Source organism: Phaethon aethereus (assembly GCF_964289735.1).
Source record: "Phaethon aethereus genome assembly, chromosome: 8".
Lineage (NCBI taxonomy): Eukaryota > Metazoa > Chordata > Aves > Phaethontiformes > Phaethontidae > Phaethon > Phaethon aethereus.
The window spans coordinates 34,144,626-34,721,341 of record NC_138584.1 but is presented as its reverse complement, the minus strand read 5'-3'; the positions used below and the strand labels follow the sequence as shown (position 1 = coordinate 34,721,341).

The 576,716-nt window shown below is 43.7% G+C and overlaps 8 protein-coding genes across 15 annotated transcripts in view; 5 read left to right on the top strand and 3 right to left on the bottom strand.

The window, feature by feature from the left end:
• Nucleotides 1-71,845: 71,845 nt before the first annotated feature.
• Nucleotides 71,846-82,493, top strand: ZRANB2 (zinc finger RANBP2-type containing 2; the record flags this gene model as incomplete). The annotated part of the gene is made up of 10 exons (XM_082002892.1): nucleotides 71,846-71,901; nucleotides 72,293-72,345; nucleotides 72,488-72,596; nucleotides 73,849-73,931; nucleotides 75,516-75,592; nucleotides 76,181-76,318; nucleotides 77,191-77,363; nucleotides 79,575-79,661; nucleotides 81,416-81,580; nucleotides 82,107-82,493. 10 exons carry the CDS (start codon nucleotides 71,846-71,848, stop codon nucleotides 82,168-82,170), a joined length of 1,005 nt encoding a protein of 334 aa, XP_081859018.1. The 3' UTR covers nucleotides 82,171-82,493.
• A 5,405-nt stretch (nucleotides 82,494-87,898) lies between these two features.
• On the top strand, nucleotides 87,899-96,612 carry PTGER3 (prostaglandin E receptor 3; the record flags this gene model as incomplete). The annotated part of the gene is made up of 2 exons (XM_082002675.1): nucleotides 87,899-88,732; nucleotides 96,325-96,612. The coding sequence occupies 2 exons, from the start codon at nucleotides 87,899-87,901 to the stop codon at nucleotides 96,610-96,612; spliced, it is 1,122 nt and encodes a 373-aa protein (XP_081858801.1).
• A 19,349-nt stretch (nucleotides 96,613-115,961) lies between these two features.
• Nucleotides 115,962-175,286, bottom strand: CTH (cystathionine gamma-lyase; the record flags this gene model as incomplete). The annotated part of the gene is made up of 13 exons (XM_082003093.1): nucleotides 115,962-116,042; nucleotides 121,809-121,991; nucleotides 161,087-161,225; nucleotides 162,438-162,490; nucleotides 164,335-164,456; nucleotides 164,670-164,822; nucleotides 166,029-166,106; nucleotides 166,894-166,951; nucleotides 169,086-169,217; nucleotides 169,884-169,993; nucleotides 172,832-172,927; nucleotides 173,383-173,464; nucleotides 175,017-175,286. 13 exons carry the CDS (start codon nucleotides 175,284-175,286, stop codon nucleotides 115,962-115,964), a joined length of 1,557 nt encoding a protein of 518 aa, XP_081859219.1.
• Nucleotides 175,287-179,485: 4,199 nt separating this feature from the next.
• ANKRD13C (ankyrin repeat domain 13C) lies at nucleotides 179,486-202,321 on the top strand (the record flags this gene model as incomplete). Its single annotated transcript, XM_082003009.1, has 13 exons — nucleotides 179,486-179,837; nucleotides 185,992-186,033; nucleotides 189,874-189,978; nucleotides 190,995-191,080; nucleotides 192,570-192,615; nucleotides 194,319-194,385; nucleotides 195,864-196,008; nucleotides 196,754-196,885; nucleotides 197,836-197,997; nucleotides 198,749-198,828; nucleotides 200,230-200,328; nucleotides 200,972-201,072; nucleotides 202,191-202,321. The coding sequence occupies 13 exons, from the start codon at nucleotides 179,486-179,488 to the stop codon at nucleotides 202,319-202,321; spliced, it is 1,548 nt and encodes a 515-aa protein (XP_081859135.1).
• Nucleotides 202,322-210,855: 8,534 nt separating this feature from the next.
• SRSF11 (serine and arginine rich splicing factor 11) lies at nucleotides 210,856-232,040 on the bottom strand (the record flags this gene model as incomplete). 2 transcript variants are annotated; one of them, XM_082002723.1, is made up of 12 exons in its annotated part: nucleotides 210,856-211,053; nucleotides 211,160-211,298; nucleotides 211,951-212,046; nucleotides 213,644-213,733; nucleotides 214,310-214,441; nucleotides 215,587-215,668; nucleotides 216,692-216,819; nucleotides 218,351-218,400; nucleotides 219,505-219,597; nucleotides 221,641-221,750; nucleotides 225,754-225,887; nucleotides 231,913-232,040. In XM_082002723.1, 12 exons carry the CDS (start codon nucleotides 232,038-232,040, stop codon nucleotides 210,856-210,858), a joined length of 1,380 nt encoding a protein of 459 aa, XP_081858849.1. The 2 variants fall into 2 exon arrangements, with proteins under 2 accessions (XP_081858849.1, XP_081858850.1); XM_082002724.1 differs by lacking the exons at nucleotides 219,505-219,597; nucleotides 221,641-221,750; nucleotides 225,754-225,887; nucleotides 231,913-232,040 and having other exon boundaries at nucleotides 210,856-211,050; nucleotides 218,351-218,802.
• Nucleotides 232,041-234,559: 2,519 nt separating this feature from the next.
• LRRC40 (leucine rich repeat containing 40) lies at nucleotides 234,560-252,448 on the top strand (the record flags this gene model as incomplete). The annotated part of the gene is made up of 15 exons (XM_082003317.1): nucleotides 234,560-234,710; nucleotides 235,274-235,455; nucleotides 235,975-236,048; nucleotides 236,994-237,123; nucleotides 237,549-237,672; nucleotides 238,505-238,647; nucleotides 239,739-239,911; nucleotides 240,208-240,298; nucleotides 243,055-243,100; nucleotides 246,137-246,245; nucleotides 247,147-247,254; nucleotides 248,596-248,706; nucleotides 250,381-250,458; nucleotides 251,190-251,375; nucleotides 252,343-252,448. The coding sequence occupies 15 exons, from the start codon at nucleotides 234,560-234,562 to the stop codon at nucleotides 252,446-252,448; spliced, it is 1,812 nt and encodes a 603-aa protein (XP_081859443.1).
• Nucleotides 252,449-261,596: 9,148 nt separating this feature from the next.
• LRRC7 (leucine rich repeat containing 7) lies at nucleotides 261,597-361,362 on the bottom strand (the record flags this gene model as incomplete). Of its 5 annotated transcripts, XM_082003280.1 has the most annotated exons (25): nucleotides 361,168-361,362; nucleotides 355,114-355,231; nucleotides 354,122-354,200; nucleotides 353,294-353,383; nucleotides 350,175-350,231; nucleotides 324,900-324,963; nucleotides 320,879-320,953; nucleotides 318,030-318,174; nucleotides 315,836-315,908; nucleotides 310,300-310,429; nucleotides 309,752-309,867; nucleotides 300,826-300,895; nucleotides 298,715-298,814; nucleotides 297,845-297,969; nucleotides 293,672-293,872; nucleotides 287,293-287,415; nucleotides 285,262-285,373; nucleotides 284,856-285,036; nucleotides 282,173-283,850; nucleotides 280,267-280,416; nucleotides 275,584-275,703; nucleotides 270,370-270,588; nucleotides 268,846-268,938; nucleotides 266,220-266,294; nucleotides 261,597-261,704 (listed from the first exon to the last, which is right to left on the bottom strand). In XM_082003280.1, the coding sequence occupies exons 1-25, from the start codon at nucleotides 361,354-361,356 to the stop codon at nucleotides 261,597-261,599; spliced, it is 4,491 nt and encodes a 1,496-aa protein (XP_081859406.1). In that variant the 5' UTR covers nucleotides 361,357-361,362. The 5 variants fall into 5 exon arrangements, with proteins under 5 accessions (XP_081859406.1, XP_081859408.1, XP_081859407.1 ...); XM_082003282.1 differs by lacking the exon at nucleotides 287,293-287,415; XM_082003281.1 differs by lacking the exon at nucleotides 287,293-287,415 and having other exon boundaries at nucleotides 293,672-293,928; nucleotides 297,841-297,969; nucleotides 361,168-361,359.
• A 207,968-nt stretch (nucleotides 361,363-569,330) lies between these two features.
• DEPDC1 (DEP domain containing 1) overlaps nucleotides 569,331-576,716 on the top strand; it is a gene marked incomplete at its 3' end in the record, with an annotated part of 14,948 nt that continues 7,562 nt past the window's right edge. For 2 of the 3 annotated variants that reach the window (XM_082002644.1, XM_082002642.1), the window contains exons 1-6: nucleotides 569,331-569,495; nucleotides 570,399-570,664; nucleotides 571,349-571,499; nucleotides 572,709-572,827; nucleotides 573,260-573,390; nucleotides 573,726-573,773. In XM_082002644.1, the coding sequence (XP_081858770.1) occupies nucleotides 569,448-569,495; nucleotides 570,399-570,664; nucleotides 571,349-571,499; nucleotides 572,709-572,827; nucleotides 573,260-573,390; nucleotides 573,726-573,773 (763 nt within the window). In that variant the 5' untranslated portion in view covers nucleotides 569,331-569,447. The remainder of the gene's footprint in view (nucleotides 569,496-570,398; nucleotides 570,665-571,348; nucleotides 571,500-572,708; nucleotides 572,828-573,259; nucleotides 573,391-573,725; nucleotides 573,774-576,716) is intronic. The other variant, XM_082002643.1, reaches the window with a different exon arrangement.

Genomic DNA, 576,716 nt, shown 5'->3' with positions numbered 1-576,716 from the left:
TTTAAAAATGCCATCTGTGTCAATGGCTGGGACATGACTACGGCCAGCAGCCCTTGAGTGCAAGATGTCCTAGTGACCCCGACAGGTCTGGACTTGCTTACGAAACAACTATCGATGCCAAGAATAATAAAACCATTATCCGCGTTATTGTTCTCCTGCTTTGTATATGAACTCAGGCAGGCGACAATTACTATACTACAACCTCAGGCAGGCGACACAATTACTATACTACAACATTTTTTCTCCTAACGGTAGGCTTTTGTAGCGAGCAATGCCAGACGAGCCCTGCGCATACTCAGCGCTTCCAAATTCAGTTCACGGATACCCCATGTTTCGAAAAGGCAGAATCTTGAGTTTCACTAGTCTCGATATATATTCTCCCATGCTAATGTGTGGCCAGAATATGCAGTGAATCTGTTGTAGTTACCAATAAAGAGTATAAACAGAAATACGTTGACTCCAAAATTCAGCGATGAAATGTCCTGGGTCACTCTGCATGTGTTCAGGGACAGATCGTACTATTCCTACCGTATTATATACAGCCATGCGCTAAGCAGTTACTATTTTCAGAAATGTGGCATTATTTAAAACCTTTAATAACATGACAAAATTCATTCTTTAAGAAAATCGTATAAAACCAATTCAAATTATACTATACACAGTCCTGACACTCCGATCTCTCTTGTATTGCAGCTTTAAAGTGCTATATTTTAGAACCCATTCGCTAGAAACAGTGGTGCTGCAGAAAGTATCACGTCAGTACAGTTCTATGAAGAAAGAAAAAAGGATACACGTAGCTCAACTCATATGCCTCGTCTCACATAAAATTGAGGGATGTTTCTATACTGTGGCTGGATCAAATTATGTATTTCAATGATATATTTCATTTCAGTGATTCCTGATATCTGGACCCTGATACTTCCAGCAACAGAATAGAATGAACAGCAGCTTTATTAAATATGGAAAAAAAAAGTATTGACTGTTTGCATTCATACCAGGTAGAGCCACTGGATATTCAGTCCCACCTCTCAATTTTCATTTAAATTCATTTAAATTTGGGGGGACATCATTATTGTCAAGTCAAAGAAAAAAAAAACAACCCACCAACATTTCTAGGTGCCAATGGCGTTTCCTTAGATGAAATAGGTATTTAATATCAGTCAGACCTGCGTGTTCAGCAGTGGACGTGTGTGTGTGCGTGCGTGCGTGCGAAGCTCAGTGCCAGGCGTGCCGGGACTGCGCACACGCTGCCGTGTGCCCTCGGTGTCTGTAGGGTCAGTCTCCCGAAGGCTGCTTGTGCGACTCTGCCCACTCAGCCCTCCAGTCCTACAAAGAGATACAGCCGTGCTTAACTGTATGCACCAGTTAATTCAACAGGCGTACGTACACAGGGTCAAACGACCTCGGTTTTTGCAGGACTGGAGCTGTAGGCAGTGTTGGTCGAATAAAGAAACTCGGTTCTTGGTGCATCTGTCCCATGCGGTAAACTGGTAATTGTACAGATTGGGACTTACTGGGCCGTTCTTCCAAAGCGGACGGTGCAGACTGCTGCAAATTGAACTCAACGTTTTACAAAATCTACCCACCCCTTAATTTGTGGGGGGTATTTGCTTTAGGCAACTGTTTGAAGGTATGTTCTATGCTTCTTCAAAGGATTAACCCATACTGTTCATATCTGTCGGGCAATATTATTATATTTATTCCCACCTTTCAAACGTGAAAAATAAACGGCTTAGCTCCAAGCAGTACAATTGAATATTTATATCCAGATTGTTGTCCACATTGAAACCCCAAAGTCTGTAACGCCATAAGTTCCTACTTGTGCAATAACTCAGGTCTGCAATTACAGTTGCATCGGTGACATACGTAGAAGCGATGATGCTCTAATTATACAGTTGCTGATCGTGATATTATACTAATACTGAATTAAAGGATGTCTCACAACTTCTTGAACAAATGCGGTTTCTCAAGGGTTTGTAACTTGGCAGGAAATGTATCCTTCGTAGCTAGACAGCTTTTTTTAAACTTTTCAATATAGGTATTATTTTTTAGAAACTATGCTGTTTTTAAGATACAGGAGTGTTAAAAACCATCACCAGTAAAAGCTGCTTTTTTGCACATTTTCAGAGCTAGCGTTCTAGACAAACAATGGCAAATACTATGCCCACGAAAATCTCTGCTTAGTCCACATAACTGTGTTATAAAGAATGTGTATACCAAAATATGTACTTACATGGATAAAGAAATTGCCTTAAAGACTAAATATGCATTTACTTCTAAGATTGGCTCAGACTTGTGCCCAGTCTGGAGGTAAATAATCCATATTTCATAGCCTGCCACGGAAGGTTTTGTTTCTTTGGAGGAAAAAAGAAAAAGAAAAAAGCTGTTTCTTTTAAAAGAATCTTAAATGATTTTAAAATCCTTGCATAGACTGACATACGTGAGGAAGTTTAGGAAAAGGGTAGAGTTTTAGCCTGACGCTTTAGCACTGGCAAGGCATCGCCCTGCTCGCCGGGTTTGCCGGGGGGGCTGGCTCATCGCGTCCCCTCCCACGTCCCCTTGTACGCTTAATCCCCGGGGCGGCCCTGAGCCAGGGCAGAGCGAGGTGCCTGGGTGCCCCGCAGCGTGTGGGAAGAGGGGCCACACACCCACACCCCTCCGGCCGTGCCACAGCTTGAAACGATTTAAAACACAGGAACAGTGGGGAAAAAAAAAATCTTAAAAAACGGGAATTAAAAATTCTCCATTCAGCCTTAATTTTGGGAGTAGGGAAATAAGCATTGGCATCGAAGGGCGGAATTTCCTTGCAATGCCAGCGACCTTAAGCACCACCAGTGCACATGCAGGGATGCTGCAAACGTGCTCAGGTTGGGCTGGCTCCGGTTTTCGGTCCTGTTTTACCTTTCTCTGCCGAGCAAGGAGGGCAAGGGAGGGAATTTATTCTGTGGTCGGGAAAGCCCGTAACGTAACTGGAAACAGCCAGGTCAAGGCAACGGCACAAGGGTCTCAGGATTATTTGGAAGGGATTCTCAACAACTCCTGCTCTGCAAATTTCGTATCAGCAAGGGTGGGGAGATTTTTACCAGGGCACCTTCAGCCCCGAGCACATACCTATTTGTTCCTGTCGCTTGCTGCCCACATTATGCCTAGTTCATGAAGAACTCACCGGTTCCTTCATGTGAGAAAATTCCCCTGTTAAAAAATGTAGAGATCAGCATATTTGCCACCTCCCATAAACTCAGTTTTCTGTTATCCGTAATTTAGGGCGCACTAAGCTTTCCCGACACTTGGCAGGGTGTAAATCTGTGTCATAGGACGAGCTGCGGGGCCAAATTGCCACCCTGCTCTGGCTGCTTCGTTCTGGTCTCCAGGGGAGCTGCGGCGAGGCCGTCAGGTCTCTGCCCCGGCTCCCGCGCCGGGGGAGCTGCTGCATGATGCGTAACGGCGTCGCCTACGCGCCGATGGCTCCGTACCTCCTGGCTGCCAGAATTACCCCCAGGGTTTGCTCTAATTTATGCCACCGGCCCTCCCGGCGGCAGGAGGAGTGCGGAGGGACCTTTGCCTTTGCTCTGGCTCCAGACTCGGTGTTCCCACGCGGTGAACTTTCAACCCGGCCGCAGACAGCGATGACAAGTAGCCCGGCTGAAAGGCCCTTCACTGGCAGCCCCTTCCGTGGCCTCAGCCCCGGGGCAGCCGCGCGCAGGTAGACCCTAGTCCCCGTTAGCAGAATAAATCACGTCTGTGCAGCGAGGCAGAATTCCAAGATAGGGGAGGAGGAGACGCTACAGTGCTGCTCCGGCCACTACATCCACGGGAACTTCCCCTCTGTCTGCCAAATACGAAAGTACTCATTATTCCCCCACTACCCTTTTTTTTTTCTGCTGCCAGATAAAAAAATGCCTGTAGTGATGATACATATTATATTTGGTATCTAGAGGGCGAAACCTGTTGTCTCCTAGTGCGCATCCATCCTTCTTTTTATTATTTTTCAGCCAAAACCAAAACACAGTTCGCACATTACACGATGCAGTTTATGTGCGATAACATCAGCTTTTCCGCTTATCAAAGCCATTATAATCACAAGCACATAACTCCCATTAACCTCAACGACAGCGACTTAAATGTGAACCGCAAGTGAGAATAAACCTTAAAGATGTGGCCGACCAGCAGCAGCCCTGTTTCCTGGTAGGTGCCTCTCGGTGAGACGGCAGGGCCACTTCTTCCCTCCCCCTGCCTTTTTTTTTTCTTATATGAAAATAGACTTTCCTCTTCCGCGGGAGAGTTAATTTAGGGAGGTGCAGCCATTTAGATGTGCTTAACATTTCTGACGTGTCGCTTCAGGTAGCGGTACCTCACCGGGGCGGGAGAGGCGAAGCGTCCTGGGGAGCCGCGGCGAGCCGGGCCGGCGGCTCCCGCTTCCTGCTAATGAGACAGTTTCTTGCAGGAATTTCAGCCCTGTAGAAGCTGCAGGAGGTAGCATGGTTCATTAGGCTACGAAAGCTTTAAAATGGTAAAGGAACTGGTTTTCCTCCCTCATCTCAGCGAATTGCTAAAAGCACTGGGTTGTTCTTCCACGGAACTTTGGATTCACTATTTTCTTCATTAACCTTGACCTTTTTACATTTATTACGATACGAGGGGAAAAAAAAGCTAACTTTGGAGTAAGCCACTGCAAATCCATTCCCCCCAGGCTTTTAAAATTAGAGAGCCTGGGAGTTTGGGCCAGGGGAGCGACGCGTTTTGCTTGCCACTATTTTCTGTATAAAGAGGATTTAATGTTTGTTTGCCAAAAATTAAGGATTGTGAGGCCCAATGAATCATTTCTAAGTTACTTGTAGCAAGCTAGGTGCACGCACCCTTCCTACCCGTGTGTTTATTAGTAGCGGAAAGACAATTGGAGTGAGGGGCCGGGACCGTCCCGTGAGCTGCTCGCCGGAGCCTCGGGTGCCGAGCCGCGCTGCCAGGGCCGGGCGAGGCTTCCGTCTTGCTCTCAGTGGGCTGGACAATAAGCTAGCGCGGCACCCATGTGGGGTTACGGGCAGTTCAGAGCCAAATCAAGCAGCGTGCTTGGCACAGTCTTTGGAAGTTCAGTTCTGGGATATTTGCGTCACCCCTCGGAAGCCGCTGCGGATGCAGCCTCGTGCCTCAGCTGCCAGCGAGACGCCAGCCCGCTCAGGGAAGCGGTAAATGCGTCCACCCTCCGGCAGGTATCCCTGGGAGAGTGAACAAGCAGTGTCCTGCTCCGCCGCTTGTGTGTTTCCTCGGCTCCCCAGGGTGGCTTTCTCCTCACACCAGCTGAATTGCAGGGCTGCCGGGCTCCCGCAGCCCGCGGCGGCCGCGCGGCCCAAGAGGCAGCAGATGCTGGGCCGCTGGCGGAGGGCCGCCCTCCCCGGCACCAGCACGCGCTCGGCACCGTCCCCCCCGGGGCTGGCACACCGCTGGCCCCATCTCTTGCTCCCCTTCCCGTGGTCCCGGCCTCGCGGTCCCCTTCCTCCCCCGGCCACGGGGAGTGGAAGGCAGGGGAGCGGGAGGAGGAGGCTGCAGCTCTCAGGCCCAGCTCCTCACCCGTAAAATGAACCTTAGAAGAAGCATCAGACAAGCGGTCGGCTGCGAAGACAAAGACGGGGGTTACACCTTGTGCAGTGAGGTCTAAGCTCCCACCTTCTTCTCTAGCAGGGCTCTGATTTCAACTTAAACAAACCTGAAAGCTCCTTGACGTTTTTTCCAACTCGGCAAAACCTTCCTCCCCACGCCGGACGCGCACATGCTGCCGTCCTGACGCGTGGGGTGCGGCGGCAGACCTTCCTGCGCAGGCACAGCTTTCTGCCGATGCAGCAGAGCAGAAGCGTCTGAGCGTCCGTTTGCCTCCCCTGCTGATGAGACACGTGCTGGAAAAGACGCCTGAGTTTTTACAGTATATTCATTTTTGCCATGGGAGTTTCCCTAAGTGTCTCGGTCTTTGTTTCAGTGCCTTAAGCACCTTTTTGCAAAAGGCCACGATGTAAGACAGTACATTTAAAAAATTAATTTCCCGAAGTTAATCACCCGTGGTAACTCGGCTCCCCAGCACAGTCGCTCCCATGCCAGATGTACCACCGGCTCCTTGGGAAGCCAGACAGCGGCAGCGCCAGTCAAGAGGCACTGATGAGTGCTTCTGGCGTGGTATTTCTCTCCAGAAGATTATAGATAAGACACTTAGTTCTTCTGAAAAAAATACAGCTAAGGGCTTTGACCTTATACTTGAATACAGAATTAGCACTCTGGTAAAGGTTAATGAACAGAAGAAGGGAGTAGAGAATTTTTGACCGAAATACTCCTGGAATGGATTTAGACACGTGCAGGTCTCTCAGCAGGTCTGCTGCTGCAGAAGGACCGGGAAAACCTGGGCAGAAAGGGGAAAGCGGAGGAGGAAGAGACGGAGGAGGGTCTGCTGTTGCTTGGCGTGCAAAGCCCCGCAGTTGGCATGCAGAGCCGGGACCGTGGTGTGCAAAGCCACTCCAGCGACGAGGCACTGGGCTCAGCCAGCTCCGAGGCTAAAAGGCTGAAACTGGTTGCCCCCACGGCAGGGCTTGTTCTGGCTTTCCTGTCGTAGCACGGAACGGGACGGGGTTTTACTGCAGGTTTTGCGTGGGTCCGGCTTGGCTTCGTCCTCGGCTGTGGCCCCTAAGGAGAGCACGAGATATTCCTTTGGCTGTTTAAAGTGGGTTCGTTTTTCCTGACAAACCGTGATCTTGAACTGCAATTTTTTTCTTTGCTTCCTCATCAAGTCGATGCGTGTGAAAAGTCATTGTTTTACCATATGGTGAAATGTGCAGCTATTAGTGTTAGGTTTTTCATCTGAGACTAGCCCCTTCATGAGCACTGAGAGCCAGGGATTTGGCCAATTCGGGCAAAAAACAAACCAGCCTTCCCTCCCACCCCAACACTTTCCCAGGTTCCCAAAAATCATGACACCGTTGCTTCAAATGGCAAATAATAATGGCAAATGCTTGGATGGAGTCTTAAAATGAATTGCAAGAATTAGGGCTATTATAATTTAATAATCACTTTAAATTATCGTGTTCATTACTTTTCTCATTAAAGGCATTTTACCTATATTTAAAGCTCACGCGATTAGCAAAGCCTGGGATTTGTGAAAAGTGCTTTAATGTTCCAATAAATTAAAAATATTTTGGAAAGACATCCCTCCCCACCTTCCACAGACTGAGGCAGAAAAGCCAAAACGCAAGCACACCGCGCCGGTCCCTGGTGCAGGCGGTGGGGGAGCAGGGCAGGGACCTTTCTACGGCCGTTTCCCCTGCGCGGAGCTACTCAGTTCCAGGCCAGATACTTAATACAGCACCAGTGCCTTCGGAAGGGTTAATATGTATAAAACAAGTATAGGAAAAAAACCCTACAGAGTCATTTGTATTTGTTAAATGTAGAGAGACACTATCTGAAAACAAAAGCCAAGCCTCGTGGAGGTAGTAAGCCAAATCTCTGTGCAATTATCCTTCTACTATTCAAAATATTGTTATTAAAATAACTCTCCGCTCAAATTCCAGTGCAGCCATCACACCCAGTGTAGAAGACTTGTAAAAAATACATATTTGCTCTACAGTGGAATATGTTTGAACCCCTCTGCGTGACGAGAGCTCCCGTTTCGGAGGCTGGCAGGGCAGCTCCTGCCCCACGCCGAGGGTTGCTCCGTCCCTGCGCCTGCTCTTTGCCACCAGGCAGCAAGGACACCAGTTTTTCTGTAAACCCAAACCCCTTGGCAGAGCTTAGGTTTGAGCGTTGGTGACCAAGGGGCAAAGAGCCACACCACACCTCAAGGATGGCTCAGCCTGGACCACAGGGAGCCTCAAAAATGAGCCTAAGGAAAATACTGCCTGCCTGCTGGGAAGGGCTGGGATTGCCCATGCAGCTCAGCTCCTGCCCTCCGCCTTTGTCACCAGGGCTTCTTCCCCTTCTTTCCTCCCTCCAGGACAAGCTCCTGGGAATAACAGGAATAACATGGCTAAGGCTGCACCTTGAACCCTGTGCTCAGTGCTCAGTGCTGGACCCCTCACTCCAAGAAGGACACTGAGGTGCTCGAGTGTGTCCAGAGAAGGGCAACGGAGCTGGGGAGGGGTCAGGAGCACAAGTCTGATGAGGAGCGGCTGAGGGAACTGGGGGTGTTCAGTCTGGAGAAGAGGAGGCTGAGGGGAGCCCTCATCGCTCTCTACAACTACCTGAAGGGGGGTTGTGGTGAGGTGGGTGTTGGTCTCTTCTCCCAAATAACCAGCGATAGGACGAGAGGAAATGGCCTCAAGTTGTACCAGGGGAGGTTTAGATTGGATATTAGGAGAAATTTCTTTACGGAGAGAGTGGTCAAGCACTGGCGCAGGCTGCCCAGGGAGGTGGTGGAGTCACCATTGCTGGAGGTGTTCAAAAAACGTGTGTACGTGGCACTTCGGGACATGGATTAGTGGGCATGGTGGTGTTGGTTTGGTGGTTGGACGTGATGATCTTAAAGGTCTTTTCCAACCTTAATGATTCTGTGCACATCCTGTTATAGGGAACATCCTGTGTAAGAACATCCTGGATAGGGAAGTTGACATCTGTGTGTCAAATCTATGTCTAAGGACAGGTACTCTGTGCCACTGGAGGCTGGAAATGTATCTGATGAATTTGTGTGTCCCTGATGGAGCCCATCAGTTGCTCCTTCTGCCAGCACGGGGCTCTGCAGCAGCTCGGTGTCCCTGCAAACTCATCTTTTCTTGTCACCAACCTTCTCGAAGAGGAGGGGGTGACTGCTCTCCAAGACGCAGCACCCAACTCTAAGTCAATAATATATGCAAATGCACTTGGCAAAGCACTCCCACAGATGTTCTTAATTAAACCAACCTAACCCAAGCCCACATAAAGTAATAACCCCAAAAACCGCCTTCCCGCTCTCATATGTTCTGAATCCTGCTGCAGAATACTACAGGAATATTATTTTTATAAAAGTGAACAATTTGCTAAATAAGCCACCTGTTAAATAAACACTCCCACTCTCCAAATATTGTTGTTTTCTTTTCCAGACTATGCACAATCTGGATTTGTTTTAGATGAAAAAAGATAATCACTAAAGTAAAAAAAAAAAATAGTATTTTGACTATTTGAAACTATCCATCTTGTGTGCACAGCTGCTCCTTTGCAAGCTGGCAGAGAGCTCTTACATTAAAAGAGAATCGTAGTTACTTATTCAGCCAGGAGCTAATGAATTTCCATCATCAGACCTCGGCAGTCCTCACTTTTTTAACTTCTTCAAGCCTTGAATTGTTCCTTGTTCCCCTGGCTGCCCCTTCTAGGAAGTGTATCTTCTCCAGGGACAAAGCCCGAGCCAGGACTGTTCTAGCAAAGCTGCGACAGAAGCAAGAACAGAGTTTGCCTCAAGTTTTGTTATACAATCACTTTTTCCATGCTTTAAAAGCCAAGTCCACCACTAGCCCACCTCAAGCCTGTCTGTACAGGAACATCCTGCTGCACACACCTAACGCACTCGGTTCAGGCTTTTGGACCCTCTTTCCCCACCCACCGTAGCCCCTGGAAAACACGGGATTAGTGCTACAGGATGTACATCCCCTCAAAAAATAAACCAACAAAAAAAAAAAAAAACCCCAACAAAAATACAAACAAACAAAAAGAACAGAACAGAATATATCAGTTGGAACGGACCTACAAAGATCATCTCGTCCAAGAGCGAGGGCCGGCGAGAAGGCAAGGTCAGGGCATGGCAGCTCCCGGCCCCGTGCTCCCGCCTCCCCCGCGGCAGGTCACCCACTGTGTCCCCGCAGGTCCCGAAACTGCTCAGATTAAATAGATATAAAGAGAGAATAATTCGATGCCCGGCCTCAGGGCTCTGTTTAGAGCATAAGAGGTTAACGTGATTAAGTGAAGGGAGCGTAAACGAGGATGCTCCGGGATGGGGCGAGTGGTGAAACGCTTGAGCCGGCTTTGCTGCTCGTGCCGGATTATGCTGGGCTGCAGCTCATCCAGCCTCTGAATCAGCGGGTTGCTGTTTGGAGGGTTTGGAGTTTACTTCTGAAGGGCTTCTCAGAAACGGTAAGGCTCAGAGTCTGCAGAACAATGTTCTCCGGGCGCTTTGCTGCACGTCTGGACTGGGAAGTGACGCTGGAGAGATGCTCATGCCCTGTTACCCAGCCCGGCACGAGCGTTAGTGCTGCGCACCCAGACCGGACGGAGCGCGAATTCCTACCGTGTGCCCTTTTTTAGAGCTGGGGCTGAAATAGGGTCCCCAACGGCACACAAAACGCTCCCCCCAAACATTTCCCCGAGCCTCGTCAATGAACGCGCAGGCCACAAAGAACGCTTCAAATCCGTCGCTAATGCCAAGGACCGGTTACAAGCAGCCACGTACATCCTCTGAAGGTGTGTCTGCGGGCACTTACCAGGGATTTAAAGTGGCTTTAGTGATTTTGTCTCCTCATATGTGAAAAGAGTATCTTGTTGTCACAAATAATTATGCAGTGCAGAGGGAGGTTTGGAGGTCAGTTGGTGACGTCCTCATCCATGCCAAGTTATACTTGCACATGAAGTCCGGTTAACTCGGGGAAACTACTTGTCCATGCTATTATGCTTTGTGAATAATGGTACGTGATATCAGGCCCGTGGAAATCCGACTGATTGGCAGTAAAAGCTGGGTAGGTGATCATCTAAGTGCATAAAATGCGGCCATAAAGATGCACTGGCATTATGAGTTCGTATGAAATTGCAGGCACAAAACTGGACAAAACTGCTTTTCAAAATCAGCCCCATTATATCCTGTTCTCTTTCACAGAGAGCCTTTGTGATAATAATTTTGCATGCTGCTGTTTTACATGTTCACACATATTTTCTTGCTCTTTGACACTCAGCACCTAGCAACTTGGCTCCATCACCTTTAGCTGATATTTTTCCCATGCCTCCTGAATAAGGCAGCAGCAAAGTCCTCCATGGAAGTCTCATACTCTGTCCTTAAAAAGAACCCTTTTTTTCCCAAGATAAATTCAGTTTTCATCCAGCTACAGGCTTGCCTGTATCTTTTAAACAATAAACCCCATCAGCTTGTGATTTTTTTTCCAAGCGCTTTTACGCATCTTGACTCTCATGCAGATTCTTAGAAAATGTCACAAAGCCTCTATTACTCATTTCACTTTACACAGCTCACAAATTAATGGTGTCTGTTAATTAGGCAGCCAACCCCCCAAACAAAAGGTTTAAAAGTTTGTAGTGCAAAGAGATTTTAATGTCTGAGAGGCTCTAACTAGAGCTGACATATGAACTGGGCAAGGCTACAATGCCCAATGCATACACATACACATAATACATAATACATACGCGTATGAAGGACTGTTTTCACAATAACCTGGAGTTCATACATGAATTAGCTTTGCGAGTGAAGAGAAACAAAGGGCATCTTATTTCCTTGGGCAGGGAGGAGACGGGCACAGCCCTTGCCCCAGCACCCGCCACCGCTCCGTCACTCGCTGGTGTTGCACAGGGTGACCTGTTTGGCATCAGATCGGTGAGCAAACCACGCAAGGATAAGGTGTTCGTTCCTCACCCACGAAGCATCCCAATAACGCAAACTTCTATCCAATTTCCTGCCCAGCTCCCTGTGTCTTCTGTATTCTGCGGAGGCCCAGAGAAAACCCTGTGAGCGCTTCCTCGGCATCGCATCTCACTGAAAAATGGCGCAGAGCCTGGGGTACACTCCCGGTGCTGCTTGATGGATGAGAGCGATGCAGAGGACCCCAAACAGTCTGCCGCTTTGGAGAGACTGTGGTCTTTGATAATTAGCGGAAAGGAAAGAAAAAATATTTTGCATATCTGCATCTATGTTATTTTACCAAGACTAGTGCAAAAAGAACACGTTTATTCAGAAATATTGCAATGGCCCACACATCGATAGGAAAAAAAGAAGAGAGAGTGGCGTCCTTTTAAGATAGACCCTTTCCTCACCTCTCCATCTCAGCCTTTTCCATAAAGAAATCCAGGACTCCTTTCATTCAAAGAATAGACCTGAAATTTCTATACTCATGTCAGGGTAGCATTAAATATTAAAGCAAGATATTAAAATTTCAAAGAACCTAAATTAAACCTGAGGTATTCAAAAATAAGTGTTCCTGAATATTTAATACTAAAGATCTCGTAATTAACTTTAGAAATCTCTCACATTAAGAAAATGAGGAGCTGCCTAAAAAACTGTGACCATCACAGTGACCTTCCGGAGGGCTGCAGCAGGTGCTCTCAGTCCACGGAAAGGCGTGGGTTTTCTTTGGCCCTGTTCTCCATTTTCGCCCCGCAGGGAGGGAGGACCCAACCCAGCAGACGAGGCTGGTGGGACGGTGCTCGTCCCGTCGCCCTCCGCCACCGCCTCGAGCTGGGGATGAGCATCACCGCGAGGCGGGCGGCTGCCTCGCTGGGGCTGGAGGACCACGCTGTGTCTCCTCTGCCACGTGCCTCTGGCAACCGGGGCCCTCTTGGGTAAAATTGATGCAGTTTCTTTCCTCCTCAACTGTTTAAAGGAGTTTCTTGGGCCCTGTGACATCTTTGTGGCTTCCTGCAGGAGCCTTGCCAGCCCTTCACCTCCTCCAAGTGGGGGCACCGACGCAGCGTCACAGCTGCCCTCTCCCACGTGCGATAAATAGCTTTGTGTGCAGGACCAGCAGGGCCGTGACTTGCTACAGCAGTTCACCCACCAGAGATTCGAGAGGTGCGACGAGGTCTTACTTGCTCTTCTTTTGCCTTCAAAGACAAATGGGTTTAGTAGGGAGGAGAAGCAAAACAAACCAAAACCAAGCTGAGTTTGTATGCGTCTGTTAGCAGGTTTTCCTCCGTTATTCATAAAGACAGGCTGACTTCCAAGGAGCCGTTCCGGTGGCTCTCCTGTTAGTGCCCTCCAAAGAGCTTCCCGCTAGACCGTGCTCAGCTTCCCGCCGTCATAAAATTGTTTGTAGCTTGCCTGTCCACTCACACTTAGCACCTGATCCTATAGAGCCTATATGGATAATAAAGATGTGGGAGAGCGGTCCGTACCAGCGCGGGATCTGGCCCAATATTTCAGTGTAATCGGGGGGAAAAGTTTTCTAAAAAACAACAGATTCTCACAGTTCTCCCCTCAGCCAGGTGGGGAACAGGGACCTTTAGAGCCCTAGGAGCACAAAATGGATCGATGGTGATGGTGGCGGTGGTGACGATGGTGGTGGTTGTGGTGTGGTGATGGTGATGACACAGCCAGAGGCAGCAGTGGGATGGGGAAGGGCTCCATCTCCTCTGCTGACCGAGAGAAGCTCCTCCGCGGGGCAGCTGGCTGTCTCCCCTGTGCTGATTTCAGACCAGCTGATTAATTAAGCCGAGTTCCAAACTCTATGCCTGAGGGCAGGGCATTAGGGCATTTTTTTCCTCCCTTTGCCAGAGTTCTCGGGGCTGTGAAACAGCTCTAGTTAGAATGTGCTTTGTAGAGATTTAAAGAGTTATATAAGCATTGCAATTTATTATTCTAATGACTCATCCCACGTGCATTTTCATAAATGGCAAGTTGCTTTAAATCCACGGTATGCCAAATTTTTAGCGTGCTCAGAGAACTTCAGTGCAGCAAGTAAGGCCAGTGATGCACAGCACAGCTTGTGCACAGCCAGAAGACTCTAGGTGCTCTCAGAAGTAGCCAGCTGATTGTGTGTGTTAAGGCTGTGGACTAAACCTGGGCTACTGTTTAAAACTGCGTAACTAATCGTACACACTGAGCAATACTCTTCGAGAAGCCTGCTCCGTGGCTCTACAAGCACTATGTGCTGCCTCTGCTCAGACTACACCTACAGATAAGGGTGATCCTACAACTGAAGCCTCTTATATCTGTAGAAATCAAATAGAGATCGGTGTAAACAGGATATAAAAAGTTGGTCGTTGCCTTCAGTCACTGCGAAGAGGTTTAAATGCCTTCCCAAAATAGAATGTTGGTCTACGATAACGGGCAGAAGAAAAACAGCAGCTTCAATGGTGCAGACTGTAATTTAACATTCACAATTTGTCTAATCAGACATGCCTTTTTATATGCACATATAAAAGTCACTGAATTAATATGGTAAAGGGGAAGAAAGTCATCAACTTTGTCAATGGTGACGCAAAATAATCACCAGTCTTCAGAAGTTAATGAGTACAAAGCTGCCAATTAGCAGGGCTTGAATTGCTTGTGCTGCAGCTCAGGGGATACCTGGGAGCACCCCGAGGCCCGGGGAGAGGCGAGCACCCCTGCCCGCCTTCCTGCCACCTCCCTGGCGCTGCCCTGGGGACACCGCTGCAACTCCAGTTGCCACTCCCGGCCCGTCTCTAATACGCTCCTTCTCACAGGCCGCCTCGTGGCTCCCTTAGAAGAGGCTTCGCCAAGCCCGCGGCAGGGGCTGGAATGCGGGGGGAGCTCCCCGGGACACGGGAGCCGGCTTGTGCGGCCAGGGCACGCTGCGCCTTGCGGGCTGTTATTTTGTATGATGTCTGCTCATTTGCAGGACCCATTTTTAGAGCTTCGCTCAGTAGCGTATAATAGACGTCACGACATTCACTTCAGCAAAATGTCAGCTTACGGATGGAGGGGAAGAGAAGGGGGTTGAAGAGATAAAACCATATACTGACAAAACAATAAAAGAAAAATCAATCATTATGACAGATGAGCGAGTGAGATTTACAGTGTAATCAGAAAGCACAAAAAGATTCATGGTTTGCCGGGAAGGGTATCCAAGCAGCATTATTCCGTAGATGGAAACAAAATCACGCTTGCAGGATCTGTTTGCTTATTTCTGAGCAAATCTTCCAGCACGGTTTCCTGAAGTGGATAGCTAAAACGCACAGATCTTAGCACTCCATCTATATTGCTATGCCTCTCCTTTCACCGAGCGCCTGAACTTCTCAATCCTTTGGCTTTTTTGATGCGATCAGCCAGCACAGAACATGCACTCAGAAAATTGCTGGAGATAAGACGCAGCCCCAGAGAAAGAGGCAGTGCCACGCAGTCCCCGCTCCCGCAGCCAGAGCGGCAATTAGAATAACCATCAAGGCAGGTCTGCTCTAAGAATGAGCTTCTGGCTATCAACTGATTGTATTAATTTCCATTCAGTTTTATAAAATGGTCTTTATATAGGGTCAAAATGACCAGCCAGCTAGATCTTAAAGAAATACTGATCTTTGAATTTAATTCCATGTAAAGCTCAGTACATACTTCAACCTGAACCAGTTTAGATCGCTTGGCGTTTTTTATCTGAAAAGCAAGAATCACACAGCCAGACCCTCAGGTGATTTAATCATCCATTTCCTCCAGTGGAAAAACAAACTCTCCTTTTTTTTCTTCTCTTTTTGTAAAGTCTCTTCTGTCCTGTGATGGCTATCCATTCCTTCTCCTCCACAAAATCAATGATGATCATTTACAACGGGTAAATCTAATCATCTGTGTGTGTCCCCAACCCATGGAAAGGGTCCGCAGCACTTCAAAAGCCTGGGCTCGGACGACACAAGTTCACAAGATGTGTTATTGGGTTGGATAAGCTATTGTAGGAAATGTGATCAGATCTTGCCCCAGGGCATTGCTTAGTTTTGTTGATGTCTTTTATTTCGCATCGTTTTAAACTGAAGCCAAGCAAGGCAGAACAGCAGCTCCTGTTGGCTTCTGCATTTCACTTTGGGAGGTACAGCAGACTGGGCAGGGCTATTTTCCTAATGATGCTACAAAAGTTGATTAAATGGAGAAATTAGTTCAGTCACGTACTTCAGAATAGTTCCTGAAGACACCCTTTCAGGATGTAAGGCTTCCTGGGGAGATGCAGCTATCCCACTCGTGACGTAGGGACCTCGGCACTCACAGCTGAGCATCTTGGTGGAGAGGGACATGAAAGCTTTGTTCGGTCGCGTTTGTGTTCCCCATCTGTGGTCTCCTGCCTGGCTGTAGCTCCCGCGTGCTGTTGCTCACAGCTCCTTGCTCCACCTTCAGCCCAGGTGCTGACGACCAGCACCTGGACAAAACCAGAGCAGAGCTGCCCAGCTCGTCTCCTTCTCCTTTGCCTCTCCTCTGCTCTGTCTTTTTCTGAGATTTCCTCAGCACCTACCACAGTGCCTCCTGCACCCACAAATCAAATCCATTTCACACACCTCCTCCTTAATCCCAACCCTTAAATCAGGGTCAGCAGGAGAAGATGACAGCAGAGAACACGAACCAGCTCAAGCTGGGAGTCTTCAGCAGCGGAGCAGATCCCCCACAAGCCAGCAGCTGCTTTGTGTGCTCCCACAAGCCGCCAGGTCACGGCCAGTGCAGGACTCGGTACCCTTCCCGAGCTCCACAGCTTGCTTTGTCTCCTCAGTCACACAGAAAACGTTGGCGTTAAGGCCCCAAGAGCCACCTTTGCCCACCACACTAAACTATTCTTTATGGCTTTTCTTTTTTGTTGTTGTTGCCATGTTACCTGGGCAAAGCTCAACTCAGAATTTGTGGCAAAACCAACAATTAGTGGTGAGATCTGCAGAGACCGGCTCAGACTCGGGCTGGAGAAAACATGATGCAGAAGCTCTTTTCCCAACGTCTCTTGAAAGGTCTCAGGCAGGTTTCACAAGCGGCATTTGCAAACCCACACGCGAGTCCCCTGGCAACATCCAACGGCAAAACAAGGGACAAGGGTAAAACACATGGACCAGTCTGTGGCATAGATACAGGTTTGCATGACACGGTCACCCGGTCAATCATTTAAAGAGTAACTGACGTAGAGCACCACAGGAGAACAAGGTAAACCAAGGACCCAGCAGGCTACCAGTGCATCTTCCAAACCATTCCCAGTTTGCCACCAATACCATCAGCACAGTCTAATATAACGACACGAATTACAGGAATGCTAACAACATCGCTAGTTTGTGACGATGCACAGCAGTGCACACGGGACAGAAGTGACTATGATATCCGATATGCTATTGACGTACTGCGGGGACTTAGTTCGTCATTCATGCAGGTCTGCGCCATGACAGCAATAAATCAGTTCTCTGAGAAAGGCAGCGGCCCCCAAAAAAATTACGTGATCTTTTGCCCTACTGACTCAGTCCAGAGAACGACGCAGACTGGAAAACACCTCACGCGCTCTCGGTCTCTGTCTCCTTTCGCTCCTCCGAAGCCCTGGTTAGTGCCCGCAGTGCTGCCGTTAGAAAGGGTCAGGGGCAGAAACCAGAGCAGAGAGAAACCCTGAAGGCATCAGGTTTATGCCACGCTGCAACAAGTAACAGATGACTGAGCATAAGCCTTAATTTTCCCAAGATAGTTTCAAAACAATGAGTTTATCATTTGCAAGCCAAGCCGTTTGTTTATGCCCTTTTCTCCTTCATTCTCAGATAGTGGGCAGCTATGGTTTTATTTTGCACAAAGTTCTCTCGCTAATATTCATCCATAATCATCAACAAAATAACTTAATATATGTAGGCGACTATAATGACAGTAAATGCTGTGTAGGAGGCATAATATATGCTTCATTGTCAATGCTTGCATGCTGAATTAAATACCCTATTCTGGTCAAATGCTATTACATTCTATGAGTATTCTTCCATAAACAGATTTTTAAAATGCGGTAGAATAAAAAGGTGATTTGAATAATATATTGAAATAATCCGATAGGTGCGAGTTTAAGAACCGGTGTTTTTCTGTAGCGTGTTGCTTGATATCGGCATTGAAATGATCTGCATGAAAAAAATATTCAGGATAGTATCACTGCCGCCCTAAATATGGTACTCCCGTCAGGACTAAAGCAGCGCCAAACTTATTTGTAAAAAATATGTTCTTTTTTAACGGACTTTGCCACAGCTGCCCTGGTGGAGCCAGAGTCATGTAACTTATTACACTTGCACTGCTGATGAAAAATTAGGTGAAGTACAAAACAGATTTTAGAATTTAAACAGATACTTAGCATTTAAAGCAGCTTAGAGCTCAGCAGCACTTCTGCCTCAAAAACAGTCTTAAAATCAGCGGCAGGCTCTGTACCTACCTGCATTCCGTGTGCTTGGTGTACACTGGTGTTCAACGTCGGAGCGTGGGGCGAAGAACGGTGGCCGCGGTAACGGTCCACGGGCAGACAAAAACCACAGCAGCTGTTAAGACTTTGGATTTGGACCTTTTACTGGCTGCAGCAGCCGCAGCGAGGGGCCGAGCCGCGGAAAGGCTTCCGCGGACGTGGAGCACGCGGTGGTTGCGGCCTGGAGTCACGCTTCCGCTGGCCCGGGCAGCGCCGCGGAGATCTGCTGGTCTCCACGAGTCACACGCAGTGGCCAAGCGCTTCGAAAGCGCTCTCCCCCCTGAAGGACAGCCCTCGTGTCGGAGCGGGGGGCACGGCAGCGGCAGCGGAGCAGGTCGTGCCCCCTCAGCCCCCAGAGATGAGCGCAGCCGCGCACACGCACCAGGGACTGAGCTGCCCTGATCCTCCTGACTTGCCTTGGGATGTGTTTCCCATCTTCCTGAGACATAGGCCAAAGGCTGGGAAGCAAGCAGGAAAGGAAAAATGCAGGCAGAGTGCAAAACCACCCCACGATGCTGCGCAAAGGCAAAGGGACCTTCACTTCACTGGGCTGCCTGCTACCGGCAGGACACGTACACGCAGACCTGCCAGAGCGCTGCCTGAGGCCGGGGAGACGCGTTGGCCTAGGAGAGGTGCTGGTGAAGACCCCACCAGACATGCTCCACGCTTTTCTCTGTCTGCAGGAGCAACGTGTGCCTCTCATCTGTCACCAGTCCGCTGGCCACCACTTGCTCCAGAAGGGTGCCAGGCATGCCAGCAGCCTGGGTGCCTTCACGTGCCCCAGCCACACTCGGCCCGTGCTGGCTTTGGCCACCAGTGTTTTAGCTAGGCCTGAGCGGGAGCTTCAGCGGAGCCAGCGGCCGTTCTTTCAGCAATAGCATTTTCTCTCCAGCCAGAAGAAGGCGGGGTGCGGGACGGGCAGCCGTACGAACCGCGCCACAGGTCGGCTCGGTTATTGGCTCGGTTCTTTTAGCTCAGTGCTTGCAAGGCCGATCGCTCCTCATTATAGATTCAGGCTTCCCAACCAAAACGTGCCAAGGCTGCGTTCGGAGCGTACGCGTTCCGTACAATCGGACGCGGTCCCCATGCAAGAGGACGTTAGCAGGGTTAGCTTGGGTCAGCCCAACGCTTCCGGGGGTCCCGTGCGGCGCGGCCGCGTGCAGCACCGCGCGGCTTCACGGCACCCTGCGGCGCAGCGCCGGGCTGAGCGTGCCCCGGGGTGTTAACAAGCACTGCCTTGTCATTGATAGCTTGTGACTATTCATTACTCCTCTTGCCCGATAGACTTCTGATTTTTCTCTCCTGTTTTATGTCGCAGTAATTGGGAAGCCTGGGGATACAATGTCCTATTGAGCCCTGAGCAAAAATGCCCCAGGTACTAGTGCATCTAGATTATATTTTAATTACTCTACTAATACAGGGAGGATTTTACAGAGCAGCAAACAGCAGTACCCTGAATAACACCTTGGTTCGGCACCATCTGTTCTTCATTCCGCAAATATATTTTCCTTGGTGATTCAGAGCAAAAGGCTTAGTACATTATCATATGATAAGACAATTTAAAAGAATAAATAAGTTCTGCAACAAAAAGCTCGTACCTGAATGATACCACATACATTAGAGCTAAAAACAGATGAGAAAAACAAAAGTACATCCAGACAAGTAACGAAAGCATGTTTTTAAGGTGATTTATTAGAAACTATGACGCTGTCTTGGCTTTGTGCTGAGCTGTGAACAGTGAAATTGGAATAAACAAAATAATCTTGCTGCATTAATAACGTGCTCTAAAACCACATGTATGTATAATATGCTCACGGGTTGCCAAGTGAAGACTACCATTTAAAGGACGGATTTTGTTTAAGATCCTTATCCATCTAGAAAAAGAAATGAGTCAAGATAACCGATGCTGACCCTACGAAGAGGAAGGGAGAGGAGGGGTGCCGTGGCAGCTGCTCCGGGCACGGTGCTCCAAGAGGCAGCTCCACCTCTCCAGGGCAGGAGCTGGCTCTCCTGACCTGGAGAGGGGAAACAGGGGTGATGCTATTACTGGGGGTACAATGGCAGCCTCGGGGAAGACGTTTCTGGAGGGCAAAATTGAAAATCAGAACTTTCTACCATGTGAAATAGATTATATTTGCACAACTGAGAGAATAAAGCTCCATTTTTCATCCTTCCCTTTTCAAGTGGATCCCTGCCTGTAACACCGCAGAGAGCCAAATTGTGTATTAGCAAGCTGTAGCTTCAGTAGATGTCAATGGAGTTGCTTTATGCAATAGAAGGATTGGTTCATTGGTTTGAAAAAAAAAACAAAATAAAACAAAACAAAACAAAATTAAATTAAAAAAAAAAAAAACAACTTTCTGCCCAAGATAATTTTTAATATGCTGGTGGATTTCCACAGATCACCTGGCTAATGCCCAAATAATGACACTTCGGAGTATTTCAAAGGTGATTACTGTTAATTATAAGCTTTTGCTGTACTTACAAAGTATGCCACACTTAATGACATGTCTTTCTAATACCTCTTGGTCAGAAAATGAACCAAATGCTAACGTGCTAGACCTAAAAGTTAATGTTTCACTAGTGGAATTTAGAAACGGGAAGCAACTAGAGTGTAGGTCTACTTCTTGGCTGGGGAACTGCGGTCCATCGCAGCCCAGAGACTCAACTGGCCACAGGAACCAAGGGAATAATGTGAACTGGAGATGGCCCTGAATTTCCTCACTTAGTTCAGAATTAGCTCTCCTCTCAGCCTAATGCCAATACTTAATGTTTGAACTCTGATGGGCTGGTTTGCTGATTACCATCAGTGTCTTTTGTGAAGCAGCTTACCCAGGCTTTTAAGGCTCAGTTTCAAGCGTGCTTTAGCAGACAGGATGCCTGCTACATTTTTATATGTTGAATATAAATACATAAAATATTACAAAGTAAGACTTTTATTAGTAACATACTTTTAGGGAAGAGTATAAAACATCCATTAGAAATCCCGTTAACAGCATTGGTCATTATGACAAGAGGGAAAACAGCTTTCCTAGGGATTTGATTTCTCTTTTTTCTTCTTAATGGGTACTACTCTTTCACCATCACCAGCAGACAATGTTGTCTATTAACATTTACTCAGCAGTTATCATTTTTCTATTTCCTCATAACCATAGCAATTCAAATAACATTGTTGCTCCACTCTTGTATCTTTCCTTTGATAAATATGGGTAACGATCTAGCACCAAAGAAGCCCCTGCTCTCAACGTGTTGCAGAAGTTGCCAGGTAGAGTAATTTGGCTAATTCAAACCTTTCATAGTCAAGGAAAAATACATTTAGGCATCATCAAATAGCGTTTTGCAAAACAGTAGTTTCTCGATTTTTCTTCAACAACAAAATCCAGTAATTTGAGGACCTCATGTAGGTGGGACCTCCAATGTGCTTGCACAATGCAGTCCCTCCCCAAGAATAATGCAGCTGTGCCTAGAGCAGACTCAGCTGGACACGGTTGTTTATAATGGGCTTTCATTTGGTAAGGACAGAGCTGAAAGACAAAAGTCATATAACAAGTATATCCATTTAATACTTATATATTGTATTTCATTTATGCCCTGTGTGCAGTGCAACATAAAGTACAGTGAGCCACCAGATTTAGATATTATGTCAATCCAGCTATGCTACTGCGGTTTGATTTGACCTCTGTGAACCAGAGTCAAATTGTATTAGAAGGGAATGAAGCAAGAACTAGCCTAGAAGTTTCCAATTAAAACTGGAGTAGCAAATTATTAAAAAGGGTCTGAATTATTTTTACCTGTACAAAACAAGCAGCACACAGGATGAGTTCTGTGAGAGACAGACTAAAGCTCATTTCCAGGACAAAAGGAATGAATTATGAACACTTACGGACACAGTAAAGCTACTATAACCCACTTACTCTTTTTTTCTAACAGAGCAGGTCTAATACATCATAATATGGTATGTTTTGTGTTACACCCAGGGAGCAGAGTGTTGTCATATCTGTTAAACTTATTTGCATAAGGGTTTAGGATATGAAGCCCATATTCAAAACCTAATCTCCCTGTTAGCTTCTAAAAGCTTAAAAAGGCTTGAGAGATAAACCCAATCTTAGCTGCCAAGCACCAGCTCTTGATCACACAGCTCAAATGTGTAAGTAATGTTACTGTGTCGTTAATGCGTCTCTTTCCAAAAATTAATACATCCGAGAGTGGAATTGGTACAGGTTACAAAGCTAAAGCCCGTCTTAAGCCACATGCACGAGCTTCACCACTGCTGTACATTCTCATGCAGTACAGCTACAGTAAACAAGTTGCTTACCATGGCAAGTCCTAATTTCTAAGCTAATGAATGAATATCTTACATGTGCTGACTTTGGTCTTCAATCTCCTGAGTCCCACATAGATGCGGCCTTTGTTTTGGCGGGTTGGATACGTTTGACCTTTACATGGCATGAGTTCACTATTTAATTATAAGATGGTACTAGCTGGACTGCAAAATGGAATCACTCAGTAGTAAACCCTGCCTGTAATGTAATGCTGCACACTGTGAGATCTGGCAAGTATTACACAGCAGGACTCCTCTTGCATTTGGGAAATCACTCAGCAGAATTACAGCTTTTGATGGCAAAGCTACTTACAGGCAAATAAGGTCAAAAAAGCATTAAGGAGCATGAAGGGAAAGCCTAGCATTAGTCACCGGTTCAGAACATAAAGCCTCCATGTCAACTGCTAGCGGTTAAAGTAAGCATTTGTACAATCCTTCACCTATGTAAATCTAATCAATGCTAGAGAATTATTGCTGGTTTGTAATGCGACGACTTCTCTGGGAACAGTGAAAGGTGAAGGGACGGGTGGGATGCAGTGCCGCCTTGGGTGACACTTTCCCCTGTGTAGCAAAACAAGTGGTATGACGATTTCACCCGTTCAGGGATGTATGGACTCTAGATTCCCGTTTTCAGCATCTAATACCTTGCAGGAAGATGAAGGAGTTTTCTGGTGTTCATATTTGACAGACTCCAGTGACAGTCAGTGGAAGAATGTGTGTAAATGTGGATTGAAATAGTCTTTATTGAAATGAGCCTTCGAAAAAACTTCAGTATGGGGATAGTTGGCATCAGCCCCCTTTGTTTTTTCATGGGATCCCATGACATCATGCTGCCTCTGAAAATCTGAGAGGGGCGTCCATTTTACATAAGTTGATGAATGAAAACAAATGGGTTTCCATTCATTTTAATACCTTAAAGGTTAAAAAAACTTCTTGCAAAAGACAGGTATTCCTTTCATTGCAGAACAAATTACCGAGGTGAATCATTGGTGTTATTTAGCAAGTACAAAACTACTCTTGCAAAAAGAATACGTGATACGGCACCTGCCAGGTTTGACACATATGACCTAAGAACTAATGACCCACAATTAAAAAATGCTCTTCCTAAAATAAATACAAAATCAAAAAGTTTTAAGGAAAATACAGCAAGGAAAGATCCAACTTTGGGAGCTTACACATGAACACATGATCCATATGGCAGAGGTGTTCGAGTAAGCATCATCATGTTATTTTCTTAGTACAGCTCTTCTTCTGTAGATCTGTATATAATGTACATAGTCTCTGGATTTTCCGTGAGAAAACAAATTTTGCCCTTATTGCGTCAGTGCTGACTTCCCCATGACAAAATTTGTCACCCGTGAGCTAGGTACGTGTTTTTGCGCAGCGGGCCTTTTTACCTGGCAGCATACTCCTGGTACCCGGCAGGGTTACTCTGCAGAGCTGCTCTGCCGTCCCCGCAGGGGCAGAGGAGCTATGCACAGTGCATTTCCAACACACGCCGCAGTCTGCTCTGGCTTCAGCTTTGCAGTCAAGTGACCTCAGCGGTTTCAGTGAAGAAAACCGTGCTGAGATTAGTGTGACAGAAAGTGGAAGCTGGCCCTGTGTATTTACTTACGAATCTCCATAACGCGTTCATGGCAAATATTAGACTTCCCTTCTCATTTCCACTCTACAAAAAGTGAGGTAGAACCGTTACATTAAAATTTGTAAAAGAACAAAAATCAACCTACAAATGAAGGTGTTTGACTCTCATTCAGGGGCACAGTAAAACAGACAAGTTAATACTGAGCAATTATAAAATGTTTCTGACAGTCGACCTTACTGAACGAAAGGCACACTAGTAATCCAAAGAAAGCAAGCATGCACTGCATGTTCATATACTCAGACACAGAACGTGAATATAAAAAACTGCAGGTATGATTATAGGTATAAAGGATATCCCATACACATACCTTAACTGTAAAAGAAATTATCATTTTTACATAGTGCCCCAAACCTCAGTTTAATTTAGACTAAGTAGATTTGTGCTGATTTTATTAATGATCAGACTGAACAGAAAGCAGCCATGACAACCTAATTTTAATTAATTTCACAACTGTAAACATTTAGCTGAGATATTGGCAAATGTCAGCAAATAATGCTGTATTTTTTTCCAGGACAACTAAAGTAGCATATAGGTAATAGAAAAGCCAACTTCTGCCCTCATTTGTGCATGGGCAGCTTTCTCACAATTAAATTGTTGCCTAAATCACATAGCAAATCTAAGAATAATGCCAAGTGCAACTTGGAAGTGCTTCTGTATAATGTGCCATTCACATAATTTCAGAGCTAGAGTTCACACAATGGATGATACCCATCGCACCTTTATCTGTCTTCTGCTGATGAAATTTCTGCTTTGAGCCTGATGTGGAGTATCTGTGTCAAAAGATCAGATATTGTATGTGTTTGTTTTCTAGCTTGCTTATAGCTGATAAGAGTATAAGCCAAGCGAATCCAAGGAAACATAATTCATCACAGTACACTGGTCACCCTTGCACTGTTGCAAAAAAATGTTCCCATGACTAGCGTGAATCCAACTGCATCAAATTCTGCTTAAACCTCATCAATCAGCAGCACAGAAAGCACTTTGCTAAAGCTCCTACAAGGGTTGATTGAGTGAAACCAGACTGCCTCCATTGGCTCAAGCAGCAACCAGGTCAGTGCATTGCTCAACTACCAAACCCAACGCCAAGAGCGCGTTCCCGTTGCATCCATCCATCTCTCAGCCTGACAGAGTCACCAGGCAGGTCCTCGGTTACAGTGAGCATTGCGTCCCACAGCAGCGTCGCAGCACTGCAGTGTGAGGCTGTGGGTGATGCAAAAACACTGCGTTTCCTCTCTCTGAGTGACCATTAGCCACAGAGAAGATAAAGCCATCTTAATACAGTAAATGCACAAATAATGGGAGATGATTGAATTACTTTTCCCTTCGTTCACATTGCTTCTGTTAAGGATTGTATTTTATTCCAGAATCGGGTTGCAGATTGTACATTGTGTTACGATTAGAAAAGGATACGTATATATATATATTACTCTTTTTTATTCATTTCTAAATAAATCAACTCAAGATGACAGGATACAGTGAGGATTTTAGTTTTTAAAAAGTGGTTTACAGTAACTAAATTAAACGGATGCCTTATTTATGAGGATTGAAGGATTTTTTTGAAGAGAAACAATCCCTATCCAAAGGTACCTGAAGAAATCCTGGCGGGGGATGTTCTCCCCGGTGATGAGCTAAGGTAGGAAGGGTGTTTCTGTGTAAAGCCGTCCTGGCAGCAGGAGGGGAACAACCTGTGCAAAAAGAGAAGCTGATGTCTGAAAGGCGCCTTGAGATTCCAGGCTTGGGTTGACGATTCCCACACCCTTGCGCTAGCCTGACTCCTCCACAGTCTCGGGCTCTCCCCGCCGCGGCCGCGCCGAGGGCGGCTCAGCACCTCCACGTCCTGCGGGAGCCGCGGGCCTCGGCACCGGGAAGCGGCTGGTGCCTTTTGGGAGGGACTCAAGCCAAGACAGAATGTTACAAGAACAACGCTACGGTACATAGAGTATCTGTCTCAGTAGCTGGGCAGATCTTCCTATTTGCAATTACAGAAAAAGCCTCTTAAAAGTATTGGGAAAATCTTTTTCGAAAGCCACTCGGTAACTTCCTTGTAACCTTACTGCTGTACAATGGGTAGGGAGAAAATGGCTTTTCCATAACTCGTTCACTAGGTTAACAAGAGAACTTCTCCCAGGATTAAAATATAGTGAAATTTTCTATTTCTATGTTTTTTTAATTAGTTTAACCTGAAGTTAACAGAGACCCTAATTCTTTCCAAATCTCAGCAACAGCCTGTAGGGATGAACATATTTATTTCCTGCATCTGTTCTCCAAATTCAATCAGAAAATGATTATGAAAGAACGGTTCTTGGTAGTCCCCGGGGAAGCTCTTATGGAAACCTTACATTATAGCGATGCTTGCTGCCAGTGATCTCTGTATTGCAGCATGGCTGGAGTCTTTCTTCACAGAACTTTTTTTCCCTCCTTTTATATTGTACTAATTGTAAGGGAAATATAACACCACTGCAGGGTTAAAATCTGGTTCCACTGAAGTCAATGGCAAGACTTCCATTTATTTCACTGGATCAAGGATTTAATTTCAGATGTTTATTACGCTGTCAGAAGACGGAGCAGACTGTGTGTCTGCAAGGCACACGGGGTATCAAATGATCAGCCATGGTGTTATACTGCAAAATCATTTGCGTTTGCTCTGGCATTAGGAACATCATTTGAGGGTTTTTTAATTGCAGATGTGAACACAAAGGAAGAGTCAGCGTGCCATTAATACAAAGTCGATGTTTAACACTCACTACAAAGTACCGTGTGGAACTAGGATCAAATCTGACAAGTCCAAACTTTAAACTATGTACAGCATTTTATGATGCATGTAGTATTTTTAGTAGCAACAGACTATGACATTTGAGGGCTGCAGCCTAGTAGGATATACCAGTGTTTCTCGCTTCTATGTAATATTTTGTATGGGTTTAGAGAAGATGGCCTCTGTTGTGCATTGTTTGTGAAATGTTTCTTATCCCAGAGAGGTGTATGATGTAAAATACGTCAGTGAAAAGTGTATATTTTATGTGAGAGGAAAATACATTTTAATAAAGGTAAAGCTTTGTTAGCTGTAAAAATGGCAACTGTTCAAGTGTACAGTAACTTCTTACTAATGTATGAAAATCTGTGATATTTTTGATTTGATTGTATTTGTATTGCCCAAATAAAACATTTTGGCTGTATTGTTCCTAACTGTTATTTTTTTTTAAAGTAGGAAAGTACATTTATTTCTCAGGAATGTACTTTATTCGGGAAAAAAAAAGGAATTACCAAATTTTCTGGATGGTACCTGCAGTGTATTAGCCAGTTGCCCTGAGTGAATGTCCATCTTGTATTCATAGAATCATAGAATCTTTGGGTGGGAAGGGATCTCTAAAGGACATCTAGTCCAACCCCCCTGCAGTGAGCAGGGACACCTTCACCCAGAGCAGGTTGCTCAGAGCCCCGTCCAGCCTGACCTGGGATGTTTCCAGGGATGGGGCATCCACCACCTCTCTGGACAACCTGGACCAGGGTTTTACCACCTTCAGTGTGAAAAATTTCTTCCTTATTTCTAGTCTAAATCTGCCCTCTTTTAGTTTAAAACCATTACCCCTTGTCCTATCACTACAGGCCCTGCTAAAAAGTCTGTCCCCACCTTTCTTACAAGCCCCCTTTAAGTACTGAAAGGTTATTGTGACATGCAAAATTAATTTCTAGATGTATTTTTCTGCACATTGCTGTTTAATCATAAGAAAGAAATAATTCTTCAGCACAGGCTTTCAACAGAGAGCTAGTGGTAGAATAAGGCTGAGTCCTCAGAGGACTCTCTGAAGGACCCCCTACACAGGCAGAATGTGAGATGAGATGCAATATTTATATAGTAATGGTGGCATTTAAGCCATCATGGCCTTTTTCTCTTCCTTTTTTTTTTTTAAAGAGAAGATATAAATCAAAAAGATTCAACCAGAAGTCCAGAGAGCACAAGTCAGCTACATCCAAACCTAAAACCATGAAAATGTCCATGCCGGGGAAAACAAACAAACAAACAAACCCAAAAAACCAGAAAGGAGGTACCATTATCTTATCAGCATATAAGAAAACTAAGCTCCTTTCAAAAACATAAATAGAATTCTGATGCATTGTCTGTCTAGCATGTCTATTTGGGTACAAGTTTAATGCTGAGGTTTCATTTGTCTGCCCATCTGCCCATCTGCACCATCGTAGGGTGAGGAGAAGGAACAAAATGAACTATATCAATCAGATGTTCTTGTTGGATGTTGGGATGTGTAGCTACAAAACCGTCCTACATTTTTCAGCATCCTTGAAAGAGCACACTGTGAACTGGAAATGTGAAATGGTTGTTGATGAGGATAAAGGTACAGCAGCAAAGGCAAGGGGAAATGTTTAACAGTGCACAGCAATACAAGCACTGTCCAGAGAAAGAGCGCGGGCAGGTATAAAGAGTATAAAGAACTGCATCTACTGAGCCAACCAGATTGCTAGCACTGGCAGCTAGGTCAGCGGGAAACATTGCTTGACAGAAGTTCAGAAGACAACAAGTTCACCTGAGGTTGCCTGGTTATCAGCAAATCATGACAAGACGGTTCTGGGAGGCAGTGGGGAGATCGAGGCACCAGAGGCAGCAAGCTAAGGAAGACGTGACCCCATGAGAAAGCAGCAGCTTTCCAAATGAAACTGAGCTGATGAAGAGTCTCCTCTGGTAACCTACCAAACAGCGAACTGCAATCGTCAGACACAAAGATATTTTGTTTAAAGCATCAACTATGTTTCCTAGCCAACCCTGCCAAGACAGTACTCATGCTTTAAATGTTTCTGTGGAAGTAGAATAATAATATAATAATAGGCCTTTTATAAAGCCACTTTCATTTCAGAGGAGTCTAAAACATTTTAGAAACATTTGCACATTCAAGAATTGTTTCACCTGATGCTGAACTGCAGCTGCCTGTGGGGTGAAACACGGCGGCCAGGGAAGAGCACAGAGCGCACAGTGGCAGTTCCAAAGACGAGATGAGGAATATCATAACAACTGCATGCTGCTTTGGTAGGAGCGTATGGCAGGGATGTGGGAATGAGGTTGCATGCTGAGATCTGTAAGACCCCAGGAGATGTGGAAGCAGCTGCATCCCAAATGAGTCTGGCTTGATAAATTGATAGTTCAGAGGGAACTGAGGCAGACTGAATATAAAATCTCATAGGAATCAGCACAGGATCTGACGATCCTGATGTTACACTTTCCCAAGCAGTTGTACCTTTGATAGACCTCACAATACATCACAGCACTAATTATGTCCAGAAAACGCCACACAAAAATTGTGAGCATTGCTTCCTGCAGCATCTTTGGTCTTCCCCTTGAAGGCTGTGGGGTTCCTGCATCAAGTCTGGCTGCGGCACAGCTCCGAATACAATGACTCTCCCACCGTCTTAAAGAGATTTATTAAAAGCTGAGTGAGATATTAATCATGGTGATGCCAGTGGGCGTTTCCTTAAAATTGTCTTGATCTGCTGAAAAGAATCTTCTCTCTATCAGATTGCACGGTTTCTGCCTGGACAAGGTCACAAAGTTAGAGGTTAGTGGTGTAGCAGCCAAGGGTTGGTATTAGCAGACCATTCAGGTACCCACTGGAGTCTTGCCTCCCCGCCCCGAACTCCCACTGAAGACAGCAGGAGTTCATTCCGTCCCTGCTGAGTGTGGTCACTACTGAAAACAGAATTATGCTTTAGAAAAGGATTTAAAAGATAAGGCCAGGGATACGTTTTCAAAGCAGGGGAGGAAGCCCCTGAAGTGCAGAGCTGCTAAGGGCACTTCAGAGCGCATGGGAAACTTGGAAAGTCTCTCGAAAACGTGCCTACCTCCTGGCCACACTCATCCGCTGCAGAAACCAACTGTGCCAGCCGGCGGGGTCCCACACCGTCGGTCTGAGCCGACAGCCTGCAATAAAACAGCTTCCTCACAGGACAAAAGCATCCTTGCCACTACAGTACCAGCTTATATTTTATACCACCAGTGTGCTATAAAATTTAGCTGAGCATCACTGCTAAGTGTTGGGGAAATGAATTGCCTTGAGTACTGAACCTTAAAATACTCCTAGTAATGACATTACAGCATTCCCAAGAATTAATTTCTTTCTGTCTTCAGGTTAATGAGTTGAAAACAAAAATATATGGTCTCAGGCAACAACAACAACAAAAATATTTATCTAAAACACACACTCTTTCCAATTGTCGGATTTATTTTACTCTTTTTACAATGCTAATGTGTAATGTCAGGCTGCTTATTTCAGGGAGAAACACAAGGTTTATTTTTCCAGATCTGAATCGGATGATAGCTTCATTTAATTCTGCTTGTTTTTCACAGAGTGCATTCACCCTTACCTGCTGAATAGAGTCTTCTCAAGTATGGAAAGGGAAAACAAATTGAATTCTAATCAGAGGGTTTCTATTCTGATCACTGCTGGTCTACTTCCACTTTATAGTTACCAATAAAATGTTAAAGAGAGTATCACCGATGGATTTATTTTGATTGATTGCATCTGCCCACTCTCTTGCATTTTAAGGCACCTCATTACTGTATGTTCAAGAATTTCATTTCTTAGCATGTGTAATAAGCTTCAAACTTTAGATAGCTAATTGGTTCAGCTGGCGTTTCTGTGCCTTCGCTGAAAAGCCAATAAAAAAGAAGCACAAAGACGAATATTAATAGTTCCTACTTTGTAAAGATAAGCTTAGCAGCCAGTTTACGCTTTAATTAATACATGGAAAGCAAAGAATGCTGCCTTAATAGAGATTACCATCAGATTAAAGCCCAGCTTGCAATCTTTTCTTTCTTTTTTTTCCTATCTCACGCACATTTCACTATTCATGTCGCCTATAGATTCTTTACCTCTGAGCTTGCACATTGTGAGAAAAACACAACAACTTGTACATTAAATACTGTAGGAGTGAAAAATGTACAAGAACACTTTAGTCAACGTCTTTTACCAGAGGATCCTCTCTAACAATTATTCTTACTAAAAGCAAAATTTATTGTTCAATGTCTCCCACCAAAGGTATTTGCAAATGGAGAAAAAATGAGGCAGTATGGGTTTTCATGTTCCAAGGATTTTAGCGGCAGTGACTAAAATACAGTAGTTTGAATACCTGACAGCGAGCTAAATGTTGATAATATGCCACCAAAATATGACAGAGAATTTTGCAGTAAGATACTTTTAGGCATTTGTTGCTTCTTGCAGGTAGTGATTCAAATGAGCACTGGCCTGGAGTCAGCAGCTCTTCCTGCTACTTCTCCACACATCGGGAATTTCGGTCTGTGTCTGTGCTCTGCAGTCAGGAACACTGCTGCACCTGGACGGGCAGAAATCCCACGCCCGGTGTTCATGGACCATCTTACAAGAGAGACCAAGGGACAGACACGGACCTGTCAGTCCCACACAGTATATGTACAAACTGTATCTCCCTCCTCTCTGATGCTTCAGTGCTGTGCCACAGGCAACTGACACATTCCCAAACCCATGTTTTCTCTTCTCCTCCCTGGACACTCTGCCAGATACAGATGATAAAGCCTGCTGACATGTTTTATCTGGCATATGCACTCAGAAAGCCAGAGTCATTAGCTGTGCACCATTCCCTCACTACAGCTGCAGCCACACGTCCCATAGCCTGGGGAAAGGAAATGTAAACCCCTCTGCATGACCAGACACCGAGGAGAACGCTCTCCTAAAACACGACCCGTGTCACGTTTGGGCTAAAACAAAACGCCCACCCCACGTCCCCCAGAAAAACAAACCAACCTTGCCTCTGCTGCCGATTCCTGTCCTGGCTGTAGGAACCACACATATGGCACCCCAAAGGCACAGGCGTGCCACCGCCTGCGGAGAGCCAGGACAGCTTTCTACCAGGAGGCCTGCCTGGAGCGCCTCTGAGGAGCTGAGATTTTGGGGAGTATTTCTTCCCCTGTTAGACGTAAGAAAGTATTATTATCTGGATTGGAAGCGGTGCAAGAACCCACGCTAACGTATGACCATCTCGGGTAGCTAAGGCCAGTCCTCCACACCCTAACGCCTCACATACGAGGCAGTCAGCATTGGGAACTTGCTGGTCAGGCCACCAGGGAAAAGCTTCCGTTAGACTCGTTTCTAACAAACAGCCCCTCTGGAAAATGTATTTTCTTGCTTTTCCTACCTGGAAATGCCAACTGGGATTTTTAATGGGATATTTGACTTGTTTGAACAAACGCAGGCTTCATTAGCTGTTATTTTCTCCCAGTGATAGGCAGTGGTAAATCCCACACTAGACTTTTGTGACTGTGTCTGATAAATGTTGCCTAGAGCCCTAGTGCTATCTTTTAATAAGCACAAACCTTGCTGCTACACTGTTTTCTTGCTCTTTCTTTCAAAAAAGAAATACCTGCTGATGCCTTATGCTTCCCCCCCATCTTTCCTTTGTTGGTATAATGGCTCATTTTTCGAAGATACATGAGCTGAACGGATATTATTTTTTATGCTTTAAATAAAGGAATCAAAGCAACACAAAACAAACTTTGTCTTTATTAGCCGACTCGTTTCTTAAGACACCATAATGACAGTAACTGTTTGTAATACTGGCGTAGCTCAGAAACCCTGCTATCAACACAATAGGCATAAAATGTTGCTTTGCGGCGTCTGTGGATCATTATACCTTCTTATATGCTGCAGGGAGGAAGTTACTGATGATTCCTGTCTACCACCTAACATCAGAGATCACCTCTTGAAAGCGTATTTCTTTCTCTAGTGCTCTATAGTTTTATGGACTGATACACACTGAGAAAGTTCCAGAGGGCAAATCTGCAATATTGTAGCACTTCACAACTGAAAAAAAATGTGCCTTTTCCCCTTTCCTGCTACGGAAGTGTTAGAGAACTGTCTTTTAAAAATGTGAGGTCTCCAGAGCAGGTTGATAGGACAAAGATGAGAAGGATGAAAGTTTTTATTTACTGCAAATACTCTCCTGGGTCTGTTTTGCAAAGAACACGAATTTTTTGTACATTTATGTCATCTCTCAGAACACAAGACATAAAACTTTGGAGAAAAGCGGCGAGTCGCATCCCGCTAGGCAGCATTAGTGCGACAGTCCTTAAATAAATTGGGCATGCTCCTCGCCTTTCCCTGGCCCTTTCACTTTGGCCTTTCAGCAGCATTCAGTTGTCCTCAAGGGTAGTGCAAGGCTTACAAGTTCAGCTTTTCCTTGGTTGGGAGAAAAAGGCGGCAAGCGTATCTCCAAATGTCACTTACCCATGGCACTAAACTGAAGAATCTGATAATTAGAGGATACAAGGATGGCCGTTGCTATGATTTAAATTATCGCCACTTGGCATTGGAGCCGACACCTGCCTGGGAGGCGAAGGGAAGCTGAGGTGCTGCCTGCAGCCTTGAGGTGGCACTGGCACCACGTGCTGCTCCTCCGCAGCACAAGCGAGACCCCGCGGAGGCTTCTGCTGCACGGCTTCTCTGTCTGGGCTATCTCAGGGATCACAACACCCAGCAGCACCTGGCGATGTGCCTACACGCCCAAGCTTTTCTGAACACGCACATATGTAGCTACTTCACCTTATGGGTTAGCATTGACTAAACAGAAAAGCAAATGATCCAGCTATCTAGGAATATCTGAGGAATATAACTTTACAAATGGATTAGCTTTTGTACGAGTATTGACATTTTGTGCTTCGTACTGGCACTGCCATATGTCAGCAGGTATTTCGGTGAAGCAAAGCGTGAGGGTCAGGCACCGCATCCCACAAAGCGGGTATATACGCCCAGAGGTGGCGAACGTTAACTCACCATGCCAACATTTGGATCTCATCTACAGCAGGCTTAGGTATCACTGCACAACCCTAGACTACACTATGCAGACGTGCCTGTGATCTTCTCCAAGGCACCTTTTGCAGCTCCTGGGGTTTATGCTGGCAGGGACAGCATGAAACAGCCGCCATCGAACTTCAACAGGTACCAGGGCCCCTGCACTGAATTGTAACTACAGTTATGCACTTTTTGCCTGATTTCCTAATGAAGGCTCGTTTGTGTGATCACAGAGTGTCCGTGTGCCTGTCTTCATGCAGTGAGTGAATGAATGACTGACTTTGGTGAGCTACGGCAGCGGCTGGAGCCTCCTGCCACGTCCACCGCAGCCAGCCAACATGGCGGCCCCACTACTCTCAGCCAGCCAGTGCGCTGTCCCACCCAGCCGCCAGGGAGCAGCCACCATTGACCAATCCCAGGTCCTACCTGGCCATCCAATCCAAACGGACACCATGGCCACCCAATCCAAATGCACGCGGGGCACTGGGGCCACCCAATCAGAGTAGGTGCCGGCTGCCTGGGAGGCAGTGCAGGGGCAGCATGGCGGCTCTCTCAGCATGGCAAGGTGGGGAGGAAAATCCTCCTCTCCCCAGCTCTGGGTAGGTTTGTAGGTTGGGATTTTACACTGCTGCCATTCAAGACTTACGAGAGTTTTTTGTCTTTGCTGCACAGCCTATAGAGAACCACAGAGGGCAACAGATCCCACACGGCTGCGATAAACAGCGAGTCACACTCGTGTGACTATCATGGTTCATGGAACAGAGTAGATTTACAACAGATTTTAATTCATTATCATTATTTTTAAGATTAAAACAAGACTATTACTGAGTAATCTGAATGTTACTCCTTTGTCTTTGAGAAACCTTTTTCACTTGCTAGATAGAGCAACCTAAGAGTAGACCGTGTTTCAGATATGGTGAGCTGAGGTAAATGTATACTGCAACCGTTCAGCACCTTTGAGAGAAATCAAGGTAAGTCAGGCTCTAGCATCCTCTGAGCAGCCTGCCTGATCCCCCCAGAAGGGCAGGTCTCTGCCTAGCACTCACCTGCACTGCTTCTTGACAAAAGCAATTTTTAACCACTTACCTGTCCCGTATTAGTAATTATTCGTAACAGCTACTCAGCTGCAGTCAGCAGGACTACAAAAGCTGTAGATGTTCCCCACATGTCTTAAAGGAAGTAACATTTGAAAGAAAGAAACGCATCCTCAGACTGGCTTCAATTGCCTCGTATCCTGCATGAACCTACTATATGCTCGCTCTTACTTTTTATAAAATCTTTTTTGCAAAAAACCAAAGTTCAAACACAAGGTCATGTAAGCAGCTGTCTCTTTACAAATGTGTTCTCTGGATGCACTGTAGCAAAAGCTACGTCCAGTGAAATCCAATTTAATACATTAATGTGGATCCATAAAACAAAGTTTCACGTTGTGCAAAGTTATTTACAGCACTGGAATCTTACTGACTACAGCAATAAATAATACAGTATGCACCACTGAGAAATAATATGAGTTAATCCACAGGAGCAATGAAGAGAATTGGAACAATTCTGCTATTCCCCTAATGCAGTAATTCCATAACAGCAGCCTTCACAGTTTCACTTTTCAAAGCATTTAGTCTCTACTCACTTGACAATACTTTGGGGAAGATTCCCTTCTGCTGTTTATCACGTGAGTGAAGCTGTCCCTTGCTAGTTCAAACCAATGGGATTATAACGCGCCAGTAGTCCCACCACGACACTAGTAAAACTTCAGCTTAATCCAGGGCCACAGTTCAGTCAGTACCAACCGCTTCCATTTCTCTTGCAGCTTACTTGCGCTTAACATTGGCAAAGTGCCGCACTCTCGCTGCCTGAACCCGATTACACCATTTTCACAGCATTACATGGAACGCAAAATCCACAGATCTCCCTTACACGACTGTTCAACAAAACACAGGCACGAATCAGGAGGAACAAAACTGCTATTACTTAAGAAGGAAAAAAAAAAAAACCCATCCTCTCGGAGTGCATGCTGGCCAGGTGATTTATGCCAGCTGCAGCTACAGACGTTTTCCCAAATGGGAGAGGAAAAAGTCTCAAAAATGTGTATTTATATAATTTCTGGTCCCAGGCGTAACTGGACCAGGTCCTCTACCTCTCCTCACCTCTTGTCATTTGTATAGGATCCAGGCTGTTTTCCCCTAATTTAGGGATGGATTATGACACTGATGTGCAGGCAGGTTTTGGATTATCAGTATCCTGGAAAAAACCTGCAAAACATTATGCTCAGTGTGCTAATTACTTTCCGAGGATCTGAAATGCGCAGGTGAACAGTTCCCCCTGCTGCACTGAGCTATGCTTATGTCGCCTCTAACCAAACACCTCTCCTGTTTAATCAGCTACCCAGTAGAAGTACTGGTTTGGGAAGGTCTTTGCATCAACTTATGGCAGTCTACTCCAAAGATACAGCTGTACCTAGTAACATTTAGACAGTCAAGGGGATAGTTTCCTTGCATTTATTCCCTGCAGCTCTGCCTTGCTAGGCTAAGACCAAACATGATCTAGAAGATAATATATAGTATGCCAGCATTCAGTGTATCTTGCCAGGAGACCATCAAATTTAAAAATATTCTCCAATGCTTTAGGAATCTGTTCAGCGAGTACTAAATTTAGAATTTCTAGAAGCAGCTTTTGTGCTCACACTGAGAGGTGAGCTTAGCAACATGAAAAGATGTGGCTGCAGCTGTTCTTTTCAGGTTCTGCAGTAGTTCCGCAGTATCTGCCTCAAACTCAAATCAGTTTAGGAGCTCAAATGTGAGGCATTTGAATTTGGAAAATTTTCCCAATTGTCAAGCTCAGAATAATACCACAACTGTTTCCAGTACTGGGTACTTTGTTACTTCAAAATATTCTGTATATCCAGAGTGAACCATTTGATTGTGGCAAGAGCTGTGGGACTTAAGTTATAAGTGAGCTGTAGGTATGAAAATCACGTTTGCTCTTCAGGTATAATTGTGATACAGCTGGTTATTGGGCTGCACCCATATGCACATCCAGTGCCCTGCAGTTGTCAGGGCACCCAGGAACTCCCCAGCCAGGCAACTGCACTATGTCCAAGTTTTTGTGCAACATGATGAAGGGCAAGGAGGAAACAAAAGTAGACTTTCCTCATCTCCTGGCACTTTTTATGCTCTTCTAATACTCCACAAACTCTTCTGCTGTTCCTCTCTAATCTCAATGTCCATCTCCCACTTATATTCCTTTGTGGAGGCAAAGCACCAAGGAGAATGATGTTTTGGGGTGGACTCATGCAGTTATTTCTTTTTAATGTCTGAATACAAATTCAGCAGAGATATTAAGCAGATGTATAAACAATGGCACCCATTTTACACAGATGTGGGCAGTTTGGGCACTCTTATTAGAGCAGTTAACATTTGTAGTGATAGAAAACAGAGAGTTCTGTTTGCATTTGAAGATGGTTTATATTTCCTCTTTAAACAGTAAGGACTTTTCTAATGACAGTTTTTCTTAGGAAATCATATTGCTTTTGTTTTCATTCTCAGGGCCACTGTCATTACATGCTTCATGAATGGGATTTGCTTTAACTGTCCTGATAAAGCTCCAGAGAGTAATAAATGCAATTCTTGCAAATAACCAGCCAATCTGAACTATTCAGAAAGTGAAAGTCCTCATGAACTAGAAGCATATAACCCCAAATACTCATCAACACTTGTTAGTAGAATAATCAGACACTTACCAGTAGTTTCAGAAACCTGACTGTTGCTGTCTCAAGTTCTCCTCCTTTTGACCTTCAGAACTCCCAATATCAAAAGCAACCATCACTATTATCAGCATTTTTCTGTTTACCTGTGTCGTTTGCAACTGCCTGGAGCTTCTCATTTGTGTAATTGTCCTCAGCTGGGAGAAAAAAAAAGTAAACAGCTCCTAAAAACCCCTTTTGATACCAGCCTGTCTGTTTGTCTCTCAGACGTTTTTAGGCACCTTCTCAAATAATTGTGTTCCATTTAAAGCACATTCAGAGAGGAATGCTTAAGGCTATGGTAAGACATTTTGACACCCATGGGAGGATATTGATTTGATTTTCTTCACCTGCTGAAAGAGGCTAGAACAGGTAAGTGGAAAGGCCCCCGATTACAAGCTTTGGATTAAGTAGAAGATTCACCCTGTTGAGAAGACCTCACTTTGATGAGATCCTCATGTTTTTACCATATTTCCTGCCCTTTGGTGTCCCCATTTTGTACTTGCTGTGCTCTGTGCATTCCCTCAGCTTTAACAGCCAGCTTCCAGCATGGAATACAGCCGCTCTGCTACAGTAGAAATGTGAAGAGAGCATGTTTGATCTAAAAAGGTTAAAGTTTATCATCCAAATAAAAGTGTATTGTTTAGAAAAAGCTTTGAGAGCTTCAAGGAGAAAAATAACTGAAATTTTGTTCCTTCTCTCTCCCACTGTGGAATAAGTTTTATACTCTATAAATTGTCTAAGAATCAGCCAAAATAAAAATGTGGCTATTCCCGTTTGTACAGAACTGAAGGGGAATGTGTGGAAAGCAGAAGGGATTGTACACTGTGTTATGAGAGCTACCTAAACTTATAAAAGGAATGTATATTAGTCCACCTTTGTCAACAGAGCAAGGGAAATGGAGTTTGTGGGACGCACACTCCTAGGCGCTGTGAGAAGGAATGTGGCTGCTGCACAGCTAGGTGTGCTTCTGAGCCCACAAATGCACGAGCAGAAGCGTAATTCTGTTACTGTGGTTTGCATGCTGATTTCAAATGGGCTACACTAGCTGCTAGTCCAAAATCACATTAAACCAGCATTGCCACTGAAAGAAACCTTTGTCCTTCCTTCCACTGCTAGATATTTGTTCCTGCCCTGTTTCTTACTTTTGGTGGTATAACCATTTTGCTGGCTATCTACGGAATTAACCTGGAAAACTAATCCTAGTTAAAACTAACCCTTTTTTTTCCTTGGTAATTTTAATCTGTTCCATTTGCTCAATCCAGTTTTGTACTACCAAAACACTTGTCTGTATTTGCATGACTTTGTCATTGTCTTTTGCAACATAAAGTAATGGAAATATTTCAATAATTATTTGTAATACCTCTTGTGAGATATTCTCCAGCAGTGAAATTTCAAAGGTGGAGGAATATGACAGATGTTTGACTTTGTATCTGATTCTCAAGCTTCATCAAAGGGTTTCAGTCAGGTGGGGCTGCCATCACTAAGGAACCTACAAACTCTAGAATCCTTCTGAAAAGGCAAAGTAAACTCTGTTTTACTACTAAGTAAAGCAAGTAAATTTACATGCACATTTACCTGATTAAAGGTTGGCAGTGGAGTCAAAAAGAAAGCTCACTGTCACAAGAAAGAATTTTTGGAGGAGGCAAAAGCTGGATTCAGAGCTCCTGCACACATTTGTAAACCCACTGCCATTGATTAAAAAACAACTCAAAGCTGTTTCTTGGAATAGTAAAGATTAATGTGATCAGAGCGATGTGTACTTGCAACCCAAGATGAGAGCAGCAAGAAGCAGTCTCGAACTGATAAAGACTGCGGCTAACTCTCGTCAGGAAATGTCTCCCACAATTAAAAATGTACAGTTTATGCCTGGTTTATCATTTTGGAGGATTGTTTTAATGCATGGGTATATGCTTTTCCTCCAATTATTTTTTTCTTCCTTTTTTTATCAATATATTTTTCTTTACCAATCTGAAATTCGTATTTTTATCTTTTAAAAACAGCCTTACAGAGACATGCTGGATTCTGAGTGAAACTGATAAAACCACAGAAAATCAGAGATAATGGTAAGATTTGCCTTCTGAATTTTTATTCTTCTTCCTCTGTCAAGTTTGAAATGCAAATTATGGGAACCCGCACAGTGTAGCGCTTAAAGATAAACAAATCCAGCTTCAAGTCAAAAATCTCCTAAGATACAAAACATGCTACAAGGATTCCTGGGCTCAGTGCATGCGTCTTGAGCTCTGAAATGCCACAGGAAGCACAGCTCTTACATTTTGTCCAGAATGTGACATGTCAGAACAATCTGTGCAGCAAATTAATGCACATACTCACTATGTGACATTTGTCTAAAGTGCCCAGTTGTTAACTGGCACTTTCTCCCCCTTATTATTTTCTATATTCAGCATTAATAAAATTCCCGATTTTTTTATATTATGCACCTCATTTTATTTCAGATACCAGTCTAGGAATTTCCATTAGTGATTTTTTTTTTTTTCCCTCAAGATTCCATATGCCAAAAGGTTAAAGGTGAAATGAAAGGCATCACCTTGCTTTTCAAACCACATCCACTTGCTTCATGAGCGGCAAGACAGATTGCCTAGCTTGCCTGGGTCTACCTCTTTCGGCAGACTCTTGAGAAAGGTTGAAATTTTTCTCATTCCAAAACTTGGAAGAGTTTTCTTCAGAGGAGCAATTCAAGCTTTTTCATCTGTTGTTGCGTTCTCTGAACAATTTGCTGAATTCAAGTGTAAGGCAGAGGGGAAAGTTCAGGAAATTGCTAAGGACAATAGCTGCTGCAACAGGTAGGTCTCACCTTGCAGAGCTGGGATTGTAGAGCGCAGAATCATTTTGTCCCTCTCCTGGCACACTCATGTCCTGAGACTGTGACAGTCTTGAGAATGGCCAAGGATCACTTGGAAGTTATGGCTGCACCGAGCCTGCCCTGGCAATCCCTCTGATACAGAGGTGCTGTTGCCACCAGGGAAACGTGCTGAGGATTTGCATGGTTCCTTCCATCCTCTCTGCTCGGACATCACTTGTTCTGTCAGAGTCCCGAGTAGATTTTAGGCTTTTCTCTACAACAAAAGTCCCTGATATTGCCTGCCCTTCTCTCTCTCACATCATCTGAAGTTTACAGAAAGTTGGCCGGAAAGCTGCTCGTGAACTGGAGAACGTAACCCAGATCTCTTCCAAGTTGCATGCCTACGCTGCACTCGGGCGGGGGACTGCAGCATAGGCAGAGACAGCAACAGTGCTGGGGCAGCAGAAGCTTGTCATGGTGCTTGAAGTCTGTGCTGCCTCTCGCTTTGCTAACCACAAGTGAGCTAACCGCGAGCGCAGGTACGTCCTGTATTTGCGCTTCGGAGGATGGGCATACACAGCAGCTTGATGCCTTTGAGAGCAGTTACATATCATGAGCTGAAAGTATTCTGAAGTTGGCTTTTACGTGCAGAGCTGCCTGCAAATACTCTGTATGTTAGTGGGCGACATGCAAAGTGGAGTCTTTGGTTTAGGTATTGCTGCTATATAGGGCATACGGTCAATAAATCTTGACAATGTCTTCTTTCTTTCAGGTGTTTGTATTGCCCTAAGGGCCCTCTTGTCTGGTGGGGTTTTTGCAAGTACACAGGCTGTAAGTGTATGTTTGCATTTTCAGAATGTTAATAGAATAGTTCAGGGACAATTGGTTTCATTAGATTACTGTATCTGAACAGCTACTTGATGCCTATTGGACTTGCCTTCTTTTTTTTCTGTGTTATATTTAGCTGTGACCTTGAATTTTGTTTTCTTTTGTTCATTTGTTCCACAGAAAGATTTTTCTCTCTCTCCCTATCTTGACAATGACTAGAAATGGATTTTTTTTTTTTTCAAACTCTTATGTGAGCGTAGTACATTTCCTAACAAAATGTTATGAGTGTACAGCACTGGGCTGTCCATCAGAGAACGTTATCCTCTTTCTCATACTGGCTACCTAATATTCACTTTTTCCTCTAGATGGACTGGTCCTTGAATGCAATTTTGTGTTAAACAGGGTTACTCTAAAAAGCCACAACCGACGAAGTATAAAGAGTTCCCTCGTCCTTTACTGACTTTGCTTTGTATTTTGCATTCTTTTTGTTAAGGACTCGGTAAGCGCAGCAAGAAGACAGACTTGTAGAGTCACAAGCCTCAGCCATGAGACTGGCCCCATATCTGCACGGTGAAGGAAATGGAAGTCTGCCAAGGACTTTAATGAGACTATTTCCAGTAGTGCGGGGTGGGCAGCAGCGGCTGTCACTGCACCATCGTTCCACCTGCCAAGAGGCCAAACTGCTTCTTAATGCTCCAGTCTCGGAGCTATCTTCGGATAGCAGCTATAATACACAAAATAAAATGTTTACTCGATGTCCAGCTTTGCTCGCCAGACTTTCCCTGAAAGGTGGCTGCTTCTGGAAGGCACTCCGAGGTTGGCATCTGCTGAGGTCCTACCAGGCTGAGCAGGCTGCAAGGGTTTTCTGCTCCCTCCTGTTGTATATTGGGTCAGACTTCAGAAAATCAGCCTCCAAACACACTCCAAAGAGAGCTCAGACTGTGTTCGGGGCCCAGAGCTCTTCCTGCTCTGCGTCCCACCTCCCCGTTGGCGATGAAGCAGTTTTCACACTCTGCTCCCAGCTCACCTTCCCTGCTGACCCCCGCAATCACCGTTCTGGCACTGCAGAGAAAGATGATTCCCAAACCTCTGCACAGCCTCACTGACCAGGGGCATAAATCAACTCAATATATTTTCTTGACTGAATAAGCTCCAGAATTTTTATATGAGTGAATGGGCTTAGTGCTTGCATCAATGATTACAATGGCTTATAAAATTAACTTCCAGTATTTTATTTCCACTAATGTAAACAAGAAATCATGTAAGGCATCCCAGAAGACATAGTGGGAGCTCAGCTATAATCTGCCAGTCCAGTCTGCTTGGGAAAATCCAGAGCAGACCCTCGATGTGACTGTATGTGACAGTGGTGGTTCTCCTTTCCTCCGTGGAGAAGTGAGCAGGTTAACCTGTTGCTGGTGCTTCTTCAGCAGCATGGTGGCTAATACTCAGTCTGATAATATTCAAAGTCTACTTGAACAAGCAAATTCAGGTACTGGGAACAATCTGAGTGACGAGGCCAAAGCTCTGTACAGGCTGGATTTCCCTGCTAACTTTCTTGCTGTCTGTCAGCTACAGTTGCCTGTAGCTCGGGCATCTCTGCACTGCCTTGCTGTGTACACATTCTGACACAAGCAGCTTGAAAATTCTAACAAAAATCACTATCGTAGCATACGTATAAATATATACACTAATAGTCTTTATTTCTTGATATTCTAAAGTTTGAGGGTTTGATCATCTATATACTTCAGAGGAAACTTCAGGAATTTCCATCGCTGATTGCAAGGATTTTTGTCACTGAATTTCTTATTTTCCTTAACAACTCTTACAGGTTTTTAACTTCTTGGTAGACTATAAGCCTGCTATGACCATATACATAAAGGCAAAGATACGGTATGATTCCTTGGTCTTCTTTCCTCTCCTGGCACAGTGGAATAGGTATTGGGGATGTACTTCAAAATCTCTGTAAACCCCAGGATGTCTGTCACCGTCTAAACCGAAGCGAGGAACCCCCTTAGCTACGGGGGTTCAAACACTCGGCAAGAGACGCGGCTGCCTTGCAGTCTGCATAGATAAAACCAAAGCAAGCGCAGGAGGAGGCCGGACAGACAAGCCAGCTCGCCTGCGGCCGGCCGGGTCGGCACACAGCTGCAAGAGCCGGGGTCCTGCCGCCCGCCAGCGCCCGGGGAAGCGCCCTCCCTTCCCGCTCGACAAGCAGAGCGGGACCCCGGGTCCGGCCTTTAGCCACTGCTGCTTTGCTCGGAGGGGAAAATGTTTAACCTGCTGCTGCCAGGAAAACGCATATACGTTTTTGTCAGCCTGACAAAACGTCAGGCTACATGACAGGCTTTAAACAAAAATTTATCTCTGACTTTTAATCCTGGATTCTGTTTCAAAACTGTAGTGCCATAAAGGTCGAAAGATGCAGCTCTTATTTTCAGCAGACTTCTGTTTTCCTTTAGAGATGTAATAGTTCAACCTTTAAGCTTTCCCCACACCTATATGATTCCATCTCCTTTTATAATGTGCATATACTTATGTTCAATAAAAGCAAATCTGATTTCTCTTAGTCAGCCTACGAGGTACTGCTATTTGGAAATACTTAAGAAGAGAGGAATCATAAAATATTGAATATATCACACAAAAACTGCCTGTAGGACTCAATCACTCTGAAATACACTTAATTTTTTTCTCCCAAACAGAAACTCATAGTAAGCAATAAGAACATAAAAAGAGCAGCAATAGATAACACAGAGCTGAAAAATTGTTCTCTGAATATTACAAGAATGTACCTATGATAAACGATCCTTCCCTAGTATTGTCTGCACCAGAAAAATGGTATACCAGAGCCAGTTAAGTTACTTGTAAGACTTTTCTTATCCAGACCTTTTCTCTAAAGAGCTCCCTAAAGACACCGCCAGTCACATTTCTCCGCATTCTGTTTATACTGCAAGACATGGATACTTTGGTGGTGCCTGCTATTTTAAGATTCTTCAACAAAAAAGCATGAAGCATAGTATCCGTAGCAGTTGTTGTTACGCTTAAGTAACGTCGGGAACCACCGCGATGCTGTACTTGAGCCTCTCTGCTGGCTTCAGGCACAACGTGGGTCCCGGGCACCTACGTACAACAGAAGAGACGTGAGGTGTTTCACTGGGGGATGACAGTCGCGTGCATCCAGACCACCCAGCAGAACTACGCCAGCGCAGGGACGTTCTGCACCCCGTTAAATCCAGCAGTGGACCATCAGCCACTCCAACGCCCGTCGGAGCAGCCACGGAAGCGCTGTGCGCTCCCACGCCCTTCACCCCAGCGGAGGCACCAGCCGAGAGTTAGCTACAGGTATTCTTTTTTTTCTCTGAGCATCTTTCACTCAGTTGTAACTGAAGAGAGCTGGAGGCGGACCCTGATGAAGAATTCCTGCAGCCCCGTGGGACCTGATTATCCGACACGGCACCATCCATGAATCTGCAAAAAGCATCATTTGTCTTCCGTCGCCATAGCAACCAATAACTTTGATTCGCGTGCACTCGTGTTTGGCACCCGTGTTTCCATGGCGAGGGCGCCGCATCGTGCGGCAATAGGCAGCGCGCTGTTCTGATCCCGTTCACCCGCTGCCGTGCTGAAGCGGCTGGACGGCAGGCTTCTGAGAGCCACGGCACTGTCAGGCGCAGGAGAGCTCGCCCAAAACTGGGGAGTCGTCTGACATTTTACTAACCTTCGGGGCATGGCGCAAAAGACACAGGGCAGAGGTCAGCAGAAAGTTGAGACTCTTCTTCAGTGCAAACACAAGTCCAGGAGAAAAAAATGCATAAATCTCAGGATAAAAAAAAAACAATTCTAAAAAGATCAGACAATTCCTCCCTCTTCTTTCTTTCCTTTTCTTGCTCCATAAATCATTTTATTTATGTAATGGAGAACAATAAAGCAAGCCAGATTTAGAAAACATTTTTTCCTGTCAGAGAGTAGAATGATTGATGCTGTGCAAAACCAGTATCTAAGTAAAAAAAAGCTTTCAGGGATGATTTACTGAAATCCACTGGAAGATTGGATTCGTATGCTGAAAGATGCCAACTATTCATACTAAATTAATTAATAAAATATTTGGGAATGGCCTTGAATAGTTAGAACTGAACAGAAGAAAAAAAAACAGCATCAGATTGTCTTCAATTTAGACCCACTCTCCATATTATAAATAGAAATGATTTAAGAATAACAATGTAGCCCAAATATCTCAAGACAGAACAGAAGCCTTCAACTTAAACAGTGGAACTCTTATCAGGCCGCCTCGGCATTTGTATGACAATGTATTAGCACGGCACCAGAATAATAATTCTTTGCTGATTGTAAGCAAACCATTTCTCCAGGTCTTGTGTTCCATTCTCTTTTTAAGATAAAGCCCTGGTGAAGTACCGTACAATGAACATGTATTGCATGAAGTGTCTAATAGAATTTGGATTTATACAGTGCCTTTCATACTCAGGTTGTCCCCAAGTACATTGCTTTAATGCAGTAAGTCAGAAAGCAGCGGTGCTGTGAGCGTGTAGGCAAGCAGCGACTGTCATTACGCAGTAGCTGCGGCTTACGCAGAGGATTGAGTATCTTTTCAAAAATGAGAATGAATAAATAAACACCAGCTCCGGAGGTGGCACTGGAAAGATGCCTGTGAGTTGATACTCCCTTATAAAGAATCAGTTCTGTAGACAGTTACTCCCCCGAGTCAGTGTTACCTGTGCAGGCAAGGGCAGGCAGCGTCAGATCCTGGCACTGGCACGTCCCGTCTCTGCTGAAGGGCAGAGCCAGGTTCTGAGCTCTCATCTGCTGACGGACTGAAACGTAAATCTGAGCTTCGCCTTTCAACAATTTGTTCAACTCCATCCACGTCACCTTTTGCTGTACCAGCTTAGGGTCTTCCTGCGGTACCGGGACTCCCTTGGTCTGACTAGGAAGCCAGAAGCTAGCCTGAGCTCCACTAAACCCCCAGCTTAAGGTCCATCGGGGTACGAATGATGGAAGAGGGAGTGGGTAGCAGCGATCAGGCACGGAACGAGGGACAAACCTGTGAAATGCCTTTTTCTGGCCTCTCTCTTCATCAGGAATTTCTGAGCATATTTGTTACGTCCTTCACCCTGCCACCTGAGCAAGTTGTATCGTATTGGTTTAAATGTGATAAATTAAACCCTGAACATGATTAGACTGACTGGTGCTACTGTGATGAAGCAGAGGCTTTCCTCAAAAAAAAAAAAAAAAAAAAAGACAGACAAAGTGGTATTTTTATTTTAAATGCTAAGCCTTCTGCTCAGAGGTCTGTAACCCTGGCACCTCTGTCAGCACGGGTAAAAGGCACAGAGGAATGGAGATGGAAAGGCTGGCCAGAAGCTGCTTGCCCTCCGGCAGGGCAAGGGTTGTCCCCTCACTCAGCCGGGCAAAGAGGAGAAGCAGTTTTGCTTTTCCTGAGAACTGGTAGGAATGCTTATTAAATTGAGGTGTTTGTCTGCGGCCAGTTGAAGTATAGATGAGGAATGTATGTCTTGTCATTTTGCTGTGAATATTTTGGGACTTGCCTAGCCGCAAAATGTTTCTTCTTTTTTTTGTTCAGATTTGAAGCCTTGGCAACACACAAGCACTGCGTTTATTCAAAGCCTTTTCCATAGATCTTGCCTAGTTGAAAATACGTTTCATAGATTAAAACACAAACTAATTCAAAGTTGCCAGCTCTGTTTGTTGTGACCCAAACCATCCTGTGATGCTCCCACCGCAGAAGATCACACGGATCAGCATACTTCCAGCAGGAACAATGCAGTCACACCTGTTCGGCATGTTCCTGCACGCTTTTTGCATTAAACCCCATCCGTCCGTACTTTGAATCATCTGTCTGTGATCTTCGCACATTTCTTGCTTTGAATACAGCCTCAGAGGTGGTGGCAACTCTGTCGTGCCATCCACAGAACACGGCAGAATGGTTTCAGAAAAGTCTGGGTGAGTTGCAGGGTGATGGAGTAAAATACTGTAAACATGTTTTCCATTTTTCTCTGTTGTAAATCATCACATTGAATTATATTTCTATTTGGAGTGAGGCACTCTTTTTCTTCAAGATAAACAGCTATGCCTCATGCCAGTGAGAAAAAAAAGCATGAGACGCAATCAAATGCAATGCTGTTGGTGAGGAATGCCAGAAAGTGCTCACAAAACTGGGGGAGCAAAAAGATGGTGGATAAGCCTTGGTGTAGATAAATGTAAGGTAAGGAACAGAAAGAGGAAACCTCTGGACACCGTGACAGGATGGTGCTGAGCTCAGAGCTGGCAGTTACAATTAGGAACGAACCCTTACAGACGTCTCTGCAGTTCTCTGAAATCACTGCCTGGCAATATCAGACAAAAAAAGCCAAAAAAATGTTGAATGCCATCAGAACGGTTGTGGCGAACGAGGCAAATGCATCCTTTGCTATTATTTGCCACCTTGGTGCACCCACTTCTCACGCACTATCTGTAGTGCCGGTCTCTGCATTCTAAGGGTGTAGCGGACCTCAGGAAGGCACAAAGAAGGGCAGCAGAAAACATCAGCAGAGTGGAAGAGCTGCCTTACAAGGGACTAAAAGGCTGGGGCTCTTAGTCTGCCTCAGGAGAAGGCAGAAGGAGGATGGAGCTGAGGGTTTACAAAACCTGGAAGGCAGTGAATAAATTGAACGTAGAGCTGTTGTTCAGTCACACACAACGGGGACTCAGAAGCAGCCAGTGGGGGCTAGGAGGAGTTTAGTTTAAAATAGATAAAAGAACATTTTTCTTCACGTGGCAGGTCATGAACCTCTGGAACCTGGTGCCACAGGAGGCTCTGGAGGCAAACAGGATCAGTCGGCTCTGAGAAGGATTAGACAAATTCATGAACAGCAGGTCAATGGCGCCTAAAGATACTAGGAAGAGATTTAACTTCTAACGTCCCTAATGCAACTCTTCTAGATGCTGGGGGAGTACAAGGCAAATGGGCAGCAAAAATTGGTAAGACTCAGATCACAGAATCACAGAATCATTAAGGTTGGAAAAGACCTTTAAGATCATCAAGTCCAACCATCAACCCAACACCCCCATGTCACCTAAACCATGTCCTGAAGTGCCATGTCTACACGTTTTTTGAACATCTCCAGTGATGGTGACTCCACCACCTCCCTGGGCAGCCTGTGCCAATGCCTGACCACTGTCTCTGTAAAGAAATTTTTCCTGATAACTAGTCTAAACCTCCCCTGGTGCAACTTGAGGCCATTTCCCCTCATCCTACTGCTCAAGATGCTCTTCTTGAATAGCACTGCCTATTCCAACTGCAAAAGGCGATATACTTGGCTAGACAGATCATCACTCTGACCCAGTAAGGCATTTCTAACAGTGTTACATTCTTACCCGATTGCTGAAGGATTGGCTGATCTTAAATTTTAAATGTAGGTGCATCCTACCCAGCTTCAGACACGGATCTTAGGTAAGGATGAATCACCTGCCACAAGCACCTATTTCTCTTCATTGACTGCAATGCCAGTGTAGACAAGACAACTAACTTTCAGGTGGCCAAAGTTAAATGAGATAAATCCTACTAAGTACATTAGTTCCAATGTATCTGAACCCATGAACCAGTCCCAAAAGATCATTTAGATTAGTTCCCAAATTGTCCCATACTTTTCCCAGCCATATACCTCCACCTCTTCCCATCACCCAACATGCTAAATCTCCTGTGCCAGGTTTTCTGTGCCTCTCACATCAGATGAGTTTACTTGCAGGATTGAGGTCAGATAGCTCCATACTTTACTCTCTACAGCTTACTGCCCACCTACCAGGATGCCATCCTCGCAGCTCTGCCTCTTACATTTTACCCTAGCTAACTTGTAAATTGTCAGTAGCCTTAAACTTTTCACACCTTGACTAGAGAAATTTTAGATATCAAATAGTTTGAAAAGTTACTCTTGGTCATTGGTTGGGCATAAAGGGATGGCACAGTAGGAGCACTGCACTGCAGAATTTTAAATCAATTATTTGAGCTTTGGGTAAGGTAAATACTGACCTTTCCATGCTACAAAAGGGAATGTGCCATGTTCTACCCAAGATAAGAGGAGGTTTATGAGTTGTTCCCCATTTGGCGTAGAAGGTCACAACATGAGTAAAATTACAAACTGCTGTTCGAAGGCATTCACTGCAGTGGAACATGATAACCTTATTAGAGAAACCCAGTAGTCTCCTATTAAAAGGTGAAATAAAGGAGGGTATTCGCTGTTAAATGCCATGTATTTTTTAGCTCTTCTTTGATTTTTTGTAGGAGTTTCTAAAAGGTATAGGAACTATAGCTTTAAGGGAATGAGGCATAATCAAAACAATAATTTTCTCAGTGTCCATGCCTCCTATGTTCACTTTATATTTATATTAAATTCAGAGAGTTTGGCTTAAAAGAAGGGGAAGGTGGAAAGAAACAGCTGAAGCTGATATGGGACTGAATGCAGATTATTAATCACCATTTCTATATGCACAATGCATGCTGTAAACTGCTTCTAATGACAGCTAATGAACCAGGTTGAGAGAGGTAATGCAAACAGTAAACAATTTTGTTACAGCAATTTATAAATACCTTTTATTAAACATTAAAAAGCAGCTGTTTAATGATAACTTTACTATGAAGTGAGTTGGATGGTGAATTCACGGTTTGGTTTATAGCGAAGTCAGTATCTTCTGAGGATCTTCCTGGGCGTTTCAGAAGGCATAGGAGTGTGGACTTTCTTCAGAAAAACTCTTTCCTCATCCTACATTAGCCTTAGAATCACAGAATCATAGATTGGTTTGGGTTGGAAGGGACCTTTAAAGATCATCTAGTCCAAACCTCCTGCCAAGGGCAGGGGCATCTTTCACTAGAGCACCTTTTACTGTTCATCCTGGATGACTATAAATATACACATTCAAATTCTATTGTTATTTATGCTCCATGTGATTCTACCAAATAGCTCTGAAACGGCATGATACAAATCCAAAGCTCCTGAGCAGTAACTTTGGTTTCTTTATAGCACGGTATTAGGAACCAACAGACCTGGAAGTCCCTGCCTCGAGAGCAAGACAGTGAACCGAGATGCCCAGGCTCGCCTTCCTCTGCCTATTACTTTAAGATCCTTAGAATATGCTCTAGAAGCGTCACGTATTATTATCTCTGTGGTATATTCCTTGCTTTGGCCCCTACAAGCTGTGTTCATCCACTAGACCTGCTCATCTAGCACAGCAGGTTTTGTATTGTACTTTTACCTGTAGATGCCCAGGGAGGGGCTTTTCCTCATCGCAACGCGGTCGCTTAGAAGACCACCACACCGCTTCACGCCTGAGGAGGAACTGCTCTCTAACAGGCCTGTCTCTCTATCAGAAAGGCGCATCAGCGAGGCCCACGCTGCCAGCACGCCCACGCGCACCCCGTTCGCGCACCGCCGATCCCCTCCCACGGCCGTGGCGTGGAGCCGGCAGGCAGCCGCTCCTGGTACGTGCTGGGCAGCTGCAGGGCCCCGGCCACCAGCCCGGGCACGCGTTGTGCTTTTGCGGCGGCGGCGTTTGGGTCCCTGCCTTGGGTCTTGGCCCGGCTGCAGGTACAGAACCGCCTTGGCTTGACATGGCGCCAGCCTGTTGGTGCTGAGCCTCCGGGCTCCCTTCGTCCCTCAGTTCACCTTGGACGGCAAGACTTTTTTTTTCCTCCTTAGCGTGTGTTTTAGAAAAGGATTATGTGTCGTTTTTCCGCAAGATTTATACACAATCTCTATCTCTTCTAGGTAAAAAGAAATGGCTTCACTTTACCTATATTAGTCTGATGTGGATATTAATCTCTGGAAGTATCCACACAGAGTCTATCACCTCCAGGTATCTACCGTTAATATACAGAGCATTGACTCACAAGTGGCTAAAATCAAAACACACTGAAAATAATCCTTTTTTCCCTTCTCATTCATTCCTTTTCTCCCCAAGCTCGGAACTTCGTAAGGCATTATGTGTCATGCCTTTGAGGACGACTTCTTCGTTTGTTATAGGTGCCCAACTTTGAGATTTGTATCTTCTGACTTCTGTGAGAATCAAGCTTAAAATATAAAAATTTCTTAAAGGGAGGATTTATATCTATTTAACTAAGACCCAAAGAATATGATCTACAGTGTCTTGGGGGTAAATGACCTTCAACTTAAATAATTTGTCAGGCCACATATGAAGAACATGCAAACATTTTCCAGAAAACTATTCTTATGGATAACTGCCACCCCCAGCAGAAGTCTTTGGATTTTTTTGAAACACATTCATATTTCATTGCTACGGATGCCCAGGCAGCTTTGTAGAAATCCATCGGTGGCTGAAGCTGTTGAAACATAACTGACAATCAGTCTGCTGGGAAAATCAAATAAAAATGGCTAATCCTGGAATAAAGGGTATGCAGATGACATTCATTTTAATAAAAAAATACAGCTAAAATGAAAGAAAAATATAATACATAGCAAAGAGAATTAATAAATGTTCTGAGACATCTTTTCAGAAGTCCAAAGCAGCTGATTTACTCTAGGAAATGTATTTACAACTGATTACTTGCTCTTCAGAGATGTTTTATTCAGTGAGATGAGTTCTGTCTCAGCATGACGGGACAAAAGTATTCATTCTCCAGCAACCGTCCGGGTTGGCAACCAGTATTGCCTTAACCTGAAAGGATAACTTCCAAACTTTCCCTCTTCAGCTGCAATGATACTCATGAGTACCCAAATGGAAAGAAAGGTTGGATTTAAAATAGTGTGGAAGTTCCAAAGATCCAAGTTGGACTAATCTGTTGGTATATAAATTGATCACTGATTGGGAATTTTCATGTTGGAAGTTTGTTCATCGTAATTCTGCCTTGATTTGCTTAAAACAGGCTGAGCAGGAATACTGCCCTCTCAGTTCTCCCCAACACGACACTGTGCATCTCTCTTGGATGGAAACAGAATCCCGGGAGGGCTGGGGTGGGCAAGGACCTCTGGAGATCGTCTGGTCCAACCCCTGCTCAGGCTGCCCAGGACTGCCTCCAGTCGGGTTCCATTATCTCCAACGATGGAGACCCCACAGCTGATTTGGGCAACCCCTTCCAGTGTCTGATTATCCTCGCAGTAGAAATGTATTTTCTAAAGTTTCAGTCTCACGTTTCAGCCAGGCACAGAGAGTCATACAAGAGAATAATGCTTTATATGATGAAAAATACAGGTTTTCTTCATGTATTTCTCATTCCTATATTTGAATGCCCTCAGTTTATGAAAAATTTCAATGCATTATTTAAAAATAGATTTGTTATTCATTTTAACTCCTTTCAACACATCCTGGGACTTTTTTTAATTAATTGCTAAAACACTTGCACTGTACAATTGAAATTTACTTGCATTTAAAGCTCACCCATAATACAATCAACATATAGCAGATTCTTGCAAGCAGCTTATACAAAGAAAATGGCTATTCTGCTATTGTGCTTGAGGTAGGACTGAGAATAATAAATTCACCAGGTTTTAAAGAACGAAGAAGACTTGGCTGCGAAGGTAGCAGTACAGATGCCTTTTGTCATGTGCATTTGCACATGCACACATCCACATGCACACTACTAAAACTCGTACTACACAGTCTTTTTCAGACAAACAGTTCATAAACTTGACAATTTATTTATCAACTTCCACCCTTTCAGTTATGCTTATGATCTTCTGGAAATTACATTTATTTTCATTTTTTATTAATTTGTAGGCAATATAATGTTTCCCAAAGTTAACACCAGCAGTAGCAACTGCAAATGATGATGCACAGTCAAAGTTCAACCCTCCTCATTTTAGTACCTCGAATATATTTTTCTGTTCTCAGTCGTGACTCAGCCCATCACCATCTTGACCATAATCATGTAGCTGATGGATTAGCAATGTGGTAACAGCCAGTTACTGGGGCATCAGTATTTACATGCTTTGAAATATCGGAGGTCACAGAGAAAACACAAAGAAATAGATGTGCTTTTAAATCAAGGCCTTGATTGTTATCTCATTTGAAAGGGTAATTGATTATTAGTATGTATTAGTATACATAATAACAGTTAATTATGGTGTACACGTCTGTAAAACTTCAGTTATATCAAGACAGTTCACTTGAACCACGCAGCACTTTGCTATTGCAATCAAGTCGTGTTTATGAGCAATTGTAGATATTACTGTGGTACACATTTATTGCTTCCGCAACAGCTACCGTATCATTTTCTGTATTTTCTTCTTAGTAAGATAAGTATTTCTGGGAGTTCTGCTCTAGCCATACAAGAATTATTTCTGAGATCCACTCCATTTGCATGATGTCTTACATCTGACAGCCCACAATGAATAACAGAAATTTCTTCTGCATAAACAACAGTAAGCCCATGGCAATTATTGCTGTCTTTATTGATACACGCCAGATCATTTCCTCAAACATGCCAGAAAATACAAAAGCTCTTTGTGGGGAATAAGAGGGACATATTTTCATTATTGATGAAAAGTGACTGTAATACAATAGGAATGTCAGCCTACAAAAAAGCACCGAAATAATAGGTAATCTTATCCATAAATCATGATTGTGCTCTGTGCCCACATTAGTATACTGAGCCACTATACCCCAGGTTTACCCCACAAAAGCCTATATGGAATAAAATAAGTTTACACAGCAAAATATTAAAAAAAAAAAAAAAAACAGTACACAGCAAAAAGGCTGAGCATGTAGGATGATTTTACTTCAATTAGAATTATTTTGAAAATTATTTTCAGGCTTATCTTTGCATTTCGATGGCATTGAAGTAATTTCTGTATAAAGTTTGTAGAAAAATATGTGACAATTTGACTTTTAACACGCCTGTTATTGTTGTTTGAGATCTTAAGAAGCAGATGGTTTGGGGAAATACAACTTGTATCAAAGATAGGTCAGGGTCAGGTCTGAAGTTCCTCCCAAATGAGAGTAGTCAAAGTATTTCTCTGTCATTCCCAGTTCTGCCTCACTTGAGCAGACCTTCCGTCTTCCCTCAGTCATTTCACAGACCTTTTCAGTGAACCTTCTCTCCCTCCCCATGTTTTAAAGGGAGTCATCTTCTGCCTTGGTTCTCCTCCGAAACTCTAAGTCCCCAGAGCTCCTCACATGGAGCACACTACCTTTCCTAGTGTCACCACATAAATCAGAAGTTCTTCCCAGAGTCTCTTCAGAAGCTCGGTCACCCCTAGAAGGCTGAAGTCCTCTTTTAGATCACTGACCCCAGGTTAAAATTTCCAGAGCGCTCTGTAAACTCCACTTAACTATGTTTTCCTCTACCTTCAGACTGTCAGACCCTGCCAGAAGACCCTACTTTGCACACTACTCATGGCACCTTCATAATAAAATGTATTTTGACCATTTCTGTGAAGCATTTGTTGCACACAGCTGTTAATGACATCTTCAAAAAAGACCTGTTCTGAGACCATCTCACCTGGGGTACCAGCAGGTAGCATCTTCACGGGCAGAGTCTGGGACATGGCACCATGTCCCTGATTCTCACTCTGATTAAGCAGTTCAGTGCACTCCAATCAAGTCAGAGAGCTGGCGCAAGAGCACACAAGAAGATTTTCTCTTTAAGCTTTGTAATTAAGCTTCTGTTAACTTTACTCTGAGAACAAAGTTTAATCAGCTGTGTCACTGCTTTTTGTGGCCCTCCATAAGCATGGCTGATTGACTGATTCACCCTTTTATTTACTCATCTGACAAATAAATGAAATGGGGACAGCCGCCATAATGAGAGATGGAGGATTACCCTAGAGGACCAAATGAAGATGTCGGGTAGTGTTGACCATCTTATGTGGGATCAACCTCCAGTTCCCCCAGTCCTTCTCTTCCAGGCCGCCATCCTCTGGCTGGGCAGGAGGCAGCTTCCACAGAGCTGCTCTGCAGGACTCCACTGTCTGATGAACAGGTCAGTGTATGACCGCCCAGCAGATAAGACCAAGCTCCCACCGGGTCTGGTTCAGTACTCGTTGCAGTTTACAACAGATCTCCCATTAATCAGTGGAACGGGATCAGGCTTAAGAAATTGTCCAGCCACAGGAGACATGGAGGTTCCCGTTGGAGTAGGACAAGAACCCAATCCCATCTTACAACTGTCTTTCCTCCAGATGTTCCCCAGTGGCCCTTGACACAGGCAGTGGCATCAGCAGCTCTTCAGGCAGCACGCAGGCTGAACCGCCACATGCACAGTTTTCTTCACAGAGAACCTAAATACTGACTTGCACTTGGCAGACTAACTGCATATGGCACCTATTTGATGGCAGGTTGGGACAAATGACGTTCATCATGGAATTCTGCAACAGAAACAGACTGTTATTTTCCAGCAGCCACAGAGATGAGAAAGGCTGGCTGCGAATTTCCGAGTAACCACCATATAAACTAGGGAAGATGCTTCCCATTGCAGACAAGAAAGGACCTAAGGCCTTGACCAATGTTATGTCCAGCAGCTGTCTGCTGGCTCCGTGCCCATTCAGCCTCGTAGGCACCGTATATTCCACATGATGTCATCTCCAAGTTAAGACAAATGGAGTAAATTCATCTTCGCTTCCCAGTAAGTTTTGTACACGTATCCTAGCTTTGAATTGGGACTGGTGCACTAGCTAAAGATACAATAATTTCAGAAAGTAGCTAATTAAATTACCTTTAATAAGCAGCTTTTGATCAAAATACGTTTGTTTATAAAATCTCAGCCATTATAAATATGAAGGAGAGAAAGATATGGTCAGCATGAAAGTTTCTGGTAGAAGTCAAGAAGTCCATTGATCTATTGGTAATGGAATCAGATCTGTAAAGCATAAATTGATCTAAATATTGGAATTTTACTGTTTAAATGTCAAGATTCCTACAAACAGTAACCAATGAAAGATCAGATGAGCACTGGGGAGTGTTGTAAAGGCATCATGGGGAAATAAATGGAAATACTTAGCATTGCTTTCCAGTAAACTATACCAATGGGAGCTGATGAGGTTCTTGGCTCACATGGAGACGTGGCAGCATTTCCCCTTAAAACAAAGAGCTGCTCTTGAAGCATAAGGAGTTATAGGAGCTAGGGGAAAAGAGAGAGGAAAACGGAAACAAAGGAAGAATAGGCCAAAAGAAAAAGCATAATTGCTAACAAGAATTTTACCATAGGGAATGGAACATGAAGAACTGCACAGGACAAGTTTTTTTGTTCTGAATGTACTCAGATGAAACCTAAAATTACTCAAATATTTACATTTTTATCAATGGCTTTAATCCATTTTGCCATGTAATTGTACAAAACCATCTTTCAAAACAAGAGTATATGTACTTTTTAAAATAAATTGTGGTTTTAAATTAAAAAAACCCTCAACATCACATAGAAAGCTACAGATGGAGTTTTTATATACAGTTGTTAGCTCAGTAGATAGAATATTGAATCCTTCACCCATTAAACATATCCTCACTACAGATTTGCTGCACCTGCTATTTTACATCTCGGTGTATTCAGTACTGAATATTTATGGTCCATCCCCAAGGAAGTGCAGGCAGGGCTGGAGGGGACCATCACGGCACGGCGATGACACCTGCTGGAAGTGGCCACCAGCACCCGGCCTCAACCGCATCCCCTCCAGCAGCAACAACCGCATCCCACCTGCACGTGCATAGGGGAGAACAGACATAAGGAAGAAATACTCCACATGAGGGTGGTGAAACCCTGGCCCAGGTTGCCCAGAGAAGTGGTAGATGCCCCATCCCTGGAAACATCCCAGGTCAGGTTGGACGGGGCTCTGAGCAATGTGATTGAGTTGAAGATGTCCCTGCTCACTGCAGTTGGACTAGATGGCCTTTAGAGGTCCCTTCCAACCCAAAAACTCTATGATTCTATGACAAACAGTAAGACACACTGAAGGTACTTATAACCATTTTAATATGTCATTCTTTATTCACATCCCAAGTAATAAAAGACACTTTGATGTTGTACCAAGGAGATACAAGGTCCTCCAATGGAACCACTCAAACACTGTGCTTTCACCTGATTTTCCCAGGCTGGAAGCTGAGGACAGTAACGCAAACCTGTGATGTCCATGAGCTTGAATAGCTTAAAACCTCTTGTTTACAAGAGATAGGAACTTCTCATGCCCATGTAGACATCAGCTAGCATGACTGACTGCCCTCAGCTAGCTGAGTCCATGGGATGGTATCACACAAATTGCAGCCCTACGTTCACCCTTGTCCCTCACTATGGTGGGATCAAGATCTGACTCCTGGACTCACACTCTCCTCTTGCTGTGAGCCACTGTGACTTCTTGCTTGAGGAACAAACTGTAATAGGACAATACTGTCATTTTTATAGGTTTTTTCCCACAGACAATTCCAAGTAGTAAGCAAAGATGATTCATAGTTCATATGGCTGGCAGTTGGCAGTGTCTCGGCACCAGAGTCCTTTGTAGCAACCAAATCTGCTCACGTTTGTGTGAGGGGCCATTTTTCATGTTTTCTTTGTGCAGCACAAGCTGCAGGAACAAACCCAGCTTTGTTCTGAGAAGTGTGTTGGCATCAGCAGAGTCTGCAACGTAAAACCAATGCCCTGAGACTCCCACTCCACAGGAATGATTTGAGGAATTGTTTTTCATCAAATAAAACAATTCAGAATTAAAAAAAAGAATTTTTGAAAATCCAAAGATTTGGAAGAACAGCTTAGACAAGGAAATCATCAAGATTGGTCAAAGCTGAGAAGGAACTGGTCAAGTGCAGAGCAAAGCGGATGAAAAGGCAGTGGGAATGGGAGTGCACCATCTATATATAGGAACCCTTGAAAAATTCAAAACTTGGTAACTTTTTCCAATGTCAGCAGACTTACTCATTTTACTCAGGAGGCTTTAGCCTTAAACAAAGGAAAAAAAAACTATTTCACCTCAGAAATAAATCAGATTTTCAAAGCCATATGGATATCTTATTTTTGTCTTGAGTGTGTTGCCATGCAACTTAGAGAGGCAGCAGATCCCTCACAATGATTGCCATGAAACTTCCATCCAATTCACTTCATTGTGTTACTTGATATGAGTTTTGAATGACCTCATATCCATCTGCTTATATTCTATTTAGTTCTCTACTTTTAAACAAGCAAACCACAATATCTTGACCTTTCTTTTATAGTCTCTTCTCCTCAGCACTGTTATTGAAGACAGTGGAGTTAGACTAGTACTTACGGTGGCTATTAAATCTCAATAGCACTCTTGATTCTTATTTTATTGACATTACAGCACCCTGCCACATAAACCAAAGAGACCCACAGGGTCTTTGGGTATAAAAATTGGTTTTCTGAGGTGTTTGGATCCAACAAACAAATAATAAAGACCCAATAACTAAAAAATATATAGGACTTCTTAAAAAAAAGATAAACATTGAAACAGATTAGCAGAAGATGTGTCATTCTCCATCCTCAGAGGCCTGTAAGTTAAAACTGGATATCTTTTTACAAACAACTGCACTGAAACTGAAGAAAGTGTTTAGATCGGATGCAGAAATCTGGATGTCTGTTTGATCTCTCGGGGTCAGGAGTAATGCTGGAGAACAGAGAGGTAGAGCACAAGGGGTGAATAGCCATTACTAAAACCAAATTATATGCAGCATCCGGGCAAAGACAGATTATGAAAGCTTACATGAAAAAAAACTTTGCAGGAAAAATATTCTTAAAAGTTAAAAATATAGGAGAAAAGGAAAGCTAATTCTCTGGTAAACCCTTTCTGCAATGATCTGGGATCAAAGGGCAAACTGCAGTGCATTAAGCCCTGCTGTTCACTGTCAGTATGCTCCTGAACGGGACCTGTACCACATCATTCAAAAGCTCTGAAGAGAAAGACACAAGCAGTTACCAATTTGTTAATTGGGGCTTTCAGTGGACAGGTTCAAGCACAGTATGTTTTGTTTCATAAAGGATTCACCAGGGACCCCCTATAACAATTTATGCCTTGTGGTCCCACGCAGAATACTAATCCTTCTGCATAAAGCCAATCTATGTAAACAGGTACAACCAACACTTGTTCTTCCCCCTGGGTTTAAGGGGCAGAAGGGAAAGCTGTAGTTCTGCTGAAGATTGAAGGCAGCTCCATAGTACCCCAACTACACCACTGTCCTACCAATACTTGAGCAACTGCCACAACTGAGCAGAACCTTTGAATGTGGGGGGAAAAGGGCTCGCAAAAGAAGGTGCGTGAATAAAAAGGAATATTTGCCTCGTAGCAAAGAGATTTACCAAAATTAGTAGCCGGTTTTTGCTCAGATATCTGACGTCTTGGCTTTCTTTCCACAGGGATATGGTATGAGATGCAGAACAAACTATTCCATAGTGAAAGCCAACGGAGGCTTGGGTCTTCGCTGCTAGAGATGGTGCTGAACCACCTGCAGTAGGGGATGGCACAGAGGACATCTAGGGACTTCCCCCATGTCCCAGACTGAAATACAGAGGAATGACTAAAATAGGTGAGGGAAATAGCACTGCTGGGCGATTGCGGACCAGCGGCCCCTTGCAAAGCAGACTGAAACTGGGAATCTGCACTATTGCCAGTAGACCACTACCGTTGGTGCGGTCTGAGAGCAGGCTTTGGGGTGAAATCTTGAAGCCATGCAGCCCAGGGGCTTCTCTTTCCCAGCCAAGCAATAATCAGTGGATATAACGGAGATCCCCCTTTTCCATGTTACTTCTGGGGTGACAAATGAGGTGTAACGGAAGGCAACAAACATGCCATGCATCAGCTCTTGGCACTGCCACTGCTCATGCTTTGTTTCTCGGGTTTGTCTGAGCACCTTCCCCCAGTAAATCTGGGAGAGCATTGCTAGGTCTTCTGCTTCAGTTGCACCTTGGAAGAGCATGGTGTTATAACCAAATACTCCCGAGTTATTAAAAACATGTCATGAATATACATAGTGTGTTGTTTATAACTACAGTGACTTGGTGATGAGGCACTGCTGCTTTCTCATGGGAGAGAAGTCATGGGTCATGCTGCTGCTACTACTGCTTTTGTTGTCTTCCAGGGAAGAAGGCACACAAACAATGCCACCTCCTGGAGCCTTTACTTTTTCTTCCTCTATTTCAGTATTTTTTTAATATGAGATAGAAGTCAGACTTAACCATCTCTCTAAAGTGCCTGTATGGGAGCAACATCACCGAGTGATTTTAGGGACAGTGGGCAGCCAAGTGAAGCCTGTATACAAGTATGGTGCATCTGCAGAAAGGACATGCATACAAGAGAAGAAATCACCGGGTTGTCATTTATCATAAATTCTAATGAAAATATAGAGAGGAATTTTTATTTCTTCCTTCTGAGAATATCTAGAATTTTAACATGAGCATTTTATTAAAAAGCAGCCTGAGTTATGAATCATTCATAGCAAACGCTGACTCCCACACGTTGGCAGAATGACCCGTAGTTAGCTTATTCGCTGGCAACAAATAAAGCAGTTCTTAATGAACCCAGACAGGTTATTCTGAAGGCACCGAAGAAGCAAAACCAGGTGCATTTTTAGGATTCAAAAAAAGGTACATATTTTGTCGGGATCTCAATGTTGGGTTTTTTTCCTTTTTTGAATAATGAATGAAGTTGTTTTAACGCAGTGTTAATGCTGGGAGTGCTGGGTGAAGAAATTCAATTGGAAGCCTGTCACAAGACTCTCTTGTTTCCCTGACGAGAGTTGTCATGTTCCTGTGACACCTGACGTGCAGAGCACCAACTGATAAATAGCTTAAAGATGAAATTGTCAGTCTCCATTACCTCGCACCAGCAATTACCCGGTGCGGTGGGCTGGGGCGCTAGGCTGGAGACCCACGGGTCCTCCGGATGGAGAGGGAGGGTGGGAGCGCATGGGTGCGGCATCCCTCACCCCAGGGACCGGAGGAGCAAGCTCACAGCCTGGCACAGAGGGACTCTGCACAGGTTTGTCAGTGAGGATGAGTCTGGGGATTGTTCTTTTTGCTGTGCTTACAGCACGGACTATGAGCGTGCAAGGTAAAAACCAGTGAAGGAAAGAGGGGAGAGAAGAGAGTACGTGAATAGCTTTAGTTTTGGGGCGAGGGGGAAAGCTGCATGTGCTTGTAGAAATTAGCCCCAAAGTTTTAATTTGGATACCTCCTGGGAGGTAATTTAAATTGAAAAGTTTTCAGACATAAATGAATTTTATATTACTTAGAACTAAGACTAGGCACTAACCTAGTTTGCCACCATCATTTCCCCACTGACAGCAGAGGAAAGGCCTGAAAACCCTGTGCTAACCAGGAATTACTTTCATAGTGTCCCTTGGATTTTTCTCATTTCTGGCTACTTCGGGGAGACTCTGGGAATGGCTCTGCTATAACCATAGCAACGCAGAGGTTTTGCACAGCACTCAAAATTTCTGTCATTAACAAAAAAGCATAGTTGCTAACACAGTAAGGACAAAATTTGTTTCTACTTGCATGAAATGGAGCCAGTGTATTGAACCAGCACCCCTTTGCTTTTGGCTGAGGCAGGGTTTGGAGCTGCAGGAGCAAGGAGAGGAGGCTGGGTGGTATGGGAGTGAGTCCAGGAGCGCGGCTCACACACGCTGCCAGGGCTCACTCTGGAGTAAACACCCTCAGGCTTTGGCAGCACCTGTAAGGCAAGACTGGTGGTCTGTGGCGAGGACTGCACCTTCCCCAAGGTCCCTGGGAGGGACCGGTGGGGTTTATTTCTTCTGGGGGGAAGGGGATGGCCTGGACGGGACTCTGGTGTAGGGTTAGGATTCAAGTTAGGTAAAGCCATGGCTGGCCTGATCCCATACTGGTGATAGACTTGCTTCAGGTGGGAGACCTCAGGAACACCTTCAGATACATATATAAATATACACCTCTGCTTCACTCAGTATTTGGATTGTCCGCTTGCCAGGAGTTTGCGTTGAATTCGGGATCCGATCCAACCTCATGGAAAAGTGTGATTAATACATCTCAGAAAGCTTTCAGGAAAAAAACCTCCGTCCTGTGGAGGTGCAGAGGACTTCTCTGTTGAGATGTCAGCCCACTGAAACCTCTCTAGCTCCTGACCAGGAGAGCCAGCACCACTCTGGAGTAGGCTCTGAGTCTGGATTCACTTGACTTCATTTAGTTTGGTGTGGCACGTTGGTTTGAAGCATGATGTGAACTGAAATTGTACTTTGAACCCCTTATTCTATTTATAATTGCAATTTCAGGAAAACCAAAGTTACTCAAGAGTTTCCTTCTACAGTAAAAGAAAGAAGAGGGAAAGAAAGAATTCTTCTCCTTTGTGGCCATTCATTTCTCTGTAAATAGGACACTTGCCAAAATGACTTTGTGTGTCTGATGTTACTGCAATGGAGTGTTCTAGAAAGAGAGAGACTGTCTTCACTGAAATGTGCAAATTTGTAGCAGAATTGGCTGTATAAATGAGGACACGAAATTGCTTTTGCATTCTAGCTGGTAAGCAGCTATGCGTGAGAGTTGACAAATTCTTTGGTAGTAAAGGAACACTCATGGCTCTCCTTGGACATCCTGAGAATCAGGTCACACGGACACACCTCTAGGAAATGACACAGCAAACCATGGAGGACCCTCCTGACTATTCACTCTTTGGGTTTGTTCAGTTCCTTACCTAAACCAAATTGTTAAATTCTTTTTTGTTTTATTTTGTCAAAACAGAATTTGGAGAAGCAGCAAAATATTTCATGTCAGTAAGATACAAAAAGCAAAGCAACAGCAATGAACTACAGGTGTGAGGACACCATTCAGAACACAGAGGAGGAGTCAGCAGCCTAATTCTGATGTCAGAGTCCTAAAAGGGTACAAGTCAATGCTCATTAACAAAAATATAGCTCAAAAAAGTAATATTGTAGCTAAAATTAATACAAAAACTTTTAGGCACAGCTTCTTTTGGAATTTTTCCTTACCCCTTAAATGTACTACTGGCAGATTCCCATCAACCGGGATACGTGTGAGCAGGCTATCTTACTTGCTTTTAGAGACAGATTGCCAAAGTAAGTGATACTTTGCCAAATACATTTTATTTACATGTACACAGAGGGAAATAATGATTAAAATTGACTGGTATGAAGGGGTTATAATTAGTTCTGTGGCCAAGTTACACTTTTGTGTACTTAACACCAAATTTCTAGGAGCAAACGCTGATCTGCAATCCATGCAGTGCTGTTGATTTCAACAAGGGCAGAACGTGTGAAAAGACAAATGAAAGATTTTGACGAAGCAAAGAAACATCCCCACAAAGAGCTGGAAACTTCTGAAGCCCTCCAGGTACGTCTGAGCAAAATACCCCCGCTGTGCTGCTGCAGACGGGCGCTTTCGCAGCAGCGAGGTGCTCAGATGCCACGGTGCCGAACGTTCCTCGAGAGGGTGAGCAGAGGAAATCTAACAGATCCTCCTGCCGCACCGATTCCAGCCGCACACCAATTAGTGGTGATATCATGCAGTGTCAGAAGAGCAGGGGAAGACGAGCATGGGAAAGGTTAATCACATCTTGTTTTGCTTGACAATGACTCCTTAAATGATGAACCCTTTCCAATCTGGCTTTTAAAAAATGTATCTTAGATCTTCTTTTTACATGCCTCACCTTTATTACTACTGCACTTGCCCATTAAATGCTTTTGCTCAAACAAATTTGTATTCAAAATAAGCTTTTTTGAACCACAGTAATTGTTACTGTCAATTGGGGCATTATTTATTCTGCATCTCACCCACATGGTGTTCAAATGTACTTTTTGAAAATTATAAGTATTGGCTTATTTACATATATTTTTCTTAAATACATCACCTTCCTTTAAGCAGCAGGTTTAGAGAGTATGTCTTCTGCTTTTCCTGCTGGGAGCCTTATTATTCCTTCAGTGACAAGGGAGCACAGAGTCCCCACCTGCACAGAGCCTATCAGACATCATCCTTCTCAAACATCACACACGTGTCATCATTATAACCAGTCCCTCGCTCACCTACACCATCAGGTCTGAACACTGGAAATGCCTTTTGTGTTTTCCAGAGATGCTGAAAATACCAGAGGAAGGAAGCCTTGGTGTCCTCGCATAATGATCTGCAGAGATCACGGTGCACCAGCGACTTGCTGAAAAAAGAACAAATGACAAGTCTTCAGGTTTTTTTCTTGTCTGACAGGCTCCTCTGTTCCAGACAGGAATCTTTCAGACCTTTCCTGAAAGACATCAAAGTGGGTCAGAAAAACAGGAGGGAACCAGAAGTGCGAGAAATCCAGCAACTGCAGAGCAGTTTCTTGGGTAACCATGGGGGAACCCATCTTCGTGAGAAGCTGCTGCTCACACACAGCATGTGTCCTGCTGAGAACAGAGGGAAGCCCGGCAGGACAAGTATAGCGGTGGACTTTTAGATGCATTGACTGAAGATTTCCTAATTACTCTAAATTTATAAGTATATATGCAAAATATGTTCTGTGACATACAAAGTTATGGAACTTGTAAGAACTTCCGCAGTTGATCCAAAACCTAACCAACATAGCGTAGAATATAGATATGCCGTCCATCCAACCACGTCAAATCCTTAAAGTCTGATTAGACTGCTCCACTGCTCTGTGAAAGCAAGCAAAGCAACCCTCCAAAACCAAAAGTGAATCAAGCAAATTTTCCCCCGGAGTCCAGATCTCACCATCATCAATTAGTTCGCCAGAGAAAGCTGGGAGAAGCAGCAGCCTTGAATCCTCCTGCCAAGGGGGCAAAAAACACTCCAGGACCTCCACAGGTGACTAAGGGGAACCCTGAGCATCACACTGATGCAGCACCACGTAGTGAAAACAGGGATCCAGTTGCCTTTCAAATTCCCAGGATAAGCCAGTGTATGTGATGCTCGGAAACTCTCATACCACAGACATAGCTTCCCCTCTCCCGTAAGTCCTCTGATAAATCAAATAACCCTCCCCTTATGTTTACCAAGCTCCATCTTAACTTTAGAATCCTTCTTCCCCAATTTTATTTGGAAAACCATTCCAGACCTTCATTCCTGGATGGCTAGATGCTGTTTTCTAATTTCTACTCAAATGTACTCATGATCAATTCATAACTATTTGACCCTGTCATTTACCCTCCAAGGCAGAGAAACCTTACCCTTCACTGATATTCACCACCTCTGAATCTATTAACAAGGAATCATCACAATTCCTCTGGTATTCTTCCAAACTGACTCCGTTTTAAAATAAAAGCTTGGAAGAAAATATATCAATTTTAAATTTAAAGTACATTTACCTAAGTTGCTCTTAGAAAAACCCTCAATATCCCTGGATTATGTCAGCTGGGACATCTACTTGTCAGACCTAGCTAGCCACAGAATATTTAGTTGCTGCGTTAAAAAGTAATTCTTCCAAAGTTTTGGAGATACAGTGTTAGTTTTTGGACTGTGTCACTTTTAACTGTACCCTTTCATGTACCCAGAAATACAGCTTTGCTGGACAGGTTGCTTCTCTGAAATGATGAGGAAAACATTACTTTATTTTACAACTGCTTTGGAGATTAAGTTTAAAAATCTAAACCATACCTCCTGTGGCTCTAAAGGAAAATCCTAACCTGTATTGCAAATGTCAACTAAATTGTGGGCAAATACATGTTTGGATTTTCCTGTCAAAAGAGTGAAGTGTATCATGAGCCCTTGTTTATTCCTGAGAAGCACTAGAACTAAAACAACTGTTTGACAGGTGAAATTTGCTGGAGAAAATAATGCATCTATATCACAATTCTGATTGCAGGAAAGGCTGTTGTCAACAACACCGAGAGCTCAGTTAGAGAATATATTTTATTGTTTTGGAGTTAAAATGTAACAATGAAAGACGATCCATTTTCATCATCCCTGCACATTTGACTATTGAAAGTCCATGTTATTTTTAAATTACACGTTGATGGTGGATGTGAAGGGCCATATGCAAAGCACGTGGGCAAGGTGTTAAGGCAATGGACATGTACGCTTTTCCTTTTAAAGCTGAGGTGGTTTCACACACTCTTTAGGCAAAGTATTTCCCATTACTGCCTTACCAAGGACATGTAAAGATATTTACTATATGGCAGAAGAGCAAATAACCTACCTAGTTCCAAAAAAGCTACAATGTTTCTGTGAAAACACAATTTGCTTACGTCAGGTTAAATCTCCTTCCACTCCATTCAGCATGTCCACCAAGCATGAGGGAAATATCCAGGTATTATCTACCTTCACTTGAGAAAAGCCTGTGGCCCAGGCTGTGACACACCCATGTGCACAGGTTAAGGAAATGCAATCCGGATAGAATCAAAAAGAAAATCAAAAGAAAGGTAAAAGACCAGTTAAGTATTCAGAATTACCTTGGCATTTAGAGAATTGATCTGAAATTAATAAAAAAGAAATTCAACTCAGACCACATGCAAAGTGTCAGGCTTTGAAGGGAGAAATCAATTACACAAGTCTTAAATAGTGAACAAGTGGAAAAGCAGCAGTACTGCCAAAAGCATTGACCTCCGGTGAACCACAAACTGAGCACGTATTCACGATGTGATGCTCTTGGGAAAAAAGATTAAGTATGATTTTAACATGCACAAATATCAGCATTGCACAAAAGCAAAAAGAAATAGTCTTTCTACCACGTTCAGCGCAGTCCTCAGTGACAGGGTGGTATGCCACCGCACCCCACTAAGGGAGGAGGGTCCATGTGGGGGATAGCCAAGAGCCAAGCAACGAAAATGATGGAAGATCTAGAAAATAAGGCCTAGGAGGAAAGTTTTTAAAGTCTGTGTTTTAAGTACGGAGGAGAGGAACAGTCCCTTCACACGTGCCTGTGGATGTTAATATCAGCGGAAAGACAAGAAGTAGTCCACTTAATCTGCAGAAAGGAAGATTTAGGTCAGAAGTGTTTCCGACTGCTGCTTGCTGCTTGGCTATAAATGGCTGGATTATGGGATGGTTTACAAAGCACGGACGGGGCGTGCCTGCTTTGGGATTAAACCAGCAGCTGCGGTGACTGGTCTCTTTCCCTGACTGTACCTCCGAGCCAAGGCAGAGGACTTAAGCGACCGCATCAAGCCCCTGTCAGCCCCACACTTACATGATTTAGTGAACATCTGCCAACTCTACTCTTACTAAAGCAAACATACTATTATTTAAAACATTTATTTTGTGATTCTATGTACTCTCAGTAGGCTTGAATCATTCTTTAATTATTGAATTATTGAATGACAAGCAGGGTCTAACTTTCTGTAAAGGTCACATGCTAAAGAAAATGTTTCCTCCAAAAGCATGTCAGCTTGAGTGACATGTCAGTACCCATCACTTGCTTGAAACACTCTATTACCAAACGTCTGTCATGCTTGAAAATTGAAACAAACTTTGGAAGACCAACTCTCCAAATGCCATGGTACCTCCTAAAACTGTTTTCCAGCACAGCAGACCTTGTATTTCAGAGTAAATCACAAACATGTGAGTGTCTTGAATGCCTTATAGCGTCTGCACTTTCTAGCATAGACACCGCATTTTCACTACTTCTTGTTTAAAGAAGTATCCGTCAAGTTGTGATGCGCTTTGAAAAACAGACAAACACTATTTCACAGTATAATTTAGTGTATGTTCAATTACATCAATGCAACTAGGTTTTCATCAGTTAGATTTCACCTGATGGAAGCCCATTGCACTCAACTCATAAATCTGAAATTATCATCATCATCATCATTATTAATAATATTGTTATTGTTGTTGTTGTTGCTGTTGTTATTAATTATTATTACTGTTATTATTTCTTGGAAAGCATCAACAATGTATTAAGCGCTTTAAAGTGACGCTTAAACACCTAGGTGCCCCAAGTTGCTTAATAAAGAGCATGGCATGCAGACGTCACACCAGGAAGGGACATGAAAAGCAGAACGAGAGCGCTATGAAGCACAGGCAACCTTCATTTAATTACCTGACTTTGATCTTGGCTGGCCTTTGCACCACTTGGCTCTTCTTCAGGAAAACTGATTTTAAGGGCTTGTTGGTAGGAATTGGCTGTCTAGAGACAGGCCAATTAAATAGTTTTCTGCACATTTTTTCATTCTCAACTGTTCGGTTTCATTATGTTAAAATGATGGGTGATGTATTTCTCATTTACTTGGTTATTATCAATTTCTTACCCACATTTGAAGGCAAAATGTACTGCGATAGAAACAGGAATCCAATAAAATTATTCATAAGCTATTGTGAAATGGGGAGTAGATATTTAAATGAAACTTTGTGTAAGAAACACAGGAAAAGAAGATCAGCATATCAAAAACCTTTAAGTAAAACTAATTGGTTTATTAAATAAAGGGAATATCCTATATAGTCACTGAGTGGAACAGCAGATTGTGTCTGGTCACAGTGTCCTTCCAGGCTGTAGAAGATCTTGTCCACTTGGGCCTTCCTTTTTTTCACAAATTAAAAGAGAAATTTTTTTTTCAGGCCCTGGTTGGCTTTTCGGCTTTTCCTCTCTCCGTTTCTTGAAGTAAATTGAACAAATGGAAGTTACAGAAACATTCCCTCTGCATGGACAGGGAAAGGTCCTGTTTTCAACATGCTGTTGATCACTTCAAACTTCTGGCTGCAGGTGCCTGGACAGAGACTCCTCTGGGGAGTTTCCTTTAGCAGAAAACAAGCACCACTTAAATATCCTTCTCATTGTATTTTAGCAACTGTTAAAATATTTAAGCCTGAAATTATTATCAGGTGGATTGCAGTTTTGCCTCTGCTTATTTTTAAAACAGTGCATATTCTCCTCCATCTCTTAATGTAAAAATTATGTTTTGCACGCCTTCATCTCCCCAAAGAGAAATCCAGGGATTATGAAAAAATTCCTGTCCTTGAAATCGTCAATAAGGGGGGGGGGTTCTGACCTGAACAGCATGAGGAACTTATCATCCGAGATAAAGAGAGGTATCCTCCAAGCTCATTTTAAATTTTGTTCTGTAGAAATGGACCCTTGTAGCTGCACAGAAGCCACACAAAGGCTGTGAAATCTTCTGCACAGGCTCTGCACCTTCTTTGGTGTTGCTGCAGACACCAACAGGAGAGAGACCCAAATTCTGGGAGTGTCGTGATGAATTCACAAACCATGACTTCAATAGGAAGCTGGGATTTCAGAACAATGCCATGCTTCAGCACGCTGAAGCTCAATCCAATTCTTACTAACATCAACAGATACTGATTTTCTTCTAACATACCAGCTTTGGACAGTGGTTTTTAATAAGCAGAAGGATATTACAGATGAAGAAAACCTTCCATCACACAGTAGTTTATTCTGTAGGTCTGGATGGTTTTTGCCTCCCTGATACTACACTTCATAAGTGACATTCCTGTTACTTATGGAAGGGTCTTTCCGGAATATACACAGGAATGAATTAAATTCTAAGGGCCAAGTTCTGGTTTTGGTTGTACCCTACTACCCCCCGATTTAAGCAGAGCCTCACCCAAGCAAAATCAGGGGAGCAGTTGGGTAGTGCCTATTTTGCAGGTGATGCTGGAAATCCTTGCTTGCAGGCAGTCTAAAAGGAGACACATCCCACATGATCTTGATGCACCTTGCCAGCTTTACGTTCTGTATCATGTGCAACTCAAAAATAATCTTGCATTCAATTTCCAGTACCAATCACACATAGTGAGAGTGATCCTTGCTTTTTTTTTTTATAGCGTTATCAATACTTTCATATTTAAAATATCTCCCCTGAATTCCATAAAAAGCAGGCTTTTAATCTGCAGTAACAACTGTACCTGGAAAAATGTATGTTACTGAAGTGCCACCTGCTGTAACCACTAAAACATCATACAACGCGCAGGAGTGAATCCTTCCAGGCACTCTGGGCTGCAACTGGATTCTCCAGCTTTTTTCAAGCTCTTTTTCATTTACTTCATTTTAAAGATCAGTACTAACAAAGTCACCAAAGAAGATTTCTTGCCACCTGCTACAGCACTAAGACTCTGATAGTTCGTTTAAGCTTGGATTGATTATTCAGTGCCATAAAGGAATGATGTTGGGAGAAAAAATTGCTAATGGAAGTTTTAAATTTTGTAGGCTGCACTGCCCACCTCTGAAGCATCACTTCTTAAACAGGCTGTGTACACAAGACAGGACCTGCTGCTGCTGTACAGGCAGTCCCGATCAGCGAGCTCTGCAGCAGCTGCCCTGCCACCGCCTCCTTTTCATCTGGTACTTTTCCCTTGTTCTTCTAATCCTGTGGTAGAAAAAAACCAAGACTTTCCACAGCCCTTGCTCAAAATTCCAGCACAGACCTTCGCCTGGGACCTTCCCCAGCTGCAGGTTTAGTCCTTCCTGATTATTACGGAGATTTTGTAAGCAGGAATTTGTATGCAACCTTCTGCAGCAGACAAACCAGATGCCCCAACACATTCTTCCAGTGCACTCACGCTGGTTTATACTTTTATAAATATATAGCAAGAACACTGCCACCTTGCCTCATGACCTGGAGAGCGGATGTGATAAAAACCAGCCCCGTAACCAGATTCCAGACAATTTTTCCACAGGATGTGGCTACAGCATGGGAAGGAAAGGGAATAAAAACTGCCAGGAAAGTTACATTTGCTATAAATAAGCACACTGCATGTACTGAATTAGGTAATGCTGGCCAACCTAAGTGCAGCAGATCTTGCCAGATCATTACCAGGCCAAAAAGAAAAGCAAAAGGGGATTGGTAGCGGTTTGAAAGCGGAGCCGCCAAGAGCACACCAAGCCAGCGCTGCTCTGGCACGGCTGTGCGCGGCCAGCACGGCCATGGACACCCGGCTCACACACGAGACACGAAGGCCCGTGTCCCACTGCGGAAACAAACCCACTGGCAAACCATGGCATGTTATTTTAATCCTAATTTTAAAAGTATTTTTTTAAATAATGGATTTACTTGAACACTCTAACATTGATATTTATACTAATGCTCTATCTTATTCATATTTAATACCCTCTGTATGTTCTTATGGGGATTTCGTTAGGGCCATCACACTGAGAAACCAGCCTGAACCTTGCATGCTCTCTTGTCTCTTGAGAATGAGGCCTTATTTAATTTATTTTTCATTATGTACCAGCAGATGATGGTTTCCGTGTTTATTTTACTGAAGTCTACACACAGGAATTCACCGGCAAGCTTTCCTCGTGAGTAGCCCAGTCAGTTCTGTCCCTAGGACTTTGGGGCGACAGAGCCACGGCAACAGCTGTACGAAAATAAAGTGCCATGAATAAATGAGCTCATATACGAGGGATTGTCACACTTGCAGGGCCGACGAAAGCTTCCTCGCCCCGCCAGGCCGGTTGCCCGGCACGCAGCGGAGCTCCGGGCCCCAGGCCCACGCTTTCTCCTCAGGCACCCAGCCCGCCCATGGCGGCCACGCCCACCGGCAGAGCGTACTGCGCATGCGCCTCCTTCACCCCCCCCCCCCCCCCCCCCGCGTCGCTGCATGCGGCCCTCCGGCCCGCTAGGGGACGCGCTTCCTTCGTGCCCCCTTCCTGCGGCCGGGCTGAGGTGTCCGCGCCGCTGCCTGACCAAAATCCACGCCGGGCGGCGGCCCCGCTCGCTGCGGCAGCAGGGCGCAGGCGCGGCGGGCAGCCCGCCCGGCGCAGGGCCCCGGTCCTCTTCCGCGGCGGCGGCGCTCAGCTAGGCTCGGCTCGGCGGGGCCCAAGATGTCGACCAAGAATTTCCGCGTGAGCGACGGGGACTGGATCTGCCCCGACAAGAAGTGAGCGTGGGCGGCGTGGGGGGCCCCTGCCTCTCCGCCGTGGTGTCCGGGCTGCACTATGGCACGCCACGGGACCAGACAGTCCCGCGGGGCAGCACCAGGTCCGGGCGGCCCGGGGGAGCCGCGGCCACCGGGTCTCGGGGCGGCCGCTCTCCCTCCCGCCGGGCCGGGGCGAGCTTCCCTGCAGGCTTTCACAGCTGCTGGCCCCGTCGTGCAGCGGGTCCGGCACCAGCCCGCCCCAGGGCCGGGCACGGCCTGAAGAACTCCGGGTTTTAATGGGGAACAAACTCCGTTTGAAAGAGAAAGGTGTTTTTCTGCAAGACTCCTGTGTGTGCGTTTTCCAGCGTTCAGTTAACTAGCGTCTTCGTTCTCTTTCTACTTTTATTTTCAGGTGTGGGAATGTTAACTTTGCCAGAAGAACAAGCTGTAACAGATGTGGACGAGGTGAGTATCTCAGATGATATGTCTTGTTCTCCTAATCTATTTCTGCCTTTTTAAAAGAGAAGAATATTAAATCTTTCGTAATTAGTCATAAAGCAAGATGTTTGAGAACTGTTTGGTTTTATGGGTTTTTTTTCTTTTCCAGAAAAAACGACAGAAGCCAAAATGATGAAAGCTGGAGGGACTGAAATAGGAAAGACACTTGCTGAAAAGAGTCGTGGCCTCTTCAGTGCTAACGACTGGCAGTGTAAAACGTACGCCCTTTTAAAAAACGCGGAGTGTTCTCTTAGAGCCACATAACACCTCTACAATACGATACTTAATTTTGTCAGTATAAATTTATTTGTACTGAAGAGAGAAGAGTGATCAAAACACAGCTATTTCACTAGTAGTGTTTTGCTGTGAGGACAGCATTCATTTTTGTTTGCTGGACAGCAGTTACTTAATTAACGTGACTGGAAAAAGATTTTACAAAATCAAGATTAGACAGGTAAAAGTTCATGCTTTTCTTTGATAAACCAAGGCACGTCTCAAGCTCGGAGGAACACACAGTTGGAAATCACACCTTCACTGCAGTGTCATATTTTATTGTTAACATTCACTAAATGTTTAATGAGTGAAGTTTAGCACATAGTTATACTCTTAGATGTTTCTCCAAGCCATCAATGGAGAATATTAAGTTCTAAATTTAAAAAGGACTATTTTAATAAAATGCTTTGATTTTTGAAAGGTACTTTCAGATTTTCTGGAGCACTTTTAAGGATTTCAGGTTTTACTGATTGAGTAAGCTGTCTGACCAGTGGAACCTGGATTTTTTTTTTTTTTTTTTTTTCCTGTCAGCACTTAGCTGTGTTCAGCCTGTTCTGTTTCTGTTTGCGCCGTTCTGCAGCACGGGATGGGCACATTTCCTGGGCAGTGCCGTGGGTCCCAGAGTCAGAGGGAACCCACTTGACGGCACACCTCAGGATTGTCGTGACTTTCCAAGTTCATAGCTAGACTGTGTCTCATATTTTCCTCTCTGGGACTGAGCAGCATCCTGAGGATAGCATTACAGATGGATGAAGTATGAGTGGCCTTGTAGGACGCTGCAAGATAGAAATGCAGTAATGGAAGCATATGACTGTAGCTGTGCACTGGTGGATGATGACAATCGCTTTTAAGCATTATTCCCATGGTAGCTGCTTCGTTAACTCCTCTGAACTGTGGAGAGTAATGAGGAATTGTAATGCTTTTTGTGTAGCCTTACTTCTGTTAACTTCTCTGCCTACCTGCCTGATAATTTTACTACTCTCCCCTTGATTTGTCCAGTATGGTCATCTTCCTGTCGTCCTCGTGAACGACTGTTGACCTTGGAGTTAATTGTGTTGTACTAGTGACTGCAGATCACTGCTAAAACTTGGCAAATACATTCTTACGGGTTTTTTTTAAATTGTTGCCTCAACACTTCAGCTTTTTGATTTGAAATAAGATGTTTCTTATTTCTGTTTTGTCCTCTTGCCTCTGAAGATGTGGTAACGTGAACTGGGCCAGAAGATCAGAATGTAATATGTGTAATACTCCAAAGTATGCTAAACTGGAGGAAAGGACAGGTAAGATGTATATGGTTTTAAAATACTCAAATTACTATAAGAAAACTTCTTTTTATAAATCACAGTTATTTAATTAAAGGGATTGTTTCCGCAGCAGAACTAGCAAAGTTGAATGATCTTCCATATGTAAACAAATCTGCAGGTTCTTAGACTTGATTACTTTTAGTAGTCTGTAAAGTATCTGATGGTTTCATTTGGAAAGTCAGTGAACATTCAGCTTAAATGGCCTCTGTATTTGATTTTGGTACTAAGATGTTTGGAAGGAGTAATGCAATATTTTATTAAACTCCAAAAGGTCTAGTGTATATATATAGTGTCCATCTGCAGAGGACTCAGCAGTCACAAGAACAGTGTTTGAAGGCTGTATGGATTAGACTCTTATCTCTTAATGAGGTTGGAGGTTTGGTCACACTGTGACACATTTTAAGTTCCTCCTGCATTAACAATGAACCCAGTGGTAACTAGAACAGAGGATATCCTTACAGTGCGGTCGTAACTATTTACACTGTTACCACTGCAAATGGGATCAGGCAGAGAATTTAATGAATAGCGTGTAACACTAATGCATATAAAAAAAGCATGGAGAAGAGCACAGAGCTTATTATTCAAAAGCAAAAAGTTTTTTTAATATTCTTAAAATATTAAAGAATATTAAAGAGTAATTTTATCTCATATAAGGTTTCATGTAATTAAATTATCTTTAATATTTAATTAATTTTTCAAGTTCTGGTGTCCTTCAAGGTAAATTTGCAGTCATCTGGGGGACACCTAGCATGTTGCACATGCTTGCAGTAAATGAAGAAGTTGGGTGAAATTAAAATGAGCCATTGAAGTTTCCCACTCACATAAGGAGTAGAAAGATTCTTAAGGCAAATCGTGGCAGTTGTACTATTCAGTGCAACTATAGGATGCTTTTATTCCTATTGCTCCCTGAGGATATATATACACATATGACTTTATGTCGAGAATAATTGCAATATGGGGGCAGACTGGCATGCCCAGAAGCCACCAGAGGGGCTGCATGCACACGGGACCTGGCTGTGGCAAAGAGGCTGCAGCAGGAGCTGGGGAAGCAGTTAGCAAGTATTGCCCTCAGCTCAAGTGTCATAGCCTGCTTTCCCACGTCATCTGCTGGCTGCTCTCAGGGGTGGGGTTTTCGTCTTGAAGGACAGTAGCCTTTATTCTAGCCTCTTGGAGACATTCTTGTGTTTATCCACACCAAGGCAGTTGTTAGGTGCTGCAGCCGCCCCCAGAGCTCTTCTGGGAAGCTGGTTGCTCAGCACAGCTGTAATCCTGAAATTTTTCTTCTAAAAATGTTTTTCCCCATTCTTTTAAACTCTATTGCTTCTGTGTTGTTAGTCTTAATTCATTTTCTGAATTAGGTTTCTGAGGGACCATGTTTAACAAATGTGTGTGGGAACAATTCATGTTCCTCTTGAGATCATATAATATTCTTATGGCATATATTTATAAATCCGCTGAAGGCTTCCAGAACTTCTATGGAAGTTTATTCTAAACTTTGTGCTTAATGTAGCTGAATTTGGTGCAGCTCCAGATACTGTCTTGTTTTACTCCTTTTTAAAGGATACGGAGGAGGATTTAATGAACGAGAGAATGTTGAATATATAGAACGCGAAGAATCAGATGGGGAGTATGATGAGGTAAGATCAGGTACATATATTACGCTGGAGAGATGCGTATTGTGTGATTTGTGTTAAGGATACATAACGTTTGCATTTGGTTTCCTTCCAGGGAAAAGTGCTAGTCAGAAATACATTATGATACATGTCTCTGTCAAATGCTCAAGTGTGAAAGTCTTGACCTGAAAGTGGATGCATCTGGTTTTGGCTTTTTGGGGCTTAAAAACTAAGAATGAGTTCAAATTAAACTGGTACCATCTGAATTCGTTAAACTTCTTATGGAGCTGGCTTCAGGGTCATGCATGTTGTTTTCACCCAGATGTTCAACATTGTTTTATAAAGATATCCCAGAGACACGAATATAAAATACTCTCTTGTTAAATCCAGATTTCCATTCATCTTGTCTGTGGGTACTAATTGTATCAAAGACAAGCATCTCTTTAGAAAGTTTCGTGTTGCTGATTGATGTTTCATATACCTCTCCTTCCCTTTGAGCAATGCCTTATTTGAAATTGATGTATATTTATTTTCTCATAGAAGTTTTACCAAAAAATACAGTTGGAAATTACTTTTGATTAAATCGTATTCTAATGGAATAAAATGTCTTAGTTTGGACGCAAAAAGAAAAAGTATAGAGGGAAGCCGGTTGGTCCTGCATCTATCCTGAAGGAAGTTGAAGATAAGGAATCTGAAGGGGAAGATGAGGAGGATGAGGATGAAGATCTCTCCAAATATAAATTGGATGAGGTAGCGTGTTTTGGCGTGTTTTTCTGGCAATTATTTTTTAATTATTACCACAATGCTGTTTAGTATTAGTAGGTAAGGTTTGGTTTGTATTCTTAGCTGCCTTTACAGCAATGTAGAGGAGTAGCTATCAGAATAATGGTGCCTACAGCTTCTGTAAAGTATGTGCACAACCTTTGTTTTGTTCTAAATACCTGCATTCGAAGATGTGTAATTTTTTTTTAAACCATAAAAAAGTATAAGTTTATCTGAGATCAGAATCAAAAATTTTGAGATCTTTATTTTGAACCTTTATGTATGGCTACCTTATAAAGGGAATGCTTTTGAATTTTATTCTTAACCTTTTGAAACCATGTCAGATCTGTTTTTTATAAAATGGAATAAAATATTCAGAGACTTTTTCTAATCTTTCCTGAAATACATGATCATCATATATTGGATTGTCCACATCCTTGCACAGCAGTCCCACAGAGACATGCATATATGCTTATTTTTAACATAGCAGTCTCCAAATTCTGCATATGAAACATGTCTCTGCAGAATTATGCTATGATATAGATGTTGAGTCTAAAAATTCTTCCAGGCGCTCATTTAAAGTAACAGGTAAAAATGTCTGTATATTCAGTAACTTCATTAAATAACAGAAAATGGGACTTCAGATGGGGTTTTTGCAGGCTTTTTAATAGTTTGCTTTGAAACACAAATTTTCAGTCAATCTTTTAAAATTTTTGGATCTTACTAAATGCATTAACAACAGTATTTTCAAAGGTTGGGGAAAAAGCACAAAATAAACTATAGAATAAATTAAAAAAACTTTAACTGAAGGAAAAAATCAAAATATTTTAAGTACTTTTTATATATCTGCATTTTTTCAGGATGAGGATGAAGATGATGCTGACCTTTCAAAATATAATCTTGATGCCAGTGAAGAAGAGGACACTAATAAGAAAAAGAAATCCAATAGGCGCAGTCGTTCTAAGTCTCGATCTTCCCACTCACGATCTTCATCGCGCTCATCCTCTCATTCAAGCTCAAGGTCTAGGTCCAGGTAAACGGGTACAGGTCAAGGGTAACACCAGGCAAAATGTCAGTATCTAACTTCTTTATTTACCTCTTTTTTCTTGATTGCCTTACAGTTTTAGTTTAATAATGTTAACAATTTTATGTGCAGAATTTACACGGGTAGATAATGTTCTCCTGACCTTCTGTGGATCCTCTGTAGGGAGGCTTCATATGTTTTGTTGCTTGTTTTAGTAAATTTAAGTTGGTAGTTCAATTGAATCCTTCAAATAAATTCAAAAACATAACTTACTTTCAATTTTATTTTTAGGCTTGTTGGCCATATGTGATTCAATGGGTGAACCTTTTTTAGCAATGTTCAGTTGTTGAACAGAGAAGCAGAAGGCTGGTATTGTTAAAGTGGGAGGAGGTGGCAGAAGAGGGCAGTGGTGATGCAGTCCAGATAGGTTCAGTGAAGGGACAGAATGGAAAATACCCTGGAAATAAAGACAAGAAACTTGAACTTAAGTTTCATGGCAAGCGACAAAGCTTTAAGTACAGTGTCAACGTTGTCAGAATAACGCCAAAGGTTTATATTGATCCTGGGGCCACAAAAAAAGTCCACTGGGTAGATGTAAGATCTCACATTATTATTTAAATTCAGTAATATATGAACAATTCAATAAATAATTTGTAATTATGTGGTGTAAATCATGTTGTAGCTTTTTAGCTGCCTTACAACTAATACAAGGATGATACTGATAGGAGTACGACCTCAAATTGGTACTAGCTCATAGGGTTATACATAAAGTTCAAGTTTCTTCTACTTTTCCTGGCTTTGTAACTGCACCCCTTTGCTCTCACCACTGCGGTCACTGCCCAAATTCTTCAGACCCTCATACTAACCAGATGTCAGCCACTGTCTCTGTTTTGTCTTTCTCCCCATTGCTGTCATGCTTTTTTTTCATGCTGCCTCTTCTATGAAAAATCACGTTCTTCACAATACCTGTTGTCGGCCTCCCCACTCCTTCAGATGCCTTCTTGAGACGTGTGCTTGCTGTGTGTTTCCCAGGAGGAGCACAAAGTGAATAATAGTGACTAAGCTGACTGGCTGTAAGCAATTTTTGTAAACCAAGTGAGCTGTGGAGCAAGATCTTTGAGGAGGCGGCTGTGTTGTCCTGTGTGAGGATATATGCAGCCAGTATGGGCTGCCTTTGGGTGCAATTCTTAGCATTAGGTGTGGGAAGGTCAAAGAAGGCGGAAGAGCTTCATCTAGCCATAACTTTCTTTGTTAATTCACAAATGTTAAGAGCCAAGTGAAAATAGCTTGTCATAACTGAAATTTGCTAGGGATCCTTCAACTTTCTGTGAAAATTTTTGCTGCTAGCTACAGATAATTAATTGGAAATGTCAGTTGCCATTTGTGGATACTTCTTTGTGCTTTTAAAAAAGGTTTAAATATATTTTCTAGTTAGCATGTGTTCACGCTGCTTTTCTTTTGTGCAATAAAATGGAAAGACACGGTAACAATATAAATTGAGAGATTGACAGCATGTATAATAATATTTTTCCTGAAAAGATTATTAGAATTTGATTGCAATGCCTTCTTCTTACAATGGTTACTGCAAGTCCACTACCTTTTTTACATATCTTTTGTGGTTTGTGCTTTAAAGAAAATCCATCAACATGAAAAACTTGAAAATAATTTCAACTAGTACAAGTAGTGCTAGACATGTCTGCATTTCAGCCAAAAATTAACTATTATTTAATTTTTAATGCAGAGGAAAATCTTTCTGAAAACTTGAAACTGCTTACACAATGCTTGTGAGAACTGACTTGGGGAAAATTTGAGCTAGCTAGTCCTCATACTCCTGCCTACTTTGCTTTTCAAAGAAACTGATGGTTTTCAAGTTAAGGCACAAATGAAAAGTTAAGGCATTGATTTCATGAAATAGCTAATAGATACGCAGTTGTTTCATTTTGTCAAATAACTGCAATCCTGTTTAATTTTTGTGCTTTGTTTTAAGAAACGTAATAAAAAACTGACTATACATTTTTTTTTAATGTGCCATCTTACTATGTTAAAGTTTCTATTTTAAAATGTACTATGGTGATGCTGGGGGAGGAGGAGGAATTTGTCACTTCTTTAGTGACTCTAGGCCAAATGCATCGATGCATAGTTCTCTCTACTGCTAACAGTAGCAGTTATTCTGCTAAATACAAGTCAGACGCTGGAAAAAAATCTTCCATGTTGTTTCAGGTCCCATTCAAGAAGTTCTTCCAGTTCCAGATCAAGATCTCGTTCCAGTTCCAGAGAACACTCTAGATCTCGTGGGTCGAAATCAAGGTGAATGAGGTAGCACTCTCTCCTTGCAGAGAGAAAAAAGGGCAGAAGAACCAACCACTTGTTGATTTCATCATAAAATTATGCCAGTCAAAAAACATTAACTCATTTTTTTATCTTGGAAGTCAGAATTCCTGGGGTCTCTGCACGAGGTTGTTACCACTACAGATGTATTTCTTGAGAATGCAAGGTTTTGGTTGAAGAGTTTAAGTCTGATCTAAGCTAGACAAGTGGACGCCACAGATCTTCACTTTGAAGGAAGAAGAATTTGAATGCATGTTTACTTTCTTCAGTAATTTTTGCCGTTTTTACTGTTTCCACTTTGGCTACTTGATGTGGAAGAACATTAGAAAATACGCTTTGCTCCCGGTTTTATGTTTATTGATAACTTATTTAACTTATATAACTTCCACTAGATAGTGCTGCCATTATCTTTAAAAATGTGGGGGGGATGTATAAAAATGTTGATAGTAAATCATGTGAGAAGCTGACAGGAGCTTGAGCTAGCTGGTGTTTTCTGTGTAGCAGCTACTGAACTGTGCAGGGAAGAGTAACAGAAGCATGTAAGTTCCTTGAGGTGTCCTTGCACAGGCATCCTGTTGGCAGGACTTTGCTTTTGCGATGGAATGAAGAAGTGTCCCATCTCCATGCATGCAGAGAATCTTAAAACTGTAAATGAGGAAGTTTGTGTTGGGAAGACCAACCACAAATGGTGCCACTGCCCTTCAGTGGCAGAAACATGCTGTGGATTATCCCGTGAGGGTCAGCGCGAGATGGAATCCATGCTTTTAGAAAGAGCACAAGGGTGCCTGTGGCCCGGCTACATGCCGAAGTGACTCGTCATCTGAGCTGGGTTGGTTGTTTGTGCCACATGGCATCTGCCGAGTGTCCTCAGTGTATTAGCTTGTGTGAAGTAGGACTGCCTTGTTATTTACAATGAGAACCCTGAAAATATTTTGCCAACAACATACACTGTGTTGGGGGTTTTTTTAATGTTTTATCCAGCTTACTAAAAAAAAAATCCTGTTAGGTGTTTTTATATAATTTTGGAACTACAGTTTAGGACTTTATAGCTCTATTACTTTTTCCACAAGTGTGTGTTTTCCTTGGGTTTTTTTGGTAACCAAAGTGATTTTTGAGTGCTTGTAAGTGAAGCTGGCTCTTTTTTTTTTAAATGCCAAAGTGACTGTATTCTGAGAGGTTTTTAAAAACATTTTGATTGTGGAAGGTCTCTCTCTCTACCCAATTATTTTGAGATTTATAAATATACCTTCTCAGGGTTTTTAATATTCTAGTAAGATGAACATTACTTTACAAATTTCCAATGTGAAATATCCATTTATATGAAGTGAAACATTAAGTCAGCATTGCATCTGTGGTTTTCAAGCCATTCTTGAAAATGTGAATTTAACTACTGAGGAAGGTCCTTATATAGGCTACTTCCTGTCCCAGTCTCCCATTGCTGCTTTGTCAAAATGCGCCATTCTGGTGAATGCTGGAAAGAGGTTTCCAAACCATTGGTGGTTTGTATATCAAGAAACACTATTTAGCAAATTTATTAAGAAAACTACCACGGCAGTAGAAGTCTTTATTGGCAGATAACTAAGGAGTAAGTATTAAAGCATCCACACTTACTGGACAAAACACTGATGTAACTAGAGTAGTGAGTGTTCATGAAAACTGTCTCTTTTTGTTCTTTCTTTGTTCTTTCTTTACTATACCAGAATTAAATCTAATTTATTTCTTAATCAATAAAGATCCAGCTCCAGGTCCTACAGGGGGTCTTCCACCCCAAGAAAAAGATCTTACTCAAGCTCTCGTTCATCATCTTCCCCTGAGAGAAGCAAGAAGCGAAGTCGTTCTAGATCTTCTTCATCTGGTGATCGCAAAAAAAGACGATCGAGATCACGGTCACCCGAAAGGTTTGGGTTTATGTAGAATAAGAATGGGTGTATTTAAATGTGTGATTTTTTTTATTTTTTTTTCTGAAGGACTGAGATCACTGGGAAAGAATTGAATCTGATCAGTTATTCTGATATTAAAAGTAGTTTTCTCACTTCCCCTACTCTTGCTTCCTCTTAAAACTTCTGTAGTTGCTTCCCCAACCCTCCAACGAAACTTCCTCCTGCTAGGAGTATGTTCCATAGAAAGACCTAGGTCACCATCCTTTCAGTGTGTGAAAGTGTTAATGTGTACATATTGATTTATTTTCATAAGTAAATACTGCATTTAGAAATTGTATTCTACTTTCAGTTTTAAACTTACATTTTTAGTATTAAATTCACATTCATGAGCTTAAAGTGGTTTAAAGTTATTTCTATATTCTTATAAGGCCCCTATCAGATATACTTGGCTTCCAGCTATTATAGGATACAAACTACTCAAAGTGGATGCTAAAATTAATTTCAACTTATTTCTTTGCATGCTTTCTCCATTTATATCTTACAGACGCCGCAGATCATCATCTGGATCTTCCCATTCTGGTTCCCGTACAAGTTCTAAAAAGAAATAATGTATTAAAGCTCACGTTTAAAAAACAAAACAAAAACAAAAAACAATTCCAGTCAGTGCATGAGGCATTTTTAAGAAGTTGGTGTCTTACTTGGTCAGAAGTGCTAAATCTGCTAGTAGAGGTGCATGTCTGTCCTTGCTTTCTGGAAAACTGCAGCTTTGTTCACTCATGAAACAAAAAGTGAGGTAGCATTTTAAGCCATAAACCCCAGAGGAGGAGTGAAGTTTTATTATTTGAGTAAGGAGGGGGTTTATTATTTGTAAAGGCTCAGTTACTCAGTTCCTGGCTCTTTACACGTATGAGCAGGCACACGTTGGATATGTTCTAATACAATTCTGCTCTTCATGTGACAATTACAAAGAAGTAACTGAGGAATATAGGAAGAACCCATGAGCTTTCTGCATCCATCCCCTGAGCTTGTTTGATGTAGCTCGTATGGGACCACAGAAGATTAGCGTAGCTGTAGTGCTGGTGTTACCCATTGGATGATAGTAGTGAGTACTTAGGCCTAATTATTTTTTATTTTTCTGCATTGAAGTAAAAGTATAGATGGGTGCCCCTTTCTTTCTCTTTAGCTACGCTCAGTGCAAAATAGCTATTAAGTACCCAGTCCATCATATGATTCTGTAGAGAGTAAATTAGACTTCATTCCTTTGAAGTGAGGATGTTTGAGACATTGGGCACTATCCTCTCCATCGCTCGAGTCTCAGAGCTGCTGGTGCCCATCACTAGAGGTTATTTGCTGCAGTCAGCAAAGTGCCCTTTCTGCAGTGGGTGCTGGCTATGCTATTTTCACATGCATGGATCCTGGACTCTGCGATCCTTTCTTACAAAAGGATCGTTTAGGAGCTACTCTTGAGATGGAGGAATGTGGAACTAGCTTCTTGGAATCAAGTGAAGCTTCTGCAGGCCATCTGTAAAATTCATTTTGGGCTGACTAAAATTTTCAAGGTATCTGGACTTTATTTATATTTAAAAATGAGAATAAACTGTCTAGATAAGGTTCTGACATCGTAAATGTGTTCTTAATCATTCTTTTTCCCTTAAACATAATTTATGGCTTAAAATGCTTTATTGAATCTATTTTACTAGCAGTATCACATTAAAACTTGGTCTCTCTTGAGCTCCGTTTGGCTAAGAAAGGTTTAAGTATCTTCAGTGCCATCACAAGGTAAGTATGTTAAGGAAAATTCTTCTTTTTAAGCAAGCAAATATATCTGCATCTATTTCAGTAGTAAAACTTCCAAACCCATATTTTACCGCTACTTTTTAAAAATGAACTGCACAAAAACAAACGGAGCAAAATTTAAAGACTACATTGTGCTTTTTTTAAGATCCTTCTTTTGGACTGGTATATAAGCAAAATGTTTTTGGTGTAGAAATATTTTGATAATCTTTTTTGCAGAAAAAAACATTCTGCATTTTCTTCTTTAATGCTTTCTTTTATATCTAATTTCAATGCTAAATGTGTGTAGATTGCACAAGAGTAGGTTAGTCTTGTAACTGTGCCTCTGACAACTTCAAAGTCCAACTACTAAATTGTAAAAATCAGATCAAATAGATGCTCTGTTGTTAGCCTTTGGTTTTTCCCTTGTGCTTTGTATTAAAATTGTTGCTGTACTTAACAGATGAAAGTTTTTTAAATTTAGCAGATGATAGGCAACAGACAAAGGAAAATTATGGTTTCATTTGGCTTAGATAAAATGTAAGGCAAAATAATTCTGTAGACAAGTGTAAATAAAACCTGTGAGTTAACTGTGAGTGAGTGCTTTCTCTTGGGAAAAATAAGCAAATCTTTATAACCTATACTAACAGATTATTTTTTTGTTGTTCTCTGTTACTGCAGTGCAGGAAGGGCAGTATGTGCACATACTGGCCATATGTATCATAAATTTTGAGATTGTTTCAGTTCTTTAAGTACTGAAAATATTTTTAGAGTTAAATAGCAGCACATTTTAAAGGAGCTTTTACAAAACTTGAAGGTATTTTCTTCTGTATATGTTCCATATCTTCTTTTCAGAAAGATTTTAGAGGAAGCAGTATGTATTTAAAATAGAAGGGCACAGCGACTATGGTAGTCTGCATGCCTGTTATAAATGACACAAAATACCTCTTTTTAGTTACTGGTTACTGGATTGGCAAATAAATTGGAACCAAGCTACTAGAACTAAACATGGTCTACCTCTGATAAGACGCAAAGCTAGATTAAGCTCAGGCAGTAAAAAGGTTTGGGGCGGTAGAATTATCTCCTGTGGCACAGCAGTACATTTTTCTATTTCACTAGAAGAGATTTCCCTTGCCCTCAGTTTAGCCATTGGGGTCAGATAAATTGCTGCCTATCGAAATAAACAGGCATTTCTGTGCAGCTTTATCAAAGATCAGTGACATTGGTCATGGCAAAGGAGGAAGTGTAGATTGGGATAAGTTTAAGGCCAGTGTGCTTTTCTAAGAAAAATTAAATGCATTCATGAGTAGTAACGTGGGTTTGCATACGCATTCTTCTATAGTAATTGAGAACCAGAAAGTGATTCTAAATAAAAGCAGACTAGCCTTTAATTTTATATAAATTTGGCAACAGAGTAAAATCCACTGCTGAAAAATGTGTCTCTCTTCTTCAGATAGTCAATTAATAATAAAAAGCATTAAAATGTACACGTTGGTACCTCTTAAAACAAAACTGCTTCGTTTCCACACCATGTCACTGACTGCTGCACGCTATTGTCTGATACAGGCAGCTTTGAACGCCTGGAGATTAAATAGATGTTGTCTTACTTCTCAGTAACCCCCCAAACTTGGATTTAGTTACAATGAACTACCTCAAGTTAGTTATGCCTAGTAATCTGCAGCGTTTTCATCCTTTTCAGTGCATGAGGCATTTGCTCATTTGCTGTGGAGGCAGTAACATGTTGCAGCGTGGGCTTGTGTTGAGGATGCGCAGGCCAGTGGTTACATTCAATGGTGCTATCGTCGGTGACCTTGAGGGAATAATTGAGTGTAAATAACATTTCAAAAATAATGAAAAATACTAACATTGTTGAAGACAATTACTTGAAACCTTTCTAATTTCAATGTAGGACTGCTAGATAAATGCTGAAAAATAAATACCAAGTATGGCAGGATAACTTTAAATAAATAGTAATAGTGTATTATACCTGCTGCCTTCCTTTCAGGTATCGGAAAAGGCTTCTTAAAAGTGAATTCTGAAAATTAAGAGCTGACTGGTGGGGTTTGGCATTCCCGGGATGGTACAGGGTGTGAGCAGAGGGGTTAGGAGCAGAAGTTCCATTCTCCATAACCACCACACTTGAGCTGGTAACCGTGACATTTTGCTGTTATCTGCCATTAGGAAGGACTTTGTGCTCGAGTCCTTCTCAAGTCGGGTATCAGCTGAGTTACCAAGATCGTAAAGTGAATATTCTTGTGCCGTATGAAAAGATACTTTAAATGGGAAAGTTTGACTCAAACCGATGGAAGTTTTAAGGGGCAGGCTAGTCCCACACACACTCCCCTCCTTGGTCCCTACTGTCATCACTGTTAATGGCAACACCTCAGGACCAGCCTGTCCTTACAGCTCATTCCTATTCGAGGAGTTTCTCTGCTAGGGCTGCTACCTCTGCTTTGACGGGATTTGGGGGAAGAAACCCCAGCTAATGTTTTTAATTAACTCCATAGTTTATTCTTGGAGCATTAATCAAAATGTATCACTGGTTATAGAATTTTCTGTCTAGGATTCCTTTGACATAAAGGATTTTTTTTGTTCTTTAATCAGAAAGAATGTAAGCTAATAGGGTGTTTGTTTTGGGTTGTGTTTTTAAGAAGGAAAGCATAGATATTTGTGCAAACTTGACCAAAATTTGGACAAGGAAGCAACAGGAGGGAATAATGCTCCTGTAACAGTTCAGTTACATCAACAGCTTTGAGCAAAGTCCTGCACAATTTACTAACTTTACCTGTCCTACCTGTATAAAAATCTACCGTATTTTTATTGGAAAAAAAGAGGTTGCTTACACTTGTGTTTGTTTTAACAAAAAAAAAAAAAGTCTGTAGAGTGCTTCCTACTCAGTTTGGAAAATGGAAGTAATAAATTGAGGGTTTCTCACAGGCTAGTTAACAAACCACATCCAGAAATAACACACAGCTAAGCTCACAGGGAACACTCCCCTTGTAAAACTGCGGGCACAAACGCCAAGCGCAGTACCAGACAGTGGCAAAAAAACTTTTCAAATGGCGGAGAGGTGACGCAGGAGTGCTGAACTCACAGAAGCTCTGAATCGGATTTGGTGTCAGAATTAAAAAAGGGGAGAGGAGAGAGGAGGATATTTTCCCCTCACGCTTTTCCAGACTTCCTCCTCAAAGCTGTGGACGTCCAAGTGCGGATATTGGTCCCTTTGCAAATGGCATCCTGCTGTAGAACCGCAAGGTTAAAGTCTGGTTCCCTTCATTTAAAGGGCAGATTGTTGTACATGTTCTAGAAAGTAGAGAACTAACAAAAAAGCCACAGCTCAATCATTTATAAATCCAGACATAACTTCTACTGTGGTTCTTATTTATGAGAAATGGAGCTCTTGCCATTTCATGATCTAGCCTCTGCACACGTGGTCGTACAAAGTAGAACCTGAGCAGGGCAGCGTTTTAAACCAGAGTTTGTTAATCACAGAATCATTACGACCTTTAAGATCATCAGCGCTTTTAACCCGTAAAACTGTTAAAACTTCTTAAAGCTGTTACCTCTGCTTTCACAGGAAAAATGAGTTAAATCCCTAGCGGTAGCTGACTGGATACTGCAAGCCTAGAAATTCCTGATCATAAGCAAGGAAATTATTCTAACACGAGACAAACATTTGTAGTGATAATTGGTGCCGGTTCTCTGAGTAGCCTTAACCTATGCCGGGAGCAAAGCCAGGTCCACCCAGGGCTGAGCCGAAGGTGCCTCAGCGTGATGGGGGTTTGGCTGGTCGGGTACTCGGTCACCTCGTAGCTGGTGGTGCCATTTATTGATCTAGGCCTGGTTAGTCAAGCCCCTTACGGCCCGAGAACAGAGAGACGCCTTGGCCGGGCCTGAGCTGTGCCAAAGCAGAGCCCCGAGAGCTAAACCGGAGGAAAGGGAAGGAGGGAAAGGGAGCGGACGCCGCGGTCGTTGCCGCCTCAGCTTGCGAGGAAGGCCCCAGAGCCGCGGCACCGCTCCGGCCCCTCTCGCCGCCCGCCGCCGCCCGGCAGCAGATCCGCTCCCAGCAGAAGAACCGGGGCGGCGCGGGAAGGGCAGGGCTGCAGCACAGCACCCGCGGGCCGGTATCGCCGGTACCGCCGCGGGGGGACGGGGACAGTCCCGGCGCCGCCCGGGGGCAGCAGAGCCCGCGGAGCGGCTCGGGCAGCGCCCGCCGCCGCGATGGCGCTGGAGCGGGGCGGCCGGGAGCCCCCGCCCCGGCGGGACGCCCGAGGGAGCCAGACCCGCGGCGGGGCACGGCCGGTGCCGCCGGAGCCGTTCTGGGGCTCGGCAGCGCTCCCGGCCGCGCGCCTGGGTGGCCGCGACCGGCGGCTCCGCGGAGGTGCGCAGCCGAACCGCGCTGTGCCGCACCGCCCCTGCCCTGCCCTCCGGGCGGGAAGGGCCGCCTCCGCCTTATAACAGCTGCCGCCGCGCAGCGCCTCGGCGCTGCTGGCCGCCCCAGCGCTGCTGGCAGCCATGGGCCGGCCCCTCGGCGCTGCGCCGCCGCCGCGGTAGCCCGCCGGGATGAGCCGCTGGCCGCCGTGCCAGGGCGGCCCCAACGGCACCGAGCCCGGCGCCATGCGGCAGCGGGGCAACGGGACGGGGCGCGCGGCGGAGGGCTGCAGCGCCGTCTCGGTGGCGTTCCCGCTGACCATGATGATCACGGGCATCGTGGGCAATGCCTTGGCCATGCTGCTGGTCTCCCGCAGCTACCGGACCAAGGAGAGCCGGCGGAAGCGGTCCTTCCTGCTGTGCATCGGCTCCCTGGCACTCACCGACCTGGTGGGGCAGCTGCTGACCAGCCCCATCGTCATCTCCGTCTACCTGTCCAACCGCGCCTGGGACGCCGTCGACCCCTCAGGCCACCTCTGTGCCTTCTTCGGCTTCAGCATGACCATCTTCGGCCTCTGCCCGCTCTTCATAGCCAGCGCCATGGCTGTGGAGAGGACACTGGCCATCCGCGCGCCCCACTGGTACGCCAGCCACATGAAGACACGGGTGACAAAGATGGTGCTTGTCGGCATCTGGCTGTCCGTGTTCGCCTTCGCCCTCCTGCCCATCGTCGGCCTGGGCCAGTACACGCTGCAGTGGCCCGGCACCTGGTGCTTCATCAGCACCGGCGACAGCCAGCTCACTGGGAGCCTCTTCTTCGCCTCCACCTTCGCCATCCTGGGGCTCCTCTCCCTCGTGGTGACAGTGTCATGCAACCTGGCCACCATCGAGGCCTTGGTGTCTCGTTGTCGGACCAAAGCGACTGCATCACGCTCCAGCAAGCAGTGGGGGCGAATCGCCATAGAGACACTGATCCAGCTCTTGGGGATCATGTGTGTCCTCTCGGCCTGCTGGTCACCTCTGCTGGTAGGTCACCTTGCCGCCCGCCATGGCTTGACCCCAGTCCTCCTCCCTCCGTCCCGCAGTGCAGGAGGCAGACTGGCCCCAAGAGCCTGGGCAGGGCGGGAGGCACCGTCGGGTCAGGTTCCTCCTGGACAGTATGGCTGTGCACGGCCTCTGGGGAAAGAAAGCGGGGACGGGGCAGAGCCTGGGGGATGTCGGGTGTGGAAGGCTGGTAGGAGAGAAGCTGGGAGAGCTCCAAGAGAGGAGACAAAGTGCAGCGTATTTGGGAAACTAAGACCAAGGCACTGGAGTGAAGAGGAGGGATGATGAGGAAAACAAGAGTCTTGTACGGCGGAGAAAGGCGGGACGCGAGGAGTCCGCGGGTCTGGGAGCAGGACGCTGAAGTCGGCAGTGCTGGTGGCGCAGAGCCACAGGCACCGGGCAGGCAAGGGGCAGGGCTGGGGGGGAGCGGCTGGCACCAGAGGCATGGCACCCTGTGCGCTCCTGCCCGGCACAGGCTGACCGGCAGATTTTACCTGCTTGGCAGCGCCGCCGGGGCCTGATGGTGATGGGACATCACCAAGAACCTGCTTGTTCCTCCTTTGGGGGAGCCTGTGAGGAAGTTTATCGAGACCTTACTGTGATGGAGCCTCGTGCTCATGGGAAACAGCCATTTCGATTTTTTATTTGCTCCCACCTTGTAGCAAAACTTACTTCAGTGCTCTGTGAGAGAAGGTACGGCTTGTGACTTTGCGAGTGCCTTCTGGTTTTCAGCAGATTGCTCACTGTATCTTATTTGCGGCAGCGTTCTGGGCTTTTTGTTTCTAGTTTTTTTAAAGGACCCTTGCATTTTCTTCCACTATTTTGTTATCCTCACTTACGCCCTTTCTTTCCTGTCAAACTGGAGTAAACCTCTCCTCATGATTTAGGAGTGGAGGAGGCTGAATCCATGTCTCTCTCTGCCGTGTGAGACAAGGGCACACCGGGAGTCTGGTAGCCCATCTAAAAAGGCCAGCTTATTCAGCTGCCAGAGGATAGTCTGATTTTTTTGAAAGTCTGTACTTGGGATCCATAAGCAGGAAAGGGCTGAAGCTAGCTATGGTAATTTTGAAGTTATGTGAAAGGTCCTTTATGGCCGGCGAAGGATTTTTCTTCTTTCTTGCGCACAGAGAACTTGAGCTCTTGTAAATGGGTCTGTGACAAGAGGAATGGCTGACAAAGCTAACAGCTGATGGGGATGAGGTAAAAATAGAAAACAGATTAATTTTATTTAGTAATGTTATCCTTGTAAATTAATTAAAATGCCATCAAATCTCCACAATAACCCCATGCCCAAAAAAACAAATCAGAGGCTGTCAGTTAACTTTCTCGAGATCATTAACAGCTTGTCATGAAAGTAAAATATAAAACCACACTGAAAATTTAGTGAGAACTTGAGAGCAAAGAACAATGCTCTTACTTGAGAGCAAAGAATAATGCTCCTCAACCCCCAAGGAACATTAGATATGGTAAGTTAAACCAGGAGACTGCCCTGTCACTGTTTCTGGGTCCCTCTTGATTGCCTGCAGCCCCAGGCACATTGGCTAGCTGTTCGCATTGCTGGGGCACGTCCTGCTGTCCCGCTGACGTGTGCGCTTAAGTCCCAAGGGGAGATACTAGGATGTCTTTATTTTACAGAAGTTAACTGTTGCGTGCTTGTCCATAATTAAACAGATGAAAAAATTTATTAAATGAAGGAAGGACGTTTGCCGCTCAGCCCTTGCGTTCACAGTCCTTCCGTTGGGACGTAGGTTCTGCCCTGCCCTCCGCAGCCAAGGCGGCAGGACCCATGCTGCTCCATCGCCCAGCCCAGGGGCGATGGAGCTATTGCACCTGAGGATTTAACCAGCCTTGTAGCATCGAGAGAAAATCCCTGAGATGAGGGACACTTTTTCTCTTCCTTCAGATCCTGAGTACTCAGAAAAATCAGTGAGGATGCGGGGATGCCTCTTGGTGGTTTGCTTCCCATGGTATTTTTGCAGATTTAGCAGTCAGAAGTCAAACCGATACAGCTCTACTGAATGGATCTGTGGGAAATGCTAATGGGATGAGTTCATGGAGCAGAGCCCAGGTCAGAGAGCCTGTTGTAAACAGCGCTGACACCTCCAGAAAACGCTCAGGGAGCTGGTAAGAGGGAGCAGGGCTTCTCCGAGGTTTGTCCATGGAAGGTGAACTGGCTCCCTGGCGAGGAGCCTGACGGTCCGAGCCAAAGGCAGGGCTGGTTGAAGAGATGCTGGCTGGCAACGCTTTGCATGCGTTTCACGATCGTGTGGGGGACTGCTGCCCCACTGAGTGACACAGCTGTAATCCAGAGTGAGTCTGTAAACAGTTCGCTTCCCTGTGTGGCAGCAACACTTGAAACACTTGATCTGTGGAGTTCTGCAAAACTTCTCTGTCTGGTCAGCATATTCGCCAGTCTTGATATTCTCAAAATCAAGAGTCATGACTAAAGTCACATTTTTATACACAGACTTTTTTTTTCTATACAACTACAAAATACGAATTAGGAATAAGAGGCCAGATTTTTGGAAGAGTGACCATGGAGTCAAGTCAAATGCAAGTGCGTTTTCAGTGAAAGCCAGATTGTAGAACTCATTTAACCTATAGCTGCATCATTTAGCAGTTGTAAGAACCTTAGCTGAAACAGGAATCCAGGGATTTTCATAGGAGATTTTTGTTTTTTTAAAAAAAGACATCTGAGGTTTATAACTGAGAACTAACAGATTCTGAGAACTATTACTGTTAGGTAGACAATGCCCTTTTACACAGACGTGGTTTTAGACTTTATCTGTTGATGAAAATGACAAAATCCAATGTGATTTAACAGAAAAGTGAAACTTCTGAGCATAGGGGCTCTGCTCTAAATGGCTTAATGAAGTGTCCCACCTTTTCTTGATTTATGCTGGATTTGGTAGAAGAGAGGAAGTGCATACATAATGCAGGCATTGTCTCCTTTTGGTGTGCACTCAGATCTTACTTGAATTCAGCATGGAGAACCTGGGAAAACACTTAAATAAGTTACTGCTTTATCTTAAGTGGTTTCCAGTTCACGCTGATCTTCTATTTATTTTGGTGCTCAACTGTGGAGCATAACCATTGAACTAAACTGACAGCAGATTGAAATGAGTCAGAGGTAAAATAGAGGAAGCTATTCTTTGATTGCACAGAAACACCAGTGCAGCACAAACTGGAATTCTCATAATAATTCTTTTAGAGCTCCAGGCTACAAAATTATTCACTCACGGACTTGTTTCAAGGCTATTTAAAGTCAAAATACTCAGGTATTCTGCTGTTTTTCCTATTTAAAAACATCTCCTTAACCCTCCTGCCAGACAGAAATGAAATTCTCGTTTACAGCTATTTTTATTAAAAATATATTTGTAATATTTTTAGATGTGCAAAACATAGTTACAGAAAGCACCTTTACTTAGAGAGGAAAAAAGACAGTGACATCACTGAGCTGCAAGGAAAATAGATGGCTCCTTTTCTGTGAATCAGTAACTCTTCACATTAATGCTCCACTTCCATCTGAGGCTGAAATAGCCAACTGTTTCAAAAGTGCTCCAGAATACTGATCACTTCAGTTTGGCCAAAAGACTGGATTTTGCTAGACTGTATTTGTCTAGATAAGGTCACAACCAAGTGGTAAAAATGAGACCGCATTTGCTGGACTCCCACTAGACTGGATGGGACCTTGCCTATGAAACAACCCTGAAGAGTTCTTGTGAACTATAATCCAACTTTACTCAAAACACTGTAAAGACACCTCACAAAACGCATCTTGTCTTTGGCTGTAAGTTTGAAAAGCTGAGCAGTGGAGGTTTAATGTGATTGTAAAACTACAATTCAATGGTAACAGTAGAGTTTTATCTAGTCTAATTGACTAACTACAATTACCAACTATATTACTATATGCATTTTGAGCCAAATTTTTTATTGGCATAAGTTGTGTAGTTCCACTGACTTTATTCACCTGATGTCGTTCCTCTACTTTTTGCAGTCTTAATTCATTTAGAAGACCAGTACAGGCCATGACAAACAACCTCTAAGGCTATCAAACAAATAAAATTTCCAGTAGAGCAATTGTTGGTCCAGCAAATATTCCAGTAAAGGAATATGATGTAATAAAAACAAAAATAAGCAGCAGTTGTCTGCTTGGGAACTATGTTTTATTAGCCTCATATTTTTGTAGCTCCATGGGTTCACTAACAGAAGAACAAGATGACAAGGTCTGCAAAACAAGGATCATTGCAGAGTTCCCAAAAGACCAGCTAGAAGAGCTGATCTGCGAGAAAGTAATCCTAATACCAGGAACAACAAATGTGGCATGGTTTCCATGGGCTGTAACGTGGGCACAGCACATTCACGTAATACTGCTGCTTTTTACAGCATGGGTTGTGCTGGACCCTGGTGGGCACGGGAGGCCGATGCTGCAGGCAGCGTGGACCGAGCTGGGACAGTGGCAGTGACAGTGAGAGTATCCTAAACAGCCGGAGGTGGTGGAAGTGGTATGATTGTGGTTCTGTGGGTCTGGTGCACAACTGGCTCTTTGATGTGGTTTGGATCTGTATCTATCTGTATTTTTAAAAAGCTCTACAAATGGTTAATTATTTTAATTTTTATTTAAATTAATGCAGTAGATGGCATTAATTTAGTTGCCTCAACTGCTCCTATTTAAAGAAACAAAAACAATTCTGCTTTGCTGTCCAAGCTGCCCTGCCTTCCAGACACATCTAAGTCTTTCCAAGGTCAACACATGGTTATTGATCTGGCACCCGGAATATCCCTTTGAATGGAAAAAACCTCCCCCCGTAGCCTCTGCTCCTGGTCATTCTTGCTCTGACTGTCCCAGTTTCTGGGTACAGCAGCAGTCCAGATGTGACCTTTCTGGGTGACACTCCACTCTAAAGACAGCCCTCCGTGGGAAAACCTTGGCTGGGATCACTCAGCTTCTGTTGCTGCTGGTGCGGGTTGTCTTGGTTCTTTGGAAAAGTTGAAGTCAAGAAGTTGGGGAGGGCTGTGAATAATCGGTTGTGAGTCTCGTCCCTCGGGCTGTTCCCCACGTTTTCAGGTCTGGCTGCCAGTTTATTTGGTGTATGGGACCACTGACCTTTGCAAAGACAGTGAATTAGAGGTGCGTCAGAGCCGTTGTGCATAGGCATCCATCTCCTCAACATACACGGTAGACACATCAAAATGTGTGGACCTACCGCATCTCAATTCTGCAGGACTTCCAGACAGTAAATTCAGATAGTCAAGGTCTTCAAGTCGTGCCCAGAAGAGAACTGCAAGCAAAAAAAGGACCTGTGCAGGAAAAGTTCAGCGTTCAATAGCCCTCGCCTCGGAGTGGAGAGCGTAGCACACGGGCCCTATCTCTGCGTCCCGAGTGCCGGGTCACTTCACACTGCCACGCTTCAGCGCGTGGTAGGACCCGGCACCCAGCGAGAAGGACGGCGTGCAGTTACCTGATGTACGTTATGAAGCATGTCCCGTCCTCACATCAGCTCTGCCTTTTTCCTTGCACGCGAGAGCTTATTTTGCATCACAGCCAGGTGTTTCCCCGCTATACGGCTGATACGCACGTCGTTTGGCAGCATTTGTATGCTAAATGGCTGCTCAGAAGACTTTGATCTCCATGTTTATGAGCTCCTGGAAAAAATACTGCTATACAAAATCTAATGTAGCTTATCTGTAGAGAAGCAACTAAGTGCCTCTAAAGTGATGTATTTTTAAACAGCTGTAGTTGATACAGAAAGCTCAGGAGGAAACTTTAGACAGCAGATACCAACTAAACCATAGAAAATTATGTCTGCCTGACATCTTTCAAAATGTAATTCGTATTTCCCATGGTTATATATTGGTTCATGAGAACATCACAACACCAGCTCCGGTGAGCTCTCTCACCAACTTCAAAAAAACAAACAAACAAACAACAAGCTTCTCACTGTTTTTACCTGAATAAGCAGCAGCCTGATAACAAAACCAGTGCTCCCATGGCTGGAGCACTGCACTGAAGATCCCACGCTGGGTTCTTTTTCAGTCACAGGTTTTCTGTGCAGCCCGTAGCAGCCCTTGGCAGCGTCTTACCTTCCTAGTCTGTAACATGAGAATAAAGGTGTCCTTGTGTTTGGAGGCTCATGTCACTCATAGCTGTAAAGCATGCTTATGTCTTAATTTGGAATACGTGGACATACCAAGTATGGTTATTTTAGTTGATTGAATCATTGTAGTGCATTCTTCAGTTTATAAGTCTTTTAACGGTTGGACTTGATGATCTTGAAGGTCCTTTCCAACCTTAATGATTCTGTGATTCTGTCATTCTGTACCGTACCAACAGCGCATACCTTCGCTAACATATTGATGATATTTTTTTAAAGGCAAAAATAAAACCGCTGACACTTTGAAATATGAGTGATAAAATTACCTCAGAGTACAGATTTGGGAGTAAAGTATTAATCAAAGCTGCCTCGTCTTTGGCTTTTCTGAATATATGAGTGACTTTTGCAGTATCCATGGTTTGGCATCAATTAAGAGAAGCTGAGCAACGCTTAATGTCGTTAATGCCCGTGGCGGGACCCCGATAGCCCCATGCTGCCTAGGCAGTATTGTAAATTAAGATGCTGCCACACCTGCTTGCGTTTAATCCCCAAAAAATCAATGTAGCTTTTGGCTCCCAGGGCAGAGCCTGCTGATCTGTGCTGTGAGGTATGGAAGGCATCACTACGGAAACTTCTGCTTGTGTGAAGCATTTTACAGTGTAAACAGTGTCTGTTGGTCATGCCAGTTTGGGTGCTGTGGGAAACTGTATTCACTGGGGGAGCTGAACTGAGCGGGGGAAAGGAGGAAATATAGGTCAGGTTAACCCAAAATGTAGTCTTTGGCTTCTGACAAAATAAAAAGGGGTTTTTTCTGTTGACTTAAAATGTTTTCTTGACTCCTAGCCCAGAACACCTTTATTAATCTTTTTCTTTCAATTTGTCTCCGTTCATAAGCAGAGTAGTTTGCCTTGAAATCAAATACTGAAATGTAGAAGTCATACGATAAAACATCTTAGCTTTTAAAAAGATGAAGACATTTTTGTATTTGAAATTCTTTTTTCTGACATTTACTGTTCATAACATAATTTTGAAGAGCTCTACTCATCAGGAGTTACTCAGCTGTTCCTTGTAATTGTGACAATAAGATAGTGATAAAATGAGTCCTTTTAAGTCAATTTTGCAAGGTCAGTAATTTCCCTTTCTAGCCAGGACCATCTTGAGCCTCTAGGATTTAGCACACAGCTTTCTGTTGTGTCTCAAGCAGGGAAGCAGTTTGTGCTGCTGCGTTCTAGCTGGAGATCTATAAATACATCTGACTGATAGCTGAAGGGCATCGTGTTTATCACTCTCATCTTACACACACACAGAGACTGCGCTGCTCTCTCAATGCTTTACTTGTTTGCTATGATCAGGGTTTGAATTGGATGAGGGAGGAAAAAAGATTTCTTGACAGGTTTTTGTCTCTAGGGATATCTGCATATAGCGATATACAGATACCAGTTTCTTCACACGTCACTTTTTCCTCCTAACTTTCCTTAGATAATGATGTTGAAGATGATCTTCAACCACACGTCGTTTGAACACTGCAAAGGATTCTCCGGTGATGCCGAAAGCCCAGAACTGCGCAAAGAATGCAATTTCTTCTTGACGGCTGTGCGTCTGGCCTCACTAAACCAGATACTGGATCCATGGGTTTACCTGCTACTCAGAAAGATCCTCCTCCAGAAGTTCTGTCAAGCAGCCAACGCCGTCTCCAAGTGCTCTAACAATGAGTGGAAAGAGAGATCAATCACCTTGTCAGAGGAAATCCGACGGACAGCGGCATGAAGGAACATTGATCCATCTGCATGGAAACTACTTCTGCCAACGAGTAGTTTTAAATCTTACTGTGAATTGGGGTATCTGTAAGACATTAGCGTCTGCATAAATAGCTGAAAATGGTGTTACTGAGTGGACTTATAGTGCCAAATAATTATTTATCCTATGTGCCAAAAATTCTCAAGTACAGAAGAAGGAATTGGGTTTGTTTCTACATTCGTAACTGAGGTGCAGAACGTGACGTTTTGTGTGCCTGAAATAGTTTGGAGGGAATTTTCTTGCGTTAAGATAGAAAAAATGATTTTCCTATCAGGGGACACTTGGAACAGATTCAACAGATTAAATTACTGAAGAGACCCACTCCTATATATATCTTAATACTAAGATTATCTACTTCAGAGAGACCTTCTTTCTCTTTTTTTCTGGAGGGACAAGGGGAGGAGGGGCAAAAAAATGCAAGAATTAAAGGAAGACAAAATTACGAGGCTTTACTTGTATTTCAGTGGCGTAAAACTGAAATGTTTGTGTTGTACCAGTGATGGTACATCATTCTCTTTCAAGAACTGAAGGTAGCACGAGTCTCATGACACATGGGTTTGTCCTGATAGCTACTCGTTCTGCATGGATGCTAAAGCAAGCTCCTCTGCTGAGTAGGATGTAGCATTGGGACAAATAGCACAAGTGAGAAATCTATGGTTGGTTTTTTTTTTTAAATAGCAGCCTGTGAAATACCCAGGCATAAGAAGAATTGCTGTTTGCAAAGCACACTATAAAAGTACTTTCAGCAGATGGAGAGAGTGATAAACAGGTTGTTAGAGACAGCAAATGTTCTTCTTCCTGTAGATTAATGGCAAAGGTTTACAAAGCAGAAAATACTGCTTTCACATGTGTTGTTTTATGTGGAAATGCATGTGTCCAGGAATAAAATGAACATCAAATGATTTTGAAGTAATGTGGATGCCACTCAAAACTTGCTTCATTACTAAAATGTCCTACAAAGTGGCCAAAAGAGTACCCCGGAATAATTTCTTCTTTCCTCCAAAAAGACAAATTTGAGAGATATGGCAGCTTTGGGAATTTTTAAAATAAAGCAGACTGGAAGAGGTGGCTAGAAGTGTGTGCAATAGTCAGGTCTTTCCCCCAGGTAACTTTCAGGTGGTATTAGAAAACTGAATTCTAATCCATTTGTGTCACACCTGAAGTTTATTTTTACAAGGGCTACATTTTTCCCTCATTTTCTTCACCCTTCTGTAGATGATAGCCTCTAATGTCTCCCATTTCATGGCCTCCTGGGCGGAATCAGATGCAAATACAATAAAAAACAATATATCATATAGTTGTACACCATATACTATGTGCCATATAGTATCGAATTCAAGGGCCTTAAAGGCAAATGTAATCCTGCATCTGCTAGGAATTTCTTGCACAGAATCTTTATTTTTACTTCCTTTGTTTATAGAAGTAGCTACTGGCTACTCACTTCTCTTGTTCTGCCACTGCATCGTCTAATTGCTTATATTTGTATCAGTCAAACAAAAATCATTAATCTGACAGCAGAAGCCACTGTCTACATAAATCTAATTTTATCTGGATGGAGTTGGAGCGCAACCTAAAAGCGAATGTCTGTCTTTAAGTCAAGAGCTAGCCTAAAACCGCAGAGGCACATTTTGTAAGGTACTGCCTTTCTTTTATCAGCACTCATCGTCTCCTCCGATTTAATGAAATAAATTCCTTTTTCAGTTACGAGTGGAGTGCATCCTTCAGGCTGTGGGACCCCACGCTTGGAGCCGCGTGGCCGCGGCCAGCTGCCGCGCTGTGGGCGAGCCGGTGTCGAGTGAGCTGCACGCTGGCGGTGCTGCTAGCCCCGCGTTCGTTTACTCATTGGTGAAATCACGATTTTACTCCTTCTCCTTGAACAAGTGCCTTGCAGCGTTCATACTCTCTTAAAAAAAAATATTTTGGAATCTAAAAAGCCTGTTCTTCTGTCCAGAGGATTCGTATTGTTCGGTTTGTGTACATTAGCTTGTAAAAACAAGTAAACAAACCCAGTCGCTTCTAAAATATGTCAGGATGACCTTAACAATTAGTGAATCATTCTTTATCAAGGCATCTCTGAGCAGCAGCGCTTAACTGAGCACGCGGCCGCCTCTGGGACCGTCAGTGGGGTGGCGAGGGAGAAGGCCTGCGAGGAGGAGTGAATCGATCCCGCTTTGATCAGCTCTTTGATAGCCGCAAGAGGAGAAAGCTGCTTTTTCCTGCCCACGGTCGGTCAAACGCACGGTAATGAGAGAAGAGCCCAGGCGTGGCATTGCCTTCGGCCGGCCCGCGGAAGGGACCCTTGCTCGCTTCGAGAGTAACTGGACATGGGCGGCTTGTTCTGGAGCGTCGGGGTGGTTTGACTTTAGTTCACTTAAAATATTTTGTTACGCCGTGCCTTTTCTTCGTGAAATAGGACACGTAGTTTTATATTTGGAAAAAGGCAGTTCTGTCCATTTTTGGGTGCGGTAATACGAAGAAGCTACTTTAAATATCAGAAAATGGGAGAGAATGTCTGCTTTTAATTTGTTTACAGAAAAGGAGTTTAAGCACTATTTGCCAGCCGTGGCTGCCGTAACGGGACGTGGCTGGAGGAACGCACTTTCAGAAATTAATTCCAAGGGTTTAGTGTAAATGAAAGCTTTTGTTTCCCATTTATTTGTTTGAGTGGTGTATTTTTGTTGCATTTCTTTAAAGATGCCTTTTATGCAATGTATTTAAATTCCACTACAGTAGTATTTCTCATACTGCTTTTAATATGTTGAACTTCTGTCAAAGATGTTACGGGAACTGTCGTGTATGGAAAAAACATTTTGAGATCATTGTTTGTCTTAAAAACTAGCTTGTTTGTGTACCAAATCAACGTGTGTTGTATCGGTCAGAATAAAAGTTCGGCAGAATAACCGGTCTCCGTTTCCTGGGTTGCCCTTGCCGGGGACGCAGTGCCACAATTTGGAACACGCCGTGCAGAGCTGCAGTGGGAGCGGAGCCGCAGGGTGCTCGCCCGCCGGGGCTCGGGGACGGAGAATGGGCGATCCTGAAGCGAGCGGGCTTTCCAGTAAGTGGCTAAGCACGTTTTCCAAAAGCAGCACCCGCCGATAGAACTCAACAGGCCTGGGCAGGTTTGCCTAGGTCAGATTTTGTCTGCACGGTCTTGCAGCCGGTGCCCGCGCCTGCGGCAGCCGTGCCGCGGCGCTGCGGAGGGCTGGCTCGCTTTGCTGCCTGCGTACAGGCTTTGCAGCTGGAACTCCCCGAATCTGAGACCCGGTGCCGTTTCAGCTAAGCCCGCGTGCGAACGACCAACCGCAGCCCCTCCCACCAAGGGGGTTCCCACATTTTTTTACATTGTTTTAATTTTTTTTTTTACCTTTTGTAATTTTAACACAAACTTTTTGAGCTTCTAAAGCAGATTCATACCAACAAGCAGCGACTCGGCTCATGTGCTGGAAGCATCGTTAGGACGGGCAAACCCCACCCACCACCACGACAGAATTCGGTGTGCTCCTCCGGCCAGCTGGTGAAATGTCACCATGTATTTGTCCCGAGCTAAACGAAATGACCTTCAGAAGAGAAACAGCAAATGATGAAATGCAATTCTCCCTTATTTCAAAGGCCACGCTCGATGGATTTGCAGCAGTTGCCGTGCAGCGGTACCACGTCTCAGGGTGGACTGGCACCCCAGAGAAACGGCCACTAGCTAATACACGGAGGAGAGAGACCCAGCGAAGCTCATCTTTCAAATTCCAGCTTTTCTTGGCTACTGTCTTGAAAGGAGCTTCTCCTGGCAAAAGGAGTCCTTCATAAAGGACTTACTGAAGTGTCCCGTGGCTGGGTGCCCCGGGGCAGAACCCTGTTTATCATGTAAACCCCTGCTGCAGCCGGGCAGAGCCGGAGCCGCCGGCTGCAGGAGTCGTTGTCAACAGCCACGGGCTGATGGAAACCTTGAAATCAGTGCTGTGCAGCTAATGGTATCAAAAGCACCTTTATTTGCATTTTCTCAGCCTAGCATGTCACTGCAGAACTGGAAATACTCACCATCACTTAATTTTTGTCTGTTAGTGTGCAAATGTGAGCAGCTGGCAATCAACGGTGACGGCTGCATTGAAACGTTCACTTCTGGGGAACCGGAGGGGGCACGAACAGCTCCGTGTCTGGATGCTCCAACGTGAAAAGGGACGCTTTTTGTACCAAGCAGACGGAAACCACATTACGGACAGAGCATCTCTTGCGACACCCGAAGAGCCGTGCAGGGCCGCAGCGGTACCAAGCACGGTGGCTGCGGCTGTGGTCCCTTCGCAGCGTCACCCATCGCTCTGCGGCTCTGTGGCCCCATGTCAGGTTCTACCGGGCGAGAGCAAATGCAGGTATCTGCCGCCCGGGGCCTGCCAGCAGCCAGAGAAGCTTGTGCGGAGCAAACCCAGGGCTTCAGAAGCCCGGGAGGTCCCGGTGGCTGTGCACAAAGCCCGGCTGCGCTGTGCCCCGTGGGCAGAGCGGTGCCTCCGAGGCCGGGCTGGGTGCCTGCCCGCAGCGAGGCGGGTGCTCGGTGCTCGGTGCCCGTGGCCGTGGTGGCAACACCCAGCCGGCGGGCTCATCCTGTGCCAGCGAGGCACACCAGCGGCGGCTGCCCAGCGCTCGCTGCCGCGATGCCGGACGAGCTGCCCCGGTGGAAGCACCTCGGGCTGGTTTCCCCAAGCGCTGCCAAGGTGGGTCCTGCCACCCCCAGAGCAGCACGGCTGGGGCCTGGGGGTCCCACGGGAGCACCGCCAGGCCCCAGGATTCGGGGTGACTCCTCGCAAACGGCCTCGGCGCTGGTCGCTCTGGCCGCGAGCACGCGCGTTTGGAAGCTAACAGGTCGCACAGGCGCAGCGCTGCCCAGGATGTTTATTTGCAAAACACGCACGTACGAGGAGGCCCAAAATCTCGCACGTGAAGTACTTGTGAGACACGGGCGTGTTTGCTGCACGGTGGGAGCACAAGGAAGTTGAATAATGCTCCGTGGTAAAGCACGAACCGCTCCCCAGAAGAGCGCGACAAAATGCAGCTGGCAAGGCGGAGCTGTCAGGCACGCAAACTGCCCGACACGCTGCAGCACAACCGCAGGTGCCCAGGAGATCCCTGCTCATTGCCAGGTTTTCTGAATTAAAACGTCAGCCTTAGACAGCAAGAGTAACAAATCCCAGACTATATTGTTTTCATTCACGTGGTGTTTGCAGGTAATGTTAAACAATTTAGAATAAAAACTGCCTAGCACGCGGGTCGAAGTCTGAAGACTTTTAGAGGCAACAGCAGCTGAGCACGAGACCTCTCCTGCAACGCTCACCGCCCTTTTATTTAACTGCTTTTTTGCTCAGTTACAATTTTCTCCGTCAGTTCAGAGTAGCGGCTCCGATGCCGGGTAGGCGGGAGGGTCTGGGGGCGCGGGCAGCGGCAGCCCCTGCGGCGCTGGGACGCGGGGCTGGCCGCGGCTGCGATCGCTCGCCGCCACGCAGGGCTGCTCGGGAGCAGAGCCGGGGCTGTGGCACCAGAGAGCCACGGGGAAGCCGCGGCGCGCAGCCTCCAGCGTAAAACGCGACTTTTGAAGCAGAACGCAGAACGAGGGATCCTATTTCAAAGCTGCTGGGAGCAGAGGGCAGAGCAAAAGCGGGGCTGACTCATGACCAGGCCCGCTCCTCGCGGAAAGGCGAACGCGGCTAAACCAAGGGACGACCCGAGGGGGCGGTGGGGCGAAGCCGGGTCTCCGCTGCGCCGCTGGGGACCGGCGCGGGGCTTCGGCTCCACCGCCGCAGCAGCAGGCGTGCCGACGTCAACCCGAACGTGGCGGCCGGAGCTGCCGAAGACGGTGCCGGGAGAGGGAGGCGGCAGCAGGCCTCGGCAGCCCTCCCGCCGCCTCGCGCGGGCTCCTCCGGAAGGTTTAGAATCGAAACCCTGGCATCAGATAAACCGTCCGTGCTGAGATGGCCGCACGCATCCCTGCGGCGTGGCCACCGCCAAGGGACGGGCGTCCCAAGGCGCTCAGCCGCGCCGGAGCTCCGCGCCCCGCGCAAGTCCCGCAGGCAGCGGAAGCAACACCGCGGCAACCAGCCCTGGCCCCCACGGGGCATCTCATTTTAAGTTTCCTTTTATCAGCTAATTGGATCTCAGTTTAAAAAAAAAAAACCACACCCACAAACCAACAAAGAAACTGTGTTTTAAAAAAAAGAGGAGTGCAAGAGTGCATTAAAGGCCGTGAAATGAAAGAGGTGGAACCACAGAAAGCAAAGCTATTTTATCTTGAGCATCAGCAGGAAGGACAACGATCGGTACGTCTGGGTGCCCAGAGACAGCAGAAAGCACCCCGAGAGCGCGCTCCGCGAGGGCGAACCGCTTTTTCAAGATGCGCAAGTCTCTGCTCAGAGTTACGGGAACTTTGGTGGGACGTGAAGTGTGTTCCACAGGCTGGAGTCCTGCCCGGGCTCCCTCGATGAGGTTTTCACCCAGAGGAAGCGCTGTCCCTGGGCGCAGCCCTCGCCTCAGCCCCAGCGCCGCCGGCCGCGCTGCCTCCGGGCAGCACGCCCTGGGGAGGCCGCCGGTGGTTTTCCACGTGCTGCCTCCACCCGGGGGGTCATACGGGGCTTTTGTGCCGTTAGAGCCAGTGCTGGGTCTCTCGGGGTGCAGGCGCTGCCCCACTTTTATTTAACAGATCCCCCCAATAAAATAAAATAAAATAAAATAAAATGAAATTAAATGAAATGCAATGGCCGTATTCTTCATGATGTGGAAATGAGCATTTGAAGAATACTGTTTTGAGAAACGATAAGCACAGTGACAAAGGCAGAAGGTAACGATTCCCAGCCGAAGGTGCGACGCTGGGCATCGGCGAAGGGGCCTGAGGGGTATTTCAGAAGTATTTCAGATCACAGCAGTACAGCAAAAGCCTGGGACTCGGGGCCAGGGATGAATTACCTCCGTGAGCTGTACACCCAGGGCCGCTTTCCGTGAAGGGCTTGAGGGATTCCCCCGGCTCGCAGCCACCCCTCGGCCCCCAGCCCTCCAAGGCCCACGCGCCCGGGACGTTCCCCGGCTCCGGCTGGTAGCGCCGGGCTCCGCTAGCCTGGGACCCGGCCTCGGCTGATGGCGAACGCACGAAATGCCCGTTTATCTCACATCTGTGTGCACGGCTATCTGCGCGCCGTACGGCCACGCTAGCGTGCCACTGCCCTCCTTCCTGCCTAATCCCAGGGCAATCCAAGCCAGCCTGCGCGGGGCAGCCTCTTCGGTGCTCGGGTGTTGAGCGAAGCTCCCTGGACCCAGCAGCAGCCTCTTGTGACGGCCGAGCCGGATTTCCACCACAGCGGGTGCTGGCGCAGCTGCGTCCGGCGGGCGCGACAAGGTCCGACCCCCCCGCTCCCACGGAGTTCGTGCGGAAAGGAGGGAATATCTGACGCCGAGGGCGCAAAGGGAAAAGGAGCCGTCCCCAGCTGCTCCTTAGCACCCGGGAACCCTCGAGGACTTTCAAATAAGCAATAACCCAAACTTGGCTTGCTCATGAAACAGCGGCTTGCAGCCCCCAGGCTGCTCGTGTCCAGCGAGCTTTGGCCTGGTGGATCTTGTCCAAAAACTGTTGGCAAGAGCGACGGGACCAGAAAGGTGTTTACAGGCTGAGCCCTGCCGACGGCTGCTGATTTATGGGGACTCGTCACCACTTGGATCGCTGGAGTTAATGTTCCCGAGATTCCTGCTTCTGAGTCCCCGCTCCTTTCTGCGCGTTATTAATCTGCTGCCATTTCACTTGAGAGCAACGGGTTATACATTAACCAGCTGCTGCTTTTACGGTTTCGCAGGTTTTTCTTGGCGGAAGCGTGGGCAGTGCGGCGAGCGCGGCCCGGGGGGCTGCGCTGAAAAGCAGCAGCTCTTGTCCCGGCCTCAGCAAGCGGCGGCGAGTTACCCCCCCGGCACCCGGGCGGCAGCAGGCCCCAGCGCCCGCAGCCCGGGGGCCGCCGGTGCTCCCCACGGGGCCGAATGCAGCCGTCCCCCGCACCACTGCCGTCAGAACCAGGCACACGGCCATCCCGCTCCCGGGCTGTAGGCGCTGCCAAGCTCACGCCAGGCACCTTTCGGCCGAACGCCTCCACGCTCCGCTTTCCTCGGCGTTTCCGTTCCTCCTGAGAAACGCAAAGACAAATTTGCCATTTCTGTCAGGATTTAACTGCTTGTGGGGCCTTACAAAGAGAGCCGCAGGGGTGCCGGGGCTTCCCCAGGCGCGTTAAATTTTTATTTATTTAATATTTATTTATTATTATAAAGTAAATAAATGCCCGAAAGGCTGGCAGGGGCTCTGCTCCTCCGCGCCGCGTCCTGCCTGTCGCGGTGCCGGTGAAAATAGGGAGCGCCAGCATCCCATCTTTGGCGTATCTTACCGGCTCACGCGTCCCAGCGCACGCCAAGAGCCGCAGCGGCCGGCAGCTCGCCGGCAGGCAGCTCGGAGCCATTCCTGGCTGACCCCGGCCAGTGGCAGTCCTCTGGCCGGCTTCCTCGAGCTCTGGTTTCCCTTTGAACATTTCAAATTTTCCAGGAATGAAGTCAAAAGGAGAATCAATTCTGAGTTCACCCAGGCTTGTCCCTGCCAGCGTCACCTCAAAGCACAGAGCAGCCTCGGCCGGCCCCGACGCCGACGCTTAACAGGAGGTGACAGGAACTCAGCCCTCGCTTCGCTCCACTGTAGAACATAAAAGAACCGCTTCGAATAGAGAATATGTTAAATATGTTCAAATGCATTTTATTAAAGACAATGTATTTATATTTCGGGCCACTCGGTTTTGATAGTAAGTCGTGGCAAAGGATAGAAGCCCCAGCTATTACGGCTTTTTGTAAACGTACTGATTTAACAAACCTTGTCCACCCTTCAACATACAGGCTGTTTGCGCGGAGGGGAACCACGTGCACCCATTAGGAGAAATAAATGCGGCATTTATAAAGGCTCTTGGGCTTGCACATGAAAAGAAGTAGATACCCCGTTTCAGAGTGACTTTATAGTGTGAAGACATAATTCCCAACAATCTGTGGTTTATATGACAGATTGGAGTCGGTTGGATTTTGCCCGATACTTGCAATTCACTGGCTCTGAACGTGAACAGGCTTTAAAGAACAGAGGAAAAAAAAAATTCAGTACGGATGCTTGAACACCTTAAAGCTAAAGGGATCTTTGAGGTATTAGCATCTTTTATGGTACATAAATGTCATGAAGGCAGGGAAATACCAAGTGTTTGTAGGGTGTCTCATTTAGCAGAATGAAAGGCGATGAGGTTCAGTGGCTCGAGACTAAAACAAGAAAGTTTCAAATTAAAATTTAGGTGCTATGTATGTGAAACCATGAATGTGGCCTCAGACTAAAACTGCCAGACGTGACAGAGTCTCTGTCTCCTGGAGCCGCCGAATCACGACTCGTCCTCAGAAGAGGACACGCGAAGCCTCCACTGATGCGTTCGCCAGCACTAAACCACCTCGCTGTCCTTCCTGGTCTTCAAAAGCTGCTCGTTTTTCTGTCAAATCTCTGCTATTACCTTGCGTCTAACGCAGAGGGGAGAGTCGCTAAATTACAGGGACTGGATGTGTCGAAACGCTCTGGAAAGAAATTATTTAGCCTCAGAATACTCAGCCTGCTCCCCCTCCTATCCCTTTCACGCTGCTGCTCTTGATCTTTTGAAGGCCCTTGACAGGAAGACGAGACGAGGCCACAGACTCTGCAAATTACTGTTCTCTCCAAGTGGAGCGTTTCCTGCGCCAGCCATCCCCGCCGTCGGCCACCTCCCGAGCCAGCGCAGCAGACGAAAGCCTCATTACCTCCACAGTGACAAACTTCAGCTGGAGCCTTTTAATGACAACCTTTTATCCAAACCATAATAATAATAATACTAATAATAATAAAGCAATCTCTCTGTCGCTGAAGAACATCCTTTTAACTTGGCCGGCCCCTGGCTCCAGAAGCAGTCGGCGCTGCTGGCGATGCCAGCCCAGCGTCACGGTCGGGGCGGCGATAAACAGCCCGGCAGGTTGAACCTCCAGATGAATTTACATTATGAAGGACAAGAACTTATTGTCCTTTTTGTCCTCTGGGCAAGGCTGCCGGGTCCTCCCCAAAGGCGACAGAGCGGGACACGTGCTCATTGACCGCAGAAGGACGTTGAGTTTGCAGAGGCAGCTGCCAGCAGTGCCCAGCCCGGAGGTGCCACCGGTGGGGCAGGGGACCCTTAGGGTCGCTGCACCCACCGTGGCGTCTCCCACGCAGAGGACAAGCAGGCACCGTCCTGAGATTAAACCAAACAAACAAAAAGAAAACGCCCCTCTGAAGCTGAAGGGTGGGCAGCGAAAGGTTTCCTCCAGAACCACGAAAAGTCCCACACCTGCAGGGTTCCAGCTCTTTCCTAAACCCGCTGAGGTGGGCACCAGCCCACGGCTCGTCGAACCAACGGCCAGTTCAGTCGCCGCAAAGCCCAGCAACGTAAGTGCTGCCTTACCGCAGCGCATCTTCTTCCAAGACCAGGGTACAGAGGTATCTGCAGGACAGCCTGAGAGCAACCTCCAAAGACAACTGAGAGTACAGACCCATTTAATGCCACGTTTAAAATCAGGATTTTTTCTAAATACATAATGAAAAAAAACCCCAATATAAGGATCAACCAAAACCTGAATTACTTCAGATCACCTTAACTCATACGTATCCTTTACAGTGCATGATTCAAGCTATCCTACAGCTCAGCCAGAGACCAAAATCCCAGAGAAGCACATCTTGGTTTATGGAAATGCTTCGCAACCGGACAGGGAGGTCTGCGGGAGACAGAAACCATCCCGACTCCATTAGAAGTCACTAACCTGCCGCCAGCCTGCAGTACGACAGGGTTTCACCTGATGGCAAAACTTATTTCTAGTTTTAAAATGGCCATTCCCAAGTCTTATAAACTGATCAGAAATTTAATAAGGGTAACATTGTGGTTGCTTTTAGGAAGCTTAATAAACCAAATTTTATTGATTATTTTTCTTAGTAAATACCCAGTTCTATGGTATCTCTTGCTGCTACTATATAATTAAAACATACATTTGGTATATGATGAATATCAACATGTTCTAACTGAAGAGCTTCCCACCATCCTCCGCGGTATGACTCGAAAGACCGAGGACAGCAATATATCAGATTTTGCTGCCTGCGCTGGGGTATAAATCCACAGGAGTCGACCCAAAGACTTGAGATGACTCTTGACCAACGTAACCTAAGGCAAGAGCTCCTGCAGAAGCGATCCTCCACGGTGGCAGCGTCCATTCGTCTGTCCCTCTCTGCTTTGCACCACTCACCGAAGGCTACATTCAAGCCTACCAGGGTTAGGACCCTCCTTCCAGACTGGTGCCTTCAAAACTACTGTTGCTTCGATACCTAACTAACCCTGAGCACCGACTTCGTTACAACCCCCAGACCCTGGGTCCTGCCCACCACAGTCAGGCTCCGCTCCCACGCCGGATCCAAAGCAGTCAGTTTTCATTCATGTGGCCCCAACCGACACAAATAAAACTCCCATTTGCTGATGCCACAGTTATCTTTCAAACAGTATCTAATAACGTACTCGCCCAGAAGTTATTTTGGTAAATCCCACAGAATTAAGTTACGGATGAGTCATTTCAATCAAAGTAGAGAAGAAGATACGATCAGAGCTGCAAAGGCAGCAGGCAGCTGAAATGTTCGTCTCTGAATTACACCACAAGAGGTGGTGTAGTGTTCATCTCTGAATTACACCACAGGAGACATTCCCAAGTTTGCAAAGCACAGGGATGCATAGCTTTGAGGGAGGAAAAACATCTCCGATTTGGATGATGTCTGGAGAAGAGGAGGCTGAGGGGAGAACTCATCGCTCTCTACAACTACCTGAAAGGGGGTTGTGGTGAGGTGGCGGTTGGTCTCTTCTCCCAAGTAACCAGCAATAGGACGAGAGGAAATGGCCTCAAGCTGCGCCAGGGGAGGTTTAGATTGGATATTAGGAAAAATTTCTTCACCGAGAGGGTGATCAAGCATTGGCACAGGCTGCCCAGGGAGGTGGTGGAGTCACCATCACTGGAAGTGTTCAAAAAACGTGTGTACGTGGCACTTCGGGACATGGTTTAGTGGGTGTGGTGGCGTTGGGTTGATGGTTGGACTTGATCTTAAAGGTCCTTTCCAACCTTAATAATTCTGTTTCCAACCTTAATAAGTCTGATCTCATGAACTGCAGCCAACAGAGCCTCGTCACAGCTGACCTCCGGCAAGGAGATGCCCCAGTGTGGGGAGAAACCGCTGCTGGGGGCAAGCAGAGGGACCGTTTGGATCATGACCACATCAATGCAAACGTGCAACATAGACAAATACTGCAAATCAGTCTGAGCTGTCTGTGTGCCCTCCTCCATGCTCAGAATATGGTTTGCCTTATTTTTTTTTAATAAAGAGCACATCAATGCCACAGGGGGCTTTGAAAACCGGTACTTTGATGCACCATTTCCTGATGAAATGATAACTCCTCTTGCTCATCACTGAAGATCTCTTCATTATTATTTTGGAGCCCACGGAGCGCAGCCCCGAGGTGCTCCGTGTCCCTGCCGGTGGGCAGCTCCGGCACGGAGCCCCTGTGCTGCTGCCCACCCACCGCCAGCAAGCCGGCCAAGCCCACCCGCGTCCTGCTGCCGGCCAGCGACGGGCACGCACGCTGCACACGCTGCAACCGCCAGCCCAGGATCTGCGGCTGGTATTTTAAGACTCAGAAACCAAGACGTTGGCTTCCGAGCTAGGGTTTAATTGCTCAAAGAAGTGGCCTGGGCGTTACTGTCCCTGGCGCCTGTGCCGTGCGTGGCGGCAGACCATGGCTCCTGCTGCCAGGAGAGTGCCAGCTGCCCGTAGCCACGCGTTAGGAGCGCAGAGGCTCGGCTTAATGAGGCCGGCTACGCGCTGTCGAGCGCCCAGGAGCATTTCTCCCAGGATAAACAAATCAGTCGGGCAGCAATATTCAAACACCAGCGACCATATGCCCGGGCTGCCCCTCTTGCCCGCCCTCCCTCCCCGCTGCTCCCCCGGCACCTTCCCCTCCCCGGCCCCAGTGCGCTCCGAGCCGTGTCCCCAGGCGTCCCCAAGGCCAGGCCCCGCGGCGACAGCGGCTGGCTGCCTCCTTCCAGCCCACAGCGGCTCCCGGAGCCGGGAGAGGGGCTGGGGCTGAGGTGCCCGACCCCCTCTGCGTTGCCCCACGCCTGCTCCGTCGCCTGCTCCAGCCTGCAGCCGGGGCTGCGAGCGCGAGGAGCTGCTGCAGCCTGTTAACAGCAGCTAAACAACCAGTAAAGCGACTGGGAGCTGCCTGGGCAACGCAGCTCATCCAGGCTCTCCCTTCCCGTGCCTCGCTCCCCCGGCTCCAGGCTGGGACAGGCTACGGCAAAGCCACGCATACCGGTGCATCGCACAGGCTCAACCGGTGTGTCGTGCCGGCTCGGCCAGCGTGTCGTCGCAGGAGCTGAACCTGGTGCGTCATGTGAGTTTGACCGCTGCGTCGCCCAAGCTTGGCCGGGGACATGGCTTAGTGGCCATGGGGGTGTTGGCTCGGCGGTTGGACTTGATGATCTTAAAGGTCTTTTCCAACCTTAATGATTCTGTGGCGCATCGCACAAGCATGGCCAAGCAGCCACAGGCCACCAGGATCCCGAGATCCACGCGTGGCTGCCAGCAAAACGTCCTATTAAAAGCCATCGTAAGGTCAAAAAGATGCTCCAGAGCCCGCACTCGCTCGTGGCCTGCGCTTCACACGTGCACCTGTGGCGAGCGGGGGCACGCAGGCTGCGGTGGGCCGCGGCACGCACCCCGGGCGCCCCGTCCGTCCCCTCTGCGCACACAGCCCAGCCACCCGCCGCGGCGCCGGCAGAGCTGCTCCGCGCCCGGAGACCTTCCCAGCCGCTTCGGAAACAGAGCAAGCGCCAGCCTGAGCCTGGCAGGGTTTGTTTTTCACCACCTGCTCTCACACAGAGCCTGGTTTTGACACTTCATTTATCAGATGGCCCCAAACCTTAAGGACGGTTCCCCCGTCCCCTCGCACGTATTGACATAGCAGAATTATCTAAGTTACTGGAAATGAATTATTATAGCAGCTATGTCAATAAATTAGTTTGATTACAGTAACAATGTCAAAGTTAATAATTCAGCTGATATTTTACTGGACTACACGGTCATTGCCCGTTATCGATCGGTTTTATTTAGTTGCCCAGTCTCCAGCACATACCCCTTTTACACTAAGCATCTCAAAACAAATGACAGGATCACGCTGCACTTTCCCCACTCTTAGTGCCCAGGCTCTATGTCGGTGTAAATTCCTCTTCCAGCGGCCACTGGGGCTACGTGCCAGATGGGTGCTGCGGGATGCTGGCAAGCCGTCTCCTTCTTTGTGCTCTTCACCCCAAGCAGTAGGTGACTCTCTGTAAAGCCTGCAGTGGCTCCAGCAGTAATTAGAAACCCCCCACTTTGGTTCCAACAGGTAAATGTGGCATTTTGAAATGCTCCAAAGAGCAAGGCAAATGCAAGGCCAGCTGCCTCGTTTATCTGGGAACGCGCCTGCTGACCGGCGCGGCATCGCTTAGTTCCCACATCCCACCTTCTGCCCCTCTGTGTAGAAACCCGTCCCGGAGTCCCTGCGCCGGGCCCAGGGGCTCTCCGCCGCGGCACCGGCAGGGAAGGGCACAGGGTTAGCTCCGGGTGCACGGGCTGGAGGTTGCGCCTGAGCCGGGAAACCCGCGTGGCGATTTGGGAAACGCTGGCTAACGATTTACAGAACGTTTGCTAGCGACATCGCCCTGCGTGGGGTGGAAGGTCCCCCTTCGGGAAGGGTCTGCGCGCCCACCTTCCCCCTCTGCGCCGAGCTGGGCTCTGCTCCGTACAGCAGAGGGGTGCAGCGGCTGCCCGGGCTCGCCCCGACGGGGTCCCCGTTGCCGGGAGTGCCTTTTAATTCCAGCTTCCTACTCGATCGAAAGGCTACCGAACCACCCGGGTTTGCGTTATCCCTGGGTTGCGCAACATAGCTCTGAAACCAAGCCACTTACACGAGCTGCGCTAGCCGATCCCGAGCTCCCCAAATTAAAAGCTGTTTGGGCAAGTGGCCCCACCGCCGAGGCTCCGTCCGACACGCCGCAGCGCGGGGCTGAGGGGAGCACGGCGGCGGGAGTTCCCCGCAACCCTGAGAAATAAATAAGGAAAGGCAGCACCGCTCTCCCTGCGGCCGCCCTGGATGCTCCTGCTGATGTCCAGCTCTGCAGAAATACAGCTTTGAGGAGGAGGCCGGCGTCTGCTGAGAGCGGTCAAAGCCTTCCTCCCAGAAAAGGTACCCGAGTTCAAAGAAAAAATGAAGGGCTTTTTTTAATTCAGTCACTGAATGTGTTTGAGTGAGCTCTGAAAGCGACAGTACGGATGGAATCGCGATGCGGTGTGAGCTGTAGGCACGCAGCCGGCGTGGCTCGGATGAAGCGTACGCTTCTGCGCTACTTACAAACAGCCAGCGGGCCCGATCCCCTCGTTTTTATACAGAACGTTAACAAATAATTTTAATTAGCACATTGAACAAAATAAACGCGTTAGCTTCACCTTGCCATCTGACTCCGACCGCACTTACAACACCTTGTCCTCATCCCTGACCTCTCAGCCCAGCATCGCCCCGGGAGGCAGATGAAGGCAGACCCAGGGGACCCCTGGCTCCTCTCCCCCGCCCCGTGTCCCGCCGCTCCGGGGGCGTCTCGGCAGCGACGCACATCACGGGCAAACCCTGCCTGCGTCAGGACCGCTCGCCTGCCAGCAGGTCTGAACATCGTTGCCAGGAGGTCTTCCTCATCGTGCTGGCATTCCCACTGTAAAATCAGAGGTCTTTTAGGTTTTAGGATTGTCTTTTTCCTTGACAGGAATCTAAATCCGAACTTTTATTGGATGTTGGCCTGGAAAGCTTTTCTCACGATTAACCCTCATTTTAAACAAATATATCTAGGGACATGCTTCTGGAGCTGCTGCTCTCCTGTTTCTTATTAGTTGCTGTTCAGGCAGCAAGGAGCAAAGGTACCTGTTAACCCACACACGCAGCTTGTCACCCAACTACAGACCGTCGCCCGCAGGACGCGTGGGAGGAAGGTGACGGTTCCCCGGCAGACATGGAGGAGGGCAGGCGGAGCAGCACACCGCTGCTCCAACAGCTTCCCGCGGGCTGGGAACGAGAGGGTAAGAAACCTGGAGGGAAAGAAGGGTAATGAAAAAACAAAGCTGCCCTTTGTGCGTTTCCCTGGCATCACCCAACAACTTTTCGGGAAAAGCCAACGGCATCAGGTCACCAAAAGCAGGTGTGACACCATCCATTGCAATAACGGATTTTGCCATTGGAAATCCGGGGTCTAATTCACAGCAGGCAGCCCAAGGCTTCAGAAACCCTGGCCAACACCTCAGCCAAGCATGCTTCGGTAAGTAAATAAACTAATTACGTTCAGCAACACGTACGTGATGCTCTCCGCTTCCCTCGCTGGCGGTGGTGACTTCAAATTCTTCTGACCCTCGGTATCGAGTCCCTGTCGCTGCGCAGAGGATGAGCCTGGCGAGACGAACCCTGCGCCTCGAAACCCTCTGCCAAGCTCAGGCTTGGTCCCAAACACTTCAGTGTCACCGGGGTAGCAGGATTGGCACCAAATTCATATGCAAACCTCAAATTTAAGTCATTTTGAAGCTTCAAGCGTGCTAAATTAAACAGACCTTGTGCTGAAGAAGGGGACCAGACCCAGGCTGCGGAGCCGAGGGCAGAGCAGGGCCAGGGTCACCGCCCGGCCTCAGGGGCCCCTTTTACACCCCCGTCAAATACGGGGGACAGTCGTTCCCAGTTTCGGTTCCATAGAATCATTAAGTTTGGAAAAGAACTTTAAGATCATCAAGTCCAACCATCAACCCAACACCACCGTGGCCACTAAACCGTGTCCTGGCCAAGCTTGTGCGATGCAGCGGTCAAACTGCTCCGTAACGGCCCGAGAGCCTGCTCGGCTCTGAAAACTGCGGTGGGAGCTGTGCAGCCTTTGGAAAACCAAGTGCTCTCTGCTGACAAAATAAACATTTAGAAATACCGTGGCATCCTGTTGTCCTTTTCTTTCCTGAAATAACTGGGGCAAGCAATAGCCCACAAAATAAAACCCGTTAACCCAAATAAGAGGGTTTTTGTTCAAGCGTGATTGCACGTCGCCAGCGGCAGACGAGGGGTGAAGCCCGCGCAGGCTCCCCGTTAGATATTCCGATCTGCCTTCCCGGCACCACGTCTTTTGTGACTCGCCCTGGTTTTGCACCAGGCACGACCTTTCCCAGACTGGGAGCCCGCCGGCGCCACTGCCATCGTTGAGAAAGGGCGGTGAGAGTGCAAGAGCCGGCGTGCCAAGGGTCGGCGTGCCAAGGGCCGCGTGCCAAGGGCCGCGTGCCAAGGGCCGGTGTGCCACGGCAGACAGCGAGGTTTCGCCACGGCAGCACCCACGCTTGCCCTCGTGTCACAGCCCAGCAGCCAGGAGCTTTATTTCCGAGGCACTTCGGTTTATCCATGCAAAGATACCCGAGCCTGGGCCTGATTATAACTGCGTGCTACACAGAACCGGACGGCTGGCAGCGCCAGTGCCGGAGTGCCAGCTACTGCCTGCCCAGCGGTTTTCTCCCATTTCCTTACCCGGCAGCCACGGGCATCCAGCAAAAGCCCCGCAGCCGGACGAGGCGCCATCAGATCCCACCTGAAGCCCTCTGGGATGTGGCTCAAGTGTCGTTAATTCTCTGCATTGAACGTGAACTTTATTTGTCCTTATATTGGCTTTCAAAAACTTTCCAGGCTTATTTTGCTGGTAGTTTAGCTGGTACAGGTGACATATGGGAGAAGATTCAGGCATGTCGGCAAGGTTAGACAAAACGCAGCTGGAAGAATAACCTCTGTAGATCGTTCATGGACGTTTGCTGGACGCCGGTAGGGCTTGTTTTTAATTTTCGCTGTTTGTCAGCAATCCTTTTTTAGGACGCAATGTTACTTTGGCAACGCTCCTCAGAGGGATCTTTCTGAAATACTGAACACGTTTCATCATGGAGCCTGGCAGGCTCCCCGAGACGCTGGTTGTGTAACGAAAAGGGCCGTCATTAATTACCAGCCCGCCCGGGACCCGTCAGAGGTAAGGGCAGAGCTTGGCTCCTCCGGACACCTCACTCGTGCGTCGGCGAGCGGGGGGACACGCGGGGACCCGAGATCCGGGACCTGTTACCTGCCCGGCAGCGGGACCTCGCGCCCCCCATTCCCTCTGCCTGCGGGCCGGGAGCAGGGCTCGGCAGCGCGCGGAGGGCAGCAGCGGCGCAGCGGTGCTCGGCAGCAACGCCCAGCAGCCCTAAAACGGGGGGTCTGGCTCGCTGGCCATTTTGTCTTGTTATTCCCCCTCAGAAAGCGCTTTCCTTCCTAGCAAGCTGCTGCTTTTTGGTAGAGGCCGGAGCGCCGCCAGTTTTCACGGAAGGGGACCTTAGGGAGCCACCGCCCGCGCGCCCACGGGAGACGCCACGTTTGTACGGACGATAACCCGCCCTGCTTTCCAACTTGTAAAGAGTGCGTCCAAACGCAGGGAAGGCCACGGGGGTAGCGTGCGGCCGCTCCCCGCAGAGCCGGCTGCGCCCCGCCGCCGTTCCCGTCGGCCCCGACCGCCTCCGGCCCAGCCGCCGCGACGCTCCCGCTGACCCTGCAAAAGCGGCCGAGGGCAGCGTGCCGCGGAGGGGCTGGCTCCCCCGGGCCCTGCGGCGAGAGGCGGCGCCAAGGCTGCGGGAATGGGGGCTTTGGCCACGCCGGAGCGAGCTCATGGGTGCCTGCAACGCGGAGCTTAGCGCAAACAGCGCAGCTGGACTGCGGCGAGGTCTTCGGCAGCTGGCAGTTTCCAGGGAGGTACAATTGCCCGTCTCCATCCCTGCTCCTTTCTTCCTCCAACTGCGAAAGCTCAGTATTGTGTTTGCAGGATTTGAGCTTTTTGGGGGTTTTTCCTGCCTTTTTGGCAATAGATTTTACAGAGAAGAACCAGCTCATTGTGCTCCGGAGGGAAGCACGCAGGTTCTGCTGTTTCGGCGCATACGATAAAATTCGTATAGCCCGTGCCAGCCGTACCAAGTGAAAATGGACAGCTGTTTGCTGTCTCCCGGCTGACGCTGAAATACCGCTTTGTGTGGCAGAGCGATGCCCTTTTAACCGCAAAACACCCGGAGGCTGAGCCGCAGCAGAGAGCCCGGCCAGGGTTCAGGAGGCGCTTCCTTGGCCACCCTGGGTCCTACCTGCGGTGGTTCAGCTCCGCGCGGCTGCGGCCAGGGCCGGGATCCCACCCGGCGGGTCCACCGAGGAGGGCACCCGCGGGGAGGTGAAGGACTGCAGGGAGCAAAGCGGAGAGGCAGAAAATACAGCCGGCCCTAAAGGGAGGGCTGTCTGCAGGGACGTAGCCACGAATGATGATGGCCACAAGCCTCGAGCGAGAACGCGGCTGTTGCCAACTTTTCGTGGCGGATAACGCACCGCTGAGCCGGAGCGCGCCGCGGCGGGCAGCGCCGAACGCATCGCCACGGGGACGCCCGCAGCCCCCTGCCCAGCCCCACAGCCCCCTGCCCAGCCCCACGGCCCCCTGCCCAGCCCTACAGCCCCCTGCCCAGCCCCATGGCCCCCTGCCCAGCCCTATAGCACCCTGCCCAGCCCCACAGCCCCCTGCCCAGCCCTACAGCCCCCTGCCCAGCCCCACAGTCCCCTGCCCAGCCCCACAGTCCCCTGCCCAGCAGGCTCTGGAGTATTGCAGACATCAAGGGTCCCTTGGGACCACCAAGGCCAGTGCAGGTTCCCACACAGGCTCGCCGGGGGCAAGGGGGGCAAGGCTTGGCGTAAGCCCGGGTTTCCCGAAGCCACCCAGGAGCCTTCCCGTCTTGGTCCCCTGTGGCTCCAAAGCCCCCAGAGCTCCAGCCAGCCCACAGTCTGATGGTCCCTGGGCGTTAGCCGGGTGGGACCCGACACGGGGCAATACGTTGCCCGCCTCTATCGCACTGTAAGGTACGACTTAAAGAGCGATTCCTATTTCCTGCTAAAAAACAGAATGCCATACGCCGGATTGCAACACGCTGGTCCTCCTGGAAGCCTCCTCTCACCTCCCTTTGGCACTGACGCCGGGCGGTCGCAGCCTGTGGCAAGCCGAGCCACAGGGGCTGCACCTTGGCTTTCCCAGAAGACATATTGAGCACCATAAATTAAGCACAAGAGCAACAATTTATTCCTTTTTTGGGAAGCTTTGAAGGAAGGACATTTTATCTCCTTCGAATCGTCTCTGCTGCTCACCGGTCAGCAGCAAATCCTCCCCCTCCCAGGGCAGAGGAGAATCCAGCCCACGAAGGCTGAGTCCGCAGACAATTTGTTTGTACGTTGCTCGCTATTTATGGGGGTTTTAATTAAATTGTCTAATGTTACTGAATGACAAAGTACATTTCATTTTCTTAAGTTCACCAGTGTGCAAGTAACGAGGATTTCCAAGGCGGAGCAGGCCAGCGGTGCCCAGTCCGGTGCACGGCCGTAAAACACTGTTCTCTGACGCGCCACATGGTCACGCTGGGAGGAAAATGTTCACACATTTTTCTCAATACAACATTGCTTTTTTTCCATTTTCTTTGTCATGCGTTGTGAAGGCAGCACCGACTTTTATTGACTCGAGCGTCTGTTAAGAACTGGCTGAGCTCGTGACATGTTTCATTTCCCTGGGTGCTGGAAGAAGAAAGCTGCCGGCGGCGGCGGGGAGCGGCCGGGGCACCGGCCCTCGCCTGCTCGCTGGAGTGGAGGTTTTCTCCCTTGCACAATGATGTCCCACAGACTCAAAGCCATCCAGGAAACAAAAGAACGCAAGGGTTTGAATTTCAGGGAAACCTGAGTACCAGGAAAGAGCATTATCTGGCTGCGGCTCAGAGGCACTAAATCCTTAGGAGCTGGCTCCTCGCGTCAGGGCACCTCGAGAGGCTGCAGCATTCAGCCAGGGACCTATTTGAGCAGAGGAAGTATGAACACACCCTAAAAAAGGAGAAGAAACCCCCAAAAAAACAAAAAACAGGAAAAAAAATTCCAAATATCAGAAAATGTACTTATTTCACAGCTGTGTCTAACTTCCAAGTCTACCTCCAGTTCCAACTTTTGTTTTACATGCACCCAACCCACCGGAGAAGAAGAAACACTGAGAACTGGTGAAGCATTTTCCGGGGATCCGAGGGGGAAGAACCGGCGATTTCACGGTGTGTGACAGACGAGGCTTCCGCTGCGGCCACCCCACCGCTCTCCGCAGCGCCTGCCTGCGCGTAGCTTAGGTGCAGCGCTTCCACCTCTGTATTTATTTTAACACACACGTATGGTTCAGGTGGTTTCCATGTCCCTCGTTAGAGCGTCACACAGATTTTTTTGCAGTATTATTCGATGGTTAACATTTTGCCTCTGTCTATTGTTTTTCTGATCTTTCTTCAAAGACTTGTAGCGAGGGAGAGCTGGACCGGAGGGCCTGGGAAAAGCCGCTGACTCCTCCCAAGGGCCGGAGCCGGGCGCTGGCGCTGGCCCCGTGCTGGGCACGGGCGGCGGGACGGGCACCGGGACGCCCCGCCGGGACCCCTGCCCTGCTCCGCCCCACCTCGCACCGCTGTGGGAGAGAGGGCAGACCGACCCCAGGCAGGGCTAAGGGCTTCTAAACCTTAACACTCGCCTGTTTTCAAAGCAACCTAATGCGGGGAGGGGGGCAATTCAGCCGAATTATTCCATTAGGCTGATTTCTACAGCTTCGGAGAACATAAATAGGACGTTTACCCATATAAAGCTAATACTAATTCCAAAGAAAGAAATCTGAAAGAGGTTTCTTTTATTCTAAATGTTTGCAGATTGAAATAAAAACAGTGTTGTAAGCACCAAAGAAATATAAATTAATACTTTTTTTCATTTTCCTTTTCAAACATAGCATTAAATATTAACTGAAGTGTATTTTACAAAGCACATCTATTCATTTTCTGTGCCGCGCAGAAAGGAATGGCCTTTCGTTGATCTTAAAGGTCTTTTCCAACCTTAATGATTCTGTGATTCTGTGTACAAGAGCAGCTTTGACGCGTTCAGTGAAACCCAGCGCTAATAAGAGCGATGGGGCCGCACGGCCCGGGACCCCGTGCGAGTTCCCCACCCGCAGCCCCCTCGGGGCAGCGGAACCTGGACTTTTCCCCGGAGTTTCTCTCCTACCTTCCTCAAAGACCCGTGACTTTGCCAACTCGCACCCCGCGTTAGGGGCTGCTCTGTACACAGCCAGGGATGAAACCTCCTTATTAATCACAGAATCACAGAATCATTAAGGTTGGAAAGGACCTTTAAGATCATCAAGTCCAACCATTAACCCAACACCACCATGGCCACTAAACCATGTCCCGAAGTGCCACATCCACACATTTTTTGAACACTTCCAATGATGGCGACTCCACCACCTCCCTGGGCAGCCTGTGCCAATGCCTGACCACTCTCTCAGTGAAGAAATTTTTCCTGATATCCAACCTAAACCTCCCCTGGTGCAACTTGAGGCCATTTCCTCTTGTCCTATCACTAGTTACTTGGGAGAAGAGACCAACACCCCCCTCACCACAACCCCCTTTCAGGTAGTTGTAGAGAGTGATGAGGGCTCCCCTCAGCCTCCTCTTCTCCAGACTGAACACCCCCAGTTCCCTCAGCCGCTCCTCATCAGACTTGTGCTCCAGACCCCTCCCCAGCTCCGTTGCCCTTCTCTGGACACGCTCCAGCACCTCAGTGTCCTTCTTGTAGTGAGGGGCCCAACACTGAACACAGGATTCGAGGTGCGGCCTCACCAGTGCCGAGTCCAGGGGCACGATCCCTGCCCGGCTCCTGCTGGCCACACCATTGCTGATACAGGCCAGGGTGCTGTTGGCCTTCTTGGCCACCTGGGCACACTGCTGGCTCATGTTCAGCCGGCTGTCAACCAGCACCCCCAGGCCCTTTTCCTTGGGCAACTCCAGCCACTCCTGCCCAAGCCCGGAGCGCTGCGTGGGGTGGCTGTGGCCCAAGTGCAGGGCCCTGCTCCTCTCTAGAGAAGAGGGGAGGCACGAGCTGCTCCCTGCTGCCTGGGGGCTCCGACACACGCGGGCGACCGACCCCACGAGCACTATCGGCTTCGACAGCCGTCGTGTTCACAACTGGTGTTTGATTGATGGTCTGACGCTCCCCCCGGCACCCACGCACACCCCTCCGGAGGAGAGGGGTGGCTGCCAGCGCCCGCGGGACCCTGTTTTCGACGCTTTCAGAGGCTCGCTGTGCATGCCAGTTCCTCCCTTCATTAGCCTGGAAACGCTGCTAACTTAACTCAGCACAAACACCCGCGTCAGCCTATGCAAACAGCGAACGAGCAAGCGACGCCCAACCACCCCGGCTGCCTGCAGAAGCAGCCGCTGCTCCCGCCCGGACCCTGCCTTTGTTTGTGAAGGCCCACGGGAGAAGAAAAAAAAGGGAAAACCGGCTCCTGCCACGGGGAAAGTCACGACCGAGCCGGGGCTGGGGGGGCTGCGTGCCCGTGGCGAGCGTGCCGCTGCAGGGCAGCCGCGGGAGCGCCGGGAACGGGGAGGGACCAGAGCCTGCCCCGGCAGCCGCCGGGCTGCCCGGCACCCAGGCAGCCAGGGGTGGCCGGGAGTTTCGGGGGGACGGTGGGGGTTGTCACAGGCAGGGGCAGGACTCCAGAGCATTTCCACAACCGCTGCCTGCGGCTGCCGGGCACCACTGCTCTGCACGGCCAGCAGCTTTTACTTCGAAGGGAAGAAGTGGTTTGGGGCTTTTTTGGAAGAATAGAGGCTATTTTGAACAGGGGAAGTTTTCACGATACTCTCTGTTTGAGAATACTGTTAGTCAGTGCTTTTTGCAGGAAGAAAAACAGTTTAAAGAATAAGCTTTCATTTTTGTTAATGCCAAGTTGCATGTATCTCTGCCATACCAACATTTCACTGATGTATACGTAAATGTACACGTATATGGCTGTAAGCAAAATCTAAATATCAAATAGAACCAAGAATGGGTCAACTAACAGATTATTTCGTGCTTTTTCTCATAAAAACAATCACGATTTCTCAGGTATTCTCCGTACGCACACCACACTGGAGTACATGCTGTAATTTGGGCAGGATGTACTGCACCTTCAGACAGTCACGGTAGTTGAATTCTTCCTGGAAGTGCAAAAAAATCATCGAGGCAAAGCTCACTTCTTCCCTCACTCGCTCGCCACGGCATTTGCTAAGAATCCAAGTGCAGAAGCAGCAATGGCTTTGGCACAGCGTGGTCCTGGGTTACCGAAAACAAGCCTGGCTGTAATTAGGTCATCTGGCAGCCCTTCTGCTGTCAAACGTGTGCTCTAACACCACCCCATCTTCTTCCTGGCGCTCGCGATGTGACGCTGCAGTTCTGAGGCAGCATCAGTCAGAGCAGTAACTGGATCCAGACACCTCATCTCTGAATTTAGCTCATTTTCATCCGGTGTGAGCGACCCTCCTGGTGTAAACACAAAGTGCCCGCAGCGGCACTTCTAACGCCGTGGCCAACAGCCAGCGTCCCTGCGTGAGCGTCTCGGCCACCAGCACGGCGCTCGCAGCGCTTCCTCGGGGACAAAAGGCCGTTATCACCGCTCCAAGGTCAAGGTTTGCTTCTTTTTAAAAAAAAAAAAAAAAAAGATTAAAAAATCTAACCATGAAGATATAAATAGGAGAGTGAATCTGGCCAGCTAGCCTCTAGAAATACGAATTGTGCCGGCGCTGGTGCATAATATACTGAAAGCAGTATATTACACAACGGCCAGCGCACCCTGGTTTGGAGAGCAGGGTGGTGAAAAGCGGCTTGATATGCTTCCCCTCAGACCTCGAACGAGGTGCTGTGTCTTAAGCACGTAACACAAAATTAGGAGAGAGAACTTGTAAGAAGAACACGTATATTCCTGAAAGATGTTCACTGGGGCAGACCAAGCCCCGCAGCTCGAGCCTGGCCTGCCTGCAGCCCACACAATGCCCGTTTCACCAGGATTTCCTCTGTGTCCAAAGTACAGATCCAGGGTGCTGGGCAGGGGCGTGAGGTTGACCGAGCCGTGCTGGTGAGACAGACCGTGGCGTGTGGAGACGAGATGGTTCGTCGATGCTGAAGACAGGAGAGGTCGTTGCCCAGGCACGGGATGACGAAGGGGCTCTTTGGCGGCAGCTCCCCTTTGCTGTAAGCGGCAGTGATGCAGACCAAAGCGCTCACTGCGAAGCACTCGCCCCGGCTCAATGCTTTCTGGGGCTGAGATCCCTGTGGGAAGAAGCCCGGATGTCACCGGGTGAGAATTTCTGAAGAGACAGCTAGCATGACGCTTGCTCAGTTATTTCCATGTGCTAAAGATATAGATAGAAAATACCAAAAATTTATAGTGCTTGTACTGAAGACGAAGGAACAACTTGACCTGGGCTGCTAACATGATCCTCCAAAGCGGCAGACATGAACAGGTCCAGAAACAAGTGTGGTGATGATTAAGTGGATGGAGGACTCCCGTGGCAGAAAGGGTGGAGGAAGGATTCCTGGGGATCACCCTTCCTTTTCAAGAAACGCAAAAACCGCCGGATGCTCCAGCATCGCTGCTATGTCTCTGCCCACGAGGTTTCTTCCAGACCTGTTGAGACAGGGAACCCACAGTTTTCACAGAATCACAGAATCGTTAAGATTGGAAAAGATGTTTAGGATCATCAAGTCCAACCATCAACCCAACACCACCATGGCCACTAAGCCATGTCCCGAAGTGCCACATCCACACGTTTTTTGAACACTTCCAGAGATGGTGACTCCACCACCTCTCTGGGCAGCCTGTGCCAACACTTGATCACGCTCTCAGTGAAGAAATTTTTCCTAATATCCAATCTAAGCCTCCCCTGGTGCAACTGGAGGCCATTTCCTCTCGTTCTGTCGCTGGTTACTGGGGAGAAGAGACCGACCCCCACCTCACCACAACCCCTTTTGGGTAGCTGTGGAAGCGGTACCTGCTGCAGGCGGCGAGGGCAGCGCTATGGGGAAGAGCTTCCCGGGGGAGCGGTCCCTGCTCAGCAGGAAACTTTCCTGTTAAATCAACCAAATAAAAGAGGCAAGAGGTCGTTCCACCGCAAAGCGGAGGCCAAGCTGTGACCTCCGTGCAGGAACCTGGGCCGGCTGATGATATTTAGCGCTCTGGGCTGCTCTGACGGTCCACCTTTCATTCTGATATCCAAAGTACTGAGTTTAACACCATTTTCGTCATTTTTTTTAAAGGATTTTCAGGAAACAGTACTAGATTTTTCCCTCGAGAGCTCAGACTGCTTTAGCCATGTATTATTGCTGCAGAACTCAACCGTAAAACTTCGAAGTGAGTCTCCCGAGGTTCACGAGTTACCCTAGCGCAGGTGGGGTAATACCGAACCCAAATATCGCCACTGCTGAAGACGGGGTTGGTTACACCTGGGGCCTCTGGTGCTCACCCGTCCCGCTCACACACGCATTTCCAGAACTCTCTCCCGTGTGAAGGAGGCTCGCCCGCCCCGCCGGCCCTCCTGCGGGCAGACCCCGGGTACCAACGTGCGCACCGTCTCCATCGGGTTTGGACTCCTCGGGGTGCCCGAGCCCTGCCCGTGGGGGAGCAGTCCGGCGCCCATCGCTGCTTCGCTCGCTCTTAAAAAGCTGTCCTTAAAATTGGAGAGCACGAGCTGTCTCACAACACACCGGTGTTTGCGTTCACCTCTGAAGCTACCGGCACTTTGCGTCTGCATTCAGAATTTGAGCTGTTAAAGACCCCAAAAACCAGCCGTCGAGAGCGGTCATGTGAATACATCAGCCTGACAGCAGTTCACGCAGCTTCCCTAGCTATGGAAATATAAGCAGATTTAACAACATTCTAACTCCCTGTCACAATTACGCTGTGTATTTGGTTTTATGCAGCTTGGTTTATCTCTCTGCGCGGTAACACTTAAACATAAAAAGAGAGCTGAAGCAGAAGGTAGTTACCCCCGTGCCTGTGCGCTCATTTACGTGCATGAGTACTGGTTATTTAGCAGTTACCCAGCTGCCACGACACCGAACAGCACCAATCTACGAGCAAGCACGTGGTCCATAAATACCGATTATGGCAAAGCGGCTCAAAATGTTCCATTCGGGTAACCTCATCCCATTTCTCGCCCATCTTTTCCTTATACGCCATTCTTCGCTTTCTATTAAAAATTTACATTCTGAAACTACTTTTTCTGTTTTACTCAGCCTCCACAAAGCAGTCCATTTACAAACGTGTCACCGTTTCAGGCCCACGGCCCCGCGGTGCCCTGGCGTCTCCCGCGCCGCCGGCATCTCACGGGAGGCAGCTTCACGCCCGCGCCGCGAGCCTCGGCGCGCCGAGCACAGCGAGGGGATTTGGGAGGGCGGGTGGGGGAGTGGGAGCGGGAAGGGGAGCGGAAGCTGCAATGCTGTTGAAAGCTTTCAGCAATTTTCAAAAAGAGTGGATCACCCAGAAATGAAAATAATGGTGCCTGGGTTAAAATACCGCCGCAGCTATCTGAACCAAAGCTGCTACGGCCTCGTATTTAAAGCTTGCGGTGGTCTGTGCTGCCAATCTAAAGCTAATAAAACAACAAAAGGGACTAAAAATGTTGATTAGGGCATGAGTAACCTGGCTGGTGCTCCATCCACCCGGACGCCTTGCACAGCCCAGCCCCGCAGCAGAAGGCGAATTTGGGAGATGAATACACAGCCCGACGATTAGCACATGCACCCGGGGCCTCCAGCGTTTCCAAGATGATGAGCTCAGACTTCATCAGTACCAAGACACTAATAACAGCATCTGGTGAAGATCATGTCAGCTCTACATCTTTTAGCCACTGGTCTGTAGGTCTGTGTTTTCCTCAGCTTCTGGGCAAAGCAGAATTGTCTGATGAACCTAACTTGAGTCTGGATCACGTAGAGGATGGGTGGAAGCCAAATAAACAGATAGCTAGGTAAATAAATAAATAAATCCCTACTAACCGATGCAGCTACGTTGTCATTTCCAAATTAGTTTCCTCCCATTTCACCTCATGACACTGAAGCCATCTCACAGATTTGATTCCATCACTGTGCTCGTACTGTGATCACAGTCCTTGTGAGCTGGGAAAGGGTGATTTTTGAAGTGTATCATCTTTCAAGATCACTCAGCCACACAAAAATGGCAAGTTGACAAGTATCTGTCCTCCCCCAGCATTAGAGACTGGAGAACCTTCAGGTGAATAATCACATCAATATTGGACTCCAACAATGTCTCCAAACACTCCCTTCACCTTTTAAACCTCAAACCTCTAAGAAATGGTCTAACTTAAACTCAGTAACTTGAGATATACTTTAGAGTTTATTTCTTCTGTCCAGGCTGGAAGGTCGTTGCTTCTAATTTTACAAGATGCGGGATGGAGGAGGGGAAGCAAAGACTCTGTTGACATGGGAATAGTTTTAAAGATATTCCAGAGCTGAGTTCTGGTGAGATTCAACTTATTTTTTAAGCACCAGTAGATTGTTTTTGTCATAATAAATCAAGATCAGAGTATTTGGTTCTGCAAGATCTGTGTACAGTACTGGTGATGGAAAGCAGTGAAGAAAGTTGTTTAAAATAAAAAAAAAAAAAAGCCAAGTTTTTTCACACTGGTAGCAAGCCAGGTTATATTCTCCTAAATATCCTGCCAAGATATACAATATATGACAGTCTCAGCTTCCAGAAATTTGGAAGAGCCAGCAGCCTGCAGCACTGCTGTGGCCTGGGCATGTCACAGAGCCTGTGAGATACGGAGGACCGACATGGACTTCGTGGTGGGTCTCAGACCCCAGAAGCTGGTGGGTCTGCCTGGCGCCTTGGGAGCTCGGATGCCAGCGGCCAGCATGGAGGAAAGCCAAGGGCGCAGGTGGGGATCATGGCTCGTGGGGGGTTCCCAGGGCCATCGCCCCGTGCATGTGGCGTGGTGGCCGCAGAATGGGCTGTCCTGCTCCGCTGGACATCATCCTGCTGCTCCCCAGCTGAGAACTGGCCAGGGCTGGGACAGCCATGGGTCAGCTGGATCGAGTAGGAGAAGCAGCTGCCAGGAACTGTGGCTCCAGCAAATCTGTATGGCACGAGTGGAGAAGCCAGGAGAGCAAACGTCCTCATGCAGGCCTCGTCCTCGGCCAGGAAGGAGCAGCGGTGCTGGCGTGGCAACCAGCCCGACACCAGGCACGGGGTATTTGGAAGGGAAGACATCTCCAATTTCTGAAACGTCCTTGTGCGAACCAGTTCTGCATTTCTCTGGCTCTGAAACCATGCCCTTGCTCCACGGGGAAGAGGACAGAGAGGAGCTCAGACCCAGGACTCACATCAAGGGAAGGAGTATGTTCACTTGCCAGAAGCACCAGCAATGTCATATAAGCCTTCCCAGTTCATTCTGGTTTATTCAATAGTTAATAAAGTCCATCTGGAGTCTGTCTGCCAATTTGTCTCTGTAAAGCACAGATTTTTGAGCAAATTTTCCATTCACTGCTGTTGTCTTGGGGTTCAGCACACCAGACCAAAGAGGTTAAAGTTGAATATGTCAGAAAGATAATGCGAAGTTCTTCCACTAAACTGCTTTGAACAAGAGGCTTGACGACTCCTTTCTCCCCACAAAAGTGTGCTTCTTCAAAAATGCAGAGAAAAATAGCTTTTCTTTGGAGGACAAAATATGAAAAGCCTTAGAAAAGCTAAAGGGAGCACAGTCCTGTACGAGTCTGTACCCTCCCATGAAAGGAGAGGCAGGGTTTGAGTCAGAAGTTGGCGTGACAATCAGCAAACCTCTGCGCTGGTGGCAGCCCAGGACCCCCTAAACCAGGATGGGCACCGTTAGTCATAAGAAACCGATGACTAAACCAATTGGTAGCTTTGCTCGCTTGTTGGCCTTTCCAGCTTCATGCCAGGCACAGCTTGGGCTAAACCTGGACCTCACCTCAAATCTGAAAACACACTGGATGTGTTTCGCCGTACGTGGTGACCTGGACCGGCAGGAGAGCGCTGGCGGGCAGGGTGATGCTACCCAGGGCCGCCGAGCATCAGCACCGGTGGTCCTAGCGTTGCCCTTGCCCAATGCACAGTGGGAAGGGGAAGCTGAAGCAGCTCTGGAGAAGTCACCATCAGCAAAAAACTCAGAGTTGCCACCGATGGTGATGGACACACGTGCAGTTTCTGCACTGCAGCTGGGCTCGTGTGGTTATTCACTGACGGAGTTGTTGTACGGAGCTTCCTTGGAGAACCTGGAGAACATCTGCTACACCTCTGGGCGGCCACTGGAGCGGGGCCACCCGTCACCTCCTGCCCAGCTCACACACGGCCACGGCTTTGAGCACTTGCTGCATTTTGCTGAAACGACACCGAACGCCTGCCATGAAAATACATTTTTCAAAGCTCTCTTGGCACAAACACTTGTTTAAACACACGATAAATCCGAGCAAAATGTTGTTCCTATTGACACAAGCTGAGAAGGGCCATAAACTCCAAGAGGCAACTTGTGAGACTGCACAGATGGACAGGACACAGGTAGGACCCTCATATTTCGTTGTCCCCGGACTCTTCTGCAGCTGCTGCCATGAGCCCCCTCTGAACACCCAGAACACCGAGTCAGGCTCGCCAGCGCTTGCCAGCGCTCGCCAGCATTCAGAGCTCTAGAAGACTTTTGCCCTCAGAGCCTCGGAGGTGTGCTTGGATGACTTTTTTTTTTTTTTAAGACACGTTTAAATTTAATTTTATCATTTAATGCAAATACGTGCTATAGGCAAGCTGTCCTCATGGAGCAGCAGGACGGGAAACAAGGAGCTCTGTGGATGCCGAGCGCTGCGCGGGGGCAGCTGAGCATCACTGACCGTGCAGAGGAGGGGAAATAGGAGAGAGTAAAAAAGAAAACAACTTGCTTGGAGAGAATGCTGTTCCCCTTCGGTGATGAAAACAAGGGCCAGAGCTTCACAAGGACTCTGAGTTGCTCCGCTGGGCACCGGTAAGGTCTCACAATGAAGCAGGGCACCCGAGTCTCCGCCATGGCCGGACTCCTCTCCTTCAGAGAGCAGTATTTTAACCGTGTCTCTTGAGAATTCAGATCCTCCAGCTTGCAACAAGCATTGGCGGAACGAGTCTAAGGAGAGGGGCTGACTGTTCTCCTCGCTCACACTTTCTTGCCGTAATCCTTGAAGAAACGAACTGAAACGCGAGCAGCTGACCCCGATTCCCGCGTCTCCTGGGCAGGCAGCGTCTCTGCGGTGCAGGCTTGTGCACAGCGAGCTGTGCAGAGACGGACGGACGGACGGACGGGCTGCAGCCTCCCACGCCGCGGAGCCGAGCTTCCCGTCACCTGCAGGGGTAGTAAAAAAATTATAAAATAATAATTAAAACATCAGACCTGCCTGAACCCAGAGGCAAGCAGGCTGCAATAACACCGTGTCGGTGTGAACGGGAGTCAGTACATCAGGCTAGCGAGTTCTGCTGCTGTGCTATGATTTTGCTTCATTACCAAACCATAAAAACTGGAAACATCTGAAAGATAACTTGTACGTGCTTGGGGGCATTTGGTACACAAATGTTTTCGCATTTGTCTTTTCCAGCCAATATTCACTTCTACATGCTTGTCAGCACAGTGGGTCAGCATTACCAACACACGTTTAATGGTTAGCGTGAATCAGTATGAGTTTACAAAGCATTAAAAATACTCTTCTGAGAAAACAGGAGAGCTGCTAAAAGGCAGATTCACATGGGCACAAGACACACACGTGTAATTACTTTCTCCTCATCTGATTTCTTGCATAACCATATAGCTGTAAATTTGTATTTCCAGGCAAGCTTTACTGTCTATTAAAGACCACGTCTGTGTCCTGTTCGGGAGCACTAAATCCCCTCTTCACGCGCACCAACATCCCCAGATGCTCCCCAGACGAGGTGAACGTCACCGGCCAATGATGAGGTCATCTGGATCTTGCTCTGCAGCTCTCAAACCTGGGACGGTCACAGAGATTAATTTCCTTACTTTACAACGGACCAGTAAGAAAAAGCACCTACCCAATTTGGAAATTTCCACGTACACAAGTTTTCCAGATTAAAAAAAAAAAGAATTTGTTAATATATGTCACTTCTCTCTGTGGTTATATTTCACAGGGGAAATTTTTCAAAACAACTTTGACTTTTATTAGAGGACACATGTTATGAACTTTTTTTTAAATATATTTTTTTTAAATGAATCAGCTGTTCCATCTCCAGTCTGAGTCTGTATCCCCAGAAGGGAATCTCTAAATACCTTCAGGAGATGACTTTGGGAACCAAGAACTGAGAATCGATTTGGAACAACTGTTTTATACGCTTGGGGAAGACTAAAATCCGAGGTGTATAAGGTATTTCACGATGGAAGGGACCTCAGGGGGCCTCCAGTCCGAGCACCCTCTCAACGCAGGGTGCTCTGGGATGCTCAGGACCTTACCCAGTCTGGTCTGGACAGCCTCCACGGACGGAGGCGGCACGTCATCTCTGGGCAACCGGTGACCCTGCCCGACAGTCCACCCGGGCAGCAGGGTTTCCCTGATGTCCAGCCTGGACCCCCCTTGGTCCAACTCGCCCACGCCCTCTCATCCCCACACACACCCCGCCATGAGGATCCCAGCTCTGACCACCCCCTCTAGGCTGCCGCGAGGTCCCCAGGGCCACCCCTGCCGCGAGCCCCGCTTCTTCAGCCACTCCCGGCATGGCCGCTGCTCCAGCCCCTGCCGTGCTGGGGCCTCCGCCGAGCTCTCGGCAATTTACTCCCGTCTCGCTTGTCCTGGGGGGCCCAAAGCTGGAGACGGTGCTCCAGATGCAGCCTGGCAACGGGGGCAGTCGCCCGCCTCCGTCCTGGCCGTGCTCCTCTTCGCACACCCTGGGACGCCGCGGCCGCCCTTCCTCAGCTCGTTTAACCAAATGACACGTACAGAATGTCTTCGTCCGATACGAAGCCGTTCTCACCCCCTTGCCCATATATATGGTATACTGTGCGGCCGGCTGGTATGCTTTGAAATCCGGCTGGGAGGGATTAACGGCTCGCGGGCACGCGGCGCTCTCCCAGGCGTTTCACAGCCCGTTTTCTGCGGCTAGTGCCAGGTGAGGACTCCGAGACCTTGCCCTCGCCCGCGGAGCACCAGTCGCAGCTCTCCTTCGGTTCCCGCGCTGCGGACCCGCTCCAGCCACCGAGATCTCACTGATGCTGCCACATCTCCACGGGGTTACAGCACGACCCCTCTGCAACATAAGCTGCAAATATTAAACAGAGCACGAACGCCGGGGCTGAAACCTGGGCCCTGAAAAACAGAAGAAATCCCAGCAGTTGGTGCTAATCCTGTTCGCTCCAGCAGCTCCGTGTTGGAGAAAACGTTCCCTGCGACGGACGGGAGCCTGGCGCTGGGCTGCAGCCCCGAGCTATGAGACCAGAAACTGTCCGGACTTTTCCATTAACATTGGCTTCTCTGGTGCATATTCAGAAAATTAATCTCCCAAAGCCTGTAAATTCTGTATGAGCTCTTCCTCCAGGAGAACTTGACAGAGAGGTTTATGTGTACCCACAGCTAATCCCCAGCAGGCTCGTCCCCTCCAGCTCGCTCTTGGACCACCTCTCAGCGCACCCAGAAGCCTTCCCTTTCGCTCACGCAGCCCCTGAAGGGGCGAGAGACCAGCCACAGCGGCTAAAACCAGAGAAGCAGAACGGGTCCGTGGGCTCTGGGGCTGCTCCTAAGCCGCCGCCAGCTCTGCCGCTGCCCCGGGGCCCGGGGGCGGCTGCTGCCGCGGGGCGCGGGGGCCAGCGCCGCTGGGGGACGGGGATGGAGGGAGAAGGCGAGCGCCTGCCCGCCATAAATGCCTCGAGGAGAGGGAGCAGGGGCGTCAGGAATGGCCGCCGCCGGGATGGGACCTTCCCGTGAACCAGCTGCACCCGTGGGCGCGGAGCGGTTCGGCCCCGCGCCCCGGCCGGGCCCCACCGCGTGCAAGGCGGCAGCCCGGACCGGCAGCGCGCTGGCCACAGGAGGGGGAGAGCAGCGGGTGAAACCCAGTCGGGGACAATTTGTCCCAGCGGAGACGGGGCCTGCGAAATCGGGCTGGCAGACCCAGCCCTGCAGTCAGGGCCGTGGCAAGGGTGGAGATGTTCGGCTTGCAGGGCCACGCAACGGGCGCTGACGGGCTTTCCAGTCTGCCCCACCGTCACATCCCGACCTGCCCCCTCCGTTGAAGCAGTGACTTTCCCTTCTTGCCCTCTCGGAGAGGCCTGGAGAAAGCAGAAGGCAGCCGGTACACTTTACGGCGCACGCGTGCAGCGCTGTCCCTGCGCAGCCAGCTCCTGGGGCGCAGGAGGGAAAAAAGAAGCGACACTGAGTTGAAAGCTACATCTTTCTCATAAGCCGCCTCTGCGTCCGGGAGCTGCCATAGCACCCGGCACCTCGCCCGCCGCTGCCCAGCAGAGGTGGTGGGTGCTGCAGGCGGCCGGGGCCGAGCAGGAGCAGCTCCAGCGCTACGTCACGGCCGGCAGATGAGGAGCAGAGCAAGCCAAGGCTTAGCGAAACGGGGAGGTGAGAGCGGGTGGGCTCAACCCATACCCTCTGAATCCACCTTTTTGCTTTTCCTCTCTCCCTCCTTGGCCCCTGCCCTGCAATCCCGGGGGTGTTTCAGGCAGTGACTTTGGGTTTGGGTCTTTAAAGGCAAAGCATCATTAGGGGCTGAGGCACCCAGAGCTCGCGGCCCCTCCTGGGGCAGCCCGCGCGCCGCGTCTGCGCAGCAGCGGACGACCCCGCCGCAGAGCCCGGTCCCTGCCGGGGAGCCTCGTGCTCAAATTAGGAGCGAGGACCTGGCTCCTTACCAGGCAGCAGGCAGGCAAAGGGAAACACGTCCTGCTGGATGTCAGGAAAGTGTATACACAGGAATACAAAAGTAGTAATTTATTTTTTTTAAACAGCATATTAACTAAAACCACAGTAAGTTAGCTTCTCTCTTATTTTATGCCAAACCCGTATAAAGCTGGAGCTGTGCTATTGTGGTACATCTGACCAACGTGCTTTATGCCACATCCTTCCTCACCCAGTTGTTAAGGCTGAATTATTTTTGTGCCGTCCCTTCAGAGAGTACCAGGAACAGGAATTCCCAGCACAAAGCTAACGTGCGGGACCCCGGCTCTGCTGTCAGCTTTTACGCTCCCCCTCCCCACGCGCAGGTTCTCTGGGTTCAGTTCTGTGTCAGACACACGCTTCACCAACAAGGGAAGGAGCTGGCGATGGAAACACGTTTCAGGACGATGTTATTCTCTCCTCATTTGTAAATACCGATCGGTTTCTATATTTTCTTTGTATTAACAAATATATATTTGTGTTACATGCACTTACCTATTTCTAGCAGCACATTCATTTCCTTGGGTACCCCTGGAGTACAGGCAGCGGGTAAGTTTCTCGTGACTACTGGTTCTCTTTTGGAAATTCCAAATTTTATTTTTCCCCGTGAAAAACAACAAGAAGCACATTTCATTGCAAACGAGGAGCGTGGCTGCTGTAGCCTATGCAAAAATATTCCGCCGTCTCATCAGATCCCTGTCAGGTTTGGGAGAAAAACAACTTCACCCACATAACCGTGTGGGAAGGAAAATGTTCTTCTGCATCAGGCAGAACACATGCGAGGGCCTGAAACAAAGCAGCAGCAGTTGCGCACGATAAAGAATGAAGTGGTGCAGCTGCCGGCCGCAGCCTCACCCTGCTCGGCACATTTTAACGTGCGGCAGGAGAACCCGACCCTGCTCCAGCCGGTGGCACGGCTCCCGCCGCCGGGACGCGACCGCAGAGGCGGCCCGGCGGCTGAGACGCCGATGCTGCGCCACGGGGCCGGGCCGGCGAGCGCGGCCTGAGCACCGACAGCAGTTGTAACGCCCGTGGAGCGGTTCAAACCCAGCTGCCGTCGTTTATGTCCTACACGAGCCTGGAAAAACATACCCGCCTCCTGACCCGTGAGCCACAGTTTAAAAGTATAGGTTATTAAATTGCATCTTTAATGACTAAGTCCAGAGGCCCAACACTAATTTTTTTGTTTTAAATACTAAACCAGAGAAGGAGACAAATTGCTGTGCCTCGGTGGGGGTGTTTTGGTAAGGCGGGGAGCTGCGAGAGCAAAACGACCGGCCGACGGCAAGCCGCAGCCCCCGCAACCAGCGGCCCCAGAAGGGGCCGGGGCGTCCCGGCGCGGCCGGAGGGCGGCGAGGACCACCGCTGCTCCTCGGGGCGGCCCCGTGCCCCCCAGCCCCTTACGGACCTCACCCCACGCGCCCACCTCCCCAGCACCCCGCCATCCCGCACGGATCCACGCCTGCCCCTCGCGGGGGGCTCGGGAGGCCACCGCTCCTCCCCCCGGCGCCACCAAAACCCATCACCGCCATGGGGCTTCGTTCGTGGCCCGCGGACCTCGTTACCGAGAAATGGGGACGATGACCTCTAACGAGTCCGCTGGAGGATCACGCGTCACGCCAAACAAGACTAATTCATTTCATAAAAAAAAATGCATCTGAAGAGGTGCCAATATTTGCTCAGTATTGAGAAATTGAGCGTTTTAAAGTGAAAAGGACATTTCTGCAATTGTTTTACGGAGACGCTTTAACCCAACGGTGGGAGCAGGTGCCCGGGCAGGCTGTGACGGCCCCACCGCTGGGGATGCTCAAGTCCTCCCGGACAGAGCCGGCAGCCCCGCTCCGGGAGACCCTGCTGGGGCAGGGCTGGCCCGGGGGGCTCCAGGGGCCCCTGCCCACCCCAGCCCTCCTGCAGGTCCCACTTGGACGTGTTTTTCCTGGCTGCCCCTTGCCCAGGACCCCAGGCCTGCCTTCAAAGGCGCACGGCGGCCCTGCCCGCCGCTGCCCCGACCCCCTCGCAGGGCAGGGCTCCCCTGAGCCTGCCAGCTGCCCGCGCCCAGCCCGCGCACCGGGGCAGCCCGTGCACCGGGGCAGCCCGTGCCCAGCCCGCGCACCGGGGCAGCCCGTGCACCGGGGCAGCCCGTGCCCAGCCCGCGCACCAGGGCAGCCCACGCCCAGCCCGCACACTGGGGCAGCCCACGGACCGGGGCAGCCTGTGCACCAGGGCAGCCCATGCACCGGGGCAGCCCGCGCCCAGCCCGCACACCGGGGCAGCCCGCGCCCAGCCCGCACACTGCGGCAGCCCGCGCCCAGCCCGCACACCGGGGCAGCCCGCACACCGGGGCAGCCCGCGCCCAGCCCGCACACCGGGGCAGCCTGTGCACTGGGGCAGCCCGCGCACCGGGGCAGCCCGCACCCAGCCCATGCCATGGCCAAACCGCTCCGCTGCGGGCCAAAAGCGGCACCCCTCAACCCAGAGCAAAGCTCCTCGACAGAAGAGACGGACATCTGCGCTTTGGAAGTACAAACACAGGTTTTCCGGCTCAGCTAAGGAAATCCCAGCGTGTATCCCGCCTCCGCTGCAGACGTCCAGAGCCATGGCTTCCAGACTGCAAAAGGCGAAAGCCTTCACCGTGAAAGCTTTCACTGGCCCTGAGGAGGAGGCAGCCGGGCAGCGAGCGGCCGTGGCACCCGAGTCCAGCCCGGCTGCAAAGCGCACGCTGCCTGCGGGCAGCGGCACCGGCGCTGAGCTCCACGCAGCCGCGGGCTCCAGCCCAGCGCTGACCCGTAGCGCCGGCGTCGTTACGGGCCGGGCTTTCGGCCCGTACCCGGGCCTCTGCGAGAGTTTGGCAGGGGTATGGAAATTACATAAATTAGAGAAATGAAGCAGCTCTTTGAATGCAGATGAATAGTAGCCCCTTGGAGGAGTATAAAATAGCAGTAATTCATAGGAGTGAAAATTATTTTTTGTCAAAGAGAGGTGGCCGTAAGGGATGTAATGTAGCCAGGGCAAAACACGACATAAAATAGAGCCTAAGCCGTAACAACCGCCGGTGCATCTCCCACCCCGAGACCATTCAGCACCTTTTTTCCACTCCGTTCCCACGCACAGGTCCCTGTGCCTCTCGCCTGCGGTGTCCGGCGGCGCCGGCGGCGTCGCACCGCGTTTCGCTGCCGCGTTGCCAAGGCAGACGTGTGGATTCCCGGCACTTCAGCAGGACCGTGGTGCGTGTGAGGGCACTCCACATGGTAGAGGAATTACCTGATTACAGCCGGATCCAGAAGATCCTGAGCGGGATGATACCCGAAAGCCTCATCTTCTAATCTTTTCAACTCGGACCGCGCATCTTACAAAGGCACGTTTCAAACAACTGCTTTGCTTCAGCAGCCGTGGGAGCAGCGAATTCTTCAGTGCTTTCCACTAGTTTTGGTGCACGTGCCGTACCTAATTTAACAACGTCACCATAGCCGGAATAGGCGAGGACAAGCAGGCAGGCAATAAATATACATTATTGCTCTATGAAACAAGATAAATGTCTCTAGGAATATACAGGTGGCCTTTAACAAAAGTTACCCTCTGACCGTCTGAAGTGCGCGGTAATTATTTAGTGCATGTCAAGAATGCCTCTCTCTTTATTCCGTCTATTTTATCCCTCTTCTCCCACCGCTGTTTTTATAACTTCTAATGATCATTTGAAAATAGGAGTTTGTGTTAGAAACGAGAAGAATTTCCAACATAGCGACAAGGAAAGGTATAGGATAAACATGCTGCTCTGTGGAGACTGAGTGTGGAGGACTGTCCAGACAGCTGAATTCCGATGGATTTCATTTATCGGATCCGTCATGCCACGATCCGTTCTGTTTCCAAACAAGGTCTGGCAAAACCTTTGCCCCACTGCAGCGCCCAGCCTCTCCCTTCGGCTCTGCCGCCCCGGACGCCCGGCGAGCGGGATCCTCCGTCCGCTGCCTCGGGCAGCCGCCGGGCAGGGTTCAGGCTGAGGCGTGCGAGCGCTGACGCCCGCTGTGCCGACTGGCATCCCTGCCTCGTCGCGTTCGTTCCCCACCCATGAACGCCGGAGGCTTGTCCACCCTGACCCACAGGACACCGGTGGGGTTCGGCACAGCAGCGTTCCAGCCTGGCAAAAGGCCTTCCCGGGAAACCACATCTCACGGATGCCCAGTTGTAGCTCCTCAGAGTGTGTTTCCACGGCAGCGCATGAACTTCTTTCTTTCTCATTTATACCAAATAATTGAGGAAGTTGTTGCTTCGAGTGCCAGTGGTCAAGAGATTAACCAAAGCCCGTGATTTACACGTCCATCCCGTTACCAAAGTTTGAGAGACTTGCACAAAGTCGGCTCAGCCTTCTGTAAAGCTGAGAAATAATACAGTATTCATAATCTCATCACCTTTATTTAAACTTTTCCTTACGGAATCCTGGGAGCAGGGCTATGGCAAAGCACCGCCCCAGCTCAGGGCAGCAGCCTGGGCCAAGGGCAGGTGGGACAGTGTCTGACACTGGCAGAAACGTCCAAAGATGCTGGCACGAGAGCTTAACACCCAGGTGCAGGTTACGGCATCACGAACTCCACGCGGTATTCGGCAGTGGAAACCTCGGAAAAGTGTGAGGAGATAAGGATATGACTCTGAATCTCGTCTATCAAAAATTATTGCTGGTCTTCAGCACTCGGGCTCGATCAAGAAGTCCACAAAGAATTAGTAATAAATTAACTGGTTCGTTGTTTGCCTGTAAAACAAGGATGTTTACAGAGATACAGGTGATTTATTTGGCCTTGACAGTGTCCCACTTTTTTAATGAGCAGCTACTTAATAACTCTTTATGGTCTGCTTACAAAAGCAGCAAAACCGGTAATACTGTAGCACCACCAAACCAGTACCGCTGGTGTAGTCTGGGGTTGATCTTGGCACTTCCCTTCATATCTACAGAGGTCAATTCAAAAAAGACTGATGGAACAAAGAAAAAGATCACGCAAAGGAAAAACCCCACTGTTAGTTGCCCTAAAAAAATTGACCCACACACAAACCAACCCAACCCATTTGTATTTGACCTGAAAGAGAAGCTGGACAAACCAAAGTCACCTAAAAATGATTTTTCCACGTAGAGGATTAGCAAAATGACTGCTGTTTGTACAGAGGCACAGGAACAGGAGGATACGGGAGCATCTGTGCAGCCACAGCCACCAGCCCAAAGGACAACCCGTGTCCGCTGGCGCGGGCGCAGGTGGCCACGCGGGCAACACAGGGGCCCAGAGCAGCCACTCGCGCTGCGCGTGCGAGGTTTTATGCAGATGGGGAAGGGAAGGGAAGTGTCCCTTTTCTTTTCCCAAATTAAATTAAAACAGACACGACTAAATTCTCTCCCAAGGGGTTCAGAGAGGAGCTGAGTAGGCGCCTTTTCGATATTAGCGAGTGCACGGTGGCACAAACCAGCCCAAGAGAATTTCTGCCGTGAGGGGCTCGGCTCCATCAGCTGCCTCTGCTCCTCCCGGCCGGCTCACGCGCCGCCAGCACCTGCAGCTCGCTGTTCTCAGGCAGAACCGCCCGGTCCTGCCGTCCGGCTCTGGAGGGACAGGCTCCGATAAAACCCCAGCGCTCACGGCGGCATTGTGGGTACGTCCCTGGGGTCCTCCGTGCTGCAGGAGAAATTCAGATCCGGGCTAGGAACGAGCCTTTTCAGTACTGCTTCTCACCTCTCGCTTTCGCTCTCCCGGGGGCCGCTGACTGCGGGACCACTGCGAAGCCCTTCGCACACCCAGCATCTGACATTCCTGCTCGCAGCCAACTTCTCTGGAATAAGGTCTTACTGCTATAGCAACAAAGCCGTGATAAACAGATTATCCTGTCTTGAAGGAAGCCATGTATCATCCGAATTCTGCTGCGGTGCTCCTCCCCTCCGGGGTCCCTGCTCTCTCCCCTTCCTTTAAAAGAGATGGGCGTATGTGCTTCCAGCTGAAGGAGTTGAGAGATGACCACTTGGCTGGGTGATGAATGTCACTCATGTCTACCATTGCTTTGCTTTTAACAGTACTTTGAGCTCCCACATAGCTTTCATGCTGAAGAGTCAAGTAATCCTCCCAACTCCAGCCTGCAGCTTTGCAACACGCCTGCCTGCGGCCAAATCACAGCTTCTCTGTCTTCTCGTCACGTGCGGCTAACGCCAACTGTCCGTGACAATTAATACCTCTATTAACTCCCATTCAGTTTTGATGCAGCAGAGATGCAGAGAAGTAGAGTTAAATCACACTCTCACAGAAAATCTGCACGGGGGAGCAGGAACATCCTGTGTTCACTATTATGAGATGATAATATTAAGCAGGATGTAATTATGTCATGCACATTTATTTGTGGGATTAAATATCGCTGTTCAAACCACAGAACTCAGCCTAGCCTCCAAAGAAAACCCCAAAGGGCAGTTTTTCCCTCTGAAATGAAAAACTAGTTTTGCTTCTGGAAAGTGCCAGGGAGTCAATAAAATCCACTAATAACCAAATAAGCAAATAAGCAAAACTGCCCACGGGATCTCCAGTGCCGCGGCACGGTGGAGATGGCTGGGAAACGACGGCGCTTTCCTCCGGCCAGACACGGGGAGGATTCGCTGGGCGAAGGGAAGGAGCCTCTGGAGAAGGAGGTCCCACCGGTGGAGCACCCCCCCATGCAAGGGCTGCCGCGGGGGAAGCGCACTGAGCCTCCCCAAACCTTCCCCGCCCCGGGGGGCTGTTTGTCAGCAGGAGGGCAGAAGCCCACTGTCCGGGGCAGGCGAAGGGTGTCCCTGCTGCTGGAGGACCAGGGTGCTTCGGCAGAGCTGGATGGCAGCTGCTTCTGCTATCACAGCGCTGTACGGTAACAGGTTTGAGGTTTCCTTTTCGGCTGGGCCGTTGGCAGCGGTGCCGTTGCCGCGGGCTTCTGCTTGCTGCCGGGGTGAACCTCTCCACTGCTTCCCCTAACCCATTTTCTCCCGTCCGCCAGACCTTCACTGGGAGGAAGGGCTAAAGCCAAAAGGAGGAGAAAAACAACTGTCCCGTGAGGATAAATCAAGATGCCAGAAGGTCTGAAGACGGTCTTCAGCCTGAGCTCCTCCGCCGTGCAGCCCAGCCGCAGAGCTCGCTGGGCCCGTAGCAGCCACGGCTGACGGATGTGCAGCCACAGGGGCTTCGGGCCAGGTGGACTCGGGCTGTGCACGGAGCCGCTGGCCTTCCTCCCGTTTTCCCCTGACGTTCCTTCTCCTGTTACTTCATCCGTCCACGGGCAGCTGCTAGAGCTGCTGGGCGTGTTCCCGGCTGCCCAGCGGCAGAGTGCCGGCGGGTCCCTGCCGGACTCACCTGGTGGCTCAGGCGCAGGGGAGCCGTGCCATGCGGGCGGGCACGCCACCCCCGGACATGGGACCTCTCTTCAGAGCCTAAAATGTGATTTGTTTTCTGTTCTGTCTGGTTTTTTCAATGGAGGACAAAAGCTTCACTACCTTCCTCCTCATTTATTATGGGCATTGAGTTAAACATTGTTTCCTCTTAAACTCAAACTAATCGAATTAATATCAATACAATAATTAATATCAATTAGCCAGGCTAATCTAATTAGTGTTGATATTTAATATATTTTCTGCAAGTCGTGCTGACAATGAGCTTCTCGCTTTCCATCATTGAGCTTGGAAAGAAGACGTAGCATCTTCTTCCAGTTCAGGAATCCGCACGGAACGTGAATCAGGACAGGCCTGGGGCACTACGCGCTGGCTCCTCCCGCGCCCCGGCCGTGTACGTGAGCCGCGCTCCGGAGGCTGCGGGGCACCGGCCGCCCCGGCCGGGCGGGTGGCTGTTCTTGCAAAACAGAACCCGACTCGGCGCACGCTGAAGTCTGACAGTCAGAAACAAAATGTTCATGTTAAAGCTTTGGCTGAGCTGCCAGGTCTTCTCCCCGTGACGCTCCCGGTGGAGTCTCCCCGGGGGACAGGTACGACCGGGGAGCTCGTGGCAAGGCGACCCTCCCGCGGCACAACATCCGCCGGGCTGGGCTTTTCCGACGGAGCCGGCCCGCTCTGCAGCAGGGCGGGAGGACCTGAGGAGGACGATTCCCCTTCCTGGGAGCCCAGGCAGCGAAACGTGGAGGAACCACGAGCTGGTTCTGCCGCCTCTGCGCTGCCGCCGGGCACAGGGGAGCGACGGGACCCCCCAGCCCTGGGGCCGCCGGGCGGGGGGATGCCCCCAGCACCGCATCGGCTTCACAGGCATTCAGGGGGCAGGAAGCCTTCATCTGAAGAGTAGATGCCATTTCTAACAGGTTGCACAAGGGTGCACTTCACAGCAAAAGCGTTCTCAACTCCCTGGTCCCTGGGTAACACATTTCTGTGCGCAGTTTTATTTCATTCGCCCTTTAGAGCCGTAGAGATGAAAGAAATCGCCACGAGTAATCGTCTTTGTAAAGCACGTCCTCCTCCTCTCATACGTCCATCAAAGACGGCGGGGAAAGCTGGCACGAGGGACTGATGTGCAAACTGAAGCGTCCCTTCCCTCAGCACCTCCCGGCCAGCTGCTCCAGCAGGGAGGTTCAGCGCGAGATGGCTCATTAACAAGCCAAAAAGTCATTGGATTCACTTTTGTTAGTGTTAGCCGATTGCAAAAATGCAGGGTTAGCAAGCTGCACGAGTTACAGTACACAACAGTCACTGGAAAGTAAATACAATAAATCCAAGATTCCTACATGCAGCTGTCACGACGAACACGAAGAGCTCAGCATTAAGTGCTATAAAAGGAGTTTCATCCTTGATTACTGCAATAGAGTTATGGTCCGCACATCAAACTGGTCTTACAAGTAATAAAATCTGCTGGACGCTGATACCGTAACTCAGTTGGGCAGAAAAAATTATTCCCTGGCTATGTGAAGGGAGCAGGCATGCAACTGCCGGAGGTCAGAGGAAGGCATTTTGAACAGAATCACACCATATTTTGGTTCCAATAATAGCAGCAAGTTAAACACGATTTGCTATTACTCAGGACATAATTCCCTTTCTGTTTCAGACCCAGCAGCAAATAAATAATCTTGCTTGCAGAGACAACGTAATGAAAACTACATGTTACTAACTCCGAAAGTTCAAAAGCAAGACACATGCCTCCTCCCAAACCATGAGACTACTCTTTTCTTTGCAAGTTCTCATGTTTTTTAGGCTAGACTGCCTTTATTCACTCTTTGATCCCTGAGGCTACCTACCACAACCTGGCTTGTGCCCAGGAATGTCGTTGTTTTACCATGGGAAACAGCCTTACCAGCCTCAGCAGTACCAGTTAACTTGCTCCCACCCTAACTCACCTCAGCTCCACAAGCCCATTTTCAAATGATTTAGTTTTGTACCTCAGCCCCCACTTTGGCCCTGAAGAGCCACCACTGTACTCACGGCTTGACCGCAGCTCCGGGCACCTCCCTCCCAGCATCAGCCGCTGGGGAGGCTTTGCCCCCGTCTCCATATGGGACTACGTAGCACACGTGTTGGAGGAGCAACCAGAAGACCTTCAGACAGCGACAGCCCTGGCTGCCGTGGTCCAGCCAGCCATGGTGTGAGGAGGGCCAGCCAAACCCCCTTCAAGGGCCTGGCACAAAGCATGTCCGAGGCTGGGCTCATCTTACGCTCTCCCTTGCCCCTCAGCCCAAAATGACTGCTTTTTCCAGCTGTTGTGGCTGACAAGAAGCAAGAAAACGGAGCAGCCAAAGAGCGTTTTCCCAGCAGTGGTCAGAAGGCATGGACATCACCAGACGACGCAGCCAGATCCGGGGGTGCCTGGAGTTCACAGCCCCCCTTAGCAGCTCACTGCTACACCCCTAAAATACGTAACATTTTTCACTGAGTCTCTTTGCCTTTTACACAGGGAGGGAGGAGGGTTTGTGGTGCTTTCTCTCCCTCCTAGCGGTAAGAACCCCTTCCCTATGTCTCTATCACACACTGTGGTCTGGGAGTGCCTTCGCCAGCAGCTACGCTCTTTGTGGTCTTTCTTCAAGGCTTGTCTGATTTACAAGGACTTTATGCACAATTAAGGACAATAAATGAGGCACATAGTCCTTGGGCGTATAACTAAAGTCAACACATTTAGCTGCTCCCCTTGCTTCAGAGAGGGAAGGACCAACCGTGTGCATGATTCCTGCGGAGCCTTGGGCTCCTCCCCGGCTCTCAGGTGGGTGCAGATGTGGGGAGGACCCAGTGAGGACCACGACTCCCCCGCAGGCTCCCCCCCACCCACCCCCGGCCACCCAAACCTCGCCCGGCCCTTCTCGTGGGTGACCGTGGGCTTCCCACCAACTTGACTCTGATTTTCCACATTTCTTTTTGAGGTGTGGCGTTTGGAACCAGACACAGTATTTTAGCTGAAAATTCACCAGCTTCGTGGAAAGTAGAGGAGAGTCCATATTCCCAAGTAAAACTTGACCCAGTTTTGCAGAGTGGCTTGTCCGTGTTCGGTACATGGTCCTCTGGACCACGGCATACAGCTCTTTTGTTTGCCAAGTTATTGCCCATCCAGTGCTGATGTATTTGACTCCCTTCTGCTAAAGCCTTACTTTCATCTGACTGATGGGCCTTGGCTGACCGTCTGCAACTTTTCAAGATAATTTTAGGCCTGATCCTGTCAAATGCAATGACTGCAGCTACTTCCAGTTCAACGTTATCCGCAAACATCTTCTGTTCTTCCCATGTAGAATGGTTATCACCATTGAAGCCACTAATGAAAACAGTAATCGGGGCATGCCTGGGACCAATCCCACCTGAAACCTGTGACAGCAATCACAAAAACTTTTTTTTTGGGGGGGTGGCTTTTCCACCACAATCTTCACCTGCTGCAAATTCTTTTTTTTTTTTTTTTTTTATGTTTTCTTCATGAAAATCCAGAAGAGAATCAACCTCCAGACTACAGCAGATATACATCCCCTGCTGCCTTTCCCTGCCGGCTGCCTTTCACGCTGTTGACTGTATCTGTGCTGACACCCCATCCCCTTTTCATTTTCTCCCCATGTTAGCCCAGATTAAACTCACGGCGCATCTCTGAACTCCTCTCCAACCAGAGGGACCACCAGATCCACCAGATCATTTCCATATCGATCTCTGCACCCATTTCTGAGGCTCTTTTCTCAACGGCTGAGCACAACCCCACCATCCTGTTGGTAATTAAGACCCAGAACCTGATTGTTCTCTCTGACTTGTACCTTCCCACCCCGTGCGTGTGTCCCCCATGACACGGAGGGATGCTCGGAGCATGAGGTATGAGAGAGTGAGGTCAAGTTGCTCCTGCTCGAAGTCACAAGCCAAACGACACAGCTTCGGCCCTGCGGTGTGTCTGCTGCAAAGAGCTGCTCCTGCCGACCAGCTTCGGCTCTAGGAAGATGTCAAAATCTGCAGGAAACCTCCTGACAAGCTTTCAGAGAAGTCCTGGAGTTACATAAATATTTTTGTTATACAGTTAAACACAACCACTTTATCCTTCCTCAGCACTGCAATAAAAATAAATTTAAATAAACAGGGTTTCAAATGGATGTTTTGATTCTGCATGCTCTACGCCTTTTCTCATTCACCGGGATATGTTCTGGCTGTAAGTACGACAGGTGAGACCCTCCTATCTCCACTAGTTACACCTGGAAAACACCTCATGTTTTTCCAAATCCTTTGATTTGGAGTTACCTTTTGGTATAAGCTACAAAAATAACCACTTATTGTGAAACAGACAACTTAGACTACACCTTCTTGCTTCGTGGTTTTCTCTGGTGCACATTGCTGAACCCCTGGGAGTCCCACTGGCTGCGGGGTCAGCTCCGGCCGGGAGCCCCCGCGCCGCTCGCTTCAGCATCCCCGCGACCCGGGCGTAGAGCCTCCTCCTGACGGCCTCGGCATCGTGACATTAACGGAGATGATTAGATTACAGAGAGTAAATAGGTTACTTGAGGAAATAGGATTTTTTTTTCCATTAAGGAGACATTCACAAACCGCCGCAGATTTCTGCAAGTCTATTTATTTTCAGTAACCGGCTGCAAAATAATTTGCAAACAAATTTCAGCCCCGCGTCTGTTTGCAGGCTGTCGGGCACCGTTTCGGCCGGGCGGTTTCGCGTTGATCCGACGTACCGTGCGCTGCTCTGGTCACGCTGTCAAAGCTTCGCGCTTAATCGTAATGTAATATTAAAACGGGTGGTTTCGTACTTGTTTAGTGAACAACAACCTCTGTAGTTTACACATGGGCACAAGCTGACTGCTTGTGTGCCACATCCCAGCACGGCGAAGATAAAAATAGTTAACGTAAATGTTCCCCAGGCACAACTAATACGGGTTATGGACAGAGGGATAAATATTATGCTCAGCCCAAGTACACTTTGCTACCCCCGAGTTCCTCTTCTCCGACCGAATCCACCCAAATCCGACTGAAACAAAGCCGGCCGTCATTGCAACACAAACTCGTGAGGGAGGGGTCGGCTTTCCCAGCCCCTCTCCTGGAAAAAGTGGGGATTTGCACCTTTTGAAAGCACCGGAATTTAAGCCGTTTCGCAGATGGCCGTGTAGCAGGGGCTAGAAAAGGCCTGGCGTTGTGAAACGTTTGCTGTAAAGTACGCTGCAGGTCTGCCTGAGGCTTGGAATTAAAACCGAAATAGTTTTAATGAATCTGACGAGTTGATTTCCATGAAAAAGGCGTTATTACCACCGCCCTTATTTTTTTATTAGGACAGTTAAGCAGCCGCTATTAAAAGATTAGAAAATACTGAGCGTTGTAGGCCTTCTTAAGCACACTGTTTAGAATATTTCTGTTTAAAATTATTTCTGTTTAAACACTCCTGTCTAAAACTGACATTACCAGTATTAGACGTCCGTGTCCGTATTTCAGACCACGGGTTTGAGAAGCCCTGAGACCTTCCCCGGGGGGTATCCCCGCGGCCGTGGAAAACCCACCTTGGTTTGTAGAAAATATGCGCATTCCCTTGAAACACAAAGAAGAAAAATCGCTTCAATACTCCTTGATTTGCTAATACTTGTCATCTCCCGCAGCCCAGACCAAACCCAACAGAGCTGCCACGAACAAATAACTACTGTTTCCATAGATTAGGAGATGAATCATTCACGTTATATTTAGCAGGTCATTAAGGGCTGGCAGCAAAATTTGCAAACTGACTTGTGGTGCTTTTGATTCGTGTTAGCATAACCTTTTAGAGAAAACATAAACTGGGATTTAGAACAAAGGAAATTGAAGGACTGGAAATAATATCTCCAAGTTTCAAAATGAGAGTGAGAGATTAAATTAAATAGACTTCATGTGAGCCTCCTACTCACTCACAGCTTTCTCGTTTAAACATAACGTAACTAACCAAACACAAGCGAGAGGTTTTCTCTAAAAGATGCTAGGGTAAGGGTCTCTTTCCGTCCCGCGAAGATTTACGCGCCCTGGGCAGGGATGCTGCAGCCGCCGGGAAGAGCTGGGTCCCCGCGGGGCTCCGGCGCGGACCGAGAGGCAGCTCCGGCCTGGCCCGCCCGCCTGGAGGGCACGGAAGCTGCTTCCGCCGCCCGCGCTGCGCCGCGCACCTCGGCGGCGGCGCCGGGACGGGGCGCCGGGGCCGGCGGTGCAGCGAGCGGGCCCCGTAGCGTGCGGGAGCTCAAGAGCCTTTCGCCCGTCAGTGGGGCAAAGCTGCCTGAAAAGTGTGTTTAATAAAGAACTGATAAGCTACGTGTTAAATATTCGTCTTTTAACAGCTAATTCTCTTTTACCGTGCTATCGGCAGAATGACGAGTGCCGTTCTCAGAAGGAAATCCAGGGACTATCCCGTGAATTGTCTGAAAACGAGACACCACTGGAGTGATCCCAAAGAGCCGCCCGCGCGCCCGGGGCGGGCAGGGCACCTTCCAGCCGGCCGGCTCTCGGCGGCAGCTACCCGAACAGCCGGCGGGCAGGCGGACGGGCGCAGCTCATACGCCCCTCGGACAGCCACCCGCCCCGGGCAGCCGAATTTCTGCCACAGCCCGAATCTGCCAGAGCAAGTCTGAGACTGGACTTGCACATACCTTCCCAAATGTGGAGGGACGTTTTGCAAACAGGTTCCCAAACATGGCTCTGATGGTGCTAGCCATCAGCCATCAGCTTTCCCGTGCTTCACTGTAAAATGTGCTTAATCCGCCGCGGGAGCAGCGCGTTTGTCACGCTAGTGTTTTGTCAGCTGCGCTGGCTGCAGAGTGATGTATAGGGGCATCACCTCCAGCGGAGAAACCCCGTCCGCCTGACGGAGCCTTATGTATTCACTCGCCAGAATCAGCGAGCCAGGGAGGCTCACAAGGCGGCTGCACCCATCCTCGTTAGTGACTGAACACCGCATCGCTCAAGCTGCCGCTGCTGTTGCCGTCCTGAGCCACCGCCAGGCAGCACACGCGTCCGTCGGTAGTTAGAGCTGCCGGCTGGTGCGGACCCAGGGCGAGCAGGATACGAGCCGGGAGAGGTGCCGCTGCTCGGGTCGGGGTTACCCTTTGCAGCAAGGAGGGCACGGTGGGGCACGGTGCTGGGGGGTCCCCGCAAGCAGAGCCCCTCGCACGGTGCGTCACCCCCCGGGCCACCCCGCCGCTGGCCTGGCCACCGCTGGGAGCGGGAGTGCGCCCCGGGGTCGGGGGTCCCTTCAGCGGGAATTGCTCGTGCTACCAAACCTCACGGCAGGACGGAAGCGCAGCCTGGAAAACAGGCGAGCCGGCGAAGGGGACGACTGCGGGCCGCCCCGCAGGGGTTCTCACGTTTCAGGGAAAGCGCGGCTGACGGATCACAGAGGCATGAAACCCCCGCACCCTCTGGCTGGCCACCCACCCTGACTTTTTAGCAGCTCCAAAGTACAACTGCGAAAGGACCCTCGCTTCTTCTCTGAGCTCAGCCGCTCCCAGGAGCCCTGGAAGGACTGAATCTGGCTCCAGCTTTACCAGCTCCCGCAGCAGTCGCCAAATTAAAGGGCTCTGGTTCAAGCCTCAAAGGCAGAAAGGGTGCTCTGCCGCGGCGGCTGCGCTCGCAGAGCGGAAAATGAGAGCACACGATGTGCGGGGAGATTGCAGGAGACAGCTTTTGATGAGATGAAGTTCATGCCTTTTCTGAAGGGGGAAATTTGGTGTCAGAAAGGATGAGCGCTCAAGAAGGTGGTAAAAAGCGATGTACCTGGCTATCCGAGGGCAGGGGAGAGCTGCTGCCTCATTATCTGCTCCACAGCCTCCTCATAGAAACCCCCATCTCCTTTATTAACGGGATCAATAAAACTCATTTCTCAACAGGTAATGAAAAAGTAACGCTTCCACTTACAGTAACGCAGATAATGGACGAAATCAGCTCTCACCCTCCCCTGCATGTCCCCTCCTATCTCACTATTAGGTTCCCAGCTCAGGCGCATCCATACATGGGTGGCTGGTGTGAACAACGCTGCGCAGACAATAATGGAGCAGATGGCACCGTTCCCAAAGCCGGGGCTGCACCCCCCGCTGTAAGGAACAGATGCACGGCTGGACAAACACCATCCGCAGATGGGACAGTAGCAGATGTCTAAGGACGTGGAGAGCAGTTCTGACCCCGTGGAGGGGGGACATGAAATGCATCTGGGCTGATCCTGCAATGGTTTTGTTTGGATTTTTCTTTGAAGAATGGATTTAATATAGAGTATATTGAATTTAACCTTTGCTGTAAATGGAGGCATTTGTTTCTTTGAGTCTCAGGGGGAGTTTTCATTAATTATACTGGGCCCAACGGCCACGTTGGCAAGAAATTTGTTTCCAGGGGAAAAAAAAGGCAAGCTAAAGATAGAATTGAGCATGGTTTTCATATACAGCAGAAAAAAATAACATACTTCAGTGTTAGGGATTAACAGTGAATTTTGCCACCTGAAATGTGTCTCCGAAAATTATAAGCACCGTGGGCAAGCTGCCTGCAGAGAGCAGAGCTGGGAGTGAGCTCCGACGGGGACATGCTGTTGCTGCGGGACGGCAGCACCTGACCCGGACAGGGCTCAAGTCACTCCTGCTTGCGATCCTCCCAAAGCCCCAAAACCCACCAATACGCACCGAGGTGCAGAAGCCTTCCTCCCCCCGGCAGCCTGCCTACAGCCTGCAGCTCCCATCCAGCCCAGTCCAGAGCCTGGGGAGGAAGAGCCCCTTTCCCAGCGAGGGTGTTCTTGTTTCTCCCAAGTAATGCTGAGGCTGATCTGAGTCCCACCAAGTGCTTCATGGCCCTCCATCTTCTGGTTGGCTTCTTCAAGGACTGGAGGTGCCAGGGCAGGGCTCCGGTGGCCCCAGTTTGCTGGGAAATGCAAGGACTCCTGCCAGAGGCGTGACTGGAGCTCCTGGGAAGAGCTTCAGGAGAAGCTGCTTAGAGAAATCCACACTGGATATAGGCAGCAGCGCTGCTAATCCAGAGCTGTGGCCATTCGCAGACTCCACCTAAAGCTTCAGTGAATTATCTTCCGTGTTGAAGCCCTCACATGAGATCTGGTGTTAGGCACTGAAGCTATTTCAAAATAAGTCTTTGGAAAAGGCAACAGCACCAATAAAGACCCACATGTGAAGGGGGACACCGGCCCAATTCTCCAAGCTCAGACATTTCTGGGAGGAAGGCAGGGAGGAAAGGAGAGAAGCAGGGCAGTGCTTTTCAGTTGACCTCATCTTCCTAATTAAACTTTTCTTTCCTTTAAAAAAAATTTATTTATTTTAGGAAGGTGGTATTCCTCACAGGGGAACTGGTGAATCCCCCCGTCTGTGGAAGCAAACGTGCAAGATGAAGGACAAGAAGTGCTGTGCTGTGCAGAAGGAAAACACTGAACAAGAACAGGCACCTTCTGATGCTGGAAGGAGGATGCAGCTGCCTTCACATTTGCTGTAAAGGGAGCTCAACAAATCAGAACAGAATTTTAGTAATAGCGCAGTGCACAATTTAGAGATGAAAGAATGGAAGGGATTTAACGGAGTTTGTAACGAAGCTCATGAGCTTAATTTTTCATGAGAGGTTGCAACATGGGAGGCATCAGTGACGTGGCTGTACTGGGGGGTCTGCAAAGAGAACGAGGCAGAGGGATGGGCTCTTGGACCTGGGTCAGCAAGAACTCGCCGTGCAGTTGGTATTTGGTGGAAGCGGCGAATGTAAAAGGATATTATCGCTAAGCCAAACCCACTGCAGACCTCAGGCTGCTGGTCAGAACATGCCCCTGTAGGAAATACAAAATGAGTCCAGGCAGAGCATGTCCCATCTAAAGAGCAACAAGGTAAAATCAAGTTCAATGTTCCAAATATTTGGAATCTGAGGAAATTTTTAGGATTTGGGATATCTGATTGCTTTTGCTTTTACTTATATTATTCTCTATCTTTGCTTCTTTTCATGTTCATTCTCTCTTCTATTTTGCCTACAAGCAGAAGCATCGTAATTTGACTTTCTGAGATACTTCTCTCTTCGGACAAATATTTGTTTTGATATCTCAAATGACAGTGCCTCTAAATTTTAAATCTAAACTTCCCATTTGCCCATCTTAACACGTTGCTGAAACTAGCTGTGAACTTGCTGCTTGGATGAAATCACTTACCAAAAGCAAACGTACCGATTCTGAAATGAAGCCTGGGAACAGAAAACATTACTTGTAGCTGGAACTGATCTGTTTCTGCTCTTCTCTGTGTCCAAGAGAAAGAATTCCTTTTACGTTCATCTGTCCTCATGAAAGCCTAGAAGAGGAGAAGAGATAAATGATTAACATAGTCTAAATATAAAGATTTTCTTCATTCTTAGAGCCTTTGTGACAGGCTCTCTTGGGAAATATTCCCAACTCAGATGGAATCTTCACAGATCTCGTATTGCTCTTGTGAAACATATGAAGCCCGTCAAAGTCAACGTCAAGCAGCAATTATGGTGTCAGTAACTGTGCCATGGTGAGAACACAACAGGCATCTTGGAAATACAGGCAGACGTTAAAATATTAAAAACCCCATAACTATTAAACTTTCCTACCCAAACTCTGCAGCTGATCTGGATGAAGGGCCATTGGGGTGAAATGTATGTGTACATATATTAACTGGCGTAGTGGCCCTGCTCCAGCGGCGGGTGCAGACCCACGGATCGGTTGGAGACTCTGCCAAAACTCCCGTTCCCGTAGTGCAGTCGGGCACTGTGATTTCTAACAGGTAAATGAGTACCTCACATGCTTGGGAAAGGAAAGGCAGTCCATAGAATTGCCTGTAAAATTGATTTTGTCCACATCAATACATTGCCTAATGAAGGGAAAGTGCAACCCATTCGAGGCCTCTCTTCCATAGAGTGTCAGGTGGTTTTTAAATGAAACGCCGCTATCAGACCATGAAATTCCTTATCAGTGTTTCAATATCTTGTTTATCAGAATATTGTAAGCATCGGACCTGTGCAAAGACTGGGGTTTCCAGCTCCAGCCCATCATGGTGCCGCGGCGGCTGTCGGCTCCAGCCTGGCCCTGCCTGGGGGACTTCCAGCCCCCATCACTCTGCCACTTCATGGCTCTGAGCTGCTGAAAAAGGCAGCGTTTGCCAAGAAACGTCCACACTCGCTGAGAATTTGTGAGACCTGGACTGAGCTCTGGACTGTGCTTCACCCTCGTGGTAGGACCAAGCACAGGTCCCGTCCCCTCCCCTGGCCCCGACCCCTCTGCCTTCCCCGCAGGTCGGCAGTACAGCAGGGTTGCGGGATGCAGAGATGCCAACATGGCAGAGAGAGACGTGCAAATAGTTCACACACGCAATAAATACGTGAAGAAAGACTTTGCATGCGATCGGATGGTGGAACCGACCTGAACTTCTCATTTAATGAGATATGCAGCTGGGCCATAAATCATGGAGGGGAGCTGCGGAGCAGAGTGGATATTCCCACTCCTTATACGGGACCCCGGAGGATCCTTTCCAGCTCATCTGCCAAAGGATGAATTCATGTCAAAATTGCTACTGCCAGTGTGATCATTTCAGCTATATATAGTGGTCTCCGGAGCGAGGATTTTGCAAATCTAAATAAACCGATCATGGGCAGTTACTTGAAGAAGTTAAGAAAAATGTATGTCTGAGAAACCAGCTGGGATTTGGTCTTGAATGTGGAAGACAATCTGAACTTCGTACGGTTGTATCTTGAATAAATATTGCTGCCGCTAAGAACCGCAACACATTTTCTAAGAGTAAAATGCAGTTTAAGCTTGGATTTACAGATTATCCTCAGAAAGGTAGGTGTCCGGTTTCTCAGGGAATTGGTGATCTTCATTTTCTTGTGCTCCTCTGAAAACCACAGATTTGGGATCCAACAAGTACTTCTACATACTTTAGATATACATTTAAATGAATGTTGCCTAGTTTTAAAAATAGCAGAGATGATAAATCGGGGAAAAAACGGAATTTCCTATGAAAATTTGAGAATTTGGTAATTTGAGAATTCATTCTGTGCCGATGCAGCCCTGCATTGCAGCTGAAGTGTTATCCGAGACATGCATCTTGCCGGTGCCCCGACAAACCTTCTCAACGCCTCCAAGGAGTCTTCATCTTCACCTTCACATCTCTGCTACCCCCGACTCGGTTCCATGGGTGGATATGTGGTGTCCCGGAGAGGGTGGGGACCCGAGAGGACACGGGGATCTTCCCACAGCAGCCCATTTTAGCACTAGTCAACAAAGTAGGGGGAAAATGAATTTTTTTAGTTCCATTTAAAAAATTAACACAGCATTCCCTAGGGACAGAGGAGAAAAATGAGCCCCATTTGTGGCCATCTCCACTGTTAGTACAGCTTCAAGTTCTCCCACATCCAACTAAAAAGCTGTTCAGACGATTTATTCATTCCAAACAACCTTGATATTTAGTCAAGATACAGGTGAAATTCTAGCCATGTACTCCAGTTTCTTCATTAATTCTAGACACTAATGTAGACTTATGATTTTTAGACTTTTTAAGAGCAGCTTGCTCAGCATTCCACATGCAAGAAATTTACCCAAAATTCCTATTGCCCAACTTAATTAAAAGAGCGAGAGGAAATGATTGCAGAATCCTTGTGATTTCTAACAGATATCAATAAACATAGGCATCATGTCCACTTGCGCAAGTACTGCGCATCAGCCGGTAACTGAATTTTTGTTAATAGATCGAATACTCTCAATAAGCCCTGCTAATTGCTTTTTTTTTTTCTCTTTGCAAATGGCAGGACTGCACTGCATGGACGCACCACCTTTAACTGTGCGCAACCCGGACTTCGGAGGGATGGACTGGGGTTTGTTTCTGTGCACGACCGGGAAAGGGCTCGGTGCTCCAGCGTGCCCCGTGCTTAAGTCTCTTCTCCATTTGGCAAACCCAACTATGTTCTTGTTTCCATTTCCGCAAGCTGTGCCGGAGGTGCGAGAGCGTCGCTCGCCCTTAGAGCGCGGGAAAATGGGTTTTTGGAGGGTTGCGGTGCTGGACGTATCTTTTTTCATCAGATGGCTCCCTGTCTTTCCGCTTCTGTCCTTGGCAATGCCTTGACGGCCCCAGTCTGAACCAGAAAACTTTTCACCAGCAAAGTCAGCGTTTCCATTGAACGCGCTGGCTTGAAGGAAGCGGCACAAAGCGGGTGCAAGAAATAAAACAGCCCGGGTGGTATCTCCCCCCGCGGCGAGGTGGGGAACGCTCCCGGCTCTGCGGGGAGCGGCCACCGGCGCTGGGGACGGCTCCGCTGCTTCTCGGGGTGCAGCGCAGCCGCCGGGAAAGGGCGGCGAGGGGAGGCTGACCCCCGCGTGGGTGAGGCTCGGGGACGGCGGTGCCAGACGCTGTGCAAACACCTGGGTGGGTAAACACACGGGGAGCAAACGCGGGCAGTTACACAGCCTTTTGCTTTAATAAAACAGGAATATGATATAATAGGTGAAAAATGTGTTGTGCAATAGAGGAAAAATAAATTTTCACCGTTTCATGGTTCATACAGCTAGAAACGATGGCTGAAAACTTTGGGAGAAAAACCTTTCAACTCCCCTCCCTGCTCTGACATCCCGGGGACCCAGCTGGGTGGCTGTGGAGACCGCGACGCTCTCACCTCCGCACGAGCTGAGCGGAGGGAAACTCCAGGGACCCAGAGCTGGGTTTAGCCACGGTGAGGCTGGGCAAGAGCCACGGCTTTGTTTCGATTTTACAAGACCCGGCTTTTTAGCAAGACATGAGAGAATCAGTATTTTCCTGATGGAAGACGATAAAAGGGAGGAACAAAAATTGCATATATACGCCAGCTACTGCACAAAATAGCAGATAAAAGAGTTATGATGCACGTATCAGGCTCAAACTCATTTCACAAAGACATGCCTGCAATGGTTAGGAAGCCGTACCAATAGGAAAGTGCATCTGCTTTGCTGGAGTTCATGCTTTTGAGTCCACTAAATCTATAAACATGCAGGATACCGAGCTGCCATGTCCCAGCTCGTGCCCTCACACGGACCTTCAGCAGCAGCAGATGAAGCATCTTCCTATTTCTGTGTCCACCGTCAGTGGTGGCAGCAAGGGCCAGTCTGCACATCTGCAAAACGGGGGAGTGCTTCCACTAAAATGGAAAATATGCACGGTATCACTTGACATTTTCTATATATACAAGTTTATATAATTATGACAAATAGCGGATTTCAATTGCAGCAACTTTCCTGTAAGTAAAAGCTGGAAGTTTCTAAGAACTATTCTGACTAATGTGGTGCAGCTCTTGGCTGTGCTATGGCTGGAAAATAAAAAAGCTCTTCATCAAATGGTTGCAACCGTGATTGAAGATGATAAACACAAAAAAAACCTCAAGCTAAGGGAATTTGAGGCTGGGAGGGAGCGCAGGAGGTGCCGACTCCCATGCTTGCTGCCATTTCTAACGCTGATGGCCAGGAGCCAGGCGCTGCATCTCCTCCGCGCAGCGCTGCGGGGACGGGGAGCAAAGGTCCCCAAACCTCCCATGGAGGCTGGCACCGCTCGCCCGGCCCCACGCTGCTCAGCAGCTCCCATGGCGTACCCTGGCTGCTCCTGGTGTCCTCCCCAGGCGATTTCGGATGGAGGTACCCACACATTCCCTTCCCCAAATACCTCTCCTGGCTGCAGGGGCGGGTTGCGCAGCCAGTCTCGGGCGCGAGGCAGTCGGTCGGTACGGGAAGAGCAGCACCTCCTCTCCTCCATGACGGTAAAAAAGTCAGAAAACAGCCAGATGGGGATCATTGTTGTGTACAGCTTAGAACGGCGTTCTAGACCAAATCATAGGTGGCATTTTATTTCAGCACAGGCCACTCTCTCTTACAGCCAAGCCCAGGAAAGCGCTGTGCCCCCGGCAGTGCCACGGCAAAGGGGGAAGGTGGGCGCAGCCCCGCAGCCACCTCGCAGGCTGCGGTTTCTCAGAACAGACACGGTTTAATTGGCCTTAGTTCTAGGCCTAGCACTATACAATCATTCCCCAGGGAACAAATGTAATCTTTATTCAATACAAGTGTGTTCTGGGCCTCAACATAAAAAGGAAATTCCCCTTGAAGTGGAACGCAAGCTGAATCCACATCTGCAAAATCTAATCAAAGGATGAAACACACCCTTTTAACTTCAGAAAGAATGCGATACATGAAATATATGATGGGTCTGGAGTCAGCCTGTGAGACGGGGCAGATGGGATGACTCCAGGAAAGAACAGATATTTAGAGAAGATCTCAAAGGATTATCCTCTCTTCAGATGTATAATCAGCATGTTGCATTCTCCTACCATCCACTTCAACCCCTCCCCATGAGGATACCTGTTCCTGGCAGGTCCAATGCAGAGCCAGACCCCGGCCGCAGGGAGGACAACCGTAGAGCCAACTTCAGGCCAATATTGCATGTGTTAAAAAAAAAAAAAAATCATTGAGCAATTCATTGAGAATTTAGCTGCTGGCAGTTTTGTCTGTCCTTTCCCCAAATAAATGGTATAAAGGAAATTCATGTGTGCAGAAGGCAGCAGCCGAAGAACTAGGAAACACACGAGCTATTCATTTCATGGTAGATATTCTTTTGATAGAAACCAGACACTTGTGCCCCTTCACAAGCAGCCAAAGACCAACCGTACCCACACCTGGACCTGGCGCTCATCGCACAACGTAGTGGCGGCACACTTACATCCGTAAGTATGTACAACGTACAGAAAAACAACTTGCAGAAATTATTATTTTACAACTTGCAGAATTATCCTACAGATCCCTTTAGCAGTCATTTTCCTGCGGTCACCACACTGAGTGAGGTCCGACAGACCTCACTCCAGTGGTCACCTTGGAAAGGGGGGAAATAAGTACCTAGAATTATGACAATGACAAGCTGTAATTAAGATCGCTAAGTAGTAAAATGGGATTTTTTTCCCCAGATCTCCTGTAAGTTAAAGAACAGCTTGGTCTCAACATAATTTAAAAAATAAGCATTCACCTGCTACTAATTCCCTCCTTGGTTGCAAACAGCATTATTTGTTTGTATGACAGAGAAAGAAGCTATTTACATAGCACAAATGAAAGCATAGAGCAGCAGAAGAGGACATGTAAGTTAATGACGAAAGAAGCATTGAGTAGTCTGCATTTGAAAGGGTAGCTTCTTCCAGAAGCTTTCTTTTCTCTCAGGAAAAAGTATGTATCTGAGAGACCTCCTGTGGATGGGCTTTTATGAGCTGCTGGCCTGGTAACCCACATTTTGGAGGAACAAGAAAAACTAAACCAAACCCAAAAATGTTGCACACAACACCCAGCAGCCTTCCTGCCCCACCAGAGCTGCAGAGAGTGTCCTGCCTGGCCTGGGGAGGATGGCGGCTCGGCAGGGCCGACTGGGCCAGCACAACAGCAGATCTCCAGAGGATCACCCTCACGAGTGGCCCACGCAAAGGCAGCGGCCATGGTGAATGGAGCGCTCACGTTGGTGTGCTAGACCTGGGAAAGCCTCAGCAGAAGGGAGGGTACCCTGACTGTAAAGCTGTTTTATGTAGCAACACTTAAAGCTTGTTGACTTGATCGCAAGAAGAGAAATGCTTCCCGAGCTGGGGAAGGCTGGAAGGGGCCAACTTGGCCCCCAGTCAGCCAAAATGAGCCACACTGAGGCCACAGATCATACAGGACAGCAGGACCCAGCCCCTCACCGCGGCCAATTCCTGCCTCAGGACTCCTTTGTGTCAACTGCTTGTCCCTGCCACCGCCCTGACCTGCGGTTCAGCCCCTCCGGGCTCGGCTCTCCCCTCTCCGCCCAGCCACGAACCAAACGCAGGCATTACTTCAGTGTGGCAGCTCCTGTATTCAACATTGCAGTGAAATCTTATTTTGACATTTGTGATCTAATTTGGAAACGTTGATCAAGGATATTCCGATGAATAAAGAATAATGGAAAAATTACTTCTGGTTTCCGATCTCCTGGGAAGGGGAAAAATGCAAGCTGCTCACCTTCTATCGCTTCACTCCACGCAAGCGGGGAGCGGGGGCTTTCCAGCCTGTCACGACCACCTAAGGCTGCGTACGGTCCCTGGGGCATTCGCAGCTCCTCCTCAACTCCTCGCAGGTGCAGACACATCTTTCTGCTCAGTTCATCCTGTCTAAAACTGCCCATATTCATCACTCATTACATCCGTGCTAGTGAAGACAATACAAAACTATCTGGACTGGGAACATAGAAGTTAAATCAGATATTTAGTCCAAAAATGTTGTAACCACAAACATGAAAATTTAGGAGAGGTTAACACGGAAGAGAAGATGGTTTTCACTAGAGCAGGGAGTTACTAGCTCACACAATACAACCAGCTTTTCAAAAAATAACAAGAGCTCCTCATTTTTACACCACCTACCAGCCTACATCCCCATGAGCATCTTACTCATCTTGCATGTGCTTTTATGATATACTTGGCAATGCAGATAAGCAAATGAGGTGTTTGTTCGATATACATACCTTCATCTCTGTTTTCCCAGGATTTAATCATTCTAGATAATCAAGACTATTCTGTTTGCGTGTCGCTATACAGAATTGTTTGCTGCTCAGAAGGCACAGTGCCTAGACAAGTTGACAGGATTATCTTTGTACTCAGTACTTCACACCGAAATGCTGTAGAGAGCAGAGTCTTAACTTTAATTACCACACAGGGAAGTCTCTGCCCATTTAAAGCTCTGCCTGAGCTCAGACGCTGTGCTGGGCCATGCAAGGCAGGCAGGGCTCTGCAGCTATCTGTAAGCTGAGGCACACAGGCACCCTCCGTGCTGGTTCCCCTCTCCGGGTAAGCAGACCCATGCACGGTGCCGCCGGCTCAGTGTGCCCGCACCGCTACTGCTGCTGCGCCAAGCACAGCCCCGCCACTTCTGACCTGCAGTTAATCTGGAGCTTGTCAAAGTTTTTAAAGCAGTGGTCATAGTTACATATGCAAAAACTTACTTGCTGAAGTCTTTCCACAGAAATTAACCCTGATGTGCTGCTTATGCTTGGAGTTGAAAACAGATCCAGACTGTACAGGAACAATATTTATCCTGTAGAAGTTAATAAAAAGCTGCCTGCGATGTTTCACTTACCCGCGCGGCAGGCTCACCAAGACTGACTCAGAATAACCACTCTGAGGGCTAGATCAAATACACTCGTTTCCATCTCGCACTCAGCCCCTGCTCCGGCCGTGCAGCACCCCGAGGGCTCGACTCTCCTACAGCAAGAGCAGACGACAGTTATCCCTGCTCGGGGACCACCGGGGCTCACGGCAACCAGCAGCCAGCTCCAGCCCCCTCGTCTCAGCTCCAACCCCCTCTTCTCACTTGCACACGTGATCGGCGGTTCCGTACCATAATCTAAGGCAGCTTTTAGTCAGCTGGTGAGTGAAAGTCACCAAACTTGCATTTCGTGTCAGCTCTCAATCTGAGAAAGAAAGAAAACAAAAAGACACCCCAGAAAGTCGAATTTTCATTTAGTTTGGGAAAGCTAAATGTCTTTACCAAGATCTGTGCAGTCAGTCTTGAAACAAATTACCTGTAGTACTTGCACCTCTTTGGCGGTTCGTCAGCACAGATATTTAGACGAGCTGTGGGGACGCTGGCGGGAGGGCTGAGGTCTGCTCAGAGATGGCACCTTGCGGGGCGCTTCAGGCAGCCCCCACCACACCCCCCAAGCGCCCTGAGGTGCCTGAATATTCCTTGCCTGCATATTGCAATTTGCGTAAGTTGTTGTACGTTAGAATTTGTATCTTTTTTTCTTGACAAAAGTAAAAAAACCATCTTCCTACAGGAAAATTTAAACAAATCCAGGGTCATTATATCACCTGATTTTGAATGCAAGTAGTATACGCAAATGTCAAAACAAGTAAGGCATCAGGGAAATTCAAAGCATATTTTAATTAAAATGATTCCCATTCCAAACATAAACCAAATCATTACCACAATTAACATTACATGATTTTTTTTTAAAAAGGGAAAGAATCCTCTTCAGAAAGTTACTATTTTTTAGCAGGTACTGGATTTCGCTTCATTTTCAATACTCCATAAAATATCAACAGATGAAAAAAGCATTTAACCACATTTCCAACCTAATTAAAAGCAATTAAAATCTAAGTTAAATCAACCGTTTTTAAGTTGGACTGTTGGATTAGAAGAGATGAGAAAAATTAACTGTGCAACCCGAAGAGCAGTAACAGAAACCAACCCTTTTGACCTAACACCCTTGCAGCACTAGCATGACAAATGAGAAACGCTAATCTCCACAGAGAGAACGGGGATAATATTCCTGAGTGTGCATCAGGGCTGCTCTCAAACACAACTTACTGACTCCATGAATTCCAAAGCCAAAGGATTACAATACAACAGAAACAGACCCACAAGACAGCACAGGCTGTGTGCCACAGTGCACAGTCCACGTACAGCCAGACATCAGCAGAATAAACGTAACAGCACAAAGTGAGAACTCCCCGGGAATCCAGCGTTGGATTGAACAGACTTCAATTCTCAAAGGCAAATCAAAGGAAAAATCATTAGCCATTTGGCTTTCCGTGTCATCTTCTTTAGGCATTTCAACATTCAATTCCAAGCTCCGGTTTTAAACGTCAAGCCTTACGGTCTGCAAACTGCAACGAGAAGGAAAAATGAGAGATAATTATGCTATGCACCTATATTAACCATGCACCTTTTTTCTCTTCATAAACCAGATACATTTTAGGATTAGATTATCTTCATGCTCTGTGCTGGCATATAGAAACACATGCAGTTACTGTGGCTAATTTTCCCTATCATCAAACAAAAGAGAAAGAAAAATAGAGCGACAAAAAAATTCCTGTCCACACGGTACATCAAGCTACTATACCTCTGCTACAATTGCTGCAGGACTCAAATTTATACTTTGCCCACCAATACCACCATGTTCTCTCACACAGACAAAACTCTGTGTTACAAAACATCTTTATTTTTTAATTCTTTTTTGTGATGCAGGTGCCTGCAGGGACGCAGAGGTGGCAGAAGAGAACAAGGTAGTGCTGAATGTAGTTCTACCTCAGCCACTGAGTTGAAGCTGACTCAAGGTCCACCAAAGACTGTGAACTCTGTCCTCGGCATTGCAAGGACTACTGAGGAGTCACCAAATCTGCAGAATTCCCACTCAAAGAAAACAAACGGACAAACCAATGAGAGTTATGGTGCTCCTGCAGGATGAAAGCACAAGCTGGGCGAAAGGAAGAAGGAAACTCATGCTTTTTTAGTAGGGTTATTTATGAAACGTTCTTCAATACTTGCTGGAAGCCCCTCTTAAGTATGTGCCTTGCTGCAGTCCTTGGTTTGCCTCCTCTTTGACCTCCCTGCCCACCCCATGGCATGGCAGAGAGCATGCTGCCCGGATGAAATGTTTTCACTGCCTGGTAGCAACATGCCTAATACCTACATTTGCCTGTGTGGGAGTAACATGTGATCAAGTGGATACAAACAGACTAGGAGTACATTTAGATTTTTTAAGTCAAAGTTTTTGACCTTCCAGAGTGAAGTTCTACGTCAGGCAAACAAGATACTTGGGAACAGAACCTAAAGTTGTAAAGACAGAATAACAAATTTTATGGGTGGGATTGTGTGACAGTAGTTGGCAGCCCCTGAGAACAAAAACTAAGCTTGCAACAAGAACCAAAGATCTAGTGCGCATCTTTGAGCAATGGATATCCCGAAATCTCCAACAGCATTTGAAAGGACTGGCTGGTGCTTTGCTTGCAGCCATCCCACACCTCTGGGCTCTGTTTGTTGCCCACCAGGATCGGGAGGAAATTCTCCTTCCTCTCCCCAACACATAATTATGCTTATGAAAGTTGGAAGGATTCAAGTCTTCCATTGAAACTCTGGAGAACAGACAAAATTAGAGGTTGAGGCAGAGTGCCGGCGTAGGCTTAAGGCATCTGGTTCACATGCCTTGCTCGCACATTCAGATCTAAAGCTGCCATAAGACTTCACATCAAGAGGAATTCTGCATACCTGAAGGTCAGGGACCTCTTCTGGGAAAAAGAAAGGGCCTTTCACAGGACACGATCCGCTTCCTAGGATCATCTGGGAAACTCACCTAACAGGTTATCTGCAGTTGCAGAAACCAAAGACATCAGCAACGCCCTTGATAAGTCACAGCGTGACAGATACAAAGTACAGTACGACATCAGAGCATATTCTGCAATGAAATACTGGTACATCAAACTGCAAGTCTGCAGCTTCCAAAGGGGATCCATCAGACTGAGGTACCAGTTCAAAATCATGTGCCCACACTTCATATTTTTCAGCTATGACTAATTCTTTCCACTTAAAGAAAAAAAAAAGTTATTAAAAAAAAAAAAGCTTGCAAAAAAGCTCATCATTCTTTCAGTCACAGCATTAGCTGATCCAAAGCACAGCACAAAGCTGTGCAGGACCAGAAGACAATGCACATTTAAGCAGCCTCTCCCCTGCACATATGTATGTGTGTATATTCCTACACAAACACATACACCTCACACGTGTTAGCAAACCTGCCTTGAGAAGAAAAGACACAATATGGCACAACATAATTACCATGTGTAAAGAACAATTTTCGTCTGTTGTCTGAAATATAGAACCTCGGGTAGGGGAGTAGAACTAGTGCTTATAAAGGAAATGGCGTTACTCAAATATTGGACCTACTGTCTGGCATAGAAGCTCTTTTCTTGAAGCCCTTACTATGTTTCAACCCTCTCCAAAACTATGACATGACAAATCTGAAGCACACACAAAGCACTCTGATGCCTATATGAGAGTCTCCCCTCAGCCTGACTTCAGCAGCTATCCCCATCACTTGGGTGTCAGGGACACCCCGCCTGCTGTGTGTGAATCCGCATCAATTCAAATCGTGACAGGCAAGGACTGTAAACCTTGCTGCAAAGAGAAACCTAACAACGAAAGCTTTAAAACCGTACACACACTCTGCAAGGTACGCTTGTGAGTAGTTTAGAAATTAAGCGAGGGAATAATTACCAGCAGACAGCTTAGTGAGCAAGGCAGAAGACTAGAGGGGCAGTTATTTTCAGACTGACAGCACTAAGGTAACAACCCACTTACCGCAGCTTTCAGAGCTTGGTCTAGGTCTTCCAGTAAATCTTCTTCATCTTCCAAACCAACTGACAGGCGAACTAATGTATCACTGATTCCAAGAGCTTCTCTATCTTCTTTAGGCACCGAAGAGTGAGTCATGATGGCCCTGGAGGAAAAAAATAGCCTTTTTTCTAAGAACTGCTTACTTTTATCAGTAAAGACCAAATTAAGTTAGCTTCCTGCCAGCATCCCCTCAAATTCCATAAAGACTTTATACCTTTTGTGTACCACCTGCTGGTTAACCCACAAGACAGAAAGAGATCCTAACATCAGTTACTGTAAATTAGGCAAACTGCAGAGAAGTCAGTGACTTGTATCTCCCAGTGTTTCAATACAGTATTTCGAAGCTACAAATTATGAATAAAAAGTGGATACTTAATCTGGAAATTAAAAAGGAGGGGAAAAAAAAAATCCTATTCTTCCTTCCAGATATTTTTTTTTTTTTCCTTCTGAAAAATAGTATCTAAAAGCTCTACTTTAAGCATGTGGAGAAACAGCTATAGTATACAATCTCCAGTTAAAAAAAAAAAATCTGGAGATTTTATAACTTGTTTTCTCAGATCACTTGTCAAACTGTACCACTTACATTGAAGAGTTTGTTCTCTCCAGCTATGGAGGATATAGGTGAGAAGCTATTTCCCCCATACGCTCAGTCACTGAAATCTGCCAGTTAGCAATTACCTTTCAGCTGCTTGAGTATTTTAGGATCTGCTGTTATTCTAAAATGAGCAACTGAAATGATTTAGCATGTAAGTTTAGCCATAACTTTTCAAGTATCGTTTTGAAAAGCAAATTGGATTTAAGTAAAATAATCTAATTGCATAAAAATATTATTTTTAGCCTTTCAACCTAGAGAGGGGCACCTAGTATTACTAAAATCCCCACAGAATTTACCTGACATGGAGACAGATGAAGTTCGGTGTAGCATACTGAACATGCCCTCTTGTGTAAGCAGGCAGAATGGCAGACCTCTTTCCTCAACAGTGTGGCCAAATCTGCTCAATGCTACTTATTCGAACATGTGCTGATTTCTTGGATTTGTTATCATAGCAACAAATTGCAGCTGAGTCTCACAATTAAAACAAGGAAGCGTGGAAATTCTTTCCTCACTGCGTTCTTATATTCAGAGAAGCCACACTCACTTCTGGAGTAGCCACTGGTTTTTGTTCTGTACAACACACTACCCTTGAATCTCAATTACATGCAAAACATCTTAGCTTTGTGTACTAGAAAATTTTAGAACTCCCAGCAAAATAGAGCAGAAACTTTTTTGTTACTCTGCAGCTTTTTTAGACTTTTAAGATGAAGCACGACTTACGGATGCTCCGCTAGGCTTTCATATCCTCCCAGACTCTCAGCCAGTGCAAAAACCTAGAGGAAAAATTAAACAAAGTTAACATAAAAAGTGTAAGTTTATGAATGCTTAGAAAGAGACAGGTAGTGAAAAAGGAATGGTTTAGCAGTGGGGTTTTTTGTTCCTCAGTTTGTCTACAATAACTTTTATATTATGAAAGGTATTCACTGTAATTAGGGGGGAAAAAGTGTACATTCAGCAGGTAAAAGCTATTACGATTTACAGTAGACTTGCCCTAAAAAGGCTCTAAAGAGACACTAATGCAAAACCAAAATAAGTCAGGAGTAGATCCTATATAATGCAATGCATGGGCAGCGATGGAGGAAGAGCAGAAGGGAAAATGCACAACACAAGGGAGCAGGTTCTGCCTGGGCACGACCAGAGTTTTCATTCTGTGCAGAGGCAGGATAGAGCAGCCTGCCCGAACAAAATAAGAGTCAGATCTCAAAAATTTCAGTGAAGGTTGAAGTGATTCTATCCTATCCTTACATATTCTTCTTTCGGTATCACTCATCAATGTTCACGTTCAACATCTATGCTTTTCAGGCTGACAAATAGCAGACTTGATGGGGAAAAAACCCAAACATTTAAGATTCTTCCCATAAGGCTGAACAGATTTTTTCACTCACTGTTTGGGTCTGATGGTTAGTTTAACAGTTAGAAAATCAGCCTAAATTTCTCAGTGCCTAACAGGACTAGTGTTTGTGAAATGCTTGCTGTACATTAAGGGGGTTTTTAGCACTGATCTTTGAATTATGGGCATATATTCCTGGATGACAAAAAGATTCTCTAGCGATCCAGCTGCACTCAAACACTGATTCACAATTTGTCAGCTGTGAATTCATTTACTACCTTCAACATTGCTCTGCAGCCCCATTTGCTCATATTGACTTTTTTCCTTTAAAAAACCCCCACACCAAGCAACTGAACTTATCAACCAGAGAATCCTCTTCTCAGCGTGGTTTAAGGAAATGGCTTTACTTTTGTACCGACCTGGTGACAAACTGATGGGTATCCAACTCAAAGGGCTGAAGTGAATATACTCATAAGGGACTACTTCTGGAACATACTCCCTTTTGCTTTTTGTCAAAGCTGGTAGATCTCCTGTGCCAGGATTAAATGCTCTCTCTCATGTAAAGGATATTTTGTGGGAAAATCATATTTTTAGTAAATTCATTTTCAGTTGATGACATTAGCTGGCAAGTAAGAAAGATCGGGAGAAGGAAGTTCTAATTTACCTTTGTCAATTATTACTGATTTATTCTTCCAAGAGCAAAACAGCAAAAACACAAGAGCAGGATGCAAATTAACCAGAGATCAAGACTAGAGAACACATTAAAGAGCACAGGCAGAATTAATACATTGCAAAGACAAAAGAAAAAGGCTATGGTTTCAGTAAAATAAACAAACAACTATTCTCCAAACTGAGGGACTCCCTCTTTGCTTCATGATTGAGGTCATTTCTCAATGGGTTTTTCTCCTGATGAGTACTTTGAGATATTACAACAGTATTACACCAGCCACAGCTTCTCTGCTTTCAACTACTACAGGTATTTTTGCAAAAAGGCAGGTATGTAAGCCCTTTATTAGGAGCAATGCCTGGGCTAACCTGGATATACTACACCCTACTGTGTAAACAAATACTTCAAATGAGCTCAGGCATCTTCTTCTTCCCTCTCATTAGCCTCCCATTTACAAATAATCTATTACTTAGAGATGGTTACACCCAAAAGACTTTAGGAGCTTTGCAAGTACAGAGACAGACTCTCCCCGCCCCAAGCAAAAACACTTCCTTGCATTATCGCCCTCAGGAGGACAGGCTCAAGTCCCTCTAAGGTAGTGTGTATTTACTGTCATTTACCTTTAAACTCTTGAGAAAGGTAGTAGCATGTTCGAGATTTCCTTTAATGTAAAAGGTTATCATCCCAGGACAGCCAGTACACTGCCGCTTGATCAACTCATGCTGAGGGTGTGAAGGCAAGCCTGAAATTCGTAGAAGTTGTTTTAAGTTAATTACCATCACTTCAAAGGGTGAAGCAGCTCACCCTCAGCTATGTAGAAACAGCCCATTGCCAAGGTGGCCACCCAAGCCAGAGTCACCAAACACGAAGGGTGCACAAACAGCACGTAGTATTACAGTCCCCAAATCCAGCCTCATTCCAAGACGTTACCCGCCCTGAAGTCTTGCCAACCTACCTGGGAAAATTACTTTCTCCACCCGGGAATCTGACTCAAGAAATCGAGCAACAGTCAATGCGTTGCTGAAATGCTGTTTCATCCGGATTTGTAGTGTCTTCAAACCACGATTGCACAGGTAGCAGTCAAAGGGAGATGGAACAGCTCCAAGAGCTACAGAAATTGAAACAAAATTCCACATAAAACAAAGGGGTTTGGGTTGGTGTTTTTTTTAGTAAAACTAAATGCAGTCCTGATTTCCAAAATTTCTAAAGTTAGAACAAGACAAGTAGAAAGACATCTCATGCAATCAGTCTTCCTCATCTCACACACATGAGAAGCCAATTAATGAGCTGAATTAAGAAGCTGAAGACTCAAAGATTAAATTTATTAGACATAATATACCTTTACTCTCTTTGTTGTAGACAGAGGGCACACAGAAAGCTGTACAGAAATTTATTAATTACAACTGAAAGGCAGTAAAATTGTTAAAATCAACCTATATAAGAAAATTCTGCATTAGGCATATCCTCTGATGTGTGAACGAGTTTAAAAAAACCCCAGATGTACTTGACACGAGTTAGATGAAATTAAATAAAGGCATAATTTAAATGTTTGTATGCCTCTTCATATACGACGTCAAGTGAATATAGGAAATGATGGTGCTCCTTCTGCCATGGTCTTAGCTACGACCTATCGAGCGGCTTCGTAAGCAGTCATGCCTCCTGTAACTGCAGGTGCTGCGCGTGGGAGACAGACCGCAGCCGCTCTGCATTGGGGGCTTTCAGGACGTGCCACAGCTCCCGCCTCTGCGTGCGACGCACAGAGCGCCGGCAGAGCTCTCCGTGCCACGCCAGCGCGTGGCTCCGGGAAGCGCAATCGAGAGGGGTTCCACGGCTCAGTGCTCCCTCGGGAGCAGCGGGGCACACGCTCCTCAGGGGAAAGCGGGGGCAGAGGGGAGTTACAGTCCTGCCTGCGCTCAAGCACCTGCCACCAGACAATTCGCCCCACTCTCCAGCCCCTGGTGAACAACTGTTGAACAACCCACGCTGCTCTCAGCATTTTTTGAGAAACAGTTAGGAAGTGGAGACCAGTGTCATTAACTTTATTTGAGCGAGAGAAGCCACAGAGGCATACCGAAAGCTATCACGCCTGCATGAGGCAACGCTAGGTACTGGTGAAAGGCAGGGAACAGAAATCAGGTTTCTTACATCTGTGTTACCGCTTTCCCTCCAGTCATTTACACTTCTGCACATTTAAATGCCAGAGCTATATCTTTAGATAGATTTCATAGTTGTGTGCATGCAACCTGCTTCCCATTACGAGCTGGTATATTTGAACACGATTCATTTCAAGGTATTTCCAACATTGACTACTTACAGTTTTGTAAGAATTTGAGCCTTTCGTAGAGATCATCACAGTTTACTGAAACAAGTCCCATCACAACATCACTATGCCCTAAAAATGCAAGGAGAAGACAAGAACAGAATCAGCCACTCCATCTGCTCCAGGGTTCTGCCACAACCCCCCCGTTTTCTCAGTCTTGGTGCTGACACAGTCCCGTTTTTGTGAGACACTGGGTTCCTTCTCACTGCTAAAGTTGTCCTTCCTGTGCAGCACATGAACCGTAAGGCAGATTTCAGCTGTTTCTGAAGCTCTGGTCAGCAGCGTGCTCTGCCGTGTGCTGCACGCATGCACCGCCGCTAGCTGCCAGAAAGCAGGACATTGTACAGCAATCAGGTGTGTCCTGCAGAGCAGCACCAGGCTGCTGTCCTAGCGAGAGCCAACGCCAGCCAGAAAACTTCCACTTCTACCCGCCCCACCAGGGACACGTGGTTACAACACAGCTACAGTCATGTTAGCTCCGAGTCTGGCCTGTTTGGGAAACAACACAATGAATGTGCTTTTAGATAGGCTCTAACATAGCCCTACAAAACCTCCTTTGAACCTTTATATAACTTTCAGCAGCTACCTTCTACCAAAGCCAGCTGCTTTGCTGTAGTCAAATTAAAGCCAACATAGCTATAAGCCTATTAAGTCTGTGTCTATTACCTGAAGTCAGGTCAATATTGCTTCTACAGGGGATAGTTTAGGAGCTACGAAGACTAATGGTCTATCCAAGGGTCCATCTCCTCTAATAGTCCATCTAAGAATTACTGGCAGGCACATTGGCTTTTGCGAACTGCCCGCAGCCAGAATGGCTTTTCAGTAGCCAGCCTGAGTTGTGTTGAACTCACATACTTACCATTCATGTATTTGGTTGCAGAATACATACAAATATCAGCCCCCAGAGATAAAGGACGCTGAAATGAAATGAAAATAATAGGTATGGTTAAAGCTTGTGTGCACTCTGGTTCATTTCAAGCTATCCAGGAAGACTGTGATCCAACATAGAAAGTAACAACAGGTGGAGAAATGAAAAAAAAAAACAACACAAAAACTTAACACAAAACTTAACACCTTAAACATGAAAGCCTGAGAATGAAGGTAGATAGAATATGTGACAAAACCAACAGTACAAAAAAGCACTCTGAATTCAAGATAAGCACAATAAAAAGAACCCACAATAAAATGTGATTTAAAAGCACTGGTCTAATTCCCACTGGCTTCAAGGAAAGGAGTGATTGAATACATCTAACATACAGCCTGTTCATATTTGTGAAAAAAATAGTTATATTGCTTAGCTGAGGCAGGGATAAGTAACGGTTATTTACTCTAAAGTATACTTCCTTAGAAAATTAAGACCTCAACACAGTTTGCAAAGCAAAAAAATGGCATTATTTTCTAGAGATCAGTATTGGTGACGCTGCACTGAAGGAACAACTGAAAACCTGAAAAAAGCGCAAAGGGTTTTGTTTGCCAGGTCTCTCTTCCCTAACCTCCCAGCTTTCTTCCCCGAAGCCTTTTTAAGGTGAGGCAAACTGATGGGCAAGAAGTAATGAACAATATTTTTTTTAATTCAGTCACTAAGTAAAGGACTTTGCACACAATATAAACATTTTATAAAGACTGAAAAGTATCCACATGTTAAAAGGTAACAAAGCAAAGAGATTTAGAATAAAAGACTGCTGCTGTCAGATTAATCACGGATGTCTATTCAAGGAACATGGATAATGTGCATTCCCAGTGTGCAGCCAGGAGAACGGTAGCATAACCACCTGTGTCTTTTACATTCAGGATTGCTATGTAAATCACTCTAAAATTGTGATCTTCTTAGTACAGTGTATCAGCAGCAGCCTGGAGGGGTTTAAAGACATTACCTATTATGCTTACTAGAATTAATCATTATAACTGACTTTCTCTTAGCACCAGGCCAATAAAAGATACATTAACTAGCCCATATATCCAGATGCTCACTTTTCTTCTTTCACACACGTCAAAAAACGCCACGATGTGGCGGTTCGGGACATGGTTTAGTGGGCATGGTGGTGTTGGGTTAACAGTTGGACTTGATGACCTTGAAGGTCCTTTCCAACCTTAATGGTTCTGTGATTCTGAAGTAATATACGTTGCAGGGGGGAAAAATCACCAAGCTTTTGGTATGTACAAGACAAACTCAAGTGCTGCCTTAGCTAAGCATTAACACTTTCTGTAAAGCTCTCTTAATTTATAAAGATGTCAGTCCCCTTAACAAAAACAAAGATGCCTTGCCTTTTGCCCTCATAAAAAAGTTTTACTTCAGACCTAAAATACAAGGGATTAGCTTGGTCTTCTGGGAAATATAGATGAATATTTCTAGCCCACATTAAGATGAACAAGACTCCAAAGTTTGTTATTCTGAAGCCTTTTTAGAACTTAAGAAATTGTCTTCACTTCATGTATTCTAGTTACAAAAGCAGAAGAGTTATGCCAGTTGTTCAAGATCAAAATTACAAACTTCTAAGCCAGACATTCACCAAAATATTGAAGAAAAAGGTAACTTGAATGTCTCAAGGAAAGATTTAACAAAGTTTGCTTGCTTTAACTTTTTCTTCCACTACCTTTTTTACAATACCAAGTGGTTCAGAACAGATCATAAACAGCATATACAAAAGAATTGGTATAAAAAGGCCAAAGTTAGAGAATAGGACACTTTCTAACAGGCCTGTTATGATTTCCATCAGTGAGAACTAAAAAACATGATTTTTGAATGACAGAGAAACCGTTCTCCCAATACTGACTCCCAGTTACCTGACTGTCTTGATTCACCATGTTTACTTGACTGCTGAGCTATATTGGTTTTGCTGGTATCATACTGGTATATGGCCAGCTATAAAATAGCCCGCATACCATCTTTAATAATATAAACAGCAGCAGTACATGGGTTGTATTTAGAAACAGAACAGGTAATTTTACAATGCATAGATCAAAACTACAGTTCCTTGGTGGTGCTTCCATTTTAAAAATATATCTTCAAATAGACTGAAATAATAGGGTAATTGTAACCAAAGTGCTTACCTGGAAATATGCAGACATAAAAGTGTTGTCTACCACTAGAAGAACATCTTTATGCTTATGTACTACATCTGCACAGGCCTGAATGTCAATGACCTTCAGTGTGGGGTTTGTGGGTGTTTCAATCCAAACGAGCTGCAGGAATTCAACACAAAACAGTATTTTAGAGATTTTACAATGCTGGTGATGATACATGTGTAAGTCATAAGTGGTTTTAAACGTTAAGTCGTTGAGCATCAGCTTCCCATGCAGGTTTGCAGAGTGGAAATAAGAAAGCGTCCCTGCTGAAGAAAGGCAAGGTTCTTGGGAGAGGCAATATTCTCCACAAAAACAACGGATATATGGGAAGAACATCAAAGCTTTTGAAAACCTAAGCGCAAATATCACATCTGAAGAAGGTCTGACACAGCCAGAGGAAAGCCTTTATACCCAAAGTTTGTAAGCCTTTTCCAGCTGAATTATCTGCCATTAGAGCTGGAGATTATCTGTTCCAGTCCCACGGAGCACTTCCTCCTCCTCCGACCTTGGTGTTCCCTCTGCTGTTTCTTACCTTTTCTCTCCTCCTCCTCTCTCTCTCTGGTGTTTTTTTCCTTTTTAAAAATCTTTTCAGCGAGGCAGCACAAATGTCACCAAGTGGACTGCCATGGGGATGTGTTGGAGCCTACCGTGCCCCGACCTCCCCCCAGAGAGGCTACCCCTGCAGCCCCCTCTGCCTGACACACACACACAATATATCAAGAGCAAGAATAACACTATTTAATGACATTAATCAAGTAAGTTCAGCATTTCCCTCTCCCCTACCTTGGTCTCTGGTGTAATTGCAGTTTCCAGGCATTCCTTTTTTGTGCAGTCAACAAAAACTACATTCAAACCCATTTTCATGGCTACTTTCCTGAAATATCTGTTTGTGCCTAAAAAAACCCCAAACAAAACAAAAAAAATCAGAGACACAAAATGAAACAACTTCCTTAAGATTCCTTCACTGATCTCCAATCTCCTGTATGCATCCACAGAAAGTCAGGAGGGTACAGTTTTATGCTGTATACCATAAATGGCACATTAGTGTTTTTATAGTTCTAAAAAGTTTAAAGATTGCTGTAGTTTTAAACATCATGTAAAAGTAATAATGCAAATAAGGAATCAGAGTGATTTATAAAGTACTTTCAATTAATAACTGTTTGGGTTTTTTTAAATCCAGAAAATTAACTAGATCCCTTTTATTTTGCCTGCTTCTAACTTTTCCTCCAGTCCTTTGCCATGCACAAACTAGTGGTACCACCCCACTTCTAATAACTTTTTTTCACCACATATTTTCAAACTATTTTTTCTGTTTAATAAGCTTAATTGAGAATCTAGGAGAAGAAGAATCCAGAGGAAGACTCCAGCTATTGTGTTTATTATCATTCCATTAAATATATATGTAATAAAGAACATAAAAAAGTGATTACTTCCTTCTTTTCTGTCTTTGAAGCCTTTTGTTTGAAAGGTTAAAAGAAGAAACCAGAAGCAAGCAGGTGATCACTAGATGTGCAACATACTGATCATCTGGCAACACTGTCTGGATTAAAAATTAATTTATTAGGTCTTTCTGCCAAGGTTATTCAACATTTACTCACTTACGCAGAACAGCATTTTGCCATATAGCCATGAAGTCATAGTACACGCAGCGTATGATTCTGTGTGGTGAACGCTACATCTAAATGATTTTTTTTTAAAGGAAACACTTTTTTTCTACAATAACCTATATATTATATTCTCTCTTGTGCTGTAAGAGGGGGAAATGTTCAACATAGGCTGTCAACTCTACAAATACAAACCACAGAAAAGTTGTTTTATAGTAGTCTTACGTATTTTTAATAACAGCACACTACAAAAAAACTTAGATGGAAATGAGAGGTTACACTGAAAGTAGCCCTTTTAAGAAGTAACAGCAATGGCTCAGAATTCAGAGATGTCAACTACCTCCAGCTCCTTCTCACACCTCCCAAAACTCAGCGTCTCAAACACATCCCAGGCAATATGCCTTCCAGCATTGCCTGAGAGCTTTTTGTTTTCTTTTACTGTTTTTCTGACAACTTTGAATACTGTGGACTCATTTGAGTTAGCAAGCGCAGTACTGCTTTCCTATCCAACCAGGCTTTTTACCAAAAACACGCTAAAGCTAGCGTACGCTGGAGGGAGCAGGGACACATGCCAGTACACGGTGACTCAAAGGTTGCTATTACAGGGCTTAAGCATGAAAGGCTGCACAAAGGCAAGCGTGGTGGCGGGGTAAACCCCGCATGGCAAAAAGGAGTCGGCACAGGCAACAGCAAGGAAGTGGCTGACAAAGGACCAGGGTGCAGCGCGCAAGTACGTGAGGAGGAACGACAACTAGGAACAGCCAGAAGAGCACAGCCTAGGAGAAAAGCAAGTAGGGACTTAGGGGACAAGGAGACCCTAATATCCGAGGGAGGAATGAAGGGGCTGAACACGTACTGGCCACCGCGGCCAGTGGCAGATCTGCAGCTGTACCATCTCATGGCGTGTGAACTCTGCTGAATAAGGCTGTCTGTGGAAAAGCTGGTCTCTTTACAACAAAAGTATGAAAAAAAATCAGGGAAGAAACAATGACATTCATCTCTGCGGAAGCCACCACAGGCTGAGGTTTTAATGAGCAGGTGAACTGGTTTTGTTTGCAAAATCTACCTATAGGCCTTTTCTGAAGTGAGGAACTGATAATATGCTTTGGCCAAAGGACTTTGATTTACCGATTTCTGTGGTGGGAGGGCCGTGAATTAAAGGAGCAGACTGTCAGTGGAGATTGCTGCTGTCTTCACTCAGCTTGACTCCAGATGTAGTTTGAAGAGCTATATGGCATGACAGAACTAAGACATTAAAAGCAAATATGTGTATTTATATTTGATGTGCACAAGCATAGAGAACTGACTGGTAAACAGTAATCACTCTTAGCGATGGGATAGGCGATTACTCTTGCTAAAAGGTTTTCCAGTTGTTTCTTGGGAAAATGCTACCTGTTGCTGGCCTCCTCTAATCTTCCTTTGAAAACAAAGCAGATTTGCTCTCTTTGTGCCAAGGCCTTGAAGCAGACAGAGGGAGACAACAAGCTTTGCTGATCAGTGAAACAGAAGAGTCGGGCACCAAGGACACCGATTATCACAGGGCATCCTGGCAGACTACTACTAGGGACCTTAGGGTGGCATCAACCTTTTGAAGGACTTCAGCGAGGTGGATGCACTCTGTTACTGGGGAGTTTCTTGGAAGAATAGATTAAAAAAAACCCATGCAAGATCAAAACCTAATAGTGCAAGTTATGTTTTCAGGGAAGATGACAGAACAGCTGTCTGAAATGGTCCAGACAAAATGCTGGTTGGTAAATGGTCAAACCAAGGAAAGGAACAGTAGAAATACCCAGTAGCTGGAAAACTGTGTTATGCTGGACTGCAAGAGGTCCTGCTCTGCAAACAAATCTGTGCATGGCTAGGATGTTGCTATTTTCCCCTCATTCAAGCATATATTACTAGTTAGCTGCATTTTTTAAACCGCCACATTGTGCCACAGAATCTTTCAGTGTTTGAATTTCTAACACCAAAATCAGATAGGAGTGTTCTGTGTTCTCATGAAGTGAAAAGGCTTTAGAGAAAAGTAAGGCCCAGCGTGGGAAATTCATAAAGTTCATGAGAATCACAATTAGGTACATTTAGTCATTTGCACAACGAAGATCAAAAACACACTTGTGCTTTACATACCTCCATAGACATCATCCATGCAGATAATCTTATCCCCTGCCTTTAACAGGTGAGTAATATTCAAAGTAGCAGCTAAGCCAGAAGCATAAGCTAAACCTAAAACATAAAAGAGTAAGTGTCAGACAGACTGTATTTTAATGTGATACAACCTTGTCAGACTTGCCTTCACTTTCCTCACTTTGCTTTTAAAAGGAACCTGTTCTGTCACTCTCACTTATGCTATCTCACCCTCCCGCCCCCCACTGCCATCAGAGCTGCTGCACAAGGATGGATTCAGTTTAGCTTAGGCACCAACTGCAGCGAGAGGAGGCAAAATCACTACAGAAAGTCCAACGACTGAGCTGGCCTTTCCTGAACGGTAAGTGTTGGACTCTTTTCACAGCACAAAGCAGCTCTTGCCCATAACCAGTATCAGCGGCTGTAAAAGCCTTGCTGTGATACAACTGCTGCTGACACCTCAGTGCCCTTGCTCCCCAAGTTATGCCTACTGAAGACACTGTCAGGAGACAGACAGGCTGACATCTTGCTTGAGGAACCTCTTAATTGCTTACAGTATTTAGCTCCATCTAGTGCTGCCACAGCCTTCTCCAGGCAATTCCGGCTAGGGTTTCCACTCCGGCTGTATTCATAACCCTATTGTGAAAGCAAGAGAAAAAATATAACTTGAGAGAGCACCAGGAAAAATTTGTACAATAATAGTCCTAGGTTCCCTAAAAAGTCCTCACACTCAACACTGAGGTTGCGCATCCACCTCCTCCAAGAACAGCAGGCTGGTTTTCTGGCTACGTCAAGCTGCTGTACACAACATCCGACTGGGCATCCCCAACCTGAAAATGGTTTCTAAGGGTGCACTGGGGGAAGTATTGTACTGCTAGCCACGCTCTCTTACTTTTTCCGTCTCTGGTCACTGTTGGAGAAAAGGCCTTGGGCTGACACAGTCCACTCATTCTTACGTTATCAGCCAGAATACGTCCCATCTCCATGACGCTCTGCTTGAAAGATGCTATAGGGCACTAGCCAGTGCCAATCTGTACCCATCAAAAGTTCTTGAAAGCTCAAACGTTTCCCTGGCATGCAATCAGGCCAAGTTCCACACTTCAGTGCAACAGCTTTTACGTGAATACTGAGAAAATTTAACAAGAAAAAAAGTACTCATGCATGCATGGATGCACTTGTGACAGAAAGAACCTGGCTAAGCATCCTGGTATTTGCGTACTTTCAGGATTTCTGTTTAATGACAACTTCATCATATTCAGGAATCTGGCAGACCCCTCTCACGGAGCTTCTGGCAAGAAGGTGGCCACTCTATCAGCAGTACGTGAATACGGCAGCACACGACTCCTTCTTCTGCGGTCTTCTTCAACACAGCTACCTACTTACAAGCATTCACAATTTTAGTCTGTGTGGATTTTGGGCGGAATCAAAGATCACAAGGCACATCCCTATTGTCCAGCCAGCACACTGCGATGTTCAGACCTCGGGATTGGAACAAATACTGATTTAGGAGTTGTGAATTTTGTGTTATTTCCCTCAGACACACACAGTAGCAATCAGAAACTTCATGACAGCTCAACGCAAACACATCCAGTACTTTCTACAATACATCCACTGATGAAATAGTCACTCGGTCTGGAAGGACAACCAATGCAGCCTCTTACACAATCTGTGTAAACGAGAAAAAGTATTCTGCCGGGGCCAGCGGCAAAGCAAAGCGCTGTTATCACGCAGTCTTCAAGAAGGTCTCCGGCCGCACGCCAGCCACCCGGCCAAGGCCCGGCCCCGAGCGCGGTTACCGGACTCCCGCGCCCGACCCCGGGCACGCTGCGAGGCTGCCGCGCCGGAGGGGCGCGGGCTGCCCCCTTCCTCCGGCCTCCACACCGAAAACCGCCCGACACGTGCCTTCCAGCTCTTCCAGCGGGAGAAAGATGCTTGGGGTTTTGCTTTGTTTTGTTTTCCGCAGGCGCTAGCACGAGGGAAAATACTTCCACGCGCTGCTAACCGGCAGCCCCCCTCCCCCTCTTCCCAGGGCCCGTCGTCTCCCCGGCCCTCCCCGGCCGGCCAGCAGCGCCCAAGGCAGCCCGCCGGGCCGGGCCGGGCCCCCGGCCGCGCACCCAGCCCCCCGCGCGGTTGGGTCGAGCCGACGGGGACAAGGCGGGCGCGGGGCTCCGCCGGCGGCCGCACTCACCGCGTGCTGCCCGGGGGCCGACTGCTTGAAGGTGGTGGAGAGGGAGATGGGCGGCACCACGGCGGCCGAGCGCCACTGCTCCGGCTCCTGCCCGGCGTGGATGGCCTGCGTGGCGAAGTGCGCAAACGGCGGCAAGAAGCCCCACTCCCCGCCGCGCTCCATGGCCGCGATCCGACTACCGCCGCCGCCGCCGGCACCTCGCACACCGCCGCTGCCGCCGCCCCGCCCCGAGGGGCCCGGCGCGGGCGGGGCCTTGCCGCCACCGCCCATTGGCTGGGGCGGGGCGGGGCGGGGCCCGGCAGCGCCCGCGCCGCAGGGCGGGGAGCGGCGGTGCCGCGGCGGCACCGCCTGCCCGCCGGGGGGCGCCGCCGGACCCCGGCAGCCGCGCACGACGGCGCGGGCGAGGACTCTCCTGCGCCCCCGCGCCTGCAAGAGGTAACGGCAGCGCTGGAACGGGCCGCGGGCAAGGCCGGGCGGTGAGACAGCGCGGCTGGGGCCCGGAGAGCGGCCGTTCCTGCCAGAAGAGGAGCGGCTGCCTGGCAGCCCGCGAGCCCCTGGCCGTGGCTGCAAGAGGAACGCCGAAGGCGGGAAGCCGTTCGGCCCCTAAGGGGAGCCGGCGAGGGGCGGGCGCCGTACCTGGCTGCAGGTGACTGGGGGTCCGGTGACCCCACCGAGCGGTCCCCGGGGAACGGCTTGCTCCTCTCCCTGCGCCCGAGGCCATCAGCCCCACACACGCAGGTGGGCCCTGCGAGGTCACACAACCTCAAACGAGATGCTTCTGGTTGGAGACGTTTACAGCTTCTCCTCTTGCGGTTCCGGCTGAACTTTTAATAATTTTCATATCACTTGTGGGAAAATTTAGAGCACAACTGGATCTAAGTGGAAGAAATACATTGATTATTGTCAAGTCCGTTTTTCAGCCTCAGTAGAAAGCTGAAATTTAGGATGGAGGAATTTAATCCTCTGGTGACGAATCTGTTTTCTGTAGGCCTGTGGGAAATGCCTACGTAAATCCCACAGGCAAAGCTTTGCTTTGAGCCCGCCATACTGCCAGGACACCAAGTCACAAAGTCTCAGGTAGCCAGCAAATCTCAGGCAGTATCATAAAGGGTTGCTTTCTTTTTATAATAATTTGACAGTCATGCTGAGACAAAGGAGAAGACGGAATTATTCCTTGTACAAAATTTCTTCTTCTACCTCCAGTTTCATGTTATGGTTGTCTGTGTAGCCCATGATAGTCTTTTGTGGCTATTTCTGTAGGAGGTCATCCTGTCAGTAAGCAAGTACACAGGTTGTTGGTGCTATTGCTCCTTTCGTGGACACATCCTCACCTTAATATCCCCAGAATGGGCTGCTGAAGCACTTCACTGAGTAAGTACGAAAAGAAACTGTGCAGATGCTAGTCCCATGGATTAGTCTGAGAAACCTGAGTAAATAGATTATGTTGGTTTCTTTGTAATAAGGAGATGCAAAAAACTCTGAAGTGCTTCGGGGCAGCAGCATCTGAAAAGAGAATTAATACTTCCACTTGAATGGAAGCTACAATGTCTTAAAATTTCTTACCTACTTTTTCCTGTTAAATTTCATTTCCTTAAATGTTCTCTGTCACTTAGAAAAATGTATTGCTGTCTAGCATCTCTCAAGCCAGTCACTGAATGCCCAGGAGAAGCAGAAGTTAATTTCTCCAGAGTGGGCAAATTCCATTTGCTGTCCTCCAGGACCTCATTTATTTTTGTTTTGCATTGTGGAAGTAAGGAAAAAGGCAACCGAAGAGCATTTCTCTATATTTGGGTGCTTTCAGTATTCTGTTGGGTACTCTTCATAAGTTTAAATGTTACTGTTAGACTTGCAGCTAGAATAAATGCAGATGCACACTTACAGTATATAATTTTCATTTACTGCCTACCTTTGGGTTTTCTACAAATTTAGTCTTTTATTCCTCTCTATTTTTTGACCTATTCATTTATATACTAAAAAAGTCGGCATCCTTCCTGGAGGAATACACCTATGAGAAATTACTCCTCCATTTTTATTTCCTACTTGAGGAATTGTGAAGTTTCTGTAGACTCGCAGCCCAGAAACTGTAGAAAATGCAGTTCCACATTGCCACAACATCTGATCCTGCTACTTTTATCTAAATTGCCTAGTGCTTGGAAGAGAGCAATTTAAGCAATTTCAGAAGATGGAGAATATAAACAAGACAAAGTTCTATTGTAGATGGTAAAAAAATTTCAAACATTCTCAAGAATTTTTTAGGTGTGTAATAATTACACAGTACAGTCCTAACACAGGAGGACATCTGGATTTTCTACAAACCTTAGTTTTCACAGAGCAGTTCCCATTAGTAATGCATTCATTGTATTTCTGGATTGAATAAGGGACTCCACAATAAGCTGGTAAACAGTGACTTCATGCTTCTGCCTTCTCTTAGCTGGCCTCCAGTAATTAAACATGCAACGTGAAGCTTCCAACATCAGCTAAAACGTGAGCTAGTACATCTCCTCCACAAGACTAGCTATGCACTGCACATCTTTCCAGCACGGCACCGGGACAAAGTGCAGCACTGGAGAATGGACAAGAGACATCAGAGTTGGTAACAGTGTCAACCTCTCAAATTCTGTTTGTAAATGGGTTTTAATCTTCTGTAAAAACAAGGGCCAGAAAAGTCTGGTTGGAAAGACCAATGGAGTATAGAGCAAAGGTGACTTTGTGGAATTATTTAAAATTCCATATTAGAATTGCAAATAGTTGTGTGGGAAGCAGCTGTGTTGTCACTCAAGATAGCAGGCACAGAAATTGTATTTCATAGTTCCCATCTCTGCCTGGAATTCTTCTTAGCCAGTAGTATAAGAGGAAGTTATGCAAACTGGGTAAGGAAAGAGGTCACCCAGAAAGGTAGCTCTTTTATCACAGCAGATTTAATCATCCTGACAACTTGTAGGTTGTTTCCCCTGGAAGCATTAGTAAAAAATCCAGTTTACCTGGAATTTGACACATCATCATTCTTTAAATGATTCATTCCACTATTGTAAGTAGATACTTGCAGAACTAGCACTAAAGAAGGAGCTCCTGCAGGGAAATCTGGAAGCTCTGAACCTAGCGCAGTTACTTTATAGGATGATAATGCATCTACAAGGACCGACATCAGGACAGGACAACTGTCTTGTCTTTCCTTTTTCCTGCATGTGCTTTTGAGGAAAACGATTTGTACAGGTCCCACCATTCCCCAGATAACTTCTTGTTTCACAGTCCTGTATCACGCTGGGTCGTTTCCTTCTATTTCCCTTTACCTCGGTGAACGGAACAGCCACACGAACAAGAGAAATGGATGAATAGTGAAGAGACTGGGCGACGTTTTGTTCAGAACAGCATTAGCAGCCTATTTGTTTTCCTTGGCTCAGAAGAGGATGTACGTAAGGAGCGCGGAGGAGATTTGCGATCGCGTTGATAAACCTGTGACCTTTTGTGACCCGGGCAGTAACCTGGTGCTTCTGTTCTCTCAGCAAACAAGGGGAATCGGCCCATCTCATTTATTGCGTTGTTGTGTGGTTTGTTTACACCTCTGGCATGCAGCAATGTACAGAACATAAGCTGTCATCTATACAGTTGTGTAACTACACCTCAAAACAAGATGCTCCTGGATCCCTCCTGCCACATCACAAACGAATCTGACAGCAACCCGTAGGATGCATCCCTGCGGATTTTTGCAATGGACTGAGAATCTGTGTCCTTCCCTCACAACATGCAGCACCAGAGACGGTGCTCCTCTGCTTCAGCAGGCTGCCATCAGCCTGCGTAGCCGAGAGCGCTTCGCAGCAGCCAGAGCCGGTGCTGCAGGAGCAGCAATAGTCCAAGGAGATGGGATGCAAGGTCTATAGGAAGGCACAGCCCTCAGCGAAATGCAGTCACCTCAAGGGAAGAAAGGCGGGCTGCCTGGCCCACAAGGTATTGCCTCTCCCTGTACCCGTGAGGCAACGGCGGGCCCTTACTGCCAGTGCAAGCAGCAGCTGTCTCCCTAGAAATGCCGGATACATTCTTAGCGCTGACAGATTAGCGGCTGCATAAACCCCTGCGAAGGATACCCCCGAGCCCTAACCTCAGGAGCCAGCGCAGCCCGCCTGTGTAGGCACCGGGCCCACACGGGCCGGGCAGAACGGAGGCGGGCGAGGGGCGGTCCCGGGTCACGCCACTGCCTCCTGCCCTCCCGCGCAGTCTCGCGGTGCCTGGGGAAGTCTCGCCTTGCGCCGCGCCTCTCGCGGGAGCAGTCGGCCAAGATGGCGGCAGCGCCGGGCCGTTGAGCGGGCCCCCGCGGGCGGGCAGGCTGCTCCTCGGCGCGGCGGGTTGCGGGTGCTTCTGGCGGGGGATGCCGACGGGACGGGACTCGCCGCCGCCGCTCTGAGAGCATCACTCCTCCGGCTGCGGCGAGTCTTCCCGGCGGGGCCCCGCCGCCCGCGGGGCCGCCGCTGGCGATGACCGGAGAGAAGCTGCGCTCGCTGCGCAGGGACCACAAGCCCAGCAAGGAAGACGGGGACCTGCTGGCGCCCGGCGAGGAGGAGGCGGCCGCCGCTCCCGGAGGCATATTCACTGGGGGGCGCGGGAGCAGCGGCAAGGGCGGCCGGGCCGGCGGCCACCGCATCTTCAGCAACCACCACCACCGGCTGCCGCTGAAGGGGGGTCCGGGGGCCGGCGGGACGGGCCCGACCGCCGAGCCCGACAAGTGCCCGGCGCACTTCCCCGTGCACGAGTGCGTCTTCAAGGGGGACGTGAGGCGGCTGTCGGCCCTCATCCGCACCCAGGGCATCGGCCAGAAGGACAGCCACGGTGAGCGGCGGGGGGAGCGGGGCGGGCCCGGCGTGCGGGAGGCGGCGGCCGCCGCGCAGTGGGGAGCTGCCTCGGGCTCCGCCGCAGCCCTGATCTCTCTCCCGCTCGGCCTGAGACCTCGTCTCTCCTTCCGGATCTGCCGCCGGTGTTTCTCTCCTGGGGTCGGGCCGTTGGCGGGGGTGGAAGGGGGTTAACGGGGGCCGCGGAGTAGTGCGGCCGCACGCTTGGGTTTTTCGTAATGTGAGTGAGCATGGTGCGGGCTTTGTAACAGCGTAGTGCTGGAAGAGCTTCCTCTTGCCGGGTGACCAAAAACCTATTTCATTTAAAAAAACAAAAACAAAAACAAAAACAAAAACAAAAACACAACAAACTGTGTTTTTAAAGTGTCCGAACTGTCACCTCTTTGTTTTCGGAGATGACGGGCGCACTCGGGAGTGGTTCCTTTGGCTGTTGGTGGAACTATCTTTGACACCCCCCTCCCCCCAGGCTAAAAACTCAAAATACAACTTTTTTTTAAAAACACTTTAGTTCTGGGATTTGAAAGAGCCAAAATCTTGTTCTCTGCTTCCCTGCAAGTTCGCTTTGGACATAGAAGTGGCAGTAGCAGAGATGGAAGTAAGATCCTTATGCTACTCTGTAATGCATAGATATTTGAAGTCTTGCTGGGACGTTTTAAAATAATATGTTTAATTTGGGGAATATTATACATTGTTAAAAAATAAGTCAGCCTGTCAAGTCAGCTTAAGTTTCATGCTTAGTGTTCATCTCTCTGTTCCCTACTGATTTCAAGAGTAACATGATACATTTCTGCTGGAGGATGCTAAGTTATGCCGTATGTGGTATCTGGAGAAGTTGTGATTAAAGGGTACAGTTACGTTCTTTTCCTGATTAAATGTTCCCTTTGTTTACTTAATTGTGTTATGTAAAATAAAAAGGAACATTAAGGTAGAGCAATCTTTGTGATTGGTACAATGGGAAGAATAATGTAATTGGAAATTAAAAGCCATGTTGATGATAACATTAGGCACTCTGAAACACGAATGTATGCGGAGTAATACACAGCTCAGTTTTCTCAGTCAAGATGGGGAGGAGTATTTCTTACAACTGTCATAACAATTTTTCTAATTATGTTGTTATGAATATAGCTACAGATACATTTATCTTGCCATCATCATTCCAAACAATGTAGCAAATACTGGTAGAATGAAAGCAACAGACTCAGGAAGAAATTTTTTCACTCGGTGTATTCCTTCTGCTGACCTCTGCCCTACACCTCCAATTCCTCATCAAATAACTCCTCATCATAAGCTTAATATCTTTACTTTGAAGGCACTTCCTGATGCATCTTTGCTGCTCTATATTCTTCAATGTGTATCGCAAACATTGATACCATCCTTTTTTAATATATACACACACACATATATTAAAAAAATTCAAATTAACATTTTTCTGCTTTCTCAATGCTGTTTGCAGTAGGAACACATTGGGGATTTCTGTCTCATTATCTTCCTCCAAGTTTTTACTTTAAGTGTTCCTTTGCTATTAAGTTTTCAAAAAAACCCCAACAACAAAACCCTTGATGTCTTGACATACCAAAGGCCTGACTAATATTTCCTTGTTACTGTTTTCTTTCTGCCTGAATCCATCTGTCACTTGTTTACATATTTGAATTTTGAGTTATTTGGGGTAGATAACTTCATCTTACTTCAGAAGAATCCTAGTACCTGATAAGGAAGCAACAGAGGGGAGAAGGAACTGCTAGTAACAGTTATTGTTTATAAGCCAGTCCTGTTTTCAGTGCGCTGTTAAGTGCAGAAAGGCCAAGTCCTGTAGAATGTTAAACTCCTGGTGTTCTGATAAAACAAGTGCTGGTTGTGTCTGTAAATTGACTGCAGCCTGCCTCGCTCTCTAAATTAGCCTCAAAACAAACGCTACCCATCAGATGGCAAGTATCGTTATTCCAAAAATGATGAGTTTCTTGGGAGTAACTTCTATGTATACGTGTTAGATTACTTTTATTTTTACTATAATATGCATTTAAGAGCTGAAACATATATTCAGAATAAAAACATTTATATTCTGGAATGGAGAAATTTTCTTGCTGAATTACTCTTGGAAAATAGACCCAGCTTCCTTGTAGGTGTGCCAGATGCCTAGCGAAAGGTTAAAAGGTGCACGTGCACGCGGACAAGTACTGTATTTTATGTGCATTTGTTTGCATGCCCTGGATATGCACATGCATGATTTCAGGCATTGTTGTATCACTGCTTTTTTTGGAATAAAGCCCTGTAGGCTATATGACTTGGGGAGGGAAGCATATATGTGCATTTCCCAAAGCTATAGATACTGAGGAAGTTGTCTTTAGATGGAAGGGAAACTTGAGGGTGTTTTTTCATATGGTGAATCAAGCTGCTGTCAAAAGAGAATGAATTTGATTGCGACTGTTCAAGTATGTGCCCGTTCATGTTCTAGTGAGTGTCTAGAAATGTTCATATCAAACACATTACCATTATGGTTAAATTGCATGGAAGTCATCAAAACTACACGTCAGCCACTTAATTATTTACAGTGCCCTTTTTATTACAGCTCTCTTATGTGGGTAAATGACATAGTTCTATATTTGCACCTTTCTCTCTCTGCAGCAGCTGTCTTGTGTAAAGCTACTTGTTTTCATGGAATCTTAACACTTACTCTTGTGGCTTGTGCTGTGGTTCACTGAAAATCTCAAGCTCTTAAAACCATCCATGCAACTGAAAGAAGTGAAGCTGCCCTCTCCCACCCTCTTGCCTACCCTGGCAGAAGTGCTTAGTTGCACTGTGCAGTGGCTAGGAAAAACTGATTAGTGTTAAAGTTCACCTTTTTTCTTCATCAGACTAATTTTGCCTAGAAGTACGCTCGGGACGTTCTAGAGGAGCTGCAGCAGTTCTTGCCATGATGAAGCCACTAAACGTGATTTATGTTTTAGGATCGGTGGAACTTGAGGTTGCAGTGCAATAGAATTCCAGTGGCGTGGTTCCCTTAGAGTCCTGTAAGTGCTGGTGCTAATTAATTTATCGGTCTGGGACTTTTATTGTCCACATGCTGGCAAGAGCATGATAGTGTGGCTCTGTTTCAGCAGCTGCTGGGATTGGATTTATGTTTTCAGATCCCGTCTCTCCCAAAGGAGTGGACGTTAACTTCTCCTGTTGTGCCTGCCAGCCAGCCAGATACCTGAGATTAAATGTATGGAAAGTCTTCGGCTGCTGCCTGCTTCAGCCCCTGATAAGTACTGCCACTCCTACTCAGTATTGATGGTTGGCTGTTGTTGCTAGGTGGGAGACTGTGGCAGGACTGGCCTCATCTTTTCCAAGGCATTTGTCTTCCCCTGGTTTTCCTGGGCAGAGCAAAAGCTTACCTCTGCTTAAGTCTGTGATGAGACAAAAGAGTCTTTCTGCTTGAACAACTCTTCTCTTTCTCCTGCTGGGGGAAAGAACCTGAAGATTGCATGGAGGTGTTCTATGAGCTGAGTGATTCCTCACCATAACGTCTTCATTTTGTGACATACAACCTTACACAGTTTGGATGGCTTATTTTGATAAGTCAGAGTTAAATTTACTACTGATATAACCCATTTTGTTTGGCTGAAAGAGCATCAAGACCTCCCCAGGTTTATCAGATCTCAAGACAGATGACTAGTGATGGAACTGTGCAAAATGCTCTTCCAGATTTCATTTTTGGATGTACCAAAACTAGTGTTGTGTCTCAGCTCTTGCTGAGACTGTTTTCATTTGGGGAGGGGGTCAGGGAGGTACTTCTGTAAAGTAGCAGTGGAATTTTGACGGATTAAAAACATGCATGAGATTACTGTGGTGTGTTGTGTGTGCATTGTTGGACTGCCCCATCCACAGTCCTGCCACCGTGCTGCAGCCGGCTCTCCAAAGCAGCCGCATGCTGTTGCGTCTGTGCTTGCTGAGCTTGGCGGATCTGGGTTAAGAGTTGTCTGGAGAGGAGTTTGTCACGGGCAATGAGAAAAAGGCCTGACTGGCCACGTAGTCCCGAATGGTAGGAACTGCAGTGTTTCTTTCTAAGTTTCATAATGTCCCTTTTCTGTGTGTTTGCCTTGCCTCTCCTTCTTACCCCCTTTCCTAAAGGTGCTTTCTTGACTTGCCTGTTAGTGTGGTTCCTCTCCCTTTGGCATAGGAGATAACCTCTTTTATCTCGCTGATGTTTGTTAAACTTTAGACTCCTCCTTGCCAGGGACTTACTGGCTAAAGGCCAGCAAGCAGGATGTTAACCTCTTTTCAACTTCTTCATAAATAGTGCTTTATTTTTTTTTCTTCTGGAGTTGATAGTTTCTAGTTTCTGTGCTTTATCGGTTATTGTACCGTCTGTTCTGCATACTCCTCTTCCTCTCTCCCTTGTTTGCTGTATCCAAGTTTCCTATCTGATTTTTCAATTGCATATTTTTTGCTGTGAAGACGATTATTGAGTCAAAGAAAAATCTATGCTGGAAGAGCTCTCTGGAGGTGATCTAGTCCAGCCTCCTGCTCAAAGCAGAGATAACACCAGAGTTAGATCAGGTTGCTCAGAACCTTGTCTGGAAGAGTTTTGAAATTATGTGTGTTATCACACAACTGCACTTTGCTTGTTGGCTGAGTGAAAGCTGACAAAGTTCTCGGGAAAGTTGTCGGGGCGGGTTAGTTTTCGTTTTGTTGTTTCTTGCCATTATACCAAGCTGTCATGGCTACTGGAGCTGTCTGGCTCTGTTTTATTCACCTTTTGAAAGGTGGGGTGGTTTTTTTTTAAATTTTAAGGTTTATTCATGTGAGAGAAAACTTAGAGTAGGGCTATTTTTTTTATATATCCTGTGGAAGCGCTTGATAAGGTGAGGGAATTGTTTACCTCTGGCTTGGATAATTTGAATTTTCTGAGTACGTGGTTTGGCTCATTCTCAAGTTTGTTCCTCAATAGTGTTGTTATTTCAGTCACTTTTAAAGAACAGCTGCATCCATTATTCTAAATTATGCTTTGGCTCACAGATGTTACAAAATCTATTAACAGAAAATTTGAGGTTAGCTTAGTTAGTGTGCATAATGAACTAGGATGTAGCTGTCTGATGTTGCTAGTGACCTGCAGGAATAATTTGTACTACATATTGAATACCTCATTCAAACCCACTTAGAAACTCTGCCTTGACTGCTTGCCTATCTTGATCAGCGATTTCAAGATGGCAATCTCTTTGTATAGCAACCTCTCAGTGTTTTGTATTGCATGTTTGAGATGTACAGTCCATCATCCTTTGCACGCAGCAAGTGCATATTGCTAACATGATACTGTAAAATCAAGTGCCTTTGTTATAATTGCAAAAGAAATTTGTTTTCCAGCAATTTTTCTGTTAACTCCACTAAGAGAATGTTTAAACATATTAACAGAGTGATACAGTTAAGTGGAAGAATTTTGCATCCTTGAGCTACATAAATAAAATGCATTGGAATTCTGGTAGCAGCATTAATCCAGGAAAACAACCCTCTGTACCTCTACAATGCATATTTAGGAACAGAAGTACAAAATGTGTCTCATGCATAGCCAGGAAAATAGGGTCATGTTTGTAGTATCTGCTGATAATCTCAGATGCTTTCTTTGGAAACAAGGCATTAAAATAACCAAAAGGCTTTTTTGTAGTGAAGTTATTGTTACTTTGCAATCTGTCTGGTACTTTATTAGTAAAAAATTTTGTACTAAGTCTTTGAAAAATTAATAAAATAGGCTCTTAAAATTTTAATCAGTATTATATCTTTGAGTAGCTTTTAACCTAGATATGTCATTCTTTGTAAAATATCAGACTTTTCAGACCATGATAAGCATAGAGATTTGGGTTAGCTTTTGAAGATACAATGGGACCTCTTTGGCTGCAGTGAATTTCAGGATGTCATTAAAAAAAGCTCTCTTGGCCCATGAAATATGCTTCAGTTCTATTTACTTTAATGTGTAATCCAAATGCTTGCTTAGAAAAATGTAACTGCTGTGGTGTATTTTAGTGTGTTCCTTGGTTTAGGTCATGTAACTGAAGTTTCTTAATACGTAATGTTTGAGTTGTATGTGCAAACTCCTGAGGGAATTGAAATGGATTGTTACCTTGAATCTAATATCTTTTTATTTCTATTATTTATTTTAGGAAACACTCCTTTACATCTTGCTGTGATGTTGGGACATAAAGGTAGGTAAAACCATCAATTTTGTTATCTCTTAAATTATCCTGAAGACTTACGGGCAAGAGGAAAAAAAGGTTTTTCAATTTTCCTGAATGTGATCTTGTGTTTCAAGTTAGTTCAAAGTTGAGGCTTTTGGAAAAGAAGATGCCATGCAGATTTAGAAGAGAAAAGGCAGAGAAGAAATCAGAGCTGTTCTCTAGGCCAAAATGAAGGCGCCGTGTAGTGAATGGGTTAGGGTGGAAAGGAGTTGTAGCAGTTGGACTCTTCATAAGCCTAGAACAAGAAGAGTGGGTGGACCCATCTCCTCTCTTTCTGCAGTTAGAAGGAAATTGGGAAACGTGGAATATGACACAAGATTGAGAAACAGTTCTAAGCAGTGGAGGCAAGCATATGCACCCCTGCTTCCTCTTTGCTGTCCAAGCAGCTGAAGTGGAGAGATTTACTCAGTGTGTTTAGACAGGGGACTTGATCCAGGCAGATCTTTATTTTAATGTGCAATTAATTAATGGTACCAAAGGGTTATTAATTTCTGTTTGTGTGATGATACCCTTTGTCAACGCTTTTCTGGTTATTAGTGTCACTGTGTTTGTTGCTGATCTGCTCACTAGAGGTGTTGAACAACCCCATTTAGCTTTTTCCCAGTGAAGTGAATCAGAATGACATACCCTGGAATTAAATGACTGTGAGTAAAAATGCAGGGTTTCTCACCTGTGTTTTGCATACTCCTTCACTCGAGTTGAATTTCTGACTCACTGCCTAGCTGTTTGTTCATGTGTCAAGACTGCCCTACGTGGGGCACAGGATAGCCCACAGGACTGTGCAGCCTCTTTATTCACAAGGGTTCTCCTCTTTCCAAATACCCTTTGAGGATTTCTTTGCAGGAGAATTTCAAGGCACAGGATTTAAATTTCTGCTTCAAATAGAAAGTATAGAAGTAGACATGTTTCAAGAATGGGAAGAAACCTGGAGTATGATTGTTCAGTCTTTGACAGTAAAATTCTTTTTCACTACTGAAACAAGAATGGCTTGGTTTCATTCAGCCATGTGAGTCCTGTGCCTGGTATGTGGTACTGCTCCATGAGAGAGGAGCTGTTAACTGAAATGCCTGGCAGATTTGGAGAGGGGAATGCAGGAAATGCAAGAAGTTGTCTTAGGACATTTTGGAAATACCTACGAAGTGATTTAAGATAATTGAGAGTTAGAGTGGGAAGTAATTTTGAAGGAAGAAGGGAGAGAGATGGCTTACGCAGAAGAAGCAGTAGAGCTTGCTGGAATCGGCCAATATTGGCCTAGCCTCTGATACTTTTTAGATAGGAAAAAAAAAAAAGGAAGAAAAGAAAAAGGTATGCAAAAACCTTTTCAGACAGCAATGAGTCAAATAGGTTTTACAAGTACGTGCCTGCTAAAAGTCCCAGACAGGAGTTTTTTTCAACTTGCAAAAAACGGTGCTCTATCAGAACTGCTGTTTTCCAGTGAGGGTCCTAGACTAGAGGCTTGGAACAACAGAAGGAAATGGAGGCAGAAGCCTTTCTTTAATTTCTCAGCCTTAAATAGGACATTTTTCTTTGTAAGATAGATTTTGGTTTTGTAACTGCTTACTCTGTTTTCAAGCAGTGATGATCAGCTGTGTATATGACTTTGGTTGTGCCTTATTGGCAGTGTTTGCTTCAAGCTTTATTTTGTCATGGTCATTAGTTAATATTTACAAGTTTTGCACAGTTGGGTGTAGAAAGGGTTGTGTGGTTTTGGTTACAAGGCGATTAGCTGTCATGAAGGGACAGTTTCCGTATAGGTACAACAGTATCATACCCATTAATACACAGTATTATACACAGTAATAAATAAAAAATTTGATCAAAGGTGCTTCTTCTAATAAAACTGATAGAAAAGAGTGTACCAGCTTCAATTCAGTACAGTTGACTACTTATTGTAAGTCTCTTAAAATGTGATTATTTTATGTTTCAGCTCTAGAATAAAAGCAGTCTGTTCAGTGCTGGCAGACTTGTTGAATACGAGTTATCCTCGTGTATAGTATAGTGAGGAGAGGAGAGGCATTTCTCCCCTCTACTCCTTTTCTCGGTGTCTGTGTGTTATAGATTTCAGTTTGCAGTTCACCGCTTGGCTTCTTTCCATGTAGCCAGTCATCCTGTGTGTAAAGCCCTAAATCCTTTAGGATGCTTATGGTGAGCGTTTGTCTAGCTTGCCTAGAGCAGGGCTATTTCTGCGTGACATCCAGCACAATACCTGGTTTTACTCTTTTGACTTTGAATCCTGTGGAGTCGCCGATCCACCAAGAACCCCAGGTCCTTTCCTAGCTTGTTAGTCTGTCTCATTAATGTTGAAGGTCAGTTTTCTGTCTTTCTGGAGTGATGCGTATATCAGCTGTATAGAGCTGCATTATAGCCAGTCTTTTCTGAAGTGCAGGGTGAATTTTGCATTCTGTTGTTTAACTGAAAATGTAATGCAATTAAAATCAGCTGTAACACAAGCTTATTTGCCTGCTCACTGTACAGTGTTGTTGCTGTGTTAGGCACTATGTTTAAGCAACCATAAAAGTTTGTTTGCTGACAAAGTATTCAGTGCTTTTGTTTATTTACCTCAAAAGATAGTGTATTCACCAGTGAAGAATCTCTTCCTTTACAAACACTGTGCTTGCCAGTGACTCACAATCGTTGCATCTGGAATGACTAGTAGGGTTTCCTGTAGCACCTATAGTAGGAGAATAATCCAGGAAGTTCCTCTATCCATCATGCCCGCCCATCCTATTTGTAATGAGACATTTCTTCAGCCTACAGCTCCAGCTTGGTACTGCTCCGGTTTTTGCACATGGGTCAGGTTGATTTTAATGAGATGTGGTGAGGAAACTTTCTGTACTTAGAAACCGAAGAACTGTTTCAAATGAGGACAGCTTATTCAAAACATGGAAACACTGAAAACTTTCTTCTCACCTTAATTTTAAGGACTATTCATCATTCCACTGTCACCTTTTACCCATACACAGAGAAGGGAATGCAAGATGGGCTGTGGCTCCGCTAGGAGCTTGTGTGGCTGAGATGTTAACATTGCTTTGGCGGCACAGCACGTGCATGCTGAGCATCAGCGATGGCATTGATGCACACCGCTACTGATGCTGTTGAGGAAAAATGTAGCGCGTTGTAAGTGTACATCTCCATTGATGATGTTATGCACGTATTCTGAGGCTTTCCTAGGCCAAAATGTGCTTGTTTGCTCGCTTTAGATGCTGTGTTACCACACGATGTTACAGCACATAATGACGTGTTAGTGCCACAGCTTCCTCTCTGCCTCCCATACACGCGGCATTCTCAAGAGTTGCCTGAAGTCTATGTCTCCAAGCATATTTCTAGCAAGTCAGTTCACTGTTAACTTTTGGGTGAAGGGGGTTGAGATAGAGAGGGGGGAAGACCACACATAACTTCCATGTGTGGAAGACCATGAAGTGTGTCTTGGTAAATGTAGTTTTGTGCATTAAGTCAAGAGAGCTGATGTAATGTTTTAAAAATATTTGTTATATAGTTGTGTGTAGACACATACAGAAACACAGCTTTATGAGAAGCAAAATATAGGCAGCAGAAGGGACATTTCTTTGGTGGTTGATCACCAATTATGTTTTTAGTGCTAATATTTAACAGGGAAGTGCTGGAAGTACTTACATAAATGTTTTTTGTTTGTTTAAGGCATGAGTCAGAATCCAGATATGTATTTTTATAAAAAGCTCACTATATTGAATACCTACTGCTTTTGCTTTATTACTGTTTCCTTTATTATGAATGATATTGCTACATCCTTGATGTTTGCTGTAAATAATTATCACTGTTCTGTTACAGAATGTGCCCACTTGCTTTTAGCCCATAATGCTCCAGTAAAGGTGAAAAATGCTCAGGGATGGAGCCCTCTTGCAGAAGCCATCAGCTATGGAGACAGGCAAATGAGTAAGAACCTCTGCTTCTCAATTAATCAGAAATGGAGGTCTCATTCAGAACAGGAAAACAAGGTTTTCAAGCTAGGGTTTTTTAAGATAAACTCCTCGGAGAACTAGAATAGGAGCATTATAATCAGGTAAACTCTTTTATATCTAAATGTGATATGACAAGCTCTACACATCCATTTCCTCGATAAGAAAAAAATTGCATTAGGAAACATAATGCTAAGTAGAGTTAAGATTTTGCTTAAAGTGATTGTAAAAAGCTATAAACTAGTGTTCTGTATTTAAAATTGGAGTTACAAGGTCAGAGTTGATTTTAGCTGTATGAGATCATGTACTTGGAGCTGTTCCATGTGGTCATATGTATATTTGATATATATATATATCAATTGGCAGTGGGATATTGCTTTTAGGTTACATCTTAACAGGTCAGTAGGCAAATACAGTGATTACTTACTTCAGATACAAAGTAGTAAAGGGAAAATTATTCTACTGCTACTCACTAGTGGATGTTAATAGTATTTTGTGTTACCATGTCCCATAGCAGAAGACTTGCTATATAATATATATAATTAGTATGTTAATGCAGTAGTTTGTACTATACATAAAAATATGTTAATAATATATTGATGCACTAGTTTGTAATATACTAACAACGTTCTGCATTGTCATCAACAGCTCCTCACTACTAAAGAATTTTCTCAGTGGGAGTAGATGTTATGCAATCTGTAGGCTCATGTTCAGTCATATACATGGATATCCACATGTTTACTAATTCATGTGTACAAGTCCTTGACATGATTGTATACTTTATAATATGCACAATTATTGAGGCTTTTCTCCCTGTTGTGATCAGAGCAGGCTATGTATAATTACTATAACTTGAAGTGAATTTCTCCAAAGTCTGATGAAATGTTACATGTGCATTGTTTTTTTTCTTTTTGTATGATGTCAAATAATGATGCTAACTTGTAATTAACAAACAAATAGAATACATTTACCTCATAGTTAATTTCTGCTTAGTTACAGCACTCCTGAGGAAGCTTAAACAGCAATCCAGGGAAAGTGTTGAAGAAAAGCGACCTCGATTATTAAAAGCCCTGAAAGAGGTAAGTTCAAGGGAGCTGTGTTGACAAAAACAGATCATGGTGGACAGCCATGGCTTATGTTCTTAGTATGAGTGCTCTGGCAAACTGTAAAAAAAGATTTTTTTACTTGCTTTTACAAATCTCTTTTGCTGTTAATAGCAATCTTGGCTTACAGTGTCCATTTTAAGGGGTCCCAGAATTATATGTATTTTTAAGAAAATACTTTCTTCTCAACTTCTAGAAATTCAAATGGAAAGGTTTATGTAAGACAGTGAGTCTTCTTTGCAATCCAGAAGTTAAAGAATGTATTTTTAATCTGTACTTATTTCATTAGATTTTTAAGGCTTTCTTAAATCTTCTGTTTTGCTGAATAATTTACTGGGTTTGTTTAGTCACCAGTCATGACTGACACTTTGTTTTCTTGCTTAGTAATGAAAGAGGTTTTTGGTTTAATTCTCCATCTACATGCAGCAGCCAATTCTTCTCAAGCACAGCAAGACATTCCTCGGTTTAGGGAAACCAAGAAGAAAAACTCAATTTCCTCCATTTCAGACTGCTGAAAGTGTCCTAAAACTGTGGTTATAAACCGCAGGTGTTTATTTCCCTTTAGGTGGGGTGAGCTTGCCTAGTCAAGTGGTAAAATGTGAATGGGTTTGTAGAAAACCAACTATTTATCTTAAGTTAATTAAACCATACATCTGAAAAGTTGAGCTGAACTGCGTCAGCAATACATTCAACCAATGTTCCCACGTTTTTCATTGATCCAAGAAAAAAAACAAACCGTTGCTGTCTGTCTAGAAGTGAAAAGCTTTCAGTTTTTGTGCGAGAGCAAACAGAAAGCAGACAGCCTTACTGAAACAGCTCTGCTGTTCCTTATTCCTGCTGGTGCAAGACCTGGCCTACAGTTGTGTGTTTTTCTTCTTGTGTGGAGTGGAAGCATGTGTTTACCTTGGTGTATTACCAACATTTGATAATTTTAATCAAGTCACCCCTTACTTTGCTTTTGTTTTGCATGCAGTTTAAAGGAGTTGGCTGACATGTGTTTATGGAGGTAGAGGAATTTTTATATAATGACTTAAGCATATTGCCAGAAGGCAAATTGAAATTTGTGTATGTGAATACTTCTAGCCAAAACTTAACTCATTAATTTAAGGCAGAACATACAATTCCATGAAGTAAGATGTGATCAATCAAAGCAAGCAAAGAGCTCTATAGATCTTCTTTTAAAAATATATTTATATTAAGTCTTTTACAATACATGGCTTAATAGCTGTGTAAATAATTACTTTTAAAAATTCATTTAAAATGGGTAGTTCAAATGAGTTACGTAATTTTATCATTATTGATTCTAGTCTGGTTAAAGCTTTACATTCGGTATAAATTCAAATACTAACATTAGAAAAAAGTTTTCCTTGTTTGGCAAAACACAACTTCTGCCTGTCTTCCAGCAAATTTTACAGTTGTCATTTAGACTAAAAAGCTTGTTAATATATTATTCTTTTCATCTCAGCTAGGTGACTTCTATCTAGAGCTTCACTGGGATTTTCAAAGTTGGGGTAAGCAATTGCATATTCCTTTCATAGGGAGATAATATAATCAGTCTAGCATGCTTGTTCTCTCAAGCTTAAATTCTCTTCTGGTTTGCATGTTGGAAAGTTCACAATCCAGTTCTCAAGATCTAAGTTGTAAAGAAAGGAGAGACAATTTTTTTGCAGAATTATTTTTGCTTATTCATTTTTGGAGCTGAATTCTATTCTGTAATCCAGTGACACAATATGGGAGGGAATAAGCTGTTGTTTAGTTTAAGAAATTGATAATTAGAAGAGTGAAGTATTAAAATGTCTGGTTGATTGTTGTCACTATAGAGCAGTGGTTTGAACAATTTAGTAGAGTAACTGGACTTGGGGCATTTAATTTCTTGTGTTTCAGCCTCTACTCTGAATGGTGACTTGTCAGTTAAGTGCAACTATGTGGTAGGTTCTTCAAACCCTAGCTTCACCTTAGTATTTCTCTTGTATGAGCATGTAACGTTGTTTTCGTGATTTCTACCTCCTATCTGTAGAAGAAAAATCTAAATAAATCAGCAAAAGTGTATTAACAATGATCAACATGTCTGAATAATGTCAAAATATTGGAAGTGATACCTTCTATTACTGGTTTAAACTAGTAAAGTAAAAGTTAGTAATTTTATATGCTTTCATGTAGGCATAGTCTTAAGTAATTGCTGCACTCTATGCGTCCTCTAATATTCAGAGGAGGAATTAGCAGCCAGGCTGCCATCAAATGTTGAACAGATACGGAACAAACACCTCATTTTTCTAGGTGACCTACTGTGTGCTGCACATTTAATGAGTGGACTTTTTCATGGAAGAGTCAACATAAAAAAAGAGAGTAGAGCTAGGCATGGAGTAAGATAAGACATTGCTTCGTGGTGAGACTGCAGCTTGACTTGCAGAGTGTGATGGTGGCAGTCAGACATCACACAGAAAAAGTGTTGCAAGAGATAAAGCCAACTTCTAGCAGTCATCTTCTCCAGGAGTCTCACTGTGCCTCTGTTTACATTATTTAGTTTTTTCTATATGTTCTTTTTCTTGAAGGGAAAGAGATGCGCTGGGCAATATCTCTGTCTTAATTATTGGTCTTCTAGGCTAATTACATTGAGCAGGTGGTCTTAATTCTTCATTTTGAAGATGATGTTGAAATGCCGTTGTGTTGAATTGGTTTTACTGCTGTAAAGTAAATGGTCCTTTTTAGCATAAGGACAGCTGCAGTCTCATACATCCACCTTGTAATACTATACTGACTCAGTTCCTCTGGTGATTTAATGTTTGCTTGAGGTTTTAAGCTTAGTGCATTGGGTATTTTTTTTTTTCTGCTTGTGCATGTTCTGCTTTAATTGTAGCTAGGCTTTCAGTTGGTACAATATATAAGTAAACTATCAAATCATATAATTAAAATTTCAAACAGCTAGAAGACAGGTTATTAGAATTTATAAATTATTTAGCTGTGGCTGAGGACGTTTTCAATTATGTCCTGCTGCTGAAAGTAGTCTGTACAATTACAACTCAGGTTTTGCAGTTACTGAGTAGAAATAACCCTGGTATTAGTCAGTTGTGTTGAGATTATGATGGGAAATGAGCATATTCTGTTTGTATTAAAATACACTGAGATTCAAACTGAGGTATAGTTTTAATAGAAATACTTTACAGAGGAACCTCAATGTCCTAACTGTGTTCTCTCTCTCTCCCCCTACCTCTAGTGCCTTTACTTTCCCGAATTCTGCCTTCTGATGCATGTAAAATACACAAACAAGGTATAAATATCAGGTAAGTACTGATTTTACAGTGTGTGTTACCTAAGTCATAAGTATCTGCATTAGTGAAAAGGCTGGAGTCCAGTGTGGTCTGAAAGAAAGCCCTGAGGAGTCTGCGAACATCTGTGAAACAGCATTGTCTTTGTACACTGGCATTTAGAGGCAAGAAGTGATTTGAAATTCAGACTCTCTTTTTTCCTCTATTGATCTGCATTTAACTTCAGTTCCTGAGTCAATTAAAATACAAAGCAAAAGCAGTTAAGCTATATAAGGCTTTGTCTACCAGACATGACAATGATTGATTTTAAAAATAGGATTTTTATTTATTTGCAATTATGTTAAAAATATGAGCTTTCAATATTTTATGGAGAAGTATTGCTGCTCCAGTCTGTGTAGTAAAAAAGTGGTGTAGTGTCTCTTTTGAAAATGCTTAATGTGAAAGATTCACAAACTCAATAGAGTGTTTCCAGGATTTTTTTCAAGCTCAGCTCTTTAACTGGTCTAATTTGGATTTTTGGATTCAAATGTCTTTTCTGTTTAGTTTCCCAAATTTAAAACAAAGTCAGTCGTGAATATGACTCAGAAGATTCAATCTGTAGAAAACTTTGTTCTATTAAAGCTTTTAGCCTAGATGTGCGAACTGACTTTTTAGGTCAGGTTTGAGTCCGAGACCATTTTTTTCCTTCGCCTTTCTGTGTCCTCTGCTTGTACAAGACTGGGAGTTAGAAGACTGGCGCTGAGTGGAAATAGCTAGATTCTTTCTTGAAATCGGAGTCCAATATATAATGAGTATTAAGCAATCACCACTTAGAGCTGAAGTGGTCACTAAATTCAGGTTCTTTAACGATCTTTGTTAAAGTAGTAAATATTCTGGCAATAACAGATATGAATTGCTAGAGAAATCCTTGTCCTTGGCTCCATCTTCTAGTTATTCGGGTCAGCAGAAGCATTTCTTTTGTGTTAGTGAAGGGGGGAAAGTAGAAATAGCAACTAAAAGAAGTCAAATAAAAAAATCAGTCTGTTTCTTAGTCCTCTTCATAATTTGGGTCATGTCCTAATGTTGTTACTCAAATCGGTGGCTGCTGCTTGTAGAACAGAATGCTGATCGCATGGAGTAGTTGTATTTCTCAGTGTGTAGCACTTACTGTCTGTGTAAATCCTGTCACTTCCTCAATGCTAGCATGAGATAAAGATAAACCTTTCTTCAGAAAACTTTCCCATTTCCTGTGATGTTAGTGTAAGAATGGAATGCATTTATGATGGTATAGATGTTATAATGTGAAACTTGTTAATAGCAAATTTTTGTATTTATTTTATTTTTATTTATTTCTGCATCCAGGTTTCACTTATGAAACATTCTATGAAAACTTAGGCCTTTGTGTGTGTTTGTGATTAAAAAAAAAAAAAAGCTTCTGCTTTGCAACTTGAACTTAGTAGTGTATTTGAGTGTTTGTGGGTGACTTCTTTTAAAGTATTGGTGTATTTTCACAGGCTGGACACAACTCTCATAGACTTTACTGACATGAAGTGCCAACGAGGGGATTTAAGCTTCATTTTTAATGGTGATGCAGCACCCTCTGAATCTTTTGTAGTTTTAGACAACGAACAAAAAGTTTACCAGCGAATACATCATGAGGTAAATATCTGTGTGCATATAGGTTGTGAAATACCTCAAGCTTTTACTTCACATCAGAAGTCTGACTTATTTTATTAAACAAAATGGGCCTCTCAAAAAGACCCAAACAAGCTCCAAAGGAATGCAAACTAAAGTTGTTTTCTTTTTGTTCAGTCGATATAACATAAGTTGTGTAGGTCACATAAAATTTTGTTATGAAAAACAGTGCTTTTGAATATAGACTTTTAAGTGGGGGGAAAAGCTGGAATGTGAATATGTTGGAAAATCTTTTGTCATTCTGAGTAGGCAAATATGTTTTAAGTTATGATGCATGCTAATTTTAGTCCTTCCGGTGGGCGTAACTCATGTGTCCTTGGGTGGGTTTTCAAGCTTGCTTGCCACTGCTTTGCATCAGTTTAGTCACTCTGTGGCCAGGTTAGAGTATGACTCATCGGACCCCTTGTTTTTAATTACAACTTTATCCACTACTCACTTAAGCATATGGATCTTTGCCTGTGGAAAGGGTGTGGCTGCTGAGTTTTTGGATGAATCACACTTGGATGCTTTATTTGCATGAATATTTAAGATTAAACTTTGGTAGCCGTTTGGCCAGAGTTTCTATAAAACAGTTTGAAAATTCATGAAGTGCTAGTTCTGTGAAAAGTTCCAAAGGAAAAGGTTTATTGATTTATTTTTTTATCTTTTTTTTTTAAGAAGCAATCATTATTCCTAAATTCTATTCAGTATTTGGGAATTTTTCTTCTAGGAATCTGAGATGGAAACAGAAGAAGAAGTTGACATTTTGATGAGCAGTGATATTTACTCAGCAACTTTATCAACCAAATCAATTACCTTCACACGTGCCCAAACGGGATGGCTTTTTCGAGAAGACAAAACAGTAAGCTGAAAGAAAATTTCACAGCCTGCATTACTGGAGACAAAATACTTCAGCCAGCCTTATGATGATGTGGTTGGGAAGAAGTAAGGAGTAAAAGAATAAGACGTTCAGGGCTGGGGAGGAAATCTCTCCCCTTGCCCCCCACAATTGTCACTAGTTCAACCACACAGAGTGTGTATGATGCACTGCCTTCATAAGAAAAACGTAGCCTGCAAGAAAGATAACAAACTGTAGCTGTTGGGCAGGGAGGAGAACAGATTGTACTGAAAACGACTTTATTCTAGGAGTATACGGTCTCTGCAAATACACTCCGGGGTGTGCAAGTAAGATTCTGTGAGCTCCTGTGTCTGTGAAGTGCAGGAGGATGGGAGTGTTCGCAGTACAGTTTCCTTTGGGTGTTCCTTTCCCTGCTCTTAGTCTGTCCGAGGTGCAAGTTCTCAGTTGTGAAAAAAATTGAAACAGCCGCTGTTGTAACTTCTTTGAGTAGGAAGTTGCTATCTTGTGACTAGCTCTGACGGATTTTGTTTTCATCTGGGTCTGTTCAGGTAGTGCCATTCATCGCAAGTTTTTGGCTGAGCTAGTGTTTCAGAACTGCCTGCTTTTTAGGAAATGCCAAATACATATTCTATATGTGTAAATTATCCTTTAACACAGCTTTCTGTTGAAGGCAATTTTAGTCAGATTTCCCGTGTCTACTGTTAAATTCTTAACCACTCTTTTCCATCTTAAAGTTGCCATTGATAGGAAATACCTCTTCCTGATGGAGTTCTTGCGTGTGTGCTGTACTGAGATTGTCCACTGATAGCTCATGTGCTTGGTTGTGTAAATTACAACAGTTCAATCCTGAAGTTATTTTATTGCACTGAAGTGCAATTATTTGGATATACAAGAATTTAAATGCTTTTATTTTATCTCATGTGAGTCATTAATGTCCAATTCCTTTCGTGCAGGAAAGAGTAGGAAACTTTTTGGCAGATTTCTACCTGGTTAATGGACTTGTATTAGAATCAAGGAAAAGAAGAGAACATCTCAGTGAGGAGGATATTCTTCGAAATAAAGCTATCATGGAAAGCCTGAGTAAAGGTGGCAACTTAATGGAACAGAATTTTGAGGTATACCTAAGTAATCCTAGTCAGTATGTGAATTTTTGCATAGGAGAATAGTCTTTCACATCAGTAACTTAGCAAACTCTATAGATAGTGTTTTTGTTCTATTTTGATTCTTTTAATTTTAAAATAAGAAATTTGACCTACAAGTATAATCATGGTGATATGTGAATGAATTATCCTGATTAGTGCACACATTGAGGAATTTCTTTGATTATATTGGATATTTCAGTCTTAATTTGTCTCTCTTGTCTGGTTTTGGCTGTGGCAAATCACTTTAGTTTCTTTTGGACCAAATGTCTATTGTTTAGAATGCCTTTCTGGTTCTCTTTTCAATCATGTTTTCCTTTAGCTTCATGAAAATGGACTAAGCCTGTTATTGTCACCATGAAATCAAGAGCTATTCAGAATGAGCCAGACATCTTCTGGGAACACGCATACAGCCTTTTAAAAACGATTAATTTATTTCTGTGTTAGTTTGTACTTTGTTACTTGTCCTTTGGACACCTGAATTAACTGATTAACTGATGCATTATAACAGCCAGCTTCTGTGTAAAATACAGTTTGAGGCCAAATACCTAAATGGAGACTGTGAGAGTAGGAGCCAGGAGATGGAAAAGCCCAGTGAAGCACCAGCTACAGGATGGACGATATTGCTGCTGTTTGTAGAATTGAAGTACAGTTGTATCTTTTGAATGGCAAAAATCTGAGAGAATATAAAGAAAGATAAACAGTTATGACATGTTTTTCTGAACAGCCTGTCAGACGGCAGTCGCTTACTCCACCATCACCCAATACAATTACATGGGAAGAGTACATATCTGCTGAAAATGGAAAGTAAGTATTTTTGGTTTATTGGCATTAACTTCCATAGACACCTTTAGATTACTAGGTTTTGTTGGGGTTTTTTTAGTGTTCTCTAGTTTGTAGGTGCTTTTTGCTTATAGTTTTCTGGGGATAGAGGAACATGGAGTTTGATGTCTTAGATGTTTAACATCTTCCTTTTTTTAAGGGAGATTTTCTGACAAATTGCTGTAATTCATTTATCTGTGTATGATAGTAATAATCCAATTTGCCATGTTTAAAATAAAAGTTTATGGTTTGATGAGACTGTAGTAACAGTAGCAGTGTACAAAAATGCACACTTCTGGAATACAAGGACACGCCGATCTCCTAGTACTGGCTGGATCTTTGCAAGATACTCTCCTCTAGGTGCGTAACTAGGTAGTGAACAGCTGTAGTTTAAATTAATTTACAGTAATTTCATTTGTAGAAGATGCAAGCAGTTTTTTTTCTAGGACTACGTGCTGTCTAGCTGTTGAATGTAGAAGGACCCAAAAATGTACTGAGTGTGTCACATAAGTAACAATGATAAAAGTCTTTTCTCCAAAGATACTACAGACTAGCATATAGTCATGTTACCAGGGAATATGATGATAAGTACAGGCTTACAAAAAAGCCCCATGGATCTGTTTTGGTGTTTGTTTGTGGGTTTTTTTGGTTTTTTGTTTTTGTTTTGTTTTTTTTTAACTGCTTTTATTTTGAATGTATTTGAGATAGAACAAATATTCAAGCAGAATAAATAGGTGATGCCTGAACAGCTCTTACTATTGGGACAGAAATATGTATGTATATAAGATTTCCTTTTGGTTAATAACGTGATTAACTGAAGGGAGTTTAATGGGAAATCTAAATTTCTAGCCAATATAGAGCGGAAGAGGAAAACATTTGTTACCTGACTGTTTCTCTCCTATAACAGAATTTTGTCCTGTGTTTACCAGTATTGCCTTCTAGTGATAGTAGAGTAGCATTTCTGCTTTCTCTGAGATTGTTTCGTAGTCTAGGCTGAAAGCAAAATTAACTTTTTTCTAGTTCACCTTGATACTTTCTTCCTGTATAGACTATTTTAACATCTGAAATCAGCTGTGTATATTTCTGGGTAATTGTCATGTCTTTCTGTAGTGTTTATTAATATAATGTTTATGAGGAATTATTTGAGGATTTTTCTTAAGTCTTCTCCGTAACTGTTTTTTGTCTTGTCTCCTGGTTTAGCAGAACTCACAGTAATCTAAATTAAGATGGTTACCGACTCATCTTTATTTTACAATAAAAACTGTGCATAGTATTTGCTTTATTGTCGGGACTCTTTACTGACTTTTTCAAACTTGAGTCTTCCTTTAAAACCAAGGTTTCACTGAGAGAAAAACTGACTTTGTCTTTCCCCCCTCCCCCTTACAGAGCTCCTCATCTGGGTAGAGAGCTGGTCTGCAAAGAAAGCAAGAAAACCTTTAAAGCCACGATAGCTATGAGCCAGGAATTTCCCTTAGGAATTGAATCGTAAGTCAGAATTATTGGCCATGAATGTAACTTACGTAGGAAACGTTGTCATGTGTTTATGAACCGCAAAATTCTTCCTACCTTCAGATATGGGAATTTGGCAGTTTAAAACCTATGAATGAAGTCATACTGTGGCGCAAGTAAACTGTTGAAATTAAAGACTTCAGTGCTGGCGTGGCTGTTACTGGAAGAGCCAAGTGCTTATCTTACTTGGGAAAATCAGAGGTTTGACCAGGTTTATCATTAACTTGCCACAATACTGATGTGCCTGATTCTACAGAATTCTAAAATGTTTTTGCCCGTAACAAGGTTTAGCACAAAGTTATGTCCTCTAAACCAATACAAAACCGTGTCGGGTTCCTTATGTCCCTGGGGGAGAGGGTGTGGTACTGTAGGCTTCAGTCTCTTACGTGAAATGAGGACAAGAAATAGTTTATTTGTACTCTTATGGTAATACGATAGGGATCACTGAGAACTGAATGTGAGGGTGCTGATATTGAAGCTTCAAGGGAGATAGATGTATAAGCATGATGTAGTTTTTCAACTCCTCTTTTATCGCCTTGCTCTCTGGGTCATTTTTATCTGTTCTAGAGGGAAGGCTTGTGAAATGAGAACTTGTAATGAAATCTGTTTTCCTTTTCAGATTGCTGAATGTTTTAGAAGTAATTGCACCCTTCAAGCACTTTAACAAACTTAGAGAATTTGTTCAAATGAAGCTTCCACCAGGCTTTCCTGTAAAATTAGGTAAGATGACTACAATAACTCTTGTGGCTTTTTATTTCCAAAATGTGTGTAATTATTAATTCAATATGTTCAAAACTTCTGTTGAGTTTTGGAAAAGAACTCTCTTGCCTAAGAGTGTGTTCCTGTAGATTTCAGGAGAACACGGTTAAGTTAGTGGAATTAACATTAGGTAGGAAATCTGCAGCTGAAAGGTGAAGATAGTCCTAGTCAGGGAGAGCGCTCTGTAATTTATATTTTCCTAATGCTAGGGTCTTGCTCCAAGAGTAAGGTAGGTATGCTGAATTACCCTTGCATTAACGATAATCCCAGTCATGAGTTAAGTATTGTAGCATTTTTAAATTTCTTTTTCCTCAAGGATTACTGGCGATGTATTTTGCACTTATAAATGAATAGAAAACTATTACACTTCTAACAAATGGAAATGTATAAAGCAGTTTATTCATGGTATAGGTTATCACAGCATAAATTGCCAAAAAGTAATAGTACCTTTCTAAGTGTTACAGCATTTCTTGCATACCAGTAAGCTGTTGAAGCTAGACAATTCTGAACAGACTATATTCTACCTCCTATCATATTTGCATAGCTCTGTTTATTGAGGATTGAATTTTTGCTCAGCTCATTAAGTTTATGGGCAAGCCAGTTTTACTGAGGATAATTCTTCAATGTTCAACCTCGATTCAAATTTTAAAAGGGTTATATTTTAAAGCAAACTTTAGAAAGGCTCATCTCTCCATGTGGATTTGCTCAACTGAAGCCTATGTGTGGCAAGGTTATTTTGTCTTGTATCATCTCCAGGCCAAGATTAATCTGTACATTCACAGCACCTTGGTTTCCATGTCGTCAGTATACATCAAGAAAGGAAAACCATTCAATTAATAATATTAACAGTTTTTTGAATGGTGTATTGATTTGGATATTGTTTCCATGCTCAGGGTATCTGAGCATGTTCTGAAATAACCTTCTTTAAATGACCTCCTTTTTTAAGAGCTTTGAATTGCCATTGTATAGAATACTAAACAAACTTCTAACGTCTTTATCAAGCCTGAAGTAACAGTTGGTAATTATTGGTAAGCCTGTATTTCTTTGCTCTTCATTGTACCATTCTGCTTCCTATCTAGATATTCCTGTATTTCCCACCATCACAGCCACTGTGACTTTTCAGGAGTTCCGTTACGATGAATTTGATGAATCCATCTTCACTATTCCTGATGACTACAAGGAGGACCCCAGCCGTTTTCCTGATCTCTAAACTGGAAGGTTAATCATGAATAACAATACCAGCGTAGCACAGTGAAAGCAAATGGATGCAAATAGCCCACAGATATAGATAGAACAGTGGGTCATAAAGGAAGGGATAAACTTAATAATCCAGAGGAAAAGGGAACATGCATCGAATGACTGATGTACTGATACTCGCTATAATGGGCATCTAATCTCGTTCCTGACTTACAGCAAGTCTCCTGATGTGTCGTTCACACTTTTATACATCCAGTACTGCGAGTGTGGTAGTCTGACACCGCGATGACCCTGAGAGTACTAACAGCTGTGAGGACTATCATTCGTTTTTAAATTTTTTACATTTCTTGGTGATAAAAAAAGCACTCTTGGACCATTAGCATAAAAGTTGAAATGTCTTAGCTGGATATTAGCCCTATAAAACATCCCACCGTACTTAAGATGACCGTATTATATTCTTTCAAGCTTTGTTTTCATGAGTTGTAAACTATGTATCATTATGTATAGTTCAGTAATTTGAATGTTAGTTGAACGTATATTAGAATGCGTTTTCTGTAGATGAATGAACCAAATGGTAACGGTTAAACAATTGCATTTCCATACTGCAATACAGTTCAGAAATAGCGTTCACTCTGCAGGGAATAAGGTACCTCCTCTAGCACCTTAGTGCGATCCATTGTGGTGCTATCTGTGTCTCTGAACCGTTCATTTCTTCACTGAGCCGTTAATCTTCCTTTCATTGGCTCTGTGTTTAACTTCTCTTCATCATACTGGCTTGGAAGTCCCTGCTGTGTCCATGATGCTGTGTTGAGATTCATTAGCGTGCTTGGAGATTCATTAGCTAGAAATTGTCACTTTTTCCTTCTTTTTTTCCACATTCACTTAGGAGACTTGCTCCATATAATGGTTGAGCATCAGCTAGGTTACCTGGTATTTGCATTCAGCAGCTGCTCAAAAACATGGGATTTATATAAAGAGTTATGAGAACAATAAGCTCAAGCATTAAATCTTCATGTAAGAAAAAGTTTTTCTTGAAGTTAGTTTAAGTGTAGTGCACATTGAATGGGGCTCACATTGGAAGATTTTATTTGCAAAAGCTTAGGATGTTTCTGGATTAATTTCCTTCCTTCTAATATTTTGAATAGGTAGGCATTTCAGTACTCTGGCTTCTTGTGCATATTCTCATTTCAAGTGGTTCCAGTCTCCTAATTTGACAATAATCCAGCTTTTTGGTTTGTTAGAAGGAATTTGTGCAAAAGGCTAATGGTGCTATTTGTTTGTATTAAGAAATTTAGATTCAAGTGCTGTGGTGTAATTGTACAAAAATGTAAATATTTTCAAAATTATATTCTTTGTGCACTGTAGTTTAAACTTTTTCTGGAAATCAATAGAGTTAAGTATCAAACTTTATAATAGAGTACCAACAATGCTTAGTAAAGGTAACCAACCTAACTAACCATGCAGGTGATAAATGGAGATGTCTTATCACAAGGCAATAAAAGCTGACTTGTCAGGCACATCAACAGAACGTGGACGTCCATGTCTGAAGCAGACGTTCTTTCAAAACTTCGGGAATCCGTCTGTATAAAACCCAAAGAGGCTACTCTAGAGAAGTACAGTGTCCGCTCTGTAGTGGAGTCGTTGGGAATCCCTATCAGCAAAGTACAGATAAACTGAAAATAGGAAGTTGAGGTTGATCCTTTTCCAGCATCACTACTCACCTGTCAGACTTGCAGATTTCTAATGCTTACTTTGCAGACTGTGAGCGATACACTGGAGTTACGACTTCAAAATCAATTGAAAAGAAAGCTATAGGGGAAAAAAGCAAAGGGAAATGTAGAATTGTTGTAATTACTTTTGAAGTACTGTATCAGTAGCAGATGTTGAACATTCGGTAGGAATGATAGAACTTGTTCTTCCAAGTAATCATGAATTCCTAAAGTGTTTTACATCTATGGTATAAATTGACACGCACCTCATATTCCTCCTTAGAAACAGCCGAGATCCTTACCGTGAGAGACCAGGGTCGAGTGTATGTAGAGATGGAATTATCCTGTTAGTGCTGAAGGTTGGGATTAAAGATCAGTGGGGCCAAATACGGATTTCTCCTGTCGCCCTCTTTTACAGATGCCTGTTGCAGGGTAGAATGTTTTGTGTAGTGCTGCTGGATCAGGTCTTGTGCCAGGTGTGAAACCACAGTGAGTGCAGGTGCTGTACAGGATTGCTGAGTGGCTTGCACATTTCAGCAAATACAGAAGAACGTTTCTCCGTAAGGTGAATGTTGGACGTCCTTTTTCTTGGTATTGCAGGGGAAGAACCTTGTGTTTCATATACTTTGCATTTTTGGTTATTCCAAAATAACATCACAGAGCTTGCTGACATAGGAAGGAGTCTTTGTAGCTGGAGCTATGTGGTTTAGGCAATGTAGCGACTGCAATGGACTGGATTCTAGCCTTTAAAAAAAGAACAAAGCTTTTTGTGTAGCCTGACATGAAAAGGGAGGGTTCTGCGTATCTCCATCTGCCTATAGAACAGCCCATGTCGTCTTCTGGTGGCAAATGAGATGTCTGACTTAAAGCCCAGTGTAGTTTGTGGAAATGTTTTCTGTGATTTCCATGGACAATGGCTGCAGATTTTGTGGGGTTTTTTTAACCTTCATGATTACACAACTACTAACTTTGATACATTTTAAGATTTGCAGAAACTTTTTATAGTGGGTTGCTATATTAAGGCTTGCTCTAATTTTGGAGTGTCAGCAGAGATGAGTGGACACAGATTCGGTTGACTCTAGTCTTTTTACCTTATTATGGTGAACATACCCTGCTACTTCTTTTTTTCCTGCTATGGAGCTGAATGATCAACTCCAACCAGGTTGTCCTTTCCAGTCCAGTGACTGTTTTTAGATTCCTGTGACAGCCTCATGAAGTAAGACTTGGTGAACTGCTTCTTGGTACATTTCCTTCAGACTTTTGGTGATGTGTTTTCTGTCTGAAACATTCCTAGTGACGAGTTTTGAAACACTCTTGAAACATAGGGACGCTTGGGATGTGGTTTCCTGATGGATACACTACAAGCTGTGGGAATCCTCATTAGTGAGAGGGACATTAGGCTGAGCCTACCTTAGGGACTCATGTCTTGGCACAACTGTAGCAATCCCCAGGCGTGAAGATGTGATCCCGGCAGTGTAGTTGTGCTGGTGCCGTTCTTTAGTGGCGACTGTGTCCACACCCATATAAATGTTTTATCCACTATGATTTGTTTTGCTTGCAAGAGTTGTTGCGTTGTACTGACACGAAGCGCACGTTTGTCGGTATGGATGTGCCTGCACAGAAGCTTCACCAGCGCTGCGGGTGGTTGAGGTGTTTCTAGTACAGAGGGAGCCGTAAGTCCGCAGCTGTGCTGTGGGCACCAGTGTCCTTTACCACTCGGGATCCCCGGTTCGGATATCTTTTGGAAATTTATTTTTTCTAGCAGGATTGATCTAGCAGAATTTAATTTTTTGTTTTCCCCCTTTTCCTTAAGACCATGTTGGGTGCTAAGGGAAGGCTTTGTCCCCTCTAGAGTGAATACATATCCGCAGCGGTTTCACAGATGTTCTCTCATCACTGCTGCGCCGCGAGAAGCGTGTCAGCTTTCACTTGTTTGTTTGACTTGTGCATGTGTGGGGACTTCCACTGCAACAGGATTCCCTGGAATGTGAGAGTATCTGGGTAACTAAAAGCGCCTTTCTGGACCCACCAGCTGAGGCGTATGGCATCATGGTTAACGCAAGGGGGACGAAACGGGGAGCTTGCACAGGTTGGGTATGAATCGCCGCCTTAAGATGCGCGTTGACACCATGGTGGTCTTCTGAGGTGACGGGAGGAAACCTCTGTACCCCGGCTGTGGGGGAGACCACCTCAGTTCAGAGTCTGGATGTTGTTTCCTTCTGATCTTGCCACTTTTTTTTTTTTTCCCCTGATGGCTGTGAGGGGTGTTTTTAATGAATAAGTATTAAGACAGCCATTAATTTTGGTAAACTAAAATACGAAATTGTTGCAAAAGAATTCCTAGGGTTGTTTCTTAACCAAACTGTTTTACTGGTCTTCCAAAATACTGCTTTAATTTGTGGCAAAGGGAATGTGTTTTCTTTTTCCTTTCGAGGAGCTGCTGTTTCAGTCACTGTACTCACTTTACTGCAATTCTTGATTTATGTATTGAAAAGATTTGTTACAAAAATCTCTGGATATATTTGTGCTGGAAACCCACCTTGTTAAGTTGATACACAAAGCAACTGTCTAGTTTTTTTTTTTTAACGTATTTGTTCTTGGTTTGTAATTCATTCAAGGATAACTGCATTATTTAATCTGTATTAACAAATCTCCTGTAATGCTGCAGTTTCACATTTATTTTCCTTACAATTTGTAATTATCATGGAAACAATGTCCTTTTTTTGCATTTTACTAGTTGTCTGGTCTATGTTTTTAACTTACCTTCACTAATAGTAATTTTTGGTTGTATCATTTGTTAGAATAAAGACCAAAATATGCTGTTTGATTCTGAAACTGGTCAACATATGAAAATCAAGTTTTAACTTTTCTGTCACAGTACTTTTCACAGAATCACTAAGGTTGGAAAGGACCTTCAAGATCATCAAGTCCAACCATTTTCAGACTATATATACACTGTAGACATGCATCTCCGTGCAGGGATTCGATCTGAGGGGAAAAGTTCACACTGCTATGTTCTGCAAGGGCATTTGCTTGGTCATTTTTATGAAGCCGGAAATGTGCTCATTTAAATAGAGTGACAACTGCTTGTAATGGTAGTCTCTTGGAAGAACTGCAGATGGCTTAGGAGAGCAAACCCTGGAACTTCTGAAGCTTCATTTTGCCTTGTAGAAGTTGTTTTAGTTTTTAGTTTTGGGGTTTTTTTTAACTTGGAATTTGTTTTTCTGTTCTCTCATCAGCCGTTGAGCTTGCAGAGCAGAGACCAGCCATCCTTCTGTAGTTAGGGATTTGCTAACTTCTAAAGTCTCATCTTTATATTCTGGAGCTACAGAAAGTGCTTAAAACATGAGTAGTTGAAAACATATGTCAGTAAACGGTGCAGTTGTAGCTTTTATGTTGCTAGAACACACCATTAAATACTGTGGGTAGCTACAAGCCTGGCTTTTGCTGTGAAGTAGTACTCTTGAATTGTGTATGACAACCCCTGCTAGGGCCTTTCCAGATCGATTTCTGTGAAGGTCCCACTGAGCAAGACATTTTTCTTTCTTTTGCATATGGTGAGTCATCACTGTGTGATGGCCCAGCTACTGAAATAGAATTCTCCACCAGCAACAGAGTGTGTAACTTTTTCCATTGTGGCTGTGGTATTTCATTCTCATTTCACACGTGTCTGACACTGTCATTCCAAATGAAGGGTTGAATACGGTGAGCTGCAGGCTGATATGGTACCTAAGAGTTGGAACAAAATCACTACCGCCACTTTTAGTTCCGGGTCAGAGCAGATGACTTGTTCCTCAAGTTCAGAGAGAACATGGCACATCAGCATCAACATGGCTGAAAGCAACAGAAGAGCTGGGCTATTGGGGAGCCAAGTGAAAGCTGAAATCTGGCAGTAGCAAATAGAAGGCTGATGCAAGAATGAATCGTATTTGATATGAAAACATTGGGGGTTTTAAGAACTCAGGTAGCAGAAACAATAGCTACTGTAACATTTAATGTAGCATGGGCTTCAACAACTGCAGCTCACAGAAGAGCATCATTCACCTCTGGTCTGGTTCCCAGCTGGCATTTTCCAACAGCTTTAGGTTTGGTCTAAAACTAGTTGCCCAGCTTTGGCTGCAGCCAGCCCCCAGCCTCTGGGAGAAAAGCAAGGAACAGCTCTCCCTCACCCTTCAGTTCACAGTTAGCAAGCTGCTCTGTTACAGCACTTCAGTCCATGTCTGTGAGCAGCCACAGGTGCTGCCTCCCCCCTGTACAGCCATGGCTGCCTGGGTGTCTCTACAGTTTAAAGTGGAAAAACTCCTGCAAGCCACTGCTGTCAGTTAAACACACCTGTAAGAACACCAGGGGCAGCTGCTAGTAAATCAGGATTATACTACTTCAGTAATGCAGAGACCTGGAAGGCCTTGCCTCAAGAGGGCAAGCGAGCAGATGCTCCATAATAATCAGCAAACCAACTTCAAATTACTGAAATGAAGTTGTTGTTCTGGCTTGGTGCTCTAACTGTGCGACACAGCGTGCAGCCACCTGGGAGAGGAAGCTCTGGTACAGGTTGAAGCAGCGCAGAGGGCGGCAGCGGCATGTCTGTGACACCACCGGAGGGGAACACGGCAAAGTGTTACACAGGCAGCTCTCGCTGCACCTGCTCTTACCCTGAAAGGCAATACCCCAAAACCAGTAAGGTTATGTGCCTCGTTAACAAACATTGTCTACGCCCACATGCATCTCCCCAGTTTGTATTTGGGCTTGGTTAATGTGCAACACAGACTTGGGCTGTTAGTAAAATAAACTAGAAACAACGTAATTGAGTTACATCTAGCCCTTGAGCGACCGTCCTGAGCTCAATACCCTGGCTTACAGCACATGAATGACTTTCACAACAACACAGTCTACGGACCAAGGAGTTTTACTTTATTACTAAGAATCGGTTTATGTTCTTGTGCTTCACATATAAATATCCTCATGACAACAAAAAAGGCACATTATGAAGACATCATGCACCCTGTCTGTGTCTTTTTATTACAAGAACTATCTCCGCTAGAAGTAAAAGCCTAGAACTGGCTGTATGACATATACCTCTCTGTGTTGACAAAATATTCAAAACAGTTGGTAAAAATTTACATTTCTACAAATTCTAAAAATGACACTGCATACCTAAATGGCAAGTTCCACTTCGCCTGGGGCAAGAGGACAGTTTAAAAAGAAGGTGGTTTGACTCACCAGATTCACGGAGTTCAAGCACCACTTACAGTTTCATTCCAAAACTTCCTAACTTAAACCAGTAAGTTTTTAGTTGATGTTAACAGCCTACTTCACATGCACAAAGCATTCGCTGCTTCCTGTTTCTGCTAGTCTTCCATTACCATCCTGAAGAGGTGAATGTTCATATTTCAATGAAAATACAAAAAATTTTTACAAATACGTATTTCTTTTAAAAAGTACCTGTCCCATAATACCTCTAGGCTCCCATTTAAGTCCATTCCCTTCATTCCCCCAAAAAGTAAAATAATTCTATCTTTAGTGTAACATACTTAACTAGAGCTAAAATGGCAGGCTTGGCGGCTTTGTCACTGCACTTACAGTTTTTGAAGAGATGGAGTTGTTATAGCCTTTTTTAAAATTGGTAGATGAAGGAAAATGTATACTCTAAGTGAACGAGGTAAAGTTTCATGCATTCTGTGGTGTAAATAAATACCAGCAGAGTTTTATAGGAACATAAGTTTAACGGTTTTATTATCAAAGTTTTGTAAAACAATTTCAGAAACTGTACATCAACATGGCACAGACTGTAGCCTACTTTTGTCTTTTTACCTGCACACAAGTAAAAGCTCTTGAACTTCTGTAACTAAGAAAACAGCTTGCCTAACTACTTTGCATATAACATGGAATCACTGTGTGCATAAGATTACTACTGCAGTGACAGTAAACACAAATTTATTAGTTTATACAACTTGAGATCAAGTAAAAAGTACATTATCAAGTAGACTTGCTTTTAAAAGCATACGAAGGTCAACTTTAAAATGCACTACCTTTTTGCCATGTGTTTAGCTCATTAACAAATAAAACGACCTGGATTATGAAAACTGCACAAATCAACCTTTAATCACTGGGCACTGATCAAGCAGAGATTTTTACTTCCCAAGGCTCAAGAAGAAAAGTTAAGAACCATTACCACTCGCCTGAGATGGATTTGAACTGACAGATTAAAAAAAAGCCCTCAAAAAGGTTAGTGCATTTTAACTTGGTCAAAGCCAAACAAAACCCACCAGGAAAAACAAAACAGAACCCAACCCCAGCCACATGGCTTAAAGAAAACAAAAACAAAAACTTATCTCTATCAGAATGCCTATTTTCAGATGTACTGTCAATTTTTTTCCTGTAGTCACATTTAAGATCCTTAAGTAGATCCACCGTATGTTGTAGGACTTCAGAACATTTAGGATGTTTCTGCCACAATCAACATGCAGTCAGTGCATTCCCTATACTGCTCTATTACTGCAATGAATCAAATTCTAGAAACACTATCATAAGTGAGCTGATTTACTAAAGGAGATCATACAACAAACAGTCCATGCCTGCTGTAGATGCATGCAGCTTTTTACTTTTGCTTGAAGCACCACCGAGTTAGTAAAAATTGCTTGGCTACGCAATCCCTTTCGGCCGTAACAAGAATGGTTACCTTTCTATAAAGCTTTTGATGTGAGTTAGTATCAGGAGATTTACAAACCATGTATGGCTGTATACATCTAGATTTAGGATTAACGAGTACAGCATAAAAGAATCACACAGGAATGACACCGATGCACATCTGCAGCTGTGTTCACTGCAAAGGCAAAATTCAGTCACTCATATCCATGTCCTCCTCATGATGATCATCCCCATTCACTTTGGATTCCCTTGCTGAATCTCCACTTCCTTTATCAACAGCAGACTCCTTTACCTTAGGGGAGGATGAATCTGCCATTTTCTTTTCTTCCTTCTTCTCCTTCTCGCTGTCATATCCTTGTTCCTCTTCGTCATAATCCCTTGTGACCTGCTTTGCAGAGATAAAAAAAAAAGGTAAAATTGCTTTCAAAGCCCCTGTTGGTTAAAGGTTAAAACTACGGTATAGGCAGTGAAGTTAAACAGGTTTTTAAACATACTTTCACATCTTTATCACTCTCGGATTTTCGTTCTCGATCCTTCTCTTTGTCTTTGCTTTTTTTTTTCTTGCTTGTTGACCGCTCCCTCTCATCTCTACTTCTCTCCTTGTCTTTATCCTTCTTTTTTTCCTTTTTATGTCTACAATGATAAAGTACATGGAGAATGAAAACCACAATAACACCATTCTGTAACTAGAACACAGACCGTGTCCAGAGTGTTACCCATAGTTCATCACAAATCAAAAGGGAGAAAGAGCAGTGTGCACTAACAGAACGCCGTTCGCTTTCAGAAAATAACCAAACATCCCCACTTCTTAGCTCTGGATCAAACACAACCACCACAAAGCAAAGTCTAAGAAACGCCATGTCAAGAATAGCAATGCTATAGCATTTTATGAAGGAGCACCTCAAGTTCCTCGTTTAGAGAGAAGATCACAAAATGTCCAGGCCCACCCAAAAGTGAGTTGATTCCTACTGTACAGAGCCAAACGGGCCAGGAACTCCAGGATATTCCGGGTATCTCCTTACCCCTGGAATACCTCACACTGGAAGTTCTTGGACACTAACAGAGAAGCTCTATGCTTGAAGCTGATTAAATTATGATAAAAGCAGTAGGAAGCAGCAGACATCCACTCTCTCAAGAAGTCAACCTATGGGCTAGGTATAAGGAACAAGCCAAACACACACCATCTTCAGAATAACGCCACCATGACCTTTGCTACAGGTCACATCTTCAGAATTTTCCACCCAGACACTTTTTTTTTTTTTTTCCAGCCAAGAGGCTTACTGACCTTCTTGGAGATGGGGACCGGGACATTTTCCTTTTAGGAGACCTGGGTTTTTTAGGTGACCGTGTTCCACTCCTACTTCTTCTACGTCGTCTTTCTCTGCAGGAAAGAGGTATCAAAGTTTGGTGGGGTTTTTTGGGTTTTGGGTTTTTTGGTTTTTTTGTTGTTTTTTTTTAAAGCTACAAATACATCTCTGGCTCCAAAACCAGCACTGCTCAAAAGGCAGTAAATACGTATAACTCAAAATGGATATTTATTATTAGCAGTACTGCAAAGCCCAGACAGTTGCTCATCAGCAGAGGAAGTTGTTTTCCTGTTCTACCTCCACCTTCATGAACAAACTGCTAGCTTAGACTGTACTAGGAATACTGATTCTTTTTGCAAAGAGAAACAAAACAGTTTGTTCTTGTTAATATTGCAAGTTAATTTCGGAAGCTTTAAAAAAAAGAATGGCACAAATTTTGTATGCATTTATTCCATACATCAGGAAAGAGTGACCTCAAAGCATCATAATCTCTTTGATACAGAGCAAACAGAAACTAGCAGTGTTCCCAGGGCTCAGTTTTGGGGCCAGTCTTGTTTAATATCTTTACTGATGTCCTGGATGAGGGGATTGAGTGCTCCCTCAGTAAGTCTGCAGGCTGGAGGGTAGGAGGGCTTTGCAGAGGGATCTGGATGGGCTGGATTGATGGGCTGAGGTCAATTATATGCGGTTTAACAAGGCCAAGTGCTGGGTCCTGCACTTGGGTCACAACCACCCCATGCAACGCTACAGGCTTGGGGAGGAGTGGCTGGAGAGCTGCCCAAGGAAAAGGACCTGGGGGTGCCAGTCAACAGCTGGCTGAACATGAGCCAGCAGTGTGCCCAGGTGGCCAAGGAGGCCAACAGCATCCTGGCCTGTATCAGCACTAGTGTGGCCAGCAGGAGCAGGGCAGGGATCGTGCCCCTGGACTCGGCACTGGTGAGGCCACACCTCGAATCCTGTGTTCAGTGTTGGGCCCCTCACTACAAGAAGGACACTGAGGTGCTGGAGCGTGTCCAGAGATGGGCAATGGAGCTGGGGAGGGGTCTGGAGCACAAGTCTGATGGGGAGCGGCTGAGGGAACTGGGGGTGTTCAGTCTGGAGAAGAGGAGGCTGAGGGGAGCCCTCATCGCTCTCTACAACTACCTGAAAGGGGGTTGTGGTGAGGTGGGGGTTGGTCTCTTCTCCCAAGTAACCAGCAACAGGATGAGAGGAAATGGCCTCAAGTTGCACCAGGGGAGGTTTAGATTGGATATTAGGAAAAATTTCTTGACTGAGAGAGTGGTCAAGCATTGGAACAGGCTGCCCAGGGAGGTGGTGGAGTCACCATCATTGGAAGCGTTCAAAAAACATGTAGACATGGCACTTTGGGACATGGTTTAGTGGCCATGGTGGTGTTGGACTGACAGTTTGACTTGATGATCTTAAGTCTTTTCCAACCTTAATGATTCTGTGATTCTATTCTAAGCCCAAACAATACTTCCAGAAAATTACAGTATCAGGGAAAAATATAAAGCATCTTACAGACACAGGTACAGTATATATGCATTTGTGCATATACCAAATATATCCACAACAGAATCATCATCCTATTTAATAGAGGAACATTCTTGTATGTCAGTGCATAAAGTATGCTGTAAATAGAGACCAAGGCAAACTTTCATGTTACTGTACCTGCTTGTGCTTCTTGATCGTCTAGTTGTGCTGTAGCTTTTGGGGGGAGTTTTAGAACGTTTCTTTTCCTTCTCTTCCTTTTTTTTATCCCTTTCAGTAAAATACAGATTTGAAATTTAAGTAATTTTCAAACTATTCAAGCAGCATTCACTACTTTTGCTATGTAGGCAAATGAATGAAGACATGACAACATTGGATAGCATAAACTGTTCAGTATTTCTGCAGCCAGCCACACTGTATTAATGGAAACACAGATTACAATTATCTACAACAAAATAAAAGAACAGCTCTTTTATAGCTTCTGTGTATGAACAGCACAAAATCTGCAAGTCTAGATGCTCACATTTCCTGCTTTCCACAGGCAGCTACTGAGTGATTCAGCTAATGCCTGCTGCATCTGTTGACTCTTAGGAAAAGCATGTTACCTGTTTTTATATAACCAACTATGCACAAGAATAGGGCAAGTGTAATATAACTCTGTAAGATGTTACAAGAGACCGTGACTTTAAAAAGAGCCACTAGTTCATTTTGCCCTAGGTTTTTTGTTTGTTTGTGGTTTGGGGGGGGGGGGGTGTTTGGTTTTTGTTTTTGGTTTTGTTTTAATTAAGCACCAAAATTTAATCATTTAATTTCTAGCAAATAGAATAGATTTACTGAAGCAATTACCTGGTTTTGGATGTGCTCCTAGACCTTCTGCTTCTCTCTCTGGAATGAGATCTTCTTCGTCTTGGACTTTTAGATCGCCTCCTGCTTCTTGATTTTGAATGGGACCTTCTCCTTGATCTGCTTCTTGACCGTCTACGAGTAACGCATTGCACATGGGAGTTAAATATATGAAATTTTCATATACTATTCAGAAGCCATCTGCTCAGTGCTAATGGTACTGTAATGCACAACGATACAGAAAAAAGAATATAGAAAACAGCAAAGGGATCGGACTGAGCTTGCCAAGGAAATGGGGAAACAATGTGCACAAATGCTAAATGTCACAGAACACGACGCTTCAATCAGCTCTCTTATTACTCTCCTTGTAAGAAAATATCAGTCCTATTGAAAACCAGTAAGTCATGTTGAAATGTGAAGACATTTTTGGAACACTAAAACAAATACAAGCCAATTACTGAATATGCAAATAGCAAAGAAGTACAAATGGGAAGGCCACGGTTAAAACGGCTTTGCACAGACTACTGGCAAGCACCATCTAATTGGAGGTGACAAGCCAACAGCATAAATGAGGGGTATATCCTTCAGTTTGAGTTGGACAATATTAAGATCTCTAGTTAGGATACCTGAACAGACCTGATCTCCAAGTAAATAATAACCTAGAAAACACTGGATAAACTTTTGTCCCAGATACCTCCACTAGATTTGCTGCACACACTTGGAGCCCAAGAGGTAAACATTTATGTACATAAACAGCAATGCTCAGAGAAGCCTCCTATTACTTGGTTTTAAGACAAATTCTAATTACCACATGAGCACACTGGAAAGAGACTGAAGAAAGAACAGAGGTTTAAAGGAGCTATTGTAAAATGGACAGCCTACAACGGCTTAGGTGTTCCTAGTAGCGAGGGCTGTGCCAAATCAAGGCTCTGTGCTAAGGTATTTCTTATCTGATACAAGAAATAATTTATTGTTAAATAAAATCAGAGTCCAAGCATTTCTAGGACTATGTGTCCCGAAGTTGTTTCCACAGTAGTTTAAGGTATTTTTGAGGTATTTTTTCCTATTATCTCTCTCCCACCCTTTCTACAAAAGCAGAGGCAAGCCTCCACCTCACACTACAGTCCAGCCAAACCACAGCCTCAGCTTTCTTCAGATCATTTGCATTCTTCATCTGTCAGCCTCCATGAGTGAAGTGTCACTTCCAAGAAGTATTTCCAAAGGAATTGTTTCAGCTATGTGTGTTTGTTTTTTTTTGTTAAAGCAAATAAGCTAACTACCTGTGTCTAGATGAAGAAGGTGTCCTCCTCCTCCTTGAGCGTGACCTTGACCTCGAATGCCTTCGTTTTTCATCTTTTTTGTCTGGAGTTAAAAAGGGATAGTACAATAAAAAAACTCAATGTTACTTCAGTATTCAAAAAGATTTTATAACGGAAAGGAAGTTGAGCTTCACACTATAGATATAAATAAGATAAAGAAAACCTAAGGAATATTTTGACATTTGAAATTAAGGCTTATCTATCCTTTTCCTCAAAAGATGACACAAAGAATGAACACATGACAAAGACATGTATGAGACATGAACCCAACAAAGTTTTATGCAAAACTGAAGAAGTAAAATTCAGAAAATGTTTCATTTAAATGTTTACTGTTTAACTCTGTTAAATGATGGTAGCTGCAGAGCAATGGAAAGTTTTGTTAAAAATATCAGAATCTGCCATTTTGTGAAGGGCTAAAGAATCTTTCAAATTATTGTTTTGAATTTCCCACAAAAAGCCTTGAACAACACAATCGGCACATTTTTCTGGTATAATAAAAGAACAGGAGCTCTATTCTGTCCTGAAAATGATCAGGAGGCCACAAAACTGTATTTTCAGTGTTCCAAGTTACTGCTGCTCAGATTTGGTGGATCTGACATTTGTGGATGAACTGCTGCATCTTGCTCTAAAATAAAATCTACTGAAATAAGCTACAAGATAAAGGATTGTTTACAAACTTCCACAGATTAGAAATGAAAGGAAAGGAAATCATCCCCAAGAACAAACATCACTAGGATGTCTCGTGGTTAAGCCACTTGCTGTTTCCAATGAAATCTCAGAGATGGCAGTATGAACTTCAATCAGGGGAAGCTCAAGCATTTCACAATCTTCAAATCAAGTGAATTTTGGGGAAAACAACAGATGATTAATTCCCTGCATCATTCTGCAGAACACATGCAGCATTCAACACCGTAGGACAATTAAAAACCTGTCACCTACAAATTAAGTCACTACAGAAGATCAAAGCATTAAGCCAGTATTTTGCAGGTCATTAGCTTCTATCATAAACGACGTCAAAACTTCATCTTGAATTGAATGAGGTTTTTATTCTATGATTTAAAATTACCTGGCTCGATAGCAGCAGAAATTAATGACTGTGCTTCTCGTACTCTCTTCATAGCTTCTTCTATTTCTTTACTGGAGGTATCTGATTTCAGACTTGGTGAAACAAGACCTGCAGCTACATGGTTCAACCTGGTAAATAAAAAAAGAATTGTAGAAATTCAGTGTTGATGAATCCAAGAAATACATGCCTCCAATTGTCAGTTTGCAGCCTGTTCAAAGTGACAGATCTAAGTGAATCGCAATCTGCCTGCGTTTTGTCATCATTCAGATAACAGACTAGTATGTTTAAGATGCGATATCTGTGCTGAAAACAGTGACACAAGATACTAGCACATATGGCTCTCAGAATTCCAGTAAACTGTAAACAGCAGGAAAGTTTGTATTGTCTTGCACAGATATGTTTCTAATGACACTTTTCAGAACATTTTTGCACACACAATTTTAGTTCTCATCACCTGAAAGAGCTACTCCACAGGAAACAGTGTATTACACTGTAGGAAGTCAGCTTCCATTGTTATAGGCCATACTGAGAAGCCTACAAACGGTGATGAAATTTAAAGTTCAGAAGGTGTGTTCTACAAGGTGGCTTTGAAGCCAACCAGGTATACCCAATATACAAGACATGTTTATCTAATCCATTATCTTGGGTGACTATTTTGTTCAATCAGTTACCCATTCCCTGCTTACAGAAATGTCAATTTAAAGTAGAGAATAATATGCCAGAACAGTATTAAAAACGAAGCTCTATCACACATATAGCTTTATCCCCTCATATAGATCAGATGGCTCTGACAATTTAAAAACACTGAACAGCCAAACAGGGTTAGAAGAAGTCTATTTAGCTAATACAGCAGGAGGGCAAGCACACATTGATATGCTTTCCTGAAGCTGAGAGTTGAAAGAATTCTCTCCAAAGCTTCCTGCAGTTCGCAGTACAAGCACCTTCCGAGGCAGATGTGATTTCTTTGCATTTAGTAGACTTTTCATCTACTTATTTCTCTTACAGCTTTTTTTCAATGCCGTATGCTTTCATCATCCCACTGCAATGTTCTCAATAGCTTAACGGCACACTAATACAGTAAGTGCTACAATCCTTCCCTACTTGCTGTCCTCTACCATACCATTTTGAACAAAATTATCCTTTTTCTGAATACTGAAATAAAAATTAGCAACTACTCATGCGTATTGTTATTTGCTCCCTTTTTCTACCAAGTAGTAAGACATGCCATATATTACAGCTATCAGACGATAACAAAAGACATAGACTCTTTTATTATTGTCTTTTACAACAGTTGCTGGTCTCGGCTCATTCTCAACCATAGCCCTTTCATTTCAACCTTGCAGGATACAAGGTGCTAGCTACACCTTTACATTACGGACACAGAACTGACAAAAATGATGTAGGAAAAACTGAATTTCTGTCTCTAGCAAAATGAAATCCTGGAGATTAATTGGTGTTATTCCGCAGATTCAAGGCTGAATAATCTTCATTTCCTCCCCCTCTTTACCACAGAAAAGAGAGTCAGCACAAGATCCCCAAGACACTACTTTTCTCCAACCTTAATTAGATTCAGCAGGACAAAGACTGAATACTGAATCACAACAGATATTCCCAAGATCAAGTGTATTGCAATACAAGTATTTGTAAACTGATGCTTACTTTGGATCCACTGTGCTCATAAGTTTTAGTAGCTGATCTGCTGCAAGAGACTGTGAGGAAAAAAAAAAAACAAAAAAAACCCACAAAAGTTAAAACCATGCTGGAAGATGTGTATGCTTAAGAAGATTATGTTCCTTCAATGTACCCTCAGCAGTGGCTAAAGCAAAAAGTCTCTACAGATGAAAAAACCAAAACACAACACACCCCAAACAAGTTACAGACGAAAGGGCATACTGTTCTGCTTTAAAACTTGTGGATGGTGGTGAGGGTGTGAATATCGCATTTCAGTGGTGCTTAGGCACTTTTTTTTTCTACAGCAGCAAGTATAGGCTCTTTCCTGGACAGAATCAAAGTGCTTTAAAATAAAATAAACTTCCAATATTTAGAGGTTATTTTGCTCTCACTTCAAGAGAACAGAGACCTCATTAGAAAACTAAGTTGCCTGTCCATGGGAAGTCCTCAATGTCAATTTATGAACAATAAGCAAAAGCTTCTTTACTCTAAAAATGCCACAAAAAATATATTTTACACCTCTTAGGGAAATCCAGATATTACTACAATTGGTCACTTCCTACCAGTGGTGTATTAACAACAAAGTGTTTAGTCCCCACTAATTTTCTTCACACAGAGGCAGTCATGTGCTGAACCCAAACAGTTTGTTACAAGCAGCGGGCTTAATGGACAAAGGAAACAATCCTTCATCATACCAAATCTATATTTTTTCTAATATGCATTTAGAATCCTTATTTTTTCATTTGTTATTGCATTGTCACCATTATTTGCTTGTTACTACACAACATGCATAAAAAGAATGCTAAAAGATGGATTTCTTAGCAATGCATTAAATTATTACAATTCCTTGCACCTGTAAAACATGTTCTCTGTATTTGGTTCTTATATGTTAAATATTCTACTTACTGTTACTTAGTACTTAAAGTCTTTTTTTATTCAGTTTTAAAAAGACTGCAGTCTAACAGACTCTTCTCAGTATTTTCTACACCTACAAAAGTCCAACAATTTTTTTTTAAACTGTTAAGCACAAGACAGGTTCGTAGCTTGATAATGACACATATTTGAAGTATTTCATTACTAGTCCCAAATTATTTTTTAGGTCCTTCCGGTATTTAATTTGATACTCCTACAGTGTGACATACCTGAGAGTTTAAGTTTGCTCCAGGAAGCCCAAGAGCAGCTAGGGCAGGATCAAGAGCAGGAGCTCCTAAAGCAGCTAAAGGAACAGCACCAATCTGTAACAAAGACAGCAATTAGACAAAGCTGTATTCAATGGACAGAAAGCTGTTAGATCAAGATTCCCAAGCATTAGACACGTGGAAACTTGAACTAGGTTTTACTTGGCCTTCTAGCTACAGGAAACATCATACTAAGGTCAGTGAGAGTATTTCAGTTTTCCTTATTCAAGTATTCCAGTGCTTAGTTTTTTAAAAGATTTTTTCCTATAAATATTCTAAAGTAGAATTGTTTCCTCTGCATCCCAACAGGCAGGAAAAAAATTAAAAGTAAAAAAGTAAAGCATTCCACTACATTCAAAAAATAGTTTACAATTAAATTCTTTTTCAGTGTTAAAATGAACTTTCATTATAAGTTTCTGAGCCAACTACCATACAATTAAATCAATTTAGGATGAAATTAACACGTTTTATGTTAAAAGACAATATAGTATTATTGCATCTCTGCAAATTTCTCAAATTTGGTTAAAACTGGCAAACGGGTTGAAAAGCTACTGGAAGAGTAAGTAGCAAGACACATAGGTCTGAATTCCTTAAATTAATCTAGAAGCCTCATTAAAAAAACTCATTTTTTTGCTATTTAAAGTGAGATGATCAAAACATACACTGAAACAAAACACACGCTGCGCTAAAAACCACGTCATCTTATGTTAATCAAACGCTGTGCTATTGCTATGAGGTCTTGCTCTCCCTTCCTTCCCACTGCCTCCTTTCTGACTGCTCTGGCACTTGAGACTCATTTGTCAACCAATTCGACCCACTGAGTCAGAGAACTTCTTTTTGTGCTGTCTGCACCAAGCTAACACAATAGCTCACAAAAGGATCTGATGAGCTCCAGAGCCAGCATAAAAGCAGCAGAAAGAGCACATAGTCAAGAGCAAGGGAGAAAAAAACCACGCTTCCAATTTTGAACCATGAGTTTTTCAGTTGGCTGATCTCTTGAAACAGTATAGGCTTCTCCCTGCAGTCTCAAAAGAAAAACCCACATTTCCACATACTGATTTTGTGAACATAAACTACAGCTCTAATTTGTTTTTACTGAGTTAGATGCCCAAATCCCAGTAATAGTCAAAAGGAGCTGCGTAACAAGCTTTCAAGATGTATTTGAAAAAAAATGACCATTCACCACAATTTTTCGTAAAATGGATGTGTTAAATTCAACCATTAAGTGGACTGGGAGTAGGCTGGGATTCAGAGTGACAGAACTAAAATTAAGGTGGTACAACAATTATTTTCAGGAATTTATATACACACAGTTTTTGGTGAAAGAAATCTTTTAAGATGGTATTTGTTTCTTCCATCCCTTTCCTCGAGTTTCAAAGTTAAGCTTTAGACTTTTCCCTCTACATACAGTTAAAGAGATCTGAACAACTAAATGGCAAGTGTACCTTTCATGCAATCAGAAATCATAACAGAAGCTAACACAAAGCAGAGCTAAGCACAAGCTGAAGTAGTAGATTTGAGAACTGCAGAATTAATGAAGCTTTATTCTTGTTTGACTCTTGTACTTTGACTCTCTGTTCTCTAATAAGATACGTGCTTTGACTGAAACTTTTTCCATAGTGTATTATTCTTACTGTTCATCTTCCACACAAATTCTTGTGTATTTACATAATGAGCAAATACAGGCTACAATTTTTTCCCCTCAGGTGTAGTATTAACAGAAGGTATCTCCACAGCATGTCAACTCCTTGAACTTCATGAATTTAAAATCTACAAGATCTCTACGGCTTGTCAAATCTGTCTGTAAGCGTACAATGGATAAAAAAGGGATGACAGATATAAACACAGAGCCCCTGAGATACCAGAAGCATCATATTAGGGAAATAAAAGCATCCCATCTAGCAACTTATCACTGGTTTGCCACAATTCCTATCAGATAGCTGTTAACAATCCATTAAGGTATATAAACTAAAACATTCTATGAATCAGCATTAGCACATCAGTCTATTTGTCCTGAAAAAAACCAACAGAAAGTAAGTTAAAATCTTACAGAACACATCTAATCGTTTCCCTTGACTTCAGTCTAACTGGAATGCCTACCTGAGAAAGTGGGTTGGGAGTAGGCAGGAGTCCACCTCCAGGCAGCAGACCTGCCACAGCATTAGCTGGTGCCAAGAGAGACAAAGCCTTAGTCTCATCAGGAATAACTCCTGCAGAGAAATAGCCTTGCATTAGAATGCATTCCATTTCAAAGGCAGAAAATACACAAATACACCCAGAAAATGTCTCCCTGATACACCACCTGAGTTTGTTGAAAGTACTTATGTTGGCTAAAATACAAAGCTTGATGTCTACTAATATTTATCATTAATTTTTTTGTCAGAATGAAACTTCAATGTGTGAAAATTTGACTGTTCCTTTTTCTCTACAAATGGTTAAGTTTCTAGAGCAAAAAATAGCACAATACACACTACTTTTTTGTTAACACTGCCAAGATTTCATCACCTGTACTCGATTTTTAAGTCATGAACCAAACGTAAGCAAGCACAGTCGGTTCTCCAGGGGTGTGCTCTCAACTTTCAAAAGCTGTTTTATGAACAACGACTCGTGTCGGCTGCTTCACTATAAAGCACACAGAAAAATCAAGATACACAAGACAAAAAAAGTTTGATTTAGGGGTTAATAATATGGTACAGTTCACTATGTTTTCTTTTACACCTACCATATAAATTTTGTAAAACTTAAGAGAAGGTATGGAAATATTTTTTGTTGAATCAAGCGTAGGGCTTTTGCTGACTTGTCAAACGAAAATGAAAGTCTCTGCAGATCTTCAAATACACCCTGTGTATGTGTGTCTGTGGGTGGATGGGTGCATACATACAGTATATTGTGGCACATTCCTTACCTGTGCAGTAAAATGCATTTGTTCCAATATGTGCCATGCTTATTGTACCAAGAATGCTGCTACATACTGCCATTTCAGAAGAAACTTCTGGCCCAAAATCTTGCAGCCAACTAAGACAAGTGTCTTATTTTACTGCCTGCTCTGCACATACAATTTTAAGGGTCCTACTATGAAACAAGTAATTATGTAGGTATTTTTATTCTATCCAACAGCAAAAGCCCTATACAGATGGATTAATTTGTTAATGTGCCCAAGCCCCCAAAATGAGAGTTCAATAAAACAATTTTACTATATATTTGCAAATACCAGTAGTGTTTCTGCAATACATATTAAGAAACTGCATCTCATCATAAAACATACAATATGTACAGGGCACTTAAGAGAAACTGGATAAGCTGCAGAAGAAAACTGTTGGGTGGTATTTTCAGCAGGGCCTGGTATATAGTTCAGGCTGAACCAGGGAAAAGAACTGTAAAACACAACAACAAAAAAGAAAAACCACTGTTAAATAAAGGTAATGGTTCCTTCCACCTATACTGAGAAGTGCCGATAATATAAACAAATGTATAATACACAGCACTGTTATCTTGCTTGTGTCATTGAGCTGTCATCAATTTAGATACCAAAAGTTATGGAGGGAGAGGGGGGAAAAAGGTCATTTAGATAAAGGGCATTAATGCATAAATATATTAACATACCTACAGAGAGATTATGGGGTAATTTTGCATGCAAAATTATGTCTCAGAGGATATTTATAAATTATATCTAAACATTTCAAATTAGTGCAACTACAACATTTCTGGCATCTAAATACAAATCCTCAGACTTATCTTGAGACACCTCATAGAAGATCTGCATCCATTAAAAAAAAATCATGCATCTGATCCTCTAATTGTTTTTTTTAAAAAGTATTTAGAAATAAATAAACTACAATTTTTAAAAAAGCAATGAGGCCCCTCACCAGTTAATTTTCATGCTTCAAGAGTTTTTTTTACTGCTGCTTTGTTAGAACCATGAAATACTGCATGAATGTGTAGAAATGAAAGAAAAAGAAACAGACAAAAGAAACAAACATTAACCAAAGAACCTAAATACCCCCCCCAGCCATCTTTAATCTTAGAGTTCCTTCCAAATCTAGGAATATCACAGTGAAAATTACAAATACTAAACCTTACCGTAGACTTTGTGTATAGTTCTATAACACAAAGCAACAGCCAACACCAAAATGTCTGTGTATGCTAAAACTGGAGTGCGCTTGTGATATAGGGGATAATTATTGCACTAAACAGATAATAAACATTTAGTTTAGTGACAGGCAATATTAATACAGAATTATCACAATAGAAAAATAAAAGATAAAAGGGCCCAGATCAGCACAGTAGTTAAGCATATGCCTGGCTTTAAGCACACAAGCAATTTCACTATGGTTTTAAGAATCTTGCTGTATCGTGCTTAAACAGCTTGTTGAATTGGGACCCTGGCAGTATGCATTTGCATGGAAAACTATACTCCAGCACAGGGACAAAAGCATACGATTACAAAACCAGGGGGCATAACTTTATTGGCTGAACATATCTCTTGTGATATGCCACATCATTATGCCACAAACATCAACATTCTGAACTGCTAGAACACCACAAGAAACAGCCCACGGGGAACTCCTCGATTTAAACAGGCCCATTAAAATAACCTACTTTATGAATTTTATTTTCTTTACACAATCTGAACCAAAACTACTGGGCAGATTTCTCTATGTGCCAGATTTATCCACCATCAAGCACAATGGACAAAGTCAGACTGACAAAGAGAAAAATATTTTTATCCTTATTGGAAAAGTTAAACACTAACATTCTTGACCATGGGCCTTGGAGAATATTTCAGTACTAACTCAGATGGACTGTTGCTATATCATGCTTTAATACATACAAGATGAGGACAAGATGCCTTTCGACTATGCTATTATACCTGAACTAGCGAAAGCAGAAGCAGTAACTCAATGGCAATTTCAGAATGTGTTCTGTACTCTCAAAAAGCAGCATGTCTCAAAGGTCATGCTGCAGATTCCTACATTCCAGAAATTGAGTTTTCATATCTTTTAATTCTAAGGAATACAAAGATAAGACAGTGCCCCAGGCCTCCAAAGACAGCCTACAGCATTACAATGTCTTGATTATAGGTCTGAACCCAGGCCATGTACCAAATACATTACTGTAGCATGACTTAAGCTGCAGAGATTTTATTTAATTCAAGCGATCTGGGAAAATCCATTATTTCAGAAGTAAATCAAGAAACAGTACAATGGAAATCAATTACTTCTAAAGCAAGTCTAGAAGAGTTTAATAAGACTTCTGTAAGAAGAGGTGTCTTCTCAGCACTTTGTTTTTAAGGTAAGTTCCAAAAACCCTGCTCATTGCCTTTCAAATTACTGTAACACCCTAAAATGTAAAAATAAAAAGAAGAAGAGAAAATGTAGTTAACAAGTGGTTACACCAGGAAAACACTTGGGGACTTGAGTGCTTGCTGGCCTTTAGTTAATGTCTAGAATCCCCTGTAGCTGCAGAGGACCCACTGTTTTTCAGTCATCTGGAAGGGCTTTGCATTTGCCTTCTCCACTACAAAAATCACACACACAAATAACAGAGAGAAGAGTTTATTATTTAGTGAAATTCTATAAAATATATCAAGGATGAACAAGAAAACTTGGAATAAAAAACTAGTACCAGTGCCCATTTGGCACCTCTTGGAAGATCTCACTTTCAAATTAAGCCATAATTATTCAAACCCTTGGTATACTGGACTTCGCAAAGACAGCGAGTGCCTTTTCAGGGAAGTTCCCAACTAAATGCAGTGGCAGCATATCTCAAAGAAATATTAATCTACTCTCCCATGTACTCTCAGGGAGGGACAAACTATTCTCATTAAGAGATTTATGTCTATATGAAAGTGGCAAACACATAATTATTAAGGAAAAATCTCCTTAAAATGATGACCTGTTTGCAGAAGTCTGTTTAGGCAAATGTCTCACTGAGACTGATAAAGAACAAAATTTGCAAATGATTCTGCCTAAAATGTTAATATTCTAAACTTAGAGACACACAAAATCAGTAAGAGGTAAACTTTCCACTTTCATTCAGTGTCACTATATACAAAAAATTATTTAATCCTTGGGCCAATGGCAATATACCAAGGGTTTCAAAATGTTAATATCTTATATGTTTCACATTTTACTAATCCTAATTTTTGTGAACTATACTGGAATAAAATGCCACCATACAGTGGCTTCATAGGCCATTAAACAATTCACAAACCTTCTGCATATGGTACGACTATCAACGCTCTGTCAACGAATACAGTGTTTGTCAGATGCTGGGCCACAACTGCCGAGTCAGGATCATGGAACTTTACAAAACAGACACGCGATGAAACAGGCAAAGGAGAATCACTGAAAAAGAAATAAATAAATTACTTAGATGGAAGTAAGCCTGCCAGTATGAAACTTGTAACTTCTACTGTCTCCCCATGTTCACCAAACCAGGAATTCATGGGAGACGATGGGATACTTCTCTATGCAATAACATGATTTCAGGTTTTGTATCAAACATCATTTTGCGTGACCACAGATAGAAAATTACACTGAATGAAGTCAATTCACTGTAAAATTGAAGAAATAGTTTTATCGCCTCATTTGTGACTGGACATTAATTCAATTATGCACAGTATATCTATGACCAGTCACCTAAATGCAAATTAGTCATGACCTGTGAGAAGGGAAGGAGACGAAGAATAACTTTGGTCAAGAAAGATAAAAGTTACCTACTACGTATACCGCATAAGCTAACAAAACCAGTAGTTTTACACTATCTGCTTTAGGCCCCAAATTACTTATTAAGGTAAATTATGAAACAAAGAGGGCAATGATTACTACTTTTACGTAGTAAAATTACTGCGATTTTACTTATCAATTTCATAAAAGCATCTAGACCAAACTTCATCATGCTGCTTCTAACACGTACAGAAACTGCCAACTTCATTCTGAAGAGATGTACACTGCTAAAATGTGTGTCTCATTCCGCAGTAACAGATCTAAACACAAAAATTCAAGAAGCTCAGGGAGGCAACACTACAGTTGACATCTCATTAATGGGTGAAAAGTTCCTAAATAAACCATCTTTACAAGGTAGGTCTGTACCTACTCCACAGCTCACAATGAGTGTCTGTCACCAGAGCTGTGTAAAAAATCCTAGACATGGAACATCCAAGAGACTGCACAAGTTTTGAGTCACTTGAAAAAACCAGAAATATCCACTTCGTACAACAATAGGAAAGAATTGTAGGCCATACAACTATGCTCCCTCCCCTTCCCTGAAACAAAACCAAACCCCCAAAAAACAGAGGCAGAATGAACCCACACAAAGACACAACTGTGCAGCTAATGAGTTACAAGCTGCCTCCAGCAGGCACAGGGCAGGTACTGAAAGTAGTAGCAAGTCCTAAAACCCTAGGTCCTAAACATGGCCAGGGTACGTGTGTCTCAGTTCTGCCCTCAAGTACCAGAGGTACAAATTAGCCTAAAGCAGCAGCTCTTTTCACTAATTCTTCATGACAAAGATCTACCTCTACTAACTAGATTCCCAGAAACAGTTACAAGACTAGCTCTTCAAAATGCATCCCACTGCCAAAACCATTTTATCTGTGCTGAAGAACGTTGATCAAGTCTTTAGCACTGAAAGAACAGAGTTGTCAGAGTTCAGGAGAAAAGAGAATGACTTTGACATCAACAAGAAAGACATCCAAGATCTATTTTTGTTAGTGCAAATGCCAAAAACTATCTAACCTTCAACACCACTGAGCATAGGCTCAGCCCAACATGCAAGTTATGCAAACTCAAGAACTGCCTAAAAGGTCTATCAGATCACTCTTTAATATACTTTAAATTTAACCTGAAGTTAAAAACTAGATTGGAGCGAGCATACTGCAGCTTTTAAAATATTAAAATTAGAAACATCCACTTCATTCAACATCTTTAATTGGGAAGTAGCACTGTATCAATAAAATTGAAAATATTAGTTCTTTTGTATCTATAAATACACAGTAGCTTGCCAAGATATTACCTTTTCTTAAACCATTTGCATAAAAACATAAAAAACAAAGAAGCATTAGCAGATAGTGTTTAACAAAATCACAGTAATAAAGTTTTAAAGAAAAGTAAATCAAGCAGCTATGGTATACCTGAATGGTATGCTAATCTAAATTCTAAAAAAATTGAACAATTTATTACATAAATACAGTACAGTATATAACATGGGAACGTGAAACAGTACAGATACTGTTTATATACATGAGTACCACCATGACTAAACTGAACAGCTAGCTGAATCTACCAAAACAACTGAAAATGCGTAAGGCTATGCTTATGCAGCCTGACATTTTAATATACATCAGTGTATTTAATTTTTAAAAATGTATTTCCAGTCACTCTAAAATCCAAGCTGTGGCTGAGCGAAATTCATCAAGAACAGAATGTTCTCAACAGTTACCAAAAAAAGGCCATCATTATTCTAATTCACCAGAGATTGAAAAATTTATTAGTTCTTTCACAGACATAATGCCAATAAATGCTGAGACACACGACAATTTACTGTGGTTGGTGTCTGAACAATGTACCCATTCTGGAGTAGATTCTGAAATACAGCAGATAAACAGAGAAATCCAACCTTCGTATCATAAGCTCTAACTACTCGCTCCACTAAAGCTCCCTCATATCGCTACCAGCATCTTAAATATTAAATCTGATCTTTTTTTTAGGGCATATTTCTGCCACTTAAGTAAACATTATAGCTGGCATTATTACTGATGTAAAACCAGGCTGGAGTGAATAGATTATCCATGCAAGAGATGTTCTTCAATATTACCATGTTCATTGGGTGGGAAGAAACAGAATTAAAACAGCCAACCAACCCAAAAAAGAACCAAGTCATGTGCTTCACTTGGAAACAGGAGCTGTCATCCTTTTCTCAGCAGACCAACTACCAGTGGCAATTGCAAGTAATGCCAGTATTCTGACAGAGTCCTTGCATAACGTTCAACAGCAGTTATTAGACAAGGCAAAAGATCTTGCCAATTACTACGCCATCCAACATATGAAATTATTACTAAGTATGCTCCTAATTTTATCAAGCTTTAACTCTGTAGACTGTATTTTCCATCAGATGTGCTTTCTTCTTGGTAAAATTCTCTGTCCATAAAAATTTGACTGGATCATTCATATCCAAAGAACTCATTGGTTTCTCTGTCAAACACCAGTGGCATAAGACCCTATGTCCAAGTTTCAGAGCAGAAACTTAAGTTTTGATGGAAAGGCAGTTTTCATATGCTCAACAAAATATGCTGGAATCATCTTTTATATATATGCGTGTGGGTATGTATGTGTGTGTGTATACACATACACCCCCACACACCATTTTTTGCACAGAGGAAGAGCACTCTCAGAAAACCATTCCCTCCGCTTTTCATATTTGCCTACCAAGGAAGATGAAGCTATATGGAATACAATAGTCAAGGACCAGGCAATGGAGTTTAGAAAAAGCAGAAGGAGGAGGGAAGAAAGTGTTTGGGGAGGAAAAATGGAAGAAGTCACAGAGCTGGTTGTGGATTAAAGACGTAATATGAAGTTGAGGTACACTTAAAACGTGTAATAGCCGATTAAATAAACTGGGATAAGGAGACTGATGAGGGGAGAGAGAAGAGAAACAGAAATGTAGAGAAGCTCATTAAGTTATATCTGATCTGGAAACCCAGGAGAATAAGGAACCTCTACAAGGGACAGCAGAATCAGAGTGACTGAGAGAAGGATCAAATAGAGATGTAGAACAATGGAAATGGGACTGTTTACTCAGAAATACTATATGCAAGAAAGAATCCCAGTATAATCTGGGACATAAAAAGATTTCAAATTATGGATTTACAGATTATAATTTATATCCTGTACCCCCCCCAAAATGGATGAACACCATGGGCAGGGAAAAGTCAGGACCTAAAGTTTAAATAAGGAACAGAAAAGGCTTTAGAAGAAACTGATAAAAGAACCTGCCACTATTAGAAAATACACCCCTCTCTGGTGTGAAATGAAATTGGAGGTTCTAAAGCATTTCAAGACCAGACCCCTGAGCACCCCAACACAGGCCTGCAGTGGGTTTAGAGGTGCCACAGCCCTTGGTATCTCTGCATGGACAGCAACACAAAGGAAATAACACAAAAACTCCTTAAAATAGTAAGGTTAAAAATTAATCCCAGTCCAAAAAAGTGCCTGGTCCAGTATTAACTGTACAACCTTTATATACAGTTTTCAAAAATGCTATTTTTCCACCAAGACATACATTCTAGAATGAAAATATATGATAATGTTCACTTCAACAGCTATTCAGTATTTTCTACATCTTCTGCAAAAGGCTTATTTAGTTACACAATATTTCCTGCTCTGTATTAATTTCCTCTTGACTTCTCTATAGTTATAACTTTTTCACAAAAAACTAAGAAATCTTTACAATATCCCTACAAGATGAAGAAGTATTATGCTCCCCTTTCATTTAGGGCCTTGAAATGCAAAAGAAATTTAGGCCAAACATTTTACATAATTTTTAGCCATCCAATTTGAGATATCTGGCACCTGGATTACCGGAGTTATTTGCATCTTATTGCCTTTTCTCCTGCAGTGCACAGCCTTCGCTGACACAGCTGTGAAAGCAGTGAACTCTGTATGTTTCTATACCAACAAAATGACCCAGCTGAAGTGACAAGACCACCAGTGCCAGAACAAAGGAGGCAGAAGGCAGCAGTCAAATGCAGGAGCCCAACCTTTTTGCAGAAAGAAATTTACACCAGGATACAAACCAGTAAGTTTGCCCTCAAGACTGGTATCTGCTAGTATCTAACTAGCACCAAACATTACAGCCACAAGGGTACAACGCAGATCTCCCTGAAGAGAGATTTCGTCTCTTCCCACAGCCCAGCTCTACAACATATACATCACAGACTTCTCTCCAGCACACAATCCCAAGACAGATCCAGTGCTTGTACTGAGTAGGGCCCTGTGGGGCCAGTATTTCACTACACGTTTGTGTCAAGGAGCCAAATGAAGAATGTATAGACAGTCTTAAGTATGGTAAAAGGTGCTGGGCTGGGCTTTGGATTTGGGGATTTTCTGTAGAGTATAACTGCTTCTGTTTAAAGGTGAGTTACTTTGCTGGCTGCCAAGCATTAATGGTTCTGCCATTTAAGTATAGTTATCCCAGCTATTAACAATGCAACTCGCATGTCTGGAACTCTCCCTCAGTTTCAGTTACATATATATTCCATTTCCTTCTATGCTTTTATGTCCAACATGAAATTGCCAAAATCCAATCCAAAGTAAGAAACTAGAAGAACACCAGAAACACTGTTTCTGAATTTGCATATATAACAAGTTAGCAGGATGGGTGACTTTTCCTGCTTTCGTGCTAGCAAGGATTGAAGACTCGACGATGAAAAAAAGAATGCTATCTGACAGCTTTTTTTTTCTCCCCTAAAATAAAAAAAATCCAAATAGTCTTGGGTGTTAAAAATAACTGACTCTGTTCTTGTTTGATTTTTCTCCAGTCAAACAATCCCTGTTCATCATGGCAAAAAGAAACCTTTTTACTTACATAATACAGCTGCAAAAGATCAACATATAATGACATTAGGTTATTTAAAACAAATCAAACTGACATGACCAAAATCAATGTTAACACCTTACTGACATAATAAATTTGTATTACTTGTATATTAGTGATTACCTGCCCATTTTACATAGAATTCTTTGCAAGGAATGCACACGTATATCAAAATCTTAGTTTTATGGCCAACTGTCCATAAACTGTCTATACTTCTGGAGATTAACCACGCAGCAGAGGTTAGCTAGACAGCCCTGGAACAAACAGCTCCTAGAGAAAAATGGGCACTTGACAGGAGGAATCCCGCGTGTAACTGCATGCCGTGAATTACTGTCTTTTCCCTACACACGTGCATAACGTAACTACGTGAATAATCACAATGGTAGTAAGAATGCAAACTCTTACTGGTGCCCAGCAACTCTATCTGAGAAGAAAGAAGGCTGCAGAGACACACGAAAGCAGCTCGCTCCGACTCGACTCGCCGAGATTCCCCCGAGCACACCCACGCGGTGCTGATCGAGGGGGGCCTGCGGGGATCTCGCCGCCTGGCGATCGGACGAGCTCCTCGGCGAGCCAGCGCCGAGCCGGGGGGCGGGGGCAGCCCGAGGCCTGGCAGCCCCGCCGCGGCGGGAGCCCGCTGCCGGCCGCCATGGAGGCGGGAGGCGGGCCCGCGCTGGGGGAGGGGAGGGGAAGGCGGAGGCCGGGCCGCGGAGAGGCGGAGGCAGGGGCCCGTTCCCCGCGGGGGAGGGGAAGGGAAGGGAAAGGGCTGCCACTCACTCGGGGGGGAAGAGGCGCAGCTCCTCGATTTTTCCAAGGAAGCCGAAGAGCGTCCGCATCTGCTCGGAGCTGGCGCTGGGGGAGACGTTGGTGACCTGGATCACGTCGGTGCCGCTGCTTGAAGCCATTGCGCTGCCGCCCGCTCCGCTGCTACAAACACATCGGGGAGAGGAAGAGCGCGTTAGGCCCGAGCAGCTCCTCGCTGCAGCTCCTCACTGCGCCTCCGACCCGGCCCGGCCCGGCCCGGCCCCAGCCGCCGCCGCGCACCAACCGCCGCCCGCCTCACCAGCCTGCCTGGGCCGCAGTATCCCACAATCCCCCACTGCCGTCCCCCGCGCAGGCGCACTGAGAGCAGCGCGCGGACCCACGCAGACTCACAGCCCAGGGCCCCGCACCGAGCAGCAGCGCCTGCGCATGCGCGTGTCCCCAGCCTCTCCCGGGACCGCGCGTGCGCAGCCAGGCTCCAACTCCCGCGGCGAGGGGGAGGAACGGCTCCGCCTCCGCGCACGCGTGCTACCCGCTCCGTGCGCGCGGGACGCGCCGCGCATGCTCAGAGCGGGAGAGGGGGCGGCGGTTGGCTGGGGGCGGGAGGGGCGTGAGGCGGCTGCGGGCGGTTCCGTGCGCGGCCTGCCTCTCGCCTCAGGGGCTGAGGACGCTAATCCTGAACGAGTATTGAGCTCAGGGTGCCTTTTGTGCCGATAGCACGAGAGCTCATCCAGATGGCGATTGGGGTTGCAGAGTACTTCTGGTCAGCCTCCAGAGGGGCGCATGGGTCTCAGGGGCTTCAGCCATCGCTGGGCTGGCATGTTGCTAATGGTTCCCAGCCCGATGTGTTCCAGATGGGCTTGGTAATCCTGCTTGCTCCTTCAGAGCTGTAAGCTTAAAATTGCCACATTTTAGACAGGCTACGTCAGTTGGCATGTGAATTAGTTGTATTCACATAGAGATGGGTGGAATAGGAATTTTGTTGCCTGAGTTCACATGAGATGATTATACTTTGATTGTTCTCTACATTTTCTGCTCTATTGCTCCTGGTGTCAAATTGTAAATAAAGCAATCAGTTATTTCCAAAGTCCATGAAAACATTTTTTAAAGTAACTATATTAATCATTCCAGGAAGTTCAGCGTGACCCCTAGCTCTTCCGTCCATTGTCATGATTTCTGCCAGTTACGAACCAGCTCCAGCTTGCTTAATTCCTGCCCTTCCAAATAGATCTTCCTCATGTGGGAACAAGCATAAACTTAACTTGAAGAGTTCATACAAAACTCTGCGATTTCCAGCACTCTTTTTTTTGATACTCGGTTGAAATACCCAGCATTTTCTTACAGAGTGCTGCCCGGTGGCTCCCAAAGAAAGAGGAGACAGGAAAAAGGGGAATTAAAGAACAATGGTAAAAAGGCCAAAACCCTTAGTCAACAGCTAGTGCCTGAAGTATGACAGTTTCTTGAATCACATGCTTATTTGATAATGACAATGCGGTGTTTGGTCCTTAACTAATTACTTTTAAAGTTCAATGGAATTACTAGTGGAAGCTTTTTTCGAAAAGGGGAGTGTTTGAAACACAAACCTGGTGTTTGAAAGAGAAAGCTACAGCTGAAAACTTAGCTACTAAGGGGGAAACGCTTCTTTTTCACAATTTACTTCTTGCCAGGAGCTGCTGGTAGGGTTAGGCAGACATCGATCTGACTCACAGTTTAAATGGTAGAAGTGGCGACTGGTCTCTGGTAGTCTCAAGTACTGGGTAGGCAGCCAGAATTTTTCAGACTGTAATATTTTTATGTAGTTTGCAAACTCTGGACTAAAGGGAAAACAGTAAGTTGATGTAAAAGTGCCTTTTTATTTGGTATATCCCATGTGTATGTATAAAATATTCCCACATTATTTGGCCTGGCTTCACGCTTGTGACAAAGGTGAAGGCCTTAGCAAAAAGAAATGGGGAGAGGAAGGGCAGGAAGCGAAATGTAATATGGTGTGCACAGCCACAGCTGACCTGTCGCCGAGTCTCTTTTCCAATAAGGAGTAAGAATTCGATGTCCTTAGGTGCGTCATCAACTGCAGCTTCTAGCCTTGCTCCATGGATTTGTACCAAATGTTCAGACTGCTCTTAGAGGAAGCGCTGCCATTGAGGCGACAGGACTTTTCCTCTGTTCTCCCGTTTGTTGGGGGGAGTTTTGGTCAAAACTGCAAGTGGATCTGGATGATGGAAACCGTATACAGCCCAGCAGTGAGCCGAGATGGGTATGGAAATGGCAGTTTTCATCCTGCACAAAGGTGGCAGTCTGGCTGTTGAGTTTTGAAGGGTCGCAGCAGCCTTGCACACCAACAGAAGCCACTCGGGGAGATGCAAACGGCACCCACGGGGCCTGCAGACCCAGGCGCCAGGGTGAACCTCTCCAGGACGGGAGGGCGGCACTGCGGGCCGCCCCCGCGCCCATGCCAGGGCACCATTTCGGCGTCGTGGCTTCCGCCCCGCACCGCCGGGCGGGAAATGGCGGCGGCTGAGGCCGTGTCGGGGGCCGGGCTGCCGCGCCCAGCCCGAGGAGGCGGCGGCCCCCGGAGCGCTCCGCGGGCCCGGGACGCCGCCTGAGGGACCTCGCCAGGCCCCGCCTGCTCGGCGGGGCGGCGCCGGGCCGGCTGCGGCGAGGGATGGCGACGGCGCGGAGAGAGCGGGCGGGCGACCCCCGCGCTGGCTTCAGGCGGCCGGCGGCGGAGCCGGGCCCCGCCGTGCCGCAGGGGCTGATCCGGGCAGCTCGGAAGAGCGGACAGCTAAACCTGTCGGGCCGGAGCCTCAGTGAGGGTGAGCGCGGGGCGGCGTGGGGCAGCTCGGCGCCGGCGGGGACGCGCTGCTCCTCGCCCTCCTCTGCGGCTGGCGGCTACAGCCGCTCCTCGCCGCACCTCGGCCGCCCCAGGGCGGGTGGCAGCGGCCGTGCTGCCGCGGGGAGCCGGGGCGGCCCTGGGCCTGCCGCCCGCGCCGCTCTGCGGCGCCGTGGGAGCCGGCGGAGAGCGGCTGCCCCTGTGCAGGGCCCTCGGCTCTCCTGGAAATACACGGCTTCAGTTGAGCGAGCAGGCGCGGTGTGTGCAGGTGCTGGGAGGGTTTATGCTTGGCAATGCCATCCGGGCGGGACAGGGGAGACGCTGAGGGAGCGGTAACAATGAATGTTTCCTGCCATCTGTTTGCAGCTTGGCTTACTTTTGGCTGTTGCTGGCAGATTTACATCAGCTTGTTATTGTCAGTTCTAGAAAAAATGTCTCTAGAAAAACTCCTTATGTGTGTATGTATATATGAAAAGCACTATGACAGTGAAAGTTTGAGAGTAAATATCACAAGAATTTAATTGTCATGTATGTTTGTGCATGTAGTGCCTCAACATGTGTGGCGGATAAATTTGGATACTCCAGAGGAAGCACATCAAAATCTCTCTTTTGGTGCTGCTGATCGCTGGTGGGAGCAAACAGATCTGACCAAGCTGATACTTGCCTCAAACAAACTGGAGTGTCTTTCGGAGGATGTCAAGCTTCTGCCTGCACTCACTGTTCTGGATGTAAGTACAGCGATTCCATTATGGTAGGACTGTGCTCTCTCTGCAGGAGGTGGGAAAACATGATCTTGGATCTTTTGTTTTCCATTTCCCTGCAGTGGTGGATGTGTAGCAGCAGCATTGGTGTATTCTCAGGGTAAAGAAAACATTGTTACAGATCACCGATAGTATACAACTTTCTATGCTGGTAGCGGGTACTGTTCTGTAGAAAGGTCTAGGAAGTTTCATTCTGGACACTGAAGGAAGTGGATGGATTATTACTGGATGCAACCACCTTTCCTGCACCATACCCCACCCCCCTTCCTATGTAATCTCTTAACATTTACTAGCAATTCAGTAGAATTTTGCCAGATTGGCAGTTGCAGTGCTGCTATTGGTAATTGCACTGAGGCATGTACATAGCTGTTACTCTTATACAAAAGTATTCCGTGTATTAGGTTAGCTTGATTTGTTTCTGGACTAGGGAAGGAAAACCTACAAGGTACAAATTAGTAACTGTATTCCAAAACCTTTATTTTCCAGGTGCATGATAATCAACTGACATCGCTTCCTTCTGCTTTAGGACAATTAGAAAATCTTCAGAAACTTGATGTCAGGTAAGTACATGGTACAAAACTGGAACATGAGCAATATTGCAGTGACTTTCACAGTGTGAGTATATTGCAGTATATAAAATTTTCTTTCAGAAAATTAATTTCAGATTTTTAACTAGAGAATATTAGTATATTGAGAATCGCAAGTTTTGGATCAAAACTGATGATCTTGGGTTTGTTAAAATTATTTTCACTGATACTCATAGTCACACTCTTGCTTGGAATGTGAAAACAGCGGTACTTCAAATAGTCACATGAAAGCAGTACCTACATTCATGTGCCTCAGTCTGTCAACTTTGTTTTAAAGGAACAAAAATACTTTTCGTCATGAATAATACGCTTCGGGAATAATTGTATAGATCTTGTTCATGCTGGCAAGTTCATATTCTTGTGTTTACTGGAGTAATTTTGTAAATTTGTGCACAAGGAGAAAGAGGGTATGCTGCCACTGTGTGTGTGAGCTATATAAAACAAAAGAATGCAAGGTCCAGCTGGAATATTGTAAATTCAGATGAGGATTAAAAGTGTTCTTGAACAAATAAACAACTGTAATTAATTTCTCCTCGGAAACTAATCCATTGTGGAGGGCTGTAATGGTTGTAGGAGACAGATTTTTTTCTTAAAAGTGACGGTATCCTGAGCAGCAAGCATACATGTATGCTGCAGTGTGGGAATGTTTTGCAGAAGCCTGCAGGTGTAATTAACAGTTTGTCTGTGCCAACAGGGGATATCCAGTGTGTCTGATGCTGGATGTGCTTTGTACTTGCTCCTGGGTCTGAAGAGTTTGTGTTTCAACAGGCTGTGTGTGGCTCCAATAATCCAGCTGATACAAGTTGTAACTCTAGTTTGGATAGCATCATATGTAACAGAAGTGTTCTTTATGCAGTTATGTTCTTAAGACTACTTAGTAATTGTTTTTTCCCTTTGTGTTCCATGTTTTAATACTAGCCACAACAAACTGAAAAGTATCCCAGAAGAGCTGATGCAGTTGTCACATTTGAAGAGCCTTCTTCTTCATCACAATGAACTGAGTCACTTGCCGGATGGATTTGGACAGCTTGTCAATTTAGAAGAATTAGTAAATTACAACTTTTTGAAAAATATTTATTTGTGCAGAAAGGCTGTTTTATCCATGTTTTGCTACTGCTAATTAAAAAAACCCCATAGCTTAGATGGCAGAACTTTGTGTAATGACTTATGTAGGTTGTCAGTTATTACATGGTGTATTTTTTGGTGTGGTTTCTTTTTTTTTTTTGAAACGAAGTTTTGCTCTTGGGTTTGCCAAATATTTAAAGAAAAATCAAATCCCTTGTGAGCTCTCAGCCATGGGAGACTTGTTTCTTCCATTCACAATTCTACCAGGGAGATCCTGAAGATGTCAGCCATCTAATTTTAATGTTCTGCCAGTAATTAAATTTGCCGTAGCAGTACTCATGGGATATTTTAAACATGTCTATTTCTAACCTCTCTCTCCCTTCCTCTCTCTCTTTTTTTAATCTTCAGGATCTGTCCAACAACCATCTCACAGACATTCCAACAAGTTTCGCTTTGCTCATTAACTTAGTGCGACTCAATTTGGCTTGTAATCAACTCAAGAACCTGCCTGCAGATATCAGTGCGATGAAAAGTAAATTAGTTTCCTCAGATTATTAAATGCCATATAGCCAGTTCTGTAGTTATGTTCAGAAATGAAGCATGTATTGTTTAGGATTTAAAAAATATATTCTTAAGGAGTTACGGTACTCTTAAGAATATTAGTTCAGAATTATTTAAAAAAATCAGCTACAGCTACTGTATATCAAACTTGAGTCCTCTTACAGTTCGTATTTCTTGATAAATGGGACACGATCAGAAAAATGTACGGATTAATATCTTCTTCTGCTTAGGAGTTGTTAGCCTTATGACTGCAATAAGCAATTTGAGAATTTTTTTTTCTTATTGTATATTTTGTGTGGCAAATAAAGCATAAATGCGAGTTGAAATTTTTTGAGAGAAAAAACCCATAAAGTAGAGAGTGCTAAAATGGAATTCTACTATTTGAATGTTAAATATCAAGCTGACTAGTGGTTGAGATGAAAGGTGTATTTTAATAGCTATCACAAGTCTACAGGAACAGGTGGTAGATTGCCAGCTTTTGTAAATGCTAGAGAAATTACCTGCAGATATTTCTGAGATGGTCTACAATATTAGACCCTTTCTTGTTCCCTCCAGTCCCATACTTTAAACAAGAACTAGTAACTGGCAGTGTCGTTGAAAGCATTCCAGAATGTCCTATGAAGAACAACTGAAAAGCAGATGTCTTGTTTTCAGAAATGCTGATGCTGATTTGATTTTTTCCAAAATTCTGATTGTCAAAAATGTTGTTATATTTATTTTAAAAACCGAGATATTTATGCTTCTGTAGAAAACAACTTTTACCTTTTTTTTCCCATTTGTCGCTTGCACGCTTACTTCTATAGGCTTAAGACAACTGGATTGTACTAAGAACTACCTGGAAACTGTACCTTCGAAATTGGCAACTATGGCATCTTTAGAACAACTTTATCTGAGAAAAAATAAATTACGTTCCTTACCAGAATTTCCCTCATGCAAATTACTGAAGGTAAGGTTTGAAATGGTTGGTATACTGTAAACGTATTTGCTGTAAACTTAAAATAATAGCTGTTACTTCAAATTTTTGTGAATTGCTGTGATCAAAAGTTTATAGTTCTGTCTGTGGAACTCTATTTAATACATCCCCATTTGCAGTTGCTCTTATTGTGCACATTGGTCAATTGTAAGGTTACTTGGAAGAAAAATTTGCAGCAGTACTTTTCAGATTTGGAAAATAAAAGAAATATTGAGGAGAGGAATGACTGGAAAACTAGATCTAATATTGCCTGCAACAGTTTTTTATCTCTAGGAACGTTTTCTGGCTAAATTGACTTTGTTCACTATCATTTTTTTCTTTGTAACTGCGGAGTATACATTTTTTTTTTTCCTTTTAGCATAGTCAAATCTTTCTAGTGTTTTGTAGGCTTAATTCCTGATATGTGTAAAATTGAAAATCACCTACCTCAGAACCTCAGAAATTTCTTACTCTAATAGAAAAATGATTGGGCCAACTGAATGCCTGTATCACTGTGTTGTTTCCAATGACCAAATCGATCAAAGAATGCAGATACCATCTTAGTTCTGCATAACTCTGAATTCAGCAGTTTCAAGCTATTTTAGCATTTTCTAACAAAATGCGTGTTAATATGTGAAGTACAGTCTCTTGAGTGTGTCCAGCAGCATGTGTACACTCTTTTTGGTCTAAAGAACCATTAGATTTTTCCTTTACAAGTGAAACATTTCCAACAGGTACATGGAGACCTGCCCTCTATTCCTATAACTTGGAATTTAAGAAACTTCTTGAGCAAATAAGTTGTTGACAAGTTCTTGAGAAATGCAGAGCAAATTTATTCCAGGCTTGGAAATGGAACTCAAAGCTGAGGGTTCTGTGATGGCTTCAGAAAAGCTAAGTTCAGACTTGTGTCTCTGGATCTTTGGAGGCTTTGATAGATGCTTCATATGCAGATGAAAGGGAATCAAGATCTGTATTTTCTCCACGTCACCATACGTTTTTGCCAGTGCTACTATTTCAGGAGATTAGTAAGTTACAAAGTAATGTTACTAGAGTAAAATAATTGTAGGCGATCTTTGTTTCCGTAGGAGTTGCATGCTGGTGAAAATCAGATTGAAATATTAAATGCAGAGAATCTGAAGCATCTGAACTCCCTCTCTGTATTGGAACTTAGAGACAACAAGATAAAATCAGTTCCTGATGAAATTACTCTGCTTCAGAAGCTGGAGCGACTTGACCTCACCAACAATGATATCAGTAGGTAATGTTAAAAACTGCATTAATTCTGTGATGAGACATAGCTAATGACATCTAATTCTACAGCCGATGTATTTCACTTTGTAAAATGTAATTTAAAAAAGGCTCAATCATAAAATGAAGGAACCATTTCTATATGGTGTAAATGCTATGATGAAACTCTGCCTTTCTTAAATGTAATATATTCTGTATCTTTTTATTTGAACCTGAGCTTCAGAGTGCCAGGCCATCTGACAAACCATTGAAATTCTTTAGAATTTGTTTTCAAGCTGCTTTGAAATGAGTTGTTCCCATTTGCAGATTGCCGTACACATTGGGGAACCTTCCGCAGTTGAAATTCCTGGCATTAGAGGGAAATCCTTTGAGAACCATTCGAAGAGACCTTCTGCAAGTAAGCACTGTAGATGGTGTATAAAGTTTGATTATGTTGCACATCTACGTTATCCAAATTGTGTAGACAAAACATTTAAATTACAAAACATCCAGATTACAAGTAGCCTATGCAACTTTAATCCATCTCCCTTGTTTGTGTCTGTTGCGGCTTTCTACTGGAGTCTGATGCAGTGCATAGGATCATGAGGGCTGTGGAATAAAGGAGGTTCTTGCTTTATAGGACCTGTTTCTGATTTGCTACAGATGTTATAATCTATATTGCAAATGAAGCAATGGATGTCTGTGAAGAAAAGGATAAGGCAGCAGTCATCTGTCTAATCCTGTTGCAATTACAGTTCATCGCAGTGCGAGGCGAGTACTTTACATCAGGCTTTTCCGAGATGAGCATGGATTTCTGTTTTTAATTTCCTATTTGCCTGAATTAAGGATCTAAGATTCAATTTCCAAAGGGTATTTGGTGGCAGGTGCATTTTGAGCAATGAAAATCTGATGTACTACGTTTTCTTAACGGATAAGAAAACCTTCAGCCTGCCAGTACCTGAAGGGCACGTACAAGAAAGCTGTAGGGGGACTTTTTACAAGGGTATGTAGCGATAGGACAAGGGGCAATGGCTTTAAACTGAAAGAGGGTAGATTTAGAGTAGATACAAGGAAGAAATTCTTCACTATGAGGGTGGTGAGGCAGTGGAACAGATGGCCCAGAGAAGTTGTGGCTGCCCCATCCCTGGAAGTGTTCAAGCCCAGGTTGGATGGGGCTTTGAGCAACCTGGTCTAGTGGAAGTTGTCCCTGCCTTGGAACTAGATTATCTTTAAGGTCCCTTCCAACCCAAACCATTCTATGATTCTGTAACCTCAGATCTGTGTTCTCTCTGTGGGTAACCAGCAAAGTGAAAGTGTGAATTGTGCATGAGAAGACAAGTACATGGGGCAGCAGGGAGGCTGGAGTGCGGGCACTACTGCTGCTATAGAATTCCCTTTTATTTTTTCCCCAGGAGGCCCCTCTTCTCATTGGTGGTATACATTACTTCTTTCTGTGCTTTTGCCAGCACTGGGATTCTCTAAAAATAAGCAACAATTTTCAGCTCTGTTGAAATGAAATTCTGAAGTATCTGTCCGAAGAGGGAAAACGTTGTGTATCTGATTAAGTGAGCATTGCATGTGCTAAATTAATGAGCAGGGTTTCCATGGATGGAAGTCATACATGATTCCAGAGCTCAAAGTTTGCTTAAAATGTACATGCAAAGGAATCTGAGTTAGGGTTGCCTGGATACTTTAGTTCTGGTATTCCCTAGCTTCTGAGGATTCGCAGTCTTTCAAATATAGGAGCATAAATGTGTGTAATGCGACATTTTATACTTTATTGTCTTGATCCATTACCAACACTGTAAATTCATATAATGGGAATTTTATATGGCTATCTAGATTTTTTTTACACTTGATTTAGAGGAGTAATTGATAAATCTTATAGGGTTCCGCAGGCACTTCTTAGCAGCAAGTGAATATTAAGGATTAAGAGATTAAGGATTGGCAAGGACTGGTGTGTAAATATAGTCTAGCAGGCACAGATTCTTCTTTTGTCCATCACTGCTCCGTCTCATCTTTTCCTTTTCCTCAGACCTCTCATTCAAGTTCAAACCCATTCTTGTTTCTTGATAAATTTCCAGTTGTCTTCTGTTAAATCCTAGTCTCTGCTTTTTGCATAACATACCGTCTCCTGGCTGTTGAGCTTTGTCTTATGGTCTGCTTTCCTCTCCCCGCCAGCCACGTGGCTGTTACTCAGCTTTCTGTTTGACCTTCACCCTTTACTTTGAAGTGTCCAGGTTCTTCCTTATTTGCTTCTCTTGCTGTGCTCAGCTCAGCACATGCCCGTCTAGCTGTGCCTGCAGTCAGTCCCAGTCTCCTCTGGCCTCTCTTTCTCAGTCTTTTGTCTTCTGTTTTGGTTGTCTCACCAGGTTCCTTGTGGGAATTCCTTCCTTTCGCACTTTCACATTTCCGTTAGCCCCTCTATATTCAGATCAGTCAGTCCCTTACTGTGTGTAGTATAGTTGTCAGCTAGAATGAGAAATGTTAATTCGTATTCAGCGCTTCAGGTCAGTCCTGGTTTTAAAGCATCGAGGAGAAGCATGTGAAACAGTAAGGGAAACAAAGCTTTATCCTAAAACAAATGGGATGGATGAGATTACACTTAATTACTCAGAGATTATGCAGATAGTAACCGTCTTTGGCCAGTAGAAGTTGCTATGAGAGGATTGAAAGTCAAATCTTTGGACAATCCAGCTGTTAAAAATCTGTGCAAATTATGTAAACCACGGTGTTTTTCCCAGAGTTTATAATTTTGGACTTAAAAAGTTACGGAACATTGAACAGTCAGCTGCTTTGACAATACTAAATTTCTTCTCCAAAGCATAATTGTTTTAAACCTTTTTAAAGAGAAGATTAAGTTTATTTGAACATTTTTTCATTGCTATTGGAACTAGCTAAGTATTTTAGATAAAACCTAAAAATGTGGAACCTGAGGTAGTGACACGAGATTGGAAATTTTCAACTGGAATAAACAAACAAAATTGTAGGTAAGCAAGTTCATAAGCTGCTGAGAAAAGGGTTTTTCTATGGAAGCATTAGGTGGCTTTTATAGGCAGCAGTGCTATGGGCTCCACTTGTGTGAGTGGAACTGTCATTCTTCATTGTCAGAGCGCTGTATAAACACTGGCTGGCAAATGCTTGTTGACTTTTTTTTTTATCCTTTTTTTAAAGAAAGGCACCCAGGAACTTCTGAAATACCTAAGAAGCAAAATCCAAGGTATGTTGCTACGTTGCACTACATTTTAAAGGGAATCTTTCTAAGAAATTAAAATAAAATACCCTACAGAGAGTAGCTGTTACAATCCAGTTTCCTTCTGTTAACCTGCAATAATAGAGTTTTCTTTACTCAACAGTTTGCTCTTATATTTCTTTTTCTTATTCTGTTAGATAATACCAAATAAGAAACATTCTTGAAGGTTATAATGTAGAAAACCAATTTTGAGTATTTTTTCCCCTGGTCCCTGTATGCATTTTGCATGAGGAATTCCAGTAGCTTTTTTAATTTTTCTCCTGAACATCACGGGAGGTTTACATAAGGGCTTCTTCTTTTTAAGCTTGCCATCTGTCTGCTGGTTTGGTCACAGTATAGAAGAGTAGGTGAGCTTTTGCAAAGGTATTATGTATTACTCATTCATGTAATGGCATGGGTACAGTCACAGAAGTGATTGCCAGAAAGTACGTGCATGAAAAAGTCTGCCTTAAAGTCTTGGTGATGCCATGAAGTCTACCACGTAGCTGACTAAGAATATAAAAAGTTTTGGGGGAGAAAGTAACTTGATTATTTTAAACATCATTCTAATCCTGGCCTGTTAGAATTCATCTTTCTACTAGCTAATAGTCTTGATCCTAACATTCCCTATAGAAATAATTAAAAAGTCACAAAGCAGAAAATCAGGTGAAATTTTTCATTCAGGGGGATTAGCTCTCTGCACAAATGCTGTATGGTTTTCGCAGAATCCTCTTGGATTCAAAGCTCTGCCTCTGTGGATTAAAAAGCACCTAGGCGATTCTGTATCACATTTCTCTTAACATCTCTTAACAGATGCAGTACTTTGTAAAAATGAACTGATCGTGTTAAAAAAGCAGACAAAAAGTTGCTAGTTGCTTCTGCACACTCAAGTCCCTTTCCAGATTGATACCTGGGCTTCTAATTCACTGAGATATTTTGACTTTTTTTTTTTCTCTTTTTTTTTTGTTCTGTTTCCTAAACAAAATAGTGGAGATGACAGTTTATTTTTTATTATAGTGGAAGCAGGCTGTCAGAGTCTTTAAGTAACTTGCATGCTGAGAAGATGAAATCCTTTCAAAACAGGACTTCAGTTTACCATCTTTAGAAATCTTTATCTTTTTAAAGTTTTAAAACATAAAGTAGGCAAAAAGACTGAGCTCGCTGGTCATGTTAAATACAATATGGAAATCATTACGCTGCGCTTAAATGGCAAAAAATGCTTAACTTCTAAATGCTAAACTTTGTGGTTTAGCCCCAGCCAGCAACTAAGCACCACACAGCCGCTCGCTCGCTCCCCCTCCTCCAGTGGGACGGGGGAGAGAATTGGGAAAAAACTCGTGGGTTGAGATAAAAACAGTTTAATAGGACAGCAAGAGAGAAGGGAACAACAATGATGACAACAATAACAATACCGACAAAGAATGTACAAGAACAAGTGATGCCCAATACAGCGATTGCTCACCACCCGGCAATCGACAGCCCGTCCCTGAGCAGCGATTTCTGCCCCCCGGCCAACTCCAGTTTATGTACTGGGCATGACGTCTTATGGTAGGGAATATCCCTCTGGCCAGCCTGGGTCAGGGGTCCCGGCCGTGCCCCCTCCCAGCTCCCCGTGCACCCCCAGCCTGCTCGCTGGCAGGCCAGCACGAGGAGCTGGACTGTCCTTGACCGCTCAGCAACAACCCAAAACATCAGCACGTTATCAACAGTTTCTCATCCCAAATCCAAAACATTCCCTCACGCTACCTTCTGTGAAGAAAACCAGCTGCATCCTGGCTGAAACCAGGACAACTTCTTAATTTAGAAGGGACCTTGATAATACATGCAAGCAACTTTTATGGAAAATGGTATGTGAGAATTTTCCTTTTTGTTAAGTGGGTTTTCTCTCCGTCTGCCAGAGGATGGCAGTATTAATTAGGTTACTGCAGCGTATAAAATTGCTTCAAAATGTCAGGTTCCATGCAAATCTGACATATTATTGACAAAAATTAATTGGATGTTAGAGTACATACTTGGAAGCTTATCTGGTGAACTATAATAGATGATATAATTGTGGATAATAAAATTAGCTAAAGTCTTGCATTTACAGCAATGCTTATGATTTTACACCCCCAGTTACGGCATCTAAGTTGGAGCTGAACCAGTAGCAGTCCTATTTCTGTAGAGGTTTAAACTGGAAAAAGTCCTCCTGTTTCTTGTTTTTAGCTTGTTTTTGACTCTTTTTGACCTTTCTTAATGAAAGGATAACTATTTGTGGTTAGGTGCAGTTGTTAGTAGACGTTTATTCATGAATGCTGCTGGATTTCCATAGGGTTCTGTTCAGTTTCCTTTAGTGGAAGTTGGATTTATCATGTGTTTGGAATTTTAGCTAAGCTTCACCTTACTTAGGCATATGTGAATCCTTAGGGTGCGATGCCGCACCTCAGGTGTGCAGAACAACGCTTTTAATTTGCATTTCTTGAACAGTCACAGAGGCCTTGCAACACCAATAGCTTTTTTGTGTGGATTGTGGATAGTAGTTAAAAGAACACTACAGCGGGTATGATGGTTTATAAAAGTTAATGTTTTAACTAAAATTGTGGTCAGACTTTCTGTCCTGGATATAGGTGGATCTGGATCATCATTTCTAGCCCAACTTCCCTGTTGATCATTGTTCCTAGCTTCCCACCCCTTGCAGCCTACTGCCTAACATAACAGCTAGCTACCGCTAGCATAACATCTCTGTTGCTTCCTGACCTTTTTTTTTTTTGAAAAATCCAAGTCAACCCCTCTCCTCTCCCCCGCCCCAAAAAAACCAAAAAACCCCAAACAAACAAAAAGCCAGAAACCCAAGATTAAAAAAAAACCTTACTAGAAGATTCTTGAAATAATCTGAATCAGATTATATGCAATTGAGCCAGAATACAGGAAGAGTTAAAAAGGGTGGATGGCTGGTGACTAGGGACACTAAATCTCTCCCTCTAGGTCGTTCAGGTCTGCCTGCAGCCTGTAGTTTGTGTGACTATATACATATGTTATCTCTAGATGATGTAACTAGCCCAAATGAAGAACCTCCTGTGACAGCCATGACTCTTCCAAGTCAGTCAAGGATTAACATGCACGCTATATCTTCACTAAAATTACTGGAATATAGGTATGTGTTTTGAAATTTTACCTATTTCTAAAGCCATAAGAACGCTTTCCTATCTTTTTTTTGCCTTTTAAAAAATAAATTTCCTTCATGATATATATCAAATTGTCTGCAAACCCTGCTGCAGTTGTGCATTTTTCACTTTAATTGATGTGCTCAAGAGTAGGCAGATTTGAATTGCAGTTTTAAAAAAATAATTTCTTTGTATTATCAAATATTCCACAGTAACATTCCTTTTAACTCACTGGAATGCTTGATACCTTCAGGTGCTTTTCATACCTTTTAAACTTCTTTAACAATTACCATTAAGTCTCAAAACATCTTGTAGTAGGTGAGTATCTATCCAGTTATTTCTTAAATCTAACCAACAATGTAACTTGTTAGTTTGGGAACGGGGAAGAAAACCCCATTTGCTGAAAACTGCCTGCTGAAATGCATAGTCCTGCTGAGGGCTGGAACGCGGAAAGGACCTCGCTGGTGAAAGGGCTGGGGTGGCTTTGGTCACCACAAACGTTCGGAAGCTCCAAACTGAGTACTTACCCGAGTTACACATCGCTGTGCTGGGGATGTTTTCCAAGCTGAGAGGGGGAAATCTGTTTAATGCCAATCTTGCTATGCTTTCTGGCCCAGTATGCAGCATTCACACATTTGTTGAGGTGGTTACATAACTCAGCTCTTGCCGATTTTCTTAAGCAAGAGAACAGATCAGGGTGCCAGGGTGGAATGATACTGCCACCCAGACGCTGTGTAGCATGGTGCAGTGATTGGTAGCTTTCTGATTAACAGTCCTTCCAGGACTGCAGATTGTAGCTATTTATATACCTATGCCACCACTCATCTTGCTAAAAAATGGGAAATTATTAACTTGTTTGTATTACTCAGCTAAATGCTTCTCATTGTTTAGTGAGAAACAGGCAGCTGCGATTCCTGATGAAATGTTCGATGCAGTCAGAAGCAATCCCGTCGCCACTGTCAACTTCAGCAAAAATCAGCTGAATGAAATTCCTCCAAGGTACTTTTGTGAAGGCCATTCTCTAGTTGTTACTTTCTTTTCTACTTTTGTTCCTCAGCATCTTGTGTTTTCCCTAATCAAGTATATTTACACTTCATGCTATGTATGTGTGTATACGCTCACACACGCAAATGAAAGTGTAATTGAGATGCTGAATAGATACTACACTGGCATTTCTCGTACGAGTAGCATGCAGGTGGGTTCATGGATTAGCATGAAGATGGCAGTAAAAAGAAGCTTGGCTGTACTCAATGGTGCTTTCATTACATGCTGTTTTTCATCTTGCTTTGCTAAGCATTGTTGAAATGAATGAGGGGAGACTGATGTGACTTCTCATAATAATGAAGTGCTGTAGTTAACTACCGTGTAGTATTGTTTTCTCTACAAAGTGGTCTTTTTCCCATAGGAAGATAATCTGTGGATTCACCACTTCACTGGGTGATAGCTTTGTACTACAGCTGAGGTTCTGTTTAAATTCAGTTTCTTCAACTTTGTGTGGTTTTTTTTTTTTAAGGATGCCTGAACAATTTTCATGCCTCTTGATAGATTTTGTGTCCCATCACATAGCATTTGATATTATTGCACTTGTTACTTCATCCTCAGTCAAGGAAAAGCTTTCTGTTGACACCAATGGGAATAAATAGCCTTTTTGTGTAAGGAGGAAAGTTACTGCATCTCTGGTAGCCCAAGAAAATCACGAAAGCTGATTTTTAAGGATACCACTGCATTTGTGAGGGTAACTTATTTCCATTCCTGGACCCAAGTGTGCTGAACACTTAACCTTTAGCACATAGAACTTGAAAAGGTGCTATCTCTTTCTTGTAGGGAAAAATCTCTTTTAGGTATAATTGATAGAAGATCAATTCAGTGAGAGAATGCCTGTGCCTCCCATGCTTTCTCACTGTATTAGAGGCTGTTGCATTCACTGGGGAGGAAGGTGCAGGTGTGCAGCTGCTAAGAGCCAGAGAATTCGGTGGCAGTCCGGATAGGAGAGATGAGTATTTTCTCATTTAACTACCTTTTTGTTTTTAGGGCTAAACCAGAGATTCTGTTACAGGGATTCAACAACTAACTTTTTGAACTTTTAAACATTTTTCACCAAAACATCTTAATATAATTAAAAAGAAAAAAGTGCTTCTGAGCTTTGTCTTTACATCAGGTGTAAGACTCCAGGACAGGCAGCTTTTGCAGGGGAAGTTTCCATTATTTTCACTCCACAAAATTGTTTCTGAAATGTCAGGAAACATAGAGTGTCATTGACTTGTGGACCAAAACATAACTTGGAAAATAGAGTGCAAGCATGAGCTTACATAATAAAAGTATATTCATATTGCGTTTCAGGATTGTGGAGCTGAAAGACTCAGTTTGTGATGTCAGCCTTGGCTTCAATAAAATCTCATCTATTTCCTTGGAGCTTTGCATGCTCCATAAATTAACACATTTGGATATCAGGTTTGTGACGTGTGTTGGACTTTCTTTCTTGGTAACTTGTTTTCATGCCTTTTTAAGGGAGCCATCTGTTACAGTGGAATGGCAGTACTGAAATAATTTTTCATTTCCTCAAATGCCTCCGTGACAGTTGAGTGACCAGCAGATCTGAAATAGCAAGTGGCCTAGATTTAGGCATTGGTTAAAGAAAACCACAAGAAACAAGTGGACAGGCTCTGAGACTGGCTGTGTTGAAAGGTCTTGCCTCAGACATAAAGAGGTTCTCAGAGATGTCAAGTTGCTATTTAAAAATGGCCCCTCTTCCTCCCCAAAAAACCCTCAAACCCCAACACCAAACAATCCTGGAGGGTAGCTGGGAAGTAGTACGGTGAAGGTACAAACTTTGTTGTGCTGCCTGAAACTGAAGCTGTTTATAGGTATTTCATTTGCAATAGATAGTTAGTTACTGCCATTTTACCTTCTCTAACTTCGGAAAAATGCTCATTGCACTTGTTTAGACATCAGGATTAGCTCGCTGGTGTTTCTTATCTGCGGTGTTTCAGAAAATGAAGGGCAGCAGAGCACAGTTGCAGAGACAGTTTTACTTTGTTTTGGTTTAAAGTAATCTGCCTGTGCCTGGAGAGAGTCGAGTCCAGCGAGGGGCCACCAAGATGAAGGGACGGGAGCATCTCCTGCGAGCAGAGGCTGAGGGAACTGGGGCTGCTCAGCCGGGAGCACAGCAGGCTCAGGGGGTCTCATCCACACATACAAACACCCGTGGGGGGGATGCTGAGAGGAGGGAGCCAGGCTCTGCCGGTGGTGCCCAGTGACAGGACCAGAGGCTGCGGGCACACACGGAGACACAGGAGGGTCCCTCTGAACTTTTCCAGTGCGAGGGTGACCGAGCGCTGGCACGGGTTGCCCAGGGGGGTGGTGGAGTCTCGAGCCTTGGAGATACCCAGCACCCGTCTGGACATGGTCCTGGGCCACCCGCTCTGGGGATCGGACCAGATGAGCTGCGATGCAGTGACGTGTGTGCTGCTGCTGGAGGAGTTAGGCTGAAGAAACGAGTGATAATAGGAGACTGATGAGGGAATGAGATTGAATATCTCCATGATTAAGAACTTAGGTCTAAGTCTGGGCATCTTTTAGTGAGTTGTAGTTATTTTCCTGTAATGGCTCTTTGTCTCACATTCAGGACATTCCTTGTTTGTCCTTACAAACCCCCATCTTCCTTGTATTCAGAGGCTTCTGAATGGCTTCCAGTTGTGGGAAACACTAGGGTAACAGTAGCCATAAACGAGTGTGTCACAGCAGGCAAAATGAATTTTTAAGAGGTTTAGAGTTTCCTGCTGATTCACTTTGGCACCAAGATCTGGGCGTTTTCGTCAGCTTTCCTCTGAAACCCAAGGAGCTGGATTGCCAGGCGGGTTTGTGGTGGTGTTAGATGCTTTGAAATACTTGGGAGTCTTTAGAGGACAGACTTTTAAATCTCCTACTGGCATAAATGAGAACGCGAACCTCGCTTGCATTAGCAAGCATCCATACTTGAGCATGGTCTTGACCCATTTGCGAAGCAATTAATTGGTTTAAGACAGCATGTTAGCACTGATAAAAATGCACATTCTGTCTCTGTGGATTCTTAACTAAAACTTCCTAGGAGTTAGTGATTATTGTTTGTCTTCATTTGATACACAGAAATAATTGTTTGACATCTTTACCTGAGGAAATGGAGGCACTGACAAGACTGCAAATAATAAATCTTTCTTTTAATAGGTGAGCAACTATTCAGATTTTTTTTTTTATACAATAGTAAAAAGAACTGGGCTGAATTCATTATGATTTTCCTGTGATGTAAGAATGCGGAGGCACTTGATCAGCTAGCTGTGAGGCTTAAAACCGATGAAGTGAATAAACTTCTTTACACAATGGGTAGTGTATTTTTAGAGGGAGGGTAGCAACTGGTTAAAAAAGGGATCAAACAATCTTGTGAACAATATATCCAAAACCAGACACCAACAGGAGCACCCTTTGGCATCCATAATGCAGCAGTTCTGAGCGTTGGAAGAACATGAGGGGAGTGGTGGGCAGGAAGCAGCCGAGTGGTGTCCCTGCGGAGCGTCTGCCATTGCTGCTGCAGCTTACAGCAGCGACGGCGCTGGCGTTGCTCTGCCTCTGCAGGGTGTTTCTTAAGTACGCAAGAGAGCAGCTGGCTGCTGTTCTCCTGTCCTTACACTGGCGAGTCACGTTCTGTGAGACACGCCAGCCTCGTCAAACGAGCGTGGTTGGCCAGCAGTCCTGTTCGAGGTGCTGAGCTGTCGCTGTGCGCGCTCCAGTCACTCTGCGTGCAAGGTGAAATAGCGGATGCTTCCTCCTTTCAGTGCAGCTTGTTTAAACATTTGCTTTAAATAAACACAGCTAAAGTGCTGTCTGATTTTAAAGGCTGCTGATTTTTTGAATGTCCTATTTCTGACTTGCATTGGTTTTCCTCCTTTTCCTTCCTGAAGATTTAAAGTATTTCCCAGCGTCCTTTATCACATCCTAGCACTGGAGACTATCCTGCTCAGCAACAATCAGGTTGGGGCCATTGACCCTCTGCAGCTAAAGAAGATGGACAAGCTTGGAACACTGGACCTTCAGAACAACGACCTCCTCCAGGTGCCACCAGAGCTTGGAAACTGTGAAACTCTGAGGTGTGTGTTTTAAGTGGTGAACTGTTTTAGAAAAATACACTCTGACTGATTCCTTCGGGGCACATTTTGTCAGACAAAAAAGTACTAATTGGCAGTATATTTGCTTGTAGGTCCCAGTGCCCTAAAAGGATCTCTCTTACCGTTTGTAAAACAATGCCATTTCTTCCATATTTTCCCAATATTGTAATGAATTGGGGGAGTTGTTTCACGATTTAAAAAAAAAAAACGGAAAGGTTATGTTGGTTTGTGTAATGTAATGCTGGCACACAGGGGCACTGCGGGTGCACCTGTAGAGAAGCCAGGCGAGCCACAGCCCTGCTTGTCAGCTGATCCGCTGAGCTCCTTCCCTGCGCACGTTAACTCGTGTTGCTGTGAGAGAGACAGGGTGACGTTCAGGGTATCGTATAGAGACACGGCTGTGCATATCCGGATGTGCTATACTTCGGAAAAGACAGTAACGCATAAGTAGTCTGTCTCGTAAAAGATGACAAATTACTGGTCCGTGTGGTTTTCCCCGGTGCAGTGCGCTTTCCAGGGGGACTTCAAAATAAAACACCCCCTGGCCCCCCCAAGCAGAAACCTCCACAGAGGTTTGTGTACCGATGATCAGCGGGCTAGCAGCTAAGCTAGAAGGTGGAGGGTTACGATTTAATGTAGTTTTCCCCTTTTATTGTGCCATTTCTATGTTTCAGAAGTTCTTTCTCACTATTTTCTAGCAGAGGCTTGCTGAGGAAGTATTGTGTGTCTACAATAATATACCACCACAAATTTATTAGCACAAATTAAAATTCAGATGTCTCTAAAGAAGATAAGTTAGTGTGAACTAGAGAAGCAGAAATGAAAATTTTTAGTAGAAGAGGAATTACTTAGGAATTTCAGAAGATGAAAAAACCCATATGCCGTGTATGAATGCATTGGTACAAGGAAAAGCCTTTCTGCAAGTAACTCACAGTCTCTCTTGTTCTAGGACGCTTCTGCTAGAAGGAAATCCGTTCCGCACTCCCCGAGCAGCCATTTTGGCAAAAGGAACAGCTGCGGTGCTGGAGTACCTGAGGAGCCGAATTCCCACTTGATGCAATAGTCTGTGTCCTTTGCAGACTCGGGAGTGAAGTACAAACAAAGTATTATCCTGTCCGGCTGAGTGCTGGAGGGTTTTACCCCCTTCCTCCTCCTTCCTCGGCTCCTTGCTCACCTGGCCTGTGCCATAAAGCATTTCTAATCCTGTTTGCCGTTTGCCTGTTAAGAAAGAACGCACCTGTGAAACATTTTCCCCTCAAGGCTGCATGTTTCGAGAGTGCATTTTAAAATACCGCACTGTGTGTTTACACTTTTTGTAATAAAGAATGCTGTTGAAAGATGCCTTCAGTAATAGTGACAATGTTTTTTCTACAATTAAGCTAATTTTTAAAAGAATTGTCAACATCAAAGCATTTGAGCAAAAGGCAGAAGTAAACATTTTGATTTTTTGGATGCCGGTTTTATAACCTCCTGTAAGATATTTGTCTCTCTTTGCTGCTGCCTCAAAAAACTGGTTACTGGTCTGTACGTGATAAAATGCTTGAACCCTTAGGGCATGTGGTGAGGGAGGAGAGGGCAGGGGATGTCCTGCAGCCTGCGAGCGCCTCGTGCAGAAGTGAGCAAAAGGTGGGTGATGTTGGGAGCTGCACTGGAATGGTAAATGTTTCCTGTTGGATGTATGGCTTGGGGTTTTTTTAAGCATATGCTAAAATTAAGTTTTCTTGCGTGTAACATTTAGATACTTCTCATTTTTTATTTCAGCCTGCTTCCGCGCCCTGACAGAGCTACCATTATTAGTAACAGTAACGCACCATGGGTATTAATAATAGAAAAGGAAGGGCTGCTTGGTGCTGCTCGCCGGGCCCACCACGGGAAATGGGATCGAAGGGCACACGGGGTGGATTCCCACGGGTGGGGTGTTGTGTGGTGGCTGGTTCGGTGTTTAACGGTTTAACGCCATCTCGTTCATAGCACGTAGGCGCTGTGGGCAGGGTACGTGCGGGGCCCACGGCAGCACCCTGAGCTGGAGGGTGCAGGGGGGACCGGGCGCAGGGCCTGGCCGGGGTAACTGCGTCGCTTCGGGTACTTGAGGGGAGTCGTCTGTTTCTTCCCAGTCCTGCCCTGTCTTCTGTGGCCAGCAGACAAGGCTTCGTGCCGTCCCTGCGTATGCCTGCGGCTTCCGACTGCAACCTGCTCGCTGCTTTGCAGTCAAAAATTTAAAATAGAGAAAAAGCTTTCAAGTGAAAGACATCCCTGCTAAGCTTTAGGAACAGAAATACGCCTCCATCTTCCATTCAGCCTCTGCGGGAAGGCTGCCAGGCTGACGCCAAACGGGCATCCTTTCTGTGGTACATGTCTGTAAGGGAAAGTATGTGTAATGAGAGCGTTTTCCTTTCGCCACCTGTCCTGTCTGTAACACAGTTAAAATTTAATGTGGTTTGAAGTTAAACTTCCCAGGTTTTGAATGTGTCCAGAATTAATATAAAATGCATTTCCTCATCCTCAGGGTCTTCACATTTAGGGAGCACCTTTCAGCAAGAGCGCCGGCGCCTGATGTAGTGTACGTGCAGCTGTGCTGGACCATGAGCCCCATTAGAGAAGCAGAACTGGCCGGAGGCAACCGAGACCTCACGCCTGGTATTTACCTGCTGGGGAAAGGGAGGGAGCGGGGGGCCGGCAGGGGAAGGGGTAAGGCATTTCCTGTTCAAACTGCCCAACAGCGTCTTTGTGCAGGGAGAACGACGGCGTGTTTGTGCCTGAACAAGTCAAGAGTGGTTCTGTAGTTACCCAGATGATGGAACTGCTGCTGCTCTTCCCCCCCCAACCCTCTCTTTTGTTGCCCTGTCTTCCACACGGCATTTGTACCTATCCGGAAAAGGCAGCGGATGCCAAGCTCTCCCGGGCAAGCTTGCAGCCGCTCCCTTTCCCGATCTGAGGGCTCGCCGGTAGCTACGGCTGAACAAGGGGAGCTGCTCAGTTGTCAGGGCTCTCTCTGACGTCTCTGGTAACGAAAAGGAGCCTCTCCCTCACACGCTGCGCGGGTTGCCGGCAGAGGCAGCAAACGTTTCTGAAGCTGTGGGTTACGTGGCTGCTGAGAAGGGTGTAGCTACGGGCATCTGGGCCAGTCTCAAAGAGACGGGTCGGTAAGGACCGTCTCGCTTCCCGTAGCTTGTAGAACAGTGTTTTTGGAAACCTCGGACCCTTTCTGATAGTAAAAGATGACAAAAATGAATTACAATAAGGTGACATTTTTATTATTTATACAATAAAGAGACTTTTAATGTTATTCAAAACACTTTTTTAAATACTGAAAAAGTTAGGTACACCAAAGCCGAAAAATGGCTCTGCTATACTCTGCACAGCATTGTTTTAGTCCCTGTATTTGTTTTATGTACAGAAGCATCTGCAAAATGCATTCTAAACACAATATGCACCTTACGGGTAAGTGTCATACATGAAATAAAACTGGAAGGATACAACCTGCATGTGCAAATTAACTGACAATATAATTGATTGCACTGAATCAATAGATTTAAAATATAATTTCGAAGTACCTTTTTGCACGTAAAATGAAGCAGCTTTCAAGTTCAGTAAGTCTTTATACTGCAAAAAACATTAAGTACATTCACAATCTATGTTAATAAAGTAGTAAATATTTCTTCATTCAGCTTTATTTACATTAATACTGTAATTAAACTGAAAAGTACAGTTAGTCATTTGTAATATAGCAATCTTTTAACACATACAAAAATGACCATTTTCTGTATATAATTTAAGCTCAAAATCACAATTATCTCAAAATATTAATTACAATACAGCCATCTCCATCATAATTAAACATGTCTTTTATAAAATGGTAAAATTTTTAATAAAGTAAGCTGTTGGTTCTGAACTGGATACAGTACTCACAAGTAGAAAATGAACCGATGAGAGCGTTTGTTCTGCCCAGGGCCAAGCCACACGTGCCAGCAAAGAGACAGCGAAGGCCCCGAGGGACAGAGATGAAGCCTCCTGTGCTGCAGGGCTGTGGCTGGGTTGGTGGTGCTGCCGCAAACGCCTTACAGGGGCCCTGGAAATTCTTACACAATGCAACGATGGCATTCACCTCCAGAATCTTTGCTGGAATTGTCCGGGAAGAGGATTGGCAAAAGGTTGTTTTTTTGTTTGGTTGGGTTTTTTTAAAAGAAACTATTTAAACTCTATGATTGGCAAATACCATCTTTTGAGATTTGCGTTTCCATGACAGTTGAGGTTAGCCGCCCCGCACGCCCTCCGCGGGGCCCGGCCTCGGGGTGCCGCACACGTGGCTTGATGCCCGCCGTCACACATGCCCAAACCCAAGGTGTTCAAAACAAAGCTGAACCACCAATTAATTCATATCCTATCCAAACTACTGGCCTGAAAGTTGTATTGTTACGTTGCATTCCGCTCACACTGGCAAGACTGACAAGTGAAATAAATCCCTGCGTCTGATTGCCTGAAAATGAAATGGTACATCTTTGTGCGCTTGCTTAAAATTAAATTTTTGGAGGCAGAAGCCTGGGGGAAGCGCGCCGAGGCAGGATGGGGAGCTGGTACACGCTAGCCCATGGGTAGGAAGCTCAAACTTCAAGTAAAATTTTAGTCTCATTTGGAAATTGTAAGTGAGAAATCCCACCAGGTGGAAATACCTAAGGTGGGTAGTGACTCCACAGCCCACGACTCGTCATCTCCTGGGCCTGTTTGTGCCTGCTGGGACATGGGTACGCGCATCAAATCCTGTCTCTGTTTTACAGGGCTTGCCTGGCTGTGTGGGTGGGAGAGGGGGAGCGCTATGGTGACACAGGGAACCCCATGTGCTCGTGAGCTCCCAGTGAAGGGGCTGGGCAGCACAGACCCCCGGCGCTCACCCTCCTCCTCAGGGTACATGCCCCTGGTGCCCAGCCATCCTGGTACCAGACCCTGGGGCTTCTCTCCAGACCGGATCCTGCACGTGAGCAGACTGAAATGTATGGTTTTTCATTTAATACTGTCTTTGCATTTACTGTTGCATATACCTCTATCAGATATATACATATATACACACACATACCTATAAAGAAGCATGGTATTGATTGCGTAAGGTAATTAAATGCTATATTACAAGCCAGAGAGGTTTAACCAAGGAATGTCTTTACATTCACAGCGCTTACTAGCAACAGCAAAGCAATCTCCTGACCATTCTGCACTGTAATTTTTAGTTGGATTTTTGGCTCATGAATATTAGTGGTGTTCCACAACGTTAGTGATTTTGCTTCTCAGGCGTTCCTACGTGAGCTAAAAGTATGGCTAGCACAGCAACGCTTCCAAGGTCTTGTCACGCCTGTTCAGAAAGCGGCCGCCCTGTGAGAGCTGCAGCGGTCTTTCAGGCTGAGCGTTCCCAAAGAACCCCTGGCAATTGCTGCACTTGCGGCCGCGCTGCCTGCAGCGCTGGGAACTCACCCCTCGGCTTTGCTCTCGCTGCCACCGCGCACTCGGCGTCCTCCCGCCCGGTCACCTGCACAGGCACGGCCATCCCTGGCTGGCACACCCTGTCCCCCCCTCGGGAGCTAGCATGGTGCCATGAACCACAGAGGCAGACATGGGCACGTGAAAAAACATCTTGGAAAACACCAAAACAGATCTGAAGATGTTAAATGGTCACTCTTATGAACAACTGGCTTCTAAATATCAGAGTTTATCAACACCCAGACAAAAACTACAAGCTGTGAATGGGAAAATGGGCAAATTATTAAGGGTCTGGTCTTAACTTTTTTCTCAAGATAAGAAAAGCCTTTTGGAAAAAGTGAAGCAGCTTTGTTTCCTTCCTCCCTGCCTCCTTTTTTCCTCTTAAGAGCTGCCTTGTAACAAGACTGCAGAAAAGCAAACGAGTTCCTACCAGGCTAGCACTGGGTTTTCGGCACACCGTGTGCTCGGCAGAGGCGGCCCTGCCATGGGTTACAGGGCACGAGGAAAGGGAGCTCCAGCACCGAGCACTGAGCTCCTAAAAACTTGTTGCAAAATGAAGATAAGGGAATTACATCGCAGGCTTCCTTTTTAAATCTAGCCCTTCCCTGAGGATTGTTGGTTAAGAGTTTATTGCATGGAAAAGTCTTAAAAAAGCCGCACGGCGCGTTCCCAGCTAACAGAACGCGCGCTGCAGCACTACAGCGAAAGCCTGGCAGGGGAGAGCTGCCGGCTGCGCGCTGGGCGTCCCCGAGGTACCGCTCGCACGGGCTGCTTCGGTCGGTGTCAAAACTTCCATTAGGAGCTTCAGAACGATACGGAGCTTGAGTGCTCGCAGTGTGGGAGAACGTTCGGTGTGTTGGGGAGTGCTGAACGGCCCGAGGGAAGGAAATCATCTGCGTTTTGAGACTGCTTGCCTGGGTCAAGATTCATTCACACACACAAGTGAACCCACACGTGGAATTCAGCTCAGGGCAAACTGTCATCTGCCTCCAGCGCTTGCCATACAATCATATTTAGTAAAAAAAAATAAAAATAAAATCATAATTGTGTGTGCGAGGTGACAGGAGGTGCAAGTGAATTTGAAGGACTAATGCAAAAATCTAAAGTAGTCCCATTAAACTAATTTTAATTGCTTGTAATACTAGCACTAGCTAAACACAATTTCAGCCAATCTGAGTAAAAATAATGCCAAAAAGAAAATATTTGGTATTTTGGGGGCAGTGGGGGTTGTTAAAAGCTTCACTATTGTGAGTTTCCAAACTCTGCCCCCCAGCCCCCTTCTAGGGTCAGTGGGAGTTCTGGCTAAGATACACGTGTAAGTTAATGTGACATTCCACTGCACCAACCTAATCTTATTGTAATTTCCTTTTCATTAATGAAAGCACTCAGCATTCTTGAAATACAGTTCTGCTCACAGCCCTGACTGATTATGCCACTGTGCTTTAGATCTAGTAAACTCAGCATGCAGGAAAACAGCCAGGCACAAAACAAGGTATTAACTAGCACTAAAGCTCACTTGCTTTTTTCCGTTTACCAGTTTTTACCTGTAAGTGTTTATCTTGGTTCTAGGTCTAAGGCAGAGCCCTCGTCATCCTTCCTACACCTGCAACTCCCTACCACGCTTCTGGTGCTGCGCACGGAATACGTATATTTAATGCCGCCACACGTCTCGGGAGTCTGTCTTGTTGTTTTGCTTGCAGGACGGGTGCATCGTGTTCTGTACGATGACATCAGGCAGCATTACAGCATGGTTCAAAGCCGCCGTAGTCGCTTACTCCGTTTCCCTGCCTGAAGCAGAGTCACAGGAAGGATTTCTGAGCTGGGGAGCTGCGCCGTCATGAACTGCCTACGGGGTGTGTAACAACAGACCTGCTGGTATACGCTGCATCGCCGTGTGGGTGCGTCTGTGGGCACACTCAGAAGAGTGATTTTCTGCATGAAAAGACAAAGGCAGCTCCACGGAGGAATTTAGGTGCATAAATGCCTGCTAAGGGACCTAATTCCCATTCGACTAATTAACTAAAAGCATAATTTTCAGAACATGATGTTGAATAAACCCTTATTTCTTTTTTTAAAGGGCAATGAGGACTTAAGAATGGAAATTCTGGCCTCTGAAATGCCATGGATGTTAGAAAAGTTTTAGATGGGCCCTGCCAGAGGCTGTGTGATTTGATGGCACATTATGAAACTGCATCCATGTGATGGAAAACTGAAAGCTGAAAAAATTGAGCAAATAATCCAAACTCAAATCACGTGAATTCAGCAAGCTTTTTCAGCTTGTGGTATCAAGAAGATTATAATTTACTGAAAAGTATTAATTATTTAAATTTATGTTCTTAATATAATAAAATCATTTATCCAAATTGTAAGTTTTAGGATTAGCATGAGCTACAGCTCACTGTGGCACCTGGTGGTGTTGCCACTCCAGTGGCACAGAAGCTCTTCCAGCTCTTCCAGCTCTTTACATGAATAAAGTAAAATTCATATGATGTGGGAACCTGCTCAGTCAGCGTGGAATTCATGTTTCATTAATATTTGTACTAATACACTTAATTGTTCCTGTTGATCGGGGAGCAAAAGGGAGATGCAATCAGAGCACAGGGGATGTAGAAGCAAACGGAGGAGCGTCACTTTCCAACCGATCGCTAAAGAAATCCCCTAGCGCAGCCAGCCCAGGGCTGCAGCTCCGCACTGACCCTGCACGCCGGCTTCAGTGCCACAGCCCCGCCGGGCTCTGCTTCGCAACCCTTGCCAGACAGTTAAAAAAAACTAAAAAAGAAAAAAAATCCAGAGAGTTAAAAAGCTGGTGCTTCATAATAACATTAGGGGGTAGTTCCTACTGTAGTAACTAATTGGCAATTTAATTTTTATGTGCGGGGTACTTTATCTCTCCTTTCCTATGTGCACAGGTGGTCTTCATAGCACCACCCTCTCCCAACGCCCGAACCCAAAGCACGTGCCAGGCATTTAGTAGCCTCAGCAGGTTTCTCTTCCACGCATGTCCGGTCTGCCCAGAGCCTGGCGTAAGCCCCTCGCACACCAAACTGCCTGTGCGGGATCTCCGAGTCCCGGTGTGTGTCAGGGGTGTCAGGGCCACAGCGGCCAGCAGGAACGCTGACAGCACCTGGCGTGGCTCAGGCCTTCCACGCGCTGTACACGGGACTACGGCAAAACTCCACAAAGTGTATTTGTACCTCTGTGGGAGGAGTACTAGGTCCGTACAGCAGACAGGGCTTTACACAAAACGGCAGTATCGTCTTTTGAAGTTTAGAGTATAAAAAGTATAATTACCTCGGTCAGCGTACCCCTGATGGGAAGAGAAGAAAGGCTTAAGACCTTCTAGAGGCTCTTGCAAGCAGAAAAGTAAAATGTTCCTGGCCGTGCCCATGTGCTATAGCTACGCTCCTCTGACTTGGGTTTTTCAGGGTGTTGCCGATCCAGCTGGAAAAGGTGCGGGTGAGCCTGGCCCTCCCAGAGCAGGTTCCGGCTCTCCCTGCAGTCCGTTGCCATCGGTGGCATTCGGGTCAAGGGAAACTGGATCCCCTGAAAAAATCTCATGGGAGGTTTTCAAAATTTTTCAAAATTTTGTGCTATCAGTATTCTCTGCTGGGAACAGCACCTGGACTTTTACCTGAAGGGTTTTCAAACTGTGTACTTCAGTGGGAAAGCTTTTCCTAGGCTCGCTCCGTGCCATTCGCTGCTCCCCCCGTGATGCATCATATCTCAGATTAAATCTGCTCCCATTCATTTTAAAGAGACTATGACTCAAATAAAAGATTGTATAAAGGTTAAAGCCTCACTGATCATGAATATAGCGAGCAGGGGCTAGCACAGCTTGGACCAGAGTAAAAATACACAGCAATGTAAGACTGGTGGACTGGGGAATGTAAATAAAGGGCCTATAATTTTAAATTAAAAAGTTAAATAATGAAATTAGCAGCAACAAAAAAGGATTTACTGCCACCCATCACAACCTTCTTCCATTTATGAAGCATACCTGTCTAAACTCACTGCTCGTCCACTTAGTGTGTTCACGTGGAATCAACTAAAAGCGTCAAACAAAAGGAAGTTAACCAATTTTCATGTAGGTTATTTAAATCTAGGTCCCAGAGTTGACAGTATAATTTATTAAGTATCTCACCCTGTATAGTGACATTTTTACTAATTAATATGGAGCCAGCTATACACACTGCATATGTACAGGTATTTTCATAAGGCATATAATATCTTTGCATTGAAAATAAATGAACATTATTAAATTTAATTTAATATATACTTTCTTTGAGGTGTTTATGAAAATATTTTTTCTCTATATTTTTGTATGTGACATGATAGAAATATTTCATGGGAAGTACAGGTTAATATATTTTATCTTTATAAAGGCATATACAACTTTGAGGCAGTGTTTCTGATGGACAGCAGAATTCCTAAAGAATTTGTATGTGCTTCTGTGTTTTGAAATTATATGAAATTGACTTTAAGAAGTAACTTGATTAAAAAAACGCACCAATGCACAGCCAGAGGCTGACAATTAAAACTAATACATAGCCACATGAACAATATATTTATATAGTTAATATATTTTTTCCAAGATGATCGGTACTAACATATAGTATTATACATTTGGCACTACCGTTTGCCATTGGTCCAGCAATTGGCAAAAAAATTGTTTCCTATGTATAAATCTGTGTGAACATTAGATCTGGCTAGACATATTTACTATTTATAAAAAAATATTTAGACGGTAAGCTCACGTTGAATAACTAGGTCTACTGTATTCTGGAAACTCTTCAGTAGTAATACAGCCTTCTCATGTTCCATATGTACAAAACTGTGTCCATTTGCCTGTAACACAAAAACAAGAAGAGGAGAAATCAAATGAGATTCTATTTAATGTCTTCATTCTGGGGGTGCAAAGGGATATATGAAAATTACAAACAAGGCTAAAATAAATAATAAGCATATAATGACTTCCTGCAAACAAGAGCTTGACTGTACCACTGAAGGAAGACCCTTCTCTCTCCCTCCCTCAGACAGATACTTCGAGCAGGGACTGGACTAAATGACCTCCGGGGCTCCTTTCTAACTTAGATTATTCTGTGACTCTATGATATTCTGCATATTTTCTGAAGAAACAATAACTCTGGCATGCAAGAGCTTCAAACAGAACAAAGCTGGCCCGTGAAGGTGATCAGGTACCGAACAAAGAGAGCGCTTGCCGCAGAGACCTGCCGTTTAGCCGTCCGTGAAAGCCTCAAGACTACTCCCTGGGCTGCCGTGGCTGAGCAGGTAATCTGTCCATGGCAGAACCTGCTCTCTGCAGCTTACAGCAATTCTACAAACACACCGCACTTTACCTATATATATATATATATATATATATATAAACTAACATTTAAAAATAGGTTAGTGAAGCCTTCGTGCTTTGGTTAATAAACAACCACTGCTGTGAAATTACAGCCCCGTAGAAGAACTACGAGACATGTGTTGCACATAGCCAGAGCGCTGTACGCTGCTACCTTCTTGGCCACAATAAAACCATACTGCGCCGTATTCTATACGGAAGACAGACTTCAGGAGCTGCCCCTTACCAGCAGCCAGCACGGCTGCGGTATTGGACAAGCTGCACGAAGTGGCGGCCAGAGCCCCCCGGGGTGCTCACGCCGCCCCAGCTCACCTGTGAACTGAAGAAATTTCAGTTTATTCCCCACACAGCTCACTGGCATCTGTATTGCTCATTCGGGGAAAAAACCTAAACAAACCTGAGAGCAGGCCAGCTCTGCCTACTCCCCCTCTCGCTGTCCAGCTGCGCAGGGAGGGGTACAGGAAAACGTTGTGCAGCTTCAGATCTCGCTAGCAGAGAAACCTCTTTTCTACTAGACAGGTTTCTCAGTGGAGGAGGGCTGTAGGAGATGCACATCCAAAAATACCTAAGCAGGCCACACACAGAGGGATTTGTTATTTAACATATAAATAAATGATAATCGGAATCTACTTCTTTCATTCCTGCTGTGGTCTCAAATTCCCCATAAAATATGCCATGAAATCCACATACATATTTACACATCGAATTATTATTTATTTCTAATTGTCAGACAAAAAGAATGTTTTTTAGCTGAATCATGGAGCCACCAAAACAAGATTTCTTAGAACTGACGGGCAGTCTTTAACATACGGTGGTAAAATTGTACAACATGGCTGAGAGAGCTGCTCTCCCCTCGCTGACAGACTTAGCAGCCATACAACTGTGTTCCTCCTTAAAAGTCACCTAATAAGACTGCTGCTGATTTTATAACAGAAAAATCATTCTTACTTATTAAATAAATAACTTAGAAGCTTATGACACAGAAAGGAAAGACACAACAATTTTCCTCCCCCCAGGATCCCAGCGGGGCCGTGGGCTTCTGGACTTGTAAGCACCAGAATTTGTTCACTCTTGCAGAAGATGCACACACACTCTTCTATCAAAAACAGGCATCAGGCAAGACCGTGTTTAAGAATTTCACGGTTTTGCCGTGAGCTGGGTAAGTCCACTCAGCAAATGTCAAGCCTTTTAAGTTTTAAAGCTTCCCTACCTCTTTTACCAAAAGGGCTTGGGGAGACACAGAAATGCAGGACAGAAACATTACTGCTACTCCTGAAAACATCCCGCCAGGCAAGTTCTTCCACGTAAATGTTAAAAAAATTCCCCCTCGGAGCCTTGGTCTGATAATACCTTCCTGTGTATCATCTTGAGTAAACTGAATTCACTGCACAGGAGCACAAAAATGCGCACAGACATCGAGGTGCCCCAGGAAGGGTGACACTGGCGCTACCTGCCATGGCAATACCTAAAGGTGCCAGCCAGTAACGCTGGGGGGGGAAGTGTCAGACAGACATGATGGCAGGGAGAGTCCGTAGCACAAAGATTTAGATGACGCTAAAGGCAGCTCACGGGGCAGACAGCGAGAGGACAGAGTGGCTAAGACTGAGGAAACACGAGAAGATGGTTCCTTTCTCGGAGTCCCAGCAGAAACTGGTGTCACAACCGGCGCGCACGTGGAAGACAAGTGGCGCAGATAGCTACAGATGCCAAAGAAGGGAGACGATGGGTGAAGAGGAACCTCCTTCTACAGTGTAACTGGTACTACAAAGCCCGAGTCTCTGGCAGGGGATTGTCTCATGAGATAAATGCAATCAGAGGTGATGGCAATAGTGGGAAATGGGGGTGAAGTGATGCCGGTGAGTATTAGCAATTTCAAGTTCTTACTGCCTAGGGAACTGCATACTTTTAGCTAAAGGCATTGCTTCTATTTGAGAAGTAAAATATCCTTCATCACAGTTATGTTTTTTTCTCTGTGAATTCCTTCATGAGATTAATGACTGCCTTGTTACTTTCCACAATATAAATCAACACTTGGTGTAATAGGTATTATGCATGGGTAGAAGTAATTGCAAATAAAAGGAAAGTGTTCTTGCCAGAGAATTTGAAATGATGTACTGACACTGACAAATAAGAAACTCTGCTGAGACTGGTCCACAATCCTACGAGAATGACTGTGAGTGCAAAGTCAAACAAACTTCATCAACATAAGTGATGAATAAGCCAGGAGAATGAAATTTGCTACCTAAAAAAAAAGGCAGCAGTACCTTAAATGTGATTATATAAATATACGTAACTGCTCCTATTTTAGGAACACATGCTGAAACATGAGAAATCCCAGCTCCTGATGGCATAACAACAGCTATAAAATACATGCAGGTCAAAGGTGTACATCTTTGATGAAGACATGCTAGGCACACACATGGAGCAGACCTGTCCCCGCACAGAACAATACAGCCCTCACACGACTGTGTTAGGACAACTCCCATGGCATATGCCCACTGCTTGCCCCTGCAGGCAACCTTCTCACCTTGTTTTCTTGTAATTTTTTAACATATTTTACTCTTCCCTATTTTTATTTCTGTTACTACGCTCAGCTTTCAATATCGCACCTTCATTATTCTAAGGATCTCTAGCCAATTTTGTAGTTCATCTCCCTTCGTTATTTTCTTTATTTCACTGTTTTTTGAACATACTAGCAATTAAATATGAGTTGCCTATTGTAGACTTCAGAGCTGGTAAGTACTGCAGTGCCCGTGCCATGTAGGAGGGGCAGGGAGGAGTGAAGGAGAGAGGGAGGCAGGAGGAGAGAGGCTACTGAAGAGGTTTGAAACATCCTTGGTTTGCTGACTTCCTTCATATAACTGATTAAAACACAGTTAACCTCTTACCCTTGATCAGTGTGAATGGCTTTAAAAGCTGTTATAAGCCTTTCAGACATCTATAATGACTCTCTTCCTTTTGTGAAAAGTAATACTATTTGCTGCCAGTGGCAACACATTTTCCAGGCTTAACAAAAAAAAGAAACAACCTTGTAGGACATGGTAGAAAACCCTTTTCTACATGGACAGCTGTTACTTTCTGTGAATGAGGCATTTTTGAAAGGTATGTTCAGGAATAGCCTGTCTTTCTATGTAAAAAGTTCACTGGAATACAGAAAATATTTGTTACAGAAACAAAAAAGAAAACAAAAAAGCTGAGATTTCTTTGTAAATTACGTAGATGCTTCCAGGATCCAGTAGCGGATCTAGTAGTGGCCGTCTTTCATGTTGAGTGCATTCAAAAATGCGGAGGCAGCGAAAGCGAGGCAAAAATATTGCCAGTTACAATTCTGTCCAAAAATGTGACGATATAGCTCCTTACACCAGTGTCACATCAGCTGCAAAAATGAAAGTTATAAACATGTCTTGCTTTGTGATATACTTATGCTTGTGAAACTGCTTGTAAAGCTCCTTTTCTCCCTGCACCTTCTTGCGCTGTTAGTGTGGAAAAGCTGAATATGATGTAAGGATTATTTTTATTTTAGCATTTGAATTGTGTCACCTGGATCATTCCTGTGACCAACTGTAAGCATTAAACCCTTCCTGCAGTGCCATTCCCTCCCAGAAGGCTGGTGCTGGCATCCACGTGCCTTATTCAGTATCTCTGCGGAGGGAGTGGAAACTGCCAGGCAAAATGAAGGAGAGCCCGGCTCCTTGCTGTGGGCTTTCTGCTCCCAGTGTGGTCCCCGGGTTTAATCCAGCTCCCCGCTAGCAGCAGGGCGTTGTTGGACAGCACACCCCGGTGCCTCTTTTTCACATCCTCAGTCTGTTTTCAAAAACGGCTTTATTCCTTCTGAGGCCAGCTTTCAAAATACTGCGAGTTACCCTCTGTTATAAATCGATATTAAAGTACCGTAATAACAAAACTATCAGTTAACTTCTACTAAAAACAGTACCAATGTACTTGTAAGATGCAAAGACTCAGTTCAGTTACAAAGCAGTTAAATCCATCCGTACCTGGAGGATCTTATCGCCAGGCTGGAGCAGGCTGGATGCTGGTCCGTCAGGCTGAACCCTAGTAACAAAGATACCCTATAAGTCAGAAGTAACAGAGGTTAGGATGCTATCACCAAGAACTAGTTCCCAAAATACAGGTTTCTCCCTAACTGGTGTCTATATACTCTGGCAAGGGTCTAAACACTAAGCCCTTTTAACAATCTGTTTGTAATCAAACAGTAGCATGGGTTTGTAGCAGCTCTCCGGGAGAGCAGAACTTCAGCTAGTTATTGCCCGATACAAATATAATTGTGGGTCATTTGAAACTAAGATTCCACATCACAAAATAATGTCCAGTCTGAATAGGGCAAGAGTAACAGGGTTATCAGGAGGATAATTAGAACGGAGCAAGCATTAATTTGAGTAATGGGTACCATAATCTATACAGTAATCTTTGTCTACTTTCTCGAGGGGAAAAAAAAGCTTAAAAAAACCCTTCTAAAAAGCAGTCTTGATATTCAGCCCTTGAGATACTCAGTACAATGGTCTGTAGGACTGTCACTTAATCCATGTGTCTGAGGAGTGAATGACTTTGAAAGGGGAAAAATTAAGTAATAAAGGATATTTTCAGATTTGTTTTCAGAATTTCAGTAAAATGTGTTAATAAAACCCAAAATCAAAGATTGAGTGCCTAGATGATGAACACATTTGAAATATTTCCCATACAGCTCATGCAGTCCTGCATTTCTGTGCCCTCAGTCTCACTTTCTGTGCTGTGCTTACCCTGCTGCCAAGGAGGAATACCTTTAAGCAGACTCTAGCACTGAGCATAGGCTAAATTTGAGCCATTTACATTGCTCCCAGAGACACCGGAGAAATTCCCTGCTTAGTATCATCATGCAAATCGTGTACGTCCTTGAGGAATTTTATAGCCATCTGGAGCAAGGTACAGTCCAGTATTTCTGTTAACCTTATAAAACCTTATAAAAACCTGAGCTCCTCGGGGCAGAGCGACGGGCTGCTTGTATTTCATCCATGTGCCATTAACTTGTGCCACAAGTCTGCCATTCAAAATGACTGATTGCTTCTGTGCATTCTACCGCTCTTCCTGTCTTTCCACCACAGTACCATCAGCGTGTCAGGGCAGAGGTGTATCGCAATGCAGAAGGGTGCTCACTGTCATCCCCCCTGATTTCATCTTACAGGCAGAATAGCACCATATGCGTGACTTAAAACCATCACAAACAACTGGCCATCTATGATGAGAGACAGTATGACCCTCGTACCGCTTCTGTGATATTTAAAACATGATAAATCTGATTTAATGGGGTGGGAAGCAATGTTTCAGAGTAACAGCACATAAAAAACTGTTTATTAATTCCTTTAAAATAACCACCCTATCACTCCCTTAATACACAATTTTGCATTTCTGTTATTGGTAAAATTAAGTCTATCTACAGCTGTTACTGCACTGCATGTATTACTGGTGCAGACACATTCATAGCGGGAGATAGGCTCTTCTTAAATAATTTCGGGCAAGTGATAGACAGTGGAAGTATAGCTTAATTCTAACATCATACAGTAAACTGTGGAAAAAAAGACCATGATGTTATAAAGTGTAATTCTAGTGTGCAGTCTCAAAGGACACCAAAAATCAGAATGTTTTAAGCGAGAGTCGTTAAAATGCCTAACAGTTATGTCCATTAAATGGAACTATTCTTGAAGTTCAAAACATGGATTATCAATAGGGAAATTATTTTAAAAATTTGCACGCAGATCTCGCATTTTTGAGAATAGATGAAAAGATAGTTTTAATTTCATCATTTGCCAACATTCTCAATATTTATGCAAGTTATGACTGCCTCTTAAAACTGAATCCAGTATTATCAAAGAATATAAACTATATGTTTAACAGAGAGGTACCCACAGTAGTTGTTCTTCAGCAAACCCCCGTCAGTTTTACCGCACAGACCAGATAAATTCACAGGTCTAAGAGTCCATTTGCTAATCCTAGATCCCTGTGTAGCTGATAATCACCAGATGATGTATTTTTACTAGGCTTCCTTTTACAGTCAAGAGATTTATCAACCTCTTAAACATGTAATTCCCAGAATGAATACTGAGTCTCCCAGACCATCAGGTACCATAATGGCGACATTTTTAGTTTGCAGAACAGACGAGAAGACTGCTTGCCATGGTGTTTGCAGGGCACCAACGATCTCCAGACCAGTTTGCAGGCCAGGCTGATTTTATTTGATACAGCTGCTATAAACCCTGGCATTTCAGCTACCTAGTGATGCTATTACTGGTTTAGTATTCCCTCTAAAGACTTTAATGAAAGTTTAATCAGGACCTAAACTGACGCTTGAAAGAAAAAAGAGAGAGACACGATTCTCCAGAAAACAGTCTCAAAAATTATCTTATACATGGAATATCAGGCAGACACCCATGTGATTTGTTCAATTCTCTCATCTTCATGAACCAGAAAAAAAGTGAACAACACTCCCCTAACAAAAAAAACCCCACAAGTATGGGAAAAATTCTTTCAATTATGACAACAGAAGTGCATAAAAATTTCACTCGTTATCTGTCTCCACTGTATGGGACTCTACAATAAGGAGCATTTAGAGACAAATTTATAGCTTACCTTATCAGAAGGTTTGAATGGATTTCCTTGTCCACTTATTCCACCACTGATACTAAAACCAAGGCCAGGATTCTTCTCTATCCTCACACAAAACTAGGTTAAAAAGATATGGCAAGGTAAGTCAATGCCAACGTTAAAGCCTATCTAAATAATGGCATCTTCTTTGCATACAGAATCACAGAATCATTAAGGTTGGAAAAGATCTTTAAGATCATCAAGTCCAACCGTCAACGCAACACCACCGTGCCCACTAAACCATATGCTGAAGCGCCACATCGACACGTTTTTTGAACACTTCCAGTGATGGTGACTCCACCACCTCCCTGGGCAGCCTGTTCCAAGGTTTGATCCCATTTCATACATCCCATTTCACCATTAAGGAGATGTGTTTTACTGGCACAATACAGTAAAAGTCAGTAGAACATTGTTACAAACTGAAAGTATTTTCATGAGTTTAGCATGCTGCAGTGATACCACAATCTTCACAGCGCTGCATGCATTTTTGCATGTATTTTAAATTTTTATTTTCAGGGAGAAAAAAAAACTCTAGACTATTGAAAGAGCAGTTCAAACTGGCCAACTTTTTCACTTAAACGTTGGGATAAATCTGTCAATGAGGCTTCATCTTGTGCACATTTGTTTTTCCAGAAGGCGTGGAAATGCTCAGAGATCTTCAGACCACTGTTGGTATCAGGGCCACAGCCCCGACAGCCTGCACTGAGCACCAATAGTAGAGTTTTACAAGTGCCTTACTCCAGGAAATAGTATTGAATCTTATCTTTTAGCCAGGAAGACTCTAAATGGCATTGGGTAATTGAATATAAAATAAAAATGACTTCAGTGTAGCTTAATGACTACTCATTGAGCCAGTCTGAGCATGTACTTGAGCCACAGAAGCGATTCCCTCTGAATCTCAATGCAATACTCGGGGACTTAATACAAGCAGCTACTTGTGTGGATTGACCAACACTTTACACAAGAGAAAGGTTTACTAATTACTCTGAACTTTATTCTGCAGGTCAGGTGCCTCAAACAGCTACTGCAATCATTAATGCCAAATATAATGGGGATAGGACCACTTAATGAAGTAGCTCGCCAGCACCCATTTTGTCAGACTGGGGGCACTGGAGCTCCAGCTGGCCTTTCGCAGGGCTCCACTGGAGCAGCTAACACATATCTGAGATCAGTCTTGCCAAATGTGCTGCACTGTTAGCACTGAGCTGGGTCGCTGGGGAATTGGCAGAAATCGCAAATTAATTCGGTAGGACCCAATGATCTCAGCTCAGGAGCTTCAATGCCAAATCCTGTCGCTTGGCTAATCCAAGAAAAAAATGGCATCAGTCCCTGGTGCTGGGGAAGATGACAGACCCGCTCGCCCGCCTCCAGCTCGGCCGTACCCCGCCATGCTGCCTGGCTCAGCTGCCCAGTGTTAGTGCCCTAGGCTCCCTTCTCCTGCTGCATACGGGGCAGGAAAAAACCAGAAAGCTTTTGTCCAAGTGTTACGTTATAGACACGCTTCCTCACCTGCTCCTGATACGCATCCGTACTTCTCTGACCCTTGGTCTGGATTAAACACCGCCCTGTCTGAGGTGCTCGAGAGCTCTGCGAAGAGGGAATCTGAATAGGCAGCGGTGGCTGAAACTGCTGAATGGTGACTTTGTTCATGTTCCCTTCATACTGCTGCTCGCGGCTCCGATGCTGTAGGCTTTGTGATCCCATTAAAGTCTGGATATGGCTACCTGCCTGTGGGTAACGTAACCCGTTAGGCCAGAAATTCAGGAAGCTGAAAAGAAGCAATTATTACAACTTACAGAGTCAAGTAAAAGCAAACCTCTTAAATCATACCAGAGGTTTGCCTTTTGACCACAGTTGGAAAAAACCGTGATTAAAAGCAGCAAGGATATGCCCATTGCATTCAGTGACCCTAGGAGGTTTAAGGGAAATCAGCCGTAAACAGTATGTTTCATAAACAGAAAATACTTTTTTTCGCATGTCACGATATATGCTTCTGCTCAAAACGTTTTGTGAACTGAAAATATTTAATAAATTGAAGTAGGGTGGATTATTCATCACAGCACACTCTGAAGATATTGGAATGTTGTGGGTTTTTTTCTGATTTCTAACACGAACACAGATGTTGGCCAGTATTGTGCACTGTATGGAAAGCATAATCAATTAAATCCTATGCCTGGTCCTAGTAACAAATGTGGCTTTTACAAAATGTAACTAATCAAATTATCAAATTTCTCTGATCATATCTACTGATTTGAAGCTCTAATATTTTGTGAATATACGTGAAATACTGAATACTGCATTTACATTGCCTTGGCCTTTTGATACTCTCAGAAAAAAATGGATGACTGCTACCGTTCTTCTATCTGCTCCATGCCCCTTGCCTTTCATGTTTGCAGCTCTGATCTAACAGGTGAGGTTTGCTTTTTGTATTCCGTTCTTGACATGGTAAAGTTGCATACTTGCTTACTCTGCAATACAGAGTCTCTATTTAGGCACATGAAATACATAAATATTTGAGGCAAGTCTTTGCAAAATAAATTCAGTTGAGACAATTTTATACTTTTCACATTTACAGGATTCAGATGCTGTTGCTTATAAATAATCACATGTAACTTAGCCCTAAAAGAATTAGGAAAATTCATGCTCCATCGTAGGATCAAATATTACTACCTCCATGAAATAGCACACCATTGCTATTGAGTTTTTAGATTATATGGATGCATCTACCAGTGCTATTATTTGAACAGCCTGAACGTGAAAGAGCATTATGATTGCATGTCTCAATATTTCCAAGTCTCTATGGACAAAACAGACCTACTTAAATGGTGTTTCACATTAAGTTTACACCAGCCAACACCACCATCACGTCTCATCACAAAGATCTAATCCTCAGTGTTACTGAACCTGTATGGTCCTGGGTAGAAGAGTCACCAATTGTGAGACTGTATTTTAGACAAGATTAAATTTAATACAGCAAAAGATCAAAACATTTCTTCCCCATCGGCCAGTCACCTGGCCTTGGAAGTTATAGCAGCCAGGGCATTAGAATTAATTGCTTGTTGCCATAGTAAAAATATACCTTAATATATTTCCAAGATTTGTCTGCAGAACACATCATTAATACAGATACAGTTGGAGCTACTCGTGTCACTGAACAGAGAATCCCAGCAAGACAGCAGAGACTGTGGGCAAAACTGATCTGCTCTCTTACTTTTTTGCTGATGACATTTGAAGAAAGGGACTAGGTAGAAACATGCCTGACAGTACTTCATTTTAGTACAAGAGGGATAGTCTCAAAGTGAGTAACGATAGACTTACTCCTCGTGCCCAAATCTTCCATCCTCAGACTCTTCTTAAAACACAGCTCACCTGTGTACATGAAAGTGCTTAATAGACATGGACAAACTCACTCCAAGAACAGCCTGGTGAAGTCAGTCTGTACTGCAAACACTCCACTTTACAGGTCAGAAAGATCTTCAATTCAACCAAAATGAGAAGGGAAGAAAATGCTCAAGACGGACTTTTTAGCTATTCATTAACTGCCTATTGGCAACAAGACGTGCCTGCAATGGATTGCTGAATCCGTGTCACCCTGCACCATGGAGAGGCAAGGTGAGCAGGTGACTGTGTGCAGGACAGTTCTGTACTTCACGTTGTGTCCTACACATCACAAGAGGATCCCAAAAAGCAGAATCTCATAAATTCTGCTATTTGCCGCAGATATAATCCCATACCCACCACAGCAGTCCACAGCAGGTGCACTGTCTGCCTCAGAGGAAGAAGTCTATTTCAAATAAAAAAAAAAAAAAAATAAAAAAATTGTGCTTCATTGAAAAACCTCAAATCTTCTTTATTAGGTTAAACAACATCTGTATTGAACAGCAGATGCTGGGGAAATGGAACAGAAAGAGCCTCCATGCTCTCAGTCGTGGCTAACAGAAATACTCCCAAGTCAGAAAAAGAGAGAAATGGTGACTCAGACACTTGTATGTCCCAGTTTTGAGGCAGCTGCCTTGCTCCAGTTCCATAGCACATGCTCCTTCCACATCCACCAACACCATGCCGGCCCATGCAGGGGTCTCCAAGAGTTCTGCATGCCTTCAACCTTCGTGTGGGCTGCTGTGACCCCACAGCAGCTGCCGAAGAGGCCAACTAACACATTCCCAGATCTGTGTAGCTCATCCTGTTAGAGGGTCGTCACCCTGCACCCAGGTTAGCTGGCCTGATGTCTGTTCATTTTCCAGCTTCATTCTCACTTTTCAACCTCTCTTTTTCATAAGGAGTGATTTCCAGGTTCCCTTTTGGTGAACCCCCGCCATACTTCTACCCCTTCCCTTTTTATGGAGGAGCAGCTAACTCAGACTACAATTGATTTAATGAGGAATGTAGCTGACTTGTTGACATGACAGAAAAAGTCATCTTCCAGGATGCATAAATATTGTACTCTTTTAATAAATCAGTGAATTATTCAATTTCAAGACTAAAATATCCAACTTTGCCATAAGAGAAATAGCCCATAAATTATGGGGTGACCACATAAATGATCATACTTGAAATAAAACTAGCATTTAATCTGTATTCTGAACAGCAAAAAGGACAGAAACAGCCACTCACACCCCACATAATTATGTAGTGATTCTCACCCTACCTGACATAAATAGCCATCACTACAATCCAATTGTGTGGACAATTTAGGAACACGTTACTGTGTCTGTATGTACTACATCAGCCTGAGTACACAGTCCATCTGTCTATAGTACATGCTCTTCCCCTTGGAAGAACAAGTCCTGGCTTTTCTTCCAGTGATCTCCCAAGTACAGCTCTACCATGTAGTGACTGTTCTGCACGAGCCCATTCACACTAGTACTGTTATGTTGCTGGAAAAGCACAACATATACTCTGATTTATATTTACATCATTTAATTGTTTGTTATGTTGAACTTCATAGAAGATTTTCTGAGTCTGACTTCAAGTAACTGCTGCTTTTTAGTCCCCAGATGCTGGGAAACCAAGACACTCGAGGTCACTTTCAGTGGAGAAGAGATTGTCTTAAAAGCACGTTGCAAACCACCTCCTGAGGATGGTGGGTAAACGATTTTCAGAATTCATTTTCTCACTCCTGTTAATAGACTTTGAAGAGATCATATCACTACTTCTTGTGTATTCACACTGTGGCTCTTGCTGGGAGTGGATAAGCTGTCTTTCTTGGAAATGGGAATTATTTATTCTGCAGAAAAAAAAATCTCTATTATGCAGACTGCTTCCCCAACTTCATCTGTTTCATCTGTATTCTCTACTTTATTTACCATCCACCATAAAAGTTAATTATTTTCAGCTCACTGTCCAATATTTACAGTATAATTAAAGTAGCTGACAACAGATGTAACAATGGATTGCTCCACTAAATTAAGCAGAATTCAGTACGGTTATGCAATATTTGTACTTACCACATCTGAGCAGTGAGATACTGAAATACTCAGAACAAAACAGAATCTGCAGTTTCTTATTATAGTAACACTGATGATGCACAAATGCAAGTCAAGACTGTGTTAGATTATGTGAATGGATAAACATTTATATCCCTATATGCCAGTGAAGATAAGCAGTAACTCCCCTTAAATGTCTTATCCCAGTTTCTTGCGTATCAGAGGATAAAGAAACCCTGCGAATAACTTGGCTGTCAGAGCCAACTCCATCAAACAATGTCAGGGAGCCTTCCTCCTCACTCTCCTATGCCTGGGAAGGGGTCTCTGGGCTGCTCTAGGTGCTATGGCTTTCGTCTCCCGTCTTCAAGCAATTCTCTTGTACATGTGTATCTCTTGTCGCTGCTTTTGTATGAAGGCTGTCTTGGATAAAAAGATGTGAAGCCGGTAGGGAGATATTTGCCTCATCAATGCTGATAGTTAATTATGCTACAGAAGTTATCAGTGTGCACATTATGACTTTGACACCGGTTTTATCACTCATAAGACTTTACTTCAGGATTGAGCAGGACCAATCTCCATATAGATAACAATCAGTGTCATTATCACTGCTGAAATATGTGGCTCCATCCTCTAAAGCTGATTGCAAATACAGTTTCGTTTGTCAAGATGCTCCATTCTCCAGCTTCATGATTAGGTCATCTAAAAATGGCAGTTTCTCAGCTGATGAGCAGAGCCAAGTTGGGGCTGGGAAAGAGCAGCCAGTGTTTTCATTGAAACAGGCCAGATCCAAGTACTGGAATTTAGTATCTACGGCCACAAGGCACTAGAAATTAGAACCCTTTCTAGTAAGTTTATCAGCAAATGAGGTGTGCCTAGGATGTCTCTGCCAAAATGTCTGTGACTGTCCAGACACTGGGCTGGCCTCCATCTCAACACATTTATTTTTTTGTCATGAACTGAAGAATGTAACTGAAATGAAAAATGTGAATCGAATGAAGACTTTTCAGGACAAGAGGGAGCTGATGGCTGTCTGATACGTGCAGGAATACACCTGCCAAGCCCCCTGTGCCCATTTCACACACTAGAGACGTAACTACCAGCATCTGCATAAATACAAAACCAGGCAGCAGGCATGAAAACACCATCCTTAATTCATAATGATTACTGCTTTAAACTTTAATACAAAAACATGTGCTTCCCAAACCTGTCCTCATTAACCTGTTCTCCTTCTTCCACTGACTCGCTGGGAAAAGACGATGACCACAGCTATGTCAGCTGCTTGGCTCGTGCCGCTTACCTTCTTCGTGACGGTGTCCGGTGGCACGTCCCGCCGCCCCAGCGGGTAGGGGTTCCACTGGCTGCTCACAGACACCTCCTCCTGCCCGTTGTCCAGAATGCTGCTCTGCTGCGACGGGGTCTGTTGCAGAAACGGTAGGGCAGCCTTTAGTCACTGTCACACCATGACAGAAAGTTCTCTCTTCATACTTATTTCAGTCATCAACCCAGTTAAGCTGTAACAGACTATTGCTAAAATGGAAATCCTTTTAAATTTCTACGGTATTTCTTTAATGTGTAATCATGTTGCTGTGGCACTCTCTGCAAGCAGGAGAGCTTGAAAGATATACGAGAGAAATAATGAGAATAATGAATGATGAGAGAAAAGAGTAAATTAATTTAACGTAACTCATTATTTTCAGAGAAACAAATTTTGGCAAAGATCTATATTTAAACGTGCAGTCTGCCATTAATCATTTGAGTTAAAACTTTCTTACTGGTCATTCATGCATCAAAAACTTTTTTATTAAGTACTTGCCACCAAGATTTAATTATATGCTTATATTTTCTTCCGAAAATATTCCTGAAAGGCAATATTGAACTTGTGGCTACCGTTACCTCACGCTATGCTCTGTGTCCCACTGTGTGTGGCGTGCGTCTCACAGACCTCTCTCTAGGCTATGTCTGGTTTTGCTCTAAGTTAACACGGTATCATATGTACCCTATTAACCAGTAATTAAATGCTTTCATGAATATGAATGGACATAACACACATTTAAAGTTTCCTAAAGAGCTTGATACTTTAGTTATTATTTTCCACTTTTCTCTCCTTTTATACACGTTCCTTCTTTGTCACTTTTCCCCCTGGTTATTCTACTCCTGTTTTCAGTACTTTTGAGGACATGCATACTTTTTCTGTCCCATCCTGATTTTCTGTTATCTGTCTCTCTTTCTTTACCATAGATGGAAATTTAGCTAACACGGGTATGGCTTTTTGTGTCAGACTTTCCAAAATGCCAACACTGTACTACCACTGACAGCACTTGGCATTATGTCGTGCTTATTCAGTTAACTGCTCATTCAGTTCTGATTAATGGTAATCTCCAAAGAAAAAAAGTCTGTTCTTCCTCTCTGTCATTCAAGCAATTTTGTCTTCAGCTTAGATTTAAAAAAAATCATTAAACACTTTTTTAGATGACTGAAGAACAAATGAAACTATTGTTTTGAAATATTAAAGCTGGTAACTGGTCAATCAAGGACGTTTTTTATGCAAGCTTAAAAATCCTTGAAAAGTAAATAGAAGTAAATTGTGATTTTAATCATGCTCCTCAGAGGTTAAGCAAAAAAAAAAAAATCAACCCTAATTATTTAAAACCAAAGAAAACTTTCATTATAATTCTCTCATCATTCAAGAAGTCTTCCAGAAAAATCAGGAAACGTGATTTTTTGTGTATTAAAAACCACTAGAAAAACATTTCCTCTGCTGAAACTACAAGACCCCGCTATAGAGCTTTCTTTACACATATTAAAAATGGAAAAATGAGACCAACCTCAGCACTTTTTCCATAGGTTACCCCTCACAGCTCAGCAGACACTGGTCCCAGTGCCTGATGCAGCAGTGCTGCCGCTCTCTCAGACAGCACAACACCCTCCAACACTGCAAATCTGAGCCCAGAGCTGCGCGCTGGTGTACGGGCACACATGAAACCTGACGATATGGCCCTAAGTCCCTCAGACGCAGTTGAAGCGTTGTGTCCGGACAGGTCTCCAGGATCGCGTGCAGCCTGCCTGGACACGCTGCCAGGGGTTACCCTCCGGGACACACGGAGCCCCGTTTGTCCACAGGTCAGAATTTGGGTCCCAGTTTGGGCCCTGGTAGGACTCTTTGTGCCTACGTAAACTCATGAATCGGCCATTCTGCCCTATTTGCTGCACGTCGCCACGTAACCCTCAATCCAAATGGGGGTTACATGATCCGAGACCAGGGCAGCAAACAGCTTCTAAAATGAAAAAGTACAACCGCAAAAATTTCTGCTCTGAGCAGTAGCAAAAAAAAATTAAAAGAAAGGCCACCCATCATCTTTGTGATGCGAGTCCTTCCTTCCAGAGTCACCCACAGACCGAGGTGCCCAAGGCCGTGCTGGAAATCTGCCCACCTCCCTGTCAGATGGATGTATACAACATGCTACATGCCTTCCCCATGCAGAGACAGAGAGGATTAGTGAGGCAGCTTCCTAAGGCAACTTCTTTTTTTCCTCCTAAGTGAATATGCCGATTATTCCTAAAGGGAGGTGGTACTGTACACTTCCAAGAATGAAGTGCAGCAAGCACCACTGAAAGAATTGTGAGATGGATGCCAAAAATTGAAAGCGTTCTTCTGAAAAGTGTTTCTTTTGTCACTGCCGACAACGCTGTGCTGTTTTTATAAGTGACTGACTAATCTGTAGAGTTTGCACTCAAAATGGAAAAAGTATGAAGGGTTCTTTCTGCCTTCTCAATAAGTAGGAAAAATCTGTGATAACAGGTTTTTCTTTTCATTTTCTGCAGTAAAATGGATTTGTCTACTTGCAATATTACTCATTTACGGAGCTCAGACAGACTGCAAACAAACTACAGATCTGTTAAGTCTAGGTAAAAAATGAAAAGCAGCAGTTCAAACATTCTATACTTGGAGTAGAATTGATGTAATAAACTTTCTCAAAATAAGTAATTGCTATACGTGATTTCCTGATCTTCCACTGGACAATTAGACCTCACTCATTACTCTCTTGAATCTAGGCCACAAGAAAGAAGAAGCAGAAGAGGTAAATATTAAGCTGCTGTGGCCTGGATTCATTAAGAAATGCAAAATCCTTTACAACATGTGAAGGAATAAAATTAAATAATAGTAAGCATTCAAATCATTTGTTCAGCAATAATTCTTCACGGCTTTCCAAACAGTACAGTAAGAGAATACACCCCCTTTATGCAGTTCAGCATCACATTTCATATGGGCATGGAGCAATGAAATGCTGGTGGAATATAAAGCAGAATAATTCACATAAGACCACACCCCAAAACATGTCACCCTAAACAGTTTCATGAATTTCCTCAGACATCCATATATCAATATCCATATTCATCTACAGCCTAAAATTATTAAAGTGATATATAATACCTTACTCCTAAATGTGTGTAGAGAAATAGTACCATTATTTGGAGTTGATGTCAAATGGACTTCTTTCAAGGACTTGTGACAAGAATTATGCCCAAATAGACAAATTTTTTGAAAGAAAAAAACCAGTACGACCAACACCGGAAAGCTGTCTGTGTCCAAACACACACACATCTATGGTTAGGATTTGACCTAGATGTCATTAACTGAACAACAGAGAAGCACACACTAACACTAAGACTTGTTTAAATCCAGGGACAGCTGAACAGGAGGTGTAAATGAAGTTAACAGTGTTCGGAAAGTAAGTTACAGCAGGAGAAACCTGACAATGACCTCTGTGTGTGCGTGTGCATTAACCTATCTCTTGGTGATACATTAACACTGTTTACCTATCGCAGCTTTGCTTGGAAAGCCAGGGTACAATGCACATGCCTGTATTAGTAAGCTAAGCAGTGCTAAGGCCTGTCGTCCAGCCAACCAGCACAATCTGGTCATGTTGCTGCCATTAAATTATCTTCTTCTGAACAGGCTTGGATCTAAACTCTTAAATTGGGCACTGGAATCCTCCTTTGGGAATTTCTGGCCAGTGCTGACTCTGGAGCCCCGGCCAGGGACTGCCTGGGAGGGTGCCAGCTGGCCTGGGCCAAACCACGCCTGAGGCCAGGCCAGCAATTAACAGCACAGATGATCGCATTTCAGTGCCTGGATCTGTGCTCTGTTACCCTTTAATTACTCACAGAGATGTAGCTAATTTGTACCAACAGCTACTCATGCTAATGCAGTAAGACACTTCATGATGCCCGGCACTTCCAGCACTGCAGTAGCCCCTGCACAATCCCAACAGTGCTGCCGCTTGCAAGTGTCTGCAGCTGACTGCTGCGGTGACTGCGGCATGGCCAGACGTGACGCAGAGTAAGGTCTCAGCACCTCCTCTCCGGTACTCTGAAAAAATTTCAGCAACGTCCCTCTCTGGCTTGTCGTATGTGCCTTTCCCATCAAACGTTTGTTTGGATATGATTGTGTATGTATGCATTGATAAACAACATATCGCTAATAGCTGTAAAACAAACAGTAAAAAAGTTATTTTCTTTCTATAGGCATTACTCAACAAAAGTTTAAAATTAGGTATGGTAGGTATATACTCAAAACTCATCAACTCTTACAGCATACCCAATGTTCGTATGTTAAAATCCCTGTCTCTTGGAGCCTATTTAAATACATATTAAACCTTTCTGCATTATTTTTTCTAAGATCAAACAGTCACAAAACAAAACACATTCTCCATTTCTGTGCATAGATTAAGTCATTGAGAAAATATAATGATTGCATCAGTCTGTAACACGAGAGCAGAAAGCAGTAATGACAGCCATGTGAGCTCCTTAATCCAAAAAGCAAGATTTTGAGTAGGAAAATTGTGTTACTATTATCTTTTCTTTTTGGATTGGGTACAGTATAAGCATGAGTAATAGGCAAAAGCTAAACCAGGAAAAAGCAAGGATTATTATTAATTTATTTTGTAATGCTGGTATATGCTGGCTATCCCATACTTACTTTCGGTAGAGGTAGCTCTTGAAGCATTTGGTTTTCAAATTTAGATTTAGTCTGCAAGTTTAAAGTCATGCTTCTGCCGGCATGCATTGCTGAAAAACCTCCAGAGTGCAGCATGCCAAGGCTAACTGTGTTGTGTTTGTAAGCAGCGGTCTGAGTAGAGGAAACAACCACGTGACAGGATATGAACACACATGCTCATCAAATTAAGTATCACACATATATGGTTAATTTCACAAAGTTTTAGTTTAAGCAAACAAACAGTACCAAGAAATAAATAGCTTTTTGGTGCATGCACTGGGTCACACAGAAGCAAATACATTGCTAGTTATACATAAAATGGATACCATAAAAGACTTCAACGCTGACAGCAGATGAAATATGTTGTTATCGGTAGTTTGAAAATCGCAGTACATAACATGGTACAAGTCTTTATTTTGCAAATATGGCCAAATTTTGGTACGTCTGCACAACCACGGGTGCGCCGGAAAACACATATCCAGCATAAAAGGGCATCAAAGGCAGAGGAAGAAACCCTATGCAAGAGGGCCCTGCACCATCTTTTGAGCTTTGCGACTGCTCCCTGGCTAGCAGCTGCCCACAAGGGACAAGCTTTGCTTGGGCCCAGCACAGCAGGTACGCAGGGCCTGCACCGGCCGGCACCTCGCGGGTCGCGGGCAGATGGGCAACGACTTCTCCCGGAGCAGCTGCTGCATGACGGTGCCCAGGAGTTCTCATCTGCAAAATCTCCACCAGACAGCCCAGCTTCTTAGAGCTTTGGTTATCGTATGCTGCAAACAACTAGAAACTAGCTCGCTGGCACCTGCAGGGACTACTATGAGCTCAATTTAATTAGATAAAATCACCAGTGTCAGCTTTCCATGAGATAAAGTATTTCTTAAGCAAATACATATCATAAACTAAGTGTAAAGACATTTCTGAAACAATACCTGTGAAGTGTTTATTTCCACCAGAAACGTCTCTACTTGGGCTGCGCTACTTTGCCTAGGTATGATGTATTTTCCAATCAGTTTTACACATCACAAGGAAAATAGCTGAAGTAAGGAAAAAGCTTCAGCCTTCAACCCAGTTTTTAAAGTTTACCCATTTGATCCTTAATGATACTTTAATATGCATCACATCCGAGCAACTGGAAGGTAATGAATATATTAACACCGAACTCACGAGTATCTAGCGTAAAATAGGTATAGGGACACATTTTCAAACTAACTTATGCATTTGATGACAACCACTTCAGATTATGAAGTAAATCCAATTCATGAAGTAGGTCATTAAATAGTCAAGATCATTATCAAAATCATGCTCTATAGTACTTGTACTCTTTTGTTTAGAAGGTAAATAAGCATAACTTCCTACTGCTAAAAGGAGTAATAATTATATTCCTTGTTAAAAAGTGGCAGTGATATTTTTCAGAGTTAAGAGATACCTTTAAATCCCCTCTACTAACAGTGATATGAAAGCTAAAATACATTATTTTACTTTTGATCTGTGATGTTTTTCTTTATTTCCTTTTCCTGCAAAGATGTATCCAGCATCTTTTAAAGCTCTCAAATCATTACTGAAGTGGTGGACTTCAGCAGCACGTTCACATCTGTTGATAAGGAGAGACTTTTGTGTTTATCATTTCAGACACTGCTGCAGCAGTAACTGTATTAGTAACGTGCACTGTGGTGCATTAACTCATGCAGAGACTCTTTATCACTCATTTACCCGGGAATCCCTCACTCCAGCTGCTTTTGAGCAGCCCCCTTTGCGGGCTGGTTCCTCTGACACCAGTGCAAGAATTTCATTACTGGGAATTCTGGTGGTTACCACTGTACGTGCAAATAGTTTGAAATACCGAAACACACAACTAAAGGCATTAATTGCAGAGAAATGCCAAACATACCCTGTCTAACCTTCTAGCTTCTATATGTCTAAGTAGCTGTTGTCTCCAGTCAGCAGGCATTTTAGCACAGCTCTCATTTCCCTTCACAGGGGTAGGCCTTGTCTTTATATCACTGTTATCGGAAGGCTTGTCGCCATAGTTACCCAAGTTATAGTCTGACGGTATCTTTTCCAGCAGAGCTGCCATTGTAGGCCTCGCTGAAACTGGCCTGGTTTGGGATGTGCCATAACTCTCTGTACTGTAGCTTCTTGCAGACAACGGCCTCCTTTGTGTAAGGTTTTTAACTGGAAAGTTTCCAGTCTGGGCTTTCACTTCTTGGTAGGAAGGATGCTCGTCTTCGTACCTGCCGTTCCTCTTGAGGAACTGAGACTCAGAGACCGAGATACTGCTTTGGCGCTCCACAGCTCCTCGGTACGGAGGCCTGCCATACCTATCGCTGGGGGGCAGCTCATGGGGCTCACTGACTCTCCTGAACATGGACATCTCGGTGGAGCTGGCCAACGAATCCGCTCTCCTCAAGAACCCTGGCCGAGACCCCTGGCTCGCAAAGGGCGCACCGACCGCCTCCTCGTTCACTGAAGGCTGGGAGAAGGAGAACATGTGCTCCACAGCGGGGTAGCCACGGTAGGCCCTCGGGCTGACCAGATCCTGGGGCAGGTTTTTACTCTGCTGGGGAATGTACTCGGGGTTGAGCTGGAAAGGTGGCGGTAGCCTCTTCTCCGCTGTGACCTCCACTGCTCCCTGCGGGTTGAAGCTTTGGTCAAACTGGTAGACTTTCTTCGTGACGGACGACTTCTGCTGCGGCTGCACCTTGACGCTGCCATACGTGAGCAGCTCATCGTCCAGCATGGGGACCGATTGGCTGCGGGACATGCTTAGCATGCCGTGCTCTGGGCCCAGGAGCTTGTCCACCCTCTCGTGGGTTCCTACAGTATCATTACCAGATGCATAGTTTTCTAAGGGTATATTATACACTTTGTATGTACCAATGTCTATTTCATCAATACTTTGCGACTTCTTAAATTTGTTAGTTTTTAAGTCCCTCAGCATCGGAGAAAGCCGTTCTGTACTCTTGCTGATCGAAATAACGCTTTTGGAAGGATCTGGGCGGCAGTGGAGATGGGAAAAGACATTTGTGAGACTTCTGTTAGCATTTGAATCGTGATACTCCCATGCTATTCCTGGAGTGAAAGAGCTAGTCATTTCAGGAGACTCTTTGACGTGATCTTTCCGCTCAGGCAAAGGGCTGGTGGTGGGGGTGCTTTCCAGTTTGGAAGGAAAAGCTGTCCTGTCTTCAAAAGGACTAGGGGTTCTGGTCCAATTTTGCCAAGGGTTGGGAGGAGGCACTTCAGATTCGTGTGTGTTTCTGAGCGTCGGCTGCTCCAGCTCCAGGGGAATGCCAACTATCCTGTCTTGCCTAATCAACGGCCTGCGTCCGTGTGCAGATGTGCTTCTAGACTTCGTGCTCAGGAGGGGGTTAGCACTAGGATTCTCCACCGTGCTCTCCTCTGCAACAAACCCTGTGTTGTCGTAGTGCGAGCTGTCGTTCCAGCTGTCGGCGAAGGTGTCGCTCAGCGGGCGCCTGTCGGTGCGCTGCGGCAGGTTCCCCGCCGGAGCGGATTCCCGCTGGCTCAGCAATGGCTTTGTTTCAAGGGGCTGTGGAAATGACTGTGCCAGCCTGCAAAAAAAAACCCAAACAACAAAACGAAACAAGATAAAATGCCCTCTATTAGAGTGTATAAACAGCTATCAGAAAGACGCAATTATAAAGCAACTTAATATTCTCCCATCTATACTGTGGCTGTGGGATCGTACTATGAGATGTGCACCTTGTGCCACTGGTTTGGCATGAATGGCTGCAGCAGTTTTTTGCACTGGAGAACAGATTCTGTAAGTACATATACAGAGAAACTAAGAAGTCAGTCAAAAGTCCTGGGTGGCTCAATGCCATGTTCATATAAATCCAAATGAACATATTTTCCTGCTTTAAAAATAATCTTCTATCAGTGCAGGGGAAGATTTTTTTACACTTACATTATTCCTTTTTTAAACAAAAATACCAGTTCAGCTTATGCATGTTCTCACCACCAAGATTTTATGCATCTCCAGTGAGCAGGCTCCAGCCTCTCTTTAATGGGGAAGAGCCTGTGGATGGAGCTTCATTTAGGATGGAACTACACTAGGTGATTTACGGCAGGAACACAGGGCAGGGTGATCCTGGAACGGTACAAGAGTGTTTTCAGGTTGCTGATGGCCAGTGCAAATTACAAACTTTCAAAAAACTGTGATGTTCTTGGAGGTCCAGGGCAGAGTGAGGCTCAGGACACCAATAATATGAGAGACACAGACTCTGCTATCTATGCTAAACTGCAGCCAGCTGCAGCTCAGGACCACACAGAGCAGAATAACTGCAGCTCAATTGCTAGGCGGTTTTAAATGCATGTTTACAGAACATAGTTGCAAAACCAGCTGCAGAATTACTGACATTTGTAGAGTATGAATGGGTGGCCAATTCTGCACAGCCTGGGCTTCACGTAACTATGTACACCTCTCCAAAATTGAGGTAAAAATGTTGTATTTTTTTAATTGAATGCCTTAACAGATAACATACGATCACTTTGAATGCATATGACAACATAAGACGAAAGACAGCCAGAAGCTGTGTTAAGAAAGATGATCACACCTGTTTGCCCACAAAGAGTTATTCACTGCTTCTTTAGCCGTTGTCTGCAAGGACCCCATTTTAACATGCGCGTTGGAGGATCCTGAGGAAGCCTGAGAAGGGGAATAGTCTGAGTAAGTGCCTGAGGAAACGCTGTTATTCAGACAATGGATCTTATCTGCTTCAGACTCATCTGTCGATTCTGAAACAAAACACAGCAAATGTTTTTAGGAGGTGGTATTTGAAAACTAAACTCCAGAAAAATACATTTTTAAATGGATACTATGGAGAGAGAGAGACATATGTGCACAAATATGCATATAATGTATTTTAAAATCAGACTGAAGTGTAGAACATCTTAAGTAGCATGTCTGTCTGTGTACATTACATATGCTTTCATCTAAAAGATTGTAAGTCAAGTTAGTACCTTTCTTCTCTTTACCCAGAAGAACAAGTTTGGGTGGGTACAACGGAGTCTCTGGCATGGAAGGACGAAGTTCCCCTATCCTCATCTCACTGGCAGGATGTCCAAAGGCATCCTGAGAAATATAATAATATGGAGTAAACATCGGAAACGGAATCCACTTCAAACTGCAATGAACAAACATTTCACAGCCTTCTTTTCATGAATGTGACAACACACCAAAACCCCACCATACGGGTAGTGTCTAATCATGCTGCTTTGTCAGCTGAAAATTCTAATTAGTCCTACATAAATACGTGTAAAAAATTATGGTGATGTGTTCATTCTAAAATGCGGACAAAACAGATGGAACTTGCAAGATACATAAAGGCTGTGTAAACATTTTTGATGAAGTAAAGGTCACAAAAATGCAAGCTGCCAGTAGAAATAAGAATTTAGAATACACAATTACTTCTTATTTCAGGAGTAAGTATTCCTCATTCACTTTTTTGTGGCACAAGTCCTTCCATAGATTCAACTGTCCCTATAGATATATTTAATTAAAATGACTTTGTCTCTAAAGAGTTTTTTTTCTAAATTAAAATGATTCGAATTTCATAAAGTTGTCACTGAGAGTTCAGCAAATCTTGACCTTCAAAGACTGCTCTGCACAACTCTTTTGCTGTTCTACCTGGCAATAGGATATATACTGAAAAAAACCTCCAAAGAGTTAAAAAGTGGAAAGAATGTGAGATGTAGTCTTAGAAAGAGGTATTTTAAATTAGGACAATTACATTAGGCTCATAGGATATCTAGAAGGGAATGTGGACACAAACAGGAAATCCGTGGCATTTCTTATCCCTGGAAGAAAGTTCAGGAATGCCAAAGATGCTGACCTGAAGGTAGGTGTCTTGGGGAGACAGGGCAGGGATGACACTTACTGGAGGAATGACACTGGTAACCTCAGGAGGGGACGTAAGGAAAGCGAGACGGAGGAACGAGCAATGTGGGAAACCCGCTTTGTCAGTGTTGGTGCGTGGGCTCAGGGAAATGGAATGGAAAGGGAACTGATGGAGACGGGCATGGCAATACTGGAAAGTCGTGCCAATGCCAGTCAAGATCCTTGTGGGGAGGGGTACAAGAAACATGCATCATCTCGGAAGCACGAGGGTGAGCTGTGATTTCGTAGAGGATGTAAGTTGGAGAAGGAGAGTTATCTAGTAAAAAAGAGGAATTTTTGGAGAGATATTAGGAGAAAAGCAATAATTAATAGTATAAATAAGGAAGGAAATGGTTACGAGAAATATATTTAGGAGGAAACTTACACTAGTGGAGACACTATGAGGATCTCTGTACCCTGACATTTTGTTGTTAAAGGTACTCCAGTGATTTTGCAGAGTGAAGTCAATAAAGGAAAGAGATGTCATATTTAGAGAAACAATTTTAAATGGAGTACCAAAACAAAAACCACATTATTAAAATGTAAAATGCTACAGTATTTAAAAAATTTATCTGCTTTTACTCGTAAGGAGAAAACTTTCTGAGATTTACTATCCATTAACTACTTTTTGTAGTAACAGCAGAAACAGAGATTTGTAGAAGCATTTGCCATGTGATTTATCCTTGAAGAGTATAATATATTTACACAACAGATATTCATTATATTAATATAATCCTTCTGCATTTGGTGTTCTACTGGAGGTAGTACCATACCAAAACAGCAAAGAACCGGCATCTTCACAGCCCATTTAATTAACATTTAAGCAAATATAGCTACATACCGATTCTTACATCGTGTAATAATATTCAAGACTTTAAATTACTTTCACATGCAGAGATGTGTATGGTATTTCTTACATAACACTAGTGATGTACATACAACTTGAAGCTAACAATAGTGCAACTGCATTTTTCCAGTGCAGCACAATCATTTCCTAGTGCAGTGTAACGAACTTTGCAAAACCATTTTTTGAGAAATAAAAAAGTGCACAGCATTCGCAGAGTGTGAAATTTTCCACCTTTGAAGCACAGTGCATGTTAAGTTTCTTGTTGTACCTGTGAGCTTTTTGTATGCTCTTCTTTCTCCTTCCTGTCTGGGATTTCCAGAGTCGACTTATGAGTGTTGTCTGTATCAGACAGGTGACTCTTTTGGAACTCGTTATTTTCTCTATCTTGAACCTAGAATCCCAATATTGTGCCATGAAACTTTGGAAAGCTATAAGCTTAAAATAAAACTACTTGCTGTAAGATAGGAAGGACCAGCAGTTCCATTTTTGACATAATGATGAACACAGGCTTTTATTTCAGGTGCATGATTTTCTGAAATTTTCTATGTTGTATTCTTTTTTTTTTTTTATTTCTTTTTAGCCCCTAGTCCAGCTATTCCAACAAAAATCAATACACTTTTGAAAGAACTAGTCTGGCATTTGCAAATATGCTATGAAAGTGAAATATGTTGTAAAAAACCAAAATCATATCCCATTTAATCCTACTCTGTTTAAGAGGACCTTTTTTCTTACAAGCCCAAGAACAAAAAGGTCACTAATAGAAAAAAAAAAGTATTATTAACAGGAGCAATTCCAAGAACTAAGGGAAGAGATAAATGCAATTGTGTTCTGTCAGAACCTATTCCTCAGGACTAACCAGAGAAAGATATAGGTAGAGGACAGAAAAATATGGTGAGCTGTTTCCCAAGAAAAAATACATGGTAAAAGCCATTAAAATAACCGGGAAACAGAAATATCACCAATTTTTCATGCTGACAACACAAGAACATTAAATTATCATCTTGAGAGATGGAATTTTTAAGATAACCTAACTCTTTAAGAGTCTGCTCACAAAGAATACAAAGCCACTGAACAGAGCAGACTGGGGCTTTGGAGAGTCACAGCAGGCACAAGGCAGAGGAACATAGGACCATTAATGATGGATCTATTTCAGAGAAAAATTAAATATACATAGAGGGCTGGCAGCACTTCTAAACTGGAGAAGGCTAGGGCAATCTGAAGAATGACAAGTTGGCTATACAGAAGTGGAGAAGCAAAGAAATAAATGGATTAAGGCACATATTACTTGGTCCCAATTTTACTAAAACTAATGAAAGAATAAAGGAGATCACAGAAAGTGTAGGAACAAATGCAACCAGACAGCTATCAGAATATCCCTAGATACGAGCAAGACTGAGGCATAGGCATCTTTCCTGAGAACCACAGTTAGTGGTGTGGTTTTGTAACAAAGCCCCGCTGAGCCACTTAGTCATGTTAACAGTCTCCACACAGAGAATAGCAGTACTTCCACCTCTCAGCCCTGTATGTCAATAGTTTCAAAGTCCCACTAACTAGTCTTCTCCTGACAAAATCACAGAACAAATTCTATCTGACACTCAGCATGTTGAAAGGCAGTCACAGTTCTGGATATTCTGCTGTCTAAGTTAGCAGTTATCAGACTGATCTAAATAAAATTCAGTCACCAATTCAGGAATGCATCGAGAGTCACTCCAAAACATGTGATTATCCCAGAAGAAAGCAGAGGGAAGGATCTTCCACCTGCTTCTAAATCTCTCCCACTCTTCCAGAAAGACCAGTTTCATCAGCCATTAAATTACAAAAGTTGTCTCAAACAGGATGTTAATACAAGATGTAACTGAACTGGTGGAAGGAAAACTTCTGAATGTGGATCTGAAAGTGGGAGAAGGAAGGAACCCCGACAAAATTCCTACCTCCAGAGGTGATACAGCAACCAGCACAACGCGACAGCACTGATGCAATGCGCTCTCACCTTTTCAGTGTCAGCAGGCAACCTCAGACACATGATAGAGCTTTAAAAGTACATGAGCTCATAAGTACATGAGGAACAAACTGGGGCAGAGGTAGTTTTTGGGACTCCACATGGAAAGACATAGTAGATCCTGGAAAAAAGTTGTCATCTGCAGGTAGGACATCATGATTGTTTCTGCCATGTGCCTCTGCCATGCAGTCTGGTGGACCAGCAAGCAGTTGGAGGAACACGCACACTAACCTTGCCTATTCAGGTGATCAGAAATATAGCCAAGGGGATGCATCCAAGAACTGACCAGAACTACCTATCACCAAAGAAATCAAAGTTAGAGATCCCCAGTCTACAAAGATGTATTTTAGAATGAAAATTTCCATTTCATTTTCAGTGGAAATGTAGTTTAATCTCATAGGGCTAACCCTGTTAGCCAACATGGCCAGGATTCTGCCAAGATAAACTGCAGATGCTTATCCGACCAGTTGTCAGTCATGTACCGCAGAGGATGGGGGACAACCTCTTCTGTTAGACTTCTAACGTCATCCTCAATTATAAACCATGGAGAGGCTCTTGTCCAGCTCTGTATATGGTCTTCACTGTGAGGACAGAAGCCTCAGTACCGCCCGAATTGCAACACCCTGATATGTGAATTGCACCCTCCGTGCTCTCCCATCTCTGGAGGAAACAATCTTCTGTTGCTCTCTATCTGGATGGAAATGCACCCAAGTGCATGCATCTCACTGAGGTTGCTGCCAACAGAGAGAGTCTCAGGCCTTCTGCAAAAAAGGCACTTCACAGTCCACCAATTATAAACCAGGCCTTCATGCCCCATGTATATGAGTTTGTACAGAGTGCCATGTCCAGACATGTAATACTGCACCTCCGGAGTCCTCATGCAGGTGGGGACAGACAGAGCAGGAGCCTCAGGGGGTCAAGTGATGTCTTGGACTGATTTCATGGAAGGTACACTTTGTCTTGGAGGCAGCCCCGAATAATGCCCCTCCAATCCAGACGCTTAAATAAGGTCAGGCAGAAGTCAAAGTAACTCAAAATGAACCTTAAGACATTTGACATCTTATTTGAAGAAAGGTCTCTTGTGAATCAGACCTCCAGATAAGTAAATCATTATCTCCTTTTGCCTTTGACAAGAAGGCACCAAGGTCATAAACAGTCAAGATCTTTTGTGCCATGGAGACATCAAAAACTCTATAATGAAGATACTTCTGACTCCTGGTAAAATATCAGTAATTCTGTTGCAAAGAGTTTATCAAGGTATGGACTTAAAGCAGATACAAATAAAAAATCTTTAGCATATATTCCTCTCTCAATGAGGAGAGACTGTCACCGCATTGCATTAGTAGAAAACAGCTCCCACAATAGACACATCAACTGAATCAACTGAAGCCAGGCATCCTGGGGGAAATAAAAGTGTGTAAGTCTTCCTCGAAAGGCAAGATGATCCTTTAAGACAATCTCTAAAACTTTCACTAAAAAACAAACAAAAAAAGAACACTCTTCTCCACCCCAACCCACCCAAAAAACCCCCACAACCCAAACCCACACAGTAACAAAGTCAGAGGTTAAAAGGATGGAGGTCTTAATTTTGACTGAGATGAGATGAAGGTCTCAGAAGATGCAATATAGCTGAGGGGGTATTTTTCTAGTTGTTAGCACTAGCATCTGCATCAGATCACTCTGAGCGAATAACAATCTCTCCTTTTTACATAGTGTTAATAAACCTGCTAGGAATTAACACAAAGGATGGAACCCTGCAGGTTGGACTAGAAAAGACTTTGTTTTTAATCCAAAGGTGGGAGTTATATAGAAGTATTTCCAGTTGATATCCATACATATCAAGAATACTAACTATAAAGATCTTAATTGCTGATTTGTGGTATTTCTCATTGTTTCTCATGGAAAGGCTACACAACGCATTAAGTTATCCTAGACTACTTTTTGTCTAAAATGCACATCTTTCAAAATTACTTAGGACAATGAAGACGTTTATTTTAATTGATGATTAATTAAGAAATTGTTTGCTTATTATAACTGAAGGTGGAGGATGACACAGTGGATTTGAAATGTAGCTTGTTACTTATTTCAGATGCTCCCTTTAGAAACAGTTTTGTGAAAAGAAATGTGTAAATTAATTGCAGGAAACCCCAAAAGAGATCAGAAAAGAAACCAGCTTATCTGGCCTCTGAGAATGAAAAAGTGACCATTGCACCTGAAATTAAATTACCTTGTTATTAGAAACTGTCTTCAGTTGCTCTCTGCATTTTCAAACTGTATTTTAACTTGAGGCTTGAGATCATGTCTCCTAATTATCTGAAAAGCAACTGGAGCTTAATTACGTTTTATTTACTATGTTACAACTGAAGTCATGTTAATATCATTCACACTTTTTGTACAGTTTCCCATAGCTGCTCTTTATCTTCATGCAGGAAGCCAAAGAGAGGGAAATGTATACATCATCCTGCTTTACAGCCATAAAATGTTCTCAAGTGTCATTATTTGTATGAATGACAAGAACACTTTTTTTCTTTTCTTTAGTTGACAAGACAGTTGCGTTACTAGCCTTGACATAGTACTAGTGAAATTAAAATCTAAAAAAGCTCCACCATCTTCACTATTATAATAATAGAAGATGAAAAATACATCTTCACTGATATGATGGAAATAGCCACACACATTAGTTGCTTGCGGTAGAAAATTAATGAGGAAATTGCAATCACATTATTTAATTGCACTTCAGGAATTACCGCAGGGTCTTCAGCAATTCAACTATTTTTATAGAATGCTTTTTGTGATACTCATGCAATTAACAGTTCAGGTACATTCACAGAAAAACTAGACATTATTATTTCTCTGGTGCAAGAGTGAATGCATTTTTATCAAAGAATGAAACGTAAGAATTAAATTTGTCTTCATCTTTTTCGATGTTAGAACACAGTATGTGGTCACACAAATATTTCAGAGTAACAGTAGTATTTTATGGTGTTGCTGCCATTTACTCTTTCCTTACACCTCCATAATGGAGGCTTCACTGGGCTTTGCATACTCACAGGGTGCTCTGCTGTGGCTCAGTTAACTGGGATGTTAACATTTCAGTTTAACAACTTAATATTCAGCTAAGCAGCAACTAAACCAGTACAGCCACCTATTTCTGAAGCCTGCATCACCAGACACGGCCACAAGACCAAACAGCTAATGTCTTTGTCAGACAACATTGATTCAAGTTCCAGTTAAATAATACGTGTGTGTTGACAGTAGGGATAATTAAAACCCGCAGAAAGCTGTTAAGAATGTTCAAGTTCAAAAGCTAGATGATACAAAATAAATTGTATGTGTTCAGCAACAACAGCAGAATATGCCAGATTTACACGCTAAGAAAGAATTTAATGAGTAAAAAGGAATCATGGTGGAATTTAAGATTTCAGATTTAGATAAAAACCAATGATTTTAACTTAAACATTTTAGTTTAAAGTACTAATCAAAATTGTGCCTAGATTCGAAGAAAGTCTTCTGAAGCCATCTTAAGAGAAAACTTTAGTGGTTGTTTTTAGGAAATGAAAATGTTTAACTGTAAATAAAACACACAGCACTGCCCGAGCAGCTACAGTGACCGTTGAATATGTAAGAACAGCCAATTTATGTTAAGGATATGGAAAACTGAGGAAGAAAAATTCAGGCATACATAACTAGCCAGAGACAGGGATATTTCAAGGACAATGAATTTATCATAATGTTTAAATAACAAAGGAGTGAAAAGATAATGTGATACATTTTTTTCCTCGTTTCTTCCTTTTGAACATTAAGACTTCATAAAGATTTTCAAGAATGCTGGTATTCTTGTAGACCTGTCAAAGCTTATAAACTATCAGTACACACTGCCAGCGTAAGAGATTTCCCTTATTTATAAACTGTGCGGGCACAAAGTAAGTCGTTAGTGTGAATGTTAATGAGTAGATGCCCTCTGAGATCAAGCTTCAGCTATTTGTAACAACTTTGCACAAGACTGCAGTATGTAGGAATTTACCTTTCAGTGACTGTATTCATGTCAGAATAGAAGACTTTGTTACTATGCATACTGATCCACTTCTGGCAAACCTGTTAAGGGCTTGATTCTGCAACTCATTCTATGTTGCTATTCAGGAGGTGCCTGATCTGAAGTTCCCTGCAGTCGAAGAAGCACTCCTGCTGACTTCATTAACTTTTGACAAGGCTAATTGGCCATCTACTACATGTAATGTGAATAGGAGAAGCAGAACCTAATGGCACAGTAGAGTCAGACAGAACAAACGGATTTGTCATTAACATATTTGACACAGAAATACACTTACTTAAGTCTGAGATGTAAATCATGATCAGGTCCATTCTCCTGCTAATATGCAAGTCTCTCATATAATTAAAATTTAGGAGAGTGCTTGTATATATCAATACCAAAATTCAGATCTAGGTAGATTTAAAACCAAAAATTCAGTCTGATAAACTCAGTCGTATTGGGAAAAACAGCAACTCAATATAAAACTAAATTAACGTTATGGAATGAAACTAGAAACTTAGGTATGAAGTTCACAGCAGATGCAGAATGTCATTTGATGGAGTTATGCTAGAACCCCATCTTGAACTCTTGAGAGGAACAACGATCCTTTTACATTACCTCCACTAAAATCTCCTTTGGTGCCATGGGCCACTTGTGCTCATACTTTTCTTTCACTGTTTGTTCACTGTTCACGGTTGGTGTTGAGTTCTCAGGCCGTACTCCATGGCTTGTTTTGCCCACCAGATTTTGAACTGATTTTACCATATTCTTTAAATCCTCCGGGTATGGAGTCGGATAACGTTTTAGATTTATTTCAACCTGAACATTCATAAAAAGAATTAAAGCACAAATACAAAATGAAAACAGCATGCAAACTAAAACCATGTTACAGTACTACAGCTAAGTGAAATTCCTCAAATTTTTAATTGATCTGAGGTAATGCATTACATATAGCTATCTTCATGAATTTTTGGATGGAAATGTGCTCTCAGTTACAGTATGTCAACCTATAATGGAATTTCAGTGACATAAAACAATGGATGGGAATGGTTACCTATAAGACTATCTTTTACCCTGTGAGAGTATTGTATTTTAATTCTACACTCTACTTGAGAGTACTGACATATTAAATCACACTTTTTCAAAACAGTACTGGTGTAAATGCAGAATTAATTTAGCTATGTTCAGTGTACTGAATTAATCTGAATTATCTATGGCAGCTGAGAACAGAATCTGACCTAATGGAAGCTATTTGCTGTTGGAGATGTATAATGTTCATACATGCACTCAAGTGTAACTTACTCTTTTCTTATACAGAAAATACAGAAAAACAGACTCAAACCACTACAGGAAAGTCACCTTATGTCATACTGAATAGTACTTTAACTGACTGATAGACCTACAGATTTTCTAGCAAATTCCACATTTTAAGTTAAATTATAATTTTTATCATGCAGAAGTAGAGAAACATTGTATTTTCCAAGTCCAGATCAATCCTAATTTGAAGCAATGCTACAAAATCTCAGGCTTGAGTGAAAGGTGAGGAGTGTCTGAGAAGGCTCATGAGTGATGTCACCCCTCATCATCTGGCAAGACACGACACTATCAACAAACTGCTCTGAAGAGATGGTGCAGCGAATGACCACATCAGGAATGATCCAAGCAGGAATGATGACATACATGATGCTGACCACTCCTTATACCTCCCCCACTGTGTTACAGACATATCTTATCTGCTGAACATCACACCACATCATGAGAAGAGACGTTGAAGAAACTGAGGTGTGCATCCAAACGCAGCATGACCTGGGCAAGGCTGCTTGGGCCGTGCAGAGAGTGCGGGCAGCTTGTGGGTCTGTCCCTTCAGCCTCGCCTGCGGCGGATGCTTCCCTCTCAGCACAGGGCGCTCTCCTCCACAGAGCATCTCCTGCTCTCCCCGCTCCGTCCTTCATGCTGCAAACCTGCCCTGTCTCCACTGCCTTTGTCCGAGCTGTGAAAGACGGCTGTGGCTTAAGCACTACACTTGCGATTCGCAAGGTGAACCAGAAAGCACGTCCTGCGGAGCAGCAAGCCCACTGCTGAGTGCACGTAACAGCCACCAAAGGCAGTCAGCTGAAATGCAGAAGGTGCTGGCTGAGCCTGCCGCTCTCTTTGGGCCTGGTTTTGGGGCGGAAATGCAATAAAATCCTTAAATGGAGTAAAATTACAGCTCCCAATGCAAGCTGTGCGTGTCAGGATAACTGTTCCCTATTATGAGGCTGTGAAATTTCAAATTCCACATCTACCATGTAATAAGTATTTGGAAGCATTTACCACAAAGAAGCTTTCACCTCATTGTGTACGTGAGGTAAGCAAAGGGAGCTTACTTTTCATAGCTCACTATTACAGCTGTTGGATTTTAAATTCCTAACAAGTAGGAAAAATGTCATTTTGGATTCAAATGAATATGGTCTGTTGATAGGAATATTTTAGAAGCAAAAGCATCAACAATTTGGAAAATACAACTATTTGAAATACTAGCATACAATTCACAGTCTGGCAAGATTTCCCAGGTTTGAACGGTATTATTTCTCTATTTTCAGTTTTTACAAAGTACAGGTATTCATGGGTATCTGGTGTACACACAGTGAGATACGAGAGAGGAGAGATGCTCTCTTCAAGGTACACAGATGGGAGGAAATATCTGATCAGCTCCTAGCTCCCTGCTTAGCTTTTCATTTAAGAGTTCTTCTCTATATAAGCAGTAACTATAGCATTAGCTGCAAAATTTAGTGTTTTGGTCTGATGTGAAGAAGTTAGGATCATTATGGAGGAGCGGAACATCGGATTGTACGTGGGAACAGAGGAATCTCATGCACTACAGCATTGGCTTATATCCACTCTCTATGGATGAGAGGGAGAACAGGTAAGAAAGAACTCCAGGAAATATACTTTAGTGTTGGACTCTTCCACAGCTAAGGAGCAGTGATACAAAGGATAAAGACTATCTTGACCTTCGGATGGCCAAGCCGAAACGTGAGGGAGAGGTGCAGCCCTGCGGGACACGCATCACCCACACGGTACAAACCGCTCCTTGAGCCGGCAGCACGGCTGGCCGCAGGCCGCCCTCCCCAGGCTCTGCTGCGGCCGGGCTGAGGCTGCAGCCGCCCGGCACACATCTCTGGGCACGCAAACTCTGCTCCACAGACCACGACCTTGGCAGCTGCCGGGGATGAGCAAACAGCCCAGCGAAGAAGCACTGCAACCAGAGCATCCACTGCATCCTGAGCAGCTCTGGCACGGAGAGCCGGGGCCTGGGATCACACTGCGCAGAGACATCTGCTCACAGCACTGGGCACAGGACAGCTATTTTTATTCAGTGCTGTTCGTAGGAAACCTGAAAATGTGGTACTGTGTCTTGGCTGTGCTTGCCTCCCCGTTTTCCGTACAGCAGGTGGCAGCATTTGAACTGACGTACAGGAACAGCTTTCAGTGGATGAAGTATTTATTTTTTCTACATGAACAGTTCACTCAAAGGAAACATTTGTTTCAATCATTCATAGTGTTCTGAAATATATTATGAACAAAATGGCTAAGTGATATAATTCGTATATTACATTTCAATATTTAAAACAATGCTTGCAAATAACATATAATACAATTAAATTCTTCTATGATTTTAGAAATTGGTAACTATTTCTCTCTCAATATTTCAGTTGTGTTGCACATTTGGCCAGCCATATTACCCACAGTTAAAATTCTGATAAGAAGTGGTGGAATAATATAAAACTCTCCCAGATGCTCTGTTTTCCCTATATTACCCATAAACCTGCAATTCATCTGGGATAAAATTTCAGTTTAATCTATTTATTGTTAGGCAAAGGATGCTTTTTGAATCCGTTTCTGTTTTATTAAAGCATCAGAGCTCGTTATCTCTGGTTACAAGAGTTAGATGAACATTCCTCATTGGGATAAATATTAAAAAGAAAAATCCAACATTTCCAAGAAGTTCTAAAGGGAATGTTAAATAGTTATTAATAATAGTATTGTTAATTTAAAAACTAAAATATTATTTAAATCTCCCGATACGATTTTTGTCTCTGGCAATGTATTTCATGTTGGGTATCCTACCACAGTTAAAAATTTGCAGTTTAAGTGTTTGATCTGGGGTAATTCCTTTATATTATTCAAGAAATAGAAATTTTCATGCCGCATAAACGTAGATGGTCCTGACAATATTCTTCTAACAATGTAAGCCATTAAGGGCTTAGTTGAAAATTCTGGAATTATATTAATTCCAGGGGAGGACATTCATGTTTTGTTCTTAATTTTTGGTAGGTTACAAAACTGATGGGAGAGAGCCTCTCTACTGCCCATTCCTGTTTAACTCCATGAAGCTGCAAAGCTCTCATTGACTTCCGCTTTGAGAGGAATACAGAATCCCCTATGTGATCTAAATATTTCTAAAGAACTAGGTGGCTGGACATTAATTCTATGCCTCCTAACATTTTCTGTTAATTTCATCTTCATGACAAAACACCTACCACAGTAGGAACCCGACATTAGGGTTATGGGCCTGAACTGACTGATGAAATCAAAGTTTTGCTGTCTACACAACAATAGCAAAAGCAGAAATTGGTAATGTGTACTCGAGGGAGAACAGACATGCTATTCTTCCTCAACTGATGTACTTAAAACATGGTGACGAGTACTTTATGGGTATTTAGAACACAAAAATGGTTCGAGTCAAGATCTGTAAATTGGACCCTGTCCATAATACGTGAATACCAGAATAAATCAAATAGAACTTACCTTAACTTTCCCTGCATTTTCTTCCTCTTCCTTTTTTTCTTCAAATTCAAAGGCAACAGTCATGCGCTGCTGTCTTTGCTCCTCCCATAAAGTAGGGTTAAAACTATCACTGTCTGACTGGAAATCTACAGTTAAATTGCAAACAGTAATGCACAAGAACAAGTAATTAGTGCACTCAGCAGAAGACTGGAAACGATATAAAAAGACAAGTTCAAGTTCTTAGCTGATCCTGTAATCTTGGGTTATTGTTCTAAAACTGTTGAGAAGGGCAGCAGGAGTAGTAACTGATACACCATTACAAATAGTGTTTAATATTAAAACTGAAATGAGAGTGATGGGTTTCGGGGCAGATCTGGTACAGAGGGGGAGTACGAAAACTCTCTAACTTAACATAGCTATGTGAGGAGCCAAATCCTCAACTCTGTCAGGCTCAGAGCTCTGAACATGATGTATCTAGGAGCTGGCCCACTGTGCAGCTCTCTCAGATGGGTCCAGTGTCTCTGCAGGTTGAGCTGGCTCCGGCCAACTGCCTGTCCGCATGGCAGCAAGGCATATCCTAGAATTTCTGTCCCATGCACACTCAATTCCCAGGTTCAAATTGTTTATACAAAGCCATTCTTCTGAAAATAATGAAATGTTTAAGAAAATGTAAATCTGATGGTCTGAGAATAATGGATTTGTAAACCAGATTCCTTTGTGCATGACAAAACATAGGCTGTTACGTGTGCACCACTGGCTTTACGAGTCAGAAGAGACACTCGTGCACAGAACCACGTCTGAAACCCGTTCCTCTCCTTCCTTTTGTTTTTTTCTCCACTATCTAAACGAGCACTGTTCCTGCCTCTGTAGGAACTGCTGATGGTGTTTTACCTTCATCGCTGCGGGGCTGCTGGGGAAACATGTAGTTAGTCAGTACTCTCTGCTTTGTTTCTGGGTGAGCCTCAGTTTGCAGTGGAATGAGAGCCTTGGACTGCACAGGAAAGGCAAAACAAAGAACTGTTAACTTAGAGCATGTGTGTTGACATGGGATTTTAGCATTTGATAAATAGAAAATAAGAGATTAACTAAAATTCTGTATGAAAATAAACCTCTATGGACAAAAAAAAAGTATTAATCTGGTGGAAGTGCCTCCTCTCCCATTCCTCACTTCTGTAATTCCTGCAATTCCTACCAGGATCAACAGAACACTAAGTATGAGAAATATTGACTGCATGTTCAGAGCGATACCAGTGAGGAAGCTAAAGGATCAGCCAAACAGAGCTGCAACTACACAGTTAAAACACCCACATTATGGCTGTGATCGATTTTAAACTAGAGCCAACGATGAGTAGATTCATGATAGTTCTTAGTTCCTCTGAGGGTAAACCTGGTGCAAGATACTAGAGAATTTACATGGAGGCACTCTGAATATTCAGATATTACTTCTGTGTTTTACTTCAATTAATAATTTTTTATTACCACTTTGCTCTAATGTAGCATCTAGGAGTGACTGTCATAGTTCTTAGAAATTAATCTATGCTATACTGTAGAAAAGTCAAAATGCTGAAAAAATATTGTATATTTAAAAGGAAGAGTATGTTCTGTAGCTGGCCTAAGGAGTCATGCAATGTCACTTTTTTAATGGAAGTTAGAGTAAAAAAACCCAAGAATCCTACTTTAACACATTAAAATTTACTCATCATTTTCTGTTACTCCTCCCACTTAGTCTCCCCTCCCTTCAGCTTTAAAACTTCTTCTGAGCTATAGAAGTAAAAACTGCATTTAAGGAGCAGTGCAATAAGCAAGTGCCAATGTAAATCTATTGACTGCATTGCATTGGGCTTTGCTATGATTTGAGGGCACGGCTGAATGGGACACAGTGGCCAGGAATCCGCAGGAATTTTAGCTGACATCTTGACAAAGAAACGACCCCATCTGCTGGGCTGTGGATGGGCCCGGGCTCTGCTCTGAGCAGTGCTCAACCAGCAGTGCTCAACCAGCAGTGCTCAGCACCGTCGTACGCACACCGTCTCCCACAAAGAGGCAGCTGCAGGACCTGAGTCCCTGCGGCTTTTTCATACCGATAAAAGGATGGATTAATTTCCAGTAGCACGATAATTGGCCCCTGAAGAATCATCCTCATCAGCTTCAGTTAAAGAGGTGTAATATCTGACCATGGGCGTTATTGCAAAGCGAGAAAGATGAGACTACGAGAATTTACTGAGACTATTAAAAACTGTGAGGTATGTCGAACATTTCTAACATTGTACAAATTGAGTTTTTCTCCATTTAGAGTTAAATTATGGAAGTGCAAAATTATTCTGTCCACCAATCCTGGAAAGGATCGAGACTTACTTTAGTGCCCAGATGCTGGCTGAACTGTTAACGTTTCTCAGTGTTCATGTTACATAATTTGTTTTAAAATAGAATTCTAAATAATATATAATGGTGAAACCAAACGGCTTGGAACAAAGAAAGGCATACTTAAACTTAGAAGGAACATAAATGACAGTTTTCTCCAAAACAAGACTAAGAGTTCTTGCGCATCCTTTGCATGTTTAAACTCGCACTGACTTTAATGGAGTTTAAAATATGCAGGAATGGCAGCATGGACAGGAAAAGGGAAAAGGAAGATGATAAGAACAGAGGCATAGATGGAGTAAAGGATGGGACAAACTAATAACAAGTCTGATAACAAAGTCTTACCTCTTGAATTTCTATTTACAAAATATTCTCTTGATACTTTTGGCCTTTATTTACTACTTTTGTAAGGATATAGAAGCTTAGCTAGATGCAAGTAATAAATCCTGCAAAGGTGATTTTTCTAAGTTAATAAATGATGGTCAGAAGAATCTATACTTTGATATGAAAGTATAAAGCTGGACTGGGAGCAAACACTTCTAAAATTCTACTACAATCGTGTATTAAATTATAGGTTTCATTTACGGCCCTTGCTAAGATTCCTAGTTACTAAAGAAAATATGAATATTGAAAGTCATTACCTGGTTGTCAGAAAGCCACAAAGCTGCAAGTTCTTTAAGTTTAGTAAAAGTGAATGGTAAATTCTTCAGTCTGTAAATGATAATATTGGAACAACATGAATCCTTCATTTTCACAAGTTTCTTTGAAAGATTTGTATGTAGTATGTTTACCTTGATCATACTGAAATTGATATAATTTCATATCTTTATTTTCTCTCACTTTTTACTAAAATACAATATTTTATTAAGGGCATTCCACATTAAGAGTGACACGTGGAATCAAAAAATACTGACATCATACCCTGAAGGTACTAAGGAGATACAGATATTTTGCCGTGGCTATAATGTAACCAAAGTTACAGCTTGTAACACAGAAAACAGAAAAATCTTGGTTCCAGGGAGACTTATAGAAAAGACCTAACAGTTTTCAGTGTAGCTAACAGAAATCCTTTTATTTGGAACAGAAATACTCTAAGATTATTGAAAATTCACTTTTGCAGAAATGTTAGGAAAAAGGTTAAAATAATAATGTAAGTATTCATAGTGAACCTAAAATTAAAATGAAAAGAGTAAAAAAATTAGTATTTTAATTATACATGTAAACACATTTCCTAAAAGTGATCTGAATGTGGGAATGGGGAAATGATGACTAGATACTTGTGGAAACTTCATTCATGTTTTTCCCACTAATTCTGAACATATTATTTTTACTTTTCAGTCTGTACGAACATGAGAGGGCTGTCCTAACCACAGACTGGTATGCTCCCATCTTTGCGTTACAGAAAGTTAAAGAGCTGGAGGACTGTAGGAAGAAAGGGACCAACCAAAGCACTGTCTACAAAGACAAAAGCTAAATGTGATTTAAGAAAAAGAAAAGAGGAAAAGCCCTTTTCTGACAGAGTCAGACAGTCCCGTACTGTGGAAAGATACGTTCACTCACACCTCAGGTAAGACCGACAATCCACTGTCAGGTACTCCACCTGCATGGCATCATCAGGAGAATCCTCTGCCCCTCTACCAGCAAATAACCAGCAACATTCCTATGGTCTTCTTCATAGTAAAAACCTATCTGTATTTCTGGGAGATAAGCACCCCACAAGTTTTTGCACCACTGCCTCTATGCAGCGCTTTGAATCAGTGCAGCCATTATGGAATTACTTTAGATGTATTTTTGCCACAAAGTCATTACCATTAAAAATTGTGTTACTTCAGAAAGCAGCGTGTACTTACTGCAAGTAACACATTTTACAGATTTTAGCAAGAATACCTTATACTAAAAACGACTTATCTATGCAATGTATACACATTCATACTGTGCTACAACATAATCTCCAATCAAATGCCTGTATAGATTAGAGTGGTTTTACATGTGTGTGCATGCTTAAACCCAGAATGAATGCCATAAGAAAGTAGGAATGCCTAAACTATCTTAAATTTAGTTTTCATTCCTGTCTCACCACAAAATGAATACTGCAGTGCGAAATAGTGTGACATTCTTTAAAAATTAAGGTTACAAGTTTAAGCTTTAATAGTTAACATAAGGATTCTTAAATACTGTTTATCCAGATGTTTTATTCAGAGCTTTTTTTCTGTACAAAAAGAGAAGAACTTTTGCTTTTTAGGCGGTATCTTTATTTCTTTACACTTTAGGATTCAGTACCTGTAACGTAAGTTTTAAAACCATACAGAAACCTTTGTCTGCAGAAGGTTACTGGTGATGTTTCCAATGCACTCAAGTTGAGAAGTGTGCATCAAAGGGAGAAGCAAGACTGGTAAGCATGCTTCAGAAATTATGTGTGGCAAGGGGATTTCCAAGCTGGTTTTCCATTTCCATATTCAAACAAAACATGGAATTCTTTACTTTTAATTCTTCTTTGCCAATAAGCCTGGAGATCTGTTTTTAAACGTCTGAAAAGGTCTGATTTTAAGATGTTTCAAAAGAAAAAATCTCGAATTAGAGATCAAAGAACTGAGGCACCCAAAATCATTACTATTTTTTGAAAATTTTTAACCAAGATAAGCCTCAGCCTCTTTTTCTAACTGCAATTTGTTTTTGCAAGTTTAAGACTGCTTTTTAAATTGTGTATTGTAGGAATATTTCTCTTTCATCTGTACTAGCAATGCATATGCAAACATGCTCACTTTCATGAACAACTGAATTACGTGATTTTGCACTACACCCACTTTCAGAACAAGGCCCATGGTAATTGTCACTTACATTATAGTAGTTTAACCATGAAAGGTAAATACATAAAGGTTTTTCTAGCTTCATCAGTCAAATTAAGGGTATACTACAGCTACAAAGGATCTCAAATGTATGGATGTAGGTTGATTACTTTCTACATACTATAGGCCAGATCCTATTTGATATAAATCAGCATAACTCTGCTGATTTCAAAGAACTAACTCACATCATCCTCAGTAAAGGATGGGACCTCCTCTGAAGAGAAAACTGTTTATCAGTAATTGAAAAAAGTGATTAACCTGCACTGCTTCCATTGATCTAATACATGACTGCAATTAGATATCAATACAAAGAAATGTAAAGTTTACGGCTGTGCTATTCAACAGAGAGCTTTTCTTTTAAGCTTAAATGCTGAAACTTCTCACTAGACAATCTGGAAAATTACATATGTAATTGTTATTATAAACCTAGGGGAAAATAATTCACAATACTAGATGAAACTTTAATTGGTGCACAGATAGTTAATTAAGAAGGTGGCCAAATTAAATTAACTTACAATTCAAAGGCAAATATGCTGTACCAAAAATGACTTATTCTTACTATGGATGGTATTTGACTCAGCCAGAATAAATAACCTTTGTTTGAGGCCATTTCTCTACTGGAAGGTGCTGTTTGCTATTGGTAAATGTGAAAGTTTAGGAGTTATTGATAAAAATACTTCTTTTAAGGTAAATCCTGAAGCACCAACTGATTTTTCAGGAAAACAACTATCCACAGTATAGTTTGGAAAAGCATGAAATGCATATGGCCTTTTTACATAGTGTTTAGTTTTCACATAGAAAATGTTCTCTTATGAGAAAAAAGGAAAAAATTTCCCCTGAAGTTCCTCACATGAATAAAAACGAATTAAACCAAAAGTAGCACACTTCTTGAAATGACACCCCTAAACATTAAACCATTGCCACATGCAGTGTTTTACGCCATTCTGGAATGAGGAGTTTAGAATAATTCCTCCCATTATTAATCCCAGATTACATCTTTTGCACAATTTTTTAAGTTCTTAAGGGCTAAATACTAATAAATGACTAATGAGTATTATTATTCATGGAACACAAGAAAAGCAAAGAAAATGTCATTGATACTGTTTAAATATAAAAAATATTAAATGTTGATTATTTGAGGGGGCTTATGAGGTGAAGGTGGTCTTCACTTTTATTGTAAGCCTACTGACAGAAAGAATTTAAACTTTTCTTTCTTGATAATAATTGTTTTTCTCATAGTTTTGTAAAATAACCCACTACTTATTTGTCTGAGGTACTAACTTTTGTTTTTGTTATGCCCTAAGTAAGCAATCTCAGAGTATGGGAAGAGTTTCCACTGATTATTAGTTTGAGTAAGACATACATAAAGGAATACTTTCTAGATTCATCAATGCAAATTCTTATACTTCGGTGACATTCAGAAAGAATTTTCAAATAACCCAAACATGAAAAATTAATGTCAAAACATATTGAAAGTTAATAGTAACAAGTAGCATTTCCAGTCAGTTGGTCAGGCCCAGAAAGAGTTGCTATTTGTGACAGTTCTCCAAGGTGACTCTCAGCAAATTGATAATAATATAGTTTTTGGAGTGTGAAAGTTTAAAAGAACATGAGTCATATTAACCCATCAACATACTGTTCACAAAACCACTTGTGGATATACATGGCCAGAAGTAATTACCTCTTTGGCAATGAGGAATACTGTATAATTAATTAACTAAACAGAAAAAGAAAAGGTACACCAGGGAACAGTCTTCTTTTCTTTAATGGATCATGTAGTCTTAGGACTTTTTTTTCGTCTAACTTCTGTGGGTGAGATTCAAAGCAGTAATTGAGTTCTGACCCCAGGACAGAAGCAGAAGCAGCGCAAATACAAAAAGGTGATGATTCTTTCAGCTCTTCTTTAAGAACAATCTAAAACTAAAAGAAAGGTTACTTACCAGTAACCGATGCTCTTTGAGAAGTGTAGCCCAAATGTACATTCTAACAATTCTACCTCTCAATCACAGGACTCATACCTGGAAGGACTCTGAGGAGAGAGGAGAAGCAGATGGAAGACAAATGTATATGTGGACTACACATTGTGAAGAACACCGGTTACTGGTAAGACATCTTTTTTTCTTTGAATGAATCCCATGTGCACTCTTAACAGTGACTGAATCCAAGCAGCTACACCCAATGACTCATTATGTGGTGGTGGTCTCGATATCTTTCATGCAAGTAGTTAACTGCACAACTACTTTATCAAATGCTGCACTGTTTCTTGAAGCACTGGAGACAGAGTTATGCCTGGCAAAGGGAAGGATGACTCTCCAGGTAGCTGCATTGCAAGTATCTGGCATCAAAACTTTCCTGACTGCAGAGGGTGAAGCCACCTAAGCTCTGGTCAGATGCACATTAGCCCTCATTAGACGCTACCTTTGCAATCTGATAGCAAGTCAGGATTCAACCCATCATTGTCTTTTATTGTGTAGAGACAACGGAATACTGCATTTCCCAGGAATGAAGAGCCTGCAACAGGATTGGACCTGTAAAGATAAAAGGAGAGAGGACTCCCAACTATGGGGATGAGAACTATATAGTCTTAGAGTGTATGGCATGGGAGAGAAAAACTGGAGTCTGATTCCCTGGTTAAAACAGAATTCTAACATGAGTATTTGAAGAAAGTACTGGAACTAAAACAGCTTGCAGTCAATTAAGATCAGCAAGGTCCATCTTATGTAGGTTCTTATCTTACGATGAGGGCCTTCAGAAGACATGGAACAAGAGCGAAAGCCTGCAGTAGCTGAAACCATAGTATTAAAAATGCACTGGAGGGTGACTTCAAACACTGACCCACCTTTGAGCAAAATGTGTCAACTCACAAAATTTGAGATTCCTGTTAGCCTGAGTGGCAAAGAGGTCTATGTCAGGTTTGCCTCCTTCCTGAAAGACATCCAATCAGGATTTTAGACCAAATCTCCCAAAATGTTTCTGACTTTCATACCTAGACAAGCTCCAGATAATGCAAAGGAGGGAGAGGTCCTTTTTTCCTCTTTACATGTTACATCACAGTTGTCCACCACTCCACGTGTGTGTGACCATTCAGAGAGCACACTGCAAATTTTCCATGCACTCTGGCAAGGCAAATTCAAAGCCACCAATATCCCTGTACTCTACATGCCTTGAGCCAGAGTGCACGCCCCATGCCTTGAGGAACATGTCCAGAATGAACGTTTTTGGTGGCAGAAGGGCATCTCAGTAGACACTTGAGTAGCCCAGCTATTAGCAGAGAAAGTCACTGGGAAAAGGCAATGACGTAAAAGGCTAATGGATACACAAGTGCACACTGGAGGTGAAATTCGACATGTGACAAAGTAGAGCGAGATGACCCTGAGGTATCATTCACTGGGCTAAACCTGCAGTGGACAGATCCCCAATGGAAGACTGTGTTCCCTTTGTAAAGCTATACATCCATGATAATCGGCAGGGATTGACAGTCATGGTGACAGGGTTTCTTCCCTCTACAAGGAAAAGAACATGCAAAAATGCATGAGCAACACAACACCTGCCAGAACGGACATGAAGTCCTCGGTGGTGTCAGGAGGAAAAAGTCATAAAGGACTGGCCAGATAAATTCTGAAAGAATATGTGATCATATGCACAGTCCATCCCCATTTGTTATACAGTACAGGGAGTAACAGCTGTTCTTCAGATCTGTGCGAAGGTTGGGGCTTTTATGCCAAAAAGGCTGCATCAGCAGTGTGTGGTGTGAATGGGTCTGCCTTAGCAGCCCACAGAGATCAGGGCTCAGCAGGTCTTGCAACAGGCTGACAGTGAAAAGGTTGACCCACGTCCCAGGACCCCGTCACCATGGGGTGAAGCACATGCACTGACCCCTTGCCTCTAGAATTGTCTTTTTGCTCTGCTTGCATGTCTGTGTCTCTTCTTCCAATGGCTCGAAGGGGTATCCAAGAAAAGAGCTGATGTGCTCTACCTTCTCTGTCATACCTGAAGCAGGAAAGTAGAGGGGCAAAACTGTTGCGGTAACTTGGAAAGGTTCCTACCAACAAGCAGAGCCCAAGTACACTCCTTATTAGCATGTACATGTGGACTCATTCAAAGAAAGAATGGATATTGCCTTGATGTTAATATGAATGCAAAAATGGGAAAACAGAAAAGTAAAAAAACCATTAAAAATCCAACATTAAGATGGTATCTGAACTTTGTCTAACGTCTTTGGTGCCAAAACATTGAAACTTTTTAGTTTCATTAAGGTGGAAAGTTCCATAACAAAAGTATTATCACAATGTCTCAGCAGGGCAACATTTAACCTCAGATGGAATTGATATCAAGAAAGGAGGAAAAAATTGCTTCCCAAAACCCTCCAAGCAAAGTACATGAGACAATTCAACCAGGTTTAAAGGTTGAAGGTCTATGGTGTGAGACAGTTCCTATCTCTCCTAGTCTAGACTGTGCTCTCCCACTAGCTCTACAACGCTTACAACTTGCTGTATGGTTTTTCAGGTTGACTTGAGAGAACAGCTTCCCACTCCAATAGGCAAAGCTCCTGTTCTCCTGCCCTCCTCACGCCTCTTTGGTGCACAGCCACTGTTTACCTTTAGCTGGCTTTGGTGTTTGCCAGACGCCACGATGAGCAAATGGACTGTGAGAAGTGTCATAAAATGAACACCACAAGAACAATAGCTGCTTCCATTTTCAGTGAGCGACACCAACTCGGTGCCCTGTGCAGTAAGCCCTGAGCAAGCATAGCAGCAGATGCAAGGCTACCAGCCAGCAACAAAGGGGGAATGAGAAGGACAGCAGCTGACACATCCCACACCAAGGAACATGACGTCATTGGGATGCTGGTTCCGTAACTACCTTCCTCCACAATGGAAATCCCAAACCTCTCTCATACGTGGGCAGCTGGGGAAAAAGGAAGGTGGGGCAGGACTGCTGTTTTGATGGCATCCAGCCATCAGGTCAGCTTGGTTGAGAACCCTTGCGTGCTCTTACCACCACCACTGCCTCCTCTCAGCAGTGAGCCACCTGCTCCCTCCCTCTCTGACCCCAGCAATAGCACTCATAATCAGTAATTACTCATGACGTCATGTGCCTGAAATCAGCAGCCGACTTGGCAGAAAAGTAACTAACTTGGCCAAAAAAGGGGGGAAAACCAAAAGGACTAGTTTTCTGCTTCCTCAGTGCAACCTCATGGCACAATTACAGGTTTGAAAAGAGGGCAGAGTGAGCCAGCTCAGGTTGGTTTAATGTGCCAGGGAAGGCATCCTGCCGTTGCAGCTCCCTGGACTCCCAAGAGGTCCCGAACCAGCTCTGTCCTGTTGCCTCCCCACTCCTGTGCCCACTGTGTGCCTCCTCCTGTGCGCCACTACAGCTGGCTGTGCAGCAACAAGGTGGAGCAGCCACTGGAAACGGCCATCTGAAAATTCACCATATTTCTGACAGGCTGCTTTCACCTATATACACTTATGTATTCAAGATCCCCATATGCCTGGACAAATTGCACTAGGACAGGACAGGGTATATGGATGCAGGAACAGTGAAGGGAAGCTGGACTGTCATTGCTGGCAAGAATGCCAGCTGAGGGAGTCTAAAATGTTGCCTGAAATACAGTTTCAGACTCTAGCTGTACAGATAACAGCACAAACAAAGACTGCTGTGGTGACATCCTCATGGGAGAGTACTCCCTGTCCCTGGGAAAGCACTGGAATCTGAAACCCAAAATCAAGAGACCCAAGATTTGATCCTGGGACTTGGACAGTTTCAATACAAACTAAGAGTTAAGTTTAACTTTACGTTCTGGTCCATACATAAGGTATTTTATCATACACAATTGCAATGTGGAAAATAATCTAACAGAATTAAGCACATAATTTTAAACAAATATATTACACAGATTTCTACATTACTTCATTTGGTATTTTATGGTCAACTAATTTCAACAATGAAAGTGCTGACAGTAAATTAGACACAGCTGTGGAAAGTCCTTCCCCTAATTTTTACTGAATATGGATGATAATTACTGGAAACAAAATGGTATTCACATGCCATTTGTTACACTACTGAGCAAACTTGTATTAAACATACACATGTATAAATTTCAAGGAAAAGTCTTTTCTGATCCTAATGGCAACATGGGATAAGTATCAAGAAAGGCTCATTTTAAGCATTCTGTTTCTCAGAGGAACAGTCATGTGCATAAGAACAGAAGAATCTCTTCCTTTGACAAAACCTTTGCTCTGCTGAAGAAAATAGAACATTTTCTTTTGATTTCAGTGGAGTCAGGGTAACATGCTAGTGTGCTTGCATTTAACGGTTTCCTATATAATCAGCTTGTCGCAATTTTGTAATCATTAAATATTAAAAAGTTATATACAGTTTTATAGCCAAATATCACACTTTCACATGGAAACAGCAGGAGATAAAAGAAGTAAACAGGTTTTAATCTATGAAAACGCAGAGACCCAGATCTTGGCCCCATTCAAGTTTTTCTTTGGATGTCAGTGGAATTAAGACCAAACCATACAGATTTAAAAAAAAAAAAAAAAAAAATCAGGATTTTTTCCTTATAGTTTAAATGAAGTAATTCTAAATAGAATTTTTATATTTTTAAAATGTATTTCATATAAATTTATTTTTAGAAACACCTAAAATAGTAGTTTAAATTTGTCAAAAAATAAATTCTTATAATGGGTTAGTAAAATTATGTGAACTGTACCTGTTATCGCTCAGATTTAACACTCTCAGCTTCTGCATCTGACCAATTTCATCCGGAAGAAACTCTAGCTTGTTAGAGCGCAGAGACATCACTGTTACGTTTTTACAGCTTCCAATCTGTAGGAATGAAAAGAACAAATGGATTTGTTAACTATCCATATCCAAAGAACAGTTAGGATGCTTACCTTGGTAAAATTTATTATCACTAACTTTTTATGTTGAGAGGTGGCCAAATTGTGTTTTTCTATAACCAAGAAAAAGCAGAAAATACAGAATCTGTAGTCATAAAATAACACCCACCCTTTGTCAGTAACATCAGGGAAATGCCTAGGGCTACTTCCGCTACTCCAAGTGACACTCTCACCTTTACATGAATTTACTAATTTACCAGTTTTACTATTTTACTATTGAGAATGTAAGAAAGATTTGGTCTTCCACAGCATGCAGAAAGAACTGGTTTAGCAGCTATTTTGTCTGAGCAGGGATGAAATCTTGGGCCTACCACAAACCATTTCAACCTGTAATTTAAAAAAAGAATCAGCTTCTCACTTCTCTGGGCAGTTCAGGAAGGAAATTCTCATCCACAGCCAATGTCCTCAGGTTATGAAGGTATCCGATGGTAGAAGGTAAGGACTCCAACTCATTACAGCTGCAGTCAAATTCTTCTAATAAAGATAAACTGAAATTGTAAACAAACTTGTTAGATGCTATACAAGGACTAGGTAACAAAAACTAACAATCTAAAACCTTTGAACGTTTTAAAGCATCACACTACTACTGGCATCATACCCTGAAGAGGGAACCTTTATTGCAGATTTTCCTAGGAGAAGTCTATAATAATATGATTTTAGCAACTATTAGGGACACTGTTAATCTTATCCAGTAAGGCAGTTTAAGAAAGACCACTTAGTTTCCCCACATTATCATTCTTACTTTTTGTAGTGAGGAAGTATTCCAAGTACTTCAAATAGACAGTGATCAGGGCAATTTATACTAAGCTGAAGAATCAAACCAAAAACTTTATAATCTTAACATACAAAGACAGACAACAGGTAAAGAAATACTGCTGGTGAGAGCAAAGGAAAGGGAAGCAGAAGTTGCCTCCAGTGTACATTCCAACTGATGCACTTGACATCATTTCTAATACAGATCAGTAGGTGAAAAAAGATGAACTCGGATCCAAACTCAGGAAAGTAATCTCAGCCTGTTGCAGTCAGACACGGTTTTTGTAAAAGTGCTTATCTCTTACATGTTGAGAAAGCTGGCTAAAAAGTGATCTTGAAAGGGTATCTGCATGGCAAGGACCAAAACAAAGCAGACCAAAGTAAAGTAGTCTTCTGACACTCAAGTTCTCTCTCTAAAAAAAATGAAACCATCTCCATTTCTGTCTTGTATCCATTTTCCTAGATCATTGTATTCTGTCAAATCATGAAAAGAAAGAGACCTGACCTTTTCTTCATGTAATCACATTTCCAGGAAAGAGGATGAAATAGAGACAGCTGACAGAAACTCCCCTGTTGAACTGAAGTCCAGGTTAGCCATAGCCCACAGCACCAGAGCAGTACGTATAGAGAAAGCACAGCTTCCTAGTGCACAGAATTGGCAGTCAGTATATTCCTGCATTTTAATACCCATGAAGAAGTTGTGAAATGAATTGGAGGTTTTGTGCTGAGTCCTAAACCAAAAGCGACCACATCATAAAAGCCGCCACCTTCTCTGACAGCAGCTGGCACCTATGCAGAATGAAAGCCAAGGCAACGCCAAAAGAGCTGATCCAATGCAGAGCGCTGATAGCCAGCACTCGAACCTCCCCTCTCACTGCTGCTCTGGTATGAAATGGCCCTCAGAGGCATTTTTTGGCTCTTCAGGACCCTGTCCTAGCCACTCACACAACCCTTGGGACTCTTGAGTGTTTGCTTTTCCCTGAAGGCAGCAGGTGCTACCAGGCAACACTTAGTTTGGTGATTAAGAATCAACAATTTGACCTTTGCTAATGCAAGTAGCACTTACAAACAGGAATATATATGTAATACATGTTATATACACAGACACATCAAAATATATACATATTACATCTATATTATGCATATACACACACCTATCTAAAAATATTCTGAAGAAATATCTACTGAATTTCTTAAAAAAATTAGGCTGGGTATACAAATTCTTGAAACGAATGTTGTACTGCACTACTCATTCAGCTCACAGTTTTGAAGTTTTTAAAGTTTTGTGACCCATCACAAATGCCATTGTTCCCTGATTCTGCTGCCCCATTTTCGCTCCACATGTACTACGTTCTTCTCTCAAGTGCTTTAATTAATAGTAAGGTTAAATGGCAAGCAATTATTTCTTCCTCAGCATTTGTCATCTCCCTGTCCACTGATGAAGGGACTAGGTACCCAGAAGACTGACTGGTTTTTTTTCCAAATGTTTTGGAAATGTTTTTTAGATCTGATAAAAAGTCTGCCTCTGCTACAAACCTTGCTCCTTAGTATTTATCTAAGTCACAGCTGCAGGACTGGACCTTCACTGCATGTCTAACTTTATTCCACTACCTCAATTTAAAAAAGGTCTTTCAGCCTCCAAATTTCATGAAACGTGAAACCAGAAAGAGCTATTCCTAACATGGAATTCTCAGAACTTTCCTCTAATTGCTGCATTTCAGTAGACTGAAAAGCCTGAGTCATACAGTGATTAGTGAAAGAGATGCATGGAATATATCCAAGAGCTCTGCCAGGCTGGGTTATAGCTTTTCTTTAATACAAGCTTTGTGTTCACCACAATTTATTTCAAACTAGATACAAAACAATCTCAGTAAAGGCAAAGTTCAGTCATGTTTACCTGCTGCGTACAGAATATGTGCTTGACAGAGTGAAGTCCAACTGGAAAGCTTGTTAAATTGCAAGATGCACACATGCTTCCTTTTACTGATGGTAACAGAACCATAAAAGCTTGAAAATAGATAAGCTAATTGAAAACTACTATGTTTCCAATGGCAATCAAAAAAATCTGATACTCTGAACTGTAACAGTAGAAGTTTCCCTGACAGTGAAGAATGACTTTATCAGGCAACAGAATTTTATTTGAAAGATATTGTCTGGCACTGACGTTCTCAGCTTCTTTCCTGAAAATGAAGATGGCCACAATAAAAACAACAAAGTCACTGTGAAACTATATTGTGTCTCTCTAACTACCATGGTTAACAAAATATGCACTTCAGAAAGTGACTTTTCAGTCACCGTGGATTGTGCATGAAAAAGTTGACAACAACTGCTATAATTCTGACAACGCTAATTTAGCTAAAATATCATTAACCTTACTGTCTCCTTAGGCTAAATTCAGATCATTCTTGATAGGTTTAAAGAAAGGTAAAAATCAGATATGCACCTACAGTTCAGTTTGGCACCCATTGAAATGAGGCAGTTCAGAGTACATGTCCTAAGGCAGATGAGGAGTATTTTTAGACAGATCAGTAGAGAGGGATTCATGGAGAATGAAGGCTGCCATGAATGAAAGAATAGTTCCAACCCATCTCAGCCCCATTTCATACAGTCACAGCCCTTTTCTCCCAACAGCCACGGCACCCAGAAAACTGCCAAAATAGCCTAAATCCTAAGAGTTAGCTATACCCACTATTTGTCCAACATCAGGCAAAAGGAATTTTGCAGTCCCAGGAATGCAAGTTTACACTTTCCTTTGCAACACATGGTACTGTCAGACTAGACACACGCACGAAACGCTCATCTAACACAATACACTGGCCTTTGAGCTACTGCGCCATTACCTACGTACGGGTCACGACTTCCCTTGTGACACCTTCCTACCCACAAAGTGGGAGCCTGGGCACTCACTCAGATCCTACAGATACAACCTCCAGTCTTTGGGTCCAGTTTGGTAAAGTACTTAATCAACGTGAATCCACTGATTTTATGTGGAATTTTTTATGAAGTTGGGTCTACTGTGCATAGTATCTTGCAGGGTCAAACTCTAAATGCCACTTACAGGCTTGCCCTTTGAACAAGACTGCCAAAAATGAGGGTGGCTGCTCACTGTTAGCAACATTGACTCAGTGTTGAAGTGATCCATGTCTTATCACGAAATTGGTCCCTGGAGGGAGAGTTCCCTCCTCCACACTGCTAATCTTTGTGTGACAATAATACACTCTGCAGTGGGTACTACGACTATCATTTAGGAGAAAGAGACCCAGTAGGAAACTATCCAAATGGATGAGTCAGAGAAAGAAGGTTCATTTTGATGTGGGAGACACTGTCCTCATTTAAATGAGAGAAAGTACAACCACTCACTCAAGAACAATGTGATAATATTAGGTGATTAGCCTACTGCTCTGCATATACACCATCCAGAGCAGCAATATTCATCTTTAAAAATATAATTCAGGCTCCATGACAAACAAGACTAAACAGATACTAGGTTAAAAAAAAGAGGGGGGAGGTTCCCCTTCAATTTGTACAATTCAATAAATAAGAAAGCACCTTCATGACAGGTTTTAAAAATTGACCCTCAAAATTGTTAAACATAACATCAGACATTGTATTAACCTTTCTGCCGAGTGTCCAGTACAGCTTTGAGCCTTACAGGCTTTCACTGCCTATCAGAATTTATTGCTACACAATGTTTATAAGATTTCCCCTTTTGTGATTCGTATAACCAACTTCTAATACTCTCCATGAATATCACATAAATCTAACGATACTGCAAGAAGTACAGCATGGTAAGCCAAACCTGAGCTTTCAGTTGCTACAGTTGTAATAGTTCAGAAATTTGGAATTTTTTTTCCTGACTGGCATACCAACAACTAAATTATTACTGCGATTACTACTAGCAAAGGGGTGCAGGAGTAGTAGAGCACTGGCTGTGCAGGTCAGAGATTATTTCTACTCTAGAGACCTCACTGTACTGTCATATTTGTGGACAAGTCTAAATGAAGACTTCTAGACTTTAATTTTGGAAGCCTCAGAACAGCTTAAGGAAACTACTTCAGTAGTTTGTTGAGCTATAACCTGCTGAAGAGAGAATGGGTTTTGCACTGAGAGCAAAGGCACAGAGTCTGAGTGCAACTCTGTTCAAGGATGTCCCGTTCCCAACAGCACAGAATTGGTATAAATGGTATAGTCATGTGTTCAGTCACACCAGACACACAATCATTACTTAGGCCAAATTGCTCTTTCTTCTGCATGAATACTACTGCTGATGCAAGGAGGATGATGAAAACACTACAGCTATAGCTGTAGCAGGCAGCTGGGGACCATGTATTCTGAAATTTTTTCCAAGTATCAGTTTATATAGCATTTCAGAATTAAAATATGTAGAGGAAGAGGCATTCTATGAAAATATCAATGTTAAAGATACGTGCTGCTAGAAAGGGATATGTGTAGTGTGAAACAATATAAAGAATCGCCTATTTCCATACTTGGAGTCAGACTTGCATCTGCCTTGAATTCTACCATAAATAGCAGATGTCATTTAGCAATAAGCTCAAGACACGCAGTAGTACAAGAATTTTGCACAAGTGATCATGTAATATCTGACAAAATGACAGCTAAAGGGCATCATTAGTGCTTTTCATAATAAGATTACTTATATGGTACTTTCACATTTTGATGTATACACCTATGAAATTGTCATGACTTTTTCATTTATGCTACTTCAATATTTTAAGAAATCTTCATACATATGAGGCTTACAGCCATTTTCTTTTCAGCATCAAGTACTGACTGTTGCTATGGAAACAGACGTATTCCCCCAAATACTTACATTTCTTCTACTTTTGCTGCTCTAATCATTTAAACTGCAAGTGATTCACACAGAAAAACACCTTTGGCCTTTTTCTCGGAAAATGTGATACATTTCATCTTCTTACCACTTACACCTGCTTAAGTCCACAGAAGTAATAGTGTTGCTCCAAATTTAAATATTATAAGCTGGGTGACAGGCACACAATTTAAAATTCTTTTATAATTCAGTACATCTCTGTCTTACTTTTTACTTTAAAAAAACCACATTCTGCAACCAGAAGGGAAAACACATTTTACTTAATGTTGAAAATCATGAGACTTATACTCACTTTCCAATTGCATTTGGCAGAATTGTAAGCTGATTGTCATCTACTTTTAAAGTTGTAAGCCTTTTCAACAGCCCTACAAAACAGGTGAGGAAGAAGTAATAGAAAAATATTTCATATTAATCTTTCTTACTTTCTGTAATCCTTAAACAAACAATGATTTCTAACATTGAATAACTTTGATCTAGATTTTAGAAAACGTCTGTGTACAGGAGAGTACACAGGCACATTCTTCTCTCATAGAAAATATTTTTCATCAAAATGAAGCACTGATTAAATGTTAAGCTGAACTGCAAGTACAATATTAAGTGTATGTCTGAAGTATTGAAAAAAAACAGTAAAACAAAAAAGAATAGTACCTATCTGCATAGGAAGAGCAGTATTTCTACTTATCTATTAATGTTTCAATTGAATTCCATTCCTGTTGCCTTGATTAAAAGGTGCTCAGGTCATAATAAGACATTAGGTGAATTATCTAAAGTAAATGCTACATTTATAAAGCTTCACAGTATGTAGGTATAGACAGAAAACCAGCATCAGACTGAAAACCAGAATGAAACCTGAATGCATTTGTATATGCAGTTAATTCTTACCATTTATTATACATCTAAGTGTAAGCAGATGCATAACTGGGTAACATCTACCAAGAAGGGAATGAAACTTCTCCTTTACCAGTGCGTAACAGCAGAAAACAATAAAAAAGTAAAGACAGAACAAATGGGAAAAATATGTCTTACAGTGCTAGAAACAAAGCTTGAAAGAAATTTCCACCTTCTGCAAGTTATTAAAATTTCAAAATATGTTTTTTCCTTGAAAGATTCTGAATATATTGAAATAGCATTTTTTAAATGATTATTTGTAATTAATGCCTGCAATAATATGAATTAATCACTAATACAGAGAAAGATGTTAACTGAATATGCCATAACATGAAAGCTGAAGCAAATGAAAAGTGTATTTAAAAGGGATACTAGAAACACTACTCATTTCAATTGCAGAACATTTTTGTTGTAAACTTTTTCAGAATCCACATGATCCAAGAAACATCTAGGTTTCAACAAAATTTTCTTTTAAGAGGAAAAAATTCCACCAAAACAAATTCCAACAAGCTCTCATCTGGAAATGCAGCATTAAAATGACTCCTTTCGCTTTACTTCTGTTAAATCTATTACCATTCAGTAACAGGAATTTGGAAATGAGAATTGAATATATCTAATTGCAAGAATGTATAATTCAAAATGTAAACATGTATTCCTTTTGTACAGGAGCTAAATGCCCTCTAAAAATCAATCTGCATATGTATATCAGAAAACCACAAAAAGCAAAAATAGTATTTATGGTGAGATGTAGAAGACCAAAATGAAAAACAGCTGTAAACGGCATCTAGTAACATTCATGTAGCACAGTATTCTTAGTTAGCAATACATTTTGGAGTGTTGACTGAGTTGATTTAAAATTGGGGAATTTAACACTTTCATGTTCAAAGGGACACACTTAGGAAAGTGAAAAAGATGATGATAAAGATGTCCCTGCTCATTGCAGTGGGGTTGGACTAGGTGACCTTTAAAGGTCCCTTCCAACCCAAACTAGTCTATGATTCTGTGATTCTATGATGATATAGCAGGCTCATCAGCTGGAAGCAACAGAAGAGAGGAAAGACCTCAATGTTTCCCAAGAAAATATAGTTCAAGACTGAAATTAATTACCCAGATGTGTAGAGTGATATACCTACAACCACTTAGCTTCCAGAATTTCTATATATTCTGAATAATTCAGAAATTTTATGGATGCGATATAGTCAAAAAAGAAAATGAATAGTTTGAACTATGTCTTTGTTTAATGCTCTCATATGGAATTGCACTTCTGTAACTAAGAATTGCAATTTCCTTCAAGGGTTTAACATGGTTAACATAATCACTGTTACACTTACTTTCAAATTTAGATCAGATCACTTATACCTTTGCTTATTTTCTTTAAAATAGTGAATCAGAATAATCAATACCTTCTAACCGTGGATTTTTTTCCTGACTTTACAAAATGGTCTTCATGGACTGCCCAGACACAGATATTTCAAACCCCTTTGGAATTTAATGGCAGTTCTTGTTACAGCTATTATAAAGTCTCATCATTACCAAAGAAAGATATAAATGAAATCCTCAAATGTAAAAGATTACAAGAAATTCTGAGCTTTTCTTACCTATGGAGTCTGGCAGTTGCTGCAACATATTGGATGACAACAGGAGATCTTCAAGTCCTTCACATCCTGATATGTCCAAATCAACAGTTTCTATCCTGTTTTTTGACACATCCAGGTACACGAGCTGTTTTAACTTCCCTATAGACTTAATAGCACGTTACAAAGTGTTACTTGAACAGATATACACCGCATGCCAGTTTCTATGTTTAATTAAAGACAAACAATAGTAATACAGGCTTATGTTCAGTTATCTCAGCATCCTTTTTACAAGAGTTATTTCACTGAAGCAGTATCAGAAGTGGTTGAACAGCCTTCCTGTTCAGACAACTGCAAAAGGAACTGTACCAAACTAAATGACACATATCAAACTAATTAATGTGTTCCAGGTTCAGTAAATCTGCTAAAACTTTGAGTTCTCAGTCATACAGCTGTATTATTTCTTCAGTTGGACACAGATCCAAGGGACATTTACTCACAATTTGCATCTACTCATAATGGCAGTCCTTAAGGTCACTTTAGACATGCAGGTAAAGCTTTTCTGTGCCAAACTGATCCTCTGAATTTTATAACATCTCAAATTAGACTTTAGATACTCATAGTTCAATTATGAGTGCTTAACCCCAATCATACACTTTTATGATTACAGTATTTAACTGCAGCTGTAACATCAGTGAGCAACATGACAGGAATTCTTCCCTAATTTCTTGCAAAATCCATGTAGCATGTAGAGTTTGAAGCCTGCAGAAGCAACCTGCTTCTTTATCCATTATCACAAGATGGTCACTTCATTCTAGATGTGAAATTTCACCATGCAAATCAACAAAAGAGATGCTGCTGTTTTCCTTAAACTAAAGCCTACAAGCGGAACAGCAAAGAGGTGCCGCTGCTGGGTCTAGGGTAAACGAGCCGGACCTATGTGCCAGTGGCAGAGCTATGACACAGACCGGAGGGTTACACAGTGGGATGCAACAAGGCAGCGCAACACCGGTACGGAGAGCTACCATGTGGTTGCAATACTGTGCACCCACAGAAATACTGTCTCAAACCAGATGAAAAAATGTTCATGGCCTATGAAGGAACTTCCTTCATAGATTTTGGGAAAGCCATGGGAATCACTTGTGAAGTCTATGGATTGCATAAAAGTTCATGGGAGTGGGTTTTTTAGTTATTTACATATACTTTTTGTGGTTATTTACTGTACACATGAAAAAGAAAAATGCTTTCAGATAGCTTCACCTGCTTTTCACCTCTTACCTTGCTGGGATCTGCTCTCTGCTTCTAAGGAGGCAGTTTCATGTTATCTTTAATCATATCTGTGGTGTTGTATAAAGGGAAAACCTCCCTTTCACCTCAGCCTTTGCCAATCTACTCATGTTAATAGCTGAACACAATCTTTGTTTCTAGCACAGACTACTTTTTTAAAAAACTGAATTATTAACATTGGAAACCTGGCAAATCTCTAAATCTTAAAATCAATTACCAGTTGGTATTTTCTTTCTATTTTTAAAAGTCAAAATTTAAAGCCAATATTAACTGGTTTAAACCCCTTGGTTTGGAGAAGGCTTTCATCATCTTGGACCTACTAGAATCAGATTCAGGAGACATGAATTATTCACTGTAAATAATTATGCTCCTTGGGATTCAGTTCCACGATCTACTGAACATCTTCAATTCTAAATACCCTCTCCAGGGATTATGAGTTTGGAACACATTTTAGCACTGGATATATTAACCAATTTCATTGTGAACAGAAAAGAGACAGAATAATGGTTAAAATGTTTGTGCCCACACTCTTGTATATGTGGTATTTCTTCTGTTCAGTTACACTGCAGCAACAATACTGCAATATTTCTGTTCTTGGCCTCCAGCTGGTTTCAGTATCAAGAACTGATTTCCACATCAGTTTTTCTTTCCACTAACAAAGCACTCAAAAAGTGGGTATTTGGACAGTGACTGAAAATGATCATTTTCTGTGCAAACAGCCTGCTTAACACAAAATAAAAAATGAATGTAATCTATTTTAAAGACAAAAAAGCATAATTGCTCAATGCAAAAAATTGAATACTGATTAATAAATATTGAAAGCTGAAAGAGGAAGTATTTCTTCCAACACCTAGACATGTCTGTGCTAGATCTAGCTCTGTATTTTCCCTGCAGCAATGAAAAGCATTACTGTGTGAAACATATGATAAAATGCTAATGACGGGGATCCCTTTCTCCAATCATAATCAGTGTAGATATTTTAGAGTGATAATCTCAAATAATTTATGGCCATAAAAATCTTCGAAAACCAAAATTCTAATGTGGGGTAGCAACAACTCAGAACAGCACTAATCTGTGACCATGACCTTAATGTTTAGATTTTAAAATGCATTTTAAAATGCATTTCTAAATGGAGTGCTTTCTAGAGGAATATAGCTGTATTCCACTGCTTCAGAATTGCTTTTAGTATAGTTGAATCTATAACATACCATCTGCTACTTTTAAATTTACTTAGATTATTTAATATTTCCTGTTCCTTTTTAAAACTCACATATGTTTTTATAAAACTGATAGTTAATGCATGGTGACTGAGGAGACAATAGGAAATAATTTCTCCTCACAATGAAAACTACACAATGTGTAAATAGAACAGGCATACACCCATTTAGACACTGTCATGTAATAACATTTAAAAAGCTTTCATATGAATGGCTACGCTGAGACTTTTATTTCTTGATAATAATTAATGACTATGTGAACAAGGAATATGTACCCATTCAAGAAAATGCACATGCATTTACCTACTGCAAGGAAAATAGTTCACTATATCACACAATAATTTGATTACATAAAATAAATGTTCATACCCCAGGTAGCATTTGCAAAGAATTATTGTCCATCCACAATTCCTTTAGATTTTGTATTTGTTCAAGAACCTCAGGCTGAGGAAAAGAATATAGTATTATGGTCAGTTAAATAAATCAGTATATTTAGTTAAATATAAGTCAATATTTTCTTTAAAAAAATCCCTCTTCACTGACATGACATGAACAGTATGCTCCTTTCATTTAACACTGTTGCTCTTCTTCAAAACTTGTAAAATTTAAGAACCCTTTGGAAAAGAAATGAATACAAAGAAGAACTCCTTAGAAGTTCTTGTTCTAAACAGTCTGGCGTCAGTAAGCAGTTTATGAACAAGGCAAACAATAGAAGTGAGAACTGTGGAGCTTCAGAAACAATGCATTGAAAAGAAAGGCCAAATCTCATCTTGCAGCACATGCTAAACTCTGCCGTTTGCATGATTTATGGTGTTAAAAATAGCTTAACAGAGGCATATTGCTGAACACTTCCCTGGATATACCACACTTATGTACGATTTAATGTCTGCAATTGTCATATTCAGTAGTTAAAATAGTATACAATGATCAAGCCTTAAAATCACAGTATTAAGCTTTAATCTAAGATCTTCTGTTCTTTTCAATACTGTAGGATATTAGTGAACTGAAAAAGGCAATTCCCTACATCATTTCTCATTTGTTACAGCTGTGAAAATCAAGAATTATCAGGTCACAAATATTTCCATGTTTCAGCCTAAGCAGTATTTTTCTTTTTAATGAAACACTATTTTCACAAAACACTATCTTCACAGGTAAAATAAGGCTTTCAATTTGCCTAAGTTGTAGAGATTTTTTTCACAGTCTGCCAGAAACTGGTATTAAATATTTCATTTTGGTTCTAACTACATCAGATTCTAGCATTTTAAGGGTCTGTAGTACTATTTCACTGGAATTATTTCAACACAACTAGAAACCAATGTATCTGTGTGGCATCACAGGACTTGAAGAGAGACATCTAATTATCCCCTATGATCTAAGGTCCTTGGTATGTTGTAATTCCCATAAGAAATACGATTTTCCAGTTGCCCGGGTCACACGGTACATTATGGGAGAAGCTCCCAATGCATTACTGCATAAGAAAGAACCTGCTTATCTGGAGCAGTCAATCCCTCAGTTTTCCATGTTGTCACATAATGTGTTTCTATTAAAAAATGATTAGTCAATATTTAGAAGATAATTTATTTTGCCTTGGCTAATTCTATTGAAATCTTGTCCTTCAATGGTTAAACCACTTCCAATTTCCAGGCTAAATTAATTAATGGTAATTTTATATTATTTGTTCCTGTGATGATTAATGGTTCTTTATTCCTCCAGAGTGTTCACTGACTAAGGTATGACAGATAATCATAATTTCCCCTCGCAACTTTCATTTTCTTTTAAATTCCTCTCATTAGACAGATGCCCTTCTCAAAGGCAACAGCCTACTCCTATGTTGTACATATTACAGTTTGATTTGAAATTTCTTGAGTATGGATTATGGCATACCATAATTCAGATGAGATCTCACTGATGTTTTGATAAGTGGTATTAAAAGCTTCTTATTTGTCTCTGATAGAAATGCTTCTGCTGATGCGTTTTTGGAGAATATTTTCATTTTCCATGTAGATTGCCACACTTAGACTAGACTAGACTAGTTGGAAGGGACCTACAACCACCATCCAGTCCAACTGCCTGACCACTTCGGGGCTGACCAAAACTTAAAAGATATTATCAAGGGCATTGTCCAAATGCCTTTTGAACAGTGACAGGCTTGGGGCATCGACCACCTCTCTAGGAAGCCTGTTCCAGGGTTTGACCACCCTCTCGGTAAAGAAATGTTTCCTAACATCAGATCTGAATTGAAGACCGACATTAATCTTTGGTAAAAGTATATTACATTTTATCCTCTTTCCTCTTCCTTTTCTCCCTACCTTTAACTATTTTCTTTCAAAATCTCTTCTAAAGCCTTGCTGCTGACCCCAGACTCCTAAAACTCTGGAAAGAACTACACCAGCCTTCCCTCTCCTTTCAGGCAGAGGTACTACAATTGATTTGTCCAGTGCTCTTTTTTGACACTTCAAAGATTGAGAGATTTCAAATCCTTGACCCATACCTTGTGATTTAATGCTTCAGTTTTCCCAGAGGCCTGTGACACAGATTACCTATTCCCTTCCTTGATTACATTAAGTCTCTTGAATACGGCTGCTATTTAGGAAGTGACAATTTCTATTTTAGGAACCCATACCAATGTCCTTATTTGTATAGTCTTGTTTCTAGAAAATGAATGAACAGAATTACTTCACTTTTTTCTTAATCCCATGCCTGTATGAAGAGCAGTCTCCCAGTGCAAAGGGAGGGACTTCAGTAGTCCAGGGATGGACTGCCAAAGAAATTCAGCTCTTCCACACCACCACAGTCCTAGGTAGTATTTTTCTTCAATAACAAGGAACCCAAATCAGATTTTCAGAATCCCTGAAAACAGCACCTTTCAATCCTTTGTTCCAGGTCTTCTTGATTTAAACTAGTACCACTTTTCCTATGACACTTCTGCAGATTCATTCTGTTCCCTTGTCTCTTGGCCCATTTTGCTTCTGGCACTTGATTCTAGTTCATACATTTTTGGACCAGCTTCCTGAAAAATGAGTCAACTCAGGAAGTTTGGTTCTAATAGCAGTATGGATAATGACTTCTGCTTTATCATTCTTAAGGGACACTATCCTACAATGCAAAAATGCAGAATGATGTCAAAGTCATTCTTCTAAAACATGTAAAACAAAGACTACAAAACCAACAAAAGCATATATATATTTCTTTTGATCAAAATTCCAAATACCACTTCTGAAAACTTTATTCTATTTATCTATGCAAAAAATTTCTTGTTTTAATCAAAAAACTGAGTTAAAACCATCTATTTTCTCCTACATAGCAGTATAAAATTAGTAAACATTAACAGGGTTATAACTATAATGGTAGAAGATAGTGCACTGTCTATAAACCAGATGTAGACTCCTTGCTACAGCTTTCTACTACTCGATGACATTCCAAAATTTATTTAAAGAGAAATTATCTTAATTTTAATTAAAGCTACAGGAAAAATTATCCTCATAAATTTGTAAGCCCTGATTCAGCAGCACTGTTTTTACAGATAGTTCTTCTATGACTCTGGAGGAAAGGCGGTTCAGCTCACAGGGTTTAACAGCCACTGGACAGGCTGTTGGTGGATAAGGCACAGGCAGACATTTATTTTGCCATCAGTGAAACAGTGAGTGTCACAGTATTAACTTGTCCTACAAAAGCAGATGCCTCCCCGACAAGTCCAGCAGTGATAGGTCTCAAAAAAGATGAGGCAGCAATTTTGCTAAGTTTTGCTTCTCTTAACATATTTACAGCTCCTGCAGGATGAAGTCAGTGAGCAATCCTCAAAAATATGGCCATTTTAAAACACAAAGCACCCTCATACTGTTTCTGAGAAGTGTCAATTCTTATAGATACAGCAGAAACATACCTAAGGGAACAGCAACTTGATTATTTTCCATACTGATACTAGAGAAAATTCATGAAAGCTATTAAATCTCAGGGAACCTAATTCTCATCGTAGAGGTAAGATACGGACAGAAACTGCTTTTGGAGTCCAAAATTTACTTCTGCTAATAGCAATTGCTAATATTTGCAGGATATTATGATAGATGTTAGGAAGTTAATACATAATTGACACAAGTATTTATACTGAGATGAAAAATTCATCCCACATTGAAGTATTCCAGCAGTAGCAACCAGCTCAGAGGGAGAATCATCTGTGACTTTGATCTGAACCGCAGAAGCCTGATGTAGATGAAGCATATTGTACTATCAACATTCACCTCATGAACTATGGTCAGTCTTCTGTTCTACAAGGAAATGTGACCATAGCACGTGGCCACAACACAGTAATGCCTTTTAAGTAGTTTATCGCCCCATACACAGAGCATCCAAAACACACAGGCTTCCTATTAAAAAATGGTTCATTGCTTACCAGCTCAGAGAATTCATTATTGCCCAGATCAAGTCTCTCCAGTTGAGTCAGTTTGTGCATTGACCTGTAACAGATTAGGAGATATCCAAGATGAAATTTTTACTTGTAAAATGTCAGTCAAATTTTGTTTAGACAAAAACAAAGCTCAAATGATACTGTTACTGCAAAAAGAATTACATCAGACTGATGCTGATGCAAATGAGAACAATATACCCCATCTTTAAGACATGAGAAGTTCTTGAACTAAAAGGCCAGCAACAATTACGTTAGTAATCTTGGTATAATTTTGCATAGTTCCTCAAGGAAAAGGACCTATGTTATATTTATAAGCATTTGAAAGTAATGTAAATTGTGACATTTTTGATACAGATGTATAAACTTATTGTCAACTTCTTTATAAACCACTAAAAGTGTTTTGGCTCTTCATAGCAAAAGTACAAAGAATGGTTGCCACCTCCTTAAAACTGTGCCTAACTACAGTCATGAAGCAAAAGCACTTTCACATCAAGAATCAGCCTGCTAAACGAGTTAAGCTTAGATGAAGCTTGTGTTGAGTACTTGTGTTGGTTTAACAGAATACACTGAGCTGATGGGGTCCCCTCCTTTCTGACTTGCAGTATGGGGGACCTGAAACATGGCTTCCATTTCAGCAGTAAGTAAACAAACTGTCACACCCCTAAGCAGTGGTGTTTACTGACACTTGCTGTCTTCCAGTAGCTTATGAAAACTCTATCATTGTAAGCAGATACACAACAGAATACAGATTTGTAATTAAATGACCAATCTGAGATTCAATCATTGGATCTGCTGCAAAGCACATCTAGGCAAGTGTTCCTCTCTCTGTGCAGTTCACGGCACAGGAGCATGGTGGGGAGACAGTGTGATCCACGACACCGCGTGTGGATGGCAGCAAGGCATCCTACTTTGCTGGTGGGCATCTCCCTGAGAGCCCCTTTTCGGGCAGCAGCTTCCCTGAGGGCAAGAAAGGCTTCACAGAGCCTCTGTTGCAAAAGACTGTGTACAAATGACAGCAAAATCGATGAAAGCAGCTTATCCTTCTTCACAGCATTATAAAAGAAAGTCAAGTAAGAACATATAAGAAAGTGAACCAAAAGTCAGTATCAACTATGCTTTATGCAGTAAAGGGCTTTAAATGAGGAATAATCTCCATTTACATCTGTGACTAATCACTATGTAATTGCCAAAAAAGCTGCTTGGGCTCAAGAGATTGAAACAGTGAAATAAGAGAAGTGAGAAATTACTAAAAATTACGTAATTAAATTCTTCATTTACTGAAGCTAATGGGAGAAGTCTCCCAGCTTTATCTCTGTGCTGGGAGAAAAACTGGTTATCTCAAGTATAGCTTAAATTGACAAAGGCACAGATCACAGCATATGACTGTTAAAAGCATTTAAAATCTATTGATTTTGAAAATAGGCAAACTTTTTAAAAATACAGAGAGTTTTAAAAACCATACTTAGAACACAGGACAGCAGAAGCACTGACTCAAAGAAGTAATCCCAAAGCGGCAAAGTTCTTTTCAAAATGAGAGGAAAATTGCTGAGCAGCTTGGGAACACGAGTTGAAGGACTGAGCATGCTAGAAGGATGGCAGGACTGTGACTTCCTTAGCTGGAAGCGATGTTCTGCAGTTGTACAACTTTGCTCATATTGGAAAAAAATAACTTTTTCCTAAAGCCAATTTACTACATGATACTACGTGAGACCTGTACTATTTGCTACTTCAAGCCCTTCCAAAATGTTAGAATTTCATATCTGTATGAAATTAAGATTAGGAAGTTGTATTCAGAATTACTACGACACTGGAGAATAAGAAAGATTTCATCATTTGAATATATCAATCTTGATTTTTTATAATGGTTGACATTAAAAAGTTAGTAAATTATTTCAAATAGCACATTCACCCTTATTTTATATTTTAAAAGGTTATTAAATTTAAACCAAATGGCTTTATGAATATTCCACAAAGATTTCATGATTTTTAAAAAAACTCTAATTATTATGTTTATATTCTGCCAGGCCTTTCAATGAAAATTCTGCCCTAAACAAGGCATTTTAGATAGTAGATCTTCCAGGGACCTAAGCGCTACTGCTATGCAAGTGGTGTAACGTGCCAGAGAGTGAGCCTGGATGCTGGCCCTCCGCCATCCCCACTGCTGTCCAAACGTGAAATGGTTCCTCACACGGTTTTGGCTCCTACCGGTTAGCTCTACCCCAAGCAATTCCTGGGCAGATCTGCGAGACTGCCTGAGCTAGGGCCCCTTCCAAAAGGCAACGTGGCTACCCTTGTTCTGGATCAAGTCCAAGTTTAATACATTAATTACTGCCTTTGTTTCCATGAACAAAATTGGAACAGGATATTACCTCTACTGATGATTTTCTTTTTAAGGCCTGGTAGACCAACATGCTCTAAACACCATATTGGATTTTGGTGGTGGTAAAAAAAGAGCATAAAAATAATTAAGCGATTTAGCATTAACGGCAACAGTCGGTTCATAGACCGCCTAATGTAATCAGAGTTGATCCTAATCCAAAAATTAGCACAATCTTAACTGATGTGTTCTAAAATACTAACCATTTTCTCTCTGCAATTTCTATCAGCAGTAAAATGATTAGCAAAGATGCTGTGGCTAAAAAACATAGACCTCTTTTAACATTTAAATTATGGAAAAATGTGGTTGTTATGGGGCTGGATAGAGAACACTGCTGCGCATTTATTACAAGCAAGTTTTAGTTTTCTAAGTAAGAAAAAAAATTCACAGAAATGTAACCGCCATTCTTCACTGGTAGAGTGAAGCATTTTTTGCTAGACATATGTTAGTAAAATCAAAAAACATGTAGATAAACAAATATTCTGTTATATAGTTCATTATATACATGAAGTTATATACTTCATTAGATTTTTAAAATTAAACAGACACTTTGACTGGCCTACTATATTTCTTCACCATTCAGCATAACTTCAAAGAATGAATCTTACGGTCATAAATTAAGATCAGGCATCAGATGTGCTTCTGTACTTTACAGAAATTAACGTTCTGTACAGAGATGTTTTTAAAATATATCTAGGCCTCTTAGGCAAATAGCTCACCGCTGAACCAAATGAATAATTCATGTTGATAGAACCTGCTGTCTTTCATATTTAGGCTGTTATCTTTCATCTAATATAATCTGCAGTACTCTCAAACACAGAAAATTTAAGCTAGATAATGTAATAAATATCAATGCATTTACACAACAATTTTGGGAAGTGCAATGCCAAGTGCTAAGTCCTTTGAAACTGATATTGCTAATACTGTGAAACTACTGGTAATACAACTGCAGGACATATTCCTGTATTATTGATTTCTTCAGTGCCTTCTGTGTTACTGTATGTCTGTTTTAACCTTTACAGCTTTCTAAAATGTTCTTCTAAGTGTTCATCTTTCTACTTGTTCATTATTGTTCTTTTTTGGTCCAGCCTTACACAATCTCAGTTTCCTAACAAGTCTTTGAATCCTAGCACGTATGTTATTTCTGCTGATCACATTTGGTGTTTTGGAAATAGCCAGAAACAGTCACAGTTTACTTAAGAATCATTTAATCTTTCTATGCTGATAGTCACCCTAACACAGATTAATTAATGATAACCTTTCTTTTTAACACTTTCTGATAGTTCACCTATTTCATACTCACTCAAATTCAGTGTTGTACATGGTTTCTTTGTATTTTTCTTTTTCCTGTCCCCCAACTATTCCACATCTCTTTTCCAACATATTTTCCAACGTATTTGATCATTGTTCATAAATATCTTTGAGACAGGAAAGCAACAGATACTTTTTGCTAAAATGACAGATACTCATTGCTAAAAAGAGTGGCAGTTGCCCACACAGCTCCAAAAGGGTTAGCACCTAAATTAAAATTAAATGAAAAAGTAAAAGCAAATTTCTGACAAGGCACAAAACAAGATGTTGTAGTTTAAGTCTAGAGTATGGAGGAGTTAAATCTGACACTGTTCCAAAACAGTATTTCTCAATATAGCTATGATCAGTCGAGATTGAGCACACAGAATCTTAAAACAGAAATGGACTTCCTATATATTCTACACAGACCCCCCTTTTAGTAATATAAATCTTGATTCATGCTCCCCAATGCCCAACTTGCTCCTTACTGCATTTTGGGTCTTATAGTATTCATTAATTTCAGTTATTATTGCTGTAAAACCAGAAGAAATATTGAAAATATTTTGTCTTTTAATACTAAGTCCTTAGTATGCAAGAGTACCTGGAAGGCCGAGAGCCATTCAAGCAATACGCATTGCACCCGCACAACAGATGAGGACACTGAAGAAAGATAATGAAGTCACCTGGACAAAGTGAATGTTTCACACTCTCCCCAAAAGGAGTCCATTTTCTATCACAATCTCCATTAAAACAATAGCGAAAGATGTTTTTAACTCCTCTGGTGCTCTAACTGCACTGTACTTCTCCTGGGAAATTTCTTGCAAAAGGTGACTGAAGTTTTACACATCCAGACAAAAGCTAAGTTTATTAATCAAAGCTGCAACACAGTCAGGTCAGCTCATTTACACCTCCTTTCTCTGTAAATAACACATACATCCCTGAGAATGTTTACATTTGGTCTAACTTACTCCTCCTAGAACTTTCACCGCTGTGTCTTAAGTGATTTGTTATTAATCTAGTTGAGACTTCTGACATTTAGATACAAGTTGTAAATACTGCATACAAATTTTTAAATTAATTGAACTCAATGGAGTAAGTAATTACGTTTGTAATTGCAAACTTGAGAACTATGGACACTCTTATTACCATACAGAATCTCATTAACTTTATGAGAATTCTCTACACTAACGTGTGCGCTCCCTGCCAGTAAGCATTTCCAAGACTGGACTCAGAGGTTCCTAAAGATGATTACACTGAGCCACAATTTACCAGTTGCTGTTTTGGAAATCAAAGCATTTTTGCTTAAAACAAATCAGTTGGGTGCCTTTTAAGACTAGCCGCTCGTTAAACAGCCAGGTAGTGCACACACTGTCAGCCTGAATGATTAAGCTGTGAAAAGCATTTAAACATTACTGAATTTCCCGTAACAAATCCTGATGGCAGGTTTCACTCCTTAGTACCACACAAAGGTTTTAGACCACAGGGAACACATTTCAGCACATGAGCACTGCGAGTTTATAGTTCTTTACACTTGCAGATGTTACCAGTTTCTCAGTTATAATATGAACTGTGTACACACAAGCATTACGTAGTACAACGCCTTCACAAGCAAAAAACCAGGAAATGTGACACACATTTTTAATAGATTGTGCAAAGTTTTCTTTTTACATATACCATCACTATTTGTACATAGACAGGAATTATATATTTTGAAATGTGAAACTCTGAAACTCTCTGAAGATTAAATGAATGGTAATCTAAGTTACAATGCAGTTGGTAAACACCTGTGTATTTCATACTGTATTCTACCTTTGAACAAAACTTTTACTTTAAAAGGTTTGGTGTGTACTACTGTAAATTCATCATAAAAGGCAACTTTTAAACATTGCATAATTTCTAAAGGCAGTTAGAGACATAGTTTCAGAAACTACAACATTTATACGGGGGCAGATTAATTTCAGTTAGCTGGTACTATATCAAAAGATAAAGCACACTGCTAAATGTACCCAACAGAATGTAAGATGTTTCATTAGCTTGTGATATTTTTATCTCTTTCATGTAATTACTTATATTTTTCTTATGAAAGGATTCATTGTATTTTTTATGGGGGGTCATTTTATAAAGGTGGAACAGGAAAGGTGCAATTATGAGTAATGCTCAGTTAAATATTCATTGCTTAAATGATGTAATGTAATATAATTAATGTGCTAATAAAACTTACAGGCAAAATTTTCACATAAATCTTTATCCATATAGCGTTTGGATCTACTCTTCCATTCACAAGTAACTGCAGGAGTTACATGGAGTAGATGTGATTCTCGGCTACTGAAGTGGACCTCACGGTAGGTTCAGAGTAAGGTCAATCTTTTTTTAAAATTATTTTTAAAAACAATAATGGAACATGGCTCTCAAAAAACTACAAATTCATGAAAACCAGCATAGAGAGAAGCTTAGAGAGGTTACTGAATACTTGGTGAAAAATTAACATTGCTCACAATAGTTTTAAAACAGTCACATTATACAATTCAGCTGTATTAATTGTAATCACATATATTGCCTAATACAACTTTCTCATGTTCTTGGATGGTTTTTTTTCCTGCCTTATTTAGAAGATACTTATCTACGCATTGTAAACACTTCAGATAACCAGGAAACTGCCTTGCATTTACAGTTTCTAGCAAACCAAATGAGTCAACTGCCATAAATTGTTTTAATGAAATCACAGTATTCTCATCAAAATCCTCATCATCTTTCTGACAGATAGGAGATGGTGATTACATGAAGATTTATTCAAACCTTCAATCACAAACTTCTAATCACATCCGAGTTACTCCTGCATATGAAGAACTGTGTTCATAAATAACAAAAGTATTTCTAATAGGTAAACATTCGTAAGTAAAAAGCAATTGTGTCAGAGACACAACTAGATTTATACAATGACAAATACAATGAAAGAGGCAATATAATACTGCTATACAATTGATACTTCTTGTATGTTATACTTCTACAGAGATAGGACTGAGAAAGCTGTAACAGTTACATACTCTATTTCCTTGTGCAACAACATACAGGACTGTATTTTCATTTGCGTTCATGAAAAAAATACCATTATTTTCTGAAGGAATAAAAAGCTAATAAAGGCAAATATGTTGCCATTAGTGGACTATCTGCTGTATTAATTTCAAACAGTATTTTCTCACACTTTTGTTGTACACATTACCTTTATTTCAAAGTTGTTAAAATGTCACATTCAGGAGTCTCTTCCAGTTTTAGTATTTTAAACTATGCAATGTAACTTTAAATTCATTAATGAATCAGTTTGGAAGTCACATTTTAAAATTAATACTTAATAGTTTACCTGTTGCAGCATAGTTAAATCTTAACCAGAGCTAACGCATGACATACTACAATCAGAAAGAACTATTTAATTATACATCACTTAATGGATTACAAAGAAAACTCATTCTTAGTTTTCACTGAATCTCAAGACAATTTATATCATTTCTAGAATATAAAACATGTATGGTGTAAAGCAAAGGACCAAAAGTATAAATTAATCTGTCATAAAGTATTGAATCTGTATGTTACCTAATCTATATGTAGGCTTCAAAATAACAGAGTATGTTTAAAAACTGATTTTGAGGATGCAAAATATTGTTACACATGGACTGAAATATAGAACAGAGAAAATATCTACAATAATGCACATGGTATCTATAATAATGTCTATTTCATCTTTAACTATAAAAAATAACGTCCGTTTCCACTTTTAATTATATTGGAGAACTTAAGAATTTTACAATCTGCAATATTAATCCACAAATCAGAGAATATAGCAGAGACCACGGCATGATGCCTAAAGCAACTAAGTCTCTGAAGACTGAATAGCTCCAGCAGCTGTCAGTCAGTCACGGCAGTGCTCTTTGTTACTTTTATGTGGTCTCATCATTAACACAAAGAGAAGTCAGGAGCAGACAACCCACAAGGCATACTGTTGCCCTGCCTGCACGGCTATCAGAAATACTGCCGTGCAAAACGCAGTACACAACGTTATGTGGGCTAAGCGTATGGGAAAACCACCCAACGTGGTCATCTGGGTTAAACATTCTGGACTAAGAGGCAGCCTCCATCAGCCTTTGCATACCAGAATTGTTTGGTTTCATAACACAGTTTGGGAGAACTACCTCAACACAGTCTATTCGTGCTGATGCTCCTGATGCTGCCATTTCTTGTGCCCGAAAATCTGCTGACTCCACCTCCTCTGCTGTTCGAGCCACTGTACACTCTCAGGCGATGGGCAAGGGCACTCTCCATCTTCAAATGCTAAGATGAGAAAAATCAATTTCAATGCCAAAAGATGGAACTGCTGGTGCAGAAGGTGTCTAAACACAACCAATGCATCTATGGCACTGAAGGCTTGTGAGACTTTACCTAATTCTGTATCAAGGGCCTAAAATAAAAAGGACCAAAAAGACAAAATCCTACATACAGAAACTGGAAATAAGCTCTTTCATGATTCAGTCATAACAACAACAACACACAGCTACCCGATTTCAGGAAAAATGTTTTCGTGCAAAAGGTAAGGATTTTAAAAACACACTGCTGACTTAAAATACTGCCTTCCATACAGGATCCTAAATTCCCATCAGTTTCGTTTATGGTGGAAATGGATCAGATCTGTAAAATTAAACCTTTTGTTCAGGACCCAGTTATGGATCCCTCTACAACTGGAAAGGTTTGCTCAACTGATTGTAAAAAGGTGAAATATTCACAGTTTTGACTCTTGTTCACACACAAATCTCTTTCCCAACACAGCTCTCAAATCGTTGGGGAAGGGCATTCTAAATTTCAGTTCAGATCCACTTCTGCTTAACTGATTACATAAATAAACAGAACACAGAAGAAATCTCATTAGCCAGCGCAAAGCTCCCGGCAATACCAAGACTTTATGAATAAATGTTTTATCCTTTCTTTTTTCCCCTAGAACTCCTTTTTTCTTTTTATTTTGCATCTGCTTTCTGGATTCCTCTTCCTACTTCCTGATAACTGGTTTTCATGCTTAAAAAGAAGGTTAATGTATGTTTCCACTTTCTGGACTAGATTACACGAAAGTCAGCCTTACCTGGTACACAAATTTTCTTATGATATGCCCTATGGCACATAATGAGATATTCTTTGTAGATCACTCTTTGTGGGTTCTTGCTCACCACACTTTGGGAACATGCTGCATTTTGGAGCAGCAGCTGCTCTGTCAGAATAGCCTGCTGAACAGGACTTACTTGCAGAGTAAGCAACTATCACTGACTGCTCTGTAACAGCAGGCAGACAGGCCAGGACGGGTCAGTGGTGTGACTACAAGGAAAAGATACACGTGGTACTTCTATACAGTATCTCAAAACTGCTTTCCTGAATGTTGGAGCCAAATAATCCCTAATGTACACATGTGCAGCATAACCCTGAAATGTCCCGTTTTGCTTACGAATCACTACTTGAAGGATTCTTTGATATAGAAAACCAAAAATTACCACTAATATTTGGTATTTTCTACTTCATGCTGTTTATCTCAGAAAAGTCTGGAGGAATGCTATCCAGAACATAGAAGAAAATATGTCCCCAGATGCAGGATTAAATTCCCTCAACTATCATCCCCTTTCCAGAAAGTAATGTGTGTTTCTTAACCTCATATCTATCTTTAAATGCTGATTTCAATGGACAACTTGAGCATATGAAATTCACGTTTTCAAAATTTCAAAATATATAATTTCAAATTTCCAGTTTCAAAGTGTATCTCATAAAAAACATTCAAAATACAAGTTAACAGCAAACAGCTATTCTGTCAGTGAATTTCAGAATTAAAATTGCTTGAGGGTTTTTAATATTGAGGGATATTAATATTGCTTTGACACATTAGAGTCACAGGGTAGTTATACCCTAACAGTCACTAAACCTTGAGTCAAATTCACATCTAGCAAACTATATGTAGGTCTGATGAGATCAATGACTTTGCTATAAGATGTCTGCATTTGGATGAAGAAACGTAATATATTGGTAACACAGGTGACCTAATGACAATAAAAGTTGCTCCCTGTTCTGGGACAAATACATCTTTAGAGCAATTATGAACCCAGGACCCACTGCAGTCCTCTCAACTCAAAACCACTGAAACTGAGCAAGACTGACTGTATCACTCACTGCCACAAAGGTCAACTCCCTGCTTTTGCTTAAAACATTCAGTATTTGGTAAATAATGTATTTAAGAAGTTGTGTTTTGTTTACAGTGTAATAATACAGTGGAAAGTAAAGAACTGATTTATAAACACTGCAGTGCTGATCAACTTGAACATATTGTTAAATTAATATAAAATGACTAGTACTTGGGATCTGGGTCTCCACCATTCTGAAGAAAGAGGAGAAGCAGGCTCTAGGTTTCCCACTACTAAAAATTGGCTAAAAATAACCTATGTTTCATCAGGATATACAATATATTCTTCAAATCTCTACAGAATTCAGCACATGCTTTGTATTCTTATGTACTAGTTTTGCATGGAATGAATGAACATAAATTAAAGAGTGAATAGTTTTAGCTTGCAAGATTGAAAATGCAGTTTTGGCCCTGTTTTCCCATTTACTTTGGCAGAGAGCAAGAAGACCTAACTTAAGATGATGAACAATTAACAGCAATGCACCAAGTTCAAAGGGTGTTAATGGATATCTGATGACTAAAAGTTAACAGAACCAGCTAACCCAAAAAACAAAAGAATTTTACTCTCGACACAGGTTTCTTACTTACCAGTCCTTTTGATTCCTATTTCTACTGAAATATGGACAACAGTGTGAACACATACCAAACCCAGGATTATTTCTAAAGAGAAAACCAGAGAAATAAAATGGGGATGGGCTAGAAAAAGACAAGGATGAATTTGAGGTGTCATGACTCAGTAACCTTCTACATATTAATTGAGGAAGAAGGATGGAAGTAGTCAGAGATGGCAAGAAGCACCTCAGAAAAGGAAAATGCAGAAGGACAACCCCTGTTGTCGCACGTGAAATATCTGTATATTGTTATAGTTATGGCTCCTCACAAGAATGGTTGATTTCTTCATAGGTGCTCTCCAGTAGTTTTAACTGTAGAAGTATGGTATATAAGAACTGGCAGATCTCTATTGACCAGCTCTCCAAGCAGTTACTTTACCACACTGTTAATAATGTGTTTGGCTGCAGTGGCCGTTTGCCAGCTGGGCTAGAGAGAACATCACCAGCAAACGAAGCCGCGCTGATAACACACTGCACTCTGGGGAATGGGTGCCAAAGGGGAGGCCAGTGTAAGGCTTCTATCTAAGGGACACAGCTTTAAGAGGAAACAAACAAAGCTACTGCGAGCCATAACACAATCCTGTTCAGTTATTAGAGAACTGTAAAGGGTAGGCAGAGAGATGATAGTCCATTACGAAGTATGGCAAATATGGGCAAGATTTGTTTCATAATTCAATGACAGGAAGCAAGCTGCAACACTGAGCTTGTGAGCTTTAACAGCAGCAGTCCACTGGAGACACTGAAATGGGAGAAGCATGGAAAAGCCGTATGCGCTAGAAAGATGGCACAAATACTGTGTGTAACTGGTGAATATAATCTACAAATGTACTTCAACAGGAAATACAGAGAGTTCATAAAAGAACTCACCAACCAACTACAGGAAAATGTAATTGTGATAAAGAACTAATGACCATTGTAATCTATTCAGACATATGTATTTTGTAGTTTTTCAAAAGTAATCGTCAATCACATTTTCTATGTGTTGGAATATAAGCAAGTTTTGCATGATTATTTTTCTTTTCCTGATTACATAAATAAAATGCCTTGCAGTAGAATGAATTTTTCAAGGCTTGAGGGAAATGGGAGCATGAGGTGACCTTTTGCACACCACAGAGCTGACCACAGGTTACACGCTGCCTGCTTGCTGGCCTTTAGGGAACTTGTGATGCACTGCAAGAACACAGGTCACAGGATATCCCTTCCCTCTCATGTGGAGGGACAGATGGACACTGTTGAAGTTCACAGCTCACAGCATCTGCAGGTACATTTTCTACACCTTGATATGGCTAGGTATGGCAACAACTAGAAATGTCATTCTATGTATGTTTAGCTCAGAACCATCCATCCTTACTCCAACAACCTATTAAGTGACAGAAACACACTGTCCCAGAGCATCAGGTTGAGCCACAACTCAAAGACGGCACAGGAGAGGGACATACAGTGCAGTGCATATAGACACTTGGAGGAGGTGTGTGTTACCTGCAAGTCAACACTGCACCAGTACTGCAGCTAAGAAACATGAGCTTCTAGTAGTCTCGTATTCCAGCTGCAAAAAAGAAAAGGTCTCCAATGGTCATGGCAAGTAAAAACCTCATCCTGTTCTCAATGCATTCCAACAGTCATCTTCTCTCTATTTAATTCCTCTTGCAGTTTGAATTGTATGCAGGCGTTTTTACTCTGTAGATTTTTTTTTTTTTAAATCAAGTAAAATTAAAAGGATACTGACTTAAGGTTTTCTGAGTATAATGAACAATTTCCTTGCATACCATAAAACAACCATACCTGAGAAAGCAGAGCACAGAGTCTAAGCGTAACCAAATTACATCTCATTAATAACAGAACGAACTCTGTGTATGTTTAGCTCCCCGTTGTTCTGGGAGGAGCTCGGGGTTCTGGTATAATTAAGAACAAAATGAGTGTAAGGTGAGCTAGGGTGATTCTCTACAGTTATAAATGTTCTCTCCTCCTACCACTTCGTGCTATGAAGTCTTTATCTGAAATTTAACGCTACTAATCAGATATAAACTCTTCTGAAAAAAGAAATAACTTTTGCATCTGTTAAATGAAAGTTTTAAAGAAGCAAATAAGTGATAAACAAATACAAAAAAAATTTGGTGTCTGAAACAGGCCTACATACAAGGCTTTAATTTCTGTTCTATCTTTGCTTTGCCCATTTGACACATTAAAATTCTACAGCATGAACATCACCAGGTAAGAACCACTAATTACAGTTTAACTAATATCAGGATTAGCCCAGATGGCAGAAGCAGTACTGGTGCATGTTCAATGCGGTACAAGAAGTTCTAGCTATATCTTCTCCCAGAGCGTCCTTTACAGGAGATATGGCAAAAAAAGCACCACTACTGCCTTCAGACAAGAATAATTAATGCAATTTTTCAGACCACTTTGACACACTGTATATGTTGGAAAAGCATTCTTAGAAAAAGAAAACAGTATAATACATTTTTCTGCATCTTCTCTGAGCAGCAAATATATTTAGTTTAAAATAGCCTAAAGGGAAGATACATAGTAGTAGTTCCTTATTAAAATATTGGCAATATTTTAATAATGTAGTGCCAAAGTAGTAAGTCTTCTGGAATATGATTTATTAAACTCAGCCAGAGTTACTATTTGAAGAAAACAGGTCATCATGAATGATGAAAATATTTGTAATCTTAAAGTGTAGGAAACAGTTTACAGCTTTATAATAAACTAGGAAGAAAGTGGAACAGCATTTCCAAAAATAGGAGTCTAAAGCTAAGCTTTTAAACCTATATTTAGGTGCCTCTGGACAGATTCTCAGCTGATATAAACTGTCTGTTCCACTGACTTCAACACACTTAAGACAACCTGTGATTTTTGCAAATCTACTTCCTAAAACAGGATTTTGGAAGTGATAAGGATGTTAGGAATATAAATGTTATTCAATCAAGGGGACTAATGTTCTTAAGTCACAAGAATGCTTTTTACAACTCCATTTTCAGGTTAATGGAAATACTAATCGTCACTTTTTTCCAGCAAATTTCACATCTGAAAAAAGGTAACGGATTGTGACATTTTTGATGTCTGAATATCCTTCTGAATCTTTATTGGCTCATTCTTGCTGAGATGAAACTAAAGAAACAAGCAAGGCCATATCTGCAGTCTTTCAGCACTGCAAAAACTGAGAAATGTTTATACTTGTCTTAAAAAGTCAAAGCAAAGTGGTATTGAAATAGGGAACATGAATAAAATAACTTTACCTGACAGTGTTTCAACCAATATTTTTATAAATCATCAAGATGATTCTAGTGATATATGCCATTTTTTATACTAAAATGATTATTTAAGAGGAATGTCAGTGTTCAATACACATACCGTATCTATATAAGAAGTGATTAATCTGTATTATTCTGCTTACTTTCTCAATTTGGAATAAAGTCTTAGATACAGAAGGACATAAGAGTTGTAACACTCTACAGGTTTAGATACACCCAATTCACAAACTTAACTTCTGCAAAACATCTACTATTATTTTATATGTATTCTGCCCAGGAAGAACCTAGTCTACTTCACCTTATATTGTTTTAAAAACAAATGACTATGTGTTCTTTATACAGTTTTTATGAGGCTGCTTTGAAACCTTGATCCTTTGAGTCTCCTTATACACCATTTTTAAGAAATAACCAGCATACATAAGAGTTACAAGTAATTTCAACAAATACGTATTTACGATCATTACAATAGGAAGAGGACAACTTCCACCACTCGGCCTTGTTTCCATCTGGTTTGTTTGCTAGACATTTTGTAGTTGTGGATAACTGTCACATTAATCTGGTGCAGATCTACATGGTAGCTTGGTATTGCAATTAATTAAAAGCTTTGTATTCTCAGTGCAGCGTTTAGTATTTCAGTTTATTTTTTAGGTCTGAGAATTATAGCATTGCTAAGTGATTGGCCAGAGAATAAAAGAAATAACATGACCCACAACTCATGAACTTTTTATTTAATTGGCTTGTAAAATATAATTAATTAATTAATTATTGGAAGGGGAGGAACATTGTATACTCCCCATCAACACTTATAGTGCTTCTACTTTCTGTGGTTCTAGCTCTAAATTTAGGGGGAAAGAAAGAAAAGAAAAGAAAGTATGTCATAGAAAAATGTCAATTTTCCATATATGTGTCTTTACAGAAAAAAAAAAACCGTACACTTGGAATCCAAAGGAAGAAAAAATTCAATTTTATGAAATTCCATAACAGTAAATTCTTCTGGGTGAAAAATGGGATTCTCTTGCCCCCCTTAAGTTTTTTTTACAATATATTTAATTGTGAACCCACAATAGATACTTTCATTATGTATGCACAAAAAGATCTTTTTCACACCTTTACTTGTTAAGCAGAAGGAAACACTTAATAGATGGCATCCTTGTTTTCGTTTCTCTTTGAAGTATTTTTCATGGAAAACTTTAGGTGAGACTGACCTTCTGTGCTTTTGAATTATTGGAAGAAAACTTCTCCATTGCCCTTTATCAAGGAAGATATTCAAGCTCATTGATAGTAAAATATTATACAAAAATAGGACAGCTTATTTTTCACAGCATTTTTAAGAACCATTCTTTTGTGGAACTAGAATGCACAGAAGTACTGTTCTAATGTAAACAGTGACAGGTAAAACCCAGCGATTCATTACAACTTGAGACATTTGCAGAAAAAAGCAAAACAGATTACCAACTTTACATTATATTGCCTACAACAGGTAAGCCTAAACAAAGATTTTTCAAGCAGAGTCTGAATTTTGACAGCAAACATCTTATTAACAGCAATTATCAAACTGTGTGGCTAAAACATATTGCCTGTATTTTCACATAGTTTTATTTCATTACAATCAAAGCCTAAAAACATGCAATCAAGAATAAAAACCATGGGTTTACATTTTAAGACTGAAAACACATCAATATAAAATGGCTAATTTTAACAAAAGCAAAAAAAACCCCCAACCTTATCATCATCATCATCTCCATAAAGTCCTTTTATTCCTGACTCAAACCAGAAGTAAAATTACAGGTATGTAATGTTTTAGCAATGCTGGAAGACTGCACTCAAACAATTGCAAACCGAGGGGACAGAGATAGCTGGAAAATATTTCAGAAATGTACTGATTTAAACCAACAAAGAACAATAGAACAATGCATGCAAACATCTTCAAAGGAATATCAAAGTGCTGATCAACACAAAGAATCTTACAATGTAATTATATCATCTGTGATAAAAACTTACCATTTCTGGTTGATTTCAGCCAGTTTACTTAATAATCACCAAAATTTGCCTTACAGAGAGCAGATTTGATGTTGCAATGCACCAATAAGTTCAAACTGTCAGGACAGCAACATGTGCCATCTAAGTTTAATCTTTCCACAATTTTCTGGTGAAAACTAGAAGTTAGTGACAGGAGGAGGTCAGACTGGCCAGCCAGGGCAGACTGAATGTGCATCCCAGCGCATCCTGCCTCTCAGGACACCCGCAGCCAGCTCCTCAGGCAGCCGTGGGACAGGGACCAGCCCAGGCGCTTCCCCCACTAGCCTGCACTGAAGAGACCCAGCCCCAAGCCAAAAGTGCTGCTTTTGCCTTTCAGGACAATGTAGAGTGATGTCTTTCAATCTTAAAAGGAGGAGAGAGAAGGTACTGATGACTCTGATATTTTGGAAACTTCTCACTCCTACCGCTTGTGGCCAGCTTATCCTTATTTCTTACTCTGCTAAGCACACACAACTCTGTTCCTCATCCAGGCAGAAGATACAGATCTCTTCCAAGTTGCCTACCTTAACTGTGTGCGTAGAGACAAACACTAACATAGCTCCTCTCAACTTCTGTTTTCTTAGATTAAGTAACACATTATTTTTAGGACCCTTCCACATAATACACTCTGCATTCATTATTTTTCCTATCAGATCAGGACCTTCTTTAGCTCTTCCTCATCCTTGTTCCATTTTGAGCTTTTCCAAATGAGGTCTCCCTCATTTTTTTATACAATATCACAAACTCTTCTTTGTCTCTAGTGAAAATACTTTGACAAAGAACATTTGGCATTGTCATGGCTCTATTAGATTGCTGACTCATAGACATTTTACATCCTACTAATACACTGATGTCTTTTTTTCCAATGTGATTTCTGATTGAAGAGCTCCTAATTTATAACATAAACTCCTATTAGTCCCTTGGTACACAACCTTGCACACTGTACTATTAAATTTCACCCGTTTTTTAATTGCTCTTGTCTTCAGAACTACACAGTTCTTCCAATTTTAGAGGCTGTACTTGAGAACTTGATCTACAATTCTTATTCTTCACAAAGCAAATCAATTCTGAGCAATAGCTGAAGACCAACAGAAATCTTGGTTTTCTGTAAGAATAGCTGCTTTGGTAATGTCTCCATTGTACATTATTTCCTAACAGCACAGTATTGCAGAAAAACAATAGCTGTAATACCTATTGTCAAATAAACCAAAGATGACATGAGAAGCCACAGCTTCAGCTGGGAAACAGTGAGTCAGCAGGATGAGTACAACAAATACAAGTATTTTCTCATCAGTTACCTACAGTTTCTCAGACGCTAGTGACTCACCATTTACAAATGCAGTTTCTACAATTTTTCAATTTTACGAATCTCTACTGAAAGAAACCCCACAAAACCCTGAAAAGGGGTTTCCTCAGCCCAAACAGCTCTAAGGGCAAAGATCAGACTAACTACTTTAATTTACTCACAGATTTTTGAAAAAATACAGGCAGGTTGCTTGGCTGCTTGGTGCAAGCAACAGCATGGGTATGTTTTCCAAGTTCTTTCCTGAGATACGAAATATTCTTGATTGCTCTCAAGAATTCAATAGGATGTTATTATCCCAAATTATTCCATTTAAGAGTGGCAGGTCTGCTGACATTTGTTGCTATGAAGAGCAATGAATATTTATGACAGAGCCTAATCTCAGAAAATGCAAAATTAAATGCAAATTAATGAGTTTCCATAGGAGTAGTAACCAGACCAGGCTTAAATACAACTGTTAGATAAATTAAAAGCTTTTGTTACATATGCAATGTACTCAGACCATCCTTTCCCAACTAAGCTGTAAATTTAGCTGCTACATTTGTTTGAAGAATTGGTGATTCACTTCAATTACTGTAATAACTCTGCGTTGTCCTGACAGAACCACAGATCCTCAGCATGCAAACAAGAAAAGGGATGAACATCAGTGAGGGGAACCATCTCTGAGCTTTGTGTATGTGCCATGGTTCCTAGAACGCTTGGCCAAAAAAATTAGGGAAATTGGTAATTTAGACTTGAGGCTGGTTTAAATTGTGGACTAGCTAGTCTAGGTCAGACTATTTTTAAAGAGCAGAAAGTCAGAATGTGCTTTTCCTAGGGAAAAACTGACACCAGCAGTCACATCACTCAATGGGGTGTTAAGTCCTCGGCAGCCAATATAATCTAAACCTCGTGCCCCCTCACTTCCTTGTCCCCCTGATACGCTGCACATTCCCTATCTCCTCTGCTAGCACTGACAGTTACCCTACTACCTACTGCTCCTTTTTTGGTTTGTTTTTGCTAGGCCGGTTCCTAGTCTATGAAATGACTGACTATAGATACAGATATAGATATACTGTGTATGTGTATATAGGACATACATGTGTATGTACATGTAAGTGTATACATATACACATATATATTATATATCTATACCCGTCATGTCAGATGTACTAATGTCATCAAGCATTGGAACAGGCTACCCACGGAGGTGGTGGAGTCACCATCACTGGAAATGTTCAAAAAACATGTGGATGTGGCACTTCAGGACATGGTTTAGTGGCCATGGTGGTATTGGGTTGACTGTTGGCCTTGATGATCTTAAAGGTCTTTTCCAACCTTAAAGATTCTGTGATTCTGTCTGTCTACGTAAACACACCCACCCATAAAATGCATAGTTATATATAGCCTCTACATATCTCTGCTTCCTAAATATGCTGGTGTAATCATGCTATAAGATATTTCAGGCTTTACTGATACCCTCTTCTCTCCTGTGAGGGTTCTTTCATCAACCTGAATATCCTGGTTGCTTTGAACACCAGTGCAATGGCATGGGTCTTTGTTGGGTCTTTATTACTAAAATACAAACCAAGTTATACTCAAATTCCTGTAAAACAGTCAAGATGGAAATGAAAATACAGTCTGTACTAATGTGAACTCTGCCTACTATAATTCTGTCACTTAAAAGGGAAAAAAAAACCAACTATGAAAACAGTGCTAGGATTTAACCAGCTGCCCTTTGGTAGAAGGGTAATAACAACATATCCTTTTCAATATTCTGGATTTGCACCCAATTTGAACACAAATGTTTGGTTTTCACTTATTTTGGGAGAATATTGGACTGTATTTGGAAGATCTACTTCCTAACAATACCTTTACTACAACTAAACATCCAGAAAAAGGGCACCAAGCCTCAAACTGCAGTCCGAACTGAAGCAATCAAACCCAAGGGCTGACTGCAGAACACAGCTCCTGCTGCATGATTTAAGGTTGACTCATAATGTTAAAGTTGTTTCCTACAGTGTAGGCAGCACAAACATGACTTCTGTATTTGTATCCACTGTGAACTTTCATTCAAGTAGTTTGAAGTAACTTTTCATAAACAACTAATGGTTGGAAAAAGTTTACTTTCTACACCAATATATGTTAACACAAACAGAACTGCCTGAACTCCTGAATGCTACCAAACAGTGGGAAAACATAGTGGTACTTCATATTGTTTACATAAGTCCTCAATGAAAATTATTAAATATCCTGTGCATCAGAGTGGTTGGATTAATCATACAAATTAGAAAGTCTGTGTGAGACCATCCTGTGGTTCTTATAGGAGTGTCCAACATTTACAGCCATTCATAAAAGGCAGAGCTATAATGAAGTATAGGCCTTGGAGTTCACTGCTCCAACACAAAAGGTATTTGGTAAATGGCTTCAAAAACATCAACACAGACACTGCTAGTCCAATAATTATTTAACCACTAGGCAAAAAGTGCCTCACTGTGCAATTGTACTGGAAATCAGCACTCCAATTTGTATCAGAGGTGAGACAAAACTACATAAGCTGAAGCTACAATTAAGAGGGTGGGAAACAGCAGAGGGTAACAGCTGTATGAAAGCTGCTTATCTGGACTGAAATGGGAATACAGAGACAATAATGTGAATGCCTGATTCGCCAAGCCAGATGCATACACACACACTCATACACTTCATAACTTTTATCAAAAAACTCGTGAACTCCTGGTTCACCATCATGATTTTAAAATAGCCAAATATATTTGGTAAGTAGTTATTCTCTCAATAGCAGCCTCCTCCCTGTTATTAAATTTTAGGCCTGTGACAGCTTGAGGAACAAGAACAGTGCAGGCAGAAATGCTAGCTCCTGACAGCAGCCATGCGCTAGGCAGAGGCATTTAGGGGGAGGAGAGGTGCACCCACCACAGCAGCCCCATGCTGCAGCGGGGGAACAGCAGAAGCACTTCCCCACAGCTGCCACCGCCCTGATCAGCGTGGGTTCCCCCAAGTCAGCGGGAGACAGAAGAGGATCGTTGCACGGGGAGGTCTGCGTGTGAACTCTTGTATTACTGCGAGCTGGTATAGACACAGCACCTCCAGAAAGGTGTGTTATTGCATGTCTTCATTAACTGTATGTATGCATACATATTTGTGTGTATGCATCTATATATGAAGGTATGTAAATGAGTTCTGATACACAACTGAAATGTGCAACTAACGTAAATGCATTTTTTTCTTACAAACTTGAGAAAAAACTTTACGTGGGGTTTCTTCTGTTTCACCAGACAAAACATTTCAGGCCCCTCAGGAGCAGGAAGCCTGCCAGAGTCTACAGAAAAGATATAAAAGGAATGCTCAGGAAAAAAGAAGTTCAGAAAAAACTAAATTAATTTTCTGCATTTGTCTTCAGAGTTTGGGCAGGCTCCCATGCTGCAATGCTTCCCCACAGTTGAGAGCTCTGACAACATGCATGTATGACACATAAAACCTCTCACACAGTGCTTCAGCGCTAGGTGACTGGGAAGTGTGTAACTAATGTCACAACAATTTTTAAATCATTTCAGGATAAGCCTAGGAAACTACAGACCAGTGACTTTGACAATTGTACCAGACAAATTAACAGAAACTCTTTTAAACAATTCAGGGGATACAAAGAGAAATATGACACACTGGGGAAATTCAACAGTTTTTGTGATGAGTAGGGATGACTCAAAATACTTCTGGAGTCTTTTGAAAGAGTCAAGAGTACAGAAGAGCTGGACAATAAAGTGTATCCTCATTTCCAAGAGATATGTACAAAGGTCCTTCACTGAAAGTTCTCAACCTAAACAACTATGTGACCAGAGATGGTCTTCACATGGATAAATAAATGACCAAAGACTGGAAAAAATACCAATTTTAAATGAGTGGGTAGAGCAGGAGAAGCTGCCAACAGCCAGGCTCCAGGCTGGGGCTCATGCTGGTTAGTTTGTTTATAAACGACACAGAGAAGGATGTTAATGAAAAGAGGTTTGCAGTCACCAAGTTACTCGGATCCTGCCATAAGAGTTGATCACTGCCACCAGCAGGACTGAGGGCAAGATGGGCCCTTGATGGGACCTGTGGGACTGTCAGTCTCCTACCACAGCTCGCTAAGTGGTTCCTCCTTTGCAGTCACCTCTGTCCCCGTGCCTTCCCATCCAGGTTGAACTACAGCCTTATTCAGCAGGATAGAAAGCTGGGAACTGCATCTCTCCGCTCTGAGAAATTACTCAAACACAGAATAATTAAACACTGAAGTACAAACCGCCTCATTTAAAACCCACTGAAGCTAACAGGAATCTGTCCACTGATTTTAATTGCTTCATTTTGGGTGCAAAATGACCAAAAACATCACTGGCCGTTGGAAAGCCTCACCTATAGCTTCAAATACATATTCAGTTGGGTAGTATCACAGAAGAGAATGCTACGGAGCTATTGGGAGCTGCGGTCTATAAAACACCATCCCAAGCTATTATACAGTAATATTACATGTTGTTAGAGCGAGTAAAGATAAAGTACACTTTATCCAAGCAGAATAATAAAAATTATCTTACTTTGTTCTTCAAGCCAAAAGATAACCCTGTGATTTAGGTGGTAACATTGTTCAAACGTAAGAAACTTGGTCAGAATGTCACAAATGCTTTGAAACATTTAACAGAAATTCAAGAGAAAAAAGCAGATTTTTCTAATTTTGCTGCACAAATTGAAGCTTTACTGAAATATTAAAAATTATTTACAATATTGGACAGAAATTTCAAAATATTCCTAAATATTTCCTATTCCTGGAAGCCGGTATCAATAATAATCTTTAATCAAATCATGTAAGAGAGAAAATAAATTACTGATTTTATAAAATGGTATTGTGAAGAACTATAGATTAAACATACAAATATTTTCAGTATGTTAAAAATATTTGTAAGCCTAGTAGCATTTTCTGAAGAGAAAGTACTGCTGAGAGAAAATAGGGACATCCTGCAACATTTTCAATGTGTGTCTCCAGCCCAGTATGATACAGCAAGACAGTGTTATTTTAAATGTTTGGTATGCTTGTCAAAAGAAATCAGAAGAATCTTCAAAGCATTTTATGAACAGTGCTTCACTGATTTTCTATTAGGAAAGTGTCTGGGAATACAGTGATATCTTTGGACATGTTTTGGATGCCATAAAATTATGTCAACAAATTCAACAAAGGGAAGCTTTCATTTTTTAATGCAAAGATGTTTGCATTAAAGAGGGACACTTTGGAGATCTGTGATCTGGTTAGAGAGCTACCTTTCAGCCAACTATAGTTAGTATTTACTTAATCTGATATTTTTGTAAATAATTTTAGGACATTTTGCATTCAGTTACTATGGGTACGTTTTACAACAATCTTGACTTGAGTTCGTATGAAAGACAGCAAAATTAGAGCTATGGTAAACACAAAGCACATTTAATTCCTGTTTATGCCAAAACACTAAATGTTTCCTTTAAAAATTCTTTATTCATATATTTTACAGCACAAAACGGATGAAAGAATATGATCTGCTTTTTGGTAACATCTTTTAAGATGCACTTGACATGATAATAGTACTGAGCACAAGTTACTTAAAACAGTCTTACAGTACACGACACATCTCTTTAAAAACCAAATTACAATATTAAAATTATTTATTTGCCTTCCTTTTGATGTCTTTTCTTACATTAGAGCTATTGGACAAACTACCAACATAAGATGTTATCTTATTCATAATATATCTAATACATTGTAGCATAAGAAAGACAGACTTTCCGTATATATCTGAAAGACCTGCATCACCTTTTTTGCAACTAAATTGTAAAATATATTCTGATTTATATCACTTCATTTCTTTTCCTAACTGCAGATGGTTCTATTGTAGACACAGTTTTCATGTCACAACTTTCCTTCTCTTATTGGCTGAGAAAGTAAAACAGGCTGATGTTTAACGTTTTCCTCTTACAGGGAAAGCCCTGTGAAGCCGAAACGACATACCGATACTGCTTTAGCTCTTCCTGCCACATCACCATGTCTGCATTCGCCCACGGCCTCACCACTCTCCTCCTCCCACGCTCAGCCCTGATCTTCCCAGGCCCACTCCAGTACGCAAAGAGATGCTGCTTTAGGTGAGTAACTACTCTCTTTTTGTAAAAGAGGCCAAAGTCACCCTAACTGAGAAGCAGGACATATATCCTCTAAATTAACACTCTGTAATATGTGTTAACTCCTCTCTATCCATTACACTGTGCACCTTTTTTTGCTCGCAGAGAAAACTGCTCTAGAGGATAAAAGAAGCCCAGAAATGGATAGATCCCCCATTTTTGTCCCAGTTGATGCAAAAATGGCCTTGTCAACTTTCTTCCTCTTACTTTATTTCATGATACAGTTGTCCCTTTTATCTATCAGTTTTAAGAACAGCATTTGCATAAGCAAAACCTTTTCCTTCCAGTTCGTCTCAGCAGGATATAGCAAAGCCTTCTGCCATAGCAAAGAGCAGAGAACAAACATGCCTACAAATAATGTCTCCCTTGGTTACAAGAATGAAAGAACTTCCTTACTTTCAGAATCATACAGTGGGAAAAGCCACGCTCAGCCACCTTAACAAACTTAGTGCTACTGAAACCAGAGGCCACTACGCTTAGGTATGAATCTTCCAAATGCTTGCCAAACTTGACAAAATTTGCCTGTTAAACACCATGTATCACAGAAAAAAAAAATATTATTTTTACCAGTAACAATGACACACAATCCCAATCCTGCTCCCACGGAATTCAGTAATACATCTGTTCTCATCTTGAGTGGGATTAGAATTAGACCAGAAATATAAAAATATTCTGTTTGATAAAAATGATTCTGTTGTGGAATTTTGATTCTTCAATCCTAGCACACACACATCCATTTATCCCAAGAAACACCTTCTGCATGCAAAGACTATGCAATTCCTTTCTAAAAGAGACTGATGTTTCAGAGGTAGTCTAGATAACACATACATACTACAGCACATGTATAGCTTTTCATATGATAAAGACCTGAAAGGTTGCAAATCTGCTGTTCTGAATAGGTCTCATTTTTTAAATGCAGATAAACACTTCGGTAGCAGATGGAAGCTTTTTGTTTGTTTGTTTTTCAAAATAGTAAATGTAACTCAGAACAGAGGAAATAGAAAGTTTGTACAAAAAAGTTTTTTCCACTGATATAAAGAATATTGCCTTTAACACAAAAAATAGCTTTCCTTAAAAAAAGGAAAGTGCTATGGATAAAAGCCCACAGGAAGTAGTGAAAATGTCACTATTGCCCATTATAGGCAAAAAGTCTGTGTAGATTTTGATAAATGCATGCTTGCTAAAAAGGGTGCCCTTTTAAAATGAGCTCAGTAATATGCAGTTCAGTATTAGCAGTGTTTCATAAATGCTGTGTATTGAGACCACTGTAAGTATCACTTAAAAGGGGGACATACAACCCCTGTTTCTAACAATCCACAAATCCACAGGTATTTTTTTTATTGGTTAAGATCCCTGTTTCAGGAAACAATTATATAATGCTGGTCTGAATACAAAACCATATTCCTTGCTTTATGCAGTGCAACTTCCTACATTTAGCATGGGATATGTATAGGTTTCTTTTTAATTTATATACTGTTTCTTTTCAAAATACCCTTTAAATGTTGGTCAAATTATAGCAACAAATTATAGCAACTTACTTTTTTGGTAAATCGTACCAAGAAACACTACCAAACTGACATTTCTTCAATACTCTGATGATACAGGTTTCTAAACAGTACTGTAAACCACCAAATACATTTAACTTCTGTACAGATCATATGGGGAGATTGTTCTACTGAGGTTACATTGAGTATGTTTTCAATACGTCAGATTACTTCTTGATGATGACAATACTGCCACATAATCACTGAGCAGGGTTATCTCATATGCTGTTTTCCAATTTTGTTTACATCTTATATTTTAAAATGTCACGTTATAGAATTTGGATGTTGAACTACAGTCAGCTAATGTACCAGCCTCCACTTTCCACTATATGTTCGCTTTTAGTTAAAAATCTTCAGTAGAATTCCCTTAACCCATGGAAAAAGTAACTCTTAACAGAAATGACACCATTGCATTTCTAGCGATAAAAATATTTTGCACTTTTGGAAATTTCAGGTGAAAGCAGCTTATGTAAATATTCAATCACTTACTTTGGGAGAGTTTTCAAGTGATTTTCTCTTAACTCCAAAATTCGCAACTTGACAAGTCTAGAAATATGATAGAAAATAATTAGTTCATTCAATGAATTGGTTCAGGAATCCCTAAGAATGATTTGAAAGTACTTATTTCAACAAAAAAAAAGAGTCCAAAGTGTCAATGCACAATAGTAAGATGTCCAGCTGTTGCGGGGCTGAATATGATACAAAATGTGTTGAGAACCAAATAGCCTCATGTAAGGACAGACAGCTCCAGATAAGGACCTGTTTGTCCTTATCTGGACTCTTCTGAAAAAACTTGACATGTATCTGTTTTTCACAGTAATTCAAAACTATTCTTATAATTAGGTATTTAAATATTATATATTTATAATTTTAATTATTTAAAACAAGGGAAACATCGTTAAAGTTAATTTCTCTCACACATTTCCAGATCTGTTAAAGGATAAAAAGCAACTGCTATTTAGTTCACAATTTTCATTTGCATTTTTTCAGCACTGAATTCTCCAGTCACACAGGCACATGAATACTACAGAACAGATCTCCATTGAATTTACTTCATTTTAAACAGAAGTAGGACATGTGCATAAGCGTTGGCATGAATTGGAACCTATACACAACAGTACTTCACAATTGCATATCATTGTGAAAACTCCAACTGGCAATATTCTTTAAGCCACAGGAATAATTTTAATGATGTAGAATAATGAGAAGGAAGGAGGACACATTAGGTAAGAGATGAAGAACCTGATGTATTAGAGTTCCAGAATTTTGGTCTAATTACCCATATTGTCTAGGAAGATAATTTGATAAACATGAAAGGATTTTGATTCATGTCACCCTTTTGCTGTGTCTTTAATCCCCAATTATCATCCATGTGGGGAGGAAAAGGAAGAGGATAGAAAACCACAAGGATGAACGAGGTCCTTACCTCTTCGTCTCAAATTGTACAACTCCTCTCACAGAAAATCTGGAGTATCAAATCAACAATTTTTTGGAGGTGCATTCAATGCATGAGCTGACCATGCCCAGGACTGCTCAAGGCCCATGTGAAACTGAGCAGTCCTGCATAACTAATTTGTAATTGTATCATCTTCTAAACAGAGGTGTCAGCCCAGAGTCATACTATTAAAGCTTTTAGGCTGATAATATAGTTTCTAAATGTGAAGAAAGTTTATTAAGGTACTTTTTGGCGAGTTTCAGCGATGTCATTAATACTGCTTTTCACATTACTCTACCTCTACAGTCCAGGTCCTTTGGTACCACAAGTGTAAACATGTGTCTGTGAGAAAAGTTAAAAAAAAATACAACAAAACTTTAAATAGCTTTGTCCAGCACACCAGTTATCTATTTCATGGAACCTCAGGCTTCCCTATATTATGCTCTTCTATAAAATGATGTTCTTATCTTTTTCCTACCAAATAAAGCAGAAAACCTTTCAAGTCCTACAGTTGTGCTTAACCAGGACTAAAAAGAACAACTTTAAATGAGAAATGTGGAGAGACGTTTTCATGATGTGCAGGTAAACTCCGCTCCCGACTTCATTCACATGGCTAAACGAGACTATAACAGACTAACTAAATGTTACTGTACCAGAAGATACAAACAAAGCACTAAAATTTGGAGAAGAGCAGTAAGGGAGATACAGTTAAAGAGCTACATGTAGCTAGCAAAAAAAAAAAGCAATGTCTGTATGCTAATGTGGGAAGCTTCGAAAACATGACAAGGATTTGTAAATGCAAGACACCAAACAGAGAATATAGGAGGCGAATAATATTAAAGGAATAATAAACACAACTGGAACTAGAGTCATTTTATTTAGACAAAATACGCATTTGTAAAAGAAAAAAAAAATTAGCGCTTTCTACTAAAAGGTTTAGAATAACAGCATGTCCTTAAGCAACAAAGATTATTAGACAAAGTACCAGCAAGGCTTTAGAAACACTTTAGAACACTACACATCTGATAAATTGCAGGGTATTTCATATATTTATTTTTTGTTGACATTTGAACATAATGTCTGATTCCAAACTGCAGAAGCAGGCTGTCTTAGGATTTATTCTGATATTCCAAACGTGCTTCAAATGACAATTTTTCTTCCTCTTTCTTCAACTAGGATTTTCTAAACGGTGTTCCAGCGTAAAGCCCAGACTCAGCCCTGGGTCAGTGACAGGCCCATCAAGCAAATGCTGATAAAGCAGCACTTTCTCAATGCCTGAGCATACCAGTGTCATTTCCAACACAAATTATGTCACCTCAGTATTAACTCTGGAGTGCTGAGCTGATGCTCCCAGTTGAACAATAAAACACAAATACAGGTAGCTGGATAGACTAGGAGAAAACTAATACTAGGTGAATTCTGTAAAAACACCATCTACTTTCTCTGTTAATCCTTTGTCTTCTGAGCTATTTGCCCAACTGGATAACCTGAGGGCAGAAAGGCTGACCACTCCCTCACCAGTGTAACAGAGGTGGAATAAACTTGGTATTTCTGTCAGACCTGTGCAGTGTAAGGATCCACAGGCTTCTACTGCCCTCTTAAAGGGCCACAGCAAATTGTGTTACCTTTGATTTTCCTCCCCCTCTGCTTTGTCCTTATTGAACACTTTTTGTCTCAGTTTCTACTGCATTTATTTTTTCTCTCATTCTACATCCTTTCTGCTCTGTTGTCTTTTGAGTCTTCTCTCTTGTTCTGGCTTTCGCATTTTTCCTTTGGTTACTCCACCACACTCAGTCATTCCTTTCTTCCCTTCTGACTCAAAATACTTTTTCTTCCTGTTCACTTTTCAATAGGCATAGACCATATTGTTATTTTCTGCCTTTGCCACAATTTAATAACACGTTTGATCAAGGACAGGCCTCTTCAAGTTCTATTTCTTCTCACCTTTTCCCCAAACAACCAAACTGCATCACTTCATCATAAAATTCTTGCTGACATAACATTCTCTCTAACAACAATCATTCATCAAAATAGGACTGAAAAGCCAAAATCTCTTCGTTTTTTTGTTTTGCTTTGTTTTGTTTTTAAAAATAATACAGCTTTAAAATGTCCCCTTTAAAGCCTAAACTGAGTTCATATGAAAGAGCAATGTGCTTTGATGACTAATTCTTACCTTCCAAAGTTAGCTGGAAGAAACTCCAAAAAGGCATCATTTAGATAGAGCTGGGTCAAATTTAGAAGTTGTGTGAAGCCATCTGGCAGCCTAAAAAAACAGTTAAAAGCTTAATGCTCACACCAAAGTTGCTATGGAAATAATAACGTATATTTAGAAAGAGAAAGATTACTTTCTCTCTCACCTTCTTTTTCTACCCAAATTCTCAAGAAATTACTTGTTACAGACAACATTTTTGCCCGTTCTCATCTTTTTCGCATTCCTATAACCACATGAAATGTAAATGCCTGGCACATTCAAGTTACATCAGCCCTTCCCCCCTTCCTAGCTGAGGGTTTTAAGCTAAAGGTGCGCGCTTGCTTGCTTTCGATTTTTTTTTTTTTTTTAAACTGAAATAGGGAAATTTCATCCTTTCATCTTCTTCACTCCATTTTATAAATCATGGTATTACAACACAGATTTTTTGTTACTATTATTGCAAGTTTTTGGAAGGTATAAGGGTTGCCAAGGTCCCAACCAAGAGATTACAGTGTCTGTGGATGCAGCATGGCTTACTTCCCAAATACATAAAGCACCAGCCCCTGTGTTTAAAAGGTTGCAGCTTACGGATTGCTTTGCCAACACTTTCTTTACTATGTGGAAAGACACCGCATTTGTTACATAGTACACAGATCTTTTCATAGATACATCAACCCTGGATTTAAAACAATTAAAAAGACTTTTAGATTAATCCTGCAAAAGAACATGATACAATGCCTTTAAATTTTAGTTCACTTTGTGTAAATTTTCTGCACTTGCAGTATACAAACACAAGCTACTGATACTCACTTAGAGACTGGATTGACACTGGCTTCAATAATTGTTAAACACTTACAACATTTAATATTTTCTGGAAAATCTTGAATTCCTAAAAAAAATTTAAAGAATTATTAATATACACATAAAAAATGTTTAACTTGTTTTCTTCATAAATGAGTTAATTTGGCATTTTCAGATCAGACAAGTTATAACAGGAAGAAGACATATATTTTAGTATTGTAGTCTAAAAGATGATACTTAAGCACTAAATAAATACACCAGAACAGATAATATGCCTTGTACTAAAACTATTATGTTAATGCTTGATTTATATAACCTTCTAGAGTTAAATAGTGACATCATTTATACTGATATTTGTGCTTTTCATTTCTTCCCAAACTGCTTATCTTTTTCTTCTTTGGCTCCCTCTCTTCTCAGGAGAACATACATACAATCCTGAGAGTCTCTAAACCTACACTGATAAGAAATTTGTCAAAATTTTCAAGAGTGCCTAAGCTTCATTTTCAAAACAAAGACACTTAAGGTTCAGATATGCATTTTAGGCACATAAATATGTAAAAGCATAATTTGGAAATGCACATCAGCAAATTAGTCACTGGCTATATAGATCCTGAGAGTAGTCTACCTGCAGCATTATATGCTTAAAAACATTACACAAGAGTCCAGTAAGTACTAAGCCACTCTTGGAAGTGGAATGGTTCATAAGTGCACTGATAAATGGTCTCCCACGCCCATTTCGAATGTTTATCGGTCACAGGTCGTCACAGCATACCGTGCTAAAGCAACCTTTTTTTTTTTTTTTTTTTTTTTTTTTACAGAAAAGTAAACGAGGTAGATATCTACCCAGACTTCTCAAAAGTGTTAGACAGGAAAACAGTACATAATCGAGAAAAAGAGCAAGTTTTCTAGAACACAAGTTTGTTAATCATTAGGAATTAAAACTTTATTATTGTTCGTATTCATTATAATTCTTTAAAATACTTATACTTTTGATTTCTTACCATTTTTACTGATATCAAGTTCTTTAAGATTAACTAAGCTAGCAATAGTGGTTGGCAGACTTGAGAGGTCATTGTCTGGTATACTCAGTTTGCGTAAAGCTTGACAGTTGAACAGTTGCTGCAACATAAAAAAGAGACTTTACAGTGTTTCAGGAAAAATATCAGTTTGGGATCATTATTTATACACAAAAGCAACAAATACCACAAAACGACATTTGCTACGTAAGAACTCAATAACCAAAAAATATTCTGAAAAGCCATTATTTGAGAAGACATTCTTACAGGCTGCTCAGTATTATAAACACAGCTTACACACAGTTGACAAGAATAATCAGAACAGTTGATTGGTAGCAGGAATGTTCAAAAAGAGCTTTCTGTCAAAAACTGCATATTCATTGCAATCAACGTTTTGTAGGTACATGATATTTTGTGTCATATCAAATGAAATTTTTTGTGGCTTGTGGCAAATTAAAATATTCGATTTTAGAATTTAATTTCATGATAAATTTCAAAATATTTTGACTGCTTGTAGAAGAATTTTGCTATCTTCAAGAAACAAAACACTTTGACATTATCAAAATTATATCTTCCTTAAGTCCCCCCCAATTCAGGACTTGATTCTAATTTTTAATTCAAATTCAAATTTTATAAAATGTCAGAATTTCCACTGCAAAAACAATCCTCCTTTCATAAATCATGTTGAAATCACCTATTTAACATCGCTGCTTTCCTCAAGAAATATCACTAACTCATATACCACCTCACACATGTAAAAATAAAACAATCATACTAAGAGAAAGCAGTCATGAAAAACTATTTCAGATTTCGGTGCATTGCTTTCGCAAGGTTACAGGTGCCACATATTGAAGAACAAGCAGGTGCATTTTGTAGATAGAGTAGCTTATAGCTTCTTCAAGCCCAGCGTGCTAGCAGGTATAAGAGAGAATGCAATATAATTGCTTGGCTTATTTATTGCCATGCTCCACATTCCTCAGCGACAGTACTGCGGAAAACCGACTGTGAAGAGTAACAGGGAAGGGTCGCGCCTGGCTACCCGCCTTGGTGGTATGAAGCCTGGTTTGTGCAGCCAGCACAGCGCCTTGCAGCTGGCCTCGCAGCCCCGGTACCAGTCCCTCCTGTGCTACCCATCACACTGGACTGCAGGCAAGACCTGCTTAACATTACCTGCTTCATGACTGCAGGCTCCGAAGGCATCGGTCCTGCCAAGAGTTACAAGTTACTAAACCCCGTAGGACTTTCTGCAAATATGAATTCACCAAATGGCACCAGAAAATTCAGTGGGTTCCACAGAAGAACAACTTCTCTTTGCAGGCATCTCACAAGGGTTCTTCAAATATTACTGCTATGTTTACACCAGATTTAGTCTTTCTTCAGACTTCTATGCCAGAATAAAGTCTATATACTCATCTGCAGGTATTTGAGAATGCATAATAATTTGATTGCCTAGATAAAAAATTCAGCCCAGTATCTGAAGAGGAGAAAATTAACACACAAGTGGCATGCAAATGCCAACCTGGTACTTTCCTTTAAGTAAATTCTAGATAATTTTGAAACTGCATTTTTCTGCTGCAACTTGCTATCATAATCCTTTAGAAAAATCCTGCTTTCCTTCAACATAATCTACTCTCAGAAAACTGACAGGAAAAACTTTTATTCATATTTTATATGAATAGAAGTGCTCAGAATGAGAAGCACCGCACCACAATCACTATCAATTGGCACCGAATACGAAAGGGCCTTTTTACTGAAAGACTTTTCAGAATGCCTTTGTATTGACAGTTTTTTTCATATTTCCTCTCACATGAAACGTACCTGTTAATTCTCAAGGTTGTACAACAGCCTCCTCCCCACCGCCCACCAGCTAATGCCAGCGGCAGGCAGAGAAGCACAATCCACTGCTGCAGCCCCGCTGCCCCGCAGCCGTAACACGGAGAACCGTTCCCATGCTGGGGCCGTGTATAGGAACAGCCACAGTTACTGTGCGCCCTGGAAGCCAAACCGAGTAACACATTTCTGCCTGCAGACAATGTTAATAAAGGGAGGTATCCCTCCAGAGAACAAGGAATTCCTTTCCAATGCATCTGAGGGCACCTACTTTTTCTCTTTTTTAAGGAAGCACATCATTTTAGACAAGCCTGGAAAGTAATGTAATTAACAGGCTCTAGGGTTTGCTCTTGAAATTTCTAGCCACGCTACTGCATGAGAACAAGCTGTAGACATTAGTAATGTTTGGCATGGGAAACCTGCAGAATTTTGGTACATATACAAACTATACCATGCTATTGTACCTGGAAAATGAAATTCTCAGTGCATGTTCCCAGCCATTCCCCTGAAGAATTATTTTTTTAAAAGTCAAGGAAGGCTCGCAACTTAAAGTTCTGACAATAACTTAACAGGCTTCTGAAATGGTGAATGCAGAAGCGTAGTAAAAAATATTCCCTCTAGAGTAATTTTATGATGTGCTGTTGTATCTCAAATAATGTAAGAGTATGAATACAGGTATGGAGGCCCAAAATTGCCCACTTTTTTTTACCCACTGGAATTTCAAAAGGTGTCTTTCTCAATTTCTAGTGCTTTATGGCCTTGCCATCATGATTTTGTTGTAATCACCATACTGTATTTCCATATACTACTTTTATTCCTTTCAGACTGGAAACCAAGTGGTGCTAATAGTGCTGTGATTTGAGTTATAACAATGGCCTATTATTCTGCATATTTCAGGTTCTTGACCAGACAGCAACAGAGGTTGTTGGCTTCCACGGCCACTAGAGAAGAATATGAAATTTCTGCTCTTTATTTTCCATAGGCGCAACTGTGAAATAGATTGGCTAACATATTGGGGGAATTTGATGTCAGGATTACAAAGAAATAACACTCTCTAACTTCGCAGAACAGAAACATGATTCCTTAGAAAAAGGATTCAATGCCTTTAATGGAAACTGTAACTTACATAGCAAACACGATGCAAAAGAAAAACAGTTAATTTATAATACCTACCCATCTATGTGAGCTATACAGTGATTACCTCAGTGATTACCTCAACACCTTTTATATATTGGTTGCATTGTTTGTTCTCAGTGAGACAATTAAGCATTAAGATGTAGCCTCTAACTTCAGTAGCATATTTAGCATTACTTGTATCTACTTTACCAACATGTGAGATGGCAAAACACAGTGCTGACTATTTCTAGAATTTGTTGTTAGAGACAGACAAATTTTTTCTATGGCATTAACAAGTAAACTAATTTTGTCGATTACAAATTAGTCCAGATTTTACTTTATATTTATAAGGGAAAACTGCTGGGGAGAATTTTCATCTCATTCATGTTTTTCTGGATACTGACTGCTAGTGACTCCACCTTCATCAAAATTGGTGTCCTTTTTTAGTAGTCATTGATTCATCTGACTCATACCAACAAGGACATATTTGCAGCAGCAGCTCATGATAATGAAGTCAAAGGCAAATAAAATAAAAGATTTGGCTAGATTTAGATGAAAATAGAGGATAAGAATTAAAGAACAATCCTATAAATCCTTAAAAGAAAAGCAAAATATTAGAAATTAGGAATTAGAAATCAATTTCTAATGAAGCCAGCAGAAAAAAAAGCATAATTCTGATACATAAAATGTGAGGTAAAAACTAAAAAAAAAAAAAAAAAAAAACCACAAAAAAAAACCCACACAAAAAAACAAACCCAAAACAAATAAACAAAAAAACCACACACAGAAACAAAACACAAACAAACAAAGCAACCAGAATGAGTCTAATGTAAATCAAGTAGTCAGTCTAATGCAAAAGAATTTATTGGTTTCTAGAGTATCATGTAGCAATGAAAGTAACTAAGGTAGATAAGGACTTTTTTTCATTAAATTTTTAAATATGATCAAGCATCTGGTGATAGAAAATTTCAAAAAAATATTGTAACTTCAGAGGCACATAATATTTGGTAAATAACAGAAAACTGACAAAATAAAATTTTCTCTGGAAGAAGTTATTTGAATTCATATTTAAAGAGAGGGGAAAGTTCTGCCTAAGGTAGGCCATAACATGCAATATAAAAGTTAATGTTATATAATATAATGCCATCTTAAGAAAAAAATGGCATTTTCTCTCCTAGAATATTAATTCAATAGTGAAAAAAAATCAGAGACATGCAGCAAAAACTATTTGAAGCAGAAAATTTGATAAAGAAATTAACTGAACTGTTTAATTTATGGTAACAATTAATAAAGGCTTAAGACAAAACATTATGAATGGTATAAAGAAAGCAAATTAACACTGCCATTAATCTTCTCTTATACAAGGCCAAGACTATGTTAAACGATGCATTTACTCAAACTTAAGACCAATTAAAAAGATTTCTTCAATACATAGTATTTGCTTCAAAATACTATTTATAACAAAGAAAAATAAGAAAAAACACAGATGCAAAAATAGAGTCCTATACATTTAAATCTCTCCAAGGTATGTACTTATCCAGTGTTTTGTTTCATAAATAACAAATACAAAATAGGTGATACCACAACACAATGCAAAGGTTTCATGAGCATGCACATTTCAATTGTGACTGACACTAACAACTATCACCTTCATCCCAGTTTCCTAATTTTGGACCCCTTACCTTTGGCTCTCAGTTTTTCCATATAGAATTATGGCATATTGCTCCTGTTCTATGCTCTGATGTATTTGTCTTCCATTATGCACTGCAATTTAGTTTGAATACCACAGTGATGCACACTTTCAAGAGCCCCCCCAAAAATATACCAAAAATCCCTAGCTGAATTACACACTTTATATATTCCTCAGTATGATGCTTCGGCAGCATAATTAAAATATACAAGGTTAATAATATATTATTATTAAAAGAGAAATAGTCCTGAAGGTATTCATTAGCAGTAAAATGGCCTCCACCACAATCCGTTTCATATTTATAGGGACAGAAAAAATATCTGGTTCTCTGCTGTCCTTTCTGGTAGCAGGAGAAATAAGGCGGTTCTCCATATAATTTTTCTGTGACACTTAAAAGATTGTAGCTACCCTGTCTTACCATCTGTAAAGAATTTCTTGATGGAGGGAGCAATCTTAAGCAATGAACCGTCATATCCTAATAAAGGAACCCCATATAATGGGGAAAGTACGTTTTCTACATTTGTAAATAGAATTTTCATAAAGTCTCTATGCAGTCTAAGTAAGAAATATGTTGAGAGATGATGAAGAATGGATTACAGTGGAACAATGTTTAATTAAAGACTCGTAAGCATCTTTCATTATTGTTCAGAAAAATTCAATTAAGGAATGGATTACATTACTTCATGCTTCATTATGTAGCTAGCACCTATTAATTGGTTTTTCCACTACCTTGTCCTCTTTTGTTTCCAGAACACTTAAGTTACAGTAACTTTTAATTCCTTATAGTAAACATTAATCAACAGAGGAACAGATTTAAAAATACTATAAAAGAAGTTTTACACAGGAAAGATAACCTAAGTAATCTCATTGCAGGACCTCATTTGCAGTTACAAAAATTCTGGTCATATAGCACTGACATTTCTCCCACACGGACAAATGGCTTATCCTGACAAAGAGCCTGCTTTTAAAAGCAGTGCTACAAAGGATCCAAATGTGAGATCACCTACCCCATATATTAGCGTACTCCTGGTCAAGGTATCAAATGCCGTATTAATTACTTGTCATGTAAATACTTCTTTGGAACAATTGTTAATTCCCCAACTTAAGACTTCATTGGCTGCCCCCAGTTCTTGTGCCATGAAGCAAGAAGTAGGTGGCCCCACTCCTCCCCACACAGTACCATCTGCAAGAAGGGTGGCTCAGCTGTTTGGGCTCTTCAGAGAGGGCAGAAAAAAATTTTGTAAAAATGTAATTCAATCTCTACAGTTAACAGCCACGACTCTTCCCACAGCAAGCAGGTCTCCTGGTCAAGAGCAAGCCCTATTTCAGAGCTGAAACACAAGCTGAATACACCTTTAAGAACACAACTTTGACATCTGTACTACAGGCAGAACACTGATTACCTTAGGTAGCTCTTCAATTTGATTGGCATCTAGGTAAAGCTCCTCTAATGTCCGTTCAAAGTTAAAAACCTCCTTTGGCACCTGCTGTAGGCCACAGTGAGAGTAATCTAACACTGAGACGATTTCTTCTTCACCACGAAAACACCGGCAGGGCACCAAGCGGCCGATAATTTTCCTTTTGGTTGTCATCTCCAAACAGCATACTGAAGGAAAAGGGGAAAAAACAGTTTTCTGAAACTATCAAAATTTTGGGGACTATTTCTTTAGAATTATTATCAAGATGGCAGTCTATTAAATACACTTTTTCCTGAGGGATATCCGTAGTCTGCCTTCTGAATTTCTTATTCTATCTTTCTACAAATTGTAGAAAGTAATTGTAAATTGTAAAAAATCTCACTTGAAGAAGTGAGATTTGCCAGCGTAATCACAAAAAGCATCTCAATACATCATCTGTTCCCCTACACTGGGACAGAAGAAAACATGCCAAGATCATCCACAACTGTTGCTTTCTTTAATGATGAAAATGAGCTGTGTAAATCCTACACATATGAATATGTTCATAAGACAAAGTACAAAACAACAACTGTGGTACTCCGTGTTTGGGTCCCTTGGTCAGTTTGGACTATGAGTCACTGAAGTGAGTCACTCAAAGCCATTTGATGTTCTGATTCGTGCCGACAAACCCCCTGTTGTATTGTACCTGATTTCTGTGAAATCAACAGTCCCTCAGCTTTCCACAGTTACTGCTGGAGTATATTCACTGCCTTGTCAACCATGTGAATAAAGAAAAGGATATGTAAACTTAACTGTTTACAAAACTAGAACAAAAGTAACCCAAAACCAGACAGTTTGTTTACCTGTCATGCAAAATATCAGTGGAGATAATATTGCTTAAGCCCTTATTTTTTCAAAATGTAAGATTAAAAAAAAATTAACTGGTCATATAATGCTCCATTCATGGATCTCTGTGACTTTTTTATCATGTAATACATTGATATTTTGGCACTCGAATGTTTTATTTCCTTTTTTACATTTTATTAGCACCTAAGCTGCCTCTAGCAATCCCAATGAGATGAGCACACAAACGCTGTCAGAACAAATACTGTTTTTTCATGTTCTTGGGAAGATTGAGATGTTGAAACAACCAACAGTGAAACTAGAGTGAAGCTGGTTATTCATTTGGCAGTGCCAATGACAGGCTTTCTGTTGACTGACTTTGGCTTAAGGGTAAAGCTTAAAACAGAGAAAAGGGTAGAGTAATTTTGTAATTCAGTTTGACCAGATGCCAAGTTTATGGGTATAACATAAAAGTTGTATCTTAACTACAGCCAGCTGATGCAATGAAAACATCTGCATAATACAGTGTACATAAACTTCTGAAAATGTAAAAATAGAACACATACAGGTATGAAAAAAGAAGCAATTAATTTACAAGCTAATAAATCAGAAAACCTGAAAGTTTTATTTCAGTTCAACGGTATAGTCTACTGCAGAACTCAAAGAGCCACACAGCTAAAATTTAAGGATACCACACACCACTCAAATTTACTCTGTGAACTTTGATTTTAAATGTTCTTCATTTAAATTCCTTACACCAGGAACACTAGATCCCCAGTCAGATTTCATACACAACACTGCAGCTGGACCTGGGTTCTTGACTGGCACTCAAAACTTCCTGTGATAAAGAAATGTCTATTTTAACATTGCTCCTAATTTTCCTCTGGAAATAACTCTATTGCCTTCACAGCTTCAAATCTGTTGGGCAATTTCGAACACATTTTGGAGGAAATGACTTGTCACCATTTTCTCAACTTTAAAAATTTTGCATTTGTCATTTTTTATTTAAGGCAGGAAAAGTCCCAACGCTCTGCTCCAAAGCAAGTCCAGTAGAAGAATGGCGCATCACACCAGAAGTGTTCCCAGTTCTCTCTCAGGTCAGGGTTTTTTCTGATTGCAGTGTTATCTGTTCTCTCCAAATCTTTTTCACTGTATCTGCTCCCACCACCATCGGACATCACATGCAATCAGCTCGTCTGGTCTCAGCAAGTCTGTCTTTGGATGCTGAAAGCAGCTTCGTTCATTGCTACTTAAGGTTAGTCACCTTGCACCACGTTCTACCTGACTTTTGGATCATCTGCAGTTGCAGCAACTGCTGACTTCAGCAAATCTGGGAAGCAGCAAGGAAAAGAGGCAAGGCAATGACAAGAGGGAAAGCTGCCAACATCAGCAGGGGTGCAGAAGGGGCCGCGGGGAAAGGAGGTGAAGCACACAGTGGCAGGCAGCCTCCAGCTGTGCTCCCCTGCCTGGGATGCCCAGCTGAGGCAGCCTGCCGATCCCTCCCCTCCTGGCAGAGCACCCCAGTATGCAGCAGGATGGACGTCCCCGCTGGGAATGAGCCAGCCGCAGCAGCTGGCCACAGGGAAGCCAGCACAAACCCCTCCCTGCCTTGCCAGTACTCCAGGATCCAAGGCGGGGCTAGAGAAGGAGTGCAGCCCAACCACTGACACCAACCTGCACTGCAACTTTAGCTCCAGAAATCTTCCCAAACAGCTCATTTGAGTGTACAAGATTGAAACAGATGAAAACTGTAAAAGCATTGGTCACAGAATACGTACTTCACAAGAAAAATGAAATTAGTTATGAAGCTGCATATCTCTGTATTCAAGCATAGGAAGCAGCATTTGTAACTATTTCAAAACTTGATGTAATAAATATAAATGCCCTTGGAATATCAAATTATTTGTAGCTTTTCAAGCCATTTGAAGATAACGAACAATTGAACAGCAACATGCACTTCAAAAACTACTCAGGAAAACGTTCTTCCCATAGGCATTACAAAGCACTTAGTTTTGTATTATTCTCCTCTACTGTAGGCATAGTCACAAAACAAACGCCACGTTTCATTTTAATAGAAACCCAGAACAATAACAGTATAATAGAAGAGCTAGGAAGTGTACAAATAGTGATGAGATAGAACTGTACTAAAAATAGCAATTACAACAGCAAAACATTCTAAGACACTGGGGGTTTTTTTGCTTATGTAAACAAAAGTGTTCCCATTATTGCCGTTCATAAAAATATCTGTAATTTCTTATTCAAAAGAAAGTTGTTTTAAAAATTAGAAGGAAAAACATTCAGAGGATAAATGAAAGTGATTTAATTATTTTGCCTTCCTCAAAAGCTATGTTAAGACCCAATTGTCATGACAAATTAGGTTGGTGGCATTAATTGGTTATCTATTGGAACTGTCCTATTTAAGGGGGAGGAAAAACAAAAACAAACCAGAATGTGATTTGGATAGATGAACAATCTGTATTTAAGAAAAGATCAACCCTAGAATAAGAAAGGTACTTGAACTTGAATTATGGTGCATTGCTAAGATTTTGTGAGAAAAATTAGTACAAAGTAACTCCACTACAGAAACTGCTGCTTATAGAATATTTGCTAGAAGAATGGCCATGGGAAAGTATGAACTTAAATGCAATTTGATAAGAAGTGGGTTAGCATGTGTCCATTGCTGAAAAATCTGTAAAAAAATTACCTGTGATTTATATTGTTCTTTGCCATTATTTCAGAAAGAACCAGTACAGAATTAAAGGACCTGTGGTACAATTGAAAGGAGTAAAATTTCATGCCCCGTGTACTAATGGTAATTAAACTTTTTACTAATTTCAGTATTATTAATTCCTACCCTGGACTAATTCCAGCTTTGGTAATTAGGCCTTTCTTACCTACATTTTATTCCTTTATAATTTTCATAACGCTTTTCTTTTGTTCTGATGGTTACTTACTGTAAGAGGATTGCTACTTGACAACCTTGGAAACAAAAGTAAGTCAGAGTCAACAGAAAGCCAGCCTCCCAGCTTTGGGAGGCTGAGTCACCATACACATTGCCGCTTTATAAAATTCCTTAATCCCTGTAAGTGATATAGAAAGTCTTCCTATTTCCTCATAGAAACACGAGCCACTGCTTAATGCTTTTCCCCATTTAAACTAGTGAAAGAAATGTAATTCTCCACAGCTGAGTATTAGAGGTTATTGCTCACCATATGTCACATGCTATACATTAAGACTACACACTCTAAAATATCTATATCACAGTCAAAAATCAAGAAATTTCAGGTTGTCTATTCAGTCTCCCAGGTAAGAATACTCAATTTGCAAAACTCATCAGACTCACAGAAATGCTCAGCAACTTGGAAAGCTATAAAGACTGTCCTGCAAAAGCAGTGGGACCCAGGTGGATTTTTCCGAAAGCAAAAGAACTAGGATGAAATGTACAACCTTTTTTTTTGTGATTCTGCTTAAGGAAATTCATTAATGTCTTAACTAATAATTAATTCTATACACCTGCATTCATAACAAATGGTAATGTACCATTGCATGCAGCATGGGCAGCAAACAGGAGGAGTCGGAAGCCACTGTGCTGCTAGAAAGCTATGACCTGGTTGCCATTACCAAAACTTGGTGGGATGAATCCCACGACTGGAGTGTGGCTATCGATGCCTACAGGCTCTTCAGAAGGGACAGGCAAAGAAGGAAGGGCGGAGGCATTGCCCTCTACATCAAGAAATGGATTGAGTGTGAAGAGTTGTCTCTGAGGAATGGACAAGAGCAGGTCGAAACCTTACGGGTAAGAACCAGGGACCAAGGCAACAAAGGGAACCTAGTGGTTGGTGTCTACCACAGCCCACTCGATCAAGGTGAGTCTATTGACAAAGCCTTCACTACAGCTGCAGGAGGCATCGTGCTCACAGGCTCTCGTCCTGCTGGGGGACTTCAACCACCTCGACAACTGCTGGAACAGTAGCACTGAGAGCAGTTGGCAATCCAGGAAATTCCTGGGGTGCGTGGAGGATAACTTCTTAAGCCAGGTGATAGACAGCCCTACCAGAGAGGATGCCATACTGGACCTATTGGTCACCAATGCATGTGAGCTAATTGGTGATGTCAAGATTGGAGGCAGCCTGGGCTGCAGTGATCATGCACTGGTAGAGGTCACAGTCCTGAGGGATAGTGGGGCAAGCAAAGAGTAAAGTCAGGACCCAGTCTTCACTGGTAGTTTCTCTTCCCACACCTCTCGAGGGGATGGACTGCAAGACGGGGACTGGAGGAGAAAAGTCCCTCCCACTGTAAGGAAAGATCAGGTTCGAAACTACCTGAGGAACCTGAACATGCACAAGTCTAGGGGACCTGATGAGATACACCCCAGAGTCCTGAGGGAACTGGCTGATGTAGTTGCCAAGCTACTCGCCATGGTATCTGAAAAGTCCTGGCAGTCAGATGAAGTCCCCGGAGACTGGAACAAGGGAAACATTACACTCACTTTTAAAAAGGGTCAAAAGGAGGACCCTGGGAACTACTGACCCGTCAGCCTCACCTCTGTGCCTGGGAAGATCATGGAACAGATACTCCTAGAAGCTATGCTAACACATGGAGGACAGGGCAGTGGTTCGAGAGAGCTAGCATGGCTTCACCAAGGGCAAGTCCTGCCTGACCAACCTAGTGGCCTTCTATGATGGACTGACCACATCAGTGGACAAGGGAAGAGCTACCAATGTCGTCTGTCTGGACTTCTGTAAGGCCTTTGACACAGTTCCCCACAACATCCTTCTCTCTACTCTGGAGAGATACGGATTTGATGAATGGACTGTTGGGTGGATGAGGAATTGGTTGGATGGTTGCATCGAGCATAGTGGTCAACGGCTCAATGTCCAGATGGAGATCGGTGATGAGCGGTGTCCTTCAGGGGTCCATACTGGGATGAGTACTGTTTAATATCTTCATCAATGACACAGTGGGATCGAGGGCACCCTCAGCAAGTTTGCAGACAACACCAAGCTGAGTGGTGCGGTTGACACATCTGAGGGACAGGATGCCATCCAGAGGGACCTGGACAAGCTCAAGGAATGGGCCCATGTGAACCTCATGAGGTTCAGCAAGGCCAAGTGCAGGGTCCTGCCCCTGGGTCAGGGCAGCCCCCAGTATTAGCACAGGCTGGAGGATGAAAGGATCAAGAGCAGACCTGCCGAGAAGGACCTGGGGGTAGTGGTGGATGAAAAGCTGGACATGAGCTGCTAACATGTGCTCGCAGCCCAGGCGGCCAACGATATCCTGGGCTGCATCCAAAGCAGCATGGCCAGCAGGGCAAGGGAAGGGATTCTGCCCCTCTGCTCTGCTCTGGTGAGACCCCATCTGGAGCCCTGCGTCCAGCTGTGGAGCCCTCAGCACAGGAAAGACATGGACCTGCTGGAGCGGGGCCAGAGGAGGCCACAAAAATGATCAGAGGGCTGCAACACCTCTGCTATAAGGACAGGCTGAGAGAGTTGGGGTTGTTCAGCTTGGAGAAGAGAAGGCTCCAGGGAGACCTTATTACAGCCTTCCAGGACTTAAAGGGGGCTTAGAAGAAAGATGGGGACAGACCTTTTAGCAGGGTCTGTTGTAATAGGGCAAGGGGTGATGGTTTTAAACTAAAAGAGCATAGATTTAGACTAGATATAAGGAAGAAATTTTTCACAATGAGGGTGGTGAAACTGGCCCAGGTTGCCCAGAGAGGTGTAGATGCCCCATCCCTGGGAACATCCCAGGTCAGGCTGAACGGGGCTCTGAGCACCCTGATCGAGTTGAAGATGTCCCTGCTCACTGCAGGGGGGTTGGACTAGATGGCCTTTAAAGGTCCCTTCCAATGCAAAGATTCTGTGATTCTATGATATTTCAACAATCCAGAAAAACAAAATAAAACACAAAGACACCTTTCCTCACAAAAGCTTAAAAATGTTATAACCTGTTTTCTGGATGTTTTTTAAAAAATATATTTTCTTGAATAAGATTAAAGAAACTATGAAAGAGGCGTAACTATAAACTGCTATTTATCAGCTTCATGCAAGCACCTCATTATCATTATCTGCAGTTTATTCTCTTATAAAGAAAATCCTTAATCTAAGAAAAACTAGTTTTACAGAAATTAATTACAATAAAATCTAATCTCTTCTCAATTAATGGATCTTTTGTGCAGTAAAACCACTAAGCTCTGCTTCTCAGTAATCACGAGAGAAGATGTTCTCTCTACCTATTTAAAAGACAGAGGCAGCGAAAATTGCAGTATGGCTCACAAAACTTTGATTTAAAGATGGAACAAAATAGCTCGACAAACTTCAAAACTTCAAGTAACTTGAAAGAACAGGAGAGGCAGCAATTTTTTTCAAAAGAGAAGAGAGAACAATTTATTTTTCCATCTCAGAACCTTTTTTCCTCTGCAATGGGCCTACACATGATCAGATACAGCCATTTTCCTTCCCTCCCCCCAAATAATTAAAAATTTGCTTTAAAAAAAACACAACTAAAAAAATGCTATCTCCCAGAAAATATTTCATCTAATCAGTTCAGTTTTATCCTAAAATGTGCAAAGTATTATCTTCAACGTGCTTTACTTTTCCATTAACAGTGTTAAAAAAACTGTAAGAACAAGCAGCAAGTGGCAATTATTGGGCAAGTAGTTTGAGAGTTGTAACATAAAAACTAGTTTCAAAGCGCTTTTAGAATCTGCTTGATTTCTTGTTGATAGTGCATTTAAAATAAGAATTTCCAAATACCGTATTTGAAAGATCTGACTGTAATTATGAAGTCAACTCTGCTGATCATCTTGGACCTGCAGAACTTCAAATGCATATATCTATACACGTGCTTTAAAAAAAACAAAAAACACAAAAAAAAACAAACACCAAAAAAACAGGGTAGAAAGCACTTGTAAGACTATTAAAAAGAACTTTTGTGATTCATAGCTTTGGTTTATATCAGGCTCACGGGCCTGTATCATCAAGCACCACAAGAATTATTCTGTTTCCATAAGGAAACCAGCTCCTAAAATGATGGATACTACTGAATTCTATGCAGCTCATTGTTTAAAACAATGCTATATAACCCTTAATTTAAAAAAGTCTAGACTTTACAACAATCAAATCAAACATAATTTTTAAAAATGGTTGCCTGTAAAAGACAGAGATTTGCCCTGACAAAAAAGTACCAGGAGTAATTTTTCCAGCATATTCTGCTGAAAGAACAATCTGAGTGAAAACAGGTGAGAAATAACAGTGACACTGACATTATACATTCTTATTCCACTACACAGCCAGGACAGATTATCTTCACACAGCCTTAAGTCTGTTCTCCTGTTACAAATTCCACAGGACTGCTGTGTGTTACCATGCCTCGCACTAGAGAGCAGCTGCCCCATATGTACACGTTCCTCAAGGCCTTGAAAGTCTTCACTAAAACCAAATCATTTTAAATCACTGAAGGCGATTTTAATTTTCAGAAGGCAACAATACTTTTCTGACTTTTTCTAAAGTATCAAGTAAATACATGAAGAGTAGTAGAAACGCTACTATAAAAAACTCCAGGATTTTCCTCTGTATAATTGGTAGTATGAACCAGTTTTTCATCTTCTGTTTTTCAGTATAGGTCAATTATGAATTTAATTTTTCTACCAAACAAGTTTTCAATGTAACACTTCATTTAAGTATGTTCATCTCGGGGAGGTCTTAGTTCCCCAATGCAGTGCCATAGTCAAAGGCCTGAGTCAAAATTCAAACAGAAGAAAAACAGCAGGCAGTAAGTACTGTAGGACCAGCCTGTGTTGTCCGAGGAGGTGTCAAACATAAAATCGTTCATACTCTTGAAATTTCATTCATAAAACTGCAAGAAATTGCAAAGTTAAAGTGATTTGGTAGTGCAAGAAAGTTACTGAGAAATCCTGTAAATAAAGAACTTAGAAGTCTGAATGAGAGCATTACCAGGCTGAAATGAGTAATAATACTCACATTTGCCAGAGGGTTCAGAAAATATTAATTATACTCAAAGCAGCAGACAATCCGCTTCACTGATTTCTTTGTCCTACATCACACATAAGTGATGATTTTTCTGTTCCTTTTTTCTTTCTCTTATCATCAGCATAATCAACAACATTAATATGCTAATATGTTGTCTTCTTTGCAGTGAGCTATACTATCAAGCTTCTAAATCACAAATATATCAATCACTATACCAATCACAGTTCCCATCATCCCCTTCCAACTCTCCCAGAGCTCTTTCATCACTCCAGAAGCAATGAAAGCAAAGAGCAGTTCCTTGAGAGACCCAGCCAGCCAGCCCCCAGAGTCCCATTCCACTTGGAGTCTCCGAAGCGAACGCCCTCAGCCCCCGCCACGACCCAACCGAGGCCACTCATCACTGCCACTGCCCCTTGCTGCAGCCCGGTCTGGCTCGCCCGGGGCACAGCGCTAGCCTGAATGCTGGCACGGCACAGGTGGCTGATCACAAGAGGAGGCTGGAGACCAGGCTCTGCAGCTATCATTTGTTTTCCTTTTTCTTCTTAAACCACATCTTCTTGATGTGGTTTTTCTTCAAATCCCATAAAACATTTGTTCTGTGGAACAGAAGCCTTTTCTGAAGCATTTAGCACAATTTGTGATTCTACACACGCTGAAGGTACAGAAGGTACTCCCTCCTCTGACCTGAGGAAGGCATTGCGAGTTTTCCAGTTTGTTCCAATAGGCCAGAATTTATGTTATATTTTCTCTGCTGAAACAGATTTGATAATAGGGACTAGGCATATGAAATGGAACAAAACTGAGCGTATGGTTGTGATTAAAAAAAACCAACACAAAACGACACTCAAATTTCCTTCAGCCAAAAGCCTTTTTCTCACTGATATTCTCCTAGCACTGGCCAGACATCCACTTTTATCTTCCTTTCTTGTCTTTGAATTAATTATGTGTGCTGTTTAGATGATTTACATTGTGTCTGTTTTCAGTCTGGGTCACTGAAACGATTAGGGAACTTCAAAGCTCTCAGAATCATCTCAATTTTCAGATACAACTTTTCAATTAGAAACAGGATTATTAATAATTTAGATTTTTTTTAAATGTACAAAGATTTTATCTGCATATACAAGCTGTGCCCACTTCATTCAGCTTTTAGTGTTTAAATATGCTGCTCATCTTTCTGTTATATGCATCTTTGTGGGCACCATCTTAGCGATGTCATGTATGAAACTCTCCGTGAGTTTTTACTCATTCATTTCTTTGCTTAGTCAGATGTATAACTCTTTATACCTCCATTTTGTGTTTTTTATTCTAGTCAAGACTACAAGATATCCACATGGGAAGGTGTATTGACTGCTCCTGCTACCCAGCTGCTGATGTTCAGGTTGGAGATTTCTCTAGTGATGTACTGGGGACACATCAGTCCTACTCAGTCTTTCTTAGGGAAGGGCACAAGACTTTCCCCATACGCTCCAGCAAAGGAGAGCCGTGTATGTTTAAGGAAGATGCTCGCACAAGAACAAGTGTGCTTGAATTGGTCTTGAAGGCTGGAGACTAGAAAATTTTTGAGTCAATGCAATGAAGTCTTGCCACCCTGCTTTCGCTGAAAGTATGAGGTAAAAAGCCCTGGGTATCTCTGAAACAAGACCAATTAAATTCCTGACTCTATCTGTCTTGACACTGGCGCGGCAGTGTTTAACACGGATACCTGGTGAATGGGATGTGACTTCATGGACACATATGTTTTTATCCATACATGCAGACAACTAAGTGTTCAGGGGGCAGGGAACGTGAACAGGTTGGTCATGTCATCCACAGCCAAGGCCTGCTTGGCCAGCCATCCTCCCTGTCACATTCAAAAACATGCACCAGTTGTGTTTGAATATACTTTTCTGAATATAGGACAAGACTTCAAATCCATCTTTGCTCTTAGTATTTATGAGCTGTTAAAGAGAAACCAAAGGAAACTCTGTGGGCAATTCTGTTCTCTTTCCAACATTTCTGCTAAAGTAAATACAATTGTGGACTGCAAGTATCTTTCCACATGGGAAAGAAAAAAGAAAGAAAAAGGAAAAAAAGGCAGTTTAGTCTCTCTATTTTAATAAATCAGTGATAACCGTCTTCTGCAGGAAGCGGAGGAAAAACACTATTAGAACACTTACAGGAGGAAAGAGCTGCAAGCGAGACTCTGAGGGAGCGTGCTATGGAATTTCAGAGAAAGGCTCCACTCTGCAGACATTTGACTCTGATCGTGACTGGTAACGGACAACACAGTTTCAGAAAAACAATGTAAAACTTCAGTGCCTTCCAATTAGGGTCCAATTGTTTGCAAGGTTCCAAGTACTATATTTTAAAAAGGAGAAAACACACTGCTTGGAAGTCACTTTTTTTTTTTCTTAAGTTGCAGTTTTACATATCCTGATTAGAAGCAAGAAGCATATTCCATGGAAATTTCGTACCTGAGCCAGGTAAGGAGTCCGGCATGTTGTTTTTATGTTCTAACTGGTAACTCAAATTTAGGAATTTAAATACTCAGTTTGTATAAGCCATTTGCAACAGTTTTCATTAATCTTCCTCAAAAGATTAATAAACTATGGTTCTAAAGGCAAAGTCACAATAGCAGAATTATTAGAATGCTTCCAAAGGGAAATCTGTCTTATCAAAAAGAGAGGTGTGAAATATTATCTGAATTGTTTTCTTGCACAGAAATACCATGATAACCAGCATATCCTACCCAGAAATGCCATGTAATGCATGGTAATTGAATTCTCTTCATTCTATATCCATTATAATATTCTGCATTCAAGTTCATATTTAGATTTCACTAATCCTAAAATAAAATAACCAAACATGAATAATCAGATTTCAACTTTACCTTTTGTCTCCTAAGAATATTACTCACAGAATGCTGTATATAGTTATTAGACAGGTAATTTTCTCTGTCTTTGCTACAAGATCTGGGATGTCACTTTTGACCTTACCGTCATGAGATTCAGAAATTTGCAAAAAGAGGAAAGTAAAATTTAAGACAGAATTATTTATACAAAATATCAGCCAGTTTTGAATAACCAGACCTTTAAAACCCTTCTGTGACACAGGAACCAATCTTTATCTTTTATGATAAGATATTCATTGATTTCAATTAAAGCTTATTATTGGTCTTGCCTTGAAATTCCTAAGTGAGATTTTCTGAGTAAATGTTTTTCAGATGTTCTTAGCCTTAAGACAATGATGATTCCAAGAACAAAGACTGCTTAGTGACAGCAAAAAAAAGTTCTGGTGCTTTAGGGTTTTTTTTTAAAATCTGTATCCTATTCTCTCTAAACACAGATTTTGCATAACTTTATGGAAAACTCCAGGTTTGTTCAGTTTCTTTTCTTACAAGAACGGACAGAATTTCAATGATTTGTTGCATATTAGTAGCACATGCTGAAAATTAATAATTTTGCTCTTAATTGCTAGAAATTACAATCTGTTTGATGCCCCACCCTGCAGACATTCGAATAGGAGAGGATCCCAAAGAAATAAGAGAAATAGCCTCCTTTGGAAAGCGTGCTTTCTGGAAACTGGAAAATTTACATTTAAACTTAGATCTTTGATGTGTTTTAGCTTTCAGTTCAAGTAATCCTTTAGTTTAAAAAATGATCTAGTATGAAATTTAGTATGAAATATGCTTTATTTCTTGCCTTATAGTGTAATGGATTTTGCTGCCCATATGATGGCTAGAACTGCTATCCAAAGGAATAGTATAGAAAATGTAATTTACCTGCTAAATACATCAACTAAACAAATTGGTATTTGAATATGAGCTATATAACTTTCATTAAGTCTGGGTTTCTTCCTTGTAGAGGAAAAGGATCATACAGAATACCCAATTACTTTTCAGCAGTTTACATCATAGTCTGTCTTGCATTATTCCTGACATACTAATCAGCTTAGTAGGAGCTTACTACAGGAAAACTGTATGCATTTTGCTGAGTTTGCAGAATGAAAGTTCCAGAGGCAACTATGAACTGCAGCTAGAAAAGAAAGTTTTAATTAAAAGGTGACAACTATGACTCACAATGAAAGCTGATCTTCTGAAAGAACCCAGGCAGAGATGTGCTGGGACGAGGGACCTTTCTCTTCCTTGCTGTTACTGCTACCTTGCTCAGCATGTGTATGATATAGTCACACTGCAGCAGGTATTTCTGAAGTCCAAAACAGAAGGAGATTAAGTTCATTTTCAACATGTCATAACACCCACTCGTTTAGACAGCTGTACTACCAAAACATAGCTACATTTGAAATACATATAACAAACTGCATAGAAAATGCATGTTGCTCATTCACCATAATAAATGTTCAGATCCAGTCACAAAACTTTTTCAAAAACCTTTTCCTTTTTGAAGAATAGAAATTTTTTAATCATTAAAAAAATACAGTTCTGATTCCATGTGAGGTTTTTTGCCAACCTTTTCCACCACTCAAACTCTCCCTTGAGACGGTTTGTATCCCTTACTATCACCACTGTGAATATTCCTACTATTCCTTGTATTTTTCATGAGGTCCAGTCTAGCCCACAGCCTGCAGGACTGCATCTATGCTTCAGGACGCAGACTATGTCGTAGTTCCACACCAGAACGAAATCTCCTTGCGCACCACTCTACTTCTTCTCGTCGGCGGCTTCCTTGCTTGCATCAAAGAAAATTAAGCCATGCAGGCCAGACAGAAACTGAGTAATTTGGCACTGCCACAACAATGTAGATCCCTTCACTTAAACAGACCCTGGTGATTGTTACTGAGACCAGTTCAGCACGCACTCCATGTGACATTACAGCACTGGCAGGCAGCTCTGGACTTCTCCCTTACTATTCATGATGCTCCTAGCTGCCTCCTCTTGACATTTTATCAAACTGTTCCTCTTTGAACAGCCCTGTAACAGACACTTTTTTTCCTATCATCCTCCATGTTATTGCCAGGGACGGTGATTCCAAAGCCTTTTTTTTTGATCCCTGACTGTCGTCTTCACCACACTGTCCTTGTATAGAAGTGTTTTGACTTCACCTCACCACCATCTAGTTCAACTCTTCCACATTCGCAGTGACTGAACTGTCAGAAGTACTGCTTTTTCTCTCATGTCTGTTGCTTATCTTCTCTGTTCTCTCAACATCTCCTGGTATCCTTCTCTATTTTGCGTAACTTATGCACCAGCAGTCACCTACCTTCTTAAGCCTCTTCTGGTCTTCCAATCATCCACCAGCAATAAATTCTCATCTGCCCCGTCTTCTCCTTGGAGTCTTCCTGATCTTCACAGAATCACAGAATCACTAAGTTTGGAAAGGACCTTCAAGATCATCAAGTCCAACCATTAATCCAGCACCACCATGTCCCCTAAACCATGTCCTGAAGTGCCACATCCACACGTTTTTTGAATGCTTCCAGAGATGGTGACTCCACCACCTCCCTGGGCAGCCTGTTCCAATGCTTGACCACCCTCTCGGTGAAGAAATTTTTCTTAATATCCAATCTACAGCTCTTGATTCACTCTCTTCATACATCCCCTTTTGCCCTCCACATCCCAGCCACAGGTCTTACCTCCAGACCCCTCTTCTGACTCACATCTTCTTTCCTTTGCCTCCCCAACCATCCACATCTGGCTTTTAAGTTATGCACTGCCGCAACTCTTTCCAATAATCAGGCTGCCTTTCTTTATTACATAAATACTCTCTCTTCTATGAGTTCCTACATAAACATTAAAATTCTCCAACTGAATTGCACTAACATGCAACTTACGTTATTACCACTGTTCACTCGCAACTAAAAACTTTTCTCCCATGCTTACTCGCCCTTCTCTCAATAGAAGATCTTAAAATTTTGCCAAGAAAAATATAACACCTTTTATTATTCATCAGTTCCTCTTTCTTCTGTTATTCTATCCTCCTTCCTGGCTACAGATGCAATTTTTTTCCAGTGCTCCCCATTTGTTTCGCCATATGCATTCATGCTATGCATTTGTGCTGTGGTATGCTTGCATGTATGTTCATAAATAGAATTATCAAAATGCAAAAGCCTGTGTCTGTATACCAAAATGTCAGCACAAGTGAAATCTTAAAAACATCATTCCCACAAGTATCCATGAAAATTGGTTGCATGAAGATGAGAATACAATTTCACATCTAAACAGACATTTATCTCTATCACTACCCATGAATACCTGAGTACATTTCTGTATTTCAATGTATATAGTAGCTGCCATGTTTCTCTCTCGCATATTTTTAGCCAGAATCAAGTAATAAAATCTGAAGTTTGCCCTTTCCCCTCACCAACTAGTCCCATCAATAGCCTTGAACTGTGAAGCATTAAGCACACAGACACCCTTGATTAAAACCCTCCAGAACTCAGGGGGATTGCGTATTTCATCTTCAGAGTTTAAAATACATTTATACTAGAAGAAGTTCATTTCATTTCAGTAAAGATTGTATTATGTAATTGCAGAACTATGAATCTTTTATATGAATTCACAGGAAAGATCTGCACAGAGTATCCTCTTTCTGTCCAACCATACTGACTTCTTAAAATCTTGCAAGATTCAAATTCTATGACAAGAGACAATCTTGGGAAATTAAAGGCAGGCAAAACAAAAAGTGTCATAAGAGAAGAAAAGATGTAGACCAACGCAAAAATGATGTACCATTTTTGGAATAAGTTAATTATGCCATGGCAAACGAGCCTAGTTCTTTAATGGTTTTTCAAGGGTAAGTATCACAGTTTATTAAACACATAGAAAGAATACTGAAGACTCAGAAAGGACACCACTAACAACTGAGAGACTTCCAACATTGCAGTTGTCTACACAGCCATCAGCGATCACAAGAATGATCTTTTTGTTAACATTATAATCATATAATGTATTACTGGTAAATGGGTTCTTAAAATTTGATTTCACTTCCCTAAGGAAATTTGTGGGTGGCATATTCTCACTTTCTTTCAGTAGCCCAGTTTTTTACACTTAAATGCATTTTGCAGTTTTCTCCATGTGTGGTTTAAACATGTTTTGCCAGTGTCAGTTGCCCCATCATCTTGAGATGAATTTAGAACAGCCTCACTGGCTGAAATGAAATAATCTTCTTCCTCTGTGGAAAGTCAGGGGGGCCTTTCTCAGCCAATACTGCAGTTACCAACCCACTGCAGAACCAGTGTGAGCAGCCCACAGTGCCCTCTGCTTCAGCCCCAGAGCAAAGCTGCAGAACTGCCACAGCCTGTTAGCTGTGCCCTGCTCTGGGTGTACCTGTTCGGCAAGGCTAAGAGTAACTGCCACTTGTACAAGAAAACAGCAGATTTAAGGGTAGCTTTGGACCAGCTCCTCTCTTTTCCAAGTAAATGATTGTGCCAGAAGGCCTTGGCTTTATAAATCTGAAAAAAGCCCTACCAGACCTCTTTTTGACCAAATGTTCTCAAAGAACAAGAAACAAGACCTTTGACTGCCTGACATAAACCTAGCTCCTGTTTTTAACAATAAATTAAAAAAGAAATCAATTCAACGGTTTGTGGATGTAAACTCCATATCAAAGTCCAGGGAGTCTTATCATCTTAGATCAGTCACTGTCAAAATGCTGCAGACAGTGGTCAGTCTAGTATTTTAGATACTGGAACACTTCAGAAGTCAGGTTTACTATGCAGTAGGGATAATAAATATGTTCAGGGGCATCATGCAAAATAACGATGTCTATTTGGTTTGTTCCATCCTCCTATACAGCCACTAAAACCACTCCCAGCAATAAGGCATGCTGTGCTGTAAGGGGCACATGTTTAACCAGCAATGTTGAAAAACAAAAAAAGAAAGGCAGGCTGCAAAACACTGTTTCAGTGTTTGTGGGGAAGGTATAAGCTGTCAGTATATATTCCCTGCTGGTTAATTTTCTAGCTTGTGTCTATTCTCTTTCCCCTTTCAATGCATAAATCAATAGTCCTCATCCATTTTCTCTTTTTTTTTTTGCCAAATATATAGCTTCCATTACCATCACACACACTGCTGACTGAGCATCGCCACCCCTGCAAAATCCACATGCTAATAATAAGCCTGAAGACACACCTGCTAACAGCGAGAAGCAGATGCACCTCACCTCATCTTTGGCCACGTGGAAGCTCAGGGTCTGGAGCAAGCTAGTGCTTGAGGCTCCTTCTTGGGCTGCACCACATGAAAAAGCCACCTTAGTGTGCAGATTTATTCCACAAGTTAGGGGTCTGAAATGGATGGGATGAATAACCCAGGCCATTCAAAAAAGGGCATTTGAAAAGAACTGTATTTCTAAAGGTTTTCATCAGCAGAGGGCTCTAGAACTACATTCTCTTAGTTATCCTGTTCCCTCCCATGATTAATCTGTCCCAGTTTTTTTTAGTCAATTAACATGCTGTTCTTATGGTACAAATGTTCTCTAAAAAAATTCTCACAGCTGAGCTGTCAAACACTGAAATTCAGTACTTTGGAATGTCAGGTTTTTAACAAAGTCCTGGAGTTTGTAAAGTATAATCAGAACTTTAATGCCCGATTATGCAATCTTAGCAATGACTTTCTGAAGAGAATTTTATCACTTTCATTGTATACTGGGATCATCAACCAGAACAGTACCAAATTGCTCCACTCAAGAAATACAAGGGCTTGATTCTTAATGGAGGGGTCTATCAGATCATCAGAAATCACAGGTGTGGATAATACAGCTCTGGAAGATTCAAGCATTTTGGCACATTCTTTCCATTCAGCAACAATGATTTTCTTGTTTTTGTGTTTTTTTGTTTTTTTTTTTTTAATTTCCCTTGCTTAAGCACGCTTTTGTCTGGTGGTCGTAATTAAATTGTTAACTGTTCACTCTTACAAAATGTAAGGTCTTTTTTTGTCTCAGCTCATTTAGTTTAGCAGACATTCTTCAAGGGCTAAGGTACCTCCCTTGAGCAAGCACAATGAATGCTAAATGCCCAATGTAATTTCTCACAGCCCGAAACAAGATTAAGAAAATGTGGACAAAGAACTAAGCAATATTTTAGCATCCACCCACCTGCTAAATTAAGTCTTAGCTGTATATAACAGTAATAGCCTTTTGGCAGTAACTTATAAATAGACGTACAACTTCCATTGTACAATCTGCTCCGGTGACAAGTCTAAAAAGGAGTGCAAGCTTGGCCTAGAGACATATTGTTGTAAGCCAGAGAGAACTGAAATATGGAATTTCCTGTCCTTGATTGAATTAGCAAAACTACGGTATTTTAATGGGCACATAGGTATCAAGCACTATAATCATTTGGACAACTACAAGCCAAAGCAAAAATCCCACTGAAGTAGGTACTAAGCTAATAAAACTGAAAAGATATACCCAGATCTGACTGAATTACGGCTATGACATAATATTCATATTAATATTTGCAAAGGTGTTAAAATATACTCCTTATCCCATTTTAAATTGTTCAGGTTAATTCTTACAGGAACCAGGAGTAATATAATTTCATTCTGCTTTAGAATATGACACTCAAGCAGGTGCATTTTATAAAGATTTAACTACTTTTTCTGAACTGCATCAATGTAGTATTTGATATATCTTTTTCTATAATCAAACTGAATAATCCCTATTTTGTCATTCTTACAGTGTAAGCAAAAGAATCAAGGATTTTCCTGAAGGTTTTATAAATTTATCTAGATAGCTTATGATTTCATCAGTTTATTTCAAATTAAGTTATTCCAGCAACATTTCTACTGATAATTATGAAAATCATGTACTGATAAGTTTTTCCACCTGAGCAACACAGCAGAACACGGTCCACAATACCTACTCAAGTGTTCTTTTGCAGTTGACATATTTCCCTTGATACTGCCTGACTCATCAAAACACTTCAATGCTAATTTATATTGAAATATTTATAACATATTTGTAATTCAACAACTGGAAGATGCTTTGTCACCTCTCAGTCTCTGTCTACATCAATCCCCTTCCTGAGACCCAGAGAAGGCAATGGAAAGGGCTTCTGTATGGATGTGGATGTCCATCAGAAAACAAAACACAGAACCCATACACTTGAATTATGTACATTAAAGTCCCTACTACTGGATGAGTCCCAAACAACACTGCACATAGAGGGAAGAAATTAGAAATAATGCATTTACTAATTTACTATAGGTAGTTGGCTCTTCTAACTTGGAGAGGATTCTGCTAACATCTAACTATACACATTATTTTTTTGAGTTCTATAACAGCAAAATAAAAATTCAACCCCTCCATAGTCTAAAAAAGGCAAAAAAACCATCCTACCAGGACTTAATTTAAAAGAAATAAAATAATGTTTATAACAATCTAGTTATTTAATCCCATTTAATTTCTGCCATCAGAAGACATGAAGGAAATGTGACATCACCAACAGAGTTGCTATTGCTTATGGCTTGAATGGCTACACACATTAAGAATGGCATTTAGCTGTAAGTGCTGCAAGGACTTTCAATATACAGTGTTTCCAACTCTCAGCTATGTTGGTTTTGACAGTTTTACACAGTGTTGTCATGGAAGAGAGGGACTTGCAGAAAACTCTTCTGCAGAAGACATTGCAAAATCCAGGAAAAAGTTCTTTTCAGGCTTGAGCTTCAGAGCCAGTTCCTCAGCCTCAGCCTTTTGGTGAGGTTCACTGATTGGAAGGCATATAACTGCAGACTGAAGGAAAAAAAAAAAAAGAACGCCACTGTGCTCAGACTGTCAGTTGCCTGTTGAAAAAAAAATACATTCATCTAAAGATGAGGACAGGCAACATGACGGCTGGGTGAACAAGATCAGGACACTGTCCGTTATTTTAATGGAGGGGAAAATAAAGAGAATTTGGAGTGAGACATGAAAGAATCTGGGAATGCATGAAAAAATCACCAGTAGTCAAGATGATTACAGAGAAGACATGTAGGAACAGACACAAGGTAGCGCAGAACTGGAACAAAAGCTGAACAAAATCTTAGGGAAAATCATTTAGTCAATACACCAAAAAGAGTAAATTATAAATCCAGCAAAGGAATGCAACGATAGCTTCACCGAGGAACCACTGTCCTTTGATTTTGTAGCAACTGTCTCAGACCTTTTTATCTCTTTAAAGAGGTGATTACAGCTTTGTTGGGTTAAGTGACATATGGATTAGGATTGCCCAGAGTACAGTACTCTAAGTGCCACTGAACCGCATTAGAAACTGAACATGAACATCTGAATTTCAGCCTGAATGAGGAAAAAACATTTGGAACAGCTTGGAATGAAACCCATTTCTCCCTCCCACCAAGGAAAACAGATGGTATCAGAAAGATGAACAACATCCTAACAGTCTATGCTACTGTTCTTAAAGAATAAAAACAGAGAGGCAGAGGAGCATAGGACAGGAAGGAACTTTTCTGGTGAGTTATGATGCCCTGCTGTGGCTTACTACCACATCATTTAACCTCTTACCTTAAGTCTTCTAACTCCATCTCCAGGCAAATGTTTTCTGTCTCCTGGCTAGTCCTACTGGAATGTTCTTGTAGAACTTCACTTTTTCTGAGTTTCATACTACTATTAATAACTGGCCTAAATTTATTCAGAGGCTATTTATACCTACTTACTGCTTTGCCTACATGCTCATTTATAGGTATGAACTTGATAAAATGGACACAAGTCTAAGAGAATAAGGAAATTCTAAAGGAGCAATAGAAACTATTACAAAGTCATCAAAACCGGATTCATCCTTGTAGAATTTTCGACCTTAACTGGCTATGTAAGGTATAAACAAAACAAAAGTTCTAAAATACTGTTATTTAATTATTTTGTTTCTTTTACCTTAATTAAAAGGGAAATACAGCAATAAAAAGCGATGCACAAAATGGCTTCACTATTGGCAAAATGTCATCATATAAACCATTCTTGGGCTCCCCCAAGCTAGAAAGACAATGTGATCAGGGGTCTGGAGCACGACATAAAGGAGAAGCTGAGAGATGTGGGTTTGCTTAGCCCCGAGAAGAGAAGGCGTGGAGTGATTTGACTGCTGTCTTCATCTGGGGGACTGCAGAGAGGACAGACCAAGACTCTTCTCAGAGCTGCACAGGAAAAGGCCAAGGTAACTGGTGCAACTAGTAGCACAGGAAATTCTGACTAAATATGAGGAAAAAGGTCTCCACAATCAATGTGGTTAAGTAGTAGAACTGTGGGGCAAGAGAGTTTGAGGAATCTTCACCCCAGAGATACCAAAGAAGATGAGCAGCCTAATCTAGCATCAAAGCTAGCCCTGTTTTGAGCAAGAACTGGACCACAGGCTCTCTACTTCTCAACTTCAGTAACTTTAAGATTCTGTAATTTGGCTTATTCATAGGTTTTCTTTTAAAAGTTCAGTTCATACACTGCAAATACCTAAGACTGGGAAAAAGAATTTAGATGAAGGTCGTGTTAAGTTCTCCTTTTATCAGGTGTCCACTTTCATTACATACTGCAGCAGCATAGGAAAAGTTTTCTTGGAATAAAAACATATTCCATTTTTTCCAAAAGATGTAAAAAATATCTGCATTATTATGCTCCTCAGAAATGGAACAGAAAGATGTTAGCAATCATGGCTATGGTGTCTTGTAGGCTATTACATATATAAAAACAATACTGTAACAGGCTTGTTGTCTTTTCCTTGTCAGAAACCTGACACCTTCTACCTTTGGAATTTTGAATGTTTTGTTGGTTTAAACCGTATTTGTAGATAGTTATTTACAATACATTATGTAGTTACTCTCTTTACTCTCCAAATTAAAGCTCTGAAACAAACAAAGAAAAACAAACAAAAAAGAAAAACTGTATGTATATTTTACATTTATTTCCTTCCCAGTTATGAAATTTAGTCCTATTATTTATTAAATTCGTCCTATTCTGTGGTTCAGCTGCTCACAAGTTTCATTCTACTCATCTGGCAGTTGATTTTTTAAGACAACATTTTGAGATTCAAACTCTTGGTTATTGACAGCTGCCAAAATCAGGCTGGAACTGCTTTTAGTTTGAAACTTTTTTGATTTTTGAAATTTTCTGAAAATAAAGAAATAAGTTTGGTAAGTATGCTGATATTCCACTGTTCAAAAAAAATTCATTAAGTATTCAGCAAGGGAGTGTGAAACTGAGATCTGTGCCTCTTCAACATATTCAATGACATTCACTTCATGAAATACATTCAGCAAATACCATTTATCCTAAATATAATAATGCCTTCAAATGTACATTCAGCTCTGTTCCCAGCCAACCATTTCTTCATATCAGTAGAGAGGTATTTTGACAAAAGCTATTAAATTAAAATAAAATTTAAAACTAGACAGAAATTTTTAATTAAATCCTTGCCTCTTTCTGTTCAAAGTAATCAATGACACATTTCTCCATTTGTTTTAATCCTATCAAATCAGACACCAAACACATACTAGTCTTGTTTTCAGGTTGAAGCTATCTACTGTGATGAAACTAGAGATCAAAAACAAAATTCAACAAGTCCTTCCCTTTATTATCTCTCTGCTATACTGACCACATTCAGGTCTAAAACGTTCTGTATATCATAGGAACAATTCCACTTATGTTCCTTAACTTACCTTAAATTGGCACTGGTATTAAGGAAAGAGCAAGTATAATTATGTTAATTCTAATATTCTGAAATCTTTTGCCAAATTCTACAAAAAAGACATTTCTGCTTATGTACCTGACTTTATTTCTTTATCTATCATTAAAAAAAAAAAAAATTATGCGGGTTTTTTTACTAATTTGTTTGCTGCAGATACAGCTATCAAAAAAAAAAAAACCCAAAAAACAACAGGAGAAAGTTTGCAGCTGTGCCATCAGTTTCTGATAAAAATGGAGACAGGTTACTTGCTTCCCTAACTGCATATCCTGACATTCAAAAGTTCAGGAGCACAGCAAGTATTCTGTCAAAGCCTGCATAACTGTTATGACTGCCCTGTGCTCCTGGGTAACACTCAGAGGTCTCGGTCAAATTGTCCTGTCCCATTATAAAAGTTCTGCAACCTAATATTATTACACAGGCAAAACACAAATGAAGGGGCTGGCAGAAACAAGATATCCCAGTAACATATTGGTACAGTTATTTCCATCAGCAGAAATGTACAACACATTACATCTCTGACCACTTCCTGGCTTTAAACAAACTGTTTGGAAGGTTTAAAAAGAATTGCCTTAATTATCTAAACCAAACAAGTCAAATGGAGATGGCTATTTACTGTGAGTACAATAGATTGGAAGGGATCTAGGGGAAAATGACATGAAAACAGTTTTACAAACGGTGTGCAGAAGTTATTCTGTGTAAAGGGCTGGTCTGTAAGAACGGTTAAAAATACTGAAGTGAAGAGCTGGGAACAGACCCTGTAAAATGAAATCTCACATGAGTTCCTTACCCACAGTATTTTAAGCACCGTTTCTCCCGGTTCATTCGCCAGGTTGAAGGAAACGTGCTTGTGAGCCAGAGGAACCTGACAGCACTCCTTCAGTGCTACGCCAGCACTACAGAGCTGATCGAAGCTCCTTGGTGTAGACACTAGAGCAGCACAGTGGTCAATCAGGGCTATTAAATTTTTATTTAGGTTTTACTGTTTATTTCTAGTTCAGATCAGTTGCAAGCTGAGTCAAGAATATACACACATAAACATGCACAAAAAAGAGAGAAGCCTGTTAAGTTTGAAAAGTTCTAGAAAGATGAGGATGGAAGTTGCTGAAACTAGTACTGTGACATTTGTGACCATCGATTTGTAACAGAGAATTTTAAGAAAAGGATTTCATTTTGTCACTTTCTATGACAGAAAAAAGATATTATTTCACTGACAAAGAACCTGTCTTCTGGATTTAGAAGACAACTGTAATAAATGTCAGTCTGCTGGAGAAAGAAGTTCCTACTGGTTTAGAAGAAGTTTTTTCTTGACATTTTCTTGAGTTACTTTTTTTCTTTCAGGGCATTTTTCTTAAAAAGAACCATCAGTTTACAGACACATTTCTGAAATTTGAAAGCTTATTGGAAGATCTGCAGTATGGCATAACTAATGTACTATGGCTCCCTTGTATTTTCATAATGAAAAGGGTACCACATGTTTTTCCTGGTTTACGTACATGGGCAGCAGTCAAATTTATGCGACAGTTTTATCATCTTTTAAGCTGTTGCATTTGTACACAAGTAGCTCATTCAAATGCAGTGCATGTTTTATAAGTGAGGTTGATATACCTATAAAAAAGTCTGGCCTGGCATTCATTTCTAGAAAAAACATGCCAGCCTAGCATTATATGTTACTTCGTGAGATTATGATATTAAACAGAGATAAGGGAGGAGGTACACAGAAGATGTTCACTTATTGCTCTCCTCCACTTATGAAACACTCCATCAGTCAATAAAAAATTTAAATTGGCAAAATTCCTCCACCTACATGTACAGTATTTGCCCTTTCCAAATAGAAATGTCAGACTCTGCTATGACTAAAGATGACTCACAACCAAAATCTCAGTTCTTAATACTCAAATGAAATCAAGGATGGAATTTTGCATGTAAACATTTACTTTTAAAAGCACATAAACATATAGTTTTAAAAGTACATTTCAATATGAACATGTAACCATAAACATTAAAAAGCAAGCATTCTAAACATTTTTCCCCTCATATTTAGTCACGTTTAATTTGTTTGCAATCCTGATTTGTATAATTAGCAGTTCACAACATTTTCACGTGTCTAAGGAGGTGATTCTTCCCCTCAGCACTGGTGAGGCCACATCTGGAGTGCTGTGCCGAGTTCCAAGCTCCCCAGTACAAGACAGACATGGACTTAATGGAGCGAGCCCAGTGAAGGGCCAGCAAAACGACTAAGGGCCTGGAGCATCTGACGTAAGTCCACGTGAAATGCCATCTGAATGTAAGAAAATACTTTTTTAGTGTGACTGTAATTGAACACTGGCACAGGTTGCCCTGGGAGGTTGTGGAGACTCCATCCATGGAGATATTCAAACCTGACTGGACACAGTGCTGGGAAACCTGCTCTAGGTGACTCTGCTTCAGCAGGGTGTTGGACTAGATGATCTCAAGAGGCCCCTGCCAACCTCATCTGATCTGTGGTTCTAGAATTCTATGAACCTTCCTAGTTAAAATGTCTTATACGTGAATTTCCAGCGTAAAGAGATGCAGAAGCTCTCTCATTTTTAAAGAAATAGAAGGGAAAACTACATTAAAATCTCAGACTTTCTTTCATGAGTAAAAGAAAAGAAGAATCTAAGACAAAGCTACCTGTCATGGCAGGCTCCATTTCTGGTTAAAAGCAATTCATTATTTACTATTAAGGAAAAAGGGAAAGTAAAACATCCCATAACCTAATCTGAAATTAATATTCCCATGATATTTTTTTAAACATTTTGTATGTTACAGAAAATAGTAATGTCCATGTATCTGTGTTCCCAAGTACAGACAAATGTCATAAATATAATACTGTGCACAAAAAAAAAATCAGAATAAGTATTAATTAGTATCTCAGATGCCATTAAGTTTCATGAAAGTCATCACACAGAATATTAGATTTATCCTCATTCAAAACTTCTTGTTTGAATGCTTTGAAGACATTGTTTGAGGTCACTGAAACTCAGTACTTCTGTTTCAAAATAAAATTCCTAAGTTTCAAGACCAATGGCAGAATCAAGCCTTTGTGTAAAAATGCATTTAGTACATTTTATATTATTTCACATTGTTTCAATTGTAACAGTGCACAGTATGGCATGTCTTATCATTTCAAGTCATGTAGAAAAATGAAATACTCAGTGAACTAATTAGAGGAGCAGCTGTTTTTAGCACCCATGTGTTAGACTGTGGTAACATTTCTAGACTACTGAAAATAGCTGCTCCTCCAATTTACTCAAAAGGTGTTGAATATTTTCTGATTCGAACTGTCAAGATGTTTCATTATAACACAAACAGGAAAAACTTTGACCAAGAAAACAAGGGAAAATGTATCAATTTGTCTGTACTGGTTTAAAAATAAAATAAAATTAAACAAAGATAATATTTTGACTTCCATATTTACAACATCCATATGTCATGTCAAATAATCTCAGATGACATCAGATTTTATTATGTACTTTTAGTGACAAGTAATGAACTAATTGAAAGAAAAATCTATATACATCACAGAAAGAAAATTTAAATTAAATTCTGACATTTTCCAAATAATTTAGGAAAATATTTTCCTTCCAGAATTAGTTGTCCAACCTCAAATTTTGACAACTTCAGAAATTTCCTCAAATCTGTGTACACAATTCTACTCTCTTTGAAACAGACTGAGAGATCCTGGTCAGGAAGGGATCCAAGTACTACTAACTGTGAGACAGTAAAAGTAGTTTTGATTAGTTCACTTTCACGATGCTTTAGGAGATGGACTTTGTGCATGTTGATCTTACAGCACAGAACTGAAATCTCTTAACACTTTCCAAGATGTAGGAGCCTTTTTAAGTAGCCCTGATTGACAGTTTTCATAATCTTCAGTATCTACACATTAATTTCTGTGATGAAAAATCTTTTTTGTCCTAGCAAGATATTCTTGCATCTCTACAATAGCAAGAATAAAGGAGCTGGAACCTAAACTAGGATCTACCGTACAAGGTGGTGCTATGAAATTAAGCACAACATATCAGAAGATGAGGTCCTCTGCTTTTACTGTGTTTCATCATGAGGATGAACCAGCAAATGTATGGTTTAGTATTACTGGCACATAAACCATGGACTTTCCAATAGAGATCACTCAGTCTGCTAGCAATGGTAAAACATATCACTGAAATCCAATCTGAAATGCTCTAGCTTTGGGAAACTCAACAAACACCAAGTTTTTAGCTTTTCAGCATTGCTCTACATCAAACATGATTTAGTTCTGTGATTTTTCCTCTACATGTGCTGTACGAGACATAGACAATGCTCCTTGGAGAGAAAATTGCTTTTGTAGGAAACACCTCAAAATCACTTAGCCGATAAACAACACAATTTAAAAGTCATTATCAGTAATATGGAGACAGATAATCTATATGAATCTACATCAAAAATATAACTGAAATTTGTGACTAATCTCCTAACAAATATTATAGAACTGGGTTTTTTTAAGGAACATACCTCTGGTTTTTTGAACATCTAGCACTGTGAAAACTAGACAAGAGGAACCAAAAGAGCTGGCTCAAAAATACCATGAGCTCTACAATACCTTTAGACTATTTTTCAAATCAACTCACATAGAAGCCCTTAGATTTAAGTTACCATTGGCAGTTCATGCCAGAATGTTATCTTATTCCTCAGCAGTTTCATGCCTCCTGATTGGCCTCAAGTTGTGCCAGGGGAGGTTTAGATTGGATATTAGGAAAAATTTCTTCACCGAGAGAGTGGTCAGGCATTGGAACAGGCTGCCCAGGGAGATGGTGGAGTCACCATCACTGGAAGTGTTTAAAAAACGTGTGGATGTGGCACTTCAGGACATGTTTTAGGGGACATGGTGGCGCTGGATTAATGGTTGGACTTGATGATCTTGAAGGTCCTTTCCAACCTAGTGATTCTGTGATTATGAGTTTCTTTACTACGTATTTTTAACCTAGGAAAGTAAAACTGTCATTCCTGCATTCATAGCCAAATCCAAAGGAGGGCAAAAGCTGACAGAAGCCAGAATCACCAAATGGTTGAGGTTGGAAGCGATGTCTCAAGATGATCTGGTCCAACCCCCTGCAGGGCATCAAGCAGGGACAACTGGAGGAGGTTACACAGGACCATGTCCAGTCAGGTTTGGATACCGCCACGGATGAGACTTTACAACCTCTCTGGGCAACCTGTTCCAGTGTTCAGCTACCCTTGCAGTAAAAAATTGTTTTCTTATGTGCAGATGGAATTTCATCTGTTTCTGTTTGTGCTCATCGCCTCTGGTGCCACGTCTGGGCACCACTGAGAAGGGTCTGTGACCACTTCTTCATTCGCTCCCATCAGGTATTTATACATTTATTTAGACTCCCTCTGAGCCTTCTCTTTTCCAGGCTGAACAGCCCCAGCTCTCTCAGCCTCTGCTCATGTGAAAGATGCTCCAGGCTCTTAAACATCTTCGTGGCCCTCCACCAGACCCACTCCAGTAAGTTTCTACAGTCAGTGTTTATGCAATAAAAATGACCAGGCTCTTAGCTGGCCTAAACTGGCATTGCTATATTGATTTCAGTGGGAACTTAGATCTCTTTAGATAGGACATGGCTCCATTTAACAATAGTAAAGACCACCAGTGTGATGGTAGGAGTACATTCACGGTAAAGGCAAGTATTATATACCCAGTGGTAAAAGTTGATGGTCATTAAAAATAGCATTGTCAATGCTGAGAAAGACGTAGTTGCTAAAAAAAAACCCTCTTGAACTTCCATTCAAATTCCTCGTAATTGTAATAAAAGAAAGACTCTGTAGCAGAGAGAATCCCCTTTTGGGATAGGTGTTTTGTACATTTTTGGGGTCTGTAATGCAATTTTTCCCCTTTTTGCTCTCATTATAAGTGAGCTAATCCCAACCAATAAAATAAAATATATTCTGTACTGTTAAAAATAATCACAGATATATAGTTAACTATTAAATATATTGTTGCAGTTTGATTTTGTTTTCAATTGTAATACATACTTCTAATGAACTATACACATCAGAGAGTAAGTTTATACCAAAACTCTTACAAGCCAGATGAACTTGACAGATGTACTGATATCGTGACATCATTTTGATAAAGTACATACAGGCATAGTATTTTATCAGGCTCTGTGGTCGTGACATAGAGTGTAATATTTGAACAGCTTTGAATTTTTTTGCATTAATCACTTTTTCCTTGTGAAAAATGATGCAAAAGAGATACAAGAACTAACACGGAGGAGTGGAAGGGGTTTTTTACATTCACTTGGCCTAACTACAGAAGACCGCTCACGTCCTGACTCATCACTGCACTGCTCCAGTACTGGGGTCACAGTGACCCCAAGGTGGAAGAGTGCCTTGATCTATCAAGCACCATGCACAGGACAATGCAAAACATGCTTACTGTCCTGATGGCACTCTAAAAGCCCAGCCCCATCTTGAGAGCAAAGGCCTGCGTCAGTACAAAGCACGGTCAGATTCCCTTCCACTTTGAGAAGTGCAACAGGAGGAAGCAGGAGGCTATTCACTCACTTTGCACTACAACTGGTAGAAAAAACAAAACCACCTTTGAAAATTTTTTTGTCACATTTCAAGTAAGCTTCATGCTATGGATCAAATACTACTTTTGCTGAATTAACCTAGAGTTTTGCCACTGAATTCCTCCTAACATGTAAACAGGGCTCAGGGAAAACCCGATTAATGCAACATTCTCTCAGAGAAGGAGATTTTTGTATTCCATCCTGCTTATTGCAAAAATCTGCTTCCTCAGCATGATCCTAGAAAAAAAATGCAACCATGGCAGTCTCAGAACTTTTTTACTCTTAAAATATTACAGCAAATGCCTCATTCTGCAAGGATGTGACAGCCTTCATTAAAGCTCTTGGACATAACAAAAGTTTCCTCCCTCCTGTAAACCAGCAAAAATTTCTTAACTGAAGGTGACATATTAGTTTCCACAACTGGAGAATCTACTCTGCTACTTCTATATATATACAATTACGCATCTATGCTAAAAAGATTGGTTTATTCAAAAAATAGTGTATTATCATCAGGAAACAGCCTTTGAATCTCAAAAAGTTTGCAGAAAAACAATTCCCAATGATCAAAATGACGTAAAACAGAGATTCCAGACCTGCATTTCGTTCTGGTATTTTCATTCATTCACTGCCCACATGCCACAGCACAGGCAGAAGTTCAGAGTGTTCCAAGTGCTACTCCCACTGTACGCGCCTTGACATATTTTGACATCTGTTACTGGTTCTTTTCCTTTATCAAGTTTTTACACAAATATAAAATCAAGCTGGATTTTCTCAAATCACTTCCTTTGTCAAGCAATTTAGATACATTAACTAAATTTATTTGGGTTAAATGTCTTAAATAGTAAAGTCAGGGGAAATAGAAAATCTTTCAAAACAAAGTTTTGAAAAAATAAATATCAAAGGAAGCCTCCAGTTTCTACAGATATAACCCTACCAGTAAATAGATTATGTTTTTAAAGAAAAAAGTTTCTTACTAGAAAGAAGCAACAGAGAGTCTTGAAAGGTTGTTCCAATACTGCTACATACTGCTTATTGTTCATTTTGTATTTTCCTAACTCACTTTCCTTTGAATGCCTACTTTGCAAATAATCTCTTTTACTTCACTTCGAAATGCCGTAACAATAAAAATACAGTAAACCTTTTGGGCAGGTTTAGATTGCTGGTGATTGTTTGCTTGCATTTGAATTAATTGCAATCTCACCTTTTCAAGTAAATTTAAAGCCTACTACAAAAGACAAAGCCTTCAGTTTCCAGATGGAAACAATTCAGTGCAGCTGACATTTCAAAGCTGATCCAGTACACTTACCACCTTAAACACACTGGTTTTCTCTCATCCACAGAGCGTGCCTCCTCATACCTGAGCCATTAGGTGATCATCAGCGGGTAGCCGGAACTTACTTGCAACTGTACCTGTGTAGATCTGTAACAGTGCCATCTATTCCAGTGGATTTCATCTGACTTAACTAAGAGCAATATTTTATTTAAATTGAGTGGGGAAGTCTTAAAAAGAGTTGAAATTTAGCACTCTTCAGATGACACACGCTCTGCACACTACTAAGTGCTATACTGTCAAATAATTCAGTCAAATGCTTCTTCAATGTTTTCCTCCTTTTTGTTTAGTCATTAGAATGAAAATCTAGTAGGTGCTGCTGAGCACCCTTTCAGGATCACAACTGTACACATGTACATCAGCTAAACAGCTCTGTCTACAAAAGTATAAATATTTATTGAGGAAAAAATGGAGTATCTACTTGGTAGTTATTCCTGTAGCTGCAGAGTTCTAGGTAGTGACCATTTTGATTCAGAACAGTTTTTCATGTAGTGGGTTCCTTAAAAAAAAAAAAAAGTTAATTAACTGTGGTTAAAGAGGACCCAATTTAAAGGAAGTAGGTCAGCAACTGCTTTGAAAAGACTGCTTTGAATGAAGTCATTACAGCAATGCTTGTGCTGAGAGCTGTGTAGCTTTTAATTTATGCTTTCTACCCTTAACATAGGACCAGCCTAAGCAGTTAACTTCAAAATGCATGAACCAAAATGGAAGTAACTTAAAAATGAAAAAAAGAAGGGCTAAGTTGTGCCTCCAAAATAGGAGCTTTCTGCTGTCAATCAGCTAACACAACCGTACCATTTTTACGAAAGGCTGATAACCTCATAAAATCAAATTTCTCTTTATAGTAGGCCAGTTGTCATATCTTGACTCTTACCCTGGATCACAATGGGGGGAAGTTATTATAAAAGACTTTTGAGACTGAAAGATACATTTTATGGATTTCCTTTTAGTGGTGCAATAGAAATACAAAAATAGAAAACCTATCATACACAAATTTGCCAGTAACATAATTTAGGATGAAAGTAAATGACTGGGAAAGAGGGAAAAAGGAGTCATTCTACATCTCAGAAAAGTCCTCCACCAATTAATTTTCAGAAACTCTCTCTATATACACTCTTCATCACACTTCAATATTAGTACCAGCAGACTGTCAAAGAAGTGCCAAACATCAACACACATCCCCTTCACTCAAGTTTGTAAGCAGGTATGAAAAAAGCAGGTCATGAAGCTCAAGAGAAAAAAAAAAAGACAATCTCCCTTGCCTCAGGTCCATCTTGAGCTCAACAGAGCACGAGTTCTGGTATTTTCATCCAACTGCTGTCAAATATATATGCCAGTATATAACTACAGCGTACATCACCCCAGACTGAAAGTATAGCCTCTGTGCAGCCTTGTGCCCAGCCTTGAAAAGTAGGGGAGACACATCCATGTGCAGCGGGCACAAAGACAGAACAGTAGGGTTTCCTAAGACAATTGGAAAGTCTGTTTAATACTACATCATGTTGCTTTGCATCACTGTGAGGGTGACAGGCTTGGGAGCTCCCTACCACACCCCGGCACCTGCAACTTTCACAGATATCCTGCAGCGTTCACAATGAACATGGCCTTCCCCAGGCCACAGCAGCAGGCTGTCTCTGGCACCATAATGCACTCCTCTCCCTTGAATACTTGTTCCCATCTTCTCTACATGGCAGCTGACAGGACAGAGTATTTCTCAAATTTTAGACATTAAAGAAAGAGGGGAGAAATATGCAATGCTCCCGAGTTGAAAAAAATAATGGGCAAGGATTAAAACGTCACTGGACTGGCTTAAGCATGAACAGAAAGCCAAAAGTTGGACTTAAGAGAAACAAGTAGAACCCCTTAAAAAATTTCCTACTGCATATGTTTTCCATTGAGAATAGTATTTTGCCAAAAATGAAACTTGCCATACATTTTCCTACAAGAGCTTTGTTTTCCATATAGGAGGTATAAAAGTATTTTGATAAACTCAAGATGATCCATTTTAACCTTCCTAGAACAGAATACCAAAATAACTCTTCATGTAAATATTCTAGATCCTCTACCAGACTCTGAATTAAGCATCCAGACTATATTGCAATGAAATGTCTCAATTGACCACTCCTTGGTAATTCTGTAAGAAATTCTGCGGTCTTTGTTCCAATCCAAAAGAAAAAAAAGAAAACCCAGAATTTCCTCTGGAACTGAAATGCCACAGTTTGACCAGCTGTAGTTTCCAGGCAACCAAATTTCTTCTCAAAGTAGGATGCTTAAAGTAGGCTGCAGCTTGAATGCAACTTCCCCAGAGAAATGCAGTACATTTAGCTGTACCTATGACAAGTACCAACACTCTTTTGGAGGAAAAAGAGGCATATGGGAACAAGAAGGTGTCTCAAGCAGTCACAAACACGGTCTGGACAACTCTGACACTGAAAATACAGATGGAACTGGAAGGAAAATATAGAAAACTCCCCAAACTAAGCTACTCACTAAAGAGTGAGCCCTGTTCATTTATTGTCTTGCATGATTTAATCTTATCACTTGGCAGCTACATGACATACAGCTAGCCAGTATCAGTCACCCACATCCACAGTCAGACATGATCCAGGACAAGAAAATATCTCAGAGGGGAAAAAAAAGCGTATGTCGGAAATGTTTTTATTCAGTATTTTTAGAATAAAGACAGTAAGGAAAGTAGCAATATTTAAAAGCCTTCTATTAAGGCTGTCTATATTCTACTGCAGAACATTGTTGCTTTGTACAGCACCCCCAGGGGAAACCTGCTTTCATAAAGGCTTTTAAACAATATTTATAGGTCCAGTAACAATAATATTTGAAAGCCTTTGAAAGCCAGCCTTAGAGCTCTTGGCTAGTCTCCTTCGTTATTTTCTCATTATGCATGGCAAAATTGCAGCATGCAATTGTACTTCTATAAGGTCCCCCACAAAAACTATTTCAAAAGAAGCTGTAAAATCAAGCACTTCACAGTTAAAAAATGCCCAAAATAGTTTGCCCTTACAACCTTAATTTTACCCATTTTTATGACTACAATGTGGCCCAGTCTTTAATCGCATGGTATTATCAATTTGGTCTGGGCTCTCTACGAGGCAGGAGCACTCTGAAAATCAAGGTGCACATGTAATAAAGTCTACCAAGCATACAAAAGAGCTGTACATTACACAGTTACGAATTCTTTTCAATAACATGGAAAGAGGAACAATTTCATTTCAGAATTACTCACTTCCAAATTTCCACATTCTGCACCAGATACCTGAAGCACCAGAATGTTCAAAACTACTGTAACACCGTTTAAGAACTAAGTAAGGGATTTTCCATTGATTTCTAGATATTCTCAGCTATAAGTACATCTAAACATGGTCTAAGCCATACCAATATTGCCTTCCAAATATACAGTTTTCATCCCTCTTACGCAGTTCAGCCTGCACCTAGCTAATACATGAGTACTTCATTGATTTCCACTTAAAAACTTTGACTAGAGCTGAACTTGCTATGGCCACTCTTAGGTAGAATCCATCCTCTGGATATCATAAATGCGTATTTGGAGAAAATAATTCCAACAGCATCATAAGGAAATCTTTTCTCTAATTCAGAATATATAATACCTGGAGGCATGTACAACCTGAAAATACAGTACATTATGATCAGTGTCTTACAAAAATGATGTATTTTGTTAGAAAACCTGTTCCAAAGAGCCAAATTCTTCAGCCACTTAAAACAATTTTTCCTCTAGAATAAATTGTTTGCTTTTTAATGTCTAACCTTGATTTATAGCCTTTAAAATAAGAAGAGAGCCAGACTATGAGCATGACAGCAATTTTCCTATGATGCTGTGCCCGTCCCAAACAGGATGTAATAGGAATATCTGTTTGCACATCACTGTTACAATGCAAAGATTTCCAATGGACTTACAAAACTTTTTATACTGCCAAAAAAACCTCTTATGGATTAAGTGAGAAATACAAATAGGTATCACTAGAGAGTATTTAGTTTTGAAAGAATTATATCACTGGATTACTGACAATTGCAAAACTTTTTTTTCCCCCTCACTTCTTGATATGGCTTACATGCAACTTGTAAATCATTTCTCTCCCTTCCACCCCAGAAGAGCAGTACAGTAAGAAATTAAAGGAAAGACTTCTGCTCTAAGCACTCAGTGCCGTGGACCTGACCCTCCTAAAGGCAGCTTTTCATGACCAAACCTCGTGATTTGAATAGGCTGAAAAGCTTCAGCTAAAACCATCTTTCACTATACACACCTGTACATAACTGGCAAGCAGCACAGAGGAAAAGTATATGCCTGACCAACTTCCAGTAGCTAAGCCCTAATGAACTGCCAGGAACCCACATGTATACAGTGAAGGGCAACTCATGCAGTAGCATTATTATCTCTAATTATCAATAAAACTGTCAAAACATTCCTGTACAAACTAGAGAAGAGTCTGGACATGCATTTACGCCGCAGACACTGGAGTTCACCAGACTCACGTTGTCTTAAATCAGGATCTGATTTCCATGTATACAGTTTGTAATATTTCTATTCTTTCTTCTTGAATATTTTTGCTATCAGCAGTGTCCCTCTTTTTCTCCATCCCACCTCCTGTACTAGAAAACCAACTTTATGACTATTGCCTTCTGGAACCAAGGGTTCATACTGACCAATGCACCACAACAATTACAAGGTTGAATATGGTTTTAGAAATCATCAAACCCATTTTTCATTATTTCACTGCTGTTTTAGGAAAGAAACCTTGTATCAAAGATAGCCAATCCTATTAATGGAACAGAATGTTATTTCCTACAAGCATCAATAAGATGAATGTTCTATTTTAGGTATTGTGACTTTCTGACAGGAGACACAAAACTCTATATAATGTAATATAATGGATCTCAAAAAACTGTCTGATACTGATAGCTTTGGGTTTCCTAGGAAATCAAATACAAACGATCGGAAAGCCATTCTCAAAATGGGTATATCACACTTCATTTCCGATATGAATATCCAAAAAATTGGGAGAAATGTGAAGAACTGTAGCAAAGCATTACAATCTCAGATGACCATGGAAACAATAAATACAGAACGAAGCACTACCAAACATAGTTCTGTATACAAGAGATGATATTTGTTTAATATATGATTTAATCTCAAAGACAAAAAATAAGATGCATCTATAAAGAGTATCCAAGAGTGGATTCTAGCTTATCCCTGAAAATCAGAAACTGCTATCTTCCATTACCAGAAAGTTCATTTGCAATTGCTACACAATGAATTTGAAAACTAATGATGTCACACACAGAGAATGGACTTCATCTGAAAACAATCAACACCACAGTTCAGCAGAATCCCTTACACTTTTTCAGATGAACAGCTTTCCTTGTCACATTAAAAAAAAAGTAGCCTTAAAACGGCCACTATTTTCTAAAATTTCAAAGGAAGCTTCTAATTAAAGAAAAGACAAACTTTAAAACGAGCAAGTGAAACCAAGTTTCCTTTCAATGTGCATGCCCCATTCTTCACAGGATTCAGACTTGGAAAAATAAGTCATTCCATGGTTCTTAGCAGTAGCAAAGCCTGCTTTCCTATGCATATAAGCTTTTTGTTAAATTTCCTTCTGGTCAACTGAAGCTTTTTCTGCAGTACGGATATTTAGAAAGTCTGTTTGCTTCGGGGTTCTCTCCTATACGAGTTCACTTTACAACCTTCCTCTTCAGTGGGACACCTGTGAGGCCACTTAAAAGTCTCCCTTCCCTTCTGCCCCCAAATATGTAAATACTTCAGTGTACTGGAGAACTCTACTTTGTCAAATTTGACTGAAATCAGTCAACAGGATCAAAAGTTCACAGAGCAAGACAGAAGGAAATATATACACATAAACTCGCAAAGTATGACTCGATGAATCTAAAGTCATCTGAGTAATAATAAAGTTTGCTAATATGGAGCCACGCCTTGCCCAGCTGTGCAGTGGCACTAAAGTCAGAGCTCTGATCTAGAGAGAACTGAATCCCAGGAGGTTGCCAAAGGCACCACATGAGCTCTGGGTCTCCAGGCTCTCTTAACTTCAAGGCAGTTAGAAGTCTGGAAAAGTTCGCAAAACTAGAACCCATATGAAAACTCACACAAGAGCCAGTGCCATGTCTGGAGGGACACTTCAGAAACCTCAGGTATTTTTACCACAGCCTTCAATCTGGATGTTCCTGAGATTATCTTCCTAAAAGTAATTTATGGCCCCACTAGGTTTGCAGTGGAAAATCAGAATTGTGGTAATCTACATATATATATTTCATATGAATCATACCAGCATGAGTTTATTTCAACCAAATGTAAGCAAGTGCTATACATCCTTAAAAAAGAGGACTAGAAGCCAGTTCATCCAGCCAGTCTCATTCACTATTAGTAGGAGCTTAAGTTCCATGAGAGAGAATCCAGGATGGCACCTTCTGTAGCGCTCTCTGTGTATCTCACTGAAGTAGCAATTATAGAAAAAGTACTTCTTTTCCAGCTGTTACACACCTGGCCTTTGCCATGCTTTTGGTAGATTTTCTCATGCAATAGAAGCGTTTATTAAAAAAAAGCAAACCCAGAAATGTAGCAAGTCACAAAATTTTAAACCGTTCTTAATTAAGGCAAATAATAATACATCTTGTCCTGACTTATATTCAAGCATCAACAAAGGTAAAGTAACCATAAACATATGTAATACCAAAGCGGTCTCAAATGTCAGAGCATGATACCAAATTAATTTTCACAGACTCTGAATTATATAAGCACCTGGCAATATCCATCATCTTCTGAAGTCACAGAAAGCAGTTTTGAAAAAAATGAATGCAACGTGAATGATATATGCATAATTCTGGGCTATATTTTGTCATTCACCACACTGTAAATCAGCTTTACAGCTAACTCAACTGACTCTTGCAGCCTTTCTTTTCAATAGGCAAATCCTCCAGAGCACACTTCTCCCTCAGCACTACATGTTCCATTTTTTGAAGCTGGCTTCCAGTATGAGGATTGTGGTGACAAAAAGGAATAAAGTCAGTGAATTACTGAATTCAATCAGAATTTACTCAGTGCAGGAGTCACTATCTTTAAGGGCAGCTAAGCATACAACCACACACCCAGGTTGGGTGAATGTAGTGACACGTTTAAGGACAGAGGAAACTGCCAACAGCACAAAAACAGAGACTATCCCAGGGCTGAAACATATTTTAGATTAAAGCTTCTCTCATGGCCTTAGCTTGCCACAGAAACTCTGCAGGGAATGTGAGGTATAATTGAAAATGGGAACCTTCCCATTCATAGCTTAGTAAGTCTGGCTTTATCCACTGGACATACTTCTGAACAACTAAGATGAAGCTGCTTTTATTTATACTGACCTTTTACGAGTATCAGGTCAGTATAAGTTTTTTATGTACAATCCTATAAACAAAACAATGCTGCCACTTTTTAGGCAAAACTTTCCAACATCTTTGAAAGTCCCACATGGTGTTGCTTGGAAGCAATGAACGATGGATGAGTCAATGCAAACCAATGTCATCTATATATTCTGCTGATCAAAATTGCCATGAGCTATCCAGAAACTAAGTTGCTTACAAGTCCCCAGTAAAGAGATATGCCCATTGTCTAAATTCTGGAGTCACTCCCATTCACCCTAAATCTGTGAGTGTCTTTCACTAAAAAGATCAGAAAATAGGGACTTTGTATCAGTGATATTTCCAGCAATCAACATAATTCAATTTCAGTTTGAGAGCTTAAAAACAGCACATCATTTCCACAGAAATTAGCTGGGCCATGCCTATCCAATCCTAGACAGATCTGTACGCTAGTGGATAAAACAAGGTCATTTCTGCAGTTCATTGACTTGCTCTGGCTCCTTCTATTCTGGATACCTGACAAAATGTATTTTCAAGGGATTTACCATACAGTTATTTTTAAGGCAAAGAAGTCATTTCAACACTCTACATCAAGCTTGCAAATAGCTCTCTAGAATGAAGCCTCTAAACTTTTCTTCTTTTTCTGTGCAGAAAACATTATTTTCACTTGAGAAAGGGTGATTAAATTCTTAATTACCCAACTTGCACATGAAAATGTCTTTCAGTAGAAGTAAATGTGGGTTTTATAGATAGAGGTTAAAGCCCAGTTTGAAAATACATCCCTTGGTGTCGATTCAGTAACTACCAAGCTGCTAAAAACTTGGGAAAGTGCACATACGTACTTAAATAATGTCAGAGACACCCTCTGGACATTCAGTGAGGTGCATCACACCTCTGTATTGGCCAGCAAATACGGAACATCTCTACGCTGCAGTCAGAACGCAGCAAGGAGTACTGCACCCTGCAACCAAGCCTCAGCCCCTGATGACAATCAGGGATCTCTGCTAACGTGAGAGGCATATATATGTGCACTGTAAAGATAAGGTTTAAAATAGCTTTCATTTTGCTTCGGAAAACAATTTTAGCAAGGGTAAATGCAATTGTACTCTGTAACATTCTAATTATATTGTGGCGTCTCTCCTAAAAGGAATTTTTAAAAAAGGATTTTCATGTTAGATAGTTCATTGGCACAGTATTTACTGTCAAAGGATGCTTCCTGCAACATGCAGTAGACATCCCCATACCACAAACTTTGGATACACTAGAAAAAAATATTTGGATGCAATGCTTTGAGAACTGTAAGAAAGACAAATACATGGCTAATAATGACATTTAACGGTTAAAGATGGTCACATCTTTAACAATAAGTATTAGTCAGTGTTGTGTAATTTCTATAATTTAGTACCTCATTCGAAGATCTATTTCTCAGTATAGCTAATTTCATGTGTTCAAAAACTACACAAACACTGATTTTATCCTGTGCATGAGGGCAACATGGAAAAGAAATCATGATGAGTAATTTTTTCTTTAAGTCCTTGCTACAGAGTTGTATGCAAGCCAAAGTTATAAATGGATTTTTAAAAGCATTCAGACACATGTGAAAAAAGCCAGCCAAGACCAAGTAATACACAGACACAATGCCTGGTTTAGGAAGTCCTTAAGGAGCTTCATATTATTAGGATTTAGAAATGTACACCAGGGAAGTATGATCTCATGTGGTATCATTATAAACACTGTATGTTTGTAATAGAGAGACTTACATGCCAGTATACCCACCCCAGCTTCTACTTCTCCCTGCCACTAACAGCTTACCAGCAAACGAAGTACCACACATCACAAGAAATATGCACTGCCATCAACTCTTCTCAGCAAAATAATAGGGTAGGAAAGGGTAAGAAGCCATGGTAGGAGACTGTTTACTGGTAGTGTTCATATGAGCAAAGACACATAAAGCTTTCCCGAGAGCTTGTTGTAAAACACTCTGGCTTTTGGAGACCCAGACTTCTCCTCTCCCTGCACATTCCTTCCCTGGCTTGGTGCCACCCATAGCCTCCTACTTGTTTCGCTACAGCTACAGACATGCCTACAGCGAGCCGCAGCAGCCCCATCCAAGGCATGGCACAGACACGTTTGTCCTCATTGGACAGTTTGTCCTGCCTGGCTCTTCAACTGCGATTTCACTACTCGTATTTTCCTAACAGTGAGGTCAGCTACAATCCGTTACCTTGTCTATGCAATGTATATGAGTTCTACTGAAATCAATACAGTTCCGTGCAGGTACTGAGCTCTGCTCATAAAAAGAGCAAGAAACATGCTACAGGATGAGGTCACGGAGAGAAAAATAAATTTGAAAGGGTTTATTTAAATAGGTTATAAAAGTATATCAAAGAGGTTCCTTCATGGCACTGCATGGACAGGACAAAAGAAGGTAAATCAGACATTCCTATGTTGAGTCAGGGAGGATTTTTCTTTTTTAAAATGAACAAAGAGTATATACAAATATCTACTGACAAATTATTAGGGTAATACTAAATCCAAGTGGAAAAAGAAGCAAATACTTCCCAAATGTGTAAGACTAAAAAAAAGACAGAAGGCCTTATGAAACAAAGCTGAAGTGCATGTGAAAGACAAAAGAAAGCTAAAAATTACAGTGGGACAACTGCCCAACATATATATGAAAATAACACAAGAGTAATAAGGATAGGTAAGTGCCTGGAGAGTAGGGAGATAATCTGCATCATGAAATAAATTACTTGCTTTGAGCCTAAAGGCAGGCAACTTTTTTCTCTTATCCCTAGAGCAACACATTATGGAGACTGTAACTCCACAGCTCAGTATCTATTCCAGTGTCTTTGCTCATCAGAGGAAGAAATAAACTTCCTCCAGAAAATACTGCAGCCCAGGTCTGTGTACACACCTAAGTGTCTTTACTGCCGCAAATTCAGTGAGCAGGGTCAGGACCTTGCTTTCTTCTATTTCGCTGCCCATCAACTTGCACAAAGATGAAGACAATAGCAGCTAAAATTGGATAGAAAAGAGTTGGGAATCATTCATGTAAAACATCTCAGGAAGAGTGAAAGGGACTCAAGTAAGGGGAAAAGTGAGGTGGAACATTGCATTTTGCTCCAGTGGTCATGAGGGAAATCAGGAATGGAGAGAAAAAGGTTCCTCCAAAAATTAACAGTTAAGCGCAAGTCTAATATAAGAGAAAAGTACTGCAAAAAAAGCGAGATGGAAGAAAATATACCCACTACTGATTCACTCCACATTAAAGGGAGAGAGGAGAGATGGAGAGAAAAAGAAACCTAGCCCCAATCTCTAGGAAGGGCTCTTACTCTGCAAAATTAGAGAAGTATGTAGTGAGGAAAATTAATCAGCAGTTTTTCCAGGTGATAGATGATACCTAAACCGCCTGATAGTGAGAGTACAAAAAAAGGAATGAGAAAGGAAAGAAGTATGAATGAAAGGAAAATGTGTTATGGCTGCAAATCTGAATAGTGATTAAAGACAAAGCACAGAAATCAGAAAAATACATTTCATGATTATTGACAACTACACCATTTAAAACCATCTTGCCACCTTCATGATGTCATAACATTCATCAATAAATTTTAGAAATGGAGGAAATCACAGCAATTTATGTTGGGATAATTCCTGCAAAGAAGGCAACATGGAAATAAAATCTTTTGTATAAATGATGATGAACTAAAAAGATGATGATGTAAAAACAACAAAATAACAATCGCTTATTTTAAAAAGTAAATGGTCCCTAAACAAAGCTTACATAGTATTGGCAAGTACCCCAAAGTTAACCTGAAAAATCTCATGTTCCTACAACATGAGATTTTTGTTGTAGGCAGAGTGCCTTGGATTTTCAAACTTGTTGTAAAACACTCTGGCTTTTGGAGACCCAGACTTCTCCTCTCCCTGCACATTCCTTGGATTTTCAAACTTTCTGCTGAAAAAACTGGGTTTAGCATCAAGCAACCTGGCAACAGTAAAGAATTCCAGAATGCCCCCAGCGCTCCCCACCAAAGGTCTGCAGGCCAGAACAACACAGTAAGCGCTACATTTTGTGAGAACACAGTAAAGCGAAAGATACAACAAAGGTTCTAAATAAAAGGAGAAAAACCAGGCAGAGACAAACCAAGAGAGAGAGGATGGATTAAAAAAGAAGATACTGACACAATGGACAACATTAAATTTTCACTTCACTCATTACATTTTATATATTTTCTTCAAACAGTCTTCTAGTTTTACTCTGAGAAGTTTTGAGCAAATGCATTGGCAACATCTAATTTGCAAAAACAGAAGTCTAAACCTTTAACTATGTGAGCTATCAGCCTTTTCCTAAATCATCGATTAACTACATCGGGAATTTGTATTTGTGTTTTAATGCCATAAATAATGATTTCCAAATTAGGAAAACCCAGACTTGATACCTGGAGGAGGTGCTTAGAATGACAGAGTTTCAAAGAGTTGTAATTGCATGAGCCAAGAGGTGACAAACCACTCTATTGGTTACTATGTTCCCAAGAGAGAAAATAAAAAAGAAAGAGGTGCTGGGACAATGGTAAATACCAAAGCCGTAACATGCAATAAATTGGCATCAGCTATATAGCTGACTATATAGCTACAGGAATATGTGCCAGCAGTGTAGACCAGCGAACTCTGTTCTCAGAAATTCTCATGCCACATCACTTAAGTAACTTGAATAATGAATCATATATAGCTAGACCTTAAGACAGGATGCAGTTCAAGCTTTTACCACACCTGTTACCTAGTACTTGGCTTCAGTTGTATGTTTCAGAACATTACAAAATCTAAAAGCACATTCGGGGTGTGCTTTTCATGTTTCTTCAATTTGAAAGTAACAAATTAAGATTCTAGTTGCTGCAGCAAAGTGCAAATGTAAGTATGTTAAGCGTACGTATTGAGATGAAGCACACTTTTTAAATTCTGTGCATAAAAGTAAAAGCAAGAGATAACAAAATGAAAGAAACAGATGACAAAACAGGTTTGGGACTATAAAGTTCGTTCCTCTGAAGCTCATGGAAATATACTGGGAAACAGCAGATAAACACTTGGCAGCCCGCTAGCAGAAATTCTGCCTACTACTGTATTTAACGTATTAACAAGAAAGAGCCACAAAGGAATTTTCAGGTTTTAGACTACCATCTTAGCAGCAGTAACAATATGTAAGCCACGATTTTACCTTTCATGCTTAACTTAGAAATCTAAGAATTAACTCTACTAAACATGTCCACCGCTTTGCAGATCTCTGCCTGACTGGATCAGTGATCCCCTGCAGCACCTTGGCTATTCCCCTGGGCCTGGGTAAGGGCAGGAATGGGGGAAGGAGATCTAATTAGCCTCTTTATTCTAGATTCAGTTAGCTTTTTTAGTTTTACATGTGGGTGAATAGAAAGAAAAGAGTAAGTACATATAATGTTAAAAGAAGCCCAAATCATTGTGGCATTAGTATTTTAGGGGTTTTTTTTATATTGGCATATCAACATGCTACATCTCTCTTCAAGAAATGAAGATTTCAAGATACTTCAGGATACTCTCAGGGGCTTATTCTGTCTTAAGTAACTTAATTGAAAAGCCTTCCAAGTAGAATTGTCCATAGAAAACCATAATTTACCAAATCTCACTGAAGTGAAGAGGAAAATGGGGAAACATAGACCTCGCGTCATTACTAGACAGTTACTCCTTTTCTCTTTGTTTCCACTCTTTTTTTCTTTTCTTCTTTCTTGCTGGAAAGCAAGAAACATACGCCTCTGCTATGACCAGCTGACTTCCATTACTCAAGCATTGCTCCCAAGGCAGCAGCTCAGTGGCTCTGCAGTGATGTTCCACCGGCAGTTAAGCAGCAGTGAGCGACACACTGCTGCTCTGCCATGTTTTCCACCTGGCCTGGCGGGGAGGCACTCATCATCGCATAGATGGCTGTGGCTTTCGCTGGAATTGTTCATGTTTCATCTTGGTAATTTCATTTCATTAGCTTCCACTTCCAAATCGCAAACATTTTTTCCCGTTGTACAGATGTTCATACTGACATAGGCAATACATCACTCCAAGTTTAACAGTGCTCCACTGTTTCTGCCACCAAGCCCCCCCGTGTGCTAATAAAACTTTATGAAACCACTTGTGTATATAGCTAAAACTTACAGCTTAGGTTTCAAAAGCATAGAGAGAAGTCATCCAAGAAAAATATATTTAGTAAAATCTGTCTTTCTGTGCACTCCAAAAATGAAAGTAATTATCCTGAGAGTTATATACCAACCATGCTTTGGGTGCATGAAATCACTGGAGTCCCATTTTAACCCTAAATTTCACATGCTAGTGGCCAGAGAAACAATGAATAAACTGTGCTTTCCTCTAATGAGCTACTTCTGAGCCCACTTGTGACTTCCCAGTGAGAATCTCTGGAACTTGTTTTTGCTTTTATTCCAGGACTGGCCCATCAGTCTTGTCTGGTACTAAGATACAAACAAGGGTCTTCAACCCAGAGCTCCCAACCAAGGGCGGGACAATCTGTGGACTCCCACAGCGAGGGACTTAGCTCACAGCTCCATATAGCACTGTCCTTCTGATGTACCAGATGCTCTTTCTCTCCTCAAAATATAATAGCAATTCAGAAGAAAAATACAGACACACAAGGAGACACATTCAGGGAGTCATATTCACACATTCAAATAAGCCCTGTGGGTATCTGTGCTGGAAGCAAACCAAGGACAGATTTATTCTTCCAGTTTTACCCATTAGATTTTGATTCCAAAATTTTCTTCACCAAAAATGCCCATGCCCCTACTGCCTTCACTCAAGAGCAAATGCAGCAACATCACAACTGTCCAGCAACAGAGCAGCCTCGTGTTTCTATGCACTATGCGAATATATTTGCTGACATTCCAATGTTTATAGGATTTCATGTATCTCACCACACACTTCCCTCACAAACTTGGTCAGACCAGAAGATGAAAGCAATTGTAAAAGCTACTGCTACACTGCTGCTTTGGCACTCAGCACAGCCATGCATTGCTGAGGAGGACTTGTACAAGGGAGCATTCCACCAGCTTCCCACTTCCAGCTTCCCAAACAGCAGCGAGGTCCCCCAGAGGGCTTGGGTGTGTCAGATGATCACAGATCAGGAAAACATAGTTTATCTGTACTATACAGCTGTCTGATTAAACTTTTGCTATGAAATGACTAAAATAATCTGTCCATACTTTCATTTTTATCAGAAATACATTACTTTTTAGCAGAATAAGCTACCTAGGTTCCCCATCCCACAGACGGCCTTACTTTTTTTTTCTTTTTACTTATTTTGTTATTTATATAATTATCTTCTGGCCCTTTTCATCTCTGGCACAAGGACAAAACAGCAACCCGTTTATACGAAGAGGTTATTTATTGAAGCAAAACACACCTCAATAGCTTAACTCACATTAGGAGAGGAAACACAATCTCATGGCCAAAGCATCTGCTTGAGCATCTGGATATATACATCACTGTTTGGCTCTGCCGCAGGCAGGCGACACATGACAGTGGGCGGCTGACGCTCCCTGAGACACTGGCTCCCGGTGCGGCTGCCCTGCGTGCCCCCTGGCGCACCCCGCTGCCGGCACGCACAGATGGCTTCCCCGCTGGCTCATGCCGTTCTCTGCACATCGGTGCAGCTCCTGCAGAGGTGTGCATCATAGCCTGCATGGCTCACAGCCTCGCTGCTCTCGGCCTGGCTGAGGCCATGGGACAGCCTGACTATAAGAGAACTGCTCAATGGAAAAAAAAAGTTGGGGTTTGATCCCCAAGCCTTTGCCTTTAGCTGACATCAGGGAAAATATCGACATGAGCATACTGCTGGGTTCACCCATGATCAAATTCCACTCTTACGATTTGAATAGAATCACTAGTTAATTTGATACATATTTATTTCATATTTTGTATAGCATGTTGCATTTGGAAACGGGCTGTTTTGGTTCCTGACTGATTTCCTTAGCTGAAATTACTCATGCATTGCCACAGAGGGCTGGAGCAATCCCAAATGGCCACGGTTACTGGCAAATCCACTGAGGGCCGAGAGCGGGACACTGAGGGAGCTAGGGCGTGCAAGACCGTGAGGACCCTCAAAGACAGCTCCTAATTAACTCTCCAGGACTGACTCTCCTTACTGAGAGTAAACAGAAGCCTAAATTCACCTGGTTTTCAGTAACATTCCAAATAATACATTTTCCTTTCACAGAGAGCTCTTGTCATGCTGCCAGAAGGAGTTCCAGATAGTGAGACCAGCTGGCTTATAAAAAATAAACTCTAAAAAGTGAACTGAAAAAAGTCATGAGTCAGCTCCATCACAACACAAGCCAATTAAAAATGCTGATAGAAGTAACAGGTGTCACATTCTTTTTTATTTGAGCCCTTACGAGACCACCCCTTTGAGCAGTTCTCTTCAACGATAAAAACAAAAAACTTACTTTGCAGAAAAAAGCTGACGTGGTTTACAGCTCCAGGATCTGGTGTTTTAAACTGGGCAGTGAGGGCTCGGCAGCTCCTCAGGGGAGGCGGCGTGGCCGGGCTGTGAAGGGCTGCACACCGCCCGGGGCCAGTCCAAACCGGTTCTGGCCGGTCCGACACAGCTCCGCTCCCCACCCCCCTTCCCGCCAAAACCGGCCAGTCAGAGCACCCCGCGCCACCTGCCACAGGGGGCTGGAGGTGGAGGCCTGAAGTCTGTGCCATCAGAAGTTTGTGTTAATTGGCAATACAGAGTAATTGGCCACGCTGAGACTTTCTGCCCGTGGCGATACAGAATTAAGGGTGCCTCCCCCTTGCGCAGCCCACGCTACTGCCTGAAGGCAGGCCCATCTCCGCGCTCCGAGCAAACGCAACCGGCCGTGCGGAGAACGGCTACGCACGCCTCTCTCGCATGCCAGCTTCCCGTACCAGCACCACCACTTGCTCTACAGAATCAGAGCCTTCTGGAAGGTCAGAGCCTCTCAGCGCTGACCGTACATCACATGCACAACCCAGCCCATGGCGTCTCAGCGCAGTAACTAGGAATGCTGCAAGGAATACTTCAGGAGAGGTACAAAATCAAGTGTACCGGGGGGAAGGGGGAGTTCAGCTTTGCGCAGCTAATTCTCGTGTCTCTTTATACACACCTGTGACTCTGTCACATCCAGACCACGGCCTCCTCTGCCCTCTCCTCCCAAACGGCCCTACAGCCTCTAACCGAGGCTCAATTCTGAGGGCGAGTGAAGCGACAGAGCCGCGCCCGTGCCCCCGCCATCTCCTCCCGCGTTTCCAGCGGGTCACAGAGCAAACCTGCGTACCACAGCGGCTGAAACTGGGCAAGTCCCTGAAAAGAAAGCACGCTACAAAATGTAAGGAAAAGACTTGTGGTTTTGTTTGCCTGTTTACATATTTATGTTTATCCTTACATGTGTATGTTTGCATGCTTACACATTTAAATTTCTCTGTTTATATTTTATATATTTATGTGTGGTTTTGATGTTTATATATTTATAGGGCTGTGTTTATATTCGTAAATATGTGTTTATATACTTGTATATTATATATTTATTTTTACCTATATTATATATTTATTTTTAACCATTTAAATATAAATATTTTAGGTAATTCACCTTGTAACTAGAGAAACATTGGAAAGAGCTTAATGTATTTCTTTAACTGAATATGTCCAATATTTGTTGAATTTTAAAGACTGATAATCTTATTTTCATTTTAATGTTAAAAATGCTATTTTCCTTAAGTTCTAGATTTTTTTTCCTGTGCATCCTCTATACATAACTCCAAGTGACAGTAATGGGAATTATACGAGCCCTTTTTAAAGAAGAGAATGAACCTTTTAGCTGTAAAACCTTTAGGTTTAGTCGGTGATTTTTAGCCCCTGGTGATACCTGAAGGTAACAGCTCTCGTGTCAAAAAAGAGATCTGTATTTTACAAATGCAGAGAAAGAAAAGCTGGCTGCCACGTGAGGCAGTAATCTTTCGTATTAAAGGTCAAACTTTACTTGGTCTAAGTCAGGTTAGTCCTTTGACTGGGACAGTTACTCCAGTTCACAGCAGCTTGGGGATTTGGCCACCATTTGGTTGATGTCCACCATTCCACCTTAAGCTCTACAAGGTGTTTTGTGGTATCAGTTGTATCAGTTACAATCAAGGCAAAATACAGGATGCAGCTCAGTAGTATTGCAATATATTACACAAAGTATTCCTGAAAACTACGGTGGCTTTTTCCTGTCTACTTCCAAGCTACTTCTTATTTGCATACAGAAAGACTGGGAAAATTACGGTAAAATAATACAGCCTTTAAGCTAACTACCTTTTAATTGTTACAGCAGACAAGGATATTTTAATGTGAGAAATACAAGGCCAATTCAATATGCAATTTGCTTACCTATTTAAATTATATTAAAAATGTTATGTCATGATCCACAGCCATCAGTAGAGATTTGATCTTAGAAATGTCGCAGCATGTCCTCAGCTTTCCTCCTCCGAGTGGCACTGTCTGTACTCCAGGCCGGCTACTTGCGGCAAGCTTTTACGGGGGTGAGATGTACAGTGTAGTCAATCCAACCAACTGAACAAGAAGTCACTTCCAACACATACAGTAAAGAGATTTCCGGCATACCGTGGTATACTCCAAGTTTCTAAAGGAGATTACTGAGTATTATATCAACCCTCCACAGTCCATTTTTACTCACTGATGCAAAATACCAACTGAACATTAGTCTCTGCCTAAGGCTGCGCATCGCTGCTGCTGCTCACCACCTTGATTCAGTCACTCCTCCAACATGGAGTAATGGCACGTTCATTCTGCACATGCTTATCTTTGGTTTCTCATTTCTCCTTCCATCCCAGCAACAGATCACAAAACTGAAAAACTGCAAATATTTTTTCTTTGTTACAAACGCATTGGCTAATATTCTCCAACTGGCGATTAAAAAAAAACTTTTTTTTTTTTGTTTTAAATTCCAACAGTCAGTCAGAAAAAGATCAGGCTCGGTGTTAAATAGTAATGATTCATTTTGTTTCCATTACAGGACAGCTAAGAGGCAGCAGCTCAAGACTGTTTAAGAGCCCTCCATAACTTTAAACGCACTGTGGATGTGCATGCATATCTGTCACAAGCCATTTTGCTCCAACTTACTGACATTCTCCTTATGTATATCACAAGGCACCAACTAGAGTTTTTGGGTCAGATCCAAAAAACAAAATTACTTTACTCTCCCAAACACACGTGGGTTTCTAATGTTATTTAACATTCACGGCTGCTAGCAATAGTTAAACACTCAGTGGATCTGTAAAGGATGTTCTTGGGACTGAAAGAGGAGGACAGGGCAGGAAACAGAGATGGAAAAAGGGACGGGTGACCAGCTGTGGCTGGCCGTCCTCACTCTGAAGAACCAGGACTTCTTCCAAAGAGCTCCTCTCAGCTTCTCATCTCAAGCATGTTTACTCGAGAGCGTGTTGCCTGCAGCCTCCACGGCACGCAGCACTTGCCCGCTGATGCATGGCAGCGAGCTCTCCAGCCCCCGCCAAGAGGACTGCACCTGCCAGCACCCATCCGGCACTGCGGGGCTGCCAGCAGTCCAGGGCGGCTGGCAGGGCTGCCGTCTTGGAGTGACCTCTAAGGCAGCTCCAGATCACCGCCTTCCTTGTGCCACCTCGCATTCTCTCTCTCCAGTGCAAAGACATTCCTACGCCACATTCTTAAATACAGATTTGTTTACTGTGAGTTAGCATGTGCTACCTAGTACCTGCTACTGGAGAAAGGACCGCTGCAGGACCCCTGTGTTTGTGGTTTACCCTCCGTCTGGCAGAAAAAGAAACAGGCTGCGATCCAAAAACAAAACCAGAAGAGTCTAAGCTGTTCCTGAGGAGGAACCAGCTCTTCTGAGAGGAAATCAAAACGCACAAGTCACAGGTATGAAGAGCAGCTGCCCTTCTCCTCCCGGCAGCAGCAGAGCGGGGCTAAACACGTGCTTTGTGAGCACTTGCTGAGCCAGGAGGAGGAATTGGACACTGACACTAGTAAAATCATGGTTATTTAACATGCACGTAAGTTACCTCAGTGGAGACACAACCCACTGGCCTTAAGCAACTTTTTTGTTTCCCTTCTGCCAGTTTTGTATAATTGCCTTTTCTTTTGCTGTTATCACAGCAACATCACTTTGAAATGAAACTATCCAATAAATAAGGCACGTCACTTCATTAGCAGAATCCAAAGGATGGCAGACTTTCTGAATATATGAAAATCATTAACACAACAGCATAAAAGATTGCAAATAAATCTGAATTTTAGAGGCACTAGGAAATTTGGAATAGAAATTTGTATTTTAGATGAAAGGTGTCACATGGATATCACAACTTTCTTTTTTTTTTTTTTTTTTTTTTTTTTTTGCGCTTTTGCAACACTTTACTTCTGGGCCTTCTATCACAAGACATCCAGGAATGATTTAACCACTTAGCGGTTCATCCTCATGCCTCAGAGAGTGCCTAGCACAAAACCAGCATCTGAGTAACCCAGATGCTTGATAAATCAGAATTCCGCTTAAAACTTAGTTCATCTTGTCAGCTTGATTTAAGATTTATTTAAGCAGAGCTGAATAGCAAAACTTCAGGCAAAGAATAAAAAGACTAAAATAAGCCAGAAAAAATGTCCATATAGATAATGTTTAACTAAAATATTTATCCTTAATCATTCCAGTTAATAATAAGGGATCTGGAAACAAAGGGCCCACCCCTTCCCCCAGAGCATTCTGAGGTTAGCTTCCCTTTGGGCAAAAGAATAAATAAATAAACAAACCTTTCTATTCTCTCTTACTTTGCTTCCTCTAGGAATCTTTTCCTTCTTTAATCTTACAGAAATGCCAGCAATGAACTTTCATTTCCAAACATGATGGCAATAAGAGACTGGTTTTCTCTCATGTGCGTCTGAGGTTTGAGTTTCTTCCTCCCTTCCCGTGTTCTCAGCTGCACAGTTACAAAATGCAAAGGTAAAAAGAATACATTTCCCTTTCCCTGGAGCTTCTCTGAGATTACACTCCTATCATAGTCTTTAATTAGTAAACTTTTCTGTAGTTTAAATGGTGTTCTCGCTCCTGTCAGCCCTGCAAGACTCTCGGAGCACTACAGAAATACGCCATGAGAAGAACCCATGAATGCACAGTTTAATAAACTTCTCGTCTGTAGTCCCCCAAAGACATCACCCGTGATGATCAGCAGACACCACCTCTGGAATTCAGAGTGGTTTCCCTACCTCCCTATTCCCTGCGTTAGTCCCTACCCCACGGCTTTTGTCAGTTTAGTGGTTCATTCCACCACAAAAAGGCTGTTGAGAAACATCCCTCTTTCCGAGACCTCCCACTTACCAAGCCCGCACTGAGAGCGGAGCCCCAGCGCTGCAAGACTTTCTGTCCCGAGGCAGCAGCGGAGAAGCAACGTGTTACGAGCCACCAGCCCGCGCAGCCCAGAGTCACACCCAGACTTCTTCACTGCTGCTCTCATAGCAGCATTCAGATCTGACCATGTCTGTACACAAAATGGATGGATCTACTAATATATATATGTATATATAAAAACTACAAGGCAACCACAGAGCATTCTCCACCACTGAAAACAGAAGGACCTCTGCGTCTGCATTTCCTGAGCCCATGATACAGCCAGAGGGCTGGGCGATTTCTGCCACCGAGCTCACAGAAGGCTGGGAGGATAGTTTTGCTTAACTCCTATTTCAGATTCATCCCCAAATAACACAGTTCTTTGCTATGGTAGTCTCCAACTGCCTGAAAGGCTTTTTCCTATGCTGACAAGAGTGGTTGGCATAAGAGAGGAGTCCAGAATCAAATTATTCCAGTGGACCAACCAGAGCGTCAGCTTTGCGTCAGCTTCCTTCCCAGTTTCACCAGACATGGGCAGAAAGGTAAAAAAATCTTGCCCTGGTGAATCAAGAACACCTCAGCACAGTCTAGCATTAGCTAGAAGACATTTTCAGTCTCTAAACAGCAGTGGGGATTTCTCTTCCTTTCCTAAAATAGATTTTCTTATTTTGAAAATCTGGCAATGGCTCAGTAGGTAAGAAAGCCACAAACAGCTGAGAAAGTATGAATTTCCCTACAGTACAAGGCCAGCATATACGATCGGCCAAAAAAGCGATTTTATTACACAGTAGTTCATATTCAGAAAAATTATATTTTAAGGTAATATTTTCCTGACAAATATATTACCAACCAAAAATATTAAAAATCAAATGGTAGCTCAATAGCTATTACCCCTTCCTTTACTGCTGAGTTTTGATGAATTACTTTACTTGTAAATAAGCAAACAGAATGACATTGCCTGTCTAAATCTGTAAATAAGATTACAATTTTTATATGTTGCTGTGAGATATTATCCCCTTTTACTACTCATATGTATATCCTGCAAGTGATCTGTGGTGCGTTAAATCATCCCAAGAAAAGCAGCCTTCGGCAGTGAAAGCTAAGCCTCCGCCACGAGCGGTGGCCATGCAGCAGGGGAGCAGACAGCCCGAGTCTGAGGCGGCTTCCCCCGCACTTGACAAAAGCCGTTCCGGCTGGGGTTACACACTGGGCAAGTGCAGTTTTCCACAGATCCCAGGAGTTAGCTTGCTTTCCAAACACGATTCAAAAGTGCTCAGGCTGTCCTGCTGCTCGCTGCCAATATTTTAGGGTGATGCCTCTGTAGGCCATTCTAGCATTGGCTTAACAAGAATTTAGAGGAACCTCTGGGGGTTTATTTCAGCAAGAACTACCAGGACAGTGCAGACCAACCTTCTCTGGACATTTCTACTTTATGTTGGGCCTTCTCTTCTAAAAGCAGTCTTTAGAGATTTTGTCTGTTTGTATCTGGAGCCTTTGACTTGTGAGCTAAGACTACCGTAAGTTGGTCACAGGTATAATTACACTAACCTCTTTTGTGACGTATGTGCATGTCCTTTGCAAGGAGAATTAGAAGGGACCAGGCTGTTGCTGCTGTACCAAATGACTAACGGAGAAAACAGGATAATCTGCATAGGACAGGCCTGTCAGCTCGACACTGATCCCCCTCAATGTAATGGAATATGCAGTACACAACATTATTTATAAAGAATTACAGCAGCTTAATAAAATTAATGCCAGTACACATGTATAAAATAACGCAGTGTCAAACTAGTCCAACAAATTTCTTCTGATGAGATTACAGGTATGGGGAATAACAGCACCAGCGGTAAAGCAACATAATTCAGCAGGCATTGGATTTACTACTGTACAACTTCTGACTGAGAAATCAGAATGTTATAAGTAATTATATTACCTTAAATAGACTTGAAACTCACAAAAGAAAAGTTTTAAAGTTTAATTGTTTAAGGAGTTAAGAAGTTTAGAAGTTTAATTATAAATAGAGAACTACCAGGGAAGGAGCACGTTTTTAATCAAGGTCTCAGTTTGGGGCCTTCTATTACTTCACCTCTTCTCCAATGACTTACGAAGACATGAAAGCATTTCTGTGCAGGTGAATTAAAAACAGCTGAGCTGTAAACAACTAAGAGAGCAGGTGACCATGCTTGGTTGGGAACAAGCAAATGCTACAACATGGCCAAACACTGTGTTATCAGTGGGCAAAAAAATACCATTATCCAACGGCACCTGGCAGAGTACAGGACTCCAGGATGGGAAGCAGCGAGAAAAGACCGCGGACTACACAGAACTGCGCGGTACGGTGCAAGCAGCATGAGGGAACGGGCCAAGTTAGTTAAAGTTACCAGAGAAAGTCAAAGGGAGGAGCCCCAGCTGCTGTCTGAACCACTGTGTTGCAGTATGACCCTGGGGCAGCAGGAAGCGGTATTTGTTTGAGGTATTATAACATTTGGAGTAAAAATAGAATAAAATTAAGAGTAAAACCATCAGCCTGTTCTGTCTGCATGCCCTGCAGCTGAGACATCTTCTGCAGGAAGAGGCTGCTCTCGTCAACCAGGCTGTGCAGGGTATATTAATGAGACCCGTGCTCCAAAGCGCCAGCCGCAACAGCAGTGTTCTTCTGAATTAGGGTAAGATCCAAATATTCATTTTCCACAGCTCAGTTCTTGTAGAAGCTAATTTCTTCCTAATAAACCTTCAAGAGATTAAACCTCAAATGTGAAATGTTAGCAGAAAAAGAAATGTTCAAAGGGCAGGGACTAAAGGAAAGCCATCCAAGTCCATCAAGTCACACTAGATGTGGATAAGTCAATTAAAATCAGTGAAAAATGCTCAGATGTGCTGAACAGGGCTATAGGTTTTTCATTAATTGTGACTATACGGAGGATAAGACGCATCCACTTAGCTTGAGACGAAAATGAATGAGAATATTCAAAGAAGCTTCAATATCACCCCCAGGCTGATTATCACAGCCTTTCCTCTGAAGAATAGTTTCTCTTTCAGTGTGCTTTTTGTGCAGAAGGATGAAGGACACACTTATTGATGTCTCCCCTTCTATAATTCTTTTTAACTACATGCATTTTCCTTTTACAGAGCCAGAAGAGATGCTGACACATCTTCAACCTTTTTCTTAGAGATTCATCAGCTAAAATAAATCCTACATATATGAATAGGAAGTGTAATTAATTCACACTCCTATGATTAAAAAATGTAACAAGTTAAATTAAAAACATTTAACTCATAAGACTTAATAACATGCTTTTTATGGTGATTTTACTTTTCCTGCAAGAAAGTTTCCTTCTACCAAAACTGGGAAGTATATTTTTAGAAACTGTGAAACTGGAAGTAATTTTCTAAACTATCAAAATCAACAAAGCCTTTCAGGCACAGTGGTTGAGGATTACTTCTAAAGTTGTTTAAATGCTTATATTAACAAATGTTTAAGTTCCAAAGAAGTCCATTATGAAGAACACTGCAGGTATCTTTATTTAGGCCACAAGCTGACATTTTAAGTGTGCTTAAATATTTTACTGTTAATTTTGCATCACTCCTCCCCCCACTCTCTTGACTGCTGATTTGCAGCAGAAGATACAACAGTCATTTTAGGGTAAAAGGCCTCAGAATATGTAAAATGACTGGTTTAATCCAGTTTTAATCCTACCCTTTTAGCATCATCCACTTTGAAGGACTAATAAAACTCTCATTCAGCTGTCAAGTGCAAAGGAACATATGCTCTACTTACAATAAATGGAGGTCATTCTGACCAAACTGGAGAGGCTCCAGCTAGTGGAAAGAATCCCGAATAATTTTATAGGAAAGTGCCCACTAATGCCAATGTATACTCAAAAAAAAAAGACCAAAAACCACAAAAAAACCCCAACCAAAAACCACCTGCTGAAGCACATGGGCTCAGATTTCTAAAATTGTTAAGCCTTGCACTCCCAGCTTTGAAATAAGCTCTGACTTGTACAGGAGCTTAAGGCACGCTTTTGAAAAGCATGTCTTATGCTTCTCCACCACAAACTCGGACAAGACAGACAGGAGTGCCAGCCAAAGACGAGTTATATAAACGAACATGTATCAAGACAAAGAACAGCGGAATGCAGGTCTAAATTGCTAATCAAGAAATGAACACAACATTTTAAAAAACTGGAAAGATTTAACTATCATCTATTAAAATTTATTGGCAAAACTTCAAGCGTTTCCCACAACTGCCAGGTTTTTCACGGCTCATTGCGCTTCGCCGTTGAAGAAGGAAGAGGTTAAAGGCCAGGGAAGCGGGTATGACGGTGGAATGGCGTAGGCAAGATGACAACTGTCACTCCAGGGCTGTATTCCACAAGAACTGACGGCACACACCAGCTTTGCCTTTTCCTTCTTTTCTCTGAAGAGGAGCAAGAACAGACACTGCCTTCCTGGAGCACGGTCCTGCATCACAAGCATTACCCAGCCAAGCAAGTGATCTTTCCAGATCACTCTGCACACATTGCAGGACAACCTTCACAATCCATGTAGGTAGAATCAGCCTGTGATATTTACCTTCTTACGTTTTAATGCTCCTATAACTTACAGCGAAACACTAAGGTGCGGTCCCTTATTTTCTTAAATGTCATTAATGTCTAAACTAATGTTATTTAAGTTCTCAGTGTTTCTGAAGAAAGATGAATTTTTATTCTCACCGTAAAATGAATGAGCTAGCTGAGGGAAAATGTGGTAGAGCACTCTTCGAAGAACTTTACAGGCGTTAGTGATGACATCACTGTTGATGTTAATTTTAAAACCTTTGTTTGTCCAAATGGAAAAAGACAAATTTGTTTTAAATGAAAATTTCCCTTTAACCCTTTTTTGCAAGGGTTATTATCTGTAATGCAAAGTATATAGAGAAGACTGTCTATAAATAAATAATATATACACATAGGCAATACAGTATTTATTAACAAAAATGTGTAATTACCCTAACAAAACTAAATTTGGGCTAATGCGTAATAGTGGCCATATTGTGTAAAATATGCAGTCACAAAGTTGATAACTTCTGTGAGAGTGTTATAAACTGCAATGAAAACAAAAGCTTGCTACTTTACATGAAGTTCAAAGGAAGCAGTTCGATTGTTAGATATACAGCTTCACGGGAGACAGGGAATATACAACATGGACGAAAAATACCAGTATTTGTTCTCTGCCACGGTCTCTCCCACCATTTTCTTTACAGAATGCTGCACCAATTGAACAGAAGCAGCAGGAAGGAAAAAACCAAAACCGCACTAGTATGAAGAGTGAAATATTTGCCCTGGATCCATAGCACTGGCAGCTTGCAAGCCGAGTGCCGGTCCTCCACAGGCCATGGAATCCCTGGGCGTTACGGCTGCCTGCTGTTCCCAGTAAGGGAAGTCTTCAGAAACCACTAAAACAACCTATCAAAGAGGAACAATCACATCATACTGCCTGCATTCTTGGCCTAGAGATGCCACCTTTATTTAATCATTTTCATAAATTACTTGTTACCTCACCCGTAAGTCTCTGCTGCTCCAGGAACCTGGCTGGGGCCGATCAGGCACTGTCCTGGGTGAAACGAAGCTGCAAATTAGAGCAGCGTGAACCTCAGTGGGGCCTGAGCTCTTATTACGCCTGAAGAGGAGCCTGGCTCAAACAATCAGTGAGCAATCTGGCTCATAATTAGTATTAAAAGGGAAATCAAAAGGAGGAGACAGGTCACCTTATGCAGACAAGCTCATGGCCACCAAGCCATAAGCCTTTGCTGGCTCACACTAGGACACAGCATGTTAAGGCACGCAATTGAGTAGGTGCCTATTTTCCAGGCACAGTCGCATTAGCCAGAGACTACTCAAAACAAGGACAGCAATCACAGCTGATTCCAGGTTCTTATGGACAGAGTCTAATCCAAGTATTTCTGTGTACATGGGTACTTTTAATTTTCAACTTCTAAGGATGCCATACACTAAAATTGTAATACTAACTTATATGGACATCTACCTGTCTAAAATTAATATTTTTGCAGCTTTACATGTGTTTTAAGACATTCGTTCATAATGGCAGATTTAGCAAGGACCTCTTTTGCTCTTTAGGCAGGTACAGCAATGTTGTTCTTCCAGGGTATTACAAAACTAATATGCGTAATTCCATAACTCACTGTGCATCATACTTTAAGAAATTAGAGTATACAGTGCTAACAATAACTAATGCTATTTTTGTTTGGCTCGGAAATGTCAATTGCTTCCAATCTTTTTTATTTTATTTTTCCTTTCAAAAGTCACAAAACCCCCCACTTGTTACATAGACTCTGGAGCTTCAGAGACAAGAACTGTGACACTGGCTGTGAGACTGAGCATAGCTAAAGCAAGACCACTGGAGCCAGTTTATTAAAGCCAGGGTCCTTACCAACACATTTCAGATGCTTTTGCTGCTAATCTTTTATCAAGAGATACAGTCAAAATGCTTTTCACTCTCACAATTAAAAAAAAAATAAATTGAAAATGCTGTAAGAAAACTAATTCCTCTTCAGACACACCATGGAAGATACTGGCCAAAAGGGATTATTTCAGTAAAGAGCAATTGTAACGCACTCTTTTGCAGTTTTACCTGACACAGCAGTGCCAGTCAATTATTACTGATGCCAACCTGCTACAGACACATTGCAGTAAAATCAAACGCAGCCTGACAGCACTATTAGCTAGATCCCGGCGTATCTGCCGTACGGATGGGGCGTGCCTCTGTCTGGCTCTTCTCCCAACCTCCACAACTCGCCTTTGCCAACCATATTCTGCAAGGAAAATGGGAAAAGCCAGGCTGACATTCACAGCATATAAACAAAAAACGTGCAAACAGGTGTCCTGCAGCCCACCCCGTATTAATGGATGTATTATGGATCAGCCACCCTATGGATCAACCATACTAATGCCACTTCTGACAAAATGTTTAACATTGCCACAATTTAAACTTTACAGTTTAAAATGATAGCTGAAAACATCTTTATTTTAATGTACCTAAAGACCTCAGCCAGTACTTTTTCTTCCATGAAAAGCTATAGTTATGCCACCAAAAACTTGCAAGCCTGCATGTTAAATAGCGGCCAGCAAGCAAGTAAACTTCTCTCTGCAGCTGCGCTCCAAAGCGAGCTATGCGAAGGGCACGGACCGAGCCCACGGCACGCCAGCAGCAATGTGCAACGGGACGATGCTTCAGGACTTTTTACCATCTGCATTTAATTGGCCTGTGACTCGATTTTGAGCAGTTCTGGTCAGCGCTTGCAAATAACAACTCTGCATTTGGTGTATAAAATGACTCCCGTTGCTATTCAAAGACCCCACAAGAAAAATCCAGCGCCGAAGCTTTCAGATCTGTTCTGCAGCAGTAAGCGTTAACAAACAAGCTAACCGATGCAAACCTAGCGCAAGGACAGCAGGCAAGTACTTGACGTAACTTGAACGGCACAGAAACTCTGTGCACGCACCACGGGTGCAGACTCAGCCCGGCTGCAGAGACGTTGGCCCGGGAGCTCTTCAGCCACCTGCCCAGACTTCCTCGCCTCCCCAGAACGACTGCACTGAGGGTGGGGTTTTCCCCCTTTTACTTCCATTTTTGCTGAGAGGCCATATAATGTAGCTGCGCTCTGGCTAAGAAAAACACAGCCTTTCTTTCACCACACACAACTTGCAAACCATAATGGATTTTCCTGTGCTGGACACTTGATTTAACCACACTGAGCTGTTCTAACTGGTGTTTCCAAACAAAATTTTGTGGCAAAAAAATGAAATATCAGGGCATGACACTGTGCAGAAGAGTTTCTGAAACAGTGTAAGGCATCTTATAATGATCTCTTACCAGTATTTTTATACTTCCATTACACTATGCACTATTTCAAATACAAATATTGGCTTTGTTAAAAAACTGTATTTAGCTCTGTGCAGAATTAAACCTCTGATAAAGCTGTGCCAAATACATACGTTTGGGCAGCCTGATTCATCTCTCATGCAAGTTAATGCAAGTTTTAACAATCTCAGGGAACCTTTGGATCAGGATCCATTTGTGTTCGTGATTCTGAAAGCATGAAGTGACTCATAATTTCCTATCTTTTCCTCAATGGTTTTAGAAAAAGAATTAAGCTATTTGGGAGTTCTTTTACAACCGTCAAGAATTGAGACATCATAAAGCACTTGCAAAAACAAAACAAGAAGCCCAGAAAACCAGCAATAACAAAATGGAAGATATTATTTATCTTGTATTAACATACTGCACACAGCTAATAAAAACTCAACAGATGAGTTGGTGATCAGAAAGTCACCTATGCGTTCTTCACATCTCAATGTCTTACGTGACTCTCGCTCTTCAAAGCTTGACAGTGGTTTGGGGCATTGTATTTTCCACTGCTCGTATGTGGCAGGCACTGCTACAGACACCAGCTCAGATTAAATCGTACAGGGCCACTGCCTGTCCTGCGCTGCCGGATCATTCCTGCGCCTGCATAGCAGCCCGAACGTCTGTGAGATTTGTGTTCCTCTCTTGTAACTGTACATGAGACACCAAGTTTGCTCAAGCTAATAAAGGACGGGCTTTAAAACACCTGGAGCTGCAGGCCCTTTTCTGGTGCTTCCGAAAGCCGAACCTCTGGCCAATCCTGGGACTTCCACCACAAGCTCTGCTCCCGAGACCCGAGTCCTCAACAGTGTAATATATGCGAAAGCAGAGAATGCGGGTCCGCTTTCCGTGCGGCGCATGGGCTGCCTGCACATTGCTTTGCGCTCACTGTGGGCTCCCATACGCCCCCCTCATCGCGAGTTACATGGCTGCAGGTAAGTGGTAACTCTGATGAAATAATTAGAGTTACACCAGTGGAAGGAAAGGGTAAATGAGACACACAGCAGTTCTTAGATGCAATGAATCCAGCAACATTCAGTACAAAAGATAAAAATAAAATATATTCAATAGTATGCCCTTATAATGCAGAGTCTGTAGAACTCATTTCAGCAACTTAACTGAAGCCCGTAGGTAATTGCATTAATGTCGTGTAGTATAAATCATGACTGAAGTTGCTTTATATCCATTGCACTTCACTGAATATACCTTGTTACAGGACTCTTAAAACTACTACAAATAAATACGGCTTTTGCTCATCTTGTTGACAAATACATCACAAATATACAGGACACTAAAATATGGTAACATTAAAAGTCTTGCTGCAGGAAATAGATTACAAAATCACTATTAATATAGCAAAAGACCTGGATTTCTTTCTTGGCATGCTTTTCTTTAAGGTTCGATGTTTATAAATTATTTTACCATCTCACCACGGAGGTTACTGTCTCATTCTGTCCCTGCTTGGCTGCCGTTAGTGTGTGTAGGAGAAGCTGAGAGGATGCAGCACATCACCCTTCAGTTCTATTTTCTTCCCTGAGAAGAACACGACACAGACACTGACACAGGATATTTTCGCAGGGTGGGTGTTAAACCAACCAAAATGACTCCTCGAATGCTGCCGGGCCAGAGCCGGCACAAAGCAGGCAAAAACAGGGGTAGTTTTGACCACAGTACGTGAGCAGAGTCCCTCATCTCACACTGACGTACTTGCGTGGGGTCTGCTGGACCCTTGTGGGGCTCGCACTCCACTCCCAGTGGTACCCACAGCGATGCCCCGTTTTCCGAACCAGCAGTTCCCAGGTGGGGTTTTAAACTGGTGCAGCCCCGTGCGACCCATCAGCTCTCTCCTCCCTGCACACTCAGAATGTAAAGTCAGAATGTAACACAGTATATATAAAGAGTAAAACAATGAACATGAGCCAGCAGTGTTCCCAGGAGGCCAACAGCACCCTGGCCTGTATCAGCACTAGTGTGGCCAGCAGGAGCAGGGCAGTGATCGTGCCCCTGGACTCGGCACTGGTGAGGCCGCACCTTGAATCCTGTGTTCAGTGTTGGGCCCCTCACTACAAGAAGGACACTGAGGTGCTGGAGCGTGTCCAGAGACGGGCAACGGAGCTGGGGAGGGGTCAGGAGCACAAGTCTGATGAGGAGCGGCTGAGGGAACTGGGGGTGTTCAGTCTGGAGAAGAGGAGGCTGAGGGGAGCCCTCATCGCTCTCTACAGCTACCTGAGAGGGGGTTGTGGTGAGGTGGGGGTTGGTCTCTTCTCCCAAGTAACCAGCGATAGGATGAGGAAAAAGTGGCCTCGAGTTGCGCCAGGGGAGGTTTAGATTGGATATTAGGAAAAATTTCTTCCTTGAAAGGGTTATCAAGGATTGGAACAGGCTGCCCAGGGAGGTGGTTGAGTCGCCATCCCTGGAGGTACTTAAAAGGCACGGATGCATGGCACTTAGGGACATGGTTGAGTGGTGGACTTGTCAGTGATAGGTTTATGTTTGGACTTAAGGATCTTAAAGGACTTTTCCAACCTAAATGATTCCATGATTCTATGATTCTAAATGGGCAAGATGGCATATCCACACAAGACACACAAGAACATCTTCTAAAAGGAGAAAAGAAAATGTAAAGGGACTCTGGTTTGGCTCACAAGGCAACGTGACGTGAGGACTGAGGGTCTGACACGGTAAGCTGGGCAAGGCAGCAGCCACGGCCTCCCACAGAGAGCTGAACACCGGCATGGCCCATGCTCAGGCAGGCACAGGACAAACCTCCATTTTGCACACACAAACTTAGCACCAACTTACAATGATAGTAAGTGAAAGCAGAATTCATCCCATCACAATTTGGAAAGATAAGCAAAAGGAGAAGAAAGTTAGAGACACAAAATGTGTGAGAACAACCTTAAATTATGTTTAGCTGTGGACTATCTTTGCTTTCAAAGCAAAATTTCAAAATTTTACTATCAAAACACTCATCTCCAGAACAATATCATGATGTAACTCACCAATAAGCTTTTTTCAGTCACTAATTAATAATAAGCATCCATGTTATATCCCCAGTTAAATGGTGTCAGTAGTCACTGCTCTGTACTTTACTTCTATTTAAATTTAAAATTCCTATTTTAATTCTGTTAGCTAAATAGTAGCCGCTCCAGCTGAAATGTTGGAAGCTTTTGTAAGACAAACATCGGCGGACGGCTTCCTCAACAGACTAGCAGCTTACTCCTTCACGTTCTACCACCTTTGCTTGAAATTCAGTACCCTCCCATACTGGTATCTAATAAGTCTACTTTGATTTATACCTATGGAGTTCTCTTGACTTCAATTAAATTATGAGGATAGAAAGGAGCAGAATTTGACCTTCTGGGTATACCCAGACAGAAAGAACAAGCTGCGTGGTATCTTGGAGTCAGATCTCATGCATCTGGTCATAAACTCCTTTCCAAAGATGAATTAAATTAGCCTGTGTAACAGGCATCAGAGCAAAAAGCTTAATGTGTTTTGATGTTGAGATGAGCTACACACAATTTATTAGGAAACAAATAATCATAGTAAATTACAGTTCACCGTTGAAAACAAGAGAAAGTGACTTATTATTTATAGCTTTTCCCACCGTACGATTTCCAAGTACCCTCTCTGTTCCTCTCTGGCTCAAGCACTGAAATGCAGTGTGTTGCTGCAATGGCCTCACCACAGCAGCAAACAGAAGTCTGCTTTACCCACGGGCTGGTCACCTCTCTTTTGTATGCAGTTCATCTCAAAAATCCTTTTGCACCACGATCTTGATCCCGGGACGTTTGTAGTTGGTCCCTTCTGCTATTGCTTGGCAAGAGCTTGTTACTTGTGCAACGTGCTCCACAGACCGACGGTGCGGCGTACAGCATCTGCACGCGGGTCTCATGCCAAGGTACACAAATATATATAAATACGTAGTCCTCAGTGGTCAGTAAATAATGCAGAGGGTGTCTTCAAAGTTATAGGAAAAAAATAAAAGGGGTTTCAATTCTTCTCTGTTTACTTGGAGCAGAGTTGGTTGAAATGAAATCACAGCAAAAGTAGAAAAGAATCATTAAAAGATCCTACAGCAAATCTGGTTTGCCCATTAATGCTCAACTGACCGTTTACAACTAAGGGCCGCATGACTAAAATTAAATACATGAAGTATTAAATGAATTACAGAACTGTAATATGTGTCTTTAGAAGATAGCAATAGATGCTATATATGAAAAAATAATACTAACATTCTACATTTCCACACATGAAAAGTCTGTTACAGGATCAGAATGGCAAGTCAAGCAAAGAATTAATGCTCCTTTGGCATTAAGACAGTTTTCCTGTGTGTTTTCATGACATCACCTTTAACCACACGGTCTCACGCAGATTTTTCCACCGAGCAGCTGTTTCAGTGCATATAGGGATGTACTGCATGGACAGCTATTCTTTGCTTATTCATCCTTGCTCAAAGAACAGTTTATTTACTGAACACTATCTAACAGCCTCAGAAACCAGAAAGACTCTCCACATGACTCTCCATGTTTCTACAGGTATCACACAGCTGCCGCAGACCCTGCCCTTGCAGGTGCCGTGCCAGTCCTTGCTTTCCTGCCCAAAAATGTTTGTTCACGCCCCTGGGACACTGGGCAGCTCCGTGATGAGCATCCCAGCCAGTCAGGGTGACACGGCTCCCAAAAGCCAAGGGCATACCCCACTACGGGATGGGCTGCGCTCTTCCAAAGGCTGACATGTTGATCAAATCCATCTGGATTCTCAGGAGTTTGGGAAAAACCTCCCCAGCAAAAGAATGGCCACCCTGCATCAGACTACCGCACGCTCTTCTTCTAAAAGGGCAAGAACGTTTCAAAACAGAAGGCCGTGAAAAGTTCCTACCCTAGGCAGAGAGCTGCGGTTTTCCCCCTCTAGCCTTAACAGTCTTCAGAAGAAAACAATTATCAGGGAAGCAATGATAAACTGGAAAAATTCAATGCAGGGCCTGAAGTTTGGCGGATGCGCAAGCTTTTTCATGAGACTGAAGAAGCAAAGTGCAGGTCTGGAAAAGTCCTTGTGTGCCTGAAAAGATCTATTCTTTTATGTTGATGGTTCGTATTTTGATTCTGGGTAAACTTGAAAAACACCAGCCCGAAGCAGCTTTCCAAAGAGCCAGTATCCATCCGTGCAGCTCCTCCACAGGGAACAGCTTTGCTCTTCACTCTCGACGGAGCTCCCCACTAAGGCACGAGGTCGGTATCCCCGCACGGCGGAGTGTCCCAGGCGGACTCGGAGATCCCACCCGTGGGATCCCTGCCAAGCCACCGGTCTGCAGCCACCGCTCCAAGGTCCAGCCCCACAGGCGCTCCGCAGGCAGTGGCGCGCCAAGAGCTGCTCCAGGACGGTCGTTTCACCCCTCTCTCTAGAGGAGCTTTCAGCGGTCAGCGCTGATCGCCGTCCGAAGGCAAACGGGCCAGCAGGGCACAGCCGAGGCGGCAAAGCGCCGCTCACAGAGTACATCGCTGCTCCACGGGCAGCTTGCCTGAGCTGGGGGCTGCCACGGGTTTCGGCGGCGGCCGTGTGTGGGATGGGAGCCTGACCAAGAGCTGCCCGCGGCTGTCAGCCAGCTGCCGCGCTGCAGCGGCAGCAGGAGCAGTACGGGTCCCTGCAGCAGCCTCTGTGCACTACGGGCTAACGGGAAAAATCAAGCTGCTTGTTAAAAAAATCCTGAAATGGCAACAAAGCTGCTACGAGAACGTGACTCAACGGGGCCAACAGGACACGCAGCATTGAGGTGCAACCTCCCTCCTCTCACGGGGAGTCTGAGGGCACAACCTGCTGGACCCAGCCCCAAGAAGGCCCACATGCAAGCAGTCTGCCCTTCTTTTCTGCAACAGGGAACACTAATTCTCTTTGGACTTTGAGGAGAAAAGAATCCAGCTCCCAAGATTTCTTTATTGTGCCCTATTGCTTTCATGCTGCTTCACAGAGTCCCTGCCTTCACTCATTGCCTCCTGCCGAATACCTGAGAGTACCATGACACCTCCTAAACATACACATCACCTGAAACATCCTCTGCTCACCCTGCTTCCAGTTTCACCTGTTCCAGCACAAATTACATCCTTCAGAGGGAGCCAAGAAGCCACAGGAGCTGAAAATGAAGCCCTGGCACCATCACACGCTGAAGGTTTTGCAAAGTCATAAAACTCCTTAATGCTTTGCATTTTAGTTGCTGAAAGTTTCCAGGTCCTCTACTATTGTGAGGATGAAGCACTCTCTATGATCAGTGTGAATTCAAATTTTTATGCATGTATTAATATAAATCTATAATTCCATATATATACACATATACATTTATGCATGCACACACACAAATTGTGTGTTAGGCACAAGGGCTGATTAATAGGTTTTGTACTCAATGCTAAAGTGCTTTTTCTGAACCCCAAAAAAGGAATCGGCCACGTTCTCTACTGTAAAGTAGCTGGAGAAAGAGGATGGACAGAAGCTAAGAGGTACCTTCTGTAGATGATTTAATATTCAGACTTATCAGTTCATTAGAAACATAATGATCACTCTTTTTTCCTCCTTGTAACTATGAACATTCCTCTTAAAGGGTACTGTATTTTAGGTAAGCATTTAATAAGAACAAACTCATTGTATTCTGTTAATCTTATATTTCTGTTAATACCAGTTACGGTTTTCATGCTGTTCACCCCATGCTGCCAAAGTCAGTGCATTTAGACTGATGGACTACAAAAATGCAAAGTATTTCAGAAAGGACACAACTTCTTTGGCTTTAAGGTTTCCTAGAGCTATTCTAAAGCTATAAATAAAACAGTGCCCTCATTGAATTGAAAGGGAAGGACATACTAGATATGGAAAAATGCTCAAAATAGGATGAAAAGGATGGGCAAAGGTATAGACTTCTCTGTGAAGAGTCACTAAGTAGGTCACTTTATAAAAGAGATGAGTTGGGGGAAACTTGACAGGTATCTACCAAATCCCGAGCGGGATGGAGAAGATGGATCAAGAGCAACTCATCATCTCCAGCACAAAAACAAGAGCTCCAAATAAACCTGGTATCAGAGAATTGTTTCTGGTAGCACGGTATGTTAATCCTACCTCTCAGTTTCTCCCGAAGTGACCTCATAACTTATTATAATGAGTTTAGTGTGACTAGTCAGAATCAAATCTAGCAGAAGTAATTAAGATTTATCTAATCTCAGGCTAATCTGACAACCAACACTGATGAGTTTTTTCCTGCTTTAGCCAAATTCACGGATGATATCCCAATTGCAGGAGCTGCACAGAGGAGATGCAAGTCCTGAGAAGTGCCAGTCTCCTGCCTCCTCACTCTTGCCCTAACTTCGTTGCCTGGGGTAAGGCAGTGCTGAGCAGGCAGAGGGGCTGGGGGCACGTCGGAGTGGAGAACAAAGATGACCACGGAAGAGTCTTTCTGCTGAGACACAATATTGAAAGCTGGAAAAAACCAACAAGAACCCAAAACGCCAAAACACCACTATATAAGGGAATAAAGAAACCTCAGGAGTATGTTAAAGTACCGTATTCTGCGTAAGGGATGTAGACCTCAACGTTTCTAAAGACAGCGATGGAGCAGAGCCAAACCCAGCGACAACCAATGTAATCCCATTTAGCAACATGTGCTTGGAATTTGCCACAAATTAAGCAGCCCTTTTGATTACTGCACAAAACATCCACCTCACAAGCAGGGCCATCACTCAACTGCATCGGAAACTATTTTCTTTGCTGTATTTCACACAGTGTCAGTTAAATTGAAGAAAAATGGAGGGGGGGAGGCGCAAATTATACAACTAGGTTTTATTTCTTTCATTTTTCCCCCCACCCCTCCTCATGGATAAAGACTGACTTTCTTAATGAATTTTATACAAGGAGCGCCATTCCAAAACTAAGATGTCTTGGACAAGGACTAAATATGGTGTCACACTTTGCATCACACCTATTTATGCTAAATCTGTCCACATAAAAATAGCAGCGATGATTAAAGGATGCCAACAGCCCTTGTGCCCTGACTGGCAGTTCCAGGATCTTAATTTTTAACTTGTTGAAGTTAACATATTGTTGCTATTATAAATGGAAATAATCACTCAGCAGCAGAGTGTTAATGACATCCCATTAAAAAGAGTGCCTTTCCCTGGCAGAATGAAGACACAGACACCGGTTAGCCTTGGAAAATGCACAGAAATACTTACTTTGAAGGAGTCTCTGTGCACAGATTTGAAAGCTGATGTGCTAGCAGAGGCAAGCACATCAGTGTTCATTTTTTAGCGTGGCCTCTTTCACAGATACTTCTGCAAGAATCCTGAAATGTGGCTTTACTAGGAAAAACCCCTCAGTACTTAGAAAAACACTGCAGCATCTGCAACCATGGAAGAACAAAGAAAGAAAACCGTATTTTATGGCTCTAAGAAAAATTCTTACAGATACATGCATATTAACCGAGGTTTGTTCTCAAATTTCATTAAGACCATTGTTCCCCAAAATGGCACATCAGGCACAAGTCCCTAGCAGGGTCCAAGTCTGTGACAGTCCATGAAGATCGCCTTTGTCCTGGAGATAGTTCCGAGTCAAATCCTCTGTTCTAGGTGACATTTATCAACCACAAACCAAGTCGTTATATTGACCATATCAATATGTGGCTAAAAATACAATAGGTCTGTTTTCTAGCATTTCTCACATAAACTGTTATTCTGTTACCTATTTGGTAAAAAATACTGTTGAAAAAAAAAAATTTTGTCTCAAAACTCCCATTGCTTGTTACCTTCAGAAAGGAAGAGATGGTTCTGCTTAACTGTCACATCCAGAAGCTACTAAAAATCATACAGACTTTCATGGCATTTTTTGATGCAATTTCTCAGTCACCTGTGTAAATAAGTAAGTTTTGCTCAGTTCTAGAACTTTCAAGAAAATCATTAAACCTTGGAATGTTATTAGTATCAATCATAACTAGATTTCTGTACTACAATGATTCATCTTCATAGAGTCATAGAATCTTTGGGTTGGAAGGGACCTCGAAAGGCCATCTAGTCCAACCCCCCTGCAGTGAGCAGGGACACCTTCAACCAGAGCAGGTTGCTCAGAGCCCCGTCCAGCCTGACCTGGGGTGTTTCCAGGGATGGGGCATCGACCACCTCTCTGGGCAACCTGAGCCAGGGGTTCACCACCCTCATTGTGAAAAATTTCTTCCTCATATCTAGTCTAAATCTGCCCTCTTTTAGTTTAAAGCCATTAACCCTTGTCCTATCACAACAGGCCCTGCTAAAAAGTCTGTCCCCTCGTTCTTATAAGCCCCCTTTAAGTCCTGGCTGGCTGCAGTAAGGTCTCCCCGGAGCCTTCTCTGCTCCAGGCTGAACCCCCCAGCTCTCCCAGCCTGGCCTCCCAGCAGAGCTGTTCCAGCCCTCGGAGCATTGCTGGGGCCTCCTCTGGCCCCGCTCCAGCAGGTCCATGTCTCTCCTGTGCCGAGGGCTCCAGAGCTGGACGCAGGACTCCAGGTGGGGTCAATGACATTGAGCTATTGGCCACTACCCTCTGGATGCAACCATCCAACCAATTCCTCGTCCACCCATCAAATCTGTATCTCTCCAATTTAGAGAGAGAAGGATGCTGTGGGGGACTGTGTTAAAGGCCTTACAGAAGTCCAGATAGACGACATCAGTAGCTCTTCCCTTGTCTACTGATGTGGTCAGTCCATCATAGAAGGCCACTAGGTTGGTCAGGCAGGACTTGCCCTTGGTGAAGCCATGCTGGCTGTCTTGAATCACCTCCCTGTCCCATGTGCCTCAGCATAGCTTCTAGGAGGATCTGCTCCATGATCTTCCCAGGCACAGAGGTGAGGCTGACGGGTTGGTAGTTCCCAGGGTCCTCCTTGCTACCTTTTGTAAAAATGGGTGGAATGTTTCCCTTTTTCCAGTCTCCAGGGACCTCACCTGACTGCCATATACATATCTTCCTGCTCATATACAGGATTACAACATTTTCTTAATTCATGAGACAACGAATGTATCTACAAATCAACAGCGGCATCTCTGCTATGCACAGACCCCAGAGGGGACGACCTGCTTCCACACAGGTGGCCCAGCACAGCTCCCTCGGCCACCAAAGGCAGGTACAACCCTGTGCCATGCATCAGGCATAAACATGTCCTTCCCACGGAGCAGGACATGGGATCTGGCAGACCCTCCAGTCCCTACAACACAAGTCACAGCAAGCGCCTGGTGGCGACTACAAGGTATCCTACAAGGACGCAGAAGTGCAGGACATTCTGCAAGACAAGCCTTTGAGGCAATAGTTTCTTATTTGTCACAGGACAAAGCCTGGGTGAAAAAAGGTACCCAAGGACCACCAAGAAAATGCAGGATGTGACCCTTCAGGTCAAGAAGTCCAAGAGGATCCTGGACCCCTTGTTCAGGCTGCACGTCCAGCTGCTTCCCAGCACCTGCCTGACCATCTCCTCTCCCCATGGATCCCTGTGGACTCCCGTGGATCCCCACTCCTCCATGCCGCCACACTAGGCCATCTCCTTCCCTTCTTGCCATGCGCCCATGCAGGAGGAGACCAACAGGCATAGCCCCGCAAAACAAGGGCGGTGATGAAAGCTCACGCGATGACATTGCTCACCCACAGATAACAGCATCCATGCTCATGTCATTACTCTTCCCTCTCTCCCGTGCACACTAGCTGGGTGCCCTTTACATCGGGTGACTGCTCTCCAGATTGGGTGACCACACAGGCTTCGCACCAAAACATCCGTACGGTGACGAGCCTCCAAACGCAGACAGCACCGTGCCACGCCGCTGAGCTACCATGGCAGGGCTCCTGCCAGCTCCAGCTGGAGCACGCCTGTCCTCCCCTCCAGCCTCAACCTCCAGCTTTCCCAGCAGCCAGAACGGACGAAGCCTCACACCTCCTCCTCCTCCTGCATATGGCCATGCGCATTACAAAGCCTTCCTGCTACAAACCAAAAGGATTTTGGGGGTGTTATGCCACTGGGCAGGAGTATCTAATGCAAAAATGAGCATTCCTCAATAAAATCCACTTCAGGGTAATGCCGCTCTTCCACCACCCTAAAGAACTCTTCACCCTTTATTTCATATGTTCATGAATTTGTAACCAGCCTCTCACCAATGTTCATGCAGAACATCACTGGTGCTCTGGTAACCCATGTATTTCACAAACCTCACTGCATAGCATGGCCAGATACCTTCTGGCACGCATCTGGAAAGCATGGCATATCGCTGTGCGATATGTCACGGTGCTGTGACACGCAGAAGTCTTAGCTTCTTCTGCAGTGCTTGGCTGCCTGTATGGCCGGGAGACCACACCTCTGCTGTCGAAATGGCTGAACACAAGGAGGAGCACGTAAACCCACAGCAAAGATGAAGAAGAGATGCACACGGCCAGCCAGAAATAGCACCCTTGCTGCTCTCAGGTACTTCTCTATTAGTTGGGCATCTACACATTGATCAGCTGTTGAAAACCATCAGCCATCTCTAGAAACAGTTTCTGAATGGTTTACAAGACAGAGCAGGTGACACCGCAAGGATACTTTTGCCAGGGAAAAAGAAAGACCATTTCATATTGCTGGTTCACAATCAATATCCAGCCTACAAAGCCCCAGGAAGATAAAACTGCGTTATTACTGCAGGAGAAAGCACTGATGGATTTAGGAAAAAATCCCTCACCATATAAGGGCTGTGAACATTTTCCCACTTAAGACAACGTGTGGGATCATATTCACAGACACAGAAATATGTTCTGTTCCCTGACACCCACAGTCCTAGAACACTGGGCTGAAGTGCTGGCAAGAATAAGAACCATTTGTTAAGTACAAAAAATGTCTCACATAATTAGAGAACTGCTGAAAGCTACCAATTTAGTACTCAAGCTTGAAAAATTAAGAATTTTTATTGTAACAACAGCTAACATTTCAGTATGCCTAGAGGTGGAAACGCCCAACACATGCACCCTACAGTTTGATCAGTGCCTCAAATACCTGAGGCAAAATTAAACGCAAGGTACAAAGAGATTTCGACACCACTCAGACAACACCTTTAGCAGACTTTATGCTAGTTACGAAGCGAAGCTGCCCACCAGGTGGAAGGAGGCCCCTTCCCGCTGGGGTGACGTGTTCCCCTGCCCAGCCTCCAGGCATCGCTCCGGAACCATCCCAAAGTGTCCCTCCAGCCTGTCAAACTGCCCTTTCGTCAAGAGAAATCAGGACCATAAACATCGCACGGCGGGTCTACCAGGGACAAAGAGCCTCTGCCCGAAAGACTCTTCAATGGTCAAACACCGAGAACAGCAACAGCGAAGACGGGAATGCGGGGTCGAAAACAGAACATACGGCATTTGAATGGAGTTTTTTTTAATATATTTGAGAATAAAGTGACCCAAGAGAAGCAGGCAGTGGGAGGGACTGGTAGGGTTTGAGCTGGAGACAGAGCTCCTGGCCCTGCCAGAGCAGCGGCTGCTGCCACCCCAGTCCCGGTGCACCGGGACCTACCAGCCACAGCTCCGCTCCTCGGCCACCAAAGGCACCAAGGCCTCCCCGCTGACAGCTCCCCTCATCTCCCCACAGCGCTTCCTCGGCCTCACGGCTCCGCTCCCACCAGGGCTTCTTCGCCTCCAGCCGCAACCAAGACCCAACACCTACTACAGATGAAACAATGCACGCGGCAGAAAGGAAAGGCGGCGCTGATGATGGCCTCTCACGTAACCCCTGGCACAACGCAAGCAAGGCGTAAATGCGTTACGACAGTGGGTTCCTCTCAGAGCAGCTCCTGGCATGCCCTCTTTCTCCTGGCACACCATCATCCCTCTTCCGCAATCTCCCTTAAGTCAACTGCAGTAAAAGTACAAAAAAAGACAACAACAAAGCAGTATTTTAAAATCAGCTGAAAAATAATCCAAGTCAACCAAAGCTTGAAATTCCGCTCGATTCTCCACTTTGGAGCAGCACTCCCCAGGGAATGGAGCACCAGCTACAAGAGTGGAGGTCAGTGCCCGCAGCCCGCCAATGCCTACCGCCAACGAGCAGACGGGCGTGCTCTGCTCTGCTACGCTGCTCACGATGTCACACAACATGAACTTCTGAGCTCACACAGACTTCTGATTATCAAAATGGTCTTTAAGTATGTATTTTATACCTGGAAGATTGCTCTATTGATTGCTCTATTTATAGTCCATGTCATATCTTCCAAGCATCAAACTTCAGTGATAAACTAAGCATCAAAGATTTCACAAGTATGTCTTTACATCCTAAGCACATCATTGACAAAACAGTAATGACTGACAATTTACGTGACATAAAGCCGAGTGTTTGTTTCCCATCCATGGGAACTTGCACAGCAAGCGCAGACCCACGGGCGTCCCACCAACTGCTTCACACATCTCGATTATTGGGTCTGAATAAATGGTATCGCTGTCCTTCACCCGCTCGAGGCAGATTCAGATTTTTTTCTGCCCACTCTCTCTTATGCTTTTAAAAGGTTAAACTTGTTCTCCTCAGATTTTCTTTGCACCAGCTCTCATTTTCTTTTCCCCAGAAAAATGTTGGGGAAAAAAGAAAAAAACAAAAACATTTTCCTCCAATAAGCTTAAACCCCTGTAGCTTTATATTCGCTCACTCCAAATAGGAGTGAATTAAAGGATGAAGAATGTTCTCCTTCTTGTAATAAAAAAGAGCAGCCTTCCTGAGCTTATGGCTTCCTTTCCTTCTTTATTAACCAGAACTTGATCCATTAACATCTCACTTGCTCCACCTCACCACGGCACCTCTCGAGCCGTACGGATTTTATGCTCTTTTACTTCCGTAATTCTGCACTCAGCCACAACACTGCCAGCGGCAGCTTCTCCTCGGGGCTGTCGGAGCTCTTACATGAAGTTGCACCCAGCCTAATTCACAGCTCCTTCCCCACGTTCTTCCTCCTGACCATTACATCTCTCCACCTTCGACTCTTCCACAGCTTCTAAGCAGGTCACACTAAAAGGTGTCTATCTGCCCAACAGTAAAACACCTGGGATTGCTCTGCCATCAACAAATTGCTGCAGTCCCAGAAAAAAAAAGACCTGACAAAAAGCTAACAGTTCTGCAGGACTTGTCCTAGGTTTTGATGCAATCTGCCATGCCGGCAAATTAAAGCCTACAGAAACCACGCTAAAATTAGAGCGAGCTGAGAAGAAAACCAAGGACACATGGTGGCTCTTACAAACCTTGAAATAGGGCTTAATACAACATTTAGGTGCTTGGTCTGTGCTCAGCTGAGATCTACAGAGATCATTATAAAGTAGCACTGACTATTCCTGGGACAGTTCTCTACACTGCACTTCACAGGACAAGCGGTGTGGGCTTTCAGACACTGAGCTAGAGGACCAGCAGATTTTCAAATGGATTCACACACCCTTATTTAAAGGCAAACATTTCCTCCTACACCCCCTGGTCACCAGCCCAAGCGGGGCCGCCCCGGGCCGGCTGCCCAGGACCCCAACAGGGGCTTCTGCCGGCTCCAGGGACGGAGCCACCGCTCACACGTCGCCCTCCAGCAGATCAGGGCAGGGGCTGTGTCAGTTGGGTGTCTTAGTAGGCTGACATTCCACATTCCTGAAGCACTGGGAAAGCTTCGCCGCACATCGGTGCCAGCATCTGCTGGCCACATTCAGATGTGGGTTTACGCCCCTTTTCTGGGTCTATGATGAAGTTGGGTGCTCTGCTGTACTTTGCACCACTGGCATCTCTGCTTTCAGACCAACACACACAGCCAAAGCTCTGCACAGATGCAAATACCTTGGGGGCTATTAATTCCTCGTTAGTCTGAAGTCTTGGGGCTTTGACATTGTCCTGAAATATTCTAGAGGGAACGGGCAACCTGCCTTTTAAAATGCCATTTTGTAAGCAACTACTCCTTTAACACATTTTTAATGAATGATGAAGAAGCATTTCTAAATTCCTGTGGGACCGAGGGGTGAAGAATTTGCTCACAGCCATGCACCGCTCCTCCTTTCAACAGACTCCCACACGGGCAGTGAGCACCGGTTGCGCCGTGCCCGAGCAGCCGGCCCCCGCCAGGCCCTCCGCAGCAAGCAGCGCGCGCGCGCTGCCGAAGCGCGGCTCCCTGCTCGTTCCGCTGCCCGTGCATGGCGGGCACTCAGCGGTGGCTGCCGCTACTTCAGCAACTGCGGAAATGACTTTAATGTAAAACCATTTCTTTAAGTATTTCATATTGTTTGTATAGCGGAAACACACAGAAAAGCTCCTCCTGTGCGAGATAATTTAAAAATATTAAAAATACTGTTTTTCCAAAGAAAAAGTTTTACACATCAAATACTGGTAAAGGTTAAAGTTCACACAGACATCAGGCTAACACGACACGTCAGGATATTTGATTGTAAGATCACTACATTAACACGGTTTTGAAATAAATTACAGTCATTAATACTGTTTGAAAAACAAAGAACCCTTCTTTCGCTGCGGTTGCATGGAAAGAAGAACACGCGACCTCCCCAGGAGGCCGACTCCCCTTCCTTCCCCGTACCTATGAACTGAAGCAACGTTCACGTTCTCGAAAAAGAGGTGACGTTTTCCAAGACGCACGATTTATTTATGTCGATTCTGAAACCAGCTGTTCCTATTTCTTTAACAAGTCTTGCTACTTCCAAAGAAGTGGCTGCACTGCGCGACGTGGAGGTTGCCATGGCAAGCCTATCCTCTGTCGGGGATCTGAGCCAGCAGATGCGTAACAGCAGAACCCACTGGATTAAGTCACTTCTCATGTCATGGAACGATGAGGAAAAGGCTTTTTATTTCCTCTGTCCCTGAGGATTATCATTACTCAGAACACCTGAGCTTAACCCCGAGAACGGCACGTGGCCGGAGTTCTTAGCTGAAAACCAGAGAGGCACAAAAGCAAAAGAAAGGGATTTCATCGGGGCGACAGGCACCCAGAAATACCCGGGAGACGGGCCATCTTTATCTCCCGAAAGCCAAGGAACTTCCCACCGTGCTTCCCCGGCCCAGCTTCGCAAGGGCAACGTGCAAAGCCGGCCACCCCCTGGCCGGGGAGGGGACATGGCCCCAGGGCTGCCCGAGCCTCGGGCGACCAGCCGCCCGCGCACGCTCGCCTCCTTCCGAGCGGCCGCGCTTCAGGAGCCGGCTCACTGTTAGCAGAGGGGCGACCGCGTCTGAGCCGCGCGGGACCGTGACAAGCCGTGGGTTCTGGCTTCCTCGCCTCGGCGGCGCCGTGCCCCTCGCCACGCCGGCCCGGGGCAGGTCCGGGAACCCGCCGGGGCCGCGCCGCAGGCGGGGAGCGACCGGGCGCGGGGGCCCGGCGGCGCCGAGCGGCGGTCCCGGCCCGAGGGCTGCGCTTCGCGGGGCCCCGCCGCTCTCCCGCCCGCTCCTTTGTCCTCGGCGGCGGCTCCGCGGCCGCGGACCCGAAGCCCAGCCCGGCCCGGCCGCGAGGATGCCCGGCGCCCCGTCACCCCGCGGGACCCCCCCCCCGCGCCCCCGGGCCGCGGCTCGGCGGTACTCACGGCGCAGGCGGGAGCGCGCGTCCATGCGCGGCCGAGCCGCGGTCCGGGGGCGCGGAGCCTGCGGGGGCGCCGCCGAGGGCTGCCCGCGCCCGCGGCTCGCCAGCCCCGCCGCGCAGAACCCGCCTCCGCGCGTGGGGCGGTGCCCAGACACAAAGGCGGCGGCGGCAGAGGGGCGGGTCTCGTTCCGCTGCGCGCCCGCGCTGCGCTCCGCGGCGGCGCAGGGGCGGAGCGGCGGGGCTCCGGGCGGGAGGGGGCGTGCCGCGGCCGCGCCCTCCCCGCGGAGCGGAGCGCGCAGGCGGTGCCGCCCGGCCCCGCCCCGACGGGGCGCCCCGCGGCCGGAGCATCCCGGGCGGGGCGGGGGGCGAGACGGAGAAGAGCCAGCGCGCCCGCCCCCCCGGCTGCCCCATAGAGCCGTCCCGCCCCCGGCCCCCTCCTCTCCGCGAGGCAGGAGCCATTTTCTTCACTTCGGATAAGTTGCGGGGGCCCGTGCCCCGCCAGACGGCGGGGGGCAGCGGGCAGGGGCTGGCGGCCCACCGGGACGGCGCTGGGGGATGGCCCAGCATCCCCCCGCGGGGCTGGGGCGCCTCGGCCGGCGTGGGCGATGGGGAGGACCTTGCAGGGGCATCCTGCCACGGGCGAGGGCCGCGCTCCCTGGCCAGGGACACCCAGCCGCTCCGGAGGGACGGGGCAGCGCCCGGTGCCGGGGCTGCGCCGCCCTCCGCCAGCCTGCCCGGGGGCGCTGCCCGGGGCCCGCCCGTTCCTGCGGTTTCTGCGGCCCCTCCGGGTGCGCCGCGGAGCCGGTGGTGCGGCTGCAGGTGGTGCGGCTGCAGGTTGCGCGTTTGCACCCGTTGCTGCCAAACGCACCAAAGCTCTCGGCAGCAGCCGGGCCCGTTTGCCGCCACCGGTGCAGAGCCGTGCGCCGGGGCTGCCGCTGCTGCGCGGGCCGTGGCGATGGCACCGATGCCCTCGGTGACAGGGTGGCTTTGCAGCCGGCCTCGCTCGCCCAGCTCCGCAGGGCCTGCCCGGCATCAGAGAGGGAGAGAGTTTAGCAGGGGCTGGAAGAGGCTCACAGGAGGGTTTATCCCCGCAGGGAGTTCTCCATCCCCGCTTCGCGTGGCGGATCCCTCGGTGCAGATAACCTGTCCCAGTCACGGATGGGGACGCCTGCTCGGGGACAGGCCAGCCCGGGCAGCTTCCGGACTCTCCCACTCTCACCGTCTCCAGAGTGGGAACTGAAATTTGGCCCAGAAGAGCTTTGCTCCACCAACGTTTTTGTACTGCTTGAAGTGGGTATTCACTAGTTTGATTTCAGCAGTGAAATGGGGAGGGGTCTTCACCGTTAGCATCTCCCCATCTGCCGCAGCTGGCCAGAGAGCACCCACGGCCCCTCGGCTTCTGGCGCGGCAGCAGCCTGAGTCCTGCCTCCAGCAGGGAGTGACCATGAAATAAAATATTCTGTCAGCAGAAATACGGCAAAGAAGAGGAGAAGCCTTTGCTCTTTTAAGCAGTTGCACATAAAACTGGTGCCAGCCGAATGCAGGAACGCATCAAGTGCTGTGCGCACCGGAGAAGGTAAACTGCAGTCTGCACCAGAGCGATGGGTACGGCAGGGACAGCTTCTGGGAGGCAGGTGATGGAAGTTTGTCTCCCAGGAGATCCACTGTAGATACAGGTTTTTTTATTATAATGGGAAGTTCTTCTCCCTTCCTGTATGTTCCTTACAAATGTCGCCAAGATTTTGCAGGGCAAAAAGACTTGCAACTGGAAAAACACTGGAGGCGTCTAGTCCTTACCTACAAAATACAGACAGATCTTCCTCCCCAGTAAAGACAAGTGTGGAGTGGGAGAAACACACGGCTGTGCCATGGGGCAGCTGCAGAAGGACAAGGGCAGGCGGGAACATTCTCCAGGGGGCAAAAATCCAAGGCGGAGCCTGGGAAGGGGGTGGCCAGGGCATGGTGTGGAAGGGAGGTTCAGCTCTGGGCTGGGTTTTGTTTCCTGCTCAATGTTACCAACATTCCCACCTGGGTCCCCAACCTGTCCCCTTTCAGATACCCTCCCTAAATTTAGCAGCATGTGTTGGAGATCTTCTTGCACCTCCTGTGCGTGTGGCCTTGGCAATGGTGGAATTAGAGTTTTCCGTTCTTCTGGCTTTGACCTTGTCTGTGACTAATCATTGAAACGGGCTACAGCGTTGCTTTTGTCGATGTAGAGGTGGGACCGCTCCGGGGAGATGCTGCAGAGGTGGCAGCAGCGTGGGACCCCGGGTGCGCAGTCAGAGGTGGGACCCAGCCCACCCCTCCAGCTCCCACGCAGAAGCCACGGGGCGTGCAGTGCCTGAGCAGCCTTTCTCGTGCCAGGCCAGGGCTGTGGCGTGGGACCTGCTTATCCCTCCCCACAGTGACATGGCCCAGAAGCAGCAGGTCAGCGACAGCTTCCAAATGCCAGCAGTGCCTGTAGCTCCAGCCATCCTGGCACCTTCCCCTATGTGCTCCTCAGAAAGAAAAAAAATGCAGAAACTTTCAAGTGGCTGGGGACACTGAAAAGTTTGTGGTGCGGTTTGCCCTGCGAGATGGTGGGAGTTGCTCTCCACACCTCCCGGCATGCCTGTCGCTCGCACTTCGAGCCACCGTGGGTAGCCGCATCCAAACAAGCAAGAGCCGATTTACTGTAGTCTTGTATTTTTGCAAAGCTTTGCTGCGTGCCAGCGGCCGCCACGCTGCCTGGTGCTGCCGGGGCGAAGTGGCCGTGTGAGCAGTGAAACCTCCTCCGGCATCGAGCAATGGCGAGTGAAGCAGCACCCGGTCAGGCTGGGCTACGGCATCCCTCTGCGGGAGACACGGCTGGGGGAGAGCAGCCCGACGCCGCTGGCCACCAGTCAGCGGTGTGTGTGGTTACTGCTCCTCTGCGTGGAGAACGCTGAGGCGGTTGAATATCATACAAAGACCGTCGGGGATCCTGAATCACTGAACTTAAGCGCCTGATTCCTTTAGTCTTAACACAAGTTTCATAGTGGTTTGACTTCCACTGACTCCAGTGGAGACATGAAAACCAAGACAAATAAAGAGCAGGCCAAAATACTCGCTTTCTGAAAAAAATGTGAATCCCAGGCATATCCCTAAATGCTGCTTAATGCAAAACTAAAGTTGATGTGTTGAACAAGTCCCTAGCCTTGGCTACACCATGTATACTTAAATGGCTTATCTCTGATACGCACATATAAATAACCCCCCTCCATACTGTTTCCTAGTCATTTGTAGACCCGGCTAAGGAAAGTTTCAAAATCATTAAATTCCTTCAGCAAGTTTTATAGGAAAGCGGGATGTGTTCCTTAAGGGGGTTCTGCAGGTTTGGGCTCACTAGTGTCTGTTGGAGTTACACTAGCTGGGAAGACGGCGTGGTAAATCAGAATCACAGAATCATTGGAAAAGACCTTTAAGTTCATCAAGTCCAACCATCAACGCAACCCCACCATGGCCACTAAACCATGTCCAGAAGTGCCACATCCACATGTTTTTTGAATACTTCCAGAGCACATCCTTAAGACTGATAACCCTGAAATAAAGTTGGGATTTTTTCTCATTTTTAAAAGTCCTGTAATATATAGAGAAGGAACAGTTATTAAGGACACAGGTCCTTATATTTACTAAATGGTGGTGCTACACAGGTTTAGAAAATTTTCCCTGTAGAAGTCACAATATATTTTTCTTCCTTCTGGTTGTACTAAGTCCTCTCAAGTGCTTTTTATATATATATATACACACTTTATATATTCCCAGACAAGGACAATCTCCATTTCTGGAGGCTTTAATTTTAAGATTGAGAAGAGCGCATGAGTCATGGGCTGTTGTGGTAGAGATGGATGCCGATTTTTAGGTCACCTTCTAAGTAGGCCACCGGCAGATGGTAACTAAAAGTCCAGTTGGGTGCTGCGAGGTGGTAATGGTGGTTCAGGCTGAGCTGTAAGGGACCTGTCAGTGTGGTGTCTGGCAATAAATGTCAATCGCTTTGGAAACAACGTGGACTATCAATAATGGACCTTATTCCTGGGAGTCTGGGGGGAAAAAGCGAAACTGGATGGGATGGGATGGGATGGGATGGAACAGGACGAGACAAGAGGAGAAGAGACAAGATGACATGAGTGCAAGCATCCCTGCCTGGGTCAAGAGTCAGCGCATCGCTGCCCTGCCACTGCCACCACCGCTGCCACCGCTGCTCCTGGCCTTCCCGTGAAAGGGAAGGCAGACGTGTGCGGCTGGGAGGCAGCAGGCGCTTGCCTGCTTTCTGGCATTTTGAAGAAAAAGGGTCTGAGGTGTCTGTCTGTGGAAAAAACTGGCAGGCAGAGTGATGGAGCTGTGATACGGGGGATAGTCAGAAGAAGGAGCAGGCCACAGGAACAGACTTCACCTGAACTATCCCTTGTGCTCTCCTGATTGTCGCGTGTAGACTACAGACTGTGTAGAGGTGTGAAAAAGTATGACTGAAAGGAAGAAAAAATCTTAATGGAAACCCAAAAAGCAGCCGACTACCAGACTCGATCCCAAGTTTGCTGTGCCCAGTGCAGCTCTTCCCTCTGAAGAGCAGGCTGTCACCAGGTACCACTCTCACTCTTATCTCCAGTATGCGGTTGGGTTTGAGCATTATCAATGAGATATTGCAAAAGCTCTTGCATCAGGAGGACACCAAGAACTGTGTCAACACTTTGCGAGCTTTCCGCCCTTGCAGTGAGCTCTACGGACGGGCTCATTTCCTGATGTTGCAATTTCAGATCATATTTTTTCAAAATGTTAATATTGCAGGCAACACACGGGGGCCGCTGGGACGTTCAGCGCTGGCCACAGGGGTCAGGACTGGTGTCAGAAATACCACTAATCCTCTTGCTTCCATTTTGTTTCCTCCGAACCGTGTACCTGTCTCCCAAGATCTGATGTTCAGGTGGTGCACAAAAGCCTTTGCTACTATTTAAATTCCACCCTGGAGAAGGCTGAGCTCTCTAGGTTGATCCGGCAGAAAGTATTTAAATGTCTGCTTCAAACCTAATTACAGCTGTCTCTCAAATCCATAATTTCATCTAAATTTGCCACAATTCATGCATGACTCTCCCTGTCAGAGCCGCCTGTATGAAGAGCAGATGAAGGTCACTCCTAACTCCGCTGCTAACGTGGGGAAATTAGAATTGCTTTGATGCAGAGGCCTCCCACTAGTATTTTCTGTCAGTGCTGGCAAAGTTGTTGGCTATTACATTTTTGCTGCACCTCTCATCAAAGCACACACACACGGCGCTTTCCACCGAGCGCAGAGGGAAGAAAATTCGACTTCCCTCCTTTGCTGCAGTGGGCTGCACTCTGCAGCAAGCGTGTGTCAAAAATACATTGCAGATACTGCAGCAGTAACAAATACTCACCATGTGCTCCATTATATTTTCACAGAAACAGTCTGTGTTTATTCCCTGTTTCATATCCTTCTGACCTTTAAGATACTTGAATTCTTTTACCTCTAAAATTAAAATATACGGCGTGTAGGCGAGGTGCTCAGGAGGGAGAGCTGCCGGCCGGCGCCCACGCCGAGACCCCCGGCAGCAGCTTCCCCCACCACCGCTGGGCTTCCAGCCCCGAAACGTGGCGGGTCCCAAAGGGCAAGATAAAATTAGTGATAAATAAAAATCCTGTGCCAGATACGGACTGACGTGGCAAGAGGACGGGAGACGGTGCCGGCTGGCCGGAGGATGCGGTGTGGAGCCCCGTCGCCGCACCGGCGGGAGCCCAGCTCGCTTGCAGAGCCTGCGGCGCGCTCCGCTTCGGCATGCCGGGGGTTTCGTGCCGCTCACAAGCGAGTGCCTGGCGATGCACAGCCACACGCTGTGTGCAAAATAGCACGTGCATGTAAGGAGGACTCATAAAAGCTGCACTGAAAGAAATGCCTCTAAGGAGGCCGCGATGGTAAGACCACCACCAGTTGCAGAATACGTCCCAGAGCGAGTATTGCTTCACAGACGTGAGCAATGTAAACCATCTACCAGCTGATCCAGTTTACTCCTCCATAAAGGTTCACTATTATGATCACTCTGGCTTTAAATGTCCCAGGAAACTGCGATTTTCACACTTGGGACTCTGTTCATAACATACTTTTCATCATTTTTTTAAAAAAACACGTATTTTCCTGACATCCTCTTATTATTCACAGCTATCAAAAACGCTTTAAATCATTTCTGGGATTCAGTGTATTTGGTAACTCACCCTACTTTTCCATCTATAGATGGCTTTTGAGTAGTTGCTGTGCACGAGTTTCCCCTTCCCAGCAAAGCACTGCACTTCCAGGGACCCTCCGCGGGCAGGCAGGAGAGGAGCCGGCAGCAGAAGGCAGCTGCAGCCTGGCAGGGCTCCCAAACCAGCGTCACTGGGACGTCTCAAAAAATAAAGCAGCCATTTATGTTCTGGTTTATTACTTTCTTATTATGACCATTTTGCAGCAGGAATGATATTGGTGGCAATCAAATGTATACACGTTAAACGGCTTTGCAGTTACCAAAACCCTGAGCCTCGTTTTGACATTGGATCAACCACAAAACAATTGATTTTTTGCACGTATTTAATGCCGTATATAAATACCCTTATATAAATATATTAAAAACACAACAATGGATGATGGTGGCACGAGTCTTTAGGGACAACCTGTTAGCAGAAAGACCAGCTCTTTATTGGCACTGGGCTCTCCCTTGGCCAAGCACATTTATGTCCCCGAGGGATTTCAATGAGTTTATTATCTGCTGTATTCTCGAGAAAGGAAAAGAACTAATAAATGCTGATCATTAGACCTGGGAGGAGGGAAATAGGCTGTCCGCTGCAAATCCCAGTGAAGTGAATTAGCTTTCCATGACCTTCAGCGGATCGGGCACGGGGATTAGTCCAAAACAACACATCCCGTTTATCTCAGTATTTTTAACAAGGGAAGATCACACGGGCAGGACGTGGCCACGACCATCCCAGTACTGCTGTGGGGCAGCGCTGGGGGCCGGAGCAGCAGGACGGACGGGCTGCGCTCCCGACTCCATGGGCCTTGCAAAAGCAGTTTCCTAAATACTAAGGATGGTATTTCAGGAGATTTGGGTACTCCTGGAAATATGTCTTAGCAGAAGCTGTAAGAGATTTCTTTCCAAAGGGAGGCTGGGGTGGAGGAAGATCACCCAGGGAAGGAGAGCAGCCGCTGGGTGCCCCTGAAGAGCCCCTGCTCCTGCTTCCCAAGCTCAGCTGTCTGCGTCCACGCTCTCCTTCCTCGTCAGCCCACCTCTAGCTGCACTAGGAACGTCCCATCACTCGTGTTGACAGGTTTTACCTGCCTGCTCTGGGAGGTCACCATCAGCTGGCAACGCTGAGGAGCGCACAGATTTTACTGATTTTTTTTTTTTTTAATAGTTGAAGGTTGGTGGGGGCAGCGCTTGGTACCAGCAGCCCCCGGCCGCCAGCACAAGGCTCACCGTGTCCACAGCCCACCCATGCTCGGGCCAGCTCCCCCGAGGCCAACGGCCACGTCTCCATTGAGTTTAGTGCCCGTTAGATCAGAGATTGAGTAAACTTTCTTTTTTTTTTGTCTAATACCCTCTCGGCATTTAAAAATAGAGCTGTTACTAAGCAATGGCAGTAAGTAGAAAGCAAAGCCTACTGAGGATCGTTTCTGTGAACAGGTATTTTTCCCAGCCTAAGTACTGTAAACATTGTGGGTTGACAAATTATGAATCAGAGCCCTCCCTCCCCAGCCCGCACTGCCTCTCTCCCATTATCCCCGAGAACAATAGCAGCAACCATCAGGAGCTGTTTATTTTCACTCTGGCTTTGAGCACCTTGGTTTGCAGGTCAGATTTTCAAGCCTTTCCACACATTTTAGCATCTTTTTAAAAAAAAGAAAAAAGTGGGCTGATATTACCATATAGTGGTGTAACCATGGGGGGCAAGAGCTGGAGAAACATCTATGGTCCTCAGGTTTGAAAGCAAAGTGCAGCCCTCAGCAGCCGCCTCTGCGCACCCGCCGTCTGCCACCCCAAGCACGTCCGTGTGTCCTGGCCACGCTACCTCATCACCTGGGATGGGAACAGATGATGGCAGGTAGGAGCAGGGAGGTGACTCCAGCTTGATGTCAGCATCGCTGCAGAAATTTTACAGTCTGTGTTAGAGTTAGCGGTTGAGGAGAATCCCAGTTTCCCAAGATAAGCTCACCAGGATGCAGGCTGAGCGTGCAGGGCCAGGAGCACACGGACTGCTGTTAAACCCAGTGACCAGCAGTAGGGCAGGGAGAGAAGTCACATCATGAGGTGCAGAACAGAAGTCCATCACTGCCAGGAGTTTCACAGACTCAGCTGTGTGTTTTTCACTGCTGTTTGATCTTTTTTTCAGCTGTCCTTTCTATTCCTGCTTTAAGGAGGTGAGATGGGTGGGGATACCTGGCCAGAAGAAGATGCAGCAGGAGGTGAGCAGCGCTCAGGCTGCATCTTTGCAGCACTTGCTGTCCCACGTAGACCTAAACTAACATCAGAACGAAACCTGATTTTTTTTTTCTCCTTAAGATTGCTTGCTTCATTACCTTGTGGTTATTTGCTCAAGGGATCATATTTGTTTCAGAACCATCTCTATGAGAAGTTCCGCGAGCCTGGGTCCACCTCTGATGGTGGCAGAGTGGCTGCAGGCAGCTCCCACCCTCAATAAGAAGCGTGCTGCATCCAAAAGCAGTCGCGGTGATGCTTCGCCTCCGATGGGACGTGATTGGAGATGTATTTCCTGAGATTCTGCTCTCAGCTTTAATCGTGAAGACCAAAATTATCTTTACAGATCTCAGCAGGGCTACTTCAGCTGTAAGCTCTAATTCAGGGCAGTACTTATGGGCTTAACTTTCCCAACACGCCGGAGATTACTCGCCGTCGGCAGACATTTGTGTTGGGCTGAGACAGAGGGAAGCCTGATATGCCGCTGGTCCCGGGCACCACGGCACCCACCCACTCACCCCTCCAGGAGGGGTGCCTAGCAGCGCTGGCACCCACCCTCCGCCCAGCCCCGCCGGGGCGTTTGCTCAGACACCTGCTCCCAATGGCGTCTCGGCTCGCACGACCTTAAAAATGAGAGATAGTCATTTGTGATCAGAAACCCAGTCAAATCCTGTGGGCGCACTGGAAAAACAAAGTGCATCCATGATGCTCTCCTGCTCAGGCACCCGGGGGTGAGCTCTGGCCGAGGAGCAGCTCCGCTCTCCCCCATGGCTGCGTGCTCCTACGCAACCACTGCCCGAAAACCTGCAGCCCCGCTGCCGCATCACGGGGGCTGCCGCAGTCCCCGTCCGATGTGGGCGACAGGGAGGGCTGCGTGACGCTCAGCACTCAATGCGGCGCGACCCTCAGCACCCGCAACCCGACCCATCCTGCGCGATCCCCTTTGCTGTTCAGGAGAGCACACCCGGCGTTTTCTCACTGCGGTTGCAGAATGGGCAAGGAAAAGGCAGCTTTTTCAGCCCAGTTGTTTCCATGGATTAAATCAGTCTAAATTTCCATCATTCAGATGGTGCCGTTGAATAAGAAAAATAAGGACAAAAGGAAAAAAAATCACCGTAAGACAAGAGCTGGCAGAAAGGCACGGGTGCCTGCAATTGAGTGAATTTTGGGAACAATCCCTGGGCTCCTCGGCGGCCCCGGGTGCAGGGGGGATGAGGAGGAGAAACGAGACACGAGCCCCAGTGTCATCACAGCTCTGGTCGAACGCTGGTGCCTCGGTGGCCTTTCGCTTCCTATGTAACATTGCAATCAAGAGTATTTAATGACTAACAGTGATGGCTAAATAAAACAGCGGCATCCAGGTAGTATCTGAATAGGAAAAGCCCAACCTGACGTACTGAAAGCAAAATTTTAAACAAAACCATTGTAATTAGTGTTGCTAAAAAAGTGACTTACTGTGAGAACTAGGAAAATCCTTAACAGCTTGCCTGTGAGCTACCTACATGGGGCCACTGCCCGTGGACAGGGATTGCCCTACAAGTGGGGGTCACGTGTATTTTAGCATCACACAACTCCCACCCGGGTGGGCTCCCCACAGTCGTGCCCACGCTGCTGCCAGCTGTTCCAACGCCCATTTAAAAACTCAGCACAGTCATATCACTTTTCTGAAATACAGTTATACCAGGATTTCTCCTGACACTAAAACTTTCTGCCTATTACAAGTACTATTTTAAAGCTACAAGAACTGCTGTAAAAACTGTTTCGAAGTGAAAACGTGTGAACTTCAGCATTAAGGATGAACTGTGAGCACAGCATCTGGCCTAGATGGGGACTTTAAAGCCGCTGCCCACAGACAGATGCTTGGAGAGCTCCCCAGCATCACACCACCGCCGGGAGCTGCAATTCCTTATGCCAGTGTCCCTGTGCTGGAATTGCGTTTGTGCTTTTACAGGTATACGAAGGCGGCAAGCATTTTTACCCAGCTTTTGCAGCTCTCGTGCCGAGTTACTGTTAGGGGCTCTTGATGTGAATTCATCATTACCTGCATTCAAATTGGATGCAACACCCCCCAGTTTTCTCAAAAGGAGAATGGCGGATTAAGCAGATTAAAGACGACCCATCATTACTATGCCGAGTGCTCTCATCCTATTTAAACATCATCTCCACGGCGCTGAACCACAGACGGTATCTGCTCTGGGAGAGGGACTATGAGCGGGGGGATGTCTGTGCCGTGGGGCTGGGACGGGCTCGTTTGGCACCAGCTGCCGGGTGCTCGGTGTGTCCCTGCTCCCGCTGCAGAGGGGCAGTGCCCGGGGCCATCCCGACTCAGCCGCTGGGGACGTGCCCATGTCGAGGACACAGTGCGACTTTGGGCACTGCCTTTTGCTGACACGCCAGCCAGCAGCCCTGACCTCGGAGGATGTTGCAAGGAAACAGCCACTTCTCTGTTCCCAAGGACTGGAAAAATCAGGGGTCAGGCTGTCCGGTGGCACGGGCACTGCTGGCGCTGCGTCGCCTGCACGGAGCAAACCGCCGCGGAGACACGCTTGGCCAGCTCAGCATGCAGGCAGCGGGCTGGGGAGCTCCCCGTGCGGGGCTGGGGACCCGCAGCTCCTCCTTTCCAGGTGGGACGAGCAGCAGGATGGGGCAGAACTTGATTTACTCACATGCTGAAAAAGTGTTAAAACCTTGGTGAGATGTCCAGGTTTTGACAAATTATGTACAGTTATTTTATTTCTTATAGTGGGGAAAAATTTTAAGATTCATTATTGCAAACACTAGTTACTTTGGGTAAGTGTCAAACCTGCACAATGTAATGCTGTGTTTTCATATATTAAAAACATTAATTGCCAGGAAACAGTACGCCATGACTAATTCTTTTTTTTTTTTTTTAAAAAAGGAAATCAGTATTAAGTATTTTGACTACTAGGAACTGAAGCAGCACAACATATCTGAAGTCAATGTTTCCCCACTGAGCTGTACTGGTTAAGGACTCAGGCTTAGCAATTGCATTATTGTTATCAAAAACTGTTATTGGCTCTGTGAATCATGTTACTGTCAGGCTACCACGTACAAATTAATACGATAATAACACCCAGAGCCCAGGAGAGTGCAGCCGGTGCTGCAGCGGGCTGGATGCAGGATGCAGCCGTGCAACATATTACAATAAAGCTTTTGCGTCGGTATGGTGACCTGGTCACTTTGGGAATTTAATCACATATTTCAAGTGTCACTGCAAATTTCTGAACAACTGAAGTGAAAACTGATGGAGAGAAATCCAGCCTTTGCCCTGCAAAGCCTCAGGCTCGGCATGCCGACACGGCCCTTTGGTCAGAGCCAAGGGGAAACGCCGCAGGAATGGAGTTTGCTTTAATAAAGGCACTGCGAACGGGAGCGATATCTCTCTGCTGCATTAGAATAAGTTATAATGTTTGTTACAAGAAAAGCGGTCACCTGGGTACAGAATATATTCGTAATAAATTAAAGTATCGCACTGGATCAAATCTCTTGCCAACATCGGATATTCAAATTTTACTTAACGATGTCTTTGTGCGAGCTCCACAAAGCCGATGTCCCCCGGTGCCGCCCCGGCCCTGCCCCTGCGGCCGCTGCTGCCCGCGCCCACCGGGCAGCGCGATATCCCCTCCTGCCCTCCCGGCTCTCGGCACGGTGCCGCAAGAGCGTGGCGGCACTTTTTCCTCTGCTTGCAATAAATGCAGTATTTTTTCACAGGCGGTCAGCCCGCGGCTGCGCAGACGAACCCGCGGGCTCCCAGCCCGGTGCCGCCGCTGCACCGAGCCCGGTGTCGCCGCCTGGGCCTGCTGGATACGGCTCAAACCGGAGCTCCCATTTCTTTCATGAACTACTTCATGCGCAGCAAGAACCTGCCATAGGCTGTAGCCAAGCCATTTTATTTTCCTCCCTCAAAGCCTCCTCTGAAACCTTTTTGCTGTGCTACCTGGGAGCTATTTCAGAGGAGCTCTGTTGCTCCCGTACCCCGAGACCACCCGCGCTCCCCCTGACTCTGCGCCGTCCTGCCTGTCCCTTGCTGCCCCGTGTCTGACTGACCGTGCGGCCACCAGGCAGGACCTCCCACATCGGGTCTCGCTTGTAGAGCGGTTGAGGCAATGCAGGGCGGGTTGCCGGATGCTGCACAAACACGTATATTGTTCATAATATTACGTATTGACCTTAATCACAGAGCACCTCCAAAGCCTGCGCAAATCTGCCAGAGGAGGCCGGGCAGACATAGAACCACAGAATTGTTAAGGTTGGAAAAGACCTTTAAGATTATCAAGTCCAATCGTCAGCCCAACCCCACCATGGCCACTAAACCATGTCCCGAAGTGCCACATCCACACGTTTTTTGAACAGTTCCAGTGATGGTGACAGGAGGGTGCTTTTCCCCTCCAGCAACACAGAGGAGTGGGAGCTCTTTGCTTCCCTCTGCTTTTTCACCAGTTCCCCCTTGGTGGGTCCGGAGCCGGCCGGGTGCTCCCGGGGAGCAGAGCGGGTGCCTCCTGCCGGCAGCGCGTCCCAGGCTGGGGAAATAACCATACATCCAGTTTTCACCCAAGCTTCTTGTGCAAATAACTACTTAATGATCATCTCCATTGAAGGCTGCAGTATGTAAGTAGCATTTCATACCCCATAAAATCAAAGTCTCACTTCATTTAATAGTGTCTTTTTTTTATAAGCCATAAACCACTGTACTTGCTGCAGGCTCCTGCCTCAGCAACGTGCCGTACAGCCCACCCACAGCCAGCCCCGAGTCCCCTGCCAGCGAGGGACAGGCAGCTCTGAATGGGAAAACCCCAATTCTGCAGTGCGTGGCATTTTCGAGACACCATAAGCACATAAATTTCCTGGGAAGTGGCTGGGTTTAAGTCACTGAAGTACTTTCGGAAACTCGTGGCTATAGACAGTAAAGAGGAGTATCAGCTAATAAAGGGATTTCAGCTGAGAACCGATTTTAGAGAATATTAAATATCACAGCACCTCTCACCAAAGGGTGCTGAGACTTGAAGGATTCCCATTCCACAGCCAAAGCGGAATAACAATTTCTGTCTGAGTGCAGAGCTGTTCTCCCCATGCTCATTTCCCCTCCTTATTCATTTTTCTTTTCTGTACCCATTCTTTGCTAGTCAGATGGTAAAGGACAGTCAGATAAATGTAAGAAAAAGCACATACTGGAGGATAATCTTGTGCCTTGTCAACCTCTTTCATGATGATTAGGAAGGAGGTTTGGACAAGATGCGGGGTGAGTTATGTCTGCAGACGGAGAATAAAAACGATACCGCAGGTAGACTTTTCTTTCGATGATGATGAGAGGGTCATTGTTCTTCCAGGAAAGAGTGGTTCACAGGTCCTTGCTCAAATTCAGTTGCACATTTTCTTTTGCCTTAATTTTCTGCTACTGATTAAGCTGAACATTGCCTGACGGTCTGGAAAAGTAGAGTGTGTCTTACAATTCCCAGTAGCCCCTTCATCTTCCCAAGGCAGGAGTGGAAGCAGCAATTTTAGGGTTTTCAGATCTTAAAGGAAGTAAGCTGCGACTGTCACTGTTTTTTTCCCGTGCAAACAGTTTCTCCATACAATCCCCCACATCAGACTTTCCAAGAGGATCAAATTTTAATTCTTAATCATAACAGCCTGGATAATTGACCCAGACAGCTCTTCAGTTGCTTCCCCCATTGCTATAGTCTGCTCCCACTGCGCTGGTGCTTCCCAACGTTCAACTCATTTTCCGAAACTTAGTCAGTAAAATGAAAAACCTGAAGTGGTTTTTTCAGTCTTTGACTTGCGTTTGGATTTTTTAGGAAGCTGGGAAGGGACTCACCTCCCCCAAATTTAACCATCTAGAAGCCAAACATCTAACAAACTACCCTCTACAGTAGAGGAGCAAACATCCCCAGGGAATTCATCCCGACCTGGAACACATGTCTGTCGTCTCTTCGGGACCCTGCTCCTCCCTGCTGACCGCAGGGCAGACCAGGTGGCTCGGGCAGCCTGCCTGGCTTCCACAGCGATGCTGAGTGGAGCTGAATCTTCACCCTGCCCGTTCGCAGGCACCTCTGACACCTTTGAGTGCGGATCCCCAGCACTCGGTGCTCTAATGCAGCTGCAGCATCAGACGTCTTTAATTTCATGTGTCTCGATATCTCTGTAAGAAGCCAAGAGCAGCACTGGTAGAGACGTAGAATATATGACACTAAAAACAAAAGTAAGAGAAATTGGAAAAATATCTGTACTTTTCCTATGAAGTATTAGATACATGAGAACTGGCGTTTAAATCCTTGTTAGCTGAAGTAGCTCTCCTGAATCCCTTATTGATTTATAGCAGCTCAGACTTTTGCACTGTGTCTTTATGACTAGATTTAGGACAAAGTCTCTTCTCACAACGATTACTATCACAGCCAGAGTTAGAATAGGGGAGAAAATATCATCAGATACAATAACTGAGATTTTCAATTAACTAAGACTTTGTAGAGGAAGAAAGCAGCTTAGAATTGATAGGTCTGCTAGAGAAAATGGGAAAAAAAGTACTGCTCATGGTAATAAAAATTGTACGATGCAAATGGAGAAGCCCAGGTATTAAAAATAAAACTCATACATTAAAATTATCAAAAGGAATAATAGATTTGTCCATACTCTGTGCTTTTTTGTGTCAAAATAATCATGCACAGAAGTAGAAAAGCAGATGCTTTCCCTAACACATATAGCTTCCTATAGTGGAAAAGCCATGCACAGCCACAGCCTCGGTGGTATAAAATGTGCAGCTCCCCCCATCCTAAAGGCTCTTTGGAAGTGAATAACACCTCGGCCTCTTTTCATTTTTAGCAGCAGGATTTCTGGCACTCAGTTAAATTGAGGTATTCAGATTTGCGACCATAATTAGGTAACTTCAGGAACCATATGTGCAAGGCTATACGCCAGCTAAATGTAATTGCTTTACTGTTCTGAAAGAGCAATGTATGACTTGTATTACATTACTAAATTATTAAAAATAGTATACTGAGACAGTTTAGTGCAGGTAAATGGGAAAAGAAAAATGAAGGGATGAGCAAATGATTCACCTATCAGATTCTTCCATCTCCTTTTTTTTGCAAATGATACGGGGCGGGGGGGGGGATTGGCATCTAAGAAGTCCCCGAGTTCAACTTTTGGGCTGCAAAAGCTACATGGGCTGACCCTAATTCAATAACACTCTTAACTCCTTCTGCTTCATTACAGAGAAGTTCATAATTTGAGAAAAGGGAACAGGCTCAAGACATAGCAGGGGAACATGATGGTGACTTCTTTGTCAAAACCATGTTGCTTCCTGAGAAATAGCTGAGGGATGAGAGGCAGAGCCATGGCCATCTCCAGCCCGAGGGTGGCATGGGCACACAGCAGTCTCCTGGAGGTCCTCACGGCTGGCCAAGCAGGGGAAGAGTCTGCTGCCTCATAGGGAGGGGTCCCACAGGCAACCATCAGAAAAAACAGATCCTGGCTGGAGCCTGCCAGCCACAGCCTGCGTACAGAGTAGACTTGAAACAAGTGATGTCTTTAAAGCAGACCTATTTTTTTTTTTTGAAAGTTGCACTGTGCTCTGCTCTCCTTGTAGTTCTCTTTTGATGAACGTCTCTTCAAGTAGAAAACTGAGCAATAAAAAAATTCAAAAATTCTGCATCAAAACTGGGCTGCATCAAAAGAAGCGTGGCCAGCAGGTCGAGGGAAGTGATTCTTTCCCTCTACTCCTTTCTGGTTAAACTCCATCTGGAGTACTGTGTCCAGCTCTGCGGCCCTTAACATAAGACAGACACGGACCTCTTGGAGCAAGTCCAGAGGAGGGGCACGAAGACGGTCAGAGGGCTGGAACAGCTCTGCTGTGAGGACAGGCTGAGAGAATTGGGGTTGTTCAGCCAGGAGAAGAGAAGGCTCCAGGGAGACCTTATTGCAGCCTGCCAGTACCTGAAGGGCACCTACAAGAAAGCTGTAGGGGGACTTTTTACAAGGGCATGTAGCGATAGGACAAGGGGCAACGGCTTTAAACCGAAAGAGGGTAGATTTAGAGTAGATATAAGGAAGAAATTCTTCACTATGAGGGTGGTGAGGCACTGGAACAGATGGCCCAGAGAAGTTGTGGCTGCCCCATCCCTGGAAGTGTTCAAGCCCAGGTTGGACAGGGCTTTGAGCAACTTGTCTAGTGGAAGGTGTTCCTGCCCATGGCAGGCGGGTTGGAACTAGATGATCTTTAAGGTCGCTTCCAACCCAAACCATTCTGTAAGTCTATGACTCTGTGATTCTATGATTCTGTGATTCTATGATTCCATTAAAGTTTGCTGCCAGATACATAATTCAGCACACCGGCTCGCAGGGTGCACATGTGCCCACAGTCGACTTAATGTACCCCTACAAAGCAGACCTTCTTCCTCCCAAACTACAGTTTCCCCATGACAGGTTAAATTTATCACAAAGCTGGCCCCAAAGGGCTGAAATACTTGAAGACTGTAGAGTGCTCATCTGTCCCCGGGACCGCTAACATCCGCCGACGGACTGCACATCCCCCTTGAATCCCAGCGCCCACGAGGAGTTCACACTTGTTCAGGATTCAAGTTGCTGCTCTGAAGTATGGATTCAGTGTGAAACAGCTGAAAGGCAGGAAGCCCAGCCTGATGCGCATCCTCCGCTTTCCAAACAACAGGTGAACGGCAGACAGCCTTTACGCTGCCCACGACAGGGAAGAGGATAATGAGGGCGACCTTGCCGCAGTCAGCCCTACCCCAGCAGTGCGTCAGGACTCCCCGATTTTCTGTGTTTATTCTTATAATCTGATTTTCTGTGTTTCCAAGGTCCTGGGCAGCCTGCTGCATGTGACCCTGCTTTGAGCAGGGGCTTGGGCTGGACCGTTCACAGAAGTCGCTCCCCCTCAGCCGTCCAGGATACTGCGATTGCTGCAACACAGCTCTCAACATGTTTCTTGCGACAAAGCCATAAAAAGACTAGGCAGGGGAGTGTCTTTCTCCCAAATAGACCTTTTCATTTAAAATCTTGCCACTTAAATATATATTAAAAAAAAATCTTTAAAAACAAATGGATTTTTCCCAATGGTGTATGACACAAGGCTAAAAAGTCAACTGTGCATGAGAAGCCACATGCTGAAGAAATCATTAGCTCTTAGGAGGCAAACATGTTTTAGTCTTTCTTAAAGGAATAATAATGTTGTGATATAGCCATGAAAGACAACTCAGGGAAGTTAAATGCCCTGGTACTAGATGCTATGTCAAGCAGAGGTATCAAAAAGTTGTTAACTTAAAAGTAAGCGGAGGGTAATGCATGCCTTTTGTTGCAAGAGCATTATGCATCATCACGATAACCAAACCACCACCAACGCACTGTGCAATTGTGTTTGTCTGTATGAGAACCAACACAACCATCCCAGTGTCCAAAAATTCCTGGAAGGTGCTAAACCCCTGCCAAGCTGTGGTGTCCTGAAGCGGGATGTGGCGTGGGCAATGAAGGATTGAAGAGAGCTGAACCTCCGTGGGGGGCGAGACGGAGGAGCGCAGGTATTGCAAGGAGGTACTGCCATCTTCTTGCTGATCAGCATGTCCTCTGATGAACTGTGCTATCTTTGGCAGATTATTCAGGAATTCCATGTTCATTTTCTGTGTAACTTCATGAACACCATAAAGAATAATACTCCGTATATAGTTAAAAGAACAACAATTTCCATCAATAAACTATTTGTGATTTCCCAACTCTGGTATCAGACCAGCATCACAGTCCTCCGGCCCGGGGGCAAACTCAGCCCTGCCCTGCAGTGGGGAGAGACGAGCAGCCTCAGCTCTACATGATAGCCATGTCTTGCTCCCATCGCTTTCTGCCACGTAGGAGAGTAAAGGCACGGAGTGGAGTCACTTCTATGTTTGACTTCTTATTAAGAGAAAATAGAATCATATTCCTGGATCTCAAGGACCTGCGTTGCCCTTCAGCTCCCCATCCCCGGGCAGGTGACATTCCCGACAAGAAGCTGAGAGCTGGCAGCCCCGCTCACCACCAGTCCTGATGGAGAGTAGCTCTCCGGGCGGCGGCTGCACTTGCGCCCGAAGCAGGAGGCAGGCGCCAGCTGGGCTGTCAAGGCACCACCACTTCCTAATTTTCCACCTTACTCTGTTTCCCCACGGTCCTTTCAGAGCCAGTACTCCATGCAACACCTGCAGCAGTTTTCTTCCTCCCCTGCACTCTTTCCCGTGCAAAGCTCGTCTCAGAGCCCATCACCAAAAGCTCATTTTCTCCATCAGTGAGTTGTCGTCCCTCTCGCATTGCGTGTCGAGTGACCAACCTTCTGCACAGGGGAACGACAGGACAAAACAAAGCAAGGAAACCTGGGCAGGGGTGCACAGCCACGGCTCCAGGGCTCCTGCGTGGCTTGCACTGCTCGGGTCCCCAAGGATGAATTACCCAGTGCCCAGTGGTCAGGGGTCCACCTCCCCAAAGGGAGGACGTTGCGTCGCCGGGCTGTCCTGAAGTGGGAGCACAGCGGGGCGATGGTTCATCCCTGGCAGAGTTTTTCCTGGTGTGTTGATGCAGGGTGTTGATCCCAGTGTGTTGATGCAGAGTGATCACGCAGGCAGCGCGTGCATGCGGTGGGGACATGGGGGTGATGCACTGCGCCGGCCGGGCAGCAGCTGTGTCGTCCCTCTGCCACGCACAAAAAATTGGCTAAATTGATTAAAAAGCTGGGTGGAAGACAATGCCTTCCTCTTTGTACTCAACTTCCAGTAGTTTCCAGGGCACAGCCCAATTAAATGTTTCTGTGCTCAGATGCTGCTTTGGTCCAACCACCTTTACTGTATTTTTCATTGCTCCAACAAGACTCTGGAGCTGCTGTAGGGGTTGGGGTTGCCTCCTGCAGATGTGGCTGCTGGCTGCCTGGCCAGAGGCCCATGGGCAGCTCTCCCCATGGGCAGGAGAAGGACTTTGGTGGCCTGGTGGGATCCCCATCTCCCTTGGCTCATCCCCATCTATCAAGGGTGCTGCCATGCTTCTCTGTATGAGGCTCCCTGTATTTTCCTTCCCCTCAACAGGGGACACAACTCTACATTATTTATAACTAACCTTTCTTGTCCATGCTTGAGGACAGACACAGTGAAAAACTTAACTTAAAAAATTTATTTTCTTCAGGAAAAAATAGCAAGTGAATACGAAAGGAGATCATCTCTTGCATTAGCGGCTCCGTGTTCCCACCCTGTCACGGGGGACATGCTATGCACATATCCTAGCCAAGCAGGGGGGACATGGCGGGGGAGTACAAAGAGTGAAGCCTCGTCTTTCATCTTCTTTTACATTTATACAGTCCTTTTTACATAGTTCCATCTTGGGGCACTGCAACCTCTGTAACGGACCAAATCTTCCGATGCTCCAGCAAAGCTCTCCCCATCCTGCCTTGGGAAGGAGGGAGGCTCAAGCCTGGTCCCTTGGGGTGAGGCCTCTGTCATGAGAGTAGAATGGTGTTTTCAGGAAGGTTGATCTGCGTGCACATGTGGTGCCCATCCACAAGACTCAGGGTTCACAGAGAAGGTCCTGGTGGCTCACAGAACGTCCAAACACCAGGCTCCAGGTACACACACCCATTGGGACATGTGGGTCAAATCTGGTCAAACATTGGAACAGGCTGCCTGGGGAGGTCGTGGAGTCACCATCACTGGAAGTGTTCAAAAACCGTGTGGACGTGGCACTTCAGGACACGGTTTAGTGTGCATGGTGGTGTTGGGTTGATGATGGTTGGACTTGATGATCTTAAAGGTCTTTTCCAACCTTAATGATTCTGTGATTCTGTGATTTCTGAAGATCAAGCTTCTGCCAGGAGGTTGCAGGTGTAAAGCTGCCTACGCTTGCAGCAGATTTTGTGCTTGCTGCCAACAGTTTTTAGTTGAATGGCACCAAGTTTTCCATCTCCTTCCTGCCCCTCAGCTTCTTTCATGCACTCCCGCACTCCCACTCCATCAGCTGGGACGCTGTGTAGAGTATAACCTTCACCAACAGTGAGGGTGGGCTCCTAAAATGTCGACCCCACCCTAGACGTGACGGGTAGCTCCATTGCAGTGCAGTGCTGAGTACTGCAGGTAGTCATCGCTTCTGCAGCTTTCCCAAATGTAACTCCATTTCATGAGGCAAAACAAGTTTGTACCCCTAGGCCAGGCAGCTGACGTGAGCCTTTCAGTATATTTTGGACCCTTGAGATCATGACTCTTCAGTGGGGAACTGCTGGTACAGTCAGACATGTGTCTTGTCTGGAGGATGTTAGCAGTGTCTCCACAGGCTGTTGCAAGCACATGTAAGATCCTGTGTCACCTGCAGATGAGAAGCCACAAGTCCTGTCAGTGCAATGTGTCATATTGAGTGGCCCTTTGCTGCCCGCTTCTCAGTGGAGGTGGGAGTGGTGGCAGCTCTTCAGTGCTCCTGTGAACGCCCCAATGTACAACACCTTTCCCTCAGGTGGGGGAAAAGTTAAAGGGCTGATTGGAAGGGTGTATCTCTAGAACCTCTCCTGATTACGCTGGCTTTGGTGATCGTCTTTCTGGTCAGCCTTGACAAGAGAAACGTCATCTGTAGCTCCAGAATCATTCCTGGATGTCTTCCAATTCAATATTTTCCCCTCAATTTTTGACACAAATGTTCATCTCCAAATGATCAAGGTGGTCTCTCTCCCTCCCTGCCCATATGAGGACAGCCCAGGAGGTTCCCCTGTTACAAATCCGAGCTTTCTTACACAAGGGGTAACCTAAAATCCTACTGCTATTTATAGAGCAAAATAATGCAACCAGCACATTAAATCTCATGGCAGGAGAATGTGGCCAGATCCCCCAAAAGAGACACCCATAGCTGCATAGTGAAAGGATGACTCCACAAGACACCCTCCAAGTGTTGTCTTTGGTGAAGTTCTGGAGATCTATGGTGGACATGCTGTGAGAGCACTGTGGAGCCGGAGGAGGTGCTCACAGCTGTCCACGGCAGTATGGGCAGTGCTCAGGGCCGGCACAAGCAGTAGGAAGGAGAAACACAAAAATGTCTAAGCAAAATATATTGCTCCTAGACCTGTCACTCTGATAACAAGCCCATGGAGAGAGAGATCATGCACACTTAATGCTTTTGCATGCATACAGTCTGAGATCCTACTCCTAGGATTTTTCGAGGTCTTACGTGCAATCAGAGTGAGCAGCAAGGTTTTGTCTAGAACTAGGCTATATCTCCCCAGATGAACCTTTGAATAGGACATCACTGATCCTACGTTTTCATCACATCAAAGTAGCATCCCCACACATCTGTGGGAGAAAGAGGTTCCAGAACAGCCACAGCAGGACTGCGCCGTGGGAACAGGGCAATTACCTTCACATCTAATGCACGCTGTGGTAACTTTGGCTGAGCTAGATGGGAGCAACTAGCAAGGTATTTTGCTGTATTATGTCTTACTTTTGCCTTATAATGTTTCCAGTATCTGCAAAGTGAAACTTAATATACTACTTCAGTCCTTTGGTAAATGACATAGGGCTTTATTTTTATAACAAAGCATAAGGTTGTCCTGGTTTCAGCCAGGGTAGAGTTAATTTTCTTCACAGAAGCTAGTGTGAGGCTGTGTTTTGGATTTGGGATGAGAAAATGTTGATAACGTGCTGATGTTTTGAGTTGTTGCTAAGTAGTCAAGTACAGTCCAGCTTCTCATGCTCTGGCCGGCCAGTGAGAAGGCTGGGGGTGCACGGGAAGTTGGGAGGGGACACGGCCAGGACAGCTGACCCAGGCTGGCCAAAGGGATATTCCATACCATATGGCATCTTGCTCAGTATATAAAGCTGGGACAAAGAAGAAGAAAGGGGTGGAGGCACGTTCGGAGTGATGGCGTCTGTCTTCCAAAGAAATCATTACGTGTGATGCAGTCCTGCTTCCCTGGAGATGGCTGAACCCCCGCCTGCCCATGGGGAGCGGTGAATGAATTCCTTGTTTTGCTCTGCTTGCATGCGCGGCTTTTGCTTTACTTATTAAACTGTCTTTATCTCAAATCAGGAATTTCCTCACTTCTACTCTTCCGATTCTCTCCCCCGTCCCACCGTGGGGGAGTGAGCGAGCGGCTGCGTGGGGCTTAGTTCCGGCTGGGGCTAAACCACGACAAAGGTAAACCCAGAGAAAGCAGCCAGGCTCTGAGCACAGTGCTCACAGGAAGGTGGTCGGTGGAAAGCAGGGCACGCCGGCAGTCAGGGAGCTAACATGGGTGGTGTGTGTGCTCGCGGGGCTGTGAGACCTGGGGACATCCCCGGTCTGCAGGTGCCTGTGCCGGCACTCGCCCTGCCAGCTCACAGAGCATAAGGTCCAAACGGTCAACTATTTCCAAATTAGGTTTGCTTTTGCATTACATAAATACTTGGAGGGAAAAACCCATACTGGGTTTTGGACCAGAGAAATTCCCAACCTCACAGCCCCATGGAGCACCCAGGAGCATCCTTTTCTCCTCTCCTTCCTTTTCCCAGAGAACAGCTTTTGGTGACCTGGCAAGGGTATTTTCGTGTTTACCATAATCTTTGCTTCTTTGGCAGTGAATTAACCATACATCTTCTGATGCTCAGACTTGAAGCAGCAAATGAAACAGCTTTGCTGAGCCAAGCTCCTGCGAAGGCAAACACTGGTGTCAAGAGAGCAGATGAGACTCCCTCGGAGAGGGGGATCACTATAGGGGCTGGCACTCACCACAACCGGGGCAGAAACCTAAGCCTAGAAGGCCAGACTGAGAAAAGCACCACCCATCAACAAGAAAAATAGGTTTTGCTTCTTGCTGTAGTGCCCAGAAATCATAAACCAGTTCCGTCAAGATTTCTATATAGACCTTAGTTATCAGCTCCCACATCTCTTCAGGCAACACTACAGTGTTGGTTGCCCTCTCACACCAGCTGTGCAGGATTTCCTGGACTCAAGTGGAGTTAACCCTAGTTTGTACAACGCCACTACACATCAGCAACACCTCTCTGTAGCCTGTTTGTACAAATAATGTGAAGCCAGTGTAGACTCTGAAATCGTAAACAGCATATTCTGTAGCAGAGCAAAAGCATTAAGGTCAGAATGCAAAAAATAGAATGAAAACTATAACCAATGTAGAATAACAGCAGCAAAATCATACTGGGTCATATCAGACTGTAGTAATGGTATTTGATTTTTACTGTATTTAGTATTGCAAAATAACCACGTTGTCAGTAGCGTAAGACCAACAGCAAAATAACAGCCATGAAGGCAGTAAATGAAAGCACTTTCATTTACTGAAATGTAAAAAGTTTCAGCAGTAGCACCAGGCAAGCACCAGTGCACTTGGTAACTCTTGTTTATTCACATTTGAAATGAACTGTTTGCAAGCCACAGGATGGTGAAGTTAGTGATGGCAACAGGCAGAGAGCTGAGCCGGAGCGCACCCGTACAGGCGGCGAGACCAGCCCCGCGCTTCCCAGGAGGTTTTACAGCCTGAGGTCTGCGTAAGGAGGTGCACTCCTTAAAAGCAAAAAGACACAAGTAATTAAAAAAAGCAAAGTACTGCCGGAGTACTAGGAAAGCAAGGCTAGAGTCTTGTTTCACAGTGAAACAGCCTGAAGGCACTTCCATGCACAAGCGACGAGAGTTACGCTCCGCTCTCCACCGAGGAAGCTCAGTGGCTTCTTCTCTCACTTACTGACAGCAAGTTTCCTGAAGCACCTTGTGTAATCTTTTCTTTTTCAAGCTGGATTCATACCATCTTCTTATATTTCTGATTAAGGGAGAAAGATCTTGAAAATACTCTGCTTAGACATATCAGGGACATCAATTTGTTCCTGGCTTTGCGTTAGGGCCTCTGGGGAGCCGTACGCTTTTGCAAGCTCTAAGTCTTTAATTGAAAAGTAAAACAAAGCCCAATTTCAGGGGGAGCGGATGCAATGCCTCTCTGCCCGCCTCCGCAGCTCGGGGTGCGGCGTTACTGTGATGCCATTTCCAGGCTTCCTGGGCAGCTCCCAACAGCCTCAGATCACATGAAAATCAAAATGTTCCAACAGAACAAGACAACCTCAAAACCCAGACCAAAAACTTGCACAGCAAAGGTCCTACATGTGTTTCTGCCTCTTGCACTCCATGTGCAAGGGCTGGTCCCGTCAGCAGAGCATCACAGCACAGCATTTGCAGACAGAGCTCCTGCCAGCACCTCTCATGACTTGCTGGTCCCTTTGGGACAATTTCAGGGGGACAGAAAGGACCCAGTCCCTACCACCCTGCTCCTGCACCCGCAGTACCAAACCAGGGTGAGGAGCTGTTCCCTTGCCCCTTCCCCCAGGGCTGGTGCCCACCAATCGCAACTCTGTCCTCTCGCACGCCTCGCCAAGAGCTGCAGCAAAACTAGGGCTCCCCAAACCTCTTGTGCCCTTCAAGGCACCCCGGCACCGGCATCTGGCTTACCGCAGGCAGAAAGCACATCTCTTCCCTCCCGAGGAGAAGCCCCGTCCACCTCCTCTCTTAACGGCAGCTCCTTGATGCTGGGCAGTGGAGCATCCTTCAGACAGCAGCTCCCCCAGTGCAGAGTCCAGCGACGGCGAGCCATCACGCCTCCATTCCGGTGTGCAGCCTGGCTTTCGGGGAGCAGAGATGGTCCCCGCTGCCGGCTGGCCTGGGGAAGTGGGGTTTGGAAGGAGTGCCTGGGCAAGCAAACTCCTCCAGCCACCCAGAACTGAGAGCGGCTTGAAAAGCTGCCTGGAAATGATTGTGGTACACAAAACGTTTCAATAAGGGCTGTGAAAGCCTGGCACCGTATCTCCTGCCCTCCGCCGGGAATGCATGACAGATTTTAACATAAGCCAGCATACAAAAATAAGCAGACAACAACACTCCAGAGATCTCTAGTCTCCCTTAATTACAGTTATAAAAGTAAAATGAAGTAGACATCGAGCTCATGCTTGATTTAAACACAACATCAAAAGTGGAGAACAAAGGAAAATGCTCTCTTAGTTTACTGCATTTAGCCATTTATTGACAGCTTTACCGCATTCCTGTATTTGCTTTGCCTTTGTGCCAATGGTGACACGTTCCTGCTCCTCCAGGATTGCTTTTGCCCTGTGGGCACAACCACGAGGTTTTCAGGGAGCGTTTTGCCCCTCTCTGCAGCCCCAAAGACAGAGGCTGCACCTACACCCGTGCCCCATGCCGAGGTGCCCATCGTGTGGCCTCACACCAAGGCACCCTGTGGGGATGCATTCACAAGGGCCTGAGGAGGCATGTCCCAGGGGCTGGTGCTGCTGTGTCCCAGCAGGATGGGTGGGATGGGGGCCGCGGGGGGCACGCTGGCCCCACAGCGGGGCTGGGGGCAGCTCTGTGCCGCAGACTGGGATGTGCTGGGTTGTGCTGTCCCGGTTGCTCTGGGGACCACGGTAGCCATGGGAACGCGCAGGTTTAGATGCTGGCTGGGCTTTGCTTTATTGCCACCCTGGTCCTCTGCCGTTGCGCGAGGAACTGCACTTCCCTGCTTCAAGCAGCTCATCACGCTCTCAGCAAAACGTCCAGATGCGGCATCCCTGCGCGGCGGGATGGACACACAGACACAGCGGGATGGACTGGCAGACATGGTGGGATGGACACGCAAAGCCCAAATCCTCTGACTGTGCACCCATCGTGCCCACTGCCTGTAGCTGCCTTCACCAGCGCTTGGAATCCTACAACCTCACAGCCTTTGGCCCACAGAGAGACAATGTCCTGAGGGCCCTCGACTCTGGCCAAGGGAATGGGAAGGACCGGCAGAGAGGAAAGCAAATGGACACCCACAAACCAAGGCTGAAAACGTAGCACCCATCAGCATCTCCTAGCAGAGCCTCAACTGCCAGGACGTGCTGCCTGATGCACGTTTGGCCCTTTCATGGGGTCCAACAGAAGGCATGTTAGCATGAAGATAGTGTGAGAGAAGGAAAAAGCCAGAGGAGAGGGAAAGCACAGGGAAAGAAAAAAAGAGAAGTAGCCATGGAGATGTTGTGCAGCTGTGACGCCTGAGGAGACACGGGCGTTGATAACTAAGGTCTATATAGAAATCTTGAAGGAGCTGGTTTATGATTTCAGGACAGTACCCTTCACCATGAGATGTCCTGGACCTTTATCACACCTAAACTCAGCCAAGCATAGATGACCTCCGCAAAGGGATTGGTTCAGAGCAGCACCAGGCACAACATGGGCCCTTGCCCCAAAGGGACGGGGCTTTGGTCTTCCCAGGAACGCAGAAAAGCTCTTTTATAGGATGAGTCCCTGCCAAGTCAAACAAACCTCTATGTCTCCTAATGAAAGGGCCTTTGGAGCTGCCACCCCAGCCCTGCAAAGAGGTGGGAGTGGGACAGGAGGGGGTAGGCAGCTCTCCCCAACCCTGGGAATCACCGTCCTCAGATGATTCTCGTTGCCAAGAAGTTCCCTGCAAGGAAAGGAATGTTTTCTTCACCTCTACCTAAATTTGGCTGCAAGCTTTAAAAGCACTAAGTGGCCTCAACAAAGACTTAATTTGTTATTTTGATGAGCAAGCTTGGTGCAGTTTCCCCCGAGACTGTCTACCAGCTGGTGAATGCTTGTGCTCAAGATTCAGAAAGCTCTGGGTGTAGAATTCATGTCCTATGGAGGGAAGTCTACTTACTCACAACAAATAAGTGGGTACTGCCTCAAAAAACAGCTCTTCACCTTACCAATGCTGAAAAATGAGAGATGTGAGCTCAGGTATAAGGTGTAACTAACTACTTCCTTAGAAACCCCACAGCTGGAGCGATGACAGTGTCCTTCATAACTTGCTCCCTCCCACGCTGCTGCCTGGGGAAACCATGGGGGCTGACATCTAATCGCATTTGAACCCCTCAATTTGTTTGGGTTTTTTTCTTTAAATCTTACTTGCTTCCCTCTTGGGCTGCCACATGACAGCCAGCGCCTTTTTTCCCAACGAACAAAAAAGCCCCAAAGTGATGGGACCCAGGACACATTCGGATGGGAGGGGGAGTGTTTCCGAATTCATGAAAGTGCAAAAGATGCCTTTTTTACCTCTTTTGTTACATTGAGAGAGCAGGAGTTGTTCACTCTTGTTTGACCCGCAGATGATCTCTGTCAATAGCTGAAGGCCAGGAGGCCCACGACACCAGCATCTCCTTCACAAGACGTGACTATGTGCAGCGGGCTGTGATTTTCGTTCAGGCTGTTTGAAACTCTCCATTTGTTTTTTGCCACTGATACTGAAGGAGCTGGCAGGAAAGCAAGTTTGTTAAAATTCAGCTCAGACCATCCTCCCTGACAACTGAGGGAGAAAAGTTAGGCTGGAAAACCTCCATGCCACTGAATCATTCACCTCCCTGCATCGCAGAAGGGGCTCTCCTGCAGGAGAAATGACTTTCTTTTAAATGAGCAGGGAACAAGCAGAAAAAATCACAGACATCCTTTGCAATAAATATCATAACAACAGGAGAAAGGCATGAACTCCTTACTTTTCCCTTTACAGGTCCCATTAAAGCATACGGTGGCACGGTTTCCTCCCATTCCGGAAGGTGCACGGGCTTGGGTCCACACCCCACAGAATCAATCGCAACACTGATTTCCTTCAGCAGACGATGGATGAGGTGCACAGGAAGGTCAATGGTGGAAAGGACACGCACACACAAACGGATAAAAATGTGTCCCCTGGCCTTGGTTATGGGGGTCTGCTCTGGCGCAGCAGCCTCCAGCTCCACATCCCACCAGTGCGAGCTCCCCACCAGTGGGGACCAGCCCTCCTTGGATGTCCTCCTGCTTGCCACCTTGCACCCTGCAATAGCCACCTTGTAGGTTCTGTCTGCCCTCGCCTCACTGCTCTTCTCACTTATTATTATTATTATTATTATTATTGTTGTTGTTATTATTATTATTATTATTATTATTATTATTATTATTATTACACTTTCACTCTAAGCCGTATTTCCAGTATCTTACAACTTCTCAAGGTAATTATTTCGGGGGCTGGAATGTTTCATGTTTTCAGAGTTGAGCATGTGAAGGGTTTATTAATTTGAGCTGGTTTTGTTTGTGCGTGAACATTTAAATAAAAGCCATGGATCAGCAATATATAAAGAACGTTTTGGAGAGGTTTTTCTTGTGAAATTATATTTACTAGTTTTACTTTACAGCCTATCAGGTTTCATTATGAATTCAAAAGGATGCTGACGAAGCAGAAAGCTGGAGAAAGTAGCAGTGGAAAGTATACAAGCTCTTCTTGTTTCTTCCTGTAATGAAGGAAGGACAAAGCCCCTGGGAGGGCAGTCCAGGGACCCATCGGTGACGACGGGCACCGGGGCTGCTTTGCAACCTGAAGCCATTAAGGGCTGGGAATAGGATTAAGTACCTGGCCCTTGGCTCCATTGCAATGTTAACGGCTCGGTGTAAATCAATTATCTCATGCTGGCCTAAAAATAAGCATTCAAAATTATTCGGAGTGCTGAACAGGATTTTGCTTCCTCCTCACACTTAGTCATAACATTCTTTAATCAATATTAATGTTATAAACCCAGGCACGTTGCTGCCTTGTGCAAAGAAGCAAAGCATGGACGTATTCTACACGGGGAACGCAGCTCTTGGTGGGTACCTGCCGTGGGGTGGAGGACAGGCAATGCTGTATGTTGCATTAGTTGCCATGGTAAGAGTTCTTTTTTTTCCTTCAGATGCAGAATAAGTTGATTCTAAACCCACATTAACTGCTGCCACGCACCGCAAGGCGCTGAGCCACCCTCTTGACGTGGAGCTGCTCTGGCTGCTGGCCCCTGACCTCTCTCTCTGAGGAGAGAGAAGCCAGCGCGTTTGCTTCCAGATTGGACCAAGTTGTGTAGAGTTTGTTTAGGTCTCTGGCAAAGTTTGGGGCTCCTTTCTATAAAGCACAATGTGGCACCTGTATCTTGCCGTGTCGGTGTTAGGTCAGATTTTTAATGCATGCGCGGTATGTGCAGTAACCAGCTTATATATATTCATTCATTCTTAATTTTCGTTGTTTTCCAACTACAAATAAAAAATTGTTACCTGCTCTACAATACTGATACACTAGTAATAGTTGAATACCACTATAAATCATTATTAATTATTCATTGAGTGGTTATGCACTTACAAAAAATAATGGCCCGGGACTGTCTGCGTGGCAGTGTTGGATTTACAGTGCATTATCTGCCAATTAATTGGAAGATGCTTTCAGTGCAGAAAAGCAAAGACAGTATCACATTAATTTTTGATGGGGAAAAATCCCACAGATCAATTTAACATTAATATTAAACTTGCTGTGAATAAACATTTCATTAAAATGAAACTTGATTTTTCACGTTAGCATATCTATTTACTTTTCTGCCAGTCTATTATAATAAAAGCATGGAAATCCATTCATCAGTGAACGGCGCTTTACAAAGGACTTGCTATGGAGCTGTCCTCCCTCATGGCAGTCCAGCCTCTGTAAATCCCTGCTTCAGTGGGGCTGCAGGAACACAGCGTATTCTGCAGGAACCCACGACCAACACGTAAAACGAATATGAAACGAATACGGTTTTGGCCACGTTCAGGCTTCATGTGTGCTTGGCAATGCCCAGCATCCGACAGGCTTGTCACAACTGGAAATTTTGCTATGATTTGTCAGTGCTTGGATGCAGTGAGCACATCTGGGGATGTGCACGGGGACTGCAGGCCACCACCAAGTGCTCAGCAGGGCTGAGGCTACACCAAAGGCTCGCTGCCCATCTATTCACCACCAAATGGGAAACCACTGCTGTCCTGCTGCTGCAGAGAAGTGAGGTTATTTGTGACACCAGCAGCACCTACGTGCAGTTCCAGAAGTGCTACACTGCTTCCCGTTGCGCTTCCCTTGCTACCGCTGCCATCCAGCCCGGCCATCCTAGGTTTTGACTTTCTGAAGACTCAAGCTGGTACAAGACATGTTTGCTCAGCTGCAAAGATGTGCTGCGCTGGCTTCGGATAGTGCTCATCCACGCAGATGCAGGGATGTATTCTCAAATCTTGCCAGTTATCCAGGACCCCTCACATCCCAGAGCACACGGAGGCAGGCAGAAGAAAGGATGGAGGTCCCAGCCCAGGGCGGTGAGGCTGCTGGCTGCGTGTGGCTCAGCCCTGGGCTCCCTGCTGCGCTCCAAAACTCCTTTGGGTTTCCAAAGGCTGCAGCCATGTGGCACTAACTTCTGCTGGGTAGTGCCCACAGGTGTCGAGTGCTTGCTCCTGGGCTTCAGCTCATACAATTTTTTGGGAAACATTAATGGGAGAAAGGAAACCGACAAAAGGCGGCACACTTAGAAACGCAGGCTCAGCATCAGCTGGTTTCAACTCAGAAATGCAAAAAGAATCAAAAAACCAACTTATAAGAGTGCAACTTTTGAGTTGGAGAAAAATGAGGACGCTGAAAAAGCATGGATGTATGTATCAAATTTTCAGACATATATGCACCAACTTCCCTGTATCTGTGTGTCTGCAGGGTGCCCTCTGACCCCGCCGGTGCTGCCCGGGCTGTCGGCACGGGCTTGCTGGAGCTGGAAGTTTTGCCCCCTCTGTGCTCACAGAGATGCTTTCAGGCATAAACCACTGACAGAAGATATTCCTGCAGGAACCCGCTGGACTGTTCATAAAATTAGAAATATATTCTCAGTTTTACAATATCAAAGCTTCGGCCTTGTGTTTTCACCTCTAGTGTCTGTAGAAATACAAAAGCTGGTTTCCTCCAAATTTTTTCAGCTTAATTTAACTCCTATTGAATTGAGTGAGGAACTAGCCTCATTCCCTCTAATAGGGGGTCTAGATTATAAAATGAGTTCCAAGGGGCTTTCCAGATGGAAAGGGGGGGGAAAATATATATATTATAAAAAAATCAAGTTATGTGGTTTCCACAGCTTTAAAAATAAAGCCTGGCAAATATATTTAGTGTAAAAAAAGGGGAAAAAATCAGAGTATGTCAGCAAAAATTTTCTCTAAAAGGGGGAACTAAAGGGTGGGATTTTGTATTTTAGCCGTAACTGCATCCAAGGCACTGGGGAACACTGCTCCGTTTTCACACTCGGGGGGAAGGCAGGGAAAACCGGGCTGCAGGCAGAGGAGGAGCTGCCAGACCTTTTGCAGGTGCAGGCAGGACCCTTCCCTTTAGGGGTCCCCTAGCATCACCTTAACCTCCCAGGGGTTGATTATTCTCCCTTGAGCTACCCAGAAAGGCTCTGCGCTTTCCCAGTTCATGTTTTGAAATTTTCCTCTGTAAGGACTTCCCTTGCCTTGCCACAATCTTCATTATTTCCAGCTCATCTTCCACCGGAAATCTTGAAATCTTGCTATTACAGTCAATTTTGTGGGTGTAGAAAGAGCCTGCAAGAGCCTGCAAAGCTATGCAATTCCAGAGAAACATATTCCTTATGCCTAATAAAAACCTAGATAACTACATCTTATGCAGCTTTCTGCATTTTAGCTGATTTTAGACTACTTAACTGAATTTTCTTATTTTTTTGCTTCTTCGCTTCAGAAGTGCGGTGGCGTGGGGGCCCAAGGAGGCTGGGGGCATTGCCTCTGTATGTGGCTCACGTCTGCTTGCCTGGGCGGTTTATTACTTGATGTCTTAACCTACTTTCAAAAACTTCCAACATCAAAAGTTCAGCCAAACCATCTGAAACGTCCCGTGATCTCTCTGTCCCTCTGTCCCCTTTGCTCGCAGCAGAGACTGCAGAAACGCCGCAAAATCAGCCCCAGAGTGTCAGTAACACCGTGGCCTTCGCCGTCTTGCCTCTTTCACACATTTCTGCACCTATACATAGCTCTACAAAGGTATTTTTTAGCTCTACAATCTTCCACAGCAGTTTCTCTATTTCTGTCCATGACATCATGTTTTGATCCAGGTGCCCGCTTTCTATTTAATACCATGAATTATTTTTTTTTCAACCCCTGCCATTACAGCTGCTTTTTCAACGGGAGGATTTTGTCCACCACCTCATCTTGCACGTTGTGAATAAATACATATTTGCTTATTTTGAATGCTTGACGTTATCTTTATGTTAATGTTGCACGTTTCAAAGCAACTTGCTGTAGCACAACATGAAAGACGAGTGGTGGTTTCCCAGCTGTGAGCCATGCTCCAGCCGCGAGCACTCCGGTTGGGGTGCAGAGGGAGGGATGGTGTGGATGCGACCCCCCGGATTAGCGCCTGGCCTTGGCACCGCTGGCAGCACGGGGCTGTCTGGGGGGCACCAGTAACCCCCAGTTTTGACAGGCTTCTGACCATCAGCCCTGTCGCTCCCCTTGCTTTTAAGTTTCTTTTTGTTTGTTTTTGGGGGTGTATCTGTGTGTTATACATTAGTCCAGTCCTCCCTGCCTGGTAAAGCCAGCATTTTAGACTATTCCTGGCTTCACATGTAATTATTCCTCATCCATATTGTATCAACTCCTCCCACCTCGTGGACTGTCTCCTTTATGGGCTTCAGCCCAGCACTTTGGTGTCTCACTCATCATCATGATTTAGACAAATTTCAGCTGCTTGATGATCCATCTCTGCACTCCTGACACCCTGCTGCTTATCCATCCTGCCTTGGCAAAGGAGGGCAAGCAGGAGCTTCACGATCTTATTATTTAGTTCTTCCCATGCTAACAGTATTTCCCCTTCATTCCCCTCCTCCCCCCCGCCTTCCCATTTATCATTTCTGGTCAGCCTTCACCTGCAGCCACATTCTGATTATCAGCATCTCCTGCACCCTCCTGCACTACTCTTTATTGCTTAATTATTTTGGAGATGTTTAATGGTGGTAGCTCTTGTCTCTAATTTTCTTATTATTATGCAGAACACCATATACAGTTCATCCAAGAAATACCAAGGGAACAGGCCGGACGCTAATTGCATCTTTTTTGCTTGTGCTCCTGATTGCACTGGTTTTCAGCAAATAGCTTGCAGCATCCGCTCCAAAAAAGTCACAAAATGTGGATATTCAGACGTGGAAGAAGAGAGCTGAGGCTGGGACTGAGCGGTGGCACTGACACCCATCTGCACCCCAGGTCATGCGTGGGTGCCTGTTCCCGGCGTCCCCGTCACCGCGCACCCCAGCCTTCCCGCACCCCCCAGCCTCCTTCAGGTTCCTGCCTGGCCACAAGGCAGTGATGGCGATTGCAGGGCCAGGTGACCAGCAGAGAAACTATTCTGCTAAAGAGGAAAGAAAAATGACCAAAAAAAAGTAAAATTCAAGCGGCAGCACTGATTAGTGTTACGCAGGCGTACTTGGCCGGGGTGAGCCGACCTCCTCCAGCACACGGCAGTGGACGATCGTCTCCTCCACATCTCCAAAAGTAGTTCCTATACCACATTTCTATGCCACCACTGCTGAAACGTCTCAGGCCAGGTTACCAAGCTGCTTGAAAATCTTTTGGGAGAACATTTTTAGAAGGTTATTTCCTTTACCATAGCATCCCACATTGAACTCTACCGACAGCTCTTTTTCCCTAATCCACAGCACAACGCCTGGAGTCCTACACGTCACCGGATTTCTCTTGCATCTGCCTCCGTTATTGAAATCACTGTAGCTGCTCCCGTCTGGGTCCCGCTGGCGGGACAGCTCTGCCCAGGGCTGGCACGGCCCCTCTGCCTGTCGCGCACGCCAGCGCAGGGAGGGCAGGCTGGGCTCCTCTGCCTGCCTCCTCCTGCCTGCTCTGCCATCACCAAGCCCGGCCGATACGCCCTCCTGCCCGCATACTTTTGGAGATGGTCCTTGGTGCCTTCAGCCCCACTGCTCACCGATGGCCAAACCCTGCACACAGGGAGTTTTGCCCCAGCCTTACCCATTCTGCAGCAGCAAGAGCAGGGCAGGGAGAAGGGGGACGAGACGACATGCTGTAAAAAAGCATCCATGGAGAAAGAAAGCACATTTGCTTATCTGAAAGATAAGGAGGCTTTTCGCCATTGAAATTTCTTATCAGAACATGTCTTGTTTTGCAGTAGCACACAACTGCCTCTCACACCAAGGATAAATGGTGTTAAATAGGATGCTATGACCTACATTTTATGTATATTATGTCTCTTATGCTGATAATGAGCAGAGAAACCTTGATATATTATCACTTACTAGGCAATATTTTTCCCTGCTTCCCTCCTTAGGATGTTATATAGCATTTCTGGAACAAGATGTATTTTCTTTAATTTATGTGAAATATTGAACCTTCTGCAAATATTACCATTTAAGAAACTACCAAGGAACACTCTTTGATAAGAATCTTTCCCTTTTTTAGTTTGAAAGTACTCATGAATTTGCAGACAAAAATACAGATTGCAAAAATAACACCGGCAGCCACATTGTCCTTCATGGTTTTTCTGTTCCAGCCCCAGGACCGAATGGTGCTGGGCCCTGTACAATGCCTGAGCTGCAGCACGGACAGCCATGGAAAGTGGGGAAATCCCAGATAACTGCTCCAAAACCCTTGTGTGTTCTCCTGGACTGCCTACTTTTTCTCACCTGATGGCCAGCTCTCACATCCCCCTCTGCGGGGAGCACCGAGGAGAAAGGGGCTGCACCTGCAGAAAGGGGCTGAGCAGTAGAAATCCCATTCCATTCCATTCCATTCCATTCCAGCAATGGTACCGCCTGCCACCGCTCGCTGTGCCAAGGCTGGCGGCATGGCTGTGCCACGGAGAACACACGCGCTGCTTGTGCACGCCAGATGGGGACTTGAGCCAGGTGAGGCAGAAGCTGCAGGAGAGAAATGGGAGCAGATGCATAAGCATGGCTGTTGTCGTCCGAACGCAGAGGCAATGAGGACTGGCATCGTCCCCGGCATGTGCCAGCCTCCGGGCAGCGCTCCCCAGCTGCCTCTCCAGCGCTGGCCAGAGCACTCAGTTTCCACCGCGATGCTCCCCGGTCCTCACACAGCCCAACACAGCGCACATCACAGCCGCTCCCCAGCCTTACCCCACTCCTTTAGTTGGGACTTAGCCAAGATTATTGATATATTTTGATTTATATTGTGCTTCTGGTTTCTGAATAGCAGCACCTGAATAGCTGTCCTCTATATACAGATGAAAGTGCTTGACACCAAGATCTGAGCAGTGCCCCGGCTGCCTGTGCCCATCCCCTTTCTGCAGGATGGCAGCAGGATGAGACACAAATGATCACAACTCTTGAAGGGTACAGAAGACCCACCATAGACCAGCCCAGTGTCTCCAGGCAGGCAGAACCCAGGAGCGATAGCGGATCCTTGGTGAGGTCTCCGTAGCTGGTACTCCCTGTCCTATGTGTCCCCACACATGATCTTGGCCAACCCAGATGGTCACACACATCTCGATGCCTGTGAGTGCAAAGGAGAGGTGAGCAAGAATGAGGGAAATCCGCCTTCCCTGCCCCGAGGTCTCACGCTGTGTGTTGTAAGTCTAGGTGCAACTTTAATTAGGCTTTTACTGAGCTGTGGTTCGTTAGCTGCAGGCACCTGCGCTACAGCTCTTCCTGAAACTAGAAAGAAGGTTCTGTCTGCTCAGCTGCTCTGATTCCCAGGCCAAACCTTCACCTGTGTAGAGCTCAATACCTTCTACAGCATCAAGTATAGCATGCTTTTTTCCTGGAAACATGAAAGATGGAGGCACTGCCAAATGTGATGAATACATTCAGGCATTGAAAAAAGCTCTCAGCAACTGCAGCCCATGGAGAAATCATGTACACTCCAAGCTGTTGGAGCTTTACGAAGGAAGCCATGGTCAGTCCTCAAAAGCAGCAATCACTCATGATCCTACATACACATGTCTGTATGTACGTGGAAGTTCCTTACCTCGTGCAATAGCCAGTGATAGCCAGAGAGCAGGTTTGGGAACTGAGGCTGGCTGGTGCCTGAGCACCCGTCCCACCTGTGGGAAAGGAGAGGAGGGGTGAGCCCTTCTGCAAGAGGCAGCGCGCAGCCAGCAAAGAGGGCATCATCGCGTCCCTCATCGCATGCAAAACAAGCTGTGGTAAAAGGAGCCTCTTCAGCCTGACGTGTCTCCATAGACAACATTTATCCAGTCAAGATGGAGAGAGAAGCCATCTGTGGAGCATTTTATAAAGTTTGCTTTGTGTAAGAAACATTCCTGATAAATAAACCATTTCCTATAGCTCTCACACTGCGTCACCTCAGTTCCTTTCCCCAGACCGTACAAACTTGCCAAGCATTCCCTTCACGAGGATTATTACAGACTCTGTTCACTTTTGCATTTTCTCTTTCTTTAATACAGAGAAGTCACCACAACTGGCATTGAGTTTTCCCGGTTTGCCACCCGTGGATCCTCCTCACTTTTCTCTTGCAGCCGACGGAGCACTGTGGCACACCCTGCGCAGGTTCTCGCACTGGCACCCAGACTGGGCTTAATAAACAACCAGGTACTTCCCAGCCGACAGTCCATTATCCCTTGCAATTAGGCCCACATTTCCCTGAGTAATTCACCTGAACCCTTGGTGCTGTCCTCATTTCATTCCAGCTTAGTATTCATCCTCTGATTTAGTGTGACACAATCCATCACAGTTCTTGCATTTTCCTCCAAACCCTGGGCGTTTCTCCGGTTTGACTGGCTTCTCACAGGACATGGTTCTTTTTGATGTAACTCCCCATCCTTTTCTGCCTGTCTTGTTTTAACATTTTTCATTCCAAGTCATGTCCAAAGCACTGTATGCCTCCCAAAACTCCACAGCTCCCATTGCCTGGCACATGGTAGTTGCCATCAAGATTGTTCTTCTGGATCCCCCCAGGGTCTGTCCCCGATGTTGCTGTCACAATGTGTTCTCCTACCTGAGGCTCCATCAGCCCTTCGGGATGGCAGAGCAGCTCTTAGCTGGGATTGCTACAGGTACATTTTCCTTTCAGATCCTCGCGTCTCATACCCAGCTGGCGTGCAATACCTCTCAAATTCCCCCAGTGTACCCTTGCACAGTTTGATGCATCTGCCTGAACAAACAGAAAACTCTTGAATCCAGGAGCTGCAGAGGGGCTGGCAGAGGCAGCTGCTTGCCCCTGCCCTTGGCTCCGTGCTGAAGTAGAGGCACCGCTCCAGCACCTGCCAGGCTTTTTCCTTCTATTCCTGCTCAAGCACTTAGTTTCTGCTGCCTTCCACTGGAGGCTTTTACTTCAGTTCCTGTTATTCCTTGCACAGTGACTCGAGGGGCTGCAGGGAGGGTCCCAGCAGCCCAAGCTGCAGTTCTGAACTCTCTCACGGTTGCACGATGGCTCGCCCAAACCACCTTCACTCGGGACATAAAGCACTTATGGGACCAGTTCCAGTGTCAGATCGAGTGCAACAGAAGTGGGTTTGTATAGTGCAGGTATCTACTCCTGCCCATTCTCACTCCTGCGCAATTTTGGGTGCTGGGTAATTAATATCAGCAGTGCCCCAAACATCAACTCCCTATTCATTTCTAGATAGACCAGAACTGATAGCTCGGCATAAAAATGTGAATGTCCTAATGAAACGCTCCTTTTTCTGTTAATAACTTGTCAGAGTCCCACAGATGTTTTCAGTGGAGAATTTTTAAATTTGTGACATTTCTGAAACACCAGCTACACTAAACCAAAGGAATATATTCCTTGGAGATAAGAAGTTCCTACATCTGGTGAAGCCCAATGCTGCAGGCACTTTCTGTTCAAAATATTCAGTGCCATAAAGAGTCTTCGCATTTGAATTAGAAACAACTGTAATCTGACCATCCTTCTTTCTCTTTTTTACTCCACTCTTCATGAGGGAGCAGGGGAATATTTTTCAATGGATAAAACAGTACTCACACACTGGAATTATGATATCTCTTTCCCAGAAGACTGATTATAAGAAGTCTATTATTCTCCCCACCACACCTATGCCTGCTCAGATGAATGTTAATTAATGCGATAGGTTACGTAAAATGAGTGGTACATTTTAGAACAGCACCTTGGTGATTACATTTATTTCCCTGACAAAAGGAAAAGAGAAAATACTTTGGAGAGTCAGAGCTGAGCACAACTAGGCAATTCGTAGAAGCAGAATTTGGAAGTCCCTCCTGAAATGTCAGTGATTGCTACCCCACCTCTAGCTCTTGGCACGAATGGCCTCACTGTGAGATGTCACATCATCTTCCACACTAAAAATAAAGCCATATAAACACTAAGTCCTCTTAGTGCTCAGAAAGGCCCAACAAACCTGAAGTGGAGAACAGACAGACCATGACATGTATCCAAGCCCCATGGTCACCAGTATCTACCCAGGGAGCGCAGGATCAGTGCCGGGCTGGTAGGGTGGACTTGGACTTTGAGGGTGAAAAAGCAGCATTGTAGCAGAGGGACGGTTGGCTGCAGGGGGATCGCTAATGAAGCTCCTCAGAGACCTCTGATCTTGGCGTCCATTTAACTCAGGACTGCAATTTATGGCCCTGGCACAAAAGGAAGAGCATGCGGGTGGCTGAGCACTGGCAGGCTGCATCCAACGTGAAGACGGAAGAATTGGGATGCTCTGAGGACATGAAAGCATGCACTTTAGGATTAAAAAAAAACCAACAACAAAAAACCAAAGAAGTAATTCTACTGTAAGCACTGGACTTTGCATTTGGAAAGGCAGGAGAGATGACTCCCAGATCCACCATCCGCTGCACCCTGAGACTAGGAACAGCCGCTCCCAGCCAGCCTTCACCAGAGCCAGGCAGCACGGACAGAGGTTACCTGTGCTGGTACCTGCAATACCATGAACAACCTCTTAAATTCATCATTGAAAACTGGCAGCAGCTCAGGTCTTTCAGGATGGGAGATGGAAGCCGTCTGCAACTGCTGGCTCCCCGCTCGGGACAGAGCGAGCTGCTGCCCGCCGTTAAAAGCAGTAAGTGTTCCCTGCTCAGGGCGAGCTGTCACCGCTAGCAATCGAAGCTGCTTCCTTCTCCCCCTGCCCTTACGCAACCAGGCTGCTCTCTAAATATGCAAATATTTTTTTTTATTACAAGTGAGTTCTCTTTTTAAAAATAAATGATTTATTAAAATTTACAAAGAATAATTATAATTTCTTTAAAGTCTTTTCAAGTCTCACATCTCTAATTATTCGTTGTCTGCTTAAACCAACTCATCATTCCTCTGGGGTGTTGTGCGCCCTGGTTTAGGACGCTGAGCTGTCTCAACAGAATTAGACCCTTTGCTTATTACCTACCCAAATTTAATAAGACTGTAGCATAGGTGCAAGGCTGACCTAAATGTATGGGGGTTATTGTTGTTTATTTCTTTAAGAAAGGATGTTTGAGTCAAAGTGGGGCTGGGCATCCTCTGCAGCCCCTCTCTCCCGCAGCTCACCGTGCAGACCCACTTTCTCATTTTACAGCAAGGCAGGACCTGTCGCAGAAGGCTCATTCTCAAGAAATCTCAGATGCTTCAAATGACTCTGAAGTGATGCAAAAAATGTGCAATATTTACTAAAATTTCCCAGTTCTTCTTGTCTCTTCCTTTTCTTGAATGTCTTAAGCATCTACGACAAGTATTTCTTCAAGCCTCTTCTCGATCATAGGCTTAATCCAAGAGCAAGAGATGAAAAAGAGATTTGGGTCATGCCCTGCAAGTATTATGCTCATTCAATCAGAGCACAAAAATCAGCATCGTGACACAGTTCAGCTAATTTGTCCCTAACCAAAGCAGGCGAGGTTTCCTGAAAATTAAGTATCAGGTATGTAAAATATATATAATCAATCCATAAAATAAACCTGAGATTCAAAGCTTCACTCAGCTTAATTGAACAAATTCAAACAACAAACACAGCTGAAGTAATCTTTTCCATTTTACAGGCAAGCCTCAAGTAGGAAAAGAAACTACATTGTCTGCATAAATTATTGGTTGTGAATTATTCACTCACTTCCATCTTGGATCCTTTCCAGGGATTCGATTTAATTCTCATTGATGTCAAAGAGAGTCTTTCCTTCTTTGACGACAGCCGGCTCCAGTCCCCCCCTCAATAAAAGGAGTCATGAAGAGCAGCGCTCACGGTTCAACCATTGAAGCCAAATCTGGAGCCTGGCAGGGGCAGCAGGTTTGGTGCAAGGGAGCCCTACGTACCACTGCTGTTTGCCTTTGGGTTTCCTGGAAAGAAAATCCATTTTGATTATACCAGCCCTGTCTGGAGAGATTGTCACTGGCTTCCAAGAAAATTCCAGGGTTTAGGTAGAAGCATTCCTTTTTTAATCACTCACTGTTATATTACCTGTGCTGCCTATATGCTCTGAAACTTAGAAAACAGATTTATTGTTTCCTGTCTTATCCTTTGCTTTGGGAGTCTTGAAGGATGGCAGTGCGTGCCCTTGCTGAACTCTTCATGCCAGCTGTTCCCTCCCAGCAGGGATGATGCTCTGTGCATTACTTAACAGCACCGAAGTCAGACCCAAGGATTTATTCAGCATCCCATTTTTAGACCACGCTTTGGCCTATGCTACTTGGCTCTGCTTTTGGAAAACTCTCGAACACTCTTAGCAAAGCCTGAAGGCATGACAGCCTCAGCCCCAGCCCGGTGGAAGGGCTCACTCCTGCCCAGCTGCTGCGTGCAACCTGAAGGCACCTACACGATTTTCCTGTACCCAGCAAACACAAGGGCTACACGAAATCCAAAAGCTGTTACTCATTTTTACTTATCTCTTGCTCTGACCATAGCTTTTCCATTTCCTTAGGAAATCAGAGATGTTGGATCCTGACTATAAACAAAACCAGGGAGCTCCACGGCTGAGATTCTCACCTGGGCATGACTCAGGGTGAGACCTTCTGGCCCCCAGTGCCCCAACACAGCCTCAGCCTCTTATACACAATTTCAGAATACAATTCTCCACAGACACATACAGCTCTTGGTTGGGGAAATGCACACACACACGCACTTGCATCTGGACACAGAAAAAGTCAGAGAACTCTAAGTCTTGGGGTTTCCTGCCTGTAACCTCCCACCTCATCTCTGCTTTGTGATGGGCTTTCATTAACATTATGCCTTTTTCTTTCACCTCCCTCCCCAGTGAATCTGAAGCTAGACACGTGTGTTTGTACATGCACATCATGTTACCTAACTCCCATGCATGAAAATACTTGGCAGCACTGGTTCCAGTGATCCACACTGCCTGGAACCAAATCTACCCCATAAAATATCTCGGCACCTTCGGGAGCACGTTAATGTCATTTCAGTGACTGACATGGGCTTCGGAGCCAGGCTTGGGTCCAGAAGCCCAGGGCAGTGGGCCACTCTGCCACCCTCAGAAAGCAGTCAGCAGTTATTGCCACCTGATAGTTCCCCCATGATTTAGGTCTGTTCATGAAGGGCTTTTTCCCCTGCAAACACAGGAATTGATCCATGTCTTGAGGCTAAAGCAATGAACTAATTTGAGCAGAAGGGAATCCATTTGTTGCAGCACCATTTCTAATTGGCTTTTGGTGTCCCAAAATTACCCCTGGGCAAGCAGAAGATCGTAATAGTCCAATCAGATAAATTAAAAGCAACACCTTAGAGGCTTGTGGGCAGAGTCTGAGCAGTCTACATGTAATTAACCCTAAACTGAGCAGTGGGAGATATTGAACTCAATTGAGTCTGAGTGCTTCAGCTGTTACGCTGTTAGCATCTTCAGCAGTCACATCGATAACCCGCATTGCTGACAGGCGCTGCTTCAAGGTCTCATCTCTCCTCTGTATTTCATGAGACTGAGTGTCCAAGCTGGAATTATATTTTCTCATATTTGTTTCTTCTTCCAGCTTGGTCCCACCACTGCAGCACCGCCCCAGAGCCTTGGCACCCAGGGCCACGTGCTGCAGAAGCGGGAGGTAAAATATTGATCCACTTCGGTGCTTTTTTCTTTGTACTTGTATTTTTGGCTATTTCTTTTTCTGCCTTTATCAGGTCCTGCTCTCATACCTTTAAGAGTGCTCTTCTGCACTGTTACTTACTGTCACAAAGAGCAGCAGAAAAAGCAAAGGAAGCAATTTTCACTTACTAATAACTTTTCCCTGTCATGGACATAAGCCTTGACTTCCTTTTGAAGACTAGGGGCCAAATTATCAGTTAACATAGAATCACAAACCTCCACAGACTTCAGAGAAGTTGCAGCAATTTACACCGGCTGAAAATCCACCTGGAAATCATTGTAGCTAATTCGGTGAAAAGCAGCGGTTTCAGCAAGTGAGAAATGGCAGACATTGCACACCAGAATTGTTATTGCCCTTTTATACTGTTGGTTACCAACTCACAGATGTCTGCTGTAAGAAGCCATCTGAAATCGGTGTCTTTTTGAACTCCCCTGGGTGCACACCTGGTGCAGCCTGAGCTCTCTGCCCGGCGCGCACAACTGCTTTGGTGCATGGTGCTGCACAGCGGTGCCGCGGCAGCCCCGCCATGGCAGCGGTGCCAGGGCTGTGCCTGGTGTCACGCAGACTGAAGCTGTCTGGGTGCTCCTGGTGTTTCGCCCTGGCCAGGGGCACCGGCACCTGCACCCCCAGCCCCGAACCCAGCTCAGCCGCACACCCCGTGAAATGAAAGTGGGATTTTGGGGATATGTATCTCATTTATGATGCTATAACCACTGGAGGATGCTGTTATCAAAACATTGGGTGGACTGTCAGGCTGCAGCCAGCACAATGCAATCCATGATGTTCAAGTGCTCAGACAATTTATACCTGAAATTAAGAAGTTTCTAACTTTGTTTGCTAACACTGCCATGTCAACAGACATTGCTTCTTTCTGATTACATCACAGATCCGGAAAAAACAAGAAGTGGAAGGCTTAATTCCTTTCTTACACAGGCCTGAAACAGTTAATGGGTGACCTCTGGCGAGGTCCACAACTCTCCCTGCTGAAACCTGCTCCCTCTGCAGCACCTTCCTCTATTTGTTACTGCCAAGGGAAGTAACTGGTCACCCAGCTTTCGGCAGTCAGCTCTCCACCACACGCATCATCTGAGTTTTCTGGGGCTTTATAGCTGGAATCACAATTTTCAAACACTATGTTTGCTCTAGGAAAATCTTCTATGGATTTGTATTGTGAACATAAGTAAAGCATTTGTTAAGCTCCTACCTAAACCAATCCATAGCTTTATCATGGTCCTCAAGACACCTTGCAAGCTTCTTCAGGGCTTTTTCTAGCAAGCACAAAGCATACCTCTTTCCCAATTTCATAAATAAACTAAACCAAAGCAAGCCATACTTTGCTCATTATATCTGGCTTGTAGTGAGTAACCTCTGAGACAACTTAGAAAATAACCCATTAGCAGACGACTTGATTACATGTAACAAAGGATCTGATCTCCTTGCTTTAAACACATACCTACACACAAACACCAGGAAAAGCTCAAAGTGGTAGTTTTTATCTCAGTAGTAGGGACACAAAGAAAAAGCAGCACAAGTTTCTTTCCCCCTTTCTGCTATTGACCTCCTGACCAGAAGCAGCAAAGAAGGTGCTGGCACTTTAAGAAGTGTGGGGGTCACCAGGAGCTCTGAGGGCTCCTCAGCTGTCCCCTGAGGACCTCTGCAGTGGGCAGCTTCATACCACCCAGCTCCACTTGCTAATGTCACTGATACCTGACTGTGTAGCCTTGGTACCTTTACAACACAAGTGAAAAAGACAACGCATGAGTGACAGCCTTGCACTTCACGCATCGTTTCCTGCTGCACGTTGGACCTCATGGCTGCGAGGACATGATGCTTAGCTTGTGGGGCTGGTGGAAAGCAGATCAGACTCTGTTGTGGTTCACACCTTGCCAAGGAGTTGCATGTGCTGCCCTTAATTCGGCCATCTGCAAGAGCCCCAGCAGAGGCTGGGGGTGGGAAGGTGAAAAGGCAGGAAGGACGCAGCTCCTGTGCCTCTGCACTTCTCATGCTGCATGAGTCACATCAGCCTCTCCTAGGGAGCAAGTTGAGTTTCCATGGCTGGCAGCTAGAAATTAATGTCTTTTTGACTGACGAACTAAACAAATGTGTGTAGCGGTTATTTGGGACAAACGTGGACCTGCAGTATTGCCCTGCAAAGCCCGCTCTGGTACTCAAAGTACATTAAGAAATAACTCCAGAAACCAGAATTCTGAGTTTCTGTCATTGTTTCTTATTACAAAGACTTCAAACCACTTTAAGACTACTGGCAGGGAACTACTAAGACTGATGACTCACCAGCAGCCGCTCAGTGGTCAAGCTGTTTGTCTGCGGAGGTGAGAGGCTGCTGAAGCCCGTGCTGAACTGACAGCTTCAGCATCCAGCCTGGAGAAGCACCGTGCCCATTAGCTAAGGGCTCAGCCCATCTGTCAGATGTTAGCCTCACACATGCCATGATTTCCATCCCAAGACAGGCTGACCTGCAAACCCAGACCTGACCGACCTCTGTGGCGATGGAGCTGAAGCAGCCACTTGCCTTGAGTGGGTCCCAAAAATGCCCACAAGCCCTTCATTCCCAGGCCAGGGCAGAGCAAGAACAGTCAGGTTGCATGCTTCCAAATGACAGTCCAGCCTGCACTGTGGTTTATTCTAAACTGCTGTAAAGCACAGCAGCTGGGTTTGCACAGAGCAGAACATTAAAATATAAACATCTTGCTGTGGAGGCCTGAAATAATTAAATAGATCTTAATGCCTAACATGTATTAGCTAAGAGAGAGAACACAGTCTTCCTCTCACAACTCACCAGGTCAAATTCCAGCTTTCCATAGAAAGACAAAGTTCCTTTACTCCATTTTTCTGAGTAATGATCAATAATTCTATTATTATCCGGCCAAGGGGAAGGCTGACAAGTCAGAAACATTGACGTTCTTGCTTCAAAATAAGGGAACTGCCAATTTAACCCCATGGAAATATTGATGCTTGCAAAAAAAGCCCGTATTTATTCTGTCTTATTTTGTGAAAATGTAATTACTGTGAGATGATAATATCAGACTGAATAGGGGAAAGCAGGCAGACGCTTTGTACCGACCCACACAGCAATCTCAAAAACATCATCAAATGGCTAGAAGTCAGGCGTTCAGTCTGCCCTGGGGAAGAAAATTAAGTGCTGTCGTGTAGTTGCTGCGGCTTTGCCTTAGTCTAATACCTTAATCTTCTTTTCTGAAGTCCAGCTCCTAATTTTTAATTGTGTCTCCATTTTTTGCCCTGATTTTCTCTGCCCCATGGTCTTGTCAAAGAGCCTCTTCATTGGGAGCATTTGAGCTGTGGTTTCAGCAGTGGTGAGGCTCAGGAGGAAGGTCGCAGAGGGCAGCAGCCCTCCTCCCACTCCTGCTGTCGTGACGCGGAAAGCACCATAGACCCTTCAGCTATGCTATCCCTTGGCCTCTCTGGCTCAAACTCTAGTCTTCCCTGTCTGTACAAATGAAAGGCGTTTCTCACGTAAAACGTCAGCAAGTCTCTCATACCTGCTGCTTTCCACAGTTGTTCATGGCACCTCAACCATCTCAGCTTGATATCCATGCAATGCTTCAACGTTGCTAGTCCCTCCGTTCTTCAGAACTGAATCTGCAATAGAAAGAGCAACCTTAGCATTAAAGCATTAAATTGATGCCAGTCCATTCACGATACTGCTGTTTACAAGAGTAAAAATACAAAGTCAAATAAACCAATAAAGGAACAAACCCAAACAAGCAGTTCACTGGCCTGATGCCCTGGGCTGGTCCCACACAAACTGAGCTGCAGCTGCAGCTCCACTGCAGCCTGGGGTGACGGGGACCCCTCCACAGCTGCTTCTTCAGAGCCCCTGAAACAGCTTCTCTGTTCAAGAACCTCATAAAAACAAAACAATCTGCATCTTCCATGTGTCTTATAAGAAAGATGGGGACAGACCTTTTAGCAGGCCCTGTTGCGATAGGACAAGGGGTAACGTTTTAAACTAAAAGAGGACAGATTGAGACTAGATATAAGGAAAAAAATTTTCACACTGAGGGTGGTGAAGCCCTGTCCCGGGTTGCTCACAGAGGTGGTCAATGCCCCACCCCTGGAAACACCCCAGGTCAGGCTGGATGGGGCTCTGAGCAACCTGTTCTGGTTGAAGATGTCCCTGCTCACTGCAGGGGGTTGGACTAGATGGCCTTTCGAGGTCCCTTCCAACCCAAAGATTCTATGATTCCATGATACGTTTGTACAGCCAAGTGGGAGAGAAAATCAGAAAGGCCCACAAGCAGCATGAGCACCGCATCATATATAGCCATGTACCTTATATAGTGACCAGTACCATATATAGCCCCACATGCTCATGGCAGAACACTTACAGCCCTGTGTGACATGGACTTGCTGCCTCATTTCTGGGTCATTTCTGCGCTGGCAGGGAGCTGCGGAGGCGCAGCCGCAGGCGTCCTGCCCCACTCCGCCTGGGGCTGGCCGCAGGCTCCGACACTGCCAGCAGCAGCACTGCGCCAGCCCTCGGCACCAGCCGGCCGCGGGGCGTGGGGCTCCCAGCCGCCATCCGAACCAAAGCTGTCGTTTAGCACAAAGGGTGGGCACAGGTCCCCACGCTCTGACACCGGCCGTGTACGCTCACATGAAAATTTATATCAGCACCAGCCGTTGCAGCAGAGAAAAGAGTCAAGTGGGTGCATAGGTGTCCTGGTTTCAGCCAGGATAGAGCTGGTTTTCCTCACAGAAGCTAGTGTGAGACTGTGTTTTGGATTTGGGATGAGGAACTGTTGATAATGTGCTGATGTTTTGGGTTGTTGCTGAGCCGTCAAGGCTTCTTGTGCTGGCCTGCCAGCGAGCAGGCTGGGGGTGCACGGGGAGCTGGGAGGGGACACAGCCGGGACAGCTGACCCAGACTGGCCAAAGAGATATTCCCTACCATACGACGTCATGCCCAGTACATAAACTGGAGTTGGCCGGGGGGGCGGAAATCGCTGCTCGGGGACGGGCTGTCGATCACGGGGTGGTGAGCAATTTCTGTATTGGGCATCACTTGTTCTTATACATTCCTTTGTTGGTATTATCATTATTGTTCCCTTCTTTCTTTCTGTCCTATTAAACCGTGTTTATCTCAACCCACGAGGTTTTTCCTAATTCTCTCCCCCGTCCCGCTGTGGGAGGGAGAGTGAGCGAGCGGCTGCGTGGTGCTTAGTTGCCGGCTGGGGCTAAACCACGACAGTCCTTTTTGGCGCCCAACGTGGGGCCCGAGGCTTGAGATAATAACGGTTGCAGGTCACAATATCAGTTTGATTTGCATCATGCTCTCGTCTTTGCTGTACATGTTAAGGATCGGTGTTGGTTTCTGCGGGCTGCTGTACTCTGCAATGATTAGTAATGTCTCGCCTGTGAATTTTGTTTTTAGAGCACTGACCTTGAGCTTAATGTGGTATCATCTGAGCTCTGTACTAAAGCCGTTACTGTATTTTGGCTACAGTCTTGTGGAGACGATTAGCAATTATACTTCTGCCTCTGAAAGGTTTTTTATGGAGGAAATGCAGAATGGTACCTTTGATACCCTCTATCATAACATTTCCTCCTTCTTCACAATAATTTTTCAGTATTTTGAACACCCTTGGCTGGTTAAAATACCTCTATTGCTACTTCTGGGGAACATGGTTTCAGTTTTGTCTAAGGTTGGCAAGCAATTTAAGAATATCACCCGGAGATCTGCCCCAAGGCTGGATAGTTATGAATGGCAGGGTGTGTGGAACAGCATGGGCAAATGCCTGGGGCGGTGGGCACCTCCGGTGTTTTGGAGCTTCACTCCCGAACAAGTGCAGAATCCTGATAAACTAGCAGAATATCTGGAAGAAGTATGCTGTCAGCCTGGCAGCTCCAAGGAGACACAAATCATTGCCATGTGCTGGGGCCTGGCCCATGCCTACCGAACCCTATTTAACACTATGCAAAGGGGAGAGGGGCTCTCTGGGTCTGATGGCAATGTGGCAGGCACTGTGACTACTCCAACGTCTGTAGCAGGCACTGTCACTACTCCAACCCCCACGGCGGGCACTGCCACTACTCCAACCCCCACGGCGGGCACTGTAGCTACTCAGACTGTTGCAGCTGAACCAGAGGACCAGCCCATCCCGGTATCAGTTGCCCCTGTACAAAAGAAGAAATCTTGGAAGCGGAAGTCAGCTCGTTTAGTAAGGGAGGAGGAAGATCCTGCTAAGAAGGAGCCAGAGGAAGAGAGTGAGGAGGCAGAGTGCTCTGAAGCAGGGCCATCACAAGCACGGAAGAGGGAAGAGAGCGAGTCATCGCTTGAAGAGGAGGAAGAGGAAGAACTTATAAAAGAGACGGTAACTACCCGATCTCTATCCCTGAGTGAATTGCGAGATATGCGAAAGGATTTCAGCCGTCGTCCAGGTGAGCACATTGTCACCTGGCTGCTCCGATGCTGGGATAATGGGGCCAGTAGCCTGGAATTAGAGGGTAGGGAAGCCAAGCAGCTGGGATCCCTTTCTAGGGAAGGGGGCATTGACAAAGCAATTGGAAAAGGTGCACAAGTCCTCAGCCTCTGGAGACGACTCCTGTCGGGGGTGAAGGAAAGGTATCCCTTCAAGGAAGATGTTCTATGTCACCCAGGCAAGTGGACCACCATGGAGAAAGGTATCCAGTACCTGAGGGAGCTAGCGGTGCTGGAAGTGATTTATGGTGACTTGGACAATGGACAATCATCCAAAGATCCAGATGAAGTCAATTGCACGCAACCTATGTGGCGGAAGTTTGTACGGAGTGCACCATCATCATATGCCAACTCATTAGCAGTAATGGCCTGGAAGGACGGAGAGAGACCAACGGTGGATGAATTGGCTGGCCAACTCCGGCAATACGAAGAAAGTCTCTCTTCCTCCCTACGGGCCTGCGTCTCTGCTATAGAGAAACTGTCCCGAGAGTTCCGGCAATTCAAAGAGGATATGCCCTACCCTCCACCCATACGGACCAGTGTCTCAGCCATTAGGAGTAAGCGCTCTTCTGTTCAAGAGAGAAGATATAGAGGATACACACCACGAGCCACCCTCTGGTTTCAATTGCGTGACTACGGAGAGGACATGAGGAGGTGGGATGGAAAACCTACCTCGACCCTAGAGGCACGAGTACGCGAGCTGCAAGGAAAAACAATTACAAAAGGGGGTTCAGGTTCCTCGAGGAAAATCATCGCTCCACTTTCCAGTGGGCAGCTTCCCAGAAAGAATAGAAGAGCTGATCTCACCTCTGATCCTCTTGAAGGGACTTCTGACTCCTATTTACAAGAAGTGGGTAACGAGTACTATGAGCAGGATTAGAGGGGCCCTGCCTCCAGCCAGGCGGAGGAGAGGGACAACCGAGTTTATTGGACTGTGTGGATTAGATGGCCTGGCACGTCAGACCCACAGGAATATAAGGCTTTAGTGGACACCGGTGCACAATGTACCCTGATGCCATCAAGCCATATAGGGGCAGAGCCCATCTGTATTTCCGGAGTGACAGGGGGATCCCAACAGCTGACTGTACTGGAGGCTGAAGTGAGCCTAACTGGGAATGAGTGGCAGAAGCACCCCATTGTGACTGGCCCGGAGGCTCCGTGCATCCTGGGCATAGACTACCTCAGCAGAGGGTATTTCAAGGACCCAAAAGGGTACCGGTGGGCTTTTGGTATAGCTGCCTTGGAGACGGAAGAAATTAAACAGCTGTCCACCTTGTCTGGTCTCTCAGAGGACCCTTCGGTGGTGGGGTTGCTCAGGGTCAAAGAACAACAGGTGCCGATCGCTACCACAACAGTGCACCGGCGGCAATATCGCACCAACAGAGACTCCCTGATCCCCATCCATGAGCTGATTCGTCGGCTGGAGAGCCAAGGAGTGATCAGCAAGACTCACTCACCCTTCAACAGCCCCATATGGCCAGTGCGAAAGTCTAATGGAGAGTGGAGACTGACAGTAGACTATCGTGGCCTGAATGAAGTCACGCCGCCACTGAGCGCTGCTGTGCCGGACATGCTAGAACTTCAATATGAACTGGAGTCAAAGGCAGCCAAGTGGTACGCCACCATTGATATTGCTAACGCGTTTTTCTCGATCCCTTTGGCAGCAGAGTGCAGGCCACAGTTTGCTTTCACTTGGAGAGGTGTCCAATACACCTGGAATCGACTTCCCCAGGGGTGGAAACACAGCCCTACCATTTGCCATGGGCTGATACAAACTGCACTGGAACAGGGTGAAGCTCCAGAGCATCTGCAATACATTGATGACATCATCGTATGGGGCAACACAGCAGAAGAAGTTTTCGAGAAAGGGAAGAAAATAATTCAAGTCCTTCTGAAAGCTGGTTTTGCTATAAAGCAAAGTAAAGTCAAGGGACCTGCACAAGAGATCCAGTTTTTAGGAATAAAATGGCAAGATGGATGTCGACAGATCCCAACGGATGTGATCAACAAAATAACAGCTATGTCTCCACCAACTAGCAAAAAAGAAACACAAGCATTTCTGGGTGTTGTGGGTTTCTGGAGAATGCATATTCCAAATTACAGTCTGATTGTAAGCCCTCTTTATCAAGTGACCCGGAAGAAGAACGATTTTAAATGGGGCCCTGAGCAACGACAAGCCTTCGAACAAATCAAACAGGAGATAGTTCATGCCGTAGCCCTCGGGCCAGTACGGGCAGGACAAGATGTTAAAAATGTGCTCTACACGGCAGCCGGGGAGAATGGCCCTACCTGGAGTCTCTGGCAGAAGGCACCAGGAGAGACTCGAGGTCGACCTCTAGGGTTTTGGAGTCGAGGATATAGGGGATCTGAGTCCCGCTATACTCCAACTGAAAAGGAGATATTGGCGGCATATGAAGGAGTTCGAGCTGCCTCAGAAGTGGTTGGTACTGAAGCACAGCTCCTCCTGGCACCCCGACTGCCGGTGCTGGGCTGGATGTTCAAAGGGAGGGTCCCCTCTACGCATCATGCGACTGATGCTACGTGGAGTAAGTGGGTCGCACTTATTACACAGCGGGCTCGAATAGGAAATCTTAATCGCCCGGGAATCTTGGAAGTGATCATGGACTGGCCAGAAGGCAAAGATTTTGGAATATCACCGGAAGAGGAGGTGGCGCGTGCTGAAGAGGCTCCACCATATAATGAACTGCCAGAGAACGAAAGGCAATATGCCTTGTTTACTGATGGGTCCTGTCGTATTGTAGGCAAACATCGAAGGTGGAAAGCTGCTGTATGGAGCCCTATACGACGAGTTGCAGAAGTGGCTGAAGGACAAGGTGAATCAAGTCAGTTTGCGGAGGTGAAAGCCATCCAGCTGGCTTTAGATATTGCTGAACGAGAAAAATGGCCAGTACTCTATCTTTATACTGACTCATGGATGGTAGCAAATGCTCTATGGGGGTGGCTGCAGCAATGGAAGCAGAGCAACTGGCAACGCAGAGGCAAGCCCATCTGGGCTGCTGAATTGTGGCAAGATATTGCTGCCCGACTAGAGAATCTTGTCATAAAAGTACGTCACGTAGATGCTCACGTACCCAAGAGTCGGGCCACCGAAGAACATCAAAACAACCATCAGGTGGATCAGGCTGCTAAGATTGAAGTGGCTCAGGTGGATCTGGACTGGCAACATAAGGGTGAATTATTTATAGCTCGGTGGGCCCATGACACCTCAGGCCATCAGGGAAGAGATGCAACATATAGATGGGCTCGGGATCGAGGGGTGGACCTGACCATGGATGCTATTGCACAGGTTATCCATGAATGTGAAACGTGTGCTGCGATCAAACAAGCCAAGCGGTTAAAGCCTCTCTGGTATGAAGGACGATGGTTGAAATATAAATATGGGGAGGCCTGGCAGATTGACTATATCACACTTCCACAAACTCGCCAAGGCAAGCGCTATGTGCTTACCATGGTGGAAGCAACCACCGGATGGCTGGAAACATACCCTGTGCCCCATGCCACCGCCCGGAACACTATCCTGGGCCTTGAAAAGCAAGTCTTATGGCGACATGGCACCCCCGAAAGAATTGAGTCAGACAATGGGACTCATTTCCGAAACAACCTCATAGACGCCTGGGCCAAAGAGCACGGCATTGAGTGGGTGTATCATATCCCCTATCATGCACCAGCTTCCGGAAAAATTGAACGATACAACGGACTGTTAAAGACTACACTGAGAGCAATGGGTGATGGGACATTCAAAAATTGGGATAAACATTTAGCCAAAGCCACCTGGTTAGTCAACACTAGGGGATCTACTAATAGAGCCGGCCCTGCCCAATCAAAACTTCTACGTACTGTAGAAGGGGATAAAGTCCCTGTGGTGCATGTGAGAAACATGCTGGGGAAGACAGTCTGGGTTACTCCTGCATTAGGAAAAGGCAAACCCATTCGTGGGATTGCCTTTGCCCAGGGACCTGGGTGCACTTGGTGGGTAATGCGGAAGGATGGGGAAGTCCGATGTGTACCTCAAGGAGACTTGATTTTGGGTGAAAACAGTCAATGATTTGAATTGTATTATGTTAATTGTTCAGAATGACATTACTACTATGGCTGCTATCTACCATATCAATGGTATTATAGTAAGAATCACCCAGACTGATGAAGAATGAGCTTCACTGAAACCAAGCAACGTGCAGCAGTGATGAAACCAGAACTGGCTTCAGCAGCTTGCGCCCAACAAATCCCTCGAGATCGACATCTTCGACCTGCAGATCATGGACATGGACCGTGCCAGATGACAATCCAACACCACATACCATCTCCCCTGCCCTGAGAGACTGCTATGATGGATGAAGCCCAGAGTCATGGACTGACTGAACTCCATAGACATTTTAAGTGATGGCCCATGGACTAAGAGAGTGATATCTGTGTGTATATATTAAAGGACAGGAAGAGTAATAATGAATAATTGGAATGTATTGAAAAGTATAGGACCTGAGCATGACGTAAATGGTATGGAATAAGGGGTGGATACTGTCCTGGTTTCAGCCAGGATAGAGCTGGTTTTCCTCACAGAAGCTAGTGTGAGACTGTGTTTTGGATTTGGGATGAGGAACTGTTGATAATGTGCTGATGTTTTGGGTTGTTGCTGAGCCGTCAAGGCTTCTTGTGCTGGCCTGCCAGCGAGCAGGCTGGGGGTGCACGGGGAGCTGGGAGGGGACACAGCCGGGACAGCTGACCCAGACTGGCCAAAGAGATATTCCCTACCATACGACGTCATGCCCAGTACATAAACTGGAGTTGGCCGGGGGGGCGGAAATCGCTGCTCGGGGACGGGCTGTCGATCACGGGGTGGTGAGCAATTTCTGTATTGGGCATCACTTGTTCTTATACATTCCTTTGTTGGTATTATCATTATTGTTCCCTTCTTTCTTTCTGTCCTATTAAACCGTGTTTATCTCAACCCACGAGGTTTTTCCTAATTCTCTCCCCCGTCCCGCTGTGGGAGGGAGAGTGAGCGAGCGGCTGCGTGGTGCTTAGTTGCCGGCTGGGGCTAAACCACGACAATAGGCAGCTCCCAACCACGTCACTCTTCCAAGGAGACAAGCAAAACCAGGCAGGTTGTGACCACGTGGCCCTGAACCCGATCTCGGTCCCACACGAACCGGCGGGCAGCTGGAGATCTGCAAGGCTCTGCCACCAGCAGGACCGGAGCATCTGGCACAACAGGGGTGGCAGAGTACCTTCTTCACCAATTAATACTCATTAACTATCTTCACAGGGGATTTATGGGCTTTTTGGCTGCACACAATTCCTTTTTTGATTTCTGTTAGTAATGAAAGACCAACACATAGACTATTTTTAGCATATAGAATATACATTATGTTTCTATCCATCTGTAGAGCAAATTAAGTATTTGATGATGAATTCACCAATTAAGTGGGAGCAACTCAATTGACTTCAGTGGAGTTCCACTGACTTACTCCTGCTAATTTCATTAAGCAGGCTTTAGGTGGCATTTATATAGACAGACTTCGGCCTCCCGCCCTTAACCTGAATGTGTAAGTAGTCCCAAAAAGCTAGTGGATCATTTCTGGTGGAAAATACTGTCAATGTTCTCAAACTTGGCACCTTATAAACACCACTGCCATGTTGGAGGGTTGAAGCAGTCAAGTCTACCGCTTAGTTTAAACAGTTTGTTTAACAATAGAATGTATGAAGTTTATGCTTACAACTTTTTTCTTTAAAAAAGAACAAAGAAGATAGGAATACAGCTATCGCATTTTAAAGTAGACCTTTCAAGCCATAAGGCTGAGACAACAGCATTTATTTATACCCACAAGACTTCAGACAGGAATGCTCTCTGGGGACTCCCTGGGGTTGGCACATAAGGCACATGGACTCACCGCATTTCCATATATTTCTTATATATATACTGTACAATGTTTATATCTGTATTTATTAACATACCTCAGGGTTGGGTTTGCCTTACTTCATGCCAGGACAGCAAGGTCCCAGCACCGCCGGAGCTGCTGGTTCCCAGTACATCGCACAACTGAAATGCATTTTTCTCCCTTCTTCACTGATACTGCCTGTGCTGGAGCTCACAGCCCCTGCCGCTGCGGCCCACCCGGGCGCCCTGCTGCAGTCTAGCCAGGCCCCCAGCATTTCTGATGTATGCGCCCGGTGCCGGCAGTGGGCCAGATCCCACTTTCTCAATTTTGGCGAGCAGGCACAGCGGCCAGCTGAGCTGCAGGAAAGGCAAAAGTCCAGAACAGGGTCTGTCCCTGCAGCCCTCCGGTCCCCCTTCCCTGGTACCTCTGTCACTTCCCCATTGATGCCCCATGAGTTTTGCTTTATCATCTAAAGTCTGCTCTGCTGCAGCCCTTGACTGCAGCTGCTTTTTTTCCTAGTAAATTCCAAAACAAAGTAAGTGGAACTTTTACTGATTTGCAATAAGACTTTATAACTTCATTAAGTAGAAACCAAATTATGTGGGTTTCACTTGAAATCAATTGGAACATATGAGGCTGCAGTATAAACCATTATAGATTCACCCTAAAAATGACTTTATTCCTAAAAATTATATTGAGATCTCTCTAAATTCGGTGATGACCTAAACTGAACAAATGCATTGAATACCTCATCCTGCTGTCTCATGTTTTCAGATGGCAAAACCAGCCACCTAAAATCAGTCTCTCTAGCTGGAAGCTGAGCATCCTGTAGACAGACAGTCCAACATGAACCCACGGGGCATACAGGGCGTGTTCAAGGTCGATTTAACCTCTTACCGGTTTTGCATCCCTGAGACCAAGCATAAAGAAGCAAATCCCTGGCCAGGCAGCGGCGGCTGCTGGCAGCCCAGCAAATGAACCAGCCGGCCGTGCCGCTGGCTGGGGGACAGTGGCACTGCCTGCCTGGGCTTGCTGGAGTTTGCTCCCACCGGTCTGAAATCACAGTGTGGGCTCCTGCTGCCCCTGCTCTGACAGTGCTCATACACTGCATGTGAAAGGTGTCACTGCTGCAGGTAAGTATTTCTCATGAGCCTTAAAGGAACTATTGCTCTAGGAAAAACATCTAACTCTTCCCCCTATAAGTTTCCACAGTTGGACAGTGTCACTTCATGGTTATGCTCACATTGGCTTCTCGGTCTACCTTCTGCCAAGCCTCCTCTGCCTATGCACGAAGCACCCCGCTCTAACACCACACCCCATCGTGCTTGAGCAGCAAAGCTTTCCAGAGTTTGCTCCTCAAAGACTAATAAAATATCTGCGCCGTTCACGGAGCGAGTGGCTGTGCATGCAGAGCTCTGTGGGATGCTTCAGCTGAGCTGCTCGGCGCAGCCGCGTCCGAACTGAAGTGCAGATTTCCATGGAGGCCATTGTCAGCCGGCCGGCTTGCTGCCTGCAGCAGTTCCTCACTCCTGAGACAAATTTTCTCCTTAAAATGAGAGAATCGGAAGAGAAGAGAGCTGAATAGTAAAAGCATACCAGAGTCTGTAAAGAAAGCTTGCAGCCTCACATGATGGGAAAAGCAAAGCTGTCCATTACCAATTATAAATCATTTAGAGCAGAAATAAAACCAGATCACAGAAAAATCAGATCACGAAAGAAAAATTCAGCTTTCCTAGCTGTATCCAGCCAACACGATAAAGGGTTATTAGGATGAATTAACTAATTTTATTGCTTTTGTGTAACAACGGTTCAAACAACGGACTGTGGAGAGCAGAATCCGAAGGTTGGCGCAAGCAGCACTGGGCTCTGCAGTCAGCTACAGCGATTTGTAAGAATCCAGCAGAGCCCCAAAGCCTACAAACATTTCCACGAAGAGCAGCAAACCCGCGCTGACCAGCCTGCGGGCATTGCGATCCGCCGGTGCTTGGATATCAGAAATCAGAACAATCACGAGTAGCAGCAAGCGAAGGTTTCCGTGGCCTCTCCACAGACACAGGCTGAGCCCGAGAGCTGCCCCTGGCCGTGGCGAGTCCCAGTGGCACCACTTCTAATTACTGGCAACTTCATCTGCCATTAACACCAGCTTGAATTTAGGGCAAGCAAAATACCTGGCCAATTTAACTCCATTTAACTGACGCCATTACTGGCATCATTCAAATGAAAACTCATATGAAAGAAGTTCTGCTGTTATTAATAACTTTTTTAGCATATTGAAGTGGAAACCGTGGAGACGTGCTGTTACCACAGAAACTGGAGGCTGGCAGGGGCTGGAGGCGGGATTCTCCCGAGCACCGGCATGACCTCAGGGAGCTTCGCTGAGAGACCTGAGAGGAAGAGCTGGCCTAAAAGCAACTTACCTTTACCTTTTATATTAATATACAAAAATAAATTATTATCAATCGTTTTGACAGGAGGGGAAGGAGGAGGAATTAAATGCTACCTACACTGAAAAAAGTCTTAAATGTTCTTACTGTATATTTAAATACAGAGATTACAGCTTCCAGCATCTCAGTCTGAAAAAGACTGATACCTGTGGGCTGGTGCCAGCTGCAGCTGGTGTCAGCGACAGCTATGGGCCTACACACAAGTGCCAGGAAAGCAAACCCAGTCCCTGGCCCAGTGGCTGGCGGGATGAGGAGGGCAGGGTGCTGGAACCCCCATTCTTGGGGAGGCAGGGGGCATGGTCCTGCTCTTCCCTCCTCTCCTATTGTCATTTTTATAGATCTCAAGCAGTGCTTCAGGTCTATGACATGAAGCATCATATAAAGTTTTTCAATTTCTTCCATGGTATTGTGGTCTTGTTTTGCTTTTCATCATCCAGCTGCACAATCCCCTGTGTATTGGATTGAAGCAGCTCCCAGCCTCCGCAGCCTGCACATACTTCAAAAGGAAGGGCAAGGCAGTCACCTGCAGCAAGGATGCTAAGGGAGTAAAAAAGTAAGCATACCAAATAGAAACAGCAGGTACTATTGTCTGTTTGTGAGGATAAGCATCTTACTAGTTTCAATTTTAACGCTTTAGCTATTCTGTGCTTCGCGCTTATTTCTATGGGTGGGTATGAACCCCACGAAGATCAGCAGCAGCAGTTTCTGGGGCTGGGACGGGGTGGATGGAGATCTGCAACTCTAAGGCGATGCCTGGCTGCTTTCCCCCCTGACACTCTCCCCCCGAACGGCATGGACGTGCGGCATCTCAGGATGCTGAAGAGTTTGGGGAAACTGCACATATCTGCACGAAGGAGCTCTTCTCCCCAGAAGAACACGCTGCTGTGGTCACCAAAGAGAGGGGACAAAGTCCCCGCAGGAGCCTGGCACTGCTGGGCTGCATCTGTGCTCTGCCCAGCAGTCAGACAGGGATGGCCACTGCAGGGGAGAGATGGGTGTAAAACCATTGCAAAGGACAGGACAATTAGCCCTTGGGCATTAATTTATTCAGGAAATGCACTTCTGGAGCCGCCTGGTATATTGAAATACAGCACAGTAAATTACTAGCAATATTGCTAATCACTTCCACCGGGAATTTAATTTTGTACAGAGCAGAGACAATCTCATTTTCAACGCTCAAGCATTGGCCACACTTTTTACCATTTTTTTGTTTTTAAATGGTTCTCATCTCCGTTATCTCCAGATTGTATAAGGAAAGATGGACAGAGGTGATATGCTGCTCTGCTGCCCCGGGGGAGGCAGGGCTCTCCCCAAAAGCTGCCAAGGGAGCCCCGCTGCTGGGGTGGAAACACGGCAGAGGGAAAGGCCGGAGCAGGACCAGGCTGCTACCCTTCATTCCTTCCCAAACAACATCACTCAGCACATATATACTGAAGGAAGTACATGAAATATTGATTTCCATCCACAGATCTTCCACATTCCCAGAATATTAAATTTTACTAAAAATTTTGGAAGCTACAAGCCTCTGTTTTATAACCTAGAGCACAAGGGGTTTAGTCTATTTTAATTGCATGCAAAGAGACAACAGAAGATTAATTTAAAAACACCCAAACAACAATGGCTGGAGCACCTCAGGACGAGTGTCAATTACAGGCAGGTACCTGTTTGAATCCCGCAGGACCTGGGAAGCGATCACTTCCAAGGGAAAATGCTGATGCATTCCCAACGCCTTCCTGGAAAAGCCATGAAGGTGTCACCCATCCACCCATCACCCTCCTCATCCCTCATGCCACGTTAACCACAACTGGTATCACCACGGCCACGGCACAGCCCTCTGACAGCGACGATGATGCTTAATGAACTACTGCCCACCCGGGGAGGCGTTAGGGCTGACCCCATCCATGCTGGGGGCCTCATCCTGCGCCACTGCCTCCCACAGCACCCACACCAGCACCGGCCTCGGGCACCGCTGCCACGTGAGCCATCAATAGCACCTAACACGTTAACTGCTTCTCGGCAATGTAGTTCCACAAATTAAGAGTTTCATCAGGGCACTAGAACGAGAAGGAAATTTTTAGACAGATATATAGATTTTTATAATAAGGCCTGCTGAGGTTAACCAAAACATCAAATCCTGGCCAGCCCCATCGTTACACTGATTACACACGTGCTCAACTCTGACACTTGGCTTTTTGCACTACCAAACAGAAACAAACCCACAGGGAGAACAAGCCATGCCAGAGCCAAGGGATGAGGTAGCTTGTCCTTCCCACATTGTTAGGATGGCATGTCTCTCCAGAGGTGCAAGGAAAAATTGGGGCCCGATAGATTTAATGAAACATGGGGGTAAAGCAGCATTTGCTGGCACCCAGGAGCCAGGCCAATACTCCCAGCGGCAGAGTCCCCGGTTTGCGCAGAGCCGGGCGCCGAGGCTTTGGTACCCTGCGCTGACGGGAGGGGGTCTGGTTTCCCCGTGCTGCTCTGCCCTGGGAGAGCTTCGCGGGGGGGGGCAGGCGGGGGGGTGTGACATGCCGGATGGATGCACAGATGGGGCAAGCACATCCCTTCCCAGCCATGGGACGGGGCAGAGGTTACGGGGAGGAGCGAGGAGCTGCTCAAAGCGGCTCCAGCAAAATCCAATATAAACGTCAGAGGGGTCCGTTTTCCTACTGTTGGTCATGTTGGGAGGAATCTTCCTCTGTGGACAGACTGGCTTGTACCAGGGGGACCACGGGGCTGAAACCTGCAAGGAGACCCCCAAGCCTGGGGAGGGGACCACGGTCTCTGGGCCACTGCTGCCAGCAGGAGCGGGCAACGTCACTGGGAACTGGAAGGATGTATTTTCCATGCTTGCATGGGTTATACAAAGGGCACAGGAACACGTAACAACTCTCAAGTTTTGGGCTGATGCTCCACATAAAGCTGTGCCTCTTTATTCAATAGCAGTGAAAAACAATCCACACAGGATATTACATCTCCTGATGTATGGTTCCTGAGGGAAGGGAGAATCCTATATAAAAGGCAGTTGGCTTGCTGCAGAGGAAACCTCGCCTTCCCACAGCACATCTCCTGTTGAGGAGCCCATGAAAGGGAGACGTTGAACTCAGGGAACAAAGAGACCATTGTACAGCAGAAGCATGACAGTCTCCTCTTGATTTGTTGGTGCAATGTCTGGAATCCCATATTTTCATGTTTTGTTTCACATAAATTTAACCACTCATGCCAAGAGGCTGAGAAGAGGAAAAGCAGCTAAGGAGCTGACTACTCGAACAGCAGGAGACGGGGTAACGACAGCTAGTAAAGCCCAAGCAATGGTAATGCAATTTTTAAAAGGGACTCCAGGCATCAGTCTTGTTGGGAAGAGAGAGGACAAGCAGACCTGTCCCACCTTCACGGAGCACAACTATTCCCACCTGCTGCTGCACCGGCACCTGGGTGTAAATGAGCATCCTCCTGGCCTGACTCTTCGCCCCCTCCCACATTGCCCACTGGATGCCAGAGCCAGGCTCTTAACGCTTTCTGTTAAATTAAGGACTTCTTTAGCAGAAGGGTGTCATTCCTATGACTGTTTAAACAAATAGCAAGAAGAATTTATTCAATGGAGAAGGACTGCTTCTGCAATGTGGGTAAGGCATGCCAAAGCATGTGGCACTCTGCAGCACCTACAGGCAGCCCTCTGGGACGCAGCTTGTTTTGCAGCAACATATGCTCTTCTACATTCTATTATATTAGTAAAATTAACACAAGTCAAATTCATTTTAAAAGAATATTCAAAATATTGGTGCTTTGAAGTGAGGGTCTGGCTGCAGAAGAGCTTTTCTCATTAAAGCAGTATCACAGGAAGCCTTGCTGCTCGCAGAGTCGCTGCAGTTGGGCATCTGTTCTAGCAAAACTCGCAATAGGGAAAAAAAAAACTTTTGGGGCAAAAAGTGTTGACAAATCCATTTTGGGACCCCCAGAGTACCCGCGAGTGGCAGGGCAGGACTGCGAGGGGGCCAGCCTCTGCACCCCAGTCTCCTCCTGGACAAACTGATTTTGCTGCTCTTATGACTGACCCTGCCAGGCGACCCCTCACCCGGCAGCTTTTAAATCTTTTCTTTCAAATCCAGCTGGAAATACTTATCAGCTCCTATATGCCAGATGTAAAAGATGTTTGTCATACATTTAATTTCTCCATCTGTATGTTGGCCAGAACCTCCATGACATATTTGTATGAGTAGGTAACATGCCGCTTTTGGGGAGGGAAGCATTCAAAACTTAAATAATTGCAAATTCTCCAGGTGGCTGAACTGAAGGGGAAAGCTCCTGTGACCAGGACATGGATGGAGGCAAGAGAGTCTGCATTTCACACTTGACTCCAAGATAAATCAACACAGAGCAGGACCAGATCACATCACTTCTCCATGACTCTCAGAGGTGGGTGCGTGTCCCGTGTCCTTGTCTGATCACAGTGTCACAAGGATGCTCCACGTAGGTATTTATGTTTCAAACTCATTCTTATTTGTATTTTCAGTGCCAGTGACTAAGTCAATGCAATATGATGCTTCGCTCACGATGAAGCAACTTAGCTGGGCTGTGTGACAGGGCAGCTTGTGCACGCCCAGACCTGGGCTGCTGCCCCGGCAAACCCTTGGCGAGGCGAAGGGAAAGGCTAGTGCAAAACCTGCTCTTGGTGCTGCTGAGCAGCGTCCCCAGGAGCAGTTTCCCAGCCCAGGCCTCTGCAGCATACTGGTGAATTTCATGAAACTTTTATTACAGCAGGATGAATCTTTCTTTGCAAAATTGGCACTGATTACGCTAACTAAATTTGAAGAGTTCATTAGGTAAATGGTAATTGCAATAACATGCTTTAAAGAAATGATGGAACACAAAACCTGCTTTCAGGAAAATCACTTAATCGCCTTTCCAGATAACCTTCAAACAGCTGTGTCAAGATTAATAAGAGAAAACAGCATTTCTGAAATACTAGCTTTCCACCCCAACCGCTAATTAATACATGTGGCTTTCTTTTCCAATTTGTATGTACTTTCACGTTCTCTTTGACTGACCAACTACTCTCTCTGCTGCTGCAGGTTGCTCCCTGCCCTGCATTGCCAGCACCAGGGTCTGGGGATGCAGGAGCCGCGCTTACCCCGCATTGACCAGTACCTGCTACCAGTCATCACCCACAACTAAGCGAATGCTGACTTGGCTATACGGAGTCCCAGCCCTCCTCCCAGCAGCATCACTGTCCTACCGACCCCAGCCAGCTTTGGTTTTATTTTGCTTTTTAGAAAAATAGAGTAAATCAGAACTGAAGAAGGATGCCTGTTCCAGATACCATTGTAGCAGGAATCACCTGCCAGTGTACAAGGTCTCCCATGTTTTTCATTGGAGACAAGCTCATTTTTAATCTTGTAAGCCCCACAGCTGTGGTGAAGATGTTTATTTGTACTGCAGTGGCACTACAAACTTCAGCTATGTACTGGGATCCAATTATGTCAAGTACTTGCTGATTTAACGATGCATTATGGAGCGGGGCGGGGGGGGGGGCGGAGAAGCCGACGTCTGCAGAAAGCTGCTGTGCTCTTCACCAAAGATCACATTCTTAGGGGCTTCGTGCTGGGTCAAGTGGGGGAACCGAAAGGATCGCAATTCCTCCTGCAAGCCAGGCAGGTGCCTACCTCCCACCGCCTCCGGGAAACAGCCTGGAAAGCCTCCTGGGTGCTAGCCCTCACTCAGCAAAGGGGGACGCATCCAGCAGCTAGCAGTGTTGCCGGCGGCCGGAAAGGTCCATGAATACTTAATGAGAATTGATTCCTAAGGGGCTGTTTCAGGAAAGAACCTTTGAAAGTAATTAAGCAAAATCTCAAACTTGCAACTGTTTTTAAACTTGCTTTTGTTTGCTTTTTTATAAGAAAGCCAAACTCCGTGCGCCTCTCTTGGCATGTTCTGCACTGCACGCCCTAGCAAACATCAACAGCTCAGCTGCTAAAGAGCAGGCTGCAGAAACGCGTTTTCAATGCAAAATATCAACAGCAACTGTCAGGAAGTTGAACTAGGGACAATGGCCGCTGGCATCAGCGCAGCTTCTGCTGCTGCTCCGCAGGGTTAATGACAAGGTGCCTCCAGGCTCAGTGGCTGAATCTGCAGCATGATTCGTTTTTCAGCTGCCCAGAGACAGCGATGCTCAGGTGCGCAGGACTCTGCTTCCCACCCTCCCCACTGCGGGGAGCCCTGGTCCGTACAGCCGGATGCTCACCATCAGACCTTCTGCAATGATCACCTCCAGAAGTCGCCAGTGGTCTGCAAAGAGCAAAGGTGCTCCTTGGCAGCATCTCTGTTAAGCGCAGGTCAAGTTTTATCCAAGGAGTCTTTTTGCCCAAAATGCTGCCATTAAACTGTGGCAAAATACGGGCAGCAGCGTTTGCTGCTCCTACCCATCCTGATATTTTTCAGAGCCCCCTCTAATTGTTGCCAGCACATGTATGAAAACTATGTCAGCTGAAATGATTTAAAGTTAGCACAAGGGCAAAAGAAACACCAGGGCGTGCAGTACGTTTTGATGCATCTCCGCACGTACGCCAGGTAGGCGGAGGAATACAGGCGTCGGTGGCATCGGTAGCCAGAAGCAGAAGACGGATATCCAAAGGTATAAAACCAATTATTAAAATGTAAAGACTTGAAACAAAAACTGATATTTTAAAAAAAAAGAACAAAAACCTGAGACAGAACAAGTTACAATAAAAAGAACTCAGGGGAAAAACTGTCTTTGAAACAAAGTCCTGCATATTAAGACCTTAGAAAGCACTAAGAATATTCACCTTGCTTTCTGCAATTATTTGCAAGTTTAGGGCTGAGGTTTCTTACTGTGAGCTCATCTCTCCTTCAGCACTTAATGAGATAATTCTAAGCTCTAAAAGCTGGCAGAAAATAAGTATTAATGACTTTTCTCCTCTTTGGTTCACAAATACTCACAAAGGCATTAAACTAGTTTTATAGCTGCTGCTATATATTGTTCCCCATTGCTGTGCACTCAGGGTTAATTAATTTACAAATGGTGGCATCCCATAACTGGTGCTCTGTTATAAAGTATGGGTATGGCTGTAAGTAGACAGCACTTCGCAGCTCGGGTTGTTGTCTACGAAGATGACATCTTTGTAAGTTCAGCCAAAATACAGTTGTGGAGAAAAAAAACTATTAGATTTTTTTAACGTCTCTTGCATAAGTTGCCATTTGCCACCATCACACTTATGCAAAATTGTTTCATCTAATCAATAAAACAGTTGTGTCAAGAATGAGTTGAATTTCCTGTAATAAAATTACTGTTTTTCCAAGCAGCAGTGAGGTGGAAACATTCATGATTGTGGTGGAGTCCTCAGGAGGAGCTATGACAAGACACTCGCTCCTCATCCTATTGCAGCAAATGCAAATTTCTTGGCATAGCTAAGAGTTGAATACAAATAAAAGAATAAATAAGAGCAATTTTCTGATCAAGTCAGTCTGGAGTTATCTGGCCCTGTGTAACTGCAATAGTAAGCAACTCGCTGAATTCAAAATCCCATTAGGAGCTGCAGTGCAGCGATTCCTGGTTGGAGGTATCACTCGGACGTCACCAGCAAGGAGCCAGCTTCCCAACAGAGCTGGTGAATGCTGTCCTGTTTGAAAAGGGACTGGGAGGAACTGGGTAAGACAGAAATCACTGTAAGTTGTATATACTACTGTATGCATAAAAAGTACGTACTGTCTCTTAAAAAAATATTGCCATGTTGGCACCATTGGCTTGCCACCAGCTTTGAGCAGAGTCACGGCAAACGTACAGAAGAAGATGACCCTGACTGAAGGCCCTCTCTCCGCACGTCCACGCTCACCGCTGGTGTCGGCTAAACGCGGCGGTGCCTCGGCTCTCCTGCCAGAGGCCGATACGCTGCTGGAGGTGGGGGACCCAGGAGTGGCCAAGGCGGTTTGCTTGGTCAGGATACCTCACTGGAGGTGTCACGAGTCAGTGGGACTTGGCTCTTGGCCAGGGCAAGGTGTGGATGCAGTCTCCATGTCTGGGACACGTTGTGGCACAGGGGACAGACAGGGACATCTTCGTCCGTCCGTGTCGCTGCTTTCCCTGCCATCAGCTACAGACTTTGCTGGGAATCTATCACTATTCCTCAATACAACAATTGGACCTTCAGCACCAGGGCTCACCTGCAGCCCCAGCCCCATGGGCAGGGGGTCTCAGCCGGGGACAGGGACATGCCTCCACCTGCCCCCTGCGCCCTCAGAGTCTGCGCGGGAGAAGGAAACACAAGGCAGCGCATATCAGCTCCAGTATTAAAAGTCAGACAGGTTGCTACAACAGATCTCTGCATCAGCTACAGAAAGCTTTGGATTTAGCCTTAATTCAGCCCCTAACTGCAGCTAAAGTCCACAACTATTTTATACAGTGGAAAGGGTAGCAGGCAAGAAAAAGAGTCATGGTCAGTAAAGAGAACAGAAAGGCAACCTGCTGGAGGTGTTTTTCCCCTTCACGCACTCCTGAAAAGTTGACTCTTCTTATGAAGCCCCAGGAAGCACATGTCTGAGCCTGCTCCTGAGAGACTTTCGGCTATTCTTAGCTAAGCGGAAGGAACAGCACTGTCACAACACAGAACGAGGAATAAAAGAGCTAAAAAAGGAACTGTGGCTGACTTCACTCGCATTTTGCCTAACAAATTCATATTAGTCTTACAAAAATATTTGTTTTCCTTCTCTGACAATAGTTGTCTGACTTTCAAAAGAATCAAATAAAATTAAACTTAATCAAACATCTGGAATCCAGGAAAGGCATATTTCAGTGAAGATGGATGAAATCTATTGTTACTGGATTTTGCAGACTTGACATCCTACTGCAAATAAAAGTTCGCAGATCTGGACACGCAAAGACGTTTCTGTGTGTTTTCCCCGGAGAAATAGTGTCACGTAACACGAGGATGGGGACCGCTGGGGCCATCCCTCTGCTTTCAGACAGGACACTCGCCTCTGCCCTGCCTTGCTGGCCCGACTGAGACTGCAGGTTTTTGTTTATACATCCCAGGCTGATGTTTGTGACAGAACACAGAGAAAAGACTTTCCTCAGTGCTCCTGAGAGCCATGTCCTGCATGCTCAGCAGACCCTGCGCATCAGCCCCGGCACCCCTTGCCCTGGCCTTGCAACAAAGCTGGAGATAAAACTCCTCAAAGCTTTGCTGGAGGCAGGACATCACCCACCATGGCCAGATGCTCGCAGACAGCGCAGGACAGCAGATGTGTAGGAAGCCACAAGTAAACACATGTTGTTCCCAATAGCTGTTACATCCCACCAGCTTCTCCAAGCAGAACTGCAGACGATGCACGGGGTGCCAGTTTTCATTCATTTATTAGCGTTACAGCCTGGTCAATAGTTGCTATAGCTCGAGCCATCCTTCAACAGGAGGTCATTAAACATGTCTATTGATTTCCTCAAGATTTTAAACAGTATTTAAATCTTTCACTAACTAGGGGATGGATGTCTTCGGCTGCAAACACCTCCACGCACCCAATTTCAGAAGTGTAGTGTACTGTGCACATCTACTGTTGTACTTCCACGCTTCGCTGCAGGTTTTGAGCAGAGGCGAGCAGGAGTGGTGCTGGGGAAGAGGCAGTGCTGACTTGGGCAGCTGGTCGTCTCTGCCCTCCTCGGGGGCAAAGGAACCACAGGGTCAGGTCACAGCCCCAAAGGGCTTTGTGGGGCACGAGGGCCGCCGTGCATGACCCCCTCCTGCTGCAGGCTGCTCAAGGCCCTTTGCCTTGTAAAAGAAAATGTTGACATTAAAATAATGCAATCAGTACCTGGAGTGTTTGAGCCTCACTGACCTGAGCACCATTAGCACGGATGTGCTGAAGGGCTCTGGTCTTATAATGGCAGCACGCGTTGACCCCACCAACACTGCACCACAGGCGTCCCCCAACCCTCCCAGGGACAGCCTTGGCCAACCCCTGCCCAAGGTGCAAGCCCCAGCTCCGCTGCAGGTCCTGTTCCCAAATTTCCCCACATTTTAATTTTCCAGTCCCAAATGACGGTGCTGACACATGCACTTGTCCTCCCGGCTGGTGCATGAAGTTGCCAAAATTGCAGCTCCCCCTACCCTGCATTGACCAAAGCCATCGGCCAGTCTCAGAAAGGGGCGCTTCATTCTGCAGCGTGGGGCCATCGGTCACAGACCAGGCTCAGATGGTCCATCACATTGTTTGGAAGAGGTCAAGGAAATCTTTAAGTTTTACAAGAGGAATTTTGGGTCAGATTCTGCTTGGCTAAATTCTTTATTTTTCAAAAGACAGCGATATATTTGACATGTGTGAAGTCAAATACATCCTATACCTGTGAGCTGCATAGGTAATATATCTTCAATAAACACACGGTCACAACTGAGCTGCCGCAATCGTGCAAAATGATCTCGGCTGTGGCACATGTGTGCCTGTTTGGGAAAGCATGCAATGGCAACACGCGGATGGATGCTGTCCTACCGGCAACGGCTTGGTGGGGATGTGGCAAACGCACACGGCAGAGCTCACAGCAGCGCAGCTCGACAGCGCTGTGCATGCAGGTCTCAAACGCACCCATGCTGCAGCAAGATGCCAGCACGTTCATTCACTAACCTCTCCTGCCTGCCTGCACGCCTGCGATACCCAGCGCTGGAGGATCGCTTATAGGAACCCTCCCTGGCAATCTGCATTGCTGAGACTCCCGCCGGCAGCCCAGGCCTGCCCAAGCACATCGCTGCCAGCCCCGAAACGAGAAAATGTCTTTACACCAAAACCTGCCTGCTCTGACGAGCCTTCCCCTGCGTTCTAAAGCACAAGGCACCCCGCGTTGGGACAGCCATCCTCTGCTCATCACCGCTCTGAGCCTCGCTCCTCCGCCCTGCTTTGCAGTCGACCGACCACTCGCCCGGCAAGTCAAAGTCCTAATGCTGTGAAGACCAGCAGCCACTCTTCTATACAGATAACATTGTGTAAACTTCAAACCCATTGAAATTCTGTAACTGGACTCATAAATCTCTGACCAGGACTACTGCAGTTGGAAAAACTGGCAGAATCACAACGGTGAGGGAGACCTGGTGAGCCTGTCTGCAGAGTGCTGAGCCACGTGCAAGCACCAGCAACGACCTCCTGGACTGAGAAGTTTTCAAGATTTATGGGACAGACACAACTGCAAGAAACAAAACCAAAAGAAAGCCCTGAAACACACCCCTCAGAAGCAGATTTCCAGAAAGAACCCGAAATGCTGAGATGTAATAAACCCAGAGCCAGCGACTCCATTACTGCACGGCCTTTCACGCCACCTCCTTCTGCGGACTCACAGGCTGCCTGAACCCCCAGAGCTGCCAGGCTGTACAGCTCCACAAACCTAACAACCGCTCCCACCCCAAACCCCACTGCCTGGTGCCGTTATTCAGCTCTTCCCAGCTTCGCCTGGACGACTGTACGATGCTGCCGCTCGAGGCGTCACCCAAAAAGCCTCACCTGGGCTGTCCCGCCGGTGCAGCCATGCCAGCTCGTGCACTGGCCTCTTCCAGATCCCATGAGGTTTGCACCAAAGAAACTTTTTAACTTACTGGCTTTTCTCTGCCTCCTTCCACAAAGCCCTCACCATTCCTACCTCAGCTGTGAGCAAAACAGTGCCTTCATTAAAGCTCTTGAAAATGTCAGCTGTCTCATCGCCTTAAACCACAAAGCCCTCTTGGTTTTGTTTTTATTTTCATACCTTGTTACCCGCACAGGCTCTTGCTGCTTTCAGGGGAGAAGTTCACCTGAACCTTCCTCGCAGCAGCCCATTGCTCGTCCACTGCCAGCGGTCTGCTCCTGAGCAGAGGAGCAAAGAAATTCAGTCCAACTATTAATAAACTCACAAAACTATCACCACGAGCAGCAGCTAAAAATACTCGCTGCTTACACAGAATTGGATAGACTGAGATTAATTATTGCTCACGTATCCATTCTTAACTAATTTTCACCCTGATTTCGAAACAGAGGAATTAAAAAAGGGTTATTTAATGTGCAATGTCCCAAATGCAGCAGAGCCCAGGTGCCCTGCAGTTCGCTTTGCAGGACACACGCAGCACTGCATGGCTGCGGAGCCCATGGATGGGACAGGACAGCTTTAGCCCCTTGATGAGATGAGTTTGCTCTGCTTACTTGAGCAATGAAGCAATGTGTGAGGCCTGCAATCCTTCATCCTCTGACAGCTCTCAATTCCTCTTAAGATAACCAAAAGGGTTTTATCCTTTACCCAATGAGGTCAAATTGAGCTACTGAACTCCTCACTGCTGATTTGAGTCGTTCTCTTCCCAGATTTCCCATTTCTAGTTTCTACAGCAAAATTAACCCCTTGGACAACTCCTGAGCATGATATGCACGTTGAAAGAAGAGACACATCGAGAGACTGGAGAGAAAATCATGCCCGTGGCAGCACCAAGCTGATTCCCTCGGACATCCCTGCCAGGAGCTGGGGCAGTGCTGCCTACCCTGGCCTGTACTTTCCACTCTCTGCAGAGAATGGCCTTTATGTGTGCCAGCACATCTGACCAAGCTGTGTCTGGAGGCTCTCTGCCCTCTGAATTCTGACTCCGGAGCTCCTCGCTGGAGCTCACATTCCCTCAGCATGTTGTGGATAATCTGCTCCAAGGGCAGCAGCTGCATATATTTTGGCTGGATATATCAGACCTCCAGCCCACTCTGCAAATGTTGGTGCAAGAGCTGTTGATTTCCTATAAGACTTTTGACCCCTCCATGGAGTCCGTAAGAGCACTCAGGGAACCCCAGAGTGCCAGGATCCAGCCAGGGCAGCTCCTGCTCACCCGCAACAGGTACCCCAGGGCCAGCTTCCAGCCCCACTTTGGTGCCACGACAAGGCCGAGCATCTTGAACACATTCAGACAATGGGTGGACAGGAAAAGAGTTTTAGTAATTCCCATCTAGCAAATTTTTCAGCAAAACAATACAAAAAGGTTCTCATCAAAATATAGATATGCAACGCCAGAGAATTCCTAGACTTACCTGCTCGGCGACTTACCTGTATAACATACATAACTCTCATGTTAGTGATGTACTTACCAAGAAACCCCATGTTCCCCAACTTACTTACCCCTTTCTTTAATGGAAGCACAAACTGATTTCAGTAAAACGGGTTATAGGAATCTGCAGTCAGAAGCTGAAATTAACCCAAACCAAATATTGGGGATAATAAAAAAGCCTCCTTAAACATTTCCTACCTCTTCACATTTCATACATCCCCTCTCCTGTTGGTGACAGCTCAGCTGATAACAGCCACTTCTAAATGAGGAAAAATAGGCCACCCTTGAAAATGTGTTAGTTAATAGAAATTTAAACATGATTTTGCTCCTAGTGCAAATGCAATTTAGTAACTTTCAAAAATATGTTAACTGGTCATGAGTGACTCTGGGGAAGAGCTAATGTTTTCAAACGTAACCTATTTTCCCAGTCTAGACATGCCAGATGTGTCCTGCATTTAGTTCTTTATTGAGTTATTTTATGCTATTCAGACAACGTAATGATGTATTACAGCATTTGCGACAAGCTACAATATATGAGATTAGTGAAATTTTTGGACTCTTCACGTGATTTATAGATATTAGCGAGGGCCTGTTAAGTGATTTACTCTCATCCAACTTGCTGCTACAGAGCTGGTCTCTGCAGCCCCAAAGATCTGGTTTTTAGGGAAAACGCTTCGTTCCCTATCCCCAGGCTGGGGGTGGCCCCACAGCATCCCCCAATACAAAAGGAATAAAACCAAAAGTCATATTCTGGGTACACAAGACCCTTGAACTTCTTCATGCAGTAATGTGAGAGAGAAAAAGGAGGCGATGTACGTACCATTATCAAACACAAAGGTGGTTTTGAATATTCCAAATGGTTTTCCCCAAAGACTCCAGTTAGAGAGCAGAACTGCCAGGAAACTGCACTGAGTTTGATAAAGTCCCAACTCAAAGATGTTTAATTATTAAGATGGGTAGGAAAGACATGCCACGTTCTTTACCTTTTGCTTTTTTTAGGACTTTTGTTTTTCACTGCCTGTACAGCACAGCCAACCATCCCGTGCAGCCTCCCCCAGCCCGAGCCCCAGCCCTGCGTCACACAGGCATTGCCCTGAGAGAGCATTTGTGCTATGCTCAGCACAAAAATTTCTCCCTCTCTCAGAGATATGAGAGATCCAGAAATAGGTTTGATCAAAAAAAAAACCTCTGTAGAAGCTTGGAAAGTAGTGAGGATCCTCACATGGCTCCTAGTCCCGCACCACCCACAGGTGTCAGGCACCCTGGGGACTGCCAGCACCCACCGGTGTGTCTTCAGCCCTGCAGCCACCCCAATTTCTGGTTTTGGGAAGTTTCCGACCATCCTCCCACAGGCACGTCTGTCAGAGGGGTCCAGAAAGACCAAACACAGCAAATGAATTGGACATCTCCTGGGGGAGGCTGCAAAGCGAGGCCAGGACCACCTCACAGTTCGGGCAAGAAGGCAACAACTGAAGACGGTTCAAAGGCATTTCACAGGCGAGAGGGTCGGGCAGTAACGCACGCGGCTGCCTCCGAACGGGCGCTGCCTCTGCCCCGTCCCGCTCCCACACTCCCGCAGCTGCAGACCAGCACAAAGACCCGCTGCAGCCATCTCTCATCCCTTCCCAAAGGCTACAAGGCAGAAAGACAGACTCTTCATGCACCTCGCCCTCCAATATCAATACACGTTTCTATTTTCTTGGCAGTTGTAATAATTAGAAGTCGCATACTTGACTGGTCTTCCAGGACTGCATTAGAGAAGTTATCTGTATTGTTAAGGAGAGGCAGCACAAAAAGGGTGCAGGGAGCTAAATCACTGCCTGCCAACAGGACATGGCAAGAAGCATCGTGTCTCTGCTTGCTTCGCCACAGCCTTGTCGCACCTCAAGATTCTCACCCAATACCCATTGATAAATTATTCTTAATGAGAAATTATTTCATAGACTGAAGAAAATTTATAAGCATAAAATGCTGAAGATAAAACCAGGACAGAGGCTGCGTGCTACTAAATTTGAGCATGTAACCTGCCGATACCTCCTTGACGACCCTCCTGCAGCCCTACAAAGCCTTGCAGGCGGCTGTGGCTGCCAGCGCTTTGCAGAGCATCGCACAAACGGCCCTTTGCTCCAGCAGCACCTTCAGGTTTTGGCCAAGTGTCCAAGTTGAGGAAGGATTGCAAGAATTTTCTCATCATTTGGGCACTACAGACAAAAGTATTAACTTGTGTGCTATAATTACACCTGTTTACATAATTCTTCTATATACAAATTAACTGCAAGCAAAGGCCTCCAGCACTCTGTGTGCTTGGGGGACAGGCATGGGCTCGGGCTTCAGTTAGGACAGTAACGTGTTCAGAGGAAAAAATTACTCTTCCTTCATTTGCTTCAAAGACTTGTGAGAAAAACAGTAGATGTGTTACATGATTATTCCCTTTAGAAATAATTTTCCAACGAAAACGCCAAAAATAGAATAAAAAGGTGTTCCTCTTGTACAAAGACAAGAAGAACATGAGGCAGCCTGAAACTTATGGTATGGAGAGACAAGGATATTTCTATGTTCCTAATGCAAGGTTTCTATTCCTTTCTAATAATTTTATTAAAGCAAAAATTATAATGGACAATTATTTTTAAAGAAAAAATAAGTCTTTAAACTCATTGCTGTTGTATAGGGCTTATCTCAAAGCTTGACCTTATTTAGGGAGTTCAGTGACTTCCCAGGGCCTGTCCCTGGTGTGCCTCGAGACCCCAGAGCAGCACCCAGAGATGCTCTTGCTGCGCTGTGCTCCCGCAGCACCTCACACAGTTGTAAAGTTAAACAAACACAGGAAATAACATACAGATACTTTAGTTTTATTTGCTAAACACCTGATATCATATTTCAATGCAGTATAAGCAGGCAGATACATTCTGCCCAGATAAACTTTTATTTATTTACAGGTGGTGAAGATCATAAATGAACCAGGATCCAGCTCACGTCCATAACGTGACACTCCTGCTTTGCAGCGCAGCACGTTGGGACCTCATTTTCCTCTTTCTGTGATTAGAAATAAATCCCCTTTTAAAAGGCTGCCGGATCTGGTTTTGTTCTTATATTTTAATCATCCTTTTAATCTCCCCAAGTACCTTGGAGCCTCTTTGCTGCAGAGCTGTTGAGCCATGAATGGAGGAGGAGACGACAAAAGCCATGGCAGCAGCACAGCACGTGATACAGCATCTTAACGCACAAAGGAAAACCACAGCCCCATCTGCAATCTGGATCCTTGTATAAAGAGCAGATTTGCATTATTCCACCTGATATTTGTGTAAAGGACAGAGCCCCAAATACAAATAACGCTTCCTCAACCTCTCCATTGAATTTCTACTTAGCAGCTATAACTACACCTCCGCAACTCAGCCCTGCAATCCCAGTTGCCAAGGGCTATTGGCAGAAAAGCGTGGGGCTCGGTGTTTGTTTTCCTCTGCTAAGCGATGCCCCGTTGGTGGACACAAGGCTCCCGCACGCCCTGCACTGCCCATGCATCTGGTGTCTGAGTCAAAGGCTAAACACAGCTGAAAAGTGGGAAGGCCGGTTTCTACCTATAGCTGCCGTGCAGGGGCCCTGGTACCAGGCCAGCATCACCATCCTTAAAGCTAAATAACAGCAAGGCAAGGGGTGAAGGAGACAAGAAGCACCAGAGCCACAGAGTGTAAATAGAAACACTTCTGGCACAAAAGCCTTTTTAGAGCTAAGACAGAAACACTTCTGTTTGCTTTTTTTCCTGCCTATTCTGTAATCAAGAGCACACGCAGCGAGTGACGGCTTTCGGCAGGGAAGGTTACAAAAAGCACGATCAGATCCACCAGTTCTTCCTGCTGGGTGCCAAGTAGGGAATCTCCTGAGGAGAGTCCAAGCGGGAGAGTGGCCAGGGCCGATGTCGAGCTGCAAAACACTACCAGGGGCAGGAACTGAGAGACCTTAATCTGATGGGACAAGAAACTTGTCCCACGGCAGTCACTTGCAGTGGCACATGGCCGTGCACGGCTCTGCAACCCGCTGAGCCCAACTGCTGCAAGGCAAATGTTACAGGGTCTGCTCAAGGAAGGAAATCGTTTCCTGAATTTACCAGCAAGACCCATAAGAGGAGTTACATGTCAGGTGAGATTCCCAGTGCTGCCTGTGGTACAACAGTGAGCCTGTCCTCAGCATTCATTTAGCATTAATATTTCAGAACTACACAGATTTGGTAAAGTATTTCCCGTGATGCTGTCAGATCCTCTCTACTTGGGAGTTTCTGAGAATAAAATCCTGTTTGCTTATAAATTTGTGATGTGATAGAATTGCAAAACAGGTCAGCTAGAAGGTTTGAAGATAATGCCTAACATCTTCTCCCTTCAAAACGTGACTGAGTGTGTGAAGAAACACCTTACTTAAACTACCTTACTTGAAGAAGCAACTTAAGTTCTCGTGGCTTCTTACTGTGCTGAGAAGAGACAGAGAATGCAACGTAGCACTGCACCTTGACGGAGCAGTGAGTCTAAGCACAGCGTCCCAGGAAAGCTGTCGGCAGAAATCATCATTTTCACTGCCTGCGTTTTTATTTCCCTTAGTGGTAAAGAACAGATAGATTATATATTTTTCTCATAAAAAGTATTGCTGAACATTAAGAACATGTAAAAGTCAGCAAATACAACAACTTATGCTATTCCAAGCGCTATGTTTTCTAAGAGGTCAGAGCTAGATCCTAAATTTGTGCTAGGAATTACTTCAACTTGCAGTATTAAAAGTAAACAGCAATGACAGAATTTGCACATTCAAGTGAAACCAGACTGTGCATGCAAACGTGCTTTGCATCCATCAGTGTGATCTACTAGAAGGGAAAACAATACTTCCTGCACAGATCTGCTGTAGAAAAAACACCAGGCATGGATAATTACTGCCAGTGAGACAGAATTCTGCCCACGTACTTTTATTTTTATAAACCTGTAGGGGAAATGAAAGCCTTTGTACAACTGGAAGAAATCTAAAATACAGGTGACACTTCTCTTTGGTCTAAAGCTACAATCAAAACGCTCTCCATTAGGATTAAAAGTTGCTGGCCAGTGTTTCCAGGGACTTCACCATGCAGGCAGCTCAGAGAGCCTTTGCAGACTAAGCGTCATCTCTGAAGGGGGATTATCAAACAATTTCTGGACTTATCATCTGCATCCTTTTCAACACCCTTTGCAAAAACCAGATGCCAGAATTTAGTTATGACACAAGAACTATTACGCTGACAGTAGACAGAGAATAGGGAGCAATTTTGATATCCAAAAAGCATCTGAAAGAAGCACATAGTCTGAGAGCCACCTTCTCCAGCTGTCATGTGCAGATGCCACATGTGGTTTATATCAACTACTGAAAATGCTGGGGAGGTGATATGCTTGACATATTGCAAGCAAAATTAATGGTTTTCACCACGCAGATGTGCAATACTGTGAACGTGAGCGGGGCTGAGGCTGACGGTGCCCACAGCGGGGTAGGGAGCAGGGCTGGCACGGCAGTGAAGCCAGATGAGCCCTTGGAGGAGCAGACCAGAAAGCACCGAAGAAAGAGGGCAAGAGGAATAACTCATTCAGAGATCAGAGGCTGCGTGTGAAAAATCAAGACAGTCAGCTCCAGAGCATTGTATTCTAAGGAAAGTCTCTGAAAAAGCTGGGAAAGCACCCTGTGCTTTGGAATTGCATCTTATTTGTAGTCTCTTGTTTCCAGACTGTTAATTAGAAAACATTACATGAAATTCAATGCATATAAGCATAAAACAACACACACGGAAGAAAGCTCCTGAAAAGGAGCTGAAGTTGAAGACCAGTGCTACCACACACGGGAAGAGCTGGACTAGGGCTGAAAGGAGCAGTTCTGCAAAGGGAATTCCTACTACAAACACAAAACCCGCGTGAGGATGCCACGTGCCCAGAGATGTTTATCACTAAGTTAAAGAACATAAACAACTTCTTTGGCTTCTTTTCTTACCAGCTCTTCAACCTAGCAAACACAAGGCCAGCTTTGCCAAGTGAGATGACAATTTTCACCGTTATTTGTCTAGGCTGCCTCTTTCTTCCCCGTGACAAACTGCAGCCCCAGACTGGGCTGGGGTAACTGCTACACTCGCTCTCTCCTGAGCCAGGAACAAGGTGTTTCAACAGAAGTACATGCAAATTTCCTCCTATATCCTGAGCCTGACTGAGAGGTAAAAGCTTCATGTTATATAACTCTAAGTTACAAATCAGCTACAGAATTGTGCCCCAGCTAGAGCAGGGGCCAGATCTGCAGCACACTCAGAGGGGCATTCAGGAAAAAAAGAGCATTCAAATATTTAACATGTGGCATTCTGCAACTCAAAACATGTTTCCAATCCTAAAATGGAAGATTTCATCAAAAAGTCAAAAGCTCCCTCCCTTTCCTTGCCAGATTTAAAAAATTTTTGCCTAGAAAAATCAGAGTGCTACAAAGATGGTAAAAAGGCACCCTTTTTTTTTTTTTTAACAAACATCAGCCCTGGACCTGCACAACAGCCCTTTTGCTGCCACACCGTGAAAAAACGTTAAGAGACAGTTGGAGAAAAATGGAATTTTATTTGAGCTAGAAGGAAAAAAAAAAGACGACACCAAAGATAGAAAATGGGCAGTAATGGTCAGAGCTCGTGCTCTCCCCAAATCAATTGAAACCTCAAACCAAACCTGGATACGTGAGCAAAATCATGCTCCAACAATTCACGACACTGTAGCAAACCCTATTTTCTACAAAGGGAAGAAGATGCTTCCAATTCACTCTCACTTAATAAATGGTTTCATGCATGACATGTATTTAACTTAGGAAAGATCTGTGTCGGGCAGCAGGCGCAGAGCTGCAAAACGGGTGGGACATGGAGTGAGAATGGGCAAGAGCATGAGGTGTTTATCCCACGGGGACTGAGTTTTCTGGGACAAATCCAGCACTGAATTGCTTTTAAGCACAGAGTAATTACACCTGAGAAGTTTTTTTTCCCTCTTTTCTTTCTCCCTTCTCAAGACTGCTACTAGCCCACTGCAATTTATTCACAGGACTGGGAAACATGGGCAGGATTTTTAGGGAGGTTTTTGGGAGATGAGCTTACCAGTCCAGCGGGGAGTCAGACAGGCACCTGCCTCAGAGACACGCCCAAAGTCACTGTCCATAGATGCTCTCTCCTCCCCTATATTTTTCTAGGATTCAAAGTCTGTTTTTAAAGGGATAAGTTTATTCTAAATCCCTGATTACTTTTGTATGAAGACCTTAAACAAGTTTTTCAGCAAGCCCAGGCAAAACAGGAACTATTACTGTGCCACAGGGCTCCGTGATGAGGTGGGGGGTTCTTCTGCCACGGATTCTGGTCCCACTCTTCATGTTCAGATAGATCTCTGAGGCACCAAAACGCTGGGATGGTTATTAAATACTGCATGATGAAAGAGCATCTGACTGAAGACAGAACTGAAGGCGACCGATAACTGTGGGATGACAGATCAAGAGGTAGTGGCTCTTTTTTCCCCAGCTTCCAGAGACTAATCCTATACGAAAAGGCACTTAACTACACACAATACTTTTCTTCTCCAGGATTTCCTAGGCACCTGCTCTCTGCAGGAGGATGTGCAAGGAGAGTCCACCATCCGAACAACCTCCACTCAAAATATTTTGTGGAAGGCACACTATGCCAAGCAGCAGCATTTTGCATCATGTCCAGACCACAGTAATATTTAATATGCTGACAAAGGCAGAGTTGCCTCATCGCTTCAGATTAAAGAAGTCATCAGATCCATTTAGAAAGTAATCAAGAACGTCTAACTTTAATTAGATGTTGGTTTGCTACTGTTGAGCTAAACAAGATTACTTCTTTCTAGAGATACTTTTACTGAGTTGGAGGCTCCAATTACAGTGTCCCCATGTAGCCCAGTTTTACAGTATTGTAAATCAATACCCCTGTGGCTGACACCCCACCGCAACCGATACCCCAACATTGATAAAGTAGCATAAACTGCATTTTATTACAGCACTAAAACGCTTCTGCTATCTCAAAATATACCAGCACTGAATTCAAATGTGTGTATTTGATTCTGTAAATATTTAAAACTCTCTGGTTTGTTACTGGGCACATTTTATAAGTTAGTCACCTGGAGAAAATACAGGTGGAAACAAGGAAAATATAACAGAATATATTGCACTTGCATGCAGTAATACTGAGCACTGTATTGAGCAGCCTTCTGCTATTACCAGGTTATTTTTAAAAGCTTCTGGAAGAAGAGCTTTGCTTAAAGCTGTCTATCACCTTCTCTTCTCTGGCTTGTGACGTATGGGGGAGAGGAACAAAACATGCTCAGCATCCTGAAAATACTCAAGCGAATGACACAAAAGAGAAGAGCTGGTGGGGCAATTCATCCTCCGAGACAGAAGCAGCTGCCGAGGCTGTGCCTGGAGTACGAATAGCTGAGCATGCAGTGAGTGCTCTCCTACCTGGGACACCAGCCTGCTCCTGAAGCCCTTGGTTTTTCATGCCCAGCTGAGTAGCACTGCCTTGCATGATGCTGTTGAAAGCTTTATAAGTTGTGTACTTCAAAGATAGATTATAGAAAAATAACATTCTTCTCCAGCAGGAATGTGCTGCAGACCCTACAGGGCTCCATGGTGTCATCCCTCAGGCTTCCTGGATGTCACCATAGAAGTGGCTGGTTTGGGCTTATTTGCAGCTGCAAAAGAAACCTCTCTCATTTACCACAGGAGCAAACAAAATGGAATCGAATATAATTAACACCCAAATTGCCAAGGGGGATGATGCACCTCATGAAGACACACTTTCTGTATTATTTTAAGCAGGACTAAAATCTGTGCCACACTACTCAAGAGGGCACAGGTTCACTTCGCGAAGCTGGGGCTCCTGGATGCATTGGCTGCTTATTAAAGACAGTACAGCCAGCCTAACAAAAATCCTCCTCACCAGTGGAGGTTTCCTAATTCATCTCAGTGACTGCTGAAGTTCCCGCTAATAAAGGAAGTATGTGAGGAAGAGGCAATTTTGCTGCAATTTGCCTTAAGGCAAAGCCTGGGCAGAGCCAAGCCGCGTGCAGTCGCATCCCCATATTTCATTCAGCATCAATTCCAGCGTTTGTGCGGATACCCAGGCTGATACGACGCTGGTGGGACCGGCTCGTGTCCACCCGCAGTGCACCCAGGCAAAGGTTGAAAGGCATCAGGCGGCGGGGTTCCTTGGACAGCACTGGCACCGCTCACCAGTGGGGTTCACTCACTCACCGACAGCTTCAATCGCAAACTAATTTTCAGGTTCATTTCCCTCTTGTTTCTCAGAAAGAGAAAGGATGCCCTCTCATGCGAGAGGGGGTAATTTTGGCATCGTTGTTACCTTATCTACCCAAACTCTGGACTGCTACAGAGGAAGAACTTTTGGAGCTGTTCATGCTAAAGTAGCATTCATTAATTTATAACACTACCATCCAGTGTGCTGAGGAAGCAGGGTGATGTCTGCTTGATTAATTGAAATAATTGAATTTCTCCTCTCTGCAGAAGGTTGAGCAAAACGCATTGCATTTGCGCCTGCCCAGCCCTCTGCAAAAAGCTCACATGCCCATGGACCTCATCGCAGGGAATCCTCCTGTCCCCGGAGCCCGAATTCAACCAAACCCTCTGAGTGCACAGGGCTGCGCTCCTGCTCCTCTCGCCTCCGAAGCCTCAGCTCCCTACAAAGGGTTTCCAAAGCATTTTATTCTTCCTGTCACTAAACTGGTTTCACTACAGAGACATTCATAGACTCTGCCTGAAAGCCCCACCTGCAGCTGCACAGAGACAAGTCAAAATGCTCTGAACCCCCTGGTAAAGGAAAGCCAAGGGAGGGGTGAAGGGAGAGTATTTAGGGTAACATTATTCAGATGGGGCTGTTCAGAAAATTTCAATTTGTATCATATTTTAGGTTAAAAATATCAACTATAAAGACTTGCCTAGGAACCCGATAGTCCTCTTTGGTATTTCTTTGCTTCAGATGGTCTATTTACCTCCTTTTCCCCCATGACAGCACTCAAGGGTAAACATTACCCTTACGCAATAAGCTACTATAGATAAACTATATTAGCTTTCTTCTCGAGGTCTCTGGAGAAAGGAGGAGGCAGAGGGAGGCAACGGGCCGGTGCATAGCCCCTCTCTGATGGCCGTCGGGGAGCAAACGCCGCTGCCCAGGGCACAGGCAAGCCAGACGCGCAGTGACACGGCCCTGCGCAAAACACGGAGCAGAGACCGGTAATGCCTTGTGAGTAAAAGCTGCGATAAACGCTCTCCCTTAGCCTGACTTCAGGATTATTTGTTTTCTTAACCTGTAACCCAACAGACTGTAGAGCAAGTAGAAACTCAGAACACAGTTTTAGAAGTACGGTATTAAATAATATTAATTAAGGGACTAGTTTAATTAAGGGAATATTTTCAGAGCACCTGCAAGCCAAGCCCCTTACAGAAATTGAAAAGCCATGCCCCTCGGCAAAGGGATGTCATGTAAAGTCCAGCTGTTCCAGGTCTCTGGTCCTCAGAGAGCAGCTCTGGCTGGCTCATGGGGAAGGGATGCGCAGGTTTGGCATCCCTATGCCCCAGTGCTGGGTGCTCGCTGCCACCCAGCCAGGCTCATTTACAGAAACAAATCTTATCTCTGTTGGGATAAGACACCTCCATGGGGGTGTGATTATCCACAGCGGGACAAATCCATCAAAAGGACTTCCAGCAAGCTCAGCCCTACATGGAAAGTGCTACCGGTGCCTCTGTGTGAGGTTGGAGCTGGGCTCGGACTGAGCCTCAGCACAGCAAACCACAAACCAAATGTGCAGCGCCTGCATCCTGGAGTACGGAGGGAGCCCGACTGCTCCGACACTGCCTTCCCCCTGGGAATCACAAAGCAGGAGAAAGCTTTGCCCCATGCTGACGGGGCACATGAGGCTCAGCCAGCCCCTTCTTTCTCCCACACAGGCAGGGAGGTGCTGGCAGCCAGGGAGTAAAAAGTGAATATTGGGATTACTGTCAAAACAAGTTTTCAGACACCAACAAGGGCAGCAATCCCTGCCTTCATTTTTCTGTCCAGCATACCATCAAGCTTGTGCTCGGTTTTACAGCCATCTCAATAAACAAATACGACCAGCCACCTGGATGCACAAAACCCTAAACATGGTAGACACGGCTTTAAATTGTGTGTGTGCCTGGGATGGCCACTTACTTTAAAAGCAACCCCCAAAGTCCAGACTTCTTTTATTTAAGCCCACCCTAGTGTCACTAAGCTGCCACACACAGCTCCCCTCGCCCCTGGTTCGGGGAACAGTGCCCTGGGATCACTCAAATTGCCATGTTCATCCTCCCAGGGGCTGCGGGGAGGGAGGGAGCCCAGCAGGGAGTGGGGGCACCCCTCACCTGTGGGGGCTGCAGGTGGATTATATAGGAGGAGTATACCAAAATACAGCTAACACGCAATAACTGTACCTGCCCCATCCACAGTGCCCCAAACGCTGTGGGAATATTTAAACAGATGACTAATGGCAAGGAAAAGAGAGAGCGCAAGATGCTCCAGAGCAACTCTTTCTAACAGGTCATCTTCTCTAGGGCACAGGCAATTAATTTTTCAAGGATTCTCTCCCAAAATTGTACTAAGGTGTTTTAGATGCTCTTTCTTGTGCCCATAAAATAGGACTATTTCTGGCCACCAGCACTGAGAGGCAGCCAAGAGTGCTAATCCAAATCACCACCATACCTTCCAAATGCAAAACCATCATAAATATTTTCTGTTTATTTATACAGAATTATTCACTCCTTTGATTTTGCAATTCAAAGCTCCGTAAAGCTCTTCCTACCTACCACACCAGGCTGCAGCATCCAGATTTTGGGTAGGGACAGGCGGGGAGCACCACAGCTGGGAGCACACCAGGGCAAAGCACTACTGCAGTGGGCACAAATACGGAGTTGCAGCTAAAATATTCAAGTTAGGACAGAGAATCATGCATTTTCCTTTTTTTAAAGGGAAGTGGTGCTTTTCCCTATCTCCTATGACACCAAGGAAGTTAATCTTAGTAGCACCTTGACAGCCTCAAGGAGATGCTGCTCTAAACAAATTCAAGTCTCCCTGGGTTTCGTCCACAGGCTGTCCTGCTCCTGGTTGTACCGGGGCTCCCCTGGGGGCTGCGCAGCCCCAAAGTGCTACCACCACCTGCAGCCACAGGTAACCTTACACAACAAGCAGAGACCACAGACCTACTCCACAGAGCAGTCACTTGTGAGGTTTGGTGCAACATTTGCTCCTTGGTGAGGGCGCTTTCTGCAGCCACAGCAGTAATTTGGTGCCGGTGTTACCCCAGCACTTGGAGCACGTCCCTGGTGAGCCCCGCTCCCAGGACTCACGCACAAGAAAAATGAATGCCAGCAGCAGAAGGCTAAAGGGACACCCAGTGTAAATGGGAGGAGTTTGTCTCTTCTTGCCCTCCGGCAGCACATCTAAATTTGGCTCTTTGACATTTCTGCTGAATGCCTCCGACAGCGAGAACACTCCTTCACAGTAGAGGATACGGACATGTCTTTAGGAGCAGGTGAGAGTTTGCAGGTGTCACCAGCACACACGGCTCTGGGGTCATTACCACCCGCTGTCAGCGGATGTGTAGTACAAGGGGTGTTCAGGTGCAGCAAACAAAAAATGACTGGGCAACATAAAGCAAAGTTTGTAAGGCACCACACCTCCTCCTGGGAAGACACTGATCCCTAGCACACCAACAACAAAGGTTTCTAATATTCCCAGCTGTATATAAAGGCACAGTGTAGACAGTAAGTACTTGAACAGAGACATTAAAAACATGGAAGAGAGGAGGGATGCAAAAAACTTCAACCCAAGATCTCAGCAGAGGAAGGCTAGGACTTGGGATACTCGGGGTAGGCTTGGAGAACCGACGGCAGGACAGGCACAAAACTGGGGCCTTTGGAACAAAACTATTTCATGGAAAAGCCAGTCTGCAGGACACATGGCATAACGCCCAGCAGGTCTCAGACCCCACCGCTCCCAGCTTGAGAACTGAAATCTGGGTTCAAGCCTCTGATCTCCCTGGTGGTCCAGATTGGATCACGAGTATCTTTCCAAGCATTTCTAGTGCAAGAGTATCATCCCTCCCACAAGCTGCCAGTTACCACCTCAGCCTTTTAAAATCTGAAGCATACCTCCTGAGGTTTTTCTGCAGTGGCTGCTTGCACGGGTGGGATGCCATGCAGTGCACAGGCAGCGGGACACCAGGCACCTCAGCTTCACTGAATTTTTTTAATCTTCAGTTCTTGCCAAAAGCAATTGGCAGAGCAAAGCAGGAAGGGGACAGTAGTTTTCTTTCATCACTAGCCTTGAAATCAAAGCCGACACAGGGCCATAAGTTGTGCTCATTTTTGGCCATAGCCCTTGGTACTCCAGCACATTTGCTCTCACTGTATAACTGGCATTTGCGCTGGTGTTCGGGCAAAAGCTCAGCCCAAAAAGCATTAATGGTCTCTGACACGGAGAGATCCCCCAGACCTGCACACAAACACAGCTCTGCGTCACAGGACAAAGCATCATGCAGACAGCGGATGGGGCAGAAGCCAAGGCAGAAAACAACATGCTGGGAACAACAGAGAAGAAATCATAACAACAGGTTAACCGGGAAATGGCATGAATGTACTCGTTAATGGCTTTTTAAAAAAGGAGGATGAAATTGCAGGTTTTATACAAAATGTCATAGGTTTGTCACTCTGCAGCAACTTGTCCTCCCACAGACTTCCATGAGTATTTTCAGTCTCCCTCCTGGGACACCGGCAGCAGAGACGGAGCAGCCCTGAGCAGGCGGGAGCAGGACTAAGGGCACAAGGACACTGCGCACCAGAAGCTGACACCAGCAGTGGATTGGGAGGCAATGCAAGGCAAGCCCAGAGCCCGCAAAGCATCGCACCCCCCCAGCTGGAGAAGGGCGTGCTCTGGCCTTGTTTGGCACCAGTCATTACAGAAATAGCAAAGGAGGCTGTACAAAATTGAGGGAAAAAAGGAAACAAAACTGTAAGAATAATTTTCTTTAAGCATTATGTACACGTGCTATTTCTGGAGCCAAGCAATCCTAAAGGTTTTCCTCTGAGCAGCCCAAAGCCTCTCCAGCACCTCTGAGGCAGCCGAAGCAGGGGCACACTGCAAGCCTGGGGAGCTGTAGGTCTTTCCCCCTTTTTTATTTTGTCCTGACTAAAATGAGAAGTCTCCCCTATGGCAATGCATTGCAGCACATGCTAGTTAAGATTAAAATTTTTAAGGAGGTCTTCAGGAGTGAATCTGGGTGATTACTGCTAGAAAACAGGTCTCTGGCTATCCTCATGGATATGCGCATATAACTGCTTCCCAGGGGTCCCAGGTCACTTCTCACAAGGAAAAATCTGCTGCTTTTAGCTTCACAGAGACAAATATGGGTTTAAGTTTTGACCTTGCTCCATGCTGAAAAAAAATCTCTGGGGGCTGCATTACACTGACTGAGGCTGTTATTCCTGATTGACACTGCTATGTGACCAGGAATAGATTCAGGACCTGTATATGCAAAATGAACTCCATGCTGGGGCTTTCCCGCATTCTCAACAAAATTGTCACTTATGCTGGCTCCTACCATGTATCTGGCTGGTGAAGAGGTGTAAGTGTGAATAAGATATCTTGAATTTTCATGGCCAGGTTAAAAATGCAGAAAGCGAGCTGCTAGAAAAATATGCTTTGCCTTGCAAAGCAGACAGATTGGATGTGGAAATCACCAGCTGAATAATCACAGGACCCTGAGATGTCACCTTTACCACCATTTCTTTGCTAGAGCTTCAGTCAGGCTGCAGTTTGAATTTCATGGTATTTATGGATTTGAACTGGATTTTTTTTTTTTTTTTTTTTTTTTTACATTTGCTACTCAGAGGCAGGGGCTCCATCTGCTCCATGACACCCCCCCCCCCCAGAGCAGCAGCACCAAGGGTTCAGGGCCCGGGGGGGGGGGGGTGTCACCTCTCTGCTTCGTCCCTCCCACAGCATGGAGGGTGCTGGGTTGCTGGAGCCGCTGGTGTGCACAGGGCAGTTGGGAGAGTTCAAGCACCTTCATATCTGTTTGGTAGTTCGGTACCTGCTGCAGTTCAGGCTTTGAGCCGTGGGGACATGCTAACAAATCTATGGGTCCAGCATGTCCCTCCAGTGCCTTCTGCCTTCATTAACAAACCAGCAGCCACAGCTTCCTCCACGCAGCAGACCATGCAATCCAAGCATCCCTTACATCAGCCAGCTCCACCATAGCTCATTCCACAGTCCTTTCACAGTGCAATCCAGGTACACACTCCTTTCATCACTGATACCTCCCAAGAAATGACACCTTCCTGTCCCCTGGGCCAGGGCTGGCCACCCCTCCCCTCCCAGACATCTCCCCAGCACCCCGTACACACCCTCTGCCCTGCAAACCCTCCCATGGCTGCTGAGGATGAGGGTCACCGCTGTGCCGCACACGGACCACCCAAAAGACCAGGGCCCTATTGCCATGCAATGCATTATGATCAATGTATCAAAGAGAATAAAATACAGATCTTTAAAAGCAAAATTTTGAAGTTCTCTGCAGGGGAGTTTTCAAAGTGAAGCTGCTTTCTTTCAAATTCCTTTTGCATGGAAGATTTTGCAAAGGTTTTTGCCATGTTCAGGACAAAATGTTGTCTCAGGTATTAGATCAATTCCCTTTTGGAAAGGGCTAGAAAAAAGTCTATATGCTCAGACCACAGCCCCTGGCCAAAGGAGGGATGATCTTTTCTGGCCTGGATGCCTGTGGAGAGTTGCTGAGAGGGAGAAGACACGGACCCTTCAGTACCGGGGCTGCAGCACTGCTGCCAGAAGCAGAAAATCTTTTTCCCGAGGAACCCCTCACTGCCTCACCTCAGGAAGCAGATTCAGGCAGCCTCACGATACTGCAAAGTGTGTGCCCCCACGAGGGGCGTACATGGGGTATAACACTTCTCCACTCAAAAAACAGTACAGCATCATGTTGGGTAACACTACTTCCAGTTTTCTTAAAGACAACCCAAATAAACAACCTCCGGCTGACCCTGGGGCTGGGGCACTGACATGCTGTAGTCTTTTATATCCCAGTCCAACAGCCGGAAAATGGGAAGCATCAGTTAACCTGAAGTAAAGGCAGTGCTGCCTGCAAAACCTGCACATCAGCCCCAGCGTAACAGGGGGTCACAGGCAGCAAACACACAGGTGTGGGAGTGAGACTCAGTCCTCATGAAACACACCCCCAGCCTGGCACTAATTATCATACTCCATGCTTAAATCATCAGCTTTTCTCATTCGGCTTCCAGTGCAAAAGTGTTATTTTAATAGGGACAGAGAGTACTCAGCACATTTCATACACAAATCCCAGCCTGCTTTGCACCAAAAGCAGCACCAAAGCAGAAGGGTGAGTGTGGGTCTGGAGGAGCCGAGGAAAGGCATGTACAGCTCCTTCTGTCCAGACAGCAGCCTGCACCATTTTACAGCAGGTGAGAAACATTTCTAATTAAAATAGTTTATAATTGCCTCTAAAAGGTTAAAAATACTAGAACACAAAATTTGGTCTTTTCATGAATAAACTGTACTTTTCTCCCTTGGCTCCTCAGTCTGTCTCCATAGCTACCGAGAGACTTGCTGGGTGCCTCTGCCAGCTAATTGATTTTCAGAAAGAAATGATTAATAAAGAAAAACAGAGAGTCTCCCTCTTTTGCAGGGCGGTTCCCTGCAGAAGCCTTTGCCTTTTCCTCTGGGAGAGCCTGGTCTCCAGAGACAGATCTGAGATGTGGCATAAATCACCCCATATACACACATCAAAGTACACCACAGCCTGAAGTGACAAAATGGATGTGCAACCTTAACTCAGGATGGCCACTACATTTTATAAGGGGATTACGGCTCACATAAAAAAAAAGATTGGAGCCACACCACACGCTCTTCCCATTAATCTGAAACGCCTGCCTTTCTGCCGATTAAATTGCATTCCTGGAAAGCAGATACCTGGGTGCCAAAGCACCTCAGAGAGAAAATGATTGCTTTCTGGTTCCTTGCTGGGAGCTTGGAGATAGGCAGGCAGGTATAGAGGGATACATCTACACATTCATCCTCTCGTCGCTTTTTCTCCGTAGGCTGTTTGGTAACACCTCATATGCCACATTTGCCACATTTGGTGGAAGAGCCATTTTCTTCATTTGATGGTTATTCATGTGTGTACACACGTGTGTGAGTGTGCAACCCCACCTGGCCCTGCTGTGCCATGCCTGCACTGGGAGGTGGCCACGGGGGCATCTGAGCGCAGCATCTTGGTTGCCCTCTCCAGCCACCTCTGTTACACATAAGGAGGAAATATTTCAAAATACCAGTATTTTGTAGCACGTTCCCTTGATCCTGCACTCAGATGCTGGATGGCATTCCTCACATCCCCAGTTTTTTATGTGGCAGCTTTTTTGTTCCTAGAGGTTATGACATTTGAGACAAAATTTTAAATCTGCATTTCAGCATCCAGCCCACAGATACCTTACACAAAAATGCAAAGAAAAAGTTTGATGAAGAGTCCATTGATGCCTGAGCATTTCATGCAAAGTTTAAAGCATTCATTAAAAGTTCTAAGAAAAAATAACTTATGTCAATGTAATTGCACATGCTATTGCTTCGTCTTTGGCCAGAGATCCCAGCTGTAACCATTCCTGTCTTGTGCCAAGCATCACAAACATACATTACAAAAAGGTTGAAAGTGAAAGAATTGAGCTTTTCTGTACCCAAAGCATACGGGCCATAACTTGAGGTTTTTCTCATCATGCCCATCTGGGTTCAACACAGGCAGATCCAACCTATTCCGCCCCAGTGACCAGTCAGCAGCAGAAGTGGCCCTGGAGTAAGAGCGACAGTGGGCGAGAGTTACCTGCAGTAAAGGGCGCTGTGAACAGCACAGCTCCGAACTGCTGTCTTGGTCCCTGCAGGAACACCCACATGAGGATCCCGACAGCTTCCACGTGCCTTGGTTGGCTTTTCCTGGTGCTCCCCAGGCGTTTCAGTGATTTGGAGCTGTAATCCCTGCCCATGCCCTGCGATACAAGGGGCAGCCAGCCGTGCCGCAGCCCTTTCCCACGCCAGCAGCCAGGATCCTGGGAGGTGCTGGGTAGGAGCAGCAAAGCCCAAGTGCACAGCCAGATGCAGGCAAGGAGGGGATAGGGAAAAGCAAATAGGAACCAATCTTATGAGCAAGTAATTATTATCCCTCAAGGCTTTCAAGGGCATATTTTCAAAACACTGTGCAGGGAAATTTTTTTTCTTTTTTCCTCCAAGAGCTGAGCAAACCTCAGCCACTGTCCCTTGGGCTCAGCTCTTGGCTTGTTCAAGACCACCTGCACCAAGCATGGGGTCCGGGCTCAGCCCCGGCCAGAGGAACACCACAATGCACAAAAGCCACCTGAGATGTAATGGGGAGCAGATGGCCCCAGCAGCATGCGTGGGCTCCCTGCTGCGGGTGGGGAATCCTGCGACATCCCACCAGCTCACCTGGGGACCAGTTCAGGAGCGTTTTTGGTATCTCACCAGGGATGTGGACACTGTTCTGCATCATAAGTAGTGATCCAGGGGAGAGTTGGAGAATGACTTTACTTCAGTTCATTCTCCAGAACTGACCGTATTACCCATTCCCTTTCTAACCACATTTTGCTAAACATGGAAGGGGCAGACACAAGGGCTCATCCCTCTCCTGAGGGTGCTGGGAAGAATCAAGGCGGCACTGAAAGCCCTTTGCAGACAGAAAGTGCTGTAAGATGCAAGCATCTTGCATGCACACACCTATGTGTCTGCTGAAGAAACAGCAAATTTCTGTCTCATACATTACACCCTGGTGTAATTCTGCTTCCTTTTATTCTATTGACAGATTCTTAATTTGTAACAGGAGTGCTGCAGAGAACAGGCTGTATTGATGTGAGCAGTGCCACCACCAAAGGCACCATAGTGCATGTGTGAGAATGTTTGTGTGTACAAACGTAAGGTGAAGGCCCACATGTACATGACTCTTAATAAAATATTGTTTGCTAAAGCAAGTGAAAACACAAAATTACCTTTGGTTTCCTTTCCAGATTGCTTTAGTGTTACTGGGTAATATGAATTCAGATCAATCAGAATAAAAGATAAAGGAGCTCTGCCTTGCTGTATTGTGCCTTAGCCAAGAAGAAAGCAGCTATCTGGGGGAAACAGATAGAAACGTAGCATTATTTATGATACATCCTCAGCACTATTTTAATAAGTGATTAAATACTTAGGGAGAGAGATTAAAAATTACTCTGAATGAGCTGAATTTTTAAACACTCTGTCCTCCCATCCCTATGCTGGCTGAGACGATTTTTAAATCATGCATTTTTTTAAAACAGCTGGCAAAACCAAATACAACAGCATGATAAATTCATACATTTGCAAGAGTATTAGAAACAAAAGACATGTGGTATGTTTCTGGGTGAATAGGAGTGGTTGTATCTGCTGCTTGAAACAAGGAGGTACTTCAACATGACTACAAAGTAGATTGCATTACAGCACAGCGGAGGCAGACTTTAACTCTACTCAGCAGAGGCTGTAACAGGGGCTGAAGCCCAGCAGAGCACAGTCCCACCAGGGCTTTTGGTGGGACAGCCACAGCTCCCAGCCAGTCTGCTGGGCAAGCAGTGACAGGGCCCCCTTCCCAGGGCAGGTCTGGATGTCCCCAGATGGGTGCATCGCATGGGTGGCAAGCAGCGCTTGGCTTTGCTCATGAATGCAAAAACACCCAGGCCTGCAGCAGTAAAAGGGAAATAAAAAGATGCTCTTGATTGAGCCCAGCCCCGGTCAAACTCCCACTGACTCCCCACCTCTTCTGCACAAAGAGTTCATGGGGAACATGGAAATGGAGGCACTGGAAAGAGACACAGTCTGCTGGAAGCAACTCAAGCAGCGAGGTCCTGCCTGGTGCCTGCTGAGCTGCTGCACATCACTCGCTCCGCAGCGCCGCCTCATCAGGGCCGCCATTAAAATTCAGCTGCCAGAAAACACCCCGGGCAGCATGAGGAGCTGCTGCCTTCCAGAGCTCCTCCAGCAGCCTCATTCCCTGTGTGAGACTGTCAGCCTCCAAGGAAATGTGCTCCACCAGATAATAGCAAAGGGGTCAGCTATTAAAAGGTTAGCACAGCTAACCCCTTAAAAAGGGAAAAAACATCCCTTGTGCAAGCCTTACCCTTTCCATGAAAGAAAAAGGAAAAATCCAGCTCATAAGGGGTTGCTGTCCTCTTACTGCTCTTTTCATTCCAGTTTTAGCATTATATTTCATCTCAGAACAATACCTCCTGACAGATGCTCTATGGGGATGTCCATTGAGTCAAGCAGGTAAATCATGGTAGGCTTGCCTTGATACAGCCTGTATTATTTGCAAAGGAATTCTTTCCTCCTACTTAGAGGAGTCTTAGTAGACCAATAGCTTTAGATGGCTAAAATAAGGCAGTAAGGGAAATTCTGGAGGATGAAAATGGGGGAGCAGTTGTGAAAACAGAAGTCACCCAGACTGAAGCTAAAGGAAGGTGAAAGTAAAGGTTCAGAAATGGGACCACCATGCTCTGGTAAGACACTTCACAGCACATTAGAGCCCTTGGAATGGATTCTACTTTGAATTTGGGAAACAGACTTAAGTGATTTTTTTTTTTTTTTTTTTTTTTTTTTTAAAGTATACATGACAGGTCAACCTTACTACAGGACAAATTTAGACATGACCAGGAAAATCCCAAACTGACTGCTTTGGTGCTGCTTTTTCTGCCAGGGTGCTGCCAGGATGGCAAATGGGCAGATCCCATTCCTCCCCACTTGCTTCTATGCTTCCTCCCTCAACTGCTCTCAGATGAAGTTCTTGCTCCCCAAGTGCTGCATGACAGCTGTAGCACAAAGTCCATTTAACAAGTGGTACCAAAGACTCCCGATGCCTTTGCTAAAGGAAAGCCTTCCTGCGCAGTGATGGACCGGGTGCAGGCAGCAGACCGACCGAGCAGGCAGGTCCCGGTCTCCCCCAGAGCAGCTCTGCAGACGGGGAGCTCCCTTCAGCAGCCACCTCCCAGGGCCCTCCAAACACCCTGGCTCTGCAAGGCAGCACACACCCAGGCACCAGGGAGCAGGGCTCACCTGGCCACGTGGTTGACACTGGCCTGAGAGCCCTCGCACGGCTGCAGTGTCCCAAGGAGACACAGGACCCTGAAGAAGTCACCTACTCCTTGAGGATAACACAGAAGATATCCCCACTGAAAGTATGGGGAGCCCAGAGAGAGGCACTCACGCAGCTCAGTGCCATGACCTCTGGCCAGCCCCATGCTGACCTGCCCCAGACTGGCCAGAAATATTCGCAGCCTTTGCACCCCAGCATGGGCTGGGGTACAGCCCTCAGAGGTGCCCACTGTTATGTCCACGTGCACAACCCAGAGACAACAGTGTAAGTATCCATAGGGCTGGCAAAAATCACCCTTTCTCCTACAAAACACCAAACAAATTTTGTAGTAAAATAAAAAGCATTAGTTAGACAAAGCATTGAGCATTTAGGTAAAAGACTGGAACATTACATGTCCCAAAGAAAACTACTTTTGCTTAATGTCCCCTCCTAACCTGTGGCCCACCCCATGAGCCGGACTCCCAAACTCCTGCAAACACCAAACTCCTTCCCTCCCCAGGCACCTAAGGGGAAACTCTGGGACGGTCCCTGGAAAGAGTACTGGGGCAAAAAAGCACAAATACATTTACAATGGAGCACGGTACATTTGCAACAGAGATGCAGGTGCTCCCTCTTAGCTCTGCCTTCAATGTGCTGCCTGTGTGTCTGTGTCCACGCCGCACCTCCTCAGCATGGCAGGTATGTAAGTGACAATAAAATTCAGACAGCATTATTTGCCTTCCCAACAAAGATAGTATGAGGTCCCACCACGGAGTGTTAGGATAAATTCATGGGTATAGTACAGATAGGCATAAACAAGAGGCAGATCCGTACGAAGCAAATAAAATACAGTTTCACGTATCTGGTCCTATGAGCAAGCTGAGGTAGGTAGCCCAGAGCTGGGTCTTGCCAAAACAAGGAATGCTTCTTTCACTGCATCCTCCTCTCTACCTTTTTGTACGTGCACAGATTTTTTCACTTTGGGTCCTGTTGATTTGTGTTTCTACTCATTTCATCTGTCAAAAGTACCGAGCTGCTTTGGCACAGGGACTCGCACATTTCTGAGCAACATGTTTTTTAAAATGAATGCCTTTTGTCCCTCTCTTTAAACACATATACCAGGCTCTGAGGCTTGTAAAGACGGCAGCAATTTTCTGCTAAATGGCTAATTCAGGGCAAACCATAATGATACATCAAATGAATGAGTGGCTACAGCTGGCAGAGCAGCTACGGCTAGCAGAGGAGCTACTCTCCATATCCCAACCCAGCATTTTAAAACAGCAAACTTGCCATTTCTTAATACCTTTTGGTACTTCAATATTCCATGTACTTTTTAAAAATAAAGCTTTTAAATACCAGCAACCCCAAAAATCTGGAACATCTTGCAGCAACAGACAAACTTCCTCACAAACCAGCACATTTCTGGCTAAAACAGCTGATTTACAACACTTGCCTGTAAGACAGTGCCCATGGGCACGGTTCAGGGCTTCCAGGGCTTATACAGTTTGCAGATTATTAATAAACGAGTAATTACTAATAAAGAACTTCTGAAGCAGCACTGGATTGTGACAGAGCATTCCCAGAGCTGAGCCGTACCACTGCGTATGGTACAAATTGACACCTTCATTAGTTTTTCCTAAGTAAGACCTTTTAGACCTCCTCCAAATATATTTTTTTGCAATTGGGCAATGTTTTTCCACAATATTTTTATGCACGACTCCATCTGTGGACTGCAAAAGCAACTCAAAGAAGGATACTATATTTATACGGGGGCATAACAACAGCTTGTTAACATGCATGCAGAGCAACCAGACTGGTATAAATGAGAACATGTGGATATCAACTCAAATTAAAAAGAGAAAAGTGATTTTAGGAACTAATTTTCAGCTAAGTGAAGTCATTGATACTCATACTTCTCACACAAGCACAAAAGATGAAAAAATTTAAATGGTTTACAGTATTCACTAATTCAGTTAAACTTCTTCACTTTCCATGGACAGTCTCACTGTTGAATTCACTGGTAGAAAAATTCACCAGAATAGGGTTTATTGCCTTGTTCCTGCAAAAGGATTTGGGCTTTTCCCCACCCCACTACGCCCCTCAAGTATCCATGTAAGAATCACGTTTAGGAAGTTATTTATGGTCCTGCAATTAGTGTCTTCAATACTTTTCACATGCCCTGTGCAAAGCATATATATCTTCAACTCTGACAGTGACCCATTGGCACCGCAGTACAGAGGCAAGCACAGCAGGATTTGCTCTCAGTGGCCGTGGAACCGTGACCAAGGAAGAAACATGGGTGAGACGCCAGCATGTGCAATAGAGCCTCAGTTTTAGGATGAAGCCTCTATTCATTTCTCACTTCAGACAACTCATTGCTTGAGCACTTGTTCTACCACAAGCACACAGAAGCTGAAAAATGTTTTCCTCATTATGTTTGGGATAAAGGTGAAACCAGTGCTTCCAGGAGGGTATATCCATCCTTCAGATTGTTTCAGCCACAGCAAGCATATTAACTCCACAGTGCCTTCTGTACATACACTTTGGCCAAATATACACATACCACAATTTTCTATGCCAATTCCAGTTATGACTTGTACCAGTTATACCTGACGTACTGGGCAACACTCTCCCCATTGTCCACACTCCAGAAATTAGAAGCACCAGTCTGCCTCCAGGGCATGAAGTTTCTGTGCACCTCTGCTTTGTCCTCCTCAGAAAAATAAATGCTACAGTTGAACTTTTCTTGCTAAGTTTAAGACAGCTTCTACAAAGAGATTTCCATGCAATACCTGGTAAGAACAGCAGCACCTCCATGCCTGATGGACACAGCTGCCCGCAGTGGAAAGCCCTCTGCCCAAGAGGTGCAAGCTGCTCAAGTGCTCGCTTCACTGCAAGAATGAAAAACCACATTAAGCAGAACAGGCAAGGGACTGATGCAACAAGTACCCACATAGCATTCTAAATTTTTGGACCTGCAATGGGGGGGGGGGGGCAGGGGGGAAATAATTATTATCTGAGAATACTGATGTAAAACTGGAAAACAACCAGTTTCTGTGAATTAACTAAACTGAACTACAGTAGCAAGGACATGGTATAAATCCATATCCCTATATACTTCCTAGAAGGAGCTGAAAAACTATTTCACCAAAGGTAGGGGCTCAGCAATGGAGCTGCTGGTGCAATGGATGTCTTCTCACAAAGAGGTACTGAACAGCTGATCAGAAAAGGCAAAGCAGAGAAATTTAGGGCAGCTCTAATTAAATGGAGGAGATGCCCAGCTGACCATTTCACCACCCTGAAGGACATGGTGACCAGGCTAGCACTACCAGGGATAATGAAGGAGGAAGGAAAACCTAACCTCAATTAATCCATCTAACAAGCTTACAGCTGCTGCTCTGTAACCCCTGCAGTGTCCAGGTGCTGTGCTCTCCTTGGAGCAGCTCCTCAGCAGGACTGACCACATACATTGGAGCTTCCACTGCAGGTTCAACCTTTAATTAGCACCTGTCCCTCACAGACCTTCCAGTCACTGCCATTCCTCTCAAGACAGAGAATTTTTTTTTTTTTTTTTTAAATCTAAAACATGTCCCTGTGTCTTTTCACATCCAAAACGCCACCTTGGGATGAGAAACAATAAAATGGAAACCAGAATAACAAACACCGGTTTCCCAGAACATGTCTGGAGCTAACCAAACCTCTGCCAGCAGGAGCTCTGAGCTTTTTCCGACGCTCTTCCTTTCACACAATCAAGTTGTCTATTTGCAGCTCTAACTCGCAAATTTACATCATACAGAGGCTGTCAGCTTGACTTACAGAAAAAAATCTTTCAGACAAAATAAATGCAATTAATGCTACCAAGGAGCTGAGTGCCAGAGTGACGGGCAGCAGAGATGGGTTGCACAGACCACACTTGCTGTGGAGACGGGGGGTACCCAGGTGAGCAATATGCAAAGGTGTGTTCTAGAAAAAAAACCAACTGAAACTCACTATTTTTCATGCAAAGCAGTAAGCCCAAAGAAGCCTTCTTCTTATTTCATTAAAGATAAATACAGCTAATCACAGTACTTTGATTTATTCTGCGTACTTCAGGTCCCAAGCATTCCTACACATGAGCAAACTTAATGTCTAGAACAGCATCGTTACTACAAGGTAAACCTATATTTATGATGCAATAGCATCTGCTCTGCAATAGCTTTAAATTAAGAGGTTGGCATGGCAACAGATGTTCCCACACTGCTGTGTCTGCCTCGTGCTGCCATTTTGCTCAGGATCCCTGGTGGGTTTAGGATTAACCGCCTACAGTATTTCATTTTGACTAACAAAGCCGTTTTTGGCTGAAGCATCAAACAAACAGCTGAAGCCTAGTATGGACTGTGTACTTTTTGTTGCCTAGCTAGTCTGTAATTTTAAAACACATCCTTCTGAATTCATGCTATTTTTGGTACTCCAAGCTCCTCCTCAAGGCACTGCTAAGCAGCAGTGACAAAGTGTGCCTAGGACCATATCCTGAAGAACACCTTGTTCAACAAGTGTCACTGTTTTTTGTTTCCATGTTGTCACAGCACACAGAGCAGCTCTCACACGCCTGTGCTGTCTGCATGTGTTTGCCCAGGACCTGAGGAGCGATGCCGTCCCGCAGATGACGTTTTGCACTATTTTGCTCCACCCAGCACCCTCTCCAAGTCCTTCTGCGGGGGCCGATTTTGTCACGTCTGAACAACAGCATCGCAGGGTCTGCAAGTAGTTTGTTGTGTTTGGTATCTGAAATTTAAAATACAGCAGCTTTCATAGACTTCTCCTCCAGATATACATCCGTTCCTGCCTAAGGGAAAGTAAAAATCAAATTTCTTCTCAAATAAAATGCCAAGGATCTGTCACAGCAAGGAGACAGAGAACAGTACCTTTACGCTGTTAGACAGACCAGCCCACCAGACATAACAGGGCACCACTTAATTCCACCCAGTACTGCCAGTGAAGACCCTCAACGCCATGTTTCCCAGCTCTGTTTTTCCAACATCTGACCTTAAAATACTCCCCCAATTCTATTCTTTTTATTGAAATGTTATCAGTTAGGCTAATGCCTTTATTAACATAAGCCAACCAAAACTTCTCCTAATACCTACTTTTTAGAGCATTTTCTCTGTCTCTCCAAGGTATACACACATTATACTATGACACGCACAATGTCACTGCTGTGACTCCACCCAATGCACTAATCGGGCGAGGAAAACCTTCCCCACACAGCTGCCAGTTATCCTGTGCAGTGTCAGCCTGGCTCATGCCGAATTTCCAAAGCAGAAGCAGCCGCTATACTTAATGAGATATTTTTCAAAGTGTGTGTGTATATATACATATATATATATATATATGCATGTATGTATGTATGTCTGAAGAAACAGATTGCATTCTGTATCCTCTGGGGGATGCTGTGCCCAACCTGCAGCAGTTCCCACATCTCAAGCTTTTGAGTTCTGTTTCACTAAACACAACTTTTCCTTGGAAGGCACAAGACACTTCCAGTCATTTCTGGGTAGAACACACATACGGGGCACATCTGATTTGTGAAGACCACTAGTTACCTTGCAAGTACAGGTGGAGTAAGCATCTCTTAACAATTGCTACCTAACTGGCCTTTCCATAAGCCAGTTGGCTTTTTCTCAAGGCGATGCTGGTGGCCAGGCTGATGGAGGACCAGAGAGCGCCATGGTCCCCAGGGCATGAAAGGAGACACAAAATGAAATGTACCCAAACAGACACAAGCCTGCGTGTTCCAGCGTGCCTGGAGCAGGACATCTTAGCGGCTACCAAGTGCTCAGAGAAAGGGAGATTCACTGCCGATGAACTGGGTGGGCCAGGGGAAACAGTCTTCCTGAAGGCAGAGGAGATAGGTACAATAGGCAGGAGAACACCATTAAAAGTGAGGAGGAAAACCAACCCATTTCATGCCATTATACTTCTTTTTATTAAAAAGGAGGTTCTTTTATGGTTTGATTGATCCCTGAGACATTTCTCAGCAAGGTGCATCTGTCTGTTGGCAGCCTTCCCAAAGCCAGTGCTTGCTGCCCAGCTCGCCAGAACTCAAGCCACGGCTCTGGGCTAAACTCTGGAGCACTGCCTTAAATAACTCAGCAGATAGTGATATTATTACAAACATGAAATCAGAGATGCTCAGACAAGTGATAATTTCAGTTGGGAAGAAAAATATTACAACAAAGTTATGAAGTTTATTCATAAATGTCATTCTTATTTTAACAGCTTTTGTCACATACGTTACTCACCAATAGCAGCACAATAAAACAGCAGAAAGGATAGGTCAAGAATGCAGCCAAATTTTTCAAAACAATTTTTGCAACACACTCTGCAGTTGTTAGAAGTTAATACCAAACTCCAGTACAGACAAAATAGATGTATTAATAGCCGCCTTAAGTTTTCCCAAAGGAAGATCAGTTCTCCCTGTAGCAGAGTCCTTAAATGCAAAAATCTCCTTTTCCTCACAGCACCCTCCAAACAACCCATATAAGATCTCTCCATCAATGGCTCAACGCACATCAGCTTGTAGTCAAATTTTTCACGCTGCTCCTAACTCCTGCTTTTCCAGAATCCTTCTGCTCCGACATCTTTACCTTCCTTTTAATCACCCAAAGTCCATGCATCTACACAACACTCCTGGGGCTTTAAGGATATCACTATGTTGTCTTCTTTTTGGGGATCTCCTATTTCTATTCTGACCCCATTGCTCTGCTGAGTAGCTTCACCGTGGCAGCTCTGGGCACTGTCTGGTCTGAATTATCCACAACACTGCATAGCTGGAAATGAGTGAAAATACACAGCTGCACTAAACCCATGGGCTAAGGTCCTTTTCTTGATTGAAAAAAAACCCAAAAAAACCCCACAAAAAACAAAACAGTGAAGAGTTGAGGGCTACTTGTTGTAAGTAGTGTTTCATATAAAAAGGCATGGGCTAATTAGGATGGTCTTGTGGGTAAGCGATACTGGTGTTGAGAAAATTTTGCCTGAATCATCATGTGGTTGGGATAACTCCCGAGTAAATGAAAAGAGAAAGTCAAGAGATGAGCTGCTTCTTGTCCACAGCAAACACATAGCTAATATGGAAAGGTCTCTGAGTGGCTTCTAGGCCCGCAGGAAGAGAAGAGAAGAATTTAAGAAAACTAATATTATTCCAAGGATAACATTCCTGCTAATCAACCAAACCAGGAGCTGCTCTGAAGCTATGAGACGTGCTGACTACCTTCCATACAAATGCTGCACAGGTAAATTTTAACTGACTTATTTTCAAGAAGTCTTCAGCAGTGAAACTTTATATGGGCTGTGAAACATTGGCTGTAATTCTGGAAGCTGTAGGAAAGCCAGGGCAGAAACAAAACTTTAGTGAGATGCCTTCAAAGGTATGAACAAAACCAAGAAACAGAAAAAGCAATGATCATATGGTTAATTAGGAAAATAAAAGCCTCATTTAAAAATAGTGCCATCTTGTATGGTAAGGAATTAGGGAAGATATATACTATACAGCAGAAAAAAAATGAATTGCAGAGAGCATTCTACTTACAGAAAGGAAATATCCAAATCCATTTTCCGGAGACATAGTACTACTCAAGGCTTAACATATCTTCAAAGCACCACATGAGCAGAAGTTTAGCTTCACACTTCATTCTTAAATTTAGCTCATTTTAAAACCCTGTGTGTGGCAGAGCTCCTCACAGAGCCAACCTCACTCCAGTTGTTTGCTTCCCCTGTAATTGCCCATCACACGTGTTTTACTCGCACTGAGACCCAAAGCGAGTCCATAATGCCTGGGCTGATGCTGTGGAGAGCGCAGCCGTGTCCTCAGCCCCAGGGCACAGGGTGGCAAGGTGCCAGCTCTCCCGAACCACCACCTGGCAGGAAGCACGCAGCAGAGCATCCTAAAATGAGATGAACTCTTCAAGCTATACATTGCTAGTTCGACTGGTATTTATACAGATAGCTACGTCTCTAGAGAGCAAAAAAATGTCCAAAGCCGTAAATCTATCGTTCTCATGTCTACAACAACCATCGAGACAGGTAGGTACCAACCGACTTTCCAAGAAGGCATCTCAAGTTCTGTTTGTAGGCACCTCACAAGCCACAAGTTAAAGACAAGCATTCGCCATGACTTAAATTCTCTGAACATTTTGTGGCTGAATCAGGTTATAGTATGAGAAAATACTGCAGTCCCATGGGGTTGGTCTGTGGCACCACAGACTTTAATGATCAGCTATTAAATCAGCTGAGCTGTAGTTATTAAGCACATTGCAGTATCAGCCTCATTTACACAAACATACTACTCCTCTTACTCAATCCATGCTTATGCTTCTACACTGTTCATTTATCAATAATAATAATCCTAATTAGCTATAAAATCCAGCTCTTGCCATTTAAACCACAAGTTCAAATGTAATAGATTTTTTTTAACTACCTTGAATCAAGGGAAAATTTCATGAACGTTTTCATGCAAAAAAGATCAAGATTTAACACCTCATCCAGCTAGTAAAACAAAACAGCATCTGATTTTCAGTGACTACAGATCACTCCACACAATGAAGTCTATACAAGCCATTTAATTTTTCAATTAGGGGTCCAACCTCCCTGAATGCCAAGAGATACAGGTGTGCTAGGGAGACAGGTCAAAACATTGCCCTTGCTGGTGCTCTGCATCCCCGTGAACGTATTCTTTCCATTGTTTCACCTAAAACGGTTTCACAGGATTTTGGCAATAAAGAACAAAGTTCATTTGTAGTACATCAGTTAAAGGAAACACAGAAGATTAATACCTGCACACAGCAAATGAACGATAGTGATCAGAAAATAGCTACAAAAAGGAAATATCCACACATAGCAATCATTCTTCAAAAACCAAAGAAAAAAGAAAAAAGGCAAATTGCACAGCAAGCTGTTTACAGAACTCAAGAACAGAAAATTGCCCGACCCCAGGCAATCTCCACCAGGCAGAATATATGCACAAAATAAAGCAACAGAACTACAAACACCTGAGAGCTGATATGCCACTTCTGAAGGTACAGAAGGTGCAAAGATCCCTGCAAAGATTTATTTGGACATGGACTCATCATGTCAAATCCAAGTAAGCCTCAAATGGCACTACCCCATTCTGCAAGCCCCAGACTTCAAAGACACTCCTGACCATCATTCTGAGAGATCCAAGAGCCCTCACATGCTGAGCAAGTAAAATATTAAATTCAAATTCCACCCCTCTGAATTTTTAATTATTTAAATTTCAAGTACAGGTTCAGAGCAATATGTACTAATAAACAATAGCTTAAAACCACCTTAAAAATACCATATCTGTAAATATAAGCATATAGAATATATCTTAATGTTTCTGCCTTATTACATTTCCATGTTTTAAGGACACACATTTATAATAAAAATAAATCTATTAAAAACAGACTACAAAAGCAATTGCTCCACCTATTCTGTCCTGCTCAGGAATCCAGTCCCTGCCCTGCATCAGGAAGGACACAGGTCACAGGGTTTGCTGCTGATTACTGGATGACAGCAATCTCACAAGGGGAGATATGGAAGGGGAGTCCATAAATCTCCGGCAAAGCTGGCACTGGTTCTGCTTCATGGGCTTTTTCAGGGCTAGCAAAGACTTTTGTTACTGTTAATTGGTACGGGACAAAATGCCAACAAAATCTATTGCAAGGCTGGGTTAATCGCACACCACGAAGGGTGCTGGCTGGTAACAGCAGCCGCTGCTGCAGGGGTGAGCCTGTTTCCTCCATCAGTGCAGTAACACCACCTGCATGGACAGCAGGTCTTCATTACTTATGTCCCAGCAGTGGCCAAGGAATGCCCTACAGAAACAGGTAGATTTGGGCTAGGAGGATCCTGACAGTGCTGTGGAAGAGGCACATAATTGCAGTGAAAGCAGTGACACCACTACGCCATCAAAAGAGGCAGCCAATGGCTACCACCCACATCTAAGCTGTCCTCATTAGGAATGGAAAACATTCAGTTGTCCTGACCCACCTCTTCCCACTGACAGAGATGTTTCTTGGACACCACCTCTGCCAGACCTCTTCCTAAGACCAGCTAGCTGAAATGAAAGCCACAGGCTTTGAGCAGATGCAAGGCTTGGTCCTGCTACTGGAGACACGAGGGGAAGAAGTTCTGCACATGCTGCACAGCCTACAGCCAAGGCGACAATACACTCAGTGTACGGTGAGTGTGTCTCATATGTACGCAATATATTCTGTAGAGACACTGACTATACCTGAACAATATACTCGGGCCAGGTTTATACACCAAAACCTGCCTGTCTCACGTTTGCTCTTTGCCACGAGCCAGAGGGGTGCTGCTCCAGCCAGGGAGGGTCACCTGGCAGAGCAGCTTTGAGTGTTTTCAATTCACATCTTCTTTCCCCTGAATACATCATTACCCACAGGCTCAGCCCACATTCATCCAAGAACTCTTTCCCTGGCTTGTTCTCAGCCCATTCTCCACTATCTCTGGGCTTTCCTTTTTACTTTTTCATAGCCTTCAAGTTTGGGGGGTTTATGTGATTATTATTTTTTTCTCCTTTCCCAGACCTACACAGACTCACAAAGCAATTACCAGCAAAATCCTCCTGCCCCCAGCCATTTTTCCATGAGCTGGTTTTCCTCTGGGGCAGCACTGGGGTGAAGCTGTCAGTGGCTGAGGCCAAGTGACTAAACCATGACTTGGGTGATCCCCTGCTCCCAGCCCAGGGCAGCCACAGATGACACCCTATCGCCCTGATCATCTCCAGGAGAAGGCGGCACTGTGGATAATATGCTTTGATTTAAGTACATTATCAGTTGAGATGTTTTTTTAATTACATCTTTCTAAATATTACACCACAGCACACATAACAAAGAAACACTCCCGAGGAAGTTAATGGGGATTAGGTATGGAAAGAGCAGTGGCTCTTTGCTCGGAGGCTCTCTGCCTTGCAGACCACCCTGTGCAGGGGAGGCAGCAGCCCTACCCTGCCTGCACCGCGGTGCTTAGGACGGGGGGCAAAGGATCTGCCAAGCATCAGGAAAGAAAAAGCCAAACACCAAAGACTTTAAGCATTTCTGCTGTGAATCTTGTACACACAAGCAAAGTATTTTTCCTTTAATTAGATTTTCTACAGCTCGGAGGACGCTGGGGGATCATTACGATCTCCGCTACGACGCAAGAAAACAAAGCTTGCAGTTCCACACTTACAACATCTGAATAACGTAAATGGAGTGGCTTACAAAACAGCAATTTACCTAAACACAATTCATACAGCCTCTGTCGTGATACATTGTAAAAACGGGCTGGGCTGTTAAGCCAAGAAGGATATTGGTATTCCTGAATTGGCCCAGTTTCAGATGCTCCAAAGCTCCACGGAAATGCCATAGTGTATGAGCATCCAGGCAATGGCTCTTCAATACACAAATACTTAAAGGACATTTCAAATGGATGCTGCTGATATCTGAGATGTATTCAGTGAAAAAAGCAAAAATCAAGCTGCAGCCACCAGAGAAGCAGAAACACCAAGAACCTGAAAGATGCAAACAAGCACTTGCAGGGGAACTTGGGTGCCCACCAGCGCCTCAAGAGAAGCTCCCTCCAGCAAGCAGCCCTGCGATGGGTGCACACCCCCAGGCTTTGGGGGGAGGCAAGCACAGGGGTGTTTGGGAAGGTGCTGCAGGAAGGGCCCCCCATGGGCACTCTGCCAGAGAGTTGCACTGGCTGAGCTCTGCTGCATCCAACAGCGGAGTCCTTCAGGATGGCCTTCAAATTTCAAGAGCAACGTGCTAACTTCAGATGAAGCAAAAGCATATAAGAGAAGGGAAGTTTTTAAGGCTGTCGCTATGAGAACATTATTTATTCTGCTGCTCTACACAGGCCTCATCTCATTGCTAAGCAACCCTGCCTCACAGCACAGCCACACTGATGCTGTAAGCGCTGGCCCCCTCTTTCCTTCTCCATTCCCCATGATGCCTCCTCGGGATGCTGCAGTTTCACCCCTGCACCTTGAGCTCCCCGTTTCTCTTCTCACTGCAGCGGCTCTCCATGGCATCCTGTCACCACCGCCTGACCCACCAGCTTGCTGGGGAGCTCCTCTCAAGTGACCCCCTGGAGCTGGCCTCCTCCTGGCATTTCTGGGTTTTGGCTTCTTTGGGGGGCAAAGGGGGTTGCTTGTTTTATGTTAAGCTGAATCCATCTGCTGCCCCACAGCACAGCCGCACAAGCTGTTGTGCCAGCCAGTTCAAGGCCAGGGGAGCATGGGAACAAGCAGGGAAGGGCTGGGAATACCCCAAGCCAGGACTGCCAAATACTTGGCATCACAGAACCCTGGGCTCAAGGAAATCCCCAAGTATGACACAGCAGTTACCTGCCATACCAAACACCAGCCAGTCCCTATCAGCTTCTCTGTGCTCCTTCCAGAAAGCTTAAATGTTACTGCAGTACTATTAAAATACTTGATTTGGGGAACTCTTTGATGCCACTCCCCTTTGCCATCTTTTATCTGAATCTGTTCTGAAATTCTTTTTTGATACTAAACCCATAACCATTTCAGTCCATGTGACCCCACAGTCCACTCACCCAAATGCTTTACAGCTTCATTTTACCACGCTGGTGCAAGTGGCTGCAGTGGCTTATGGCTGCAGCTTCCAACATTTCACATCTCCTTATCAGCATTCCTCACTCCTCAACTCATTACGCTCTAAAGTCAACTACAGAAAAATGGGTAACACCGGTACTTTTAGTAGCGTGCACCTCCTCGCCTCACACACAAAAGGGGCCTTTCCCAATGAGTGTAGCAGTCTGGATGTTAGCAGGTCTCTCCTGTGTGTGGAAACAAGCTTCCAAGATCATTCTGGCTCTTGCCTTTTTGCCTCTAGTCACTCTAGGAGTCCCATTACATTTCACATCTATTTTCTTTTTACTGCATATTTTCTTCTGGTTGAATCACACACTGAAGTTTAGATCTTTGTGAAATTCTTACATCTTCTTTTTCCTCCAAGAAGCGATTTTTTACAAAGGCTCTACCTGACTCAGCAGGTCTGCTCCTTGCACACATTCAAAGCACTATCTACTGACATCAGTGACAGAAATAAGTTTTACTGAGTTTTATTTCCACAAACTCTGTGGTTTTCACATAGCTGAGACTTAAAGGAGGTCTGTTCTACCCCAGAGATCACTGCTAAGCCACTGCTACTGAAATTAAGAAGTGTCACACATTTTATTAATGGCTGGAGCTGAAGCTTGCTCTGAGAGTTCAGGCTGCATTCCCAGGGATGGCAGTTAGAAAAACATTTATGCTGAAAACCACTGATACACGCCACCTCGAACCTCACTCCATCGCTATCACAAGGCAATTTTTCAGCCCAGAATTGCACTTCAGAGCTGTCTGCCTTATCAGGCATTGCTTGCACTCACTGTTGTCCAACGCCATAACCAAATGTCATCTTTTTTTTCTTGGTCTCTTATTCTTCCAGTGCATTGATAAGTTTAATATTGTTCCCACTTCCTTTCTTAAATACTGTCTAATAAAAGTGTCACATCGTTCTGGCACCCAGTACTTGTTTCCTTCAGGAGTTGTGGTATTTGTACAACCAGGTTTTCATACCTGGCCCTTCCATGCAGAGTTCAGAGACTGTTTCAGTTCACATCGTCCGCAGGTTTATGCATTTACAGCACTATGGTAGTGGACTTGATCATGCACAACGCAGGGTGAAGCGTGGGACAGGCGACCACGTGGGGTGTCACTGTGCAGCCTTTCTTTTGTTTCTACAGGAAATCTTTCACTGCAGCACAGGGCAGGGAAGGGGTCCGCATCTCAGGCTTCAGACTTTGTGGTGAGCTTTGAAACACCGAGAACCAGGTGAAAATGCTCAAGATCCAAGTCTTCAGGCTCCAAGCATGCAAATCATTCCAGAGGGATACTTAAGTAAATGACTCAAGAGCTGCAAGGAACCCGCACCTTTTAAAATGCGGAGAAATCTGAAATGCTACAGGAGAGCCTCATGTTCCTCCACAACCAGCAAGAAAACACTACCTACACAGGACATTTTAACAAAGACTACGGATTCCTCAGGCAAGAGATGTCAGTCAATGCAGTGGATATTACTGAAAGTTATAGAAACAAAAAAGGTTTCCTGATCTGGTTACAGGCAGTCAGAAGACAGCAGGACTTTGCTACACCTGCTCTCAGCCTCCCAGGCTCTTGGAGCATCTCTCCATGGAGCCCAGGGCTGCTCTTGCTCCTCAAAGCGTCCATCCCTGGACCAGGACACACAAACTGCCCAAAATATCTCACAAAACCTGCATGGATACTCAGCTGCTTCTCACATCACAAGGCCATCACATCTACACCAGCACCCGCCTGTATGAGAGGAAAGCAAAGCTGGGAAGAGCAGGATGGCACAGGGAAAGAGATGGCAACGAGCTGCCCTACTTTAACACTATTTTTGAGTACTCTCTCAAAAGTCTGGGATTATGACATGATATATTAGGCATCCCCACATCCAGCATGCTACCACATCCAACCTACCACTACCAATATTACTGACCATGAACAGTGCCAGTATTATCTTTAAAACTACAAAAATATCTTCCATCTAATTCTAATATATTTAATGAGATGTAACTAAGTTTTCAGAGCTTCCACATACAAGTATGGCCATTCAAGTAACATGAATTTTTGCAATTCAAGAAGTATTTCTTCCCAAAATTCACTCCAGTACATTAAGCATTAATCACAAAACACAATGGCTGTATCTATACAATATTGCATAGTTTTAATGAATAATCATAGACAATTTTGAATTAAATCAGTTGCACATATTAAGTCTTCACATTTTATAAACACATCAATTAAATTTCAATATCAAAATGAAAGATGCTTTGTTCAGAATAATTATGAGCAAACTCAAAATAAGGTAGGGTTTCTGTTTCTTTTTTGGAGGTGGCAGATACAATTTCTCAATACTTGAATGGCAAATGAAGAGCATAACCTTGTTTCAGGAGGCTCCTTCTCTTGTGGGTTTTAAATAGACTGTCACGAATGCAGACCTGCAGCTCCTTCCTGCATACCAATATAAAGCTCTATATGCACTACTACCTCATAGGCTGAAAAAAGACACAGGACTCAGTGATTACCCATTAAAACTAAAACCAGTTTTAACAGAAATGCCATAATCAACTCAAAATCATCCATATTAACATAATTATTTTTTACTGTTTTCTATTACATTTCAAAATTAAAGAAATCTATGGTTGCCCACAATAATTGAAGAAAAAGGCAGCCATATAGCAGAGCACCAGCATATTAATAGCACTCTTGCTTTCACAGTTTTACCATATTTCTTGGTGTAACTGCTTGGAATGGAGAAGCCTCTTTCATTTGTGCTCAAGTTTGATTGATAGGGAACAAGACAACCCTTTTCCTGGGTAATTACAATTCAGTCTCTCTTCCCCCCGCCCCGCTTTCTTCCCCCGCCCTTTTTTTTTTTTTTTAAAGATTTCCTTTTACTTCATGATTTTTCTCTGAATAATAAGTAAATAAAACAGATCCATTATAGACTGTGCCCAGCCTGGATGCTCTGGTCAACCCAGCGCCCAAGAGCACACCTTGGGGACGTGCCCCTTGCTAGGGAGAGCGCAGGGAGTGGGGGCACAGCACCCAAACCCCCGCAGCCAGGGGCCCTGAACCACAACCGCAGCACTTTCGGCAAGGAAGCTAAAAAATGAAAACTACAAAGCAGAGAGACACCCCTCCCAGGACACGGATTGCTCTGGTTCAGGCAGCAGGCACCCATCGCACCTGAGCCAGGCTTTCAGATGTACGCTGTGGTCCTGAACCAAGGCCAAGGCCATTGTTATCACCTCTCTTTTGGTGTTAAGGAATAAAATATTCCACATGAATTAAGGTATGCTTAATACCTGCTTCTTAAATAAATGAAATCTAACTTTCAGTTCTAAGGAAACAGTACAGCACTGCAAGTCTCCATTCAAATGCATCTCTCAAAATACAGCCTGTGGGAAAATAAATACTGTTCATTTTAGCAGTGTGTCACATGAAGTTTAAAAAAATACAATTTCTCATCTCCCTGTAAAGCCACCAGCTATAAGGATACACTAACCAACTGACACCGTGCTGCATTATGCTGATCAAATCAGAAAAACAATTTTACCAGTCAGTGGAAAAAATGGCAGTACTTCACCTGCTAGTTCTCACCCAGCCAGCCAGCTAAGCCCTTGATATTTATTCCTTGGGAGATAAGCAAAAGCAAACGCATAATCCGAAGCAACAGTTCCATTCTTTACACTTAATCTAGCCAGTTTTGCCCTCTGCAAGCTAGCCCTCATGTCTTGTCAGCTCATTCCATTTCTGAAGTGCAATGCACAGTGACCCTCCAGACAAAGGATGGTGCTTTTAATGGGTGCTTAATATGTCAAAAGCATGTATTTTTAATTAACAACATAGAGTTTGACATCATGGGTAATTCACTACCCACACATCTGACTAATACACTGTCTCCAGACCAGCTGAAGAGATAAAACTCAACAAAATAATAAAAGCAGCTTTTTTTTTTTTCCTTTTAAATCCAAGCACAAAAGAGCTTTAGCTACAAAGCTGGACGGTAAGCACACGTTATTGTTGTTTCCTACAGCAGCTTTTCGCATCAGTGAGGTGGCCTTTTCCAATCACATATTATAGAATAAAGAGATTTACAAAATCAAGAGCATCAGAGAGCTGCCAGACAGGGGAATCGCAGAGTTTTTGCTCATCTCAGTACCTTAGCAGCATGTACGCTATATAAAATACAATGCTGACATTCTGCCAGTAAAACTGTGGAAAGTCAAGCATCAGTTTGTTTTCTCATCTCACAGTTTCTGGGCTTTTCAAACAAGAATTTAAAGCAGTAGCTTAGGTAGGGGCAATTCCCATTGAAACCACCAAACTACATACCCATCCCTTCTTATTCAGGAGATGCAAGTGCCATGCTCAGAACAGAGTTTCTGTAAGCTTTGCTCCTGTCTCAGGGTTACAGTTTGGAATCTGAAGTCCACAGAGCTCACACTTAGGAGAAGTATAATTTGGTCCCATAAACTTCCTCCATACGTGCAGGATAAGAAACCAGGACTGCTGCAGGAGGAATGCGCTTTCCTTCAACACATGCATGAGCTACAGAAGAAAACCCTGGCCGGCTGCAGAACAAAGGTGGGCAGTGAGCATCGAGGCTGCAGTGGGGCTCTGCCCACAGGAGATCACCTGGCTGTGCTGTTGTGCCAAGTCCCCACTGGAAGTCACCACAGAGGTAAGGTCAAGTAGGCTGGAAGGGTTGGCTTTGGTAAAGAATATGATTAAAGAGTTTATTCTTTCTGGGGCTGCAGACAGGCATGGACTTCTGTGCTGGTTTGCCAGGAGGCTGGAGGTTTGGATGCTGGGATTCATGGCAGCAGCACCCCAAACAAGTGCTCAGAGAAGAAGCCTAACCCCAGCAGGGACAAAAGGCACCACAGATTCAGAGCCAAACTGGGAGGGATGAGAGGAGAAAAGGAAGGAAGGTAGACAGATACATCAGAGAATTTCCATTGAAAGTGCAATTAAAAGAGTCTAAATAATCCATTTTCCTCAATGAAATCAATGAGGTAGGCTAGGCACCTAAGCCAGCGGGTCCTCATGTGGCCAGTCTCTTCTCCAGTTAATCTGTAAAACATCACTTAGTCACATTTGCACCATAATACATGTGCCTAATATATGACGTTTCAGATTTCAACACAATATTGAATAGAATATAAAAGGTCAGAGAAACAATGGCCTGCATGTGCAAGCAAAAATAAACCCTAGACCAGCAGGAATAATAAATACATTGTCTTTAAATATATTTTCTGTATTCAAATTCCATTAAGTATTATGAAGTGATCTTAAACATCCAAGTAAGACTCAAATGACCTATAAATATAGAATTAATACACCTAATTAAGAGCCAGGATGGCATGTTTATGGATGAGCTTGGGCACAACGGAAGAAGTGAAGATAAAACCAAACATAGAAATACAAGATGGAAAAGGTTTGGGGGGCTGCAAAAGGACATGAAATCTGGCTGCTTACTCCCACCGCCCACGCAGCACTGCAGAAACCCAGCAAAGGAACCTGTGGGTGGGAAAGACTCTCACAGGTCACAATTGTCAGTGAGCAGCATTAATGAGCATTGATGCTTACATCACTGATTTTACATCACTCCCTTAAACATAATGCAAACACCTTTATGTACCAACTTCAAGATTGTCTTTAAAACTATCCTGAAAATCCCATGATGAATAAGGGAAGCCTTTGAAACCAACAGACATAGCCCCACACCATGCCTTATAAGAAGCACAAAGGGCAGGAAATCCTCTCCTACCCATGCAGAAAGCCCAGAGAGCAGCAGCCCCTGCCAGGGAGAGGGCTTGTGAGCACAGCCAGCCTCTGCTCCGCAGGCCCCGGCCGCTGCGCAGGAGCCCCTCTCCACCATAGGCCCTGCACCGCTGGCGTGCTCCACACCAAAACCCCATCGCAGGGAGGTTCAGCATGGGCCATCAGAATTATTTATTTACAGAAAAGAAGCCAGAGGCAATCTATGCTCAAAACCGCTGGGGAGGCCATTAGACAGCTTAAAACATATAAATTGTGTCCAGTGTAAATGCATGGAGACGCAATACACTCCCAACCCCACAATGTACAAAGGCAAGGTATGAACTTCAAAGGTACTCAGACTTTACTACAGTGAACAGGAGATGCTCTAGAGATAACAAGAAGTTATATGTATATATTAAACAAGGACTTCCTTGTTCCTCCCCAGTTTACTGAGAGTCACTGAGGGCATTCAACTGCTATGGTAATACTGAGTAGCCAGCAGGAAGGTCCAGAAAAATGCACACAGAGTGAGAAGAGAAGAAAGCTATGCAGGAGGGAGCAGCAGACACCTGCACAAGCAAAGGCTTTCACAAGAGTCTTCTCAGCAGATAGCAGGGTGTCACCCACTGCTATCTACACCCACTCTTCTTACAACACACTGCAAAGCAACTTGGAGAGAGAGCCTCGGGGCACTCACAGCCTCTGCTCAAACTATACCTGAAGGGTTTTGCTGTTCCAGCCAGGGAGGGTATCTGGCCCAAATACTGCACTTAGTTTGACAGAACTGCTGCCACTGTTTTTTCCACACAGTAACTAAGCAGGGCTGCAGGAGTCACGCACTGCTGAGCAGCAGCCAGCAGGCACAAAACCATGCAAGCATCGGGTATCCGCACACATCCATCCCTGCCAGTTCCTCTGCTCAGTGGGACCCTCACACAGCTTCCTGTTTCCCTGAGAGGAAGGCATTGATGAACACTGTGCCCCCCAGCCCCCCTGACCACAGCCCCTCTGCCCTTTTCGCAGCACACAGGTAAAGCTAAATAATGGAAATCTCATCTATTGTGTCACATACTTCGTGACTTCACTGTGCTGTAATGAGCACAGGAAATAGCTGGCTTGGCCAGGAACCTAAAAAATTGGATTATCTCAGGTAAAGTCCAGTAATACTGATATTCCTTACTGAAGTCAACACCAGTCCTATGATATGTCCAGTGACTGAAAGAGGAGAGAAGCCTCACTCTCTGGCAAGTATAGACATCCAAAGCAGCTCCAAGGCCCCTTTTCTCTTCAGAATGTCTTGTAAGACAAGTGATGTTGCTGTGATGTTAATGGCTCAGAAAACTCACCTGAGAGCATGGCAGTTCCAGCAAGGAAATGTGGGTCAACTCGCAGAGCCCCTGCACTGAAGCCTTTGTAGAAACTGAAGGCAAAAAGAGAGCCCATCAAACAGAGAGCTTCAGTAGGTAGGTGGCCTTTGGTTGTGACCCATAGCTTCTCTCTGATGAGGCAGTAAATGGAGATGGATGGAGCAAGCGAGCAAAAGCAAAGCAGAAAAATGGCATGAAAGGAGCTGAATGGTTGAAATCCAGAGAGTATTTCGGTTAAATGAGGGTCAGCATATCAGGAGCGATCCCCTGGACTCAGCACCACTTTCAGTAGTTCAGTCAAACTCTACAAAAGCCAACAGACACCTGATTTTGCTTTGATCTTAGGAGTGGATTAGTTGGGGAAAACAAAGCCAAAAACCCCACAGATAAGTTCTTATCACTAAGCCAGTGTACACCATTCTATATTTAAAGTCCTTTATGAATTAGTGACTTTAGTGTAGCAACCATATTCGCAGCAGTCCTCATCTGTATGGTCTTCCAGGTCTGCCGTGGCCTCCATGAACATGGCGAAGGCAGCCATCTCCTCAGAAAGCCAGGTTTTCCTCTGGGCACTCTGAAGCCCTGGCCAAGCAGCACTGAGCTACAGCAAGAGCCAAAAAAGAGGTTTGCCCTTAGCAGAAAAAGATTGCAAAATTAAAGTTTGCATAAAGAAAGCTGTAAGCCAGAAATAGAGGACCAAAAAAATGAGTAGACCTTGTGCTTTGACTTGGAGTAACCAGGAAACTGCACAGCCCAGATCATACTAAGATAAAGAGAACAACATGCAAAATCCTAGCATAGTGATCTGAATACTTACAATCTTATCACCTCCCAGAAGGATGAATTTTTTTCCCCCAATAGGTAGGAAAACCCATTTTGTTTCATCAGCAAAATGTATTTTAGCCCCTATCTGAACCAAAAATCAGGAGATACAAAAGGCAAAACTACAACTGTAGATTTATAGAAATAAATTAAAAATCTCACACAATGTAATCTGGTGAGAGCTGCTGATAATGTGAAAATCTTGCTTCCATGCTATCAGTGCCATGGCACTGCTAGAATGAGGAAACGCCACTGGGAGAGGGAAGCAGGGTAAATGTACCTGCCATCCTGCAGGCTTTAACCGCTGAAATTCGGGATCAGTGCAGACCCCAACGTGTGTGTGGCCACGCAGCTGTCAAGTAACACCTCGGGCTGTGATCCAACTTTAAACCAAAGGTCTGGATCACTCCTTAGGCAGTTTAGTATCCGAGCTCCATGGCATGAACAAGGATCCATAAAGCAATTCAGTGCCGTAGGAACTGGCAGCCTCCTCAGTATGGGTAGTTACATGCTGTGGGACAGACCAGTGCCCACAACTGGGAATTTGGGGTCTGGCAGTCACCTTCCCTGGGGAAGGTGAAGCAAGAGCAAAAAAGTGTAGAGGAAAGTGAGTCCAGAAGATGGAAATCCAGGACGTCATTATGGATCTCTATGCTGTCACGAGCAAAATTAATTTAGTGTCATGTTAGAAGTTTACAACCAGCTGCCATATTAACATATGACTGAAGGCTTGAATGGTGTTACATATGAAATACCTTATTAGCAACACAAGAAAAAATATTCTGCAGATAACTGGTGATAAATGGTTTCTGAAAAGTTTCACATAAATAAGCTTAAACTGGCAATTTTTCAGCAGCATTGTCGGTCTCACACCAGGGTATGTCAATGAGCCTCTTTTGGAGGCTTTTTCATTTGAGATTTGTTTTGTTTTAGCAGTGAGACATGATGGGGAAAATAACTCTTTGCAGGATTATGTTTCCTATCCTAACAAAAAGTAAATATCCTCACTAAAGCAGGGAAAATGGGAATATTGTATTAGTTAATCCTGTTTGAGACAACTGCTTTAGTTATTAATGTCAATAATTACTTATATTTGTGTGTCATACTAGACGTATATAAGCAAAGATTGATAAATCGTCTAAAGATTTTACTCACAACTAAATCAAGCAAAAGATAATCTGGACAAGAAGACAGTAGCAGATTTTTGTATGGACAAACATTTACTTGATTTTCTGCATTTCCTTCTCCCATATACAGGTATGGGTTGCAACTATCAAATACAACAGGCAGAAATCCACAGGTGCAACGACGCATACTGAACAGCCAGTGTCAGGCAAAAACTGTTCGTTACATGACGACTAATGCCCCGGGGGATTGCTAGAGAAGCGGCAAGATTATCGATCCATGCTGGACAAAGTGGGAAACTGCAGTTGTCAAAACACAGTATTCAGATTTTCACAGAATCATCAAGGTTGGAAACGACCTTCAAGATCATCAAGTCCAACTGTCAACCCAACACCACCCTGGCCACTAAACCATGTCCCAAAGTGCCACGTCCACAGGTTTGTTGAACACTTCCAGTGATGGTGACTCCACCACCTCCCTGGGCAGCCTGTTCCAATGCTTGACCACTCTCTCAGTCAAGAAATTTTTCCTAATATCCAATCTAAACCTCCCCTGGTGCAACTTGAGGCCATTTCCTCTCATCCTGTCGCTGGTTACTTGGGAGAAGAGACCAACACCCCCCTCACCACAACCCCCCTTCAGGTAGTTGTAGAGAGCGATGAGGTCTCCCTTCAGCCTCCTCTTCTCCAGACTGAACACCCCCAGTTCCCTCAGCCGCTCCTCATCAGACTTGTGCTCCAGACCCCTCCCCAGCTCCATTGCCCATCTCTGGACACGCTCCAGCACCTCAGTGTCCTTCTTGTAGTGAGGGGCCCAACACTGAACACAGGATTCGAGGTGTGGCCTCACCAGTGCCGAGTCCAGGGGCACGATCCCTGCCCTGCTCCTGTTGGCCACACTATTTCTGGTACAGGCCAGGGTGCTGTTGGCCTTCTTGGCCACCTGGGCACACTGCCGGCTCATATTCAGCCGGCTGTCAGCCAACACCCCCAGGTCCCTTTCCTCTGGGCAGCTCTCCAGCCACTCCTCCCCAAGCCTATAGCACTGCGTGGGGTTGTTGTGACCCAAGTGCAGGACCCTGCAACTTGGCCTTATTAAACCTCATATAGTTGACCTCTGCCCATCGCTCCAGCCCGTCCAGACCCCTCTGCAGAGCCCTCCTGCCCTCCAGCAGACCAACACTCCCACCCAACTTGGGTGTCATCTGCAAACTTACTGAGGGAGCACTGACCCTCATCCAGGTCATCAACAAAGATACTGAACAAGATCAGCCCCAGAACTGAGGCCTGGGGAACACCGCTTGTGACCGGCCACCAATTGGCTTTAACGCCATTCACCATGACTCTCTGAGCTTGGCCATCCATCCCATTCATCCCATACCCAGCAAAGAGTACACCTGTCTAAGCCACAAGCCGCCAGTTTCTCCAGGAGAATGCTGTGGGAGATACTGTCAAAGGCTTTACTAAAGTCCAGGTAGACAACATCCACAGCCTTTCCCTCATTCACTAGGCAGGTCACCTGGTCATAGGAGTGTTACAGTTCTAGTTCCAGATGGGTTTGTCCATCCACTGATCTGTCCTATCAGTCTTACTTCTATTTAGTCCAAGCACCAGAATGCTGGTTTCTTTTTTCCACTTCAGCCTTTGAAATGGGAGATCGTCCTGAGACATTTCCAGACACAAGCCCCAAATTCTGCTCTAAGCCTGACTTGTTCAGTTGCCTCTTCTGCCTCCAGACCTGCATTCATGTACCTCCTGGTTACTGCATGTTGCGCTCTGCTCCACCAGCTCATTGCCGGTGGGACAGGCACGAACTGCAGGGTTCAGAAGGAATACACTAAAATTATTCAAGAGATGGATAGAGTTGCTGTCTTAAAAAAATTAACTAACTTTAGCTGCCACCATTGTGTATATTAACTTGGCTGATCAGCAAAGGGGAAGTCAGTCTAAAAATATCTGAAGGGACTAAATACCCAGGATGCACTATTCAGAAAAATAAGGAAAGGGTACTGGAATTAAAGATGAGCTGCCAAGTATTTTAAAAACAGTCATCCTTTGCATGAATTTGTTTCTTTATGTGGGCTTGAAAGACTGTCTAGAATGGCTTTGCTGGATTTGTTCTTTGTTTCAGCCTCAAAATATTAGAAATGTCAATATGAACCTGTTTTTCTACACAATTCTTGTTGACCCCAAGGATGTATTTTTAAGCCAAGCCTTAAGGAGAGATGCTGGATTTTTAGCAAAGCCTTCCTTCCTCTGAAATGTTAATTAGCCACTGAAATGGAAAAGTTAGGAAAAAAGCAAAAAGCAGAAATTCGCAGTATTTCCCTCTCAACCTTTCCCTTTTAAGCACAGAGTTTTCACCTCCTTTCATCTTGAAACTTTATCTTCACGTATTTTCCAGGTTTTCATAAACCACACACCTAAGAAGTTTAAAATAAATTCAGCCCCTTAAAGCCTTTTTCCAGCCACCAATATCTAATTCATTGCATGGTCTAGCCTAAGGGAGCTGACAGAACTCTGGTTTTGAGGTACTTAGAGATTAAATAAGCAAAAGAATATAATTCTCAATTTCACTATGATTTGTCATTATAAACATCAGTTCTCACAGCCCTTTGCTCATGTTGGAAATGTATCATCAATTCTGCGAAAACGACCTTGAACTGATGGTATTTCCAGACAAGCTGTAAGCCTGTCCTATTTAGGACAAGGCAATTGGTATCAAGTTATCCAGATAATTGTAGGCTCATATTCTAAAAACTCATTGTGGGGTTTCCCTTAACAGCTTCCAGCTTGCTCTCCTTTTCCAGCAACAAAGTGAATAAAAAAAAAGAGCATCATGTTATAAAGAACAGCTGAAAGGAAACTGAGGGGCTGCAACAGGCCTTTCATCTGCAGGTCTTCAAAAAATATCTGTAGGGCAAATACTTCTGATTCCTCCTGAAACAACTGAGCCCCATCAGCAGCTCTGTGCTGCAAACAAGCACAGCAGCAGAAACCTGGCAGTACCTTGAGTTTGGAAGATGTTGCATCCCACTTGAAACTTTTTAGGGAAAGTTTTCTTCTTAGAAGTTTACATCAGGACAGGATTTCTTTTCAAGAAGATAGCAACCCTGGTGTAACTAACTCCAGCTAATCCAAATCCATCCTAGCTACGCCTGCACCTCATGCTGCCTGCAGAAAGCAAATGCCAAAGGCAGGCAGGGACCAGAAACAGAGAAGAGGCAGAAGCCTGGCTGAGCCCTCCCCATGTCCCTGGCTCCAGACTCAGCTCTCCTCAGGGTTCATGAGGGTTAAAGCCATACTTACAAGATGCTACTACCAAATGTAACTTCCCCCAGTGCCCTTAGAGAGGTCCATTGGGCATTTCTAGTGTCAGGAAAGGTTTTTGCTAATTTTAAGCACAGGTTCAGGACACACCAGAGGTGGACACAGCCAGCTCAAGAGGGTTGTGCTGTATGGGATGAGCACTGGTGCTGATGGAGGAGGCACCCTTCCCCCCAAAATCCACTCTGCGACATGCAATTCCTTGCAGCAGACATCAAGACCAGTTTCATTTGTCATCTCTGAGCCAGGAAGTAGATTAATTATTCTCTGCTTGATGCAGCATTTCAAACTCTCTTTTCTTTCGGACTTCATCTAGCAAACGGGTGCACACCTTGAAAACCAAGCTTTCCATGCTCACCTCAGCTGGGCCTGCACTCATCATCCACAGTATCTGCATTGCTAACACAAAAGCACCACTTCCACATCTACTGTCCTAATCCCACAATGAACAGGCCTTTTTTGCAAATAAAGTCATTGCCAAGTAGTATACTATTTGGCTCTGCTCTGTTTAACTGAATAATTTGCTAGGTCTGAATTACTATAGCCTGTATTAAATGTTGAGATTATAACATGTGCTTGTACTGAATTAATATTTTATCGCTCCTGGGTCCTGTGTGGGCTGGCTGTTCTCCTGGAGTGCTTTAGCACCATGGAAACGTTGGGAGATACTTTCTCTTAATTGCATGAATGGTTGACAGATAACAGTACGGTACCATGGAATTAAGCGCCTATTGCTGATGAATTGTGATGAGCTGCTACGCTGTTTCTGTTGGTTTAATTTTATTTTTAAAACTGGCAGCATCTCTTCTTGTCCATCATAATTTCTGAAAGCTTTAATATCAGTCAGCAATGTATCTATATGACAGGTGGTATATAATTACCACAACTACAACTCACATAGACATGAGCCCTTTAAACTTAAGGGAAATTTTCAGTTAAGAAATAAAAGAATAAAAATCTCTTGTGTGATCAAAAACTCTAATGAAATGTTTCTTTTCCTTTTAATTTGTATTTTTATGGCAAGGCTAATTCTCTAAATAACCCCTTGGGTTTAGAATTGTCAAGAAAATACTGTTTAAGTGATATTATTCAAAACTATTGTCAGCAAATACAGGTAGCTGGTTATAAATAAACTTTTTATATTTCTCAGGTTAGAATTGTTCAATATCTTGTAGGACAGAGCCCTAGAAATCACTGAGTATTATTATATAATGAAGCAGTTTTGCAGAGTGCCTTTTTTTAAGCATAGTTTGTGCTGCATGATTCACCCTACTGTAAATGTTTAGGATGCATATTATATCCTTGCAAAAATATTTTATCTGCCCATAAGTTTGTTAACCACATCTCTGCATCACTTGCTCTGCATTACAGGGATCCACGCTCCTCAAAAGTTTTCCTGGCACTTTAAACACAGCAAGCTCTGAAGTATTGTCAAAATACTTTCCTGATTTTGATCAGATCACATGTGGAGAAACTGAACTCTGTCTATAGGTGACAGACAGATAGTCTGGAAGGGACTGACAGATTTTCACAGAATCACAGAATCACTAAGGTTGGAAAGGACCTTCAAGATCATCAAGTCCAACCATTAATCCAGCGCCACCATGTTCCCTAAACCATGTCTTGAAGCACCACATCCACACGTTTTTTGAACACTTCCAGAGATGGCGACTCCACCACCTCCCTGGTTAGCCTGTTCCAATGCTTGACCACCCGCTTGGTGAAGAAATTTTTCCTAATATCCAATCTAACCTCCCCTGGCACAACTTGAGGCCATTTCCTCTTGTCCTATCGCTGGTTACTTGGGAGAAGAGACCAACACCCTCGTCACCACAACCCCCCTTCAGGTAGTTGTAGAGAGCGATGAGGTCTCCCCTCCAGACTGAACAACCCCAGTTCCCTCAGCCGCTCCTCATAAGATTTGTGCTCCAGACCCCTCACCAGCTTTGTTGCCCTTCTTTGGACACGCAATTTATTTACCTTTATTCACCTGCCCATATAAGAGCAGGGAAACAAAGCACACATGATAAAAGGGCAGGCTTGAGAGCTGGGAGATCATTTGGCCATTATGCCCTCTTGCTTCACTGTCTCTGCCAGAACTCTCAAGGAGTCCTTATATAAGAAGCCAAAATATATTAATGCTATTTATCATTGTTATCATTAATATAACATGCCATTTGAAACTTCCAGTAAAACTTTTTCAGGTTTGTTTTTTTTTAAATGAGATGGATTTGAGCCAAATGCTAGATTTTAAATGAGGCATTTCTGAAAACCTGCTCAATTCCAGTTCTGTATTTGGGTTCAGACCCAATTTTTTCACTGTGCCCTTTTTCACATATGCTGCGGTAAAGCCTGGATCTATTCAGGATCTTAAGTTTCTACTGTTCAAAATCCAGGTTTAAGCTATGCACTCTGAACTCATCTTTGCTACCAGTGAGGGACAGTATCTAGGATCAAAGCCTTTAGGAGAGAGACTATTGTATATCCATTCCTCCCCCATTCCCCATGTTGCCAGGCAGCTCCTTACAGACTACAGCAGGAATAGTGTCCACCTCTCCATCTGGAGGAGGGAGGGCACTGTCCTACAGGTGCTGCTGACCCCAGTAACAACAGGACATAGTCCAGGTTGCCTACTTTCATAATACTCCACCTTTTGTGCTGTAATACAACAGCACAAATATATTAATAACAACATGCTCAGATAGGAGTGCAGTGCTGCTAAATCCTCACAGTCTTGCTTTTAGAGAGCCAAAGGCAACAGGCCTGAATTTTCTACCACAGGTGCTCCATACACAAACGCACATACCTCTACTGGTTTACACAGAGCCGTACAAACAGCACAGGCTCTCAGCACAGGGAAGACACCAGTAGCAGCACCACAGCTCAGCTGCCTATTGACCAACGCTCTCCAGCACCTGCAAGAGCGGTGCGTTCCTGCTGCCAGCAGTCCTGGAGATCCCCACCTCCTGCACCTGGTTCCTGCACACTTTCCTTTGGAAATAACAAGGCAACAATTACTTTGAAAAGCATCCACATTTAAAAAAGCAAGAGATAAACATGACTATGATCATTTCATAATACAACTGTTTATTCTCTACAGTTGTTAAGAAAATAACACCATTATTTATATTTTAAAACACTGTAAACTACCTTTAAAATGCTCATTTGCTGAGGGAAGACTTTGATTTATCATGAGTTATGGCCCAAACAGAAGAAAAGCTTTTAATCAGCCAAACAAGAAAGTTCTATCATTAGTTAAACTGCAGTCATTTCTCCTGTGTTTACAGAAATGTAGGTAAACACATATTTAGGAATTGTCACTCTCCTATAGGGCAAGCCTCCCCAGAATAATAGTTGCCTATTTCCTCTATGAGGACAGAAGAGTCATGATCTGAAGGCTTCAGAAGCTGAACTGTCCAAATGGCACTTCTAAGAAGAAATGTTCAAAGTGTTGCACAGTGTTTACCTTGCCTTGAAATAAACAGTAACTGTGAAGCTAAAACCTTGCATGTGCTTTGACAGTGCAGATTACTGTAAATACTGCACAGCTTTGTCTGATCTCCAGTAGCAAAGTGTTTAACACTGTGTAGCTTCTATGCAGCCTGAATTCAGATTACAGATTTCAGGAGCATTTCTGTCAGCTCCTATGCACACCCTCCATTAACAGCAATGTTAATGCCCTGCAAACAGTAATATTAAGATTAATGAAAGAAATTATTGTACAAATGGAGAAAGAGACCCCTTTGGGTGAAAACCAGAGCTCAGTGCAGTGACTAGCCTGTAGACATCTATGACAAATAGTCAGGTAAGCAGACATTTGTTCTGCACATACGAAGCTGAAAATATACATAACTGGCGATGCAAAAGCATGACTCCTTCAGATTGCTCTTTGACTATATAAATGTGGGTAGTTTGGCACATTTCCATCAGCATCATTCAAGTTTAAATCAAATAAATTTTCAGCGTATTACTACAACACTTCTGGCATTGCTGAATCTGCATACATATATCTAGTCTAAAATTAGAGTTGTTGGAAGTGCGTTATCAAGGGAAAAAAAATTGGCTGAAAAGAATGGATACCAAGCTAATTACAGATGGGGTTGGCTGTATTTCCTGTTATTGAGATTGCTCAATGCTGAAGACTGTGTCTTTTGAAGAAAAAAGTCCCTCAGAAAACATTTGGTGTTTCATTACTGTTCCCATTCTACTTCAGGTAGAAAAGAGATTGCCTCTAATTTTTAAATACAAGCCCAGAGGGAAAAACCTCACTTTCCTAAAGCACCATTTAATCTGGAGTTCAGGCACTCATATGAGATAGATGAGAGCTCCTAGGTGGACCAAGGACATGACCTCCATCTACCATAATCTCTACGCTACTAACTATTCTGGACAGGATGTCTCTAAGTCATTCTTGTTGGACTATTTTGCTGCTCATAAATATTTACCAGGCCAGAAACAGAAGCTGAAGAGAAGCCAGGGCATGAATATCTCAGACTGGCTGGACAAAGGGATTGGAACAACAGAATTTTGAAGGAAAGATGCAGTTGAGGTGCATATCCCTAAGGTGAGAGGAGCCAGACTTCAGAGATGGACACAAAGGTTCGTATTTATTAGGATATACCATCAAATAAGGTCCAACATGAGACTACTACAAGTTCCCTGCTGTCCTCTGGAGCAGCTCCCAGCTCTATCACGTTGGTCCCTTTGCTGATCTATCCTTCTTCTTCCACCCTGCCCAGTCCCTCTTGTTATTCACAAGATTCTTCCTAACCCAATTATTCACACAGATAGGGCCAAGCCTTTCACCTCCTCTTCTCAGCTGCCCCAACAGCTGGCACTAAACCTGGAGCAGTCCTAGAATTTCATCATGTTCTCAAGCGTATCAGCTCAGTTAATGGTCAAGCAATTCTTTCAGTCTACCAGAATCTGCTCTGCTGAAATGGAAAACTTATATTTAGACTTCTATTTAAACAAAGTAACCTACTAATGCATGAAGGTCATTTTTAACAATAAGCTCCAAGAATTTTAGAATAGCATCTCGTCTTTGAGTCAGTGAATATTTATTTTAAAAAACTGTTGGCTAGAAACTGAATAATTGTAATCTGATATAAAGAATGTAAGTGATAATAGTGTATGGTGACCTTAGAAAAAATTAAAAAGACTGACATTTTTGTCAATAGCTTACAAGCAAATTAAGTACAAAAATTTTAAAAACTAACTCCATACAACTAATTCAAACTCTACTCATAGTAAATTACACTGTAGCATTGCTACGAGTTTGTAGCAAGCATGCAGGAGTTGGATTGACAGAATGCTCATGGAAAAGTACTGTCAGTCCTAGGGCCTGCACAGTGAGGATAATGCTGTCCCTGAGCCCAAACAACAAAAATGACTTCTTTTTTCAATGTATATTGAAATGAACTTTCATATTAATGCAACAGAGTATACATGACCAGCAGTATCATCAACTGCACAATGCTTTATTTTAGCTTTACAAGAACTAGCACATATGCTATGAAGATCAGAATCATCAGGCAATATAATTGAAGTGCAAGTGAATGGCTTCCTTGGGACAATGGGGCAAGGGAGAGGAGGCAGCAAAACCTCAACAGCAGCCCTCTCTTGTCAGAAGTAGGGGTACTCATGTTAATTGTGTGAATGTTTATAAGCTTCTCACTTCCTCAGTGTATTAATCCTGTCCTTGTTTCACATAGCCATTTTGTTCCTTCCATCTTCCCTCCAGGATTTTTCTTAGAGTCTGTTGTTTCTAATCAAATCATGGTGATTTTCAAGTGGTTTCCTTTGTATTTAGAAAATGTCATTTTTTTCTGCATTAGCCTTCCAAGAAAAATACCTGCATAAATAAGGTCTACCTTCTAGAAACTTTCTGCATACACACCACCTATGGATCAGGAAGAGATATAGTAATAGGGACACCAAATCACAGAGGAAGGAGATGGACAGAGCTGGTTGCTACAGAATAGAAACTCTGCATTGTCCCTTATCTGCTGCCAGCCCAGGCAGCTCCTTGTACAGATGCTCTGTGACTCCCTCCACATGGTCTTGACCTGCCTGGCCGCTCCTTCTCCTTGCCAGGGAGGGGACAGGAGCAAGGCAAGGGCTTTCACTATGGCTACTGCTTCCGTTGCTGCCTCCTTTTGTCCAAGGAGGTACTCTGTTTCCAAGTAGGATAAAATACAAGGACTATTTCAAGGTCAACAGTTTTACAGTGTTCATGAAAAAAACAAATAAAAGTGGCACCTGCCCTTACCACTAAGCTACAGCACACAAGAAGCTTTCAGAGCAAGACTAACAAGGGATGGAGGAGCATATGCCATGTCACAGAATCACTAAGGTTGGAAACGACCTTCAAGATCATCAAGTCCAACCATTAACCCAATGCCACTATGCCCCCTAAACCATGTCCTGAAGCGCCACATCCACATGTTTTTTGAATACTTCCAGAGATGGTGACTCCACCACCTCCCTGGGCAGCCTGTGCCAATGCTTGACCACTCGGTGAAGAAGTTTTTCCTAATATCCAATCTAAACCTCCCCTGGTGCAACTTGAGGCCATTTCCTCTCCTCCTATCACTAGTTGCCTGGGAGAAGAGACCAACACCCACATCGCCACAACCCTCTTTCAGGTAGTTGTAAAGAGCGATAAGGTCTCCCTCAGCCTCCTCTTCTCCAGACTAAACACCCCCAGTTCCCTCAGCCGCTCCTCATAAGACTTGTGCTCCAGACATGTCACTTTTACAGTTGTTTCCATTGACTAGAATCAAGGCGGGGTGGTGTTGTTAAATCTGAATTCCTACTTGAGCTCCTGTTATAAATCCCAGCCTGTAACCATGGACAGCTAAGGGCTGCTGGATTTCAAGGACTTGCTAATTACCTCTTTCTCTCTTCTCTGGCTACTTCACAGACTTTCAGGAAGGCTGTCATATCCTTACAGGGCCTGCAAGATATTTGGCCAAGGAGATCTGGACCATATCAGCCTACTTCAGGAGCTCAGAGACCACACAGAGGAGCTACTTAGTAGTAGCTGTCCACTACTGAGCATCACTGCATGAATCATTCTCCCTGAGCAAGATGGTTACCAGGCTGCCAAGCAAGGTATCTTTGCAGATTTCAGCCTGTGCCAACATGAATTTGAACTAATACATTCCTCATAACCTGATGCCTAAAAGATTTGTTTGTAAAAAGGTGGTTAATTATATAAAATTATGCCTAATGAATTCAAACTATTCATAAGTCATCTTTGGAAAAAAAGGGCTCATCTCTTCTTCCTATGGGACAAGGTAGCAACAAACCACCAAACTGCAGTGAAACATTAGAAGCAAAGGACTAGGAAGCTGGCAATAACAGCCTTGCTACTCTACAACAGATCTGTTGTATATTGATGACATAGTACTGTTACATGCCGGCTCCAAAGTAACATGAAAATTGCATGAACAGTCATTAAAATCAACACGCTATCATTAAGTTGCATTTAACAAATAAAGCCATTTTCACTGCTCCAGCTGGTCTTAGAAACAACTTTTCAGGATCAGAAAAAAAAAAGCAACACCACCACCGTGTGGCAGAAATCAATCACACCACAAGAAAGTGATCCAGACAGACACAACTTGAATCCAGAAAAGCAAGGGTTTGCTCCATGTTCTTTTTAAATAATCAAGACATCCTACAGCAGGTTCCTGAATCCCCTTGAAGAAAGCAAGGTTTCTTGTAGATACATGTTTTTCTGCTACGTTCTCCCTGTGCAGTACAGGACATCGCACTTTAAACTCAGTGTCATGGGTTACTTACTAGCTTTGACTTTCTAGATTACATTGCAGTCATCCTCAATCCTCATTACATTTTTCAGGTATTAATAGACACAAGACTATGGCAGTCATAAAAAGGTGTCCCAAATAAACACCAGTGGAATGATAAGGTCGGAGCAGGGGTAGACTGTGGCCCTACAGTTCACCAGTTGGTTTTGATATTGACCACATTCCTGCAAGCAGCTGGGTAGAAACAGACTATTTTCAAAGCTTTGATTCAAATTACAATAAAGCATTCTGTGAACAGGATGGAAACAGCTCACACCCAGCTAATAAGCTAAGTAATTAGGAACTGAGCTTTCCTAGCTGCAGCAGTCCCAGGCAGAAGGCATGCCCTGGGTCAGCTTCCAAGGAGATCCATCTATACCAGGGTGCCCAAGGAGTGCAGCTTCCCCTACCCTCTTGCTCACCTGACAAGGGATGGTTGTCTGCCTGTCTGGGCACATGTCTCTCCTCCAGCCACAGCCTGCAGTAAAGCTGCCTGCAGGCAACTCCTTGAGCCCTCACATGCTAGAATATACATTTACCTCATCTCAGACGCAGTAAATGATTATTCACCAGCATAAAACATATCCTGATGTGTGGTTGGATCCAGGCGAATAACTAGGCATTAAATCCTCGCGGTTTCTTATCTCATGTATGAACTTCCCAAACATCTCTGCGGAAATCTGTAGTATTTGAAAAGACCATGGACTATTCCCAAGAACAATTTGTGCTTTGTGTTTTCTTTATATGTTCTCCTATTGGTTTTTCCAAGCTGTTTGGATCTTATGAGTCTTTTTACTAGGTCAGATAACTGTATTTCAAATTTTTAATTAAAACAGTGCAGCCTCAGATATTGGAAGCGGCAACACTAACACCAGCAGTTACAACCTTAAGGCTGTGTCCATGCAGAAGCTACTCATTTTGTTCTGGAGTCCTTTAGACAGCACAGATCTAGGAAAATACGAAAAAAAAAAAGTCTTTGTGAATATTGAGTTATATTTCCTAGTGATGAAGACAGTTTATTCTTTGGTTCCTGCCAACATCCCCTCTCCCCGACTGTTGTTTAACATGCCTGACAGCTGCCACCTTCTACTCGAGGAACATCTGCATTTCAGAGACTTGCAGAGAATGAGTGAAGCACCAAGAAGCATAGAGATGGATGCCTGAAAACATCTACAATATTCATGTTTCCCCATGGCTTCCAAATACCATTACAATGAAAACTCTAGTCTGAGCATTCTCCCCTTTTCATAGAAGTACCTGCCTTTTACTAACAGCCAGGAGTTGTGAATACATATGGTAAGACGATCATACTCTATATGTGATCCCAACCTTTGATCTTTTGAGCAATAGGCTTCCAAATTGCCGCACTATGAAGCATTTTAATATATACTTTGTACGGATGGTTACGACCAAGTGAATGATTTAGTAACAAAATGTTTGGAGTGAACCAATTGAGTAAAACTGCAGAGGGCATGTGTAATCAGGCTGGATTTGAGCAACAGCTGCTCCATATTTGTAGAATAATAGATCTGATGAACTAATTTGTGAGAAAAACTGGGCACAGCTGTGATGCAGCTCACAAATGAAAAGCAACAAATTGTAAGCAACTGCATAGAAGGATTGTTTTTCAGACCAACTTCACAAAAACTGCATGTAGTTGGTTTTGTGGGTTTTTTTAATTAAATAGTTTTGTGGACAAGGGAGCCAGACAGAAAATGCCCATATCTGAAGAAACTGATGTTTAAAGGTTTGTAGCAGAGTCAGAAAATCAGTTTTCTTTTAAAGTACAGGAGTAATTCAATTGAGTTCAACAAAAACTATGTGAACAAATACACACACTAAAGGCAAATTCCGAGTTTTTCCAGGGAAACACTATAGATCAAAACTCTTAGCATATTAAGTACAGCTATTAAATTATCAGAGCAAACTTTCATTTGCTGTTACACCCAAAAGGAAGTGACAGTTTGCACCTTCCCACCTTGCTGTCTAAAAATCATCTTGAGTGGATGTCACACAACACAGGAGTAGCAAGATTTGCACAAACCCATTTGAGAAGCACATGCCAATGGATTATTACAGATTCAGTACCATAAATATAACTATGCCAAAGTTATCAGTAAAATAGATTAGAATTACATACAATTAACACTTTTTAAAATATCTGAGTTGAAATAATATTATTTCGTCAGTTCAGAAGTACATTCCCACTAAGCAAAGCCAAAACCAAATCATTCAGACACACGTGATGTTGGATCAATAGAAATTATGAGCTTAAAAATAAATGCCATAGAAAGAGTCCTTGCTGAATTGAAACAGCACTGATTATTGCTTTATAGCATAACCCTTTAACTATGGATTGCCATTGAATGAGGCCATCTCTCATGTACTAGGAGGCTGCCTAGCTAACAGCTAGGCACATTCCAGGCACAGGACTCTGCATTGTTTCCTTCCTTTCTTCACTGTATAACGAGCTACAATCCTCTGCTCATCCTTACTCCCTCCCAGAAAAAAAAAAGATATTAAAACCCCAAGTAGTTAGCCGTTTTCCCTCTGTTTTCATCTCTTTTCTTTCACTCAGAAAGTAAGATGATGTCCAGCCTTCCTGGATGAAGTTGAAAAACTGTCGATGCCTCAGATTATCCATTTCATCACATATTTTCAAAGAGCTAATAGATTAGCATAACCAAGAACAGCAAAAGATACTGATGTTTTCATAAAACATCCAAATAACAAGGGACTTTTTTATTATTATAGCTGTAACCAAAACGATTTGAGAAATACTTTTCAGAGAGAAGAAAAATATCCAGAGGAATTTCCTCCTGTTTGGAGGGAAGAGTCCATCTAGATAGATCTGTGCTTCAGTGAATGGATCCCACACCAAGGAAGTATGTACTACCAACATAGCAAGGGGTGAGCAAGCGGCTTCGGTGCTCATCCTGTGCACCTCAGCTAGCAAGAGGCAAACTCAGCTGAATCCTTTCACTAAACTATACTTAACAGCCACTATTTAATTAAGTCTTAAGCCAAATGACTGTGGGAGAAAAAGCACAAGTTAATTAACATATCCATGATGCAGTATATAAAAAAAAACTTTGACAGGATAAGAAATAATATATGAAAGGCAGAAAGGGCTCTAATTTAGGATTGGTTCAAAAATACCTCAAGCCTCACACTGTCTGTATTAATTAAGTGTGTTTGAAGCCAGGACATCTCATGTCTATACATGCAAATGCTTTACTTAGAGCTATAGTTAGTATACCTATTTAGTGTCAATACTTAACAAACTCAGGTATAGCAGCTGAAATAGATACTGCTATGTCATTTTTGTATGCAGTATCTTCAAATCCTATTAAAAATAAAATAGGCTTTCGTTAAAGCTATAGTCTTCATCTAAGATGGTTGCTAGCACTAGTTGTTAATTATAGATTAAACACCCCTGCAAGACTTTGAAACCATACTTGAAATTAACCCAAATAAACTGAGCTCCAAGCTCAGTATTTCTGAAAATTCAAAGATCACACAACTTCAAACACATTTTAATTGTTTGTACATATTAAACATCACATGACTTTTCCCTTGCAAAAAGGCTCTTTGTGCGCATCACCCTATAGTAGTATGAGGCTCATCTTACAACTACTCCTGCTATAGTTACATATGCTGTTACACACAATCCTCTCATCCACTTGATGGATTTCTCTCCTTTTATAGCAATTAAAAATAATAAATGGCTGCTAATTGTTATCTCTACACAACCAGGGCTCCAAACATGCCTTAATGTTTTTATTCAGCTCAAAATTAAGAGCTATTTACATTCTTGAAGTAATAATATAAACACAAATCAAGCTCCTACAAGGCTCAGGGATCATATACCTACAAAAATTGATATTACTAAAGACTTGAAGGTTTTTCTTTATGAATTTTACAAAATAGCAGCACATTTTCACAAACCACTGTAGAAGAAGCTGCTTAGAACCTTGTGCTGGAGAAACAGGACCAAGACCAATGAGGGAACTGAGTAACATTTTCCTACCCGCCATCACAATGGCTTGTGATCGCAAAGATCACGATTAGGCAAGCTGCTAGGAAAGCTCTGTCAGGGAACATCTCAAGCAGGGCTGTGGGCAGATGGTATGCTTTATAGATGGTGCATTACTTCTGTTAACTCAACACACCGGCGGGGAAGGGACCCCACCCCACAGCAGGTGGGATCCAAACCGTATTTAGCAGAGGAGGGGGATAAAGGGCAGAGCCCCAAGCAGCTCACAAGGCTTTTGTTAACTCATTAAGAAGAGAAGAGAGGAGGTAGCGGGCTAGGTGTAATGTATTGGATGGTGAAAAAAAGGTGTAGGGTATTTCTCAGTATCTGTAAGCAGAACAGGGTGCTGCTTCGTTGTCATTCAGGGGAAAGAAAACACCACAGTGCTCAGGTTGCTTGAGTTTAGGGGGTGATGGTACACAGAATTCCTCAACATTTGTGGGAGAGAGGAAAGTGCTTGGGGATCCTGAGTTACTGAGGGGTAGAGCAGGGGCTCTCAAGTAATCATTCAAGGCTGAACAACAGCGGGATTTATCCTACTTCTTTGGTTTGCCTTTTCTATGCTATTGCATGAAACCTCCCCTCTAAGTGGCTTTTTGTACAAGCTACTGATTCTACATGGGGTGAAATTCAGCAGAAGTAGAAAAAGATACAGTTCCAAACTGAGATTCTTTTCTCAAATTTTCACATGTACGCTTGCATGACAACCTTCACAGGCATCCTCCTTTCTTCTTCCCATACCAATCCTTCTGAAAAGTGTCTGCACTGTCACCATAAAAGTAGAGTCATTGCATCTCCAGAAAGCAGCAAATCAGCTGAAATGTTACCTGAAAGCTGGTAAATTCCACAGAATTGCTTTTCTAAGAAAATAATTTATTGTAATGAAATGATAGTAATTGCTGCAGTTTGTCTTCAATGTGGATTTTTCCCCAGGCGCATCCTGCCTGGATTAGATTCTTTGTCTACAAAATGTTGCTCTTATACAGTCTGTACTACACATTAAAAAAAAAAAAAGAATCCATCTCTCACTGTTTAATATCCTCAAAGAATGATGCATAAAGTTCTTGGGGGGAAAAAAAATTGCTTAAATGTTTCATCCAGAAATGTAAACAGATGAGTTCTTATCTTGTTATCCCAATGACACAAGAACTTTGCATTAAGGACTCACATATCTTTCAACTGTTATACATTTTTAGGCTTCTTGTTTCATTTCCCTAAGTATCAGGAAATTTGTTTCACCTACTGTAAGTATAGAAGCTATCCCCCTAAAAATCAAAATTTTGAGACGTGCATGAAAGAATAGCAGCAGCACGTTAACAAGGCATGCTTCTGAAATCTTCACAGCACTTTACAAACATTGCGCTGGGCCCCACTCTAAGCTTTCCTACTGACTGTGCTTACACCAGCAAATTCAAAGACTTCAATTCATCACACTGCTTCTGATTGTCCCAGCAGCAATATTGTCACGGCTGATATTACAATCCTATATGCTTTACCTTACCAGAGATCAAAACCAACACGTAGCTGTGGTAAAGTCATAAACATAGGGGCCAAAGAAGAGTCCTGCAGAGTCAACTCTGTGTCTGTTTTGGGATTTGGGCCTGATATCTGCGTTGTTTTGGATGCTGACTACTGAATTTTCTGTCACTGGAAGCTTAGAGTGCAGGGCTAACATGCCAAGTCCTGCCAGGCTCTAGGTCTCTGGTCACTGCAACAATTCCAAGGGGAAGAACACTCCATTTACCGCACCATCCTCCCAAACCAACTGGAATATGTATTTGTAAATATGTATGTATTCGTATTCCTTAATGACAAATAGAGAAAGCTTATGTTATCACTAGCAGTCTCCACAATCTATTCCCTTATGCTTTAAAATCACTTTCTGTTTGAACCTCAGGGCAAGTATCTTAATTCAGCTCCACTAAACATCAGGAGATCAATATTAAGTACTTCAAATTAGCTTTATTCCTATGTTTAAAACTAGTAAAGCAAAGATGTACACCCTTCTGTTTAGTAAGACACACAGTGAAAAACAATTCCAGAGAAAAACAATAGAGAACTCTATTAATCTCTATTTTTTTTACCTTCTACTGTTACTAGTAGCAGATACCAACATCAAACAATTATAAAGGGGAAGCAGAACATAATGTTTTACTTTTCCCATTACTTTCCTTCATGTGCTTTGCAGAATTTTGTATATGAAGCGTTACACTGATGCCCTCCTATAGCTGGGTTGGTATTTGTACAGGTATGCACTAGGTATTTGGTATTCTCTAAGAAGAATAAAGGAAAGAAAAACACTGAAAGACAAGTAAATCTCATTGTAAGGCCACAAAACTGGCTTAAAGAATAATTTTACTGACCTGAAGGTATTCTCCAATCACTTCAAAAGACTGCTTATATTCCCAGTTGATTGCATCTATTCATGACTGTGTAGTAATAAAAATACAGAACACCTGCCTCTGTGTGGTCATTTTTCTTTAAGTAGGGAAACCTACAAGCAAGAGTAGACTTGAAATTGAATTGTAAAAGCAGAAAGAACTTGTCTCCTAGGAAAAAAATTAAAACATTCTAGGCTACAACAGTATAATGCTGCTTACACTAGTATGAAGAAGATGGACTGTAATGTTTCCCAGGCTATTATTGTATTTGCAAGACATATCCCTAAAATCTCTTTACTTGATCTAAGAGATGAAGCTTTACAAAATGTATTAAATCATCTATAGGCAGTAGGTTGAATACAAATATGTCAAGCATTACATTTTTTTAGACTACCTGAGACAGGGAGTATGGGAAGTAATCCATAGCGAAACAGTTGCAGTCATCACTTTCTGCAGGTTCTACTCATGGAGATTTCCATAAGAAAATCAGTAAATTGATTTATACTCTTGAAGAGACTTAGGGTCTGGGTCATTGGAAAAATCAATACCACTTTCTATCTTGGCAACCGCTCATCAAGCAATTTTATTGGAAAGGAAAACAGGAGGCAAGTGTTGAAATATGTAAGTGATGAAGAGCATCTCTAAAGTTTTTTAATCCAGTGAGAGAATCCACATCCTCAGATGCAAAATGTGAGTGAAATAACACAGCTTCACTGAATTTTGAATTGTTTGCTATACTGACTCATTAAGTCAACAACTCCTGGCTTATCAGCAGGTGCTACAACTCCCAGATCTGATAGAAGTTACTAGGAGACAGCTTTGACTGGCTCCTGCAACCAATTTCTTAAGCACATAAAAGCTAGAACAGCCACCCCTCCCTTAGCAGGGTATGTAGTTGAGAAACTGGTTTTCTCAGTGCTGCTCTTGTCTTGGGTATGCTGGGAGGCACTACTTGGGTTGCTACATGTTTTGGTGCTTTGGCTTTTTATTTTTATTCTTCCTGTGTTGCTGCTTTGGGTCTTAGCGTTTAAATCTACTTCTTATGCTGGTGCGTTTTCTCACAGCACTGATGTTTTTATCCCTTCTTATAAAAGTGCCTGAGGTGTTTTTGTGTCTTTATTGCCTGTGAAAGAAGTTTAATGTCTGAGCAATGGATAGCTAGTATCAAGATGAAATAAAACACTCATGGGGCATTTATAGCTCCCAGGTTACAAATACACTTGGTCTATAGGCCCTGGGAAAGAGAATGCTTAAAAAAAACCCAACCAAACCGCAAGAGCTATGCTATTACAATGTTTGTTAGGTTGCTTGTTGAGGTCTTGGTTTTGGGAGGTGATGTTTCTATTATGCCTATAGCTGTAAGAAATCCACAGGGTAGTTGAAAGAATGTGCTTTCTTTTGAAAGCAGTCAGCGTATGTCTTCAGTTGTGCTAGGCTCATAGGGCCTATGAAATGTGTAAGCCACACCTGCCTCTTTGAAGTGTTGTCTGTGAAAACACTCTGAAGGCTGGGTTAAGTCATGTAACACAAGCTGGTGCTTTTTTTTACCCCTGCCTTAAATAACCAAGGTGAGTTTCTGAGAAGATGCAAGCTTTTAAACCCCCGTTCAGGACTGACCTGTGCCTGTTGTACGTGCTTGTATGTGGCTTCCACCACACCTTTGCCGCTTCGTGCCCACAGGGAAGGTAGGAATCTCCCGTGCAGGCCGCGACGCTGCTGCCGTCGGGCAGGGCCAAACCGCGCGCCATGATTTGGTCTGGCCCTCGGAGGGACATCTTGGCTCATTCGATGAGGCAGGGAGAGAGCAGGGCATTAAAACGCCCATCCCTAGAGGCCTGGCGAATGCCGCAGCAGCTCCGCGGCTCCCGGCCCTCGCCCCCCGTCCGAGGCGCTGCCCCGGCCCTTCCCCTCAGGCGGCCGCTCCCGCATCACGTGAGGCAGCACGTGTCTGTCTGCCTCGCCCAATCCGCTTCCGCGGGCGGCTCGCGCAGCGATTTCAAACTGCGGCGCGGCCGTTGGGCTGCGCCCGGAGGGTGCCCGTGCCGGTGGCTGCAGGGGCTGTGCCGGGCGCCATGGAGGGCCGGCCGGGCGCCCCGGGGCCCTACCGTGCCACCAAGCTGGTGAGGACGCCGGGCCGGGGGCGCGGAGCCGGCGGGGCAGCCTGGCGGCGGGCTCTGGTTCTCGGGCGGGCTCGGTGCGGGTTTGCGGCAGGAAGGGAGGAGGGAGGGAAGCCTGTTGCCGCGGCCTCTCGTCAGTCCGGGCCTCTGACTCACGGGTAAGGCACAAATTGGTGTTAAGCCTTCTGGGCCCCCGCGGTCGGGTACGTTTCTGCAGGGCCCGGCGCGGCGTGTGGCCGTTGGGCGCTCGAGGTGACCGCGCTCGCCGTTGAGTGCGACGCGTGGAAACCTGGGTGCTGTGGTGGCTCTCTGCCCCCCCGTGACCACTGTCACGCAACGTCAGGCCCCCGGCGACCCTCCTCGGGGAGGGCCTGCCGCGGTGGCAGTGCCTGGCTCCCTGAAAACTGGGCCACAGCTTAGTAAGAGGAGCCTGCTAATTATAGCGTCTCATCTGATTTTGTGCGAGTAAATAGGAAAGGAAGAAAATGCTTTAAAATTTAAAGCTGGTGTTTATGTACTCTGACAGCCGGATTCATCTCGCGTCAGAGAGCTGCTCCAAATTTAAAGGTTGTGGTTTGACAGCGCCTCAGGAAACGGAGTTAATGTAAATGCTGGGCATGTGCAGACTCAATAAAACTTGTTATGTTTGTGAAACTCTAACCTTACTTTCAGTTATAGAAAAATGAGATTAAAACCTAAATGAAATGTTATGCATTTTTTAAACTGACCTTTAATGTTTCTATATTAAAACTACTGCATCGTTTAGTATAACTATCACTATTTGTCAGTATTAATGTTGTGATTTCATTTATATGCTTATTAATATAGTGTTGATTTAATCGATACTTGCAATTACCAACTTCAGGCTTTAATCTTATGTTCTTTGCTGTTTTGTTTCCCATGCAGTGGAATGAAATTACAAAATATTTCCGAGCAGGCATGCCATTAAGGAAACACAGGCAACATTTCAAAAAACATGGAAGCTGTTTTACTGCATCAGAAGCTGTAGACTGGCTCCATGAAGTATTAAGGAGTAATAGTAACTTTGGTCCTGAAGTTACTAGACAGCAGACTATTCAGTTATTAAGAAAGTTTCTCAAGAATCATGTAATTGAAGATATAAAAGGGAGATGGGGATCTGAAAATTTAGAAGACAATAGTGCACTGTACAGGTACTGAAATGAAGACCAGTTAATAGAGCTCTTCAGGTTAAGAATTTTATTTAAAAATCTTAATGCTCAGATTCTCAAAAATATCTTGCTTTGGGTTGAGCAGTTGGGCCAAAAATTAATTAGTAACACCGTTTTACTCCATTTACCATTTTATTTTACTCTGACTTGCAGTATAGACCATACATCCTGTATGCTGAGGGCTGTTTCCATGCTTTAGTCTAGCAAAGTTTTTCACTGGCATGCATGCTACACTCAAGTGCTTTGGAGGGGAGCCAAAGAGAATTTATTGTGGTGGCTCCATGCTGTGCTACCAGTCCTGTGTTTACTTCTCTTGTACATTTTACAGAAAGTCTAATTGGGAGACAGAGCCTACCGTAACTTCTAAAGTTAAAGGTATTAATGGCCCTCACTCTCAAATTCTGGTCTTAGTGCTTCATAAATAACCTGAGTATCTTCAGCTTGACTTTAGAATCAAGAAAAGTAGCCCAAAGCTAATTTATAATATGATAATATTAAACGTTCTAAAGAAAAAAATTCAGCATTTTTCTTCTTAATTTCCTGAATCTCTTCAGAACCTAATGGAATCACACTGGTATGGAATTGTAGGGTATGGTTTTGGTTAAGTGAATTCTTATATTTCTAATCTGTTCTAAATATATTTAACATCTCTCCTGTATGTTACAGATTTCCTTCAGCATCTCCAGTTAAACCTCTGCCAAGCTCATGTCCACCAAAAGAGAACTTGGAAAACTTCTCTAGAGACAAAGAAAGACTTTTTAAACTGCCTCATTTATCCAGGAGAGCTTTTAAAAAACATGAGTTACTACAGTCTCTGGTAATTACTTATGGTTCTTACGTATACAGTTGCCATGTATTTTCTTCATTCTTTAAAAAAAAAACAAAAACCAAACTAGAAGCAATCATCTTTTAGCGACACTGTTCTGTTGTGTCATCTTCCCTTCTAGCTTAAAGAAATAAATTGGTAGGTTCTTCTAGACAGTGAAATAGAACATTTATATAGGCATAATAGAAAGATACAGCTACATTGTACAATGAAGTGTCTGTGATGTTTGCTGTTTCACATTCTCAATGTTCAAAAAGAGATTTTATTAAATAACTGGTAAGTATTCAAACAAAATACAAACATGTAAAATCCTAGCTATAACTGTAACATGGCATTTTTGAAATGCTGGCAGCAAGTGAAAGGGATTATGCATTGACCGAAGAAATCAAGTACACTCTTAAAACAGTTTGAATCTGTTTCTTCTGCATGTATTGGCAATAGTTTGTTGGGAAGAAAAATGGGAGTGTAGAGTGTCATTAATGAAGCCATGTTACTTGATCAGAAAGTAAATTCATGTCACACACACACATGCCACCCATTGCTGTAGAGAGCTAATTTTGTATCAATATGATCTGAGATTACACAGAGTTTTGTTTATATATGTGTAAGCAACTGAGCATCTTAGGCCATCAGTATGGGAGATGTTTTGTTTTCTTTTGGCTTGTTTTGTTTGTTTTGTCTCTTTCAGTGCTGAATGATCCTTGCTATAGTATTTTAAAGGGAGGGCTGGAAGGTGGATTTCCAGAAGTGATCTGGACAGTATGTCCTTGTTGAAACAATATATTTTTTGTTTAGGTCAAAAGTCACAAATTATTTAACTGTTCTGCTTATGTTTTGAAAAAGATCAAATGCAAGTGTTTGGTCCTTTATTGTTTGAGATTTGTGTGTATGTGTGCATACTTTCTGAATTTAGATTGCAATCCTAAAGGAGAGTACTTCAAATCCAAATGGATGTGTTTCTACCTTTTAAACTGCTGACTTCTCAGTTGATCAGGTCTTTTTTCATAGTGTTCTCTTTTGCTTTTTAGTTGGGTATGCTTATGTTTTCAGTGTTGAGACTGTTAAGTTTACTCCCTGGGCCATGTTTTGGAATTTAATGTTCTGCAGAATGCCCTATACTTCTGAGAACAATTTATTACTTAATTTTGAATGATCTTAAGAGGCTTGTTTATCTTACAGTATAAACCACTCTTTTTTCAGGAAAATTTAGAAAAAGTAAAACCTGATAGAACAGAAGAAAACAAGGAAGGCACACTGCCTAGGAAGGAAATAAGCCAGGAATATGTGCAAGAAACTTGGAGAAATATCATTCTAATACAGTAAGTAATACATTAATAAAAGCGCCTTCTCATATATGTGCTTTGTGTATGTAATGGCCCAATCGAGCTTTTGGCTTGCAAATTGTTTTGAAATTTTTAAAATCATGTTTTAAGTTGAATATTTTTACAAGCTATTGTTTACATATGCTTTCTAATGTATTTATTAACATTGGATTATTGCATTTAAGAAATTTATTGGAATTTATTGTTGCTGGTGTTGAAGTATGTGTTAAGTACCATAGATACTCTTTCTTACTGTTTTTTTGGTGTTTGTCCCAGGAAAAAGTGTGTTCTCAATATGTCCTTCTGGAAGTGAGAATTTATTAAACTAGCTTATCAAGTAACTGTTGTTTGAATAGATGTGGAAAGAACTTGTTTTCATTCATCATTAGCAAACCTTTTAGACAACATCTGCTCTCTAACTCCCCACAGTTTGCAAACCATTTTAGGACTACCATCTTTGGAAGAAGTTTTGCAGCCAACACAGATAGTTCCTGAGTATGTCATATACAACATGACTAACACAAGCAAACATGGTGTTGTTATTTTGCAGAACAAATCGGGTAAGGTGATTCCCCCCCTGCACTGGTTTTGCTTAAAGTTTCTGTATGGTGTAATTACAACAAACAATAAATAATAACTAAAGTAATATGTTTCATAGTCTGCCTTTGACACTTTTTTCCCTAAACTACGATGCAGTTCAGTGTATTTGTCTAGAAAGTTTTGTAGGTATATTGCATTCAGTTTTAAGTTACATGTGTAGCAGTATTTAAAATTAATTTAAGTCTTGATCTTTCATATTTGAGGTATTATTTAATACACGTGCTATTATTTGTATTAGTTATTAAGTCTTTGGGCTTCTGCTTAAATAATGTTTTTTTCTGTTTGTTTATTTTAGAAGACCTCCCTCACTGGGTGTTGTCAGCTATGAAATGCCTTGCATACTGTAAGTCACTGAATAGCTTTTAAGTTCCAGAAATCTCTTTTTGACAGTTGAAAGTGACATATACTTGCCTTTTAAGATCAATTGTGATGTTTCATTTTGGAAATTCAAAAAATCTAAGTGCCTTGATATGGTAGGAAGTAATGACAGCAATCCGTATCAAATTGTTGCACAGAAACATAAGCTAAAAGAGTTAACCCATGTTAAAGATGTTGTATTTCAGGTAATCAAGATCTCAATCCTTTAGTAGTCTAGCTAGTTATCCTGCTTTCAGGCTGTATCGTCTGATTCTGTGTCTGAATTTCTTGGTGATGTGAACAGATTAAATTAGTGGAAGAGGGGCTTCAGTGTTCCATAATCCATGAAATGTACAGGAGAATTAATTAAACTCTGTAAGCTTTCAGCAGAAGCATGCTGTCCAAGGCCATGAAAAAGCTAAGGACTGATTTTTATAAAAATAATGCCTATTAACAAAGAGTTGGATTGGGAGAAAACTGAGTAGTTGGGCAAAACCTGTGTGTGGTTTCCTCTAATGCAGTTTTTCAGGAGTAAAGGGACCTTCCTTTTCCAGTTACTGGCTTTGAGCTGGACTAAAATAGTCCCTACATTTCATGTTAAACTGGAGGGGCCAATTCACAGAAAACCAGTTTTTTCTTTGTCTTAGAAGAAATCAAACAAAATTTTGCAAGGGCTTGAGATAAAAGCATGCTCCTATATTCAGCTTTATAGTCTGCTAAATTTGTCATGAGAACAGAAGGAAGAGTTGTGCTTATTTGTTCCTGGATCCTGGACTTGGAGTATAGCTTCCACTGCTACCTCCTTGTCTGCTTCCCCACCTCTTTGTCCAAATGGTCATTAGAAAAAGTTTATGCTTAATAGCCTGTAAGTCACCCTTTATAGCTCCGGTTCAGCTGTGGAAAATGAAGGCCTTTATCATACAAATCACTGCCTAGTAGATGAGATGAATGTATAACGTTGGACATTTTAGCTGTTAACTGTGTTTTGCGACAACTGAACTTCCATTGTCTGCACTCATCTGCTGTTTTGGTATTAATGTATGAAATATCAAACAGCAAAACTGAAAGTACTGGTTACAACTTACAGAAAATGTAGTCCTTCTGTTTTGGGTTTTTTGTGTGTATTTGCTTAAATGCAAAATTTAGAAAGGCATGATGTTAATCTTCAGAAAAGAAGAATCATTTACCTAAGGCATCGGTGTTATATGTACTTGAGTAGCTGCCTTGGAACTACTGGGAAAGTATTTACTGAGGAATAATAAAATTAACACAGGTTTTCACACTTGGAAGGGGGGAAAAAGTACTTTCACATTGAACCTAATGAAGTTCAGTTTCTAATGGCTCAGTCTGTTGTGGATTCTCTTGCTAATGAAGGAGTGGTTTTGTTCTTCAGCATGTGCTGTAGCAGATCTGTGTCGTACAAATAGTCTGTCTTCTTTTCGGGAACAGTCATTTTTATGAAACTTCACAGAACCTGTCTTTGAGGCTTCCGTTGTCAAATGTGTTTGAAATTGTGTTACAAACACATATAGATTCCCATTATGTAAGCTTTGCATCTTTATGAAGCAGGCTTTGAAAAGATTCTGGAGAGGCTGAGGACAATTAGACTGGCTTTTTTTTTTCTCCCTAAAACTGCCTCTTTAAATGGCTAAGAGGGCATGCTAGAGTTAGATGAGTGCCCCTCAAATGAAATCGTGGATAATGAGCTCTTTTTATGTGTGCTTGCCCTGCTGTTTAACTCTTGCCCCTATTCCTGGCAATCTCCGTCATTAGCTCTCCTCAAAGCTATATTAGCTATAGCGTGGTTGGATGGCGTGTGTTTATACGTCTGGATATAGCTCTAGCTGCTCAGTGGAACTGTGTTAAGGGTCCATGCTGGGTGGCTTCATAAGTTCAGTTTGCAGCATACACTCTTGTGAAAATTACCCTTTTTTTTGCTTCAACATGACCCTTTTTCTTCAACTGCCTTCCCAAATACGTAGAGCCTCTTACATGAAGAGCACTATTAGGAAAAGCAGGACAGGGAAGAGCTGGGTGAGTGGATTTCGATCAAAGTAGAAAATACAGCTGAGCACTGGTCTTTGAGCATTTCAATACCTTAATTTCCACATCAGTCCTGTATTTAGAACTGATAGATTTTTGTATTCATGAGATGGAAACTGCAAGCAAGCTCTCTGGTTTTTTTTAATTCTCAGTTTCTAATTTGAGCGAATTAGTTAAAGTGGAGATTTTTAGCTCTGCATCTGCTAGCTGTACTGTAACCACATGATTAAGGCAGTAGCTACTTTGCAGAGTGAAAATACTTATGCTGGCAGGGGGAATACTGGTCTGCTCTGTTTTTAGTATAGTGTGTGGTAATGTGATATGATTATAAAGTTTAAGCATCGCAAAAGTTCAATTTTCCCTGGTTCTATGTGTAATTAAAACTGCTATCGCCTAATTCATTAGAATCAGCTTTGTAAGGCAGCTTATTTAATTTGCAGGAGTTAGTGGAATATGATCATGTTCGGGTTAAAAGATCTACACAATGTCAAATTTTATTTGTACCAGGACCTCTTTCATTCATTCTTTTTCCTGCCTGTAGCAATATGGTCAAGGTTTATTAGCCAGATCTCTTGGACTATTGGATTGTTTATCTGTCCACTTCTGAAGAAAAGATCCACTATGGGAGTAGTGGTGAACAAAGCTTTCTCTTGGTGCACCATTTGGATAGGGGAGTTGAAAAGAAGAGGCACCCACAAAGGGAAGAGATGCTGACCAGCTTGGTTTGGCCTCTGCATAAAGCAGTGTGTATACATTGGCTGGCTTCTCGGCATGTTCTTCAAAGTTGGTCATAGCATGAGCTGCTTGATCTGGAACCTAGAGCTCCCTGTGGGAGAACTGGGATAACGGTAGTTTGGAAATTAAGGAAAATGCTGGATGTTTGTGA